Here is a 480,135-nt window from a genome sequence, read left to right as displayed (position 1 = left end):
GCTCAAGCTCTAAGAAAACCACCTTGTTCAGGATTCCCCCAGGGTCAGTGGTCGGGGGGTCAGGTGACTGCTCCAGTCTCAGCTTCTAAGAGCTGGAAGGATAGCACACCCCCATGAGCCTGACAAGCTGCTGGACCCCTTCCTCCAGCCCCTCCTTTCTGAGGAACTGCAAGTACTACCAGTTCCAGGGTCAAGTTCTCCATGAATGTGAACAGTGGCAAGGTCTGGCAGTCTCAAAGAGTCAGTTCATAAGCATGTAAAAGAAAATTCATCTTTAAGTACAGAGTCCTTAGTCTTAAGGCTCCTTTATGAATTGTGTTAATAGAAACTGTTCAACCACAGAGCACTGTATAAGGTCAGCTATGTTAGCTCTGAGCAGAGGAGGGAGAGGAACCTTTCCAGTACCTAGAACAAGTCTTTTCTAGAACTGCTTTTATCTTGTGACCAAATTGCTGCCACTCTGTTCAGTTAACGAGAAATGAATTTAGACTTAAGGATTTAGACAAGTAATTTTCAACCTTCAAGATGCAGCAAAATCATCTAATTTAAAATAATACATTTTCTGGACCTATCTGGAGATTCCAGTTCAGTGCATGTGGTGTCGGGTAAAGTATGACATGTTTTCAAATCTGTTTAAATGTATGAATTGGTAAAATTACTTTGGAAAAGTTTGGCAGTGTTATCAGTTTCCTACTGCTGCTGTAACAAGTTATCACAAACTTTGTGGCTGAATCAAATGTTTATTATGCTACATTTCTGGAGGTCTCAGAGCTATGTTCCTTCTGGGGAGGGGAGAGAATCCATTTCCTTATCTTCCCCAGCTTCTAGAAGATTTCCACAGTCTATGCTCATTGCCTTCTTCTCTCTTCAAAGCCAGGGTCTTGAGGCTTGCCAAGTCTTTCTAACACCACTATTTCTCTTATTCTCCTTCTGCCTCCCTCCTCCTCTCTTAAGGATTCTTTTGATTGCATCAGGCCCACCTGGGTCGATTCAAAATAAAATCCCTATTATAAGGCCAGCTGGCTTGTGAGTTCAACTCTAGATTCCAGGCATCCCCGATTGTGGCAAACACTTTCGGGCCAGTTTACCAGAGCTTGTTGCCACATAAGTATAAGAGCCAGCAGGTACAGCCACCAGGCACTTATTGCCCGAGGACACTTCCTCACTGCAAGGCACCTGTTGTCCCCTTCCCAGAAGGGCTATTAGTGCCCCTTCCCTGCTCTGAGCCTTTGCCAGCGCTCCAACACACCCTAGCGACAAGTGCAGCTGCAGAGGCGACTCCGCCTTACAGTGCAGCATTTCTACTCAAGGTTCCACTGGGGAACGCAGCCAAACTCCCTCTCCAATGCGTTCAGTTCAGTTCAGTCGCTCAGTCGTGTCCGACTCTTTGCGACCCCATAGACTGCAGCACGCCAGGCCTCCGTGTCCATCACCAACTCCCGGAGCTTCCTCAAACTCATGTCCATCGAGTCGGTGATGCCATCCAACCATCTCATCCTCTGTTGTCCCCTTCTCCTCCCGCCTTCAATCTTTCCCAGCATCAGGGTCTTTTCAAATGAGTCAGTTCTTCGCATCAGGTGGCCAAAGTATTGGAGTTTAATATTCAGGACTGATTTCCTTTAGGATGGACTGGTTGGATCTCCTTTGGAACAGTCCATTCCACTAGCTTAGGCAGGTTGCAAGTTCGCGCTACTGCGCCTGCGCATTCCTCGGCTGCTGGAACGCCGGAAGCACTTGTTTTTGTGGGGCTTTCTCTGTGAAAGCGAAAAGAGGGAGGGGGAGATACGGAGTTGACGATGACTGGCTGAGGGAAATGATTGGCTGGTGGAAAGACCATTCCAAATCGCACCTTCGTGTAGGCGGGGAACCAGCTGAATTGGGAATCCAGCCGGTAGGTGGCGGGGCAGGGGGCGGAGCCGAGGGGCGCACTCGCTGGAGATAGTCTGGCCCGCACGGGAGCGCAACGCGGGCTGCGGGCGCAGGTCTTCCCCTCAAGGGTTCTGGCCCGGCTCCCTCGTGGGGCGCTTCAGAGTGTGGGGCTGTGTCCAGCGTTCTCGGTCCCGGCACCCTCAGACTGGCGTTGGGGCCCCCACCCCGATACTGAATCGGACGGTCTGGGTGGCGCCCCTGACTGTTTCGAAATACTTCTCGGGAGAATCTTGGCCAGGGTTGAAGCCCAGCCCGCCGTTGCCCGCCGGCGGAGCTGGAACGCTGCGTGATTTCCGTCAGGGTTCTGGGTAACCGCAGGTTGGCCAGTGAGGTGGTCAGCTTTGCAAGTCTCGATTTTGTCCGATCCCCCACGCAGATCTGGGGTTAGATGCCACGTGACCAACGAGGGCGGACACTTCCTCGTAGGCGGATTGGGCGTTTGCATAGACAGCAGGGCTGGAAGACTGGGGAGCAGTGCTCTGGTGTGGCAAGTTGAGTCCATTGAGTGCTGTCTCTACTTGAGGAACTTGGCTGGTTTCTTAGGCGCTCAGATTACAAACGGTTACCTTGATACAGTTATGTAATTTATCTGTTACTCTGATCACGTTTCACCAAATATCTGTGTTTCTTCTACAGACCATTTCTTGGGATGGTGTAAATCAATGGCAGGGCTCATCTACTGAACTTTATTCATTTTTGTTTGTTTAGGGGTTTTGGTAGATGGCTTTTTGTTATTGTTTAGTTGCTCAGTCGTGTCCGGCTCTTGTTTTACCTTATTCTTAAATTCTGAAGATATCATCACTTTAGTCACTCCGTCGTGTCCAACTCTTTGTGACCCCATTGGCTGCAGCATGCCAGGCTTCCCTGTCCATCGCCAACTCTCTGAGCTTACTCAAACTGATGTCCGTGAAGTAGGTGATGCCATCCAACCATCTCATCCTCTGTTGTCCCCTTCTCCTCCCGCCTTCAATCTTTCCCAGCATCAGGGTCTTTTCCAGTGAGTCAGTTCTTCACATCAGGTGGCCATAGTATTGGAGTTTCAGCTTCAGCATCAGTCCTTCCAATGAATATTCAGGACTGATTTTCTTTAGGATTGACTGGTTTCATCTCCTTGTAGTCCAAGGGACTCTCAAGAGTCTCCAACACCAAAGTTCAAAAGCATCATTTCTTTGGCACTCAGCTCTTTATATTCCAACTCTCACATCCATACATGACTACTGGAAAAACCATAGCTTTGATTAGACAGACCTCTGTTGGCAAAGTAATGTCTCTGCTTTTTAATATGCTGTCTAGTTTGGTCATAACTTTTCTTCCGGTGGAGCAAGCATATTTTAATTTCATGGCTGCAGTCACCATCTGCAGTGATTTTGGAGCCCAAAAATGGTATAAGAGCCACAAATATGGAATTAGAGAATCTCTTATTAACAGTTTTATTGAGATGTAATTTACATACTATGAAATGAACCAGTTTTAAGTAAACAGTGCAATGATTTTTAACATTTATAGAGTTCTGCAACCATCACCATAATGGAATTAGGTGATTTTTTTTCTCCCTGGTAGTAGTGTTTACTATTCTCAAAAGTTAGTCTAAGTGGACATTTTGGAAATACAACCTAAGAGCCTCTGAAAATATAAGTACAAGTCATTTTATACTTGAGCAGGTGAAATTAAGAGGAGAATTGAGGCAAATGTTCTTAGAAGTTGCAGGTAGTGAAACTTTTGTGTATTGTAATATGAAGTAGATTGTAATCATTCCAAGTATTTTGTTTTATGAAGAATATGGCATAAATCCCATTTTACAGATGACAAAAGAGTTTGAAGAATAAGTTGCCTAAAGCTATATATTTGTGCCTAGGCTAGGCCCCAGCCCTGGATGCTTTATCTGCCTTTGCCACCTCACTGGACTGATTCCCAATTATATATGACCTGTACAATTCATCCATTTATTGAGGAAATAATTATATAGTGACCACTATGCCAACAACAACCAAAAACACTCCTCGAAGTGCTGGAGGTACCATAGTGAACCAGCTAAGTTTCTAACTTCAGCTAATATTCTAATGAGGAGACAATGATCAATTGAAGAGAGAAAGTGAAAGTGTTAGTTGCTCAGTTGCTTCAGACTTTTTGCGACTCTGTGGACTGTAGCCCACCAGGCTCCTCTATCCATGGCAAGAATACTGGAGTGGGTTGCCCTGCCCTTCTCCAAGAGATCTTCATGACCCAGGGGTCAAACCTGGGTCTTCCACATTGCAGGCAGATTCTTTACCATCTGAACATTGAGGGAAGATTCGTGATCAACTGGAAAAAAAAGATATATATATATATATTATATATTCTAATTTTAAATATTGGGAGATGCTATTTTCTTTGTTTTGGCTATGCTGCAAGGCTTATAGAGTCATCGTTCCCCAGCCAGGGATTGAACCCAGGTCCCAGCAGTGAAAGCATAAGTCCTAACAACTTAACCACCACCCAAGACATGCTATTAAAAAAAAAAATAGGTAAATTAAGAGTATAGGAAATGGTGGTGGAAGGCAGAATCTGATTTTGAACAAAAATCTGAGAGAAGAGAGAAAGTTGGGGGCATAAGACAAAGAAAGCAAGGATTTGGTTTGAGCAACTGGAAAGATGGTATTGCCATTTACTGAGTTGAAATCTATTAGGTAACACTATGGAAGTACCAGGTTTGGGGGTTAAGATGATTAATTCAGTTTTAGATATAGTTTGATGCCTCTTAGTCATCCATGCAGTGATGACTAAGAGAAATAGCAAATGTTTTCTGACTAAGGGAATGGGTGTCGGTAGAGGAAGGACCAAGAACTGATTCTTTATGACACTTCAATATCTGGAATTCAATGAGATGACAAGGAACCTGGAAAGAAGATTGAAAAGGCTAGTTCAGTGTGTTAGGAAGAAAACCAGGTGAGGATTCAGCCTTAGAAGACAAGTAAAGAAAGTGTTTTGTAGAAGAAGGGGTATGTCAAAAGTTACAGATGGATCAAATAAAATGAAGACTGAGAATGGCCCATTTGTTAGAGAGATGATTAAAATCTTTTGATCTAAATATTCATGCTGGCAATAGCTATAGAAACAGAAATCCCATGTTGGGATTATTGTTCTTAAAGGAAGAAGAAAGGAGACTTGAGCTCTGTTCTCTTTGCCATGTGTGGACACTACAAGCAAGGGGCAGGGACTGAATTGACTGATATCTTGATCTTGGACTTACCAGTCTCCAGAACTGTAAGAAATGAATCTTCATTGTTTAAACCATCCAATCTATGGTATTTTGTTAGCAGCCCTAGCCTTATTAGATGGTAAACTCATGTTTTCTAACAGAATGTATTGTATGATCTCAGTTATTTTAATATATCCGTAGGAGGCCTATCTAGTCACACCATCAAAAATTACTTCCTCATTTACTGTGCCTGAACACTGTTACATTATTCTTTCCTATCTGTGGCACTTATCACTATCTAAGACTATTTTATTAATTTTTATGCTTATTTACTGTCTTTCTTGTTATCGTAGGACATAAACTCTGTTACATTATTCTTTTCTATCTGTGGCACTTATCACTATCTAAGACTATTTTATTAATTTTTATGCTTATTTACTGTCTTTCTTGTTATCGTAGGACATAAACTCTGTTACATTATTCTTTTCTATCTGTGGCACTTATCACTATCTAAGACTATTTTATTAATTTTTATGCTTATTTACTATCTTTCTTGTCATTGTAGGAGGTAAGTTCTATCACATTTTTGCCTCTGTTATTTTTCTTTGTATCCCCAGTGCAGGGGTATGTAATTTTTAAATACATTGTTTTAGGTGAAAACCCAAACAAACAGTATTCCTGTGGTAGTTTTAAAATAAGACCACAAATTCACTGATACTGTTCCCTGCAAAGCCTGGTGGCTGATTCCCCTCTTCTTGAGTGTGGGCTGGATTTAGTAACTAGCTTCTAATAAGTAAAATATGGCAGAAGGGGAGGCATGTCAATAGGTCATAAAAGGCATCCATCATTACTTCCTCCTTCTCCTTCCCTTGGCTCATTCATTCTGGTAAACCATCTGCCCATATCATACATGCATGCTTAGTCACTTCAGTTGTGTCTAACTCATTGTGACCCTATGGACTGTAGCTCACTAGGCTCCTCTGTCCATGGGATTCTCCAGGCAAGGATACTGGAGTGGGTGGCCATGCCCTTCTCCAGGGGATCTTCCCAACCCAGTGGTCTAACCCACCTCTCCTGCATCTCGTGCATTGCAGGTGGATTCTCTACCACTGAGCCCTATCATGAGGACATATCAAGTAGTACTTTGGAGAGGCCCATGGGGCCAGAAACTGAGCTCCATTCCCAACAGCCAGGGAAGAACTGAAGCATCCTGCCAACAATTGTATGCACGAACCACCTTAGAAACATTTTTTTCCTGGCCCCAGTCATGCCTTTAGTTGTTTGTGTCTCTAGGTGACAACTTAACAGCAGTATCACAGACCTTGAACCAGATCATTCAAGTAAGCCACTCTCAAAATCCTCTTAGATAATACATTTTTGTTGTTTTCAGTCACTATGTTTTAGGGGCAGTATTGTTATCAACAGTAAATAGTAACAGTTTTTTGGTAAATATTATATTCTATTTTAGTTAATAATTATTAGTTCCATTCCTAAGAAAGTCAGTTTCTCACTGCCTGAGGGGTTTTTTTTAAGTTCATTTTATTATATTATATATTTATTTATTTTTGGCTGTGCTGAGTCTTCGTTGTTTCGTGGGCTTTTCTCTAGTTGTGGCAAGTGGGGGGCTACTTTGTAGTTACAGAGCGTGGGTTTCTCATTGCAGTGGCTTCTCTTGTTGCAGAGTACAGGCTCTAGGGCACACAGGCTTCAGTAGTTTCGGCTTATGGGTTCAGTAGTGATGGCTCCTGGGCCCCAGAGCACAGGCTTAATAGTTGTGGCCCACATAGTACATGGTTTCTTTTCAAAAACTCTTGTGCTTCTTTGGCACATTTTTATTAAATTATATGACATACATCAAGCTGTGGTTCAGAGCATTATGTCAGGATTTAGAAGTCTTGTATCCTAATACTCACCTCTATCATGAACTGTGATTGTGACCCCAAACTTGTAGTTTTTTTATCTGTAGCATAGAAATACAAAATCTTAGAAGTATAAACAATATTAAAATTCATATACTAATTTTTCAGTCAACATTCTTTACAGGTATTTCTCTACTTCTATTTCTACATTTATAGTGACAAAGACTTACTCTCCCCCCACTTAAGCCATTACATTTTCAGATAGCTCCAATTGTAATAAAATTCTTATTTTTTAAAGCTAAAACCTACTTCCTTCTAACTTTCATCTTTTTAATTCCCTTTAAAATTTTCCTTCTCTATGCTCAGTTACTGAATTCTAGAAATGATTTCCTAATATTATCATTTCAAAACCTGTTAGCATTCTAGTTTGATGACTCATAAATCTCTCTTTCTATGTGGGTTTTTTTGTCCTGAAGTTTCATGCTATGACTGTATTTACATTTCAAAAGGAGAAACATAGATGTCTTCATATTAGATTCTAAATGGGAAGTTTAACATGTATGTCAGTATATTTAGGATAAAGATGAAGCTATCCTGGGGACTTCCCTGATGATCCAGTGGTTAGAACTCAGCACTTCCAATTCAGGCAGGGGGTGCAGGTTCAATCCCTGGCCAGGGAACTAAGATCCCACATGCCATGGGGTGCAGCCATAAAAAAAAAAGGAAAAAAAAAAAAAAGTGAAGCTATCCTGGCTGAGAACTTTGAAAGAGACATTTTTTGCTCCAAAGGACAAGGAGATGGGCAGAATATTTGGAATAAATGTCAACAATATTTGATCATTAAGGAAAAATGGATATCTGAATTAGATATACCTCCTTGTTTATTCCACTGGAAAACTAAAACTATGTAATCCCATTATCAGAAATTCCTTAGTCAGTTGTCTGCGCTTCTCGGCAAGTGCTGTCCCATACTAGCAATGAAGGCAGCTGTGAAAGTGAGAATTTTGGAAATTGGTGCAAATGAGCCATCTTGAATGTCTATAAGAGTATTGACAAATAGATGAGTTACTCTTTCAAATTTGTTTCTTTTTGAAGATCTAGATTTTGATATTAGCCAATTGATAAACTCTGTGGCTCTGAACATTAATTTGGATTTTGTTCCTATAAACATAAGTGATAACTATCAGGAAGTGTTTTTTTCCTTTTCTGTTGAAAAAGGACGATTTTCAGTAGGAAATTCAGATGCTCACTCAGCAAATGGAGCAGCTGCACATCTTTATGAATAAAATGTTTATGAATCATCCCAGGCTAAAAAAAGTAAAGGGAACAGAAAACACCCTTGAAATATCTGAAAAGAAAAATTGCTGTGAGCTTTTTTTCAAGAAGGATTTGTCTTAGTTTTTAAAAAGCCTTTTCTGAATAATGTTAATTTGGGTAAAAAAAATGATGATATATCATTGTAATATTGATAACTAATTTTGTTTATTGTAGAAACCTGATAAAACTATTTTAGTTCAGTTCAGTTCAGTTGCTCAGTCATGTCCGACTCTTTGCGACACCATGAACTGCAGCATGCCAGGCCTCCCTATCCATCACCAACTCCCGGAGTTTACCCAAACTCATGTCCATTGAGTCAGTGATGCCATCCAACCAACTCATCCTCTGTCATCCCCTTCTTCTCTTGCCCTCAATCTTTCCCAGCATCAGGGTCTTTTCAAATGAGTCAGTTCTTAGCATCAGGTGGCCAAAATGTTGGAGTTTCAGCTTCAACATCAGTCCTTCCAATGAACACCCAGGACTGATTTTCCTTTAGGATGTACTGGTTGGATCTCCTTGCAGTCCAAGACTCTCAAGAGTCTTCTCCAACACCACAGTTCAAAATCATCAATTCTTCTGCACTCAGCTTTCTTTATAGTCCAATTCTCACATCCATACATGACTACTGGAAAAACCATAACCTTTTTTTTTTTTGATCTCCTTTACAAGGATAGTCTTTTTTTTTTTTTTTTTTTTTTTAGTTGGAAGCTAATTACTTTACAATATTGTAGTGGTTTTTGTCATACATTGACAAGAATCAGCCATGGTTTTACATGTATTCCTCATCCCGATCCCCCCCTCCCACCTCCCTCTCTGCCTGATCCCTCTAGGTCTTCCCAGTGCACCAGGTTCGAGCACTTGTCTCATGCATCCAACCTGGGCTGGTGGTCTGTTTCACCCTAGATAATATACATGGAAAAACCATAACCTTGACTAGACGGACCTTTGTTGACAAAGTAATGTCTCTGCTTTTTAATATGCTGTCTAGGTTGATCATAACTTTCCTTCCAAGGAGCAAGTGTCTTTTTTTTTTTTTTCCAAGTGTCTTAATTTCATGGCTGCAATCACCATCTGCAGTGATTTTGGTGCCCAAAAAATAAAGTCAGCCACTGTTTCCCCATCTATTTGCCATGAAGTGATGGGACTGGATGCCATGATCTTAGTTATCTGAATGTTGAACTTTAAGCCAACTTTTTCACTCTCCTCTTTCACTTTCTTCAAGAGGCTCTTTAGTTCCTCTTCACTTTCTGCCATAAGGGTGGTGTCATCTGCATATCTGAGGTTATTGATATTTCTCCTGGCAATCTTGATTCGAGCTTATGCTTCCTCCAGACCAGCGTTTCTCATGATATACTCTGCATAGAAGTTAAATAAGCAGGGTGACAATATACAGCCTTGATGTACTCCTTTTCCTATTTGGAACCAGTCTGTTGTTCCATGTCCAGTTCTAACTGTTGCTTCCTGACCTGCATACAGGTTTCTCAAGAGGCAGGTCAGGTGGTCTGGTATTCCCATCTCTTTCAGAATTTTCCACAGTTTATTGTGATCCACACAGTCAAAGGCTTTGGCATAGTCAATAAAGCAGAAATACACATTTTTCTGGAACTCTCTTGCTTTTTCGTGATCCAGAGAATGTTGGCAATTTGATCTCTGTTTCCTCTGCCTTTTCTAAAACCAGCTTGAACATCTGGAAGTTCACGGTTCACCTAAGTGAAGAAAGTGAAGTGAAGGTCCCTCAGTCGTGTCCGACTTTTTGCACCCCATAGACTATACAGTCCATGGAATTCTCCAGGCCAGAATACTGGAGTGGGCAGCCTTTCCCTTCTCCAGGAGATCTTCTGAACCCAGGGATCAAACTCAGGTCTCCTGCATTGCAGGCAGATTCTTTACCAGCTGAGTCACAAGGAAAGCCCTAAATGAAGAAAAACAGCTATAAATCCTTAAAGTGATGCTTCTATCTTCACCAGAAAGCCTTCCCTTTTGTGTATCTTGTGCTTTTTGATTGTATATGTATTTGATATTTTCTATGAGAGCACTTATATATAATTCTTAATGTACTTATAAGGATGATTATAGGAAAAGGAACTCAAAGGAATGACTCTCTAATAGTGGAATTTAGGCACTGTTGTTCCTAGATATGGTGGGTATTGGGTGCCGGGGCCTTTGATGATATCCCTTAATAGTGATTGTGTAGATTATTGTTTTTCTACCTTTTTCCCCTTGCATCTGCAAAGACAATGTCAGATATATCACACTTTAAAAGATCAACAGACTATTCTTTAGAGCATTTTTTAGGTTTACAGAAAAAAACTGTACATACTAGTTTCTCCTATTATTAATGTCCTTTTTTTTTAGTGTGGTATATTTGTTACAATACATGGAAAGAAATACAACTAAAGAAAATGGGGGAAAACCACTAGGCCAGTCAGGTACAACTTAAATTAAGTCCCCTGTGAATATGCAGTGGAGGTAATGAATAGATTCAAGGGATTAGAACTTGTAAACAGTGTGCCTGAAGAACTATGAATGGAGGTCTGTAATACTGTATAGGAGGCAGCGAACAAAACCATCCAAAAACAAGAAAAGCAAGAAGGCAAAGTGGTTATCTGAGGAGGCCTTACAAATAACTAAAGAAAGAAAAGAAGCAAAAAGCAAGGGAGAAAGGGAAAGGTATATCCAACTAAATGCAGATTGCCAAAGAACAGCATGGAGCAACAAGAAGGCCTTCTTCAATGAACAGTGCATAAAACTAGAAGAAAACAACAGAAGGGAAAGATAAGAGATCTCTTCAGGAAAACTGGAGATATCAATGGAACATTTTGCCCAAAAAGATGGACACAATAAAGGACAGAAACAGTAGAGACCTAGTAGATGCTGAATAGATCAAGAAGAGATGTAAAGAATACACAGAAGAACTGTACAAAAAAGATTTTAATGAACCAGGTTACTATGATGGTGTGATCAGCCACCCAGAGCCAGATATTCTGGAGAGCAAAGTCAAGTGGGCCCTAGGAAGCAGTGCCGTTAATAAAGCTAGTGGATGCGACAGAAGTCCAGCAGAGCTATTCAAAACCCTAAAGGATGATGCCATCAAGGTGTTGCATTCAATATGTCAGCAAATCTGAAAGACCTAGCAGTGGCCACAGGACTGGAAAAGGTCAATCCTCATCCCAATTCCCAAAAAGAGTAGTTCTAAAGAATGTGCTAACCATTGGACAGTTGCACTCATCTCTCATGCTAGTAGAGTCATGCTTAAAATCTTGCATGATAGGCTTCAGCATTATGTGAACCAAGAATTTCCAGATGTCCAAGCTGGGTTTATAAAAGGAAAAGGAACCAGAGATCAAACTGCCAACATTTGCTGGATCATAAAGAAAACCAGGGAATCTCAGAAAAACATCTACCTCTGTTTCATTGACTATGCCAAGGCCTTTGACTGTGTGGATCATAATAAACTGTGGAAAGCTCTTAAAGAGATGGGAAGATCAGAACATCTTACTGTCTCTTGAGAAACCTATATGCAGATGAAGAAACAAGAGTTAGAACTCTGTATGGAACAACTGATTGGTTCAAGATTGATAAAGGAGTACTACAGGGCTATCTGTTGTCACCCTGTTTGTTTAATCTATATGCTGAGCACATCATGAGAAATGCCGGCCTGGATGAGTTACAGGCTGGAATCAAGATAGGCGGGAGAAACATCAACAACCTCAGATATGCAGATGATACTGCTCTAATGGCAGAAAGTAAAGAGGAATTAAAGAGCCTCTTGATGAGGGTGAAGAAGGAGAGTGAAAGAGCTGGCTTAAAACTGAATGTTAAAAACAACTAGGATCATGGCATCTAGCCCCATTACTTCATGGCAAATAGAAGGGGAAAAGTGGAAGTAGTGACAGATTTCCTCTTCTTGGGCTCTAAAATCACTGCAAATGGTGACTGCAGCTATGAAATCAGAAGACATTTGCTTCTTGGCAGGAAAGCTATGACAAACCTAGACAGTGTGTTCATTACTCTGCCAACAAAGGTCCATACATACAGTCAAAGCTATGGTCTTCCAATTGGTCATGTATGGTTATGAGAGCTGGACCGTAAAGAAGGCAGAGTGCTAAAGAATTGGTGCCTTCAAATTGTGGTGCTAGAGAAGACTCCTGAGAGTTCCTTGGACAGCATGGAGATCAAACCAGTCAATCTTAAGGAAGATCAACCCTGAATACTTGTTGGAAGGGCTGATGCTGAAACTCCACTATTTTGGTCATGTGATGTGAACAGATGACTCATTGGAAAAGTCCCTGATGCTGACAAAGACTGAGGGCAGAAGAAGAGGGCATCAGAGGATGAGATGGCTGGGTGGCATCACCGATCAGTGGACATGAACTTGGGCAAACTTTGGGAGATGGTGAGGGACAGGGAGGCCTGGCGTGCTGCAGTCCATGGGGTTGCAAAGAGTCAGACATGACTGGGCAATTGAATAACAACAAGAATTCTCCAGTTAAGTCATCTGGATCTAGAAGGTTTTTTTGGGGAGGGATGTTTAAATTATTAATTCAAGTTTCCTAATATTTATAGGGCCATTATATTATCTATTTCATATTTGATGAGTTGTGGGTTTTGTTATTCAAAGAACTGGTCCATTTCATCTAAGTTTTCAACTTTATGTGTGTGGAATTATTTATGGTATGAATGTTTGCATCCACCCCCAAATCATATGTTGAAACCCTAATGCCAAATGTGATGGTGCTGGGAGGTGAGGGCTTTGGGAGGTGATTAGGTCATGAGGTAAGAACACTCATGAATTGGATTAGTGCCCTTATAAAAGATATTCCAGAGAGATACCTTATCTCCTTCCACTGTATATGGACCCAATGTGGACTTCCTAGTCTCCAGAACTATGAGAAATAAAATTATGTTGCTACCCAGAGTGTGGTGTTTTGTTATATCAACTCAGATGAACTAAGAGAGTAATATTCCCTTGTTATTTTTCAGATGTGGGCATTTCTGGGCAGCTGACTCCTTCTTTTCCAATTCTGGGATATATGAGATAAAAAAGAAAACCCAAGCAACTAAATATGCTGTTCCTCAGGGCCCAAGGTCCCTAGCTGGTCTGTTTTATTCTCTCCATCTATTAGAGTCTCCTTATGGTTTGTTTTATATACAATGTCCAGAGTTTTAGTTTTATTTAAGTAGCAAGAAGAATAGGAAAAAGTATATCTACCCTACTTTCCCAGAGTGCAAGTTTCCATCTTAAGTTTTTGATATTATTGTGTGGTTTGTCTTGCTAAGGTATTTGTGGCCAAATAATTTTTGAGAAGATAAAGTGTCACCATTACTATAAGATCATTGTTGTCCATTTGGCAAATCTTAATTACATTCAGTGGCCTAAGATGCTTGGTGAATATGATTTTTGAACATGTAGAAATGTTTTAAGTATTGACTTAGAGCAAACTATTTATATAATAGCAAAAGTTTGCCCTAATTTCATTTGTGAGTAGATATTTGTACATAAAACTTTATTTGACAAATAAAATATGATCATTTAATTCTTCAAAGGCAGTTTACAGGCATATCTGCTTTTGGTTAATTATAGATGTCTCAACCCTGTATTTGATTTCACAGATAAAGGAATGAGTAGAAGAGAAACACTGCAAACAATTGAGTATAAATGTGCACTAAGATAACAACTTTAATAATTAAACTTATGCCTTCAACTCTTCCTGACAAGGATGTCATCTCCATTTCTCATACTTACATTGATTGGTCCAGTAACCTGAAATAAGTGTTCTGAGATTGTTAGTCTGTATTTAAAATCTTTCCAATTTAGTCAGAGGGAGTAACCAAATCACACACACACCTTTTTCTGTGGAATAAATATGGCTGTTCTGGCCTCTGAAAAAATCCATGTTCTATTTTTGCTAATAATTTCCCCTTCTGTGTTCACATAGCTTTTATAGCAGTGTTTTCATAAACAATACATTATTATACATCTAGAATTGGTATGTATGTTTCACAGAGAGTTGCGAGACTTCTTGATGCCTTCAATGTTCATCATCACTGATTGAATCATTGTAAATGAGTAGTAGAGAATGTAGAAGCTTGGAAAAATGTTGTCTTTGAAAACGTAAAGCAAAAGTGTTATACTAGTTGGCAATGTCAAGAGGCCCAAATATGAATTTAAGTTAGAGTTTTATAAAGTAATATAAGTTCTCCTTTTAATGCATTTTAATATAATTTTCTTTAGCATCCCTTAACACCCTCTAAGCCAATAGTTCTCCATAATTATTTTAAAGTCAATGTGCTTTCTCTGTAATTTTACCATCTTCCATTCTCCTAATAAGCACAGCTGTAACTTGAAATGATTTTGGAGAACTGTGAGCAAAAATCTAATACCAAAAAAAAAAAAAAACCTCTTGTCATTTTGAAGAGACGGGCATACTAGGTAATTGACAGAGATTGACCAGGAACATGGACATGGAAGTAGGTCAAACAGATTAAATTGTTAAGCATTTTGAATACACTGTAAATGAGATTTTGGAATCAATATGCCGTTTTGGTTGCATCCAATACGGACTTTTGAAGATAGAGGCAGGATAGAAAGATATGTAATACTGCTTTGTTCAGCCTTGCTAGTACAAATGAAAGTGCTGTGTGTATTAAGTTCCCCAGAATCTCTTGAAAAAGGCAAACCTCACTCTTCTATAATTTTGCCTTTAGAACAAGGTGTTTAAAATTGTATATGAGATAATTGTATGCTAAATACTGTTGCAATATACACGATGCTAATTTTCATCTTGTAACATCTATCTTTTTATTGTTATTATTTTGGGGTTTTTCTTAATAACTCTTGACTGGATACAAACTTACTGAGGTTACTCCATCTTTTATTATGCTGCATTCAAATGTAGGGATTCTAAACAGCCCTGACTCCTCAAGGAATTGATATTCTAAGTGTAACAGATACTTTTGGTTTCATACCCAATAGCCATTTCCTTTTTGTTCTCTTCTACGGTCCCATGTGCTGGGCTGGATGAAGCACAAGCTGGAATCAAGATTGCCGGGAGAAATATCAATAACTTCAGATATGTGGATGACACCACCCTTATGGCAGAAAGTGAAGAACTAAAGAGCCTCTTGATGAAAGTGAAAGAGGAGAGTGAAAAACTTAGCTTAAAACTCAATATTCAGAAAACTAAGATCATGGCTTCTGGCCCCATCACTTCATGACAAATAGATGGGCAAACAGTGGAAACAGTGACAGACTTTATTTTTTGGGCTCCAAAATCACTGCAAATGGTGACCACAGCCATGAAATTAAAAGATGCTTGCTTCTTGGAAGAAAAATTACGACCAACCTAGACAGCATATTAAAAAGCAGAGACATTAGTTTGCCAACAAAGGTCTGTCTAGTCAAAACTATGGCTTTTCCAGTAGTCATGTGTGGATGTGAGAGTTGGACTATAAAGAAAGCTGAGTGCCGAAGAATTGATGCTTTTGAACTGTGGTATTGGAGAAGACTCTTGAGAGTTCCTTGGACTACAAGGAGATCCAACCAGTCCATCCTAAAGGAGATCAGTCCTGGGTGTTCATTGGAAGGACTGATGCTGAAGCTGAAACTCCAATAATTTGGCCATCTGATGTGATGAACTGACTCATTGGAAAAGACCCTGATACTGGGAAAGATTGAAGGTGGGAGGAGAAGGGGACGACAGAGGATGACATGGTTGGATGGCATCCCTGACTCAATGGACATGAGTTTGAGTAAACTCCAGGAGTTGGTGATGGACAGGGAGGCCTGGCGTGCTGCAGTCCAAGGGGTTGCAAAGAGTCAGACACGACTGAGCAACTGAACTGACAGCCCCATATATGTTAGGGTGCCACCCTTTCTTTCAGTCTTGTGCTCAGTGAAGAGATAAATCCCAGTAGGTATAAGTTAGTCAAAGTGGCCTTTTCCCTTAGCCAGTGATTGGCTTAGAGGTTGAATTTGAACCAGTTTGGTCAAGGAGACATGAGAAATGTGCTGGAGAAACTCAGTTTTTCCTTGCCCTCAAAAAAAGATGGAGGGTAGAGATAGTCCTTTTTTCTACCAAATGTCCTGTCTTATTGTGACCCTTGGGCTGCTGCTGTTGTCTAGAATCTGAGAAGAGCTGACCTGAGGACAAAGTGAAGCACACTGAAGATGACAGAACAGAAAATGAAAAGAACAGACTCAATGACGATATTGAGTTTCTGATTTGGAATGAAAGTTACAACTGCCCTATACCTAGACTTGTTGAGTGACATTGCCTGTTTCCAGGAATTTATCCATTTCTTCTAGGTTTTCTTATTTTTTTTTCATGGCATTCTCTTACAACTGATATCTCCGTGATATCAGTTGTAATTTCTCTTCATTTCTTATTTTGTTTGAGTCCTCTTTCTTACCACATTATTGACCAAGGGATTTTTGCAGAAACTGATGCCTGTGGCCTGTCTCCAGTCAATAATGTGTTAATGAGCCTGGCTAAAGGCTTGTCAATTTTGTTTATCTTTCCAAAAAACAGTTCTTGGTTTCCTTAATCTTTTCTATTATTTTTTGGTCTCTATTTTATTCATGTTCTCTCTGATCTTTATTATTTCTTTTCTTCTGCCAACTTTAGGCCTTGCTTTTTTTCTCATTTCTTTTTTTTTTCCCATTTGTTTTTATTAGTTGGAGGCTAATTTTTCTCATTTCTTTAGGTAGTATGTTAGGTTGTTCATTTGAGATTTTTGTTGTTTATTGAGGTAGGCCTGAATCACTGTGAACTTTCTTCTTATAACTATTTTTGCTGTGTCCCATAGATTTTGGAAAGCTGTGTTTTTATTTTCATTTGTCTTAAGGTGTTTTCTGATTTCCTCTTTGATTTCTCTGGACAATTCTCAATCCACTGCTTCTGTGAATGCCAGTAATGGCCACCCTCACCCCCTTCAGATACAGTACCAGGTCCAAGCCTGCTCTGACTACCACAAATGAGCATGCTGTTTGGCACCGGCAGCTTTCACTCTAGTGGGGAGCTGCACCAGAACAAGGGGTGGCAGAATGGGCGCTCAGCATGGGCTGGGGCATGCACTAGGGCAGTCATGGGAAACTGACCAGAGTGCTAGGTGGTTTCAGCCTGCTTCCTCCACCTTGCTCCTCGGAATAAGCAGGCATTGTGTGCATTCTGTGCAAGCTGAATCTAGGTTTCTTACAGCCCTCCTGTTGGCCCCACTCTTTTTCAAACCAGCTAAGGCTTAAATTCATGTGTGTGTGTGTATGAATTCAGTTATAACAAAATAATTAGGAACTTTTGAAACAGAGGTAAGAAGTATAACTGCTATGGTCTCAATGTTTATGTCCCCCCATAATTCATGTTGAAATCTAATGCCCAAGGTGATGGTCTTAGGAGGTGAAACCTTTGGGAGGTGATTGATCTTGAGGGTAGAGCTTTCATGAGTATGATTAGCATCCTTATTAAAAAAAACCCTTCCACCATATGAGGACACAGTGAGTAGTCAGCAGTCTGATGGCCAGAAAAGGGCTCTCACCAAGGTCTGACCATGCTTATACCCTCATCTTAAATTTCTAGCCTCTATAATTCTGAGAATGTATTTCTGTTGTTTATAAGCTACTCAGTCTGTGGTATTTTGTTATAGTAGCCCAAAAGGACTAAAATAATAACTTTTAGGAGAAAATTGTGAATTTTGTATGTTTTCATCTGTAATCTGTGCTTAGTCACTTAGTCATGTCTGACTCTTTGTGACCCCATGGACTGTAGCCCGCCAGGCTCCTCTGTCCATGGGATTCTCCAGGCAAGAATACTGGAGTGGGTTGCTGTGCAAATCCTCCAGGGGATTTTCCCAATCCAGGGATCTAACCCAGGTCTCCTGCATTGGAAGTGGATTCTTAACCATCTGAGCCCCTGGGGAAGCCCATGTTTTCATATTATTAGTCAATCAAATACTATTATGCATCCAATCACTGTTGTCCTATCAACTGAACCTACACATGCATGATAATAATTGAATTCAGTCATTTTTGATGTTTTGCCAGCTTCCAGTCCTAGTAAACCACCCTTTTACATATAGTTTTCAATTTTGTCATTTCAGAGGTGTATTTGCAAAATTATTTGTATGATAGAATACATTTTATTTAACAATTCTTTAGCTTACTTATCACATTAAAAAATTTAAACTGTGGCATATGAGCCTTCATTTGTATGTTTGAGGTCCTGAAGATGTTAGGGACAGCCTCAAGGAGGGCTTCTTTAAGGTCTTGGAGCTATTCCTGTGGTCGCTGTGGAAACATCTGATCTGAGCCAACCCTGGCTAATCTCCTCTTCTTCCTTTCCTCCCTCCTGTTTTTGTTATTGAAAACTGGGCGAGAGGGAGAAGGAATCTCCTGGAGATCAGTCTATACACTTTCCCTTTCCAAGAAAGACTCACAGGGGCTGAGGAGCCTCTGGCGTGGCAAAAGAGGCACCTGGAAAGACTTTTGTGTATGCATTGATCTGCAAGGGGCCTGGCTGACTTCCTCATCCTCACCTAGTTCTGCTCAGTGCCGAAGGATGCATAAAGCTCCACCCTTGGAACTTTATCTTAAATTTTAACTCTTGTCTATCTTTTAGCATATCTGTACTTCTTGATTTTGGAAAAGCAGCAGAGAGGATCTGGGTTTCCAGGACAAGAGAGAGGAAGAGCCACAGAATACAGTGGAACTGAGAGACAGAGATGAAGGGAGCTGCCATGGAGTTGGGGGAACTGGAAGGAAGTGAGGGGAGGTGTGATGGAGACTTGGGAGATGGGTGGGAATGAAGGGAGATGAGATGAGGATGAGGGGAGGTGAGATAGACTTGGGAAAGGAGATGAGAAAGTCTAACTGCATTTTCAGCCGTTTTGCCTAGGGGTGGAATGAAGGGGAGAATGTTGGAAATCAGGTTTGACAGTGAGAGGGAATTAGGCTTTCTGTAGAATAACTAAGAGAGGGCCTGGTTATGCTGATACTTGAAAACACGGGCTTCAGACAGATGAGCTCAAATCCATCCTGACACTTTTTCGCTATCTAACCTTGGACAAGCTGATTAATCTGCTTGAGTCTCAGTAATATCACTTATAAAATTTAGCAGAATAAATTAGGACCTATTTCATAGGATTATCCTGAGGACGAATGAGGTGTCATTTGATAAGTATTTGCTGGTATGCCTAGCACATTCTAAGTAAATTACAGTTATTGGATAATTTACTCTCCTTTCCAATAATTCATTTGAGTAAAGACTCCGTGAATTTTCTTTAACCTAAACTCATCCAAGCCTATTTCTGTTCTTACCGTCCAGACATTCTGACCCTATATAACAAGGCTTTGAAGCAGGAAAATTACCAAAAAGGAGTCTGATTCTATTTTGCTCTAGCCTAGACTTCATTGAATCTTCCCTCAACATTGCCACCAGGATGACGCTTTAAAATGTGAATCTACTTTTTACTTTCCTGCTAAAGTCTTTGAATAGCTCCTTGCCTCCAAAGCAGAGTGAAAGCTCTTTAGCTTGCCATAGCAGGTCGTCCTTGACCTGACCTCTGGTGATCTTCCCTCTGTTTTATGTGTATGTGAATTTTCTCCCAAGTAACTGAACACAGGACCTGCCTCATTTATTTCTGTCTTTTCAGTGTTCCATTTTGATTAGGACATATCTTCACATGGCTCATAATGTTAAATATGTAAAAGAAATACAGTGAAAACTCTCTTACCTCTGTTTTCTAGATACACTGTTACCCTTCTAGGAGGAAATCAAGTAATGTTAATAGTTTTTTTAACATCTTTTGGGAAATAATTCATGTGACTGTGTGTGTGTGTGTGTGCATGTATTCTTTCTTCTCCCTTTTTAAACAAATGGTAGCATATTATTCATACCATTCTGTCCTCTGATTTTTCCCCTTAATATATCAGCAATCTTTCTATCTCAATATATAGCACATTTTCCCTGTCGTTTTTTTGCCATTGCATGGTGTTATTCATATCTTTATACCTCAACATCTGGCACATAAATGATAAATATTGAGTGAATGCAAACAAAAGGACACCTTCATGCCACTCTTGGAACTAACTGAATAAGCATTATTCATTACATCCCATAACTATAGGTTGTTTCATGTTACATGAATCGCACATGACAAAGACAAACCATCTAACAACAAATAGAAACAAGTAGAAATCTAACTTGTCTTATTCTTTCCCATCCATTAGAGGGAGACATGAACCTGTTGTGTAAAGCCAATATGTAGATTCTCTAACTTGAAAATCTGAACCAACTCTACAGCAAGGTGGTCCTTTGTAGAATCTTAGCCCTTAATAAAGCTACCCAGGACTGCAGAATCTGGGATGATAAAGGAAGTCAATTGCAGGAGGAGAAATCATAATACTAAGAGGAAGGACACAGGTGAGTTCTGTTCAGTTACTAATAGCAAGACAAATTCATCACCTTTGCTCGGTGCTGTGCTAGTAAACCAGCTCGCAAAAAAACAGTCCCACTTGTTTGTAATAATGTTTATAGATTCCCTAGAGAAAAAGATAATACTCAAAGTGAGCCAGGAGCCAAAAACCAGAGAATAGTCAAGAAGCGTCCACGTCAATCAAGTTCTGAAGGAAACAGACCTGAGGACCCCTAAGGGTTTCTCTGACCAAGAGACATCCGTAGTGTAACTACTCACCAGGCTGATTTCAAGCTATTACTGCTTAAACAACTGAATTGCAAATTCCTTGGGCATTTAACAAGAAGCTGTCTTGAGTGTGACCAGGCTCCTGCATACTGCTTGCTGTGCTTTGCTGGGCCATAGTTATTTTGCCTGTAAAATAGGGACAGTAAATCACACACTATACAGTGGACACATTAGTACTTTGAACACTTCAAAGTGATGTTCCCCAAACACCCTAGATTATAAAATCACCCAGTAGCTTGTGGAAAATGCACATTTCCAGGACCTGTCCCAGAGCTCCTGGTTTAGAGTCTGCTGGGAAGGAGGGACCTGTGAGTCTGCATTTTCCTTTAAATTTTTAATTGATTTATATTAACAAACAATATTGTGTTAGTTTCAGACATACAGCATAGTGACTCAATACTTTTATGCATTATGAAATGATCACCGCTGTAGTTTAGTTACCATTTGTCACCATACAGAGTTGCCACAATATTATTGACTAAATGTTCACTATGTGTACATTACATCCCATAACATTTATTTTATAGCTGGGAATTTGTATCTTTTAATTTCCTCCACTGGATTTCATCTGTCTCCCCAAACCCCATCCTTCTGGCAATCATCAGTTTGTTTTCTCTATCTATGAGTCTATTTCTGTTTTGTTCATTTGTTTTTTTAGATTCCATATGTGAGGTCATATAGTATTTGTTTTTCTGTAAACTTATTTCATTTAGTATAATATCCTCTAGGACAATCCACGTTGCCGTATATGGCAAGATTTCACTTTTTTTTTTAATGGTTGACTAATATTCATGTGTATGTGTGTATATATATAACACATTTTCTTTATCCGTTCATCTACTGATGGACATTTCAGTTGTTTCCCTATTTCCATATCTTGCCTACTATAAATAGTGCTGCAGTTGAACATAGGGGTACACATATCTTTTTTTAATTAGTATTTTCATTTTCTTTGGATAAATACTCAAAAGTGGAATTGCTGAATCATATGGTAATTCTATTTTTAATTTTTTGAGGAATATCCATACTCTTTTCCACAGTGGCTGCACCAGTTTGCATTCCTACCAACAGTACACAAGGGTTCCCTTTTCTCCACATCCTTGTCAACACCTTTGCTTCTTATCTTATTGATAATAGCCATTTCGACAGGTGTGAGGTGGCTTCTCATTGTAGTTTTAATTTGCATTTCTCTGATGATTAGTGATGTTGAGCACCTTTTCATGCTCCTGTTGGCCTTTTTATGTCTTCTTTGGAAAAAATGTCTATTCAGGTGCTCTACCCATTTTTCAAATGAGATGTTTTTTGGATATTGAGTTGTATGAGATCTTCATATATTTTAATTGACCCCTTATTGGGTATATCATTTGCAAATATCTTCTCACATTCAGTAGGTTGCCTTGTCATTTTGTTGGAAATTTCTTTCACTGTGCAAAAACTTTTCAGTTTCATGTAGTCACATTTTTTTATTTTTATGTTGTCTTTGCCTGAGGAGACATATCCAAAAAATATTGCTGAGACAGATGTCAAAGAGGTCACTGCCAACTTTTTCTTCTAGGAGTTTTATAGTTTCAGGTCTTATGTTTAAGTCTTCAATCCATTTTCAGTTTATTTTTGTATTTGATGTTATCAAGTGGTCCAGTTTCATTCTTTTGCAGTAGCTGTAAATTTTCCTCTATCATTTACAATTTTATTTATTTGGGTCCTTTCTCTTTTTTTCTCAAATCTGGCTAAAGAGTTGTCAAATTTGTTTATCTTTTCAAAGAACCAGCTCTTAGTTTCATTGATCTTCTATTTTATTTTAGAATTTTAGTCTCTATTTCATTTATTTCTGGCCTACTCTTTATGATTTCCTTGTTCCAACCAACTATGGACTTTGCTTGATCTTTTTCTAATTCTTTAAATGTGAATTTAGGTTGTTTATTTGAGATTTTTCTTGTTTGTTGAGGTAGGCCTGTATCACTGTGAACTTCTTAGAGCTACTTTTGCTGTGTCCCATAGATTTTGGAAAGTTGTGTTTCCACGTTCACTTGTCTTCAGGAATTTTTTTCATTTTCTCTTTGTTTTTTTCAGTGGCCCATTGATTGTTTGGTAGCATGTTGTTTAGTCTCCACGTTTGTGTTTTTTTCCAGTTTTCTTCTTGTAATTGCTTCATAGTTTCATACTGTTGTGGTCATAAAAAATGCTTGATATGATTTCAGTCTTCTTAAAATGATTGAAACTTGGGCTTCCCTGGTGGTCCAGTGGTAATGCCAATGCAGGGGACACAGGTTCAGTCCCTTGTCTGGGGAGATTCCACATGCTGAGGGGCAACTAAGCCTGTGCGCTACGACTACTGAGCCCATGCTCTGGAACCTGTGAGCCACAGCTGTTGAGCCCTTGGCTAGAGCCTGTGTTCCTCAACAAGAGAAACCAATGCAATGAGAATCTCTCATTCGGAAATTAGAGAGTAGCCCCCACTCACCACAACTAGAGAAAGCCCATGTGCAGCAACAAACACCCAGCTCAACCCCAAATAATAAATAAATAAAAATAAAAAAAAATAAGTGAATTTAGTAAGGATCTAAGGTTATTAGAGGAGAAGGCAATGGCACCCCACTCTGGTACTCTTGCCTGGAAAATCCCATGGACGGAGGAGCCTGGTAGGCTGCAGTCCATGGGGTTGCGAAGAGTCGGACAGGACTGAGCGACTTCACTTTCACTTTTCACTTTTATGCATTGGAGAAGGAAATGGCAACCCACTCCAGTGTTCTTGCCTGGAGAATCCCAGGGATGGGGTCGCACAGAGTCGGACACGACTGAAGTGACTTAGCAGTAGCAGCAGCAAGGTTATCAGAAAAAGGTTTTATCTCTGTATAACATCAATAGGTAATTCAAAATAAAAATTTGAAAAAAAATTATTGAAGCTTGTTTTGTGACCTATGTGATCTATCCTGGTGGCTTTAACAGACCAGCTGGGGCTGGAGTGGATGCAGTTCAGAGAAGTCCCTGGGAAGCACCACACTGAGGCCATCTTAGGAACGTTTCTAGAACTGGTGGGAGCGCAGACCTGGGGCAGTACTGGGGCACACCACACCCAAGGCTGCCTTAGTAGCACATCTGGAGCTGGAGCAGGCATGATGGGTTTCTGGGGGAACCTAAACAATGGCACTTGCCAGCGCCTCTGACCCCAGAGACGGCTGCAGCAGTTCCCTGCCTATTCAGCAGAAGTTCTAGGCTTAGTCACCGAATTTCCTTCTAGTACAGTTTAGGTGCGCTGTAAACGGACAGTGTTTTGCTGTGTCCCAGGACTGGCCCGTTTACGATCGGGTCCCTCAGCAACATCCCTCCCCTCTGTGGGCTGCCATGTGAAGAGGGTATTCCTGTGTCTCCACCTCTTCTCCTGGTTACTCTGGGGTTCTTCTGCGTGCAGTTGCTGTCCAGCCAGCCCTCAGGTCTTCGTCAGGAGGAACTGCTCTACATGGAGGTGTAGATTTCACACGGCTCTGGGAGGAGGTGAGCCCAGGGTCTTCCTAGCTGCCATCTTGGACCCCTGCTGGGGACCTGCATTTTAAACAAGTGACCCAGGTAACCCTTAGGATACGGGAAGGTGGGGAAATAATGTTCTCAATTAGTCTGCTCTTTTGGTCACCCGTCAGTAGGTCTTTCTCTGACTTCCTTCACAATGGGGCTTGCCTGAAGAGATGTATTCAGAGTTCTAGGACTAACTCCAGGTAGGCATGTAATTTCTGTACTACTCCTCCACCCTCTGAGCCTATACATCTCATATCAGGAAACTTGCTCCTTGCACTTTCCTAGGCCTAGGCTCCCTCATATCCAAGAAGTCCTTTGTTCGAAAGACTGCTCTGTTGTTTTAAAGCTGTCAGTTATTGGGAATTGACCAGGTGTCAGGCATGTTACAACTCATCCTTCCTTTTCATGCATTCAACAAACCTGTGGAATAGGTTCTTAATATGTTCTTCCCATTTTACAGAGGAAGATCAAAGAGGCCAGGAAAGTGTTCAAGGGTAAACGACTGGAAGTGGTTAGGCTGAAAACCCAACCCAGAACCCACTGACCCCAAACCTGGACTCCATCCTGCTGTGGGCTCTTGTGGCCTGGCTACACAGGCGCCTTTGCGCTGACTCTCCTGTCTCTGGGAGTCTTGTGCTCCGACTGCAGCTGCCAAAGGCCAGAGCAGAATAATGAGGGATTCTGAGGGAAGCTTGCAGAGTTGGGCCTGGGCACCTGCAGAATTTGGAGGAGACCCAAGGGGAGGTCAGTGCCCTAAGTGTCTGAAACTCAGTGAGCTCTGGTCATGGATTCTGGGGGCAGAGGGTTAATGTAAATCTCTCCCTAAGAGGAACTCAAACACTCAGGGAAGAGAATTCTCATCCTCTGAATGTCCACAAAACTCCCGCTTTCCACCATTCATTTGTCATTTATCATTCATAATAGTTCTCGAAGGCCATTTCTTAGGCATTTGTCTTCTCTACTTGTTTTTCAGTCTCTAATTCGTGTCTGACTCTTTGTGACCCCATGGACTGCAGCACACCAGGCTTCCCTGTCCTCCACTATCTCCTGGAGTTTGCTCAAGTTCATGTCCATTGAGTCAGTGATGCCATCCAACCACCTCATCCTCCTTAAGTTGAGTATAAAGCCTTAGGGAGGTCAGCAGTTCAGAGAGAATAGGTATTAGACTAAAGCAGATCTGGTTTCAACCCTCTGTCCTTACTTTAATAGCTGTATGATATTGGGCATGTTACTTAAACTTTCTGAGCCTTAGTCTTCTCATCTGTTAAATGGGAACATCAGTCATACCTACCTTGTGAGATTGTTTTAAGGATTAAATGAAATAGTGCAGATAGAGGGTTTACAAGAAATTGCTGAATAAATGGTAGTCACAGCCTCCTCCATCACCTCCTTCCTTCCCATCATCTGAGAGCAAACACCTTCATATGCCTTTGTGTTTCAGGCAGGCTGTTAAAGCACTATTGTTCTTCAGCGTTAATGGGGCATTTTCACAATGATACAAATGCATAAGGTCAAGAAGCATTCTAAAAAAAGAGTGTTTTATGAAAGAATAAATGTAATGTCGAGTGTCAGAGTAATTTTAAGGTGAAAAAACACTAAAGAAGCTGTCAGTGATGTTCTCTTCCTTGAATGGAATTTTGGACTGATACAGAGTGGGAAGGGCAGAGGGAAGGGAAGGGGTCAGACTGACCTAAGTCTAGAGACGCCAGCAGTAGCAGCGTGGAGGACATTCAGAGACCCCAGTGCTTGGAATGTGGGAAATGAATCTGCTGACGGGAGGCATGTATGGACCTATGTGATGTGTCAGGTGACCGGGGTTCCTGTAACTATAAGCCTGGAGAACTCGCTTCAATTTCTTTATCTGCAAAGTGAGAATAAAATCATTGTTTCAGAGCTGGTGTGAAACTGAAGCATTACGTGGACACCTACGTGATCTATTAACTGTAAAGTGAAAGTGAAAGTGTTAGTCGCTCAGTCGTGTCCAACTCTTTGTGAATCCACCAACTGTAGCCCGCCAGACTTCTCTGTCCATGGGATTTTCCAAGCAAGAATGCTGGAGTGGGTTGCCATTCCCTTCTCCAGGGGATCTTCCCGACCCCAGGGATCAAACCTGGGTCTCCTGCTTTGCAGGCAGGCTCTGTACCATCTGAGTCACCAGGGGCTACTATTAACTGTAAAAGTGATCTGTAATCTGTTATCCTAGGGGAGCAGTTCTTAGTAAGCTGTGGCTGGTGGATGAAAGAGTGGGTGGGAACAGGCTGAGGAATCCTATGGCCTGGACATGGGCAGAATCTGAAGGAGAGACAAGTGAGTAAAACTGCCTGGATGGATAGGGGGAAAAGTGTAGACCTGTAGAAAGAAGAGGAAAAAGGAGGGGGGTGGGGGGCGGAATGCAAGAATTCTAGTACACTGGACAACACTGACAAGACCTCAGAAGCTGTATGAACTATTTGGAGAAAATTTTTTCCTGGCTGTAATTCCCAGCAAAGGAGGAGAGTGAATACTGGAGAAGACCATTCCCTTCTCCCATTAGGCTCATCAGATCAAGTAGTAAGTAACATATATGACAGAAACACCTTCTCTCTGTACACAAAAGACAGGATCTGTAGTTTTATAAAAGCCACTATTGCAATGTGCATCACTGGAGTGTTCGTTGAGGTGGGTCTAAAGGACAATGTGAGGCATTTCTAGTAACTTCCCATGATATGAACAAAGAATTTGAACATGTCAAATACATTTATAAGAAATAAAAAAACAAAATTAGTTTTAAAAAAATTCTAAACTCTATGGAATCAGACAGTCTTATTAGAATCTGTGGCTTCTTAAGACATATATGTCTATAACTTATCTCTTTTTTGACCTTATTTCTGGGAATATTACACTGCCAGACCTGTTATTAATAATATGTTATTCTATGCCAAAAGAGGTAAGGAAGTTGCATTTCTGGAATTGCATTTGAGTCATTTGTGAAATTGCACATTACAATTTCCCACCATTTCTTTTTTTTTTCCCATTTATTTTTATTAGTTGGAGGCTAATTACTTTACATCATTGCAGTGGTTCTTGTCATACATTGAAATGAATTAGCCATGGATTTACATGTATTCCCCATTCCGGTCTCCCCTCCCACCTCCCTCTCCACCCGATCCCTCTGGGTCTTCCAAGTGCACCAGGCCTGAGCACTTGTCTCATGCACCCATCCTGGGCTGGTGATCTGTTTCACTATAGATAATATACATGTTTCGATGCTGTTCTCTTGAAACATCCCACCCTCGCCTTCTCCCACAGAGTCCACAAGTCTGTTCTATACATCTGAGTCTCTTTTTCTGTTTTGCATATAGGGTTATCGTTACCATCTTTCTAAATTCCATATATGTGTGTTAGTATACTGTAATGGTCTAATCTTTCTGGCTTACTTCGCTCTGTATAATGGGCTCCAGTTTCATCCATCTCATTAGAACTGATTCAAATGTATTCTTTTTAATGGCTGAGTAATATTCCATGGTGTATATGTACCACAGCTTCCTCATCCATTCGTCTGCTGATGGGCATCTGGGTTGCTTCCATGTCCTGGCTATTATAAACAGTGCTGCGATGAACATTGGGGTGCACGTGTCTCTTTCAGATCTTTTCCCACCATTTCTAACAGTTCTTCAAGATGTTCTTTCTCAGCTGGGTTTTCAAATTCATGCCAGTGACCTCCAGGGGATAGTTACTTTTCTAGCTCAAGATGGGATTTCTTCAAATCAGAGTTGGGGCTGAAGTCAGGAACGTATATTCTTCACATTGTTTGGTTTCAATGGATAAAAAACTAGAAACTCAAGGTCTGCGAGAGATTTGTGTGGAATTTAAGTACCTTCCAGAAGACAGGACAAAAAGTTATTTTACCTGTATATTTGCAAATGTCAAAGACTAAGACTGAAAAAAATAAGGATGACTTGTCAGGAGTTGGCTATACATGCTGACTGCCAGGTGGTTCATTTCAACTGTGGGTCAGAGTAACGTTGTCCTGTGGTCTGGGTGCCCAGGTATTAGGTTAGGTCTATCTTGCAGCTTATGTCCTCGGTCACCTTACTAGAGGCTCTAGTCAAACACATGTCAATAAGGAATAAAGTTATGTAAATATGCACACAGGTGGTCAAGCTTAGAGAAGAACTTGGCAAAAATTCACTCAGTAATATCCAGGCTCTTCAGGACAAATATCCCTCCGTTTCTACAACAAGTAAGAAAAGCATCACAGGATAACAGGAGAAAGCGAGGGATTAGCAGGTAGATGGTAGATAGATGACACAGAGCTGGAACTTTCACTCTGTCATATGCACTTGGGTGATCCTACCAAAATACTCTGGCTCATTTTCTCCATAGGGAGCAGAGATGGCCACAGGGATGTTATCTGGATTAAATGAAATAAAGTGAGCCAATTTGTGTAGGCCTGCCCATTGTATTGGGGCTAGAAATAGAAAGATGGCATAAATATTAGGTTCACTTTAATTTCTATAGAAGACCTAATCCTGAAGAGCTCTGTCCAAATTCAACTTTCAAATATCAAGTTCTATTTTACAAACCCCGATTTATGAGCAGCTGAGGTAACCTCTAATACATTGCATTAGTAACACCACCATCCCAATTCGTCGCCATCAAATAAAAGTGTTATTGCTGGTACAATGAACCTTTCCCTTCTCTTTTATTAATTTCATCACTTTAGGATTTCATCTCTTGGATCCTCTTAAAACAGAGCAATTTATACCCATGTAATATGAAGGTACCTGATCCTGTTATACTTTGGAACACGTAAGAACATCTCAGAGTCTAAATCCTTCCACCTGCCCTCAGGCTGAGAAGAGAAAGAATAATGATCCTAAACCATTCTGTAGCATGACACTCTTCAGGTCATCTGTAATTCTCCTTCCCCTTTACACTTTTGCACATCAGCTTTTGCTTTCTTGTCTTCAACAGCATTTATTTCTTTAGTCCCTTGGTAGTTTCTTTGCCACAGAAAATCTCTCCCCTTTACCTCTGATCTTTCCAAGTTGAAGCCTTCACTAAGTATTTGTTGAATGCCTGGGTTGTATTAAGTGGATGCCATGGGCAGGATGCTGCTGCGGTGGGGGGTGCTGCAGATACAAGATGGGCATGGTGCAGTCACAGTGCAGACAGTATTAACACTAGGCTGAGCAGCAGGGGAGGCAGTGTGCATGTTCTGCTGGACTTTCACAGTCTTCACTTTACTTAGGCTCTTGGCTTCTCCAGACAGAGAAGGGCTGAGATGAGAAGATGAGGGAGATGCATCCCATTGTACATGCTTCCCTTTTTCCTATAGCAAGATGCACCGAGTCTTACTCTGACTTCCTTTGATTTTCCAGGTGACATTTAGCTCATCTTGCAAGCTCATCTCATGAATGTAATTATAACTGCTAGTAAAATTAATATTATACATCTTATATAACTGAATTATAACAATCCAGAGCTTTAACCCCAAAGGAGGACGGAATGGTGAGGCTTTCAGTCCTTATCGTAGGATATTTGGGAGAGGGAAAAGCTTTTCCATGTTGTTCCATGTGGGTGCTTCCTTAGGTAGGTCATAGGTGAAGTGGAAGTGAAAGACCCTGCTGAAAAAAGGTACGTCCACAGCGCTCGATTTCAGGTGCTATTTGGCCTCGCTAATGGTATTAACTGTTTCAAGAATCCCTTCTTGGTTTTAGCCTTAGTTCAGGGGGGGAGTTGGAATAGTCACCTTCCCCACTCACTACATTCAGTTAGGCAAGTTTCCATCCCTAAGGTACCATTATCTTTCTTGATCCACTGGGTGAGTCAGAAGGAAATGTACTCACTCCCATTCATTCTCTTTGCTTAATATTTCCTGCAGTGAGTTTTCCTTGAGTGATAAACAGCTTCTGTGGGTGTTTGAGGGTCTTTAAAAAGAGAACATGTTGTTCTGGTGAGTGGAATGACTTCTGAAGGAAGCATCACAGCAAACAGGGAGCTCTAGTTCCCGGAGTTGAGCAGAAGCTTTTTTCACAGGTGGCAGGAGGCTTTAAGGTGGGGCTTGTCTGCAGGAGATACAATGTTCTAACATTCAAGCCATCTTTATTTACAATTGATTGCAGCCATGGTGCGGAAGAAAACAGTCTTGAGCTCTCACTGGCCTGGATTCAAGTTCTTCTCAGCCATTGACTGGCCATTTTCTCAATCATAAAATGGGGCTAATTAATAACAGAGTTGACACAGAGGCTTGTTGTAGAATGAAATAATATGTATAGAAAGTGGAAAGTGAAAGTCGCTCAGTCAAGTCCAACTCTTTGCAACCCCATGGACTACACAGTCCATGGAATTGTCCAGGCCAGAATACTGGAGTGGGTAGCTGTTCCCTTCTCCAGGTGCTCTTCCTATCCCAGGGATTGAACCCAGGTCTCCTACCTTGCAGGCGGATTCTTCACCAGCTGAGCCACAAGGGAAGCCCATAGAAGGTGGAGCATGGCTAAATGCCCAATAAGTGGTAGCTGTTTATGAAAGCATTGTTGCTACTGGGTTCTTTTCTTACTATGCATGACTTCAGGTAGCTGATATAAGCTCTGTGAGCCTCTCTCTGTTACCCCATCTGAGAAGTGGGGTCAATGAGGCTTAAATGAGATGCTGTGCAAGCACTTAACACACTTTCTGGCATGATGCAGATACTTAATAGATGTCAGTTTTCTTAACTGTTCCATAATCTTTGTCTCCTCATTGGCCCATGCATGACTGGAATACCTTCATAATAATTTTCATTCTGGGATATCTGTTGACAAGTACTAAAAATGGAACTGATTTAAAAAAAAAAAAACAAACCATCCTTTAAAATTTTCTCCTTAAAGTGAAATGAAGGAAAAAGCACATGGGTATTAGGTACTGGAGAAATATCTAGGAAAAGGAACAGGGGAGCAAAGGCTGGCAAAGATAAGCATTTTGTCTTCTACCATCCTCCACAGGGTGGATCGTGCCAGCTATACACTCTCCTGTCTAAACTTCTTAGCCTCAAGGACCAAGAAACTCTGCCCTACAACTTGAGAGAATCCAGGAGTCCAACTTTCAATGAAACTTGGAGGTGGGGAGAGTAGACATTTTTGATAACCATTGTTATAAAGTAGGTGACTTTCCATATTTGGAGCATATCTCCACCACCTGTGGACTTGACTCTTACAAACCCAGAGCACATTAGCGTCCCTCTAGGTTATTTTTGATTAAACCCCAGCACTTAAGTCTGTAAAAGTTTCCTTCCATATGCCCGTTTGGTCTTCCTGCATCTGAGATCTGAAGCTGCAACTGCATCAAGAACCGTGTCCGTTTGCCACGGGTATAGATAATGACTTAAATCTACTAGTCTGTATACTGTGGGATACTGCCGGGTGGGGTGGGTGAGAAGCACGCTGGGGGACCGTGCAGACCTGGGGAACTAGAACTACCACCAGGGGGCGCTCGCCTGCGGAGAGGGTTCGACAGAGGCGCCGCCGGGGACCGGGGCCGCCTCGCAGAGAAGCACAGTACCACCTCTCCGCCCCGGATCCCCTGGGCTTCCTTGCAGTAGGTGAGCTTAAGGAGCTTCCCGGGATCTTGCTCTAGGGCGAGACGGCCTTCCCAGCCAGCCCTTGAGAGATGAGAACCCCCACCCTTCACCTCCCGACCCGTGCCGCGAGGCTTCGCCTCTTCGGGGGCACTTGCCGCCGGGGACTGGGCATTCAACGCCTCGCTTAAAGAGGCAGAGTTCTCTATTTAATGAAACCGAAGCATACGGCTCCTCTCGGACTCAACGTGGCTCAGAGTCTGGGGAGTCGCCCTTCAATGCGAGGCCCCCAGCCCGGCAGCCTCAGTTTTCAGCATCACCTGTTAGGAATGCACAATCTCAGGCCCGCGCCCCAGATCTCCCGAATCCAAGACAGGGGAGGGGCGCCGTGTGTGCCTTGTCGCCCCCTGAGAGTGACAGTGAGGCGCTGGACAGTGACAGCCCCTGCCCTGGGGCTTCCCACTTCGCTCAGGTGAGCGTGGATAGCGAGGTAGGCAGCCCGGGTCCTCCTGCGATCTCCCGGCCGCAGGCTAGGTGGTCACGTGGGCTCTCGGCATCTCCACCCCTCCCCGCCCCCCGCCGCCTCGTGTCTATAAGAGGAAGGAGCGGCTCCTAGTTCAGTCGTTTGTGATCTTTGCAGTGTGTCGGACTGCTGGCCCTTCGGATACCCACTCCCCGGCCCCTGCTGCTAGGCCGCTGCCAGCGCGGAGGCTTCGAGAGACGCCTCTGGAAACTTGCAGTGCAGATAAGGGGCGGCGGGAGCCGACCATAGGGGGACCATCCTGGGCTGCGACTGGCGTCCGGTGCTGCGGGTGCAGGCGGGCGTTTGGGGTCTGGGCTGCGCGGGGTGCGCTCGCTCTCCGTTTGCGGGGTGCGCCATCCGCACGCGGGGCACAGAACTAGTCCGGGGAAAGCACGTGCCGCGGGTTAGCGATTGCTAGGCTGGTGTGCACACGGAAGGTAAGTGCCCCTTCTCTCCAGGTGTGATTTAATTGCCTGATTTAATGTTTGAAATCCAACGGTGGGAAAACAGTAATATTGAAAACAATAAAAGACACCCCCTAATTCCCCCGCCCCCGGGAAATTACTGGAAACAGACATTTCATGTTTTGACTAAATATTTTCATTCAAGAGACTGGCGTATTAACTAATGAGTTTGTGCCTGTAAGCTCCGGGTTCATTGTGCTAATAGACGTTTTCGAAGGAAAAAGCTCTATATTCTCTAGGAATTTCCCGACCGTGGATGAAATGGTAACAGGAAAGTTGACCAGGGCGCTTCATGCTTGAGTTTTGTGGGCCTGGGAAGACGTACATGTATCAGGCAGGTAGCTAGTATTTTTAAATGTATTTAACTGGGAAACCTTAGTCATACTAGAAAAGCAGATTTAACTTCTTTGCTGGCGGATTGAGCGAGATTGAGATCACCTGTACTGTTTTTTGTGCTGACCTGGAACCCCGACGCTGTTCTCTTAACCCATTGTTTCCCCGTTCCTGCCTGATTAATGTTGGATATTAAATTAAGTCAAGGGAATATTATTTTTGTGAAAAACAAAACTTTGGATTTGGGTGAATATTTAGGAAAATAAGGTTGACTCAATTTTACTAGCTTCATAAAAAACAACTTTGTGCTTTCTGTTGGCACACACTTTTGAGGGAAGATTGTATTTCGTTAGGTTTCTAGTATTTACATGGGCATTCCATTGGGAATTTTTATTTTTGTTTTAAGTTTCCAGACTCACAGTGGCTGTTTTCCTTTGTGTTTGGGAAAGAGGTTTGTTATTTAAAAAGTGAACATGTGGAAAGATTTGTGCTGTGGGTATTGTAAAAAGTAAATGTACTGTGACTATGAAAAAAAACATTGTACACTTATTCTTTGGCTTTTGTCTTTATCCTGCAGAAAAACCTATGTTTCTGCCTACATTCTAGAAGAGGGGGAAATGTTTGGATCTGTTTATCAACAGGTGGTAAAGCGTAAAACTTAGGATTCCATTTTATGTTCAAGCTTTATTTTTAAATTTGAGTTCCTGAACCAGTTTTATTTCAAAAGTCGCCAGTCTCCTGTAACATTTAAGACATACAAGCCTTTGAAGTCAATTTTAAAAACGTTTAGGACATCTTTCATAGAGGGATACAAATGAATCATATCACCATTTACATTTCTCAATTTATAAAAGGGAATACATAGATTTAGTAGATTCAACCCTTCAAAATATAATTAGCACTTGATATGTCTATTTTTAAGAATATTACACTACAGTTTTCTACACATGTGTGTCCAACAGGTAATTCAAGATACATCTTTTAATAATTTAAAATCATGTTTTGAATCATTTTACATAATATCTATAAATAATAAAGTAATAGGATACTGAAGGCTGAACTTGAACCATTTACTGGCACGTTTTTTGGTAATTACGTTTAGAATCCTGATGAGAAATGTATACTTGAATTTTAAACTTTATCATTCAGCATCAAGCACACTGTTTTAGACATATAGCATTTTTGAAAAGTCAAGCTCATTACAGTATAATTTACATAGAGTAAAATCTGGCCTCTTCAGGTATATCACACTCTGAATCTTGACATTTGCACACAGTCGTATAATCCCCTCCATGATCAAGGCATGGAACCCTTCCATCAACCCCAGAAGTGCCCTTTGTAGTTGACCCTCTCCACTCAACCCCAACCCCTGGAAATCACTGTCTGTTTGCTGACTATATCGTGTTGCTCTTTAATATATTCTTACTCAGAAATAATTGTTGTCCTTTCCTTTTCTCAAAAGAAAACCTCGGTTCTTCTCCTTTTTTGAGGATGAGCCAGGTTGTCATATTTTTGTTCTAATTCTGTCCCCTTGGGATAAATTGAAGCAAAGACAAAACTATTTTGAAAATGGGAAACCAGAGACTTGGACACCATGTTAAATTTATATTGGGCTAATAGATTTAATTCTTAGCAAATTCAGATCCCACTGTGGTATAAGCCTTTGGTTACAGTGTGCTTCATTCGTTATTCTGAACTGAAATACAAGGCCATTTAAAACATTTATTACTTATGTAATGTTAATAAAATATATGGTTTTTTATAACCTTGCCTTTAAGAGATACTTTTATTTGAGATTAAGAAAGTTACTTGAAATTACATATTATCAAATAGTGAGAAGCATAAGAATTGAAAATGACAATTTGTAGTCATTTAAAATTATAGAGTGATTGAGATTACATGGGTTAAAATATTTAATAGTCTCCTTAATAGGAGCTAAGGTCTGTGCCTAATTTATTTGTAGATGTCAGTTTTTTTCTTTTCTTTGCTCATGTCGTGAAATTTAGATTTTTCTGTCTGCTTTTTTTAAAATTTATTTATATTAGTTGGAGGCTAATTACTTTACAATATTGTAGTGATTTTTGCCATACATTGATATGAATCAGTGTAAATGACCCCTCCTACCTTCCTTCCCATCCCATCCCTCTGGGTCTTCCCAGTGCACCAGCCCTGAGCACTTGTCTCATGCATCAAACCTGGACTGGCGATCTGTTTCACAATTGATAATATACATGTTTCAATGCTATTCTCTCAGATCATCCCACCCTCGCCTTCTCCCACAGAGTCCAAAAGTCTGTTCTATACATCTGTGTCTCTTTTTCTGTCTTGCATATAAGGTTATCGTTACCATCTTTCTAAATTCCATATATATGCGTTAGTATACTGTATTGGTGTTTTTCTTTCTGGATTACTTCACTCTGTATAATGGGCTCAGTTTTATCCACCTCATTAGAACTGATTCAAATGTATTCTTTTTAATGGCTGAGTAATAGTCTATTGTGTATATGTACCACAGCTTTCTTATCCATTCGTCTGCTGATGGACATCTAGGTTGCTTCCATGTCCTGGCTATTATAAACAGTGCTGCGATGAACATTGGTTTCCCTGGTGTGTATGCCCAGGAGTGGGATTGCTGGGTCATATGGCAGTTCTATTTCCAGTTTTCTAAGGAATCTCCACACTGTTCTCCATAGTGGCTGTACTAGTTTGCATTCCCACCAACAGTGTAAGAGGGTTCCCTTTCTCCACACCCTCTCCAGCATTTATTGCTTGTAGATTTTTGGATAGCAGCCATTCTGACTGGTGTGAAATGGTACCTCATTGTGGTTTTGATTTGCATTTCTCTAATAATGAGTGATGTTGAGCATCTTTTTATGTGTGTTAGCCATCTGTATGTCTTCTTTGGAGAAAAGTCTGTTTAGTTCTTTGACCCATTTTTTGATTGGGTCATTTATTTTTCTGGAATTGAGCTGCAGGAGTTGCTTTTATATTTTTGAGATTAATTCTTTGTCTGTTGCTTCATTTGCTACCATTGTCTGCTTTGTGAATGTGAGTTTATGACTTCTGCAGGCACAGATGTGGGGTGTTAGTGCTGAATGCTTGGTCAAGTGTGATGGGCAGACTGGAAAATACACCATAGGAGCATGTGGTATTTTGTGTCCCACGCAGGCTACGTGCAGCTCAGCTTTTTGGACAGTGACGGTAGACTGTCAAGAAGGTAAGAGTAAAATTAGGAGGCAGAAATCTTCAGGGTGGCCAAAAGGGCATCTGAATCTAAATTGTCTCTAAATCCTGTCTAACACTCTAAGCATATTCAGTGGCATACCGATAGACTGACCTCATCCTCTTGGATATATAATGACACCTTGTGGGATGCTCTCACGTACATCATTTCACTTCATCCTCTAAGCACTGTGAGAAAGGGGAACCCTTGTGAGGTCCCCGTTTTTACTGAAGATGTGGGAACTCAGGGAGTTTGTGTGATTTGTCTAAGGTCACCTGGCCTTCAGGCACAGCTGGGCATTGGACTCAGTGTTCTGCTCTGTCCTCTGGACAAGAATATATATAAAAACAGGCCTGGTGGTGACTGCCTTCTGATTTTATTTTTTTATTTTTTTTTTTAACCAGACTTAATAGACACTTCGATAAAAATCAGTCTACTCTTTCTAGAGTGTCTTTCTGCCATTTCTAGGGCCTGCCCTTTTCTTTGCCAGGGAATCACTGTCAATATTTGGATTTTTTAAAACTTTCAAAAAATTAAAAAAATTATTTTTTAGTTTAAGAGTGGTAGTGCATTCCCTAGCTAGTACATTAGAACACTGTATAATCCCATGTGTACAAAAAGCTTTCGTGCTGGATACAGACGTGACCTGAGAGGGCTCCACACAGGTGTGTGTGCTGGAGGAGTGTGAGAGAGAGAACTTTGGGCAGAAGACAATGGCTATTCATCATGAAGGATATGGGCCACCTGTTTTAGGCCATGGTGAGGAATTAAAACCAGGACGCAAAGAAATGATTACTTATTGATTTGGGATGTCCGGGTACACATTCTTTTGTTGGCCTGGTGAAATTCTACACCTGCCAAGCCCAGCAATTAAGGTGTTTAGAGACTGTTTTTCCTTGTCATATCAGAGCATGTGGTCACAGAGGCAATGCTTGGATGTTCAAACCAATGTGTCGGGAAAATCCCAGTTCGTACATCGTTATAGAAATTTATTCTTTTGGGAATTCTTTCCTTCAGTCAGTTTATATTCCTGGTTTAGAGCAGAACTGCTTAAATGACCAGAGGTTGTTTATTCACTTTTCTAGACCTCCAATGGAGAAGACTTTCCTTTTGCTACCTGTTCTCTTGTGTCCCAGGTCTCCTGCAGTGATTTAAATTCATCAACCTTTGTTGTGTCTTTGCTTAAGAAGGAAAAAACCCTTTGCATTGGCTACCAAGTTATTAGTTACCAAAGACTCCACTGACAAATAGTTGTCATGTGAATCTGGGTAATTTAAAACATACCCAACCAAAACCCAGCACATCCTCTTAAGCACTGTCCAGCAACCAGCTATCACATTAATTATCATGGTACTGGGGTGTGTATGGAAATTCCAGAGAAGTTGGTGGATATGTATAAAACCTGTGTTTTCTAAACAAAGTTGCTGTGGTATCCGTTTGATTGTCTGGATGAATCTCCTGGCATTTGCTATTTTGCGGTATGCATCTGACAGGTCATTTCAGCATTTCTGGATTGAGAATGAACATTTCAGTTGTAGGTGAAAAAGTTCAATGGGATTGATTCTTTGCTCTTGAGAGAAATGTCATTTTCATTTTAAATGGCGTTTGCTCTTTCAAACTGGATAATGGGGAGTATTATTTCAAGTTCATGGGTTTCCTTGCTACTATTCATCACTTTGTGTTCATAGAAACTTGATGGTTTTAAGAGGCCTAATGAAAGGAAAAGATAGCTTTGGTTTTCTGATAGTTTAGTGGGTTGGCTTTTCTGAGCTTCGTAAGCTGAAATGCCAAATACATTTCTTTTAGGCAATGTAAAGTTGAGACAACATGAAAGTCAGTCCAACCTTGATTGGCCAAAATGTTCAGAGAATGATTTTTTTGTTTAAACAATTTAATTGGTTTTTAAAAGTTGAGTATTACGTTGAAGCCTGTTTTCAAATTCTTATTTTAAAATATACTGCTTTCCTGCTTAATTTCTTGAATATAATTTGATCTTCATTCGATGATTGATAGTGTTGAACTTAACCTTATGTAAGTTTACTGTGAGTAGTGTTCTGTATAAGAAATAGGCTTACCCAGAGGCTCAGCAGTAAAGAATTCACCTGCAGTGCAGAAGATGTGGGTTGGCTCCCTGGGTCGGGAAGATCGTCTGGAGAAGGAAATGGCAACCCACTCCAGGATTCTTGCCTGGGAAATCCCACGGACGGAGAGGAGTCTGGTGGGCTATAGTCCATGGGGTTGCAAATGAGGTGGACATGACTTAATGACTAAATAACTGTATAAGAAAGATGGGGTACTCACCATGGTGATCACACTAAACTTTGGATATGCTTTTTAAAAATTATTATTAAATCATGTAAGCCATCTTGTTTTAAATTCAAGAAATAAAAATTTAATACTGTAAATCAACTATGTGCATGCATGCTAAGTCACTTCAGTCATGTCCAGCTCTTTGGGACCCTGTGAACTGTAGCCCACCAGGCTCCTCTGTCCATGGAATTTTCCAGGCAAAAATACTGGAGTGGGTTGCCATTTTCTTCTCCATAGGATCTTCCAGACCCAGGGATTGAATCCAAGTCTCATGTCTTCTGCATTGGCAGGTGGATTCTTTACCACTAGAGCCACCTAGGAAGCCCAAATCAGCTATTCTTCAATATTGCTTCTAGATTACATTATGAATAAATCCAATTTTTATACATATTACCTAAGTATTTTATTCTCAATCATATACTGTTTAAGTTGTGTTTTAAAATATTTAAAATGTCTTTTGATTAAATACTTGGCCACATAAGATGCTCAGATCATTTAGCAAAAATAATGCACTAAAATATAGTCACCGAGGTACAGTATGGAAAACATAAGCACAGTGAGCAGGTGTATGTGTAGGTGGATTGAAATGGGAGAGGTGTTTTTAGGACAAATGGAGGGATAAAAAGCCTCCTAACAGTACTGTCAATTTTGGAGCTGACATCTAAAGGCTACCAGTGACCTGATTACCAACTCCTGTATTCAGGCGCTTACTCTAACAGGTCATTTCCATGGTTCTATAAATGTTTTCAAGGGACTCTATTAAAGACCTTCCTTGATAGACACAATGTGATGTAAACATCAGTGGAATATTATTCAGCCTTAAAAAAGAAATTCTGACACTTCTGTCAACATGGGTGAACTTGGAGGGCATTAGGCTTGGTGAAATAAGCCAGTCACAAAAGAACGAATACTGTATGATTCTTCGTATGTGAGGTACTAAACAGTTTAAATCTGTACAGACAGATGGAGAAGGCAATGGCAACCCACTCCAGTACTCTTGCCTGGAGAATCCCATGGACAGAGAGCCTGCTAGGCTACAGTCCACGGGGTCACAGAGAGTCAGACATGACTGAAGTGACTTAGCACATACAGAGAGAAGTAGGATGGTGGTTGCCAAGGAGCTGGGGGAGGGAGGAATGGGGAAGTTGTTTAACATGTGTAGAGCCTTAGTTTTGCAAGATGAAGAGTTCTAGAGATTGGTTGCATGACAAAGAGAATGTATTTTACATTACTGAACTGTAAACTTAGAAATAGTTAAGGAGGTAAGCTTGATGTGTATTTTACTACAACTTTTTAAAGTTTGGAAATTGCTAGTTTTGACAATAATTAGCATTATGCTTTATCCTTCATATTTTCTTTTAGGAATCAGGGATTGTATACGTTGACTTGGAATCTAAGTAATTGAAATATGGAATCCTGTGCTCATGATTAATAAATACACAGATATTTTTAAAAACTTCCTTGATCTTATATTCATCCTCAGCTACCATTTTCTTTCCAGCCCCTTGTGGTCAGTCCGTGTTGATTGGAAGTGGTAGCACCTTTGTATTAGTTCCTTGTTATTTGACCTGGTCTGCCTGCCTCCCTTACTGGGCACCATGGCTCCTTGAAGGCAGGGTGCATGTCTTGGGACTCCTTTAGATCCTCTGTATCTGCTTAATACCATGCCTACTGAAAGTGCTCCATCTTTGATTAATACTCTTTACTGGCTGAAAGTATATATTTTTGACACATTTCTTCATTTCTTACTTGTTTTTAATCTGCACCATGTGGGATCTTAGTTCCCTGACCACAGATCAAACCTGTGTTGCCTGCATTGAGAACGTGGTGTCTTAACCACTGGACTGCCAGGGAAGTTTCTTCATATTCTTTTCTTACAATAGATGTTTATAGCATTGTATTTGATGGTGACTAAAATATAGTGTGTCCTTTCAGGGAGCTTAAAACCTAATTGTACGTACTTCTTACTCTCCCACTCTACTGTTACCACTTCCAAGAAGGATTCAGTGTAGTTCTCATCTAATAGGGGTGCTAGTTTGAAAAAAGTGTTAAGGCATAGAATGCCAACCACTTCACAATGTACTCTGTGTATTTCTTATGGATGTGGCAGGTTTTCTGTAGGAAAATGAGGGAGGTTAGAGTGGAGTGATGAGCTGGGGCAACAGAGTGGAATGCCTTGACCGTTAGAAGAGCATGGCTTAGAAGAGGCTGGTGGGGAGCAGAGGGCTGCTCAGAGCTGAGTTTTTAAGAATGTTAATCTGGGGCCCTGCTGCTGCTAAGTCGCTTCAGTCGTGTCTGACCCTGTGCGACCCCATAGATGGCAGCCCACCGGTGGCCCTGGAGAGAGCTGATTGGAGTCTAGGAGCAGTGAAGAACCTATTTAAGATGCACAGGTAAGAAGTAGCAAGAGCTTGCTCCAATGGTGGCAAAAGACTTAATGGGGAAAGGCATAAGGGAGAGAAAAACTCATGAGGGGTTTGATGAAAGGCAGCTGGATGAAGGGGAGAAGAGAGATAACTGTAATGGGCTTTGTCATTAACACAAATAGGACATGAGTGGCTTGGGGGAGGAAAATGATGAATTTTTCCTTGGATATTGTACCAGTTGGGCTTCCCAGATGGCATTAATGGTAAAGAACCTGCCTGCCAATGCTACAGATTGAAGAGGCTCGGGTTTGATCTCTGGGTCAGGAAGATCCCCTGGAGGAGGGCATGGCAACCCACTCCAGTATTCCTGCCTGGAGAATCCCATGGACAGAGGAGCCTGGAGGGCTGTCGTCCATAGGGTCGCAAAGAGTTGGACATGACTAACGATTTAGCATGCACGCGTGTATTGTACCATTAGCTAGTGCCCTATAACAAATTGTCGTCAAGTTTAGCAACTTAAAGCAACAAACATTTCACGTGGTTTCTGAGAGGAATCCAGAAGCAGCTTAGCTCGGATATTGTCCAGGGCTGCAGTCACCTGACTTTTAGACTGGGCTTTAGTTCCTTACTGGCTGTTGGCAAGAGGCCACTGTAGGGCTACTTGGGTGTCCTCACAATCTGGCAGGTCGCTTTCCCGCAGAGTGAGTTATCCAAGAGAGCAAGCCAGAGGCTGCAGTGCCTTTTACATCCTACTCATGGAAGTGCATGCCATCCATTCTGCCATAACTTATTCTAGAAGGGCGTCACTAAATGTAGCCCATACTCAAAGGGGAGGTTAGGCACCATCTTTTGAAGGGAAGAGTGTTGAGGACTATGGATATTTTTTTAAAACCACCACAGATACATTGTTTTGATGACAAATGGAGTGAGCATTCAAAGGAAAATGTCAGGAAGAAGGAATTGGGAGCTTTAGAGAGCCAAGCTGCCTGCATATGGAGGTAGGTGCCAGCTGGAGCTGAAAATACTGAAAATGGAGAACTTTTCTAGGCAAATTTCTTAATGATCTCTCTCCACCAGTCTCATTTTTTAAATTTTATTTCATTTTATATTTTATTAGTTGGAGGCTAATTACTTTACAATATTGTAGTGGGTTTTGTCATACATTGACATGAATCAGCCATGGATTTACATGTGTTCCCCATCCCGATCCCCCCTCCCACCTCAGTCTCATTATTAAAGGTCATTGTTCCCTTCCCCAAATTATATTATTCCAGATATTTTAACTTTTTTCTTAAAGTTTCCATTTTTAATTTCTTGTATTATTTTGTTTTTTCTCCAAGCTTCTTATCATGAAAAATCTGTTATAGAAAAGTTGAAAGACTAGTATAATGTTCATATATTCACTATCTGGAATCAGTAATTATCAGCATTTTGATTTATTTGCCCGCTTTATCTATCTATCCATCCATCTGAATATTTTTCTGAACTACTTATTGAGTGACATTCTTTGGTAAAGAGTTTCCCCCTCTATCTTGGGATAAACTACAGGTCCTCTTAAGAAGGCAGAGTACAGGTTTCTTTTCTCCTAATTACTAATTATCAGAGTGAGGACCTGATGTAACAGTCACTTGCAATGGTAGCAGATGATTTTATTTGAACATCAGTATGGACTCATAGTCCAAAGCATATGTAATTTTGCTATTTATTGCCAAATATCCATGGAAGTTGTGCCATTTTGTATTCTCACCAACAGTGTAGAAGCCAGTCCATGTTTTTTTTTTCCATAACCTTGCCAAGAGAGCTGTTGTAAAACATTTGAGTTTTTGGCAAACATCAGCGAGAAATGGTATTTTGGTACAGTTTAATTTGTATCTGTTTATTGAACAAAGTTGAACATCTTTTTATGTGTTTTAAGAGCCATTTGCCTTCCTTTTTATGTGTTCTTTTTGTGTTTTTTGCCTGTTTTTCTAATGAAGTTTGGGGTTTTTTTTTTAATCTTAATTTAAGAGCTCTCTCTATATACCAGAGACATTAACCCTTTGTTTCTAATATGAGTTAGGAATATTTTTTTCCAATTAGTCATTAACGTTTTGAGTATGGTGTTTTTAAAAATTAATTTTTAGTGGAATATAGTTGATTTACAAGGTTGTGTTAGTTTCTGCTATACAGCAAGTGGATCAGTTATAAAAATACACCTTCACTCTTTTTAAAAATTCTATTCCCATATAAATCAGTATGGAGTATGGAGTCGAGTTCCCAGTGTTATACAGCAGGTTCTTATTGTTACCTGTTTTATATATAGTAATGTGTATATGTCGGTCCCTCTCCCAGTTTATCCTTCCCCCTTGATAACCATAAGTTTTCTACATCATTCACTCTATTTCTGTTTTGTAAATAGATTTCTTTGTACCTTTTTTAGATTCCACATATATGTGATATCGTATGCAAAAATATGAAATGCTTCAAAATTTGCATGTCATGCATGCACAGGAGCCATGCAAATCTCTATTATTCCAGTTTTTAGTATATATGCTGCCAAAGTGAGCACTGACTTATGCTGATTTTATGATATGCAGATATTTACTTTCATGAGTTTATGTACTTTTATGCACATCTTTTAGTTGCATCTGGATTTTGAGTCATAGTTAAGGTTTCCCCTACACCTGTATTATAAGGGGATTTATCTGCGCTTCCTTCTAGTACCCGTGCAGCCCTCTCTTCCTCCCCCCATTCCTGTCTTACCCCCTCTCCCTCCCGCCTCCCTCTCCTTTCTCTTTCCAATTCTCTCTTAACATTTGGAGTTTATTCTGGCATACATTTCTTTTTCCAATGATTATTCTGTATTTGAATGTTTTTGTAGTGATTTGAGATATCACCTTTATCATATGACAAATTTCCAAAAACTTCTGACTTTTAAATTTGCTGTTTTGGGATTTTCTATTCTGTTGCATAGCAGTGTGTCCAGTCAGGAGAGAAACTACACAGTAGGTTCAACAGGAGAAGTCTAATATAAGAATTACCAACTGTGATGGGAGATTAAAAGTGTAAGAAGTAAGAGACTCTATAAGGCACCCAAGAGCCGAGGTAGAGTACCCATGGAAGAACAAACTTTGGGGAGTGGGCGTGTTCGGACCTCCTTGGAAAAGATGGTTTGGCCACTGAAATGTTCACTGGTTTACCCAGACAAAAGTGGTCTGGAGTTGCAGGTGGGGAGCAGGCAATCAGCATCTGGTGGTGTGGGCGTGCCCTGGAAATCCAGTTGCGCGCCAGAGCGGATGGCCTTCAGAGCATGCAGGTGCTGGTGATGAAGCTTGCACAGGGAACAACTTCTCTCACTCCTCAGGCCATAGTCTGGACAGGTCATTGCAGAAAGGTTCTTGCCGTGCCAGGGCTACAGGTTTGCGATGGGATCTCGTTCTGGACTAGCACAGGCTCCACTGGCTGTTCTCACCCACGGTGTCAGCCTCTGCCCCTGCCAGAAATCACAGCGGCCTCTTCCACCTGCAGTCCCTGCAGTGCCCTCTACGAGAGTTCTTAGCACTGGGCTCAGTTTAAATACTTGAAGGAATTCTGTTGCCATAGAACATATATTGGGTATATTGAAGAGTGCATTAGAAGGTGAGAGGCAGTAAATTGATCATTGACAGGTGCACTGGCATATGTATTCCTTTTTTGTCATTGACTATTCATAATATGTTTGAAGATCTGTTAATGCTTGTCATGCTTACTGATCTATCCTTTGAGGTAGGTTTTTTTTTTTAATTTTTCTGTAAGAATTTAAAAATGAATTTCTCTACTTCTATGGGAAAAAAAAACTGGTTGGCATTTTTATTTAATCCTATATTTTTTAAGTTTGTTTTTTTTTCCTGCAGAGATTGAACCCAGGCCACAGCACTGAGAGCCCAAAGTCCTAACCACTAGGCTACCAGGGAACTCCCTGTGTTTTTTAAAAGTATTTTATATTAAATTCTCATGGTAGAAAATTCTTATAGTTAACAACAAAAGTTTTATGGAAGTGAATGAAGAAGAAAATGAATGCCATGCCTTTTGTGTGTGTGTTGACTTTATTTTTTCATTTATTTTTATTAGTTGGAGGCTAATTACTTTACATCATTGCAGTGGTTCTTGTCATACATTGACATGAATCAGCCATGGATTTACATGTATTCCCCATCCCAATCCCCCCTCCCACCTCCCTCTCCACCCGATCCCTCTGGGTCTTCCCAGTGCACCAGGCCCGAGCACTTGTCTCATGCATCCAGCCTGGGCTGGTGATCTGTTTCACCCTAGATAATATACATGTTTCGATGCTGTTCTCTCAAAACATCCCACCCTCGCCTTCTCCCACAGAGTCCAAAAGTCTGTCCTGTACATCTGAGTCTCTTTTTCTGTTTTGCATATAGGGTTATTGTTACCATCTTTCTAAATTCCATATATATGTGTTAATATACTGTATTGGTCTTTATCTTTCTGGCTTACTTCACTCTGTATAATGGACTCCAGTTTCATCCATCTCATTAGAACTGATTCAAATAAATTCTTTTTAATGGCTGAGTAATATTCCATAGTGTATATGTACCACAGCTTCCTTATCCATTTGTCTGCTGATGGGCATCTAGGTTGCTTCCATGTCCTGGCTATGATAAACAGTGCTGCGATGAACACTGGGGTGCACGTGTCTCTTTCAGATCTGGTTTCCTCAGTGTGTATGCCCAGAAGTGGGATTGCTGGGCCATGTGGCAGTTCTAGTTCCAGTTTTTTAAGAAATTTCCACACTGTTCTCCATAGCGGTTGTACTAGTTTGCATTCCCACCAACAGTGTAAGAGGGTTCCCTTTTCTCCACACCCACTCCAGAATTTATTGCCTGTAGAACTTTTGGATAGCAGCCATCCTGACTGAATGCCATGCCTTTTATTCCTGCCCCTCTGAGGTTGTGTGTATATTTTTCAGGATGTATTTCTAGGTCCATATAAGTATGTATGTATAATAAAAATGTGTCAGCCTTTTTCACAGTATGCTTGTACCTGTAACTTAGAAATGTCTTTTCTTTTTTCTTTACAGCCATACCTGTCCATGACTCTGAGAACATTATAATGTCCTTTTGTGCCTCTTTTCACAAGGGGTTTCCCTAGCTGTTACCTACTCAAGACATGGATGTCAAAAACTCACCATCTAGCCTTAACTCTCCTGTCTCCTACAACTGCGGTCAGTCCATCCTACCCCTGGAGCCAGGCCCCATATATTTACCTTCCTCCTATGTAGAGAGCCGCCATGAATACTCAGCCATGACATTCTATAGCCCTGCTGTGATGAATTACAGTATTCCCAATAACTCGGAAGATGGGCCTGGTCGACAGACCACAAGCCCAAATGTATTGTGGCCAACTCCTGGACACCTCTCTCCTTTAGCCATCCATTGCCAGTCGTCACTTCTGTATGCAGAACCTCAAAAGAGTCCTTGGTGTGAAACCAGATCATTAGAACACACCTTACCTGTGAACAGGTAAATCCAGTCTTCATTCTGAATTATATTATGGCCGATATTCAGCTTGCTTTATGATTTAGTGAGAAGAAAGATATGTGTTATGCAAGGTCTTCATCATCACATAGAGCACCTAAAACATCTGATGTTCTGAATTCTAGGATATCTATTCTGCTATTCTAGTCCTTACTAAAGAGTTGAGCGTTTAGATCTGTGTTGTGGGGTAGAATTCACGTCATGACTGTCTTTGGAAAATATTTAACTTAAATCACTTTCTTCTTGATGAAGTGATTTGAGTTTGAAAAAGGAATTTTTACTTTCAAGTTAGATCCATCCTATCTTGAAGTGAAATCACAACTTAGTGTTCATGACAAATTATGTCCAAGATAAAAGTAACCATCGGTATTACAACTTGATGAAATACTAGGCAGGTGAAAAGACAAACATTGGTACAAATTTTTAAACAGTGAACTAAATAACATTTTATAAAGATTGACAGGGAACTAAATGTGGACTTTAGTTGAACATTCTTAAACTCTAAGTGCAAGGTAACATAATGGATTATTTGCATTCAATTTGTTACACACATACACATATATATTTTGTGCTATGTGGCCTGTGGGATCCTACTTCCCCAATCAGGGATTGAATTTGGATAGTTTTAATGATAATCATGGTTATGGAGGGCAGAGGTGGTATGGGGGGAGCATGACGGGGCATAACTTTACAGAACAACCCAAGTACTAAGTTATAGCATATTTGATATTGAAATTTATTACTTTCAAATATCATAAAACTTTGAGAAAGCCATATTACACACTATTTTTCTTCTTTTTTAAAGAACTTTTTGATTGGTAAAAGAGAATATGAAAAATGTAGATAACTTTTTAAAAATAATGTCTTCTCATTCAACTTTTAAAGGAAGAAATATCTTATTTCTGTGAACAAGTTCTAATCAGAGTTCTGCTAATATTTGGGTACATTAAACCACAGCATATTAAATGTATAAATCAATTACCTCTACCATGTCCTTTCCAAAGGAAACATGCTGTAGCAAAATTAGGAGCTAGCCCGGTGTGTCCTTGTGGATTCTCCCTCCCTCTGTGGTAAGCCCTGGCCCTCTCTCCACCCTGCACTGAACACCTGCTTTCTTCAGAGCCGTCTCAAGGGACAGCCATGTGTTTACGCTCTCCCCCTCTCTCCTCTTCTCCTTCGCTCTCCCCTTTTCCTTGCTGTTTCCACCCAGACTTGATGTGGTCACTGATTACAGAGATGTACACCCTGATGGCTGCAGCTAGTTCTCCGTGGTAACCGGCGTTCATCCACACTGTGTGGATGGGTGTAAACTCACCTATCCACTTTCAGACACCAGCCATCCCGACCGGGCGACTCTTAATAGATTTGATATCAGTAACAAAGGTTTTGCTTGATCACACCTCTTGGAATATATTTATTATGAAGCCTGGAGGGCAAAGAGATACATGAGGCAGTGTTCATGCTGTTCCTTTTTCTAGAAAGGCCTTGTTTTACCGTCAGTGTTCTTTTACAGTGAATGTTCTCTTTGCCCCTAGGGAGACATTAAAAAGGAAGTCTAGTGGGAGCAGTTGTGCCAGCCCTGTTACTAGTCCAAGTTCAAAGAGGGATGCCCACTTCTGTGCTGTCTGCAGCGATTATGCATCAGGATATCACTATGGAGTCTGGTCCTGTGAAGGATGTAAGGCCTTTTTTAAAAGAAGCATTCAAGGTACAAGAGTGTTGTTAGCTGCTTTTTTTGTTTTCCACTTTGCTTTTAAACAACTTTGCAGATGACCTGGTAGAAATTTCACTTTTGTTTGGCCTGCTTGGTACAGAGTACTTGATGAGTGGTTCAGAGGATCATGTGTCTCTGGGGGTGGTGGGGGATTGTTTCAAGTATAGAGTACTTTATCTTTCACACAGATCTCTACCCCCAAACCCAAATGGATCTTGCACCACCATCACCCATTGCCGTCTTCCTAGGAGAAAACATCTTATAACCTTTGTGAAGGTTGGAAAAGATGTGTGCCCATTAGGAACTGCGAAGATTGTTTCTTCCTTTGACTTATGTTTAATCTCTAGCATACGTAACTGTTAAGGTGGTGGGCTGGCTCCTCAGGAAGAGAGAATATGTTTTATGCAGTCAGTAGCTCAACTAGTGGAACCTCCTTCACAATCCCGTTTTCTGGTCTGAGTTTAGACTGTGTCCCTTCCCTTCTCCAAATTTCTGCTAGGCTGGCTTTTAGTTTCTGTGATTTTGTTAAATCATCTCTTTAATCAGTTTCAAATTGTACGCACCTGGTTTCAAGGCCAGTCAGCCCCTTGCCAGTCCTAATCTGCTGCAGGCACTTTCTTGCTTGCTGGTGCTCTCAGCTGTCTCTCTGCCCTATGACCCCTCCCTCATCAGCCCTCCTTGCAGGTGGTGTCCTGGGTTCCCATCTCAGAGCTCACTTCCCTTTTCTGCCTAAGCCTTGTTCTTAACCCGTTAAGGAAAGCTACCTTAAAGCAATTCATAGTGTGCAGGTTGCAAACAGCAATTTATTGAGTAAATTCACCCAATGAAACTCTAGGTTGAGAGCATTTTACCTCAAGCAGAGAAGCTGATGTAATCTAGAGGGAGATGAGGGGTAGAATTTTAGTAGATAAGGAATCACCTTCCTCTGAGTCCCTGGGAAATTCACCCTTCATAGATGAGCACTTCTTTGTCCTCAACCCTCCACTTAGTAGCTCTGTGACTTGATGTCCTGGCCTGGTTCCTCATCTGTGAAATGGAGGTAGTTATTCAAAAACTGAAATGAGGTTAGTTATGTGAAAATATTTGGTCAATTATAAACACTGCAAGAGTAGAACTACTTGCAAATTCAAGTTATTCTAACTTGTCTTTTAATTCTTTTGTTTTCAAATGTCAGCGTCTTTTCTTGCTGCCTCTGTTGTTTCTCTCCTAATCCTAACCTCATTTAAACCCATCTCCTCTAAAATCTTCATAGTTAGGTGGATGAGGGCCTCTGCCATTTCCAAGCTCCTTTACTTGTCAAAAGGAAAAACAACACAGATAGAGGAACCTGATGTCATCAAATATCATCAAAACATAAATCATGTTTGGCTATTTTTTCTTTTATATACACAGAACTTTTCTGCATTTAACATTTTCAGTGCTTAAAAATTTTTTTTTTTATCATTGTACTAGTAGATTATCAGGCCAGGTCCAGTTTCTTGTGATACATGAGAACAATTTAGATTTTCTGAAATTCAGAAGCAAACTCTTGATATGATGACAATTCTCTACTTTGTTGAAGTTCTAGAATTTTATATTCTAAAGGAAGTTTTGATCCAAAACAACTAACTACATCCTTAAAAGAAAGACTTTTTCTTATTTGCTCTTTGGGAAAAATCTCTGCATGGACTATATTTCATGAACCCTGAAACTGCAGCTGATAACAAAAAGTTTACTATGCTTTCTCCACATCATTCCTTCCTAATGCATCAGCAAAGGAGCTGTTAGGAAAGGGAAAAGGCATGTCTTATCCTAAAAGTGCAATTGGTAATGTTAGTGCTTTTACAACTGCTTAATGATGAACTGATTATTTCTCTGGACTCTGCCTATTTTTGCTGCCCTCTGGTATAAATGCATTGCAGTAAGTCAAAACAGCTACTCAATTTTTTTGGTATGTTGAATGGAATGAGAATCAAATATATTTTCATAAATTGAAAAAGAATAAAACAGATTCTTTTGGGCTTCCCTGGTGGCTCAGCTGGTAAGGAATCCGCCTGTGATGTGGGAGACCTGGGTTCGATCCCTGGGTTGGGTAGATCCCCTGGAGAAGGGAATAGCCACCCATACCTGCATTCTGGCCTGGAGAATTCCGTAGACTGTATAGTCCATGGGGTCACAGAGAGTTGGTCATGACTGAGCAACTTTCACTTCACTTCACTTTGTTTTATTAAATAAATACATATTCATTGATTTAAAAAATATAGGACCTTATTTTCTTGTTGTTTGAGATATAATTTACATACAACAAAATTCCTCTATTTTAATTTTATAGTTTCTTGGGATATTTTTGGCCAAGCCATGAGGCACGTGGGATCCTAGTTCCCCACCAGAAATTGAACCCACGCTTCCTGCAGTGGAAGAGTGGAGTCTTAACCACTGGACCACCAGGGAAGCCACAAATTTTAGTTTTATGAATTTTGAAAATATATGTAGTCATGAAACCAACACAATAATTAAGATATGGAACATTGCTATAACCTCAAAATATTCCTTCATACCCATTGCAGCCAATTTCACCCAAGCTACCCAGGCTCTGGTGACCCTTGATCTATTTTCTGTCCTTATAATTTTGCCTTTTCTAGAATGTCATATAATTGCACCTTAAAGTTTGTAAACATTTGCATATGGTTTCTTTCACTTGTCATGATGCTTTTAAGATTTATCTGTGTTGTTGGATGTATTAGTAGTTCATTCCATTTTGTTACTAATATTCCAGTAAGTGTACCCCATTTTGTTTATTTGTTCTTTTTTTTTTGGTCACATTGCAAGGTTTGTGGGATCTTAGTTCTCCTACCAGGGAGAGAACTCTGGGATGGAAGTGTGGAGTCCTAACCACTGAACCAGCAGGGAATTACATGTTTATTTGTTCATTTGAATTGTTTCTAGTTTTATGTTATTTTGAATAAAACTGCTGTGAACATTTATGCTATGAACATTTATATCTCTCTGTTTAGACATATCTTTTTTGTTTCTTTTGGGTAAATGCTTATGAGTAAAATTGCTACTTGTATGATAAGCTCCATATGTGGTGCTAGGGGTAAAGAATCTGCCTATCAATGCAGGAAACATAAGAGATGTGAGTTCGACCCCTGCATCAGGAAGATCACCTGCAGGAGGGATTGGCAACCCACTGCAAAATTCTTGCCTGGAGAATCCCATGGACAGAGGAGCCTGGTGGGCTACAGTTCATATGGTCGCAAAGAGTCAGATATGGGTAGCCATTCCCTTCTCTGGGGGATCTTCCACCCAGGGATCGAACTCAGATATTCTGCATTGCAGGCAGATTCTTTACTGTCTGAGCCACAAGGGAAGCCCACACACTCATATGCATTCATTTATTCAAAAACTGTAATTGAGTACTTTGTATGGATTCAGTTCAGTCACTCAGTCATGTTTGACTCTTTGTGACCCCATGGACTACAGCAAGCCAGGCCTCCCTGTAAAGCTTTATATCTTAAAGAATTAGCTTCATGATTTGCCTTTAATTTTGCTTCGCATCTTTCTTAGTTCTGTTCATATAAAGTAATGTGCTTCTCAGACTGTTGCACGGAGCAAGAAAACCATTTTAATACATGCAGTGTTTGGTGCGGTTCAAGGAGGACTTTTTTCTTTTTGCCAGAAATGAATTACTGTGACCTTCTTGCACAAGGCATTCTCTAGGCTATTGTCTTCATATTATTGTGTTTTCCAATCCTTTTTTAAGAAATTGAAATGCTTTTTTACAACAAACTCTGAGACCAACCTCTCAATTCAGTTCAGTTGCTCAGTCATGTCCGACTCTTTGCGACCCCATGAACCGCAGCACGCCAGGCCTCCCTGTCCATCACCAACTCCTGGAGTCCATCCAAACCCATATCCATTGAGTCGGTGATGCCATCCAACCATCTTATCCTCTGTCGTCCCCTTCTCCTCCTGCCCTCAATCTTTCCCAGCATCAGGGTCTTTTCCAATGAGTCAGTCTTCACATCAGGTGGCCAAAGTATTGGTTTCAGCTTCAACATCAGTCCTTCCAATGAACACCCAGAACTGATCTCCTTTAGGATGGACTGGTTGAATCTCCTTGCAGTCCAAGGAACCCTCAAGAGTCTTCTCCAGCACCACAGTTCAAAAGCATCAATTCTTCAGCACTCAGCTTTCTTTATAGTCCAACTCTCATATCCATACATGACTACTGGAAAGACCACAGCTTTGACTAGACGGGTCTTTGTTGGCAAAGTAATATCTCTGCTTTTTAATATGCTGTCTAGGTTGGTCATAACTTTCCTTCCAAGGAGAAAGCGTCTTTTAATTTCATGACTGCAATCACCATCTGCAGTGATTTTGGAGCCCCCAAAAATAAAGTCTGCCACTGTTTCCACTGTTTCCCCATCTATTTGCCATGAAGTGATGGGACCAAATGCCATGATCTTAATTTTCTGAATGTTGAGCTTTAAGTCAGCTTTTTCACTCTCCTCTTTTACTTCATCAAGAGGTTCTTTAGTTCTTCACTTTCTGCCATAAGGGTGATATCATCTGCATATCTGAGGTTGTTGATATTTATCCCAGCAATCTTGATTCCAGCTTGTGCTTCCGCCATTCCAGCGTTTCTCATGATGTACTTTGCATATAAGTTAAATAAGCAGGGTGACAATATACAGCCTTGATATACTCCTTTTCCTATTTGGAACCAGTCAGTTGGTCCATGTCCAGTTCTAACTGTTGCTTCCTGACCTGCATACAGGTTTCTCAAGAGGCAGGTCTGGTGGTCTGGTATTCCCATCTCCTTCAGAATTTTCCATAGTTTATTGTGATCCACACAGTCAAAGGCTTTGGCATAGTCAGTAAAACAGAAATAGATGTTTTTCTGGAACCCTCTTGTTTTTTTGATCCAGCGGATGTTGACAGTTTGATCTCTGGTTCCTCTGCCTTTTCTAGGGCCTGGGGCAGCTCCTCTTGGCCGTGCCTGTGTGCCGTCGCAGCCACTGAGACCAACCTCTAGTCGTTTCTTGAATGCTTATTGTTGTAAACCTCATTGTAAAATCAGTGAGGATAACATCATGTACAGTTCTTTGAGGCTTTAGAAGATATGTAAAGATTGCTCCTGTTACGAGAAGTACTGTGGGATTACCTTCTAACTATAAAGCATTATATTCGAAACTACAATAGAAAGTCTCTGATTAGAAATATATTTTGGTTTTTAAAATTTATTTCTGAATATAAGTGAGGATAAAACCAGTAACAAGATAATTATCTGTCCCTTAAAATGTTTTATGGTGGTGGTGGTGGTTTAGTCGCTGTTGTGTCCTCCTCTTGCGACCCCATGGACTGTAGCCCGCCAGGCTTCTCTGTCCATGGGATTTTCCAGGCAAGAACACTGGAGTGGGTTGCCATTTCCTTCTCCAGAGGATCTTCCTGACCCAAGAATCAAACCCAGGTCTCCTGTATTGCAGGCAGATTCTTTACCAACTGAGCTATGAAGGAATTTCCATAAACATAAAACATAAATTAAAATGTTTTATAGCACATCTTATATTACCCCCTATTCTTTAGTGTGTATAGAACCTGTATATATGATGAATGACTGTGTTAGTTAGGTTACATTGTATGGCAAATGGTGATGGGATCGCCTCTTGTGATTATGCTGTGGTTATCCACAGCATGTGTAAGACTCCATCATAGCAGCCTGGGGAGGGGAGTGGAGTTAGAGATGCACTCCTCCTACCCTGGAAGAAAGCAGGCATCTTATTGTCAAGTGCTTCTGGGCAAGTGCCGCTAGGAGCAGTGTCCAGACTATAAGCAAGAAAATGGGGACCTCAGTCCTACAACTGCAAGGAATTAATTCTGTCAACAACTTGAATGAGCTTGGAAGAGGACCCTGAACCTCAAACGAGGCCACAGCCCCGTCAACACATTGATTGCGGCTTTGTTGGGACTCTGAGTAAATTTTTCCTTGAACTCTCTATTCATGGGAACTATGAGATAATACATTTGTTTTATTTTAGGCTTTTAAAGGAATTTATTATGCAAAATGAAAAACTAAAGCAGTAACTTTAAGATTATTGAACTGAGCTTAAGTGTTTTCATTTGTAATATTGGGATCATAGCTCTTTGTAGGGAAGTTATATGAGTAAATGAGGTGCTCATGTAAAGAACCTGGGAATCAGTAGGAGGTCAGAAATGTTGATGTGTCAGGCTAAGAAGACATTGCTTCCTGTACATGGCCAGGATGGAGAGTCACTTGAGAGAGTGGTTTTTGCATCTCTCGGGTGCCTTTGCTGGTACCCAAGCCAACTCAGGGCATGGCTGGCAAGTCATAAACAACTGAAGTTCAGTGTATGTTTTGTTGAACAAATGTTACTGGAATCTGGAATCTACCTGAAAGGACAGAGGATTATAAAATTTCATTATGTTTTAATCATGGAACTATGTCTTTTTGAAGTGGTCTTTAAAATCTGGTGATTATCAAGTGGCACTTCTTTCTTTCTTTGCTGATTTTTATATTCTCTTATTGACCAGTTTAGTTCTCTTAGTTAGATATGAATTCCAACTGAAATGTCATGTTAAATCCCAAAGAAAAATGTATGCAAAAGAGTACAAGGAGTTTAGTTTGGTGACCTGACACCAAGTACCGCTCTTGAGGAGTTTTGTGACTTGGAGCAAATCAATTTCAGGTGACTGTGTCACTTTCCATGTCCAAAGAAGAGTATTTCTAAATGTATCTCTTGAGAATTCTAAGAACGTGCAGAGAATAACCTATTGGTCAAGATGTAGGATATCAAAATATTCCTAGACTTCCTGTACTCACTAACGAGGCACTGATGAGGCGGCACTTCGTTTTTACACCTGTTCCTGTAGCTAGAAGTTGTTTTCCTATCTCTCAGCTGGGTGGCATTAGCTGCGTTGTTGACCAGAAAAGAGAATCATCCCAAATATTGCAACAATAAACTTCCTTTTTTTTTTTTTGTTTTGTTGTAGGACACAATGATTATATTTGTCCAGCTACAAATCAGTGTACCATAGATAAGAACCGACGTAAAAGCTGTCAGGCCTGTCGACTTCGGAAGTGTTATGAGGTCGGAATGGTGAAGTGTGGTGAGTGTTCCCTTCCGCTTCTGTGGTCCGTGGGACATGCCGAGAGCCAGGTCAAACGGGACAGTTTGAGGACCTGAAGACGTGGAGTCTGGGTGAGAGGAGATTTAGGACGTAGTAATTATCTTCAAGTGTTTGTATGCTGTCCCATGGCAGGGGCGTTGACTTGTTCTCTGTAACTGTGGAGGACAGGGCTGGGGTGAACAGGAACATGTTGCAGGAGGCAGATTTTGGCCCAGCATAAAGAAGAACTTTCCTACAGGTCAAATGGTCTGATACCGGAATAGGCTGCTGCATGAATTATTGAACTCTAGCCACTGAAGTGCTCAGATGGGCTGGGTGACCATCTGCCTGGGGCCTTGAAAAGTCCCAGGATGAAGTTCTGGTACATGTTTACAGTTCAAGCTGTGACAAGAAGGTAGACGACATTGTGGGTTACTTGGGATGACTCATGCCTGTCCTTCCATTAACTTTCTAGAAGTGGGAAAAATATATATGCAGGAGTCAGAAACATGACAGACCTATGGAAAGCACATAGAGCATGAATTTTGTTCTAAGACGGTATGTGTGCATATATATGTGTATACACACATGTATACATGCATGAAAAGACAAAGGGAAATGGGAACACTGGTGTAACAACTGACAATGATGCTTACAGTCTGCTTCCTCCACCCAGCTAACTCAATTCACTTGTCTGTACACATTTGCTTGTTTATATACACTCATGTCAACTCTGCCTAAACTTTTCTTATTCTTCTGCCTGCCAGTATTTTAGCAGTAGTTTGGTGTAATTTTTCTCTTGGTAAGTATTTGAAAAAAAAAATTTTTAAGTCCTCTCTTTTCTGATAACCTCTTAGTAGCTCTGCCTTCAAACATTCTCTGTCTCCTCCTCTAGTTCAGAATTACAGCAGAAGTTCTTTTAATTTAATCAGTTCTCTGGCTTCCTAAAATCACTGATGTTCTCCATTTCCTCTGTAAAATGTCCTGCCAATGACCTTCCAGTGGGTATTGGTTGCTTTCATAAACGCCACTCCAGTTATATCCTTATCAGTAACCACTAGCTTCTTCCCAACCTGCTTCTACTCACTTTAATTGTTAAATCATATAATTTAAAATTTATGCAAACATATGAAATATGAGTAGGAAAAGATAGTTCTGTGAAAGCTTTGAGTAAAATGTGAAGGACTAACAGCTATTGGGTTAGGTATGGGTAAGATTAGGGCAAAATCATCATAAACCTAGAAAGAGTCTGCATTCAGATTGCTTTATGAGTGTCTAAGTTCTTGCTCTGTTTTAAGAAAGCTGAAACTGAAAATCTAGACTGTAACTTGTGATTTAAATTGGCAGAAGTGTTTAAAGAAAAGTCTCTTGGCCTTCTAATTAAAGATTGCAAATAAATATATCATGTTTTAAGTAAAACAGTATTTTAAATCGCATATTTTAAAGAAATGATTTCTAATCTTAGGAAAAGAATGTTTTCAATGTGCTAGGATCTGTTAGTGGCTGTGGTTCTCTTGGTTTGGAACCAGGGCAGTAGCACATACACTCCACCTGTAGGGGGCAGTATATGTGGTGAGAGGAACAGGAGGACTGAATCCCTGCATTGATGGAATCTCATTTTTTTGGTCTCATCACTTCTTGCTGTAACAGTGCTTAAATGACCTAACCTCGATTTCCTTATCCCTGAAGCAGAGATATCTGCTTCACTGAGTTTTGTGAGGAATAAAGACCTAGCACAGTGTGTGTGCCGTTGAATATTACTTTCCCTTTCTTTCTCTCCCTCTTTTGTTGAAAAACACATTTAAGTTAGGAGTACCAGAGTTCAGGGATATACCTAAAATTTTCCTGGAAAAGGTCACTGAATTTGACCAAAAAGTCACTGGATAGAGCTAAGAAAAAGATTTACATTATCTTTGGAGATTACAGAAGAAATGAGATGCGTTGATGTGCAAACAGATGGGTATTTTGGCTCTTTACTGACCACGAGGAAAGACCATTAGGAGTGAATTTCCTTAACTGTGCTTTTCTCCTTTTTCAGCCCTCTTCACTGCCCTCCTGAGAAAATCCTTCATCTAGATTCTTCCTTCTATCTAATCTCAGGGGAGGGAATCTCCCTGTATTCTGGATCTTCCTGTGTAATTCCACTTCCCCCTTTTATTCAGAAATCCTTTCCCTTCAGTCAGCACCTTTTTCTTCTTCATTTCCAATCTTGTCCTTTCTGCTGAGGTATTAATAAGGTTGTTTAAGTGGTAGAAGGATACCCACCCAGGCTAGCTTCAGAGGAAAAGCTTCATTATAAGAATAGACTGCAATGCAAATAGCCAGCAAACTGATCTGAATCACTGTATATCTGATCTGTAGCCCTGTGTCGGGACAACAGTTCAGCATCTTTCGATGCTATCTCTTTATTTGCCTGCTGTATAGATACTTGAAAGTGATTCGTTGGGGAGGTGATATAAAATAGTAGTTAAAAGCACCAGCTCTGGATTCAGACCACTGATTGGGTTTCAGTCCTGCTTCTGCTATTTTCTAGCTTTTCTACCTTGGGCAAGTTACTTGAGCTGTTGTGCCTGGATCCTCTCCCCTGTGTGTTGAAGATAGTAACACGACCTGTCCTCTCAGGCAGTTGTCAGAAAGGGATAATATATGTACAGTAATACATAGAAGCACATAGAAGCTTCCAGTCTGTGATAACTGCTATGATCATTATTTACCTATTGTTGTTGTCATGTTTTTGCTGGGGCACTTTCCAATATGGAGTGCTCCTATCTGGTAATTTCTCATTAAGCTCCTCAGAGGCACGCCAAGTGACTCTGCCTAGATTACAGTGTCAAAGCCACACCCTGGGAATGCCCTTGGTACAGAAATGTGAGTTCTTTGTCAATGGCTTTATTTTTTTGACCTTCTCAATTTCATTTTATTCCAGTGTATAGAATACAACTTGATTTACCATAGGAGCTCTATCAATAGATTCTAAGGGCTTTATTTTATTGATCCTAACTTAGAACAGGGTCCAGTACATGGAACTTTGTTGGGAAAATTTGGTCAAATAAATTTGAATGTTGTTATTCAATACCTTTCACTTTGTATGGAGTCTGTTTTGTAAACTCCTTATCCTCATATTCTCCACAAAAGAGAAATGTGTGATTAGAAAGATACTCTTTTTTTTTTTTTGAAAGATACTTTCTTAAGCAATACATTTTATCACATTTTACCCCAGAAGTATAATTTATCTTTAATAATAATAACAACATAATATTACATGTAAATAATAATAGCTCTTTATGTGATTACTAATAAAATGAATTATATTCTAGGCTTTTAATTCTTTTCTTGAATATTTTGTTTGATTCAGTTATCCCTAGATGAAAAGAGCCCTTCTTTCTACTGTAATTAGCCAAGGATAAGAGAAATTCAGATAAATTTTCTTGGAAGTAAATAAATTTGCTCATACCACCTAACTCATTTCCTTTTATAAATGTGGTCAATTGAATTTAGTGAACAAAGGCAATGGTGGGAGTATAGAAAGTAGGCATCCTGATTTTAAGTTTTAGATTTTTTTATAGGGCAAATTTATATAAATGTTGTGCCCATGCTAATGACATCCTGATTTGTATCTTTTTAAATTCCAATTTAGGGAGGTGGGGGTGGGGATCAGGATGGGGAATACATGTAAATCCATGGCTGATTCATGCCAATGTATGACAGAAACCACTACAATATTGTAAAGTAATTAGCCTCCAACTAATAAAAATAAATGGAAAAAAAAATAAATTCCATTTTACATTTTCTACATTTTACATTTAAACAATGGATATTTAGAAATATTTTGCCTATGTATATATATATAGGGCTTCGGGAATTATATTTTTGTTACTGACTTCTATTTTTATTTTATTGTGATCAGAGAATATGATCTATATAATATCAGTTTTAGTTAAAGTTGACCTAGTATGTAATAATTTTTGCAAATTGTTTTGATGTATATGAGTTTAGAATTATTTATCTTTCTTTTACAATCAACTATGAGACCTTACTAATGATTTTTATCTTAAAGTTTGTCAGATTTTGACAGTAACTCCAATTTATTTGGTTAACCTTTGCCAAATCTTTTTCTGCTCTTTTGCTTCCAGTTTTTCTGTATGTTAGATGTATCCCTTAGTAACCAGCCTATGTTGTTGTTCAGTTGCTCGGTCATGTCAGACTCTTTGTGACCCCATGGACTGCAGCAAGCCAGGCTTCCCTGTTCTTCACCATCTCCCAGAGCTTGCTCAAACTCACATCCATTGAGTCACTGATGCCATCCATCCATCTCATCCTCTTTTATCCACTTCTCCTCCTACCTTCAATCTTTCCCAGCATTAGGGTGTTTTCTAATGAGTTGGCTCTTGGCATTAGGTGGCCAAAATATTGGAGCTTCAACATCAGTCCTTCCAATGAATATTCAGGACTGATTTCCTTTAGGATTGACTGGTTTCATCTCCTTGCAGTTCAAGGGACTCTCAAGAGTCTTTTTCAACACCACAATTCAAAAACATCAATTCTTTGGCACTCAGCTTTCTTGATGGTCCAACTCTTACATCCATACATGACTACTGGGAAACCATAGCTTTGACTAGATGGACCTTTGTTGGCAAATTAATGTCTCTGCTTTTTAATATGCTGTCTAGGTTGGTCATAACTTTTCTTCCAAGGAGCAAGTGTCTTTTAATTTCATGGCTGCAGTCACCATCTGCAGTGATTTTGGAGCTCAAGAAAATAAAGTCTCTCACTGTTTCCATTGTTTCCTCATCTATTTGCCATGAAGTGATGGGACCAGATGCCACGATCTTAGTTTTTTGAATGTTGAGCTTTAAGCCAACTTTTTCACTCTCCTCTTTCACCTTCATTAAGAGGCTCTTTAGCTCCTTTTTGCTTTCTGCCATAAGGGTAGTGTATTCTGCATATCTGAGGTTATTGATATTTCTCCCAGCAATCTTGATTCCAGCTTGTACTTCAGCCTGGCATTTTGCATGATGTACTCTGCATATAAGTTAAATAAGCAGGGTGACAATATACAGCCTTGATGTACTCCTTTCCCAATTTGAAACCAGTCCATTGTTCCATGTCCAGCTCTAACTATTGCTTCTTGACCTGCATACAGATTTCTCAGGAGACCGGTAAGGTGATCTGGTATTCCCATCTTTTGAAGAACTTCCCACAGCTTGTTGTGATCCACACAGTCAAAGTCTTTAGCATAATCAATGAATCAGAAGTAGATGTTTTTCTGGAATTCTGTTGCTTTTTCTATGATACAGCAGATGTTGGCAATTTGATCTCTGGTTCCTCTGCCTTTTCTAAATCTAGCTTGAACATCTGGAAGTTCTCAGTTCACATACTGTTGAAGCCTAACTTGGGAATTTTGAGCATTATGTCTAGATTGAAAAAATATATCTAATCTCAAATTTTTTCAGTTAACATTATTTGAAATAAACTTATTTGTGTAAGTATGTAAAAAGAATACACAGACACACATACTCACATGCCAAAAAATATTTAAGCATGTATTATAAAAATGTATTATTTATAGTCAGTTCCTACTTTTCCCTATCTTCTGCTTGAATAAAATTCCTAATTTCATGATTTGGAAACTGAAGTCTGTTAGTACTCTTTAAAATAAAGATGGATTTAGATTTAGAAATGGAATAGGTGATCTTGAAATGTAATCCTAAAGATCATTTGGGCTATTGTCTCTGAAAAGTCATTATTGATTTTGCTAATACAGTCACAAATGTAGTAATCTTTAGTACATACCTCACAGGCACCAGAAATAAAAGTCAGACTCCTGTTCTAAGACAGATTCCGTGAATATACTTGGGTTTTACAGTGATTTCTGTTTTCATCCTGGTGACTGGGGGAACCAGATGTTGCGTTGGGGAAGACTGGAAAAGCACTGTGTTATCTGCTCTCTTTTAGGCTCCCGGAGAGAAAGGTGTGGGTACCGCATAGTGCGAAGGCAGAGAAATTCTGATGAGCAGCTGCACTGCCTGAGCAAAACCAAGAGGAATGGTGGACCCATGACCCGAGTGAAGGAGCTGCTGCTGAGTGCCCTGAGCCCAGAGCAGCTGGTGCTCACGCTCCTGGAGGCCGAGCCGCCCCACGTGCTCGTGAGCCGCCCCAGCGTGCCCTTCACTGAGGCCTCCATGATGATGTCCCTGACCAAGCTGGCCGACAAGGAACTGGTACATATGATCAGCTGGGCCAAGAAGATTCCGGGTAGGGCCTTCTGAGTCTTCGCTTTAAATTGATGTGTAGAAAGGCCTGCTTCTCACATTTATGGGGCACGAATACTGAATGGAGGTCCGCAAGCTGTGTCTTGAGTATTTAGTGGTTTGACAGCTTGATTTATATGCTTTAAATGGAATACATCCTTTCTTCTTATCTTGACACTTGTGCCTTCAACACAGGTGGCCAGGTTTCATTTCAGAATTCCTGAATTCCTCCGTTCTGTACCAGACATGGCAGTGCAGAAGGAGTTGTATGTGGTGGGCCCCTTCTCCTCCTGTCTCTCTTCGTGTCCGCCCCTGTCCCCTGCTCCATTGATCCCACACTACCTCGCACACACCGAATCCTGCCTGTTCACATCTACAGACATTGGCTGGTTTGGCTATATCTCATGCCTAGATATGTTCTGGGGAGATAGACCCAGGGAAGAGACCCACCCATGCTCTGGATGTGGGTGTGGGGCCATTTAGGCAGGGAATTTTAAGGTCCTGGGACCTGGAGCATGGTCTAAAAGAAAGGAGTCTGGGCTCCACCTTAACCCATTTCTTGGCTGTGGACCCATCACCTTGGGAGGAGGGGTGTGGTCAGGTGGGGGGTGGGGTGGGGCACAGTATGACCTTTCACAGTATGAAAGTGAAAGGTAGGAATAGTAAAATTTTGTTCCAATAAAGAAAAAAATCAGTAGTACATATATAAATGAACAAAATGGATAGAGTAAATCAGCTATAAAAGTAACATGAATCATCAATAAACCTGGAATGCTTTTTAACTTGATAAAATTAAAAATGGGTTTGGTTATTCCTGAATTGTCATTTAAAACATGCATTTTTTTTATTCTATAGTGTGTTCATTTTACCAGACCAGTTAGTAACATATACACCCAAGGTACTGCATGGTCACCATCTAGCTGTCATTTGAACTGGCATTTCCATGAAGGAATGAATCAAGGATTCTAACATAGATTGACAACCACCCATGCTTCCTCTGGAAGGGCTTCTCCATGTACCTCTTTTCATTTGTCTAAGAAATGAGGTCTCCAAGTTCTAAGTCACTAGGGATGACTCCCATGGCCTCGAGGGCAGCAACTGCATTAGGCACATTTTAAAGATTGAGGGAGCTGGGGGAAGAGCACCTGGGTCTAAGGGTCTTAGATAATAGGATCCATAGGGGTCATTTGTTGGCTTCTGAGCTTTCTGAGAATTTTCAGGTTTTCCACTTCAGTTTTGATGGTTTCGCATCTTCTCCTTTGCCAGAATGATGTTTGTTTGTTTTCTAAGCTCTTTCCCAAAGGAGGAGAGACTGGTGCAGTTTCCTCTAACTTTTGTTCTACGTGTATGCCAAACCTAGTTTTCAAGACCCCACGTGGAGAGTGGTGATTAATTACTTCTGAGAGCTGTGTAGCTTCTTTGTGCCAAAGCAAAATGGATCTCTTAAGCTGCATCAGTCCCTCTTCAAGCCCGGTGTTTTGGAAAATTTTCTGAAAGCTTAGGCATAGTCTGAAGTTGTGGGATTTTTTCTCCCACTTTCTCAGCTAGCATAGTCATTGTCTAGACCAAAAAAAAAAAAAAAAAAATTAGTCTATCACCTAGCTTTGGTTTTGTTGAAGATCTATAAGTATAAAAAGCTTGATCTCCCTTGGGCAGACTTATTGTCTGTAACTGTGGGTGAGGTTGGAATGTGTACACTCAGGAATGTGAACTGAGTGTGGAGGATGTGGCTTTGGAAAGGATTTATCCATCTTTCCATTCAGTTCTCCTTTGTTCAGATTTCTGTTATAATTGTTCAAAGAGTTGAACCACATGTGTTCTCTGTGCCATAGTTTCCTCATCTGTGAAATGAGGATGATGAGAGATCTCACCTCTAGGAAATCCTCAGAGGTAGGCATTGTTGCCCCCATTTTTCCTGTAAGATAAACAAAGACTTAAAAGAAAATTAAGTAACTAGCTGGGATGAGGCTGAGCAGGGGTACTAACCAAAGTCCTTTGCACTCCAAGGTCATTTATTTGTTGACTGTATTTATTTTATATGGCTTCCTCCTGTTATTATGACTTATGGAGGAAGCACCAGTGATCTCTGCTTCTGAAGTTCTCCCTTAGGCACCTGTTTCTGTTGTTATGTGTGTTCTTCAGCATAGAACAGCCCAGAGACAAGTGCACCTACTCAGAAGAATGATTCTAATACTAGATGGGAAATGGTAAGCAACTGGAGAAACTTTCAGCTGGAACTTTGACTTTCTGCAGGAGCTGGTCCTGTTTTCTCTGCAAGTCTCCCACCCATCACCCCCACTATCCTGTCCCCCTACTCCTCCTGCCCCCATCATGGGTTGGGCCAGACAGGCTGCCCCTCTGGCTGGCGTCTGAACTCTATCTTTCTCAGTAGTGCAGAGGGATTACTGGGATGTAACTAACAAAGGTCAGTGCCAGCTTTCTCTTCTTCCCTAGCATCTTTCTGGGAGCTGTATAAGCCCAGCTAATAGTCCTTTGGAAATTCTGAATGATGTACATTTCTCTGTAGAAGGGGTTTGAGACTAGAAATTGTGAGTTACTCTGAATTTAGGACTTTCTTCCTCGTCAGCTATTAACCACATCTTTAAAATATTGATTTCCCCTGCCTTCTGGGTGATTTGTGTTTTCTTAGCTTTTTAAAACTTGCTCTTCTTTTTTTTTTTTTATGGAATCAGGGAGCTGAGGAGGAGGGCGGGTATGCTCACAGACTCTTGCTTTCCCCAGGCTTCGTGGAGCTCAGCCTGTACGACCAAGTGCGGCTCTTGGAGAGCTGCTGGTTGGAGGTGCTCATGGTGGGGCTGATGTGGCGCTCCATCGACCACCCTGGCAAGCTCATCTTTGCTCCAGACCTCGTTCTGGACAGGTGAGACACAAATTCCTTGTATTTCTTCTCCAATTTGAGTGAAGTGCCAAGTGAAGTGGGAACAGAGTCCTGAGTTCTGCAATGAAAACCTCACTCCTGAAAGGGCAGGTAGGAGGGGGAGAAGGTCGTGAGCTCCTTCACTGGGTCAAGAACCTGAGAAGCAGAGCACGCTTCAGTGCAACGATTCAGTGTCGTGTGACTCATTCTTACTTGCGATGCAGCAGCATTCACTGGCCAGACCATACAAGGGCCCGTGTGTGGCACTGAGTGAAGGTCGCCTTAGGTTTTTCTACATTACAAAAAATCCATTTTTGGGTTTTAATTTTTAAGCTGTCCTGCTGTTCTTTCCACTAGTAGGGGCCATTTACATCTCCAGCTATCTGGGCAGGTGGTAAAATTCTTATAAATCTACCAAGTTTATTTTTACATGCTTTAACTCACTCTAACTACACATACTATATAGCATTTTGGGCAAAGCAGTGGAAGGAATGGTTATTAAAACCCGATGAAAGTTGATGGAAACTGGGGAATGATAGTGTTAATGCTATAGTTTCTTGCATTTAGTTTTCTTTTGAAGATGGCGTGGAAAAGAAACCACTTTTTAATTGACTTAGTGAACTGTACATGGAGGGAAAGCTGGAATGTACAGCAACACTGAAGCTTTTTAGTAGGAAAAGTAGAACACTTTCTTGGTGTTGTATTTGAACAGTTTGAGAATCTCCATGGAAATTGATTCTTGTCTTCCTTGTATTGAAACAGTGCTAGTGTTGAGTGTTCAGTCACTATTGGACCCTAAGCCTGGAGGGAAAGGATGCCTACGGCTGTGAATAGAAAGGATCTGCCCCCAGCTCTTGGCACTACCTCTTTAGATCCTCAGAAGCTCCCCATGCACACCTTACTCAGATGGAAGGTAATAGCCAGGGTGTTAGCACCTATTCCTCCTGTTGTCGGGGATGATGGCATTGACAAAGGGCACTATTCTAAGTGATGGAGGTGTTTTGGTGGAGAGCAGGGCCTTTGGGAGGAGCTGGAGCATGGACTGTGGCTCTAGCAGGAGCAAGCCCAGAGGGAGGTTCTGGAAGCCCAGACCCTTCAGTAGCAATCAAAATAGCTAACTTACTGGCCTGTATGTGCCAGGCACCATCTTAAGCACTAATGTCTTAGGTCATTACATCTTCACAGTAGCCCTTTTTGGGTGAGCACCATTCTTTTTTTTTTGTTTATATTTTCTTTTTTTTTTTCCATTTTTTTTTTTAAATTTATTTTTATTAGTTGGAGGCTAATTACTTTACATCATTACAGTAGTTTTTGTCATACATTGACATGAATTAGCCATGGATTTACATGTATTCCCCATCCCGGTCCCCCCTCCCACCTCCCTCTCCACCCGATCCCTCTGGGTCTTCCCAGTGCACCAGGCCCGAGCACTTGTCTCATGCACCCAACCTGGGCTGGTGATCTGTTTCACCCTAGATAATATACATGTTTCATTGCTGTTCTCTTGAAACATCCCACCCTCGCCTTCTCCCAGAGTCCACAAGTCTGTTCTATACATCTGAGTCTCTTTTTCTGTTTTGCATATAGGGTTATCGTTACCATCTTTCTAAATTCCATATATATGTGTTAGTATACTGTAATGGTCTTTATCTTTCTGGCTTACTTCGGTGAGCACCATTCTTATCCCTTTTCTTCAGCTATGGAAGTGGGAGGTTAGGTAAATTGCCTGCAGCTATGGTGATGGAGCTGGACACAGGGACTGGCTGTGAAGTTCACCCTCTTACCAACAACAGTACATGCCTCTCAGCAGGATAGAGAGCTGGATGAGGAAAGAGGAGGAGGCCGAAGGCAAAGCAACTTTCTGCTTTATTCTTTTATCTTAGAACAACTCTATTTTACTCTCTGGCCATTTCAGGAAACTTATTCCTCCAGCTGTCATTTCAGGGTACCATGTTGCAAGGCAGGCTGAAAGGCCAAGCACCCAGTCATACCATCACTGTCATTCATTCCTGCATTCAATGTGTTCCACTTGGAATTTAGATGAAGGTGCACACACACACACACACACACTTATATGAATATACACACATAATTCCCTAGAAGTTAGTGTTAGGAAGAAGTTCTATCCTTTGGTGAACTAATACATTTGCAAACTTTGGGACTGCGTTTGCTTTTTTGTGTTGATTTCTAAAGTGTTGCCACACTTAGTGTTTATTTTCAGTGACTGTTTCATTCCTGGTTTTTAGTACAACAAACTTGCCTCTTTGTATGGGTTCAACTCCTATATGTACATAGGCTACTGTAAATTGACACAAATCCCAGATAAATTTTAGGCCTACCTGCTGGTTAAGTAATAGAAGAAAAAGAAGTAATTTTTCTTATATATTTATTTTAATTAGGCTCACATTAGAAGAGAAGAATTATAGACATTGTGTATATTTGAGTGTAGAAGAGGAATTCTTGGGAATTGTAAATGCATTCACATTGAACAGGCATTTTTCTTTGTCTACTAGTGGTTATTTTTTGTTGCAGTCCCTACTTGTTTTGAGCACTCTGTAAAGCCTAGAATTTCAAGCCTCAGATTTTTAGTGCATCTGTTATATATACAGTATAAATATATTTTAGTGTAATGGGTATATATCTGGAGGAGTTGCTTATTCAAGCATGTTGAAAAAATTTTGACAATTCCAAAAGTCAAATTATTTACCATAAAGGAGTTCTAATGGGAGTCTTTTCTGTAATGTGAATAAAACTTTTTCACACTATTGTCCTGTCAGAGTTCCTTTATATAGTAGTATGACCAATTAAGCAGTGAATACAACTAAATTAGCCTATTTATTTGTGGAGACTGAGACTGTAATTTCTGTTTCCCTTTATTCTTGTTGAGGCTTCTGCAGCAAAAAAACTTGAGCCTACTGAAGATGAGAGGAAAATCCAGGTATCTCAGCTTATTTCTAACAAGGTAGCTATTTAGGTAATCACTGGAATCCCAATTCACATGAAGATCTACCAGAGAATTTGAACTTCTACTTATTCGAAAAATCATATATGCTAAGACATTATGTGTCCTTAACATCAGTAGAAAACTGTCAACTGTTATTAAAAAGTCAGAGGAAGTAGATGTTTATGGAGTTCTGTGGACTGACAAGTGTAAATGTGCTGAGTTTTCATTCATGTTACATATTTTTATACTGAATCTTCTTCAAGAGACCCACAGAATTTTCACTTCTAAATTTTCATTTCCCCTTGCACTCAGATCATTTCACCTTAGTTGAATAGTAAAGTCCTTCCCATGTGTCTCCCAGCCCCATTGTCCCTCATAGGTAGACAAGTGTGGTCCATTAGCCGCATGTGTGCTGTCAGTACAAACCAGTGAATCCCCAAAGGGAAGCCTACTCTTGCAAGATGTCCTTGGTATCAAACGGAGTATTTTCCTTTTGTGAAAGGTGGTTATCAATAATAGTCTGCTTGAAATTAACTGCTATTATTTTTATTTAGCACTGGTTTATGGGTAAATGGGCTTCCCTGGTAGCTCAGCTGGTAAGGAATCTGCCTGCAATGCAGGAGACCCTGATTCAGTTCATGGGTCAGGAAGACCCCCTGGAGAAGGGATAGGCTACCCACTCTAGTATTCTTGTTCTTCCCTGGTGGCTCAGGTGGGTTCGATCCCTGGGTTGGGAAGATCCCCTGGAGAAAGGAACGGCTACCCACTCCAGTATTCTGGCCTGGAGAATTCCATGGACTATATACTCCATGGGGTCTGCAAGTGACCCCCATGGGGACACGAGTGAGTGACTTTCACTTTTTCACTTTCACTGTGTATAAATGGGATGTAAAAGTAAATTTCCATGAGTAGTTTTGTTTGATATTTTAATATTTTAATATATAACTCATATACCTACTAGATTGACAACTCATATACCCAGTTGGTTGAATTCAAATCTTTTAAACCTGCCCTAATATCTTACTCATAAATTAGTGTCAATCCATAGTTACTTACAGGATAAATGAAATAGGTCTTGTTGATATTTCCTCACTGTTCTATATAATTCATCTTAAAGCAGAACTTTAATTAGGGTGTTCTTTATAAAGTAACGGCTTCCCTGATAGCGCAGTTGGTAAAGAATCTGCCTGCAATGCAGGAGACCCCGGTTCCATTCTTGGGTCAGGAAGATCTGCTGGAGAAGGAAAAGGCTACCCACTCCAGCATTCTAGCCTGGAGAATTCCATGGACTGTATAGTCCATGGGGCTGCAAAGAGTCGGACATGACTGAGGGACTGTCACTTTATAAAGTATTTTACCTTATTGCCTCTATGTTTGTCATATTTCTTTTTTAAAAATTTGTTTGGTTTCTACAGTATGTGAAGTGAATAAAAATATTCTAACCTTGCCCAACCCTCACCCCCCAAATGAGATGGTTGGCTATCACACTTGCTGGAGAAAACAATCAGACCTAGTTCTTTACAATGGGTTTAGAAATTCTCTTTTTCCGTGAGGTACATATGTTCTGATTTTTGTGAGTTGCAGCATTCATCAGGGCTTAAGATACCATGTAATATAAGTTCTCCCTCCATTTTTGAAATATGAATTTACACTTAAAATAGTATGTATTTTAATGAGGAAACTGGTAATTTCAGTATTTAGGGATGTGTTCTTAGGCTTAGGTGACAGCGTCTGCGAAATAGGATTAATTTCAAAGGAGTCCTCTTATACTACTTGGGGAAGTGGATGTATGCGTGTGTGCGCATGTGTGCGCATGACTTCTCTGAGTCTCACAAAAGAGTAAAGAGCCAAACTACTAAACTGTCAGTGCAGGACTTGTTGGACTTTTTGTTTTTGGCCCCAGAGATATTTTAAAACTAACTTTTCTCAGTATCAAATGTCCTTAAACTCATCAATTACAATTCCCAATAACTCATTATCCTAGGCAGAGTGATTTGGTGATTGGCTTGAGGGGCATTCAGTGACTAAGTATTCCTTGTGTCTCTGCTGTGTTCAGGGCATGCATGTCCTTACTGGACAGTTGCAGAAAGCTGCCTGGGAAAGGCCAGAGCAGGGCAGGTGGGTGGGTGGCATGTGGAGGGCTGGGGTTTCCTATAGGTTTTGGCACCTTTGGCTCTGATTCTCCAAAGTGGCCTTTCCCTTAGAAGTGATTTCTAAGGGGCATGATACTTTATCATTTAAACTGCACACTTTCAGAAATTCTAGACTGGTTGTTGAAGATACCATGCTTGTTTGCCAAAGTGTGCAGTTTGCATACTTGTAACTTTGTACAGTGAGTTTGCAGGAATGTGAATGCTGTGGCCTGCAGGATACTGGTGAGCGACCATCGTAGCACCAAATAGGAAAGATTTTACCAGGACTGGTGGTACCCACTGGTGTCAGTGCACTGGACTCTCCAGAGGCCCTTTTCCCAAACACCACCATCACCGGAAATGTCCTGGGTTGGGACTGGAGGAAGGAGGAGGGACTAGCCAGTTCTTTGAAGATCTCAGGTCCCCTTCAGGGGCTGCTCCAGAGATTGAAAATGAAATTTTCATGATTTCACTTTTACCACAGCTGTCCTTTGCTGTGTACTGCATGCAGGCTTTTAGAAGCAAATGAAACTTTCATGACAAAATCATCATAACTGTTTGCTTGTCAAGGACTTACAATAGCTCTATGACTGATGATAATGCACGGTTTGGGGGGGGGGGGCAGTGAGGTGGAATAATATGTGTCTGGCTGGAGTGAATTGAAGCTGGTATTTTCTTGATGCAGTTGAAGTAATTTACTTCAAAAGTACGCTTATACAATTCATTTCCATAAGGAGTACTCAAAAGAATTTTGATTATATGGTCCAATGTTTGTCTAAAGCTTTTGCTTAAAAATAATCTTTGGCAAGTCAAAATTACCACGTCTCCATTTCTACCTTCCTTTCCTGATTCTGATCTATCTTCTATAATTTTGATTTCTTTGTGTGTCATAGTAGCTTTTTTTTCAAACTACATTTAAATGTCTGTTCATTGCCCCACCAGTTTCTAACTGACTACCAGGATGTGAGAGTTAAGCTCTAGATATAAAGTGTTATTTCTTTTTGGAATATTTGCTTCTGTAATATTCAGTCTTTTCTCATTAATACTTTAGAGTCTTCTGATGAGAACATGAACTGTCTCTTTTTAGTAAAATATGTCATATTTTGAGGGTTGGCTGAAATAGTTTAGATCAAAAATAATAAACAGAAATGGTATTCCTTTAAGAAAACATTTGGTAAACAGGTAGAAGGAAAATGTACTTCCAGTGCACACTATTGCCTAAATAGTATTTATTCAAATATTTGGTTCAGGGACTTACAGGAAATGCCCTGTCTTCCTTATATAAAAATTATTCTGGTAATTTCATATTTCTGGGTGTGCTCTCATTACTACCTTGTTATAGTTAAAGGGTGTAACAGATGAAATTTGAGATTAAAAAGAAAATGCTCCTTACTTTTGATGGTTACCTGAAGCTATATGTTTCTTACATTTCCAAATGGACTTTTGTAGGGATGAAGGGAAATGTGTTGAAGGAATTCTGGAAATCTTTGACATGCTTCTGGCAACAACTTCAAGGTTTCGTGAGTTAAAACTCCAACACAAAGAATATCTCTGTGTCAAGGCCATGATCCTCCTTAACTCCAGTAAGTAACCACACAGCTGGGCCATGTTTTATGGGGGAGAGATGCTGTTTCTAGAGTCGGCATGGTGTTGAGGAGTACAGAATTTCTTATTTTATTTAAAAAGGGGAAAATGGCTTTCTTTCTGACTTCTCTGTTTCATTTATAGGGATTTAAACTGTACTTAACTTTTGGTAATTTGAATATAAATTATTCATTAGGTGAATTACTGGTGGTAATTTAAAAAGTGGCTCAAGCCACTCCACTGGAAAAGGAAAAAAATGGACTTTAAAACATTTACCTTGCATCGTTTTGTGTTTTTTTGACATTCTAATTTATTTTATTGTGGTGTAACTGACATATTGGACTTCCCAGGTGACTCAGTGGCAAAGAATCTGCCTGCCAATGCGGGAGATGCAGGAGACTCAGGTTTGATCCATGGGTCAAGAAGATCCCCTGGAGTAGGAAATGGCAACTCCAATATTTTTTTTTTTAAGATGCTTCAGTATTCTTGCCTCGGAAATTCCTTGGACAGAGGAGCCTGGTGGGCTGCAGTCCCTGGGGTCACAAAGAGTCAGACAGAACTTAGTGACTGAGCACCCACACAATTGACATAACATGGTATTATTTAACACATACAACATAAATGATTTGAATTTGTGTAATTGAGAGATGATCACATTGTGTGTATGTCAATTCCAATCTCTCAATTTATCCCCCTCCCCCCATAAGTTTGTTTTCTACATCTGTGACTCTATTTCTGTTTTGAATTAATAAGTTCATTTGTATCATTTTTTAAGATTTCACATATAAGCAATATAATATTTGTCTTTCTCTAGCTTACTTAGTATGATAATCTGTAGGTCCATCCATGTTGTTGTAAATGGTGTTATTTCATTCTTTTTAATGGCTGAGTAATATTCTGTTGTATATATGGACCACTTCTTCTTCATCCAGTCATCTGTAGGTGGACATGTAGGTTGTTTCCATGTCTTGACTACTGTAAATAGTGCTGCAATGAACAATGGGGTTGCATGTGTCTGTTTGAATTATGGTTTTCTCCAGATATATGCCCAGGAGTGGAATTACAGGATCATATGGTAGTTCTATTTTTATTTTTTAATGAACCTCTGTACTGTTCTCCAGTACAGATGCTATACCAATTTATATTTGCAGCAACAGTGTAGGAGAGTTTCCTTTTCTCCACACTATCTCCAGCATTTATTACTTGTAGACTTTTTGATGATGGCCTTTCTGACTAGTGTGAGGTGATACTTCATTGTAGTTTTGATTTGGATTTCTCCAATAATTTGTGGTGTTGAGCATCTTTTCATGTACTTTCTGGCCATCTGTATGTCTTCTTTGGAGAAATATCTGTTTATATCTTCTGTTCATTTTTCAGTTGGGCTATTTGTTTTTCTTTGATATTGAGCTTCATGAGCTGCTTGTATATCTTGGAGATTAATCCCTTGTTGGCTGCTTCATTTACAAATATTTTCTCCCAATCTGTGGGTTGTCTTTTTGTTTATGGTTTCCTTTGATGTGCAGAAGCTTTTAGGTTTAATTAAACCCAAATTAAATTTAAATAAACAAATTTAATTTATTTTTGCTTTTACTTTCATTACTCTAGGAGGTGAGTCAAAAAAGATATTGCTGGGATTTATGTCAGAGTGTTCTGCTTAGGGCTTCCCAGGTGGCGCTAGTGGTAAAGAACCTGCCTGCAATTCAGGAGACATAAGAGATGCAGGTTTGATCCCTGTGTCGGGAAGATCCCCTGGAGAAAGGCATGCCAATCCACATCAGTATTCTTGCCTGGAGAGTCCCATGAACAGAGGAGCCTGGTGGGCTGCAATCCATAGGTCACAAAGAGTCAGACATGACTTAGCATGAATGCATGTGTTCTGCTTATGTTTTCCTCTAAGAGTTTTATAGTGTCCAGCCTTGCATTTAGGTCTTTGATCCATTTCAAATTTATTTTTGTGTATGGTGTTAGAAAGTGTCCTAATTTCATTTTTTTACATGTAGCTGTCCAGTTATTGAAGATACTATCTTTTCTCCATTGTATTTTCTTGCCTCCTTTGTCATAGAGTAATTGACCATAAGTCCCTGAGTTTATTTCTGGGCTTTCTATCTTGTTTCATTGATCTACATTTCTGTTTTTGTGTCAATACCATACTATTTGATTACTGTGGCTTTGTAGTATAGTTTGAGGTCAAGGCGTCTGATTCCTCTAGCTTTGTTTTGCTTTCTCAGGATTTCTCTGGTTATTCAGGGTGTTTTGTGTTTCTGTATAAATTTTAGAATTTTTTTGTTCCAGTTCTGTGAAAAATGTCATTGGTAATTTGATAGGGATTGCCTTGGATCATTTTGACAGTATTGGTTCTTAAGATACAAAAATCCTTCTATATGGGTAGTTGTGCCATGCTTAGTTGCTCAGTTGTGTCCGACTCTTTGTGACCCTGTGGACTGTAGCTCGCCAGGCTCTTCTGTCCATGCGGATTCTCCAGGAAAGAATATTGGAATGGGTTGCCATGCCCTCCTCCAGGGGATCTTCCCAACCCAGGCTTAGAACCCAGGCCTCCTGCATTGCAAGCGGATTCTTTACCATCTGAGCCACCAGGGAAGCCCATGAATACTGGAGGGGGTAGCCTATCCCTTCTCCAGGGCATCTTCCTGACCTAGGTATCAAACTGGGGTCTCCTGCATTGCAGACAAATTCCCTGCAGCTGAGCTACCAGGCAGTCTCTATGGATAGTTACTTTCATAAAATAAAAAAATTTTTGAAAAGTACTAAGCCCTAGTATTTTATTGTTACATTCAGCTAATTTAAAGTTACTCTGTCAGTTGCTATAAGAGTTTCCAAATGCTTACCCTCAATTTTTACTTCTCTCTGTGTGTACTGGTAACAGGTCATACTTTGAGTAACTCAGGTAATGAGCAGGAAGTATTGTCTGGGAGATAACTGGATCCTGGTATAGGGACAGGGTGAGGGGAGGAAGTTAGGTCTTGAAGGAGGGGAGAGGGGGAATGAAGAAGAAATTTGAAGGTCATGTGAAGCTCAGAGACCCTGAAGGCAACTTTGGGTACTTCCTTTGTTGGGTCTCAATCTGGCCTTACTTATAAGACAAGACATTTCCCCTGCACCCAATGCACTCTCTACACCATATCTAGAAAACAAACATTTGTGAGTAGAAATAGTAAATCACTGGACAAGTGAAAATTGTAGGGGAAGTCAAGAAGACTGCTAAGTGTTCTGGGGCTTTTATCACCTTCTCGACATTGAGGACACAGCTTACATCAGCGATTAAGTTGATATGCATATAGGTAATGACCAAGTGGGACATTTGAAACTGCTTGCGGAAGGAAATCAGCTTTTTCAGATCTTGTCTTTGAGTCTACCTACCTACATTATCTCAAATGTTTGCTGCTGTTTGTCTCTGTTAAAGGGAAGATTTCCCTGGAAAGTTCATTTGTACCTTGGCACAAGAGGATCATCAAATGCCAAATTATGGGATTTCTCTCGCTTGCAGAAATAACTTAGGACTCTTGTCTGTGTAGCAGAGTGCTCCTTGGAAAGCAGTTGCTTCTTGTTAGAACACTTTGATGTGTAAAGGCTTCTGTTTGGCGAGGCTCCTTACAGACAATTTAGCCTCTGAGACATCATATTGTGTTGTTAGGAAGCTAGAAGCATCATCTGTGCAGGGAAAGATTAAGGCTGCGGTGTTCCTCCTGCAGCATCTCATGGAGCTGCCATATGGAGGGAATTACAGAGGGTAAGGCAGGCATGTGATGTAATTATCACTCATGGTGGTAAATGGGTAGAATTTGTTTACAGTAAACCCAATTTTAAGAAATCTTCTTTTAAAAAGTTTTTTTGGCCTGGTGGTCAAAACAGTTGTCAAAGTGAATATATATATATATATATATATATATATATTTTTTTTTTTTTTTTAGTTGTGCCACATGGCATGTGGGATCTTTGTTCCCTGACCAGGGATCAAACCTGTGTCCCCTGCAGGGGAAGCACAGAGTCTAACCTCTGGATCATCAGGGAAGTCCCAAAAGTGAATTTATTCTGTTCAGCATTACTGTTCAGAAAATGGGGTTCTCATTCTATTGGAAAATTTCCACTGTTAGGAGAGGTCTTTTCTCTGCTAGATTTTAAGCATTTCAAGTTACAGGCTATTTTTCCTTTTGATTATTTATAACATTAACTTGAAAACAAATACAGGGACAGAATCCACTTAGACACCTTAAATTTAAGAAACCCTACAGAATATATAAAACAGACACAGGCCACAAAGGACAGTGATTCCCAAGAGAAGAGACACAAAATGAGTCCTTTGATCGACCAGTTTACTGCCTAGAGCCAGTTTCCAGGTTGTAACACAGGGAGAAGTAACCCAAGTGGACACCAGGGGTCTTCCTGAACTGAGGGGACCGAGTTGTGAGTTTGGGGAGGCTAAGGCAGCTAGGATCTTCAGGGGACAGTACTGGGGAGGAAAGAGCTGGCCAGAGAGGCTTTTGAGATCTGCAGGGGGTTCCCTTCAGGTCTTCAGCTGAACGTCAGTTTCATGCTTATTATGATAACGACTAAGGACAGGGAAAGAATCACCAGAAAGAAGCAGGCAGAACAACCCTTGGAAGTTCACACAGGGGCCGGGAATAGCTCGTGTTCTCACCAGCCCCAGGGAAAAACCTTGAGCCCTACTGGATATTGGTTGTAGTACTCAGGAAGGTGTTGTTTCAGTAGTGAGGTAACATGAACTCTAGAATAAAGGCTGCTCTGGTCCTACCAAATGAAACTTAAAAACAGGTCTGAAGGATCAAACTATTGCCAAGTAACTTAACTGCACCCAAGAATAAAGCTCTAGACAATTTAAAGGAATAGAAGAATATACAGCACCTAACAGGGTAAATCAATCAAATGTTGGCAGGCATGCAAAGAAGCAGAAAATATGACCTAAAATGAAGTAAATAACAATAACTGGAAAAGATGCCAGATGATGCAGATGATAAAATTAGTTGACAAGGACATTAAAATGGTTAGTATATTTCTTATTTCTGAGGAGTACTAGAGAGGAAAAAGCTGGCCAGAGAGGCTTTCAGGATCTGCAGAGGGTCCCCTTCAGGTCTTCAGCTGAACATGTTTTGTGCTTATTACAGTACTAACCAAGGACAGGGCAAGAATCACCAGAAAGAGGAAAAGCATGAACAGGTTAGAAGAGACATAGAAAATGTGAAACACACTCAAACTGAATTTCTAAATGTGAAAAGTATGTTTAGATGGATTTACATCCTAGGAAGATCCCCTGAAGAAGGGAAAGGCTACCCACTCCAGTATTCTGGCCTAGAGAATTCCATGGACTGTATAGTCCATGGGGTCACAAAGAGTCAGACACGACTGAGCGACTTTCACTTTCACATCCGATTAGGCATAGCAGAAGAAAAAAATAGTGGATGTTAAGCAATAGCAATAGAAACTATCAAAAAAGAATGGAAAGAAGAAAAGTTTTAAAAAATGAACAGATTATTAGGAAGCTATGGGACAACTGTAGTTACTAATATACATGAATTTGGAGTCCCTGAAAGCAGAGGGACAAAAAAATACTTGAAGAAACGATGGTTGAAATTTTTCCAAATTTAATGAAAATTATAAACACACTAGGATTTCCTTTTCCTAAAGGAAAATCAATTGGATTGATTTTCTGAATATTCATTGGAAAGAGTGATGCTGAAGTTGAAGCTCCAGTACTTTGGCCACCTGATGCAAAGAGCCGACTTATTGGAAAAGACCCTGATGCTGGGAAAGATTGAAGGCAAAAGGAGAAGAGGGCGGTAGACAATGAGATGGTTAGATAGCATCACTGACTCAGTGGACATGAATTTGAGCAAACTCGGGGAGACAGTGAAGGACAGGGAAGCCTGGTGTGCTGCTGTCCATGGGGGCACAAAGAGTTGGACATGACTTAGTGACTGGACAAGAACAGCAAACACACAAATCCAAGAAGCTTGATGTATCCCAAGAACAGGAAACATGAAGAAAACCACACTAAGGCACATCGTTTCAAGTTGCTTAAAATCAGTGATAAAGAGAAGAATCTTAAAAGCAACTAAAGAATAAAGATATTACATACAGAGGAACAAAGAAGAGGATGACAGCAAATTTCTGTTCTGATGCAAGTGAATGGGGCAAGGGAGCAGCATTTTCAAAGTACTTTTAGAAAAAAATTGTTAAAGTAGAATTCCTTTTAGTATACATGCTGCCAAAGCGAGCACTGAAGTAGAATTCCTTACACAATGAAAATCCTTTTCAAAAAATGAAGGCAGGGGACTTCCCTGGTAGCCCAGTGGTTAGGACTTTGTCTTCCAGTGCAAGGAGTATGGGTTTAATCCCCAGTCAGGCAGCTAAGATCCCACGTGCCTCACAGCCAAAAAACCAAAACATAAAAACAGAAGAAATATTGTAACAAATGTAATAAAAGCTTTAAAAATAGTCCACATCAAAAGAAAAATCTAAAAAAATGAAGGCAAAATAAAAACTAAAAATAAAAATATTTTCAGACACACAAAAACTCAAAAGTATTCATCACTAGCACTGTAATATTAGTGGAAGTCTTTCAAGCAGGAGGAAAATGATACCAGATGTAAATATGGATTCATGCAAAGGAATAAAGAGGTCCTACAGATGATAACAATGTGGGTAAATGTAATGCATTTATCTTATTATTTAAGACTCTTTACTTTCATTTAAAAGATAATCTAATGTTTATAGCAAAAAAAAAAAAAACAAAAACAAAAACCCGTATATTGTGGGTTTATATAGAAGTAAAACGGATGACAAGACCACAAAGGCTGGGATAGAACAAATGGAAGTGTAGCGTGGTATAAGGCTTTTATTTTGTACATGAAGTTCTATAGTAGTACTTGAAGATAAACTGTAGTAAGTTAAAATGTATCACAAACCCAAATGCAACCATGAAAATAACAAAGAATTAGAGCTAATACCAACAATGGTGATAAAATGGAACCGTAAAAATTAGCCAAAAAGAAGAAAAAGAGGCAGTATAAAGTATAGATAGGACAAATAGAAAACAATAAACAAGATGGTAAATTCCTAATTAATTAATCCTAACAATAATTATATTAAACTTCAATTGAAAGGAAAACATTTTCAGATTGGATAAACAGCACAACTGTTTACTACTAACGAGAAGTTCATTTAAAAATATAAGTTAATGGTAAAGGATGGGGAAAGATATTACATTCTAAGACTAATCAAGAGAAAGCTGGAGTGGCTATATTAATGTTATAAAAAAATAAATTTTAGAGCAAAATTTCTAGGAATAAAGAAATTCATTTCATAATGATAAATGAATCAGTTTGTCAAGAAGATGTAAATACCCTAAACATTTATGCACCAAATAAGAGAACCTCAAACATTATGAAGTAAAATCTGATAAAACTGCAGGGAGGGGACTTCCTTGGTGGTCCAGTAGTTAAGAATCTGCCTTCTATTACAGGGGACACAGGTTCAATCCATGGTCTGGGAACTAAAATCCTCTATGCTGTGGGACAACTAAGCCCAACTAAAGAGCGAATATGCTGCAACTACTGAGCCTGCACTTCACAACTGGAGAAGCCCCCACACTCCCCAAGACCCAGTGCAGCCAAAATAAATAAATAAAAATAAAACTAATAAAAATTGAAAAAAAAAACTACAGGGAGAAATGAACAAATCCTTTATTATAGTTGGATGTTAATACCCCTTAATAATCAATAGAACAAGGAGACAGAAAATCAGCAAGTATAGAGAAGTCTTGAATAACACTGCCAGCCAACTTTACCTAATTGACATTTTAAAAGCACTCAACCCCCAAACAGCAGAAGACACATTTTTTTCTAAGTGTTCATTAAATATTTACCAGGATAGACCATATTCTGAACCATTAAATCTGAATATATTTAAAAGAATTTAACTCATACAAAGTATTTTCTTTGACTCTATGGAACTATATTAGAAATTAATAATAGAAAGATCTTGGAAAATTTCCAAACACTTGGAAACCAAATAACATATATCTAAATAATCTGTAGATCACAGGAGAAATAATCAAAATTAGCATTTTGAACTAACTGAAAATAAAAGTAGAACACAGCCAAATTTGGGGGTTGCAACTTACTCAACAGGTGAGGGAAATTTATAGCACTCAAGGCTCATATTCTAATAAAAGGAACCTCTCAACATTTTTCTTGTTTCCTGAGGTAAGCTTATATTGCTAGAAAACTTCTTTCTTAGAATTGTTTTTGTGGCATCCCATAGATTTCAAATCATGTGTTTCCATTTTTGTTTGTCTCCAGGTATATTTTTATTTCCTATTTGATTTCTTCAGTGACCCATTGATTTTTTAGTAGTAGCTGTTTAGACTCTATCTGTTTGTGTTTTTTGCAGTTTTTTTCTTGTTGTTGATTTCTAGTCTCACAATGTTATAGCCAAAAGATGTTTGATGTAATTTGAATTTTCTTAAATTTATTAAGACTTGTTTTCTGGCCTAGCCTGTAATCCACCCTGGAGAATGTTCTATGTGTACTTGAAGAGAACGTGTATTCTGGTATTTATGTACAACAGTGTTCACTGAGGGCTTACCTGGTGGCTCAATGGTAGAGAATCCGCTTGCCAATGAAGGAGACACGGGTTCAATCCCTGGGTTGGGAAGATCCCCTGGAGAAAGAAATGGCAACTTACCCCAGTATTGTTGCCTGGGAAATCTCATGGACAGAGGAGTCTGGCAGGCTATAGTCCATGGGGTCGCAAAAGAGTCAGACACAACTTAGTGACTAAACAAAACAAAACAAATGTTCACTGGAGCCTTATTTACAGTAGCCAAGATATCAAAGCCACTTAAGTGTCCATCAATAGATGAGTGAATTTTTAAGATGTCATATATATGTGTGTGTAAATACACACACATGAGTGTGTGGAATATGAGTGGAATATTACTCATACATTAAAAATTGAAACCCTGCCATTTGCAACAACATGGAAAGATCTAGAGGGCATTATACTAAGTGAAATAAATCCAAGAAAGAGAAATACTGTATGATCTCACTTATATGCGGAATTTAAAAAGCAAAACACAAAAATAGACTAAATGAATACTGAGAACAAACAGGTGGTTGTTGGAGGCAAAAGAGCAAGAAATAACATGTGAAAGGAATTAAGAGATACAAACCTGCAATTATTTAAAAAAAAGAAAGCTATGGGGAAGCAATATATAACATTAGGAATATGGTCAATAATATTGTAATATCTTTGTATGGAGACAGATGGTTACTCAATTTATTGTGGTGATCATTTCATAATTACACAAATGCCAAATGGCTATGCAGTACACTTGAACCTGACTTAGAATTGAGTCAACTATATTTCAATTAGAAATCAAGGTCTGAAGTGAAAGACTTCAGCTTTCAACCTTAAAGAGACTTAGGAAAAGAAGAGAAAATGAAATCCTAAGTAAGCAGAAGAAAAGAAATAATAAAGGATATAGTGGAAAACAATGGAACAGAAAATAGAAAATAGTAGATGAAAATTGAGAGAGTCAAAAGCTTGTTCTTTGAGAAGATCAATGAAACTGATAAGCCTCTAGCCAGACTGATCATAATAAAGAAGATACAAATTATCAATATTAGTAGTGGGACGTGTACCGTTGTTATTCTTCAGATATTAAAAAGAATAATAAGATAATATTATAAACACTGTATGCCAATTCACTTGAATATTAGATGAAATGGACAGATTATTTGGAAGATACAAATTATTGAAGCTCAATCAAAAAAGAAACTTAAAAACTATGAATAACTATTTGTCAAAGACACTGAAGTTTTAGTTTAAGACCGTCACACAAAGAAAACTCCAGGCACAGATGACTTCTGGAAGGATTCTACCAAACATTTAAGGAATAAATAATACCAAGTTTATACATATTCTCACAGAAAACTGAGAAGCCAAGAATAACTTTCCAATTCATTACTCTGACAGTAAACCCAGACCAACATATTAGAAGAAAAGACAACAGATGAATATTTCTCATGTACACAGATGGAGAAATTCTCAAAAGTTTTTAAAGAAGTAGAATCCAATAGTATATAACAAACAAATGTGATTTTTCCAAGGAATACAAGGGTTCTTTAACATTTGATAATTGATCAGCATAATTTACCATGTTAACAGAGTAATTAATGAAAAATCACATGATTTTTCCAGTAAGTGTAAAGAAAGCATTTGACAAAATCTATGCCCATTCTTGCTAAAAACTCTCAACAAACTAGTAAATGGGAAGGAACTTCCTTAACCCAATCAAGGGCATTAATGAATAAACCTACAGCTAATGTTATACTTGTTATCAGGAACAAGGCAAAAATATCCACTGTCATGAATTCTGTTCAGTGTTTTACTGGAAGTTTTAGTGCCACAAGGCAAGAAAAGAGGTAAAAGTACATCCATTAACATTATAGAGGTAAAAGTAAAACTCTTTATTTGAAAACATGATAATCTGTGTAGAAAATTGTGTGTGTGCTCAGTCGCAGCCGTTTCCGAACACGGTTTGTAGCCTGCAAGCCTCCTCTGTTGAAATTTTCCAGGCAGAATACTGGAGTGGGTTGCCATTTCCTACTCCAGGGGATCTTCCTGACCCAGGGATCAAACCCAGGTCTCTTGCATCTCCACATTGGCATGCAGATTCTTTACCATCTTCCTACCCATGTGAAAACTATTAGTAAGAGTTTACAAAAAAGTGAGTTTAACAGGATTGAAGGATATGGTGGTGGTTTAGTTGTTATGTCATGTCCGACTCTTGCAATCCCATGGATTGTTCCTGCCAGGCCTCTCTGTCCATGGGATTCTCCAGGCAAGAATACTGGAGCGGATTGTCATTTCCTTCTTCAGGGGATCTTCCTGGTCGAGGAATTGAACCCAGGTCTCCTGCGTTGTAGGATATAGGGGAAATATATAAAAAATAATTTTATTTCTATATGGTAGCAATGAACAATTAGTATTTGAAATTAAAAATCAATACCATTTATAATAGCATAAAAATTATGAAACCTTAGGATAAATTTGACAAAATATGTGAAACTGTACACTGAAAACTGTAAAACATTGCAGAGAGAAATTAAAGAAATTCTGAATAAGTGGGGAGAGATGTTAATGGGTTAGCAGATTCAGTGTGTTAAGAGGTCAGTCCTCCTCACAAATACTCTCTAAATTCAGCTTGATCCCAAGAAAATTACTGGTAATGAATAGATACAATGCTTTTGGTCTAGAATAAGGTTATACACTCTTACAGTTAATGAGATGTCTGATCCTTACCAAGCTTAGGAGAAGTACATGTTCCTTTCTGTGGGGAGAGATGGGATGAGGGCAGTACCGCCTGGACTTCCCTCTCAGCAAATCTTCCTCCACCATGCAGAGGTAAGATGTGCGAGCACATAGAATTGCTTATTAGAGATACTCAGTCTTTGATGTGGCTTCTGAAACTCAGAGACAAGAGCAATGTTGCATTTAACACAAACTATTAAAATATTGTTAAGGTGTTTTAGAAACTTGAAGGTGTTATGTGAGTGTTGTAGTTAATGTAATAACATATCCAAATTAAGAGTCATGGGACCAGCCATTCATCATCTAGAAACCTGAAAACTGGAGAAGTCTTCCCTTGCATAGAATTAGAGGCTACTGAATCTAGGAAACACAGTGGAATGAATCTGCAGATAAAAAGTCTTTTGAAATATTTAAAATGAGTAATAAGATCTATTTATCTAAATAATTTTAGGACTTATCAAGCTTTTGTACCTTTTTATTACAAAGTTTTCATATGGATGAAACTTTTCATTAAGTGAAAGAACTAGTTAGAACCTGTTTATCCTATTTTGCATAAATAGGATTTTCTTATTTTACACAAAATTTTTAAGAGATATCAACTCAAGCTCTGGTTCACTCTGGTTCACTCATGGCATGGGTGGGTAGAGAAGGCCATGCCACAAAAGGATCCACAGAAGGACACTGAAGAGGTCAGATGGGTCTTCTCTTCTGTGCAGAGCACTGCGGTCATCAGCCTGCTGGGTCCATGTCACTGTCACCTTTCAACACCAGTCCATTCTCATGGTGCTGAGTGAGGAGGTGGTGATAGAGGAGATGGTCGTATCTTGTTGTTCAGTCACTAAGTTGTGTCCAGCTCTTTGTGACCCCATTGCCTGCAGCACGTCAGGCTTCCCTGTCCTTCACTGTGTCCTGAAGTTTGTTCAAACTCAGGTCCATCGAGTCAGTGTTGCCATCCACCCATCTCATCCTCTGTCACCTTCTTCTCCTCCTCCCTCAATCTAACCGAGCATCAGGATCTTTTCCAATGAGTTGGCTCTTCACATCTCATGGCCAAAGTATTGGAGCTTCAGCATCAGTCCTTCCAGTGAATATTCAGGGTTGATTTCCTTTAGGATTGACTGGTTTGATCTCCTTGCTGTCTAAGAGAATCTCAAGAGGCTTCTCCAGCACCACAGTTTGAAAGCTTCAGTTCTTCAGCACTCAGCCTTCTTTATTGTCCAACTCTCGCATCCACACATGACTACTGGAAAAACCATAGCTTTGACTAGATGGACATTTGTCTGCAAAGTAATGTCTCTGCTTTTTAATATGCTATCTAGGTTGGTCATAGCTTTTCTTCCTAGGAGCAAGTGTCTTTTTATTTTCATGGCTGCAGTCACTGTCCACAGTGATTTTGGACCCCCCAAAAATAAAATCTGTCACTGTTTCCACTTTTTCCCCATCTATTTGCCATGAAGTGATGGGACCAGATGCCTCCCGAAAGCCAGAACATTTTTCCTTTTGTCAGTGTTCTGAAATTTTTATTAAACACTTTATCTGTTCTGATTTATTTGCTTTTGGTCAAGGTGAGCTTATATCTTCATCGTTTGAACCCTAAGGAAGTGGCAAATGTGTGGGGGGGTGTTGCCCAGCTCTCCCATGTGCTGCTCAGAATGTCAGCAGGTGGGCTGGTGGAAGGAGCACACAGCTGTTCCCAGGCGATAAAGAGGAGAGGAAATTGTGTCCTTGACTTTATTTTATTTTCCTTGGTATGTGTGTGGTGTTGTGCCAAGATCTTGACTTTTCTTCTGTATTTCTTTAGTTTTAGGAAAAGTAACTTAATTTGATTCTAAAATGTAATCTGATGTTTTTACTCTTAGGGGCTGGAGAGGATTAATTCTTGCCATTTGCTATGTGTCTGGGCAGTGAGTGTCCTGGGGGTGGGGGCTCTGGGTCTTGTCCCTTGCCCCTCCCAGGGCCTGTCACTTAGCAATTACTCTGTACATACATTTTGATGAGTCAGAGAGTACATGAATGTCCAAAGTGCAGGCACAGCATTGCTGACTGAAGAGACAGTCAGGCAGCAAGTTCGCTTTTCTACAGCCTAGTTCCTTCCCAGGATGATTTTATATAGGTTAATCTTCCTGTATGTAAAATCTTTCCCATGTATAAAATTGATATAGCACATGCCTTTTACATGACCCAGTAGCCAGCACAGGTTATTTGTTGGGAGCCTTGGTCAGACATAGGGAGGTACTAAGGAGCTTTCTTTTTTTTGTATTTAAAAAACTTTTGTCTCCTTTGGGTCTTTGTTGCCGCGCATGGCTTTCTCTAGTTGTGGCAAGTGGGCTTCTCGTTGCAGAGCATGGGCACTAGGCTGCATGGGCTCAGTGGTTGTGGCACACAGGCTTGGTTGCCCTGTGAAGTGAAAGTGGCTCAGTTGTGTCTGACTCTTTGTGACCCCGTGGACTGTAGCCCATCGGGCTCCTCTGTCCATGGAATTCTCCAGACAAGAATACTAGAGTGGGTAACCATTCCCTTCTCCAGGGGATCGTCCCAACCCAGGGATCAAACCAGGGTCTCCTGCATTGGCAGGTAGATTCTTTACCATCTGAGCCACCTGCCCTACAGGATGTGGAGTCTTCCTGGACCTCAGATCAGACCCATGTCCGCCCACTGTATTGGCCCATGGATTTTTAATCGCTGGACACCAGGGATGTCCTGAGTTTAAAGCGTAGTGTCATTTAAAACATACGGTTCGGTGGTTTTTAGCATCTCTATAAGCTTGTGCCCCTGGTGGCTCCAAGGATAAAGAATATGCCTGCAATGCAGGAGACCAGGATTCAATTTCTGGGTGGAAAAGATCCCCTGGCGAAGGGAATGGCAACCCACTCCAGTATTCTTGCCTGGGAAATCCCATGGACAGAGAAGCCTGGTGGGCTACAGTCTGTGGGAGTCACAAAAGAGTCAGATACAACTTAGTGACTGAACAACAAAAAATATTCCATTATATGGATGTATAGTTTGTTTATCCATTCATCAGTTGATGGACATTTGGGGTATTTCCACTTTCCGGCTATTATGAGTAATATTGCTATGAACATTTGTATAGTAGCCAAATATTTTTACATTTTCACTTTTTGTCACTTTAGACCAATGTATGTACAAGTACACAATTTTGACTCCTTTTAGAATCCAGAAATAAGATTTATTTATGGCAGTAGAAATACATGGAGCAGAATAAGCTAAAAAGGATAGTTACAAGAAAGCACTTGTTCATGCAGCCAGGGTCAATTTTAAGGAAGTTAAGCTTAAAATAATTTTTGCTATATTTTCATTTAATTAATAATTTTCCGTGTATGTACCTAAAATATGCATTAATATGCATATTTATCATTTCAGTTACAATGGTGTGATTGACTAGAAGTTTGAATCTATGTAAATTCATCTAACTCTTCCATGCCAGTCTTTGCAGTCGGTGATGGGGACAGAATGGCATACAAACGGGGTCTGTGCCCCTGAAATACTGACGTCCAGTCTTGCTGAGGGTCAGAGCATGTATGTGAGGACTTCCAGCCTGTGGCACAATGTGGCACCCTCTGCTGGGAAAGCACATGGCATCTTGGGAGCGTCAGCCTCCACAGTAATTGTGGCACACGGAATGTATGGAATCTAGAGGAGGAATGGATGTAGATAATCTGGAGGAGGGGGTGCGGAAAGGAGGAGGAGGTGGGATGCAGGAGGGCAGGGAAGGAAGGGCGGATCTAAGCAGAACGTTCAGCATGGCCAGTGCATCACCTACAGTTCAAGGTGAGGTGTGCTGGGAACTGAAGATGAAAAGAGCAGAGAGAGGCCTGGTAGCCTGATAATGGCATTAAGTGGTTTGGACTCCACCCCAAGAGCTAGGAAGTCATTGAAGGGTGCTTCATGATCTGCATTTTCCATTTTGGTTACTCAAGGGCATGTTGGGTGGAGGGTGGGGGCAGTAAGAGGGCAGGTCATCTGCCGTGAGGGACAGTGGGAGACTTGAGGATGCAGGGTAGTCGGGAAGAGTCACTGTGGGGAACAAGGTGAGCAGGTGGCTTGGCGCAGCAGCTTCTGGGCCAAAGATGAGTATCTTAAATCTGCATCATGAGACCTCATGGAGGGACATGCCCCCAGGGATGTGGTAAAGCCCTGCACTGGCATGGTTGTGGTTCAGTATGTCCCTTGCCTTAATTGAACTGGGTTGAACTGAGTTGCCTTAATTGAACTGGAAATGCCAGTGAAAGTAGAGAACAGAAGCTGCCAAAACAAACTCTGTGGATGATCCTTCATTCTCGTCACAGTCAAAAGTCAGCAGCTCCCCTGTTGATTTCATATATTTGCTATTTATTCTTTGAAATCCAAAGCCTGGAAGAGAAGCTAATTACTTCCCTGTTGCCCAGAATCAAAAAGTCAGGGTTGGTAGGGGAGGGGGATGGTAGGGGCAAGGGAACACAACTGAGCTGTTATTTTGTAACTTTCAGGAGGCCAGGTATCTCAGTTCCTAGAGTCAGAGGGGAATTAAACAGAGGGCCAGGCAGGAAGGAGGAGGTGACCTACCTTGTGAGATAGTGTGAGGACCTCAGGACTCACATGCTTGTAAGCTTTGCTCAGTGAGGAGCTGAGGCTGGAAGAACCAGGTGACTTGTCAGGGGCCAGAGAGCAAGAGATGGTGAATATAAAGTAAGTCTGTCTTATTGCAAATCCGTGGTCTTCCTGCTCCACCAAGGCGTCCCCTGAAGTGACATGCTGAGAGTCTGGACAGAGGTGAGGTGGCAGTGGGCCTGCTGTGTAAAGGGTGGGGGGCTGCATAGCAGTGGTGATTAGCTTGTTTAGTAAACTCCCCTTAGACCGGTGGCCCTCGTAGGGACTAAGAGTTGGATTAACCTCACTTTCCTGGCCATCGGCATATGGGTATTGTTGCTGCAGCTGAGAGGTACCATGTCGTGGTTTGAGGCAGCTGGGTACATTTCCTACTGTGGCACAGCCACACTTATGGCCCTGGCAGCCCTCTGAGAGGCTGCTGAGTCTGCCTGCATTCAGCCAGCTTTCCCTTCCAGCTCAATGACAGGGCTGGCTCTTGGGGGAGTAGACAGCATGCAGAGGTGAAGCCATGCTTTTAAGGTTTCACCAAACATGCAGATGTCAGAACCACCAAGACCACTTTGGCTCCCCTCCTGGAGAATGTAGGGGGAAGATCCCCAGGAGGAAGGCATGACAACCCACTCCGGTATACTTGCCTGGAGAATCTCATGGGCAGAGAAGCCTGGCAGGCAATAGTCCATAGGATCACACAGAGTCAGACATGACTGAAGCAACTTAGCACACACATGCCTAATGGCTGAGCACATGACTTTTGTTTTCTCAGGGCAGTGACTCGTGGCTTTTCAATTCTTTGTCCAGGTATGTACCCTTCAGCTACAGCACCCCAGGAGGCTGACAGTGGCCGGAAGCTGACTCACCTGCTGAATGCCGTGACGGACGCTCTGGTCTGGGTGATTGCCAAGAGTGGCATGTCCTCCCAGCAGCAGTCCATGCGCCTGGCTAACCTGTTGATGCTCCTCTCTCACGTCAGGCACGCCAGGTACGATCCCTGTGGGGTCTGCTCCACTGGGTGTGTGGTGGGAGGGAGGGTGCAGATGCTCACAGAAGGGTGAAGAGCTTTGGAAAAAGGGTTTTGCAAGTTCAAGATGGATGAGGTAGAATTGCCACCTTTAAGGGAAAATGAACTCCTGAAAGGGAAGGCAGGCATCATCACTATACACGCTGATGGCCCTTATAGGATGCAGTCGTTATAGCAGCTTTATAGTGTCTTGTTACCCTGCCCAAGCTCGCTCTGCTTGCCGTAAGCTAGATGGCAAGAGACGAGTTGTTGAGGCAGGGAATACAACTTTAGGCTGACCAAGAAGATGGCAGACTAATGTCTCAAAATAACTATCTTTTGAGGGTCTGGATGCCAGGTTCTTCTATAGATCAGAGGTGGGGGGAGATGAGGAAACAATGTAAGAGTATTAATCTTGCAAAATATCTCCTAGAATTCAGACCTCGGGCAGGGGATGTGTTAGTGCCTTCCTTCCTGCCGCCTACAGGTGGACCGGGTCCTGAACAAAGACTCTTTAGTAAGTCGGGCGCAGGGGCAGGATTCTCTGAGGCAGGTCATCATGTGTCATTATAACAAAAGCAACAGAAAGCAAGTCAAAGACACAGTTCCAACATGGAGCCAGAATTGGCTTTTCCCTGCAACATTGTGCTGGCTTATCTGGTTTTCAGTTGCTGTGGATTTTAGCTTGTTTGTGGATTCTGAAAGGGGCAGTTAGTTCCTCCCCTAAAGTGAGCTGCCCCATCTTCCTGCACTACACAGGGCTGGGGTCCTGAGGTGTTTTCTTAAAGAGGTTAAACCCAGCTTCTCTAGATCAGCTCTGGGGCTGGTGATCTGGGGTGATCACAAAGGCTTCCTTAAGAGTCATCCCTTTCTTGCTATAGAAAGGGATATTATATATCCTTGCAACACATCCCCTGCCCGAGGTTTGCCATTCTAGGAGATATTTTGCAAGATTAATGGCCTTTTTATTTTTGTTTCCTCATCTCCCCCCAACTCTGATCTATAAAAGAACCTGGCATCCAGACCCTCAAAAGATAGTTATTTTGAGACATTAGTCTGCCATCTTCTTGGTCAGCCTAAAGTTGTATTCCCTGCCTCAACACCTCGTCTCTTGCCATCCATCATATGGCAAGTAGAGCTAGCTTGGGCTTGTTAACAAGACACCATAAAGCTGCTATGACAACCGCATCCTATAAGGGCCATCAGTGTGTGTACTGACGATGCCCGCCTTCCCTTTCAGGAGTTCATTTTCCCTTCAAGGTGGCAAGTCTACCTTATCCATCTTGCAATATATCAGGATACTAAGAGAACTAGTGAGCCCAGTAGGTTTGGGAAGGTAGGGCATGGGTAGGGTGTATCCAGGAAATGGACGTTGTGTGCGCTCAAGGAGGGAGATGGTGTCTGATGGTGGCTTCATGCCAGTGCCGTAAGGCTCAGTGCCGGCCGTCACCCAGGAGGAGGGTGGGGTGCTGGGGCTGGACAAGGGGAGAAGAGGAAGGAAGGTAAATGCTCCCTGGAGGAGGAGGAAAGTCTCGGGGCGGTGAGAAAGGACAACACACTCAAGAATTTTACCAAGGGGGAGGAAGTGGAAATGAGCTCTGCTCTGCTTACTCTTTAATGATTACTCAGCACACGACCATTTGCAGAGCAGAAACAGTCCATCCTCATTAATCACAGATCCTCTACTTGAATTTGCCTGCTTGCTAAAATGTATTTTTAACCCCCAAATCAATACTCGTGATGCTTTTGAGGTCATTTGAGGACATGTGCAGACTGGCCGAAAACTTGAGTTAGCCACACTTAAGTTCCCAGCGGAAGTCATACCCGGTGCTGCTTGCTCTGCCTTCTCATTTCTGCTCTCAGAGTGTAAACAAGGGTGTGTTATATGGTCTATTTAGTACCTTGTTTTGGCATTTTGTGCTTTTTTGGAGACTTCACAGTCTAAAAAGGATCCCCAAGAATAGTGCTAAAGTACTGTCTAGTTCCTAAGTGCAAGAAGCCTGTGATGTGCTGACAGAGAAAATGCATGTTTCATTCAGGAATGAATTTTAGTGCTATAGGCTGCAAATGAAAATGTTAATGGATCAACGATTTATGTTAAATAAGGCCCTTTAAACAATAACTCAGAAGAAACAAGATTATGTATTAATGGGCTGATGAAAAGGTTGGGACCAGGATCTCTCAGAACCTAACCCTTATTTCTCCCAGGAGCAATGGTTCAGTGTTTTCAAAGACCATGAAGATGTAACTATGGTGTTCAGAGATCCCATCACACTATGGGTCAAGTTGTTTGGGGTGGGTGGTGGGACACCATAGTCCACGGGACATTGGCTTCATTCTCACCTGCAGATCATTGGAGGAGCCAGATGTAAGAACCATAGAGCAGAGGGCTGGCGTCGTGCTGGGGTGAAGGTGAGGCCCAGCTCCATGGGGGAGAGTCGGGGAGATGTTAGGCTTCCTGTGGCTGCTTTAGGAAGGAATCTCAGCACCTTTTTGTCTTTCCAGTAACAAAGGCATGGAACACCTGCTCAACATGAAGTGCAAAAACGTGGTCCCCGTCTATGATCTGCTGCTGGAGATGCTAAATGCCCACACGCTTCGCGGCAACAAGTCTTTGGTCACAGGGTCTGAGCGCAACCTGGTGGAGGACAGTGAGAGCAAAGAGGGCTCCCAGAACCCCCAGGCTCAGTGACGCCCAGCCCCGAGCTGTGGTCAGGCTGCAGAGAAGGTCAGAGGCTGAAGCGTGAACTCCAGCATAAACTGTGAGCCCCGCCAGAAGGGGGCGGGCTTCCTTGGCTTTCTGCCATGTGGTCCTTCCTGTGGCTCCTCAATGCCATCCTTCCCCGACCTCCCCATCTCCTGGGTGTCAGGGAGCAAAAGCCAGTGCTCCTTCTCATCAGGGGGCAGAGTTTGAGCACAGAGTTTATGTCTGGCTTGGCTTCTTAGGGGCTCACTGTGGTTGCTCCGTTACTTCCCATCTCCCTCCCACTCTTTGGAAAATGTCTTAGGGATTTTGGAGTGACTGGAGGAAACTGACTTGGAAGGGCTGTCAGGGGAGAAAGGGGAGAAAATGTAGGACATGCACAGAAGGGGACTAACCTTTTCTGTGCCACTTAAGCTACCCTTTGAGTAGTCCTTTGTATGCTGCCTTCTGGACCACTTGATTGTAGGGTTGAAAACCACAACGACCATCAGCTAACTGGTTCCACATGCCTACCTCACAGGCCTGTGAGATGGATGGTCATACATTGCTATGATTCTGTCCAAGGCCAGAGGGAACGTGACCTAGGGAGCCAGTGGTCAGGCTGGGGTGGGAGCCACATTCTTCCCCCAAAACCTTGCTGCCACCTTCCTGCAGGTTCACCCCTGTTGGTTTGCATTTAGAGAGCCTGTGAATTATTTGGGGTATGTGTGTGTGTTTTCACCTCCATGGAGAAGAAATGTGGAGATGTAAATACTCTGCTCCTGGAATTGCCTTTCTTAAAACTCTTGTGTCCAAGGAGTTCAGTACGTGTGCTGGAGAAAGGACCAGTGTTTGCAGGAATGGGGTTTCTCCTGTGGGTGTGGGTCACAGCCACCATGCTTCCCTGGGGTGGCCACAACTGCCACATCAGCCACCCAGGGGAGACAGGGACACTGCAGGCTGTGTGTGTGTGAGGTGTGCTGATCCACAGAAGGATGAATAGCTACACACACGTCAGCATCAGCGTGCCAGGTTCAGGATCAAACTGTATAGACGGGATGAGCACACCACTTGAACAAGATTGTGAGCTCTATTAGAAAAGAGAGATAGTTAGGATAATTATTTATAGCAAGGAAAAAGTCTTTTATACCCTAGGGCTCTTTTAAAATATTTTCTTATCAGAACATTTATATGGTGGGTTGGGTGAAATAAAAACTTAGTAAAATATTAATTCTTATTCCAAGTGGAACTTAAATAGGACACGATGATAAAGCACCTCTGAAATTACAATTTTAACTCATTTTTAAAAAATTTAAGTTTTCGTACAAATTTTCAGGAGCATAGTGAATGCATAAAGCGAGTTTATGTCTATACTTTGGAAGAGAGCAGTTAGATAATCATGTGTGATTTTTGTGATGTTTTTAAAAATTACTTTGTAATAGGAGATTGAACACATTTTCTTTTTGAAAACGGTAAATACAGAATGTGCTCACCACAGTAAATCTAAGTCATTAGGAAGATTACATTCAATAACATAAGGTTGGTTTCTGCCAGTGTGATCTTGAATAATTGTTAATTTTGATATTGATGCAGTTTTACTAAAAATGTTGAGCAAAGCTGTATCAGAAACACTTGACCATGTACCAAGAAGAACACAGTGTTGAGGGGATTTGAAATTATTCTTAGTGACTCAGTGTTGTAGCTTTAGTGAGATTCAGTACAGCAGATACTTTAGGTTTTATAGGAACCAAGGAACCAGTGTTTTTTGGGTCAATTTTCTTTCTTTCCAGTCAGTTTAGGACCCCCTATGGCAAACAAGGGGATGGAGGCTAGAGAGTGGGAAGTGGGAGGCAAAGAAGGCAGTTATTTGAAGAACAATTATTTGCTGATGAATTTCTCTTAATTGTATTTATAAAAAAGACTACCAGTTTGAAAAAAACAACATTAAAGAAAACAACAAAAATAATACAGAATGAGGTTCAAGCCACCACCCCATGACTGCATAGTGAAGTTCTTCAGGTTGGATTTCGATGCCAAGGAAGGCATCCAACTGGTCTCGGGTGTCCAAGCTCCTGTCTGTGCCAAACCCTGTATGTCACCCACATGGGGCTTGCTGTCATGAAAACTCCTTCAGTGCCCACTGCCCATCTCCCACAAACACTCCTGTATGCTGCTTGAGGTTGCTTGTTTCACTGCATTTGGATTTAGCCCTTGAGGAGAAAGTTAACGCTTTTGGTCATTTCTTCTTGGCTGTGGTCTCACCTGATGTGCTGGGGATACAGGTGAGTCAGTCCAACCCAAGAGGCTGCCCTGGTGCAAGGCTGTCTCTTAGACTGGCATCTAGGCCAAGCAGGCAGCTGAGATAAAATGGTATGTAGTTCAAAGGTGTTCTTTGTTTTGTTTTGAATACCCTAGGGTTCTTTCCCCCTTTCAGATGTAGTGTGTACATCTGTTTCCAGTCTCTCTAAATCCTTCCTCTAAGGATTGCAAACTGCAAAATCAGGCTGCTGTTTTTATGGGTTTTGAGTAAACCCTCCATGTTCGTTTTAAAGATGAGCCATTTCTCTTAAATAGTGCTTTCTCTTAAATGTCTTTTGGAGGGTATCTAACCACTCAAAGTGTTTCCCTGGTGGTTCAGACCATAAAGAATCTGTGGGAGACCTGGGTTCAATCCCTGGGTGGGGAAGATCCCCTGGAGGAGGAAATGGCAACCCACTTCAGTATTCCTGCCTGGGAAATCCCATGGACAGAGGAGCCTGGCGGGTTATAGTCCATGGGGGTCACAGAGAGTCGGACATGACTGGGCAGCTAACACCAACCACCCAAATGGTCCATGGGCAACTTAAAATTCTCCCATAGCTAAGTACAGATTTCAGTGTTTTCAAGTTCAGTTTTTAAAAGGAATTAACTAGGGAGAATAGGACCTGTGACAACTGTCAATAAGAATTAACTGAGTATTGGGGAAAAAAAATTACCCACCCAACTACATTTTATGTCTCATGGAAAAGGGATGCTCAGCTTTGCCTTAGATTTGTATAGTGAGATTTCTTTCCTCCACTTTGATCATTTAATGTGAGAAACTTACTTGTGGGAGATAAGTGAGATTGGAGCTAAATTCCAAAACCATGTGTCTAATATAGGAATCATATGGAAAATTTTAATAAAATAATTAACATGGAATATTCTTAATACAGAAAGCACAGTGTTCACAACAGTGTTCACGCAGGTTCCCAGGAGAGCTGGCAGCCCCTAAAGAGAACCCTCATGGGCCCCCCGGCAGAATGCATGCATTGTGAGTTGTCCTTCTGACTCTGTTTCCCTCTGCCCTCACTGCATCCTCTCGGTCTGGTCTCATGCCTCTCACATGCTCAGTGTCCACCAGGATTATCTACAAAGAATTCAACCCTAAAATAATTTTGAACTGATTTTTCTTCAAAAATTGTGGTAGGGAGAGAAAATTAAGTTGTTAGCTTAAAAACATTTCTGGAGGGTCTTAACTGTATTAAGAAATAATGCAAAATCAACAAAAGCTCTTCAGTGTGACAGTCTTTATCTGGGTTCCTTCCTTTGCTAACTCAGCTGGAAGGGCAATTATTTTTAGTTTCATAAAAATTATTAGTTTCCAATTCTTGGCAGAACTATGTTATATATTCATATATATAAGCTAAGTTGAAGCAATTCTAGAATGTTCTAGCATGTGAAAGCAGTTTATTTTAATCTGCTAAGAAACTTGCATATATTAACACTTTTTCAAATTCAAAGGTGAACCTTCAGTTTCTAGTCTATTTTGAAACCAAACATTTTTATATAAGATTTGACACATTTCTTTAAGCTGCTAAAAAATCTTAAAAGGACATTATAAAGGTTATATGAAGGAAATTATAAAAATACATTGTTTAATACCTAAAAATAGTATTTGTGGAACACAGACTGTGTGCCAGACGTGCTCAGTGCCTCATACATTCATATTTAATCCCCATACTAATTGCTGTTACCCCAGTTTTCTGGCTGTGGAAACTAGAGTTCTAAGCAGATTTGCTCAAAGTCATATAGGGAGTAAGTGACATATAGAGAGCTGAACGTAGGCAGTTGAAGTTCCAGTGCTGAAAGTAATCATTGCAACTTTAAAAAACTAAAGGAAAAATACTTTTAGACTGCAGAATCCATTTGTCAAATGCAGTCTTGACATGTGTGGCTACTCTGGTTTCAAAGTGGGATCTGCTTGTGGCCTCATTTCCAGAACACCCCTGTAGACAAGGAGTTCAGTCCCATCTTTTATACATGTGTAAAGCCCAGAGGGGTACACAGACCTGCCCAAGATCATACAACTACTTATGGCAGAGCTTGGACCCGAATTCAGGTCTTCAGCCTGCCTGGCAAGCACCGCTCCTGCTACAGACTTGCTTCCACAGGAGGCTGCTGCTTCAGCGGAGTCTCAGTGCACGGAGCAGAGACGGTTATGTTGTGGTTGCTTCTACTGCACCATCTACCTTCTCCATGTCGATGGGGTCTGTACAAAGCTTTACAGAATAACAGCCCTGGAAACAGGTGGGAAAAAAGATGAATTCTCTCATCCCGGCCCTCTCATGCTGGGTCCCTAAGCTCGTGCGCAGCACTGTGGTCACCTCCTCCTGTCTGCCACTATTTGCCCAGATGTGTTGCTGTGAGGGAGATTCCCTGGAAACTTAACCTGTGTAAAATTCTCACACCTTTTAGGCACCGGTGCTTCCTCACCAAGTCTGGTCTACTGCAGCGCTTAAACACATGCATTTATTCGTATAGCTCTCCAAGTTGCTGGAACTTTCGCTCCCGTGGCAGCTGGAAGATGTGCATTCTCTGCAGTGTTATCCTTATAACCCTTTTTGTTGAATTGGAATCAAGGATCCTTTTTCTTTTTTTGAATGCCTATTTACTCGTGGGGCCAGTCAGTGTTCTGGGATGGTGGGCGTCCTTTATGGGAAAGACCAAGGTCTGATGATGCTAGCTCTGAACAGCTCCTGTGATCCTACAGTCTCTGCTGCTGCGTTTCTCTCTCTCTCTGCTGCGTGTGTGTCTAAGTGCCATGACTGTAGGTCCTGTAACTTTGTTATCTGATGATCCTGTGTACCTCAGAGCCCGCTGTAATTTACGATTTTTTTTTTCAGATCAATGCTTTGTACCATTAAGCAGGCTTTTAATTATGGGCCTTTTGACAAATGAATGTTTGCTGTTGTGTGAAAGCAGATTTTGGTATCTGCTTTCCATTCCTCCAGGTATGACTTTTTCTTTGCTGTGTGCCTTTAATGTCTATGAGACAGTTGCAGAAAGAAGTTTAATGTGACATAAGCTAAATAAAGTGGTTTTTTTTTTTCATAGTTTTGGTTTTAGAAATGTATTTGTTGGGAATATAAGAACTTTCGATAATTGGGCTAAGTCATCAGTGTTCCCAATCTATTCTGAATTCTATTCTGTTTTAGGTTTGCAGAGCTCTTTAAGAATTTGATGAAAATCAGACACTGTTCTGGGAAAAAGGCACATAAACATAATGCTTACCTATCGAGTTAAGAGTCTCTGACTTAACCTTGAAGACTTTTTAAACAGCAGCAATTTAATCTTTAGTCAGCTAATTTCACACTTGTGATTTATGAACGAAGGCACTGTGTGATCAAGTAAAATGCGGCTCACGAATATAAAAGTCCTGGTATGCAATGCATCAGTTTAGGGCGTGACCTTCTAAACTTAAAGAAAAAGTGGTGGTGATATTTTCACTTAAATTTCCCTGTAGGGTTATTGTAATCTTGGAAAAGAGATGCATTATTTTAGAGTTAAAAGAGACTTGGAGGTTGCGTGGTAAAACAAAGACAGATTCCCTTCAGCTGGTCCCCTTACGCAAAGCTGCTGGTGAAGCGCGCACGTCCTGGAGTGTCTGAGCCGCAGCACAGCCACCAGCGGCGCTGAAGTCTGTGCTTCATCTACTGACAAGCTGCCCTGGCTCCCCTGAGGTCTGCGCTTTGCAGAGACGAGAGCAGTATTGGGATTGCTTCACGTTCAGGTATCTCCTGAGTGTCAAGAGATGCAGGTTAGGACCAGGTAACCAAGCAACTGGATCAGTAACTCTTTTTTTTTTTAATATTCTTTTCCATTATGGTTTATCATAGAATATTGAATATAGTTCTCTGTGCTATACAGTAGGACCTTGTTTATCCATTCTTTACATGAAAGCTTACGTCTGCTAACCCCAACCTTTCACTCCATCCTTGCCCCAACCCTCTCACCTTTGGCAGCCACCAGTCTTTTCTCTGTGGTTCTGTTTCTGTTTCATAGGTAGGTTCATTCGTGTCACAGTTTAAATTCCACATATAAGGGATACCATATTGTCTTTCTCTTTCTGACTTAGCATGATAATCTCTAGTTGTATTTATGTTGCTGCAGCTGGTGTTATTTTGTTCTCTTTCATAGCTGAGTGATATTGCATATATGTAACATATCTTCTTTATTCATGCATCTGTTGATGGACGTTTAGGTTGTTTCGATGTTTTGGCTACTGTGAATAGTGCTACTGTGAATATTGCCCCTGTGAACACAAGGGTGCATTTTTCTTTATGAATTATAGTTGTCTGGATATATGCCCAGGTGACTGACAACTCTATTTTTAGCCTTCCTAAGGAGACTTCATACTATTTTCCCCAGTGGTTACACCAATTTACATCCTCACTAACAGTGTAGGAGGTTCCCTTTTTTCCACACCCTCTCCAGCATTTGTTATTTGTTGATTATTTTACTGAGGCATAATTGATTTACAATGTTGTTTGTTTTAGGTGTTTAACAAAGTGAATCTGTTATATATATATCCACTCTCTTTTAGATTCTTTTCCCATATAGGTCATTACAGAGTTCCCTGTGCTATACAGTAGTAGGTCCTTATTATCTGTTTTATATATAACAGTGTGTATGTGTCAATACCAATCTTCCAATTTATCCAATCTTTCCAATTATCCTTACCCCTCAGTAACCATAAGCTTATTTTCTAATCTGTAACTATTGTTTTTGTAGATAAGTTCATTTGTAGCTTTTTTAGATTCCACATATAAGCCATATCATGATATTTGTCTTTCTCTGACTTACTTCACTCAGTATGAGAATCTCTAGGTCTATCCATGTTGCTGCAGAAGGTATTAGTTCTTTTTTATGGCTGAGCAATATTCCACTGTGTATATATGTGTGTGTGTATGTACACACAAACCACACCTTCTTCACCCCTTCCTCTGTTGATGGACACTTGGGTTGCTTCCATGTTGCTGGCTATTGTGAATGGTGCTGCAGTGAACATAGGGGTGCACAGTAGGCTTTTTGATGATGGCTTTCTGTGTGAGGTGGTACCTTGTAGTTTTGATTTGCTTTTTTCTAGTAATGCTGACCATCTTTTCCCATGCCTATTGGCCATCTGTATTTCTTCTTTGAAAAGATGTCTATTTAGGTCTTCTGTCCATTTTTGGATTGGGTGTTTTTGTTGTTGAGTTGTACGAGCTGTTTGTATATTTTGGAAATGAAGCCCTTGTTGGTTGCATCGTTTGCAAATACTTTCTCCCATTCTGTAGGTTGTCTTCTTGCCAAATGGCTTCCTTTGCTATGCCAAAGCTGGTTAAGTTTGATTAGATTCCGTTTATTTTTATTTCTATTGCATTGGGAGACTGACCTAAGAAAACACTGGTGCCCTTTATGTCAGAGAATGTTTACCTACGATCTCTTCTAGGAGTTTTGCGGTATCATGTCTTAAGTCTTTAAGCCATTTTGAGTTTATTTTTGTGCATGGTGTGTTCTAACTCCACCGATTTACATGCAGATGTCCAACTTTCCCAGTACCACTTGCTGAAGAAACTGTCTTTCTCCCACTGTATATTGTTGCCTCCTTGGTGGAAGATCAATTGATCGTAAGTGTGTGGGTTTATTTCTGGGCTCTCTATTCTGTTCTATTTGGATCAGTAACTTATCATTACACTCTTCGTTTGGGTGGGAAATAAATAGTGGTGCTGGAATTGTAGGAAAGGCAGATGGCTTTGTCTGTTAACATTCATTAAACACTGTGTTTGTTGGCTCTGGAGGGAGCTGGGGATAAAAAATCTGAGTGAAATGATCCTTTCACATCCACCTTGTGCTGCCCTCATGACCCTTAAGAAACAGTAGAATATAAATCTTAGCTCAAAATTAGTAAAACCCATAAAACCCCTCAAATATTTTTAAAATAATTTTTGTTCTATGGAGGATTATACATGACATTTAATGGCTTTGTAAATATAATCCAGTATGACAAAGGTATGGCTTTTTTGTTTTGTTTTAATGAGAAACATCTGAGTTGTACATACCACAAACAGCTTCAAGTTTCTGCACCAATCCCCCATGGTCAAACAATTAAAACCTGAAGCATGACTTTAAGTGTGAAAAAGTCTTATAAAATTAACTTACAAAAATGTCCCTATCAAGTCCATGGTTTGGCATTTACTGTACATTAGTCAAAAAAGCTCAAGCTAAAATCTGTTTTTAAAAAATCAAAGTTTACATTATTCATACAGATTCTGCATTGTTAAAAAATATGCACAAATAACCACATCCATGCAATATAATTTCTTTAAAAATTTAAAGCAGTATAAAGAGCAGACCTAAGTACTGAACAGATCATTTTGGTTTTATAACCTGTAGCTCAAGATTGCTGCTGATTGAAGTAAAATTAATTCTAAACAAACATCTTAAATATGATTGTTTCAATCAATCAGCCAAGGGTGTGTGAGTTTCTGAACCATTTCCAAGGTGGAATCTGCTTGTTTCTGTAACATATATACTATATGATGAATACTACTGTTTACTGACCATATTCACTACGTTTTAATAATGTGGTTTGACAAATCAGAATTCACAAAGTGCTTGGCTCTTTAGGAAACTGCTATTTCCAAAGATCCCGAATCCAATCAACTGAGCTTTGCCAAACTGCCCAGAGTGACTGCTGCCCAGGGTCCTGAGAGAGCTCGCCCAAGTCAAGCCCAGAGGGAGGTGTCCACAGCTGGTGGCCCTTGGACCAGTGCTCAGAGTCACTCACAGGTTGGACACCAAGTCAACAGACTGGTGGCGTGGTGCTGCGGGCCAGGCCGAGCCTCTATGTCGGGGGTGGCCCGTTGGTGTACCGCAGCATGGGGTAGAAGGACCTGGCAAAGTTGTTAGCCTGAGTGCAGCTGTAGTCCTCTTCGGAGGAGGGCAGCAGGCAGGCCAGGAACAGCAGCAGCAGCAGCAGCAGCTGGAGGGGCAGTGCTGCCCTGATCACCCGAGAAAGGAAGGAGCGCTGGGGCTTGGAGCTCTCGGGGGCAGCGGGACCGGGCACCCTGGCAACAGAGGAAGTGAGAGGTGAGAGCTGACTGGGAGTTTCCGGAGACCTCCCGTCACCCGAGCCCCTGCTTGTGTAAAGACCAACATGAGGACTGAGGTTAGAATGGGGCCAGCAGGGGCTTCCTGCTGGTCCAGTGGCTGACTCCGTGTTCCCAATGCAGGGGGCCTGGGTTTGATCCCTGGTCAGGGAACTAGAGCCAGTATGCTGCAACTAAAGGATTCCGAGTTCCGAAACTAGGACCTGGCACGGAAGAGAAGCCTAGCTCTACCCCTTCTAAATGGTAGAAGAGTAGTTTTTACAAAGACCTTGAGAGAGGCATTGGCAAGCCCGCTGGGGGAGAGTTTAGGGCAGGAACCCACTGCTGTTACTGTGACGCTGTTACCTGCTGGCCGTCTTGTTCTTTTCTTTTGTAGTTTTCTCTGCTTCAAACTGCTAGATAAAAATAATCCAGTTAGTAAACTGAAGATTGTTTAGCTCTGTGAATTATAAAACGTTCTTTCTTCTTAAACTATACATGTTTCTTAGGTTGTCTTCCTGTCAGGTTTTTGATGTTAGAGTGATATGTTCGAGATTACACTCTGAGGTAAGAAAATACTGGGTTAAACTAACAAGAGTATCACTTTTCCAGCCTGTTGAGCTGTTGCTGATGGAGAGATCAAGAAGCCCCTTCAGCAGTGCCCGGAGGGCTCCCAACTTCCACAATCCCAGGGAAGAGTTCTGAGCACAGGACAGCCTTTCAGTCAGGTCTTTAAAAGTTTTTTTCCCCAGATCTTTGGAGTAAGCCACTCCAAAGAGAAATCTGCACTATCGTGAAATCCTGGAAGGGGGCTTGGAGGTCCAAGTCCCTGTCATCTCAGTAACTTTCAACAGTAACTAGTGTGGTTCCCCGGTGGGAAGGGGCTCTCACCTGGGCTTGGGGAGCTGGCGCAGACGCTGCTAGAGGCTCTCTGTGGTCTACCTCGTCCACGCTGGGCAGAGGTGAGTCTGGGTTCTGAAATCCACACAAGAGTTCATGGAAATGGAAGGCTCTGAAAAGTCTGAAGAGCACAGAACCTGCTTCCTGCAGTTTCTTCACTGTACCGGTTACCCCTCCCCCACTCTGATCTTTCTAGAAGGAGGGGCTCTTCTACTGCGATCACTCCCTGCTTCTAAAATGGCTTTCCTCAGGCTAGAGGGACTGTAAACAAGGTGAGGCCAGTCACATGCAGCCCACATGAGCAGGGACAGACAGCTGGACACGTGATGTAACGGCATGGCCACGTAATCTGGGCTGCACGGGAGGAGAGGTGTGTACTCTGGGATGGAGGAGAGGGGCTGCCCTACATCTGGTGAGTCACTTGTTCTGAGTTGAATCACAGTTTAGAGAAGATGGTAGGCAAATCAGAGAGTGGTCAGAAGACAGTGACCAGGACAGTGAGAGGATCAGGAACTGTCACGTAAGAAAAGTGAGGACATGAAGGCAGAAATGACAGAAGGACTTGGCTTGTTGGCCACACGCCCCCAGCCACACTGATGGGTACTGCTGTCACCTCCTCTTCATAGATGACAAAGCGACTCTAAAGAGCTTTGATAACTTGTTCAGGCCACACCACGGAGAGGGGCAGGGCTCCCTCCTCCCCAAGCAGGGCCGTAACATACTTTTCTGTTTGCATCTAACAGGACGATTCTATGTTTAAGAGCTACAGGGGGACTCACCTGGCTTTGGTGCAAGGACACCAAGTCCTGGGACACTTGCTCCAGTAACTGTTTGAGTTTCTTCTCAATAACATGGACCTTCTCTTCAGCCTCAATGTAGTCTTCTCCATGCCCCTTGATAAGCAGGGTGCTGGAAATCTCTTGTAAGGACTTTACTTGAGGTTGACGTTCTACTAGCTCCTTTTCCAGTTGCTAGAAATAAAAAAAAGTGTGTAAAACAGTTGCTTATCAAAAGGGAAGTGAGTGTGGCCAGAAGAAGCTTTCTCAGTGCTGGGAAAGTTCCGGGATGGATGGTGGCTGGTGCTCATCCAGAACCACCCCCTTCTCCTATTTGCTGGTCCCCAAGCCTGGCATCATCTAGATAGCAAGTTGGTCATACTCCATCCCTATTTTTTCAAATTCTTTGTCATTCTGGAGAGGTGATGCTGGAGAAGTTAGAGGAAATGAGTGAGAGGGTGGTTTGGGAAGACTAGGCCCTCATCCAGTAATGGCAGGAAGTCGAGAGAAAAATCTAAAGTGGATAAATTGAGAGAGCGCAGCTTATGCATACTAGGTTAGAGAGGAATTGAGTGAATCTGCTTGTATTGTCTTGCTTGATGCCTAAAGTGGTAGCTGCTAGACAATGTCTGTCTACTTAAAGTAATTAAAAGTTTACTGCTCTGGAGACTGAGACTTTACAAAGATTTTAATACGAAAAATAGTTTTTAAACAATGACCAGCATTGCAATTAAATTTAAAATATTAAACCACATACAAATACATGGGTAAAAATGTCACCCTGAGTGCAAGTGAGAATATATGGGTCTCATCTTCACTTGTTGGTGAAATATACACAAACACAACTACCCCCCGCCCCCCAGGAGAAAGACTGTGTATGTGGATATAGAAAATTCATATAGCTCATCAGGGCTGCAGGGCAAACGGCCTCAGGATATAGCTAAACACCTACAGCCCCAGTTCTTGAGTGGTTTAGACTTCCTGCTCTGGACCATGGTTCTTCATCCTTGCACTCATCCCGCTTCAGAACAGCAGAGGGATGCCAACCTGGAACACGAGGGCAGAACACCAGTGGACACTGTTTCCAGAATTGCCAGGTGAGGCCAGCAGTAGCGCAGGGCCCCTTAGGAGGAAACTTAGAAACTTACCATGAGTTCTTCCTGACCCGCCAGGAGAACCTGGGTGTCTGCCTCCGGGTCAGTGACATGAGCTTTCTGCCACCGGCTCTCAGCACTCGCTAACCACAGCAGCAGACTTTGACTCAGCTGGTGAAAGTCCTTAAAAAGAACAGACATCAGAGCACTGCCCTTTCTGACTGCGAAGGCAGGTGTGCCGGGAAGCAGCTTGCTATTGATAATCCATCAACATCACCTGCTCTTCTGGGGTTTATTCAGTGACTAAAAGGGCCAGATTTAAACTAGAGGCCAGAGCCCCCCCAACAGGAGGGAACGCAGGAGAGGAAAGCACTTGGCACGTCCCAGGAGGCATGCTGAACTCTGCCGAGTGCAAGGTGTCAGCTGAACAGTGGGTATTAGGACGCCCCACACAAATTACTCAATGAATGTGCTGTGCTGATTCAGTGACCGAGGGAGACCCTCAACTGAACAGACCGTGGCCCAGGGACAGGGCTGCAGCTCGGCTCGCGGTGGGCTCCTGTTCTCTAAGATGGGGTCAGAGCTAACCCGGGCCGGCCATGTACTGTGTGTCAGGTGCTGGGCCAAGGTTACACATGTGTAGTTGTAGAAAATACCCTGGGAGGTAGGCACTGGAATTATCCCCATTTTTCAGATAAGAAAACTGAGGTCTAGAAGGTTCAGTGCTTTTCCCCACAGCCACACGGCTACTAAAGCTACAGAGCTGGGTTAAGCTGCTCTCTTGTTCCAGGGCCAGATCTCATAATCACTCTGCTATCCAGCCTTCTTGGCAAAAGGACAGACATGGTGCAGTGCTGGTGTGACATTTCCAGCCTACTGGAACGCTTGCTGGAACCCATATACTACGGGTGGGCCTGGACGGCAGAGTGGGAAACACAGGGTGAGCATCAGGTATCTGAGAAGACAGCAGGTGGGCCTCTTGGGAGACAAACAGTAAAGCACATGCTTCTTAAGCACAAGCCATATTTGGCTGCGCCAGAGCAGCCTGATGATAAAAATATCTCTCCTCCCACCCACGTGGGCCTGGCTGTGCCCCGGACCAGGCCTGGGGCACTGGCTGGGTGCTGAGTCGGCGTACCTGGCACTGCATGAGCGACCGCCGCAAACCCTCTCTCCAGCTCTCCACCGCGCCCAGGGCCGTGTTCCAGCGCAGCGTCAGCTGGCCAACTCTATCTTGGAGTTCTTTGGACTCGGCGCTCTCACTCTGCAGAAATTCTTTGCTGTTCACGTTGACGGAGACCACCAAGGCCTTATAGGTGTCAAAGGCTTTCAGTATCTCCTACCGCAGAGGGAAAAGGCTGGGTCAGGCACTCTGAAAACAGTGATGTGGGGTTCATTTTGAACCTCTGTGGGGAACAGATCTTCCAGACAGCCCTCTGAGCTGTGGCCCCAGATACCAGAGCAGCGTGGCTTGTGACTGGCTGAGAGGCATCAGGTGAGGGAGCTGCCCTACAAGGTCACAACTTGGCCGGCCCGCTGACCAGGCGCAGAGCGGCGGCCTGTCTCCTGGTGGACCAGCTATACCGGAGGCATGAATGGACCTCCTGACCTCTATTTGGCTTAATAACATTTCTGGATCAGATTAAAGTCTTCCAGGTAAAGCACATGAAACTACCTAGCATTTGCCTCTTAAGTATCACAGAGGTGTTATTTCTTAGGATGAATGGTAACCCCTGATATATCAAGGCACATAGTAAAACAATAGTACAAATGTGAAGACTGCCTGGATAGCCCAAAACTCCTATCCTGGGTCCTCTTAGGGGACCAGGCTCATGTGCAGAGCAACCCCAAAGTGCAGGGCTCAAACCACCCTTTTCCTAGGGCCAGTTCTGGTAGGACCAGGGCTGACTGTGTGGGTGACAACTCCACTGTAACTCCTGAGCTGAGTTACAGATCAGGCTACAGAATTTGTCAGTGGGTAAGCCGCCCTCCTCCCCACCCTCAACACCACCCCAGTGCTGCCTGCACATAGTTTGGAAGGGTATTTCTAAGCTGCCTGCCCACGGCCACTGGTGCCTCCATAATAGTCTAGGGGTCCCTCTGAAGTCAGATCAGTGCTGCACCTCAGCGCAGCTCCCCAGCACTGCTCTGGGCTCTGGGGATGCTCTGGCATCTGGGCTTTGGCTTTGCTCTGCTCTAGGATTTGGAGATGCTCCTCTGAATTAAAATACAAATCTTCACCCGTCTCCTTGCTGGTTACAGAAGTGAAGCAGGAGAGACTACGGAGCACACGCTGCGTGCACGCCGCCCCCGATGCAGCTGGCAGGTCTGACATGCTCGTACACACAACCAGTGTTTGCACATGCGTTCTGAAGCCCTCTTCCCTGCCCCCCCCAACTCTCACTCACCTTCAGCTTCTTCACTTGGAGTTCCATTTCTTGCATATCAGAGGGAGGTTCTGCCAGCTTTAATGTCTCCAGCTCTGCTCCAGTTTTTTCCAGCCAAGGGGTGATGTTGCTGATATCGGACCTCAGCTTCTGCAGGTTTTGTTTTTTTCTGAGCTTATTGTGAAGTTCTTGTGCTTGGATCAGCTCCCATCTGTCAAAGGCACCTGGAATAAAAAAGCCGCCAATCAAAAGAAGCAATAATGCAAACAGATTTCTCTGCTTCCAACTAATTCAGGGTCATGGTGATAAAACCTGGAGACAATGCTCCTTGCAGGAGGCCCGGGGTTTGGGGGTTAGCACTTCCCCCGAGTGTGAGACAGCATGTTTCCCCTGCTCTGATTCAAGGCCTGTGCCAGCACACTCTCACAGGGCCTGGGACAAGGTGTGGAGTGGCTAGGGGGCCCGACATGTTGCCAAGATGCACTGTGGTCCCATGTTCAACACTCCAGTTCATGCTGTATTGAAGATGCTCTGTCCTGTCCATGAATGATCAGGTCAATGCTATGAACTTGACTTATTGTCAGGTGAGTCATTACTTTTATGGTAAAAGGAGACACCTGACACAATCTTTGATTATCATCTTCATGTCTGATCTTTACACACAAGCAAAGTCATGCAGGTGCAAACAGGCCCTTCATCATACGAGGCTCATTTTGTCAATATTTAAAGAATAGATGCGAAAGTAAAGTGAATAGCCTAGGAATTTGTTCATAAATAAAAGTCAGCTGGATCTAAAATAACATTGGCAGCTCTAGGTCAAGTTCAGAAGTTTGGTGAATCAGGTAATTGGTCAGTTCCTAGTTAAAGTTCTGTTGAGCAGAGACTTAGAGTAAATGTCTAACCAACCCAAGACATAGTCTCTGCCTCTGATCGACTGCCTGATCTAACTGTACCTGGCTGCTGCCCAGTAAGGGTGGCCAGGTCTTCGTCTTCCTGCTGTGCACTGCCAGTCAGAACCCCTGGATCTTCCTTGCCACCTTCAGTCCCTGGTGACAACAGCAGTTTTACCTAGAATGAGACAATTTTTACATTACCATCTATAAATTTTAAAGGCTGTCTGAAGACTGTCTTGGTTCATTAACAGATAAGAAATGAAGATATGGGAGCCCTTTCCTTCAATGGGTAACTAGCTGGTAATACAGAGGCACTTAAGTGTATGGGTAGCATTTGTAAGGAGCAGAACTGATGGCAAAAATAAAGTCTCATCAAAGGCCCAGGGAGGGGGAAGCAGGTGAGAGGTCAATGTTGGGAACAGAATGGCCTGATTTAATGTGAGGCTTCCTAATGCTCCCGTATTGACCTGTGCAAAAAGACCAAACAATTGTTGAGCCTACCAGACTGTACTGTGTTAGTACTTTCACATTTGCACAGATTTTTACAAAATTCTCATTATCACTCCCAGTCACTCTGTAGAACTGATTTGCATTATCATTAGCAGGAATTAGAAACAACGCACAAATCTGCCCAGTAGGGTCCTTCGTGACAAACCTTTACCTTTCAGTGCACATACCGACCCTTCTGTTATCACAGAGCTGATTGGGCTGTTACCTCGGGCCTTCCCAAAATTAAATGTATATTTTTTAGAAAAGTCATGTTTTTTGGACTGTGTCCATATGGTCTATTTGTGTGGAAGAAAAAAAAAAAAAGCCAAAAACCCCTCAGATTTGTGGTTGCAGACACATCCAAAAAGGGTTGAGCTTTTGAAAGTGGCCAGGTAAGAACACAAGCATAGTCACCCAGAGAGGCCACACCACATGCCCTGGATGTAAAGCAAAAAGTGAGGTGCTGGGGTCTCTCCCTGGGGCCTCGGGTCTTACTGTGCACCACGAAGGGACAGAGTTAAAATGATAACTGCTTGCTGAAGAGTTTCTAAGTTGGGTACGGACAACCCATTATCAAATGACTAGGGTCTGACCATGTTTAGGTAGAATCCTCTCCACCGTCTAGCAGCATTCACTCCTACATGCAGAGGGGCCTTTGAGGATGAATCTAGTGATGCTCACATCACTTTTGGGTTCTCTAAGAGATGACACTAAAAATGTATGAGATGTTTTAATTTCGACTTGCTGGTCACTAATTCTCAATACTGAGGATGATCTGGGGCCAACATTAAATCCTAGGCTTGGCTGGCCCCTGACAGCTGCATAATCAGAGCGTGGCAAGGACTTCTGTTGCCTGAGGAACATGTAACGAAGAAGGGACAGTCACCGGTAGAACAACAAGAACAACAGATCGTATACAGTAGTGATAATAATGCTGGTGACCACTTCTGAGGGCCCTATTTATGTTCTCATACACATTAATCCTAGCAACAACTATGTAAGGTAGATTTTTGTTTTTAAATGAATTTTTATGGGAGTATAGATCCTTACAATGTTCAGTCAATTTCTGCTACATAGAAAAGTGAATCAGCTATATGTATACATACATCCCCTCTTTTTTGGATTTCCTTCCCATTTAGATCACCACAGAGTACTGAGTAGAATTTCTTGTGCTATACAGTCGGTGCTCATTATTTATCTATTTTATACATGGTGGCCTCCCTGGTAGCTCAGATGGTAAAGAATCTGCCTGCAATGCAGGAGACCCGGCTTGGATCCCTGGGTTGAGAAGATCCCCTGGAGATTGGAAATGGCTACTCACTCCAGTATTCTTGCCTGGAGAATCCCATGGACAGAAGAACCTGGTGGGCTACAGTCCCTGGGGCTGCAAAGAGTCGGACACAACTGAGCGACTAACACACATACATGGAGTGTGTATATGTCAACCTCAACCTCCCAATTCATCCCATCCCCTCTTTCCCCCTTGGTGTCCATCTGTGTGTTCTCTTATGTCTGTGTTTCTATTTTTTCTTTGAAAATAAGATCATCTATACCATTTTTCTAGATTCCACATATATGCGGTATTACATGATATTTGTTTTCCTTTTCTGACTTTATGGAAGGGAGGTTTATCTTCAGGTAAAGAAGGCTTACAGAGGTAAGTTTGAAGTGTTTACAGCCCTAGAGCAACTTCCTCATAGGGCTGGGAATCAAACCCAGGTCCCCTATTTGTTGTTCAGTCCCTCAGTTGTGTCTGACTCTTTGTGACCCCATGGACTGCAGCACGCCAGGCTTCCCTGTCCTTCACTATCTCCCAGAGTTTGCTCAAACTTATGTCCACTGAGTCGATGATGCCATCCAACCAGCTCATCCTCTGTCTACCACTGCACACTGGCATCTTTCTGAATAGGAAGTCAATTTTTTGACTAGAAGGCATGTGCTGTGCTTAATCACTCAGTCATGTTCAACTCTTTGCAACCCCATGGACTGCAGCCCGCCAGGTTCCTCTGTCAAGGCAAGAATACTAGAGTGGGTTGCCATGCCCTCCTCCAGGGGATCTTCCCAACCCTGGGATTGAACCCAGGTCTCCCGCATTGCAGGTGGATTCTTTATTGACTGAGCACCAGGGAAGCCCAAGAATACTGGAGTGGGTAGCCTATCCCTTTCTCCAGGGGATCTTCTGAACCCAGGAATTGAACCGGGGTCTCCTGCATTGCAGGTGGATTCTCTACCAGCTGACCTACCATAGTCAAGGTGAATATATCAAAGGTTTGGGAGCTCAGGAAGGCCACCACTTTGCTTCTCTGCTGTTGGCACTGACTCTGAGTCAGTCAGATGACCACGGTCATCGTATGTCAGCACTCAAAGATGGTGTTTGTGTCAGACACCCATCTCTAAGTCTAGTCAGTTATGCCGGAGTCCTCATGAAGTATGTCACCATGGGAAAACCAACCCCAAATATGCCTGGCAGGTGAGCACACGCAGTATACACCAAAATCTCTCTCTCTTTAAAAGTTTTAACTGTAATTCATGGATGTGGGTTATACTCTCAGTGGGGTCAGACTTACATAGGCTGGTTTATAAGGGGTGCTGGAATCAGAGGGGATGGGCTGAACATTCCTGTCACCTCCCATTTGTTTGTAGCGACGCTTGGGACAGGAAGGGCTGTCAGGAACATGCCATGAGGGGCCTTCAGAAATGGATTTGCCTGAAACAAAAAAATGGCAAGAGACGGTCCATTCTCTCCAACCAAAGGATTCATATTTAGTTACACAAAAAGGTCATGGGTAACATGGCATCAGGTTATAGTATAATATGAGTTCTGCAGCTTTCCTTGCAAAGCATGCATGTTTGCAAAATGTCAGTATGTCCCAGAAGGGGATGAAATGAGACTCATGCAACTGAGCGACACTGGGCCTTCACTAGGTGGGTTCACGATGGAGCACAACAAACATGATCTGCTGTGAGATGAATGGCCTTTGGGAGCCGGGGGCCCTAGTGGCAGGGGCGCTGGCAGCAAGGTTGGGTCTGGGGGCCAAGAGAACTGAAGATCTCTCAGGAGTGTGAGGAAGAATGAACATCAGGGTAGATTCAAGGACCCCAGGGGCGCTCGTGGCTCTAGCCAACCACTGCAGGTGGGGATGGGGCAGGGAAGGAAGAGCAGAGCTGAAAGTCAGGGAGATGAAGGTGTCTTCTCCTGTGGCAAAAGCAGCGGTACCCTCACCCCCCACTCCCCACCCTCTTCCCAGGAAATCACCGTAAGCAAGGTAGTAGTTCCAAACCAAGCCACCCTGAAGAAAGCTTGGCCCGTGCCAAAGGACTTGAGTTAGATGGAGAGAAAAATTTTAAAAGGCGCTGTGAAGAACTCCCTTCCGCACAGGCCTGAGGGGGAGGAGGATGGTGTGGAGACTGCTCTGGTCTGGAGGGTTTCGCATGGAGCATGAAGCTACGTGTGAGTACAGCAGTGGGAATACACCATGACGCCAGGACCAAGGCGCATGGTGTCCACAGAAGGCAGAGGGCAGACAGGACATGGGAGCGAGGTTTAGGATGCAGTGCGTGCCACAGGACGCTGCCATGTTGAGACACATGCACGGGCAGGGGCCTACCAGAAGACGCTTTCAAAGTTTTTGTGGTCATTTTAAGATATGCCTCAGGATTTTCAAGGATTTCTATATCTGAAAAAGAACAATGTCATTTTCCTCACTGCAGGCGCTGTAGATGAATGTCCAAGTATTAAAACAGTAGAAACATTGTCACCTGGGAGGAGAAAAGTTACTATCCTTCATCTGTTTTATTAAAAAAAGATTTTAAAAAACAGGATTTTTTTTCAGCCAACTCCTGACCATCCAAAGTAGTGGTGGGGGAGAGGAGCCGCAGAGAAAGGATAGAGACAATCCCTGATAACTCTGCAGAACTCAACTGAGAAGCCCGCTGATGAGCCTCCTACATCCAGAGCCGTCATCAGCCTTCACATCCCAGCATGGATTTTATTTTTCCCTTTCATTCCATCAGCAATAGGAACGAGCCAGCTCTCAGGTAGGTCAAAGGTGGGCAGGACAGACACAGGAAGCCACAGGATGTCTGGTCAACCACACGCTGCACTCTGACTACCAAGAGCTGGGCGTGTGGCTTGGGTGCCAAGAACTTAGCCGCCTGGGTCCATACCTGACAGGGCACTGTAGTATGGGCCCTCCTCGTCTTCCTCGTGAGAGGAGGAGCCCCCCACATCGCCTGTGTGGTCCCACTCCAGTGGGATGGAGTCCACACTGACAGGGGTCTCACAGCCAGAGCGCTCGGGCCCCAGTGCTGGGGGCACCAGTTGACAAAGGGACTGCGGGGATGAGGGCTCCTCACTTGCTCCCCTTTTACGCCAAGAGTCGTCTTGGATCTCTCTGGGGTCTTCCACATCTGTCTCGTTCTCAGAGGCCTCCTTTTCATCTTCCAAGCCCTAGAACAGGGGTGTCCAGTTTTCAGAATTAACCAAATCATAGCCTGTTGCCGTGATGAGGAGTGTTAGCAGCTAAGTCTGCCCAACTAGCAGCTCCTGAGGATGGCCACCACCAGTGTTTCTGAAGAGACTTTGAAAAGAATCAGGTCCCCAGGCCCTGTTTGTGGTTATTCCAATTTAGAGTATCGAGTGTGGGACCCAGAATCCATATTTTCCAAAACTCTACCTTCTTTCCTTGGAAAACCGGAAACTTGATCATCTAAGTTAAATATCTTTAATATAGAAGATAAGGAAATGGAGGACAAAGTTTCACTGATGGTTAATGGTAGGTTCATCTAAGAATCAGAAAACTAAAAAACAATTTTAAAGGCCATTAGCATTTTCTAAATGGAAATTCACAATGTCAAGGACCAGGCTCTTTCTTCTTATCCCCCAATCTTACTGTTCCAAATACAAAATTTTATTCCCCTATGTTACAATTACTTTAAGAAAAATGACTCTATATGATTATAAAATGAAGGAATTGAGGATAATTTTTAAAGAAGTTATGTTTCCAGTTGGCCAGTTGGAGACATAAAGATAGAAAAGGTAGCCAATCGTGTTGGCCAGTGGTCACCAGTGAAACCTCTGGCAGAGGCAGTGAACTGTAAATAATGGCCTTGATTCCACTTGAACATCCCAAAGGGGCCTCTCTCCAGGGAAACATCACAACTTTTTAGGAAAGCTGGTGCTTTTGGTGCTTCAAAGGTGAGCATAAAGCACTGCTGCTAAGTCGCTTCAGTCGTGGCCGACTCTGTGTGACCCCATAGACGGCAGCCCACCAGGCTCCTCCGTCCCTGGGAATCTCCAGGCAAGAACACCGGAGTGGGTTGCCATTTCCTTCTCCAATGCATGAAAGTGAAAAGTGAAAGTGAAGTCGCTCAGTCGTGTCCGACTCTTAGCGACCCCATGGACTGCAGCCCACCAGGCTCCTCCGTCCATGGGATTTTCCAGGCAAGAGTACTGGAGTGGGTTGCTATTGCCTTCTCCGAATAAAGCACTAGAAAGGCACAAATATTAAGATACAGGAAAAGGCTGATACATCACCAAGTTACTGCCAGAAGCAAAACCAGAACAGTTATCATATCCTGGGGGTACTGACACAGGCCAGAGAAGCTCTGTGCTGAGGAACCCATGGGAAACAGGTAAGAGGACCAAGAACTTGCAGGAGGGCCAACCTTTCCACTGGGAAATAGCAGCTCCTCAGTAAGTATGGCTCTATATTATTAAGAGTGGAAAGAACATTTTTCAACTCAGCTTCTTAAAGCAGACTTGCAGACACGGAGTACTGAGGTTACTCGTGAGGAGAGAGTAGTGCAGACAGGCAACATCGGGGTCGGGGGAGTAAGAGGTGCAAACCATTAGGTAAAAACAAGCTACAAGGATACACTGTAGAACACGGGAATACAGCCAATATTTTATAATAACTATAAATGTGCATAACTTTTAAACACTGTGGATCACTATACGATACACCTGTGACATATAATACTGTACAGCAACTATACTTCAATAACACAAAACAAAAACACAGTTTCTTTTTTAAAAAACATATTGTTAACCATAACATGGTAAGCTTCCCAGTCTTTAAAAGTGGAGTCAAGGAACTTCCATGGCGGTCCAGTGGCTAAGACTCCATGCTCTCACTGCAGGGGGCCCGGGGCTCGATCCCTGGGGTCAGGAAACTAGGTCCCACATGCTGCAACTAAACAGCCTGTGTGCCCATTTAAGACCCAGTGCAGCCAAATAATAAGTACTAAGAAAAGTGGAGTCAAATATCAACTTTGGGTGGCCCAGAAGCCCCGTGTGGGAGGGGCGGTCCCCTTACCGGCGCGTGGGAGGTGAGCCTCCGGTGGAACCGGGAGACCCTGCCGAACACTTCCTGGCAGTAGCGGTGCAACTCCTCCAGCTCGTCCTCAATCAGCACGGCGTCCAGGGGCTCACTCTTCTGAATGAGCTGCTCCCCAAAAACGATGAGCTGATCGATCTTGTTGGTATTTAACGTAATTTCCTGCTGGAAACCCTATTTAGAGGATGAAGAAGAAAGGATTTCAAACTCTAGCTCCACCAATTTTGAACTAAGTGTCTATAATGAGTTAAGAATTTAAAATGATCATACACATTTCTTTCCTCCCCCTTTTGGGTACTGACTTTTCCAATTAAAATTATTCTAGAGGTCTGGCACAAATGGACATTTACTGCTTTTGGGTGTGAGAAGTATCTGTTCCTGGTCCTACTGTTTCTTTTTTATTAACTTATTTATATTTTTATTGGAGTATAGTTGCTTTACAATGTTGTGTTAGTTTCCACTGCACAGCAAAGTGAACCAGTCATGCATAGACACATATCCCCTCTCTTTTGGGTTTCCTTCCCATTTAGGTCACCACAGGGCACTGAGTTGAGTTCCCCGTGCTAGACGGTAGGATCTCATTAGTTAACTATTTTATACATAGTATCAACAGTATATGTATGTCAATCCCATCTCCCAGTCCGTCCCACCTCTTGAGGGAGAGTTTCCTCCTGCTACAGCCCACAGGTCACACTCAGACTTGATTGCTGGAGAAACAGCATCTTATGAATGAAGTTCTCTTTGGAACCTCAAGAGTGTTCTCCCCTTGGCCGATTATAAATGACAAAGAGAATGAAGGGCCTCGTTCCAACGACCCCTGGACTGTAAGGAACAGTATCCTTGCTCGTGATAACCTGGCAGGACACAGGTGGATGTGGCCTGGCTGCTCTGACAACTCTGGAATCTGCTCTCAGGGTGTCAGGTGGAGTTTGTACTTGGCCAGCTGTCCTCTGCCAGGGTGCAGCCTGTGGGGAGGAGCCAGGGAAGTAGGCCTTACGTTCAGCTGGCGCATCTTGTCGTCAGCATCGCTTTCCGAGAAGTGCTCCACGTTGGTCAGCTGCAGGTCCATCTCCGTGAGCCACACCAGGATGCTCTCCCTTGTGCCCTCGAATTCCTCCCTCTGGTTGGTGAAATGCTGCGAAAGGGGCAGAGTCACATTTGTGCTGATGGCAGAACAGGAGCTCAGGCAGACAGCAAGGTCACTCTCAGCACAGGGCAAGGGGAGCCTGGGGTACCCCCAGAGGTCCATTCAGCATGCAGGGGGACCACTGTGGGGTCAGGAGCCTGGGGTCTGGCCCTGGCTATGATACCAATAAGCCCCCTAACTTCTCTGAGTCTCAGTGTCTGCTGGTAAATGAGGTGTGGGAATGGTGACCATGATCTCTTAAGGTTCTTTCAGCATTGGAAATTCTGTAATTCTCTAGTTTACGTCAGTGATTTTCCTAGTCTGTCCTTTGAGGAACCCCCTTAGAGTCCAGGCCAGGCATTTGCCTGTTGCCACCTGTTAGTTTTCTACAGGAACTTTTCCTTGCCAAGAATTTAGTAGCTTCAAGATGGAAAAGTATCCATCTCGGGGTTGAACCTGGACTAGTGCCCCATCTGCCTTCACTGGTATAATTCTGAATATATTTCCTCAAAGAAAGAAAACCCAGATTTATCACCTCCGATTCAGGAGGCCTCTCGGGTTACCACCTCATAGACAGGCAGCTGATTCTCAGACAAACACTGTGCCAAGTGAAGGTTTTGGCTGGTCACAGTCAAATTAGCAGGAGATAAATTAATGCAAGGGGGTGTCTGAAAAACTAGCCAATTTCTTCTCCCTGAGAAGGTTAAAAAAAAAAAACCACACACACACCCAGATTTGCCTTTTCTTAGAATGGCTTTAAGAGCACTCTGCCTTGAGAATAGAATCAAGGATTAAAATTACTTCCCGCAGCCACCACCCACACTGGTCCTGTCAGTTTACACCTGGACTCACAAAGGGCTGACATATGATGTCTTATGAGTTACAGAACTCTAAGGTGACTGTTTATACCCCAGAATTGAACCCAACATTTGAGGTTTGTCAGTTGCTCTAAAATTGGGAGAACAGTCACTGTCCCCAACCCCCAATACAGAGGGGGCTCTGTCCATCCCCTCATAGTACCAGAGCCAACGGGGCACACAGGCAGATGGGCAAAGTGGGCCCTTCCTAGATTAAGAGGTACCTTCACCAGACCCAGGGGTGATGGTGACCCAGACCCTGGGCAGAGTGTGGGTGTCACCCTCGGAGTGACAGAAGCTGAAAAAAGCAATGTGTTTGTAACACAAATCCCATAAACAGGTTCAAGCCTATTCTGAGGCAAATAAATTCTTTAAAAAAAAAAAAAAAGCTTTTTGGCAGCTTTCATGGCTGCTCTGGGCTTAGACAAAGGGGAAGGCTCTACGGGAAGAATGTTAAGACAGCTTAGGCCTCAAGAGACACCTTCTACCCGCTGCTTGTGTTACCAGCCTCATATCAAGTACCAGCCTCCCACACCCCCCTGCATCTGCAAATGACCCGTGACGTAGAGGGGGTTACTCTGAGTCTCCGCAGGATGGCTGTGACCCGCTTCTGGAGGTTGTCCCAGCGCTGGTTGCCCTCATGCACCATCTGCTTCAGTTTGCTGGCCGTGTCGGTGCGGTTCTCGCGGGCCAGCCGCCGGTACTGCTTGTTGATGAGCTCCAGCTGCGTCAGCCTCTCGTGGATCTGCCGCTGGAAGGCCTGCGGCACGGGGCGGGGGGCATCAGTGCCACAGCTCCAGGGCGCCAGGACACCCCTTCCAGGCCCCAGGCCACCTGCCTCAAGGGTCCATCCCCAAATGAAAGGCAGGAGTCGCTAGCTTCACCCATTCTTTTGATGCTACCAGAGAACAGCCTTTCGAGGTCATGGCCGGGTGGTTGGCATAAACCAGTAATGCCCTGCAAAGCCGCTGGAGCAGTTGATGCAGACTGGGGACTGGGCGGCCCTGACTAGGGCTGGGGAAGCCTGCCACTCATGGGAAGACCCTGTAGCCATCCCCGAGCCCTCCGAGCCCCCAGTTCTCAGGAGCACTGGCTGGAAGGGGCGGTGGGGCGGGGGGGTTGGGTCTTTACCTCAAACCTCTTCAGCTCCTCCTTGGCAACTGTGTACAACACCTCGGAGGAATTCGGACAGGCCGCTGTCCTCTCAGCGGCCTTGAGCCAGTCCTCAAAGCGGGAGTAATCGTCTAGAAATTTCTGCCACAGCCTCCAGGTCTCTTCAATTCTAACAGAAGGAAAGAACTCAATGCAAGCTACCCATTCCAATCAGACCTTTTGGACAGCTTCCCCCTTGACTGGTCCCACTTCCAACCCTGGCCCCATGCACTGGCACTAAATGTCTGGGGCGGGGGGGATGATCTTGCTACCCCTTCCAGGAAATAACCAGAGACATCACTTCGTGGTCAGGACGCCCTCCTTCTGGGAACACCAGGCCTCTCAGAACGCCAGCTTCACAGAGGTCACCCAGCAGGAGACAGGCGTCTTCCACCAGAGCTGGGACACCTCAGTACAGTGTAACCCGCAGTTACCCCCAGGACACGGCAGAGCCAGGGAGAGACATGACCCTGATCATGCTTTCCTTGAATGATTTCTTTAATAAGGACTGGCCACCCCTACTGAGCCTTCCCCGCCAGCACTCAGCACATCCCCCAGTGAAGCTCACAGAACACGGTCACCGTTCCATAGGTCAGACGGGAACATGGAGTTGGCGAGCCACACTCCAATCACCCGGGGGCAGCTCGGCCCTTACTTCATCCGCCGCTCCATGGACATGGCGCAGATGTTCCTCCAGCGCCTGTCCAGGCTCCTGGTGGTCTGCTGGATGGAGTCGCACTCGGTCTCGTTGGCACAGGCATCCGAGTCGTGCAGGAGGACGTCACAGATGTTAAACACAGACTCCACCCCTGCGCTGTGCTGCTCGATGTCTCGCTGCAGGTCCTGCAACGACAGGAGAGGAAGAGGCACTGTGAGCTGGAGGTGGGAGGGCCGGCATCCAAGGACACCTCCTTCCAGCCCGGGGACACAGGTCTGCGCGCGTTTCGACCTGGGACTCCGCAACGCCGGCGGAGTCACCTTTGTGCAACCCCCTGTGCTCCAGCACCCGACAGGAGGCCGAGCTGAGGGCAGCCGTGGGGTGAAAGTGTTGAAATGACTAAGTGAGGGAGGCAAAGGAATGGGGGCTCCCTCCCCTGACAGCCCACCACCCCAGACTTTGGGGTGGCATTCGATTTACTCCACACCATCCAATCTCAAGGGCCTCCAGTTTAGATTTGGCTTTTGGGAGGTCTTCCTTGGAAAACTATCTTGAACAGGACCTAAGACTTCAGCCACACAGACTCTTAACCTTTTACAGGTCACAGAATTCTTAAATCTATCCAGAGTTTTGTGCTATCTTCATACAGTCCACCCCCAAATTGTGCACACACTGGCACGGTGTCCACAACCTCCCCACCAGCGCATCCTAGGGCTCCATGGGCCCCAGGGAAAAGTTTGGTGTAGAGACTTTGCCCTCCAACTCATGGGGGAGGGGTCAGGGTCTCTGGGGTCTTGTCCCATGATGGGGAGAGCACTGCTGATTCAGGAAAATAAAGGCTCACCAAGAGAAAGCTCATGGTCGCTAGAAAACTTGTTTAAGAATAAACATGGCATTTTCAGTTATCACCCAGGGAGTATTTCTTCTGCACACAAGGGCAGGGCTGGGTGAGGCGAGGTGAGGAGTCTGTTTGTCTTGTTATTCTAGATGAGTTAGTTCTCTCCTGATATCCAAGCTCTGTGACAACTGACGTGAAGCCGCGCCACACATCTTAGTACCCAAACTACACTGCGAAATAGACAAAGTTAAATAAACTGCTGGATTTAACAAAAAGTTCCCTGGATTCAACAAAGTTCATGTTAAGAGGGATTATTTTAAAAACGGTGTCTACCATTGTCTACAGAAAGGCAACCTGAAGTTTATTTCAGGTCATCTCAATATTTAATAATTTTGGAGATTATAACTGGATTACTAGATAGGACTAATGTTTTCCTACTTCTCCTGATAAATGCACATTTGTATCATGCTATGTCTAGGTGGAAAGAACAAAATGCTAACACTCAAATCAAGTTTTAAATCAAGCAGTGCTTAACACAGATCCTAACCTATGAACAATGAGTACCTCAAAGTTACATTCAGAAGAAAATGGTGTGGTTTTTTTTAGTTCGACACCATATGTCCTATTAAAGGAGACGTGCAGGTGATTTTCTTTAAGCTCTGTAGCCTAGGACAAATGTCTGAGATGCTGTAATGGGGCAGTCATCTTGGGGTCAGTGGAAGACTAGCTTTATTAGGTTTAATAGAATTTTAGATTTAAGAATTCTCACCAGTTCACAGAATTGTCACATGCTTTCTTAAAATTTACAGCTATTGATAAGTCCCTTTTAACTGTTTTGCCAAATAAGGACTCTTAATGCTGATGCTAAATGAGTAATATTGACAATTATCTTTCAAAAATGGTACATGCCCCTGACCTCACTTGATAGGGTTTGACTGAAAAGCACTGAGAAAGTCTAGTCTATGGATAAACATAAATGCTATGTATTTTAATAGCCTCTTTGCAGTTACTCTACAATTTCTATTCAGCTTATACTGAATGAAACAGCTAAAGAAAACTGATTAATATAAAGGGTGAATGATGGCAAGAAACGAGCTCTCTGATGCTTTATAAAAGACCATGAACATCTTGGCAAAAAAGACGTTTTTCAAAATTTCCAAAACTTCTAAAACACCACAAAATGGCCAACTGTAGGGTGAATTAGTCATCTTGTAAAATATAAACAGTGGACTATATTTTAAAACACAAACCAGTGAAGTCTTGGACAACTGACATTTTGCAAACTGAGATAATCCCACCACTAGCACCTGTGGTGAGGCCCCTGGTTTCAAAAGTGTTCAAATGCAGAGGTGAATCTAACTTAAGAAACATCCTAAAACCATGTGAAAGACTTTGCTAACAATTCTGGAAACAGGGCGCCTGTTTGCGTTGTCTGTCTGTTCCCGAGCAGGGGGCAGAGAACACGAGAGCTGGAAGAGGGCTGAGGGAGATGGGGGAGGCAGGAAGCTAGGGCTGAGACTGCAGCCGGAAGGGTGAGAACACACAGGGAACTGGGAAAGACGAAATAAAGAGCAGGAGAAAGGAAAACCAGGGTGGGAGGGCAAAAATCACGTGGTGTGTTACGGGGCCCCAGGTAGTCTCCTGGGAGACCCTGGGGGTGTCAAGCAAGTCCAGCAGGGGTGTCTTGGGGAGTGGTTTGGGGGTTTGGCAGAAAGCTGACATGACCCACCGGGGAGGGGACTACTGGTAATTACAGGGTGCGGGATAATTAACCCCCCAGGCCACCATCAGGCACCTCCACGGAGAACCACAAAAACAAAGAAAACTGGAGAGAAATGCTGAAGACTCAGTGAAAGTGGTTCAAGGTTTAAAAATGTCACAGAGGTGCCCACGGCTTCCTTTGCGTTTTGAAGATGATACATATTCTACAGGAATCACAATTCAACCCTTACTACCTAAAGCGCTTCACATAAAGAAGAGAAGCAAAAAGACTTCTCTAAGGTCTGACCCTTTCTGCACCAGGCTCCCAAGGACATCACAGTGAGGGTGCAGGGACCTCACGGCTCTTTAATCACTTTGGGGGCCTGAGGGCTTCTGCAGAAGGTAGTACTAGGTGATCTCAAGCTTCGGTCTTGTTTCTGGAAGTAATCAAGCAATTTGTTATATTTAAATTAGTGGCAGCAACACAGGTAAAGTTTTTTTCTAATGGCCCCTATTTTTTTGTGTGTGACATTTTTTTGTTTTTTATGAAGCATTTAAGGTCTAGGTTAAATTATAATTTTTTCTTTTTTTTAAATAAGAATACTAAAGGTTTCCTCAGGACATCTGTGGTAGGCAGAATATTGGCATTTTAAGAACCAGGTCCTTATCCCCAGAACTGTAGCTATGCTAGGTTACATGGCAAAGGAGAATTAAGCGTGCCAATCAACCTTAAAACAGGGAGATTATCCCAGATTCTCTGGGTGGCTCTAATGGAATCTCAAGGGTCCTTAAAAGTAGAGACAACTGGAGGGAGAAAGACACAGAGAGATGCAAGGTTGCTGGCTTTGAAGATAGAGGAAGGAGGCATGGGCCAAGAAATGTGGGCAATGTCTAGGAACTCAAGGCAAACAAATGGGTCCTCCCCTAGAACTTCCCCTGGTGGTTCAGATAGTAAAGAACCTGCCTGCAATGCAGGAAACCTGGGTTCGATCCCTGGAGAATTCATGGACAGAGGAGCCTGTCTGCAGTCCATGGGGTCACAAAGAGTTGGACACAACTGAGTTAGTGAACACTGACACCAGAACCTCCAGAAAGGAATGCAGCCCTGGTAACACCTTGACCTCAGCCTTGTGTCAGATTTCTGACCTCCAGAACTATAAGATGATAAATGTACATTAATCTGCTAAATCTGTAGTGATTTGTGACAGATACTTAATACAAGATCTGACTTCTTTACAGCAAGGCGGTCCTGAACACTAATGCCATAAATTTGTTTTATAACCAAGGGATAAGAATTCCATGATGGTGATTCTAAGTTCTATGAAGAGGAAAGCTTCAAATCAGCCAGATTAAAATTATACACCATTTCAGTATACAGGAACAAACACAGCCAAGAGAATGGCAGCTGCTCCAAATTATACACTTTTGGGAATAAATTCCCTGCAATTTAATGATGTTTGTCACACGTCAGATTTATAAAGTGTTAACACATTTATATAATCAGCACCTGCCAAATTTAGCCAGTCGTTCTTCAGGGGGAAAAATGTTGTCAGCTTTGGTTCTATTTACCTGAAAAAGCTCACCAGTCAGGGTAGATGGTTATATGTAAGGCTGTAAGGCCTGTCTATGAAGTGACTATTCAAGAAATCCAACCTAATGGATCAATCTTGTAATTAAAGCTGATAATATTTAGTAGCTGTGACTATACTGAAAAGGCATGAAAATCTCTACAGTGTCCATTAACATGGTGGTTATATCAATATTCATTTCTCCACAAAAGAAAGATGGAATATAGATGACCTCAATGGAAAAGACATACTTAAATTTCTAAGACTAAGTGGAAAAACCAGTATTTTTACTTTGGAGCATTGCTAAATCATACTAGTTTAAAAATCAGAGAATAGGCATTATTCAAACAGTAAAATGTAATAGGAATAAATAAAGATCTAAGTTGAGAGTATTATCAAATTCTTAGCTCTATTTCAGGGGAGCATGAAATGTTGACCTGAACTCAAGAGAATTTATCATCAAGGGGTGGCCTTCTGGCCTTGATGATAATCTGATGAAAAAGTTTCAGCCCCCAAGCAGCTGTGATATGTGGGTGAATCTCCCCTGCATGGTGAGTTAGAAACAAACACCAAGGCTCTGGAGGAAACAGGAAGAAAACATACAAGTCTGTGAACTTGATGGCGACCATACAGTTTCTATCCTTAAAACCGAATCTGTTCACAGGGCTAAGAAAAACAAGAGAAGCTTGTTAAATAACAAGCTTCTAAAAGCTAGTAAAATAACACAAACTCAGCTATTTTAAAAATAAAGAGGAGCTTGGGCACTGCATATGAGAATGAGTTTTTTAACATGAGCCCATGGAGGGCAGGAGAGTGGATTTGACAAGTCAGTGAGACCACAGAGTACCCACCAGGTAAGGGGGCAAAACTCAATGATGTTCCAACTGTGGGATTTCCAGGGTTGGCTAAGAGGGGACAGGACTGATGGCAGAAATGTACAGAACATCCACAGGAGAGGCTTCCTCAGCTATTGGTCCTCTGTATTCCCCACCCCTCGAGCCCCCCACTTTTTTGAAGCTCTATCACACCTATCAAGTATTGTCCCAGGAAGACCTTCTTTGGTTGGAAAATTATTTTTTCTTTCAATTCATTGCCAAAACTATGTTACCAAAAACAAAGATCAAAGTTAAGGAAAATACAAAATAAAAAAACCCTTATTTATCACTACAATTAAGGTCTGCATCTTAAATATTATTCAAAATATTTCACAAGGAGCCACATGAATGGTGGGGTGTGTGTGTAAGAGACAGACGCCTCACACCCCCAAGGACACAGGCAGGTTGTCAGCTTTCTCTGGAAGAAACAAACCAATACTATGAGATGTGAACCCGCTAAAACACACGGCCAGCGCGAGACAGGTCTTAATGAGTGGGCCCTGACAAAAACCCATTCCGCACTTCCCCACCTGCTGCTCAGCAAGCCTCTTCTGGATCTCTTGATCGTCACAGACATCATAAACCACGGGTTTAGAAAGCTCAGACTCGATCCGAGCCAACCAAGTGCGAAGGTTGCTCATGTTTTTGTCTAACTGCTGAATAAAAGCGAAGGTCTCCTTCAACTTCTTCACCCTAAATATATTTGCAGGGGGAAAAAAAAAAAGAGAGATGGAAAACAAAAGCACAATGTTTAGCGGTGAGAAAAATGCACCCACAGGTGTGTTGGAGAGTAAAAGGGAATCATCATTGGCTACTGATTTTATAGCAGGGACAATGCTCATGTCACCAGATACAAGTTTTCACAGAATATGGGACAATTTACAAAACTGCTGTTGTGGTTGATTTTTAAATGGACTAAGAGTTAACTACTCAGGCACACGTAAAATCCTATCATTCCCAAGGTGGGATCCCCTGAGACCTAGTACATCTTTCCAGGGCTCCAGAGGAGTTAGGAGATGCCATTTCTTTCTTTCCATCTTAACATCACTACAGGTGACTTCTGTCCAGTTTCTGTCTTGGGTATCACCAAGGTCACAGCAGTCAAGGACCTTCCCTGACGGGTAAAGATGTTATACACCTGGCTTACTGGGGGTCTCTGACCCTAGATGCCTCTCATGAGACCCTCTCTAGTCAGCAGAGAGCACGTGCCAAACCCCACCACATCTAGCCTGAGGCGCTGGAGGTGCTGCACAGAGGGAACCAGCCCATCATGGGGCAGCCGTCTGATCCAAGAAGGGAGGGGTGGACATGTCATCAGCAAGCACGGTTCCAGCTCCATTTAACCCGATCAATCCGCCTGGCTCGGCACGGAGTAGACTTGAACTAACACGCTTGGCGTCAGCGTACACAGCTCAGAGGCATGTCAAAGTGCTGTCAGGTGGGAGTGATGCAGGGGCTGAGGGAAAATGATCTCCATGTAGACCCCCACAGACAATGTGAAAATCCTCAAGCAGAGCAAGTGAAGGCTTGCTCTGGTAATCCGTGGGCTTTTCTTAATCCCAGAGACTTGAGGTAATGGCAACAATGGAAAGCTCCCACTTACTGATACTCACGTTACGAGGTGCTATCAGAACTGCATCCCACGGTGCTGGAAAGAGAAACTGGGGCACTGACTCTAACTCACAGGAAGTACCCCGCCCGCCCCAGCCACCAGCATCTCTTCCTTGACTGCCTGTGAACAGCTTCCTGCTGCCCCCTCACCCTCCTACCAGCTTCTGGTTCTGTAGCTGAAGCATACAGCGTCCGATCCTCACTCAAACCCTTCCACAGTCCTCGCCTACCCTGACATATCAGTTTAAAACCCTGACCCTTTCAATTCCTCAAGTGGTCCGTGGCCTGTCTGCCTCCAGCCCTGCCCTCCACAAACCAGCTGCCCTTTCCTTCTCCCGTAGCTTCTACCACTGTTCTCTCTGAGATGAACTGGGGGCTTCTCACCCACGTGCTCCCACAGCCCTGGGGCTCTCCCCGCAATCCCTCATTCACAGTGCCCATCCAGAGTCCACAGCGGCCAGGTGGCATGCGGCCCCCTCTGCATGCACCCCACACCCTCAGACCACCTGGTGGCCGGGAGGTGTTTACAAACATTTGCTGAATGAATAAATACGCATGAGCACCTCTAGTCCACGTGATTATCTAGTAAAACCATAGAGTTACATGTTACCTGAGAGGTTGTTTTTAATTATGTTCTTTTTTGCACACTATTGACAAAATCAACCTTGTGTGTGTGTTAGTCGCTCAGTTGTGTCTGACTCTTGCGACCCCATGGACTGTAGCCCACCAGGCTCCTCTGTCCATGGGGGTTCTCCAGGCAAGAATATTGGAGTGGGTAGCCATTTTCCTCTCCAGGGCATCTTCCTGGTTCAGGGTCAGGAATCCTGGTCTCCCACAATGCAGGTAGATTCTTTACCATTTGGGCCACCAGGGAAGCCCAATCAACCTTGGGGAATGATTTCTAGCTCCAGCTCTATTTCCAGTTAGTTTTATGATTCAGGGAAAATCCTTCTACCTCAGCCCCTTGAGACCTCCAGCAGGACTCTCAGGTCCCCTCAGCTTCAGGAAGGCAGTAGCATCTGGGCAACACGCAGGCCAGAGCCCTGGAGTGAGCAGACCCCGGTCTGAGCCCCACTGTACCATCTATAAGCTATGTACCCAGCAAGGAACCTAACCTTCCTGACTCCCAGTTTCCTTGTTAACCAGCAAATTATCAACCTTGTAGGGGTTCCTGAGACACAGGGGAGTGCATGTAAAGCCTTTGGCATAAAGCAAGCACTCACTATGCTCACTCACTAAGCTCTTATGACCGATGACTGGGATCACACACTGCTACAATAAGGCCTCATTTATATGGCATTGGCCTTCACACGGTCCTTTTATAAATATTTTATCCTCGTAGTGTCATGAGGAAGGCAAGCTTGGAAGGAGGCCAAGGAGCCTGGGGATGAAGAGCACACACTTTGTGTTAAGGGTCTGGGTATGAGTCCTGGGTCTGTTTAATCTCATGTGTAAAACTGTGTGAACAGTGGTACCTTCCTTCATTGGGTGGCTGAGAGGACAGAATGAGATATAAATGCATGAAAGGCATTTGGCACAGTGCCTGACAGAGATAAATGCCCAGAAATTGTGGTTGTGATGATCTGAAGAAGGTAGATTTTCCAAATTACATTTTTACTGCAAACGCCACAAGAAGTTTCCTTCAAAGCCATAAGATGATTTATTAAAAAGGAAGCAACGGAATCTGGGGCCAGGCCTGGATGCAGCTGTAACCTAGATCCTTCCTTTATTCCCCTGGCTTTAGAGTTAGACCCTAAATCCTCACCCCAATGTCTTGTCATCCTGACTGCCTGGGGAACAGAAAGAACACTCCAGACAATGCCAGAGCAGTTGGGAACCCTAGGCCCCATGGGACGAAGTCTTCCACGTAGTTTTCGAGGGGATACCCTCCTGGGAGGCTTTGGCTAGAGAAACCCAGCCCTGAGAGCTTCCTGTCGGTGGGGAGAGGTGCTCAGGCCAGCACCTCTGCACACTGCCCTGCTTCCCCATCCTTCCCCTTCTCTTCTCCCAGAATGGCAGCCCCCACTGCTTCACCCAGCACCTGACCCTACTCCATCATAAGGATCTTACTTTCTTTATTGTGAAAGAAAAGGGCTAGAATGCAACTTTTTAAATGAAGAAAGCTAACAAGTAACAAAATAACCTAGGAGCAAAAACAGCATGATGCAGTGATCCTGAATCCTGTTAAGGGTGAGGTATGCAACAAGTAGAGGGCAGAATATGGGAAGGTGGATGCCTGGCACTCCAGGCCAGTGGCACCCAAAATATGAGGCTCAGGCCCACTGGTGTCCAAACCAGTTAGGTGTGGGAATAAAATACTAGACTTTCTCTGTTATCCCATTCTTTTAAAATGCCTACATTGGGTATGCTTTCTAGTTCACAAACTATATTACTAAAATGGAACATCTACAGAAATGCTGACATCTATATGTATCAGGCTTGTTGTGCTTTATATACAGTAGTTAACTCATTTAATTCTTACAACAGTGCAGTGAAATCAGTATAGAATCATGCCCAATTGACAGATGAGGCAACTGAGGCAATGAGGTTAAATAATTTGCCTGGTAACATACTCATTCAATGGCAGAGGAAGGATGTCAACCTGGGCAATCTGGCCACAATTGCTGTTCTTAAGCACTTTTCTCGTGATGGCTCATATAAAGCTACGCATGATAATGTGCACATATGCGGGGGTACAGGATGGTTTTCATCACTGTCAGGGAATATGACCAGGCTTCAGGACACAAAGGGGGTAGGAACCCACCCACTAAATGCTGCATTTTGAGTGCCCACTTTGCCCCTTCATGATTTCCTTTCAATAAACTTTAACCACTGACTTTGTCTGGGGTCCTGTGAAGATCCTGAGGATTCCAAGATAACTTATTCCCAGGGGTCATGATCTAATTTGACATTATAATACAATACAGGAGTTGCTCAATAAATATCTTCTGAGTGAGCAAGTGATATTCACACATCCCTTCAAACTTGTCTTTTTCATAAAAGAGATGGTCATAATACATTTTAAAGGAAAGAGGTAAAGATCAGAGCACCTTCGAGCCATCCAGCTACAGACAATTTGCTGGCATACTACGAGTCACACACGCTCCTAGACCTTGGTTCTACACTAGACATGCGAAGAACTCCAAACCAAGCATACACATCACATGCACGCTTGGGGCAAAAAAAAAGAGGAAGGGAGAGGGTGGGAGGGAAAGGAAAAGAAGCTACAAAACATTCAATCAGTCAGGACTTAACCTGCTTCTATGTCCCAACCTCTGACCAAATACCCCCCGATGCGAAATATCCCCAAATGCCCAGTGGTATAAATGAATGCTGTTCCTCAGATTATTATACTAAGACATCTGAGAACCATCAGATGTATTGCTTAGTCTGTATGGTTCTATTCTGTGCAGACACTAATATAATTATCTAATCATCACCTTTCCCAGGTCAGGAAGTACACGTCATTTGCCAACCCAGGCAACCGACCTCCTAGTTAGACCTTGTTAATTTTGCTCTTGGAAAATTTTAAATCTCGGGTTAATATTGGGAACAAGGAAATCCATTCAGAGAGCAGACTGTTGGCACAGGGAAGCAAGCACAATTCTGGACTGCATCAGCCACCCAGGCAGCTTAAGTAGCTCACCATCTCGGCACTGGTCCATGGTTCACCCCAGATGCGCTTGACTAATACTAATCACACATATATTTCAGCAAGTCATGTTTCTCTGGAAAAAACAGACACAGTTCCCTGAGCTGAATTCCAGTTCTGAGGACTGGAAAACCAAAATATTTAGGTGCAAAGAGGAAGTTTTTCACCTATATGAACTATTGGAAGACCTGAATAAAATTAACACATTTTTATATGATACCAAACAAAATAAGAAGTTTGCCAAAGAGTACACATTTTAGAAGTTCTTTTGTGGGGCTTGTGGTTAGAAATGCAGAAAATAATCACGGTGAGTAAAGTTTTCCGTTCATCTTCATCTAGCGATGGATGGGAATTTAATACCTATGAACCTTGTTCTCTCTCAAAAATAAAAAATCAAGCCAGGTAAATAACACTTCATTAGTCAGGCCTAAGTCTTAATGTGTCAGGAAGCTTTAAATATCAAATTCATGTATATGGAAGAGTTAACATTGCAGCCCTATTTTCTCCATGCAAAAGGGTCTATAGTTAAAATGATTAAGGCCCTGGATCAGCATAAGCTAGAAAAATTCCCATGCCAATGCGGACTGCATAATTTAAAAAGGAAAACTGAGATGGTTGAATATCTGAATTTCTACTAAAACAGACACTCAGACCCGTGTGCAGCTGTCAGTTGCTAAAAACATTGTATGAATTCTGCATAATTGCATCTTTGTAAACAACTAACTAGCTCTGTAGTAAGATAATCAATTACTCCAAGATCCTGAAGCCCTGATTTGAGGGCAGGGACATCACATTTGAGCTAATCGCCTCTTTGAAGCCGGAGGACTTCCATTTTCCCCACAGCATAATCACTTCTCTTGCCCAGCTTGTCAAAGGCTGGCTGCAGACACCGCACGGCATGCTGACAGTGGAAAGAACCCATCCCCCGATGGCCGAGCACACACACTCCACAGCCACCATCTCATCGGTCATTTCTATTGTAACGAACATGGGAGCGCGAGAAAGCGAGACACCCAGAGACAGCAGCCGCCCCTCCCGGATGCAGGGCGGATGATTGAAATGGCACTTACTGTTGATGAGAAAAAATCATTCCTTAGGTTGAGCGAAACCTCCAAGTTCCCGGCTGCACCTCCACCTCCCGGGGACGAGGCGGCCCCTCCCCCGCGCGGCGGCCTGTCCATTCACTGGTTCTGCATCTTGCCCAGGCCGCCCTCCCGCAGGCTCCCAGGGGCTTGCCTCGCGGCCAGCACACGACAGTGCCGGGAGGCCAGCAAGAGACCTGCGACTCCGCTAACTGCAATTTTTAAGCCTTAGTTTTCTCCCTTGCAGTAAACAAACATCTCCAGCCCTTGCCTGTCTCTCGCACACACAGTCTTTGTTCTGACGCTACAGGATTGCAATGCCAGGGAAGAAAGTCCCCGTGTTATCTATGGGTTATTTATGAAGTGCTATAAACCCAGGGAAGAAACATTTAGATTTGGGGCGCTGGAAAGGAGGATTTCTGTTCTCATCAAATTAAATGTCTCTGTTTCAGGTTTAAAAGCAACGGTGTAATCTGAAGCCCCCAGGTCCAACGGGAATGGCTTTCTCTTAAAGAAGAAATTGCCCCGGGAGATTTTCTGCCTTGCCTTTTCAGTCCTGTGCATCCTGGCTTAGAAGGAGCAGAGAATTTATTTAGTCCACTTCTTTGCTTTTTTGCACTAAAAACAAAAACAAAAACAAACCAAAAAACCCAAAACATCTCTCTTGTGGTACAAATGGAGTTCAAGATTTGCAGGAAGGAAGAAATTTTGCAGTTTTCTTTGAGGATTTGAAAATTCCTCCCCATCTCTATTCACGGTTCTTGACATGATCCTGAGTGGCTCTGCTTAGTGGACCACCATTGGTTTGTGTCCAAGCCCCTTTTAGGCTCAGTCTCAGACTTATTTGGAGACTCTATGATATCAATCATTTTTCATGGGTCCCTAAAGCCCAACATTTAGTCATTATTTCATCCCCACTTGAACACAGCAAGTATATTCTAAACCAGTGAAATCAGGAGTATAGATTTGGAAACAGTTCCCTCAAATGCAGCATCTAACTTGTGTCCACATGCCTGGCTGTGCATCGTGACCTCCACTGCTCAGACACCGGACCTATCTGATGCTGGACACCAGGCTCCTGAGGCTCGCAGTCCCTGTGATGGCTGCTGTCTCCGTGGGGAAGATCTCCGGCCCTCAGAAAGGCATTTTTGCCGGCCCTGAGAGCAGCAGCCTCTAGCTCCAGAGGGGGAATGATGAGAAGGAAAAAGGAGACGGGGAGGCGGACGTCACATCTGGCTCTCCCTGTGCTAAAAACCTTTAAGTCTTTCCAGTCCCACTAAATCAGGCAACCTGCTAAGACCAGAGCAAGTCAGCTTTATGACTAGCAGCATTGTTTGGTCTTCCAGAGTAACCTTGAGAAAATACAGATAAAAGGAGAGCAATGAAACACGTAGGAATTTAAAAAGGCACACATCTCCTTGCCCATTCTTCAAGGGGTGGAAAAACAATCTTAACATGCAGTTGCCATGGTAATAACTGCTGAGGTTAAATGACAACCTTTTAATTGCTACTAATATAAAACAGGTGGGCTTTTCACATTGGTAGGAAATTTATGCTTCATTAAAAAGTTTTTTCATGGACTTGATCTTGCTAATAGCAGGAGAGCTCTCTAGTCTAATTACAAAGGGACCATAAGGTAGTGTGTCTGAGTGCATCCCTCCTTCATAACACGGGCCTAAGGATGCCAAGTCTATTAAATGATGCTACCATAAAAGAAAGATTAGGAGAAAGGTAACAACATGTATGACATTTTTTTAAGAAAAAAAAAAAAAGTTCCAGTATTCTTTCTTCCATAATGAACATTTACCAAACAGAGATAAAAAGAAAATTAAAACCACCAATGATCCAACACCCAATAGATACCAACGGAAATATTCTGGGGTATGTCTTTCTGCTCAGCTGTCTCATCTCTTTTAGGCATGCAAAGCCTTCACTAGATTATCCTCACAGGCTGCTAGAAAAGTCTTTAAAACTTTAAAGACTAATCCCATGTCTCCAAAGAGTTTCCACCAAGATGAACAACCAGACAGTGCTTCACTGAGGACACAGGGCCCCTGCTTCAGGAGGCACAGAGAAGGTTCTGATTAATGAAAGGGGGATGGAGGTGCTGGGAAACAAAAGGAGGTGGATTTTTAAGGAGTTTATCTACTGGGATTTTGAAATCAAGGGTATACATAGGTGAGATTATGTGTTGAGCTGAAGCTTTCTTTGGCATCAGTCCTGTTGATGGCCGAGAACCTTCTTTTCAGAGTTTTAGTCTGTGCTGCTGAAGCAAGGCAATTCTGCATCCCTTGGTCCATTACCCAACATCCTGTGCCTAAACTGTTCTTTTTAATAGGTAACCCAGCTGACCCAGAACACGAATCACACATATTGGTGGTTCTGAAAAACAATTTCTGTAACTTAGCCATCTCTCCTGCATTCAGGTCTTGCTAGGTCAATATTCAATGACATTATCGAAGAAAACATGGGCAAGAGGCATAGCCAATCTCTACAATTAAAAAAATTAACTCATTTAATCTGTCATTGAGCATAGTAGGATATAATTAATATGTCATCAAATCAGATTGGGTTCACACCATTCACCAAAAAATACATAGTGCTTCAAACAACCTTTCTATGAAAGAAATTAATAACATATTTGATAAGAGTTTAGATGTCACAAGTGTAAGAAGCCACCCAGGGGCCCATGAGGAATGCTAAAAGCTCCTGCAGCAATTCAGATGGAGAGTCAATTCTGTGAATTTTTGTGCCCACACCAGGGGCTTCCCTCACAATTTAGTCAGTAAAGAATCTGCCTGCAATGCTGGAGACCCAGGTTCGATTCCTGGGTCGGGAAGATTCCACTGGAGAAGGAAATGGCAACCCACTCCAGTATTCTTGCCTGGAGAATCCCACGGTCAGAGGAGCCTGGCAGGCTACAGTCTATGGGGTCACAAGAGTTGGACATGACTTAGCCACTGAACTACCACCAGGGCCTATGTGACCTTATGTGAGGAAGTCGGCATTAAGACTGACTTAGGCACCCCAGCCCCCCTGATTATTTGGTTATTTCAGAAGATGTATCCTTTAGACTCTTTGCTGTAAGAATTTTACAGAAGCTGAAAAACACTATACATGCAGGGGGAGAAACCGTGGTTTGGGTCAAAGCACCTCCCCCTACCCCCAACCTCCCGGACCATACACTAATACTACACACATGTATATGGGCGGGCCCATCACTGTCCTGGTGCTTTTTCATCCAGAATCTAGCCCATGGTTCATCAACAAGGAGATATGCTACAGAGGCCACAAGGTTACCACATAAGTGGCAAGTCCACTCTGTGGCAAGTCACCCGGCTGATCGCTCCATCTGTGATCCCCAGACCTGAACCACTGGCAATACCTTGGCACTTGCTAGAAATATGCATTCTCGGCCCAGAGAATGGGTGCATTCCTCTACCTAGGGAATCAGAAGCTCTGGGGTTGGGGTCCTGCCATTCACATTCTCAGGAGCCCTCCAAGGATTCTGCTGCAGGTTTAAATCTGAGAACCACTGCTCCAGAGAAAATAGTAAAGTCTATACTGAATTCCAGGTTTTAGAAAAATTCTGATAAAGCACCTTTAAAGGTCTCAAAGGAGCCAAGTGCTCCTCTGATGTATGGTGCAGGGGGATAGAAAGACCGTGGCTCTGTCCTGCCTGAGGTAGAATCGCTTCTGCCCTTGGCTCGGTTATTGACCCTCTCTGAGCTACAGAGTCCTTCTCTGAAAGTTGGAGAATACTGCCCATGTAGGGTTCTTGCAAGAATGAAATAAAATAATATATATAAGCCTGGCACTTAAAAAAAAAAAAAACCCACACCCTATCCACCCCACAATGGAGCCTACTACCTGAAATGACTAGTAAATTTAATGTGCACTGAACTAATCTTGTCCTTCATGTTTTGTCAGTTCTTTTGAAACTTACCTCTATTTTATTGAGAATAACCCCAAAACAATAGGCCTTTTTCCAGCCTGATTTATTGAGGTCTTGGACTTCTTGAACCATCTCCAGCTTTGAAGTTAAAGGCTGTGGTTAAAATTTTAAAGTCATGAAGCTGGGTGCTTGTGTATGGTCTCCCTCCAAATCTTATTTTTAACAAGAGACGCTGTCTCCTGCCACAGAAATGAAGCAGTAGAACACGTGAGCAGGACAGGAATGATTAAATGATGTCCAGAATTCTCTGGACAAATGAGGTTATTAATGGACCCTGCAGGATTGCAGGTTCTCCTCCATGTGGTTTAATTTCTGCATCCTGTGCTTGCCTGCTTTTCTGATGGTGATGTGATGAGTGCCAGTGATCAGACCAGGAGCTATTCTGTTAATACATGAGGTCAATTTATGGCAAGTTCAAGCTTGCTGCCTCAACCCACAGATTCACCTGAAGTGTCACGTCAACTAAGTTTCCTAGACTGTCAGTCATATGTCTTACCCTGGCCTTTGCTTTAAGGTAAAATAAGTTATTCCTTTCTAGCTCCTCAGTTTTGAATGGATTTCAACATGGTCTACTCATTTTGGTATAACAAATCAGCAGGGTCTGGGTTTGCAGAGAGGCAACACGACTGTCTGAGTTGAAATCCTGGTTGCCTCATGTGCTGACTATGCAATCGTGCCAAGTTACTTAATTTTAGTGCCTCAATTTCCTCATCTGTAAAATGGGATAATGACATCTACCTTTCAGAATTAGAGTGATGATTATGTGAAATCAGACATAAAAGGTACATTGTGAAGAATATAGCCAGCAGTCAATATATTTGCTATTATTTCAACTCCTTATTTTGCTCCTTCTAGAAGACCACTGAAATTTCACTAGCTGCTTTTCCTTCTTTCGTACCATGCAACTGGCTGAAGACAGGCAATTAGAGAGGAGGGAGGAAAGCAAGCAGTCTGTTTAACTCTGAAGTGATAGAACCAAAGCATGCATGAGTAAGAATGCATAATCACTCTAGCCCTCAGGAAGCAGAATCTAGATCTTTCTCCTGAATGATCTAAGAACAGGTATGATGTCCTCATACCTTGGATTAGTGCCAGGTGCCCAAGAAAACTTAGGAGATAAAGACAGTGATGAAAAAGGCATACCAGCCACAACTGACCCAACAGAAATGATCACATTCTTATGTCCTGGAACATCCATTCATTTCAACAAATTATCTGAAGCATTGTTCTAAGCACGGGAAATAAGACAAAGACACTGGTCTCATGGAAGAAAGACCTCTCACTGTTAGACAAATGCAAGGGAATCCTCGAACACTCAAAAAACGTGCCACTTAAAGTCTTCTTAGGGAAAGACAATGCTAGTAACCATTCAATAGATGCTCACTCCTATGTGTTGGTCCTGTGACAAATTCAAGACAAGGGTTGTCATTCATTCACACAGCGGACTCTGATGTAATCAGTGCTGCTGCTGCTGCTAAGTCACTTCAGTCGTGCCCGACTCTGTGCGACCCCATAAATGGAAGTCCACGGGCTCCCCTGTCCCTGGGATTCTCCAGGCAAGAATACTGGAGTGGGCTGCCATTTCCTTCTCCAATGCATGAAAGTGAAAATTGAAAGTGAAGTTGCTCAGTCGTTTCCAACTCCTAGCCACCCTGTGGATTGCAGCCTACCAGGCTTCTCCATCCATGAGATTTTCCAGGCAAGAGTACTGGAGTGGGTTGCCATTGCCTTCTCCATAATCAGTGCTGTTAGATCTATTTTGTAGACTAAGAAACTGAGAGAGGTTTCTAGACGGTTAAATCACTACTCAAGTTTCCATGGTAGGTAGAAGTCAGAAAAAGTCAGGACTAACTCAAAATCTGTGCTCTTACTTGAATTATCACCATGGATTAACATAGATTTCCCCCCCACTCCCCCAACTGGTAGTAGAGAGATGTTAAATTTAGCCCAAGTTATGCTGCCAGCCAAATCACTCTAGTATTTATCTTCAACAGACCCTCAGCTGCTAAAAAACCATGAAAGACTCAGACTTTATTTAGGAGGCCAAGTCTTTAGTTGAGATTTAAGCTTGTCTAAGACTTAGCTCCAACCTACCTCTCTAAAAGCTTCATCTCCTATACCTGAGCCAATGGAGCTTCCTATAATTTCCTGAACAGTTTCTATTCTGCCCTACCCTGTACCTTTTTGCTCATAACATACATTTCTCTCTCTCTGCCACCAGGAACACTCAAATCCCACCCCCTTAATCAAGACCATCTGGGAACACTGCTCTTTCATCAGGTTCTTCTCAATCCCCACCCCCACTCCAGGAAGAAGAGATCTGAGTTCTCAGACCACTTGGTTTTACAGCTGCTGGCAAGTCTGCTCCCATTAACATTAACTGACTCATCTTATTGCACTTCCGGTCTGTAATTCTCACAGCACTTGGCCTGGTGCCTCTGCTGACTGAACCAGGTTCACTTAAGGTTTAGGGTAAACAATGGGGTAAAAGAAAAGGATTATTAAGAGTATTCTATTTTCTGTACTCCCCAGCGTTTCATTTTCTTACAGGATCCTCCTGTACAGTCCATGTTCTACATGTGGTCAAAATATGTGAGCGTTCTGTTATGTAACAGACTTGCTCAGCCGCTGCGAACAAAGCTGCATGAATGGCCCCAAAGCCAGGTGACTGTGTGCCAGGCCACAACTGAAAAACACTTTGGTAGGGGTCTCTGTTTGGACAGAGAAGACAGAACACATTTAGAAGCTCTGGGTGATATCGTCATCATTATTTGTGAGGGGAGATCAAATGGTCAGTCTTGTTTCTGATAAGCACTGGATAGCCTTGATTTACAGTCATAGCTGTGCCTCCGGACTCCACGTCTTAGGACCAGATGCCCACTGGGGACCGAGCACACCCAGCACAAACCTGCAGAGGGGCCCTGCCTTGAATGAGCCCAGCTCCTCTGATGGTGGTGATTAGGGGGAGGGGAACCTTCAGGGACACCCCCCTCCCCCAGAAGCAGCCCCAGAAAATCAGGCCAATGCCTTGACCTACTTGCCCTTGCCACACACAAGCATGAACAAGCAGGCATAACTTCATCTTAAGACTTCACACAAGTCTTAAGGTAGTGTTAGAATTTCTAAATAATACCTCCTCCTCAAGGACCAACTCTCATTTAAACCAAGTCTAAGTCATGTGAAATTTTAAGCTAAAGAAAAGAAACAAAAGGTGAGATAGACTTGGTTTATCTTCCTTCCTTCCGTGGTAGCTCAGTTGGTAAAGAATCTGCCTGCAATGCAGGAGACCTGGGTTCAGTCCCTGGGTCAGAAGATCCCCTGAAGGAGGGCACAGTGACCCACTCCACTATTCTTGCCTGGGAAATCCCATAGACAGAAGAACCTGGCAGGCTACCGCCCAGGGGATGGCAAAAGAGTCAGACTCGACTTCATGACTAAACCACCATGCTACAATGTAATCCTCCTATAATACCAAAATAAGAATTTCCATTCATCTTTATCAAGCGCTACCTTCATCTGTAAGTTCAGAAAACTGCTGGGTTACCTTAGAGGAAGATGGGGCTCAGTTTTGAGACCTGTGAGTAACAACTGTAGCCAGGGAGTAGGAACCCATTTTTAGGCCACCCCTTACCTTGAGCCAATGACATCAAAAAGATGTTGCCAACGGTCGTTGATTTTGTTGAGCTTGTCATCGATCTCAGCCGCTCTTGTCTTGTTGCTGGCCTTGATCAGCCGGTCGCCCATTTGCTTTAATTGTAACTTGTTTTCACTAAACAAATTTATTTCTTCCATGCAGTCCTGGCATAGGCACCAAAACAAAAGCTGGGATGACCACAGAAAATGCATTTCTTTGGCAGATACAAACACATAGTTGTGCCTCCTGAAATTTCTTAAAAAACAAAAACACTTCTCTCACCTGTTAAGGCAACCCCTCAGTGACCAGCTAAAAAGGGCATATGTAATACATAAGGCAGCACTTACTTCCTTAATTCAAAAGCCCTGGTTTCCCTCACAGAGTTATTCTAATGCACTTGAGAGCTGAGGACTACTGGGTATAATTAAATTAGCCCAATAGATCAGCAAGAGTTTTCCTGAGTGGCATTTGGGGTGACTGCGACGAGAAGGTTTTTTCTTCCTTTCCTTATGGGAATCAGCGACCACTTCACAATCACAGCCCCACTGCTGTTGGTGTTTCTCCTTTGGCCAGGGGATCATCTTAACAATACAGTTAGAGAAACCATAAGCCCCCTGGGGTGTGAACTGGGGCTTAAGAAGCCGTGAGCCCCTTTTTCTTCCTAACAAAGAGAAAGCAACCCCCTAGTACACAGCACTTTGCCCACCAAGGACAGCCCACCTTTCCCATCTCATTGGAAATGTGCCTACGGCATACAGTTCTGAGTCTGGGAGTGAGGCGGGCAGAGAAGACCGTGGTGGTCATAACTGTACCCCTCTGGGGACTCCTGCTCACCTTCTGGAGCTTTTCGATCATTTCTTCAATACTAATATCTGCTGTCTGGAGAACTTTGTTTTCCATCTGCACCAGCCATGCACACAACTCTTTGTTTTTTTCGTTGAACACCATCCATGAATTGAGTCTATCTTCTATCTCCTGTTTGCGTATGGCCACCTGGAAATGACAATGCATTTAGCAGCTGAGTATAGGCAGGAAGGAAAGAGTTTCTCTTCCTCCCTACCCCCCATCAAAAAGGACTATGGATTCCATTCATTTTAATCAGTGATCCCAAGGACTTAATTATGTTTTTGCCTTTTAAAGACCTAGGGTTTGACGTCAACAGAAGTTTTACACCTTTGATAAATGCCTTAAAAAGCGACAGTAACAAAAGATTGTACCTGAAGTGTAACTGACCAAAAGGATTCAGCTTTATCCAAAACAGTTTTAATATAATGCAGTAATCTATTATTGCTGCTGCTAAGTTGCTTCAGTCGTGTCTGACTCTGTGCAACCTGCCAGGCTCCCTCTGTCCATGGGATTCTCCTGGCAAGAATACTGGAGTGGGTTGCCATGCCCTTCAATTTATTATTACCGGATTTTATTAAAAATTAGAAATAGAAAGTTTAGATGAATATATTTTAAGCATCACCTAAATTTCTTCTGTTCTTTATTCTTTAAGTATACATTTATTTACTGCTTGCTACATGTTACTTTTTTGTTTTATGATCCAAATCCTTTCTTTTAAAAAGATGATCAAGTCCTTATTCTTACTTAAGGCCAGTGTCCCACCTGTTTAATTTAAAAACTATCATCTCGGTCACAATATAAATCTTATGAATATAGTGCAAATGGACCACAAAAATTAACATCACTTAAATGTTTGAGTGATATATTTCAAAAACAAAGCAAAATTTAAAACATGCATATAATTCATTTAATCCACCTTCCCAACATGCACCACTGCTCTGGATGGAAACCATGGAAATGGAATCAAATACTGGTCTGCAGTGAGCAGGCTGACCCCCAAATACCCAACTCTCTGTTATGCAGAAGTAACCCCTAAGCTGACATCAGCAAAGGATCTTCCTCCTTCTAGGGTTCGAATTTATTACTTAAATAAATATAAATTTAAAGAATGCAAATCAGCCTCTTTAAATGTACAAAAGTATCCCCAGGTCTTAGAAATCTTCAGAATCCTAGAGATAAAAAGGGTAACCTAAAAGTTTTTTTGGTTAATTTTTAACATTCCACTTAACAAATGTGGAAACCAGAGTTGAACTCCTAGAGATTTTTCAGCTATGCACATAACAAAAAAACCCTCTGCTCTTTTCAGAGTGAAGCAAAAATAGACAATGCTTCTACATCCACCCAACCAAATGTGTTGAGAGGGCTGAAAAAACTATCACTAAAAAACCAAGTTTTGTATTTCTGTTTTACATAGCATCTATTCATCTCAGCTTTAAAAAATCCTGGCATTTTGTATACCGTCATTCTGATTGGATTCCTGATGGTAACAATTAGGAACATCTGGGCCCCAGTCTTTACTTCTTCCTTAGCTTTTAGGGTACCTTTCACATATTTGTAATTTTCTGTTATATAAAATTTGAATAAAAATTCTAAACGGACTATTCTAAAATTCTAAAAGGACAGGTATATCATGAATATTAAATACTAAAATAAAGAAGGAAAAACATTTTTATTTTATTAAAATACACTCAGAAGTGTCTGAATTTTCAACTTGTACATCTCTTAATTCACAAAAATTAGATTAAGGACTCAACTTTTCTTAGAATTAACTGTTCTTAAAACAAAGATCTATTTGAACCCTTCAATTCCAACCTGATCCTGTCATCTGCTTACACCTTGTAATACCTTAACTGCAATCCAATTCTTAATAAGTACAAGTGATTCACTGAGATACTAAGTGCAGCAGCTGACCATTTCTTTCAGAGAGTTTTAAAAGCCAGCTACTTGAAATAAACACTGGATTGCATGTGAATGCAGGGTGCTCAGATAAAATGCCCTGGAGCCTGGCACTCAGTACTACTCCGGCTGTCTGCTGGGCCCAGAACAGATACTGCAGAGACACTGCTCTAAGGCCAGCCCGGACCTCTTTGCTGAAGTTCTGATTCTCAGACAAGGACTGGTACTTGTCATCTCTGCAGGACTCAGAGCAGAGTGCAGACAGCTGCTCAAAACCGCAACCCTCCCCTCCCCCCGCTCTGAAGGTGATTTTTTTTTTTTTTTTAAAAAGCTCATTAAGAGTGTGCAAAGTTCCAGCACTGAGTGCTGGAGAAACAAAGGGTCAGATCTGTTAAACCTTGTTGCTGCCTTCTCAAGGAACAGCGCCAGCCCGGGCTCCAACTGAAAAGGGCCTCCCGGTTCAAAGAAATTAAGCTCCTTTCTATTTTGTCTGGCCTTCCGAGACATTTCAATAAACTTCAGAAGAGCCGTGCCCTGCAGTTAACTGACTTACTCTTAAGCAGAGGTCCTCCCATTGTCTGTGCAAATGCTCTATTTGCTCCTTCAAAACCATCACGTCGTCCACCAGAATGTGCTGGGTTAGGTCGGTCTTCATTGTGTGAAGTTCTTTCAAGTTCTGAGTCCAGTTAGCTAAAGACTTCTCTAGTTCCTGCATTTAAACACAAGAAAGAAAGGCGGGGGGAAAAGAAAGAAAGAAAACTTCAACTCAAGCTGCTGTTGTTTCCAAACCTGTAGAGGCTAATCCTTTGATTGGACCCTGGGGGAGGGGAGGCTAGGAAAGGGGGCGGGACCTTCTGAATGAGAAACAGCCCAGGGCCAGCCTCTGTGGTCGTGGTTGGCCAATTCCTCAGCACCTATTTTCTCAAAGCAGAACTCTTTTCTACCTTTATTTTCACTTCCTCAGGTATTTCAGACTTTTCTATACTTAACTCTACGTTAAAGTCAAGTAGGTCTTTACCTTTATTTAGGGGAAAGTAAAGTATTTTTGGAGGTGAGAACAATCTCTCTCACCTACATACACTTAATTCTGAAACTGTGTTACAGAATGTTGTCTAAAATGTAATTTCCCTACTTTTAAAAACACCTTAAGAAATGCATTGTTGCTTCGTGGCAATCATATAATGACAGCTTCTGTTAAGCGAATCATTTTGGCTAACTTTCAAAAAGAATAAATACAATTGAAGGGGGAAAAAAAATTGTTCCCTAATGATTGCCAGAGATGGGTTAGCAGAAAATTTCCTCTGGCTCTGGAAACAATTTTTTCTTTTTAAATGAAGTATTGTTCAAATTAAAACATTTTTGAATTCTAGGACTTAATCAAGATAATTACTTTCACGAGAGAGAAGGTAAAATGAAACAGCACAAACACTCAAGAGACCTCCAGATTCTGAGTGGGCTTCCCATATTCTGCATATTGGCACATTTGAAGGGTCTCTATTCACACCTGTCTATTGAAATCTGAAAGAAGAGTATTTCATTTACATCAGTGATCTGTCTGAGGGGTGGCAACAGTAATAATGGATTAATTCTGATTTTCAGAGTTCTAAAAGCTACACTGGCATGATTTCGTAACTTGCCAACAGGACTTACATTGAACAAAATGGTTCAAAGTGTTCTTTTTAAAGGTTGCGTGGAGATTTAAGAAATAACATCTTTTTCAGAGGAGTAACCATCACTTTAAATTTCCGTTTCCTACTTCGAGCTTCACGACTCTAGTAAGGTGGATGAGAGCAGGTTCTGCAGTGGAAGACTTTTTACCAGCTTCATCACATGAAGCAGGCAAGCCACAAGCAGAGGTTTCCCATTCACTGTGACTCTAGAGACCGGAAGATGGTTGCACTTCAGTGTTTCCTGGTCAAAAGTGTGGGCTCAGACACCTGCCCAGAAGGGAGGCATGTGTAAGTAATCTACCGCCAGGTTTAAATCCATTTTGGTTTGGATACCCCATCTTTTCCCACAATTGAAAGGATAATTAACAGGTGTAGGACTTTTGAATATGGACATTTTGGGATTCTTAATAAATACTGCCACATTGTGTCCTCAAAGGAATGACTATCTTTCCCCACATACTGTTTCGGATTGAGTTTTATATATTTGGGGGCCAAGTTTAATATGTGTAGTGATTCCTAGCTATTGTTTAAATTCATTGTTCTTTAATTACTAGCCTGAGATGCTACTCAGTTCTTTACCTTTATGCTTCCCCAGATGTATTTAGTTAATTCCCACCAACACTTGCAGGTCTCAGACACAGGTAATTCCTCAGAGGAGCCTTCTCTGAGTCATGGGACGAGGTTGGGACCCTGGTTTTATGCTCTCATGGCCCCCCTGTCCTTTTTCCTTCTTATACTCACCATGCTTACAATTATGCACACACGCATACATATGTACCCATATAGTACAACCCTGGTCAACATGTATCTCTCCAGTAGCCTAGACTGTCAGCTCCAAACTGGCTGGAGCCACGACAACATTTCTCACCAATGCACTGCCCACTTAGCACTTACCAAGAGACCTAGCATAAAGTAAGTCCTCAAATATCAAAATGTATGATTGAAAGAAAAGAACTCGGCAGTATGTCTCAAAAGCTTTAAAATGTTCATAAATATTAAGTGAAAAAGCAAGGAATTAAACTATATTGGGTGAGGTCTACTGAGGTAGTCTATTAAGGCTCAAAAAATTCACTTATTTCTATAAACATTTCAAAACTCACACTTCCATTTTAAAATGAAAATTCTCCAGATTTGCTACCAAAACTAATTGCAAAAGAGAACATGTCAGGTAAGTTTGCCTTTCTTAATTTAACAAGACAAATTTTCTATACTGCAAAAGTACCTGTGAAATTCCAACTATTCATATGCAATGTGATGGGAAACTTGACTACATAAAGTGGTACACTGCACAGGCTTTGACTGAACTCTAACACAGCACAGCAGCATTTAAGCCTTCCTGTGGACTCAATTACTGTTGGGATTGTCAAGTCCTATTTCTCTACACTACCATCTGGGTAAAAAGAGGATCAAAAAATGAGTGTGTGTGTGTGTGTGTGTATGTATGTATTGGTCTGTATATACATAGAGTATCTCTGGAAGAAAATATAACAAATTTGTAACACTGCTTCTGTGGAGAGAAATTGATGGGAGAGAGGTTTTCATTATACCTTTTCAAATCCTGAACCATATGACCACATTACTTATTCAAAAAATATTTAATGAAGAGGTACAAGCCTCCAGTTATAAATAAGCCACAGAGAGGCAATATATAGCATAAGAAACATGGTCAATAATATTGTAATAACATTGTATGAGGACTGATGATTACTAGACTTATCATGGTGATCATTTCATAATGTATGCAAATGTCAAATCACTGTGTAGAACACCTGAAACTAGCATAATATTATATATTAACTATATTTCAATAAAAATTATTTAAAAAATAAAACTATCCCATGGATACAACCATTTGACAAGTTTTGTGAACATAGATGCCCATTATAGGGATAATAATTTTCATAAGTTTATGATTAGCATATAAAATATGATTGACAGCAGGAGAAGGGGCCAACAGAAGATGAGATGGTTGGATGGCATCAGTGACACAATGGACATGAATTTGAGGAAAGTCTGGGAGACAGTGAAGGACAGGGAAGCCTGGCGTGCTGCAGTCCATGAGGTTGCAAAGAGACACAATTTGTGACTGAACAACAACAAAGAAATCATACACATATATAGACACATATAACCATGTAAAGCAACTTCCCCATATGTCAACTTGGCTGTGATGGGAATGTAATTTTCCAAGGAGGAAAGTAAAGGTCAAGTGGTTAGGTATTTCCCCCAAATGACTTAAGAATGATAAACACTGCTCTGGACAGGCTTCAGGTTACTTGGAATCTCTTTGGAATATGGTCATAGGTTGAATGAACTCAATGCTCTTGCCCCCTCTCCCCTACTCTTTGCACACAAATATAGAATGCTGAGGCTATGGAAATTGAAAAGATCCTAGTGGAAACAGAACTGTCCTACTTGGGAGAAATTATGCCTCCTCATGGGCTTTCCGTCTAGTCAAAGCTATGGTTTTTCCAGTAGTCATGCATGGATGTGAGAGTTGGACTATAAAGAAAGCTGAGCACTGAAAAATCGATGCTTTTGAACTGTGGTGTTGGAGAAGACTCTTGAGAGTCCCTTGGACTGCAAGGAGATCCAACCAGTCCATCCTGAATATTCACTGGAAGGACTGATGCTGAAGCTGAAACTCCAATACTTGGCCACTTGATGAAAAGAACTGTCATTTGAGAAGACCCTGATGCTGGGAAAGACTGAAGGCGGGAGGAGAAGGGGACAACAGAGGATGGGGAAAGACTGAAGGCGGGAGGAGAAGGGGACAACAGAGGATGAGATGGTTGGATGCATCACCGACTCAACGGACAAGAGTTTGAGTAAACTCCGGCAGTTGGTGATGGACAAGGAGGCCTGGCGTGCTGCAGTCCATGGGGTCACAAAGAGTCAGAAATAACTGAGTGACTGAACTGAACCAAACATGGGCTTATGGTTCACGTTTTGCACAGGTTTCGAGACTTGATGGGAGGAAAATCTATGTGTCAACTCAGAGGGACTCCAAGTCCTCTTATCTGTTACTTGAAGTCTAGATCCAAACTTAAAGATACAGAAATGATAAAAACTTTGAAAATCAGGGATAGACAGGAACCTTCTTAACCTAATAAAGGCATCTACTAAAATATGACCAGCAAAAATCATACTTCATGGTGAAATAAAAACATTCTCTTTAAAATCAGGACTTTTAAAAAAATAAAATAAAATAAAATCAGGACTGACACACAGGGGCCAGCTATCAATGCTTCTACAATACTGCTCTGGAGGTACTGACCAATGTAGACAGAAGTATAAGAATTAAAATGACCAAAAAAGTCACTATTCACCAATCGTAACTGTGTGCATAGACCTCCAAAAGAATTGACACAATTATCAGAATTAATAAAAGAGTTTAACAAGACAGTTAAATATAGTATCAATGCTGAAAAGTCAATCACATTTCTAGGCATCAGTATAAACAAAAAATATAATTAGAAAAAATATTTTCAATAGCTTTAAAAGTAACACATCAAGAAATAAATCTAACAAAAGATGTACAATACTACATAAAGAAAGTTATAAAACACTCAGCATGACTAAAAGGAGAAATATGCCATATTTGAAAATAGGAGTACTCAATGTCAAAAAGATGTTAATTTCCTCCAAATTACTCTCTAAATTCAATACAGCTCCACTGTAACTCTTACCAGGATTCCCATTAGTTTGACAAACTGCTTCTAAAAGATGTGAGAGACCAAAGAACCAAGGATACTGACACTCACGTGTGAGAATGAGGGATGGATACACCACATCTGAAATGAAGATCTATTCAAATAAAACACAGTACTCAAGATAATTTGGTATAAATGCTAAGATAGGCAGACCAGTGGAATAGAGCAGAGAACCAAGAATTGAACCATGCATATATGGAAACCTGATATTGGACACTGGACTAATCAGTAAATGGACAACAGGATAATGGGCAGCTATAGGAACAAAGCAAAAATCAATGCTTCAGTGAATAAAGATACTCTGTAAGTTTAAAAGTAAAATTTGAAAACTTTAAGAAGGAAATGTAGCAGTATATCTTTATGACTTAAGTACAGAGTAATGGTACTGCTTACATAAAGTTTAAAAACAAAAGTAATAAAGACCATTACAGTATACTAACACATATATATGGACTTTAGAAAGATGGTAACGAGAACCCTATATGCAAAACAGAAAAAGAGACTCAGATGTATAGAACAGACTTGTGGACTCTGGGAGAAGGTGAGGGTGGGATGTTTCAAGAGAACAGCATTGAAACATGTATATTATCTAGGGTGAAACAGATCACCAGCCCAGGTTGGGTGCATGAGACAAGTGCTCGGGCCTGGTGCACTGGGAAGACCCAGAGGGATCGGGTGGAGAGGGAGGTGGGAGGGGGGACTGGGATGGGGAATACATGTAAATCCATGGCTAATTCATTTCAATGTATGACAAAAACTACTGTAATGATGTAAAGTAATTAGCCTCCAACTAATAAAAATAAATGGAAAAAAAAAATAAAAACAAAAGTAATACTTCTATATTCCACCAAGACCTACATGCACAGGTAGTAAAATGATAAAGAAATGCATAAGAATGGTAAAACACCATATTTAGGACTGTGGATAACTCTGAGGATGGGGAATACCTTGGAGATCATACAGGGCATTTGAATTATATTTGTAATATTTTATTTTTCTGCTGGCTGATGGTTTCATGGCAGTTTGTCATATTATTTGTTATATAAAAATTTTCTAGCATGTTAGAAATTTTTACAATGAAGAAAAAAGGTTCAGGCAGGACACTAATTTCCAGCAAGCTCTAAGTAGGACACTACTCAATTCTTCCTAATTATTTTCAATTAGATCCCTGGAGTCACTAAAGGAAGGAAAAAGAAATTAAACTATATTCCATTAGGCTGTGGATGTCTTTCCAACATCAAATCTGCAGAAAGGAAAGAGATGGAAGGAGTTCCTAACCTGGAAACTTAACTGGTCCAAATTCCTATTGGTGAGTTTGCCTTGTCTTCTGCAAAGCCCTGACATACCCAGAAATTTTTGCTAGTGTAGTATCCATTAGGCAGAATATAGCTTGGAAAATATTACAGAAACATTGTATTTGAGCAAACCCCCCCACTACTGTCCTCTAAAAAAATGAATTCTTCAGTCAAACTTTAATTTCAAACACAAGGCCATTTGATAAAGGAAGAGCTTTCAATGTAATCTCAGAGGCCACATCTTATATTACAGAGGAGAAACAGAAGGACGATTTAAGGGCAAAATCCCCCAAAAGAAGAATTTCTGAAAAATCTTCCTAGCCTTCACACACGAATCTCAAAAAGCATGGATTCTAGTTGTTTCAGCAACCAGCATGGTGTATTACAGAGAAGGTAGAAAAAATATCTCCAAGTGGACCTGAAAACTTGTTTCACATAGACAACGAAAGACAAACACTTCAACTTCTCAGAAAACAGCTGAGTGATTATCTTGAATGCTACTTCAGATCTCAATACCTTAATCAGTTCTTTTTCTCTGTGGAGCTCCTCGTGAAGTTCTGGAAGAGGCTCTTTACTTTGTGCCTTTAAAACGTGCAGCCTGTTTTTCAACTCCTTGATTTTCTTTTCACATTGGTCCCAGGTCTATTTGAAAACAGTGTTAAAATTGGTAAGTACTTTTCCATTTAAGAATGAATTGCAGGAAAAGGATAATTAATTTAATCCATGTAATTGCTCAATTAAATGTGTCTTTGTAAATCAGGCAGACACCCAGGTCCTTGTCTTAGCCCACAAAGCAGCTGGGATGACAGGATGTTCAACGCCTCTCTGCAGTGCTATGTGTGGCTCATCAAAAGTGGGTTACTTTTTGCTTGGAAATACTTCTTCCTCCCTCCCCATATCTCTGATCTAGCTAACTTGTTTCTATTTTAATTTTGGAAAAGTTCACATTTCAAAGGCTATTGGAAAGGTTAGTTTTTAACATTTCCAGTCTTGGCCATTCACTCTGCTAGCACTGCAAAGCAGAAGCACTCAACCACTTTTCTAGTCTTTTCTAATGCTGTCCTATGCTCTCTCTCCCCCTTCTAGACGTAGTTTGGCTTTAGTGACCCTTTCACAGTCAAGTTTCAGTCTATTTCTCACCACTGTTCTGGCTGCCACCTCCTGCTTGGAGTGCTTTACAGTTTATTCAACTTCACTATCTCACTGTAATTACAAGAAGCTTAGGAGACAGACAGGGCACGTGTTAGTATTGCATTTAAAATGGGAAAACTGAAGCTTAGAGAAAACTGACTGGTCCAAGTGCACACAGTTAGAAGTAGGATGATTGACAGAGTAGCGCTGACATGCATACACTACCGTGGATAAAATAGGTAACTAGCAGGAAGCTTCTGTGTAGCGCAGGGAGCTCAGCACAGTGCTCTGAGATGATGGAGCAGGGTGGGAGGGAAGCGCGAGGAAGGGGATACAGGCATACACACAGCTGATTCACATGGCTGACAGCAGAAACTAACACAACACTGGGAACAAATTATACTCCAATTAAAAAAAAAAGTGAGTCGATCTAAGGCTAAAGTTTCCTTTGTGGATGCCTTTCTTTCATAATAGATCTTTCCTTAAACCTTACATTACTAACAAATAGTTGCCTGTATTTTTTTTTTCCAATTCTGCCTTTATTTTCAAGGGAGATTATAATTCATTAGGATAAATTTCTATTCCTGATATTACTAAAATTACTCTCTTGAAGTTATTAAAGAGAGACTAACACACACTCAAACACTATACTATCTTCAGTGCTGATACTTAAATATCCTTGGGTTGGCCCAACGGTATGCTAACCCTCACTTAAGGAGACACCACTTAATCTAGTAACATCAACTCTCTGGAACATAACCAAGAAGAAAGTGAAGGGGGAAACAAAACTGTGAGTCCTTTTCACTTCCACCAAACCATCACTTGCATTTACAAACATGCACATGCTCAACAAAGGTCTGGGAGTGAACGAATTTCACGCAGTCTGTACCCAAATAAAATTCAGATACTTTATTTATAGGAGAGATGTCCAGGCCCTAACTCAGCACATATTTATTCTTTATTCAGAAAAAATATCTCTGACAAGCTTGGTTATCTGGTTTTAATACACACAAAACAGATTAAAGAGTGGGCTATAAGGAGTAAGTATTCTCAGAGAAATAAAAAGTAAAAATAGACAGCTTAACATTAAATAGAAAGAAAGAAAAACCATACAAACCACATAGGAACTCAAAAAGCACAACAGTGCAGGAGTTAAGTTCAAAGCAACTCAGAGTTCTTAAGAACAACTTGGGATTTTTTAACATAAAAAAAATTAAGGATTTTTCTAATAATCACTTAACTTGCTTTTTAGAGGTATAATCATAAATTATCTGGGAAATTCAATTAGATGGAAAAGTGGATTCTTTGAAGGTAGCAGAAAGCTGAAGCATCACTATATTTATTTTCATATACTAGACTCAAAGACAGACTACACGTGGAACGTTAGCTTTGGTTACTGAACTTCCGTTGAACATGAGTTAGTTTCCTGTTTCATGATGGTAAATATAAAATAGCACCTCAAGTATTTAGATATTAACATTAAGCTTTTCCAGTGTTATATTATTATTTTAGGTAGTTATCGTGATTTGTGGATCAGCAGGACCTGACCTAAGGTCCCTTGGAAGACCCACAACATTGTGATTTCCTAAAATCATTGCCGTCTTTGCGGAGCAAACAACAATTCTATGTACTACATTTAAATACCATGAAAGGAAAAGAAAATGTTGAGTTACCTCTGCAGTGCTCTGGAACTGTTTAATCATTTCTCCAAGCTGGAGTTTTGTGTCCTTCCAGTTGTCCTGAAGTTGGCTGATTCTCTTGTGAACTGACTCTTTAGTTTCCAGGTTAGCTGTGTTCAGTAACTTTTCCCCAGCTTCCAAGGTTAATGCATAGGTAGTCTGCCACCTCTGGAAATGAATTTCTTTATTCTTAAAAAAAAAGAAAAAAAAAAAGTAATTTGCTTAAGCCTTTGATGTGATCAAAATATGACTCTTTGCATGTGTTTGTGTTATTTCCTTCAGAGCCTCTCTTAAATGTTAAACTAGATACAAATTAAATAAACCTGGTTAGAATACACACACACACTCATTCACATCAAAGGCTGATATTTTAATTGAGTAGACAGCATACCACCAAATGATGTGTTCTTAAAATAATTTCCAAGCACTGATAAAAGGTGTTTAGTATACCGATTAGAAGTGTATAAAAATACACTTCACAGAATAAAAGTCTACAAGATAAACGAATTCAAGAGTATTAAGAAAATGACTGGAGTATTAGATTTGATACTAAGAGCAAAAACCTATTACCATTATGGTCTAGTCAGCTTACTCCTAACCCACATGAGTAGAATGTGTACATTATGCTAAAAAATACATTACCATATGTAAAAAAGAGAGCAAGTGAGAATTTGCTGTGTAACACAGGGAGCTCAACCCAGCATTCTGTGACAACCTAGAGAGATGCAATAGGGTGGAAGATGGGAGGGGGGTTTAAGAGGGAGAGGACATATGTGCACCTGTGACTGATTCATGGTGATATGTTGCAGAGGCCAACACAATAATATAAAGAAATTGTCTTCCAATAATTGTATTTTATTCTATACTTCTCAATATTGTACAGTTATAATTTTTGATAATTACTAGTAACTCAAAATAAATGATTTTTTTTAAAGGGAGAGAACAAATAAAAAAGGTATTTTAGCACTTAAACACTTATACACATCAGTGTTTGCCCTAATGGGATAGCTTTTAAAAATTCTCTTTGGATATCATATAGATTTTCCTTTAAAAGGGACTGAAACCAAGTATTTATATTACAAAAATGAAGTAAAAACTTTACCACTGATTCATATTTCCAAAGCATTTGGTTTCAGAAGAAAAAAATGGCTTTTATTTCTGTTGTAAATAAGACTTCCTTTATTTTCAAATTTCTCAAGGGAGACATAATATAGGCATTTTCAAAATGGAAACTGATATTAAAAAAAAATCAATTGAGCATTTATTTACAAAGATAGTTTCAACAATACTTAGGATAGCCTAAATGTAAAAAAGAGGGAATTCCCTGGTGGTCCAGTGGTTGGGACTCCAAGCTCTCACTGCCCAGGGCCTGGGTTCAACTCCTGGTTGAGAAACTAAGATTCCCAGAAGCCATATGACCGAAAAATCAAAACAAACAAACAAAACACCCCATGAAAACCAAATGCAAAAAAAAAAAAAACTACAATTCAAGGAACACTGCCCCTCCACACTTGTCCTTCTAATATTCAGTATTGCTGACATAGCCACTGTCATAGACATCTTTTAGCCATTTCAGATTAAGCTCAAAAGACGTGCTTCTCATCCAGTCTCCCCTGACTGGTCAGCAGCACACTATTCACCAAGATCTTCAACCTCCAAATCTAGAGTCACCTGGGTTTAGATTTTTATTTACCTGCCATGTCCAAACCATAAGCACATCCTGTAAACTTCACCTACAAACAACCTTGTTATCTTCACTTTGATCACCCTTTTCTTCTCCATCATAACAACTAACCAAGACCACTGAAACAGCCTAGTCTGTTATGGCAGACTGTATTTCCCACAGAATGGCTACAACAATATTACTAGCCCCACATGCTGTTCTAGAACCTTGCCCTTCCCCATCAACTGGTGGTACCTCTACCCACTCCTCTTGAACCCCTGTGGGCACATGTGATAGCCTTGATTAACAGGATGGCAGAAGTGGCTGGTGTCCAAGGCAAGGTCTAAAAAGTGGTGTAGCTTCTCCCTGGCTCTCCTTCCCCTGGGACATGCACCTTTGAAGCCATGAGCTGGATGTAGGGAGTCCGGCTACTGGAAGCCGCCATGTGTCGAGTCTGCAGGCAATGAAGCCCAAGGAGCTCCAGCTGCTCCACATCCTGTCTGTCTGAGCTAAAGTTCAGGTCAGTTCAGTTCAGTCGCTCAGTCATGTCCAATACTCTTTGCGACCCCATGAACTGCAGCATGTCAGGCCTCCCTGTCCATCACCAACTCCCAGAGCCTACCCAAACCCATGTCCATTGAGTCGGTGCTGCCATCCAACCATCTCATCCTCTCCAGAGGTGTCATCCCCTTCTCCTCCTGCCCTCAATGCTTCCCAGCATCAGGGTCTTTTCCAATGAGGCAGCTCTTCACATCAGGTGGCCAAAGTACTGGAGTTTTAGCTTCAACATCAGTCCTTCCAAAAAACACCCAGGACTGATCTCCTTTAGGATGGACTGGTTGGATCTCCTTGCAGTTCAAGGGGCTCTTCCAACACCAGAGCTGAAGTACTAGACATGAAAGTGAGGGAGCATTCTGATGAGCCCAGCCTTAGCCGCCATCTGACTCAAACTGCCTGAGAGACCCCTGCCGATATTCGCCTAACAGCCCTGACAGCCTCCAGAACTGTGTAAGAGAATAAGAACTCTTCGCTGTGATGCCGCAATAAACAGAGGTAATACACTGAGATTCCTGTTTCTGTGACCCCACCCCTACCTGCAATCCATCCCCCTCAGAGCAGCCAGAGGACCTTTAAAAATACGAATCATATCATGTGGCCTCCTCTTCCAGTTTCAACAGCTTCCTATTACATCCAGACTGTCGCGCAGCTGTCACGCCTCTCCAAAAATGCTCTCCATGACTACCTCTCAAGTCCATTTTCTATCACTGCTGCCTACTGGTTACACCCATCCTATGAGCCTTCTTTCTTCCTCTTTTTTGCTAAGATTGTTGCCATCTTAGGAACTCAGGAAAGTTGCTTCCTCTGTCTGAACTGCTCCCCACCCCAACCTTCAACTCTTTGCACAGTTGGCTCCGTCTTATCACTAAGGTTCCAGTTTAAATGTCGCCTCCCCAGAAATTACCCAATCTAAAGCAGCCACTTAGTCCATCATCGGCCCTATTTTAATGACCCACATATGTCATGTTGCAGTCTGATAGTTTCTTTATTTTTTAATTTGTCCGATTTTCTCCACCAATCAGACAAACTAGTATTTTCTTGTTTATTGATTTGTCTGATTGCCACATGAGAGCAGAGGTCTTCTAATAGTCCACACAATATAACCAGCAGTTAGAACAGTGACCAGCACAGAGCAGGTACTCAATTAATATTTGACACCTAGATAAACAAATGAGGCAAGCACAGGACTTCTGAAGAGTGCTGGTTTGTTTTGTTTAACTGTCCCTCTAATGTGACGCATGATTCGCTAGCTCAATGGAACATGCCCTGAGAATCGCCAACTAATTGTTCTAAGCCCTACGTTCATCAAGCAACTTTTGGATTAGAAACGTTGTTGTCTAAATGAATTTGCCCTTCAAGAGTAAGCAAGAATCTGGGACTTCCCAGGTGGTCTGTGGCTAAGACTCTGCACTCCCAATACAGGGGGCCTGGGTTTGATCCCTGGTCAGGGAACTAGATCTCTCCTGTTGCAACTAAGAATTTGCAGGCTGCAACTAAAGATCCCGAGTACAACTAAAGCCTGGTATAGCCAAATAAATAATTTTTTTTTTAAACGAGTAAGCAGGAGTCCTGCTATAAACTACTACTGTGCTAATCATTTATATATTTGTCAGTGCCTTAAAGGTCTGCCAGGCTTCCCCAGTGGCTCAGTGGTAAAGAGTCTGCTTGCAATGCAGGAGATACAGGAGATGAGGGTTCAATCCCTGGGTCAGGAAGATCCCCTGGAGAAGGGAATGGCAACCCACTCCAGTATTCTTGCCTTGAGAATTCCATGGACAGAGGAGCCTGGTGGGCTACAGTCCATAGGGTTGCAAAGAGTTGGACACAACTGAAGCACAAGGCTGTAAAGGTCTGTCACCCCAAACTTCTGCACTCTCCCTACCCATCCCCAGTCCACCTCAGTGCCCACAGCCCAGGAGAGCCTCGCTATTTCTGGATGAAGGGATAAGATTGGGTTTCTGACCCCACAAGGCTTAGACAGGTCCCCGTGACCATCTGGCCTCCCCACTGCAGAGAGCACACTTGAGCATCAGAGAAAACACAAACCCTGAAGCGAACAAACATCTAAATAAAGGCACACTGTGGTTCCCACATGGCTGCTGGGCACACACTACCTTCAGCTCATGGATCAGACTTCTCGTTTGGTGGAGGCTGTGGCAGTCCTGGCTCTTCACTGCAGACAGCAGGTGGCTGGTGTCGGCGAGGAGGCGGAGCAGGTCCCCCTCGGAGGTGGTGAAGGACCGCCACTGCCTCAGCAGCTCATCGATGCTGCCCTTCCTCTGCCGGACGCCCTGGGCCGCGCTCTGCCACTGCTCCTGGAGCCTCGTGAACTTCCAAACAAATTCCGGTCTTGGGGAAAATACATGGTTAGAGAATTCTGACATCCATGTGTAGAAAAAATAACTACCAATGTGTAATAGGAACTTATATTTGCCATTTTTACTTAGAAAGACTATTTTAGATCTGAGCACCATTCAACTTGAACATGATGCGGAATTTGGGGCTGGAGCAGGGGTGATGTGTGTGTTGGTGAAAGTTGTTGAGCAGAAGAGAATTGCACATGGCCTGGTATTTTGCTGACATGCATGACCTCAAACAAGCTATTTTGACACAGATTATGCCAAGTGCTTTATGGAAAACTAAACATGGGGTCAATGGCAAACAGAGGAAGAGGTAGGTCCCTTGTAATGTTGTTGATTACTTGAGGGTTGCACACTGCATAATTTCAGCAATAAAGAACATGCTTTCTGCAACTACTCAACTATTTCTTTCCCAGATAAATAATACCCTTCATGTGAGAAATAGGGCCTTTTATTTATTACAGGAAAAATCATGCTTTGCTGTACTAATCAGGTCAAAAGTAGTTAATCATCTTGAAACTGGCTTGAATTTATTACTTCAGAGTTAGGAAGAAATGGGGTTTGTATTTCTTAGTTATGCCGAAAGAAGACTGGGAAGCATATGCGTAGTGACGGGGAGGAAACGAATGTCCATGGAGACGTACAGAGAAGTTGTTCAGGAGGCCAGGCCCACTCTGGGCTCTTGCTGGCAGGCGCACTGACGGCGTGAGCAGGTGCAGCGAGTGCCGCCTGCTGTCTGAGGGGCTCTGCTCAGCCCGACTGGAACTGCCCAGAGACCCCAGCCCCACGTGCACGGCATAGAAAGAAGTCTCTTCTTCCACAATTGTGACATAGCCACCTGCTTGGAACAGCAGTACTTTGAAATTTATTTTTTAGTAGCAAAATATCATGAGGCTGAAGGTAGAGAGGAAAACATACTATAAAAGAACCCTTTGGAATAAAAAAGTTAGTTAAGTGGACTTGGCAGACACACGTTTGCAAATCATCTGATCTGCTAAGCCCACCCTTCTACCACAGGAAAAAGGGTCCCTGATGTTTTTATGGCCATGAAGCAAGACTTTATCCTAATATACAGCCAGAAGACTGGCCCCATGGCGCTCTATCAATCACATGGCCACAGGCACTGATGTTAAGATTCATGTGGTGGAAGGCCCACCCGGTTGCATTGCCTTCCACATTCTCACAGCCATCATGAATCCTGGAGAGCTTACCTCTTCTCTATTTCTGCTGTGTCCAGGAGATGTAAGCATTGGGTGACATAAGAATCAGCAATTATCTGGTTTATAGAAACTTCAGCTTCTAACATCTATACGTGAATTAAAATATAAAATATTAGTGAAAACTGTTTTCATGAATTTCCCAATAAAGCCTACAGAGGATATGTGAGATAATTTATTTTCAAATGATTTGAGCCTAACTGCAAAAAATGCTTAATCACTGCACCTATGAATACAATCTTAGAAGCAAATAGGTATATTATTATACATCTAAGACCCATTTATTGGGCATTTTCGATTTGAGTTGTTGTTGTTGTTCAGTCGTTCATTCGGGTCCAACTCTCTGAAACCCCATGGACTGTAGCCTGCCAGGCCCCTCTGTCCATGGGATTCTCCAGACATGAATATTGTAGTGGGTTGCCATTTCCTTCGATTTGAGAGGCACTGAGTAAAACAAGCATCATCTCACTTCTTCTTCAGGTTAGGACTCAAGTAAATGCTATTAGATCCATTTGAAGAGGAAGAAACTAAACTGTTCAGGAACTAACTCAAAGTTTTCATTTTCAGATTTCATTTTCAGTGGATGACCTTAATGTAACAATGCAGACTTAAATCAGTTACATTAAAAAGTTATAGTAAACTAATCATGCGTAGTTTGGAAATGCAGGATCTGCCAATAGAAGGATTTTCAAACATACAGCAGTGCAAGTATGGAGAAACTCCTCTGCAAAATTATTTATGTTACAATTATAATTATACCAAGTGCCTCAATACTTTGTAGAACTACGCAGTGAAAATACAAAGAGAAGTTGAAGTATTTTAACACGCTGTTGGTAAAGTGGTACCATGTTCACATTCTAAGAAACCAATGCTATGCCAGAAGTTCCATCTACTGCAGAAAAATCTAAGAATTTAGTCATTAATAAAACAGAGTAGCAAAACAAAATTTGGAAATTTATGAGATGTGTGAGAGTTTTGCAAATGATTAACCGACAACTGAATTTGCTTAAAGACATACATTCTGTGTTTAGGGATTGGAGATGGATAGGTATTCTGCATATTTTTACTTTAATCTCTATCCCCTGACTACCACCCCGGGGAGAGGGGGACAGAGTGGCAGAGCATGGGTTTATTTACCTCATACGTCTTCTGCTGCTCTAGAAGAGCAGGAAGGCTATCAGCCATGTTTGCCCTGAGTGTCTCTTCTATCTTCTCCAAAAGCTGGACCCACTTTTCACAGCAATGAAGAAACTTTTCATTCAGTCCAATTCCTTGAAGCTCACTGCAAAGGTTTAAAAACAGAACAGAGCCACATAACAATGACATTACTGCGCTCAACTGTCAATTCTACCGTAACTGAAACAGAAGGCGAGAGCTGGGCCGTTCTGACCTGCAGCGTTCCAGCGCCGTCGCCGTGGCCCGGATCCACTGCCGGTTCACACTCTGTAATGTCTTCACAGCCACGTCACTAAGTGGGAGCTTGAGGCTCACTTCGTTCAAATGCTCAATACTAGGTGACTGCGCCGTCAGTGCCAGCACATGATTCTATGAAAAAGAAATTAAACTCCAGATTTTTGGATGCCACTAAGATACCTAGATGGTGAAACAACCTCAGAAATCCCATAGGCCTTTCTTATCTCAAAGATGAGGGAAAGCTGGGGCTTAAATAGGTAAATGACTTGCCCAAAGTCACACAGCTAGTGTGAGTCAGAATTGGACCTGAACCTAGACCTGTCAATTCTGTGACTTTTCTAGAATAAGCTGCGCACATGGCCAGAATCAAAACAGCCCAGGAAACAGAGTGATTTTGGATTCCTGTTTTTGAAGAAGATGGAAATAAGCTTTCATTTTTTTTTAAAGGATCCACACTAGACCTTCAAGTCCCATTTAGTCTGCCAACAACTTGACTTTCAACAGATCATGCAGTTTATTTACAAATTAAATGAAAATTCAATCCCTGAAATAACCCTAGCAAAGCACGGTACTTAAACATCCATACTATGGTGACATCACAGGAAAGCAAACTCACCAAAATTTTATTTTTAAAACAATATTCTAGGGACAGCATCGAGGTCAACAATGTATTCAGCAAATATCCTTCACAATATCCATGTTCTCACTACACAACTCTGCTCTAAGAGTCTAGGTCAGGGTTAGCAAACTTTTTCTGCTAAGGGCTAGATCATAAATATTTTAGCCTTTTATAAGCCATACGATCTCTGTGGCAAATATTCAGCATGAAAACTCCCATAGACAGTACATAAACAGTGGAAGGCCATGGCTATATTAGTGACACTTTATTTACAAAACCAGCTGGGGGCTGTATTCAGACCTTATGCCATAGTTTGCTGACTCGTAATTTATGAATATTGGTCCTTAGGATCAAGATCCAGAATTCTTTAATTCTTCATTCATCTATATTAACTATACTAAACTTATTAAGGTAATAAAGAAGGAAAAAATACCATTAATTTAATAGAGTATTTTACTTTTTGATCTTCTACTAACCAGAAAAATTCATTTAATCATAGCATCTAATTGCTAGATTATTCTAGTTCACTGAAACTAACTAGTAAAGACTTTAAGATTTAAAAGTTTACTGAAATTATTGAGGCATATTACTAAAATAAGTCTCATGATCCAGTATTTCCATTCCTGGGTGTATAGCCAAAAAAAAAAACAACCCTCCAAAACACGATTCAAAAAGATACGTGCAACCCAATGTTCATAGCAGCATTATTTACAATTGCCAAGATACAGAAGCAACCTAAGTGTCCATCAACAAATGAATGTATAAGGAAGAAGATATGGTACATATATAATGGACTACTACTTAGCCATTAAAAAGAACAAACTTTTGCCATTTGCAACAACTTGGATGAATTTGAAGGGCATTATGCTAAGTGAAGTAAGTCAGAGGAAGAGAAATACTGTATGATATCACTTATGCACAGAATCTAAAAAACACAACAGACTAGTGAATATAACAAAAAAGAAGCAGACTCACAGATAAAGAGAACAAACCAGAGGTTACCAGTGGCAGGGCCAAGGGCAATACAGGAGCAGAGGAGGGGGAGGTATAAATTACTGGGTTTAAGATAGACTCTAGGATATATTGTACAACATGGGGAATATAGCCAATATTTGTAAAAACTGTATATGGAAAGTAATCTTTAAAAATTATATTATAAATTTAAAAATTAAAAAGGGAAATAATTGACAAATTGTATATATTTAAAGTGTAAAAAAATAAAATAGATCTCTGTGTTGTCATACTTTTCTAGACACTAGGGAAAATAGGACAAGAATCAATGACACATCAGTGACTGTTGTTTAAGGGTTAGGATGCACATAGATTCTATAACATGATAGTAAGTCACTTATTTTTTATCCTATGGTGAGCCTGAGCCCTTAGAAATAACAAACATTGGCAATACCAGGAATAAGTCAGGATTTCCTTCTTTTTCTTGCTGGTAGAGTTTATCCAAATTCTCTTCTTCATGTGTAATGAGACCTTTTAAAGATTCCAACCGGTCCCCAAAGTCCTTGAACTGTGATAGAACAAACTAGAACAAGAGAAGTTTTCATCAGAAACAATTTTCATGTGCATCTACAACAGAAGCAAGCAGAGCCTTGTGATAAAAGTTCAAGTTGTTTCCAGCCCTAAGGAGTTCATTATCAGCTCATTATCTTGAATATCCAAAACATCTCTGATATTTACTTTGTGCCTTTGGTAAAGTACTAAGCCTTCACAGGGATGAACAGGCCACCTGCTTGACAAGGGCATATAGAAGAGTCCTGCTAGTTAAGTGTTTTCCCTGCTGTGTGATACTGGAGCTCCATGGCCTTCTGTTCATCTTTTGAGAGTTCATGAACTAAAGGCTTTTCAAAAAGAGAATAAAATATACCACAAATGGCCATACTTTAAGCAGCCATTCTATGACTCAGTTACCCCACTTGAAGATTCAAATACTGTGTGATCTGAACAGTATATAAAATATATCACTTTAACATGTTCAATAAAGAAGAAATGTGACTGAAGAATCAATCACATGACTGCAGAATCATGTCAAATGGTAGATATGTTTAGGGCGTCTTTATTCTATTGTTTCCCTAACGTGCAGCCCACAAAGCACTAATAACTATCACTTCATAAGATACTAGGAACTGTGGGGAGTGTGCAAGTATCCAAGACTATAACTTGAATGGAAAAAATAAGAACCTCAAATTCATTTGTTTTCACAAGCAGCATCTTTTCCAGGTAGGAAGCTCTCTGGAGGGAATGCATTTGACCAGTCAGGAGCACATGGGTGTTGGGCTCTGCAGGTTGTGGGAGTCGATCCAGGAGAGTGGAATTTTGGAGAAAGGCCTCTTTTGTCTTCTGCACATCACACTGCAGCTCCTGGAGGGTAAAAAGTGATTGTAAAACATTCCTCTTCCTTTCCCAAAACAAATCCCCACCTCAGGCCACTCCACCAACATCTAGAAGAATTTCTAACCTGAAATTGTGGGTGTGGCTGGTTTGTTTTTTTTTTACTGTTTATTTTGTTTATTATTTGGCTTCACCAGATCTCAGTTGTGGCATGTAGGATCTAGTTCCCTGAACAGGGACCAAAGCTGGGACCCCTGCATTGGGAGTGCAGTCTTATACAGTGGACCACCAGGGAAGGCCCTACTGTTTATTTTAAAGAGCCAAAAAAGCTAATGCTTCTTTATGTGGTCATATCACTGGTGCTAGTTTGAAATTTGTCAGTTCAGAGCTAAAAGTGACCACAGATAAATAAAGCTGGGGCTTCTAGTTCATAGAAACTGGAGATGACTTTGGTAGAGTCTTATGAGTTCTATTTCTAATCATCGAACACTTTAGGGATCTGCTTTAAGGCATTTAAAGGATCAATCCAACCCTTTTCTCTGTCTGAGACTTTGTAACATAAATGGATTCATATGCAGGGAGTGTGGAATCTCACTGAACAAGCCAATTTTAGAACTGATTTTGGAAATATTGCATCTATGTGAATTTCTGTTTTTTTTTTTAAAGAACAGATTACTCAGATGTATGGATCAGACTTGTGGACTCTGGGAGAAGGCGAGGGTGGGATGTTTCAGGAGAACAGCATTGAAACATGTATATTATCTAGGGTGAAACGGATAACCAGCTCAGGTTGGGTACATGAGACAAATGCTCTGGCCTGGTGCACTGGGAAGACCCAGAGGGATCGGGTGGAGAGGGAGGTGGGAGGGGGGACTGGGATGGGGAATACATGTAAATCCATGGCTGATTCATATCAATGTATAACAAAAACTACTGTAATGATGTAAAGTAATTAGCCTCCAACTAATAAAAATTAAAAAAAAAAAAAAAAGAACAGATTAGATAGAAGTTGATCAGAAATATGACTCATATCTGTTGAATTCTTATCTATAACTGATATTTATTTATTTGACCTACAGTATCAAAAGATACAAAATGTGTCTGGTCACCTAATTTAACATTAGAAAGTATTTACTTTATAGCCATTCATTAACATAATAGAATAAAACCACAGAGAAAAATATATAACTCTTAAATATTAGTCTAAAAATCATTATTTCCACAGAAAGGCCTTATTAACATGGGGGCGAATCTATGATTCTTTCTAAGACAAGAGATTCAACATCTACTTCTCAGATAACCACATTCAGCTGATACACTTCTGCTTTTTTTTTTTTTTTTTTTAAAGGGAGGCAACGTGCTGGACCTCAGTTTCGATGAGGAGACGGTAGTGAGTTCTCACTCATTTTGTTCAGATTTTCCAAGGAATGCATGAGAGGGTGTTGTCATTGATCTACACTTCTGCTTTAATTGCAGACTTTGTACGAGGCCTCTACCTTAGAGATTTACCTGCTAGAGTGAAACAGGAGACTTGGAAGGAGGTGGTCAGGTGCCCTTGGCTCAGCTACCCACTGCCTGATCCTCACCTGAGAGCCATTACCTGGCTCCCCCAGCCCCACACGTCCCTGCCCTGCCTAGTTCCCACATGGTCTGCTCACACACCTTTCCTGACCCTCTGCTCCCTCCCTGTGGTCTGTCTCCTCCCTGGATCACGGCCCTGTCCATCAGGCTGCCTTGCCCTTGGTTTTCCCAGAGGGCATAACGCCTACCTTTGCATCCTGCAGGGCCGGGGGCAGGATCTCTGCCAGGTTGTTCCCAGATGTGTTGATGTTTGCGAGCTGTTGGTACTTGTTTTCCTGCTGCTCCAGCCTAGCTGCAGCTTCAGCGTGAGCACTGTTACATGCCTTCCAGAGTTGTAGCAGGCTCTGGGCCCTCTGCAACTGGTCTGCGATGTCTTGGTTTACCTGAGTCCACCTGTCAGGGCAAAACAAAAAGCAGGACCCTCATCCATCTCTTCCTTTGCAGAAAAAGCAAATGCATACTCTATCCGTTAAGCTAACAGCAGATGAATTAAGAAGACACTGTTGAATGCCTTTTCAAAATGAATGCTATCATCAGTATATAAACAGAATTCCAAGTTAGGATATTTCACTGACTTTATAATTCTCAACAAAATCTGCAAAATTTGTGACTGGCAGGAAATATCTATTGTATTATGAACATCTCTTAGGCAAAGGTGAGGAAAAGTACCAAACTGTTTGCCTGATGAAAATTTCTCCACATGGGAAGGGCTCCTGTTTCATAAAGCAGGTCTTCAGATAGGCCTTATTTAAAATGTATTTATGTCAAATTTATTTTCTAATTACAAAAGCAACAGGTTCTTTACATAAAAGTAGAAATTAAAAAAATATACTTTTCTACTTCTCAGTAAAGGGTACTTATTTTCTACTATGTTCTACATTTTTTAATGTTTTACTGTTTTGTAGAAATATGCTTTGTTATAGGACTAATTTCTTTGTGAATTGAGAGAAAAAAATGGCAGATATTACCTGGTACTTGATAATATTTTGTTCTTTAGAGAAATGTTAATTCCTGTATGTTCTCTTAGTACTTAGGCTTATTTGCAGCAGAAAGTTACTTGGTGCAAACTGATCTTAATCATATGAGAAAATTGTTCCCAGGTGTGCCCTTCACAGGATGCTAGCACACTGTCTATGAGGGCGGGCAGCAGTGGGGTACTCAGGCCCTAGATTTACATAGCTGGTCTCCATGAGGATCAGGCTAAAACATAAAATCACCTTTTGATTCCAGGTGAACATAACTAGAGCTGTTGATGAAGCCTAGTTAGATATCTCACTTTTGGAGCAGATACCACCAAATTATGCTGCTGCTGCTAAGTCACTGCAGTCGTGTCCAACTCTGTGCAACCCCATAGACGGCAGCCCACCAGGCTCCTCTGTCCCTGGGATTCTCCAGGCAAGAACACTGGAGTGGATTGCCATTTCCTTCTCCAATTCATGCATGCATGCTAAATCGCTTCAGTCATGTCTGACTCTGTGTGACCCTATGGACAGCAGCCTACCAGGCTCCTCTGTCCAAGGGATTCTCTAGGCAAGAATGCTGGAGTGGGCTGCCATTTCCTTCTCCGGATTATAAACAATGGCAAATAATCAAAGTATTTTTGTATGCATGAAAATTAGCTAATTTTGTGGGGCTGGCACATTCATTAGTTGTATGATTTTTTTTGGATCTGAGATGTACTGTCAAACTGCTACAAAAATTAAAAATCATAATAAGAAAAACATTTTCTATAATACATTTTTCATTTTATTAAAATTGAAAAGTTTAAAAAAAGGTAGAAATTAAAAATTTGTTTTTAATCCATAATATGGACTGTAACATTTTGCCTTCCTTTCTCCCTTAACTTAAAAAAATTTTGCCATGTTATTAATAAAAAATAAGCCTAATTTAAAATGGATGTACATAATGGTCTATAAATGGTCTGTTTTTTAATTGCCAGTTTCCAATTTAGTATGAATATTGAAGCAATTTTCAATTTTTGCTTCCAAATATAACACTCAGATACAACTTTATTCAAAGGTTTTTTTCTGTATTTAAAGATATTGGTTTTACACTAGATTTTTTAAAGAGAATTATTGGGTCAAAGAATATAAATATGTAAATGTTTTTAAGGTTATAGGTGTATGTTCAAACTGCTTTCTGAAAACATTATAATATTTACATTCTCACCTGAAGCAAGTGAGAATGATTGTTTCACAATATCAGTGACCTCGCTAAATGGGTGAAAAAGGTAAAAAAATGGCATAACTGCTTTACTTTTACGTATGTCACAAATTTTCTCAAAACCATCTGTTTTAAAAATAAGATTTCATCCAATTATAAATACAACATATGCTCATAACCCTCCACAAAACATGTATGTTTAAGTCTATGCACACCCATGTTGAGATTATCTACCTATCTACCCACCTATCTATACAGAGGAAGTAAAAAAACAAACAAAAAAATCACCTGATATCTCAGCAACCTAGAGGTAACTACTATTGGCATTTTAGTGGCATTTTCTTCAGTCTTTTTCAATATGACTGCTGATATATTCCTGTATTAACAACTGAATGAGTCTGTGCAGTGGTGACAACCCAACCCCTTTAATAGCAAACTGCAGCACCACCAAATGTTTTGAGGGTGGTCTCAATACTGTATGTGAAATCAGATATGTGTCTGTGTTCCTCTTTACCCTCCCTTCTCCCCCTCCTTCCACTAAAGACTGGATCACGAGCTCAGGACACCACTGCAGGGTGCATAAATGTGGTGTCACTTATTCAACACTTGTTCCAAGTTGGTTCACAGGAGAGGCTGAATGTGCATGGAGAAAGGATGGAGAAGATCACTGAGGGTGACTTAATCTCATCATCACTGTCTGATGCAAATCAGCTTTGAGCCAATTTTCATACCCCATACAGCAAAAGCCTCAGAATTAAGCAGGGCCACCCTCCTTAGAAGCAGCTTTCAATCATAAGCAGGTCATCAAAGAATTCCTCCGAATCTCACAAATATCTCCTGAGAGATACTCTAACATCCCCCTTCTTCCACCTTTCCAGTAAGACAGGTTGCCCTTCCGGCCACCCCTCAGTCCGTTTCTGCCTGCTTTTTTAGTGCCTGTGAGGATCACATTGGGCCTTTAGCCTCTACCCACTGAAAGTGGCTATACTAGGGCTGTACTTGGTTCTAGATTGATTATATCAAACACTTGTAAAAGGAAAGTACAATAGCCTTCACAACACCAAATCTTACGTGAACTAGATCCTTCCAAGCAGGAGAGACCAGAATAGTAGGAAACCAGTTATCTCAGATGATTAAGGCTTAATAAGATGAAAAAATCTTATTTATCTTTTTAAAGAAGACAAAAGAGAGGTGGGAGGGGGACCGGGATGGGGAATACATGTAAATCCATGGCTAATTCATTTCAATGTATGACAGAAACCACTGCAATGATGTAAAGTAATTAGCCTCCAACTAATAAAAATAAATGGAAAAAAAAAGTGAAAAAAAATAAATAAAAAAATAAACATACTAAACACACACACACACAAAAATTAAGTGACTGAAACTTGGTATATAGCCCAGAATATGGTCCATCTTGCTACATATCTTATGTGCACTTGAAAATAATGTATATGCTGCTGTTGTTGTGTAGAATGGTCAATAAATATCAATTATACAAAAAAAAAAAAAAGACAAAAAAAATCTACTCTATCATTCAAATTGCATCTTGAAGCATACCTTGTGTAAGTATTTTGGCATTTCTCTTGAATTATTTCAGCAACTGAAGGGCAGTACTCTTTGAGTTTTCCAATCACCTCCTGGAGTTTCTTCCAACTCCCTTCACTGCTCTCAGCTTCATCTTGAAGAGTCTAAGAGGACAGAGCTCGTATGTCAGCTTCAGAACAAACTGGCCTCATCCAGAGACACTTGCCACTATATCACAATAATATTAACACTCAAACCTTAATAGGACAGTCATAAATTATTAGAAATATGAAGAAGAAAACCAAGAAGGCATTCTTTCATTTGAGGCTAGAACTTAAGATTGTATACTTAAAAAAAAAAACCCAAAAACCAACACCCCAAACCAAAACCTTTAAATTGTGAAATCATATGAACATGAAAGATGAAGAAAAATTCACAATATGTATTTACAAAGTTTCACTCTTTGGGTTCATGTAATTCATTTTGAAATTTCAAGTTATACTTTTGATGCTGCTGTTTAAAATATTGTTTCACGTTTCTCTGTGGAAAACATAACAGCAATTGTGTCCACATCTATGCTTTCTTCCACTGGAGATTTTCTGCCAATAATGCACTGTGCCAAGACATGATTAATTTACCTGAAGGTTCTGCACCTGGCACCTTAAAGCCTCTAATGATAAAACCACAGGCTTGCTGTGTTCCATGCAGTACCAGAATCGGATTGTCATCATATTCACTTCCTCATAGAGTTTATCATAAATTTTCCACTCCTGTAAAACAGACTGCGTGGAGGTCTTGAGCTCGTTGACCTATACAAAAAAGTAGAAACATATTTAGGAAATCATCAACAATAGGCTTGCTCATCTCTTTTTTTCTCTTCTAAGGACTCCTCCACTGTATCCAAGTTAGGTATTTTAATTTCAGAGTGGAGCTTTGATGATTCACTGAAGGTGGGCAAATGAATAAGAAATATCAAAGAAAGTTAAGTTTTAGAATAGGTGAATGGAAAAGAGCCCTGAGACCAGAAGAATCAGCATGGAGAGATTTCAGCCTACAGAGGGGCAGACCAGGGGAAAAACACTGAGTGAGGAGTCAGAATCTGAGATTTCACATTTCAGTGACATCCTATTAACTTTCTGACCTTAGGCAAGGTATTTAATCCTTAAGTCTGCTTTTTCATCCACAGAACAGATAAAGAAAACATAAAGAAAGAAGTAGTTGTGAAAATACTCTGAAAACTATACAGCATTATAAATGTAAAGGGTTACCTGGGTTAACTGGCACTTAAATCTGGTTACTCCTGCAGAGCAGGCATAAATTGAAGGGGAATATGCTTGGCCAAAATGATGAGCAAGTGCAAAGTGAGAGAAAATGCAATGGTGGCTATATTTTATCCTTCAACGTGTTTTGATAATTATGAAAAGTTGAAATTTGAAGCATTTAAATGATTCCTGATACAACTGAGAATATGTAAGTGCAAAAATTTTTATGTATTATGTAGAGAAGAACACTTATATTGCAACAATAAAAAGACAACCAACTAAAAAATACACAAGGGATTGAATAGACATCTCTCTAAAGAATATATACCAATGACCAACAAGCATATGAAGACATACAATATCCACAGTCATTAGAGAAATCAAAACCACAAGATACCACTTCACAGCCACTAGAATGGCTATCCTCAAAGTTCGATAAAAATGAATGTTGGAGAGACCAGGGAAAAACTGGAACCCTCATACATTGCAATGAAAACATAAAGGTGTGCAGCCTCTATAGAAACATTTGCCATTCCCTCAGAAAGTTAAATGCTACATAGAGTTACCATATGACCCACTGATTCTACTCTTAGGTATATATCCAAGAGAACTGAAAGCATACATTTGTGGAAAAAAACCTACACACAGTCTCAGCAGTGTAGGAGGTTTCAATGTCTTCATCTCCCTGTCAAAACTTGTTGCTCCATCCTTTTATTACAGGTATCCTTGTGTAGGCTGAAGCATTTTGAGGGTAAGAACCATTTATTTTCTTGTTTATCACTGTACCCTTGGCAGTGAGAATCAGTTCAGTTCAGCTCAGTTGCTCAGTCGTGTCCGACTCTTTGCAACCCCATGAACCACAGCACGCCAGGCCTCCCTGTCCATCACCAACTCCCAGTTTACTCTAACTCACGTCCATTGAATCGGTGATGCCATCCAACCATCTCATCCTCTGTCAACCCCCTCTCCTCCTGCCCCCAATCCCTCCCAGCATCAGGGTCTTTTCCAACGAGTCAACTCTTCGCATGAGGTGGCCAAAGTACTGGAGTTTCAGCTTCAGCATCAGTCCTTCCAATGAACACCCAGGACTGATCTCCTTTAGGATGGACTGGTTGGATCTCCTTGCAGTCCCAGGGGCTCTCAGGAGTCTTCTCCAACACCACAGTTCACAAGCATCAATGCTTCGGCGCTCAGCTTTCTTCACAGTCCATCTCTCACACAGCGCCTCACAGAAGATACGTTAACAAATGACTCACAGAAGATAAGTGAAGCCCATCCCTAGTTTCCTGCCTGAGTTCTCAGGGAGGAATGAGACTGAAGGTTACCTATGGATTTCATTTATAGAGGTTGCTCCCAATTCTCTCTTGAAACAAATGGTTGAAAGTAGATTTTAGTAAATGACAAATAATCCACAATGAGGACTCTCTGGGAAACAAGGACACATTTATAATAGGGTACTGTTGACAGTTTCTCCCTCCAATTGTGGGGAGGTGTCAAAGTTGAGGAGTCTGAGGATGACTGTCCTTTTTCTCTTGGTGCTCTTCTCCTGGAGGGGTAAATGCAGACTTTGACATGCCTTTGATACAACCAGCAGATGTCTTCCACACTCCTCTATGCTTTCTCTTCACCACATGCCATCTCTCCCCACCTCTGGAGCTTTTCCTATGCTGACCATGCTTCCAGCTTAACAGAGGCTACATGGGACAGAACCACTCCCTGCCACCGCCCCGGGGCATCTCGCTGGAGTGGGCAATCTGAGCTGCTTCTTCATGGCTGTTCCTCTGTATCTGACCAGCAGACAATGCCAGCTGCTCTGCAGGGTTTGGGGGGTAGGCTGGAGACACTTTTGAGTATGTGAGTGTATTAGACAAAACAAAGATAACCAAGTTAACTTCAAGCTTGCCAAGGATGTGGGAATTTGGTGATTTTGCCTCTAATTACCCAGTGAAGGCGGGGAAAAAAAAAACGTGAGATTTGAAATATGTTTCTCTACTTCAGTATTTTTCTCAGCAATTTTTCAGGTTTTGGTATAGAGCAAGTATTCACTAATAAACAACAAATAAGATAAAAGAAGAATGTCTGAAAAGAAATGGTACACTTTGAATGAATTCTAGTACCTGGTTCATAACACTGTTTCTCTTTTGAAATAGCTCATCAATTTTGGATGCTGTGTCTTCCAACAGTGGCACTGTCCCACTCTCCAAAGTCGGGTAATTTTGTCTCAACTCATCCAATGCTTTGGATTTAATTGCAAGTTGATTTTCTATATCCTGGAAAGGCCAGAGGAAAAAACTTTTCATGTGTGCAATATTACAAAATAATTAATAAGGGTAAGAGATAGGAGTTTGCATTTTTTAAGTAAAAATGCCGTTAGAATATATGATAAAATAACATTATGCAAAAGACATTTTAATCATATGCCACTGTTCAATTTTTACAATGAAATTTTACAATATGAATTTACACAATTACAGGATGATTTTTACAAATACTTCAGTTATTATGTGGCTCTAGACTTTAGAAGTCTAGGTAGCAAGCCCTTATCATCATGGAATAGTAGAAAGAGTCTAGGAGATATAGTCTCCATTCCATATCTGCCCTGTACTGGCTGTTGGACCAAGCATAAAGTCATCAAACCCCCAACCTGCATTTCCTCATCTGGAAAATGGTGATGACACCCCAGGCATGAATAACTTAGAACGCCAGTGAACCCAGGGTGGCCTGTTGGGGGTGCTGTAGGACTGAGTTTCCAGTCAGGAGTTGTATGTGAGGAAATGGCAACCCATTCCAGAATTCTTGACTGGAAAATCTCATGGACAGAGGAGCCTGGCAGGCTACCGTCCATGGGGTCGCCAAGAGTCCGACACGACACGGTAACTGAATAACAACAAACAACAAAGTGGAAATGGCTAGCAGGCAGTCAGAAACAGGACATGACCATCTGAAAATGAACGACACCATATGATGGTGTTGTCACCCATATTCTACTGAGTATCATTTTGTAACCTTCTAAGTAGAATTGGGCTCTGAGCTGACTTTCCACCCAACAGTGAGGAGCGTCAGGTCTTCATGCAGGTGGCGCAGAAGCCGAGGAACCTGGGGATGGCTCCCAAGAAGAGTGACACAATCAGGGCAGTGGGGAGGGAGGGTGAGGGACCTTAAAGACTGAGTGACCTGGAGAATGACGACTGAATGATAAAAGGGCACAGCCAACACGCTCCAGTCCAAATGGGATTTAGACCGGGTCTCCAAGGGAAAAAGCACCCCTTTTAGAACACACTACACAGTAGGTGAAAGAAAACCATTTTCCTCTGAAGAAACAGAATGAAATAATGGAAATCATGGAAACCAGAATAATTTTGCAAACAGTAGATAAATTAATAAAAACACAAATATTGGAAAACATCTAAATCAAAATTCCCTTGCAACTTTTTTTTTTTTAAATTTTGGCCACAGCATGCGGCCTGTGGGATCTCAGTTCTCCTACCAGGGAGTCAACCCGGGCCACAGCAGAGAAAGCAGCAAATGCCAACTACTGGACTGCAAGGGAACTCCCAGCATTTTCTTCTTAAGAATAACATTCACATCTCTTAAGAACCACAATAACCATGAAAATACCTTTTTCTGCTCATCAAAAATAAAGTAAAATAAAATAGCATTTTGCAATTCTGTAAAACACATGGACACTTCTCTATTTTACATAAGGAAGTAAGGACCTGGGGGTTGGAGGAGAACCCTGAGAAACTGCAGCAGCTTGAGTTGCTCCCTGGGGTAGGAGGGGTAGCTAACAGCCCGAGCTCTGCACCTTCTCACCTGACAATCCAGGAGCGTCTTCTGTACTGAGATCACACTTTCGGGTTTTTGTAAAGTTTTCAGTCTCTCCTCTTGGACCTCCATCCAGTTGTTCAGAATCTGTATTTTGTTTTCATTCTCAGTGATACTTTCCAAAAGTTGTTCTAAATGTTGTATCTACCAGTTATGAATAAGAAAATAAAATTTTCTTATTTTCAACTACATGCTTTAAAATGTGAACATCATGATATTTTTAAAAGGATACTTTTGTTTCCTCTCATATTTCTAACATTTTGCATAAGATTTCCCAATAATTTTTGGAAGAAAGATTCATAAACCAGGAAATAAGAATTACAATCTCCTTTTTAAAAAAGATCTGACATTTGAAATGAAAACTAACCTTCTAAGAATACTGGCTGTTCTGGAGGGCCACAGTATCTTTGGGAAACAGACTCATGTTGCTAACACTCAATATTTTTTCACTGCATCATCTATTGATATATGCAAAGCTTAAGAAAATGTTCTTTTTCCCAGACTCTCTTTATTAGATTCACTTAAAAACTGTCAGTATAAAGAATATCACGAATAATGCATCAACTTAATAAAGTAATATTTTTTCAGTCTGTGATTATCATTTCTAATGCTCACAATGTTTATTAGGTTACAATCACAGTATCTATAAAGTTTAATACTCCTTTTCATATGCCACAGGCACTTGCTGTGGCATGACTTGCATTCACTTAAAAGGCTGCCCAATATCTCATCAAATGGACACCATATGATTAACTATTAATATTTCTCTCAAGTTGGAAATTCAAGCAGTCTACATTTTTCACCAGAATAAGTAACATTGAATTGAACACTTTGTGCACATATCTGTTCCTTTTCTAAGGACTATCTACTTTAGATAAATGTATAAGAAGTGGATTGCTGTTTTAAGAAGTAAGATGATTATTATGGTTCTTGAAATTTCTGAAGGCTTTCCAAAAGGGTATTGAAGCCATTATCTGCAATGCATGAATATGAAAGCTTTGGGCTTTTAACTTGTTCTAGTTTAGTAAGCATATAATGTTGTTAATGTTTATTTCAACTGTCAAAGCTGTAACCTTTCCATGTTTATTTGCTAAGTATAATTTTCTCTTCTGTAAATTATCTGTTCATGTTCTTTGTTCATTCATGTACTTAATTGTATAAATCTATTTGTATGCATTTTGTACACAACATAGAAATCAACCAATTTCACTGTTATATATGAATATTAAATATTTTCCCAACAGTAGGTTTCCTTAGTCTTTTCAGTCATGAAATAAAAATCTAATAAGAAGTCATATACATTCTTCTTCCTTTTTATAGTACTTCTAAAGCTGAAATAGCTTTGCTGCTTTTGAACATCTACTTTCAAAGAAAATGTCAAAACCTTTGACCATTTAGTAGCCTCATGCAATACTTGACATCTTCTTAAATAACATGTCTCCTCTTCACTTGCCTAATTCAATTTCCCACTAAGATATCACATAGAAATATTAAAAAGTATTTCCCACTCTTAAATGCACCAATGGAGAATGCTGGAGCTCTGGCTTTAAAAGGGGCTAGAATTTAGACGATTATTAGGTTTGACTGTGTAAGTTAACCACACAAATGTCCATTTATTTATTTTAGTTTATTTATTTACTTTTGGCCACTCTGTGCAGCACGCAAGATTTTAATTCCCTGACAAGGGATTGGATCTGCACTCCTTGCAGTGGAAGCACAGACTCGTAACCATCCAGACCACTAGGGAAGGCTCAAAAATGTCTTTTTAAATTTTTCAGGAAGTGGAATTTTGCGACGGCCAAATCATAACCAAACTGTGACCATGAGCTCACCCTGCCATTCAGGGCTCCGTGCGCCCGCTGCCACTGGCGGTTCATCTCCCCCAGGTGCTCTGCAAACTCCGTCCTCTCATAGCGCTTACTCTCTACGTCACAGGTGCTTAACTGAAGTAACGACTGGTTTACAAAGTCAACTATCCATTGTTTATAGTCCATTTCCATTCTAAACTCCTAGAACAAAGAAAGCAAAAGTTAACCACCGACGCCTGAGCTGAAGTGGGTTAGAGGAACGGGACCTCCCCTTTGCTGTGCGGTAGGGGCCCCAGGCTGCTACTGGCTCATCGGGGCACCTGTCTACCCCTCTCCAACCCCATCAGGGGTCTGCTTTGAGTGGAGAGCCTTACTGAGAACTACACATTGCTGGAACAGAGAGACTCATGGCTTCCAAACAGGCTGAAAAATCAAAGATGGCACCATGAATGGTAGTAGAATCATAGGAACCAAAATCAAGACCCAAGATCTGACAAGGCGTTCCTGTAAGAGGCTCCCTGAGAGCTACACTGGAATTCAGAGTCATTCTGTGGGCTCATGGAAATGACCGGATGAGAAGCCTGAAGTTAAAACTCTCAGAAAACCCAGGACACCGTTAAGGAACTCTGCCAGTTTAGGCAGCTTCTCTGTTCCCCTGGGGACTGTCTACGGAGCCTCCGAGTTTGGATGACTTTAAGTTCTAGAGCAATCTTAAACCCTCCTAGGGCCAAGCCTGTTTCTTTCAAGCCCAATACTTGTTGGGTTTATCCTGGCAGGTTCGAGCACTTCCTTTGGAGACATCTAGGGGGAAAACCAAGTTATGTGCTAGGTTGCTAGGGCCTGCGAGAAAAATACACATTGTCCCTCTACAGATTCTACCACTCACTGAAGTTAGGATGGGATAAGAGTTAAAAAGAAAATCCTTACTAATATCTTGGTTTGTGGCTAAGCCATTCATTTTCCGCCTGTCCTAAATCATTTCAGTTGTGTCTGATTCTTTGAAACCCTTTGGACTGTAGCCTGCCAGGCTCCTCTGAGATTCTTCAGGCAAGAACATTGGAGTGGGTTGCCATTTCCTCCTCCAGGGGATCTTCCTGACCCAGGGATTTAACCCGCATCTCCTATGTCTCCTGCATTGGCAGGCAGGTTCTTTACCAGACCAGAGGCTAGATCTATTAGCCTATGATGTCTTGGAAAGCAGTGACCAGAGCCTTCATTCATCTCTGTGTTCCTAGTGGCAAACACGTTGCTGGCACACAATAAGTATTTGCATGTGGCTTGTTAAATGTTAGTTAGATCTACTTGAAATTGAATATCATGGAGAAGTCCACATTCCTATCTATTTGTAGAAGGATATCAAGTTTTCCTTATGCATTCTCTTATCCAAGGAACATTTACTTAATACCTACTGGATGCCAGGTATTGTGCTAGGTGTGCTGTTTTGGGGAAGTAAAGACAGCCCCTGCTCTCAAGAAGCCAAGTCAAGGTGAGGAGATGGGCAAGTAAGGAAACATTGGGTTGGCCAAAAAGTTCATTCCAGTTTTTCCATAAGATGTGATAGAAAAACTGTAACAAACTTTTTGGCCAACTCAATAATTATAATACTGGGTGATAGTAACTATTGATAGCACCATGCAGACACCTAATCCTGGAAAGTAAACTGATCTGGCTGGGAGAGTCAGATTTCCAAATGAGGAGACACTTGAACCGACTCTGGAAGGATGACTAAGAAGATTCCTACGGCTAAAAGTGGGACACTAGAATTCCTAGGCCGAAGGTACAGCACATACAAAAACATGAGTGGGAGAGCCCCAGGAGCAGTGGAGGGACCGCAAAGGACTTGGTTCAGGCGGAGTTCAGGGTTTACATGGAAAAATGAAGAGATGAGGCTGGAAAGGAAAAGAGAGGCCAGAGCCAGTTGAAATCTCGGATTCTGTACTGTGGTGATGGGAGCTACTAAAAGAATGGGGGCAGGATAAAAGCAAGTATACTAATTTCTCTCTTTAGAATCATCCACCATCCCATTTCCCACCAATAGAATCAGCTTTTCTAAATTATATTCTACATGTCTCTTTGTTCAGTATTTCTTTTCTGACAGACTTGCCTTCTTTATTTCATGAAATGGCTTCTGGCTTTTTTTGGATAATTACCTTGTACTTCTGAAGAAGATTTTTAACTTGAGATGCAGAACTCAGTGAATGCTCGGAGTCTTCATCTTCAGTTTGATGTTCCACATTGTTCATCCAGTCAATCATTTCCATGATTGCTTTACGAGACGGCAATTTCTCCATCTGAAGCTGCAAAAACAAAATGATTTCCATTTAATTACCTGCAGTTAACAAAATGAATCAGGGCGTCACTGATGATGATATCTAGTTTGATAAAAGGTCACGCCACAAAATTATGTAGGTTGCTCACGAAAACAAACCCAGCATTCAAGCTCAGAATAAGTGACCCCAAAACAATGACAATGACCTTCACATAAACTAACACAGTGGTGCAGATAAACTGGGAAATAAAGTAATTAAGCCTGATTTCTCTCTTAAGAAAGATCCCACTGGAGGAGAGTCCAGTAATTAAGACCTATATTCAGTGGTGCCAGAGAAAAAAAAGGTGGTGTCAATGAAAATTATTGAGTCAGAGAAATGATTTTAAAAGAGTTGTGCCTTAAACAAATGGATGCTAATTCAAATGCTGGGTCTTTGAATACTTACCTGGTGAAGTTTTTCTTGGATGTCTGGAAGCTGAGTTATGAGCACTGTCCATTTTTGTTCAAATTGTGCCAAAGAAGCCCTCAGTGTTGCCGTATCAGCCTCCTTCAGGTGAAGGAGTTGGTTCCCAGTACTTAGAACTGCAGTCTTCAAGGAGGACTTTTCATCAACTTCCTTTGAAAACTCCTAAAAGCAAACAGTTTTAAAATTTAGAAACATTTAAGGACTTCCCTGATGGTCCAGAATCTGCCTGCCAATGCAGGGGACATGGGTTTGATCCCTGGTCTGGAAAGATTCCACATGCTGCAACTACTGAGCGCATGCATCTAGAGCTTCTGCTCTGCAACAAGAGAAGCCAGCATAATGGGAAGCCCGCACACCACAACTAGAGAGTAGACCCTGCTTGCCACAACTAGAGAAAGCCCACACGCAGTGACGAAGACCCAGCACAGCCAAAATTAAATGAAAATGATAAAAAAGAGAAACTTTTAATATATAAATATGGCATGGAGTAATTGAAAATCAGAATAGCTGATTAGAGTTCAAAGCTAAATAACTGAATTCAAATAGTAAATATTTATATGTATATGCATGTATGTATATATGCACTCACACATGTATGCACACACACATTTTTCCTAAATGTCAGGCACTGTATCCAGGCATTAGATATATGGCGGGGAACAAAAGAGATGAAATTCCTACCCCTTGAGGGGCTTGTAATCTAATGGATTATTGTTTTTAAAAATAGTCAAATCATTTCAACTTTAAAAAGACTTTAGAAAGATGGTAATGATAACCCTATATGCAAAACAGAAAAAGAGACTCAGATATATAGAACAGACTTGTGGACTCTGGGAGAAGGCAAGGGTGGGATGTTTCAAGAGAACAGCATTGAAACATGTATATTATCTAGGGTGAAACAGATCACCAGCCCAGATTGGGTGCATGAGACAGGTGCTCGGGCCTGGTGCACTGGGAAGACCCAGAAGGATCGGGTGGAGAGGGAGGTGGGAGGGGGGACTGGGATGGGGAATACATGTAAATCCATGGCTGATTCATTTCAATGTATGACAAAAACTACTGTAATGATGTAATTAGCCTATTAAAAAAAAAAGAGAGAGAGAAAAAAAAATAACTTCAGAAATTTTGGAAAGTAGCTATAAACAAACAGGATAAACTGGTATCTCTTGATAAAGAAATAAAAAAAAAAAAGAAAAAAATAAAAAAATAAAAAGAAACTATGGAACACAGCACAAAGTTCATACTAAGTGAATTAAATGCAACCAATTTTCTAAAATATTTGAAAATATTCCTGTGTACTTATAAGCTTTTTCCAAGTATATTTAAGAAATCTTTTCATTTTAACATCAAAATGAGTGATAGCTACAAAATATGAAAAGTGGAGAAAAGACTAAGAGAAAAGACAAACAGGTCTTGGAAGTATAATTTATATTACAAAAGTTACTACTCTTTCTTTAAAAAAAAGAAGACCTTAAAACAACAGAACAATAACATTTAAGTGGAAATATCAATTCTGTAAGGACAATTTAAAACCATGTATTTATTAACTAACATTTATGAATTGATTATCTTGTGAGGTTTTGGGGCGGAGCTGGTGGGAAAGATATTTTCTGCACTTACGAAACATGTTCCATGTCAGAGCAAGTTTTAAATTTATATATATTTTATAGGGCCAATAAAAAAATACCTTATCAGTATTATAAACATAAAATCAACAATATAAACAAATAGTTCTAAGTCTGAAGGATACAGCTGCTATTAGCCCAAGTCTTACTCCTTATCCACACATAAAGGTTATGGAGACGAAACACATCAACTCTCATAATTTTCCCCTGCTATTTACAGCCAACCAATAATTATTCAAGCATATTCTATTGCAACTTACAAAAAAATTGTTTATGTTGCTTCTGATTGTGTCCAGGTCCTGAGACACATTGAGGGACTGCTCTTTCCAATAGTTCAGAGTTTGCTGAGAAGATTCCAACCACTTGGTTAACTGATCTGAATCTCTGTTATAACTAACAGGAGCAAAGCGAGAGAGAAAGGAAATAAGAAATAATATGCAACACCCACATATTTTCTTCTGTTTCACTCTATGATTTCTTGTGTTGACCAACCCTGGTATTCAGAAAAAAATTATGATTTTTTTAAAGGATTATATACCCTGTTTCATTCCAGACCCCAAATCTGATGCTTCTGTCATTTTCTGATTCCATAATGATTAATCAAGAACAAAGAGGCATTTTAAAGTCTGAAATATTCTTTAAAAATTTTTTGATAGCTATACCACAATAAACCCACAGGTAAGGAAAGAGATTATTTTTATTCATCAAATGTTCTCTAGAGATTTTTGTACAATAAAAATATAACCAACATTTATTATAAGCTGTATTACTATAAGCTGTTATTATTTATTATAAGCTATATAACAGCAAACTGCTGTTCACTGGATGCCAATATATCTGATAGAATGAAAATATCCAAGCAAAATGCTTTCCTTCTGGTAAACTTCTAAACTTCTTTAGGTTAAGAGAGCCCCCTAAGAGGCAGGGAAGAGAATCAGGTTAAACATTCTGTGTTTTCTACCTTCCTCAAGGGGTTCAAGAGTGAAATAAGTCAGAGAAAGCCAAAGAGCATATGATAATCATTTACACGAAGATTCTAAAATATGATAAAAATGAACTTATTCACAAAATAGAAACAGACTCAGAGACACAGGAAACAACTTGTGATTACCAAAGGGGAAAGAGGGGGAAGGATAAATTAGGAGTTTGAGATCAACATAAACACAATACTATTAATATATATAAAATAGCTAAACAATAAGATCCTACTGTATAGCATAGGAAACTATATTCATTATCCTATAGTAAACCATAATGGAAAAGAATATGAAAAAGAACACATACATATATTTCTGAATCACTTTGCTATACATCAGAAATTAACACAACATTGTAAATCAAGTATACGTCATAAAAAAAATTTTATAAAAGATTTGAGCTGTTAAAGCAAAAAAAAAAATTCTTTGAAGAACTCCAAAGACTTTTTCCAAACTATTCCATTAGCTAAAATTATTTTTAAGATTTAAAAAAATTTTGGAAGAGTGTAGGAAAGAGCAACATCATGACACAAAGGTAACATGTATATAATTTTATAACATAACTCCTAGTTTCCATAGAAAACTGATTACACATTATCCTGAGTCCTATGAACCAACATCAGAGACTCTAGATCCCATTTAGCCTGGAAGAGGGACCCAACTACTTCAGATGATCAAAAATTGTACCACAGGGGGATGACATGTGAAATGTGGCTGACTGCAGAACCCTTCTGAGGTCTTATTCCACAGCAAAACCCGACACCAATCAATCCTTAAGAAAACATACCTGAGCAGATGCTTGAGAAGCGTTTGTAGTCTGTGTAGTTCGTGATCAATTTTTTTGTTTAGGGACAACCACTGTTCTTCCAGTTTTGCAATCTGGCCCTCTAGTTCAGGACAGTTCACGGATGCGACCAGCTGTTTACCTTCATTCAGAGTCTGGTAAAGCCGGGCATGCTTCTCATCCATGTTCCTTTTTATTTGCTAATAAAAATAAAGTCATAGCTTGAATTACTTAAAATTAAATCAGCCAGTCAACTCAAATATCTCATGGAAAACCTACAGTTGAGGCTACTGAAGAAATAATAACACACAGTCAATATGGAAAACAGTTTGGAGGTTCCTCAGAAAACTCAAGATAGAATGATCCAGCAATTCCACTTCTGAGCATATCATCCCTGGACAAAACTATACTTCTGGGCAAATCCCTGGACAAAACTATACTTCCGGGCATATCCCTGGACAAAACTATAATGGGGGGAATATATGTTTCTCTCATGTTCATAGTAGCATTGTTCACAACAGCCAAAACATGGAAACACCCTAAATGTCCATCGACAGACAAATGGATAAAGAAGATGTGGTACATATATACAATGTGATATTACTCAGCCATGAAAAAGAATGAAATAATGCCAACCTCAGCAACACAGCTGCAACTAGAGATAATCATACTAAGTGAAGTAAGAAAGAGAAAGACAAATACCATGTATCACTTATATGTGGAATCTAAAATATAGCACAAATGAACCTATATACAAAAGAGAAACAGACTCACAGACATAGAGAATAGACCTGTGGTTGACAAGGGGGACAGGGGGGACAGAGAAAGATGGATTGGGAGTTTGGGACTGGCAGATGCAAACTATCATATTTAGAATGGATAGACAAGGTCCTAATGTATAGCACAGGGAATTATATTCAATATCCTGTGATACACCATAATGGAAAAAAAATATATATTAAAAAAGAATGTACATATGTATGTAACACTTTGCTATACAGCAGAGATTGGCACAACATTGTAAATCAACTATACTTCAATTAAAAAAAAAAGAAACAATAATACTTTCCTAATCCTCAAGCCTCTCACAGTCTGTCTGAGCAAAATTAACGGATTATTATCTTTCATGATGAGAATGTCTAGTGCATTTCTCCTGCATGGACTTATACATACAATAGAAAATTAAAATTCACAGATTTAGAACTGATCATTTAATTCTTTCACCTAGAAACTAAAATGGTGACAGTCTTCAGGGCACAGTGAACTTGCACATAGCGTTCGTGTGACCTAAGGATTACTCTGTAAATCAAGAAATTTTACATAGAAATCAGGATTTCCTGTGACTCTGGGAAAACAGGAAGATCTATTATAGCAAGCTCCTTTAGAAGAGGCTGTTCTCCTGGGTTCTCCTCCACTGCTGTCCCCACCAGCCCTCACATATTCATCCACTCAGCTGCCCTTGTTTCTGTTCTCTTGTCTGGGCCCCTGGAAGCATTCTACCTTGTGGACTAGGTAGGTAGGGGTTATTCTTTGGACCCAAATAGTAGGGGGAAAAGTTTACTTTGAGATTCTTCTGCATATAAGGACTCAGGAGGAGAAAAAAAGAGGACTTCAGAAGAATAAATTAAAACAGCACACTGCTAATTCAATTCCATGAAAAGAAAAATAAAATTCTTCAAAACTGCAAATACAATGATCCCCTGAGGACAGCCCTCTAAAGACAATTATCTCCCGCAGTTGGGTTCAGCTTAATGACATATCCTGACAGTTACTTATATTTAATCTTAAAAAATAAATTACGGTCAAACAGAACATTTGCTATTTTCCAATTAACTTACGCCTTTAAAAAAATTATTAAAAATTCTACCTCCAATCCCTAACACTCTAGTTGCAAATCCCTCTTCCTGCTTGAGTCTGCAGACTAGAATAAACTGTTCAATGTTAGTTTAAAAAATAAATGGTTCTAATTTTCTAAGCCTTCAGTGCAAGACACTTCATCTTTAGAGCAGCTCTGAGAAGTTTTAATTTCCTCATTTTGTCCCCAAGAGTCAGGCTGCACTAGTCACTTGGCCCATGAGGTGACAGCCAGCATTGAGCACGGCCTGTTCAACTCCAGAGGTCACACAACTGACTGACCCTATATTCCGAGCCCACAGATGTCCCCCAGTCAAGATATATACAAAATTCCCCATGACACAGGAGACTGATAACAACCTTAGGACCGCTGTCAATGAGATGGGCTTCACTAGATAGTCTGTCTTCTTTTAGTCTGGCAGATGTATTTAAAAGTCTTAGAACAATTCTATCATTTTAAAAAATATTTCAAGCTTAACAGAAACACAGGTTATAGTTTAAGGCAAGGGTCCCTAACCTCGTGGATGTAAAGGCTGAGGATCTGAGGTGGAGCTGATGTAATAATAACAGAAATAAAGTGCACAGTAAATATAATGCGCTTGAATCATCTTGAAACCATCTCCTCACCCAGTCCATGGAAAAACTGTCTTCCATGAAACTGGTCTCTGGTGCCAAAAATGTTGGGGACCACTGGTTTAAGGTATATAGCTACTCTTGGAGAAATAATCAGGCTTCTATCAGGTTGGCTAATGTGAACTGTTTCTTAATCCCACGAGGTTTAAGAGCTTTTTTTTTTTTCATTTATTTTTATTAGTTGGAGGCTAATTACTTTACAATATTGTAGTGGTTTTTGTCATACATTGACATGAATCAGCCATGGATTTACATATATTCCCCATCCCGATCCCCCCTCCCACCTCCCTCTCCACCCGATCCCTCTGGGTCTTCCCAGTGCACCAGGCCCGAGCACTTGTCTCATGCATCCAACCTGGGCTAGTGATCTGTTTCACCCTAGATAATATACATGTTGCGATGCTGCTAAGAGCTTTATTTTCCACTGCATTCTCTCAGCTGTTCAGATGGTACCTTCTGCACCCCTAGGCTAACAAAGAATTAAAGAGCAGCTTCTTATCCCAGAAGACTCAGATTTATGTTGGAGTTTGGCTCAATATGTGAAGATGGCGAAGAGATCAATTGAAACTTTCAAGACACCTAGAGAGCATAACTACAGCATTCCAGCCTTTGGAAAACGCTCCTTGTAGGAGCTTAAGTGCCTCCAAGGAATGCTGGCACACTGCCAAGTAATTCACATTTTCGTTTTTCATCCCGTCTGGTCAGGCAACAAACCTGCTTTTGAAGTTTTAAAGTGGATATCTGATAGCACACACACACACACACAACTAACCACACAACCAGATTCTGACCACATACATTCTAAAGTAAAAACTAAGCATTTCAAGTTTATGTCGAAAATATTTAGAACCTGTTCTTATCTTGTAGGTCACATTCTCAATGCCACTCGAAAATCATGCTAAGGTTGTATCTTTTCTACGGCATTGAAATCTGAGACACACAGACTTCGATCATAACAATACCAAACGTTACACAAGAAAAAATTGTGTCTGAAAGACACAAGTCTGAAGTCTCTTTATAATGCCGGTGGCAGGTAACAGATTGTTGTTTTCTTCATAGGCTCTGTCCAATCAGGGCTTCACTTGTCATAAGACTAAAAATATGTTCAGAGGCCCATAGTTGGCAAAGTTCTTCTCATACTTTTTAGCTCATGTCCACACCTGCTGACATCCACCTCCAGAGACAGGTAGAACAAGCTTGATTACCTCCATCCTATAGACAAAGACACTGAACCTTAGGGACAGAAAGCTGACAGAGTGCTCCATGATAGTCAGGACTCCAACCAAGGTCCCGACCCCACGTCAGGCACACGGTTACGCAGAGAAGCCCACAAGCAAATCTGCAGTTCTCCCAAAGACATCTCACTGTGAGTTGTTTGAGCAACATTTCATTTCAATTCAAATCATTCACCTTCAAAATCAAGTACTTTAGTCAAAACACAATAAAAACACAAAGTGCTTCAGACCATGACTTTGATGGTTTAAGTGGAAGCAAAATACCTGGTAATATGAAATCCTTTCCACTAATCTTTCCTCCGTCTCTTCTACCAAACTCACAGAAGGCAATGTAGACATAAGAATTTCCAGGTCCTTTTCAAGAGATGCATAGTTTTCATCAAATTCTTCCCATTTCTAGAGAATCAAGAACACATGATCACCAGGGGGCTTAGTTCCAGAAAGGGATGAAACTAATCTCCCAAACAAAAATGAACTCTGAGACCATACACAATTAAAGCACAGATTCCAGGGGTTTCTGAGATGTAACCCACCCTAATGAGAGGTCATTGGAAGGACTGATGCTGAAGCTGAAACTCCAGTACTTTGGCCACCTCATGCGAAGAGTTGACTCATTGGAAAAGACCCTGATGCTGTGAGGGATTGGGGGCAGGAGGAGAAGGGGACGACAGAAGATGAGATGGTTGGATGGCATCACTGACTCAATGGACATGGGTTTGAGTAAACTCCGGGAGTTGGTGACGGACAGGGAGGCCTGGCGTGCTGCGATTCATGGGGTCGCAAAGAGTTGGACACGACTGAGTGACTGAACTGAACTGAACTGAATAAGAGCTCAGCGTCTGGTGGGAACCAATTCCACTTTCACTGCTGTGTGGAAAAGGTTTTAAAAAATCCAGGTGGTACTGGGCTTTATGTTTGTCTCGTCAAATCGAGTAGGGAATAATAGGATTAAGTTAAAATGATACTCTCAGCATTCGCCTCTGTGGAGATCTCAGAGGACTTTTATTATTTGGAAAGGAAGGTGCTAACTTTTAAAGTTTTTCAACAGAAGCTCATGTTAGGCTGTTCCCAACACTCCCTGCTCCAACTCCCAGCCCACTGAACATGACCCAACCCATTACCCTCACGTGCCGCTCAAAGGAGTGATTTGAGAGGCTGTGAGCTTACACTTCAGCAGAGGAGTACTACTGCCTTCGCCAGAGTCTGCCTGGTCCTCGCACTCTGTTTCCAGAGAAGCCCACCTCTGGGGCCTTAACCCTCAACAGAGCTGATTTATGGACACAAAATACTACCTGCTGGAAAATGAACCACTTCATTAATTCTCATACCGAGTGAAACAGTGGGTCACCAGAAAGTCAGGGATACTCACTGGACTCATGGAGTCTTTTTTCTTTTCTTTAAACTTAACTTATAATTTATTTGGCTGTGCTGCATAGCATGTAGGATCTTAGTTTCCTGACTAAGGATCAAGCCTGTGCCCTCTACCTTGGAAGCCCAGAATCTTAACCACCGGACCACGAGGCAAGTCACTCATGGAATCTTTCTTTTTTTAAACACCATGAACTATTACTATAAGTACCAACTTGACATACTATTAGAAAATTAATTTTATTAGCATAAAATAATATCTTATTATCTTATTATCATTATATTATCACATTAAAAAGTTGAGTATTTCTTTATTTTATGTACTAATATCCACCATGTTTAAGAAGTGAAAATTTCTTTAAAAAACTGAGAAAGAGCTTTCTTAAAACTATTTCTATTTCTTAAAACTGAGAAAGAGCTTTATGTAAGCTGAACTTTTTTCTTTGAATCAGGACAGAACTGGCATAGATCTATACTTCAGCAACAGAACATCTGGGCTTGTCCTCTTTGGGATGCACAGTTTCAGAACCACTGATGTTTCATGAAATGATCTCATTCAAGACCTCAAAGTGCTTCCCATTTTGTTAATTTGTACACAGTCCTTGAAGGCAGAAAGATGCTGTGCAATCCCTAACTGATGTATAGGAAATCTCAGCTAATATTTCACTGGGGGAGCAGCAGTAGGAGCTGGAACAGGATTCCACATTCCTCATTGCTGGTTCTCACTTAACTACTGCTTAATAATAACCAGATACTTGTTTTCAAACCTAGAGGTGGTGGTTGAAAATCCAGAATTCCTGGCTTAAGTGCAAAATTTATGAAAGCCACATACCTGTAGTAAACTCTGTAGCTTTATTCCATATTGGTGTGACTTTTCTTCCAGCAATTTAACTTCTTTGACTTGTTCTGCCCCAAATGTTTCTTTCTTTTGCATTAAAGAAGGAAGCATTTTGTTGGAATATGTTTGGATCAAGAGCATGTCAGCAACAAGCTTCTGGAAAAAAAGCTGTGAAATGAGATGTTGACATTTATTTATTTTTACACTGTGAAAAGCCTTAAAATTCAAGTTTTTTCAACATGTTATACTGTCATATTTACTTTCTAATCCAAAATTCCAGGACAGCCATGTAGAGTCAAATTCATGAGAAAACAAAACAAAAATTGCCTATGTATCCACGGTCATCAAATACTAATGGAATTTTAACAAATCACAATGAAAAATTATTCTTGATAATATTTTCCCCAAAACTATCAATATTAAAGGGCAAATATTATTAATTAGACAATTAAAATTTCCAGTGAGATTTTCCTACATCAGAAATTCCAAGTTTTAAGAAACTTTTTTTTTTCTTAATTTTTTACCAAAAAGTAGATGCTTATTTGGTTGATTGGTTTCAAGACAATAAACTGGATGGATAGACGTGTGAGCCCAAGAAATTCACATCATATATTCAATAGACAGGGGTTTCTAAACTTTGGTTCTAACTTCTACTCAATACAATGATTAAATAAAGGAAATTTCTTGATGGGGGTCTATTGGGATTCTGGTTGGTCAAAGCTCCTAGAATAGCACTTTTAAACCTTTAAAGAGAAAGGCTTTCCTTCACATGGTTCATTATTTATAGTCAGCTGCCCCCTCTAGTTATTTTGGGGGCCTCTTATTAGGTGAATCCCTTTTCTTATTTCCTGAAAGGGATACATAAAAGGGTCTACCATAAGGTTTGAGACATTGTATATATCAGCTAATATATTTTCTCTTCTTCCCCTCCATTCCTTATACAATATTTACCTTTGAATTTTTCTTAAAGTCTACTTATCAAAAGCTGGACTTCAGCTTGTTAAAAGCAGGAACTGTATCTTACACATCTATTATCAGCACTTAAATTACTGCATATCTCTTGTTGGTTATGATGAGGTTTTGTTTAATGGAATGAGTGGAAAGCAAAAGGATTTGCTGTGGCATTACACCACATATACATTTGTAATTTATTTATTTCTTTTGATTTCAGTTCTCAGTAAGGCCTTTCCTAACCTCCTGAACTCAACTCCCTCTATTAAATGCCCTTAAAGTATGTAACCCAATTTCAATTTTAAATTTGCTTGAATCGCTCCTTGACAAAAAATGTCTTCTCAATCAACTAAAAGCTCCATAAATGTTAGGAATTGTCTATTTTCACTCACAATTATATTCTTAAGAGTTTAGCAGAGTTCCTGGTACATGGTGTAATAGATGTTTGTTTAAAGAATGAAGGAATGATGTATGTTTCACCAAGGAAGGACATGTATGCTCTCTGTTCACACTAGAATAACTTACAGTCTATGAAAAGGTGATCTGACCCATGTGTCTTACCTTGTGATTTTGTATTTGAGCCTGTAGGGCAACTTTACTTTTGGTTTGTTGTAAATGGTCATGAGCAAGCTTTTCCTTTCCGATATTCACCAGTTCCACCATGCCTTGCAACAAAGCATCTTGCTGGCTCTCAGTGATGAAAGGGCTGCTGAGTTCGGTGTACCTGGCTCTCAGGATTCCCCATGTACTGTCAAGGACATCCTGAAAAGAACAAGTGTGCACAAACATTTCCACCCAACCATGAAAATAACCCAAATAAAGCACATATATCTAAATTTCCATGGAGAGCTTCCCAGGTGGCTCAGTGGTAAAGAATCCACCTGCCAATGCTGGAGATGCAGGAGATGTGGGCCCTGTGTCAGGAAGATCCCCTGGAGAAGGGAATGGCAACCCACTCATATTCTTGCCTGGGAAATCCCTTGGACAGACGAGACTGGCGGGCCACAGTCAATGGGGGCACAAGGAGTTGGACAAGACTGAGTGAGCACACAGTGCACAAATTTACTTGGTAGAAGAAAAATGCCTAACTCTTTCCAATCATAGTGATTTATGGATTGAATATTTTCTGCTCAGACACACCTCTAATTTGTAAACCTCCTGGAGTAGAACATAAGGTAAATGAAGCCTCTCTCCTTCATCTCTTAGTTTTGCCACTCGGCTCTCAGAGTTCTGCAGCTCCACTGTGTATACATCCACTTTCTAAAGAGAGAGACAACGCAAGAAAATAAAACCCTTTAATAAGTCAGGAGTACACACTGTCACTTAAAAAGAATTAAACAATATAGAAAAGAACTAAGGGAAAAATGAAAGTGCAACTTCTCCTCCATCCTCCCCAGTTCTCCCCAAAGATCCACAGCTGACAGTCTATTTCTAATGTATTCAAAGCACATACTGAGAAGAGGTATACACACATATCCTGAAATGCACAGGATTGCACATGTCGTTGGATTCTACAGTTTGCATGCCTTCCTTATCAGCTCCTCAGCACCTAGTCACAGTACAAACTAATCTAGAGCCTTTTAAGCAGACACAGTAAGGCTGCTCACTGCTTTAGCAATGGTCGGTTCTAAATGGACTTTCAGGCTATTTAAGAGCCTTTTAATTCAAGCAGTGCTGCCAGGTCCCTCCTTGAATATTCATACACATATTTATCTTTATGCTCTTGTCTTATTTCTTTAGGATAAGTACAAACCCAGAATGTAGAGCCATGCCTGAACACACTAGGTCAATTGACACTTGCTGTATAAGGGAATGGAGCTGCTGGATGAAGAGCATTTAGATTTACAATTTTGATACGTAGCCAAATGGTCTCTAGATGCCAGAGCAGTCAGCACCCCCACCCAAGAGGGTGAGAGTCTCATTTCTCAACAACCTTTCCACCACTGCACAGACTTGTATTTTAGGGAGGGATTCATAAGCACAGGAGACTTATGGTGCTTCTGCAGACTTTTGGAGTCTTTTATGCAGGAGACTCTCTGGGTCAAGGTTAAGTCAGTTTGAATTATTTTCACTTGATTACCTGAAGCTGTTCATCAATAGTCTGGCCACTAATTTCATTCAAAGATTGTTGTAGAGATGTCTTATTCTTAACAAGTTGATCATATAATCGCTTTATTTCATTCTGTATAAAAAGATAAATGTAGGAAACAGAATTTCAGTTAGAGCTTTGAAATCTTTTACAAAATTTATCTGTCTTTTAATTTCTGAGCTATCAGAAATTTCAAACATATGTCAAAATAGGGGAACCCCTGCGTTACCATCATCCATCAGCCTTAACAATTACTGATGACTGTGGCTGGTCGTCTCTCTTCTGCCCCCTCCCCCGAGCTTTCTTGACTGCACCTGACTTCCCTTCCCTCAGATTATTTTGAAGCAAGTCCAAGATATCATATTATTTTATTAGTGTATATTTCAGTATGTATCTCTAAATGACAAAGATTCCTCCCTTTAAAAATATCACAAATCAATAATAATTCCTTAGCATTATTAACTACCCAGGCAAGGTTCACATTTCCCTAATTGCCTATATTTTCTCCTTTTGGTTTGCTTGAATTGGGATCTAAATGAAGTCCAATAGGTGCAGTGGGTTCATGTGTCTTAAATCTCTCATAATCTGCTGACTCCTTGCCCATCTCTCTCTTTTTGTTTCTGGGATTTTTTTGTATGGTGGGGGAGGGAGGGAAGCAATAGTAGAAAAAAAATGGGCTACCTATTCTGTACAGCTTGCCACTGTCTGTATACAGCTGACTGCACTCCCTTAGCACCACTTACCATTTTCTTCCCTTGTGTCTAGATGACTTGGATTCTAGAGACTTGATCGGATTCAGGTTTGATTTTACAGGGAAGACTTCTTCCTAAATGGTGGTGTGTTTCATTTCCTTCTCATTAGACAATTTCTAGCAGCTTCCTAACTAGTCCACCTGCCTCAAGTCTCTGCTCCAGTTCTCATTAGACAACTGCCAGCTGGATCTACCAGAAATGTACACAAACTGTAATACCTTTGTTTAAAAACTTCAATAGCTCCTCCTTACCTAGGAATCCTCCCAGGTGACACTTTTAGTGGCTGAATATCATACAGGAAAGAAGCATTACTTTAGCACGACCTAACAAATTCATACCTGAGATTTTGGAAAGGAACTCTCTTTCAAATGGTCTCCAGCCATGAGCAGCTGAACTAACTGAAAGACCTTCATAGAAAGAGCCTCACTACTTTCCTTAGCAATCCCCACTCGAGAATGCCTCTGGGTAGAGGAACGAATGAAGATCGGAGGTCTGTGCTATCACCTGACACTGTGCCAAAGCAGCCCGGTGCCCAGAACTGTACCTGATAACTGCGGGTGTAGTCGAGGCCAGCTTTCAGAGCCTTGCTTCTAGAGGCAGCTGTAGCCTGGGTGTGCTCCAGGTAGACTTGGAGGTTCTCAAAACAGTCAAGGAACTGGCTGGCGTTCTTGCCAGGCCAAGTCATGGCTTTTGAAAGATCATTCTTCTTGTCACTCATAGTTAAGTAAAGTTTTTTCAACTCAAGAGCCAGTGTCTGCAAAGTGGAGAGGAAGAAAGACACCGTGAACAAGTTCTGACCTTAAGAGAGGTTTCAGTTCTGGCTAACCAGCGGGCTGCCTGTAGTAACAGCCAACACACATGCTCGATGGATGCTCCTTACCTCGTAGTGCAGCTGCTGGGTACCAACATCCCCTCTGAAGAGCCCAGGTGTCTGCAGCATCTCCTCCACACTGCCCAGGCACTGAATGAGGGTCTGAAACAGTTCAAATAATTTCTTATCCAGATTCGTGTACGTTTCTTCTGACATGTTTTCCTGAATCAAGAGAAGAAAAGGAAAAACAGAAATCACTAAGATTCCTTGCCTTCCTAAGCCTATATTTTCCCTGGTTTCCGTTACAGTTTACCATTCATGTTATGTTTTTTTTTTCCTAATAATTAGTCATTTCAAATACTTTGTGAACTAGGTAGCAGAATAAATAAATAAAATTAAGATGTTAACTCTGAGAGAAATAAGTTTAAGAAACTCAGTATTAGGTATTGAGTTGACTACTGAATAGAATTAAAACGTAAATCAAAAGATGGACTTCTTTAGTGGGGCTGTCCAGCTGGAAGTGTGAAAGTGAAAGTGTTAGTCACTCAGTCGTGTCCAACTCTTTGTGACCCATGGACTGTAGCCCACCAGGCTCCTCTGTTCATGAAATTCTCCAGGCAAGAACACTGCAGCGGGTTGCCATTTCCTTCTCCAGGGGATCTTCCTGACCCAGGAATCAAACCCGGGTCTCCTGCATTGCGGGCAGATTCTTTACTGTCAGAGCCACCTACCCTCTTTCCACTGTTCTCTGTCTCCCATATTTTAATGTAGGAGAAAGTGGGTTAATGACACCAAGGGTGGCCTGAAGAAGGAAGTCAAGAAACTTGAAGGGGTTCATTAGAAAGAGGAACGGTATCTTAAAGATAGGGATGGTACAGCATGGTGATTATAATTAAATTAGAAGCCTGCCAAACCTATTAATCACCCAATGTGGACTGTTTCCTACTGTCTTCTTTGATGGATACCTAAGCTATCCAGCACACCATCTCAGTGTTAAGCCAACTTAAGGTTGGAAAGCCTGCTGCTACTCCCTCCCTCCATCCCTCCTCAGCCTTGCAATCCCAGAGCCCCACTGCAGAACAGTATTAATAGATTATGATCCTTGTTCCTGCCAATCCCAGACTCAGGTTTGGAAGCCTGTGTACATGGTATTCTATGTAGCCATTACCAAATTTACCAGAGTCAGTAACAGAGATAAATTCTATTTGTAATTCTAGGACTCCTTCAATTATACATCCTATTATTTGTTCAGTAAGGAAAATTATGGGCTTCCCAGCTGGCTCAGTGGTAAAGAATTTGCCCGCCAATGCTGGAGATGCAGGAGACGCAGGTTCGATCTCTAGGTTGGGAAGATTCCCTGGAAGAGGAAATGGCAACCCACTCCAGTATTCTTGTCTGAGAAATCCCATGAACAGGGCAGCCTGATGGGCTACAGTTCATGAGGCTGCAAAAGAGTTAGACACAACCTAGTGACTATGTACACTCCCTGGAGGTGTAAGGGAAGAATCCACCAAAGAAAATTATGACTAATTTACACTATCACATTTCCCTTTATTTTTGTTACTGCAATGAGGAAAATATATAATAGGCAGCTGCTACCTGTGCCTGAAGATTATTTGCTTCTTGACGCAGGTCTTCAAGCTGGGTGGTGTAAGTTTTCAGTTCTTCGGTTGCTGGGTATCTAAAGTTATACATGCTCACACTGGGTAGAACACTCATATTTGTGGTAACCTGTATTTGAAAAAGGGAAATACTATTATGAAGAGTTAGAGATCCTATTAATGTAAAACATCAAAAATGCCTTAACATGCTATCTTCTGAGTTTATCTTCTTGGTAAGTATTTTTGTCTATCTTGTCATTTAAAAGAAAAAAATGATTTAATTAAAATTTGAATATTTTGGACAGCTTTGAAAAGTCATGACAGGCTTTACTAGACACTTGAGGGTCCATTTAGATTAAAAAAATAAAAAACAAGGGAAAAAAGAAACTATAATTGAAAAATAGAGTAAAACCACTAATCTTTCCATCTGTAGCCACGCTACTGGACTTCCACGGTTAGCTCTTTCTTTCCCTGTTTACTGGCATACTCCTGGCACACAGCCAACTCTTAAATAGTATACAGTAACCTCCGGGGGCAGATCTGTGTCTTGATTTGTTATTGAAAAGCCAAATTAGTATTGAAAATGAGCTGTGATTTCAGAAGGGGGAATGACTCAGAGTTAATTTCTTTGCCAGATTGGAAAACTAACATATAAAGAAACAGGATGGGGTGGTAGATGGACTCTGCTGGGGTGGGAGGGTAGAGAAAGAGGCACGGCATTCTATTCCTGGAAAAAGAACAACATACATGTTATAGCGTGTACGACAGGTGAAACCAAGACTAAAGTCCTCCCAATGAATTCAATTCAACTTTAATTGGTCAAATAAGGTTCTTCACAGAAGAGAAGAGAACTGAAAAAGCTCCCACCAGACTGGGGAACTGGGAAACCACTGGTAACCATTGCCCGGGTAGTCTGAGTGCAAAACTGAAGAAACAAGCTTGACTGCTGGGAGCAACGGTGCCATTCTGCTCATGGGCGCCCTGTTTAGAGAGACACCCGTCAGTAGCCGGCACAGTATGACAAAGATCATATTGGCAAAGATCAGGTATGATAAGGTGTGTTGATGAGAATACCTATAGACGGGTACCATCAGCATAGGGATCAGCACATGGCAGATTTCAAATAATCTTTTTATGAATGAATGACACTCATATAGCACTGTATCATTTTAAAGTGTTTTCTTTAAAACATATATGATTCATTTCCTTATTCATTCAACATATAGTAACCAAGATTTTATGATGTTCCAGTTTCTGCTCCAGGCACTCAAATGTGAACCAGGCAGACACGATCTTTCTTCTCATGCTGTCTAATGGGGAATACAGACAAATAAACAGGTGTATAGTTTAGTAAGAGCTATGAGCGGGGAAGCCCATGGTGCTACAGAAGCAAAAAGGGAAGTGCAGATTTCCAGGAAGATGAAAAGAGTATGAAAATCCATCTGGCATCTTTGCTTTCTAAAAACAAATAAATTGCTTTCTGGTAATAATGCAGAACACACATGTGTGTTTAATGAATGCTTGTTGGCTTTTCACGTTTATTTACACTGTATGTACATACACACTGACCTGGGGCTGTACAAGCTGAGAGGCAGGGAGCCTTATTTTTGATGAGAGTTCATGGTGTAAATATTGCCACTTATCTCCACTTTGGCCCTGGGTTGACAAGATCAAGTCTGGAGCATCATTTTTGGGGCTAGATGTCTTACTGCTTTTAAGGAAAACAAAAGGTAAAAAGAATAATCAATGTACAAAAATTATATTACATCCAGACAGTGTTTTATAAGTGATATTAAAAGAAACACTCTTAATTCTCCCAACTACAAAACTGCTGAATGTCCAATTCTTTAAAAATATTTTACCTTGCAGATGATGTCTGAGTTGTATCTTTATCATGCTGGCAATACTGGGGCCATGTTCTGTTGGCATTAAATTCTATGAATTTGATTAAATCTTTTTGTTCCATTGGTTTTAACTCCAAAACCTATAATTGAATAAGATTCAAATGGTCGAATCAATCAAGGTTTTCATTTAGTACACAAGGGTTTCTTCTGTTGAGATCATCGGATTTGAAACCACTTCCTAAATCATTATTTACTATCTCTTGTTCTTGTTCATATTTATTTTTCAAAAACTTATCTAAAATATTTAGACAATGACCAAGCATTTTTTAACATAACACTACACACAAGGAAGATCACCCAAAAAATACAAGCACATTTTGAAATAGGGAAAAAAGTGCTGCAGTTGCAAAGGTATATACCTGCTTGGTTTAAGATGCATGTTAACAAAGTAGCCAAGTTCCGGTGTCCCCAGTGGTAGCAGATGAAAGCAAAGTAGATACTGCAGCAAATGCTCAAAACTCATACCTGCTGTACACACAGGGACACCTACATGTCACACTTTCTATTCAGTCATGTAAGGAAACACTCCAGTGGCCTTTCAGTATTTATTAGAGCTCAGTGGGAAATCTCATATAGAAAACTTTATTCTTGTCCTTATAACTATTGGGGGCTGAAAATACCTGTTGCTGCTGGAAATCTTTTTGTCTACTGAATTGTGGCCTTTCGGTAACAACAGATTCAAATTCAGAAAGGTTATCTGGTTGGAGAACTTTCTGATGCTCTGAAGATTTCTTTAGTGTGGTAGAATGCTGCAAAACATTTTATGATGGCAGACTAGTTAAAATGGTGATCCATTTCAATTCTAATAATGTGACAACACAATGGAAAAGTTTTATATGAAGCAAATGACTATTTTGTTAATTACAATAATGACATACTATAATTTAATGTACTTATTTCATAACAACTTCAAAAACCACTACATTTAATGAAGTGGTCATTTTATCATTTCCTCAGTTTAATTCATCCAGTGAATTACTAAAAGCCAGAAAATCTATTGCCCTTTTTTCTCGAGAACAAAGTGAAATAAATATAAAAAATAGACATAGTATTAAGCTTATGAACTCAAATTTCTTCTATGTTTGAAACATAAGTAGATTTTTTAAAAGAGAGAACATATTAGGATAAAAGGGGTTCCATACAGCCTATATATCTGCAGCCAATCTTATTTCTGTAAATAGAAGTCCTTTAAGTAGAAACCACCATCTCATTAAGAATGGCTGTGAATTTTACATAGCAAGATTCTACTCATAGGATACACATTTGCATTTATATACACAGAATGCTTTTAAAAGTCATAAGAATACTTTATATGATACTTTGATCAGTATATATAAATATTTGTAAATGGAAAACGAAAGTACCTGTGAAACAGGTTTTTGTGTTTCTGATGTTAAATTTTAAGCATGTCTATAAAGGCTTCATTTTTCTAGTCAACCATGATTACACAGTTCCTTTCAAATATGAAGTTCCTTTAAAATTTACGATGAAAGGTTGCATAGATCTCATTATCAGCAAGAACAACAACCAACCCAGTCAAACCAACCCTAATCAAAGCAACACGATCACTGACAACAACCTAGGTGAGAAAACTACACAGCAAAATGAAACCAATGACAAAAGCTAAGGTACCCATCCCTTAGTTTTAAGAGGCACAATTCTTTTTCACTTACTGTAATTCCTCTGTAGTTGTTTCCTTACCTGCACCCAGAGTTCCTTCCTGATAGATATGCCTGTATTTACATACATGTCTATGCATAGTCATACTTTACCTGGTCCTCACTGTATTTCTCCTGAAGCATCATTTGGACTTTTTCCAAATTGCATTTCACAGTTTTCAGTTTCAAGGAAAGTGCTTCAGCCTCCTGTTGAGTGGCTCCACTGTCTCCCAGGCCCTGATCTTTGCAGTTCTCTAACAGAGAGGCCACCTTGTGCTCAATCTCTGTTAGCATAGCCTAGGAATAAAATCATTTCATTAATCATAGTTTTGGTCTCAAACAAGCGTTACACTCCAAAATAAGTTAGATTCACTGTCTCTACAGCTAAGTGTATATAAGAAGTTCCAGAAACACAGGTTGATAGGGACCTTGCGGGGGGAGAAAAAAAAACAACTTCCACATAATTCCTTATGTTTTTCAGTAGGGGTTCAGCCCAACCAACTCCAAATTGGGTGTGAATAAATAAACTAAATTGGTTGTATCACAATCTTAAATAAGTGATGCTATATTCCCTTTAGAAAACAGAGCTGAATACATCCAGACAGCATAGTGGTTAGCACCACAGACACTAGAACTAGAACTTCATGGCTGGGAAAATTTGGGCACTTTATGTTGCATGGGTGTACCTCTAGTTATCTGTAAAATGGGGATAATAACGGAACTTACCTCCGGGGTCAGTTTGAGAAGCTAGAGTTAAATCCATATACTTTGGCCAGTGCTTGATATGAAGTCTGTGCCTACTATTATTACTTCCCACCTTATTCCTAAACTTTTTCTGTTGCAATCCAAGTGTTGAGTAGTAATTTAAAAAAAAAATACTTCCACAGAACCCTTGGAAAATTCCTTCCTTCGCTCTTTTCTTGTCTTTCTCAAGCCAAATAAGCTCCCCAAATATCAGAAGACGATTACAGGAAGACATAACTTGGAACCTAAAACACTTAGTCATTGATACCACTGGTCAACTTACACCCGTGTCTAAAAATAAATCGGGAGGATGAAGTAAGTTTCCCAGTAAGTCATCATCATTGTTTTCCTCCTCAAGAGATCAAGTTTGCTCTCTCCTTGAGCTATGGAGCCACAAAAGTCATGCCAATTGGCTGGGCACACGAGTGCAGCAGCAGCAGAATGTAGAATCAGACACATTCTAACACTGAGACTGCTTGTGCTAAAATCGTGTGTGCTAAGGACAAGTTCAATTCTTTGAGAGAAACTTAAGGAAAAACTTAAAACAAATTTTCAATAACATAGTTATAATTTCTCATCCAAGTAAACTACTTGTATCCTCTGAATACGGACTCTTTTAAGCTTAAACAACTTGTACTTATAGATTTTAAAGTGGCTGAAAACAAGTGTACTGTAATTTTGTGCTTTTTGTCCACTTAGCTATTTTTATGTGTACATTTCCATGGCTCTACATATATAGGCTTCATGGTATCTTTTTAAATAGCTGCATATTAGTATCCCATGATTCTCTTCATCTCCTTATTGTTAAGCTTTTAAACTGCTTCTGGTGCTTCATTTTTGTAATCAATGCAGCCATAAATATTCCTCTCCTTTTAGGGTTACTTTCAGAAGATAAATGTAAAGTCATGGGATTAATAGGTCAAAGAAGATGGACATTTTCTCTGCTAACAGCTGACTTCCCCAAATGTTGAACCAATCAGGCAGACATTAGTGGATCTATTTCTCCAGAGTTTTTCCGGATGATATAATTTTTGTCAAGGTAATGTAGGAACAAAACAACAGCTGTTTTGACTCATGCGTCTTTAACAATCAAGGTTGAACATTTCTTCTCAATATTAAGTTACGGAATATAATTTTTTCCTGACTGATCTGTTTGCTCCTATCCTTGGATATTTCCTCTCTGGGAACTTAATGTTTTTACAGGGCACTGTAGGCTTTTTATGTTTCAGTGTTAAAGTCTATATGCCATGGTGTTATATAAATGAGCCAGAGTTGGCCCCTGTATATGGATCTATATGTTGTTTATTTCTTCAGCAGAAATATTAATTCATATTTCACCAGTGCCAGACTCAAAACTGGACCCCCCACATCTAGTCATGGTTAAGACAAACTCTGGAGCTCTAAAGACTCCAGCCTCTGCTTCCTTCAGATTCTCTGACATCATCGAGACACACAGCCGGTCTGGATTCTCTAACCCCTAGGAGTTCCCGGGCCTCCTCCGCTTCTGGGTGGTGGCCCCAGCCCTGCTCCTTGCCAAAGCCTCTGGAAGGTCTGGCAGCAGACTTCCCAGTCCCTCCAGACCGCACCAAAACGCTGCCCAAGAAACGCTCACTGCACGCGACTGCCACCTTGTGGTCGTGTCTTTTCCTCGAGCAGCCCCCACATTTTTAAATACGCAAGAGGCCCAAGGACCAGATTCCAGGAATGATCAAGGACTTGGCTATGGGGTCTTCCCAGTCAGCAGGACCATCAGTTGGCAGATGGCACCTGAAAGGCCCTACGTGGCCGGGGCTCGACATCTGGAACACCAAAGGTTCAGGTCAGAGGAGCACTGCTCTGTGCCCACTTACACTGTCTTCTCCAGACTCTGCACACCTTACCAGTCAGGCCACGTGGTAGGGCCTGTATCTGAGTGAATCCAACCCTCAGGAGCTGACTTTTGGGGTGAGAGGTGCTGAGTTGCCCAAGGAAGGAGGTCAGCTTGCCTGGCTGGGTCCTACTAGACGGACTCCGGACGTAGTAAGACCGGGTCTGAATGGAAACGGGAGGAGCGCCAGGCTCGGGCCAAGGCGGGTCATATGCCCAGGCCCCTTGGTGGGTGGAGCTCCCTGTGGACGGGCCAGTGGTTTGAGGCACTCTGAGAGAAAGTCCTTGTCCCTGGACACCAACTGTGAATGAGCCAGTCAGGTGGAGACGTAAGTGCCTTTGAGGGAGGTGCCTGGGCTGAGCTCTTGAGGACACTCAGTTCTGCTCCAGCAGTGTCAGTCTCGCCCCTCCCTGGAGGGATCCAGAGATTCCCAACCTTTGGGCTGTGCCAGCAAAGCTTCCTCAAAATGACTCCAGGCAAGGAAGTTTACATTCCGGCCCCTCCCCAGCGAAGGGTGCAGGCGTTCAGTCGCTCAGTCATGTCTGACTCTCTGTGACACCGTGGCCTGTAGCCAACCTGGCTCCTCTGTCCGTGGAATTTTCCAGGCAAGAATACTGGAGTGGGTTGCCATTTCTGCCTCCAGAGGATCGTCCCAACCCAGGGATCGAACCTACAACTCCTGCATCTCCTGCAATGGCGGGCAAGTTCTTTACTGCTAGCGCCAGCAAGCCAGCAAGAGTAGGAGCATTCATAGTAAAATGACAGCAAAGCCCTTTTCTGCTGTTATCTGTAACCCTGCAAATCAGGATATTCAGTTTCAATTCTGATGAATGAAACTTTAAAAAACTGAATATCATGAATAAAACTAGTATTTGCTGAGCATTTTATATATACTTTATACTCCAGACACTGATTTAGATACTTTATCTCACTTAATCCTGACAAAGTCTTAGGAGATGACCTATTTGAGGAAAATGAAGTGAGAGGTCACTCCCTCCAGTTCACAGTTAATGTGACCAGATTTAAACTCTAGATTCTGAGATCTTCTCCACTATCTTCCCAAATACTCTGCTTTCGTAAATTAGTTCAAAAAATTATCCTGAGAACCAAAAGTTGAGGCCAAAATAAACATAGGGGTCGGAGCAACAGGAAGAATCACATTGTTGCTTTCAGAGAAATTCACCTACTTGTGTAAGGTGATTGGCGAAGAGACAGGCCACGAACTCAGACCCAGCAGCCTTACCTGGCACCCTACCAGCTGCTGTTCCACCACCTGTTGCATGTCCGCGTCTAATGTTTCCGGCTCAAATGCCACGTTGGCTTGCTGTAGCCACAGCTCCAGCTCGGCCACCTGATTCTTGCAGACATGGAGGACTTCCGCAGGCTCGGGCCTCACCTTCTCCACCGTGGCCTCAAAGGCTCCTTGCTCGTCCGAAAGGCCAGTAGCTGCAGCCTTGATGGGAGGTGTGGCACCCTATGAGAAATCCAAAGATAATCCAGCAGTGAAAAACTAGGAGTCCAAAATATTCAGATTCAGACTTGTAAAGACCTGTAGACTTATAGCATTTCCCCTAGTTAAAAGAATAACAAATATATAAGGGCAGAAGAAGTAAAAACAAAAGGAAATGGAGAAGGCACCTCCACAGGCATAGCAACAATCATGTGACCTGGCGCCCCAGGTTTCCAAGCAGCCAACCTGCATGAACACAGACGCAGAGTTCCCAGGCACGGAGGACGCAAAGAGGCTGGCGGCTCATTAAACGGTGGGTCCCGGGAGACAGGTGAGTGTGCGCGAGAGGGTGTGCATGTGGGTGTGTGTGTCTGAAACACTGCAGCGAATTGGCCGGTGTTTAAAGTTGCATGACACATGATTAAGCAATGCTTACATTGCTATGCCCTCTGTTCAAACAGAAAAAAAAGGTCTTTACACACTGGCAGGGACACAGGGAAAATATATTAATACCTCACGCTTTTAACTTAACCTCTTAAGTGGTTAAGATTATAAACTATTTTAGCTTTCCCTCCCCCTGCTATTACTTATCTTTTTCTAGTAAAAATAGCTTGAGTCAAGTGATAAGCTTCATTGGGGTAATTTGCAAACTTATCTCATATTCTTCATTCTCTAAAGTTACTTTTCAGCTTCTAGATACTCAAATATTACTGCGTTAAGGAATGGATGCTTACGGCATAGTATAAAGAAAGCAGGATGTGTGTGATGTGTTCTTTTTATATTCAAACGACTAGGTTGCTTATCAATCCCACAGAAAAATTTCTCCCAGGTACCAAGTAAAAGTATTCTGGTAATTATATGACAGATATTTCCAATTTGGAGGCAAAAGATGAACTGATACAGATATTTGCTTCCCACATCTTTTTCCAAAATACTGAAAGAGTATTATTGACCTTTCTAGAGGAATTTTTTTAGGAATAAGGATTTGTGTTTTGCTCTACCAAATTAGTGATATCCATTCAGGGCTTCCCAGGTGGCTCAGTGGTAAAGAATCCATTGTCAATGTGGACAGAGGATACTGGCGATCTACAGCCCATGGGGTCGCAAAAGAGTCGGACATGACTGAGCAACTAAACAACAGCATAAACATTTTATTCATTCTGATTATGAGGAAATGAAAATGTTTTCCATATAAGGCTTTGTTAACTACATCTCAGCATCTAACAAGGCATAATTTTGGCCAACTGAGAAATGGGAGTTGCTCACAAATATATACCCTATCTCAACTCAAGTGCCTATTTCCTAATATTTACAGAATTTTGTTTAAATACAGAACTTTCAGCATGATAGAAGCAGACAAAATTGGCAAGTGGTAACAAAAATATGCGGGATATGAAAATACCACTCATTTTCACATACACTCTGATGAGGATTATAAGAGCTGGTTCAACAGAAGGGTCCTCTGAGTTGTACTCATTCCCCTTGACCATCTCTTTACTTCAGATGCCTGACTTTTCTGCCAAAATGCTATTTCTCTCCAGCTTTAATCAGGGTTTTCTTTAAGAATCACCTTCCTAAGGAAGTCTTCCCAGTACCGTGTTTCCTCTATAGCTCATACACGGTCGGATCTATATTTAGATTCACCCATTTCAATTTTCTTTTTAAATTCTGATCTTTAAAAAAGCAACTCATATGTGAGTTTACTGTCAGACATCAATTTCTAGTCGTCTAATTGCTTCCTAGTTTTCAGATTTTTCAGATACTGTTATATCTCAGTGGCAAAGATTTTGCGATCCTCCTTTTTGTCACCTGAGATAACAATCTGTTAATAGTGATTGATTGATTAATTAATCTGCAATAAGAGACTTACTATCTGCCTTCCCTATTTATTCAAAAACATTATTTGAGCACCTACAACTGCCACAGATGTTAAAAAAATTGACAAATTTGAGTTTCTTTGCTTTCTCTAACTCACTGAATTAATGAGGAAATATGGAAGCTGGAGTACTAATCTTGGTTTTATTTGCTAGTTATTTGCACCTGGAAAGAATCCACAAGTAATAGAAGACAAAAGGATTATCTGTAACAGTAGAACTTCAGTAGTTGAAGGTGGTCTGGGAAACGTGCCAGGAATCAGTTCACACCTTTTTTATAGCCACAGAAATCCAAGTGTGTTTAATGTTTAATGAGTTCATACCCCTCCCATCCCACCACACTGCTTCTGAGAAACTCAAGCCCAGACGTAAATTACTTGCCCAAGGTCACACAGTTCCAAGATCTTTTAATTCTGAGTCTACATTTTTTCCCACAGTAGTCCGTCTGCCGAGTATCTTCTTCAAATGATAACCCCAAATTTAAAAAGTAGAAATTATTTTAATCAAAGTTTTATAACTGTACATTTTGGAGGGCTAAAAAAGCATGACCACAAATACGTCTTGTTAGAGAATTATGTCATCTCTAAAGCATTAATATAAATTGATAATACCCAATCTTTTACTGAGTTCTAGAGCTAAGCTACTGTGCTATCTCATATTTTATGCCACACCCAGTGTATAGATGAGGAAACTGAGGCTTAGAGAAGTTATTCAAACTGCTTACAGTCACTGGATTCAATCCTAGACCCAGGGTTCAATCTCTGATTTCGTTATGCCTTGGGGTCTAAAAGTCCACATTTTTGACATAATTCTGTCAACCCTCTGGCATTCAAGTTATCCTCTCAGTCAATGAATGTGACAGTGCTTGATTTCTAAACAACACATTGCTGATCTGAGTACCAAGATCCAGTTAAAATGCAAACAAATTTTCTGGCTATAGCAATATTTCATGCCAAAATACCAAACTGTTAAATACTTTATCATCAATTCTACAAATATCTGCACACACCACCCCCTTTTATAAAATGCAAAACTGCCTGGCTAAAGTGCCTAGCATGCTAAGTCGCCTCAGTTGTGTCTGACTCTTTGCGATCCCATGGACTGTAGCCCACCAGGCTCTTCTGTCCATAGAATTTTTCAGGCAAGAACACTGCAGTGGGCTGTCATTTCCTCCTCCAGAGGATCTTCCGGACCCAAGGATCAAACCCACATCTCTTACGTCTCCAGAATTGGCAGGCGGGTTCTTTACCACTAGTGCCACCTAGGAAGCCCTAAAAGTGAAGGATCTGCCATTCTCTGAGGCTTGAACTCAGGACCTTCAGGTCCTGCCTACCGTGCTAAGAGGGAAGATTTAGGTAAAGTGCCTGACCTAAATGCATTTGCACAAATACTAAATATGCTGCTGGGATGATGTGGTGGCAGCTTATTTGGTGAGGCTAAATCCACCTCGGCTTTACATCTTTAAATACTAAATATTCAAATTAGGAAGGCAGACTGGAATATCTGGAGTCTGCCTCCTTACTCCTCCATTTACTAACTGTACTTTTACACCCTGAATTTTGATTTTTCTTTTGTAAATGAATGGTACATGTTAACCTACCTTATTTAATCTGAGGATTAGAGAGCCAACACAAATGCCTTTAATGTAATAAAGGTAGTTAATTAACATTTGCTCTCCTCCACTTCTGTCACCCTCATAAGTTCTATCTACAGAAAAAAAGAAGGGGATGCTAATGGAAAGGCTGGTTCACCCTGACAAGTGGTGAGTGAGTAAAAAGTCTTTAATTGCTCTGTACCACGCTTAGTCTCCATGTCAATATCTGATGGCAAATCTTCTAGTTCTCCAGCATGGCAGCACACACAAAGGTGTTAAAGGTCACAAAGACCTCTTGCTTGGTAATACAAAATGCTGCAAAATACAGAGGGCCTGTCATCTCTGGGTGCTAGTGCAGGTGTTTGGGCAGATGGTCATCAGCAGCAGGGACCCACCTCTGGTGTTTGGTTGGCGCTCAGGGAAAATTTTGGGCCTTGCTCAGTGATAAGCAGGTCTGGTTCAAGAACCTGTGCCATGGAACTATCACATGTGCTTATTTTCCCAGCTGCCTCCTGTAAAGAAAAGAATCAGAAGTTCAGGAAAGTTCCTGCCCTGAAGCCATACAAGTCCTTCCCGCACCTGCTCACTTTACAAATCACCTGCTTACAAAAATGTCTAGACTAGTCAGGTACATTGAGGGGAAAAAAATCTGCTCATTAGGGGAAAAAAATCAACTTCTTCAAGTTTATTTGAAGACTTAAATCTCCAAAGCTCTGTGGTTAATGAGGAACACATAAGAAATTCGGAGAATTAGATATTTAAATGAATTATTAGGAGAATTAAATAAGATTATGTGATAAAAGTCCTATTTCCAATAATGGAGGAAAGATGAAACTTTAAAATTTGAGAACAACTATCTTATCTAGGCGCTTCATGAAAAACATAACCAAATCTCTGTCTCACTGCTAACAATGAATTCCAATTGTATCTAATATTTGTATCTAATATTTTAATGTAGAAGATACACCATAAAAATTTTTGAAGAAAATATGAGTTAATCTATTTCCATTCTAAGAATGGGAAGGGACTTTTAAAGCTTGACCATAAAGGGAAAAAATGTTAGTATTAACAACATAAATAACATGTGCCACAAAAAGACATCATAATCTAAGTTAAAAGAGAAATGACAGATTGAGATAACATCTCACAAAACTGCTAATATCCTTAATGTATTAAATACTTTTAGAAATAAATAAGGAACACATCAACTTCTATGTAGAAAATGACAAGTGGCACGGATGCATGATTCATAAAAAAAGAACATGAAAGTCAATTCATACCTCAAGTGATAGTCAACATTCTTAGAATATACGCAATTTAATCCACTAGATAGGTTTAACTAAGGTTGAAAATATCCAATATCAGCTTGGGGTCAGAAAAGAGGCATTTCCATGCATTCTAGTAGAAATAAAATTGTTGTCTTTCTAGAGGACAGTTTAACAACGTGTACTACATTTTAAATGCATGTACGCTTTGATCCACTTATTAGGTTAATCAAGGTTAAACAATGGGAAAATGAAACTTATACAAAAGACCAGTGTGGTGGGAAAAGTATGCATATTGTAATCAACCAATCTTGACTGCTCTACTTACAAGCTGCGTGATATTGGACAAATTAACCTGGACTATCTGAGCCTCACTTGCTTCATCTCTAAAGTGGCAACACAACTCAGCTCACTCATTCCTGTGATTAGTAAACAAGATGACTTATACAAAGCACCTAGTAATTCCTAAGAGCTCCATGTACTGAAAACAGAAACTGTTATTAGAAAGGTATGAACCAAGAACTAAATGTAAAACTTAGATAAAACTGAAAAGGTTAAAAAAAAAAAACAAAACTGGAAAGGTAAGTTGGGATCATGAAAAGTCTGGAACACCAGGCTAAGAACACTGCATTTTATTCAGTAGATAGTCAGAATCTAGGAAAGACTGGAATTTAACGTGAACTGCTTTAGGAAGATCCATCAGTTAAGTATAAGATGTATAAATGATTGGAGGCTACAAATCCACTTAGAAGACTCCTCTCAAAGTCTAGGGAGGAAGTTAACAATTGCCTGGAATAGGATGATGACAAAAATAATGGGAGAAGAAGGATGTAAAGACTGAATGGACATCACTTGAGCAGTAGCCATAAAAGGCCAGACAAATGGCCTGAGATGACTCTGAAGTCTGTCTCAGACACTGATAAGATAGTCGTGCCACTAACAGACATTGAGAGATTACGAGGAAGGGTAAGCTTTGAAGAAACGTTGGTAAATGGGTTTGAGATGAAGAAAACACATTCAAAAAGAGAAATGTATTTGGATGGTAGAAATGTGGAACAGATTTACAGGAAAAATCAAGACCAGAGATTTAATTTGGAAATCTGTGGCATAGAGGTGACCACAAAACTTATGAGAGGAGAAACTGCCATGCAACAAAACAGAGAAGAAAGAAAATGGTAAACCACTGGGGGAAATGCCCACTATGACAGAGATGGGTAAAGAGAAGGAGCTGGAAGAGGGGCTGCAGACAGATGAGACAAGAAAGTATAGAATTAATAAAGCCAAAGGAACACTGCATTTCAAGAAGGAAGAGATTGCTACTGCTAGAGGTAGAGAAGGATCAGGACTAATAAAAGGGCACTTCAACATGCAAAAAACAAAGATCATGGCATCTGGTCCCATCACTTCATGGCAAATAGATGGGAAAACAATGGAAACAGTGATAGACTTTATTTTCTTGGGCTCCAAAATCACTGCAGATGGTGACTGTAGCCATGAAATTAAAAGATGCTTGCTCCTTGGAAGAAAAGCTAAAACCAACCTAGACAGCATATTAAAAAGCAGAGACATTACTTTGACAACAAAGGTCCATCTAGTCAAAGCTATGGTTTCTCCAATAGTCATGTATGGATGTGAAAGTTGGACCATAAAGAAAGTTGAGTGCTGAAGAATTGATGCTTTTGAACTGTGGTGTTGGAGAAGACTCTTGCAAGTTCCCTGGACAACAAGGAGATCAAACCAGTTAATCTTAAAGGAAATCAATTCTTTAAGACTCATTGGAAGGACTGATGCTGAAGCTGAAACTTCAATACTCTGGCCACCTGATGCAAAGAACTGACTCATTGGAAAAGACCCTGATGCTGGGAAAGACTGAAGGTAGGAGTAGAAGGGGACAACAGAAGATGAGATGGTTGGATGCCAACACCGACTCGAAGGACATGAGTTTGAGCAAGCTCCAGGAGTTGGTAAGGAACAGGGAAGCCTGGTGTGCTGTAGTCCATGGGGTCGCACAGAGTTGGACACAAATGAGTGACTGAACTGAACTGAAAATTAATATCCAGAAGTCAACGACAGTATAAATATAGCAAGGGGCAAAATCTCGATTACAAATGGAGCCAAGAAAGAGGAGCACCAACTAAAGACATTCAGCCATAAATGAAAGAGATTTCATTTCATGCCCACCATGAAATTGATCTGGAAAGCAGAAGCAAGAAATTCAACACATTAAAGTAGCATATCGAGGGCTTTCCAGGTGGCTTAGAGGTAAAGAATCAACCCACCAATGTAGGAGACACAGGTTTGATCCCCAGTCCGGGAAGATCCCACAAGCTATGGAGCAACTAAGCCCATACGCCACAATTATTGAGATTGTGCTCTAGAGCCTGCGAGCTGCAACTACTGACCCGTGGCCAGAGCCTGTGCTCTGCAACAAGACAAGCCAGGGCACCACTAACAGAGAGTGGCCCCTGCTCGGGGCAACTAGAGAAAAGCCTGGGTAGCAAGAAGACCTAGCACAGCCAAAAAGAAACACATAAATTATAAAGTAGCATAATGAGCCCAGTACAGGACATCAAAATGTAGAAGATAAAGTTCCTGCTTCTCATGAAACTGTGTCAGATTGATGCATAAAACTGTGATAAATCATAACAATTGAGGTTCAGAATGCTATGGGAAAACAAATGGAAAGAACGGGGGGGTTCTTGGAGGCGGTGGGAGTTGAAAAGGGCCTTTATGGATGAGTAGGAAGGAAGTCCATAGGCAGATGTGGGGAGAAGGGTACCTGTGGAGGCAGAGCAGTTTCTAAAGAGATGGTCTGGGCTTTGGGGGGGATAGAGAAATGGGGGAAGGAACCTGTTAGGGAACGAAACCTGAACACTTTTGAGGTAGAGAGGAAAGGACACAACCAAGAGGCAGCAATTGGAGACCTTGGCAGAAATGTCCCCATGCCAACTATCAAAGAAAGGACAGGCCTAGGAGCTGGGTAGGGTCAGCCCTAGTCAGAAGGCAGGTGAGGGGGGGAAGTATGGATCATAATGAAGCAAAGATCCTTTAGAAGCAAGGGAAAAACATCATCTTCACATAGGCATGAAATGATTTTCTAATGTGAGGGCATTTGCCCTCTATTTTGAGAGACTGAAGAAGTTTATAAGTTACCAAGGAGCAAAAAGTTGTTATTCATTCGCTAAGTCATGTCTGACTCTTAGTGACCCCATGGACTGCAGCACACCAGACTTCTCTGTCCTCCAATATTTCCCAGTTTGCTCAAATTCATGTCCATTGAGTTGGTGATGCTATCTAACTATCTCACCCTCTGCAGCTCCCTTCTCTTTTTGCCTTTAATCTTTCCCAGCATCAGGGTCTTTTCCAATGAGTCGGCTCTTTGCATGGCCAAAGTATTCAGCTTTAGCTGCAGCCTTTCCAATAAATATTGAGGGTTGATTTCCTTTAGCACTGATTGATTTGATCTCCTTGCTGTCCAAAGGACTCTCTTCAAGAGTCTTCTCTAGCCCCATGATTAGAAAGCATCAGTTCTTTGATGCTCAGCCTTTACAGTCCAACTCTCATATCTATACATGACAACTGGAAAAACTATAGCTTTGACTATAAGAATATTTTGTCAGCAAAGTGATGTCTCTGCTTTTAAATATGCTGTCTAGGTTTGTCAAAGCTTCCTTCCAAAGAGCAAGCGCATTTGAATTTCATGATTGCAGTCACCATCTGCAGTGATTTTGGAACCCAAGAAAATAAAATCTGTCACTGCTTCCACTTCATCCTCTTCTATTTGCCATGAATTGATGGGATCAATGCCAAGATCTTAATTTTTCGCATCCTAAGTTTCAAGTCAACTTTTTCTCTCTCCTCTTTCATCCTCAACAAGAGGCACTTTATTTCCTCTTCACTTTCTGTCATTAGGGTGGTATCATCTGCATATATGAGGTTGTTGGTATTTCTCCCAGCAATCTTGATTCCATCTTGTGATTCAAGCATCTCACATGATGTACTCTGCATATAAGTTAAATAAGCAGGATGACAATATACAGCCTTGACATACTCTTTTCCCAGTTTTTTTAAACCAGTCCATTGTTCCATGTCCAGTTTTAACTGTTGCTACTTGACCTGCATACAGATTTCTTAGGAGACAGGTAAGGTCTGGTACTTGCATCTCTTTAAGAATTTTCCAGTTTGTTGTGATCCACACAATCAAAGCCTTTAGCATAGTCAATGAAGCAGAAGCAGGAGCAAAAAGACTTATTTCATTAATTTATCTTCCACACTACTTTGTTCAAAAAGAGAACTCTCACCCCCAACTGCTCCCCAAAAAAGAGGCATGTTAAATGCTTTAACTACATTGGTCAACCTTTTAGCTGCTCCTTTAACTGTTTTGTTTTTTTTCAGTTTAGATTTTCACTTAAGGAGTTTTCCTCAGGTAAATACTTACAGGCTTCCCTGGTGGCTCAGTGGTAAAGAATCCACCTACCAATACAGGAGATGTGGGTTTGATCCCTGGATCAGAAGACTCCCTGGAGAAAGAAATGGCAACCCACTCCAGTATTCTTGCTTGGAAAATCCCATGAAGAGGAGCCTAGTGGGCTACAGTCAGCAGGGTCACAAGAGTCGGACATGACTTAGGGCCTCAGCAACAATATTATCACTGAGTGCGCAAAAGAAATGTAACTAATACTCAGCAGTCTTTGCTTTGTGCAGAGGCAGCAGTAAGAAGTTTAAAAAAATTTCAACCCATATAGATTCCCTCCTGAAACATTCTTTCAAACAAGAAACTCTTTGCTTTGACGCTATCCCTGCCTATCCCCACCTCCAAGAAATGTGACCCACGCAGGATTACCTGAACGATTGTTCCAGAGGACGAGGATGCCCTGTCCTCCTCCACGTCCTTGTCATGTTTCCAGAGTAAAGACGGGAATCCGGAAGACGGTTCTGCTTTCTTATCTCCACTCTTAACACAGCAATCAATTGATTAGCAGAGGGAGGTGATTTCCTACCATCATAGCGTCATCCTCCTATCTCCTTTATGTAACACTCAGCTTACCAGGCAGTATAATTGCAGACCTTAATTCCACCCCCTCCTCCTCTTCCCCCGCTATTTATCAACGATTTCTTTGGCTAACTACATCACAGGAGTCCAAATGTGGCTGTTCTTCCTAAAGCCGAAAAAATATTCTTAAAGTTGGGAGTCAGTTCATGTCCTACAAAGCGGACCTTTAAAACAGCACTTTAGGAATTTCATCTGCTTTGGTAAATGTAATCTCAAAGGCTCTTTAACAACATGTATTTTTTTGATTGATGTTAAAGACAAACAATGATTATAAACATATCAGCTCAGAGGCAAATACAGGTCTCAAATTAGAATCATACTGAAATGCACTCTTATTTTGGCTCCAGTACCTTCTTCATTTTCAAAATTTTCTCAGCTATGAAGAGGTAGAATCAGATCACAAAGCTGTCTGACGGTCAGATTATATAAGCCTCACTCCTCCTCATCCGACCACTCTGCCCCACAGGGATACAGTGAAGGACTACAGGCTATTCTGTGTGATCGTACAGCTAATGAGCAATCTATAAAACGAGCAGGAAGAATGTCTGCTTGTTATGTAGGAGGCATTAAAAACTGTCACTTGCTGCAATTTTCTTCCCTTTGGCTCAGACCCATTACTGCTTTGGCTCTTAAAGTATGAAATGGAAATTGATATAATGAGAAAGCTTGTAAAGGTCTCGTTCAACCAGTTCTGATAGGAGTAGTAACATAGTAGGCTTAGTTGCTAACACCATTCTTCATGTCCTTGGCAGTGCTGCTGACTACAAAAGTAATTCAAATATGGAAACATAAAGCCACCAGGAGTGCCAGCCAAACAGCAAACTCCAGAAAAAGTACTTAGAACTCAAGATATGACAAAGAACTTCATCTTCTCCCTTCTGCCAACAAGGGTGTCTGAATTACCTTTATCCCACTCTGGCCTGGAGTAGGTTTAGATGCACTTAAACATTAATTACATAAGATAACTATTTCAGTCACCCTTATAAAATACTGGCATTGAATTTAAAAAATCCTTATGTTTCCATTCATTCTAAGACCTTCTCATTGACCTTTTAGAGATTACACTTCTAACAAACTTGAACGAGAAAATCATTTTCCTTACTTCACTTTTCAGGGAGCTCTCTTCTGCCTCTTCCTCGAGTGCTGGCAGGAAAGACATGGAACCCGCTCTGTTCAGCTGAAAGGCACAGCACAAAGACTTGCAGCTGGATTGCCGTTCAACGTCATCAGAATCCCGGCCTGGCTGCTTTTTTATGTAGCTAATTTTTTTTACTCACTTTATCCAGGATGCCCACCCACACAAGTAGCCTCTGGGTTTAGCAACTTTCAACTCATCCAGCCAAATATCATGACTCGGTCAAATCTTAGATCCCTTTCATTTGCATTGCCCTCTGTGACCTCTCATCAAACAATTCAAGAATGCTATTACTGATGTTAGATTCAGAGTGGGCTTTGAGAAGTGCTGGGCCTGTTTCTGAGTTTGCAATGGGCTCACAGTTTGGTAGGAAGACATTTCAAAGGGTGGCTGCCACCCACCTACCCATGGGATTTCATAAACACCTTCTTAGGTAACTTGAGCATAAGAATTCTGGATTGAGTCCAGCAGAGACACACCCTGAGAATTAATATTCACTCATGAATAATCTCAGGCAGAGTATTTCTACTTGAAGAAATTCCTTTTCTATAGGCCATAAATATAGAGGCCACAGGTTTTCCAGGTGAAAAATACTACCAATTTAAAACTCTTGTGGAACGTGGGACCAGTGTTAACTACAGCCATACCCACCTTCCACTCAGAAGCATCCTTCTCAGCCCCTGCATTCTCCTCGGCTGCCCCTACTGACAGCACTTCTTGTTCTAATTCTTGCTGTTTTTGCTGTAAATGCTGGTGAAGGTTTAGTATGGCAGCCTTCAAGTCCGCCAACAGGTCTTCTTTCTTCTGGTTCAAGCCCAGAATCTGCTTTTCCATACTTTCGATTTCTTCCTGTGCAGAAAGAACGTTTGCATTGGTTTGGGATGTCTGATGCCCTTGCCACAGAAGCCTGCTGCATTTGGCGCAAGGGCTGAGGTTTTTCTATGCTGCTGGCTTGCACAGCCAGGAACTAGTCCCTGGTACAGCATAGATCCTTTCCCCTCCAGTTGAGCTTCTAAATGATCCAGGGAGGGTTTATGATCTCCCTTATAGGGTGCCTTAGCCTCACCTGACACCCTATCAATCAATCTCTGGGGGTCAAGTGGTGGCTCAGAAATCTGTAACAAGCCCCATGCATGACCATGAGTACAGCCAGGATTGCCTCACCTCAGTGGCCACAGGACTGACTGGCCAGAATCCACAGGGGTCAAGAACCACACTTTAACAAACTCCCAGAAGATCTGTATGCAGACTAACATTTGGGAACCACTGAGAGAATACAAGGCTAGAAATCTCACGCTTCTATTGTCACTTTTGAAGCCTTCTTTAGTTTTACTAAGTTCATTTTTTTCTCACAGCCAAAGCTTCCTACCATATGGGAATAAATAAACAAATAAAGGCGCTGTGAAGTGTAATTTGTTATGGGAATGATGAAGAGATGATTCCAAGCTTTATAAGGTTAAAAAATTTGTGTGACTGATCAGTTCAGTTCAGTTCAGTCGCTCAGTCGTGTCTGACTCTTTGCAACCCCATGAATCGCAGCATGCCAGGCCTCCCTGTCCATCACCAGCTCCCGGAGTTTACTCAAACTCATGCCCATCGAGTCGGTGATGCCATCCAGCCATCTCATCCTCTGTCGTCCCCTTCTCGTGGGAATAAAATTTTATACATGGGCAGTAGAGGTGCAGATGCCCACTGTCTGTCTAAGAGGATTAGAGAGTCATAGAACCCTGGATTTAGAGGAAATGTCAGGCGTTGTCTTGTTTGACATCCTCTTCTCTACCACTCTGAAAGGCATCATTCAAAGCCTGAGCTGTATCAGAAGACAAACCTGCTCCTTTTTAGCAGAACTTCATGTACTGAAATTTTGTCCCTAACATATTCTTTAAACCTTGTGTTCATTCATTCCTTTTTTCCTTATTTCTTTTTCTATCCATTGATCTTAGAGACATTGATAGAATCATCATTTTTTTTTCCCCAGAGACAGAGAAACTCCGCCTATGAGTGAAAGTTCTGAAGTCCAGAGAAAGAAGGTAATTCTTTCAGAGCTGTAGCCAGCGACAGCGCACAGACCTGGACTTCTGACACCCAGCCCCATGACTCTAATGCTACCGCACACATTCTGACACCATACCCCTATTCTGTCTGAAGTGAAACTTCTTGTGATTGCTTTGGGAAATGATAACTTAATTAAATCTGAGTTAGCTGTGGTGTGTGTCCCTTTTCAATAAGCACTAAACTTCAGAGGTACAGTGCCTCCCAACAGACATAACACTATAGCCAGTAGAACAGCACTGAGAGAAACAGACCAGTCTCCAGAGCCACTAGCATTGTGGAGGCAGAGAAGGGCTCGAAGCCGCCACTCTCAAAGTGGCATCTGCAAACCCCAGGAGGTCTGCACTCCATGAGGTCAAGATCAGTTTCATAACAATACCAAAACGTTACTGGCCTTTCTCACTGTGTGGACATTTTTCACTGTGTGATGTAGTAAAAGCAAAGGTGGGTAAAACTACTGACACCCAGTAGGAACCAAGGCAGAAACATCAACTGTATTAGCATTACTAGACGCTTCACATCTAGTAATTTAGCATCATACTAAATTTAGTATTTAGTATCATGAATTTAACTGTAAAAAAAAGCCAACTTCAGTTAAGAATGTCCTTGATAAAGAGCATATATTTTTAATATTCTGTTTGACAAAGGGGGAAGCCTGCATAAAGCATTCTGTTGTATACCAAAGTTTAATGGTTGAGGAAAAGCACTCATGTGATTTAAGTTTTAAGCTGACCTATCCATTTTTTTTTTCAAAGAATACTATTTTTACTTGAAAAAAAGACAGTTGTTAAACTATACAAACATATATATGTAATACATATAAAGATTTTTCTGAAGAGGTAACATTTGTAGATGTTAATAAATGTGAATTCTTTAATATTGGCTACTGAGATGTGTCCTCATTTGGAGGATCGACATAACAAGTCAAATATGTGTTTTCCAAATGATCAAGCATTATGTTATAAAATCATGCATGGTTGGAGATCCATTGCAAGTATAAGACAGACTGATGGATTTTAATGTAAGAGTATGAAATTTCACTGACATGGCTCTGAATTCCATTTAACAATGAACCTGTAAGTAATTCTACTTGTCAGAGTTTAGTGTCATTTCAAAGGATGTCCAAAATTATTCAAAAGCATTTAAAAAATATTTCTCTTCCATGTGTGTGTCTTTGAGAGGTTGATCATCTTTATATGCTTCACACAAAACTATATACCTCAAAAGACTGAATGCAGAACCAGGTGAGAATCTGGCTGTCTCCTAGAAAGCCAGATCCTCATGAGATTTGCAAAAATGCAAAACAGTGTTACTCTTCTCACTGTATTTTTTTCCTGTAAAATATAATTTCCATTAATATTTAATGGGTTTACTATCACTATTTAAAAATAACAGATATATTTACATTTCTGAACTTTAATATACACAAAAGCTCTTTGGAGTTCTTGAATTTTTTAATGTAAAGGGAAATTTGACACTTTCATAATATTGAATCACTAACACATTGAGTCTGCCTTACTGAGTCCACCACTTAATAGCTTGTGTCATCTTAGACTTCCCTGTACTTCACTTTAGATGTTAAAGAATTTGCCCTATGACTTACAGAAAGTGGTGCAAGCTGGTTTTGAATTCAGCAACTGCTTGCCTACACCAACCCGATGGCAATAGAGTTAACATGCAAACCATTGTAACTGGGCCCGTAGGACATTGTTAATTGTGGCATATGGTGAGACTGCTTAGTATAGGGAACTCTTTATTACACAGCATTCAGTCTTTCCCTCTAAAGCCCAGCCTGCATGACCCCTATGTCAGAACGCTAGCTGGGAAGTCAGGTTGTCCAAACACCATGTGTTACATCACCTTCTTTGGTATCAGCCAAATTGCACCAAGTTGAGGCTAAAGACACTTGAAGAGACTTCCATTATGATAATTATATAATAACCTATTTAATGAAATAGGCATAGAAAGTAATCATATACATAAAATACCTTCAATTGAAAGAGAGAAGTAGGAAATACACTGCATCATCAAAAAGGTTTCTAGATACCAACAGCTTAGAAAGTGAATGAACTGCTGGACAAATGAATGAGACAAATGAAATGAAAGAAACATACCTGTACTTGTGACAGGTTGGCAGCTTGGTCTGTTGACATATGTTCATGGGAGAATTCAGCTGTATAATTATTTAAGATCTGCTTCAATTTTTCTATTTCTTCATTGCATTCATTTGTCTGTTTTATGACTATCTATAAAATAAACCCCCCAAGAAGAATCTGTTACAATCCAATGACTAGACCAATGGGTTCCTTTCGATGTCTATCCCTGTTCCAAACTCCAATTAATTCTATCAAACACATAACTATACAGTTTTTAATATGGAATGGTAGACTCAACATAGAGAACAATATGTGCAAAGCTGGAACCTGACCGACTTGCTCTACTAGACGCCAGAGCACCTTGGGCAGTGCTGGGAGTTGAATTAGACATACATTTGCTCTTAAGTTTTCCCAGTCTAATGGGCTTATTCTGGGAAGCATTTTATAGCATGTAAACAAAGTGGCTAAGTTTTATGAAATTACTGATAGTCAGTCACATAAGACATTTAATACATATTCCTTGTCACATTTCTACACAGAGGTGACAATCCTAACTGAGAGTGGAAAGGGCGAGTGATTTGAGAAATGATAGATTTTCCTGGTACAGACATATCCTCACCTGCTACTCCTTGGGATCTGTGATGAATGTTTTATGGTAAGAGGTTGAGGCTTGAGAGTTTGAAGAATAAGGCAGACCAAAACAATATCTGGAATCTGGTGTTAAGAGCTTGAACCTACCAGTGTGCTAAATGATACAATCAAAGTGTGATGAAAGTCAAAGAAATGGACCTCAAAAGAAAATCTGGATGTTTCCTTGGTATGCTTCACAATGAAACTAAATGTCTTTTGAAACTACAAAGTTTCTTGTCAACACAGAATTCTTCCTTATATTTTAATATTTAACTATAATTTTAGCCACAGGTTGGAAATGAATAACTATGCTCACTGCACACACCTGTTCCCCAGCCCTCAGTAATGAGCTACATCCCATTACTCCCCCCAAAAGTAATTTGTCTTATTTTCTACAATGAGAGCACTTACAATATCTAACTAGAAATTAAAAGAAATGCACCATTTTCTATGATTTTCATTACTATCAGCTTACTTAGCTTTGAAATACCTGAGATGATATCTGATTTCCACTAACACAATAAGATGGAAAATTTTAACAGCACAGCTTGATATCTAACTTGGTACAAAACCTAATTTCCTCTTCTATTTCCCCCCTTTCATCTTGTGAAGGAGTCATTTTAAAGCATAGTCAGGACTGTTATTTTCTTTTTCTAACCAAGAGGCCAGTAAAACACAAAAAGATGAAAAATAGATTAAACTTTCTATCGTTGCTTTTTGTTTTCTCTTTATATTATTAAAAAAAAATAGTACATTGAGTGCCAGATCTTTTTCCTCCCTGTGGGTGTTAGGAAATAACGTCAGCATATCAGTAGCTAGGCCAGAGAGACTGTGAGCTAAGACTCAAGCCAGAGATACAATATCCTCAAGTCTTAGGAGAACAGAGTGACCACCAAATGTGAATGAAACTGAAGAGGGAGAAAGAGACAGCAGTTTTCTTCCTATAACCAGGGGATGAGTGGGAAGGAGGAAAAATAGCTTTTTCTCCCACTCTGACCCCCTAATCAAGAACAGTAGGCAGAATGTGGGAGTCTACCAAGAGGGCTGAAAAGTCCATGGCTCTTTCAAGAACTTTCTTTTTCTATAGGAGTGGTTGTTGATTTAGGAACACAAACCAAAGTAAAATGCAATTTCTATCTATTCTTTGGCTTGAGACCAACCAAAATGTAAGAATAAAAAGAAAGCCCTCAGGGAGAGGCTACAAGATGCCATCAGTTAGAGAGAAGAGACTCTAATATGAAGAATAATACTAGGAGGCTAGAAACCCAAATTTTTTGTCTTATTCATACGTAAATTAATCCTAACAAATGTTAACTCTGGTATTTTATCAAATCACCTAACCTTTGGACACTAGTCTCCTAATGTGTAAAAATAAAATGGCAAAGTGCCTACTTGACTTGCATCATGTTGGTAATAAAATGAAATGATTAAAAGGAAAGCAACTGAGATGTATAAAGGGATTATTGTTGGGTCTGTCGGCCTCATGTCACTGCAAATGAACTATGTAGGTCGAATCTTTTCCCATAGCATTTTACCTATGTAGATCTTCAATTATTAAAGAATGGAATGAAACAGACCATAACTATGCTTCAATGTCTTCAACCAGAACAAAGGTAAGAGCTAAGAAAAAATCATGTTAGCTCCATTTGAGCAATAAAATACTCTCTTATATCAGTGCTGGCTCCTGGATATAATACTGGAAGAGACCAGAAAGAATCAACACAGGCAGTGTCTTACTGTCATGGGAATTTGATCTACCCAAACTTTAAAACTGAAAACAAAACCAGCTTTTGCTGAACATTTTCATCCAACGGGCTGGCTGTCATTACAAGCCACTCACCTTTAACAACTCATTTTGTTCCTGAGTCATGTTTTCCAACAGCTTTATATCTTGTAAAAGCCGATTTGTCCGCTGAAACACAGGCAGAGGCTCCATTCCTGTCTGGGGTAACCTCAGCTCCACTTGGTAGGACACAATTTCAGCAATGGTCTTCTTCATGGGACGTATATTTTCCAGTATCACCTTAGATAAACATGGTACACAAGTGGGGGACAAAAAGGCTACTCTTAAATCGATTAAAAATTACACCTTTGTCTTTACAGTTTTGAAAGAGTTTCTTAGCTCAGGTTGAAAAGAACTAATATTACTTGTGATCTGGTAGTTAGGAAAGAATGCCTGGGGCAAAAGTACCCTCCAGCACAACATGATGCATTTGGACAGCCTTTGCTTCTTTCTCCCCTCCCACCTCTGTCTGTAGAACCATTGTTTTGCTTTCTGTGTTGTCTCCAGGCAGTGAGTCATGCAAGCTAGGTACTGCCCCCTTACTAACTGTCACAGCAACTGCACCCAGCACAGAGTTTCCCACTCACAGACCCTCAAAAAATGCTTACTGCACTGCAGGGATATCTATCCTGTCAAATTTCTTAAGTCTCAAAAGTATACTTCTATTTCACTTTAATGACATCCTGTCCATAGAAATCTGGAATTACATAATGAATAAATTACAAGAGAGTATTCACTTTACTAAGCATTTCATATACATCATTTCGTCTAATCTTCATAACTGTCCTAGGAGGCAGAGATCAACAGGTAAGGAAACTGGGTTCACAGAAGTTAGAAGGCGCACATGGGGGCGCACCACAAAGAGGCAGGGTTGGGATTAGAACCCAGGGCTGCTTGAGCCCAGAGTCCACACTCCTAACTGATAGGCTGAGGGGGAACCAACATCTGTCTGCTGTTCAGCATGTCCCAGCTTCTGTGCTAGGGGCTCTGTACATGTTATCATTGTCCAACATGATCTCTGCATTACCACTGCATAGATATGAAAGCAAATCCAAAAAATATTAACCAATTGTGTTCAGGCACACAGGCAGAGCGGCTGAGGCTGGAACCCAGTTCTCCTGACTCAGAGGCATAAGCTCCTAGACTATTAAACACTTAGGATTGACTGGAAGGAAAAACTTCCAAACCTTGAAGTTTTAGGAAGAAATTAATTGAAAAAATAACTTAGAGGAAAATGATCTTTGTACAGAGACCACTATGAATAGGATTTAAAACATGATATTTATAGTCATTCCCACTTGATCTTGCTCTTACTTTAGCAAGACTAAACACTTTTAATCACATATTATTACATATTTTAAAATAAGCATAGTAAGTATTAAGAGAAAAGATTTTTAAATGGATCCATGCTTACTTCTCCATGCTTAAGATGTTCTTCAGGTGAAAAATCAAATATTTCTTTGGATAACAGGATAGCTTTGATTTTTGAAACTCTCTTCTCCATTGATTTTACTTCTGTTTCAATGGCAACCACATCCTAGAATTTCACAAACAAAATAACACACTCATGCAGTATATTATATGTTAATCATCTTTATAAAACACAATTTATTGCCATTTATTTTCACGTTTAACCAAAACATGTTTGCCACTTGTATCTCTTAAAAAACTAACCAAGTGATTCACAGATAAAGTAGACTGTTTTCAATAAAAACACTGTTCTGTTAGTAATGGCATATAACACTACAAAGCACTGCATATAGTTGCTGGGTTAAAGATCCTCGAGAGGCCAATATTTAATTATTTATGCTATGAGAACAAAAGCAGAATGCATCTGAAACAATTTTAAGTAAATTGTCAATTATGTGCAAACTCTTTAGATTTATCTTTGGAATGTGCTCAAACACTTGAACATAAGTGGGTCTAATGTTGAAAAAAAAATTAACTACTCTAAGTAGAATGATACAGTCACCCTTGGGAAACACACACACGAGGAGCTAGAAAATTGACAGATTTTCTTGCCAATTCCCTAACAAACTGTTGTCATGTGCAGCATCATTAAATTACCTTATAACCTACTCAGGTTAACTTAAACAATAGATAATTTGTCCAGTGGCTCTTCTCCTGTCAATGTCAACCTCTAGAACATGGCCAAAACATTAAAGTAAAAATGCTGCAAGTTTTGCTATCAAACCCACATATTTAGGAATACATGCCATAAAACCTACATTTTAAAGTCCCCTCACACTGTAAGAGAGCCTTCAGATCTTTAGAGCTTAAAGCAAATAAACTGAAGCAAAAATAAGGTATGCCTAATAATGAAGGAAATAGAAAAAACTACATAGAAATCAACAAAGGGTTTCAAATTATAGCAATTTAGAGCCATTCAATACAGGACAAACATAACTCCACAAGCAAATGAAGCAGTAATTATAGTAATTTACAGTGATATCTTCATATTATGAGAAGTTCAATCATACTGAAATTATTTTCCGCACCTTACATTTAAGAAAGTATATAAAAGTATATAATGCATTTTATGGTAATTTCCATAAAAAGTTGTAGATGCATTTAACAATTTTGGAATAAGAATATTTAACAAGTATGATTCTCTGAAGTTACGTAAGTATACTGCAGGGAATGTAACTGAGAAGTAAAGGTAAATTATTAAGACTAATTGCATCTGCCTTTGCTGTGTGACGCCATCCTTAGATAAATGCTCACACATTTCAAGCTAAAATAAATAAAATTATTTAAAAGTCCAGTGGCTCATATACAGCAATCCCTCAATAAATATTTGCTATAGGTCACGGAAGTCTTGGGAAGTTGTCTAATTCCCTCTGCTAATCTGTGCTTTAAAATCAATAATATCTCCTCTCTGACAAAGAGAAAACACTGAGCATATTTGACCAAGGCTCCTCCCTTTTAAAAGACCACTTCTGAACCGAGAATGGGGATATGATTTTTTATTGTAGTTGTACTACAGGGCACAAAGTAAAGTATCATTCAAAAAATAACATAAATAAAAAAATATATATCAGATCAATGTGTCTTTATAGGAACTGATTGGCAGCAGAACTCTATAATTTACTAAATGAAATATAAACTTAAAATAAGAAGTTACATCTTTATAGTGCCAACTCACATCAGCCATTCGCTGAATCTGTGGAAGACTTTCTATGATTCTTTGTTGTAAAGCTGCTATTTGATGACTTAACTCTTGTATGGACTGTGCTAAATCATTTGTCTCAAAAATTGCTGACAAGTCTTCGAGATCCGTGAAAACTGAATGTAAAAGAGCGTGCTTCTGTTCTGAATCTTCCAAAGCCATCTAGATAATGGAAAACATGAAAAATGAGAGAGAAACATCAAGATACTAGAACAAGGTAATCAAAATTTAAAATAGAGAAAATTCTGTAACTATGTATGGTGATGGACGTCAACTAGACTTAATGTGAGTGATGATTTTGCAATACACACAAATATTCAATCATTCTATTGGACACCTGAAACTAATAAATGTTTTATGTGAATTATGTGATGCGTGGATCACAATAAACCGTGGAAAATTCTGAAAGAGATGGGAATACCAGACCACCTGACCCGCCTCTTGAGAAACCTGTATACAGGTCAGGAAGCAACAGTTAGAACTGGACATGAAACAACAGACTGGTTCCAAATAGGAAAAGGATATGTCAAGGCTGTATATTGTCACCCTGCTTATTTAATTTATATGCAGAGTACATCATGAGAAACGGTGGACTGGATGAAGCACAAGCTGGAATCAAGATTGCCGGGAGAAATATCAACAACCTCAGATATGCAGATGATACCACCCTTATGGCAGAAAGTGAAAAAGAACTAAAAAGTCTCTTGATGAAAGTGAAAGAGGAGAGTGAAAAAGCTGGTTTAAAGCTCAACTTTCAGAAAACTAAAAAAAAAAAGAAAACTAAGATCACGGCATCTGGTCCCAATACTTCATGGGAAATAGATGGGGAGACAGTGGAAACAGTGGCAGACTATATTTTGGGGGGCTTCAAAATCTCTGCAGATGGTGAATGCAGCCATGAAATTAAAAGACGCTTACTCCTTGGAAGGAAAGTTATGACCAACCTACATAGAATATTTAAAAGCAGAGACATCACTTTGCCAACAAAGGTCTGTCTGGTCAAGGCTATGGTTTTTCCAGTGGTCAAAACTAAAACCAATGCTTTTTCAAATAATACATTTGCAATAGCATCAAAAAATACATAGCTATAAATTTAACAATGTACATTAAAGAGAAACTAAAGAAGACCAGAATAAATAGAGAAACATCATATTCTTAGATAGAAACAGTAAATATGGCTAAGATGTAACTTCTCACCAAACTGATCTAGATTTAATTCAATCCCACTCAAAATTGTAACAGATCTTTGCATAGATATTGACAAGCTGATTCTAAAACTTATATAACTTGCATGGAAATGCAAAACACTCAGATTAGCCAAAACAAATTTGAAAAAGAAGGACTAAGTTGAAGAATTTATACTCCCTGATTTCAAGCCTTACTATAAAGCTGTAGTAATCAAAATTGTATCATACTGGTAAAAGAACAGACACATAGATCAATAGAATAAGACAGTCCAGAAACAGACTCACATATATGAGAGGTCATTGATTTTCAACAAAGCACTGAAGTAATTCAAGGGTGAGTCCTTTCAAAATGTGGTGCTAGAACAATTGGCAATCCCCAGAGAAAAAAAGTGAAACTTAATTTTCACTTCATAACATACTAAGAGTTAAATCTATAAAATTTCTGGAAGAAAAGATACGAGGAAATCCTAGTGACCTTGGGTTGGAAGATTTCTTAGGTACAACACAAAAGAATAATACATAAAAGAAAAAATACTTATAAATTAGACCCCATCAAAGTAATAACATTTGATCTCTGAAATATAATATTGAGAGAACAAAAAGACAAGTCACAAACTGGGAAAAAATATTTGTAAATTACATTCCTAATAAAGGACTGAATTTTAGAATACTATGTAAGTCACTCTTACAATTCAATAATAAAAAGACAGACAACCCAATTTAAAATTGGGCAAAAAAGAAAAACTGAACAGACTTCATTCACAAAGGAAGTGTACAAATGACAAGTAAGTATACAAATAAATGCTCAAATAAATTAATCATTAGTCATCAAAGAAATGCCATTTAAATCACAATGAGATACCACTACATGTCTCTAGAGTAAAATGTAAAAGATAATATCAAATACTGACAAAAATACAGGATAATTAATTAGAACTCACATTATTAGTGGGAATGAAAAATGGTACAGCCATTTTGGAAGATAATTTGGCAATTTCTGAGCTAGCTAAAGACTGTAAGAGCCAGCAATCTGTGAAAACATAGGTCCACACAAAGATTTGTAAATCAATGTTTTCAGTAGCTTTGCTCACAGGGATTCCCTGGTGGTTCAAGTGGTAAAGAATCTGCCTGCAATGCAGGAGACCTGGGTTTGATCCCTGGATTGGGAAGATCCCCTGGAGAAGAAGGCTAACCACTCCAGTGTTCTTGTTTGGAAAATCCCTATGGACAGAGGAGCCTGGCGGGCTACAGTTCAAGGGATCACGAAAAGTTGGACACAACTGAGCAATTCACACACACACATGCAATCCCCACCTCCTGGAACTCATGTCCTTATAATCAATTCCCTTGAATGTAGGCTGAGCTTACTGATACAATTCTAATAAGATACGGTGGAAATGATGAGCTGTCATTTCCAAGATTAGATTGTAAGAGACTGTTTCTGTCTTGGGAGCTCTTCGATATGTTTTAGACTGTTCATGGTGAAGGAAGCCAGCTGCCACGCCATGAGGCAATCTTGCAGAGAGGTTCATCTGTCTGCGAATGCAAGTGGATCTTCTGAGGCCTGCCAACAACCACGTGAATGCTCTTGGAAGTGCATTCTCTCTCTTCCTTCACCCAAACTGAGCCTTCAAATGAGACCACACCCTTGGCTGACACCTTGACTGCACTCTCTTAAGAGACTTTGAGCCAGAAGCACTCAGGTAAAGCCATGCCTGAATTTCTGACCCACATGAACTGTGAGATATGAAATGTTTGTTTTAAGCGGCTAACTTTAGGAGTAATGAGATATACAGCAGTATATATATGTAGCCCCAAACTTGAAACATCCAACTCTCCTACTCAGGGCTCTCATCCAATCTTTTCCAAATCCTACTTTTGCTGCAGGCTACTAAGGGAAGTACAGGGCTTCCCTGGTGGCTCAGTGGTAAAGAATCCACTTGCTATTGTAGGAGATACAGGTTCAATCCCTCAGTTGCAAAGACCCCCTGGGGAAGGAAATGGCAACCCACTCCAGCATTCTTGCTTGGGAAATACCATGGACAGAGGAGCCTGGTCAACTACAGTCCATGGGGTTGTAAGAGTTGGACATGACTTAGTGACTAAATAACAACAACATTCTAAAGTAGGATAACTATTTTCAAAACAGGAACTAAGTGAGGTATTCACATGTAACTAGTTGTTTATGACTTATCTCCCATTTGGGGATCTGCTAGGTTACATTCTGTGGGTATTAGCCTGCATGTCCCCTTGTCCCTACTTCTCCACCAAATAACCCAAATTCTACTCAGTTCCAGCTTCTAAACAAAGGCCAGCAGAGAAGGGTTCCCTTAACAGCTTGAGAGACACTTCCACACTTTTACACTGTGTCAGAAGAAGGCATTAATAGTTCAGCTGTTTTTGTGTGAGTTCATTCTTGTACAGTTTAAAACCAAAAACTCCTAAGAAGCATTTGAGAAAAAACAATGATTGTTCCTCTCTTCTGCCTTTGCAAAATTCTTGAAAAGGATAAAAATACAGGTGATTTAGAACAAAATGATGAAGGACTTCCCCAGAGGTCCAGTGAGCTTCCAGGGTAGAGGACATGGGTTCATTCCTTGGTTGGGGAACTAAGATCCCAGATGCCACCCATGGTGCAGCCAAAAATAAATAAATAAATAAATGATTTGAAATAAAATAAAAAGATGGCATGCTTTGGATATGTGGAACATCAACCCAAGAGGTGGGGGCAGCAATTACAGGCAAGGGTAAAAAGAAACAAGTAGGTAAAAATGCAATATCTTTACAACTGTTACCATAGGGGAAAAAGTGTGCCCACAAATCTCAAACACCCGGAGGCATGAAGTCAGCTGTTACTCAGGGACACACTGCGCTACTTAAAAGATATAAAAAAGGAGCTAGATCAGCTTTGAGGTCTGATTACTCTAAAAGCTCTTATAGGATAAACCTTCTCCTAAGAGATTCTTTCCCATGGCTGAATAATATGAGAAAAGGGAAATATCCCTTCACAATAAAGTTTAAGCCAACACTTGGCATCCAGAAGATTTCTAGCAGTCATGGCCCTGAGTAGGAAAAGACTTTTATTTATTTTTATGTTGTAGTGGTTTTTGTCATACATTGACATGAATCAGCCATGGATTTACATGTGTTCCCTATCGAAATCCCCCCTCCCACCTCCCTCTCCACCTGATCCCTCTGGGTCTTCCCAGTGCACCAGGCCCGAGCACTTGTCTCATGTATCTAGCCTGGGCTGGTGATCTGTTTCACCCTAGATGATATACATGTTTTGATGCTGTTCTCACGAAACATCCCGCCCTCGCCTTCTCCCACAGAGTCCAAAATTCTGTTGGAAAAGACTTTTATTGTTTAGTCTTTGTAGGCTAGAATGGAAACACAGGGCATCTGTGGAGCACCAGGAAGGAGACAGGAAACTTGGAATCATGGCGTGCTAGTACTGGAAGGAACAGCAGATTAGTTTTCTAATGCTATATAACTAATTACCACAAACTTAGCAGCTTAAAATAAAACAAAATTATTGTCTCATAGTTTCCATGGCTTATGAGTCCAGGCTTAAGGTCCTCAGCTCAGGATGCCACAAGGCTGCAATCAAGGTGCCATCGGAGTGTGAGTTTCTCTGCCAGGTTCATTCTAGTTGTTGGTAGAATTTAGCTGTAGGACTGAGATTCTAGTTTTCTTGTGGGCTGTTGACTTTTGGAGGCTACCCAAGGGTCTTGGCCTTGGGGTCCTTTCAGAGTATGCTATGCTGTGCATGCATGCTCAGTCGTGTCCAGCTCTTTGCGACCCCATGGACTGTAGCCCACAAGTCTCCTCTGTTCATGGAATTTTTCAAGCAAGAATACTGGGACAGGTTGCCATTTCCTCCTCCAGGGGATCTTCCTGACCCAGGGATTAAACACTTGTCTCTTAAGTCTCCTGCATTGGCAGATGGGTTCTTTACCACTAGCGCACCTGGGAAGACCTCTCATAGTATGACAGCTTACCTATTCAATCTAGCAGAAGAATCTTACTCTAGTCTGTTACTAGTGAGTTTTAAAATCATATATCCATGATCAGTCATGTATTCATGGGAGTGACTATCCCATATACTTATCTATATGCTGTAACGTAATCAACAGAGTGACTCTTCCATCACATACTCATACTCCTGCCCACACTCAAGAGAGGGAGATTAAACAGGTCACATATACCAGGGAACAGGGCTATTGGGAGCCATCTTGGAATTCTATGATCAAAACCATCACCACCATTCAATGCCACATTCTTACTTCATAAATGGGGAAAACCATGGCCCATGGAGGACACAGCGAGTTATTCAAAAAATCATGACATGCTTATGAGGACAGAAAGAACTACTAGATCTTGGTCTCCAAAACCCCTGTCTGGAGCCTGCCACTCTCCCAAACTTCCTTCTGCCATTTGGCAAGCTTCAGGATAAGGTTGTCTTTTTTAGGAAAGAAGTGGGGAGGAAAGCATCATGATCAGCCAAGTCACTAATTACTATACAGATTCTACGACCCCCAGGAGGCAGTGAAAGAACACTCACCTGAAGGGCGCTAGCATGGTGACTCAGTGCCTTTGAAGAGTCATAGTCTGCGGGATCAGCCAGCAAACGACTGGTGTTTTCTATCCAAGCCTCAGTACTCTTCAAAAGATCATGATATTCTTCCATCTTAATTGTGGCCTGGGAAAGAGAGGCAGAACCAAACTCAGTCTGATGCCTCCTCCTTGAGTCAAATGATTCTTGAATAAAGAATTGGTTGCTGTGAGTCAGTGGTGTCAGGCCTCACAGGGCTCCACGCCCCACCGCTGGGCCACTTGCCCACCCACTCCAGCTTTCAATTCTTCAATCTATAAACTGAATCCTGGCCATAAGTTTGAAGGATTGAAGAAGTTCTATCCCAACACTACAGGCCTCAGCAAGGGTTCCAAGTTAGCTTTGCAACTGATCTGGTTCCCATTTTATGCTCCATTCTGAAAAGTGGGTTTCCACTTTGCTTTCCTGTACAGGGCCTTGTTCTGCAGCATCCCAGTCCTTCTGAGAATAGGTTCCTGCCTTGCTCTTGCTAGATCACGTGCACAACTCACCCACCATGACACTTACTTGGAGGGAGGGCGGGAGTGTCTTGTTCCCAAACGACGTTCTTTTTCTGGTTCTCTCCAGGGACACTTGAGATTGCCTGCCTCTCTTACCTTATGAGAAGTCCAGTTCTCACCCAGAATCCTTGTGTACACTGGCTTATTTTTAAAGTTTTCTTCTTTTTTTTTAATGTGGACCATTTTTAAAGTCCTTATTGAATTTGTTACAATATTGCTTCTGTTTTATATTTTGGTTCTTGGTCACAAGGTATGTGGGATCTTTGCTCCCTGAGCAGGGATCGAACCCACACCCCTTGCACTGGAAGGCAAAGTCTTGACCACTGGACTGCCTGGGAAATCCTATGTGGTCTGACCTTTGGATTCTTGCTTATTATCTCATAGTTTCCATGGCTCATGAGTCCAGGTGTGGCTTAGGTGGGTCCTCAGCTCAGGACGCCACAAGGCTACAATCTAAGTCCCATCTTGAGCTTAGGTTTCTCTTCCAAGTTCATTCTCATAGTTGGTAGAATTTAGTTGTAGGACTGAGATACCAGTTTTGCCAGCTGTGAAATCTGTCCCCTCAAAGACCACTTGAACCCATGGTATGGCTCTAGCCTCAGGTCCTAAAACTGGCAATTCTAGGGAAACCAGCTGCCTCTGAATACATATTTCTGTTTTAAACCCATCTCACTACTACCACTGGCTCTGTGTAAGTTATCATGTGTTGTTACAGCCATACCTTGTTTAGCTGTGAGGTTCTAGATTCTGCCCTCTGTGATACTTGCTGATACTGCTGGAAAGGGATCATCAATTTATCCATCCATTCTTGAGCTTGTCCTGGGTCCTGTTCAACAATGTCCTGAACTTCAGAATCCAGCTCATTTAGCTTGGAATGCCAGAGATCAAGCTCATCCCACAGTTTCTGGAGAAGAAAAGCATAAGTCAGTTCGGATGAAGACTATGTTAATTTCTAAGTTTTCACACAGTGTCTGTACTTGTAAACGCTACCCAAACAACATGACAGAGATAACACTGCAGTCAAAGGTTTTCACTTATACCCAGCAACAGCATGTGACCTGAACTGGAAAACACTTTTTCTGAAGTTTCTTAACTTTGCTGCTGCTGCTGCTGCTACTAAGTTGCTTCAGTCGTGTCCGACTCTGTGCGACCCCATAGATGGCAGCCCACCAGGCTCCTCCGTCGCTGGGACTCTCCAGGCAAGAACACTGGAGTGGGTTGCCGTTTCCTTCTCCAATGCATACATGTATGCTAACTTGCCCCAGTTGTGTCCAACTCTGTGTGACCCTATGGACAACAGCCCACCAGCCTCCTCCATCCACAGGATTCTCCAGGCAAGAATACTGGAGTGGGCTGCCATTTCCTTCTCCAGCTCTTAACTCTAACTGTATTCATTTCAGTACAAATTAGCTGTAAGGGGGCATAAAGTCCTGGGCATTTTCAGAGATGAATGATACCAAACAAGGTCAACATAACCCTAACCTAATCTTTCCAGAATGATGAGGTAACATTATATTTAAAAGGGCTTGGGTAAATACCTATCTTAGACCAGGATATATATGTACTTCATCTAGAAGACAATTCTTACAAATGTTAAAAAAAAAAAAAAAAAAGAAAAGAAAATATCTGCTCTGACTCAGAGTAATGCAGAGGCAGGAAACTCTAGCCACATGTATCAGTAGCAACTGCTTTTGGTTCAAGAAACCAATAGACTGGATTCAAATGTGGATTTGTCTGGGGTGAGGAAATTTCAAAGGCAACATTCAATTATCACGTAATATCTGCGTAAGAACATAATTTCTAGAAATGGAAAAATCTGGCCAAGTTGCTTATTAAGAGCAAAGGATTTTGTCCAATGGCAAGCCATATTCTGACTTATTTTTATTTTTAATTTAATTTTTTATCCTTTGACATCACATTTATTTGGTTTAGAGGGAGCTACAAAGCAAAGGCAGGTATGATTGTGAGCAAATCTTGTTTACCTTATTTTAAAAGAATATACACTCTAATGTCTTCTTATAAGAAAGAAGAACACATACAAGTACAATTATTTCTTTCAATATTTATAGTTATTTGCTTCTTTTTACCAAAAGAAACACAATCAGGTTAAATTAGAAACCAAAGGAGAGGCTTAACCGCAGGGAAGGAATAGACGGAAGGGGAGTGATAAGAAGTGAGACTTCTCCGAGGATAACTTTTTAAAAAATTGAGGTAGAACTGATAACATTTTATGCGTTTTAGGTGTACAACACAATGGTTCACTATTTCCATCTACTGCAAAATGATTGCCACAATAAGTCTAATTAAAAATCCATAATCCTGGGTTTTGGAATCAAAAAAAAAAAAAAGAAAAAATCCATCATTATACATAGTTACAAAAATTTTTTCCCCCTGTGATAAAGACTTTTAAGATGGATTCTCTTAACTATTTTTAATATTTATTTGGCTGTGCTGGGTCTTAGTTGTGGCATGCAGGATCTTTAGTTTAGTTGCAACATGTGAACTTTTAGTTGCAGCATGTGGGATCTAGTCCCCTGACCAGGGATTGAACCCAGGCCCCTGCATTGGAGGCACGAAGTCTTAGCCACCGGACAACAGGAAGTCTCTCTTAGCCCTATTTTTAAAAGTTTCCATTCATAGTAGAATATTTCCTTAAGATGTAAAATCCAATGTTTTCCACACTCAGGAGTTTACTTAGAAGTGAAGAGGCAGAATATTATGTTTATATACCATTCTAAAACCTAAGACATTTTGCATGGGAAATAAATTTGAAATTTTTATTTTTTTCTGTTTTCCTTTGGCAGTCTAAAGACAAGCTGTTAATACTATTCATATCCTATTGAAATATTTTTATTTTCCAGTTTTCCCAAGATAGGATCCTTACTTTTCTTCCCTTGAGAAAAGGCTGGTTCACAATCACAAGCTCTCAGCAGTATGGGTCTATTCCCACCATGGAAGAAACATCACAATTCTTAAATGCAACCTTCTCCATCAAGGCTTTGCAGGTGACACTGTCAGTGAGGAAGCCCCTTAAATCTGGGATAGGATCCCTGTGATGACTAATGAACAGGGAATATACCAAATGCTGCAGGAAGTTAAAGGAGGAAGTTACCTTTTGAATTTCTTGAGCTGTCTCAATGTTTTTGCTTTTCTGCTGTAGCATCTTTTCGACATTACAGAGCCCATTATTAATTTCCTCTATTTTTCTACTCGTTGTATATGATGGTGAGCTTCTCAGGACTTCGTTGCTAATCTGTTACAAGTAAGAAAGACACGATGGAGATGTTTTCCGCACTCTATTCAGAGGTTCAAAAATACTAAAAGGGGCAGTCAATTAAGTTTGAAATTTTACTTGTACGAATTTCTTAAGGTCTGGGAAAAATTCCGAACCATACTGACTACTGCTAAAATGAGAGGGTAGATTAGTGGACTAGGAAATGACAGCTGGGCTGATCTGAACTTTTAAAGCCAACCTAAAAAAAAGAAAACTGACCAACAACATTTTGCCCAATGTAATCCACAGTATGTATGACAGCTGTGTGCTGTTCTGGGCAAAACTACTGAGAGGACTGTTAGAAATATACTCCAAGGGAGCAAATGATAGGAAAGATTCCTAGGAGAAAATTTATTTATCATACAGTCTCTCCGTTTTATGAAAGAACCCTCTGCACTGATCTGTTTTCAATAAAAGCAAACATTCTTAATCTCATGTGAAAAATGTAATCCTTACCTTAATATTCATTTGGGTGAAAAAACCTTCTAAAGTTAGCTGTTTCTTGCAGCAAAAAAGCTTAGTTTTTCTATGTGAATGTTTCTAGTATATGTTTTCCTAGCAATTAGAAATCTAGCTGCTAAACAGTGTAATTTTTTTATTGGAACGATTTACCTAAGAAAATAACTTGTGCTCAGAAAGATAACAAATGTTGAATGTATCATTTTCCAAATGCCTGATACTTTGTGTTCTTGGTTTTTTGTTTTCCCTTAAACTATGCTGATAAAGCTTTCTCCAAGCAGCCACTGAATAACCAAACAGTGAAGTGAAAGTTGCTCAGTTGTGACCCCATGGACTGTAGCCCACCAGGCTCCCTCAGTCCATGGGGATTCTCCAGGCAAGAATACTGGAGTGGGTAGCCGTTCCCTTCTCCAGGGGATCTTCCTAACCCAGGGATCGAACCCAAGTCTCCTGCAGTGCAGGCAGATTCATGACCATCTGAGCCACCAGCAAGTCCAAGAATACCGGAGTGGGTAGCCTATCCCTTCTCCAGTGGACCTTCCCGATCCAGGAATTGAACCGGATAATACTTAATACTTTTGTATAATCCTTTTAATTCATTTTTTAAAACCACTATATTTGTACAACCACTGAGGCTGAACCTTCCAGTGCAGATACTATACAGATACAGAAGTTGAAACTCAGGCTAAATGACTTGCTTAAAGTCACACATCAAGGTAGTAGGTGAACTCATCACAAGCCTGAGCCATCAGACACCAAGGCCTTATGCTCTTTTCTCAACATAAGGTTGCTATAGTTTATATAATAAGTGATAATTTATATAATGATTTTATCCCACAGACCATAACACAGTCAAGATTTGTAGAAAAAAATTAATCCTGTATTATTTTTTTATTGCTATATAACAAATTACCACAAAATGAAGCTTTCTGATATTTTAAGTAGTTATTCTCCAGGCAGAAATGCTTATCATTTTCATACACTAGGAGATCATGAATTAGGTAAAGTATGCAGCCATCTGAATCACACAGAATGGTACTGTGTCTACTGTGTGGGTCCTATAAACATACCATGCAATAAAAATCAGTTTACAGACATACACAGATATAAAAATTACAGATGAAACTTTCAACCCTAACTTTAAAAGGTAAATTTTGATGATTAACTCACTCTGTTAAGGATTTTCAAATGAAGTAGTCAGGAAAACCAATTTAGTTTCTCTCAAAAATATTTAATATTTTCTAACAATACATGATTCTCACAATAGAATATCTCCTGAGTCAAATAAACAAGATTTACTATAATATTTATTAGGAGTTTACAGGTTTTCTATGCGGGTTACATTTTGCAAAGAAATCTGCCATAAGTATGAAATCTGTTTTTTTGTGTGTGCAATTAATATCTATCTTATTTATTGAATTATAGGTATTTTAGGCTTCAAAAGGCAATACAAAAATCTTTCTGTATTCTTCTGGACCAAACTGAACGCTGCTGTTTGATTGGGGCAGCCTTTAAATAACACTATAAAATTGTCTTGTTAATCTCCTATGTCTCCAAGTACTAGGGAACATTTCCTATTCTTTCTTTCAAACTTGACTTTCAGGTATAAAAGATTTGTCTGCGAACGCTGTGTGAGAATTATGCTACCATCATCATCAGAAAGACACTGTGTGTTAAGTGCTATTCCTAGTGAGTTATGAAATGTGTATTCTTAATGCTCTTGGTTGCAATTTCAAAATGTTAAAGGCAAAGTATTATCAATGTCCAAAATTTTACAGTGACTTTCCAGAAAAAGGAAAGGCAAGTAAAAGATAATATATAACTCTATTTTTAAATGCAAAAGAAGAAAAACTAAGTATCTTGACAACTAAAAATAAATAGACTAATTCTGTTACCTGTGTCACTTATTTAGAGCAGTACTGAACACACAAAAAATTATCACTCAACTAAACTTTATAAAAACAGACATAGGTGGAATCAGGACAAATGAAAATGTGATATTAAATGATATTTTATTCTTTATATTCATTCCCCTCCATAAATAATAACACAAATACAAACATTATTATTACCTTCTCATCTACGTCTTCTAAAGCTTTTCTGCATTCTTCCACCTGGGATTCAATCTCTGCAGGGACTATGGTGTACATTTCAGAATACTTGATTCTCAGTTTTTCCATAATATTCTCAAAAGTTAGCTTCCCTTTCTTGAGAATGCTTTGAAGCACCTAAAAAAATCAAGAGAGTTTCAAATGCTCCCAGGACAGAGAAAGTTTAACTTTAAAAATGAAAGCCGCTTTCCAGCACATCCTTATGATTTAAATGAGCAAACTTTGCATGACAAAACCTCACTATTGATACAAGCTGATTAAGCCTGAGAGATCTTCAGTTCGGTTAGATGATGCTTTCTAAATTGTAAAGAATTAAACTTGATATCTCTTCATAGTGTCAAACCATTGTCCTGAAAAGACATTACAACATCTACTGCCTCTAAAGTACCTCTAGGATTTAAGTATATCTCAGTAGCAGTCTTGATCTAAAAAGCTGCTAGTAGCAAAAAGTTTCAAAGATTTTTTTTTTTATTAACTTGTTGCCATTTCTGCTTCTTCCTACATTAACATCACAATGATTCAAGGCCACTAAAAGCCCTGTGTTTGAAGCAGAAGTGTCTGCTTTCATGTAATTAGACAGCCCGGTGGAGCTCAACCTCTTTCAAAACGGAGGGTTCCAGTTCCCTGTAAAGAATTTGAGTTTTTAGGAGATAAAAGAAACCTGAACAAATAGTCTATTGGTTGTGGCCTAGAAACAGAATCTGATCTGCGTTCTCCTGCACTAATTATAAAGGAGAAACTCATTTGTTTGGGAAAGTTTCCCAAAGATAAAGTGGAAAAATACTTCTTGACTTTCCTGTGGCTTTTGGGGGTTTCTTTCGTTTTTACAGTAGCTGTTTAGTAGCATTATTTGTGTCAATGGATTGGGCCACCACACTGAAGAATGATTACAATTTTGAATGACTCTACGATGTGTCACTGCTTTCCTTTTCTTAATTCTCAGCAGAGAACAAATCTAGAGGGGAAAAGTTAGAGAACACGACCATTCTGACAAATGTGGGGTTTCAGATACAGTGGGCTCCTGGTTTATCTAGACCTCGCCGGGAGTACAGGTCTTCATTCAGAGCTATCCCAAGACGGCATCCCCGTGAAGAATGCTTCTGTGACACAGAGTAAGCTTCCTTTTCCATTGACAACCAAAAGCTCTGCAACTTTTGAAAAAATCTTCATCCCTTTTGCCTGTTACCTCTGAAGGGAATGAAAAGAGATGGTTCTGAAAATGACCCTTAGCCTATGTGTAGACTGATATTTAGTCGCTAAGGTGTGTCTGACTCTTTCACAACCCCATCGACTGCAGCCCACCAAGCTCCTCTGCCCATGGGATTCTCCAGGCAAGAATCCTAGAGTGGGTTGCCATTTCCTTCTCCAGGGAACCTTCTTGACCCAGAGAGAGAGAACCTAGCCTCCTCCATTGGCAGGTGGATTCTTTGTACTGCACCACCTGGGAGGCACTTATATATAGACAGTGTGATATAATAAATATATTTAGAGTTTTTAAAAATTAATTTTTATTGGAGTACAGTTGTTTTACAATGTTGTGTAGGTTTCTATTATATAGCAAAATAATCAGCCATACATAGCCATATATCCTCTCCCTTTTGGACTTCCTTCCTATTCAGGTCACGACAGTGTGTTAAGCAGAGTTCCCTGTGCTATACAGTATATTCTCATTAGTCATTTTATATAGAGTATCAATCCCAATCTCCCAATTTCTCCTAAATATATTTAGTCTTCATCCCTAGTTCCTGGCACAGCTTCTAAAATCTTAGGAATTTCCTGGATTGGGGTGAGTGTCTTTTGTTATTTATAACAAGCCTTTTCCAACCCTAAGAGTGTTTATGGTAATGAGAAGACTCTTGGCGGTGAGTGGGTGAAGGGTGGGGGTGTGTAGGGGATGAAAGAAGGGGGTTGGTTACCACAGGAACCAGCCATGTGATTAGAGGGTTGGAACTTCCACACCTCTAGAGGGGAGAAGGGCTGTAGATTGTGTTAATCACCAACTGTCGGTGATTTAATCAACCATGCCTATATAACGCAGCCTCCATTTGCTGTTGTTCAGTTGCTCAGTTGTGTCCGATTCTTTGCAACCCCATGGACTGCAGCACACCAGGCTTCCCTGTCCTTTACCATCTCCGTGAGCTTGCGGAAACTTATGTCCATCAAGTCGGTGATGCCATCCAGCCATCTTATCCTCTGTCATCCCCTTCTTCTCCTGCCTTCAATCTTTTCCAGCATCAGGGTCTTCTCTGATGAGTTGGTTCTTCGCATCAGGTGGCCAAAGTATTGGAGTTTCAGCTTCAGCATCAGTCCTTCTAATGAATGTTCAGGATTTATTTCCTTTAGGATTAACTGGTTGGATCTCCTTGAAGTCCAAGGGACTCTCAAGAGTCTTCTCCAACACCACAATTCAAAAGCATCAATTCTTCAGCATTCAGCCTTCTTTATGGTCCAACTCTCACATCCATACATGACTACTGGGAAAACCATAGCTTTGACTATACGGACCTTCGTTGGCAAAGTAATGTCTCTGCTTTTTATTATTTATTTATTTTATTATTATTATTTTTTATCAGCTTCTTTTCACTTTGTCACCATCTTTTCTTTCATGCTATGCAGTAGCTCTTTTATTTTGTTTTTTTTGGGGGGGGTCTTTATTTTATTTTATTTTTTCCATTTGTCTCTGCTTTTTAATATGCTGTCTCAATTTGTCCTACTTTTCTTCCAAGGAGCAAGCATCTTTTAATTTCGTGGCTGCAGTCACCTTAAACATGGCTTGGGGTTGCTCTGGACTGATGGACACATCAAGGTGCTGGGAGAGTGGTGCAGCCAGGGAGTGCATGGAGGTTTCCTGCCGCTTTCCCCACACACTTCTACTGGGTGGCTGTATCTGAGTTGTATCCTTTACAATAAACCAGGAATAGCAAATAAAGTGCCTCCCTGAGCTCTTTGAGCCATTTTAGCAAATTAACAAACCTGAGGAAGGAGGCATGGAAGTCCTGGCTTTATAGCCTGTCATTCAGAATTTCCCAGTAGCTTGTGAAGTTGGGGAGTCTTATGGGACTGAGTCCCAAAGCTGGTGGTCAGTACTAACTGCAGTTAGTGTTAGGATGGAACTGGTGTCCCAGTTGGTGTCTAGAGGGTTGGAGAACAGGTTAGTGGCGGGGGGGTGGTGGGGGAAGCCCCACACATTTGGTGGCAGAAATGCTTTGAGCAAAAACAGTTCCACCTCATCAGAGATAAGGTATTACAGCCTACTAAAGCTAGCAGCTTAACGTTACTATTCAAGAGTAGTCACATACTCTTCAAGTCAAGCTCATCATACACACTTGAAATGTCGTTGAAAAGGGGCTGCTTGGTCCACACTGGCCTATTCCCAACCTGGTCCCAGCTCTGCTTTCTGTATTCCAACCATGTGGATCTCCTGCAGATCTGCCCACACCATGCCACAGAGCCTTTGCATGTATTTTCCTCTTCTAGGTTCCCTCCACACTAGCCATGGTATTACCTGTACTCTAATAACTTTGGATTCAAGATTTCAGACCTGTGTCAGCCACATTCACTAGTTCATTCCCCACTTACCTCAAGCTGTTCTGCCTTTTCTGGACAGTCTTGTAATTCCATATTTTGGAAAGAGGTTGTGGTCTGTTGAAATAAATTCTTCAAAGTAGTTATTTCTTTTGTAAAGGAATGTCTTTCTTGGATTTCATTCTGCATCAGTTCCTTATTTTTTTGGGCTTTCTGGAAAAGCCTACGGTAGGGCATTAAAATGAGATTATTCCTTTATTCTGTTTTTCTCTAGGCAATATTTTATTTCAAGAATTAACAAGATGTCTGCATAGCTGACAAAAGACCTTTTTTCTCCTGAGAGAAAATTACCAGTTTTCAAGATTTATATACTATATGAAAAGTAAAAGTGTTAGTCACTCAGTCATGTCTGACTTTTTGCGAACCCATGAACTGTAGCCCGCCAGACTTGTCTGTCCATGGAATTGTCTAGGCAAGAACACTGGAGTGGGTGGCCATTCCCTTCTCTAGGGGATCTTTCTGACCCAAGGATCAAACCTGGGTCTTCTGCATTGCAGGCAGGTTCTTTACCGTCTGAGCCACCAGGAATGCTATACACAAACATATCAAGTCAAAAACCTCTCTAAAACTTTTATCTCAGAATACCTTCTTTTCACAGTTTATGTTCCAAATGCCAGCTCTATCCTTTTTTCCATATAATCCCTGAGTTCAACTGAACATGACTAGAGGTGTGAATGAAGGAATGAGTGGGCTCATAGGGTCAGAGACGACCCCACTGGTCTTTCTATCTGAGCTGCCCCCACTTGCTATGGATGCAGCCATCATGTTTTCGGAGGAACTTAAGTTGTTAAAATCTTTCCTAAGGGCTTTCTGGTATTTCTAGCTATAAACATATTATATCCTTTGACCCAGTGATTCTACATCTTGGCATCTTTCTTGATGAATTCATCAAAGATGCAGAAATTCTAGCATAATACTCACTATGAGCTTTAGTCAGGCATGTCCAACTCTGCAATCCCACAGACTGTAGCCTGCCAGGCTCCTCTGTCCACGGAATTCTCTAGGCAAGAATATTGGAGTGGGTTGCCATCTCCTTCTACCATACTTACTGTAGTGTTTTTGTAAAAGTAAAATAGGTTATTTATAATTTTAAGGTTCTGTGTCAGGGGCTTGGTTATGACTGAGCGACTAACACACACACACTCACATACATACATTTTTGGGCTTCCCAGGTAGCACTAGTGGTAAAGAATCAACCTGTCAATGCAGGAGACGTCAGAGACACGGGTTGGAACCCTGGGTCAAAAAGATCCCCTGGAGTACGAAATGGCAACCCACTCCAGTATTCTTGCCTGGAAAATCCCATGGACAGAGGAGCCTGGTGGGCTACAGTCCAAGAGGTCACAAAGAGTTGGACACAAGTGAGTACTTCAGTAATACTACTAAATACGTTATAGCATATCCACATGGTGATATACAGCTATATTTCAGAGAACATTTAATAGCATAGGAAAATGAACAAAACATGCTGATAGATGTTTCAGCAGAATACAAAACAGGAGAGTACTATAATCACAATTAAAAAAAAAAAAACCATAGTAGGAAAGTTGAATAATCAGTAGTGACTGTCACTGAATGGTAAAATTAAAGGTGATTTTTGTATTAATCTTCATAATTATCCACATTCTCTAAACTTCTGTTAATGAATATGTATTACTAAGTTAGAAAAACGGAAAACATTAAAAACCTTTTTTAAAAGGTTCACCCACAGTAACACCAAGATGGAGAAGGTGTGCTTGTTTGAATTATCATTAATATTAATCTTTTCTATCCTTTTCACACCTATCAGTGTTGATGCAACTCAATTCTGTCATACCATCTAGCATTGTTCTATAATATTTTTATATTCTAGAAATTCAATATTTTCTCAATTTTTAGCCTGAGTTGTCAAGCCCATTTCCTTAGTAGTTTTTCATAAATCTTACTTTTGGCATCGTTCTTGCATAGACATAATCTCTTGAGATGCAGGAACACTTTCCACAACCCCCAGGCCTTCGGGAGTGTTTTGGATATTTTTTATGCGCTGCAGAAGAAGGGCCAGTAACAGCTGCTGCTGTTCCACATTCTCCTCGTATTGGCGTAAACCGTCCAGCAGCCCCGAGAGTTCCTCTGTGGAGGCTGCCTCTTTTGCCTTGGAAATTTCAGGAACTTCTTCTTGAAGATTATCTAGGATAATGACTTCTCGTTCAATCTAATTTAATAAGCAAAAAAAAAAAAAAAAGGAGCTGAAATAAGTAAAATATATTCTTACCACTTCAGGACTCAGGAATCATAATTTTTAAAGACTGGCTTGTTAGAGGATTCCCAATGCCAAATTCCAGTTCAAAGTAATATCTGTCTTCCTATAGCTGGGAATATTATCCCTCCAGGATTCTAATCCCTTAGTTCCCAGCTATTGATCATGTAGATGCGTGGTTAAAAAGAAGTGTTGCTGTTATCAGCTGAAGGAAATGCTATTGAATATTTTCATAATTTCTTTTTCCTTTCAGGATCAGTTGCTTTACTAAGCAGTTCCTTGAGTGAGCTCCACCAAACTGCATCCATGATGTAGAAGAGGTTGGGCAAGTACTGGATAACGTTTCTATAACTCTCTCTTTTCCTTCACATCCAATCCCTATATACTCAGAAAAGTAAGTTCAATGGGTCCTCATTACCTGTCACTCACCTAAACCAAAGGAATGCTGCCCAAATGACTGGACTGCTCATGTATTTCTCTACCACAGCTAAATGTAGAATTCAGAAATACATAGCCTAATAAATCAAATCTCTAGAAACTGGAGTTCTACCAGCCCTGAAACTCAAACAAAGACACAGAAAACCAGATCCCTCTTACTCCCTCCTCAAATCCTCTAGCCCTCTCTTCTGCTGCAGCAAACATTTATCACATTGTTTCAGCATTGTTAGCATTCCTGCTGTATGCTCAGACGGAATCAGGCATCTTGCAGTCTTGACATCACTGAATATCACACAGCTCAACTGCATTTATGACCACATGCTAACTGAAATGATGAACCGGATGCCTAGTAAGACGTGCCAAAGAATGAGAATTCAGGAGCCCCAGCATCAATTAAGTTTCTCAGGGCCCAATGGTCTGGGGCATGCCAGCACTTCTGTAAGGTAAAGATCAAGTTGTTCAATATTGCACTTCTACTGCCAAGAAAGAGGCACAGCACCAGATGGACCCTTTGGGGTTTTGGCAGCTGGTCTATGCTATACTTGTGACTGTTGCTGAGATCCATTGATCAGCATGCTGCCAGTGTGGGAGGGGCAGTGCAGCAGGGCCAGGCTGTGGTATAAGCCGCCCTGTCACTTGGGCCATAGGTTCCAGCCAAGTCTCCAACTTCGAGAATACAGGGGTGCATGTGCGGACTGGCCACTCTCCAAGGACTCAGTTACGGAGTTTGTGCTTTCCCTCCACCTCAAACCTAAATTCAGTTGAACTGAAGTCCCAGTTCTCAGGCAGGCAGCTGCAGTTCCCCCAGGGAATGGGAAATGGGTTCCACTGGGTCATTTTACAGTATGCCCCACCCCGCACCAGTCAAAGAACCAGCATGCACAGAAAGAAAGAAACTGCTATGTGGACAGAGGTAACTGTCCATCTAGGGTTTCCAACATACACTGGGGTTGAAAGAACTATGTTCATGGTGCTTCCATGGCCAGTGATAACCATAAACGGGCAACTGCAACCAGGACCCAACAAGAGCGAAGCGACTAAAGGCTCTAACATTTCCTGGGTCAGCTCTCCTATCTCCCACTCCTGTTCCCTCGGATCCCTTTCCAAAATAAACCACCTGCTGACAAGCCCCTGTCTCAGGTTCTGCTCTCTGCTGTTAAAGCTGCTAAGTCATTAGGAAGAGAATGCAAGGGGGAAGATTAATTTTTTTTAGGACAATATTTTCATCCAAAAGCCAGGAAATTGTTCAACTTGTGAATGGATAAACTGCTGTGTGTGTCTAGTAGAATAATACTCAGACATCAACTACTGATACAAGCATGATACAGCATGAAGGAATGATACAGCAAGAAGGAATTTCATGCTTAGCGAAAAAAGGCCAAACTCAAAAACATTTGAGTCCATTTTTATGGCTCTGAAAATGGCAAGACAGATTAATGATTGCCACAGGCTGGAGGTAACAGAAGGGACTGACTACAAAGGGGCACAGGGAAATTTCTGGGTGATGGAAATGTTTAAAGTCTTGATTTATTGGTGGTCATGTGACTGTGCACTTCTCAAAATGCAGCAAACCCTAAATTAGTAAAAGAGTTACCACAAAGATTATGCATTCATTCTGCAGCCTCTGGATGATTTTCCTTGGACAGAGCAGTCTAACAAAAATTGGTTATAAAACTTTTAGGTTCAGTCAGTTATAAACTTGAGTCTAGAAAGGGAGGAGGAACTATAGTTGTTTCATAAGTAAACACAGCGAAGGAGACTGAAAAACTTGCAAGCAACAAAAATAAGAACTAAAACTAAAATAGAAAAGACTCTGGGATCTTTGGTAGAAGGGAAAGAAGACAGCCTTACACCTCCCATCATTATTGAAGACATGCCTTTATTTCAGCACATTACAATCAGTGAAGCATAAAATGATGATCCTGAATAACCAGGAAAGAATAATTAAATTAAGCAGACTCTGCTTAAGAAAACAGGAAGGTAAGACTTTAGGAGGAAAACACAGTAAATCAAAATTTAAATAATTTTTTAATTTGTAAATTTAAATAAGCATTTATGCTTTTGAAAATATATTTACAAAACCTTTCTTTCATAAAGATACTGGATTGTACTTTTTAAAAACAGAAATTCATTTTGTCACTTATAAAATCATCAACCATGCCAACAGAATCTTGCATGTACAGGTATTTAGATGGTATAATTTTTATTGAATGGATAAAAGCTATTTTAAACTCATATCAATTTGGTAGGTATAAATATCATTTAACTGGATAGCTTAGTGGTTAAAAACGGACCATAAGTTGAATCTTCCATCACTCACTTATGAAATTGAGCAACTTAATCTCACTGTGCCTCACTTCCTTCATCTACAAAATGAGGAAAGTAAAAATACCTATACTTCATAGGATTCTTATGAGGATAATGTAAATGTAACACATGTAAAGTGCTTAGAACTATGTCTGGTACAGAACAGACTTTTAGACTCTGTGGGAGAAGGCGAGGGTGGGATGTTCAGAGAGAACAGCATTGAAACAAGTATACTATCAAGGGTGAAACAGATCACCAGCCCAGGTTGGATGCATGAGACGGGTGCTCAGGGCTGGTGCACTGGGAAGACCCAGAGGGATAGGATGGAGAGGGAGGTGGGAGGGGGGATCTGGATGGGGAACACATGTAAATCCATGGCTGATTCATGTCAATGTAGGCAAAAACCAGTACAAAAAAAAAAAAAACTATGTCTGACACATGTTCAATTAAGTGCCTATTAAGTGTTAGTAGTTATTATTGTTAGTACAGGAGAACATATTTTGTTTGCATTACTCTTTGAAAGACATTCTGTTAGCAGATACTGTCAAATGTTATATGAATAACTACAAATATAACTACTACTAAATAACTACTGAGTATGATTGCATGGTACTGAGAAAATAGGATTGCTAATGGGTATAGAGAAAGAAAAGGTAATGTAATAAAATATAAAGAACAATAAGCTTAGGACTGGCCTAGACCTGGATTTGAGTAAAAGATGTCCCTCAACAAATACTAAGTGCCAATTTAGTGCAAAGCCTTGTTCAGATTCTAAAATTATGGCATGGGCAAAATAGATATGGCCCCAGTCCACAGCCCCAGTTTAATCACTAGCTTAGAGGGCTTGTACCAACTTAAATTTCTAAGTGCCTCAGCTTTTCCATTTAGAAAATGGTGATAACAGGTAACTCGTGAGGGCCATGCAAAGATTCAGTGGCATCATGTGTGAACTGCTTTTTTTTCCCCCCAGACATGCTGTGTGGTTTGTGGGATCTTAGTTCCCTGACTAGGGATCAAACCCGTGCCCCCTACAATGAGAGCAAGAAGTTCCTAACCACTGGACTGCCTTCTCAGCACAGCACACAGGAACACACCGCACAGAAGGGCCTCAGCAAACATGCCATTGTGGATGAGAAAGAACTGGAGGCTGGCAGTCCTGCTAAAAGTACAATTTACAAAGCTCCTTGATGTTTTCACATTCAAGAGACTACTTACTAATCCAACCCAGGCAACATCACTAAAATGATACTCATTTTCAAGAAGACCAAGTTTTAAGTAGAAAAATATGACAACGCCAAACATTTAAATCCTAAAGCAATGTGACCTACTGCCAATCAAGTATTGATTATATTTCTGTTTTAAGCAAATTCAGCAGGAATTTTGACAGGCATAAGAGAGAAGAGTTTTCATTTAACGTTCTGATTTGTACTTCATTTATGACTGGTTCAGTAGAAAGATTAAAGAATACACTAAGATAATTTTATGTGGTGTTGGAGAAGACTCTTGAGAGTCCCTTGGACTACAAGGAGATTAAACTAGTCAATCCTAAAGGAAATCAGTCCTGAATATTCATTGGAAGGACTGATGCTGAAGCTGACACTCCAATACTTTGGCTACCTGATGTGAAGAGCTAATTCATTAGAAAAGACTCTGATACTGGGAAAGATTGAAGGCAGGAGGAGAAGGGGATAACAGCAGATGAGATGGTTGGATGGCATCACTGACTCAATGGACATGAGTTTGAGCAAGCTCTGAGAAATACTGAAGGACAGGGAAACCTGGTGTGCTACAGTCCATGGGGTCACAAAGAGTCTGACATGATTGAGCAAGTGAAAAACAGCAAAGATAACTTTATACTATTTAAAATTTTCCTTCTAAATGTATGTGATGCTTCAGGCCTCAACCATGGTTAAATTAACATCTGTGATCAATTTATACTATGGAAGTTTTCTTTGAGACAGTCTTCGGGAAGAATGTCTTACATACTTTTAGGTCAAAATTAACAACTATAGTTAATTTTCACAGTTAACAACTGTAATTAATTTCAAAATAAGTTGGCTATTATGAATATTACCTTGTTATAATCTTTACTGTGATGAAGAGACAGTTATTTTTAAGAGGGTTTAAGCTTTCATTCCAATCCCAAAGAAAGGCAGTGCCAAAGAATGCTCAAACTACCACACAACTGCACTCATCTTACATGCTAGTAAAGTAATGCTCAAAATTCTCCAAGCCAGGCTTCAGCAATACATGAACCGAGAACTTCCAGATGTTCAAGCTGGTTTTAGAAAAGGCAGAGGAACCAGAGATCAAATTGCCAACATCCACTGGATTATCGAGAAAGCAAGAGAGTTCCAGAAAAACATCTATTTCTGCTTTATTGACTATGCCAAAGCCTTTGACTGTGTGGATCACAATAAACTGGAAAATTCTGAAAGAGATGGGAATAACAGACCACCTGACCTGCCACTTGAGAAACCTGTATGCAGGTCAGGAAGCAACAGTTAGAACTGGACATGAAACAACAGATTGGTTCCAAATAGGAAAAGGAGTACATCAAGGCTGTATATTGTCACCCTGCTTATTTAACTTATATGCAGAGTACATCATGAGAAACGCTGGGCTGGATGAAGCACAAGCTGGAATCAAGATTGCCGGGAGAAATATCAATAACCTCAGATATGCAGATGACACCACCCTTATGGCAGAAAGTGAAGAAGAACTAAAAAGCCTCTTGATGAAAGTGAAAGAGGAGAGTGAAGAAGTTGGCTTAAAGCTCAACATTCAGAAAACTAAGATCATGTCAGCTGGTCCCATCACTTCATGGCAAATAGATGGGGAAACAGTGGAAACAGTGGCTGACTTTATTTTTGGGGGCTCCAAAATCCCTGCAGATGATGAATGCAGCCATGAAATTAAAAGACACTTACTCCTTGGAAGGAAAGTTATGACCAACCTAGACAGCATATTAAAAAGCAGAGACATTACTTTGCCAACAAAGGTCCGTCTAGTCAAGGCTATGGCTTTCCCAGTGGTCACGTATGGATGTGACAGTTGGACTATAGAGAAAGCTGAGTGCCAAAGAATTGATGCTTTTGAACTGTGGTGTTGAAGAAGACACTTGAGAGTCCCTTGGACTGCAAGGAGATCCAACCAGTCCATCCTAAAGGAGCTCAGTCCTGGGTGTTCATTGGAAAGACTGATGTTGAAGCTGAAAGTCGAATCCTTTGGCCACCTGATGCGAAGAGCTGACTCATCTGAAAAGACCCTGATGCTGGGAAAGATTGAAGGCAGGAGGAGAAGGGGACGACAGAGGATGAGATGGTGGGATGGCATCACCAACTCAATGGACATGGGTTTCGATGGACTCAGGGATTTGGTGATGGACAGGGAGGCCTGGTGTGCTGCGGTTCATGGGGTCGCAAAGAGTCGGACACAACTGAGCGACTGAACTGAACTGATCTGTACAATAAAGATTTTAAAGATCATATGGGCAACTAGTCACTTATTTCTAAATTATCTGACACTGAAAAAATGCCACTATCATGAATGAACTTGAATCATTCTTGAATCATATCTTGGTGATTATTTTGCTAGGACCCGATTGCTATAAACCATAGACATGGTTCTATATATGTGATATAAATAAATGGTACAGATTGAGGACTTGTTTTACAATAAAAAAAAAATGAAAATAATAAAACAATTTAAATGACACATTTTAGTAAACTGTATGTTGTGATTGTTGCACATGAAGCACTTACTTCTTCATGGACAAATTTCCACTCCTGCTTTAGTTCTTCACACCACATCTCCCACTCTTTAGCAGCTTCCAGCAAACTCAGCCATCTCTCCCACAGAGCCGATGTGCTTCTGAGCAAACAGAGGCTGTCACTGTCCGTGCACGTGGCTCTCAAGTGTCTGAGGACCTGTCGTTGCTTCATCAGTTCTTCCTTGGCTGACATAAGGTTTGACACCAAGGCCTTAAAAGAGAAAAGAAAAGGAGGAATAGAATTTTTCTGAATTCAGAACTATTCTGAAAGTTATAAACTATTTTAATCTTGAACAATTAATGTTTTAAATCTTCCATAAGTAAGATGTGATCCATTTTTTATTCCTTTTGAAAGTCAATTTGAGACAGATGAGAAGTATCAATGTATTGTTATATAGCACATGAATTTAGAATTATGGGGACAAATAATGACCCATAAAGCACATTTTTCAAGTAAACATGTGTCTTCCAAGGTAAATATTCCTAGAAGTTCATTTTTTTTTAATTTTAATGGAAGTCTCATATTTTGTTGTTGTTTGGTCACTAAGTCATGTCTGACTCATTGCAACCCCATGGACTGCAGCACGCCGGGCCTCCCTGTCCTTCACTATCTCCTGGAGTTTGCCCAAGTTTGTGTTCTTGAGTTGGTGATGCTATTACACCATCTCATCTCCTGCCGCCCTCTTCTCCTTTTGCCTTTAATCTTTCCCAGGATCAGGGCCTTTTTCCAATGAGTCGGCTCTTCCCATCCGATGGCCAAAGTATTGGAGCTTCAGCTTCAGCATTAGTCCTTCCAATGAGTATTCAGTGTTGATTTCCTTTAGGATGGACTGGTTGGATCTTCTTGCTGTACAAGTGACTTTCTTTTTTCTTTTTTTTTTAATTTATTTTATTTTTTTTGTACAAGTGACTTTCAAGAGTCTTCTCCAGCATCACAATTTGAAAGCATCAGTTCTTCAGTGCTCGGCCTTTCTTATGGTCCACCTTGCACATCCATAGATGGCTACTGGAAAGACCATCGCCTTGGCCCATATTTTACTAGATAGGTATTAATAACTTGTACAACAGTTACTGCATCAACCACTAACACATTAGTTAAGGTTTTTGGTTTTGTGTTTGTTCGTTTTGTGGTAGATGATAAGCACAGATGATTAAAATATTCTCATCCAAATGCTTATAACACAATACTGCAACAGATAAAAAATGCAAAAACTAAAATTGCTCAGTAATAGAGCATAAAAAGTAACCAGAATTTAGCGCTTAAGATAGTTGCATTAAATGCTCTGTCACAATGATCTCCAACAAAGTAACAAGCAAGGTAAAACTTTCAAAAGAATGTTTAATAAGGACAGTATGCTACTGGGGAGAGGACTGTCCTGTGAACCCGACTGATGAACTCTCACAACCAATGCTTCATTTTCCCCATGGCTTTTGGTTCAGGAATTTTCTTGAGAGTATGAATTAGGTTAAAGATTTCTGTGGGTCATAACAGAGCCACATCCCCCAGTGCCTCCACTTGCTCTTTCTGACAATTTTTTGCACAAAGTCTTACTGAAGATTTGGGGTATCTGTTACCTTGCTCTGTTCCAAGCGCTCCAAAGCTTCCTTGTAAGACACTGGCAAGGGGCACATTGACTGCCCAAGAATGGTCTCCATCTGGCTGAGGTTAGTGCAAATTTTCTCATTTATATTCCTATAGCATTGGTAATTGTCAAGACACCTAGTAAGGCACAGTTAGGGAGAAAAAAGTAATATTAAACTTTATTTAGTGCAATAAATTCTGAACTTTCCAGAATGTATTCTGAACCCCTAATAAAAAACAGAATTTAATTCTCTTTTTGCTACTCAGTGTATATTTCAACAAATACTTCTTGACTACTTCTCCCTCACCAGATCTGCATGAGACTTTTAATCCAAATATTAACAGGTAGGTAAGACTGTTCCCCAAACATTTAAACTTTGGAAAACTGTATTCTTGAACAACAAGGTGTAAATTGGTACAATTCTTGTAGAAAGCTCCTTCGTCTTAAAACTGCTCATAATTTTTGATCAAGAAACATTCACAAGAGAGGCTCAAGTTCATTAGCAATAATAAAGATGCGAATTAAAACCACAATGAAATGTCATTTCTCAACCATCAGACTGGCAAAAATTAAACCTCATAACATTAAGTATTGATGAGGATATGGGACCAATAGAATATTAATATGCTGTTGGCTTGAGTAGAAATGGATAAAATCATTTGAAATTAAAAATTTAAGATGTGTATAACTTTTGACCCGTAATCACAGTCCTAAGCAAACACCCAAGGGAAGCTCTTGAATTTGAAAACGTTCTTCCTAGCACTGTTTGTTAACGAAAAAAACTGAAACAACCCAAATATCTACCAATACCTGGGTGAGTGAATTTTACTACAGACAAAACATGAATGAACTTCAGGATCATAATGGCAAGTGTGAAAAAAAATGAAGTCACAGAAGAGAACACATACATGAAAATAGGACACAAATACATAACAAAAATATTTTTTAAAGCAAAGGCATGGTCAATAAAGACAGGATAATGGTTATTTCTGAGAGGAAAAGGAAAGAGTCCAAAAGTCATGATGTTTACCTTTGAATCTTTCAGCACAAAACTCTTTATCATTATTCTTTATACCACATGCAGATTTCTGTTCCATTTCAAGTACTTCATATTAAGAAAAAATTAAATGAACGCAACAGAATATTTGCTGTAGTTTTCCTCAGACAGTGACTTTTAGTTTCCATATTTTCCAAATTATTTCTAACGTGTACATGTTAATTATACTCTATATTTGTTCTTAAAGCATTACCTTTAGAAAGAAGTACCTTACCTTTCTACTTCAGCTTCCTTTACTTTGGCTGCCTCCCTCAAGGCTGAGTTCTTAGAAACTAAGTCCTGTAAAGTGCACTCAAGTTGTCGTTTAGCTTCCAGGCTGGATACAATCCCCAAATTCTCAGTGAGGTCCTGGATGCCTGCTATTGTGGATTTCAGTTCCTCTTGTTTCTGGCGACGCACCTCTACTGATTCTTCTGGATTATCAAGATCTACTCTAGGCATCGCAATGATGGCTTCCAGATCGGAGATGATCCCCATGGCCCTGGAGACTGCTTCATTATAGCGTGTCATATTTTCATAAGCATCAGTCAAGACATTCTGGTGAATGGGAGATTAAATGCTGTGATGAAATTTTCAAATTTGGGGGATTTTTGTCATTTTTGAATGTCTGTGATACATTTATAATATGTCTCTGGGTCATACAAGAGCAAGCATCTCACACTTTTAGTTTGATAATATTACACTGATATTTTAAAATGAATAAGTTTTTCTTTGCATAAAAAAATATTTCTAGAATTATTTCATATTTTGTATTTCAATTTCAAATATTTCATAAAGAAAATTGGATTTCTAAGAAATCCAACCTAAATTTAAAAATACACATCATGAATCAAGTCTAATGATATATATTAATGCTCTAGAACTCTTGTATTAGACTATTAAATAAAACAACTGAATATATTTAATGTATATAACCTCAAGCAATATTTGTGGAAAAAAACTGGAAAGACTCCCTCCCCACATCTGCTGCATTTCTAAATTAATGTCTCTGCCATTAACTTTAGTTTTGAGCACATCACTTAATGTCTCCAGATCTCTGTCTTCTTGCTGAAATAAAGAACTTGAAAGGTCCCTTCCAGTCCATCTCTAAGCAAAACAGTCTGAGGATTTATGTACAATGTTTCTGGAAACCATATTAAAATCAAATGGAGAAATTTATTAAGTACCAATTTAAAGAACATATTAGAGTTCATATGACTTTATATTTCTATAGCATTTATACCTAGCAAAATAGTTCAAATATATTATCTAATAACTCTTTGAATTAAAGAAGGGAGTTAACGTCCCCATTCTATAAGTTTGGTGTGACAATTCAGAAAACAGTGCAAGGAGTTCTGTTAAGCACAGTGTGTTTAACTGATGCCTAAGATATCTACCCTTTTACTACAGGAAAGGAGGGAGTTTGTTGCAGTCGCTCTTCAACAGGCATCAGCAAACTTTTCCTGTAAAGGGTCAGACTAAGTATTTCAGGTTTTGCAGGACATACAGACTGTTACAACTACTCAACCCAGATGATGTAGCAGCAAGCAGCCATAACAAGCCATAAAGTGAATGGGCATGGCTGTGTTCCAATAAGACTTTATTTATAAAATCAGATGCTGTAGGCAGATTGACCAATGAGCCTTAATTTGATGATCACTCTCTAAAAGCAGACAGATCTCAACATGAATCCTGGTTCTGTTACTACTGAAAGACCTTGAGAAAATGGTACTTTCTGAACTTCCATTTCCTTGTTTTAAAATGAGGCTAATATTAGCACCCAACTCACAGAATTGCTATGAGGATTAGTGTTCAGCGTACTTCCTAGACATGGTAAGTGCTAAAGAAATGTGGAGTTATTGTTTTGTGTTCTTTACACCATATTTATTCCATTACATTCTGCTATTTCTAAAAAACAAAACAAAACAAAACCAAAACCAAAACTTTTTGGTTCTGAGCCCAACAGAGTCTACAAGGCATATAGAACTAACTGTGTCAAACATCTTTTTTCACTATAAGCACTATATTTTGATGTGGAATGAGTTGGGGCTATAAACTGGCCCTTTGAAGTTCTTTAAAATGACTATTCTCTTGTGTAGAATGTTCTTACAGAACCTGTAACTTCTGTTTTCTAAATGTGCTTATTTTTAATTGAAGGATAATTGCTTTACAGTACCATGTTGGTTTCTATCAAACATCAACGTGGATCAGCCATAAGAACCTGTTACTTCTTGAGAAATGTAATATTAACTAAAGTAAAACATAAAATCAGGTTTTTATGCTTTAAAAACATGAAACTAAAACAAATATATTAACTGCCTAATTAAAAAACTTACAGTGCGGGAATCAATGCTTGCATTAAGTTGCATGTAAAGATCTTCAATGTCATTTAATTTTGCCTCCACATTACTAGCTTCAGAAGAATTTTCTTCACTTTGCTTCTCAATAACAGTCACAGCTTTAATGCTATCCATTTCTGCCTGAACTTGTTCCTGAAACACTTCACAATTATCTTTTTCATTTTGAATATATTCAATTTGCAAATTTATAAGTAATGGTTGTTGTAACTGAGATTTTATCTGATTTAAAACATGTAAGGAATTTTCAAGTTTGTCCTGAAAATCCTTTCCATCCATTTCTTTCAGTTGGGATTGCAGGGCCACTTTTTGTTGGAGAACCTGGCGCAATTTATTATTTTCTTCTGCATACAGCTTTAATTGTTGTAATTCTCTCTCTTTGAATAAGTCATCAAAGTCTTTATTTTCACTTAATTTCTTGATAATCTCATGATACAAGCTCATGGCTTTCCCAATTCTCTGATTCAAAATTTGAGCCTTGAGCAGACTGCTTTCTGGTGGACTGCTAGGCATTGTTAGTACTATTTCAGCCCTTTTCTTAATTTGTAAATCCAAAGCCTTCAGTTTAGCTAGAGATGCTTGATATTTGTCGTATTCTGCCACAAACGTGTTCAACTGCTTAATTTTTCCTTCAAGTTCTTGTTCTTTTTCAAGAACTTGGGTTTGTATTTGATCAAGTTGGGTCCAATCCCAGTTTAGTTCTATACAGTCAAACACTTCTTTGAGTTTCAGTACTTGTAGGATACTAGATTGAATGCCAGTGATTTGGTTTTTAAGATGATACAACTCCTCTTTAACATCTGAATTTACTTCTGGATTTAGTAGAAGTTCATTTTGCTGTATATGGTCAAACTCCTTCTGAAGTGCAGATACTTTTTCATGAAATTCTCTGTAAAAATTTATCTTGTGTTCTACTTCATTACATTTATTTTGAATGAATCTTTGAGTTCTGTTGGCTCTAGTCTTAAGATTTTTCAGTCGATCATCTAGAAATAATCTTTCAAATACACTTAGATCCTTAGACATGTTTGTTTGTTCCTGAAGATGTGTCGAGATTACACTCTTAATTTCCTGCAATTCCTTCTGAGAAGTGGTTAAAGCAACATACAGTTGTTCTAGTTCAGCTTCTGTGGAGGTTGTTTCTGTCTTGGGGATTATCAGTGTTTCATTTCCTTGAAGAGAAAGTTGAACCTTTCCTATTATGGCAACAAATTTGCTTCTTTCTTCCAATTTATGTTCTAATTGCTGTGATCTTTGGGTTGATTTTAAAACCAGCATTTGGTATTGATTCTGTAAGTCCTGAAGGAGGTTATTTAAATCATTGCTCTCATATTCTGTGAGGTGAGGAATATTATCTTTGACCTCTTCAACCAAGGACTCCACAACCTGCTGCTTATCTAGAATGCCATCGTGCACCACCTTGCATTTTCTGATCTGTGAAAGAACGTCATCTGGGAGAAGGGAAATGGGAGGAGTGAGTTCACCTAACAGATTCCTGACCCATAAGATAGCCTCTTTTATTTTGTATCTGGTTTCACACTTCTTGATCTGATTTTCCACCTCCATGTTTAATGGTTCCAATGCTTCCAATTGCTTCTGCAAATTACATATTGCATCTTCTAAAATCTTCCTTTCTTTTTCTCCCCAAATCCTCTTCATCTGAAGCTCAGCTTGCCCCTTGAGCATAGAAAACCTATGCTTTATAGTATGGAGTTCAGTGGCCAAAGCAACCATGCTTAGATTCCCTTCCTGAGCTTCTGGAGAGTTCAGCCTTAACTGCAGATGCTGCCGCTGCTGCTGCAGGGAAGTTTCAAGGTCTTGAATCTTACTCATGAGAAAGATAAAGTCTTCATGTGCCACTGCTTGTTGAGAATACTTCTTCTGAACCAGTTGTTCCACTTGCTCCCAACCATGTTCAAGTAGCTTGATCTGGCTTTCCAATAGCTTCTTATCCATGTCAGTCAGACAGTTTGATAAATCTTCCCATTCGATTTTCATCTTGCTTAAAGAATCTTTCTCTTTTTCTATTGATGCCAGAAACTTTTTAATTTTGTCCATATAGGTTGCATTGTCCAGGAGTCCCCTAGCAAAAGAAGAAAAAGTGAAGCTTAATATTTACTACCTCAACATGAAGTTAGCTGTCATTAAAAGAAATTAATTCTGTTCTCAATTCATGAAAGAGAAGATTAGATTGTCTGTAAGAACACTCTTTCCTTAAAACAAAAATCAGAATCTTGTTTACCGTGGCTCTTAATTAATGTGTGACAATGTAGAAATCTCATCTATAAAATGAGTATCATAAAAATGCAGAACCACAGGAAAGGAGTAAAAAGCAAAGGGAACAATGTACGCAAAAGTCCTCTATAATCTGCAAAGTACTTGTGCAAAGTTAGGACTAAGGAAAATGACAATATACAACTCCTTTGTTATCATCTTACCAACAATAATGACACTGATCAAGAAGGCATAACCATCAGGCTAAACTTTTTTTTTTTAAGGAGAAGCTATATCCAGAATATATAAATGTTTCTTTAAAATAAGAAAATCATTAAAGAATTTTCCTTAATAGTTTTCATATGAAATTAATTTCTATACTGTAGTATTAAAATCATAACATTCTTTAACAATATCTTAACACCCTAGGCCTGTCCAAAGAAATGAAGCCCATAGTTGAAAAAAAGAATGCATGTCCTAAATTCTTATACTTACACTTTTAGACTTTCCTTTTCTGTCAACAAGGATTTCATTGAGGATTCAGCTGCCATAAGATGTCCCTGAAAATCTTTAAGGAGACAGCATTGACTTTCTTTCTTTTTCTTCAAAGTAATAAGTGCCTGAAGCAGATTATCCAAGTGCTGAACTGAATAACTTTCATCATGGAGAACCAAGGCACTTGTTTCTGTTTTGTTGAGATATTCACTTTGTTCTAGAGGTTCAGTGGCTGCTTTCTTTCCTTCCAACTGGGTACATAATTCCTGAAAACAAGTAAAGGAAATCAATAAATATTCACTTACTAATTCACTGATTAATTAATTCATTTATTTTCCCCCCTTGCTCTTTCCTTACAGTAACACATTCCACTCCAAGAAGATTTTTAAATATTTCATTTGCATCCAGGGAAACTAAGGTCCTGACCTTTAAAAGATTTTTCCCCCTCACTGGAGTCATGGTAAAATCTAAACTAACATTCACCATTGGTCTAACATCTAATAGCAATCTGGTCACCCTATTGTGTTCAAAGGTTCTACAATGTCTAAAGAAGATTTACCTTGCTTTTATTATTTACATGCATCATCTCTTTTTCCTCTTTTAGATATATGTTTACTATTACGTAAACTTGGCTAAAATTGTAAGGATCATTTTTCAAAACATGATCATGTATTGGATTTTTAGATGCCTTTCCATGGCTATAAGTACATAAATACATAAACACAGTTACGTAAACACAGCCACAAAAATGAAGAAGGAGTACCCCATAATGTTGATAATTAGGAAAAACAAAAGGAATTTGTCAAACACAGAAAAATAGATATGACTAAGAAAAGGAATAATGACAAGCCAGAATCTCCAAATTTTATCACTGAATAAGTAAGTTTTTAGGAACTTTGTGAAAGAGGAAGACTAACGTTCATTAAACTCTTATACTTTTTAAATGGAAAGATTTATACAACTTACTGATTAGTACATAATTATATAGTTACCAAATTGATCATCAGGCAAAGGTTAAATAAGACTTTTCATTCTGTGCAAGCAAGTTTTTGGTAATTAAAATATATTGTATTGCACTAGATAAATGATGCAATCATGTTGTCAATGTTTTTCTTGTTTCCATACCTCTATCTCTTTTAATTGTTCATTTCTTAACATAACATCTAATTCTAAAGGTTGATTTTGCAGCTCATTGACTTTCTGTTCATCTTCAGTGTTTTTCATGCCTTCTTGAACATCAAGAGAAAGTTGTCTTGACAAAATCATTTCCAAAGCTGAATTCTGAAAACATAAAAAGATTAATTGCTAAATAGTCTAACTTCCAAATGAATAATTTTTATTTTTCTTGATGAAAAAATTCCAGTTTCTTCTATTTACTCACATTAAAGACTTTTCAAAAGTATATTTTTGCCACAACCAAAGTGGATTTTTCCATGCAATATTTAATGACAAAATTTAGTATTTTCCATGTGATATTTAATAACACGAAAAATGAAACATTTTTTAACAAGATAGTATAGGATCTAGCATTTCTCAATTATATACTGAGGAATAGCTACAGTCTTAAAGAAAGAAAACAGATACGAAAAAAAACAAAAGTTCCAAAGCTCATACTTAGTATTCACCATGATGCAGAGGGTTGGTTTAATAAATAGACATTCAATAGTACCCACTGGTAGTTTAAAACAGTAAGTGGAGAGATGCAAGAAATGCCAAAATCTCATGCATTAAAATTGTCGTGCTTTAAACCAAGTAACAGTAAGAATTCCAATTCTGGGTATGGCAGAACAGGTTATATAGAGGGTAATTTGATCTTTTCTGAAAGCTCTAAGAACTTGAGGTTCTCAATAGGATATACAGAGATGGCATTTCAACTCATTCATTAATTTTTTTCAACAAACACTTGTTGAGCACTTACATATACCCAGGTACCACCACAGTAATTTTAAAACATTTCACATTATTTTGATAAGGTAGTCTATTTCATTTTCAGGTTACTTTATAAGTGAAATATCATTCAATTTTGCCATATACTTTCATGTCAGTAAAAATCCAGTCCGTGCCAAGTCTGTGAATAAAATATATTCACATCTCCAAACAAGGCAGAAATTGTTAAAAATTGTCTTAGAAATACAGCCTAGATAGTAATGTTAAGATGTTAACAATGGGAAAAACTGGGTAAGGGATAAATGAGAACTATCTGTACTATCTTTGCCAGTTTTCTGTCAGTGTGAAACTATTCTAAAATCAGGGTTTATTTAAATAAAACAGATACTGTCTGGAGTTTCATCAACTCTGATTGGTAAGAAAATTCAGTTGACTAGTGTTATTGGTTTTGAAGTATCTGCTTGGCACTTAGCACAGAACACTTCTAAAAGGCTGTAAATAATTGGGATGATTTTGCCAATTTCCTCCATTTCTAACTATTTATTCATGAGAACTATGGTGAATCTCCATGGAAGGCAGGATCTCTGCATGGGATTGGGGGCAGGGAGGGAGATCCAGGAAGGCTGTGAGAAGAGGGGGCGTTGGTGCCACATCACAGATTTCTGCACCGTAAACTGAAGTCCTGTGAGGGCGAAGCCTGCCTCTTGGGCACCTGATGCCTACTGTTACTCAGTACCTCAACAAATCCACCTGCAGGGCAAGCGCTCCTGAGCTAAAGGCACAGACATTAAACCCAGGAAATCGTCACTCCTTATCAATAATTTATTAGGAATTCAGAGCCCTGGCCTCTCTTACCTGATGGACCAGTCACTTGACTAGCCACATTTATAAACTGCTATTTGTACTCAGCCTTCAGTGGTCAGAGACAGCATACTAAAAAACCTGAAATCACCCCAAAACACCATTTGTTTACCAAATCCAAAAGCCATGTTTCCACTTTGGCAGAAAATCCAACAGAATCCCTCAAACGAACATTTTAAATTTAAAAAGTAACATTCCTTTGTGCACACCCCAGACATTAGAACACAGACACCTGCCCTGATTGGCTCCTGGAAAGATTCTTTTGTAACCAGCCATCCTTTGCTCCTCATCTTTAGCTCTATTCTGATTTTGCAGGCTCATTTGAAACATCTTATTTTAAACAATAAGATGTTTCAAATATATTTAAGAGAATACAATATCATGGTTACTCATTACCCATGAGAGGAACATAACTGATATAATTTTCCATATTAAAAATACAATTTAAAGTCCAGCCCTCACTTCTTTTTCATCGATTCTTCCCTAGAACTAACCACTATTCTAAAATACACACACACTTGTCTTTATACTTTGACTACATACATATTAATATTCATACAGTATTATTATATATATTTTTAACTCATAAAATTGGAATCACATATGTATTATTTTGTAACTTATTTTCTTCATTCAGCAATATGATTTGATGTTTATCATGGTGTCAGATATAAATCTCACTCAGTCATTTGAGGTTTTATTCAGTTCTGCTGTCTAAATGAACATGTATGTCTGTCAGGCTACTATGGATATTATCTTGCTTCCAATTTTTCCTATTTTAGATATTGTGGTGATAAACACCCTTGTTTTAGGTCTCCTTGAACATATGTGAGTTTCTTTGGGCTGTTTCCCTACAACTGAAATTACTCCTTAATCTGCCCCTGCTGATTTCAGTTTAAGTATTGTTTCCTTAGAGAAGCTCTCTCTGACTACAGTTCAAGTCAGACTCCTATACTGTAGATTATAATGGAAACATGTTCCTTCCTTTAGTTCCTGTAATTAGACTCTCATCAGATAATTAGTTGGTCCATGTATGTCACCTCCTGTAGACCAGAAGCTCTATGAGAAGAGAGACCACATCCATTTTCATTTACCATTGAACCCTCATTGCCAACTCAAGAAAGGTTTACTGAATGGATATATAGATGAATTCAGGTTAGAAAAAAATAAAAGAATTTCATTTAGTCTTTGACTGCCAAGATTAACAACCAGTGGTTTATAAAGTGGAAAGAATTGAGGACCAATCAGTCTAGCATTTATGGACCAGAGATCTGCTAGGAATGACAGGAACAGGGCTCAGTTGGGCTGAAGGAGAGTAGAGGAGGTTTGAAAACATGCATAGGAACTCAATAAAGGGTCCACTGGAGCCAGACAGCATATTAAACCTCAATTAACAGCCCATGTAACACATCTGATAAAATTGGGAGATGGACTGCCAAACATCAAGCTGGGTAGACAAGCCTGGTTCTAATCCCAGCTCTTCTAGAATAAGAACTTGGCTGATTAACATCTTCTGATGTTAATTCCCTAACCTGAAACACAGGGTTAGGATAGAAATTTTCTAAGGTTCCTCAGCCTAATATTTTAGGACTTTGAAGAATGTCCTCAAATGCATGCTGCTCCTAGATATTAATACCATATATACCATGTAAGTTACTCCTATAAAGAAATAAATCTTGGATTGAGAATACCTCTAGTGTAAGAACCAAGATTTGCATAGTGGCCAGAAAGCAAAGTAATATACTTGGAAGACAGAGTTGACACATGACCTAACTACATGTTCCAAGACAAAAATTTTTCTACTGACTTACTAGGATAACCAACACCAGAAATAAACATCATTTACCCCAGGAATGAACTCTCTCTCTTCCTCTTCATTCTAGTACTGAGTTTCCTGAGTCTCTGGTCACTCAGCTACAGGTGGATGCCTTGCATGTTTTATGTCTGTGATCATCCATGTTCATTTAAATATTGAAATGATAAACACTCAGAAAATGTTAAAATGAACAAAAAATGATTCAGACATACTGACTGACCATTATGCCCAATGACAAGGAAATTCAAGTAGCAATCATAGACAAAAGGTGTTTTGGTTTTTTTTTTAGGAGCAATTATGCCATGAAGGTTGACACTTGGGAAGGAAGGGACAAGAAAGATCATTCAATATGGGTTAAGCTATAATGTTGCTTTATGAGTTTTTAGAAAAATAAAAAGAGAAAAATGTATCAGTTACCCTGTATTTCCTTTTTATCATTTCCTTTTATGGACACCTAGAATCCTAAGAGATTACTCAGACTTCACTTTTTATCATATCCTAATTTGTAACCCCACTTAAGTTATATAGGAAGGGGGAGATGGAAGGCAGTTTTGTATTTTCATATTTAAAAAATTTTAGAAATTCACCTCCATAAAAATATCCAGTATGATCTTGGATCATAAGCACACACACCCTTCAGACTGCATTTTGTAACTTCTTGTGCCTCTAAGCCTGCATTAATATTTTTGATATTAAAGAAAAAGTCAGCCAAAGGTCTGGATCTAAATATCTCTTGAGTGAGTGAGTGAGTGAGTGAAAGTCAGTCAGTCATGTCTGACTCTTTGCAACCCCATGGACTATACAGCCCACGGAATTCTCCAGGCCAGAATACTGGAGTAGGTAGTCTTTCCCTTCTCCAGGGGATCTTCCCAACCCAGGGATCGAGCCCAGGTCTCCCACATTGCAGGCAGATTCTTTACCAGCTAAGAATACTGGAGTGTGTAGCCTATCCCTTCTCCAGTGGATCTTCCTGACCCAGAATTGAACCAGTGTCTCTTGCACTGCAGGTGGATTCTTTACCAACCGAGCTATAAGGAAGCCCACATGTCTTTACTGGGGCTAAGTAAGAAAGTATTACAAAATTCAGATTTGTTGTTCTGTCACTAAGCTGTGTCCAACTCTCTACGACCCCATGGACTACAGCACATCATGCTCCTCTGTCCTCCACTATCTCCTGGAGTTTGCTCAAATTCATGTCCACTGACACGGTGATGTTATCTAACCATCTCATCCTCTGTCACCCCCTTTTTCTTTTGCCTTCAGTCTTTCCCAATATCAGGGTCTTTCTCAAAGAATTGGCTCTTCACATTAGGTGGCCAAAGGTTCCAATAAAATTTTTTTTAAAAAAAGAGGTGTTACATATACACAATGGAATATTCAGTTCAGTTGCTCAGTTGTGTCCGATTCTTTGCGATCCCATAGAGTGAAGCACGCCAGGCTTCCCTGTCAGTCACCAACTCCCGGAGTTTGCTCAAACTCATGTCCATCTAGTCAGTGATGCCATCTAACCATCTCATCTTCTGTCATCCCCTTCTCTTCCTGCCTTCAATCTTTCCCAGCATCAGGGTCTTTTCCAATGAGTCAGTTCTTCACATCAGGTGGCCATTGGAGCTTCAGATTCACTCTCAATCCTTCTAATGAATATTCAGGACCAATTTCCTTTAGGATTGACTGGTTTGATCTCTGTGCTGTCCAAGGGACTCTCAAGCATCTTCTCCAACACCACAGTTCAAAAGCATCAATTCTTCAGCACTCAGCTTTCTTTGTGGTCCAACTCTCACATCCATACATGATTGCTGGAAAAACCATAGCTTTGACTAGACAGACCTTTGTCAGCAAAGTAATGTCTCTGTTTTTAATATGCAGCCTAGGTTAGTCATAGCTTTTCTTCCAAGGAGCAAGCATCTTTTAATGTACCCAACCATTAAAAAGAATGAAACTAGAATACTTTATAACACCAGGCACAAAAATAAACTCAAAATGGATTAAAGACCTAAACTTAAGGCCAGAAACTATAAAACTTCTAGAGGAAAACATAGGCAAAAAACTCTGACATAAATCACAGCAGGATCCTCTATGACCCACCTCCCACAGTAAAGGAAATAAAAGCAAAAATAAACAAATGGGACCTAATTAAACTTCAAAGCTTTTGCACAACGAAGGAAACTATAAGCAAGGTGAAAAGACAGCCTTCAGAGTGGGAGAAAATAAGAGCGAATGAAGCAACTGACAAAGAATTAATCTCAAAAATATACAAGCAAATCCTGCAGCTCAATTCCAGAAAAATAAATGACCCAATCAAAAAATGGGCCAAAGAACTAAACAGACATTTCCCCAAAGAAGACATACAGATGGCTAACAAACACATGAAAAGATGCTCAACATCACTCATTATCAGAGAAATGCAAATCAAAACCACAATGAGGTATCATTTCACACCAGTCAGAATGGCTGCTATCCAAAAGTCTACGAACAATAAATGCTGGAGAGGGTGTGGAGAAAAGGGAACCCTCTTCCACTGTTGGTGGGAATGCAAACTAGTACAGCCACTATGGAGAACAGTGTGGAGATTCCTTAAAAAACTGGAAATAGAAATGCCATATGACCCAGAAATCCCACTGCTGGGCATACACACCAAGGAAACCAGAATTGAAAGAGACATGTGTACCCCAATGCTCATCGCAGCACTGTTTATAATAGCCAGGACATGGAAGCAACCTAGATGTCCATTGGCAGATGAATGGAAAAGAAAGCTGTGGTACATAGACACAATGGATATTACTCAGCCATTAAAAAGAATACATTTGAATCAGTTCTAATGAGGTGGATGAAACTGGAGCCTATTATACAGAGTGAAGTAAATCAGAAAGAAAAACACCAATACAGTATACTAACGCATATATACAGAATTTAGAAAGATGGTAACAATGACCCTATATGCGAGACAAGAAGAGACACAGATGTAAAGAACAGACCTTTGGACTCTGTGGGAGAAGGCGAGGGTGGGATGATTGAGAGAATAGTACTGAAACATGTATGTTATCGTATGTGAAACAGATCGCCAGGGTCTGTGAAACAGATGCATGAGACAGGGTGCTCAGGGCTGGTGCACTTGGATGACCCAGAGGGATGGATGGGGAGGGAGGCGGGAGGGGAGATCGGGATGGGGAACACATGTACACCCATGGCTGATTCATGTCAATGTATGGCAAAACCACTACAATATTGTAAAGTAATTACCCTCCAATTAAAATAAATTTAAAAAAAAGAATGAAATAATGCTATTTGCAGCATCATAGATAGACCTGGAGACTGTTATACAAAAGAAAGTAACTAGACAGAGAAAGATAAAACCATATATCATTTATATGTGGACTCTAAAATAAAATGAAACAAATGAACTTATTTACAGAACAGAAATAGACTCACAGACTTAGAGAATGAATTTATGATTACCAGGTGGACAGGACTGGGGGTAGGGATAGACTGGGAGTTTAGGATTGACATGTACACACTGCTATATTTGAAATAAAAATGCCTTTCCATATTAAAAAAATAAGAAAAAAGATTCATGTCTACAATAGAGGGGGAAAAAGGTGTTAAAAGTGTTACTAGAAACTAAAACTAGCTTCCTCTAGTACAGGCTTGTGAAAATTATTTGAAGACTTAAGTTCCTTCATCTGCTTTTAAAAAAAGAAGCATTCTAATGAAGTAGCATAAATTATCAATAGCTTATCATCCAAGAGTAAGTAAAAGCTTAATAAACAAAAATTTTTATTATTGAGTTGTGATCTTTAGTTTTGAATATATTCTACTGAATTTGGGGAGTTCACAGCCAACATGGGTCTGAGAAGCTGAACTTAAAGTTATTAAGCAAATCTACTTATCAATGTCATGTATTAGGATAGAAAAGTACTCAAGTATTTTTCCTCTTTTACTTATTTACAGCTCTTTAAATACCATAAAGAAAGTTCCTTTTACAGATACAACTTCAAGAGGCTCATCACAGGGCCCTAAGCTTTTAACACATACTTTGTTAGCTCAATCCAACACAGTTTGTGGAATTTCATGTCAGAGACATGTTCCATTGGTATTTGACCTTGTTTCACATTTTAGGAAACGCTATCTGGCTCCTCTAGTCCTCCATGCATTTCTTCTCTTTTTTGGCTGCACTGGGTCTTTGTCGCAGCATGTGGGATTTCTCTAGTTGTGGGAGCAGGGGTGGTTCCTCTCTCTTGTGGTGGGTGGGCTTCTCATTGCAGAGGCTTCTCTTGTTGCGGAGCACAGGCTCTAGGGCATGCGGGCTTCAACAGCCGCAGCATCCGGGCTCAGTAGTTGGAGCTCGCCAACTCGAGAGCACCGGCTCAGAAGTTGTGCATGGGCTTGGCTGCCCCAAGGTACGTGAAATCTTCCCAGACACCCTGCATCCTCCCCTGCATCGGCAGGTGGATTCTTAACCACGAGCCCAGCACAGGGAAGTCCCTCCACGCATTTCTGCTCGTGGAAGACAACAGAAGTGCAGATTCTCCTTATCCCTGCGTATCACATTCCATAAACTGCTGACAATGAAAGGGCTAACTTTCTCTGTTATCCCAATGGACCCTGGACTGTGAGAGGCTGCCAAACAGGGAAACTCTTTCAAATGTAGTTTATTGGATAGCTCTTTGCGCCTTTTCCATTTCAATCTCTCACCTATGAGAAAGCACTCTAAGAGCCACAGGGAAATATACCCATTTGGATGTTTAGAATGAAAACAAAACGATATTCTTCTTTCTTCTCCCCAGGGAAGATCAGAAGCCTGAATGTTATTATTCTCATACTAAATGACTTGACAACAGTTAAAAATACATTTGCAGTATAGGGTTAATGTAAGATGATAAAGAAAGGCACCTATCCTTCCAAACAGTCTCTGATTTCATTATGAAATCAACCAAAAAAAAAAAAAAGACCCACCAAAATAGAGCTGTTAGATTTTTTTTCCCCTAAGGAAATAGGTAAAACACATTTTCTTTTGCCTTCTCTAATTTGCTTTTGAGCTCTTGACCCAAGAAACTGTATCTGATTACATATCAGAGAGAATAATAAACCTAAATTGATGACTGACATTTCTAACAGATGAACAGTAATATTTCACCGCTGAAATCCTGGACAGTTTCCTAAGGGCTCTTTTTACAAGTGAACATCATAAATAGCCAGCACATTGAGGGCTTAATTATGAAATCAGGAGGCTTGATTCACGACAACAACAGCTCTTCATTCGCAGACATGATGTCTTAGAGCTGCAATCGCAAGCACTAACCTTATTTATTTCCCAGTCTTCCTCCAACTTTTCCACTGCAGCCGAGTCCTCAGTGGACTCCTGAACATCAGAAGTGACCTGCTCCTCTCTGCCTGGCAGCGGAAATTTTGCTTTCTTTTCTGTTGAGCATTTTGATTTGAGAATGCTGTTGAGACACTTTTCCATCTCCTGCTTAGTAGATTCAAGTCTGTTTTCCAAATCTTTTTGTTTACACTTCAGTGATTTTATATCATCTTTAATCATCTTCTGTCCTGCTGAAGATGTATTTTGCTTGATGGATTTTGCTAAAGTTAAAATCTTCTCTAATGTGCCATCTTGTAAATGGAGACTATTCTCTAGTTCCTGTGAGCAGAGAAAAGATTGTCACAAAAGTATCACTGTTCAATTATCACAAGAGTTGGTTGACTTTTGTAAATTATAGAGTATTCTGCTTCACTAGTGGGAAGCTTTGTAAGAAACGTATCAACCCATATCACAAAGAAGAAACGCTGGGTAAAATTTAAACTAATGTAGTGACCCACATCAAATTCCCCAACAGATTTTTATAAGATACTAGAAGGTTTTATAAGATTACATTTATAAAAAGTAATGAAGAATATGTTTACAACCCATTCCTAGAACACAGGAAATGGCCAACACCTATTTGTTGAGTATATATTTTGTTCAAGATACTAATTAATATATAAATAATACTAAAATCAAACACAATCAAAACACTAAATAATAAGTGCCTACTTTGTGCAAGGCCCTAAAAAGAATAAAATCATTTAGTATGTGCTTATATGAATCTAGTGCTAACATTTAAAATTCAGAGAAAAGCTTAAATCAATCAAATGCAATATCTTAAATAAAGCAGGAACTCAATCAATATTTACTAAATGCTTAAATGAATGAGGCTAACTTGAGACTTCCAGACTCAAAAGGAATTTGATAAACTATAGCAGGTACGGATGTTGCTACTGAAACAGAATAAGCCTAAAAGTTACTAGGGGAACTATATTGTATTTATTACTCACTGTTCTAATGGACTACACAATAAGTATTCATTCATTCATGCAATAATATGATTAAGTTTTGAAATTACATAAGATGAGTAAAATATAGTCCTTTAACAATCCTATAGCCTAGTGAGAGTGACACAGAAGTAAACAGACAATTGTAATAGAATGTGGAAAGATAGATGCTAACAAATATGCACGGGTCATTGAAACATTTTCAGCTGGAAGAAGGGAGTTCCAGGTTGCATTTTGGATAGATACAAGGTGGCTATGGATAGTTGCACCAGCGAGGGTGACACTGCAGGCAGGGAGCCTATTCAGAAACCTAATAAACACAGGCATCTGTGAGATGAGGGTCTGCTCTAAAGCAGCGGTAATGGGGGTAAGAGCAGAGAGACCAATTGTAGAGATAACCCAGAGATGAAAGAGACAACTCTTGATGTCCATCTAGACTAGGCAGCCTAAGAAAGGATATCCAGGTTTCTGACCCGGCGCCTAGAGAGATGGTGTAGATTTCCAGAGTCAGAGGAGAAGCAGTAGGCTCACCGGAAAGGAGTTGGGGCACAGAGAAAAGGAAGGAGATGACGAGTTATTTTCTGGACACGCTGAACCACAAATAACTATGAGACATTCAAGTACAGAAGTCTAGTGGGGTCAGAAGACCCAAGTAGTAGCTCCCGCTCTGTCATTTAGCTCATCATATATAAAATGAGGAATCTGAACTTGATAGTTTCTGAAATCTCTTCCAACTATAGCTCATGTCTTATACTTTGCTCAGTATCTGAGGCACCCAAATTATTAAAAAGCAGAGACATTACTTTGCCAACAAAGGTCCGTCTAGTCAAGGCTATGATTTTTCCACTGGTCATGTATGGATGTGAGAGTTGGACTGTGAAGAAAGCTGAGCACCGAAAAATTGATGCTTTTGAACTGTGGTGTTGGAAAAGACTCTTGAGAGTCCCTTGGATTGCAAGGAGATCCAACCAGTTCATCCTAAAGGAGATCAGTCCTGGGTGTTCATTGGAAGGACTAATGCTGAAGCTGAAACTCCAATACTTTGGCCACCTCATACGAAGAGTTGACTCATTGCAAAAGACCCTGATGCTGGGAGGGATTGGGGGCAGGAGGAGAAGGGGACGACAGAGGATGAGATGGTTGGATGGCATCACCGACTTGATGGACATGAGTTTGGGTAAACTCCGGGAGTTTGTGATGGACAGGGAGGCCTGGAGTGCTGCGATTCATGGGGCTGCAAAGAGTCAGACATGACTGAGCGAATGAACTGAACTGAACTGAGGCACCCAAACAGGGGTGACACTTAACATTTGTCAAATTATCACTGTTAAAAGGGGAGGTAGGATTTCCCTGGTGGTCTCAGTGGTTAAGACTCTGCATTTCCACTGCAGGGGAGTTCAGGTTCAATCCCTGGTCTGGAAACTAAGATCCCGCATGCCACGTGGCCAAAAAAAGGGGAGGAGGAGGTAGCCTTGTGACAGTGTCAAGCTATTCTGAAGGGGGAGTCTTGCTTGATTCCCAAGTTCCTAAAAAGAAGAGATCAGAAATTCCCAAACTCAAGCCACTAGTGCTTCCTGAGACTCACCCCATGCAATCTCCAGAGGACTGTGAAAGCAGCACAGTAAAGTAAAGAACATGCTTCACTATTTTCTTCCAGAGGACACTGCATGTGTTGACTGTGCAAACAGTGAGCTTCCAAGGAATGTGTTTTGAGAATGCGGGTAAAGAGATGCAATGCTTACTGTGTAAGGTGAGGGGTTGTTGAAGTGAGGGTGGGAATTTTAAAAGCTCTCCATCTGCAGAGTTCTAAGATAGTCCATGAGTATGAAAATAAAGACGGTGAAAATTACACAACTCCCATCCACCCGTGATGAAGACTGCAAGATTGAACCATTTCCCCTTTGGCCTTATTGCATTAGGTGCACCATTTGACTACCCAGTTATCTCCTCGAATCACTGCTTTTTTCTAAGACAGAGATCTCCAGCAGCTGCTGACTGGTCATGAGTGGAATTATCTCTGAGGTTCCAGAGGGCTGAATACCGTCCAACTCAAATTTAAATGGATTTGCTCACTAATGAAGAACATTCCCACTTTTCATGACCAGATAGGACTTTATCCAATAGTTATCTGAATAGCATTTTCAGCATTTTAATTTCTTTTTCTTTTTTTATTTCTTTCCTTTCAGCATTTGAATTTCTGATCAAGGACACTGATTTGTCAAGTTGTGATTAATATTGATTTTTTTAAATGCCTATCATTTCTGGATACTGCTTAATACCTGCAGTTTCTGCAGTTTTTCCTCAACTGCTCTTTCATCCACAGGCCTATCAGAAAAACAGACAAATTCCTTAGAGATATAGTCCAATGCAGTGTTTAGGTCTGTGACACAAAGCTGGTATGAGTCGTGTTCTTGAACATGACCTTCTAGTTTCTGCACAGAATCCTAAAAATAAAACAATGACAATGTATGAATTAGATCTCTGAATTATCTCACTCAGAAAAAATTAAATTGTTCATAAATATTTATTTTATGAGGGTTCATCTTGAAACAGAAATAAGACCATAAATCATCCAGAGTTAAGTAAAATTTTTAGCGTTAAGATATTTATTTGTTCCCCACCCCATGGTTCTTTGCTTTCATTTCACTCCCGAAAACAACTTGTCAGAGGTTTACAAAATGAAAATGGCTACAAATTATATCATCAAATCACAAACATACATAATAAAGCAGCTCCCTCAATTATCCTCAGAAATGAGACTATGTGAAATCAACCTAACCTCAGATCCCTTTCCTAAGAATCAAACCCCGAAGTTGGGAAAAAGCAATCCTAACTCAAGAGCAAAACCACTGTCAAGGTCTCTTCCTGGAGTAAGAAAATAAGGTGACCACACCTGATGAGAAAAGCAGCAATTAAATAACTTACAGCCAAGTGAGCATAATCTTCACCTCTGTACGACTCCTGCTATCTGTGTAAGTGAGATTTCTAATCCAGGCAATCCTTACACTGAATCCAACTTTCAGAGTGCAAAGAATATAAATAATTCTCTTAAGATAATACTATGCTTCATGACAAAATGACATTTTACTTCTTAATTCTTTTATTGTAGATCATGTGGAAAGACTCAAGGGAGAAACCTGATAAAGTTTATACAGAATAATGCATACAACTATCACAATAGATGACAGATGGATGTGTGGATGGATAGATGGATGAATGCAATGATAGACTAATGGATGGGATGGATGGATGGATGGATGGATGGATGGTGCATGGACAATTTTGACACTATCACCTACATAAAAATGCCTAAGGGAATTCCCTGGCAGTCCAGTGGTTAGGACTCCACATTTTCACTGTGGAGGGCCTGGAAAAAAAAACTTGAAACCTTCCAATCCCTGAAGAGGAGAACTTTGATGACAGGAGATAACACTATCATCAAATAACACACACTAGATTTCTCTAGCAAAACTGACCAAATTGATTCCTCCATTTTGTGGAGCTAGTATTTGTATCTAAGCTTTGGATTTTCCAAAAGAACTAAAAAATGGTCCCATACACAAATAGTACATAATTATGCATACTGAAGACAATCACTTAAAGTTTTGTTTTGAGCATTTCACCTGTAGTTGTTGAAGAAGACTCTCATGTAGATGCTTGATTTCCAGCCACGGTTCTTCACTAAAGTTGGGATTTTTAGTGCACTCTAAGAGGTAATTTCCTTGAGATTTTAACTCCTCTAGTAAGAATGTCAAATCCTGTGCTTTCTGGAGGAACTTTTTATAAATTTTTAATTGAGCTTTCTTCTCCTGCAAACCAGGTTGCAGAGCAAAGCCCACTTCTTGTTTCTTTTTTAGTTCTGTGAGCATTAATCTCAGATCCTCCTTACTTTGCAAATACTTCTCGCCTTCTAGTAGAAGCTTTTCTTGATGGCTAAATTTTACAAAATAGTTTATAAATGAAATGACACAACAAAACAAAACAGCATTTTGCATCATATAATACAACATGCATTATTATAAAAAGCATTAAAACAACACTACTGTACATCATTCCTGGAGACTTCTTTGGCATTGTAACATCCTAAATGGTCCTAAGTTTAACTCAGAAATCAAGATAAAAATTAGTTGTAGTATGACTTTAAAAAACCATTGTTTTCATTATATAATTTTATCTGAGGAAAAATGTTTAATAATTTAGATTTCAAACTATTCCAGTTTTTATTATGTTTAAATATAATTATTCTATGTTTTTCTTTTTCATTTAAGTAAAACAAATAAGCAAGCAGTATATTGGCCAACTAACTAGCTTATGTTTCCTACAGCTTGATTTTAATTTTGATCTGACTGCTTCATTATAAAAATATGAAATTTACATTTCCACTGAATATTAAATGTATCATGATTTGATATGAAAGGAGTTAAGAATTTTCACCAGAATTATGTCCACGTAATTCAGACATTTATCAATCTTTCTCTTAGCATATATATTTAAAAGCATAAATTATCCTATAGTAATGTAAACACTGAGGTTGTCTGGGGACAGGAGGTTTGGTACAGGAGGAGGTTATTGAAGGTGGAATGATAGACAATGTTAATTTGTTACCAACAGTGGGTTGATGCACCAGCCAAAGTAAACGGAGTTATGACAGCGAGTTTCATGTCTGATCCAGAGAACTAGTCTCGGTTTCTGCCTCAACACTATGGTTGTCCCTGACATTACTTTCTCTCCAACAGATATATTATATCTACATCCAGAAGGTAGACAAAACACACTTGTTATGGCTTCACTGTGAAATGAAAAATCATGAAAATGGTGAAGGCATGCCCTTTACCTTAGATATGTGTTGGCCAAATGGAGTGTGTTATCCCACTGGTTCCTGATATCAGTGAGGGTCTTTGGAACCACTGGAGCCTGGCTGCTCTCAGCCTGACTCATGATGGTCTGTATTTTAGCATCCCCTTCAGGTTTTAGTAAAATGATTTCCTAAATTAAATAAAAATGATCTTAAAATCTCATTCATACTACTTGGGGATTACATATGATATCTTTCTACTTACAAACATCATTCAGAGATTCTAACTGTGGAGTAGATTTCAAAATTTCCTTTTCACTTTTACATATGCCCCAAATACAAAGATATCCTTCACATTGTATCAAACTGCTTCTCAGTAAACATCTGTCACGTTACCTACTCTCTTCTCGATTCTCAATTGTACTTAAAGAAATTATGTACAAAAAAAATCCCTGGCAAATCCTCCTTCCAACCTGCACCATTATTTATAAATAAAGAGTTGGGGAAACAACCTGAACAAGAAGCCTCTATACACCTAAGAATGGGTATCCGGCTTCCTATAGGAAAATGCACAGTGTCACAGGCCAACTCCTGTTTCTCCAGCACAACATAATTAATTCTCATTCCCTGTACTTTGATTTTCCTCTTTTGCCCCAGTAAAGTTCCTCTCTTCTTGGAAACACTACTTCAGATTCACCTTCTCTGAAAAACCTTTCAGATGTGATCCCAAACAATTCTGATTGCTTCTGTACGTCAAACTAACCCTTCTTGAAACTTGACCATTAACTTCCTCCACAGTTAGTATCTGATAAACCAGGAAATACTCAACCCACTCAGGATCTAATACCCTTTAGGAACCGTACATATCCACTCTGAAAATGAGCTCTTCTCCAGTCCTGACTTTGATATTGCCAATGCCTCTGATGTACTGACATCTATTCTTTTAACTTCCTAGCAGACTCCTACCTGCTGCAGTTCTAATTTGTAGCCTTTATTTCATATCTGCCCTCAGTGAAGATAGATAATAACTGTGCACTCTTCTCACAAAGAGAGGATATACCTTTCCTTTCTATATGCATTAAAATAATTTTAGATCCATCACAGCCCTTCTCTTTTGTAAGCTCAGTCATCTGAATTTCTCACCCAATCCACAGTGACCGAATTTTCCATTAACAAACAAATCTCTGCAATTTTCCTCTAAATCTTTTAAAAATTGGAGTTCATCCTGACCTCTAACATTTAGTTTCCACAATTATACCTTTATTTTATGGATTCTTTCCTCAAGTGGCATTTTGCCTTCAGATGAATTCAAAACCATAAGGGACTCTTTAATCCCTGTTATCCAATGAATTACATCATGTGCAAGATCACTAAAACTCTGGTCCTCGGCAGGAGGTAACTTATCCTCTTTGTCAATTTCACATATTTGTCTCAATAATGTCTGGTATCTATCAATCAAATGTGTTGATTCCGTTACTATTTCTTCTTCCTCAGTAATCCCATATTGCTTCACAGAGTTGTTCAACTGGGCCATGGATTCGAATTGTTCCCTGTAAATTCCAAATATCATTGGAAGATTATAGGAGCCATGACACACCTTCAGAAACCATATCCCCAAGAAACACATTTTGTGCAAGATCAGCCATACCTCTTTTTAGCTAGAGCTTGGCAAAATAGCTCAGTTTTCTCTTGTGTTCCTTCCATTTCTTTCCATATTTCTTCTTGATTGGTCAACCACTTACTCAGGTTTCTGTGGTCATTCTGGAGTCTAAAACAACATCACACATGTTATAATATGAAATCAGCAAAAGGTGTCTATCTGAAGAAAAGACTGGCACAAATCTTGTAAACCAACCAGGTTTTTTACTTTTTTTAAATTATTCTTTATAAAAAAAACTTTGTAACATTATATACAAAATAATGTTATAAATAACAAATTTAGAGGCAAAATTACAACATTAAAATCTGTATAATAACAGCATGTATTATAGTGAAATTCTAATAAGCCATAAATATATATCATAAGCTTCCCAGGTGACTGAGTAGTAAAGAATCCACCTGCCAATGTGGGAGACTTGGGTTTGATCCCTGGGTCAGGAATATCCCCTAGAGGAGGAAATGGTAACACACTCTAGCATTCATGCCTGGAGAATTCCATGGACAGAGGAACCTGGCGGGCTAAGGTCCCTGGGGTCACAAAAAGTCGAACATGACTTAGCGATGAGCATGAGTATGAGATATATCATAAAGAATAAGAAACAAACAGAAAATATTTGTGGGCTCTCCCCTGAACCTTTGCCATAATTTGAAGAATTCTTCAAACCTCTGTATCCCTAGTGTCAAACACAGGTTTGAAAGTACATATTTTATTTTCGAAAGTCATGTGCATATGTATCCCACTGCTAGCTGTACTGAGGCAGAGTACACATGAAGAGTTGATATGAGTAAACTTTCATAGTAAGTTCACTATGAAAGATCACCTCTACTTCCTACCTCAGCAGCTGCTGCATGCACTCATCCAGCTCCCTCGCTCGTGCCTGGCATATGGACTCCATTTTTTCTAATTCAACTTCTTGACTCACGATCCAACTGTTAAGCTTCTTAACAGGTGCTTTGGGCAGATGTTTTTTCACATGATTCAATACAGTTCCCACTTGCTGGATTTCACTGCCTCTTCCTTCAAGAGTCAAGAAATCCTTAAGAAAGACAAAAAGTGAATTATATTCTACAAGCAAGCCTCAGTGTGGTCCCTGTCACCCCAGTGATACTTTTCCAAGACAGTACACAGACAAGCCATCTTCATAACTTCCTCTGTAAAAGAAGAGCGATGGAGATGCAGCTAACTCCAATGGCAAATGATCAAAAGATTATTAGTTCCAGACTGTGTGTGTACATTGGTATTTGCATCTGACTCTCTAGGAATTACATCAAGCAAAATGATGCCACTGTGTGGGTCAGTGGGAGAGAGACCGGGAAAGCCACATTCCATTCAACTTCTAAATACTTGCACCTTTCTGGCAATCAATATGTAAAACCAGACAGCCTATTCTCTACTCAACTTTGTCAAAATCAGAATTTTATTTCAACATCTGGGTTTCAATGTTTGAGTATCAATTGCTGAGACCCATGGAATGAGCAAATTTAAAGAAAAGAAAAAAGTTGAAGCTCTAAATGAAAAAAAGAGACGAAAAATGATTCTGTCGATAAAGAATGGTTATCACCAAAGCAAGGAATATACGGGTGACAATTAATGCCATCAATAAGCTGAAGAGCATAACTTATCACCTAAAATACTTGATAATCTACCATAAAGTGATCAAGAATTGAGGGTGCCATACACATTTTAAATGTTCTATTAATGCCTCTTATCTCAGGCTACTTTCTACTTCACTCCCATCAGCAGTATATTAAAATTCAATTACAATTTTTAGAAAAAATATGGCTGAGAAGAGATTCTATAAAAAGTCAAGCAATCTGTTATAGGAAATTGAGTGGAGCCAAATTAAGTAAAGCCTTTATTTCTTTTTCAAATATGATTTCAACACAACTGAATTTACCTGCAAACATTAAAGTTAAACAGCATCTTAGAAAAGTTGTGAAAACTATTTTCTGTTTAAGTCACTTCCAACTTTACCCAGTAAACATAGAGTGTCAAAATATTTGAGAAAAGGTCAGATTTTTTTTGTAAATATTACCTTTATGTACGGAAATTACTAAGTCAAAATAACTATTATTCTATCTACTTATATACAGTTCTGCCTCCAGTATTTTAATTTTGATAAATTTTGAATGAAATTTATATATGTCTTCTTACAGAAAGTTTTTGTAGTTTTTGCTCCACACTCTTTTTCGTTTCTGATGGTTCAAAACACTCCTTAAGGTTCATTTTAATGCTGCCAAACCAGTCATTAAAGTTCTTGCACTGATCTGTAGGAAAAAACAAGGGAAGCTGTATTTATTCAAAGACGACTTCACCTACCTTGTTAAATTGAGAGATTCTGAAACTTGCTCCCCATACCATAGGTACAAGCCACTGTAAAATGATAATAAACTAAAACGTAATTTTGAGGGTTAAAAGAAACTACACAATAATTGCGGCATATTTTCTATACCAAACCTCCTTTCCAATCATACAAGACACACACAGAAACCTACAAGGGCAGCCTGCTCACAGGCATCTCCCCAGACTCTGACCACAGTGGGCAGGTCAAACACTAGGACCCAGGTGCCTCCCCTTCATGAAATAAAGATCTGGGACTTGAACAAAAGAGATGTCTTTTATAATAGGCATACATCAGTGGTGTTTGCTCCCAAAAGATTCATCTGAATATTATTTCCTTAAATAGGCTCTGTGCAACCATCATCTCTAAGTGAAGCTTAGATTAATTAGCCCTTGTGTTCACAGTACCTATTCACTTTTCAATATTCCCAGAAACAGTAAGGAAGCATTGCACTCACCATTCAGTAACTTAGAAAAGTGATCTTGCAAAACACTTTTTTTGGTATTAAATAAATCACTGACACTTTCATATTGCTTTTTTAATTCAGAGAGTTCAGGAGTCAGACAACCTATTTGATTCTCAAGTAATATCATACTGTGCTTCTGCTGTAGAATTTGTTGTTGAATCTCCTAAATATATAAACAAACAAACAACCAATACTTAAAACGGGCTCAATTACACACAGAATATTAGGTATACATTGTTTCTATTAAAACCTAGATAATTTGTTACTGGGTGGACCTGCTTTCTCTTGGATAATAAATGTATGTGCTTAGTCACTCAGTCAAGTCTGACTTTCGTGATCCCATGAACTATAGCCCACCAGGCTCCTCTGCCCATGGGATTCTCCAGACAGGAAGCCATTCCCTTCTCCAGGGGATCTTCCCAAACCAGGGATCGAACCCAGGTCTCCCACATCACAGTCAGATTCTTTACCGTCTAAGCCACCAGGAAAGCCCCAATAAATGTATTTTACAGTTTCACCTTTTAACTAGAGAAGGAAATAGCAACCCACTCCAGTGTTCTTGCCTGAAGAATTCAATGGACAGAGGACGCTGGTGAACTACTGTCCATGGGATCAGAGAGTCAGACACAACTCAGCAACTCTCACTAACTCACTCACCTTTTAATTCCTTTGTGGGCAATAATTATTTGATATTTAATATGAACTGTAGCCCACCAGGGTCCTCTGTCCATGGTATTAGTTTCAAAAGAATAAGACCACCAGAAATAAGTGTGAAAATAAATCTGAGCCACAGAAGAGAAGCAGCTAGCAAGTACCTCTAGTTTAGTAAAGATCTCCAAGCTGTCGGAAGGAGACAAGGCATTTAAGAGAGACTCAGTCATTCCAATCTGGGTCTTGGCCTGGTCGAGATCCTCCCTTAGCTCAGCTGTGCTGCCACTGATCGCACCACAGTTGGATCCTCCTGTTAAACGCATTTTCACATGTTCTATCTTGTTCAAAATAGAAGACTCCATGACCTGAAATTATGAAACATGTGAAGTACTGTCACAGATTTGATTTAACTAGATTTTAAGACAACTGCATTGCTGAAGAACGAGTTGAAACTTTGTTCATTTCAATGTGAAATCATCTCTCTGATTTTTCCTTGTTCTACATGATGATACAACAGTTTAAATATTGCTGTTAAAAAAAAAAGAGTAACATGAAAAACTGAAATTGACATTCTAATTTTTTTCTAAGAGAGTAACTGAATTCTTCCCCTTGAAACAAGCTTTATTTAGCATACCAGTTGAGGCACTATCTCATGGTGCTCATTGGAAAATAATATTAAAACATATATATAAAAAAGTAAATAGCCAGAATTTACTGTTTATTATGTACACAGAATCATGGTAAGTTATTTTATATACAAAATTCAGGCTTGAGAAGGATAAGCAACTTGCCCAAGACCACAAAGTTGGCAGGTTGCAGAGCAAGGCCCTCCCCCAGAAAGTTTGACTCCAGAGCTCATGTTCGGGCACTTTTGCATTTTGATTTAAGTAAAAGTCTAACAAATCTCTCCATACACAGAAAATCACAGTTGGGGCAATCTCTCTGTTTTTCTGTCTAGCAACTAATAAACCTGGAATCATTGACCCATATTACTCCCTCCTATGCCCAAGAATACTTATGAGGAAACCTTTGTTACTTTACATGGGAGCACAGTAACTTTACATGGGAGCACAGTAACATCTCCCCTTCCACACAAGAGGTCCATGAAATAAGTGAATTGAGAATAAAACAATGCAAAAAATTACTCATTCTAAATTGCAACAAATATAATAAATTGTGCTGACTGTTAAAAATTTGGTTGGACACGAATAAAGGTGAACCAAATAATGACCCTGTTTTTATTTTAGGTTTAAGTTTTAGAATTCTGGTTTATAAATATTACTATCGAGGATAGAGAGCATTTTAAGTTGCAATTTTAAAACAAAAATTCTCTTACCTGTAATTCAAGAGGTATTTCACTGCTTTGAAGCAGGAACTGTATTTTAGCCACTCTTTTAGAAAATTCTGAAGGTTTTTGTTCATGGACTTGTAACTCTTCCTAAAACACACAATGTCAATAAAAAATATATTTTTATTTTATACTTTATTTTCTGGTACCCATGATTGCTACTGAAAATATTTAGCAACTAAAAGAGTTTTGAATTTTCCCTAACCACTTTATTTTTGACAGAGTCCTGGGAGATACAAAACTAAGTGTCTTCATGAGTCAGGCATATGTTATAACTGAGTGAAACACTCTGGCAATAACACATTTTGAAAGTCTTTTCCAAAAGTATAAAAATGGATATATGAACTTAAAAGTGAATAAAGTGACCAAAATTAGAGAAAAAAAGATTTGAAGCATCAGACTTGGTATATTGTAAAGTCATCATGCATGCATACATACATTTTTATATTACATTGAACCACATATAACTGCACGACTCTCTTCATCTCTTCCTCTGAGGCCATCCATGTGCCTATCCATATATACTTTTCTCTTAATAAAGAGACAGCTACCTGTTTCACTATTTTATGTCTCTTTGTTGAAATTCTTTTCCAAAAAACACAAGAGCCAGAGCGTAGCTTCTAGTCACTAGTTGCTGGTGGTCTAGTAGTTAAGATACAGCGCCCTCACTACTATAGCACAGGTTCATTCCCAGCCATAGAACTAAGATCCTACTTCAAGCTGCCACACACTTGACCCATCCCCAAGGTCACTTTTACCTATGAACCTCCAGGTTGTCTATGAACACACATTAATACCTGCTAACATCTTCCTGGATTACCACAAAGAAGACAATGGAATTCAGGTCTCCTTTGAGGAATAAGGAAAGAAAGAAAAGATTTCTTTGTGACTTCTCTATCCCTCTTCAAGAAAGCAAACTTGATAGTAAAATGCCAATGTCTATAAAAAGGACATATGTTCTATTTCTGCTCAATTACCTTCAGTTTTTCTGTTTCCTCTTCAGTCAGTTGATGTAATTCCAATTCTTGAAGGACCTTTTCAGTCCACTCATCAATTCCATTTTTTAAGTAAAAAAGTTTGTCCCATAAAGCTAGAGCTCGACCAAGATTTTCATAGTAGTCCTCTGTCTTCTCATTTATCTGCCATAATTAAAAAATAAAAATAATGCATTGAATGCTAAAAAGTATAAGAACCACTGTTTCAATAAAACACAACTTTAAGATAAAATTTTAGATTACCTTTATTTGCTAAATTATTTGCTTTATTTATCAATAAAAAGTTTGCTTTAATATACCATGTAGTTCATTATTCTATAAAAATAACTTAGCTGATTTGCTGCAGTTTATAAACAACTGAAAGAAATAGTCTTCCTCATATCTACACCACAATAATAAAAGAAGCTTTCAAAAATCCAGCTCAAAATATACAAATTCTTAATTTGTAATTCATAAAGTATCATTACTACTCAACCAAAAATTAGTAAATAAATACAAAGCTGAACATCAATAACCTGCATAGATGAGTAATATATTAACTAGTTTATTTTAAATAAGTTGAGTATGCACTTGTAGATCTTAGAGTATGGACCCATTTCTTAGTAGTACCTAACTCTGGGGTAAAGTTAAATCCTAAGTAATAAATTTTATATTATTTGAACATTTTTTATAATAAGTACTTTTGAACTTTGTAATTAGATAAAAACATTAAAGATGCAAAATAAAAGATCAATCTAATTGTTATAAAGCAGAATTTCTAGTCAATCAAATTATCACTTACATCAAGCCATCTATCCACAATAATATTAGCTTCCTTCTCAAAAGGAGGCTCTTCAAAAGTTCTCATTTTATTTAGATGAAACTGCAGATTTTTGCAGATCTGGTTAATCTTGTCTACAACTTCTAAGTGTTCATTAAATTCTTCTTTAACAACTTCAATCTGTAAAAGTGATATGAAACCTGTTTTGATATACTGACACAAACCGGTAAGGCTTATTGTTCCAGTTTTCAACAAAAAATTATTAGAATCCTGAACTTCTGGTTTAATAATAATCCTACACCCAAATTCCTCGTCCCACTCTGCATGATGAAATATTTATAATAGTCTAAAACTATGTTTCTAGTCAAATGAAATAATATTCTACCAAAAAAGTCACCTCTATTCAGTGGTCTGAAAAATGACAGCTCCTAGACTGCTCCAGTAGGAACCATTTTTGTAATTTTGAAGAACCTAAGTGCTCATCTGATTAAAACAGACAAAGCTCTAAAACATCAATAATATGACTTCTAGTTTAATCTTTCATGATTTTAACTCCCACATCATTTCTAACATAGAAGGTGAAACACTATCAAAAGGCCAATGATTTTAAATTACAAAATAAAATTTGAGCATTGAGTAATGCAATTCTAATGTTTCCACTCAATTTACCAAGCTTACACAAGCATTTTTAATGATTATATAAAACTTGAAAATAGTGATTTCTCATAAATAAAATACTAAAAATTATATCCTCATGGGGGACGGGACTTCCATTTCTGGGAATATGCAGTGAACATAATTTTCCTTATTCCCATTAAGTACAACTAAAAACCCTGGACATCACCTACAAAACAGACTTAAAACTAAAAAGTGAGGAGATAAAGGAGGGAGTATGGCTGGGGGTATCAGCTCCTGAAGCCAGCCGGGTGATGAGTTCCCTGAATTTTCCTTTTCCCTTGCATATCCCAGAGTGTGTGCTGGAGAAGTCAGAACCTGGCAATATCCATGTGTACAGACCAAGAAAAATCTTTTCTCTTCAGCCAAAGAACCAGGAATAGGACAACGCAGCAAAACAGAAAACTTTTAGGAAATACCCACTGGAGCAAAATACCTTAGAAAACACGTGGCCCAACCCCATCCTGTACCAGCAAAGGTCAAGCAGAGAGCCTAGATCACCACCATCTCCAGGTAGTAACAGGAGCCCCACTGTCCCCCAGCCAGGAGAAAGAAGGCCAAGCAGAGCTCAGACTTTCATTCCTGCTGAGGAGTCACACACACACACACACGCATGCACACTCATGATGTCAGGGATGGCTCCATAAGGAGCTGTAAAGAGGATCCAGGGAGGCAGCAGTGGAACCTTGCGGAAATCGAGAATGCCCACCCTCAACCAGTAACAAGGAAGCCTCTATTTCGGGTGCCATGAAATTGTCTTTATTTGTGGACAACATGATTATCTGTGTCAGAAAGCCCACAGAATCTACAAAAACAGCCCTAGAACTGATATGTTGGTTCAGGAAGGTCACAGGATACAAGATAAACATATAAAAATAGATTGCATTTCTCAGTTGTAATATATAGTGAAACTGTATGTAACTTTGTTTTGTATTTTCCAAGTCTCCTGTAAATGTGTTATCAAACTTTGATAATTTAAAAAAGTAAAAAAGGGAAAAAATCCAAAACTCAGGGAAAAAGACATGCACAATATTCAGAGAAAACTCAAATTCAAAAAGATATATGCATCCCAATATTTACTGCAGCACTATTTACAATAGCCAAGACACAGAAGCAGCCTAAATGTCCATCAACAGAGGAATGGATTAAGAAGATGTGGCACCTATATACAATGGAATATTACTCAGTTATAAAAAATGAAATAATGCCATTTGCAGCAACAAGATGGACCTAGAAATTATCATATAAGTGAAGTAAGTCAAACAGAAAAAGACAAATCTCATATGATATTACTTGTATGTGAAATCTACAAAAAAAATTATACAAATGAACTTATGTACAAGACAGAAACAGACACACAGACATAGAGAACAAACTTAGGGTTACCAAAGGGGAAGGGAAATGGGGAGGGATAAATCAGGAGTCAGGGATTAGCAGATACACACTACTATATAGCAAAACCAATAGATAACCAACAAGGTACTACAGTACAGCACGGGGAACTATACTCAACATCTTGTAATAACCTGTAATGGAAAAGAATCTGAAAAAAAATTTTAAATCTACTGTATTTCTTTATACTAACAATGAATACATGGACACTAAAATTTTTAATATAATATCATCCACAATTACTCAAAAATAAAATAGGTGTAAATCTAACAAAACATATACAGTGATTATATGCTGAAAACTATAAAATGCCAATTAAAAAATCAAAGATCTAGATAAATGCAGACATACTAAGTTCAAGGATCAGAAGACAACATAGTAAAACTATCAATTTTCCTGAAACCAATGGACAAGTTTAATACAATTATTATCAAATCCTAGTAGCATTTTTTGTAGATATAGACAGGATTATTTTAAAATTTATATGGAATAAGGGAACTATAATAGCTAATACATTTGAAAAAAGAAGAAAAAAGTGGGAAGTTTACTTGATTTTAAAACTTATCACGTAGGTACAGTAATAAAGATTATATCAATTGGCAGAGGGACAGACACACAGATCAATAGATCAAAGTGAACCCAACAAATAACTCAACTGATTTCTCACAAAGATGAAAAAGCAATTTAAGGGAGAAATGGGAATCTTTTCAACATATGGTGCTGGAGCAACTGGACATTTACAAACAAAAACATGAGCCTTGACCAAAGTTTCATACCTTATACAAAAACTGATTCAAAATGGATGACGAACTTAAATGTCAATCATAACACCATAAAACTTCTAGAAAAAGAAATAAGAGAAAATCTTCGGGATCTTGTGCCAGGCAAATAATTCTGAGACTTTGACACCAAAAGTACAATCTATGAAAGGAAAAACTGATAAACCAACCTTTACCAAAATTTTAATCTTTTGTTTGCAAAGACCCTGTTAGGGAGGTAAAAAGACAAGATACAGTTTGGGAGGAAATATTTGCAAATCATATATCAGACAAGTGACCAGTGTGTAGAATATATATACATATATAAACTCTCAAAACTCGACAGTTAAAAGAAAAAATGATCTAATTAGAAAATGAGCAAAAGATATGAAAAGAGATTTCTGCAAAGATGACATTCAGATGGGAAATGAGCACAAGAAAAGCTGATTGATACCACTAGCAATTAGGAAAATGCCAATGAAAACCACAGAGCGATACCACTACATGTGTATAAAAATGAAAAAACAAAAAGATGTCTACTGCTGGTAAAGATGTGCAGAAACTGGATCCCCCTCATACATTGCTGGTAGGAATGTAAAATGGTACAGCCGCTCTGGAAAACAGTTTGAAAAATTAACACACAACCCAGGAACTATACTCCAGGGCATTTATTCCTGACAAATAAAGACACACACACACACACACACACACACACCCTATACCAATATTTATAGCAGCTTTAGAAGTATAAAGCTTTATAACAGCTCAAAACTAGAAACAATCCAGATGTCCTTTGGAAGTGACCATTAAACCAGCTGTGGAATCCCACCCAGCAAGAAAAGAGAACAAATTATCAATGTATGGAAGAGCCTGGACGAATCTCCAGAAAATTATGCTGAATGAAAATAACCAAGCCCTAAAGGTTGTGTTTTAGGCTTCCCTGTGGCTCAGCTGGTAAGGAATCCACCGGCAATGTGGGAAACCTGGGTTGGGAAGATCCCCTGGAGAAGGGAAAGGCTACCCCCTCCAGTATTCTGGCCTGGAGAATGCCATGGACTGTATAGTCCATGGGGTCACAAAGGTTATGCACTGTATGATTTCATTTATATAACATTTTTTGCAATGACAAAATTACAGAAATGAAGAACATTATTAGTGGTTGTGAGGAGGTGGGAGCAAGAGGGAAATGGTAGGGCTATAAGATGACCACATCAGGTATCATGTGGTGATGGAAGTGTTCTTTCTCTTGATTGTATCATTGTCTGCAATCTGACTGCAATATTGTACTATAGCTATACCAGACATTACCATTGGGAAAACTTAGTAAAGTGTACACAGGATCTCTCTGTATTATGTCTTATAACTGTATGGGAATCTACAATTATTTCAAATTAAAAGTTCAATTTAAAAAATTAAATTTACTTAAACGTTTTAAATGAAAAAAAAAAAACAAAACAAAACTGGGCAGTCTCTGTCTCCAGACCTGAAGTTGACTAATACTTTGGCAGAGCGGAGATGTAGACTCTGGTGTTTTTTTTTCCTACCCATTCAGGACACTTTACATTGAGCATAATAGACACTTGCTCAATTAAATGAAAAAAATATATATATATATGCATATACATATATATATATGTATCCTGTTTTTTATTACATTCAAAGAGCTTTGTTGTTACACTGACACAGGCCATTCGTGGGTGATGATAAAAGCAAGAGCAGGAGAGGACACCTCTAGTATTGACAGGAGCTGCAGGTTTTGTCCTACAATGAATGGAAGGAGTAAATAAAGGAAACCAGATACCTCTAACATTTCCCAAACTTTAATAGTCCCCTGACATTCTAGCCTTCCAGTCTTACTTTTGCACTTCTGCCTTTCATTAAAGAGAGTGGAAATTCGGCACCGTACCCTAGATAAACATCCAGGTTTCTATGGTTTTTAAGGACAAAAGTTCTCAGTGGTATCATATTTCAGCCACTGGTGCAAAGTATCATGGAAATACATATGCCAGAGGTCGACTGTTTTCTCAAGACCATACCTAAGTCATCACAAAATTAACAGAGAGTTACATTAACAGCTGGTACCACAATTTGCTTTTTCCAGACAGGTAAAAAAAAGCATTAGAGAAAATGATCAAACGCAAGTGTACTTCTATATCTCCCATACAAAATGATACATTATTTCAGCAAATATACAAAGATACCATGCAAGATATAAGATTCTCAATCTAACAGTAAAAACCTGGACATTTATACATTTCTTAAATATAATTACTTGTTTCATTAATTTCAAGATATTCTTGTGAGTAAATCTTTACACTTTAGAAAGAGGTATAAAGTTAGCCATTTTTTACTTCTACAATACACGTTTCAAATATGTCTTCAGTCAGGGAAGACAATAATATGATTGAAACACAACTTTGTAATCAGACAGGCTGAGCTTAAATAATAATTCTGTCACTTATTAGCCATATAATCTTTGGAAAGTTATTTAACCTCTATCCTTACTTTATTTCTTTGTTTACAGAGAAAGTTGCTAACCTGTCCAGCCAAGCTGGGCGTGGGGGGCAGGGGGTGGTAAGGCTGTGCCATCACAGTGGGCCTGGTAGGTGGAACATCAAGCCAGAGAGGATTATTCTCAAGACTTAAGGTTTACTTCTGTTTGTCTTGTTAGGTTTTGGACTTACCTAGGGGGACCCAATAATTCTTTCCTCTTTTCTATTCCTCTATTTTGAAGTGGATGTCTATCCTATACCTGTCCCACCACTATATTTTTGAAAGCATATAATTTGTTGAAACTGTATATACTGTACAGAAGCTGTACTGTATACGAAAGTGAATAAACAGAAATCTCAATTAAACAGAGTCAGGAGACCAGATGGGGTAGCAGAGCCCAATAGGAAGAAAGATTCCTTTATCGGCAAGGCCTTAGTCAACGAAAGGCCATGAACTGTTTACTGCTGGCTGCCCAACTTCCTTTTCCCCCATATAAAAGCATTCTCCTTTCATTGCTGTGTGAGGACCTGCACATGACTGCAATAGTTGCAGACCCCAAAATGCAATTCTATGTTGATCCTGAACGAATCCCTCTTTACTGGTGGAATTTCTGTCAGTCTATCTGTTTTAGATAAACAAGAGGAATTTCCCTCAAAATGAACCAAACCTTAAGTTTCACTCATATCTAATTTAGGTGAGATGCTGGACTTTTCTGGAGAAAGTTAAGACTTCTAGGGCTACATATGTATACCTATGGCTGATTCATGTTGATACATGGCAGAAACCAACACAATATTATAAAGCAATTCCTCCAATTAAAAATAAATTAATTTTAAAAAGACTTCTAGGGCTTATGGGAAAGAATGAAAAACTTTACATGTAAGAAGTACATGTTTTGGGTCAAGGGCAGAATGTTATAAACTGTGAGAACTGTCTTCAGAATGATACAAAACAAATCTATGTTGTTTATAAGCCTCCCCACAGTCTATGGTAATTTTTTTAACACAGCCCAAGTGGAAAAAAGACAATAGCCATTAGAGGGGCTAATTATGGCAGAGGGATCAAGACCTGAACCTAGATTCCCAGCAGAAGGACTCACCCAGGAGAGGGGCTTACTGCCTGAGGGAGAAAGAAGTTTTATTAGTCAGATAAATAACTTGCCCAGAAAGCATATTGTACCATTAATGGGTTGATTAAGTACTAGGTACTCTGCAGGCCCTTTCCAGATGCTACCTCACCTAATCAGGAAAGCAGCAGCTTTCTGCTGTTAACAGGATCCCACTCAATGGGACAAAGGCAGGACTTCAGGACTGGGGAGGATTCGCACAAACCAAGAATAGCTGCAAGTCAAGAGGGATTTGCTCTCTGGTCAGTTTGAAAGGCAGGGACTCAGGATCTGTGAGTATCTAAGGCAGAGACCTGGATCCTGAAACAAGAGCACAGGCTGGAAAATGGATGCTGGGGGCGGAGTAGAAAAGTAGCTGTGTGAACTGGGACATGTTTTAGACAAAGACTGAATTGTCCTTAAGAATCTGGTCTACAGGCATACCTCAGAGACCTTGCAGGTTTGGGTCCAGACCATGGAAGTAAAGGAAGCATTGCAATAACACAAGTCATGTGAATATCTTAGTTTCCAGACGCATTTAAAATTTTTGTTTCCATTACACTGCAGTCCATGATGTGTGCAATAGCATTATGTCTTAAACAATGTACATACCTTAATTTAAAAATACTTCACTGCTAAGAAAAACTCTGACCATTCTCTGAATCTTTAGCAAGCCATAACTTTTGCTGGTGAAGGGTTTGAAATACTGTGAGAATTACCAAAATGTGATACAGAGACACAAAGAGAAAATGCTTTTGGAAAAATGGTATCGATTGACTTGCTGGACAAAGGGTTGCCACAGATTTTAAATTTGTAAAAGACACAATAAAGCGAAGTCTAATAAAACGAAGTATGTCTGTATATAAGCTTCATTAATGTTGCTCTCAGTCATTGGAAAGTTTAATAAAATTGCTTTCTAACAGCCAGGTGTATCAAGTAGATGATATTTCACACATCCCTCTGACTCTCTGACAGCACTTCAGTATAGAGTACTCAGAAAACCAAGAGGAGATGTAATTTTCTGGTGTATAAGAATACAGTGTAACATATTCTTTTCTAAGTACTCCATTCTTCTGCCACTCTGGTTGATAACCACATAAAATCATAGAAAACAATGACATCTAGTGTCCAAAAATATAATTCTTCTTAGACTATAAAGTTGTGATTGGCAAGGCTATTAACACAGATGGAGCAACTTAGAGATAAGCTCACACATCTTTACAGAAAGCGAAGAAATAAAAAGATAATTTTTTCTTTATCCACTCAGTTCAGTTCAGTTCAGTTCAGTTCAGTTGCTCAGTCGTGTCCGACTCTTTGCGACCCCATGAATCGCAGCACGCCAGACCTCCCTGTCCATCACAAACTCCCGGAGTTTACTCACTAACAACCGATGTTAGGGATTTTCCTAGTACACTCTTCTCTTAAGGCTGTGGTGAGGTTCCTCTTAGGTAGAAAGTCAGTGCACAGACTGTTCCAACCTTTCAGCAAGGGCAAGCCCAGGCTCAAACAGAACCATACCACCAATATCAAAACCCAAACAGATGCAACCCAGTATTAACTTGGGGACCAACTTTTTTCAAGCCCTGGGGATAAATTCAATAAATTCTTGTATACGTGGTAAAACAGAGTCCCTAATAACTACTTCTAAACTACATTTTGAAAATGATTTCACTGATAACCTTCTCTCTATTGTCAGGCTTGCAATCGAGGCCGCTGTGTAAAGTTTCCTTTGGAATTTGGACTCACCTCTGCTATCCTTTTCTTCAAGTTCTCCTTTCCCATGTAGGAAGCCTGGAGGGAGATGACATTCTCTTCTTTTTGAATCAATGTTGTCAGGACACTTTTAAAATTCTGATACTGTTTTAAGAGCTCCAAAACTCTTTCACATTGGTCAAGGCTATGAAAAAAATAACACGACTAAATTTCTGAAAGTTACAAAACCATTCTTTCTCTTTGCAGTATGCTATAAAAATAACCTAATAAGTTATAGAAGGATTTTTCCTCTAGACATGGTTTATAATATTGTTTTACAATTTAACCCAAGAATGATGGTATATTTAATTATTTGACAAATGGATGGTCTAAATAAGGACTAGATTACTATTTTCACCAGGTCACTATTAAAAAGTTACCAGATGTAAGCTCCTGACAGAAACATAGGATTCACAACCTTAAGGAATCAGCACCTCGATTTCATCATTAACTAAAAAATATCTTGGAAAATGATGCCTCTTTAGCATTATTTTTGGATATTGTTTCAGTGTTAATTCAGTATGATTCAATGTCTAATTCAACTCATTATAGATTTTAGCCTTTTTAAAAAAAAAAAAACGCTTAAGTAGAAAAGATGTTGCGGCAGTTAAAAGACAGCTGGTTTCTATTTATGGCTGGGTAAAATCAGTCATGTGACCTTAAGTAAATTACTCAGGCTCTGTGGACCTCACTTCTTTCCTCTGTAAAATTCAAGAGCGGACTAGATCAAACACCACAGACAGGCTTCATCTTGAATAGTGTATACTCAGGTTCCAGCAGGAAGCAGAAGGCATACTCAGATGGAGTTCTGTGGCAGGAGGACCTCTGAGGATGGAGTTAAGGGAAACCACAGGGGAGCTAAGGCACCTACAGACTAACCTTTCCAATAACAGAGGCACCACCTGGCCTCCAGAGGAAAGAGGAAAGTGCCCTGAGCCAAAGAGGGAGCCACAAGAGCGGTCAGAGCCTCTGCTGAAAAGGGCGGGGGTTAAGACCACCTTGATTTCTCTCTCTTCTTGCTCACGAATCTCTTACTAGTCCCTCCCACTTCTTAACCCAACTGGAACCCTTGGCTTGAGTGGTACGGTCCCTAGAATGGTCAGCCTTCCCGGCCGCTCCCACCCTCAGGCAGAAAGGAAAGGAAGATAACGATGTAGACTCATCCAGCTGCACTGCCAACCGGGACTGGTGAGCATTGACTGCTACAAAATTAAGAAAACTTCTGAGCCTTGTCCAGGCTCTGTAGGAAAGATGGTGGTAATTGACTGACACCTGTCAATCAAGTAGAGAGGTGTGGAAGAGCAATGCCCCCAACTCCCAAAGACATCTACGTCCTCATCCCTGGATCCTGCGAACACCTTACAAATACAGCAAAAGGAACTCTGCAGATGTGACCAGATTAAGGAGCTTAAAGTAGGGACATTTTCCCGGATTATCTGAATGGGTGCAGTATAATGACAAGGCCCTTATACGATGTAGACAGGAGGGTCAGAGTCAGAAGGAGATGTGATAACAAAAGCAGAGATGAAAGAAAGACAGAGATTGAGATCTGAAGATGCTACTCTGCTAGCCTTAAAGTGGAAGGGGACACAAGCCAAGGAATATAACAGGCGGCCTCCAGAAAAGGGAAAAGGCAAGGAAATAGATTCTCTCCTAGAGATTCCAGAAAGGAACGCAGCTTGATTGTAGGTCTTCCAACCTCCAGACTGTACGATAAGTTTATGTTGCCTTTAAGCCACTACATTTGTGGTCATTTATTACAGAAGCAACAGAAAACTAATACAAGTGGGGCAATAGTAATTATAAATACACTATATATTTGTCCTCTAAACTCTTAAATTCATTTGCCCATAACCTAGGATTCCAGGTCTTGCCCCAGACATTGGCCTAGTGAGCTTAGTGTGAAGCTCTTAAGTTGGCCTCTCCTTGAGGCCGAAGGGCTGTGTTATCAACATACAAATTCCAAAAAGTTAACTGTGCCACAGACAATTTTTCAGATTTGGGAGAGTTTTTCTTTTAATTCTCTATTTTAAAATTTTAGCAGGTGGAGGAATTTTTTTTCCTTACCATTCTGTGACCAAGGTTTTTGCATTCTCCCACAAGACTGCTGTGTCCTGGCACCTTTGACTCAAGGCTTTGTCTCTGCCATCTTTGAATTGAGGAAGAGAATTCACCATTTCTTGCAAGTGTTTCTTCTCTTCTTCATATTCATCTAGGTCCTTATCCAGTCTGATTAACGATTTTCTCCTTGAACATGAGAGAGAAGAGTTTAACTGCCAAGTATCAATACTGGCCAATTTTGATTCAATACAAATATGGGTAATTCGTGGAGCACACTAACTTTAAGTTGCCCTCATGAGATTTATGCCAATATCACACATTCCTATGACAGAGTTCAGGAGGATCTGCATTTCCAGAACTAGTTTGTGTTTTAAATAGAACAGACATACAAAACCATGAGCAGTAACATTTCTCAGTGATGAATACACTTATAAAGGGTGTATATATGCATATGAGAAAAAAGAAAGAGAATATGTGTGCATGGGTGGGATAGAAAGGATGATATGGAGAGAATAAGAGAGACAAATGGCAGAACACTGCAAACCCCTCAGGCAGGGCACAAGGGGGTAAAAAGAAAGGGGACTGCAAATGTGTACAAAAAGCCCCCCAAAACAAGGAAGAGTCATTTGAACTAAGGGTTTTAACATACAAATTAACCCTGGCAGGGCTAACTCCATTTGCTTAGGTCTAAATTGCTTTTATCAGATACTCTCTCTGTCTCTACTTCCTCTCTTCCAATTCTCTACTGAATCCACTCCAGTAAGGCACTCACTCCTCTAAGACTGCTTGTCAAGCTACCTAGTAACTTTCACATTGCTAATCCCATGTCCCAATCTCCATCATGTCCTTCCTTCAACAATAGGCAGCATATGACACAGCTAATAGCTTCTCCTCATTGAAAGGCCTTTTCACTTGACCTCCAGGATTCTCTTGACTTCCCTTCAAAATCATTGCAGACAGTGACTGCAGCCATGAAATTAAAAGACACTTGCTCCTTGGAAGAAAAGCTATGACAAACATATAGACAGGATTACTTTGTAACATGCATATGCAAACCTAGAGACATTACTTTGACGACAAAGGTCCATATAGTCAAAGCTATGGTTTTCCCAGTAGTCACATATGGATGTGAGAGTTGGACATAAAGAAAGTTGAGCACCAAATAATTAATGCTTTTGAACTATGGTGTTGGAGAAGACTCTTGAGAGTCCCTTGAATTGCAAGGTCAAACCATCAATCCTGAAGAGATCAATCTTGAATATACACTGGAAGGACTGATGCTGAAGTTGAAGCTCCAATACTTTGGCCACCTGATGCAAAAAACTGACTGATGCTGGGAAAGATTGAAGGTAGGAGGAGAAGGGGACAACAGAGGATGAGATGGTTGGATGACATCACCGACTCGATGGACATGAATTTGAGCAAGCTCCGAGAGACGGTGAAAGCCTTCTCTGTCAGAGTGTGCCTAATGACCACGTTTGAATTGTAACCACCTCCTCCTTCTCTGCTTAAGTTTTCCCCAGAGCCTTTATCACCAGTGCACATACTGCATATCTTCTTCTTTCCACTAGATAATAAGCTCTACAAAGGGCAAGAATTTGTGTCTGCTATATCCCCAGGACCTAAAACAGTGCCTGGCTTGTTCTATTGATAACTCAATTAAAAATGAAAGCAACTTACCATCTATCAACGTGTAGTTTTCACTTATAAATTAATATTTATTACTAATTTATGTATAAATCTATAATAAATGTATTAACAATCAATAACTAAATCAGTTCCATGCCTCATTAAGAACTGGAGCACTGCAGAAACAGACGTCTCGTTGACATGGAGAGCTCAGGGAGATTTCAGAGGGAAGAGCTTAATCAGCTAAAGAGCCTGGGAGAGCACTGAGCCTGAGGGATTAGAGGTGTACAGAAGAAGAGCCAGAAAAAGGGAGAGGTTTAGAAGGGGGAGGGGTGCTCCACAAAAGTAACTCTTTTGCGAACTTTTGCTAACAATTTCATTTTCAGGCTCTGAATGCCAGAATTAGAGCAGCAGCACTCACATAGAAGGCTGCCAACTTTGGAGACTCTCCAAAGTCAACACTAACTTTAGTTTACCTATTAAGCTCAGTCCCCTGCATTCCCACTCAGTCCCCCACCTAATCCTGCTGGGAAGAGGGGAAGGGACTCAAATACTGAAGGAAGAAGTAAGGACAAGGTGGCATGTGCATCTTCACTTGTCTATCATCAAATGTGTGTAGTTCCCCAAGACTTCCCCCATCAAGAGAACTCCATAATAAATACACAGCAGTCAAGAGACTTTTCAGGAACTCATGGATCTTATACATGTCTTTTTTCACTCTTCCTTCGTCCAGAAGAATGAAAACTTTAAAGAAAAAAAATTATTTCCCTATCAAACTGAAAAAAAAAAGAAAAAAATTACATAACACTTTGTAAAGGCATAATATCAACAAAAAGAAAGTTTGTCTGAAAAGTCTACAAAAAAGAATGCTGAACCCTGAATAGAGGAGGATGGAACAGAAGTTGAAAGATATAGGAAGCATTTATTTCACCTAATGGATACTTGAAAAAAAAAAAAACAGAAAAATGTCATCTTGCATGGAGATGGATAAAAATACCTACCTTTGCTTTATTGCTGGAACAGTTGGATCCTTCAGGCCAATTTTACTGATTTGATTATGCACATCTTGAATATTTTTCAGGAGTTCATCATTCTTAAAAATACAAGCCCTTAGTAATTTGTCTTCTTCAGTGACTTCCTCCTGCCCACCAGAACAATGTGTCTTAGATAAGTTTTTGGACAAAGCATCCAGAAGTTTTTCACAGGAGGTGTTTTCACCCTGTTCAGAGTCTTTAATGCTTATACCAAGCATCTTCAAACGCTCATCCAAATGTCTGGCCTTATCTCTCATCTGACGAATTTCCCTCTCTTTATTTTCCACCGTCAAAGTATTTGTTGGTACCACCTGTGAATCTGAGGCTGAATGGTCTGTAAGAAGCTCACCAGAGAGTTCAGTTGCTCTCAGAGAAGCCAAAAAGTCTTCCAGAGCTTTGAGAGTATCTTTACTCTTCTGTACTCTGTGGTTCATTTCTTCCAGTTGCGTTCTGTGTTTCAGGATAATATTCTGTGCTGCAAGCAGGTCATGGGGGTGTGATTCCTTTAATGCAACGTTGCCTGACTGTCCCAAATTCTTACATGTTTCAATCTGTTTTACTATGGAATCTTGGATATTCTAAAATAAAGGTAATAAGAAAAGCTGAAAGACTGAGGTAGAAAAAAGAAAGACTGTATAACAGAAACTAACCCAGAATTACGTCACTAGATTTGATCTAGAAAATTGCTTCTCAATTTAACCAAGGTTGACAGTTTTGACAGAAGGAACATTTTAATTACAAATGATCCAATGACCCAGTTGTTTTCTTATCTGATAGCCTTCCTGATGTTTTGGTCTCCAAAAGAAAAGAGGTATATCAAATTACCGATGCAATGAAAATAATTACAGATTGATCTGCTGAGACATCTGTTTATAATTTGAAAAATAAAACAAATATTTTCAATTTAAGATGAGATTTGGAATAAGTAAACTACAGAATATGACAATTTAAGCATATGAGTCTATACAGATATTTAGGATTTCAGTCACTGGAGTAGGCATTCATTACCAAGCCTTCATTTATTTAAAAGCTTTTTATTTTGTACTGGGATATAGCCAATTAATAATGCTGTGATGGTTTCAGGTGAACCATGAAGGGACTCGGCCATACACATGGCTGTATCCATTCTTCCCCAAACTCTCAGCAAACCTTCGTTTTTAATTCAAAGAAAATACATAATTATTTACTCCAAGGTAACTACTTCTGAACTGGCGAGGAATTAAAGAGTTGAGAAATAAATAAAAGTCTATATTATTGAAGGTTTTTCTGTCATGGTTTATATTCTAAAGAAATACTATTGATGTTTAATAAAAAAATCCATTAACATATATAAATCTCTGAAGAACTGATAATTCCATAAATATACTGTGAGAATTTAAATTTACCCTCAGGTTTTGATAAATGTCATCAGCATCAGTGAGATGAAATTCCTGAATGGCCATTTCACAGAGCAGTAGGTCTGTGTTGCAGAGAAGCAGCGCCTCCTTCTCCACGGGTAACACCATCTGCAGTACAGTCTCTAAAGACTCCATTCTGGGTGAAAAACAAGCCAGACATTAGGGGGAAACACAGCAGAAAGTCATCCTATAAAACATATCAATGCCATTATTAACCAAGAACAGAAAACCATTATTCGATGAAAATACATACAATAATATGCATAGATCATCACATTAAAAAGTCAAACCCAATGATCCACAATGGCAAAGAATGAGCTATTTGCTATATCCAAGTATTTTTGATAATTTAACTGATACTGCACTAAACAGAAAACTGGTGTAAAACATACTAAGCTTTTCCCTCCCTTTTGACATAAAATACTTGGATGTAATAGAACCTTGCCTTGGTGACAAAGAAACTCATATAAATACTAATTATTTGATTAGTGGGAATATAATAGCCTTCAAAGACTAAGCTAATTAATAACTTGAAATGTGTGAATCTGGATAAGTAGAATGTAGACTCCAAGCCTCAGTTTCATCTGATGTCAAATGGGTAGATGTGCTGGAATATGTAAAGAAAAAACAATAGCACTCTCATTCTAGAAATGAGGAAATCAAGGCTCAGAAGTAATGTGATGTGCCCAAATGCAGGCTCAAGGAGAGACAGTGGGAAGCACAGCCTGTGGAACTCAAATAGACTTTAAGTTCCACTTAAGTTTCTGGCTGGTGTGGCTTGGTTTTATGATTTAACCTCCTTCAGTAGCAGTTTCCTCATCAGCTTCTCTTATGGCTGCTGTGACAATTAAATTACACACTTAGTAAATATAATACTAACCTTGCTTAAAACAGCATTAACAAATTCAGCAAATTTAGTAAATGCATGGTTAATAGATCCCAGAATGATACCTGGACTTAAGAGTCATCTGAAGCTCTCTTTCTTTCTCCTTTAATTTGTCTCTTGCCTTAACTATAAAAGGCTTCTTAATGTCACTCTCAAGCTCTTCTAACTTCAATGAAGTGATTTCAAACTCTTCCCAGCAAGCAGCAGTTTCATTTTTTAAGACCTGTGTGGAATGCATAATTTATTAATGAATGGGTTAATAGGCACAATTATTCTATTCTTACAAAATGAAACATTCACAACTGTGGGCACAGTTTCACATGAAGACACATTGGAAAAGATATCTTCCAACCATCTATAAGTAAACTGTCCTTCAGAGAACAATTACATTAACTGTGCTCTCAGAGGATCCACTGAAAGAAGTCAAGGGAATCAGCAACATGACTTTTTTTTTCCATTTATTTTTATTAGTTGGAGGCTAATTACTTTACCTGCAATATGACTTTCAAAGAATCCAACCCCCCTTCCTGAAGTGAGATACTCAGAATACAACTCAGAAAGACACACAGAGAAGGAAGGACAGATATTCTATTAGATATTCTAGTTTTCTCTAGATGATCATTTTTCTCCTTAAACTAAAACTGCAGCAAAACAGAATCATTTCTGTCAAATGAGAAGTGAATAAAATTAATTTATGATTTATTATCAAACATCTAAACTTCTATACTATTCCAAATCTTTATCTTGGTTCTATTTTTTTAAAAGAAGGCACTACTATAAAATCTGAGTGTTCATCAGCATCATTTGTCCTTCACTTTCCCCAAGGATTAGTACAGTTTTTCTAATCAACTTATTATTCAGTCACAGGAGTAAGGTCTCAAGGCGATTTCTTGATTGTGATGAAAACCTGCTAAATTCATCACTTGAACAACAGAGATTTTCACACGTGAATTTTGCTTGTTCAGATGGAAAATAGAAAGGAGCCATTTGGTAGAATGTGAGTCAGGAACTGGCATCTTTGAAGGAAGATAACTAGAAAATATCAGAGGCATTGAAGGAAGAACCCATGGCCTTTTCACCACTGGATATGCCTTCTCTAAGGGTTCACGCTAATGTACCTCCAAACATACAAGGGTGCTGCACAGGAATGCCGATTATTGTCTAAATAAGAAACATACTTTTAAAAAGTAATTAATTAATTTTTGGTTGCACTGGGTTCTCATTGCTGTGCATAGGCTTCCTCTAGTTGCACTGCAGGGGTTTCTCTCTGCAGAGGCTTCTCTTGTTGCAGAGCGTGGGCTCTAGGGCAAGTAGGGCTCAGTATTTGCAGCACACGGGCTCAGGAGTTGCAGCGTTTGGGCTTATTTGTCCCGTGGTATGTGGAATCCTCCCAGACCAAGGATCAGAACCCACGCTCTCTGCACTGGCAGGCAAATTATCAATCAGCGGACCACAAGGGAATTCCAAGGAAGATATTTATTTGTAGAACTTACAGTTGGTATGCCCACCACTAGATTGTTTTTTCTGCAGCTCCTGAGTCAGACGCAATACTTCCTCTGAAGGCTCTCCATAAGATCACCCATCACGTACTGTGAACAGTCCCTCACTACCTGCCCCTTCCTTACTGACCAACATCAAACAGATAATGTGACAATTAGTTAAGATGATAGCTGGCTGAAACAGAAATTCAGAGTGGCTGATTTTTCACATATCCTTAATTTTAGAGCAAACCAGAAGGTGTATTGGTTGAAATAACCTTCAAACATACTGTTTCAACCAATTCATCTGAAGCCTTCATCTCCATCCCAAACACAATCCAAACTTCTCATCTGATAAAATATCAAACTAGAGCATGAGCAATAAATTAGGACCTGGAACTAAACTCTTTACTGGGTTTGGGTGTCTTTCTGAAAAATGGGTGACAGAACATTCTTCAGAAACATCTAGCATCTGGGACCTCAACAAAAATGGTGGTGTAATACTTAGGGTCTCTTTATTTTCTGTATTTAGGGTGCTATTATTTTCTTTTGTAATAAACATTTTTAATGATTTTTTTTAAGATTTATTTTTATGTATTATTTATTTTTGGCTGCCCTGGGTTTTCATTGCTGCCTGTGGGCTTTCTCTAGTCGTGGGCACCAAGGCTACTCTCTAGTTGTGGTGGTTTCTCTCGCTGTGAAGCAGACTCTAGGCACACAGGCTTTAGCAGTTGTGGCACACAGGCTAAGCTGCCCCTGGCATGTAGGATCTTCCCAGACTAGGGACTGAACCCATGTCCCCTGCACTGGCATGCAGATTCTTAACCACTGGACCACTACGGAAACCCTATGGTGGTATTATTTTCTAATAAAAGATAAAATTCCTCTAGTAACATTTTCAGTATTTACCTGTAGATCTGTCAGTTTGTCCTGTAGACAAACACTACTCCTTTCACTGTCACTAGAGAAATCAGAAGTAATTCTGGCAATGCTTTTTTGCAGGTGAAGTTCAAGAGTGTTTTGGTGTGTATCATACCTGGGAGAAAATTAAATGCAAAGTTATTGATTTTTAAAATAAGATCCCCAAATTTTTAAAATTACTGTCAACTGTCCATAGGAAAGCCCGGGGAATTCTGCTTAAGATATTGGACTACAGGCAAAAATTATGACCAAAGGAAAATAAAAACTTACTAAAGTATACCGTATCTGCACTGATAAAAGATTTTTGCTGGATTTTCTAGTTGTTTAAAAAGAGTTTACCTCTCCTTAACATACACACAATACTATACATAAAATAGATCACCAGCAAGGATTTACTGTATGGCACAGAGAACTATACCAATATTTTTAACAACCTATAAGGGAAAAGAATCTGAAAAAGAATATATACATATATATGTAGGTATGTGTATCTGAATCATTTTCTGTACCCCTGAAACTAACACAATATTGTAAATCAACTATACTTCAAATAAAAATCTTTTTTTAAAAAACAGTTTACCTCTCTAGTAAACTCTCAGTAGAGGTACTGTAACCCTTTTCATATTTCTCCATGATGCTTTCCTCCTGTTGAGGCTTAAACTTGGATTCCAGGTTAAAATTCTGAACCAATTCCATTGCCTAAGCAAACACACAAAAGAGTAAACATACTATCTTCAACATACTTAATTACCTGGAAAAGATAAACAGTTCTGTGATACAAATGGATATCATTGATTCTTTATACCCCAAACCTCAGCTCAGAGACAGGTCTTCCCGTAGGACACAGGAGATTTATCAGGCTGATTCTCACCTTCTAATTGGTATGCCAGCAGGGTAGAGGCGTTCTCCCAACCCCTAAGCACTGTCTCTGTTTGTGACCACATAGCCATCCATGGTCAAGGTCAGACAGAAGCACAGCATTGCACGCAGGAGCAGACCTCTGAAACAAGTATACCTCATTCCTGCCCCACACCTCTGACTGGCAGCCTGGACTCACAGCAAATCCCCACTAAGCTAGAACTCAAGAATTTGGAAAATCCAATTCCCAAAGGAAGTAAAAGCCATTATAATGATAAAAAGACAAATGACAAAAAAAAAAAAAAATGACAAATGAACCAGTTCATCTCTGATGCTGAAGCATCTGTGCAGATTAGGCTCAACTTTCTTGTGTTCTAGAAAGTAACGCACGTAGGCAGCATGTATTCATAATGGTTCCAAATGGTCACTTTTGGAAAGAACTGCTTGTGTCCTCAGGGGAAGATCAAGTTACCATCACCGTGGTTTTGGTTTGTTGTATTCTAATTCTTTGAAAAGCAGTCATCCTTACATTATTTAAGTGAGAATTCTCAGCTGATAGAAACAATCAGATAATTAAAACCAATACTCAATGAGAAGTGGATTATTGTACTCTTGGTAGTTTTTCTTATTGGGTTTACTTCTAAAACACATTATCCAGATTTAACACCTTTTCAGCTGATGGCTGACTGTCTGATTTTGCAGATGGCACCTCGCTGAGGGTATTCCCTCCTCCATTCTCAGATGCATCCGTGGTTCCCCTAGGAAGGAATCAAAATTGCATATTAAAATATCGGGAGAAAAAAATGAAGCCTAAGAGAGAATAAATAACATTCAGTGTCCTGTGCCTTCAGAAAGGTACATGATAAAGATAAGATAAAGAAAGGCTTTATCTTATTTCTCCCTGATATGTAGCTATCCTCATGAGGCACTGACTTGTTTCTCGATGTGCCTCCCAAGGTGGGCTGCAGTGTCACATGGATCTCGGAAGCACATTTCCGAAGCCTCTCTATCTTCTGCTCGTAGTCTTTGAGCGCTCTCCTCACTTCTTGTTGACTCTTCTGAGAAGTCAGCTCCTCACACAGCTCCCGCAGGACATCCATGTGATGATCAAGCTGGTACAGGCTGCCTTCCTCAGAAAAGCAGGCCTGATTGAGGAAATAAAGTGGGAAATGTGTTTCCAATGAGTTTACGTGATTAGTCCATGAGGAGTAGAAGTGAACAGATGTGTGTGGCTTTAACAACACATTCTTTTATAAGCCCCTCCAGTGTGCCTGGTGTGGGAGTGGACACTGGAAACAAAGACGAGGCATTGGCCCTGAAGGGATTCGCCACAGCCTAGTGATGGAATGAAGGAAACCAGAACACGTCACCCCAACATATGCCTCTCTGGCACAAAAGGAAATTTTTTTTAATTGAAGCATGGTTAATTTACAATAGAGCTCCCCTGGTGCTCAGATGGTAAAGCGTGTGCCTACAACGCAGGAGACCGGGGTTCAATCCCTGGGTCGGGAAGATCTCCTGGAAGGAAATAGCAACCCACTCCTGTATTCTTGCCTGGAAAATCCCATGGATGGAGGAACCTGGTAGGCTACAGTCCACGGGATTGCAAAGAGTCGGACACGACTGAGCGACTTCACTTTCTTTCTAATTTACAATGTTGAGTTAGTTTCTGCTATACAGATAAGTGATTCAGTCATATATAAAATTCCCTCTGCATTTACTTCTTCTTCTTTTAAAAGTATTTATTTATTTATTTGGCTATGTCAGGTCTTAGTTGCGACATGAGGGATCGCCATTGTGTATCCAGGATCCTTGCAGCGAATGGACTCTAGTTCTGTCTCATGGGCTCTGGAACTCTAGAGCTTCAGTAGTGGGGGTGAGCAGTCTTAGTTACTTCACTTCATGTGGGATCTCAGTTCCCCAGCCATGGATTGAACCCATTTCCCCTGCATTGGAAGGTGGATTCTTAAGCACTAAACCACCAGGGAAGTCCCTTTTCTGCTTCTTATTTGCCTTCAGCTCAAAATAATTTTCATGTCATAAATCATAATGAAGAACAATATATACAATATGCAAATTAATATTTTTTTAAAAAGCAGTAAATGCAGTAAATGCATATATATATGACTGAATCACTTGTCTATATAGCAGAAACTAACACAACATTGTAAATTAACCATGCTTCAATTTAAAAAATTCCTTTTCTGTCAAAGAGGCATATGTTGGGGTGATGTGTTCTGGTTTCCTTCATTCCATCATTAGGCTGTGGCGAATCCCTTTAGGGCCAACTGCCAGCAATATGTCTATATTATTCTTCATTATGACTCCCTAGAGTTCTGGAGCCCATGAGACACAACTATAGTCCATTAGCCGCAAGGATCCTGGATACACAACAGAGATCCCTCATACTGCAACTAAGACCTGATGTAGCCAAACAAATAAATAAATATTTTTTTTAAAAAGAAGCAGCAGAAAAAAAAAAGCAGCAGCAGCAGCAGTAAATGCAGAGAGAATTCCCTGGCGGTCCAGTGGCTAGGACTCAGCGCTTTCACTCCTGGGGCCCAGGGTTCAATCCCTGGATCGAGAACTAAGATCCGGCCAGCTGCACAGTGTGGTCAAAAAATAAAACAGAAAAAGGCTTCTCCTTTTCTGCCTAAAGGCAAGAAATAAAGCTCCTTTTACTGGAGACAAGAGTTTTATCAGTCCAGAGATGGGACCAAAGGAATCTGCAACAAAGCTTGTACCCTAACGCTTCTCTTCCTAGTTATTTCTTCACCATTTCACTACCCCTAGCCCAAACTTCTCTGTCTTGTCAATTCTTCACAAATGTATTGTTTCTTTGTCTGAAAGGTACACAAGATTCCTGCTCCAGTCACTTCTTTGGGTCATTATGCCCTTATGAAGTTTCCAAAGCACATTTAAAAAATTCAAGGAAATATGTATGCTTTTCTCCCATTAATCTCTTTGTCAGTTCAATTTCCAGATCCAACCGAGGATCTTAAAGAGTCAAGGAAAGCTTATTCCTTCCCCACAGTAACCACACAAATAATGAGCATACAGCATGACAAGGGACACCACCTGCCTTAAGCAGTCGAGAAAACCCTCTTCACATGAGGGAACCATCTGGGCTAGAGGCTGAAGGAACATGCACGGAGTCCTCCAAGTAAAGGAGAGGGAGGTCATGCCTCACAGAAGGAGCAGCCAAGACAGGAAAAGCTCCAGATGTTCTGAAAGGACACGGAGTCTAATGTGGCAGGAGGGGCGTGTCCTGGGGCCACAAGGTGAAGGGCCTGTGTGGCCTTCTGAGGAGTTCAGAGATGTCCTGAGAGTAAGCGGGGTTCAATGGGATCACTCTCGTGACGGGACCAGAAAATGATGGCACTGCCATCACACTGAAAAAATAACCCAGGTTAAGAGAAGTAGCAACACTGATGGAAAGGAAGGAGAAGAAGCAACTCTTCTGAAGATTAACAGATGGGACCGGGCAGCTGACTCCAAGGCTGAGTGAAGAGGGAAGAGGAAGTGAGGAGGGAGTTCTGAGATGGTGACATCTTTCATAACCAGGATGTGTTAGAGAAAGAAAAGTTTGAGATAAGACTGGCTGGTTTGGGACATGCTGAAGTGGAAGTCTCTGAAGAAAACTGGTGGTATCTACTACTCAGAGACGCACTCTGGACTTCAGGGGAAAGGACCCAGCTGGAGATAAGGATCTGGGCTCTTCCTTGCAGAGAGGGCAGTGAATGCACCAAAGTGCGTACAGTCACCTGGAGCAAGCATGAGATTAGCCAAAAACAGAGACCCCAAAACAAAAGCATTGGGATATCAGAAGAAAAAAGGAAGATTTGTGAAGAACACTTAAAAAGAAGGCTCTCCCCCAAAATAATAAAATGCAAGAGAGATGGATATTGAGAGAGCCACAGCAGTAGAAAGTTTAAATGAAAAGAGGGGCCGGGACTGTCAAATATACAAAAGCAATCAAATAGGATGAGGACCAAAAACAGACCATAAGAGTTGCCCAGGCTGGTTTATATCCTGATCTGCTATTTTTCACAAAAGCTGTGCTTCAAAGGATGCCAAGTCCTTACAGAAATAACTACGGGAACTTCAACAGAGGGTGACATGTTTGTTGTAACCAGAGTCTTGAGGAAAGGGGGCACTGAGATATATGAAAAAAACAAAAAATTAAGTCAATGCTGAATTCTTCTCACTTCTAAAAAACAAGACGCGCAGGCTCTAGCTAGATAGAGCTTGAACTGCAGAAGGGATGATCCCCAGGGGACAAAAGTGCTGAGGTAATTTTCAGAGCAGTCTTAATCCTAGCCAAGGACTTATTAAACCATTTAGGATAAACCCCACAGTGATGACAAAACTTGAATGGAAACAGGTTTTTACCTCATGTTCTTTGATGAGACCCTTGGTCCTTCCTCTGCGAATTAGCTTCTTTTCTTTATTGATTTGCTTTTCGAGTTTTGCAATACAATCACTAAGTTTTCCTTTTTCAATGTCTATTTTTAGTTGTTGAATATACAGGGACATTTCATGATGAAGAGACTGTTAAAAAAAAAATCGAAGACACATATCAACCATGGAAACAGGATATATTGAGAAGATTTCCATTAAAAAAATAAAAATATTTGTGGTAACCAAGGATAGAAATGAACTTATGTGTAATTCTGATTCATGCATATATCTTTGGGGAGGATGTTTTAAAATATACCAGACTCATAAACATATTTTTTTCTTTCTAATAACTAAAAATGTGTTTCAGCTGTGAGAGACATGGTTAGAATTAAAAGACAAGAGGTAGAATGGGAAAAAATATATACAAAATATAGAGAAATAAGCCTATGGAGAAATACAAGTAACTACAATGCATATCCTAAATGGGATTCTATAACAGATGAAAAAGGACATTAGGTGGAAATCTGTGGAAATAAGAACAAAGTATAAACTTTAGTTAATAATGTACTATTAGTCCTTTATGAAAAATGTACTATATTAATATAAGATATTAATAACTGGGGAAACTGGGCATGGGTACACTGGAATTCTCTATCGTTATTACGACCTTTGTAATAATTTTGTAAATCTAAAATTGTTCTAAAATTAAAAGATTATTTTAAAATGTGTTTTAACAAGCCCTTTAACAGTAGATATTCAATTATATTACCTTATTCTCTCTCTTCATATACTCACACACATATTTAACACTCAATAACATTTAGCAAAAACAATCTCTGTGGTAGGTGCTTGATACAAAGCCTTTGCAACAATCCTGCCAAGTCGGTGAGGTTATTCCCAATTCATCAGTGAAACTCCTAGGAGTTAAGCAGCTTGCTCAAGGTCATTCATTAGCTGCTGGATCCAGATCTGTCTGCCACCATAGCCTACCCCTATTTTCTATGAAACTCTACATGTGTATATATTAATATCAGGATCAATATCAGGATCATAAGGCCCAGACAAGCCCAGACACACGTGCATGTTCTTACCTCCCACTTGGCAAGGATGTCTCTACTCTCTTCTTCCAAAGACAGCTTTACATCATCAGTTACATTATTTTTCAGTTCTTCAACAGCTTTCAAATACTTGGCCAGACTTTGAGTATTAAAAATGATCAGTGCTTCCTAAAAAAAACAACCCACAAACAAGAACATGAAAGCCTTATTCTACTGCCATGTTCTCAAAGCTAATTTAACAGGTAGAATTTTAGAGAATTTTAACAGGGAGAACCAGGAAAGGACTTCATGGAGACTACTTGAAGATATAGGGGAGACTTTTAGGTGTAGATTGAGGGTGATCTCCCTTTTGTATGTCTTGATTTCTTTTTAAAAGAACTGCAAATATTTATTATTCAAATGTAGTTACACCTTTGAGGCCAAGACAAAGACTTCCTTATGATATTCCAAATAGTTTTTGGTCCCTTTCATAAACAATTAAAAGCCTTATTATTATGAGCCACTGGCAAAGTATCTTTTAAAGTTAAGTATTGAGCAGATGACCATACTTCATAAGTAATACAGTCCAAAGAGTACACCAGCTTGTATTAGATATCAGTGTTGCAATAAGACACAGTTTATAACAGGGATAATGTGGCAAATGTTTAATACTGTGCATAATCATTTTATGCTGCAAGGAGGCAACATCCTCTTATCATGGACTTCAAAGGCTTGTTTAGGCCAACAACCATGGCAGTCCCAAAGACTGAAATGTGCCTGCTCCTTATCTCACACTTACCTACTCTTCTTATAGGATCTTGCCTGGTAATAATACTCTGTAAGAACAGAAACCCAGCTTAGGCAACCATCAAGCAACACAATAAAAAATAGTTTAGTGTCTATGAAAGGGCAGAAAAATCTATGAGACAAGAAGATGAAACTAATTCTGGGGGAGAAAGCAATGAAGCAGGCTGGGGATATGTTCATTTACTTATTACATATTTGTCACAGGTCTCCTGCAGAAAAGGAACAGTCTGAGCCCCAGGGACCTCCCCTAAAGCCTCTGTGAGGTCTGCTAGATTTATGGAAAGGGAAGACCTGCTAGCCCATGTGCAGGCAGGGAATTCCTACCACTCATGTGTCCCAGGAGTCCCTGGGGTCTCAGGGCAGCTAACTGGCAAGGCACAGATTCTGCTTCTGCTGTGAAAATGGGACTATTTCACTAAATGCCAGAGACAAAAAGGGGGAGGCCTTGGCTTCAGATTTCAAAAGGAAGATGGGCAGGAAGAGGAAAGTGGTATGAGAACTAACATTATAATTCCTCCTTCTGGTAGGGAAGGGGCCTGAGGCCTCTGCTTTTTCTTTCCCTTCCCTCTTTCTGACTGTATCTGTCCTCTTGAAATCCAGCCTAGTGATTATTTACAAGAACCACTGACTCAAGTTCAGTTCAGCACTCTCAGCATTCCAGGAATAAAACGGGGGGTGGGGGGGTGGGGGGGGAGACAGTGGGAACTGGGCAAAGCTGGTGGCTGACAAGGTGCAAACAGTATAAGATGGTTGTGGGAAAAGCAAAGTTGAAATAGCTGGTGCTAGGGTCCAGTATGGCTAACAGTCCAGAAAGCCAAGAGGGCTGAATCCAGACAAGAGGAGGCGGCCACAAGGAGGATGAAGAGAGACGGCTGGAGGAGTCCCTTTTCCTGAAAAGACGGGGTGCAGAAGCACAGAGAGTACTGACCGACCTCATCTTTGTTTAAAAAAAATGAAGCTTAGTTAATTTACAGTCATGTGTTACTTTGAAGTGTACAGCAAGGTGATTCAATTATATATATATATATAATAAATATATAACTTTTTAGATTATTTTCTATTATTACAAGATATTGAGGTTATTACAAGATATTAAGTAGAGTTGCCCATGCTATACAGCAGGACCTTGCTGATTATCTATTTTATATATAGTGGTGAAGTGAAGTGAAGTCACTCGGTCGTGTCCGACTCTCTGCGACCCCATGGACTGTAGCCTACCAGGCTCCTCCCTACATGGGATTCTCCAGGCAAGAATACTGGAGTGGGTTGCCGTTTCCTTCTCCAATATATAGTGGTATGTATATGTTAATCCCAAACTCCTAATTTATCTCCCCACCCTGCTATCTCCTATAGTAAACACAAGTTTGCTTTCTATGTCCGATAGTCTGTTTCTGCTTTGGGTTTACTTCTTTTTATCTCTCCCAAAATGCCTAGCCCATTTTAAATGTTCAGTAAATTTGGTAAATGTTGAATGGAAGAATGAAGGAACATATATTTCTCTACCTCTCTGATGTCTAAGGGTAGAGACCTTGTTTTACTTTTATTTCATATCTCTCAGTGCCTCCCAGTATTAATTAATAGTGAGTCTCTGCTTTAGATATGCTTGGACATATCTTTCTTTTTTAAGTATAACTGATTTACAATATTACATTAGTTTCAAGTGTACAACAGAGTGATTTGATATTTTTATGTATTACACTCCATTTAAAGTCATCATAAAATAACAGCTATATTTTCTATGCGGCACATATATCTTTGGAGTTTATTTATTTTATACATAGTAGTTCTTACCTCTTGATTTTGATACCATCTTAAACTGCCTATCAAACCATGAAGTCAACCAAAAACTGTCTCCATACAAAGTATTACTGGATCTTTAACTGCTGATAAGCATATGTCCCTAGTAACTTTTATTAAAGTATTTTAATAATAATTTTATTTTACATTTGGGGAATTTTAACCACTCAAAGCTTCTTCACATTCCTTGTTTTCATTTATTTGGCACTTGAAGAGGACTAGAATTATTATGTACATTTTATTGATTAAAAAAGCCAGTGAAATCAAATTCTTGCTCAGTGTCATAGAGTCAGTCACGTTTTTTACACTATACCACTGAATTCATTCAGCAAGTCTACAGTAAAATTTGAATTTAAAAAATCACTTGAATGTTTAAGAGTCTCTGGGGAACAATATATAAAACTGGGACTTTTTTAAAGTTATGATAACTTTATTACAGTTACAGTGATGGAAAATCTTGATTTTAAATGAGGTAATGAAAAATGCCCTACATGTGATAGTTGAAACAGTCCCACCTTATATTTTGAAATTAGTCCCTTCTGACTCTCTTTTTGCCCAAGTAACTGCTCAGCCCTTGTAATGTAAGATTCAAGTTCCTTCTGTGTTTCTTCCACCTTCAGCCTGACATCTAGGTCTTGGGAAACATCAGTTGAGTTCTTCAACACGGTTACTAATTTTACCATATTGATCTGTAATGACAAAAAATTATCAACACTTGGCCCAACTTCTTAGAAAACTCATAAATTAATAAACAGTTTGAGTAGCAACTCATATTTTCCCACTAGACATAAGAATATTCTACTACTATATTGATATTTTCCAACATGCTCTAAATTATAAAGAAAATAAAAGGGAAAATTAATATTTTGCAAAAACTTTTCAAACTACAAGGCAATCCCCTTCTCTGTCCGGCCCTCCCATTGACTACTTGGTTTTAAAGACTAAATTCAGTAAATAGGGAATATTAAAGACAGACCTGGACTTTCTCTTTAGCTTCTTGAATCTTTGCCTGAAGTCCAGCTGTGAGGACATGTTGGAGAGACTCCTGGCTTGAAACCTGTTGTATATCCATTTGTAAAGTGTCTTCAGTTCTAGACACGACCTCTTCGTACATAGAGCCTTTGGCAATAAGATGCTATTAAAACACATTAGAGTGAGATAACAATACATATTCTATGTTATATATTAACCTCAATAATCTCATCAGGAAATCATAAAAAATTAACTGTTAATCCAAAATAAGGCAAATTTATATTCTAATAAGTTATCTTTAAAATTCATTTTGAAATTTATATTAATACAATCAGATTCTGAGCAACATAGTATTTTATGTAGTATTATTAAACACTAAGCACTTAGATAAAATAAAGACTAGAGGAATACAATGCCGATAGAAAATAAGTTGAGAGAGTAGTAATAAACCTTAAAGTGAAATTATTCACTTAGTCAAATCAGCCAGAAAGAAGTTCAATAAACGTTACTGGAGAAAATACCTGTTGGAAAAACATCTTTTTAGAACCATGCTTTTTACAAGGTACCAAAAATAAAATTTCAGATGAATTAGAAAACTATATATAAAACATGAAAACTAGAAAAAGAAGAAATTATCCATGAAAACTGATCTGCTCCCTGGATTTGGAGGATCTTTAAAGGCAGAAATAACTATAAAAACACAAAAATTTTGTATGTGAAATAAAATAACTTAAAAGTTAACAACTTGGTAAATATATTTGCCATACAAATGAAAATGAGTCATGATTCAGAGAGCTTAAAATTCAATAAGAAAAATACTAAGATCCCAAAGAAAATTCAGAAAATGCAAAGACATAATTCATGGAAACAAATGGCTAACAAATATATGAAAGACAGTTAAAACTTACATGTAATCAGTAAGTTACAAATTAAAATAATGGGGTACCACTTTTCAGTTATCAAAATAACAAAATTTTAAATTACAACTCAGAGGTGGCATAGGTATAATAAAATAGAAATTATATTGTGTGATACCAACTATGAAAATGTTGATCTTATTTATCACAGTGCAGAGGAACTGTGGTGAGTTTTATTTTCCTCTTTACACTTTTATGGGCTTCCCTGGTAGCTCAGAAGGTAAAAAAATCTGCCTGCAATGCAGGAGACCTGGGTACGACCCCTGGGTCAGGAAGATTCCCTGGATAAGGGAATGGCAACCCACTCCAGTATTCTTGCCTGGAAAATTCCATGGACAGAGAGAGGGGCCTGCTGGGCTACAGTCAAGGGGATCACAAAGAGTCAGACATGACTGAGCGACTAACACTTTCACTTTATACTTTTATGTGTTATTTAAATGTTCTGAAATTAGCACATTGATTTGTAATTTCAAATTTTTTCTATTTTTAATTATAAAAGTAACAAAAGTTCCTGTAAAAAACTTAAACAAGAATAGAAGTACAGCACGTGAAGAAAAAGTTTTTCTTCTTCCCAATCCCTCCCTTGTCATTTAATCAATCATTTGCATATTCATTTAAAAAGTATGTACTCTATATCTACTATGTACCAGGAAACATACTAACAGGAGGGCTCACAGACATTTTTCTGTAGATTTAAAAGTATAAAGTACAAAAAGCAACTGTTTTTACAAACACTAAAAGTATCACATCACCCATACTATTCAGCAACTTGTATTTCTTACTTAACAGTATGTCTTGATCCAATAAAGATTTACTTTTTTTCATTTTTTTTGTTTCATCAAACTTTATTTTGTATTGGAGTATAGCCAATTAACAGTGTTGTGAGTTTCAGCTGGCCAGCAAAGGGACAAACATACGCATGTATCCATTCTCCCCCCCGACTCCCCTCCCATTTAAGGCATATAATACTGAGCAGAGTTCCCTGTTCCATATAGTAGGTTCTTGGTGGTTATCTATTATAAATATAGCAGTGTATACCTGTCCATCCCAAACTCCCTAAGTATCCCTTCCCCCTGCTCCTTCCTCCCAGCAACCATACATTCTACTTAACTTCCTCTTATCAGAAGTATATTCCAGCATGTTTGTGTTTTCACTGTTTAACGCTTTTGAATTTTTAAAAAATTCAGTATTTTAAAAATACTGAATTTCTCACTTATTTATTGCACTGAAAGAAATTTCAGTTACAAACATAAATAAACAAACAAATAAAGTTAGAAAAGCACCAGCAGATGGCACAGGTAAGTTCATATAATATTTTCAAAGCAAGTAGAGGTATTACTCTTATGAACAATGAAAACACAAAATTATTCATATACACCATTTCAAAATGTAGAAAAGAAATTCAAAAGAATTATACAAATAATTCTTTATTTCTAGAACTTTCCATCTTGCTGTAATTTATGACATGCTCTATAAATTTTATAGCTGAGCTGGAACTCAGTAAAATCTCAATTGTAACTTCTTTCCAAGGAGAACTAAATGATATTAAAATACACTCTTGCCTCATTGCTTTTCAATCAGTCAACTGCCTGAGAATAAAGAACAGAGTTTTAACAACAGGCAGCCCCCTCCCTGCATCAGGTAAGAAAGGAAAGTGGCTTCCACAGGGGGTGAGCTTTCCAAGAGTAGATTACATCATCTCTTACATTCACAATGCACTGAGTTACAGGAAGACTGAACTCACTTACTCATCTTATTGCCCTCTGATGAAAGAGAATATTTTAATCTCCACTCTGGAGCTGGGAAAATCAGTTCAAGAATTTAAACTCCCTATCAGTCTTCAACTTTCTCCTCTGTCTTCAGGAAAATCACAGCAAATGATCCAGGGTTGAGATTCCATGTCATTTTTTTTTTAAAAAAGCCCAACAAAGAAAGTTCAAACAGTGGTTTTATTTACTATTTCCTTTAAAACTTTTTATCTTAATCCATAAGCCTACAGCCACAATAGCTGTCTTGTTAATGCTGTTACACTCATACCTGCAAAGATTCTTCCACTGAGGTCTCTACATCATCCTGCTGTCTCAGAAGATCCAAAACAGACGTGGTTTCTGCCTCCCAGGTTTCCACTTGTCCAATGAGCCTTTCAACCTCTTTAGCCACTTTCAGTGGCCCTGAAAAGTCTTCATTTTCTTTTTCATGTTCTTCCCCAGCCTACAATATTCAAAATTATCACTCAAGAAAATGGTAACATTTATATTATAAAATAATCATAATTTTAAAAAGTTGTATCTCTGTAGCAAATTAATTGAACAATGAAAATCTCAAAAACAATGGCTGCTTTTTAAACCTCAATGTTTAAATAGCATCTTTATAAAAGTTAGTTAAAATGCATACTGAACTTTTATGCCAAAAAAATACATACATTATATCACTTTTTTTCCCCTGAGAGTGCTAAATCAACATATTTTAATGATTTAAGATCTACTTTTTGGACATGGTAATGATACATTATGATAGTATAAATACTTTAAAAATTAAGAGATTTATTCACAAAAATTGTCTTAAGGATATCATTCCTATCAGTTAGTTACTATTATTTCCATTTTACAGCAAAGATTAGAGCTTAGAAAATTATAGTACATTTCTAAAACTGATATACAATTTAATTAAATACCATTGGTAACAGTAGTTGTGAAACATCAGAATCAAATTTCAACAAAATTAAGCCTTTTCACATTAATAAAGTCTCAGTATCTTATAATTTGATATGCTACAGCTTTACATGACAGACACATTCTTAAAGCTGTTTTTAATCAGATCATATTTTAAATGTATGAGAAAAATAGTCTATATTTTTCTATTCGAAGAGCATAATGCACAGATTCAAAATGTTCCATGATTAGGTCTCCTAATGAAGGGAAAAAAGGCACTCCATCACAGCAACTGGCAAAAGCCAGATAAACATTATTTTCTTTAAAGTTGTATAAATTATTCTGAAGGGGGCATATTTCCAAAATCATAGGTACTACAACCATACATGTCTATGATTTCTTGTTGTTTCGTTTCCATATTCTTCTCTATAATCTAAAGTCATCCTTTGAATTACACAACAAAGCAAGAAATAAAGATTTTACTTCCCCCCATTTTACAGAAAGGATGCAAGACAGGCCAGAGGCTAGCCTAAAGCTGGACTACTGAGTACTAGTCAGAAGTAATCTGAAGAAAATAGCAACTCCACTTCCACAGCTCAGAAGTCATGACTGCTTCCGTGTGTCTGCAAACTCTTCAGTGAGTTAGAGGCACAGGGCTTTTATTTACTATTTCCTTTCAAATTTTTTATTTATTTTAATCCATAAGCCTACAGCCATAAAAGCTATAGGCTTATGGCTACTGTTTAGGCACTCACGACCACTGCGTGAGGGTACCACTTAGGCATGTTACTGAACAATGACCATACTTTAAGTGTTATCTAATAATCTTACTTACCTGTTCCAACAATATGGGTTATTTTCCAAAGAAAAAAACAGCAAAGTTAAATTATTTCCACATATCAATACAAATGAACTACATAAAATATGACTATTTACCATAATATTCTGATTGTGGTTTTCAGGAAGTTCGCTTGACGTATCTGTTGAAAAACCAACAGTTAGGTTTTCTTCTTTGGATAGCTGAATATTTCCAGAATTGTCAAGAAAGGGCTCATCTTGTAATTTCATAAGTGGCAGGTTCGCTTCCTATAAAAAATTAATGTCATGAAATGTAATATTTATATCTTTTATTCTAAGATATATGATTAAAAACAATAAGGAGACATATTTAATTTTTTAAATTTCCCATAACACCTCAGTCTCAAATTATTAAGAATAAGAGAATAATTTAATAATTTAAGTTCAAAAAGTATATGTGTTTTTATGAAGCACTATACTTAATATAGGGTTTCCCTGGTAGCCTGGTGGTAAAGAATCTGCCTGCCAATGCAGGAGACATGGGTTCCATCCCTGGGTTGGGAAGATCTCCTGGAGAAGGAAATGGCAACTCACTCCAGTATTCTTGTCTGGGGAATCCCCTGGACAGAGGAGCCTGGCAGGCTATAGTCTAGGAAGTCACAAAAGAGTCAGACATGACTTAGGACTAAACAACTACAACAAATATTAAAGATAAAATTTGCTGTATGTTCTCAAGAACTTTTAAATCTAACAGGCAAAAATGCTTATGTTACTCTTTAATGGTAAATAAATTTCAATTAAAAATCTATGTTGAATGTCCATACAAATATCTGAACATGAATGGTTATATCTGCATTATTCATAAGAATCAAAAAAGTGGAAAGAAGTCAAATGTTCAACAACTGATCAACAAATAAATACAATGTGGTATATCCATACAACAGATTATGCTTTGCTGGTAAAAATGAATGAAGTACTAATACATACTACAAAATGAATGAACTTTGAAAACATTACACTAAGTGAAAAAAAGCCACAAACAAAAGACTACATATTTTATGACTCCATTTATGTGAAATAATCAGAATAGGACAATTTTTAAAGCTGGGGACATTGGGAGAAAATGAGAAGTGATTGCTAATGGGTACAAAGTATGAGATGATGAAAATGCTCTAAAATTGATTATGGTGATGACTTGCACAACATTAAATATACTGAAAACCACTGACGAATTCACACTAAATGCGTGAATTGTATGCATGTGAATTATACCTCAAAGAATCTGTTACCAAAAAAAAAAAAACTTACAAGCTGAGGTTTTGCAATAAGCTTTCTCCATCTTTTATTCAGCCTCCTCAGTTCTTTAGAAATAGATGATCCAACTTCATCATTGCTGACTTGAAATAAGAAATTTCCCACTTCATTTAAAGTTTTATGTTGTAGATTCCACTGGGAGAGTGTCTCAAAGGGAACCTATATAACATATAAACAATGCAATATTTTAATGACATAATATTTATCTATTACTTGTAAAAGATCTTCACCGAGCTTAATTGTGAGCAAAAGTAAGTGTAAAGGTTTTGCAGAGATTCTGACCCTCCCTGTTGGGCTGCCTCTTCATCCTTGATCACTAATTGGCAGCCGCTAGCTGTCTGTTGTCATTCCTGATCCTGGACTTTTAGAAAACATGTGATATTCTATTTTTCTAAGCAGCTGACACGCTTACAGCAAAGGTTTCAAATCTTTTCAGTTCACGGCCCCCTTAATGTCTCAAGAATTTTTTCAAGGATTCCCTAAGCTAGAAAAAGTACCTAACACTTCTCATTCCTAACTAGTCAGGTCCAAACAGCTTAGTGGCAATTTGTGTGCTATTCAACAGACAGATGTTGCTTTTCTCCCTCAAATTTTAAATTTACCCAAGAGTTCTCTTTGGTAGCTCAGGGCATCTCAGCACAGAGTTTGGAAATTGCAAGGCTTAAAGTCTCATTTTTTCAAAGAAATGTGAATCTTATAAAAAGACCTTTAAAAGACAGAAGACCTGTTGAAAGCCAAAGATTTGAATTTTGGGTATCAATATAGGTTATAGGGAGAAGTAATGACTCACTCGAATATTTTTTTTGCACTCATTAGAAATTTTACTTTCATACGAACAGTCTGTTTTTTATTGAGTACCTTTAGCTTTTATATGGAAAATGCTTAATCTGAGAGGTTGTCTACATTTATTTGCAATAGAAGAAAGCAAATGAAAGAAAGAAAACTACCTCAAAGAAAAATCATAAAACAGGTTATTATACAAATGGCAAATAAAAACAATAATAAATTATACCAAAATTTCTTCCACACTTCTCCACATAAATCTTAAGTATTTTGTTTTTCCTCCTCTAGAAAGTAAAAAAGGTTTTAGAACTGAAAGGTCCTCACCCAAATGTAAAGAAAACTTTCTAATTTATTAATTTATTTTAAATGTATCAGAGAAGGCAATGGCAACCCACTCCAATACTCTTGCCTGGAAAATCCCATGGACAGAGGAGCCTGGTAGGCTGCAGTCCATGGGGTCGCGAAGAGTTGGACATGACTGAGCGACTTCACTTTCACTTTTCACTTTCATGCATTGGAGGAGGAAATGGCAACCCACTCCAGTGTTCTTGCCTGGAGAATCCCAGGGACTGGGGAGCCTGGTGGGCTGCCGTCTATGGGGTCGCACAGAGTCGGGCACGACTGAAGTGACTTAGCAGCAGCCGCCTAAGCTATCCAGTATTCCATGTCTTTTATTTCCTTTCCAAGGAATTTAGCAATATATCTTCCAAATGCTATGTTGTGTATGTAAATTATACCTCAATAAAATTCTGTGTGTGTATATAAAGCCTACAATGAGGAGGAAAATTCCATTTAGCTATTATAGGAGAAAGAACCTAAATGCTTTCTAATACTTTGGAGAATTTTTCCAACAATTGTTTACTCATTCCTGGTCTCTTATTTTTTGATTGAAAATGAGGCTATCCAAACAAAATGAAAAAAAAAAAATTAAAATTAAGCAAATGCCATAAGACTGAAAATACCTCTTTCATTTGTTCCTTCTTTGTCTCCTCAAAACAAGCCTTTAGTAAACGAAGGTTTTCCACATAAGTAGCCCAACATGCCAGAACTTTTTGTAGAGTGGATTTCACGTTAAGTATATTTTCTCTATACATGGAAAGATGATATTTCACCATCGTATATTGTTTACTAATATTTGGATATTCTCCAGCTATAATGTTAACAGAACGAGACAACAATTTTAAAAAACAGGTTTTCATTAAGAAAATAATACTGCTAAGAAAAATATTCACATCCTAATTGACAGTAGACACTAACAGGATTAAAAGTGAAGGCAAGAATCTTCCAAAACATACATTTATGTACAACCAATTCCTAAAGCATCCAGATACATAAGGAAAGTGAAACAAATGAAAAGTTATTTTTAAGTGATGGTCATTCCATCAAAAAGAAAATATAGCTTTACCCAAGTTGTTATGAATTTCTTCACATTTTTGAAACGAAGTTTCAAGTTGAGCTAGGAACTCTTTTTCTTCAATAAATTTCTGGGGGGAAAAAATCAAAATAAAACATATTGACAACTTTTTTTTAATGTGTCAAGAAATCCAGACAGAAACATAAACATTGACGAAGCGCTTAGGCACCAAAATTTCTTTACAGTAATTAATACTACATATTTGGGTTAAGTAGTTCATGAAGAAAGATAGTTAAGGTCAAAGAAACATACATATGAGTATCAGCAATATACAAGTATGAGACCTGACAAAGTTTATCTTAACATAGTGACACAGTTTTACCTTGGTGTTTCTCATGTCTTTATTAATATTGAATAATTTTTATTAGGTATGTTGAGCATGGTATAAATAGATACAATCTATCATCTATCACACAAAGACCCTTGAGAAATACCTTTAACCAAGTTATTATGTGTCTTAAGCAAGCAAAATCTTCCATGGAAGAACAGACAATTAAAAACTCATTTATTATACACTTATGTGCCAACGGTATGATTATTTAAATGGAAAAATGAAAAATCAAAGTAGGAAAAAGAAGTTAAAATATTCAAAATCTAATTTAGAATGATGATTCCTATTCGTAAATGCACAGTGTTTAAATCATACTGTAAATAAATATTTCCTCATCATGTTTTTCCAATTTTTGCACTGAAGTTTACAATCTTAGATTTTTCTTTTTGGCCCTCATCCCAAAAATGGAGAATGTACTGGTGGTCCAGTGGTTAGGATGTGGCACTTTCACTGCCGTGGCCCCAGGATCAATACCTGGTTGGAGAACTAAGACACTACAAGCCATACAACATGGTCAAAAAATAAAAACAGAGATACAGGAAGAAGGATAATAAGGCCTAACTATAGAAATGACATTGCTAGGATGCTTTAGCTTTAATTTACCATATAAACACATATATTTAAATCATTTGCAAAAATTTTTCCTATAAATTGTAAGAGCTAAACCTCTCCCCCAGAAAAACTTCCAAGACAGAATATACTGTTTTGCCCACTCTTAAAACTTGAAAAGCCAAGATTAAAATGTTCTAAGCAAAATTTAATTTTTATAGAACCATATATCAGAGTGGGGAAACATATTAAGCAAGATATCCAGTAGGTGGAAATAGGAATTTTTTTAAAGGAAGTAACATTGAAACTTTCTCTATTATGTAACTTAGCCTGGTTAACTCAGTTTCCTCTGTTGTGCTAAATAATGTTATTTTCTCCTTCTTACTCTTCTCGATGTCTGTTATTTGACTACCTATAATCTTTTTCTCTAGGTAATATTTAAGCTACCGAAAGCTACCAAGAAAACTCATCTCAAAACCTGAAAAGTTAGGGGACATTGTGCTCAGGAAACATGCAAACCCAGGATCATGGAAAACAGTTGTCTAAGACATGAAATAAAGTAGCTTACATGCCAGTCTTCCAGCAATAATTCCACAGATTCTTTGTTCCCGTATTTGATGTTCCAAACAAGCAATTTTGATTTCACTTCCTCTAGCAAACCAAGAACTGAGCACTCATAGTAATGAAATTCTAGACATGGAATGACTTTTTTCCCCGAAATGTTGTTGATTCTGGAAGATAGTGCAGGTTTTAGAATTTAATTTAATATGACTGGCCAAATGTGAAAAATGTTTGGCATTTTAAAAAATATTGGGGCTTTAACATTTTCTTTTAATCACATGGAACTCAGATGCATCCTCACCTCTTTTTTTTTAAAGTAAAACAAACATTGTGATGAGATATAAACCAGCCATTTCTAAGATAAAAATACCTAACAGAATTATGTTCTGCAGAAATTATTCCCCTATTGAGAAATTCTATGATAAAATGTTAATCTCTAAAACATTTTACTGAATTTGAAAACTTCTAAATAAGAATACAACTATAATTTCCACACTTACATATTAACAGCTTCCATTATTAAAGCTAATACCTTTCTAATATCATTCTTTGAATAATGAGAAAAGAGAAGACGATGTGGACGAACACCAACTAAATAATCTTTATAGTTTTTGGAGTTTATTAAGTGCTCTCATATACTTCCTCCCATTTCATCTAGTATTCCTTGTGAGACATGAACAGAGTGATTACCATTACTCTGTATTTACAAATGAGAAAATGTGCAGAAAGACATAATAACTTGGCCAAAACCAAGATAAACAGCTCAGTTTCTGCCTCTAACTCCAGAACTTTTTCTACTACCATATCCTCCCAGGAAATAAAAGAGGAAGTATGTTAGCATGATATTATGTTACTATTACATAAAACACGAAGGAATTGTTATCAAGAGCTAAAGACTAATTGTCAAAAATTATCTACAAATCTGTATTTCCTGCTGCCTGCAGCACCATGTTAGTGTTCATACATGAAGATGTCAGCAGTTGTGAAAGGATGGTGGTACAAACCGTCTTTTCATTTCCTCCAATTTTTCAGGGGGTACCAAAGGCAAATGGTTTTCATCTCTATTTTCAAATGACAGAAGAGTATTCAAATGGCAGTCAAATTTATCCATCAGACTCTGAAAAGAAATTTAGTATGACATGAACCACATTTATTGTCAAACTCTGTAACCAAGGGTTTGTTAATCTCATTTGCTCTGTGCACGCATTGCATCTTTTTTAAAAGAAATCATAAAGCCCTTAAATTTTTAACTAAAATGTTGTGAGTAAATATTTCCATCATAGATGTTTTAAACTAGAACATTTTACAGAGAGGCAGACTGTGGTTTCTCTGGCAAAAGCATTATCAAAATCTTTTGTTTTCAGATGTATTTTTCATTCAATTGTGGGCTCAAATGCTATAAATCTCACTTATTAAATTTTTTCATATCATTTTAGTGAGAACCCAATCTCCCATGTTTTAAAACAGTCTCCCCTCTCCTTTTTGGCCAGACTTTACAGTTGCTTTAGAACTTACTGGACAGATCGTTTTGGGTCCCAAAAATCTCCAGGGGAATCATCTAAACCATCCTCAAATACCCAGTATATTTCCTTCTCTTTCTTCTAGGAGAAAAGTCTTCCTCAAGAACAGTTCTAACAAAATATAGATTTTTCCCTGTTTCTTTTTTCTTTGCCAACCTGGAATAAAGTAATTTTCTCTTGCGTTAGAGCCATGGCTTCATTGTAACCCTGGGAGACTGACAAATCTTCATCTATAAGCTTCTCTACCTCCTGGAGCCAAGTTTCCGTTTGGGAAAGGGGTGAGGGCAAGACACGATTCAACTCTGTTTGCCACACATTAATCTGAAAAAAAAAAAAAAAAGAAAAGATGTTCTTTAGTAGACACTTTTCCAGTTTTATTTGTTCACATACAGTATGCTTAATCCTCTAAAGAATTCTTTGAAAACAAGCCTTTAAACACAGTACTTCAATTCTGATATGTTAGTCAAGGAAATACTGATTAATGGGTATATTTCTAAGTATCACTGGCTAGCTGCTGATCGAGAAGATAATTTGTTCAAAAGCTTCAGAAGAGGGTACAATCAAAACAAATGTTTTGATCAACCCATAATCAGTTACAAGAAGGAAATCAGAAATAGTTATAGCATGTCACTCAGTAGGGGTAGACTACTGTACTGAATGATCATTTGAAATCCTATAATCCCTTGTCTTCTCTGACATTACACCTACAGATAGCAAGTAGGTTTACAAGTTATTTTCCTTACTAGCCCCAATCGTATATTTATATTAGATACCTCTACCACATCTCCTGATTATTTGTCCTTCACCATAGCCCCGGCTCCTCAATCCCGCCGCCTCCCCCTTCCTCAGTCTTCCCACCACTCCTGACGTGCATGAGTCACACACGTGCCAACCCTTTGTCCCAAGCTCTGATTACCTTCTCAGGTCTTTGCTTTTTCTGCCCCTTCTACCTGAATTTTCTCCCTGCTAGGGAACCACCAAAACTCACTCACACATTCACACATTCACTCACTGAGCCAATGAGATAGATGTACATGAATGGCAATGTGGAGATGGCTTAAATACATGTGTGCTCAAAACTGAAAGAAGCAGAATAACATATAATACCAACTTATACGACTTAATACATGGTTACATAAATACATTACTGCATTTTGAAAGAACATATAAACAAAAAGATACACACTAGGCACATCAAAATGGTGGCCTAAGGAGAAAGAAGACTGGAAGGAGGGTATGAGGATAAAAGCAGACAAACACAATTGGTGTGTGTCAGTTGCTCAGTCATGTCTGACTTTTTGCGACCCCATGGACTGTAGCCTCAGTAAGTGAATAAAAATAGCAGTGGGATCTTGTCCAGATCCATGTGTCATGAAGACAAGAGTAAGTTTAGCACAACTGTCCACACATCTGAGGGTCAACCAGATAAACAACAGCCACAGCTCCTGCCAGACCCACCTAGTGTGGGAAACAAACAAGTACATGGTTATAGTAAAGTATGAAGAAGTGAAGTGAAGTGAAGTGAATGTGCTCAGTCGTGTCTGACTCTTTGCAGCCCCATGAACTATAACCTGTCAGGCTCCTCTGTCCACGAATTCTCCAGGCAAGCACGGGAAGAGGTAGCCATGCCCTCCTCCAGGAGATCTTCCTGACCCAGGGATTGAACCTGGGTCTCCTGCATCACAGGCAGATTCTTCACCATTTGAGCCACCAGGGAAACCCACGGAAAAGTGCGATCCACAGTATAACAGAGCAAAGGGCTGGGGAGGACCCCACACTGATGATGAAAGCATAAGTTTTAAGTCTGTACTCTCTCTTTTATCACAGTTCTGCTAAATAAATTGTCACTATTCTTAGAGTTAAGTTGCACAAAAGCAAAAAAAAAAAAAAAAAAAAAAGGGAAAGAATAGGCAAAAATTAGGTTACTTTTTTTTTTTTTAATAAAAAGTTTTATTGGAGAAAAATAGAACCACCTTTCAAGAATAGGGTTCTTTAAGTCATAATTAACTCATTGAAAAACATTTATTGGTTGTCCACTATATGCGGGGCAAGTATAAAAAAAAACTCCCATTAAATCCACAACTCAAGTACAAAGATATAAAATGAGAACAAAGCTAGGCTCTTTTAAGGCAGTCAAATGAACTATTCATAAACTAGAAGCATGGTAATTTCTGCATTTTGGTTTGCCTTTTTTTTTTTTTTAGCATTATTGAGGTATAACTGACAAAACTGTAAGATATTTAAAGTGTACATCATGGTGATTTGATACACATTTACATTGTAAAAGGAGTCTCACCATCTAGTTAATTAACATTCATCATTTCACATATTTATCTCTTGTGGCAAGAACATTTAAGTTTTACTCCCTTAGCAAATTTCAGTGATATAATACAGTGTTAACAACTACAGTCACCAAGTTTTACATTATCTCTTCAGACCTGAATCATCTTTTTTTTTTTTTTCTGAATCATCTTATAGCTGAAAGTACTCTTTAACCAACTTCTCCCTATTTCCTACTGCCTCAGTCCTGGACAACCTCAGTCCTGGACAACCACTTATCTATTCTCTGTTTCTATGACTTTCATTTTCTTTTTTTTTTTTTTTTTTTTGGCTATGTCATGCAGCTTGCAAGATTTCAGTTTCCAGGGATTGAACCCAGGCCACAGCAATGCAAGCCCAGAATCCTAACCACTAAGCCATCAGGAAACTTCTAAGTTTGACTTCTTAAATAAAGATTCCGCATACCAGTGATGCCATGCAGTATTTTATTAATTGCCTTGCAAGTTCATTTTCTCAAAACGCATGTAGCACAAGACAGCTTTACAATCCTAAATCATTAATTATATGCCGTGAAGCCTCCAGTTGGAAAAAAATGGAAAAGAGGTTCTCATTATTATGAATTTTAATATAAAGAAGCTAGGATGTACTTTTATTATATATATATGATTTATTATTATTAGCATTTCCCCCAAAATAAACAAAAAACATAAAACTGGCAAGCAACTGAGCAAAAGATAAGCTAAGAATGATATCTCTAACTCAGCTATTATTCTTTTCACAGTTGAAAGAAAGCTGTATATTTTATTTATTTTTAATTGGGGGATAATTGCTTTACAATGTTGTGTGGGCTTCTGCCATACATCCACACGCATCTGCCACGGGTATGTGTATGTCTCCTTTCTGGAACTTCTCTCCCTCCTCCCAGCCCTCTAGGTTGTCGCAGAGCACCAGGTTGAATTCCCTGCATCAAAAAGCTGTATATGCTTTGAAAGAAGACAAATGTGAGTTTTCTGACTGTGGCTATACTCTATGCAGCAGTAGGAAGAGGAATAATAGAAGGCGATATTTACCTTTCATTCTCCTCCTTCCACTCTTAACATAGAAAACTAGTTCCATGCTTTCTTTCTCAGTGTTGGAAATTACTTTTGAACTTGGATGAAAATTTATATAAGATCTTGTCAGGTCAAAATAATGTGGCTAGTTCCTATAGCAGGCTTAAAATGAAACCATTTATTAAGATACTTTGAGATATCTGTGTCTTCAACTGATTGAACCAGAAACTGGTATTGACTGTTATACATATGATAACTTTAAAATTAATAAGTTTCATTTTGCAACACTAAGAAAATGAGTGGCACTCTGCCTAAGGATTTGAATTTTCAAGCTACCATCAGTTTGTAGCACTTACTCTTGTAAAATAGCTCTTTTAATGATTTTTCCAAATCATAGGCAGCAAAATAAGGCCAGATCTCTGTGGCCTGGAATAGCCTGAACTATACAGACAGCATCTTCTTCCTCTCCTGTCTTGTTGAGGATTTGTAACAGAGTTCCTGCCCTTCACATGGATCAGAGCTGTGATCAGAAAAGGAATTGATAACACAAGGAGCACTGCCACTTTATGGGAAGATTTCTGGAGCTGCACTGGTCCTTCAAAATAAGGGACTCGGAAAATGTGGCTCTTTTTAAGCCACTGAGCTAGTGTTTAACACATTTCACAGACGGCATGATGAATGTATTCTGCAAACAGGCTGTCGCTCCTGGTGGTCAAGAGTCTTGAGCAGAGACTGGCAAATTTTTCAGGGCCAAAGAGTATCTGTGACGTGTAATCTCTGTTGTAACTCTGTAAATTCACTAAAAGTCAATTAGCCATTTAAGATGAGGCAATTCTATGGCATATAAATCATACCTCAACAAAATTGTTCAGAAAGAATGAAGACAGGACTTGCTGGTGGTCCCAGTGGCTAAGAATCCACCTTCCAATGCAAGAGACATGAGTTCAATCCCTGGATGGGGAGATAAGATCCCACATGCCATGGAGCAACTAAGCCTGTGCACCACAACAAGGGAAGCCCCAACCACTACAGCTAGAGAGAAGTCTGCGCGCTGCAACAAAGACCTAGGAAGCCAAAATAAAAAAAGAAGACCTGCAATATAAGATAAGTTAAAAGAAGCTCTCAAGCTGAGAAGTGAGTTCAGATAGAAACTCAAATCTCCAGGAAAGAACAAAGAACAATGGAAATGTAAATAGTTATATAAATATGAAAAACTAATTTTTCCCTTAATTTCTTTAAAACACATGACTGTTTTGAACAAAAATTTATAACATGGTCTTGGGGACTTTAGAACATATATGTGTGTCATACATATATTTATATATAAAGCAACCAGTCATAAAAAGTGAGAGATTTGATTGCAAGACTTCTACATGTTGTCAGAAGTTGTACAACTTAGAATGTTACAACTTTAAGTTGATGGCAAAAATTTTATAATGTATATTGTAATCACAGTAAAAATACAATATGAGGTAGAGTTAAAAAGCCAATAGATAAATTAAAAATGGAATTTAATATGTTAAAAATTAACACAATCTAAAACAAGGCAAGAAAAGAAAGAGATACTGAAAACAGAGGTGTGTATACTCGTGTCCGACCCTTTGCGACCTCATGGACTGTAGCCCGCCAGGTTCCTCAGTCTGTGGGATTCTCCAGGCAAGAATACTGGAGTGGGCTGCCATGCCCTCCTCCAGGGGATCTTGGAGAAGGGACTGAACCCAGGTCTCCTGCATTGCAGGCATATTCTTTACCACCTGAGCCACCAGGGAAGCCCTCCAAAAAAAACAGAGGGGATAAACATTAAAAAAGGGCTTCCCAGGTGGCGCTAGTTAGTGGTAAAGAACCCGCCTGCTAATGCAGGAGATGTAAGAGGCACAAGTTCAATCTCTAGGTCAGGAAGATACCCTGGAAAAGGGCATGGCAACCCACTCCAGTATTCTTGCTGAGAGAATTGCATGGACGGGGAGCCTGGCCAGCTACAGTTCATGGGGTCACAAAGAACTGGATATGACTGAAGCAACTTAGCATGTACACAAACATAAAAAAGCATAAGATGATAAACCTACACTGAACCATATCAATAATTACATTAAATATTGTCTAAACGCTTGAGTGAAAAAGCAGATGTTGTCAGAGTGGATAATAAAGCCAGATCCAATTATATGTTATCTATAAGAGATGCCCTTTAAATATAAAGACTCAAATAGGTTGAAAATAAATGAAGGAAAAAGATGTGTCATACAGCCAGCATAGGAAGAATGTAATGATCATATTGATATCAGATTAAGTAGACATCTAGAAAAGTAGTCTTACCAGAGATAAACAGTAATATTTCATAGTGGTAAAAGTGGTGATTCAGGAAGACATAACAGTCATAAATGTACATATTTAATAACAAAGTCTTAAAATACATGACACAAAATTTGACTAAATTAAAGGAAGGATTCTACAGATTTTAATAATCCTCTCTCAGAAATTGATAGAGTGAATATCTGGACAAAATGTCAGTGAAGGCATAGACAATCTGAATACTACCAACTACCTTGTCCTAACTGACATTTACAGAATGCTATATCAGATGACTAAATAATACATGTTCTTCAACATATATCATATATTATATACCATAACACATGAGTCAATAAATTTAAACTGACTGAAATCATACAGATATATTCAGACACACATACACACATTTATCACTACACTTTTTCTCTGGGTTTGTCCCTACCCACTTCAAGCATCTATTGATACTGACACATGGTACTGTCCCAAAGCAGAGACGAGGCTGCACGTCAGTATTGATAGAATAAGGATTCTGATTCCAAGAACTGATGGCAGATACAAAAACTTTGGATAAGCCTGCAATTTCTCTAAACAGAATGTTATAAATTCCTATTTATATCAACCATTACTCAAACAAGATCATGGAGAAAATTTAGTAACATTCTCGCAACTTTCTGTAGAAGCATCTATCCTGTCTTTTACAGAATTCCTCATGGAAGTCTAAAGTTCTGATCCAACTAACAAGCTGCCCCACAAACAAAAGCACTCTAATCAACATAACACAGTAACCTGGCAGTTGAGACCATCCCAGGCTTCTCTCAATTGCAACTGATCTTTATTCAGGTCATCTACATTCCTTTTTACTGTCAGGACATCCAAAAAGCGTTCTTTTTCTTTGTTCAATGACTCCAAAAAGGATAGCAGGCTCTACAATTAGAAGAGTAAAGAGTGAAATGTTTAAACCAGTTTATAAAATGTAATTTGCTATTTGAAGGTCTATAGCTGTAGAGTATATTTAAATTTTTACTTAGATAAAACTAAAATTCCCTAAATCTAGGCTCCTCTCACCAATCCATTTTCTTTCTTCCATGCACCCTCACAATCTGGGCACTCTAATAGTGACATAAGTCACAGCTTTTGCCTCTACTGGAGTGAGGCAGCGAGGCCACCCAGCTCTAGAGGACAAATCATAATAACCCATGAAAAATATAAGCTTCTCCTCCCTAAATATGTGTTCACAACAAAATAAGAATGAGTGGAAATAAGAATTATATGACAGCAGTCAAGTATAAATGGTTTTTGAAGCGTCTATGATTTACTGAGCTTCAGTCAATTCTTCCCAAGTCATTTTATACGGACTTTAGAAAATACTTTGTCTTTGCCCTCAAAAACTTAATAAATAAATCTTTTCTTGGCTTGTATTTGTGTGAAATACTGGTGTTTGAGTCATCAACTGCATAAACACTATTTAAAAGATTACCCATAATTTTTGGTCATATTTCTAATTAAATTTTGTGTTCAAACTGAGGGGTAATTAAATTCTTTCAAAAATAACCTCACATAGTTTTTCATGCAGGAAACCTGAATTTGCGGTACTTTAGTAAATCAAAGAGAGAGCAAGGCACTTCCCATGGACACTGAGCGCCTTAAGGCCAGAACTCAGAGGCAAGCAGCACAAGAAGCCCACGCAGTTCAGACAGAAGGCAGAGGAGACCCCTTCCTTCAGTGGTGACTCCAAACGCAAAAGAAAGGGGAGGCCAGCAAGTCACACCAGCCACAGAAAGGCTGGACTGGATTCATCCAGCTCCCTCCGTTAACCAATGTGGGGATGAAGACCTAGAGGGGCTCATGCTGGGTAGACCCATGAGAGTACCCCTTTCAGGATGGTGAGCGGGTAGGGAGCACAGTCTGTGTAGACTGGGTTCTGAGAAACAGACCTGTGGGCCCTTCACATTGGCTCCTGTTAGTCTCTTTAAAGAGGGCACAAGGAATAACTGCTTACCCTGGAGAAGCATCAGGACGCCAAGAGCTACAGCATTAAAGCTAGATTTCATTTAAATCCCACCCCTACCACACAGTACCTATGTAACTTTAGATAACTCCCTTGGCCCTCCTACATCTTATCTTCATCTGTGAAACAAATAACAATACCATACTCTGCAAGACGTTATAACATGTAAAATGCATGTCAGCAAGGTGCCTGATACGTAGCAAATGTTCAATATATGGTGATAATATCAGCCGTTATTACTCCCCAAAGGACATGCTGGCTGAAACCCTGCACTGTACTTCTGGGATAGCTCCATTTCTGATTTCCTAATCTTTTTGTCCTTCAAATTCTTTCTGAAAAGCATATTTCTGCTCTAGACCAGGGATTGGAAAACGTGTGGTGTAAGAGGCAAGATAGCAAACATCTTCAGCTTTGTGTCTTGGACCACATGGTCTCTGCTGTTACTATTCAACAATGTGATGAGAATGAGACCACAAACAATACTTTAATGGACATGGCTCATATACAATATATATTATAATATAATATATTCAATAACAATGTATTCATAAAAACAGGTGATGGGGTCAAGAGACCAGTTTGCCAATTTCCACACTGAAACCTTACTACTCAAAGTTCTCTAAGGATCAGCAGAATCAGTACCATCTGGGAGCTTGTGGGAAATGCAGAGTCTGAGGCCCCATCCCAGAACTACTGATTTAGAATCTGCACTTTAACAAGACTTCCCAGAGGCTCTGTCCCTAGAACTCAGCATTAAAACTTGGAGTTAACTTGGTATTTAAATAATTAGCTCTGAAAGATTTTTTTTTCTAAAAACATCCTACTCTTCCCTAAGAGTAAACCACAAAAGAATTGCTGTTTAAAGTCATACTTACTTCATACGTTTTACAGTAGGTCTCATTTTCTGAATCCGTTAGCATTTTCTGGAACTTCTTCTCTTGTAGAGCTAACCAGACCATGGCATCTTTCACCTTTCCCTGTAATTCACACACACCCATACACACACACATTTAAAAGTCTATCCTAAATAGACTTTGTGATTTTGTTAACAACAAAATTAACAACTTCAAACATCAGTGAAATAGTGTAATCACTACACACCAGTGACTCACTGTGTCAAAGAAGGATTTTGCTTGCTCATGTAGCACCTTAAATTTTAAAATGGATTGAAACCAGAATCTGAACACAATGTACTAAAAGAACAGAGCAAAGCTCTTAACTTTTGGCATATTCACTTCCATCATTTTTCAATTTTAGAGAATGTTATTCTAAGTTATTTATTTATAGCAGGCATTTCATAATTCTGCTTTCCAATAAACCTAAACATGGGTAACTCAAGAAATGTTTACATCTGCTAAATAAATGACATCAAAACATATCTTGAACAATTGGTTAAGTTATCCTATGGAAATGAGAAGCATTTAGATTCTTGTTTAGGTGGTGAGCTTGCACACATTTAGAAGCAAAGTTTATTGCTAGGGGATAAAGCAAAAGAAATTACATCTTACTTCTACCCTCCTTTAACCTTCGTTTACTTTTTCCTCCCTACTAAGGAAGAGTATTTCTATATATTTTTGCATCTGATTTCATGGACAGTTGAATTTTTAATTTCAGTTTTTAATAAGAAAATTAATTAGAAAAAAGAAGCTCCTCAGCAGGTCAGAAATAAATGAAGTGCATTATAAGCTCAAGTCTCAGCTTGAGTCTCTCTTCCAGAGTCAGCAACAATCTGGCTTGGTGCCTCAAACATAACAGTTGGGAAAACATAGGCCTAAATTCGTCAAACAAAATGCAGTAATATGACTGCCTGCTTACATGTCTGAGGAAGTAGTTTACATTTAAAAATAATACTGAAAAACATTTTACCAAATTCACAGCACTCATTTATCCATATAGAAGCAGGCTGTTTATTTTCAGTTCAGTGATTTTTATGAAATTTCCACCCACAATTCTTTGTGTAACTAACTGAAAGTCAAAGGAAAAAACTGTAAAAATCTGATGGAAATTCAAGAATGTCTCAACAAATAAGGATTAAGAGTGGAACACAATGATTCCATTTATACGAAGCTAAAGAACAGGTAAACTGGAGATATGCTAAAATTAGACTGTGATGATCGTGCACAACTTTGTAAACATACTAAAACCACTGAATTGTACATTTTAAATGATTTAATTTTATGGTATGTGAACTGTATCTCAATAAAGCAGCGAAAAATTACAATAGATAAAAGTCTGACATCATTAAAATATTTTTAAAGCCTGCTATAATTTGTCCTATATAGTACCTATCTAAATGTTGTCTTAGGTAATTCAGCAAAGTTTAATAAATTACTGCTTTTAACTTTAAAAAAAATAAGCAAAACTAATCTACAGTGAAAGAAACTGGAGTGCTGGTTGCTTAGGGTAGAGGAGCACGGACAAAAGAGAGGCACAGTGAAACATCTGGGTAACAGAAATGTTTTACATCATGATTAAAGTATGACATATGGTGTATGCATTTGTCAAAGCTCACTGAACTTGCACACTTAAGGTCTGTGTGCAAATTATGCCTCTATGCTAAAAACTAAACCATTAGTAGGGTACAAAAAAAATGAACTTGGTTTGTACTTATAAAGACATACCTGGGCTTCATCTCCAGACCCAGGTGCCTTCTTTGAATACTGCAGAAATTGTGCCACATAGGTCATGATCGACTTTTCATCAGGATTAACAACATCCACATCTGCAAAATACAGCACAGTATCAATCAGCTACAGGTGTGATTTACTGTAATATTCAAGAACAGTATTGAAGTGAACTTGAAATGAATCAAAGCAGTAAACCAATCATGCAATCCCTGTACACTCACCCTTGCTCCAAGACTCTGCAGTAGTTAAAAGTTTAGATCTAGAGTCAGATGGAGCTGGGTTGACATGCACAGCCTTGGTTTCCTAGTAATAAAAAAGTCACTGTGCATGTTGTATGTATGAGGACATAAGTAGTCAGGGAGGGTGGAAAGGAAAAGGAAAGCCTTCCTCTTACTGGTGACACAATGCAGAAACTCCTCCAGGAGTGTAAGAATATAAAGCAGACGGAATTCACTCCTGACACTCTGGTCTCTGCACTTGTACAGTAAAGAATCTCAGGGTATATGTTGTAGAGAAGATTTGTTCAAAACATCCACAAGATTTTACTCATTCATTCATGGAACAAATACATTTACTGAAAGCCTACTATGGACCAGTCTGCGTTGTACTGAAACTTTCCATGGTGAAATAAATTTGGAAAATGCTGATTTACACACATTTAAAATATTATAAATTAATTAAAGGGCAGAACATCTCCAGGCCTATAATAAATTAAGTAACTTGCAAAATCAAAAGAAAAGATTGCAATACATTATAGGTAAAATGAACACATAATTTGGGGATGTCTTTAGCTATGTTGTCAAAACAACCAGTGAAGATATTGACAAGGAAATCTATGTTTATTAATTCCATTAAACTCAATTTTAAAAATATTTATAGAGAGTTAACAAATGCAGGTCACAAGATTGATATGTAAGGCTCAGACTTTGTTCATAGGGACTGTCTCATCCCTTCATTCAGCAAGTTGATGCCAGATTCCTGAGTAGGTGCTAGATGCCTTAAGATATTATTTGCCCCTCAAGGAGCTTGCAGTTAGGAGAAAAACAAACTAATAACAACAAACTATGCATGCTTTATGAAACATGTTTCCCTGTGAGTGCTTTAAGTCAGCTGAGAGAGGAAGTGAAACTAATTTATATACAAATAATAAAATTAAAGACAGTAAGCACATAAAAAGAATCAATAAAAAGGCAGGAGTGGGGTTTCAATAAAGAAAGAATTCCTGAGAGTTATTTTATTCTTTATTGGAAAAAATATAAATATCGAGAGATACATAAAATAATTATATTGCCTTAACTGGATACTTTAAAATATTTTCATTGGATAAGAAGGTGTGCATACAACAAAGGAAACTATAAGCAAGGTGAAAAGACAGCCCTCAGATTGGGAGAAAATAATAGCAAACGAAGAAACAGACAAAGGATTAATCTCAAAAATATACAAGCAACTCCTCCAGCTCAACTCCAGAAAAATAAATGACCCAATCAAAAAATGGGCCAAAGAACTAAACAGACATTTCTCTAAGGAAGACATACAGATGGCAAAAAAACACATGAAAAGATGCTCAACATCACTCATTATCAGAGAAATGCAAATCAAAACCACAATGAGGTACCATTACACGCCAGTCAGGATGGCTGCTATCCAAAAGTCTACAAGCAATAAATGCTGGAGAGGGTGTGGAGAAAAGGGAACCCTCTTACACTGTTGGTGGGAATGCAAATTAGTACAGCCACTATGGAAAACAGTGTGGAGATTTCTTAAAAAGCTGGAAATAGAACTGCCATATGACCCAGCAATCCCACTTCTGGGCATACACACCAAGGAAACCAGATCTGAAAGAGACACGTGCACCCCAATGTTCATCGCAGCACTGTTTATCATAGCCAGGACATGGAAGCAACCTAGATGCCCATCAGCAGACGAATGGATGAGGAAGCTGTGGTACATATACACCATGGAATATTACTCAGCCATTAAAAATAATTATTTGAATCAGTTCTAATGAGATGGATGAAACTGGAGCCCATTATACAGAGCGAAGTAAGCCAGAAAGATAAAGACCATTACAGTATACTAACACATATATATGGAATTTAGAAAGATGGTAATGATAACCCTATATGCAAAACAGAAAAAGAGACTCAGATGTATAGAACAGACTTGTGGACTCTGTGGGAGAAGGCGAGGGTGGGATGTTTCAAGAGAACAGCATTGAAACATGTATATTATCTAGGGTGAAACAGATCACCAGCCCAGGTTGGATGCATGAGACAAGTGCTTGGGCCTGGTGCACTGGGAAGACCTAGAGGGATGGGGTGGAGAGGGAGGTTGGAGGGGGGACCGGGATGGGGAATACATGTAAATCCATGGCTAATTCATTTCAATGTATGACAAAAACCACTGCAATGTTGTAAAGTAATTAGCCTCCAACTAATAAAAATAAATGGGAAAAAATTAAAAAAAAAAACAATTTCTCAAACATTCCCCCAAAAAAAAAAAAAAGGTGTGCATAGTGAATGAAAGTATTAACAAGATTGTTTCAAAAGATAATTCTCTTATTCAAATATGACTTCAGTATTTGGGCTGCATAAGTAATCATGATGTACTTCACATTTTTCAAACTATTATTTAAACTATATAAAATGAATTATAGGAAATCACTTATACACTGGAAATCTGTTTTGATTAAATCATTTATTCCTCTAGTTGCATAGTTATTTTCACACACTAGAATAGAGAAAACAGTTAACACTAATAATAAAGACTTAGCAAACACAAGGAGAGAAGCAGTTAAAAAACAGAAGTAGGAAATAGAACAAAGCGTGGGGGGAAATGAAGAAATTTTTAAAAGATAATGAAAAGTCAATAAGGAAAGACAAAAGATTAAAAAACAAAAAGAAGAAAAAAATAAAGGAAGGAAGAAAAAACAAGAAGATGGGCGAAGGTCAAATAAGAAGGATTATTAATAAGCAACAAGAAATCAGACTAATAACAAACCTAACATTATAGAAATGTGGAATCATTAGCCTAACTTAGGAATATCACCTAATTCAACTTTTACAAAAACAACTCAGTTTCAAAAAAATAAGAATCAGTAGCAGTGAGCATACGTAGCACCCAGACCTTGGTTTCCAATACCATTCTCCAATAAAAGGAACCAGGGCTCCTTGGAGAAATGACTGTTCCCAGGACTACAGCAGGAAGTACAGATGAGCCTGGAGCATCTTGCAGTGCCAGAGTGAGGAACTGCCCATGAATGGAATTTTTTCTAATTAGAGCAATTAAATAAAGTAGTATTGGATAAAATATCCATGAATCTACAGTGACATAAATAGTGGGATAAGTAAATAAATGGAGAAGAATAGGCAAATCTCCTGTGCAGAATTCCAAATAACTTATTGTAGCCAACTTGCCCTCAAGGAGAGTGAGCATAACTCTCCTGAGTGTGGGCTGTGCCTAGTGATTTCCCTCCAGAGAGGAGAGTATGGGATGGGGGAGACAAAGAGTAACTTCACAGAGGAGAAAACTCACAAATACTACCTCAGGCAGGAGATCAAGGTCAACATCAACAGTGCTGACAGCCTGAGAAGAAGCATAACACAAATTCCAGCAGAGAGGCATCCAGGAAAATACCTGACCAGTAATCCTCAAAACTATCAAGTTATCAAAACCAAGACAAAAAAAGGTCTGAGAAATCATCACAGTCAAGAGGAGCTCAAGGAGATATGATGACTAGATGTAATGTATTCAGACAGGATCCTGAAGAGAAAAAGGGCACTGGGGGAAAACTAAGAAAAGGTGAATAGAGTACTGCCTTTATTATAACATAACAATATTGACTCATTAATTGTAACTAGTATACTGTACTAAGATATTAACAGTAGGGAAAACAGGGTGTCGGGTATACAGGAACTTATTGTACTATCTTCTCAATGTTCCTGTATATCTAAAACTGTTCCTAAAAATAAAGTATATCAAAAAGTAAAAAAGAAATGAAGTATCAATAAATGTTGCAACATACTATGGGTGAACTTTGAACATTATGCTAATTTAAAGAATCAGTCACAGAGCAGTTCTGGGTTCCTTACCCCGCTGCTCCCCACCCAGGCAAACTTCCCCCCAAAATTCTCTTGCTTTGTCAGCAAAATAAAATATAGAAAGCCAGTCACAAAAGGCTAGGTATTTGTATGATTCCATTCATATGAAATTTCCAGAACTGGCAAATCTACAGGGACAGAAAGTAGATTAGTGGTTGCCTAGGGCTATGAGGGGGGGGTGGGGCATGGTTGCCAGGGTTGGGAGGTTGCAGGAAATGGCCAGTGACTACTAATGGGCTGCCTGGGTTTATTTAGGGGGTGCTGAAAATGTTCTAAATTTGATTGTAATGATGGTTTCATAATTTTGTGAATATACTAAAAACCATTCAATTATAGAGTCAAATGGGTACACCATATGGTATGTGAATATATCCTAATAAGGCTATTTAAAACCAGAAAGGTTTAGTGACAAAGCCATAGTCAACTCAGTCAGTGATGTGCTTATACCAGCTTGAGAGAGCTGATCGTTATATTTTCATCAGTTTCATAAGTTAGTTGTTAAACAGTCAGCATTAAAAATTAAATTATATAAATGTACAATTACATAAATTATATAAAAACAAGGGTAATAATACTCAAAACTCATCAGTACTCAACTATTTCTTTGCATTTTACTTATCCACACTCCTGGGGCTATGCTTATAGTATCTGTAAGATAGAAATAATATACAATGATATACTACTGTGCATCTTTTCCCAATGTGTTCAGTGACTTAACGTGGGTGGCAAGATTTATACCACAGAAAATCAGCAAATGAGGGCTTGATTTGCTGTTTCCTTGAGTGCTAAGAGGGCTACCCTGGTAACTCAGATGGTAAAGAACCTGCTCGCAATGAGAGACTCAGGTTCAATCCCTAGGTTGGGAAGATCCCCTGGAAAAGGGAATGGCAACCCACTCCACTACTCTTGCCTGGAGAATTCCATGGACAGTGAAGCCTGGTAGGCTACAGTCCATGGGATCACAAAGAGTTAGACATGATTGACAGACTAACACTTTCTGGGTGCTAAGAAAGAGATGGAGAAATTGTTAATAATGCAGATTAATCTTAAAAGTATGTCCTGTCTATAGCTGTCAAACTGTGACTTTAATAAAACTCAAATTCTTCCCGTATTCTTTCAGCAAAAAAAGTCATTCACATCACTGAAGAACAAGTGAAGCTCTGACATGCCTCTTTGCTGTTCACTTACTCATTAATGCAAAGGAGTTATCCACCCACACTGATGTCAGAACTATACCGGTTCAGCAACTGCAACCAGAGGTTGGCTACAGATGGATATAAGAGTTTGGCAAAAATCAACAAAGGCATCTGGGGGCTATATGGAAATTCTAATAAAGTGCATCATATATTTTTATTTGTAAACTGTGCTACACATCCTCAGACATGTGTGTGTATGTGTATATATATATGCATACACACACACACACACACACACGCCCCTACACACCTGTTTCAGAGAGCCTAATATTAAACACTGACCTACACACCCTGTTGTTGAGCTGAGACTAGAATTTGTAACTCTTGACCTATTAGTTCATTGGAATTTTCACCACATGCCATTTTTATGACCTTACTGGTGTTTCATTTGTTTGTTTGTTTGTTTTAATAAATAAATAAATAAGCTTTGGGTACATTATGAAGGAGCTTCCCAGATGGCGCTAGTGGGAAAGAACCCTCCTGCCAATGCAGGAGACATAAGGTTTGATCCCTAGGTCAAGAAGATCCCCTGGAGGAGGGCATGGCAATCCACTTCAGTATTTTTGACTGGAGAATCCCATGGACAGAGGAGCCTGGCAGGCTACGTCCATAGGGCCGCAAACAGTCAGACATGACTGAAGCAACTTAGCACGCACATTAGGAAACAATGCAATCCAAAGTACAGTGCTTTTCCAGAACTGAATTTTTTAAATCTTAATTTCATGAAGTTAAATATAACCTGATAGTTATCTCTCTGAATATAGCCAGTATTTAGGATTTTGCTACTGCTGTTAACAATCCAACAAAACTGAGCACAGTCAACGGCAAAGCTGGGCCAGCCACAGAGGAAGAAACAGCAAAAATAGTTTCTGTCCTCACAGAGGCCCAGCTTTAATTAGGGGGAGGGAATAGGAAAACAGAGGTACAGAGACAATAGACAACTCAAGTGAAAAGTGTCAGTCAAAAAAAAAAAGTGTCAGTCACTCAGTCATCTCTGACGCTCTGTGATCCCATGGACTGTAGCCCACCAGGTTCCGCTGTCCACGGAATTCTCCAGACAAGAATACTCGAGTGGCTTGCCATGCCCTTATCCAGGGGGTCTTCCCAACCCAGGGATTAAACCCTGGTTTTTCGCATTGCAGGCAGACTCTTTACCATCTGAGCCACCTAGACAACTTAAAGTAATATCTTACTTGAGAAATTTTAGAAAAGAATTATCAAATCAAGGAGGACACAGTACAGAACACAATAAAAGAAAATTAAGACAAAGATTCACATTATTCCACAAAACAGCATCATTTGCTTTCAGGTATGACATCATTCCTGCAAGTACTAAGTTTAACAAATTGGTAGGAATTCTTAATTTCATGAAATTAAATAGTTTAAAGTTAAACCCTCCAGGACTTAAATATCATGCTGTTATGTTTGCTCACATGTGGATACTATTTTCAAATCCTCTTCACACTGGACATTGTTTCAAAAAGAAAGAAGCTTCTTTACCTTCTGGTTCCAGCATTTTGGGAATTTTTAATTCTTGTTCTGCAATTCTGAAGGCCTCTTTCAGATTGTCTCTGTTGGATCTATGCTTCACACTCTTCATGTCAATCAAGTCTGGTCGCAAGGCATGAATGACAGCCAGAAAAGCCATCCCATTTCTCCAGCTTGACTTAAAATCTGTCACATTGACAGATTCATACCTATCACAAAAGAATAAAAACATTAAAAATACTATTTAAAAGACTATATCAAAGTACCTCCACTCTCTTCATCAGGACTTAAATTTCAGCAAGTCAAATGATGTCAGTCAACCTAGAAAAGTATTTTATTTTAATCATGAGGTCAAATTAAAGTAAAATGCCAAGTTTGATGAGGCTCATGACACTACAAAATATTGGTTCTCAAAGTGTGACCCCTGGCTCAGCAGTAATGTCATCACTTGGACCATAGGTAGAAATTCTGAGGCCCAACTCCAGGTCTACCTGAATCACACTCTGGAAGTGGGCCTGAAATCTGTCTTTAAAAGTCCTTCACGTGACAGTGATACTCAAGTTTAATGTTCTTCATTCAACAATCTGTTGGCTTAACTGTTTGGATCTCTATGAATCATAAAGTTCTTTTCACTGGAAGAAATAATTTTATTTCTCATTGGAAAAAATTAAACAATATTTTGTGCCAAGTCAATGGTCAATAGTTCATTGGATAGACGACTGCCTTGGTCACTCCTCTGCTTAGAACCGATTATGAATGAATGGATAAACAAAATGTAGCATGTTCATACAATGAAATATTTAGTCCAAAAAGTAATGAAATTCTGGCACATGCTATAACATGGATAAAACTTAAGGATATGATGCTGAATGAAATAAGCCAGTCACAAAAGGAAAACTACTACATGATTCCGCTCATATAAGGTACCTTGCAGAATGAAATTCATTGATAAAGAAAGTAGACCTCTGGTGGCCAGAGGCTGAAGGGAAAGCGGGGTTGAGAGATGTTAAACAGTTACAGAGCTTTAGCTTCATAAGATGAAAAAAGTTCTGCAGACAGTTAGCAGTGATGGTTACACAACTGTGAATGTACTTAATGTCACTGAACTGTACCCTTAAAAACTTGTTAAAGTGGTAAATTTTGTTATGGATATTTTATCACAATAAAAAATTATCTGAAAAAAACATCATAGTTTGTATTATATTTAGAATAACATCGCTCAGTCTGGCCCACAAGGCCTTACAAGCTTTGGCTCCTCCTGACCCCTCCTGCCTTTCTCTCTCTCCTTTCTTACAATGCTGCAGTGTGGCTGGACCACGCTGACTCCACTTCGTCAGCTCCAGCTTAGGCTGCAGTCCCATCCCCTCTTCTCTCTGCATGAGCGGGTTTGGCCTGCTCATGAGGAATGTGCCCAAGCCAGATAAGTTCCCCATCAACTTTTTCTCTTGCCTTCATCTGATATGAAAACTGGAAGAATACCTTTTGCTGACACAGATGGTTAATGGTCAAGAACCCCAGGGAGAGGAAAAAAACCCTGGTTCCTGTTGGTGCAGACAGACCTCTCCCTTCGTAACTGATTCTGTTTTTTAGCTTTGGCCCCTTTAAATCCCCCTTTGCCCCTTTTGGAGGCATGGAGTGCCTCTGGATCCCTGTCTGCCTGATCCTGCCTGTAAGTGACCCACAATAAACTTCATAATTGCACTTTATGGAGTTGCCCACTTCATTCTTCAGTCTTAAAAGTTCCTTTTCAGTTCAGAGGATATTTTTCAGTATCTACACCTTCCAAAACATAGCAACACCAGCCTCATTCCTGTTTCTCGATAGCCCCCCTTTTTTTTTTCGATAGCCCTTTTAATCCTTCTGCCTGGACACTCTTTCTCCCCAGTCTTTTTTCAGACTGTTTCATGAATGATTACACAACGTGAACTTCAAAATGTCACACAGTACCCGTTAACTATAAAGTGAGTCACTTTTCTGTTTGGCATATTTTATAAAATTTAAAATTTCTGAAAATAAACATATATTATATATTTAGTATACTGTTAATGGCCTTACAACTTTCTCTCCTGACCTCATCCTTTCTCCTCTCTTATAATGCTGCAGTTTCAACCGACTCATTGTAGCTCCATTCAATGATATTCTTTTTCAATGGCTGAGTTGGCTTCCATGAGGAATGTACCCACAGATATTCCCCATCCTTTCTCGTCTGCTGAATTGGGCATCTTTGCCTACCAGTATGGCTATTATAAACAGGGCTGAGAAAAATGGGTGGTGCAGGACCTCCCTTCAATATCTGGTTTTTCCTTTGGTTTGATATTGCCCCATAGTGGATGCTGGAGTGCTATGGATCATGTTCCTATCCTGCTGTAAGTGATCCCACATAATTTCATATGCTTAAAGCTATCTCTTCAGGTCTCAGCTCAAAGGTCTCCTCAGAAAGGCACTCCACGATCACCTCAGATAAAGGAAATCCTCTTCCTATCCCTGACATTTTCAACCATAAGTCCTTCCTAACCTTATTGCCAACTATACCGTGAACACATATATGGCTAAAATTAAGAGAATACACAGTCAACTAAAACAGTCTTGACTTTTAAAGAACTCCTAGCATGGTGAAACTTTTTACAATCTAAATCCACCTTCCAGATGCATAAGGGAATTGTGCCTAAAGAAAAGGATATTTGAAGATTACTGTATTTGTATACCATAAAGGGCCACCTGTATGTGGGAATGGGAGTGAGGTAAGTTACTCAGGTGACACCATCTTCTGGTCTTTAAAACCAAGAGTGGTTGAGCTCACAGACATCTACAAGTGAAAAATTCAATGTGAGAGGAAGGAGAGAGTGAGCATTTTCTTCTTATGAGAGGGAAGTTTTCAGGTAGCTGTTACACCTATTCGGCCAGATTTTCAGACCTGGAGGTCAGTAAGGTTGTGTTGATGGGTACAGATGTCCTGTGTGTCTCCTCTGGTCGCAGCAAGCTACTTACGAGGCACACTGCTCCTGAGCCCAGTGGAGAAGAGCCTTCTTTGCAGACATCCGCCATCTTTCTTGGACTTTGGAGCACTTCTTAGCTGGAGGACTTGAGGTAGGAGAGGAGTCAGCTGCGCTCACACTGTCCAGGGAAGGCTGACTGTAATTGCCAGGAAGAGTCCGGGCAAGCTCCTCAATCTAAGGAAGACATAATAATTGTTAACGTGTACAGAATCATAAGTTAGCAGCATTGAGACAAAACCTTCAGCCAAAACAAGGCCTAAAAAGTATCACTTAACAGCAACAGTTTACTTGTGGTAAAATGAGCACTGCACAAGTCCCTGAACAATGGCATTTGGCATCTGCAGCTACACTTTGGTTTTCTTTCAGTGGACTTCTGTCACCCCTGCCCTCACTCAGGCACGGTGTTCCACACTGAGGGCAGGCATCTATTCACCCCTCCCACAACCATGCTTCCAGAGCACTTCACTGGTGCTCAACATATGTCAATCAAAACTCAACTGAGCTTAACTGAGCTAGTCAAGAAAATTTCTGGGGAGACTGGGTCAATTAAAATGCATCCTTGGTTATAAACCATTAAAAAACAAATATACATACAGGAAAAAATAATCAAACACATGGAGACGTTAAGTTTCAAGAGGGGGAAAAAATTGCTCTTAAGTATATGAAAAATAACCTCACTGATCACTTTCAGAAATCTAAATGTATACAGCAAGAAGACAGTGTTTTCACTTGTGATGCAGGCAAAAATTTTTTAAAGATAACAGTCAGTGATGAATATTCATACATTGCTGGAAACACATAAATTGATTCAGATTTCTTGGATGGCAGTATGATAATACCTACAGAAAATGTTAAAAGACAAATCCAGAAACAGATGCGTTATTGAAAGATGTTCACTTTTTTCAATGATTGCAGATTTCCCAAATAATCATTAATAGTAGGTGTGACCAACACAATGAACAAACCTGATCTGGTTTGCATACTGCCTTGCACCTAAAATGGCACCCAGTGCATGTATATTTATATAAATATATTTATGTAAATATAGACTGTTTACCAAAATTGACATGCTGAGCCATAAAGCAAGCCACAGAAATTTTGAAGGACTGAAATAATTCAGATTATATTTTCTGACCATGCTGAAATTAAACTAGAAATTAGTGAAGATATAACAAATAAACTTCAAATATTTGAAAATTAAGTCATAGATTGTTATAGAACCCATCAGTCAAATGAGAAATCATAATGAAAATTTTTAAATCTTTTGAACAGAACAAAAATGAAAATATTATATTCATGGATTAAAAGATTCATTATTTAAGAGATGTCAACTTTTTCCAAATGATTTTATACTTTAATCAATCTTCATTAAAATTCCAGGAGGTTGTGTGTGTAAATTAACAATTAGTTTACCCAATGGTATATCTCAACTACATCTCAATAAAAAAAATTATGTGGAAATACAAAGAGCAGAGAAGCCAAGGTAATCTTAATAAACAAGTAGGACAGCACGCTATCAGATATCAAGACTGACTATACAGCTGAAGAAGTTAATCTAGTATAGACTTGGTGTAAGGATAAATGATGGGACAGAACAATCTGAAAATGGAGCCATACCTACATGACTACTTGATTTATGAAGGTGATACTATAGCGTAGTAGGAAAATAATGGTCTCTTCAGTTAATGTTGGACACGGACACATGAAGCAGGAGAAAGGGGAGGGTTGGATGAACTGGGGAGTAGCACTGACAATGTATACACCACCATGTGTAAAACAGACAGCTGCGGAAAGCTGCTGCTTGGCACAGGAGCTCAGCTCGGTGCTGTGATGACCTAGAGGGGTGGGAGGCTCAAGAAGGAGGGCAATATGTGCACTTATGACTGACTCATGAACATACAGCAGAAACCAACACATTGTAAAGCAATTTTCCTACAATTGAAAAAAAAAAAGAAAGAAAAGCACAGAACGTGTAGACACTTGCTATCACAGCAAACAGAAGACAAAAAGTGTTCTGGAAATGAGAAAGCTATTCTGCACACAATTGCTTAAAAGTTGCCTAGTAATTATACTAAATGTGTGTAGTATCTTTCAAGACCCTAAGTAAAGGGACATTTTTTCTTCCTTATATATCCTAATTATTGGAAAAATGTGATATTTGTTCATTCCCCTGCAAAAAGTATCAATTTCTGTAAGTTAAGATTTTTAATGCTTATCAATGTCCTTGGTAATCCCTAACTCAGTCAAGTTCTCAGTAAAGCAAGGAAAAAAAAATTAGTGTTGGGTCAACTGGATAGCCATATGGAAAAAAATAAATCTTGATTGCTTTAAATAACATACTCTTCTTTTTAACTCTGTATTGAAGTATATTTGATTTGCAATGTTGTGTTAGTTTCAGGTGTACAGACAAATCAATTCATTCTTGAAAGACTGCAGATCTAAATGTAACATGTGAAATAATTAAGCTCTTAGAGATGTGCTGTCCAATATGATAGCCACTAGCCACATGTGACTACTTAATTTTTAAAATTTTTAAACTTAATTCCTCAGACATATTAGCCACACTTTAAGTGTTCAATAGCCATAGGTGGCTAGTACCTATTGTTCTGTACAGTACAGGTATAGAACATTCCCATTATTGCAGAAAGTTCTACTGGAAAGAACTATTCTAGAAAGTAAGAGAATAGCTCCATGATATCAGCAATGAGAAAGAATTCTTTAAAAAACATTAAAAAGTACTGCTGCTGCTGCTGCTGCTAAATCGCTTCAGTCGTGTCCGACTCTGTGTGACCCCATAGAGCCCACTAGGCTCCCCCATCCCTAGGATTCTTCAGGCAAGAACACTGGAGTGGGTTGCCATTTCCTTCTCCAATGCATGAAATTGAGAAGTGAAAGTGAAGTCGCTCAGTCGTGTCCTAGCCACCAGGAAAAAAAAAACAGCTGATAAATTTGAACTACATTAAAATTACGAATGTCTGTTAATTAAAGGATTGAAAAGGCAAGTCACAGAGTCAGAGAAGATAATTGCAATTTATATATATATACCCAACAAAGGACTTGGATTCAGAATATATTTTAAAACTTCTATAAATCATTACACATAGCAGAACAGATAAAATAAATGTGTTGTTGTTTTTTTTAATGTCAAGTATTAGTGAGAATTGGTGCAAAGAACTCTCAAACTGATAACAGTGCAAATCAGAATAAGTTCGAAAAACTGTTGGGCAGTGATCTACTAAAGAGATCATATGCCCTACAGCCTAGCAGTTATAGTCCTAGATAAATATGCAACAGAAATGAGGCCACCAAAGGCACCAAATGGCATATACAAAAACGTTCTTAGCAGCTTTATTTGTAACAGCTTAAAACTAGCAACAAAACAAATGTTCATCAACAGCAGAATGGTAAATAAGTTCTAGTATATTCATGCACTGGTATATTCATACATAGCAATGAAAAGGAAAGAGTCTAAAAGGATGAATCTCACAGACATGATATTAAATAAAATAAATCAGATACAAAAGAGTATTATATAGTGTATGCAAAAGAATTCAGTTATAATTCCCTTTATATTGTGTTTAAAATGGTAAACTAACCAACGATAAAGATCAAAGTAGTGGTTATCTTTAGGGAAGGAGAGCAGAGACTGGAAGAAAGACCTGGGGCTCTGACATGCTGGCCATGTTCTATCTTTCTATCTTCAGTTACATGGTGGTTACATGGATGGATGTGTTTAATTTATAAAAATTCATCAAGCTCTACATTGAATATTTGCACCTTTTTCTCTATGTGTGTTATACTCTTAGCAAAAATTCATTTACAATCTTAAAACAAAATTTTTAAAACCTTTTATTTTGCAAACTTTATGGACCAAGAATGCTGTTTCGAGGAATTTGGCCCATCGGAATGATTAAGATTATATGCAAAAGTTTTATCTTAAGGACAAATTTTTTGGAATTGCTTACAGTCACAAAAAACTGTGAGCATTTTGAGAGTCCATTAATGAAACATTATGCTTTACTATAGAATACCATGTTTCCATAATAATATATATAAACCCAGAAAGATGATAATTAGGATAACTTGAAAACAATATGGAGAGCACAATCCTATTTTGTTTAAGACAGACATGCACGAATATATATATTAATTCCTGCTATATTATGTCATGAGGACCGTACATCAAATTAACTGAAGTGGTTATCTGTGAGTGGTGAAATTCTAGATGACTTTCTTTTTATTATCTATGTTGAAATTTTAATTTGTATTTCAAATACCCTAAAAAGTATGGAAAAATATTTAACATGCCTATGAATTATCAAATTTTTACATTTTACCACATTTAGTTCATAATTTTTAAAGAAACAAAACACAGTTTGAGCTTCTGTCTTTGTGCATTCAATTCCATTTCCTTCCCTTCCCAGAGGAAAAAACTCCAAATCCTAAATTTAGTTTTCATCATCCTCATGCATATTATTCTACTATAACTACAGACATAGGTAATCAGAAATGACACAAAGTCTCACTTTGCAAATGATACAAAGTCTCTATTTTGTACCAACTATAGGTATACAGAAATTATACAAAGTCTCATTTTGTTTGAAATTTTATATAAATTAGTTATATTACTTTCTATGTTTCCTAAAACAAGCACTTGCTTTCCCTATAATTTTTAAAGTTATTTTTAAAGTAATTATAGAGATAACCTACATGTAAACTTTTTAAGTAGCTCCAGAAAACATGCACTAATTCAAAATTCCAGGCCTGAAAGTATGTATTTATCAATCATAAGTATCATAAAGTCAGGACTATAATCATCTGATTTGCTATTATTTTCTTAGTGTCCTAGCACAAAAGCAAGCACATAGTAGGTGCTCAAAAATACTCATGGAATGAAAAAAAAGTTATGAGTCAGTCTTGGGACAGAACTAGACGTTGCAGGACTATTAGAACAGAAAAGGGACCCCAAAAATAGGGAGATTTTTACCAAGTTTAGTGGGTTAATTTTCCAGAATTTCCTCCAAAAGCTTCCTATTCTCTCTTCTGCCAGAGTAAACAATAATAAATAAAAATTTACCATGGCAAGTCCTATTCAGGCTGGGGCTGATACATATATGCTATTTCAGTATATAATGATAATTTTGTATTCAATTTTCAATTGAAGAGTAACATAAGTGACAAAAGGTTGGCTATATAGTTTTCACCTGAAAAGACTTCCAAGGGGTCCCATTTCTAAAGAAGCTCTAGCATCAAGTCACACTTTTGCGCTACTTATTTTATACTGCGCTAATTAGAAGAGGAATATTTTTCATATCAAACTACTCACATGAAAGTGCAGTATAATTGTCCAAATGAGGCCAAGAATAATGGATGGGTTTCCATCTATGATATCAGTAACATGAATATTTATTAGCTTGATCTGGAAAAGAAAAATGCAAGTTAGAAAAGAGAAAATATTTCACAGTATTAATCTCCCCAACTAATTTTCATGTGAATTTCATACTCACTGATTGGTTTTTTAGGAATGCCAGAGCATTTTCTATATTGATTCTACACTGGAATGTATTAGATCCTTTATCTCGAGGCTATGAGATTCAAGCAAAGTATATTACTCAGAAATGTGATTTTTTTTTAATCCATGAAATTTCTTAATGTCATTTTAAAAGCTTACTGACTTAATTTTAAAAACTTACCAATTGCTGTCCTGAGAGTACTTCCAGCAGGTCCAGGAGGACATGCCCCTTTTTAATGTCTGTGAACAGGTCTGTTACAACTGAGGGAGGGGTGTGCTAGCAAAGGTCACAAGAAAAGTAATCATTAACAGTTTGGGACAAAAACATGGTAACATTAAGAATCTCAAAAACGTGCTTTAGGATCTTTGCAAAAGCTAAGATTCGGTAGTGATTTTCTTCTTAATTAACAGGGTGATAGAAAACACACAAAGTTCTACATCCAAACATGTTAAGAAAAGAAGTGAACTTAACTCACAGTAAATTTCCAATAACACAACACCCTTTTAGCTTTCACTGAGAACTTAAAACCTGTGCGGAAAAGTGGCATTCAAGACAGTCAGAATCAGCCAGGAGTGACCCATTTGGAGAGGAGATTACATTTCTGAAATAACCTGTTTATGAGTTTATTCTTTTTAGAACTACAAGCATTGGGCTAGGATGGGTAGCCTGTGAGGGAGGCTCATGCATTTTTGTATCTAGGTTACTCCAGGCACTTGGCATCACTGACAGCCAGGATGGCACAGAGATTAAGATCAAGGTCTCAGGTCCAGACTGCCTGGGTCTGCATCACAGTGCTACTATTCATTCATGGCTTCCCTGGTGGCTCAGATGGTAAAGAATCTGCTTGCAATGTGAGAAACCCAGATTTGATCCCTGGGTCGGGAAGATACCCTGGAGCAGGAAATGGCAACCCCCTGCAGTAGGCTTGCCTGGAGAATCCCATGGACAGAGGAGCCTGGTGGGCTTCATGAGCCCACGCATGGGGTTGCATGAGCAAGTAACACTACACTACTACACTATCGCTTATAAGCTGTGGGACCTTCGAGAAGTCACACAACTTCTCTGTGCCTTACATTCCTTGTTTTTTAAATAAAAACAATACTATCTATATCATGGGATGTTGTGAATTCAATGAAATGTAATGAGTAGTCAGCACATTTGAAGAACTTAACAGTGTCTAACATAACACTCAATATATAGGACTTCCATTATAATTGCATTTGATAAAACAGATGCTGCTGCTTTAAATATTTCATAGCACTGTCTCCCACATCCTTAACAGAAGTGCCCAAGTGCCCCCTTTTAGTGTTGGGAAAAAATAACAACTATATCAAAACAGAACAGCAAAGATCAAGGTGACACTCAACACATTCCTTCACTCTTTTACCTGTCATCATTGCCATTTTGGAGACCAAAACAGGAGAGAACAGGAAGAATCACTTACATAAATTTTTAGCTTGATTTGCTCTGTTTTTCCTCACCTTTGCCAACTGTGAGTTTATCCAGCAGGTGAAGGTTTTCTTCTGAGTGTCTTCTTGTTCAGCTATTTAAAAAGGACAACGGCAGTTAGAAAATGAGAAGCCTCAGAAGCTATTTGAACAAATCACGAGCATTAAAGGCCTGTCGCGCTGGGAATGTGCATGTATCTCACAATCTTATAAACTTTCTTGGAACCTAGTCTACATTTCAGGTGTTTGTCCAAGAAATATTTTGGAAATAACATGTTGATATGAGACTTTTTTTAAACCCACAGATTAACTGCAAGAGACAATGGTTTTTAACACTTCTTACTGGACAAAAGAATTAAGCCCCTACATAACCTTGACAGTGTTGTACAAAGACCTGTAAAGAAGGGAAGAAAAAGAAGTTGATAATCCAAAAGGACTTGCAGTCTAAGCCAACAACAGTCGGAACTTCAGATAAACCCAGAACACCTGAAAACATCCGAAAGGCTCAGAAAGTTGTGGCAGTTTAGTCTTGACATTTATCATGAGTATTTATCATGAAGAATATATTGCCACTGAATTCACCGAGAATGAGCTGCAATTAGAGTCAGAGAGACCTGAGTTCAAACCCTGCCTCTGTTGCTGAGGAGCAGGTCCCTCGTGGAAGACGGTGGGTAGCAGACACTGCTGGAGGCTGTTAGTGATTCACTCGAAGTGAATGGACCTTGGCAGCGAGGAAACACAGAGCAAGTGCCAGCTCTCACTCTGACTCCCCGGATGGAGGGTCCCGGGAAAGGTCCGAACACTCGAGGTGGGTCTTCTCTTCCTTCCTGGGGCAAGAGAGAGCCCACACCAACACCATGCTTCCCCTACACTCTGTCTTCCTCCTGCATCACACGCTGCCATCTCTCTCTCACACTTCATATCCAAATCCTCTTAGGTTCACCTTCAGAATACATTCAGAACATGACCACTTCTCCCCACCTTCACTGTAACTGTCCTGGTCCGTGTTAACTCAGATCAGGAAACCGCTCTGCTCCAGACCCTGCGAGGGCTCCTCACTCCACTCCTTAAAACGGCTACAAGTCCCACACCACCTGCCCCCCCTCACCCCACCATCTTCCTTTTGCTCATTCCACTCCACCACTCTGGCCTACCTGGTTTTTTATTTGTTTGTTTCTTCAAATTCTCTAAACACATTCCCACCTGACGGCTTATGCACCAGCTCTCTTTTCTTCCAGGAATACTCTTCCTACAGATATCTCCACAAGCTAACTCCCTCTTCTCCTTCAAATCTTGGTTTAAATGGCACTCATCTGTAAAGGTCTATTCTGACCCTCCTAGTTTAAACTGTAACAACACTATTTCTGCCTGTTGTCCTGCTTGATTTTTTTCTTTTCTACAGTACTCACCACCTTTAACATTCTATGCAAGCTACATATGTAGTATTGTTCAGTCGCTCACTTGTGACCCACGCTTTGCGAATCCATGGACTGCAGCATGCCAGGCTTCCCTGTGCTTCACCATCTCCTGGAGTTTGCTCAAACTCATGGCCATTGAATCGATGACGCCATTCATCCATCTCCTCCTCTGTCACCCCCTTCTCCTCCTGCCCTTAATCTTTCCCAGCATCAAGGTCTTTTCCAGTGAGTCGGCTCTTCGTATCAGGTGGCCAAAGTACTGGAGCTTCAGCTTCAGCATCAGTCCTTCCAATGACTATTCAGGGTTGATTTCCTTTAGGACTGACTGGTTTGATCTCTTGTTGTCAAAGGGACTCTCAAGAGCCTGCTCCAGCACCACAGTTCATCATTTCTTCAGTGCTCAGCCTTCTTTATGTTCCAACTATCACCATGTGTACATGACTACTGGAAAAACCATAGCTTTGACTATACAGACCTTTGTCAGCAAAGTGATGTCTCTGCTTTTTAATACACTGTTTGTCATAGCTTTTCTTCTAAGAAGCAATAGTCTTTTAATTTCATGACTGAAGTCACCATCTGTAGTGATTTTGGAGCCCAAGAAAATAAAGTCTGTCACTGTTGTCTTTTTCTCCCCCCATCTATTTGCCATGAGTTGATGGGAACAGATGCCATAATCTTTGTTTTTTGAATGTTGAGTTTTAAGCTAGCTTTTTCACTCTCCTCTTTCACCTTCATCAAGAGGCTCTTTAGTTCCTCTTCACTTTCTGCCATAAGAGTGGTATCATCTGCTTATCTGAGGTTATTGATATTTCTTCTGGCAATCTTGATTCCAGCTTGTGCTTCATCTAGTCCAGCATTTCGCATGATGTACTCTGCATAAGTTAAAAAAGCAGGGTGACAATATACAACCTTGACATATTCCTTTCCCAATTTTGAACCAGTCTGTTGTTCCATTCTGGTTCTACCTGTTGCTTCTTGACTTGCATACAGGTTTCTCAGGAGGCAGGTAAGATGGTCCAGTATTCCCATCTCTTGAAGAATTTTCCACAATTTGTTGTGATCCACACAGTCAAAGGCTTTAGCATAGTCAATGAGGCAGACGTAGATGTTTTTTGGAATTCCTTTGTTTTTTTGATGATTCAACAGACATTGGCAATTTGATCTCTGGTTCCTCTACTATTTCTAAATCCAGCTTGAACATCTGGAAGTTTTTGGTTCACATACTTTTGAAGCCTGACTTAAAGGATGTTGAGCATGACCCTTGCCAGCATGTGAAATGAGTGCAGTTGTGTGACAGTCTGAACATTCTCTGGCATTGCCCTTCTCTTGGATTGGAATGAAAACTGACCTTTTCCAGTCCTGTGGCCACTGCTGAGTTTTCCAAATTTGCTGGCATATTGAGTGCAGCACTTTCACAGCATCATCTTTTAGGATTCAAAATAGCTCAGCTGGAATTCCATCACCTCCACTAGCTTTGTTTGTAGTAATGCTTCCTAAGGCCCATTTGACTTCACATTCCAGGATTTCTGGCTCTAGGTGAGTGATCACACCATCATGGTTATCCAGGTCATTAAGACCTTTTTTTGTACAGATATTCTGCATATTCTGGCTACCTCTTCTTAATATTTTCTGCTTCTGTTAGGTCCTTACTGTTTCTGTCCTTTATTGTGCCCATCTTTGCAATAAATGTAAATAAATAAAATGTTCCCTTGGTGTCTCTAATTTTCTTGAAGAGATCTCTAGTCTTTTCCATTCAATTGTTTTCCTCTGTTTCTTTGCTTTGTTCACTTAAGAAGGCTTTCTTATCTCTCTTTGCTCTTCTTTGGAACTCGGCATTCTGAGGGGTATATCTTTCCTTTTCTCCTTTGCCTTTCACTTCTTTTCTCAGCTATTTATAAGGCCTTCTCAGACAACCATTTTGCCTTGTTGCATTTCTTTTTCTTGGGGATGGCTTTGATCCCTACTTCCTGTACAATGTTACAAACTTCTATCCATAGTTCCTCAGGCACTCTGTATATCATATATGTAGTAGGTTTATCATTTAATGTCTTGCTCTCCTCACAATAGAATTTAAGCACCACACAAGAAAGATGTTTCATCTGTGAAATATTCCAGGGCCTGTAAGAGTCTAGCCAGATTCTAAATAAATATTTGCTAAAAGAGTAGGAATAACAATAATTTTACTAATTATTATTGTTATATTTTAGTTACTGTACTGAGAAGGTCAAACCTACCCTTATGTGTTTGCATTCCTTCCTTGAAAAGCTGTCTGTTCTATCTTCTAAAACACTGTTTTCCTTTGACTCTTCCCATTCACCCCTACTAATCTCTAACACGGTTAAACTGAATGGCTGGCATGACACGTAGTTTGAGTTCTCAAAAATGTTTTAATCTGATGACAGCTCAGGGTAAGAAAATGAAGAGAACCTGAGTAAATGGGATTTTAGGGTCTTTGTATAATTGTGACTAACTAGAGATTAAAGATGCACTGAACCTTGCTGGATTTCCTCAACTTTTTAAATCCATTTCATTTTTTCTGTATTACCAGCTGAAATTAGTTGTAGCTCATTTACACATTAAAGGGTGCTCAATAGTTGAGCACCCAATCCATAACCTACACAAACAAATATAAAATAACCAAAAATTTCCAAAGAAAACCTTGTTATCTCCAACCCAATTTGATTAAAATCTAATAAAAGCAGTCAGTACAAATCCCCACCCAGAACTCTACAGTTGGCAATTGAAACCTGCATGAAAAGCTTTAAAAAGGAAATTTCATGACTTTTAATGAATGCATTGTCCAAATTTACAGGGTACTTGGTCATCCTGGAAATCAGAAACCTTCAAATGCAACAAGGACCCTTTGCTAACAGCAAACAAAGATGTCCCAGGTGTCACTAAACACCCTTATAACCACTCGACTGAATGGTTTTTGTCTGTGCCATGTCACTTATCCCTTGACACTTTTTCCCACACTTCCATACTGTCTTACCCTTGAAAAGTGCTATTAATTCAACAGGAATCAGAGCCAAATAGCTCACCCTATGGCAAGATAAGTAGCCTTTTGTTCTTTTCAAAGGTTGACCCTTTGGGGAAAAAATAATTGAGATCCACATGCTTTAAAGCAACTTAATTTGAGTGGGTGAGATTTTATTAATATTGGGTTTTATTTTTTAACTTTCTAATAAAATAATAAAACTTTTCACAGAATGGCATGAAGAGAATAGGACCTTTTATTTTTTTATTCTATTTCTTTAATTTCTTAAATTTAACTTTATTTTATATTATAGTTGTGTTAGTTTCAAGTGTACAGCAAAATGATTCAGATATATATGTACATATATACACCTGTTCTTTTTCATATTCTTTTACCACACAGGTTATTAAAGAGTATTGAGTAGAGTTCCCTGTGCTATACAGTCTTTGTTATCTATTTTATATATAATGGTACATACATGTTAATCTCAATTTCCTAATTTATTCCTCCCCACCTTTCCCCTTTGGTAACCATGTTTGTTTTCTAAGTCTGTGCGTCTATTGCTGTTTTGTAAATAAGTTCATATGTGTCATTTTTAGATTTCACATATAAGTGATATCATAAGATAGTTGTCTTTCTCTGTCTGACTTACTTCATTTAGCATGATAATCTCTAGGTCCATTCATGTTGCTGCAAAGGGCATTACTTCATTCTTTTTTAATGGCTAAATAATGAGAACAGGACCTTTTAATCAGCAGATGTTAGGGATGGAAAAAAACAAAAGCAGAAAGAGAATAATAAAATCTACCATAATGATGAGTTTCTTAAAATACCAAGAAGAGAGTGAGAAAATCTCTCTCCTGATTTTTTTAAGGCAAATAAGAAATACGTATAAGAAAGGAAAATGTAGTCAGTGAATTTTATTCAGGCCCATATAGGTGTCCTTGATTATCATTCTTGGAAAAAATCTGGCTGAGTTTGAGAAAGGAGGCATTAGAAGGAAAAGATTTTCTCTAGGTGTCATTACCATAAAAATACATTTAATCCCTGAGTTTGTTCTTATTCAATCTGCCTTTTGTGAGCTGGCAACTCATATCTTTAGCTGGAGGGGAACTTAAATGAAAACAAATTGAGTTAAGCTCAATTAAAGAGGGTGGATTATAAATTCATTACTAAGCTCATTATAAAACTACCATGGCCACTGGGTCTCAGCAAGGTCCAGTTTCACAAAAGTTCACCTAAAAATGTTGACTCCAGCAGTCCTTCCCGTTATTAAAAGTTCAAAGACAGCCACCTAGGCATAAGAATCTCTAATTTACATTTTCACTAAAATACAGAGCAATACATTACTACAATGTGGCTTCTCCAAGAAGGTTCTCTACTGCATGAGGTCACCAACGAAGCTTTGTAACCTCCTTCTACCCAGGAATTTCCCTTTCTACTGGTGGATTGCTGATTACAGCTTTACTGCACATGGCCCCAGATTTATTACTTGGATCTTTCATTCTCACTAAAATCTTTTGATCATTCCCTAATTCCTTATTGAATTCTTAGTCTAACACTCTAGGTCATTCATAATCTGACTCTGACCAACTTTCTCCTGACTCATCTCCCATAACTTCTCCACTCATATCCTACTGCCCTGGCCAAACCAGAGTATCTACAATTCCCCAATTGAGTTGCACTGTTTTCTGCATCAATATGCTATGTACCCTCTGGATTGGACAATTCTTGCATATCCCTCTGGACCCACAGAAACCCCAGCACCCAGCACATGGGGGATGTTAGATTGACATTTGTTAAAATAAGACATATCCTGTTCAGTGTTCCCTTTGCAAAATAGAAACAGTCTCTTCTGGCTCTGGCTTACCACAACACTTTGTTGGATCTTTTTTTTTTAAAATCTTTACCATTAGAAAGTATATAATTCTCATAAAACATTTTTTCAAACAGTAATAGAATTCAATTATTCTTAACTTCCCCAAACACCCACTTTCCTTGCCCTGAGACAACATTAATTAACAATCTCCTGTACATCCCTTCTAGATTAGGCAGCAAAGAAAAGAAACTCTAAAGGGCAAGGATTTGTTTTGATTAGTCACTGGGTCTCTAGCTCCAAGAAGTAAAAGACACAGGGTCAAAACTTGTCGACTGAATGAATGAATGTATATGCAAATTAATTACTATACATGATTTTTTTTTTAAGTTGATCATTCAAAAAAACATGATTTAGGTATACTATTTAAAGTTGAAAAGCATCTGTTAAACCATAAGAAAATTTTTTAAAAGATCATAAACCTTCTACATTAACAGGAAGCAAGAAAATTATATCTAGCTAGTAAAAAGAACAAAGTAGATATATATGTGCCCATGTGTGTGTGTGTACTTTCTTAAGTGAAAAAGAGCATGTTATAAAGTAATGTGTTTATAATTATCGCATCTGTATTTTTATGACAGGATAGCTCCATGAAAAACTTAACAGTTTTGTTTCTATCTCACTGTAATTACCACTTCCTGCTCATGTACTGTGGTCATGCACCTGCAAATGGCTTCTCTCCTATTCAGTGTACAAACCTTAAAACTAAACCTTTACCCTTTTGTGTTTTTGTTTCCTCTTAACCCAGTGCCATGCAGAGAAGAGATACTCAATAAATTTAGCTGACAGAAAGATTTAGTAAAGATTAAAAGACTGAAGCTCAAACTGACCTGTCGTTGCCTGGAGAAGAATTTATTGGCAACTGTTACTAGGCCTAGGTCTTATCCTAATCCTTGTTTTAAAAACCCCTGGGCAACTTTAGACACAGTTGGGGAGGGAAAGAGGGGGACAAATGGAGAAAGCAGCATCAACATATATACACCATCATGTGTAAAACCGATAGCTGGTGAGAAGTTGTTGTATAACACAGGGAGACCAGTCTGGCATCTGGGATGACCTAGGGGGTGGGATGGGGGAGAGGGGACTATATATTTTATACATATAAAAATAATGTATAATTATGGTTGAGTCATATTGCTGTGCAGCAGAAAGCAACACAACACTGTAAAAATTAAAAAGCAACATAAAACTCAAAAAAAGTAAATAAATAAAGTGATTAAATAAAAATCCCTGGGCAATTTCTTTCTCCTGCTAAGAAAATGTCTTGAACAAAAGGGCAGGTACTAATGAGGCCCTGTTGCTCTCCTTGAAACAATCCTGCCAACTCCTTGTTAGTTGGGACAGCCACAGTAAGGATAGATAAATTCAGTAAGACAATACTGCAACACATTTTATTTTTTATTCATATTAATATTTAATATTCCATGTCTCATTTTCACATTTTAGTACATTTACCATGATAAGCAACTGGCCCTCGCCTCTATCTGATTCCCTGGAAAAAGTGGGAAACAAAGACTTACAGTTCACTGATCCTGATTTCCCTATTAACATTTCTTTTTTTTTTTCCATTTATTTTTATTAGTTGGAGGCTAATTACTTTACATCATTGCAGTGGTTTTTGTCATACATTGAAATGAATTAGCCATGGATTTACATGTATTCCCCACCCCGGTCCCCCCTCCCACCTCCCTCTCCACCCGATCCCTCTGGGTTTTCCCAGTGCACCAGGCCCGAGCACTTGTCTCATGCACCCAACCTGGGCTGGTGATCTGTTTCACCCTAGATAATATACATGTTTCAATGCTGTTCTCTTGAAACATCCCACCCTCGCCTTCTCCCAGAGTCCACAAGTCTGTTCTATACATCTGAGTCTCTTTTTCTGTTTTGCATATAGGGTTCTCGTTACCATCTTTCTAAAGTCCATATATATGTGTTAGTATACTGTAATGGTCTTTATCTTTCTGGCTTACTTCGCTCTGTATAATGGGCTCCAGTTTCATCCATCTCATTAGACCTGATTCAAATGAATTCTTTTTAATGGCTGAGTAATATTCCATGGTGTATATGTACCACAGCTTCCTCATCCATTTGTCTGCTGATGGGCATCTGGGTTGCTTCCATGTCCTGGCTATTATAAACAGTGCTGCGATGAACACTGGGGTGCACGTGTCTCTTTCAGATCTGGTTTCCTTGGTGTGTATGCCCAGAAGTGGGATTGCTGGGTCATATGGCAGTTCTATTTCCAGCTTTTTAAGAAATCTCCACACTGTTTTCCATAGTGGCTGTACTAATTTGCATTCCCACCAACAGTGTAAGAGGGTTCCCTTTTCTCCACACCCTCTCCAGCATTTATTGCTTGTAGACTTTTGGATAGCAGCCATCCTGACTGGCGTATAATGGTACCTCATTGTGGTTTTGATTTGCATTTCTCTGATAATGAGTGATGTTGAGCATCTTTTCATGTGTTTGTTAGCCATCTGTATGTCTTCCTTGGAGAAATGTCTGTTTAGTTCTTTGGCCCATTTTTTGATTGGGTCATTTATTTTTCTGGAGTTGAGCTGGAGGAACTGCAACACATTTTAGCCATGTGTTCCAACAGCCATCCCAAAGAAATTGACCCAAGCTGTTATCCGATAGAAAGGGAATTAAAAACAATAAGGCTACCTCTTCTATTGTTTCTCAAGGAGATGATAACAAATAGAAATAAATGAAGAAACAAATTAAGAGAAAGAAAACACACAGGCACGCACAATCAAAACGAGAAAAGCCTAAAGTATCTTAAGAACAAACAGGAAAACAAATGTGACTGAAACCAAAGGGGAGACTATTAACCAACAGAGAAAGCAAGGGGACAATTTACAGCACATTTTCTTGCAACCAACCATATGCCAAACAAACAAATAAGAAAGAAAAATATATAGTACCAAGACTGAGGCCTCACTTACTGAATCAGAAAAGTGAGTTTAGAGGCTAAGTATTAACTAACATATCTCGTAAGCACACTATGCAACCATGTCTCTACCTCAAAATTCTTTTCATTCAAGTACTTCCTCCCTGGAGAATCTACATTGTCACTACTGAAAAGAAAAAAACAAAAAACAGCAATTGACTGTCAAACCAGCATTCCAGGACTGAAACCACACTCCACCTCCCTACTTCTCCCCAGACTTGTTCTCATCTGTGTTTTCATCTCATGGGTTTGACACCACCATCTTTTATCAGCCCCAGGTACAGCCTATTGCCAAACCCTGCCAGCTTTGCCTCCACGTGGCTCTGGCATACGCACTCCCTTCTCTACGTCTGACGGCCCTCTTGCCTCGCCCACCATCAGCTCCGCTGCAGACCGCAGCCATGGCCCTTCATGTCGGCTCTACTCCCTTCAATCTATTCTCCACTTCACCCAGTAAATCTACCCACAGCAGCTTTTCCACCCTCTGATGGTTTTTCTCTGCTCTGAGGATCAAAAGCAGACCAGCCTATGAAGCCCTGCGTGGTTCACCCACAACATCTCTCCAGCCTCAGCACGTATTAACACTACCCTTCCCTGGTGCCCAGCACTCAAGACACTCTATCTTCTTCCAGGACCTCTAGAAATTACGTTCCTCCTGCCATACCTGCTTGTACCACCCTTCCCCTTCACGTATTTAACTTCTAATTACACTTAGGGCTCAGCTTAATTGTTGCATCCCAAAGGAAACCTAAGCCAATTCGTCTTCCTCTACTACTTAAGCACTTGCCTCAACTTATAATCACTGACAAGGTTAAAAGCATGGACTCTAGATCCAGACTACCTGAATCTGATCCATATTTGCCTATTTTCATCTGTAAAATGGGGATAGCAGTGCCTACCTGAGTTATTAAGAGGATTAAACACTTGTGATGTAGATCAGAGATCAACAACTGATAACCCCAAAGGCCAAATGTAGCCTATCACCTGTTTTTGTAAATAAAGTTATTTTGGAACACAGACACATTCATTTATTTACATATTGTCTGTAGCTACGTTCATGCTAAAATGGCAAGTTGCATTGTAGCAGCAGAGACCATACGGACCTCCAAGTTAAAATATTTACTACTTTGTTCTTTACAAAAAATGTCTATCAATCCTTGGCCCAGAATGCTCAAGCTATACAAATGAATAATAGCTACAACATGGATGAATGTTGAAATCATTATGCTAACTGAAAGAAGCCATCACGAAATACCACATAGTATATGATTCCATTTGTATGAAATATCCAGCGTAGGACAATCTATAGACACAGAAAGTAGATCAGTGGTTGTTCAGGGCTGATGCAAGGAGGAGGAGAAGGTTTTAGAATAATATTGAAAGGGTATGGGGTTTCTTTGGGGGTGGGGGGATGATAAAAACATTCTAAAATTAAGTGTGATGGTTGCACAACTTTGTGAGTATACTAAAAATGACTGACTTGCACACTCTAAGTGGGTGAGCTGCATGGTATGTGAATCACAAATTGAATTATATCTCTATAATGCTGTTACCCACAAAATAACAGCTAAGACCTGTGAACTTCTTTGATTACTATCTGCTTCCTCATTAGCCTGTGAGCCCCAGGAGAGCACAGGCCAACCCTGATTTTGCTCCTCACATTGAGTGCAGTACATACCCCAGTGCATTTCATGTTGTTTGGATTCAAAAAGTATTTGTTGGTTATCTGGCTGGAAGGTGCAAGTGGGGCTTTGCTGCTATTTTTCCCCAGTCAATCCAGAGATTTCAGGTCTTACTTGCCTGGGAAACTCTGACACACAACAAGGAATTTCTGCTCTGGGCCTTAGCATGTAGGATCCAGCCAGGTCGTGTAGCCACATGAGGCAGCCGCGCCCTCATGCAAACACCTGAGACCTTCACACTGAGGCTTTTGTTTCCAGCCACATGGAACACAGCTCCTGGCTCTCTGCAAAAACAAACCTTGCACTTTACAGCACACGAAAATGAGCCCGCAATGCAGATGACATTCCTAGGATCTGCAGTGCTTTTTGTTTCTCTTCTTTCTTACCCTCTTCTGACTCACCTGGGTTGCTCAATAAAAAATATCCATGGAATGAATAAGTCAAAGAAATGACAACATTTCTTTTAACACATATTTCTCACTCCCTACTACTTTTTAACAACCACGTTAACACTGTGAGCACTTTTCTTCTGAAAATCACCTTCCTCTGAAGGTGTGAGCCGGAACAACTTCCATTTGAGCCAGCAGTCCAAACACCTCTGACTTCTGAGTTTAAAAGAGCCAGAGTGAGCTAAAGGGATGGTGCTGTGGATTACAAATCTAGGATTCTTACACTTCTGAATGCCAGCTAATCACCTGGAGGTCAGAGGTTAAGTGCAGGGTTCTATGTCCCAATTCCCAGAGATTATGGCTAAGGGGGATCACAAAGCTCACTCTGAGAAACCCCTCACTGAAGTAATTAGATTGGGTTTATACATGTGACTTATTCTTGAGAAAATACAAGGGAACAGGAAGGACCTGGCAAAAATAGTAATGAAATAATAAACTCTAAGATGTCAACATAATTAATAACTCAAGTATAAGTCTATTCTAACTTATGGGGATCCTAAGACACACTTCAAGGGACTCAGAAGGCATGCCATGTCCAGGAATAAGTAGGACTCAAGGGTAAGGAACAATTAGACTATTTCCTTAAAGTTTCTGGAAATGGTAATCCACTCCAGTATTCTTCCCTGGAGAATCCCATGGACAGAGGAGCCTGGCAGGCTACAGTCCATGGGATTCCAGAGATCGGATATGACTGAGCCACTAACATTTCATTTTCATTTCTAGTCAAGTGCTCAGGCAGGCATTCTGTAAATGAGAAAACTGTGGATATAAAAGATGAAGGATTCGTACCCACTCATGCAATAAGCGTTTATTGAAAATCTACTATGTCCTGGATACTGTGCTCTAGATGTCACATCTGGCTGAGAGAGAAATCCAACTCCAGATGTGTCTGATACCAAAATCCATGTTCTTTTCATTATAATTAAAAATCAGCTGAGAGGCCAGATCTATGTCTCCTCCAGCTATTACCCTATTTCTCTCCTCCCTTTCAAACCCAAACTTCTTGAAAGAATTGTCTACCCTGGCTGTCTTCACTTCCTCCCTTACCACTCACTTCTCAACCCACAAAAATCTGGCTTGTTTCTCTGCCTCTCCACTTAATTCTCAGCTGGGCCACTTATAATATGCCCACTGCTAACCTCATTGATACTTGTCAGTATTTTTTGGACACCTGAAACTTTTGATAGTATTTATTACCCTCTCCTTCTTGAAATATTCTCTTAGGATTCCATGATACCACACCCAGCTGGTTTTCTTTCTACTTCTCTGGACACCCCTTCCAAGCCCTATTATGGGTTTGTTTGGCTTCTTTTATCTCTGGAATGTTCTGTCTAGGCCCTTCTTCTCTTTCGCTAGATATTGTCATCTACTCCCACGGAACCAATTACCATTTATACACTCATCACTTCCACATCTTTACCTTCAGCCCAGGTGTCCGTTTCTCCTGAGCTCCTATGTTTACCCCACTATCTTCTGGGAATCTCCATTCAATTATCCCGGGGACACTCCAAACTCAACATTTCCAGAACTGAGTTACCATCTCCCACCAAAGTTATTCTGCATATTTTCCTCAGTGAATGGTTCCATCGTCTGTTCGTTTGCTAAAGAATAAACCTGAGTCATCTTTGATACTTGCTTCTCCCTCCCTTTCTCACACCCACTCAATCAAAAAGCCCTGATAATTATCTCAATAAAACTGAAATAAAGTAAAAAATTTTTCATATACATCCCTTATATGTAGATCTTAAAAAAAACTTATTCACAAAATAGAAGTAGAGTCATGGATAGAGAAAACAAATGTGTGGTTACCAGGGCATGAGGGGGAAGGAATAAGTTGGGAGATTGGAACGGGCATATACACAGTATTATATATAGAACAGATAACTAACAAGGACCTACTGTATAGCTCGGGGAACTCTACTCAGTACTCTGTAATGGCCTATATGGGAAAAGAATCTAAAAAAAGAGTGGATATATGTATATGCATAACTGCTTCACGCTGCTGTGCAACTAAAACTAACACAACATTGTAAATCAACTATATTCCAATAAAAATTTTAAAAATAAATAAAATAAAAATTTTAAAAATTCAAAGCTCTGAAAATTGGGCCTATTTAGATATGTCTGGATACCCACTTCTCTCTAGCTGTCCTGGCAGCTCCTAGATCAGGACACCATTGCATCTCAGTCAGACTGCGGTAACAGAGTCAACTGGTCTTCCATCTTCACATTCCACCCCATACGACCACAATTTCTACATCACCAGTTCTGAATAAGCGTCTACTCAGAATGCTTCTGTTGCCTTCTCTTGGTCTTAAGAAAAATGTCAAACCTCTACACGTTTACATGACTTCATTTAAAAAAAAAAAAATTTTAGAGTCTTTATTGAATTTGTTACCATACTGCTTCTGTTTTATGTTTTGGTTTTTTGGCTTGAAGGCATGTGGGATCCGAGCTCCTCAACCAGGGAACAAACCCGCACCCCCTGCATTGGAAGGCAAAGTCTTCACCACTGGACCGCCAGGGAAGTCCCTACATGACTTCATCTTTTCATGCTCTCTTTTAAACTCTAAACTTCAGACTCACTGAACATCCATTTCCTTGAATGCCCCACGTTCAAACATCTTCTGGCTTTGATACGCTGTCACCACTGCCTGAAACCCTCTTTCCGACTTCAGCCTTCTCATCTGTTAACACATGTTAGGTCTAAGCTTAGAAATCACTTCCTATGGGAAGCATTCCCTGATCCTCAAGTCTGAGTGAGGTGTTCCTACTCTGGACTTCTACGATACCATGTCACCTCTCTCCTGTAGCACACACCATACCATACTGCCGACAGACTGGTCTGTAGCTTTGTTTCAGGACAGCACTTGCTATGTGCCATTCCCTGTGCTCAGCACTGTGTCTTGTACATCACAAGCATTTAAAAAAATAACTCGCTGAGTAACAAATAAACAAATAAATGAATGGGGCCCTAGGAAAAAACGAACCTATACTTAGGAAAAGCATAACCATTAATGGAATAGTATCTCTTACTTTTAAAAACTCCTATGTTTTCTTTCAACAAGTACCTGACATCATCCTAATTTCTTGAAGTGTTAAGTCACTGTTTCTATTCCCTCACCTCTCATTTTCTCCTTAACTCACTCCAGTCAGGCCTCCACCTCACCACCCGAGTGTAGCGAATGTGTCTGAGCCACCAACTGACTCTGAGCCCAAATCCAGTGGCCATTTGTCTACTCAACACAGTTGACCATACCCTCTTCTTGAAATAGCTTCATGGAGGGGCTTCCAGCCCATCAACTTGCCTGGTTTTCCTTCTTTGGCCTTGACCACTCCTTGGTGATCTTTCGGAGAAGGCAATGGCACCCCACTCCAGTACTCTTGCCTGGAAAATCCCATGGACGGAGGAGCCTGGTGGGCTGCAGTCCATGGAGTCGCTAAGAGTCAGACACGACTGAGCAACTTCACTTTCACTTTTCACTTTCCTGCATTGGAGAAGGAAATGGCAACCCACTCCAGTGTTCTTGCCTGGAGAATCCCAGGGACGGGGGAGTCTGGTAGGCTGCCGTCTACGGGGTTGCACAGAGTCGGACACGACTGAAGCAACTTAGCAGCAGCAGCAGCAGTGTTCTTTGCCTGCTCCTCTCTCTTCTGTTTGACCTCCGAATACCAGAAGACCTAAAAGCGCTGCTCTAGCTCCACAGGTGATCTCAATCAATCTGTGGCTTTAAATGTAAGTACACCAGTCACATCCTGATAGCTGTCAAGTCTCGAGAACTCTGAATCCTTACATTCAGTTATCTACTTGACATCTCTACTCGGATGTCAAATAAGCATCTCATATCTATCACGGCAAAAATAAATGCTTGATTTCCTCCAAAAGTTGTTTATCCACCAAACTTTATCATAATAAACTATATAACTGCTCAATTGCTCAAGGCAAAAATTTAGAAATTATCCTTAATTTCTCCTATGATTCACCCTCACACATCCCAACATTCACAAATATCCTTTGGAAAAAAGAAAAAAAAAAAAATCCATGGTTCTTCATCTATTGCTACCACCCTGGTCCAAATACTATGATATCTCACCATGGCTACAACAAAACTGGCTTTTCTGTTTCCCCTCCCACTCCCAGATAACCCCCTCTCCACCCAGCAGCCAGACTGATCTTTTGGAAAATGTACATCAGATCATGTTACTCCCTTGATTAAAATTTTCCAAAGGTTTCCCTTCCACACACCTTAACCTTATAGCTGACAAATCCCTGCCTGACCCAGCTCTGCCTTGCCTTGCTCTCCAATACCAATCACACTGTCCCTCGTCCACCACAATCCAACCACAACAGGCTGCCTTGGCTCCACAAATTTACCAAGTTTGTGTCTATTTTTGAGTTTTTTCTTAAGCCATTGCCTCAGACTAGAATGCTCTTCCCTAGTTCTTTGCACAGCAGCTCCATCATGTTATTCAATCTCTCCTTAAGTGTATTCTCCTTCTCTGACAACCTGATCTAGAGAAGACACCCAAACAACAATTACATAAATCCGTTTTTAATATTTGATATTTTTGTTAATTATTTATTGTTTGTCTCTTCAATTGAAATGCAAGCATCATGGACACATGAAGTTTGTTGGAGTCATTCACCTCAATAATCCTGCAACCCAAAAGAGCACTTGATTAAAAAAAAAAAAAAATAGTCCTTGATACAAGTGGGGTTTCACGGAACACATGTTGCATGAATATATTAATGAATAGATTGACCTGTATTCATAAAAACTGTAATTATGCAATGAAGCAGTTCAGTGCGAATTCACCTGTACTTTTGAAACATTTTGTTTGGAAGACCTCAAACCACCATGGAAGTTCTGCCAAGTAAACATTCAAACTGAGGCAGACAGAGGCACACAGCAGAACGAGTTCCCACTATGAATATCCTTAACTGAAGACAGGGCCAACAACGGCAACGTTTTGGAAAGACCTTACATGTTACTCAAATTTGAGAAGGGCCACTTGTGTTCTGTATTTGAACAAAGTGCCTCTGACTGCATCACATTTCACTGTCCACGTGATTGGCAGTCCTCTGTGTAGCAAAGGCTGAAAAGACCAAAGCAGACCGAGGGTGCTGCCCCAGCCCAGAGGCAGACAGCAAGTGTGTGCAGCTACTCTTGTCCCTTTTCTACCCATGTTCATTCAACACGTGTCACTTCACAGACCATCAATGACCAAGAGAGATTATTCACCCAGACTCTCATACCTCTCCTGTAAAGATACATGCATTGAGAATGTCATTCACTGCATTTCTCTAATAAAGCATTCACAGCCTTTATCCACCATTTTTAAATGACTCTAAAAATACCTGGTGGCTATCAGTTGTCTTCATCTCCCATACATACTGAGAACAACAAACATCAGTTAGTTTTTACCAAGTTTCTCTGCTGAACGTTCTAGAAAAATGGAACCGTTTGGAAGAATTATAATCACCAATGATGAAACCAGATGAGGGAAGTAATCCCTTGAAGAGGCACATTTACAGTGACCTCTGATTTTTAGAGTATAATATCACACACTAAAACCACTAAATGGTTGTAAATTAATCTCTCGTATTTATTTCAAACTTTACCATTTCCTAAGGGGAAATCATTTTAAGTTTTATTTTTTCTAACATACTACTTCAAGCTCCAAATAAGTACACCCCCTCCCAACACACAGGCATACACAAATGCTCAGAAAAATCTTGTATCTCCCATGGGACTAATTAAAAAGGATTCTGATTTCTATAAGGAATGAATGAGATCTTTGTTAACCTACTTTAACAGGACTCTTAAATGACCCTGGATTTATCTTGCCCTACTTTTCAAAATGTAACTGACCCAGAATAAAGTAAGCTTATCCCCAAACTCCTGGCAAAAACAGAACCAAAGCTCCCAGAAGACGAAACAGTATATACCACTAAAGGGCGGCGGTGGAGGGGGGAAAGTGACCTTTCCCTGAAAAACACTGTTCACCGCAAACACTACTTCTTACAGAGGTATTGTGTTTTTCATTTAATTGAAATATTTTTAAGATTATGAAGCTTTACAATATGAAGGTTAATAATCCTCCAAAAAAGAAAAAAAAAAAGAAAAAGACCTCAGCTATTATGATTTCAGGAATTATCTGGAAGGTTTTTTGTTGGAACAGTACAGCACTGTATAACTTAATTAATTTCTCTGGGTGTAATAATCATCTAATTGGCAAAAAAAAAAAGCCAAGATAATTTGCTTTTATTCATAATAATGAAGCAGTCTGCCTTGGTTAGAGGAGCAAAAGTACTGTCTGCACATTTCTTACTCTTCATTCATCAGTTCCATCAAAATCCCACAGTGGAGACCTGAGTGCAAAAGGGAAGAAATTCTACTCAAAAGCATTTTATTAAATCTACTCCTCTTTCTCAGACTTCACACAGCTTCATTCACTCACTGTCATAAGGCTGAATAGAATTTCTCTAAGAAACACGATACTAAAACACTACTGAGCCCTTAAACATCACATACACACCTCACTGCCTTGTTTCTAAAGAAATCTCTATTTCTATCCTAAGTTTTCTGAACACAGAACAATTTTTCAAATTCAGGGTACTTTATATATATTTTTTCCTCCTAAATTAAATTTTTACTTTATATTGGAATATAGTTGATTTACAATATTGTTTTAGTTTCAGCTGCACAGCAAAGTGATTCAGTTATACACACATCCATCCTTTTTCAGCTTCTTTTCGCATATAGGTTATTACAGAATATTGAATTCCCTGTGCTATACAGTAGGTCTATGTTGATTATCTTTTTCATATATAGTAGTGAGTATATATTAATCCCAAACTCCTTATTTATACTTTTATATTGGAAAGGCCACTCATTTTTTTCATTACACAGTTGTTTATTAAAAGCCTAAAATATGTCATAAATTTCACTGGCAATAAAGATACAAGATTTCCTATGCAGGGTACCTAACACACACTTAGAGGAACTCAGATGGCTGATTAGAACAAGTGATGTCCAAAGACAAAAGGAAACTCCAGCATAAGAAACAGTTACAGAGGGTTCAGCAGCAAAAACTTCAGTGAAGTTCTTATTTGTATTATTTGTTGATGTCACTTTCCCCTGACATCAATAGGCAAAAGCACAGCTTGGCTGCACATCTCGAGAAGGTGCTCAGTCTATTCATCTTTGCAGCCTTAACCTCCTACCTATGGTTGGCATCCAGTATTTACTGACCAACTGAATAAAATTCAACATTACATCACATAATTATGCTTGCAATCTAACTCAATGAAGATAAATATTTTCTAATATTATTAAAAATTATATTTAAATTGAAAGCCATCCTTCAGATAGATACTCAGTAAATCATGAATAAATTAGATTAATAACTAGAGAGACTCACATTTCACTGCTCAGTCCACAAAGCAATGTCTACTCAGAAGGCACAAATGGCTTTTCAATCTTTTAAAATATGTCATCTGGAAGATAACAGCACTAAATAAAACATATGAGCACTGTTTGAAACAAGACAGTAAGTTGGCTGAACGTGGTTTTATACAGGTTCATGCAGATTATTAACTATCCACCAGCATTTTAGCGGAGAAGGCAATGGCACCCCACTCCAGTACTCTTGCCTGGAAAATCCCATGGACGGAGGAGCCTGGTAGGCTGCAGTCCATGGGATCGCTAAGAGTCGGACATGACTGAGTGACTTCCTTTCACTTTTCACTTTCATGCGTTGGAGAAGGAAAGGGCAACCCACTCCAGTGTTCTTGCCTGGAGCATCCCAGGGACGGGGGAGCCTGGTGGGCTGCCGTCTATGGGGTTGCACAGAGTCGGACACGACTGAAGCGACTTAGCAGCAGCATTTTAGCAGAACTGCATGAAAGTTAACTCCTCATGTGGTGCAAAGGTAATAGAATCCACACTCCTTCCTAGTCCTTTGTCCAATGGATGATGATATTCTGTATTTGAATGCTGTTGTTCTAATGAGGTATCATGGGCCCACCTCATTTTTCAAAACAAAATAATGTGCTCCAGGTACATAAATTTCTTCTGTCCTTTTATGGCCCCCAAATTATTATGTGTTAAAAGAAAACTTAAATATGAAATATATTAATTGTCCAAAATAATTCAAAATTGTCACAGCTGCCACTTTAAGTATCACAAGATGAGTCAGCCTAGTCAGTCCATTTCACTTTTTTTTTTTTTTGAAGTATAGTTGATTTAAAATATTGTGTTAAATTCCAGGTGTCATTTTCACTCACTATTAATTTTACTGTCAAATGAGTCCTCTACCTGTGTTATGCTTTTAAGCTTTATACAACATAGGAAGTTCTCAAGAAAGAGTTTCTTTGAAAACAGGATCTTTTATCTACAACAATTTATTTTAAACACATTGATATAAAGTAGTATTTAATGGTCTTATTATTTGATGCTATTATAATAGTGAAAACACACTAAATCAAAAGGGAGGTCTTTGGACATTTTAGTTGCTACTGCTTTATTTCAAGCAGCTCAGCTTCTCACTTTGGCTCTTCTCCATCTTATCCATCTTATTATCCATAGTAAATATCTGCATCATCGTATTATATTATATTACATATTGTAATTGCAGAGTCCACCTAACAGTTTCTTATCTGTCCCAAACTTTCCTACTCACTGCTGTCACTCGAATCCAAGCCAATATTACCCAACACCCAGATATTTGCAAAGTTTTTATTTTTTACTTAACTTTTATTGGACTACAGTTGTTTTACAGTGTTGTGTTACTTTCTTGCTAAACAGCAAAATGAATCGTCATACCTATACATTTATCCCCTCTTTGTTAGATTTCCTTCCCATTTAGGTCACCCCAGAGTACGGAGTAGAACTCTCTAGTTAGTTTCTCCAACTTCACTTTCTCATCCCTCTCAAGTCTTCTCATACCTCAAAGTCATATTAGTCTCCTAAGACACAATCCTGACCACGGACCCTGTCCTCTCCTTCTCAAGTCCCATAGCTACCCGCTATCTAAAAGCATAATCCTCAAACTTCTTGAGCTTGAGTTCAACTTCCTCCAGAATCTTCATCTCAGAAATGCTACTGAAGGGATTTCTCCTTTGATCTCAAAATTAAACAGAATAGCAAAGAAAATCCCATACAACTTGAAAACTCGGTGGTATCATTCAACTTTACCCCCTACTGCTTCTATAATCATATCTGCCCGATACATCAAAGAATTATCCTCTGAACATAACTTTCCCACCTGATGAGCTTAGCAGAGATGTTATTTCAGACCGAAAAAAAAAAAAAAATGTAGTTACCATTCTCTTAGGATAAAAGGGGAGGAAGCACCTATTATTTTGCCAAGTAAGAAATCCAATGGAAAGGTGTAAAGAAATTCTATAATGAAAACCTCGGTTAAGCAAATAGCAGTCATTTATTTCTCTTTTTAAATAGCTTAAACGTTCATATATATAATTTATTTCAAATGTGCACCATCCATAGTAGTACAAAATGCACTAAACTAAAATAAATTCCATTTTTTACATTAATCTGCTCAAATTTACAAATTCCATTTCCTTTTCCTCCCCCAAATCCAACCATTTCAATGCTGTTATCCTCATTACACTAAGAGAACACAAATCTCTCTTTACAAAAAGGACCCTTAAAAATCCCTCCATAAAGACATTTTCTCAAAGATCACACAAATGATGAACAAAGAGAAAGACAAAGTTGCTTGTTTATTGTCCTGCTCTATGAATTTCAGCAAGGCACTGCCTGATTCCTTAGGTCTGATGCCTTTTTGGCCCTGCACACATAAAATACCCGTTTTCATAGCATATCAACAATGATTCACCACATTTCAATGCAGACATTTTAATCTTTCCTTGAGCATATTATTTGCAGGCAAGGTGTGGCAGTAATTGCCTCATCTTAAATAAGTTTTTGGATAAAATAAAACAGGCATTGTTAGTTAAATAGGCCTCTTTCTTCCTTTTAAAAAGGCTCTGAAATGAGGAGGAAAAAACTTTCTTATGAGCAGTCATCCTGAGCCTCTCATTTTACATAAAATCTCTTTCTCCTATTACTCTAAGGATCATTAAGCACGTGTGAATTTTGTGAAATACAAGTCGGCTTACAAAGTGGACAGAGCTGAATGCTTTTAAGACTACTGCCAACAGCCTGCAGTTTGGAAGTAACTAATGTTCATAATGTTATCTATCAATTTTTTTGTCCACATAGCTAACAATCCTGCAATGAAACCAAAGTTACTGTCAGAAGTACATACAAGTTCTTTCCTTCCTTCTTCTCTTCCTCCTTGCTTTCTTTCTCTCTTTCAACAAGAAAGAATTCAGGCCAGAAGAATCATTGTAAATCTGCTAATAATAATATAGAACTTAACTTTGGGAAACCCATTCATTTCACAGTTAAGCCTTCATTCTACAGTCACGGGAACTCCTCAGTTGAGGGTACGTAGCTAATGTGAGCAGCTCTTGTTCTGTGTAAAGCCAACTACATTATAGTATTGGCTTTCCACCTCTCCCCCTATAGAGCAATATACCCAGCTCCACATTCCTCTAAAGAGACCATGAAGGCAAATCATTCACACTGGCAGCACATATCACATTTCCATTGCCAAACAGCCCACATTCATCTCCTATTGTAAAGCACACTGTAATAACCAAATATTATTAAAAACATGCTATAGGAAACACTCACTCACCAGTAATTTGTTAATTATCTTGAGCTATCTGTGAACCTGAGATTAATGTTACTTAAAAATGCCCATCCATAGTCAGGATGTGAAAGATGGCTGTAAAAATTTTAAAAATAAAAGTTTGCCATGGGTTGACTAAAATAAGGCTAAGATTTATGTGCACTTTCCAAAGAAAGTTGTTAGGGAAATTCCCTCTTTCAGATTGTTCTCTGAACTGTGTCGTGGTGGGTGTGGTGCAGTGGAAAGAGAACTATCCTCCAGGTCAAAACCCAGCTCTGCTGCTCGCTAGCTCTGTGACCCTGGGAGAGTAATTCCACCTTTGTGAGCCACAGCTTCCTTCCCTGTATCTGGAAGATAAAACATCTACCTTACAACGTGGGTGTGAGGATCAAATGAGATAATGTAGGAAAGGGTGCTGTGTAAGCTAGAGCAAGCTACATAAAACTCTGCAGTGGGGAAGAAAGCATTTTTAAATACAACACTTATAATATGAACACTATTGTAAGCGCTAAAGTAGGTGCTATGGGAGAAAAGAGACGCGTAAATCTCAGCCAGAGGAAGAGTGGGGCTTGTGGAGGAGGCTGAGCCTGGCTAAGTTAGGGATGGACAGGGACACAGGAGGACTGGATGAGCTGGCCTCCTGTGGGAGGAGATGGCAGGGGAGCGACAGCCACCTTCACAAAAGCCCAAAAACGGAGGGCGGGGCGGGGCGGGGTGGGCACAACCCCTCAAGGGACCGCGGGGCTGGAGAACTGGGTGCTTGTAGGAGACGAGGGCATAGGCAGTATGTGTGAGCCACACCGAGAAGTTGAGACTTTATTGTACGTGTGATGGAACTGTTTTTGTTGTTGTTCAGTCGCTAAGTCATGTCCGACTCTTTGCGACCCCATGGTCTGCAGCGCACCAGGCTCCTCTGACCTCCACTATTTCCCGGTGTTGAATAGAAATGTCAAAACAAAACAAAAGTCAATGAAAACCAGACTTCTGGTTTACAATTGTTTTCCTGTCCAGCACACAGTTTCTACTCTAGTCTTGTGCTCCTGGACAAAAATCCTTTGGAACAAAGACTTTAACTGCAATATATACAAAGAAATTATGATGTATTTACTGAGTCCCTACTCTGTATCTGGCAGGCACTGTGCTAAGCCTGCATAGCGTTCATTCTCAAAGCACAGGGCCAAGATAGGCATTATCACCCATATTCTAAATAGGAGAAAACTGAGACTCAACAAAGATAAAGTCTCTTATCCAAGTTCAAAGAACTGGTAAGTGTCAGAGCCAGCACTGGAAATTAGGCTTACCTTTAGAAGTCTGCACCTTGTGACTGCTTTCAGCCAACTCCACCACCACTGCCACATCTAGTAACAAGTCTGATCTTTTCCTATGAGTTTGTATGTTTGATTGGTTGTTTCTGAAGTTTTACTGACTTTCAACACTATATTAGCTCCTGTTACATAGCATAGTAATTAAATATTTCTGTAAGTTTCAAAACGACCACTAAATTAACTCTAGTTATGGTCTAAGATAAATAAGTATCAGAGGTGTAATGTATATGATAAATATAATTAACACTATTCTATGGTACATATGAAAGATGTTATGGGAGTAAATTAAGTGTTCTCATCAAATAGAGCTAAATTTCTCCTATTTCTTTGATTTTGCATCTATATGAGATGATGGGTGTTCACTAACCTGTGATATTCATTTCATGATATAGGTAAGTCAAATCATTAGGCTGTACACCCTCAACTCATACAGTGCTGTACATCAATTATATCTCAATAAAACCAGAAGGAAAAAATAAATAAATAAATACCAGGATCAATTGATTCAGGAAAAAGAAAGAAACTGGATTTACCTGATCATTTATTGATGCCCTACCTTCCTGAAACATTTTAGGTCACATGATTTATTGTTATTCACACGCAACCAAAACATTAGAAATAAACAAGAACATTGGGTTTTTTCAGATAAATGGAAAACTGATTCCAACTACTGATGAAGAGTATACGACACCATAAAAATGTACTTACTGAGGCTTTTAAAAATTCTTACTTTAAGTACTCAACATATTATGTTTCTGAGCCTATACAAATTATATGGTGTTTATTTTTAAAAGCCACTGACCCCTAAAGTCAAGAAGCTAATCATTCAAAATACATTTTTAATTAAAAAGAGATATCAAAGGAAAGTCTTTTGGGGACCTTTATCATACATGATTCAAATAAATATGATGCAAAGCAAGGCAACTATAGTTAACAATACTCTATTTCACATATTTAAAAGTTGCTAAGAGAGTAAATCTTAAAAGTCCTCATCACAAGAACAAAATTCTGCAACTATGTACGATGACAGATGTTAATTAGACTTATTTTGGTGGTTATCTCACATGGCAAACAAATATTGAATTTTGTTATATTGTATACCTGAAACTGATACATTGTTGTATGTCTATTATATTTCAATTTTTGAATAATAAATTAAAAATTTTAAAAAACAAGTGACTCAAACCTGTGGCTATGGCTTCTAAGTAACATTCTAAGAATGTTATATAATACTGTCAATAATCTTTATACTACTTTAAAACACAGAGTTACATAAATATTTTCAAAGACTTGCCATAGCCTTATTTTTTCTACACTAACTAACTTTACTCAGCTCCAAGATTTGCAACAAAGGTAGAGTCTAGTGACTAATGAATTTTCAAAATACATAACAAAGACTGCCAAGAAGCATTAAAAAAATACACAGTAGTCACATAAATTCACATATAATTCATGTGACTGAAAGTTCATTCACTTTTAGTATTCCTGTTATTTCTTTTTATTAGGATAAAAATAGCATATTACATTTAAAAGAGGATTTACAAAAAGATGTAAAATAAGTGTAAACAATGACAAGCGAACTATGATTAACTATTTAATTTTCATTGCAAAAAAAACACACGCACTGAAGACTGAAAAACCAAAACACTAAATTCCTTTTAGGTATTCCTTATTTTCCTAAGCAGCTGAGATAGCAATAAAGATACTGAAGTATACCTAAAGCTTCTACAAATGGAAAAATACAGACATATGTATACATTTTGGGCTTTTCTGGTGGCTCAGACGGTAAAGAATCCACCTGCAATGGAGACCAGGGTTTGATCCTTGGGTCAGGAAGATCCCCTGGACAAGGGAATGGCTATGCACTCTAGCATTCTTGCCTAGAGAATTCTATGGACAGAGGAGCCTGGCAGGCTAGAGTCCATGAGGTTGCAGAGAGTCAGACACAACTGAGCAACTAACACAACAACAACATGTATAGATTGTACCATAATAGAGACAGAAAGCCATACAATTTGTGAACAGATGACAGTGAGGTTTGTATAGTTGCCGTGGGGCTACCCCAACCAGTCTTAATTACCTTGCAATGAAAAATGGAGATCATCAATGTCCAAGGAAACCTGTTGGTCTTCGGTGGGAAGCACAGGACTAGATGCCATCCTTTGACTCAGTGAGATTATATCATGTCCATCTCAGTTAAAGAAGTGAACTAAAAATAGAAGGGATAAATGCTCATTAGTACTCTGCAGCTCTGCATTTCCAGTAAACATGCACAGCAACCAGAAATCACCCTCCAAAAGAATCACAGCTTTCTAGTGAGCGTTTGCTTAGTTTATGAGGAACAAAGTTACTATGCCTTCTTTTCTGAATCATAATCAAGATTTTGCCCTATGACCTATTCAGGCCCTTCAGAGTAGCAGGCAAAACTCCACAAGGGCTAGCATTGTGGATTCTGTACTAGCAGTGAAAAGGAAAGCTACACAGTTATATTCCTTAAGTTGTCCAGAGGATGTAAAGCTGACACAAACTGATATCTTAGGTCTTTGCATTATATTATCAGCCTCCACGTAAAGGGATTTTCTTTAAAACTTTTCATTTAACTTACTTCCTTTTCTGCTCCATGATGGTTGTCATTTACTGGAAACAATAACAATTGAGTCTGTGTAGTTTGCAAAGTGAAACTAAAAATACTGTATGAAAAAGAATGTTTTCATGGGTTACCTGTTATATTGAATTATTTTCCCAAGTCCTTATTTTTCTCCAGTATTCTTGGGTTTCTCTTGTGGCTCAGCTGGTAAAGAATATGCCTGCAATGCAGGAGACCTGGGTTCGATCCCTGGGTTGGGAAGATCCCTTGGAGAAGGGAAAGGCTACCCTCTCCAGTATTCTGGCCTGGAGAGTTCCATGGACTGTATAGTCTATGGGGTCACAAAGAGTCGGACACCACTGAGCGACTGTCACTTCCACTTGCTCTCATATTTCTTACTCTATCCCCACTTTGACTCTTAAGAAATCCTTCCAGTAAGAGTAATTCTTACCATCAGCTTTTGAAAAGTACTGCTTCATGCGTGTGTATGCTACTACTACTATCGTGGGGGCTGAGAATAAACCATTGACTTCTCCCATTCAGATGATGACTTTCTTATCAAAATAAACCTAATCAAATATACAAGAACACAAAATGTATCAGGGATGGAAAGAAGAACGGGTAAGTGTACAGATAAAGTGACCAACAAAGTATAGAAAACCAATAATGGCAGAATCTTTGTGTTGAATACATGAGTATTCACTGTTAAATCTTTCAACATTGCTGTATGTTAGAAATTCTTCAAAATAAAAAGTTGAGGAGGGGAACTAAAAAATAAATAAACCTGAGGCCAAGAGCTAGATACAATCAATCATATCTAATAGACCACTTTTTCAAAATGACAAGAACAAAAATCATTAAATATCCAACAGTAGAGCCAGACTTCAAAAATCTTTCAATCCTGTCTTCCTGCTCTGTTTATCATCTAAAACTCCTTTATCATCTCTCCTATGGATCACTGTTGTTAAAGATTTTTGCCTACCAAATAAACTATGCTTATTAATTAATAATTAATTTGCTTTATCCTCAGAAGTAAGATCAATCAGAGTCTCCCTGAGGTAACATTGTTCCTATCCTAAGTTGATACAATGCTGATTGAAATGAAAAGTTCCTTGTTAGTTCTGGCCAGTCTGTGCAGCCTGATGATTGATAAAGGTACAAATGTCCTCAGTTTTTGATGTACTGAAGACTGCCACTGCCTCTTTCCATACCAAGAGCTCCTAAACCCAAAGTGAAAAGAAAATACTTCTTCACGATGACAGCAGAAAAACTGAATTCCAGAATCAATTTCCTAATGGCGCCTGCTATTCCATGCCAGGGCTATTAAATAAAAGGACAATAGCAATAGTAGCAAACACTTACACAGCACTTACTATATAGAGATACTGTTCTAAGCACAACTGTATGAGTTAGGTACTGTAATTATCCCATATTTGAAATGACAAAACTGAGATGCACAAACGCCATAAACATACCTTCCCAACTCAGGGATCGAACCCAGGTTTCCCACATTGCATGCGGATTCTTTACTAGCTGAGCCACCAGAGAAGCCCTGTCTGTGGACATACGGTTCTAAATGATGGAGTTGAGATTTGAATCCACGTGGTTTTGGTTTCAGAGTTCATGCTCTTAGCTAAAACAGGTTGGTACCTCATAGAGCTAGCTTTTTTGTTCTTCAATCGCTAAGTCATGTCCAACTCTTTGTGACACCACAGACTGCAGCACAACCAGGCTTCCCTATCCTTCACTGTCTCCCAGAATTTGCTTAAATTCACGACCACTGAGTCAGTGATGCTCTCTAACCATCTCATCCTTTGCTGCTATCTTCTTTTGCTTTCAATCTTTCCCAGCATCAGGGTCTTTTCTAATGAGTCGACTCTTTACATTTCATTAATTCCTTCTTTCACTTACTCAGCTAGCATTTATATATGCTATGCAATGCTCTTAAGGAATTCAATCTTTTGAGAATGACAAATGAACACATATTGAAAGAAATCTTCGAAGAAATGTACGTAGAAGGTGCTATGGTAGCAAAGGAGGGGCACATCCATCACGTGAATCTGGAGACAGATGTGATACCAGCAGAGTACTTACTATACAACAGCATCTCACTCCAAATAGTCCTGTAAGCATTATTAGGATAATACAGGGATATTAATAAGAATGAGAGCTACTCATTGCCGTTCAATATTAAACAAATATAAAATATCAAATGTAAGAGAAAAAACTTAAAAACAGAACCATAGACAGCAAATTGATAACCAGAGAATCAAGAAAATGTTCCTGTACTAGACTGGCATGTAGGATCCAGTTTTCTATCTTAAAGTCATAGGAAAAAATAGTATTTGTAAAAAGAAAGTATAGACCTTAAAAATAACTTTTTGTCTCAGACATTTATGTTTTTAACAGTGAAAATTTATTAATGAACAAGTCAATAAAATGTAACAATTTTATGAATTTTTCTAGAGTTTCTAAAAAATGTAAATAAAAAGTAAAACCAGGGAACTTCCTGGCTGTCCAGTGGTTAAGACTTCATGCTCTGTTTATAATAGCCAGGACATGGAAGCAACCTAGATGCCCATCAGCAAATGAATGGATGAGAAAGCTGTGGTACATATACACTATGGAATATTACTCAGCCATTAAAAAGAATACATTTGAATCAGTTCTAATGAGATGGATGAAACTGGAGCCCATTATACAGAGTGAAGTAAGCCAGAAAGATAAACACCAATACAGTATACTAACACATACATATGGAATTTAGAAAGATGGTAACAATAACCCTATATGCAAGGCAGAAAGAGACACAGATGTATAGAACAGACTTTTGGATTCTATGGGAGGAGGCGAGGGTGGGATGATCTGAGAGAACAGCATCGAAACATGTATATTATCAAGTGTGAAACAGATCGCTAGTCCAGGTTGGATGCATGAGACAAGTGCTCGGGGCTGGTGCACTTGGATGACCCAGAGGGATGGGATGGGGACGGAGGTGGGAGGGGGGTTCAGGATGGGGAACACATGTAAATCCATGGCTGATTCATGTCAATGTATGGCAAAACCCACTACAATATTGTAAAGCACTTAGCCTCCAACTAATAAAAATAAATGGAAATAAATTTTTTAAAAAATACAAAAAAAAAAGACTCCGTGCTCTCACTGCCAAGGGCTTGGGTTGGGGTACAAGGACCTGTGGTTGGGGAACTATGATCTCGCAAGCTGGGGTGCAGCCAAAAAAATTTTTAAAAAAAGAAAAAAGTAAAACCAAGCTATGAAGATGGAATCAATTACAAGTGCTAGATTATTGATCCAAATATTTTTTTAGTACAATTATTTATCAAAACATGCTACAGAGGTCAGGAGGATCTGACTGAAGATAAGGTATGATGACATTTCCAGCATAATTGTTTTGGGTGAGAAACAGTTAACATCTCCATAGAGGAATATACTTACTAAATGGGGCTCACGAAAAACTGGAACAGAATAGAGAAGAAAAGCTTTGAGAGATGTTCCTGGATCCAAATTGAGAAGCGAGAAATAGTATGAGAAAGGGAAAGGAGAAAGAGGAATGTGGCTGGACTAGGTACTCAATGAGTCACAAGCGTCTATCAGTCAAAATCCTGAGGGCCATCCTGTCATTTGCCTTCCGACTTCCCCGTGCAGAGCACAAAGGCTGCCTTCATAGGTGGGATTACAAGACAAACGTGATCTCTTCTCATGCAGTCCTCATGGCCCTATTTTCTTTTTCAAATAAAGGTTGCAATTATATAACATCAGGGTTCAGAGGAAAATAATGAATCACCTTCAGGGACATACCAGAGATTAGGTAAAGAATTCATGTAGTGGCATTAAAGACTCAAAGATTAAGTAGAAGCACGCGAAACTGTATTTTTAAAATCCATGTAAATTAATGCATGTGCTTTTATAAATGGCATAAGCTCTTTTGAAATGACTGTGGTTTGCTTATGCAATATATCTTAATATGCATCCGGTATCTCTAAAACCTCAAAACACTAGAGCATTTCCCTTTTTAAGAGAAATCTTGGCATTTACTTTGGATTATTATGACTAGAATTTTTACAACTCAAAAGTGAAATCTGAATAGAAATCATTTCTAATTGATGGAATTATTAGGGATTTTTTTATTAAATATTTTCTTACTTTCACTTATCTTCATTTTTAAAATTTCAAATGATGAATGCCTATTTCTGCTGCAATAAGAAAAATGCTTTTATTTTGATGAAATGATGAGTGAGGAATAAGGTATTATTTAGTTCAGGGTCAGTTCTCCAATCCATTTGCTATGAAAACTGTATATCTACAGCTTCATAACGAGAAAAATACTCTCTTGACACAAATGGGATATTAGAAAAACTCTTCAGTTTGTCAGAAATTTGTAGAAAGGATTGCTAAAAGTCCTTTTGGTAGTTCAAAAGGCTTCATTTTCTCATTATTATACAGTTTGCTAATGAGCCCTGCTATTCTAACAGCACTGAAAAAAGCACTGTCAATGGGGAGAAAGAGACGTCTATGTCATCTTCAAAATCTGATTGGAAGGTGTATGTTCTATAGCAGGACGTGTTAAGTACATGTAGGTAGTTCTTTAACAGAGTGGTTTAAGTGTCAACATTTTCCCTGGGGTATCTCCCTGTTCTTTTTTCTGTTCTTTCAGCTGCACCATGTTATTTATGGTCCAGCTAGGAATGGTAAAGGATTTCCCTTCTGTCAGTTAAGATATTGAGCTTGTCCTAGCAACTGACGATTATTAACTCCAGTCTTTCTACAAGCTCACAGCAGAAAGTTGATGACATATTTGCAATAAGTTTCTTCATCTTTTTTCCATTAACTTTTCCTAATTCTGTTATTACTTATCTTTTCATCTTTATTTGACCAGAAGCAACTGATATAAATTACCAGGTCCATTGATTTTTAAGGTCCACTCTTCTATCTGCTTTCAGATACTATTTTTCTAATGACCAGCACAAAATGCCAGAATAATCAATCTTAATTATCTTAATTATCTACCACACTTATAGAAAACAAACATGTAGCAGTTCTCTGGATATGATATTGCGTCACTTGCTACTTCACAACAAAGCAGTGTCACTCACAGCCAATAGCAACTGTGCTGCTGAACTACCCACTGCACTGAGCTGAGCTGAGCTGAGCTGAGCTGAAGGCGCTCAGTCGTGTCCGACTCTTTGCGACCCCATGGAACGTAGCCCCCCAGGCTCCTTGGTCCATAGGATTTTCCGGGCACGAATACTGGAGTGGGTTGCCATTTCCTTCTCCAGGGGATCTTCCCGACCCAGGGATCGAACCTGGGTCTCCCGCACTATAGGCAGACACTTTACCATCTGAGCTACCAGGGAAGCCCGAACTACCCACTACCACCACCCTAACATCACTCTGAGTGAATGTAGCCCCTTGCCTAAGAGTCTTCTGTTGCCCTTGTGAAAGTTGCTCAGTCATGTCTGACTCTTTGCGACCCCGTGGACTATAGTCTGTGGAATTCTCCAGGCCAGAATACTGGAGTGGGTAGCCTTTTCCTTCTCCAGGGGATCTTCCCATCCCAGGGATCGAACCCACGTCTCGCACATGCAGGCTGATTCCTTACCAGCTGAGTCACCAGGGAAGCCCCAACCAAGTCCCAGATGCTCTGAACTGCAGTGTCCACCGCTACAGAAAGGGAATAATACACATTTTGCCTGTTGGATTTCAGTGAAGCACACGAAACTAAAAACTACAGAAGTAACGAACATCTACTAAGTACTTACTATGGTAGATGTACTACAGTATATAAACAGTATTTACTGCAAGCCAGGAAATGACTTTATCCAGATTAGCCCATTTCTTAATTGGCAGTAAAAATTAAAAGCTAATGACAATATAAAAATGAAGAGTAAAAAAACTTAAGGATAAGAACCTCCAATGCTATAAAACCTGATGTGTGAAATCAGCATAGATCTAGGAAGCATGCATTCAGGAATTGTTTTTCATTTTCATCGGCCTATTTTAACCTAGAAATTCTGCCCTAGTACTCCACAATCCAATTTTTAAAGCTCCCCATCCCCCCAGCAAAAAGTTCCCTGCCTTTGCTACTACCATAACACCAGTCTCCCAAAAAACCTGGAGAGATCTTTAAGTTTTAAGTACTGGCAGTGGTTTGGGTTTTATATATATATATATTCACTCCTTTTGCCATCACCTCTGCCCACGATCCCATTGTGCTGTGCTTAGCTGCTCAGTCATGTTTTAAAACTCTTTACAACCCCATGACTGTATAGCCCACCAGGCTCCTCTGTCCATGGGGATTCTCCAGGCAAGAATACTGGAGTGGGTTGCCATTTCCTCCTCCAGGGGATACTTCCAACCCAGGTTTCCCACATTGCAGGCTGATTCTCTACCGTCTGAACCACCAAGGAAGCCCGACCCCATTACTTTGTTCCTAAATTGCTTCCAAAGATTCCTGGCTTTTGTATTAACTCTAGCTTCTCCACCTGTATCTTTGAAGCATCCCGAAGAAGTCTAGGGTTGGTAGTGAGAAACTGCAGAAGTTGAAGATGAAACACGGGCCTGAAAATGAATGGAACTGAGTGTGTTGAACATCAAGACTGGTAGCAAGATTTCAGACAAGTATACACAGCAACAGGAGGACTCCAAGGCCTCACCAGCCCCACCTACTTCATGACCACTGGTAAGTGGACCTGCTCCCCAAACCACTTGCTCTACCCACAGGTGGGATTTCAGAGGATCCTTTTCTGGAGAAAGTAAAGCCCTTAGAAAAGACCTCCAGAGATTCATATTTTGGGTTCCTCAATAGGAAAGTCAGTTCCATGCCAAATCACCCTACTATGATTTTCCACTAATCGGCTTTTTCATCCTTCACTCTTGAATGATTGTATTGCCAGAGATCACTAGACATTTAAGTAGAGCCTCCAAGAATGAAAGAAAGAGATCAAAACAAACACAAAAGAGGAACCTGGAAGAACCAGCAAGTGTAGGAAAGAAAAGAAAGAAAAAATGAAATTGGTAATTGGATTTTTTTAGAAATGACACCATAAAATGAACTTTATTTTAAAGCTTATGAAAGCTATCAATACCAGTTACAAACAGAATCAACATTTCGTCCACTTTTCCCCTTCACATGACAATGCACTATATATCAAGAGATGTATTTTAAAGTTTTGTTCTGCATGTTAACACATTTCACTAGTTCTTTCTTTAACCATTGATTTTTAACAATATCAAAGTAAAAGCATATTCTATTAGACAAAATTAATTTTGGAAAGCCCTTGTGAAATTAGACTTCGTCTTGTTTATAACACTCACACCTACACATATGCTGAAATGGAAACAAAATGCGAGAAAACTACTTTGGCAGGAATGAACGCATAAAGATTTTAATCGAGCCCTCTGAACAAGCATCACCATTTGTTCTCTTTCTTCCAAAAGAGAAAAGTCAATTCCATTGTCAGTGAAACAAATGGCAATACCACATAGAAACTCAGAATGAATTCATAATTCCATAGGAATCTGAAAATTATCAAGGCAATTTTCCTTTTTAGGATCAAAAGACCACAGAGTTAGTAATAGTGAAATGGGCAGCGATGGCAGAGTTCTGAGGAGAGAAGAGATACAACTGGACTTATGTTTCAAAACTACCATTTGGATTGATGTATGGAAACAAAATATGGGACAAGGAATGAAGCAGGGAGACTAATGAAAAGATTATCATAGAATGGGTGGACAGATAGGCATAGACAGACAATAAATGAAAAAGCAAGCGTGGTAAAATGTTAAAGGTGTAATCTAGGAATTAAGAATATAGCTATTTATATAAAATTCTTTCAAATTTTTGGATATTTTATAAGGTTATTATAGTAATCCAGATGATGATGGCTAAGACTAGGGCTGTATAAATGGAAGGACTAAGTGGTCAGGTTCTAAGTATATGTTGAAGATGGTGCCACAAGGTTTTCTGACTGATTTGATGTCACATGTGAGAGAAAGAGAAGAATAAAAAATGATTCCTTAAGTCTTTGACCTAGGCAACAGAAAGGATGGAGAGGCCATGAGTTGAGTCAGACAGAGAAGGCTGAGGATGGAGCAGGTTGGAGGGCAAACCAAAATTCCCAGGTTTGAAATATCAAATGTACAGCAGACATTGATTCTGAATCCAGGTGATTGTGCATACTCCATTTTTTTTTTCAAAGTAAATGTTTCATATCCCATGGGAAATTAAGTCAATAGGATCAACTCAGACCAGGAAGATGGAGTTTGCCAAGACAATAAGACGGGAACAGTGTACTATGAAAAAAAATTTAAGTGATGTATTTTAAAAGATCAATAAAAGGGTTAGAAAATTAAATAGGACATCTCCGAAAAACAAAAGGAAGAAAAATAGAAAAAGAAAATTTAAAGGGCCAATCCAGTGGCTCTAACATCCAAATAAGAAAACAGAGGGAGAAAATTATCAAAGAAGTAATGCAAGATTTTCTAGAACTAAAGAACAAGTATTATAAAAGCACAATGAGTGGCCAACAAAATAAAAATTTTTAAAGACGCTCAGTAAAACACATGGTTGCAAAATTTCAGAATAGCAAAGTAAAGAACCTCCCAGAGTATAAAAACCAGACCATACACCAAGGAAAAAGAATCAGAAGAGCATCAGACTCTATATAAACCATACTGGATGATAGAAGATGGTGAGAAACATCTTAAAAATTTTGAGAAAATCTAAACATAAAAGCTTAAACTATAAAACTTTGAGAGAAAAAAAACATAGGGCAGGGGCTTCCCTTGGGACTCAGCAGTAAGGAATCCGCCTGCCAATGCAGGAGACAAGGGTTTGATCCCTGATCTGAGAAAAGGCCACATGCTGTGGAGCAACTAAACCCATGCACCAGCAACCACTGAGCCTGTGTCCTAGAGCCCAGGGAATCGCAACTACTGAGCCCACATGTCTCAACAACTGAAGACCGCGCATTCCAGAGCCTTCGCTCCTCAACAAGAGAAGCCGCCGCAATGAGAAGCCTGTGCACAAGTGGAGAATAGCTCCTGCTCACTGTGGAGCAACAAAGACCCAGAACAGTCATAAGGACATAAACAAATAAAATTATTTAAAAAAAAAAAAAACATTGAGCAAAAGCTTAATGACATTGGATTTCACAATGATTCCTTGGATATGACTCCAAAAGCACAAGCAAGAAAAGAAAAAATAAATTCAACTACAATAAAATTTAAAATTTCTGTTCCTCAAAGGACACAATTAACACAGTAAAAAGGCAACCCATGGAATGGGAGAAAATATTTGCAAATTATATACCTGCTAAGAAATTTACATCCATAATATATAAAGAACTCCCCCAACTCAACAACAACAAAGTGAACAACCCAATTAAAATGGGCAGCAGTCTTGAGCACAACATCATTAATCATAAGGGAAGTACAAACCAAAACTACAATGAGATACCACCTCAAACCCATTAGGATGGCTACTATCGTAAAGAAAAAAAAATAGCAACTGTCAGCAAGAATGTGGAGAAATCGGAACCCTTGGCAGGAATGTAAAAACAGTGCAGCTGCTATGGAGAACAATATGGCAGTTCCTTAAAAAATTTAAAATAGAATTACCATGTGATGATCCAGGAATTCCACTTCTCAGTACATACAATAAAGAACTGAAAGCAGAATCTCAAAGAGATTTTTTTTACACTCATATTCACAGCAGCATTATTCACAATAGGTAAAACGTGGAAGCAATCCAAGTGTTCATACGCGGTGAATGGATAAACAAAATGTGGCATGTATATACAACAGACTATTATTCAACTTTAAGAAAGAAATTCTGACACATACTACAACATGACAGCAAACTTGAGAACATCATGTTAAGTGTAATAAGCCAGTAACAAAAAGACAAATACTGTATAATTCCACTTATATGAAGTCCCCACAGTACTTATATTCATAGATACATAAGTAGAATGGTGGTTGCCAGAGGTTGGGGGAGGAGGAGGGAGATGTTAATTGTTTTAATTAACTTTTAATTAAATTTAGCTAACCTATTGTTTAATAGGTATAGCCTTTCAGTTTTGCATGATAAAGAGTTCTGGAAATGGATGGTGGTAATGGTTGTTACACAACAACATGAATGTACTTAATACCACCAAACTATACACCTAAAAATAGTTAAATGGGTAAATTTTATATTATGTGTATTACCACAATTTTTAGAAATCAGATAGGAAGTTATTTTCAATCTACAGTCTATATCCAACTAAAGTTTTAATTAAGTGTTAGGGTAAAAAATAATCATTACTTGACATGCAAGGCTCCAAAAACTTTATTTCCTATGCTCTGGTTCTTAGAAAGCTGCTAGAAATGTTTACGCCAACCGAATAAGAAAGTAAAACAAGAAAGAGGAAGGGAAGTGTTCCAACAAAAGAGAAAACTAAAGTAAACATGAGAAAAAGAGAGTAGATACAGAACAGAGAAAGAATAAAGGGAAGTTCCCAGGATGACTGCCACGCAGCACATCTGAGCAGGAAAAAGCAGCGCTCTGGAAGAGAGGGCCAGGGTGGGAATGACAGGAGGGTGAAATAGAAACAGGGGGCGTGAAGACAGGAAGAGGTGAACAGACAGAGGAAGGAGCACAGACTGATGTCTGAGGGAAACTGGAGAACCGTCACAGTGAGGCACTCACTTGGGGTATTAAGCTAGAAGAACTGGAGGCTGATGGCAGAGGGTATCTGAATTAAGTGATTTTTCACTAATTAGTGATTTTTGCAGCTCCTCATAAGACAGAGTTCCACTTTGCGGTCTGAGAAATCTTTGTAAAAACCCCTACCTCCATTCATTTCACAAAGAACTTGTGATTTGCACAGAAAATTCTAAGTAGAAATGCTGAGAAGTCTGGAAGAGAAGGATCGAGGGAGCTCCCAGCTGATGACCTCATTTTTCTCAGGAAAATAAGAAGTCAGTTTATCTCTTGAGTGTGAAGGAGCTAGGGTGGCACAGGGTTCTTGAGAAATGGAAGGTGCTTAGAACAGGCCCTAGTAGAGAACATGAGCAAACCAAGCAGAGAGGATATACAAGAAGTTGGAGGGCACTGAAGGGGCACAAAGACCGGATCAGCACTGCCTGCAAATGACCTAAACATACTTTGGGGTGCAAGGATGGCCCAGGAGCACACAGCATCTGACTAACGCTCAAATAAGAGGAGCAACAACTAATGACTAAATCAACCTCTACCAGTTAAAAAATGCTCTAAAATTGCACACAGACACAAGGACTTATCTTCAAGAAGGTTCATGGAAGAACTATGTATAACAAAACTATGTAAAACAAAAAAATGGAAACAGTTGAATCCCATCAGTAGGAGAGTGGATAAACTATAGTTGATTCACACAAGGAAAGACTACTCCAAAGCTAAAACGAATGACCAGTATCAGCAAGATTATACATCAAAACTAAAATGCTGAAGACCTACTGGATAGCACTTGGAACTCTGCTCAGCGTTATGTGGCAGCCTGGATGGGAAGGGAGTTTGGGGGAGAATGAATACATGTATATGTATGGCTGAATCCCTTCGTTGTTCACCTGAAACTAATAATATCGCAACATTTGTTAATTGGCTATACTTCAATATAAAATAAAAAGCTTTTTAAAAAACTAAAATGTTTGGGGGATAGGGGCAGAAAAAGTACAAAAGGACTGATACACTATGAAGCCATCTATGTACTTCATGTGAATTTTAAACACACATATGTATATGGTAAAAAAACAGAAAAATGCTGGGAAATGACACCCACCAACTCCAAGGTGGAGGGCAAAGGAGAGAGAAGGTGGGCCTTCAGTTCTACAGTTAATGATTCATTCTTCTAAAAAGTTAACATCTAGTAAGCCAGAAAGATAAAGACCATTACAGTATACTAACATATATATATGGAATTTAGAAAGATGGTAACGATAACCCTATATGCAAAACAGAAAAAGAGACTCAGATGTATAGAACAGACTTGTGGACTCTGTGGGAGAAGGCGAGGGTGGGATGTTTCAAGAGAACAGCATCGAAACATGTATATTATCTAGGGTGAAACAGATCACCAGCCCAGGATGGGTGCATGAGACAAGTGCTCGGGCCTGGTGCACTGGGAAGACCCAGAGGGATGGGGTGGAGAGGGAGGTGGGAGGGGGGACCGGGATGGGGAATACATGTAAATCCATGGCTAATTCATTTCAATGTATGACAAAAACTACTGTAATGATGTAAAGTAATTAGCCTCCAACTAATAAAAATAAATGGAAAAAATAAAAAAATAAAAAATAAAAAATAAAAAAATAAAAAAAAATAAAAAGTTAACATCTAAGTAGGAAGTACATTGTATATATTAGAAACAGTCATTCATTTTTTTTCCAGACCAAATGTTTAGTTTTTTTCTTGAACAACAAATTAAATGATGATTCTCTAAAACATGTATCCTAACTGATTTCCTCTTCTTGAATCATTTTACATTTGCAGATCATTTAAACTATTCTGCCATCTGTTGACCCATTATGAATCAAATAAGTTATTAATAAAGTTTATAGTAAGTGGTAAATATAATATAAAACAAAACATCATTAAGAAATATTCACTGCAAACATTTTTAAATTGTAATAAAATTCTTCTTAGGTTAGATAGGAGAGATGAAATGGTTGAAAGATCCCTAGATGAAGAATTGGAAGAACCTGGAATTCTACTGAGGTTAGACAGGAGAGATGAAATGGTTGAAAGTGCCCTAGACATAGAGTTGGAAGAACCTGGCCCTGGTCCCAGCTCTGCCACTGACCTCATGGCCTTGGATAAATCAGCAGCTTCTCCAAGGTCCCATTTCTTCATCTGTGAAATGATTCTGTTTGAGCCAACTCATAGGCTTTCACGTTCTTGCCAAAGAATCTAACCCAAAGTTCTCTGCTGTGCATTTAAAAACATTGGATTACAAGAAATAATATTCCTGGAGGAACGTTTGAAAGGCTGAACACTCTCCATTCCTGGATGTGGTCTTTGGATCTGGTCCAGCCACCAGGGAGCTGTGAACTTGAACTGTATTGTTTTATTCCCCCCAGAGAATCGCTTTATTAAAATGTACTCTGGCATAATCCCGTAAGCCTTACCGAACAGGATATTATAGAAAACAGTCAAAGAGACCTTCCGTTGTACTTCTTACACAGGAGTTCAGGAGGACAATCTCCTTTTACGAGAACACACTGTGGAAAATTCTCAGGTCTCAGTACCAAGAAAATCTGTGATCCTGAGCATTTATTCTTTTAATCTAATGACCATGTTATTTTTATAAACAAAGTTTCCTTCTCTTTATTTTGGCTGGTATAGACCAGATCTAGCAACTACAAATGACTTTACAGAAAACAAGGTGCTACCCCGCTGGCTTTATGCATCTACTCATTTTTTCCTTGCTGCAATATCCTTGCCAGTTTTTTTTTCTATTGAATTTTATGTTTCTCGGCAAACTACTTCAAACTTTCTCTAGAATAAGAGAGAGTACAAATAAGTGAGTTAAATGAACTCTGACTTGCTGGACATTGTTGGACAAGGTCGGTCTTGTTGGATACAATGAGACACATATAGAGCATGTTGAAATTTACAAAGTGAGACACAAATGCAAGTTGTTCTCCATTGGTGAGAAAGAAAAATTTATTAGTGGAGGATGAGGTTTATGTGCTTTGAGTGAGATTTTTTTAAATATTTTTCAATGTCCAGTTGCTTGAAACTATCTAGATTCCAGTTCTAAGCTCTAGGAAGAGATCTAATTTACAGACAACACAGTGAAGCATTCCTAAAATACTACGAATGACTTTGTGACCCACTCTATTAGTCATGTTCTGTTTGCCCCTCTCCCGTCTTCTTGAACGAAGTACATATCACCTGTAGCCTCATTCCCATGGAAACCCTGAGTCAACGGGGAGTCTTGCCTAGAGGCAATGGATTAGCAACGCCTCTAGAGGAGGTGGAGGGCTTCCCTGGAGGCTCAGATGGCAGGTAAAGAATCTGCCTGCAACGTGGGAGACCCAGGTTAGATCTCGGGCTCAGGAACATCCCCTGGAGAAGGCAATGGCTGCCCACTCCAGCATTCTTGCCTGGAGAACTCCATGGACAGAGGAGCCTGGCGGGCTACAGTCCGTATTGGACACGACTGAGGGACTCCCCCCCACACACACACTAGGGGAAGGGAACAGTGAGAAGCTGGGTTAAGAGGTACTAAAGGGCATAAACTGGTTTATTTTCACAAAAATATTTATATTTTTAAGAATATATATTTTAAGAATATTTATGAGAACTCTTTGCACTCTAGAACATGTTTTCAATAATTACACTCTTTGTGAACATATTCCTACTCTGCCTCTCCCACATGTCCCCATTCCCTGACCATCAGTCTCCTCTCTCTTGAAGATCAGCAGTCCAGGCTCCGAGGGTGTTTTTATTTCTCTCTGCCCCAGTCCCCTCCCATTACAGCAGCACAAGCACAAATTGGATGTTCCATAAACTGCTGGCACATAAAAATGAAAAGAGGACAACTGAAATACCACCTATTAAATACATCTTCAAAAAGCCATTAAAGTCATTATATATAAATTGCTGAAATTTTCCAGTGTAAAGAAACCGAATTAGGTAGGTCCACTTGCCATTCAGGTCACTGGCTACTTCCCCAAGAAGTAGCTGTGTGACTAACAGATGACTTACTCTGGTCCCCACTCCAGAAAGAACTTCAGCCCTGCACCCAGGCAAGACAGTGGGAGCCCTGTCTTGATCACCTAGTTCTTACTAGTCTCTTCCCAGGATTTCATGCCAGAGTAAACTGCAAGCATCCTGGCATCGAGGCAGAGGCTGTAGCTCCTGAAATGTCAACTTCAAATTCCTGCTAACATGGAGAAACCCTCACAAATTCCACTGCTGAGGGTGGAGCAGATCCATTGGCCCTGGGTCTTCTTGAGACTCTGGACTGTGAGCTCTAAGAAAGGGACTATGTATGGTCACTGTTGTATCTTTGTCCTCTAGCACAGAATGTGGCACAAAGGAGCTCCACAATAAATGTTTGAGGAATGAGTAAACAAGTGAACAAATGAGAGCAATATTATGGAGGACACTGTTTCTACAACTCTCATTTGCCCGGTAGGAAGCCCTCCATTAAATTTCTTTTTTTAATAATTTAAGGCTAGGAAATATTTCATTTCCTTGGAGACATGGGTTGGATTTTCTTGTGGTTGTTTCTGTATTATTTTTGTTATTGTTTGTGTTATTGTTTTCCTTTCTGAAAATAAGAACCATATAATTAGTGTTTCTTTTTCACTTAGGATGTCTAGGAACACAGAGCTAATTCTAAGGTCAAATGGTAGCATTTATGTTGGTCCTAGTTATATCTGTTTTTCCCTGGCCTTCATCTTGTTTTTTTGTTTTTACTTTTTATTGACATACAGTATCTTTCTCATATATATTTGTTGTGGTCACCTTGAATTCTTTGTGAACAGGGTGAAAAATGAACAAATTAAAAAACTAAATAACCAAATAAGGAAGCAAACCAAAACTCAGAAAGTGTATTTTACAAGGATGTCTTTTAATACATACACAAATAAAAATAATTCTGAAATTCAGGCCCTCCTGAGTCACAAGGTATTTTTAAAAAGTTACAATATCCTCTTTGGTATCTCCATTTGAATTGTTTCCCTTCCTTCCACTTTTGACAAGATTGTTTTTTTCTCCCCAAATGACCAGAATCCTTGGCCACAAAAAAAGTGAACTGCCCTCAAGTGTCTTCTGAAATGTATTTTAAGGTAAAACACCTATTTCCACTTAAAATAATCTTTTTTTCCTTGGATTTTCAAGGTTTCAGAGGAACTGTGGTCCCAAACCATTCTGGAAGAAAAGGAGGGATGAAGAAGATAGACAAATTGTATTAAATTTACCAAGCCTTACTAGTCCTACTGAGCTATGGCCAAAATGGTTGCATGTTCACTGGCCAAATTCTGAAATGACTGAAACATTTGGGAAAACATCCTACTTAGACATTTCAGGAGCTGCAGGGTGAGTGCAGGATCTCACTCTGATTATAACAGTATTTTTGTCAAGTATTTCAAGTAACATAGCTGTACGTGCAACTTTGTTTCTGTTGGGAAGCATTTCCCCATGGATGAAGGATTTGTGGCCTTTAAAATTCCAAACACTGGTATCTCCAAGACATTTAAAATAAGAATTTCTCAATTTGAAATGTTTGCGAGCAAATACAACAGCCAGAAATATGCTGGCTGTTAAGATGAGAAATTTGTTTCTGAAATGTACTATTCCTTTAGAAAAATATTTGCCAACTTTAGTGGCAGCTGCAGAAATGTTTTCACACTTTGAAATTAACTCGCTATTAAAAGTGGGAAAAGGAAGAATGATTTGCTTTTTCCTTTTGGCTTGTACTGCTACAACCAACCCAAATGACACACATATTTATCAACAGATGCACCAGCTGCTGCTTGGCCAGGTACCCATTCTTTCTCTTTGACTGAGATCTTAGAGAGGAAATTCACAGAATTAACCTTTTTCAGATAAGGGTCCCCTTTGTCTTATAATGACGAAGTCCCACGATCAGCCCTCAATCACACATACATGACTGCTAAGTTTCTTGCTTAACTTAGAAGCTTTCTGATCCAATTTTATTCTACTGCTCAAGCTTTAGATAAATATTATAAAAACATGAACTAAATTCATGGAGAGTTAAGCGTTCCATGTGAGACTGACTGTATTAATTCATTCAGTTAACAAATATCCATGGAGTGCTTACTACTTTCCTTGGCACTGTATCAGTTACTGGGAATGTAAGATGAGTATGTGGGAAAGATCCTCCAGAGATAGGCACAGTGTGCTTGGGATGCATAACTGACAGCAGTCACTAACTGCCTGGGGGAATCCAAATAAACAAGGCTTGTCCTAACATGCCTATCAGAAAAGGAGCAGATTCTACCTTCTCACTCCGAAGATTTTCCTGGTAAAGCAGGTAGGACCTGGCAAATATAGACTAGTGGATAAGGCGGCTGGCTAGGACAACTGAATCTAGTCAAATTACAAATCATTAGTAAGGGCAAAAATAAGTTTGCTCCTCCAATCCAACACCACAATAGAGTTAAGAAATGGAATCAATGGAAGAAAATATTTGCAAATGATGCAACCAACAAGGGATAAAAAAAAACAGATAAAAATTATGCTCAATAGAAACACTAACAAAAAAACAATCCAAGGGACTAATCTCCAAAATATACAAACAGCTCAAACAACTTAAAAAAAAGAAAAAAGAAAAATGAGTAAAAGACCTAAATAGCTGTTTCTCCAAAGAAGACATACAGATGACCAAAAAGCACATGAACAGATGTTCAACACTGCTCATTATTAGAGATATGCAAATCAAAACTACAATGAGATACCACCTCACACCAGTCAGGATGGCCATCATCGAAAAGTCTATGAACAATAAATGCTGAAGAAGGTATGGAGAAAAGGGAACCCTCCTACACTGTTGGTGGGAATGTAAATTGGTACAGCCACTATGGAGGATAGTATGAAGGTTCCTTAAGAAACTAAAAATACAGCTACAATATGATTTAGCAACTACACTCCTGGGCATACATTCAGAAAAGATTCATGCACCCCAATATTCATTGCAGCACTATTCACAATAGCCAAGACATAGAAGTAACCTAAATGTCCATCAACAAATCAATGAATAAAGATGTGGTATATATATGCAATGGAATATTACTCAGACATAAGAAAGAATGAAATATCGCCATTTGTAGCGATACAGATATACCTAGAGATTACCACACTAAATGAAGTAAGTCAGACAAAGACTAATATAATGTGTTATCATGATATGTGGATACTAAAGAAATGATACAAATAAACTTATTTCCAAAATAGAAACAGACTCACAGACTTAGAAAACAAACTTCAGATTATTATTAATAAATGGGAAAGTTGGAGGGGAGATAGATTTGGAGGTTGGGGCTAACATATACATACTACCATATATAAAATAAACAAGGACCTACTATATAGCACAGGGAATTCTACACAACACTCTGTTAATAACCTAAATGGGAAAAGAATCTGAAAAAGTATAGATGTATATGTATAACTCAATCACTTGGTTGTGGAATTAATACAACATTGTAAATCAACTATACTCCAATATAAAATGAAAGTTAAAAAATATAAAGAAAGTAGTTATTATTATAAAAAATAGATTCAAGTTTTATAGAGAGCAAAAAAATCTTTTAAATCAAAATTATGTACCTTGTAAAGATAAAAAGTCAAACTGTAGTTTAAGTTTATTTCCTGCAAAATGGAATATACAATTCATTTACTTTTATGAGGGTTTTTTGGTGTTATAACTGTGTGTATTAAAGTAATTTTTAATGTCATGGAAAACTAAAAAATGAGAAATCTATCCACAGCTCCAACATACAAATACCACCACTCCTAATAGTTTGGTGAATTTTTAGACTACTTTTATCTATAACAACAGCTTTTTGTTTTCATAGAGTTGCAATTATACCACAAATTTATCTTTATTCTGCTAAATATTAAACATAAGCATTTCCATGTTATTAGTCTCCATAAACATCATTTTAATACCTACATTGTATTTTGATGATACACAAAAATTTAAATCAGAAAAGAATACCAAGGGTTAGTCTCCTAAAACTTATCAAGGCCAGAAAAAAAAGTTGTTATTGTTTCAGTTCAGTTGCTCAGTTGTATCCGACTCTGCAATCCCATGGACTGCAGCATGCCAGGCCTTCCTGTCCATCACTAAGTCCCAGAGTTTACTCAAACTTACATCCATTGAGTCGGTGATGCCATCTCTGCTGTCCCCTTCTCCTCCCGCCTTCAATCTTTCCCAGCATCAGGGTGTTTTCCAACAAGTCAGTTCTTCGTATCAGGTGGTCAAAGTATTGGAATTTCAGCTTCAGCATCAGTCCTTCCAATGAATATTCAGGACTGATTTCCTTTAGGATGGACTGGTTTCATCTCCTTGTAGTCCAAGGGACTCTCAAGAGTCTTCTCCAGCACCACGGTTCAAAAGCATCAATTCTTCGGCACTCAGCTTTCTTTATAGTCCAACTCTCACATCTATACATGACTACTGGAAAAACCATACCTTTGACTAGACAGACCTTTGTTGGCAAAGTAATGTCTCTGCTTTTTAATATGCTGTCTAGGTTGGTCATAATTTTCTTCCAAGGAGCAAGCGTCTTTTGATTTCATGGCTGCAGTCACTATCTGCAGTGATTTTGAAGCCCCCAAAAATAAAGTCTGTCACCATTTCCATAATTTCCCCATCTATTTGCCATGAAGTGATGGGACCAGATGCCATGATCTTCGTTTTTTGAATGTTGGGTTTTAAGCCAACTTTTCCACTCCTCTTTTCATTTATTTATTACTAGCCAGTAATTTACCCAGAACGTATTAATGGGCAGCATGCATGTTTCAGGCACTATGCTATATGGTCAACAAGACAGTCGATCCTTAGAAAAACGGTCTCCAAGGCAAGAGGGATACATAATCCCTCACCTTATTTGATCCCTGGTCATTGTCACCACTGTCCTTCAGCTCTGTTCTGTGTAGATTAAACCAAATAATTAAGTGAGTTATACTGTGAGACTAATTTCAGGAGGACAGGAATGGTGACTGGGCAGCAGTAACAAGGATCCAGGCTCATGTGAGCTAAAAAAAGCAAATCTGGCCTCAAGCTCTCTGCCCATGGTGAGAGAAGCAAGGACCAGCACACATGAGCTGATGGATGGCTATCAAGTAAAGGACAATTATTACTGTTCAGGCTTAGAATACCCTAGTTGCACTAAGTCTAGTCTGGGAAGCTGAAAGGTCTTTGAAGAGGCAATGCCATGTTGCAGAATTATTCCTAGACTAGTGGTTTATAGGGGCTTTCCAGGTGGCTCAGCTGTAAAGAATCTGCTTGCCAAGCAGGAGACATAGGTGCGATCCCTGGGTCAGGAAGATCCCCTGGAGGAGGAAATGGCAACCCACTCCACTGGGAAATGCCATGGACAGAGGAGTGTGGTGGGCTTCAGTCCATGAGGTCTCAAAAGAACTGGATACAACTTAGCGACTAAAAAACAACAGTGGTTTACAGACCTGAGTTCTGGTCCTCATTCTGGCCCAAGCATAGAGAATGCATTTAACAAATCTGAACCCCAATTTTCTCATCCGTAAGGGTGGAACTAGACATTCTCTAAGAGCACTTCTAGCTAAATAAACCTGTGATTTTATGAGGCTGTAAAAAGTAGACTCACAGTCCACAAAAGTACCAAATCCAGCCATCTTACCACTTTTATTTATTTATTTATTTATTTTCTTACCACTTTTAAAAAAGCATTATTTCAAACAATAGGAATGAATAAAATACATTTCCTTGCTGCTCTAGAAGTTATATGCCTTCCAGTTCAGTTACTGAGCTATTTTGAGTTGTCATCGATCCTCAGTCTGGCTGGCAATGCCAACAAGGCCAGGGCGGGGGTTTGAGCCTCTGAATTGTCCAAGTGGACAATCAGCTATGTTCTCTAATGTGGCCACAGGATGAACGCCTTCCCCATGGACCCAATGAGTGGGTCTGATGGGTACAAATCTGGTTTTCTGATACTAAAGTTCAAAATATCACCTTAAATGACTGAAAATCACACTCTCATTACTTGATATCCTGAGACAGTATTTCTCTTTTTAGTCACTAAGTCATGTCCAACTCTTGTGACCCCAGGGACTGTAGCCTGCCAGGTTCCTCTGTCTGTGGGATTCTCCAGGCAAGAATACTAGAGTGGGTTGCCATTTCCTTCTCCAGGGGATCTTCCCAATCTAGGAATCGAACCCAGTTCTCCTGCATTGCAGGCAGATTCTTTACCAACTGAGCTATAAGGGAAGCCCTCAGACGGTATGGAAACTAGCAAACAAATTCTCTTTGTTATTGAAGAATTATTTTCATTCTCAAAATGATCATTATTTCTACGCTGTTAGTGTTTTCTTTATAAATTTTTTAATAATTAGAGAATAGTCCATGCCATTTAAAGACACAAAATTAATAACACTACTACCCCAATGGATTTCCTAGGTGGCTCAGTGGTAAAGAATCTGCCTGCCAATGCAAGGAGATGGAGGTTAGATCCCTGGGTTGGGAAGATCCCTTAGAAGAAGAAATACCAACCCACTCCAGTATTCTTGCCTGAAGAATCCCATGAGTAGAGGAGCCTGACAGGCTACAGTCCTTAGCATCACAAAGAGTTGGACACAACTGAGCATGCATGCATGCACCCCAATAAGTATAAAATAGCCTGTTAAACAATTTAGACACTTACTTACAAAATACAAAATATAAAAGTAATATAAATACATCCAGTAGGTAAACAAACATTGCACTTAATAATTGCCTTTGCACCTAATAATCACTCAATGCACTCTTAAAACCACCTCTATTCTACCTACCTCATGAAATCAAATCTGTGACTTGAAAAGTAAAAAGGAAGAATATACCACAATAAGTGGGCAACAGAACATTTCACCCTGCCTTACAGAAATTAGAGTCAATTAGTCTTATCAAAAATAATTATTACTCTTCTGAAGATCAGAAAGCCAAAAAGGAAAAAAAAAGTACCATCAGCTTTCAAAACCCAGACACACATCAGTCCGTCCCCTTCCTTGATACAGGCTATTACAGAGGTGATAAGACGGTGTATCTGCTTGTACAGATGGCTTGGTAGGTAATGAGCCCATGCAACCGTGCATTTGGAATCTTGTTCAAGTCAGAGTGTGTTAAAGCCATCTTCACCCTGTGAAAGGCATCAATGTCTGTCCACGCTAGTATACGGCTGTAGGCCTCAGTCACCGGAAAGTAGCAAGATCCTATGTTGGTGCTGGGGAGGAGAGGTGAGTGGCCAAGTACAATTAAGGAAATAGCACCCACGTAATTTGCTTATTCTCAGAATATCTTCCCTCCACTTCAGTTAAGTGTTCAATAAATGTAAGCTGAATACCTCCAATGAACATGCAGCCAACTGCATACTGAACATACACAGCTAACAGCTCTACCTCCACAACTAACAATGCAACACAGTCAATGTAGACCAGGTGACTTCACTTCTGGCTATGAAGGAGTTCCAGGATCCAGAATTAACTTTCTTCTAGAATAATTTTTTTTAACAGGAAACAGTTATTTTAACAGTGCAACAGGCAATGTGGGAGGGTCATCCTCCTGAGAGGGAAACAAGTGAGGCGAGCCCCAGGACTGCTCACGCTTTCTACCTGGAGACAATGTGCAGACTTCAGTGCTTCGAGTGCACGCACTCTCAGTTGCTCAGTTGTGACCAACTCTTCGCAACCCTCTGGATGTAGCCCACCAACGTTCTCTGTCCATGGGATTCTCCAAGCAAGAATACTGGAATGGGTTGCCATTCCCTTCTCCAAGGGATCTTCCCGACCCAGGGATTGAACCTGGGTCTCCTGCATTGCAGGTGGATTTTTTACCATCTGAGCTACCAGGGAAGCCCCAAGCTAATGCCTACTAGTACTTGATGTGTGTCGAGCATGCGTGCTTCAAGAGGAACACCAAATAAAGCCCAGCAACGCACTGAGGTCAGAATTCAGAAAGGCCGAGTGGGGCAGGGTTAGGCAGGGGACGAGTTTGAGCTGCAAAGCCTCTCCAGAACAGCCTTTCTTAACCCAACAGTGGGGTGGAACTGAAATGCTTTCCAGAGTCATCCTGAGTTGGGTGAGGGGGTCATCACACTCTGACTTCATCAGTCACTGGATGTGGGGCCTCTATCCCCATGCACCCCTGGGAAGGGGCATAACACCAGATGAGGTGGTTCACTGCTGCTGAGGCAATTCCTGAAAGGCTGACAGCTCTCCCAGAGGCTGCAAGATCTGGATGGAGCCCTTAAATTAATCAGTCTAGTGATTTTTCTTCCCTGCTTAAATCACTTTAGAGGCTCCTCCTCACAACTTCCAGGCTCGTCAAGACTTGGCACTTTCCTCCTTCTTCATCCCCATCTCCTGACACTCTTCACACAGGTGCAGGCCACAAACATGGCAAGAGAGTCGAAGCTCTCTTTAATGTCCCATGCTCTCTCTCACCGTTCTGACTTTGCACATGCTGTTTCTCCTACCCAAGCCCCAGGGGAGTGAGGAAATCTGCCCTTGGGCTCCCTACACACCCCATACCTCAAACTCAGCACAAATATCCCAGCTGTCACGTCTCCGTGCCCGAGACCCCATCTGAACCGTGAGCTTCTTGACAGTACCACGTCCTTCCGTGTAGCCACAGCAGCAGATACCAAGTCTGACGCAAGTTCAGTTCAGTCACTCAGTCGTGTCCGACTCTTTGCAACGCCATACTTCCCTGTCCATCACCAACTCCTGGAGCTTGCTCAAACTCATGTCCATCAAGTCGGTGATGCCATCCAACCATCTCATCCTCTGATACAAAGTAGACACTCAACAAATGAGGAGTCAGTGGAGGGAGGGAGGAATAGAACCATTATGCATCCTCACCAGATACCTCCTACTGACACTGTGCTGAGAGTCACTTCTCCCTTTTCCCCGCGTTCTCTACTCCTAGAAATTTCACCTCACTGTGGTCTATGACAAAGCCCATTTACTTCATTTAATTTACCCTTAATTTTCTGTTTTGTCTGAGATGGTTGAGGAGTGGGAAGATGCTCACAAACATGTCTGGTCCCAACATCCTGGCCATGGCCCGACTCTAAACTTTGAGCTTCATGGCTGCTTTTCATCTCCTGGGCCACACTAAGGGAACCCACCCCTCAACTCTCCACTGGTCATTAGCCATCACACAAGGCCCCTTCACAAAATTCTCTTCCTGACGCCACAATATATTTTTTTCACTTCAAAAAAAATTCAATAGCTTCTGTGTTTTAAGCAATAGAAACAGTGCTACATTTCTATTTCATCACAGAAAACACCAGGTTCTTGTTTAGGACAACTTTTCCCCAAATTCAAAACACTTCTGAAGGGAAGGGATATTGATCATCTAATATAAATTCCCTTTTTCTTTTTTGGTGCATGTTTAGCCTTTATTAACTGTCAACTAACTGTCACTTCTTTATATCCACGGTACAATGAAGCTTGTAGTGATAATAATATAAAAGGACTTGGAAGCTTTGCAATGAACCTCAAAGAAAGTTTCAGTTGTACTAAAGATGATTACAATGTAAACAGTCTAAGCTCCTGAAAATGAACAGTCTGAGTATGTTGTGTCAGTTACTCTCCATTAAGTAGAATATGAGGTTATACAGGTTATTTTATTCCTCAATTATGGCAGAAAACAGGTAGAAAGGTTGAAGACACAGATCTGTATCCCAGAAGATCTACTCCAGGCAAAGTATATTAGTATAAGCTTCAACTATGTTGATAAGTGCTTTATATATATATATATATATCCTAGAACAACAACAAACTATAGCTACTGTCTGACACAACTAAAACTAAATGTTAACAACAATGAAAACATGCCATTCCCATCCCAGTCCCTACAATGTTCAAGTGAAAAAATAAAACAAAGGTAATCGATTTAAGGAACAAACAAGAATATAAATACATATAAAAGCTAGGTAACTAGCTCTTGAATAATTTAAAACTGATTATAGGGCTTCCCCGGTGATCCAGGGGCTTTTCCTGGTGGCTCAGCTGGTAAAGAATCCTCCTGCAATGCAGGAGACCTGGGTTCGATCCCTGGGTTGGGAAAATCCCCTGGAGAAGGAAAAGGCTATTCACTCCAGTATTCTGGCCTGGAGAATTCCATGGACTGTATAGTCCACGGGGTCGCAAAGAGTCGGATATGACTGAGTGGCTTTCACTCTTTTCTTTCTTTCTTTCTGGTGGTCCAGTGGTTAAGAATCTGCCTTGCAATACAGGGAGCACCAGTTTGATCCCTTGCCTGAAAAGATTCCACATGCTCCAATACTGAAGGCCACGTGCCACATGCATTGTCATTTTGGTAATTTATAGAACAAGGAGAAAGGAAGGGAGAGAGAGAGGAAAAAAATCTAGACCAAAACTTTTCAAAAACAGGTCAAAAAAATTCTTAACAAAATGTTGTCATTCACTCACTCAGTCATGTCCAACCCTTTGTGACCCCATGGACTGCAGCACGCCTTGTTCCCTGTCCTTCACCATATCCTGGCACTTGCTCAAAGTCAGGTCCATCAAGTCGGTGATACCATCCAACCATCTCACCCTCTATGATTCTCTTCTCCTCCTGCCTTCAATCTTTCCCAGCATCAGGGTCTTTTCTAATGAGTCTGCTCTTCACATCAGGTGCCCAAAGTATTGAAGTTTCAGCTTCAGTATCAGTCCTTCCAATGAATATTCACAGTTATTTCTTTTAGGATTGACTAGTTTGATCTCCTTGCAAGTCTGAGGGACTCTCGAAAGTTTTCTCCAACACCACAGTTCAAAAGCATCGATTCTTCAGTACTCAGTCTTCTTTATGAGCATGTATGAAGTCCAATTCTCAACTCTCATGCTCAATATATTTCGCCCTTTTCTGTGTTAACTGAATTTGGCTACACATAGATCATTATTATAAAGTGTAATAAAATAAAATAAAATAAAATAAAGTGTAATAAAAAGCAAGTCTGATTCTAAATATCAAAGGCCAAAACTGCTCACAAAGATTCACATACAAACGGAATTCATGGAATGCAGATAATTCCTGAGGCCTGACTCATAAGACTAAACATGGTTGAAAGGACAAGATCACAAGGAATATCTGCCCACAGTCAGTTAGAGTGCCCGTCCAAAGCCACATTCACTCACTGCATTCAAGTCAGTTAAAAAAAAAGGCTATATAAAAGAAATGATAATGAATGGGGATTGTGTTTTTTAAAAAAAATGTTTCTTCTTTCTAACTTTTCTGTTGTGAGAAAAATTAGTGAAGAAGCATATGATTGATCCTAAATTTTAAAATATAAAAAATAAAGGAGAACTGAAACATACTTAACCAATAAAAAACACCTGTGTTAAGTGGCTTCAGTTATGTCCAACTTTTTAGGACCCAATGGACTGTAGGTGGCCAGGCTCCTCTGTCCATGGGATTTTCCAATCAAGAATACTGGAGTGGGTTGCCATGCTCTTCCCTCCATGTGATCTTCCCAACCCAGGGATTCAACCTGCATCTCTTACATCTCTGGCATTGGCAGGTGGGTTCTTTACCACTAGTGCAACCAAATTCATGCTAAAATAGTGTTTACTATGCACCAAGCATTTTACATAATGTACTATTTTCACATATTTCATTTAAGCCCCATAAAGCATCTCTGACATGGACACTAGAAATAGTACCAATATAAGGGGAGTGAAGTGCCTTATCCATGTGGCTCAGCCAATGAGCTGAGTCTCAGAGTCACATCTGTCTCACTCCTGAGTCCACAATCCCAACCCCTATTTCACATAATCCCTAATTATGGCAGTCAGGAGAAGTAAACTCTTCAAGTAATTATATAATTCACTCTTGAAATAACATTGGCATTTGTTTTTAATCAATAGCAATGGAAATTCCTTGACCCATGAAATGCAATATCTAGAATACAAATTTTCTTTGAGGACTTAAAAAATCATTGTTATTAAGGCCTGTACTAGGCTCTAGTTACAATCAAGTATGGCACTTTACATCTAGCTACTCATTAAATTCATCCTGAGGAGTACATTATTCAAGATGACATTTTTTAGGATGCAAAAAGAACGACTACTGCTTCTTGCACTGGCTTTGCTGCCTACCTTTGCCATGACCACCAGCAGGCACCTGACGCTCTCTGAGCTTCCACTTCCTCTGCTGTGACACCTTCAGGAGGAGCCCATGGCCCACCTACCTCACAGAGTTTGCTATAAAGCTCAAATGAAATAATTAATATAAACATGATCAAGAAAAGGTAACTCTGCTCAAGGTTACGGCAGCCTGGATGGGCTGTTAGAGGAAGAAAAGATCCCTGTATATGTGCGTGGGTATGGCTGAGTGCCTTTGCAGCTCACCTGAAACTATCACAACCTTGTTAACTGGCTATACTCCAATATAAAATAAAAAGTTTAAAAATCAATAAACTATAAACTGCAGCAGGATTGTAGACTTTATTCTCTCCCTTCAATGAAATGCTTGGATTTTAAACTCTTTCTCTCAGATATTATTGTAAAGAGGAGCAAAATTCACATACACTAAGTCTTCTCATCCAGCAGTAGCTTGTCTGGCCACTCAGAAGTACTTTACAGCTTCTAATGAAGAACATGTGCAGTCACGCTTTTGTTAGTGGTTTCTGCAAGGCCACAGCACTCAGGCTTGAGAAGTTCACGTTTCCACAACTGGTGTGACTACACAGTATCTTAACCACTAGACACCCGTACAAATTGCAGCAACAGGCTCCCTGATGTGGCAGATTAAATTCCTTGAGAGAGGAATTAATTTGGACTTTTTCCGTTTCTTTAGCGAAAGTAATCTGTGCTACATCTCCGAAGCAAAGACTCAAATTCTTCTGCAGCAGCATCCCACAAAGTAAGTGAAGACAAGAAACAACCATGTGAATGGCTTCACAGGGAATCAGAAGATGTAGAGTTTCCTCTAGAAAACAAACCAAGGTCTGACACATAGGGACACATAATTTACCTAAGAGGGAATGTAAATACTAAACAAACACATGCCAAAACGTTCACCTTCCCTAGTAGACAAAGAAACTCATATACCTCTACACTATATATACATTTGGGAAATTAATATAGTGATATGTGGCTTGAGGGCTTCTGGGGGCTCAGATGGTAAAGAATCTGCCTGCAGTGTAGGAGACTTGGGTTCAATTCCTGGGTAGAGAAGATCCCCTGGAGAAGGAAACGGCAACTCATTCTGGTATTCTTGCCTGGAGAATTCCATGGAAAGAGGAGCCTGGTGGGCTGCGGTCCAGGGGTCACAAAGAGAGTCAGACATCACTGAGCGACTAGCCATTTCACTTTCACTTTTCTTTCATGTAGCTTGAATCATAAACATGCTCAATAGTCCCACTCCTGTGAATTTATCCTAAGAAGTAATTAATTAGAAATAAATATATACACATATAGAATATATATATATATATGTATATAAGTTAACATTGGAATGCTTTGCAAAATCTGATACATCAACCTGGGGGGTGGGGAGTTTTTAATCAAAACAAAACCAATCACCTAAAAGTCTATGGAAAATAGTAAACAGGAAAATATTAAGATAAACAGCATATAGTGTTTAGATTCAATAGAAATATCACCATATAAATACACATTCATGTGGACAAAGACTAAACAGGTAAGGTGCAAAAATGAAAATTGTTGTTAGTGATACAATACTTATAGAAATCTCATTCAAAACCTTTAACATTACTGATTCCTCATCTTCTAAATGAAAAACAAGTAACTCATATCACTGCTTAAAAAATCCTTAAAATCAACTTGTGCCACAACTCTTCCACCAAGTGAAACAAAACACATAAAATTCAGAAGGAATAAAATATAAAACCTATAAAAGAAGAAATAGCATAAAAGAAAATATTCCCTTAATAATGTGATTTGGGGTTAATAAAAATAATAATAGTATTAATAAACCTAAGTCCTCACAGTGCCCCTAGGATGTCTATCACTGGCTGGTACTACAAGCCTAAGAATCCCCACAATAATCTTCTCTGGTTTGTTGAATCCCCCTGCAGTGCTTTTCCAGACTAACTGAAGAATTTTGCGGTATTTGTAAAGTATGATATCTGTGAAGTACTGAAGGGAAAGCACAAATATTTTGGCCTACACTTGCTTATTTATCTGAACATGCTGAAACCTCCTCGTCTCAGCCCTTGTTAGATGAACTTTGGAAGTCCTTTGGTTTCTCCCTGGAGTTCTGTACTATCACTCTCTCTTTCCTTTGTGCACACAATTAACAGTCTCTGTCAAACTGGCTTCTCCACCTTCTCAGCTTCCTTTCTAGGATACACCAGCCCCCTGGAGAGCCTTTCTTGAAAGAAATGAAAGCCGAAAGACTATTTACGGTAAATGTCAGGATTTAGGAGATGAAGACCCTTTGTGGGCTCTGCCAGATCCCCCCCACCCCCAGATTTGTGGCTTGGATCACAGGGGGTCTGCCTTTCTCCTTCCTCTGCCCACAGCCAGCATTCACTGGGGCTGACTGGGGTGGGTGGCCTCTCAACTACAGAAGTTAATTTTTAAACATGTTGGTCTCCTGTCTCTGCCTGATGGGGAAACATATTTGCAACATGAAAATGATATTAAAATTAACTTTCTGATAAAACTTGCCTAAAGGGAGACTTCTCAGTGTCTTTTATTTTTGAAACAAATTAGCCCTACCTCAGTTTTTCCCATTTCTTCTTAGTTCATGAGGCAATTCGACTCTTTAAATTCTTTAGCATCTTTTCAAGTAGAGAACAGACTTCTCTGTATATTCCTTCTCTTGATGGAGGAGAAACTCATTCTCTCCCCAATTTTCTTACTTCTATACAAGCAAAGGTCCAAAAGTTGTCTTGGAAGACTCTCAAACACTCCAGCCTGAAGTCAGGGACTTCCCTTCTTCCTGGATGTAACAGAATCCTCCATGCTCTGTGACTCTTAGCTATAGAGAAAAGGCTTTCTTTTTTCCTTAGGTTTATTATCCAAAAATTCAAGAGTTCAGCCTCAATCTGCATATCATCATCTTCACATCCATGAATTCCTTCTATCCCTAATGTAAAAGAAGATTCCTCAAGGATCTGGAGTCTTTCATACAATTAAAAGAACCAACAATATGTCCTGAGTGAATGAAGTAAACTGTATTATTTAATAGATTGGATCAGATAGGTTATTCCTAAATTTTGATTGCTGCTTCAAAAAACAAACAAAGAAAAGCTTCAGCAGGAGACAATGAAATGCCTGAAATCTAGGAAGAATGGATGTCAGGAAATCACTATCTTGATTCCTGTATGGCCCTAAATATAAAATATATTAATCAACTTTTCTGGACAAACAACCAGTCCCCACAACCTCACACCCTACACCCAGAGGTAAGGGTGTGCACTGTGCCACAGCAGGCCTGTTACTGGGGTTTCAGGCCCAATCAGATGATGTAGATGTACTGGGTCAGACCAATGAGATCCAGACATGCCGACCTGGCAGGGCAAAGTCACATTCAAGCTCCCACATGTGCCATTTCACATTCACAAACCCACTTACCACCTAAAGACCATGTGTGCCAAGTCAAATGGCCCAGCCTGTAAAATGCAGAACGCCACACCTTGAGACAGATAGCCATAAACTGGCATGGTCAGGGAAACCCAAGAAAAAGGAAGTTATCTCAGAACACTAGAGCAAACAAATACATAATTCAGGCTAGAAACTCAGAGCCATGACAATTTACACCAGTAGAGATCTCCCAAAGCATTCTGCAATTCTATTTCAATCACAACATTAAAGCATGGAGATGTTCTTCTTTCTATTCCCATGGTTTCCTTAACCTTTACTAAGGCAAAACATGAATGCAGGTAACCAAATCAACTGCCTCCCTGCAGGAAAAAAGGGAAACTCTCAGAAACCTCTTGTTTGTACAAACCATTTCCCAAAACCTTCCTGTCAAACTTTTGACCTATTGTTTCTCAACTTACCAATCTTTGGCAGTGTGTGGTAATAAACTTAAAAAGTGAAGTTTTGGTCACAAATCATAGTTCCTACTTTGAATAACATTCTAAGTCATTTTTCTTCAAGTTGCATGGCCCTTCTATTTTTACATGTGAAAACAGCCATAGTGTGCCTTTCTTCTCTCCCTGAGGGCTTCCCATAATGTATTTATAGGACTGGAAGTTTTCCAAACCCAAACATAATTTACTGTACCGTTTTCAATGACTGGCAATTTTGGTTTTGTCTTTCTCTTATCCTAAGGGAGAATCAATTACCCAGCAAACTGATGTATCCCTCATCTTTTTATCTTCAGAGGCCAATGATCAGAATTGACTTTGGTCTCAACTGGTCTATTTCTGGCTGTTAGCAGATGTTAATCCTCAAACACAGGTTTGCTGGACTAAGTGACAAACTGGGCATCTGGTGACAGTGGTTCTGACCTCTCTTATTTTTTCACTTACTCACTGGGAAGCTTTAAACAAGTCAGTTGTTATTCTCTTACTTTCTCTGATCATAGGATGATTACCAAGCAGTCAAAAGGGATGTATTCGGTTGGTCTTTCAATTAAGAAATAATTAAACTATAATGGTATTCACTACTGCAATTATACAAGGCTTAAGCAACCAACTCAATTCACAGCCACTAAATCCATGCCATGTACCTTCATAACCACAGCCCTAGCACATACTGGACTTAGGAAGCAAGAAAAGAATACACTGTATTTGAACTGATAGTGAGATGCATTTCCCTGAAGCCCTGGGATCAGTATACAAGTAAGGGCAACCAAATCTTGAGTGCCTACAACATGGCGACTTTGGGAACTCTCATTATCTAGGGTCCCATCAGGAACTCACGTTATCAAGTTCCCAACAGGGTCCTCAGGACTCCAAGAGGAATCTAGCTCATCAAGGCTGCTGGAACCACCCCAGAGATTTGAATGAAGTCAGGTCTTGATCTACTTCAAGTCTTTAGGAGCTCAGGGTATCCTGAGAAGTATCTGCTCTGGAAGAATTTGGAGGTCCAGGCCCCTATGTGTGAAACCCCTTATGAAGTCCCACTGGAAAGAAGGAAGAAAGAGCACTCAAAAAACAACACACTTTAGATAAAGCAAATTCTTGAGATCTGCTCAGAAAAATGTAGGACTTTCAGGTGCTTCATAGTTTTTAAGTCAAAATCCTCAGTGTTAGGTAGTTAGAATAGGAAACAGGAATCCAAAATGGTGGTGGCTAAAAGACAAGGAAGGGAAAAGCCCACGAAAATAGAACAAAGGAAGGTCCGAGGACCGGAGTGAGGACCTCAGGTAGAACAAACAGCACTCCTGGCTAGCCAATTTACATAGGGCAGGCCCAGGGGAGGAAAAAAAACATATAAAAAGAGGAGCCAAAGGGCCAGGTCTCTCTCTCTCTCCCCCACGCCCTGGCACGCTCCCCCACTCTCTTCTCTTTGCGTCTTTGGGTCGGCATGCCCTCACGACTCGAGGATGGATTCTCCTGCTATTTTCTAAATAAAATAGAGCTGTAACACGGAGCTGTAACACTGATTTGTCTAAGAGCTATAACACGGTCTGTCCGAGACCCGAGAGCTGTGATGCACGGAGGGCTTTAATGTCCGTCACTCCAAATCTTTGTTGTGATGAGACAGAACCGAGGAGCATACACTCGCTTGACACTCAGGAGGACCCTGATCCGTAGATTCCCCTAGAGCACAACAATGTTACACAGAGGGACCTCCTAAGACGCACCTCCTGCAACAGGCACTCTGGCCGGAGATCCTCTTCCATTCTGAGGCTTCTGGCATGGTCTGAGGGCTCTAGACCCTGGAGAGGCCATGGGCTAGCTCTTCCACCTCAGTAGCCAAGCATCACCTTGGTGACACATTGCTAGGCCCTCAAATACACCTGCTTAAAGATTCATGCCCAAACACACACATACAAAATCCACTGTAAATATTTACATTCTGAAGGTTTTATTTGTTATTGCTTAAAATGTGAGATTCAGACACAGAAAACAGATTTATGGTTACCAATGGGGAAGCGGGGAGGGATAAATTAAGAAGACTATCAGATAACATATACACATTACTATATATAAAAATAGACAACCAACAAGGACCAACAAGAGCACAGGGAACTCTACTCAATATTTTGTGAAAACCTATAAGGGTTTATACATACATATATATGTATGTGTGTGTATATATATATATATACGAATCATTGTGTTGTACACCTGAAACTAACACAACACTGTAAATCAGCTATACCTTAATTAAAAAAAAAAAAGCATGTGCTGCCCCCTCCTCAAAAAAAAGTGTGGTTCCCCCCCTCCCCAGTCCTGGGTGCTATTAACAAATATTTAACTCACCCACTGTTATTTTCTATTCTGTTAGTCTAAATCAATCAAAGGGGTTTCACTTCAATCCCGGGGTGTAACATCCCATCAAGGTCTGTCATTTCACAAAAACTGGCTGTAACTTGAATGCACCTCCTCCGCCCTTAGGAGGAGGAAGTGATGGAGTTGGAAGACAGCCCTAAAATGTGGTCATTGTTATTGTGCACCTTTAAATAGACCTATACCTCTGTAAAGGTTTTGGGGTTCTGCTCACAAAGACCTGTAGGAAGGTCGGTGCTCCTGGCCCCCTCTGTCACTTTTATCTATGTTGTGTGCTACATCATTACTAGAAACTGAAACTCAGAAAGTGAAAACTACCCTCCAAAAAGAAACCAGGATTCTTTAAAAATTTCTCTGGTGGTCCGGCGGCTAAGTCTCTGTGCTCCCAATGCAGGGGGCCCAGGTTCGATCCCTGGCCAGGGAACGAGATCCCACATACTGCAACTAAGACCCAGAGCAGCCAAATAAAAGCAATTATTAAAAAAAAAACAAAGACTGAAGGGGTTCTCTGTATTCATGTGATGATGAAGTTAAAATGAATCTGGATGGCACTATCTCTGAGAACTCTGCTTGTCTGCTAGTTTTAAATGCATGTCCTCTGAAATTTCTTTAAACACTTTTCCCCTTTGACATTTTTTTTATCTTCTACGTAAATAAATCAACTGTATATGGCAAAACATGCAAAGAAAAGGAGAATTACAGAACGGCGGTAATATTAATTTCAATTAAAATACAGAAAACTAAAATAAAAACGTAGCTTATTTTCAAAATGTTTAATATATTGCTAATTCTTTGAGCAAGGGTTTTGTTTTCGCTTTGGGATTAGGCTTAAAGTCCACAGTTACTGGCAAATGGGCTCAAAATACTCTCTGCCTCTAAAAATAAACATGTTTCTTTTGAACAACACTTCACTTTAAAGTTTTGGCTATTCCCAGGACAGAAGAGTCTAGTTAATCAGCAATTTTTAAGAGAAGGGAACTCAGGCAGGTTACAGAAATTCTTTCCGGAGCCCCGGGCCTACCCTCCATCCAGCAAATTACAGTACTTTGTTAGCTCCCAACAACAAAAGACCTACAGAGCCGGGAGAGTGGGAGTGAGGCAGTGGAGAGGTGGAGGGTGGGCGCAGGGTTGCTGGAGGATGGAAGAGAGGGGTGGAAGCGATACTCCAGGATAAAGCAACCCTCAGTACTAAAGTAATTTTAAATGTTTTTGTCCTTTTGTATAAGAAAAAGACGGTTAAAAATTAAAAGGAACAAACCATTGGATGCTCTGAAGGATTGTTAACTAACAAATGCCATTTATAATTAGAAAGAAACAAGGAAGGGAGAGAAGGAAGCAAGTTAGCCAGGAGAGCAAAACTAACAGGAATATTACACCTTTCAAGCCTCGGAAAAGTTGAACTGTATCGATCCTGCTGTTTAAGATGCTTGAAACCCATAACCTTCTAGAAAGCAGATACAAGGTGGCCCACAAAAGAAAGAAATAACCTAACATGTCCTTCTTTAGCAATCCGATCGCTGGTGGCGGAGGAGGGGGTAGAGGGTGGGGAAGGAGCCAAGATCATAAACAACCCACATAGGGCTTTTTTTTTTTTTTCAGTTTTTATTTTATATTGTAGTTGATTAACAATGTTGTGTCAGTTTCAGGTGTACGGTAAAGTGATAGTTATTTATATATATATATACACACACATATATATAAACATGGCTTTCTTTTTCAAATTCTTTAGGTTTCAAATTCATTTAGGTTATTACAGAGTATTGAGCAGAGTTCCCTGTGATATACAGCAGGTCCCTGTTGGTTATCTAACCCACAGTTTAAACAGAGGAAGTTCCAGAAAGAACTTCTTGAGCAATAGCCTCAGTCCTTCCATTTACTTTACAGTTTCCTTCATATCCTGTGGGCCACTCTGGTTCACTAAGGAAGCAAGTGTGCCTTTCATTTTCCTGCTTTTGATTTAATAAAGGGGGGGGAAAAAAGAACTTTATAATTTCCCATAAAGACTTTCCTCTCATGCTTTAGAGTTACAACAAGGTCAACACTTTCACCAGCATGACCATAGAAATATGGGGAAATTAAGTCCATCTTCACAAGAATGTTAAGGTTATGTCAAATCCACTCTAAATAAAGGAATATGTTCATATGTGCAGTCACAGGTAATGCCCTTGGTGTACTTGATGTGACCCTGATTAGGGAATACTGAAAGATCCTTTTCAAATATGAACAACTATGTGTAATAGTTGGAAATAATATTGGAAAGACAAAGCCATGATAGGTTTTATGTGACTTCTTAAGTACAGATGTTAAAGAATCTGTTTATTAAATAGCAATTTACCAAAAAAATTCAAAAGTACTATACAAATCAATAAGAAAAAGATAAACAACCTAACAGGAAAAGCAGCAAAACACCTGAACAGGTATGAGGGTATTACAAAAAAAAAAAACCTAACTATCCAAAAATGGATAAACTGTGACATATTCATACATTAGAGTACTAAACACTGAAAATGAATAAATCAGCTACCCATAGCAATATAAGTGCAGCTCACAAATATAAAGTTGAAAGAAAAAGAGCAATTTGTAGAAGAATGCATACAAAATGGTACTATGCACAGTCTTAAAATCATTGCTTATGGGGGTCCACAGTGAGACTGACATTCAGCCAGTATACCTTGGCATGGCTGGATCTGTTGCCAGCATCCATTATGAGTGGCCGTGTCCACACACTCCAGTTTGTTAAATACCCACTCCAGTATTCTTGCCTGGAAAATCCCAAGGACAGAGGAACCTGGCGGGCTGCCCAGTCCATGGGGTCTCAACAGAGTCAGACACGACTTAGTGACTAACCAACAACAACAAAGGGTTTTCATACCAGAATTTTAAGGAAATTGTTCCAGAGATATTTTTAATTCAAATCTTCCCCAAATTAAAGCCCCTATCTGTCCTTTTTGAGTTTGTTTCCATTGAACTCTTTACTTCCAAGGAACTATCCACTACTAACTTGCTAGAATTCTAACAAAATACTAGACACCCAGTCTTACCTAATCATGAAATCTTAGCATTATGACTAGTTACTGGGAAAGTAAATGAGGAAGGAAAAAAAAAAACAAAAACAGCTGAAAAATTAACTGTTGTGTGGTTTGAAAGCTATTTTTTCTAGGGTATCGGCCAGCAGTGATACTGGTATTCATTTATTTAAAAGGTACTGAATCAAGCAACTAGAGAAATAGAGAGTGTCTCCAGTTCTTAGGGTAGCCACGAGTCAGACTGAGCACACACACACACTCAGGCTGAAAAAGGGATTTGAGTTCTGAAGTAGGTGTAGGAGGTTTTGGAGAGCAGATCAGTGAATACCAGTAAAGTACCTAGAAGAACCTCAAACTGTGAGATCATTCCTTCTCCCAGGCTTCCCTTCTGACTCCCTACAGAGCGAGCAAACTAGTTTCCATTTCTAAACACACAGAAGTTTCTCACCTGAAGAGAAACAGCCAGAATTATTCGTTTCTGAATTTATCTAAAGATACAGTTTTCAGTTCTGTGGGCACAATTTTAAGATCTGATAAGAGGTTACGTCATCTCAGGGAAAGAACAGAATGTACTTCTGTGTATACAAAATTATCTTTGTTGTTACTTATGTGCAGGGACTCCATTAGAAATTTGTTTGGCTTAAAAAAAAAAATCCTACTTCTGTCCATTTCTAAGGTTACTTTTTCTTCAGTCTTTTTCTTCTACGTCATTAAAATATTTAGAAGTTATACACCTCTGTGTGAAGAAAAGCTTCCTGAAATATAATCCTTCTGACTCCTTAACTCCAAGTAACTCAGAGTACAAAAATATTAAATTTTCTCTTCATGGAATTTCAGACTACAGTTAGGAGATTTCTAAAGAAATATTTTTTCCCTTCTCTCAAAGCCCTCCCCATGGAAAGATTCCTGACCAGAATCCAGCCCCCAAAACTCATATAGCATAAAACATCCTCAAAAAGGAATACACCTAAGGAGTTTTCTCCCCATCGATGAACAACTGGAACACTCTTGAGAAAGTGTCTTATGCATTTTACAGTATTTTCCTGAGTAGAACCAAAACGGGGACCAACGAAGAATCTCAAGAAGTAGGGCCACTGGGACAAAACAAAATTTTATGCAGTCCTTTGGCTGAAACTCTTCTAACTTAATAAGAAGCTAAGAGAGGTACTGAGATCTGTATCTGCTTAAAAACCATACCCCAATATTTGTACATTCCTTCCAACAACCTACAGTGCAATAAAAGTGAAATGTAATGAGGTCTCCTTTGGTATAGCCTGAGAGTAAGAACAGGTAAATTCTGCTTACATGGATGATCAAAATTATAGGTCCTCTATTTGATAATAATGATAAAACAGTAGAAGCTATTGGTGAAGGCAAAATCTGTGTTGTTGAGTTTTTCACATTAAATTATCTTTGAGAATTAAAAAAAAAAAGTAGAAAAAAGAGCTAATATTTAGTTCTTAATTTGTGCCAAACATATTACATGTACTATCTCTTTAATCACCACAAGATAGACACCATCTACTCCATTTAGGGTAACAGGCAGGACAAGCAACTTTCCTGAGAACACCAAGTTATTGGCAACTCTTGTTTGAACACAAATATGCAGGCTTCAAACTCCACGTCCTTAAAGTTCCTAACAGCCAGCGAAGTGAAAAGTTGCTAAGGCGTGTCCGACTCTTTGCAATCCCATGGACTATACAGTCCATAGAACTCTCCAGGCCAGAATAAATCCCATGGACTATACAGTCCATAGAACTCTCCAGGCCAGAATACTGGAGTGGGTAGCCTAACAGCCAAGATATACCAACCTGTACTATCTTGGTCCAGGAGTTTTCAGAGAAATTTACCAGAACACAAACTGTCTAAGCATTCAAAATATGAAGTAATTAAGAGATTAATACAGTGACTATAATGAGCTTGTGTTAGTTAAAATTTACAGTTCTCTGTCCTTTCTTCTCAAATAAATAAATAAGATGAAACATGTTTTTTTGCCCAGTGTTGCAGGTAACTGGCAAACTTGTGTAATAAATTAACTAACAGAACTGGTTTAGCAACAAGTGAGAAGCTCAAGTTCTCTAAATTCTAATCCTAGGTATGTCACTGATTTGAAAGGTAATCTGAGATCATTTAACGTAAGTTACATTTGATGTTTACAGGGCTCTCAGAACACGGTCTAAAAGAAGAATCTGTATTTATGAAACTTCAAAATAAACTCTGATACTAAATATCTGGGTAAAAAGGAAAAAGCTTAAAATCTAGTTATTTTGCCTAATTACTGCCAAGGTTCCAAGTATTCATAAACATTTAAATAGGATAAACAAAGAACTGTCCACAGTGATTATCTCTAGGGACAGAGACAACAGAAATGGAAAGTGAAAATAACATGAAGGCGAACTTTTGCTTTTTAATATGTGTGTGTTGTATGTGTGTAGCTGGGTTTTTGTCATAAAGTTTTTAAGACATGCTCAAAATCTTCCCAGACTCAATTTTTATCTGCATTCATGATCTTGACCTCAGGATTACACGTTTTAAAGGTGGCAACATTAAGGAAAAGAGCATCATTCTCTCTGCCCTGGCTCCTCCTTCAACCCAATATAACAAGGCTCATTTCATAAAGTTAAAACCCACTTGTAGCCAAATGTTTCCATTTCATCAGAAGCAAGAGGAAAAAAAAGTCTTGGAGGACTTCAACCTCCAAGCAGTTCTAAAAGGAAAGGAATATTAGAACTTGAGAAATATGGTTAATTATGAAACTCCCTCAACAGTCTTCGAGTAACAAACACTAACCACCTAACTAGAGGGCTGTTCTCTCCTTGTGGTAAAGAACATGTAATGAGAGTCTGAATGTGGAAATGATGAAAAGTGCCACAGAGCACAGCTCAATGCCTTCAGTACTGATTCACCCAATCTTTCTAGCCCCAGCTCTCCTCTTGCTCCAAGGAGCTTGAAGAAACTGACAAAAGTGAGAAATGCTTTGAAATTAGGGTTAATGTTTAAGCATTATAATATCAGGCCTCTTCTTGGCCTTTATTTCTTCATCAATAAAAATACTATTTGCTTCCAATAATGATTTGTGAAGATGCTCAGCATAAACCTGAGACACAGTAGGTGCATAATAAATGTTAGCTTCCTTCTTTCAGAACTAAATTCCCAACTGCCAGCTCGCTAATCTTTGAGCCCCAGAGACCCTACATGTAAACAGTCTTTAAAATAAAGATTGTCATAAGAGACAAATAAGGGCAGACTGGATAAAGAAGATGTGGTGTGTGCATATATACATATATATAGTTTTAGTCAGCCATAAACAGAATGAAATAATGCCATTTGCAACAACATGGATGGACCTAGAGATTATCGTACTAAATGAAGCCAGACAGAGAAAGACAAGTATCATACAATTTTATATGTAGAATATATTTTTTAAAAGATACAAATGAGCTTGTTTATTACAGAACAGACTCACAGACATAGAAAACAAACTTGCAGTTGTCAAAGGGGAAGGGGGACAAATAAATTAGGAATTTGGGATTAACATATACACTCTGTATAAGAATTCCTATACACTCTATATGAATCGATATGTTATATACCTGAAATTAACACAACACTGTAAATCAACTGTACCTCAACTTGAAAAAGACCCAGTAGACCTCCCTGCCACCAGACCATCGGTTTTCTCCCACACCTTCTCTTATGGTAACTGTCTCTCAAGTAATAGCACCAGCATTCTTTCTTGGCATCTAATTCAGAATCCTCCCTCTTCTAACTCCTTTTCATCCCCTCTGACTTTGTTCTCTAAGTTTCTTCATCCCTCACCTAGATTTCTAAAAACATCCTTTTAACTGGATTTCTTGCCTCTCCACTTCATTTTTCAGAACATTATTGTGAAATAGAGCTCACACTATGTGCACGCTGTAGGTTCCCACTGACAGGAAGAATATGGTCCAAATGTTTCCATGAGCAAAATGCCCTACAATCTAACCACAAAGCATCTATCTAGACCTCTCCCACTACAACCTGTCACGAGCCCTGTGCTTCAGTTTGTGATATTTTTCAGCCTGCAATCTACTATCCTCCATTTTCCACCCATGAAAGCTCTACTCTACACTCTAAACCCAGCTATATGCCCAGTGCAAATGTCAACATCCTATACAAAACTAGCCCTAACTTCCCCAAAGTGGGCATTAATGACCATAGCACTTTGCTGGCACTTCTTTCATTCTGGATCATACTAGAGTGACTTGTTTACAAGGCTATCTGTCCCAGTTCCTGCAAAAAGGGAGCCATACCTGACTGATTGCTGACTGTCCTCTAATACCGGCCACTTAGCCCCCTGTTCACTGCAGTCTTGAACTGGATGTAATAATTAGCACTTATTACTATGTGTTCTATAATGTTTGATCACAGGTGCTGTACTGTTCACTGCATGTGTTGCCTCAGTAATATTCATAACACTCCTATGAGGTAGGTCACATTTTACCTTTTATTTTACAGATGAAGAAGCTCTACTCACAGAGGTTTATAATTTGCCCAAAGTGACACAGCTAATATATGGCAAAGCAGGATTTGAACCAGGGTCCATCTGACTTTAGAAGTTATAACCATTACACAATATCACAGACATTTCAAAAATTCACTTGTCCTTTAGTACTTATGCACCCTGGAGTATTTCTCAAGATGAAGACTCCAGTAAATTACATTTTATCCTATTAGCATGTGGAGACCATTTTTGGTTTTGCTCTATTCCAGGGTCATAAAAGAGCAGGTCCATAGTCTTTCAGATTGACTTCTTCTCTTTTCTTATACCTACCCTCAATTCCCTAAAAACACAGAAGAAAAATGATTTGGAATGCAGGAACAGTAAGAGAATGAAATCATTCCTTCATGGTGGAACTTACCACATTAACCGTAAGCTTATAAGTTTCAGCAAGCATATATAACCTAAAAGGATATGTTGAATCATTTCAAAACATACTTTCCCATCTCAAACCAGAAATCAGCAGCTGTTGCTAAGAAAACATATAGCCAACTGTGAGACAACATGATGACTCATGAAAGGAGCAAGCTTACCTTCCAAGTCTCAGAAACCATCACGAACACAGTCTTGTAACCAAACCTTCAACCTGTGGTTATAGATTGAGAGTTTCTTTTCACTTGGCTCAGAAGGAAATATAATCAGTTCTTGACTAAACACTATTTACAAAATTAATTATTACCCAACTGAATTGGAACTTTCTATGATGAAAAAGAGACTACAAAGGTAACATACTTTCTTTTAAACAAAGGCCTGTTAACAGAGGAAAATTTTTTACTCAATGTCATCAAATGAGTAACTACAAAAGACAGTCAACCAAGAGATGGCTAGTCACCTATTTTCTTTGTCAACATACTAGCACAAATAATAAAACATGCCTTTAACTGCTTTATAAACAGACAATATAGTCAATCCTCTTTTTTTCTTTCTGAACCACTAACAATTTTTAACTCAAAGTTCCAGCGTGCATTATTTTATCAAACAATCTCATCAAACATTGACTATAGCCTACCATAGTACTAACAACTTAGAGGCATAAGTTGTTGCAGGGTTTTCTTAGGTTTATTTGAGGGCATGGGGAACAATACTGAACAGCTTCATTTATTTTGCTGCAATTTACACTTCAGATAAAAATTATTTCTTACTAATCAGCTTTTTTTTTAATGAAAATTAGCTAACTCCTACAGTGTGCATGCTCAGTTGCATCTGACTTTGTGACACTATGAACTGTAGCCTGCCAGGCTCCTCTGGTCCATAGGATTCTCCAGGCAAAAATACTGGAGTGGGTTGCCATGCCCTCCTCCAAGGGATCTTCCCAACCCAGGGAGCAAACCTGCATCTCCCGCGACTCCTGCACTAGCAGGTGGATTCTTTACCACTGAACCACCTAGGAAGCCCCAAACTCCTACAGTCTGATCCACTAATTAACATATCAGTCAAACCTGAAGAGCTCAGATGTATTACAATTGGCCTTTCCTCAGAATACCACAACTAGTCCTCCAAAGTCAAAGTGGGAGAAAGCAGGTAGTATATCCGCGTAAGTTAATTCTGTTCCCTTTCTCGAAACATGAACTATCTCATAGTCTGAGCTCTAACTAAACAGGTTATCTCTAACCTTGATAAGAAGACTGTGTGTAGCACAAGCCGGAATCAAGACTGCCGAAAGAAATATCAATAACCTCAGATATGCAGATGACACCACCCTAATGGCAGAAAGTGAAAAGGAACTCAAGAACCTCTTGATGAAAGTGAAAGAGGAGAGTGAAAAAGTTGGCTTAAAACTTAACATTCAAAAAACACAGTTCATGGCATCCGGTCCCATCACTTCATGGCAAATAGATGGGGAAACAATGGAAACAGTAACAGACTTTATCTGGGGGGGCTCCAAAATCACTGCAGATGGTAACTGCAGCCATGAAATTAAAAGGCGCTTGCTTCTTGGAAGAAAAGCTATGACCAACTAGATAGCATGTTAAAAAGCAGAGACATTACTTTGCTGACAAAGGCCCATCTAGTCAAGGCTATGGGTTTTCCAGTAGTCATTGTGGATGTGAGAGTTGGAACATAAAGAAAGCTGAGCACGGAAGAATTGATGCTTTTGAACTGTGGTGTTGGAGAAGACTCTTGAGAGTCCCTGGGGCTGCAAGGAGATCCAACCAGTCCATCCTAAAGGAAATCAGTCCTGAATATTCATTGGAAGGACCAATGCTGAAGCTGAAGCTCCAATACTCTGGCCACCTGATGCAAAGAACTAACTCATTGGAAAAGACCCTGATGCTGGGAAAGATTGAAGGCAGGAGAAGGGGACAATAGAGGATGAGATGGCTGGATGGCATCACCAACTTGATGGACATGAGTTTGAGCAAGCTCCAGGAGCTGGCAATGGAGAGGGAGGCCTGGTGTGCTGCAGTCCATGGGGTCGCAAAGAGTCAGATATGATTGACTGACTCAACTGAATGTTTACACAGGAGTTCATTTCACTCTTATCTCTGCTTTTGAATATATTTAAATTTTTCCTAATAAAGTGTTCTAAAGTCTCATTTACTTTTGCTCCAGTGTCAGACAAAACTTTACCATTTTGGATTTCTGTTTTACCCATGTAACAATTCATGTTTTACATGACAATTCATTAGTGCCAAAATAGTTCTTAAAGTACCAGATGGTAAATATCACATTTCTAAACCATATTTGTAGAAACTAGGACTCAGGGGAAAAAAATCTCAGAGATCATCTAATCCTCTGTGCCAGTGGTTCACAATCTTATGCATGCATCAGAATCCCTTGGAAGACTTGTTAAACACAGATCGCTGGGCCTCACCCTCTACATTTCTGAACCAGTAGGTTTAATGCTACTGGTCCCTGGACCACACTTTGGAAAACCACTGCTCTAAGCTTACACCCATTGCCTAGTTCCTTTCTCCATTGCAGTGATCACCAATTACCATATTGGAATGCATGCTCCTGTGCTTATGGGCCCTTTTCCTAAGAGAGAGTTGGCTTTCAAAGGGCAGGAGACATAAATTTTCATCAATGTGCCAGAGCCCAGATTCAACAAACATTTACAAAGTAAGTTAATTTGCTGGATGAATTAAGTTTTCCCACTCATTTATAGTTGAGTGTTTGTCAGTGTATTAAACTTCAGAATAGGAGTACATTTACACATACCCAGATAGAGAGGATATCCACTCCATCCTCACTGATACGGAAGACTAAAAGTTAACTAGAACCACAGCAACAAATAGCAAATTTTGGCGAGTTCTAAGAACTACATCTCAGATTGGAGTTTTCAATCAAATATGGACACTGACAAGCAGAAAATTGAGGTTCACTTTGTCAAATGTGTTACTCTGACCCAAGTAGCTATAACCAAGTGCTTTTTACCTCATATACCATTGGAAGAAAGAAGTGCTTTGAAAGTTTCTCAGGGTCTGGATAATGTCAGCATGGGAGGACTCATTCCTGAACATCTATTTCCCTTTTTCTAATGCTGCCCTAAGGAAAGGAAAGACAGCACACTCATCAATACCTGCATAGAGTTCTCCAAGTCCAGGTGTTGTGAATCTTGTAGGACGCCACAGTATCCTGAAGTATCTTTCTATCACAGCAAAGATCAGCTCAGTGACAGCTCAGTAATTAAGTTTAAGAAAAGGAACTATGCTCTGATTTCCAAATTTCACTACTGCTTTAATGTTTACACTAAAATTACAGGTTAGAATATATGTGTATTCATAAAAGTGAATCCAATAACCTCACTATGCATAATTTATTTATCTTCACTTGATAATAGTAAAATAAAGAATATAACCTGTGTAAAACATGGGTCAATATGTGATGTTTTGAGTTTTAGATCCCTTTAAAAAATAATTGACAGTTCAAACAAAAAAATAGCAATGTAATGTGGGATCAATAACAGACAAAAAGTTAAATGTATGACAATATCACAAAGGTTAAGCCGAGAGAAATGGGAAATAACTATTATAAGGCTCTCATACTGTACATGAGGTGGTATAATGTAACGCCTGAAGGTAAACTGTGATAAGTTATCAACCCAAAAGCAAACATTAAAATAACAAAATAAAGAATGATAGCTAGGGAATTCCCTGGCACTCCAGGGGTTAGGACTCCACGCTTTCACTGCTGAGGGCAATGGTTCAATCCCTGGTCAGGAAACTAAGATTCCCAAGAGTCAAATTTTTTTTAAAAAGGACTGTTAACTAATAAGCAATAAATAAATAAATAATAATAATAATAAATTCAATTAATCCAAAGACAGGAAAAGAGAAAAAATAAGCATAAGAAAAACATGCAACAAATAGCAAAATTATACATTTAAAGTGAACTATAATCAATAATCACTTTAAATACAAATGATCTAAACACCAGAATTAAAACTCAGAGACTGTCACATGGAGAAGAAGCATAACTGTCCACTCCTTAAATGTGGGCTACACATAGTAACTTCCATCTCAAAAAGTACAGGACAGAATGCAGAGAAAAGAGCAACTTTACAGAAGGGAAACCTGACAGGCACCACCTCAGTTAAGTAATCTAGGTTAACATGAATAGTGATGATATGTTGATGGTATGCTCTCTTGACATGGTATAATTAGAATAAATATTATTTTCAAGCACACACAAAACATCCTTTTCAAGCACACAGAAAGGAAATAATAATAAAGATCAGAGTGAAAATCAATTAAATAGAAGATAGAAAATATAAAGGAAACTAATAGCCAAAACATTGAGAAGGTCAATAAAATAGCCTTTGGTTTCTCTACCTTGACACTACTGATATTTTGGCTGAATGATTCTTTGTTGAGATGATATCTCCTGTTCACTGCAGATCTTTAGCAGTATCCCTGGCCTTGACCCACTAGATGCCGATAGCAAATGCCCACCCACCCCTACCCCAAGACATTGTCTCCAGACATTATCTCATCTCCAAAACTTGTCAAGTGTTCTAGTGGCAGTAGTAAACTTCAACCCATATTCCACCCCATAAACAAAATTTAATTCAAGGTAGATGTACCAAAAAGTAAAATGAAAGATTTTATGGTTTTATATTCTTTTATAGCTTTTCTACAAGTTTTATAACTCTAAGGAAAAAATCTCTGTGATCTTGAGCTAGGCAAAGATTTATTAGGTATAACACCAAAAGTGTAATTCCATAAAAGAATAAATTAATAAATCAGACTTTATTAAAACTCCTGATCTTCATAGATTTGTTAAGAGAATGTAAGATGAGCAACAGATTGAAAGTAAATATTTGCAAATCCTGTGTCTGATACAGAGCATGTATCCAGAATATATAAAAAACTCTCAAAACTCAATAAGGAAGCAACCAGTCCAATGAAGAATGAACAACAAAATGTATGCAGAAACTTCAGCAAAAAAAAACATATAATATGGATGGTAAATAAGCAGATCATTAGTCATCAGGGAACTTCAAATTAAAAACACAAAGAGATACCACTACCCATCTAATAGAATGGCTATGACAGCTTAACCATAGTGTTGGCAAGGATGCACAGCACCTGGAACCCTCACATGCTACTTTGGGAATGTTTGGGAAAGTATGGAAGTTTCTTTTAAAGTTAAACATACGCCTATCATATGATCGAGCCATTCTACTCCTAGACATTTACCCAGGGAAAATGAAAGCAGATGTCCATATAAAGACTGAATATAATGTGTTTACAGCAGCTTTATTTTTAACATCCAAAAACTAGAAAAAAATCTCTACCAATGGATGAATGGATAAATAAACTGGCGTATATTCATACAGCAGAACACCAGTCAGCAATAAAAAGCAATCAACTACTGATACACAGAACAACATAGATGAATCTCAAAACAATTATACTAAGTGAAAGAACCTAGACAAAAGAGAAAACATACTATATGGTTACATGCAAAGAAAACTCTGAAAATACAAACTAATCCATAGAGTCAGAACTATCACTGGTCGGGAAAGAAGGGTACAGGGTATAGGAAGGGACCAGAGGGAAAGATGATTCATAGGTCTATAAATAAATCAAAAACTTATCAAATTGAACACTAAATTTATGCAGCTTACTGTGTGTCAGTTACACTCAAGGAAACTGTTTTTAAAATTATCATACAAAAACCCGAAAGGACAGAGTTTAAGATAACAATCAAAACAGTACTTAACCTGCAACTTCACAAAGAATTATAGGCTTTAAACATAAGTGATTTTATACTATAGCAGACACAATTCTTAATTTGGTGAAAGTAGGAATGGGGGCGCATAACCCAAGTCATTGGAAAATGTGAAAGCAAAAACAACACAACAGTGAGCACACACTAAATTTGTGAAGAATGGGCTATATGTTTGAATGATATTAAGATTATTTCTTAATTATAGCTAATCTGAAACATTTCATAATTATAAAAAAGGAAAAATAGCTTCATTTTTTTCCAGTTTGTCCTGTCCCATTCCTAGGCAGAATTGGATGCTTTCCTCCTCCCAGAGTCCCTGAGAATACATCTTTTCTAGCACTGCCATATGTGTATTGCAACGGCTTGTCTTCACTAGGTAAACAGCTCCATCAGAATAAGGACTATGTCTTTTGATGTTGGCATAGTGGCTAAATGGGGCTTCACAGGTGGTGCTAGTGGTAAAGAATCTGCCTGCCAATGCAGGAGATGCAAGATATGCGGGTTAGATCCCTGGGTCGGGAAGATCCCCTGGAGAAGGAAACGGCAACCCACTCCAGGATTCTTGCCTCAAAAATTCCATGGAGAGAGAAACTTGGCAGGCTACAATATAGACTGAGCATGTGCATGCACGCACACACACATATACATGGTGGTTAAATATAAGTGGGATCTGAGAACCTGTTTTCCTATCTATCCTAGGCTGTGCCATTCACCTACTGGGTAGCCTCAGAAAGTTACTTCAATTTTATTAACTATAACATAGGGCCAATGGGGTATATATGAAAATTCACTGTGAATGTATCCAAACCTTGGCCTACGAGGCCTTGCATGACCTGTCATCTGATTGCTGCTGTTGTTGTTCAGTCACTGAGTCGTGTCCCATTCTTTGCGACCTCACAGACTGCATCACGCAAGGCTTCCCTGTCCTTCACTATCAAGTTTGCTCAAATTCATGTCCAGTGAGTCAGTGATGCCACCCAACCACCTCAACCTCGGCCATCATTTGATTACCATTCCTTTTCCCTTGCGTTCTCCCTGCAGTTGACAGTGCTCAGCCTAAAGACCTTCTCTCAGGTCCAACCAACCCACGCACCACCAAGCTCTTTCCCGACTCAGTGCTACCTCCTCAGCCAATCTTCTTCCATGCCTCTCTCCTCTCCTCACCTCTTCACCCACAACACACTGCCTGCTGCCTGTCTCAGCTTACATGTCACCTTCACAGAGAAGACTTCTTGCTGTTCACTTAGGAACTCTTAGTTACTCTATGTCTCAGCATCCTGTGGTTTTCTTACTTAAATTCAACAAACAGCCTGAGTCCCTACTGTGTGCCAGGTGCTGACCCTGAGGATGCAGCAGTGAATACAATAGCTCTGATGAGGTGTGCAATCTAGTGTGGTAAGACAGAACAGAAGCAGAGAAATAAAATACAGAGTATGCTAGTTAGATGATGATATGGAGGAGGAAAAATGTATGTTAGATGATGAAGTGGAGGGGTAAAAATCAGTTATGAAAGGAGAGTAAGGGAGTTACAAATGCGTTATGATTTTAAATCTGGGGTTCAGTGAAGGTTCATTGAGAATATAACTTGAGTAAAGAAGTGAGGGGGATCAGAGAAAGAATCATATAGGTATGGTGAGGCATTCCAGGCAGAGTAAACAGCAAGTATGACAACCCACAGATAGCTAGGAAGCTAGTTTGGATATAGAAATATGAGGAAAAAGAGCAGCAAACAAAATCACGGAGACAGGACCGGGCGATGAGGACCACATGGGGTAAACGCCGAGGCCACTGATCAGCCTTTGCCTTTCTCTCAGAGGGAGACTGAAGCCACTGGAGGGTTTTATATAGAGAGAAGTGGTGTGATCTGATTTACATTTTAAAAACTACTATTAGTTTAGTGATGTCTTTTATGTTCTGCCCATCCTCCCCACCAACTAAGATAAAGGCGGGAACCACAGCTGTCCTGTGCATTAGTATAACTCCAGCACTACCACAATACATTGAAAGCACTCAATAAATATTTATTAGATGGATGAGGTAATCTATGTGAATCATTTACTGGTACAAAATCAGTATTCCATAAATGGTTAGTATTATTTGAAACTCCAGAGTCCAGCACAGTGGCTGGCATAGGTAAGCACTCATTTGAGTAAATAAAAGAATAATTTTGTGAAATTATTGAAAGTCTATAGTTAAAGCATATGAATAATGACAAATGAAGTAACTGCCTTTAACACCTTCCCTTACTTATCAAGACCTGTCTGATCCTGGTTTTGAGCTTTATATTAAACTCTGATATACTACTAAGGGCATGACCCAAGAATAATCCCACTCTGACTCAGTTCTTTAAGCACACTGCAATATCGTGCAAACACACTTAGGACTGAAATGCTTGTAAAATTTCTAATTGGGTAAACTCATTCACATGATTTAAAAACAACAACAACAATAATCAATGTACAAGGTTAAACTGACCCAACTGGTTTGATTTTGATATTTGCGACTTCAAATAGAGCTCGTGAACTTAAACATATGGACAGAGAACTAAGGATTTACACATTTTGCTTATTTTGACTTCTCCAGAGTCTTCACCACGGGGAAAAAAAAACACTTAATGAGGATTACACCTGTTCTCTTCTCCCTCGGGTGCTTCTGGGGGTGGGGGGGTGTAATGGCACAGGTAAGGTCAATCAGTTAATTATCTCAACAAGAGTCCGGGAGTCTCAAGAGACTTTTCCAGAAAGGAAAGGTAAGGAAAGAAAGTCATGCATTAAAGTATAAAAACACACCAAATGTTCCATCTCATAAAAGGTGAACACTCACCGATGATGTTTACAATGGCTCAAGGTCAGGGACCCGAGTGGTGAACGGGCCAGGTGTGCTTCGGGTGTTTAACCCCAACCCTAAAAGTGGTCGAACTCATCCTAGCACAACCACAAAATATCTGCAAGGAGTTCTTCGAAGCGCTGAGGAACTTTTAGAAAAGCAGGTGAAAGCTGTTTGAAATCAAACTAAAAAAAAAAAGGGCGATGCCAAAGTGTTGAGCGGCTGGAAAGAACCTCCTGGGTTTGGCTCTGACTTGCCGCTGCATGTACACAATCGTGCCTGCTGGCATCTGGCTCAGACGCTCCCTTCCACTAGGGGAGGGGAAAATAATAACTTTCGGAAATAACAGGCGCCCACAAAGGCAAAGGTTACACAGGACTCCTCAACCGACATCAAAGAGGGTGGCTAACGTTGTTTAGAACAGCACTGATTTCACACAAGTCTCCCCTCGCTCTTTTTTTAACAGAAGAAAAACAACCTCAGAAGGAGAAGGTGCTACCGTCAGACGCGCAAGGCAATTTCAGACAACAAAGACCCCAAGCAATCTTTTCGGAATTTACAAGCCGAGCCTTCCGAGCGGCCCCAGCCGCGGAGGCTCTCGGCCGCCGCGGTTCCTCGAGTGCGGGGGCCGGCGAATCCCCGCCCGCCAGTCTTGGGGGACCCTGGGCGAGCCTCGCGCCGCCCCCCTATCTGGCAATCTCTGCGCCGCTGCTCTCTGCCTTCTAGCTCACGCGGCTTTCAAAATCTTTCCCGCCCAAGCGTGACGCGAGGAACGAAAACAATCAGCCGACTAGAGCTCCCTGGGCCTGGGCCCGACGGGGGCGGCGGGTGGATCGGGGCCGAGCGCCCCGCGCAGCCCCTTTCCAGGCGGGCGGACCGGCGGGCTGGGGACCGGAGGTGACACAAAGAAGCCGGAGAGACAAACGCCGCCCGCCGGCGCTCGCTCCAGTCCCCGGAGCGCCCCGCCCGCTGACAAGTTTGCGGCGCCCTCCACGCACCCCGCTCTTCCCAGCCGGGCAAAGTTTCCCGGGGCCCGGTTTGGACCCCCGCAGTGGGTCGGGCCCCATCTCTTGCAGCCCCCGACCTGGCCTCGGGGACCTGGCTCTCCCTGGCCCCCGCCCCTTTTCCTCCCTCCCGTTCTTCCTCCCTCTTCGCCACAGTCCGCTCCCTCCGGGGCGCACCGGGGTGCAGGGGCCCCGCCGCCGCCGCCGCGCTCACCCGCTGCCGGCCCGGAGAGGGCGCGGGCTGGGGCCAGTCCGGGTCAGCGCCCCGCTCGCCTTGCTCCTTCGATCGCGCCTTTTGCTCGGTCTCCCGCTCGCTTCTTTGGTCCAGCGGAAGGCTCGGGGCGCAGCAGAGCGCGCTCGGCTCCTTGGCGCTCGGAAAGCTGCAAACCACGCCCCGCGCCTTCCCCGCCCGCCGCCGAGTCCCGCTCTTGCCGCTCGGCGGCCAGTGTCGAGCCCGCCCGCGAGCGCCGGAGGCGGAGCAGCCACCTCCCCCCGCACGCCCCGCCGCAGCCAGGACTGGCAACTTTCTCTCTACGTTCTAGATCATCAGAGATGCTCTGAGGGAGATGCTAACTCAGAATGCAGGTTAACCACCACCGAGGGTGGGGAGAATGTCACACACACTCCCTCAAATAAGTTTTTCAGGTCGATTTCAGCTAGAAACTTCTCTAACATTCTCGGACTCCTAGGTCTTGGAAGTGGAGGTAAGAAAAGCAGATCTGCGAATTAGCTACCAGACTTTGATCAAGTCCGTAAACGTTTATGGGCCCTTTGTAAAATGAGAAATTTGGATCAGATGGCCTTTAAGATCTGGTTCAGTATTTCCTATAGCGTGGTCCAGACCTCAGTGTCACCTGGCGGGAAGGTGAGGCGCTTGTTATTAATGCAGAATGCAGGGTCCCTCCTTCCTGGAAGCTGGGGAGTGGAGAACAGCCTCAACCTTACACCGATATACAACTTCCAGGTCTGATACTCAGTGGAAACTGAATCCTCGGGAATCCAAACTGCAAGTGTCAGTTTAATTTTCCAGCAAATTACTCAATGGCTTTGGACTCAGGATGATGTCAGTTGACTCCCACTTACCTCCTGTGCTGCTATTATAGTTTTATTACTAAGGCACTGGAGGTCCTAAATGAATGGTATTGTATCAACTCACTATCATCACATGAAGAAGCAGTGACTTCAAAGTATTTCTCTACTGAGTTTGTGTTGCAAGTTTTTTTATAAGTCCAAGTTCATATGTATTATATGGTTCAAGAATCTTGCTTGGATTACTTACTTAAATTTGGTGCTTATGACCCAAACTAAATGGTAAGAAGCAGAGATTAAGAGGTTTGATAATGCATTCAGTTAACATGGGAAAAAATAGCTGAAAATTGCACCCACAAGTTGGGACTGTTATTTCAAACAGCTGTACCTCTGTAGCAGGATGATTTGGGTAAGTTGTTTTAAAAGCACATTATTTTGATAATGCTTAACTCTTAAAAAAAAAAAAACATACTACCAATTTACTGCACAATCTATGGCACACTATCAATCCTTGTATTCCAAGATAATAGACCTGATAGTATCACTTCTCTTCTTGGACTACATACATCTGCATTATTAATTACTAACAGCTTGGTTCACAACAGTGGTCTACATAACAAGAAGATTCTTGTCCTGGTGTATCTTTCCCATAGCACCACTTTGCCTGATGTAATACATGCAAATCAACCTTGGGGCGGAGCAGGTCTCCAGGATTAATGAAGTTGTCCACAAAGCATTGTCTGCTATTTTCCTTCTCTGTTTTATTCAATTTGTTTCTATTTTATGTTGGTTGCTTCTTTTATAATAAATGCTGCAAAATCATCATGGCAACAGTCTCTGGGGAAGATAATTTCTTCATTATTGTTCTCTTCCAGGCATCTGGATTAAAAGTCCTCAAAGTGAAAGGACTGTTGTTCCATAGTCCATACTATATCTAGTGCACTTAAGATAGTCCAGAATAAAGTGTCTCAAAATGTTTTCAGATACCCCCAATTAGAGCCTTTTAATTACCTGTAGCATCTCCTAGCCATGCCAATTTAGATATTAATATATACTTTTAAATCCACAAATTAGACTAAGGGCGAGAGCACTGAAACAGATCCTCCACATTTTGAAATAAAAATAAAATGTAATGCTAAGCTAAACAGAGACACACCCAGCTCTTTTGAAATACAACACTAGGTATGTGAATGGATGGCTCATATGCTTAAATCTCTGACCGGCAGAATAAGGGCTGCCATGAACCCAGCTATGCCCACATTCTCCCATGCACCAAAACACAGATACCGTACAATAACACAGTATGATGTCATGTTATGTGTCTTAGCTATTATTTACATCAGGCCTCCATATTTATAGCAAAAGATCCACCCACCTCAACAGCCCACCTGAGAGACTGCTAGCTCCAACTGTGGGAAGCACAGGTTTTGCAAATTGATCAAACAAAGCACATCTGTGACTAGGTGCACGCACGCTGTGGCATGTGGTGAGAACGACTGAGGCAGACATTCAAGGTATGCGGCACATTGCACAGAGCAGGACAGAAAGCTCTGAGGCATTCACGTGAGCTAGACCTCCTGATGCCATTAAAGGAATTAGTCACCCCTCTTTAGGATAGGCAGCGACTCCTCTTTGAACTAGAGTTGTTGTTTGCATTTCTGCACCCCACACTAGACTGTGAGTCCCTTGTCTTTACATCCAGAGTGCCTAAATAAGAAAGGCAAAAGATTTTATACTGGAAGTAAATTCTAGGATGGTACTTAGAGAAGGTTGAGAAGGATTATGGACTGCATCTACATTTTTCAAGGAGGAATACAAGTTTATTAGTAACTGAGTTTCTACCGTGGGCACATAAGGGGAGAGTACTGACACTAGTATCATGTATTTATCAACATGATGGCAATAGCAGATAATGATGGTAAATGATTGGCCTGATGGTTAAGTGAATTTAAGAATAACACTAAGTATCCCTAAGCCAAGAGGCAGATATTATACTAAGGCAGGGAAGACAACGTTACCACTTCTTTCTATCTTATTAACAGTGTTACCACTAAAGATATCAGGAGATTGATATACAACTAAACAATTTGTTAAGATGTTAATTCTGCCCACTGCAAGGACCAATCTTTTGCTACGATATTTTTACCACACTAGGAGCACATGTGTAAGCCTGGGATGAAAATAGCTGGCCAGGAAAAGGGCTCTGTTCCTCTTTGTCCAAGAGTCCAATCACACCCTATAAAGCCCTGCACTCCTTATCTCATTCTGGTCTTGTTTCCTGCCAAATCCGGAAACTAACAAATAAATGTTGGCTAATTGCTCCCTGGACCAATGTGATCTTTCTGACCATTGTCCTGCTTCAAGTAGAAAGGTGTTTCCAACAACATGCACGTGTGCCCTGCCAATGTATGCAGTAGACAGTCTCCTAAAATAATGAGCCAATCAATCGAATTTCTCCCTATTCAATATTCTAGAGTTGAAAGAAAAAAACGAATGTGCTATGATTCACTGAAGTTGTTTATGCAAAGTGCTAAGCATGGAGCTTTGCATGCAGTAGGCACTCAACACATGATAGCTATGATTACAATAACTTGACTAAATAACAGTGAGACTTAGAAAGGTACTATTTTAAAAGCACTTTTATCAAATTGGCAAAGTATTAGGTTAACAAAGTATTCTATAGCTCACCTCATTTTATACAAAAGAAGACTGAGCCTCTAGAGAAAAAGCTTCTATTCCCTAATGGCATAGAACTAGTAGTAGCAATTCCTGGATTAGAGCCTAGAAAAGTTTTTAGCAGAAATAAAGATATCATTTAGAGAAATCCTGTTGTACATCTTGTTATTTGTTTTACTCTCAAAAGCAAAGCATCAAATTAGTCACACCACTCAGCTCACAATTAAAAATAAATAAATGAATAAAAATAAAAGACATCAATATATCTCTCTCAAGGAAAGACAAGTCTCATGGAGCAAATTAAGCACAGATATTGAAAAGCTAAACAATGTAATAAATTAGGTAGGCCTTATTGACATATTCAAATTTAACCTCAAATATAGAGAATATACTCTTTTTAAGCACATATAGATTCAGTCATGGAAACTGGCTTTGTAATATGTCACAAAGAACTCCTCAAAAGTAGAAAAAAGTAAAAATAATGCAAATAGTATTTAGGTTAGACAATAATGGCAATAAATACCATAATAAAACTAAAAATTGATAACAAAATCAGAAAAGTCTTCCATGTGAATATTTTAAAGTATACTATTAAAGAAGTGTTAGAAAAGGGTAAAGTACAATATAAACTCAAATCATTTCCAAAAAATAATGCTAATGGAAACAATATATAACAGAATCTATAAAAACAAATCAGTGATTAGAAAAAAATTTATAGCTTTCAAATATTTATGACAATAAGTGAATTCTATCTCTAACACGAAAAGCTAAAGCAAAGAAAAGCAGAGGAAGAAAATAAAGATAAAAGCAATGAGGTTGAATACAGAGAACCAACAGGACCAATAAACAGTCAACACATGCTGATTACTGGAAAATAAAAAATATTTTAATGACAGACCAGTGATGAACATACTCCAGAAAAGGGGGAAGAAAGCATAAACATTCAATATAAGAAATCTAAGGGGTTTTAGAAACAAAAACTTACATTGTTATTCGGTGTTCAGTCGCTAAGCTGTGTCCAACTCTTTGTGACACCATGGACTGCAGCACTCCAGGCTTCCCTATCCTTCACATATCCTTCCTATATCTCCCAGAGTTTGCTCAAACTCATGTCCATCTCATCCTCTGTTGCCCCCTTCTCCTCCTGCCCTCAATCTTTCCCAGCATCAGGGTCTTTTTCTATGAGTTGGCTTTTTACATCAGGTGGTCAAAGTATTAGAGCTTCCCCTTCAGCATCAGTCCTTCCAATGAATATTTAGGTTTGATTTCCTTTAAGATTGACTGATTTAATCTCCTTGCTGTGCACAGGACTCTCAAGAGTCTTCTCCAGCAGCACAGTTCAAAAGCATCAATTCTTCAGTTTTAATGGTCCAACTCTCATACCCATACACAACTACTGAAAAAGCCATAGATTTGACTACACAGACCTTTGTCGGCAAAGTGATGTCTCTGCTTTTCAATATGCTGTCTAGGTTTCTCATAGCTTTCCATTCAAGAAGCAAGTTTCTCTTAATTTCACGGCTGTAATCAGTATCCACAGTGACTTTGGAGCCCAAGAAAATAAAATCTGCCACTGTTTCCACTTTTTCCCCTTCTATTTGCCATGAAGTGATGGGACTAGATGCCAAGATCTTAGTTTTTCGAATGTTGAGTTTTAAGAAAGCTTTTTCACTCTCCTCTTTCACCCTCATCAAGAGGCTCTTTATTTCCTCTTCACCTTCTGCCATTAGAGTGGTATCATCTGTTCAAGCTCGTCTTAGAAAAGGCAGAGGAACCAGAGATCAAATTGCCAACATCCGCTGGATCATCAAAAAAGCAAGAGAGTTCCAGAAAAACATCTACTTCTACTTTATGGACTTTATTGACTATGCCAAAGCCAAAGACTATGTGGATCACAACAAACTGCGGAAAATTCTGAAAGAGATGGGAATACCAGACCATCTGACCTCCCTCTTGAGAAATCTGTGTGTAGGTCAGGAAGCAACAGTTAGAACTGGACATGGAACAACAGACTGGTTCCAAATCAGGAAAGGAGTACGTCAAGGCTATATATTGTCACCCTGCTTATTTAACTTATATGCAGAGTACATCATGAGAAATGCTGGGCTGGATGAAGCACACGCTGGAATCAAGATTGCCAGGAGAAATATCAATAACCTCAGACATGCAGATGACACCACCCATATGGCAGAAAGTGAATAAGAACTAAGAAGCCTCTTGATGAAAGTGAACGAGGAGAATGAAAACGTTGGCTTACAGCTCAACATTCAGAAAACTAAGATCATGGCACCTGGTCCCATCACTTCATGGGAAATAGATGGGGAAACAGTGGAAACAGTGACAGACTTTATTTTGGGGGCTCCAAAATCACTGCAGATGGTGACTGCAGCCATGAAATAAAAAGATGCTCACTCCTTGAAAGAAAAGTTATGACCAACCTAGACAGCATTAAGAAGCAGAGATATTTAACTTAGCCAATAAAGGTCCATCTAGTCAAAGCTATGGTTTTTTCAGTAGTCATGTATGGATGTGAGAGTTGGACTATAAAGAAAGCTGAGCGCAGAAGAACTGGTGCTTTTGAACTGTGGTGTTGGAGAAGACACGAGAGTCCCTTGGACTGCAAGGAGATCCAACCAGTCCATCCTAAAGGAAATCAGTCCTGAATATTCATTGGAAGGACTGATGTTAAAGCTGAAACTCCAATACTTTGGCCACCTGATGTGAAGGACTGACTCATCTGAAAAGACCCTGATGCTGGGAAAGACTAAAGGCAGGAGGAGAAGGGGACGACAGAGGATGAGATGATTGGATGGCATCACTGACTCAATAGTCGTGAGTTTGAGTAAACTCCGGGAGTTTTTGATGGACAGGGAGGCCTGGCGTGCTGCAGTCCATAGGGTCAGAGTTGGACACAACTGAGCAACCAAACTGAACTGACGGATCTACATATTTGAAGTTGTTGATATAACATAATTATTTTCATTGCAGAAATACATTTGAAAACCTAGATTAATGCAAATCACAATATGCCAAAATTAATCCCAGTAAAGGTAAAAAGCCTACACTAATCAGTTTTATTCTAAAAACTAAAGATATCAAAAAACTACTGACACAAAACAGTGCCAGGCCCAGGAAATTCTAAATCCCCAAAGATCTGCCATTTAATTGTTACACACAGTGATTCAGAGCATTTTAAAAGAAGAAAACATTCCAAATTGTTTTTACAAAGCCAGCATGAGATCAGTTCCAAAATATGGCAAATACTGTGCCGTTCTCATACAGAATAGTTATGTATATAAATGTAAAGAATTTTAAGTCAGCATCATCAGCAACAGAATACAAAAGCACATTAAAAAATACTTCTGCAATTCACCAGTTGGGATGTATCCAAATGGCCTAAAAATTTATATCCACACAAAAATCTGCACATAAATGTTTACAGCATCTTTATTCAAATTGCCAAAACATGGAGGCAACTAAGATGTCCTTCAGTAGGTGAATGGATATGTAAACTGTGATACATTCAGACAATGGAATATTATTCAGTGCTAAAAAAGAAAGAAACTAATAAGTCAAGAAAAGACACAGAGAAATCTTAATTGTTTATTGTTAAGTGAAAGAAGTTAATCTGAAAAGGTTACATACTGTATGACTCCAACTACATGACCTTTTGGAAAAGGCAAAATTATGGAGAAAATAAAAGGATCAGTCATTTCCAAGGATTGGAGGAGACAGGGGTAAATCAGTGATATATAAAATTTTAGGGCAGTGAAACTATTCTTTATGATACTATAATAGTGGGTACAAATCATTACATATTTGTCCACATCCACAGAATATACAAAGCCAGGGATGAACCCTCATGTTAACTATGGACTTTGAGCAATAATGATGTGTCGGTGTATGTTCATTTGATTGTAACAGATGTCGCACTCAGGTGGAGGATGCTGATTGTGGGGGAGGCTTTGTGTGGGCGGGGGGGGGGGGCAGGGAGTATATGGGAAATCTCTGTTCCTTCCTTTCAATATTGTGTGAACCCAAAACTGCTGTAAAAAATAAAGTCTGTTAAAAAATTTTTTTAAACCCAAACTTTATGACCAAAGATGCATTTACTCTAGGAATATAAGGATTGTTCAATATTAAGAAGGCCATTAATATAATTTATCATATTAATAGATACAAGGAGGAAAATGCTAAGATTATTTCCACATGTGCTGAAAAGGCCTTTTATACAATTCCACATCTTTTCTTCTGTTTTAAAAAAAAAACTCAATAAAATAGAAATTGATGGATACTCCCTAACATAATAAAATAACAAAATATATCACAGCATGTCACTGGGGAAACATCAGAGGCATTCCTACTAAAGGTCAAGAACAAAACAAAGATGCTCACTATCTCCACTGTAACTTACTGCTTTAATGGGGATTAGCCAGTGAAATAAGACAATTCAATTAAAGGCATAAAATCTGGAAATAAAGAGGTGAAATCACACTTGCCAATGTTTTTAGAATAAACATAGAAGATCCAAGGAACCACCCAAAGCTAATACAAATGTTAAAGAATTCAGTAATGGTTGCTAAATTTTAAGTTAACATACAAAAAATATTACCCTTCAGACATATCAAAGAGTAAGATAGAAGACTTAATGTAAAAGTAAACCTTCTTTACAAAAGCAACAAAATCTAAAATACTAAACAGTAAACAACCAGAAATATGCAAACTTATATGAGAAAAATCTTTAAAATACTCATGAAATCACAATAGTGATCTTGAACAAATGAAAAAGATCCCGTGTTCTTGGATAAGGCAAATAAAATCAAGATGTTAATTTTCATTAAAATTAGTATATACATATAAGTCAGTTTCATAATGGTACTAACATGATTTTTTTCTGGAGTTAAGTTGATAAGCAAAGTCAAAAGACAAATGACAGACTGGGAAGAAATATTACTACTCACATGAAATTAAAGGGCTGTTTGCCCTATATATACAAGTAAAATTATCAATATAATCCAGTACAAACACGGCCAAGAGACACAAACAGACAATTCAGGGAAAAACATACATAAATGGATCTCAAACATATGAGACAATGCTCAACTTCATAAAAAATCTGAATTAAAATTCTACTGTAATTTCATTTAGAATCTACTAGTTTAGCAAAAACTCAGAAGTCTGACAATGCACTCTCCTCCTGTGGCTCTGTGCACGAATGCTTTCGTGTGTTGTTGCTGACGGTACAAAATGGATCAACCTCATATGGAGAAAAATATGGCAATATCTAGTAAAGAGACATACAATCTCTCTAAGAATTTACCCTGAGGAGATATCTCCACAAAGACAAAACAACATATGTACAAGGTTTTCCACAAATAGCAGCACTGTTTGTTCCACTGCCAGACAATTTCTCTTAGGTTTTGTCAGTGAGAGACAGAGATAGGAAGGCAGAAGGGAGAAGGGGCTTGCCTCCTGCCTCCAGGCCCAGTCAGAACGCCTGAGCAGCACAAGGACAGTGTGCCTCCAGACTCCCGCTTCCATTGGTGCTCACAGCTTCAGAGGCTTGGCGCCTTCCTCCCAGAAGTCCCAACACCTGTCTGAGTACCGCCCCGCTAGACGTCTGAGCAGGACGCGCTCAGCATCCAAGGACCAGCTCCATGGCGCCCCCTTGAGGTCGCAGCTGTGGACCATCTCCCCTGGGTGGGTACGGCCTGTGGCAGCCCCTCCTGAAAGTCCCCAGGTTCTATCCGTGCCATCTCTTCCATTTTGTTCCTTAATCCTAGCAGCAATGTCTCCTTTCACAGCTACTACTTAAAGGAGACTTCACAAAGTGAAGGGATGTATCTTGCCATGGATTCCCAGGTGGCTCAGTGGTAAAGAACTAGCCTGCCAAAGCAGGAAATGCAAACAGGTTCAGTCCCTGGGTGGGGAAGATACCCCGGAGAAGGGCATGGCAGCCCATTTGAGTATTCTTGCCTGGAAAACTCCATGGGCTAAGGAGCCTGGCGGGCACAGTCCATGAGGCCGCAAAGAGCGAGTCCGACTGAGCACACACAGCCCAGTGGCATTGCGCACCGCTGGCAGAGACACCATCTAAAACCGGGGCCCCCAACGACTCCACAAAACAAAACCAGACTCCAGGCTAAAATGTCCACTTTGGGACTTCCCTGGTGGTCCAGGGGTTAGAACTCTGCACTTCCACTGCAGGGGGCATAGGTTCCATCCCTGATCAGGGAAGGAGGGGGGCGTGGTGGGCAAGGCCCACTTTAAAGCTGAAAGAGAAAAAAGTCTACATTCTTTAAGCCCTCCATTTTGAGTTCTTTTTTCTATAGTAAGCTTAGCTTTATCCATACTAAGACACAGGATTAAAGATTTAGATGGGAAAAACAAAAATCATAAAACTTTCCAAAGAAAACAGAAAATATCTTCATAACTTTAGGATATGGAGTGATTTCTTAAAGAAGGCATTAAAAAGCACTAACCATAAAGGAAAAGAAAAGACCACATTAAAACTAAGAACTGTTCATCAAAAGACACTTTTAAAATAGTGAAAAGACAAGTTACAGAAAGAAGATATTTTCAGCACAGGTCAAAGATCTAGAATTTAGAATATATGTAGAAATTCTACAAAATCAATTAGAAAAAGGGGACAAATTAACACGCTAGTTGAACTGCAACTTTAGGGAGGGACAATCCAAATGATCAATATGAAAAAAAAGTTCCACCTTATTAATAATGAGAAAAAATTTTTAACAAGACCATAGGTAATATTTTTAGTCATTGATTGGAAAATTCTTTAAATCAGAAAATACCAAGTGCTGATGAGGGCATAAATCAATAGGAACACTTGCCAGTGCAAGCTATTAAAATCAATTGTGTGTAAGTTGGTAAAAAATCAAAAGTGTAAGTTGGTAAAATAAATTTGAAGATCAATTTCACATTATCCTGTAAAACAGTAAATTTGCAAATTCTAAGACAGAGGATTTCCACTTTCAGGTATATACCATGTATATCTAAAACATGTAAAAAATGTACATATATGTGACATGTACAAAAATGACTCATATAATCATTTCTAGTAGCATTATTTTTTAAATAAACTTTGCTGTATATTTGAGTAAAATGCACAGATTTTAAGTGCAGTTCAATGTATTTAAATGAATGTATATATTTGAGCTACCATTTCCACAATCAAAACACAGAACATTTACATAACCCTGGAAAATTCCTCTGTATCCCTTGGTAGTCAATCCCTTCCTCCAGGCAACCACTGATCTGACTTCTACCAGCATAGATTACTTTCATCTGTCCTAGATTCATATAAATGAAATTATACAGCAAATATTCTTTTGGGTTGGCTTCTTTCCCTGAAATTACTGTGCTTGAGATTCATCTGTGTTTTTACATGTATCAGTAGTTAATTCATTTTTATTACTAATTAATTTTCCATTGCATGAATTATCACACAATGATGGTCATTGGGTTATTTCACTTGGGGTTATTATAGATCAGTCTACTGTAAGTATTCTGTACAAGTCCTTTTGTGGACATATGTTTCCATTCTTCTTGAGAAAATATCTAGGACTGAAATTGCTAGGATATGGAATAGGTATATAGTTATTTTAATTATATTTAAAAATTGTGAAATTGTTTTTCAAAGAGATTGTACCATTTTACACTTCCACAAGCAATATACAAGATTTCCAGTGACTTCAGTTGGTGTCATCATTTTTTTTCATGTTAATCATTCTGCTTGGTGTGAAGAGATGTATCTGAAAGATTTTAATATGCATTTCCATGATGACTAGTGACACTGAGCATCCTCATTTGCTGATTAGACTTCAACATATATGTGCGTGTGTGTATCTTCTTTTGTGACATGGCTGTTCAAAGTTTGTGTCCATTTTAAATTGGATTATTTGTCTTTGTATTGCTGTCAGAGTTCTTTATAAAGTCCATTTATCAAACTTATGTGCTATTTTGCAAATATTTTCTTCCAGTCTGTGAGCTGGTTTTTCATTTTCTTATGGAAAGTCAAAGATTTTATTTCTGTTGTTATTGTTTGAAGTTAAATGATGGCTAAGCAGGTCAAGAATCCATCTGCATTGCAGGAGACACAGGTTTGATTCCCTGGGTTGGGAAGATTCCTGGAAAGAGGAAATGGCAACCAACTCTGATACTCTTGCCTGGAAAATCCCATGAACAGAGGAGCCTGGCAGGCTACAGTCCACAAAGAGTCGGACATAACTGAGCGACTAAATACAACAAACACAAAGAAATAAATTATCAACAAACAGATACCATTCTTACTTTATAAATAAGGAAAATAATGTTCATGATATGTCACTTGCCAGGACCTCTCATTAGAGTAAGTCTGGAAATGTAGGTTATCTAGTAACTCTGTATTTTAAAAGTTGTGAGGAATTTCCAAATTTTTTTCCAAAGTACCTGCACTATTTTGCACTCCTGCAGCAATGTATAAGGGTTCTAATTTCTCCATATTCTCAACAACACTAATTACTGTCTATCCTTTTAACTTTAACTATCGTAGTGTGTGAAATAGTTTTTTATTGTGCAGTTGGGTTTTTTTTTTTTTTGGTAATTGAAAAATGCTTTATTTTAGAGATGCTACCTTTGGAGTTTAAAATAAGCAGTATATTCACTAAAGAAATTGCCTTACAATACAGGTAGTTTAAAAAATTTGTAATGTTTTTCATTAAAATTTTAAAAATTTATTTTTAATTGAAGGATAATTGTTTTACAATACTGTGTTGGCTTTTGCCATACACCAAAATGAAAAAATATTTTAATAATTCTAAAAATAATTTTGGAAGGCATGGGGAAGGATGGAGGAGCTGAATTATTATTGCAGTCTCTGATTAGTGGTTTTTCATCCAGTTCAGTCAGGGAAGTAAAGATTTATTAGAATATATGTATGTATATGTATATAGATATATCTGAATCACCCTACTATACACCCCAAACCAACACACCACTGTAAATCAACCATACTTCAATTTAAAAAAATTTTAATTAAAAAACAAAACAAGATTTATAAGAGAAATTATGTTTTAGGAAATCAGGGTGATAAAAATAACATTCAGCATGAGATCATATCATTCAAGAAAGATTGATAAACTACTTGTAAAAGTCAAGATATAATCAAATTATATTCATAAGATCCTACTCAGTAACAGAAATATTCAGTAGAATCATCACAGAAACAACTCTTGCTATTTATTCAACACCTATCATTTGCCAGGCACTGTGCTAAGTGTTTTACAGTTATGATTTCTAATTCTAAGAACTATGCTTAGGAAGACAGTTAAGCTATTTTTTTTTGAAGAAATGAAGCTTATTCAAGTTCAATGCCCCATCTAAGGCCATACATCTGATAGATTTGAGAACTGTTGTTTGAATCCAAGTTTTTCTTCCACACCACACAGCACCTACCGTATAGAAAATCAGCAGAATAAACCTCTTATATTTTATCCAAATTTCATTTGTAAAATTCCAGACATGCCCTAGTATTCTGATATGGCAACATCTATCTTTCATTGTATTAATAAGAAAATCCATTATGTTCTTATCATTTGGAAAATAGTATTATCACAGATGACAATAATAAGCTCATCTTGTCCTCAGCTCCAACAATTTAGAACTTGTCACTCAATACAAGAAACCCTCTGATTCAAATATAAAGCACAGTATTCTATTTCACAATCACAAAGATCCAAAACTCCATTTTTGAGCCATTTCTGCATGAGAATCCAGCTTATATTTGTCTGTCATCAAAGGAATATTAAATCAAGAAGTCCCTGAACAGGTCACAATGTTGACAAAATTCAACGTGACACTGGAGTCTACAGACACAGGAATCAAAGCTTGGCCCTTCTACACAGCACCAGGTCCTCCTGGTGGTTTAAAGTCAATGTCTCTTCGTGCCAACATACTCCCCAATGTCTGCTTGATGAAATACCACCATAATCATGGTGCCTACTCTCCTGCAGTCTTGTTAGACTTTGCTGCCACCCCAAAAGCCAAAGGGATGTCTGCCATGGAGTTCCCCATGACTCCCTAGTACTGAGGAGTATTTCCAGTAACTCAACCAAGTCCAGATTTCAGCTCATGGTTCCCAGACAGGAAGGCTTGTTCTGTTTCAGAAACACTTTATTCTTGACATAGTGCTAAGTTCATCAGTCATGTCCAACTCTTTGTGACACTATGGACTATGGATGGTAGCCTGCCAGGCTCCTTTGTCCATGGGGATTCTCCAGGCAAGCTACTGGAGTGCCCTCCTCCAGGGGATCTTCCCCACCCAGGAATTGAAACCACATTTATGTCTCCTGCATTGGTAGGTGAGTTCTTTACCACTAGCGCCACCTGGGAAGCCCCATTCTTGGCGTAGGGTGCTAGGTAATCCAGAGCTGTAACGTCCAACTGAAACTTGTGGGTCTTAGGGAATTTTCCAAATTACCTCCCAAGCAAAACCGGCTTGTCACCAGAGATACCCACAACCAACTTCAAGATCATCCCATTCACATAGTACACTGTGCGGTCATTGTGCAGCCTGAAACAATAGGTGCCATAGGACCTGTAGACCAGTAGCTGAAGGTTCCCTCTGATGAATTTTGCTGTCTTCTCAAACATTACATGGGTCTCCTCTCCAGTCAGAGGCCAAATCTTCCTACTGGGTTGAACCCAGAATCTTCAGGCCTCTGTTGTTGAAATGGAAACTTCATTGTGGTTTTAATTTGCATATTAAGCATCTTTTATGTGCTTTCTGACTATTTGCATGTCTCTTTTAGAGAACTGTCTATTGAGATACTTAGCTCATTTTAAAAATTAAGGTATTTGTGCTTTAATTGTTGAATTGTATTTTTTTAATCATTCTGAATAAAAGTCCCTAATCTGATATTTGATTTGCAAATATTTTCTCTCTGATTCTATGTGTTATCTTTTCACATTTTTTTTGATGATTTCCTTTAAAGCACAGAAGGTTTTAATTTTGATGAAATCTGGTTTACCCTTTTTCCTTTTACTACTGTGTTTTGGGGATCTCATTAAGAAACCAGCATCTAACCTAAATCCAAGAAGGTATCAATCCAGGTTTTTTCCTTCCCAGCAAGGTTATAGTTTTAACTCTTACATTTAGGTCAATGATCAATTTTGAGTTAATTTTCATGTATAGTGTGATACAGGGGTCCAGTTTCATTCTTTTACGTATGAATATCTGAATGTCCCAATACCATTCATTGAAAAAAAAAAACATGTTTTCCCCACCAGATTTTTTTGGCACCCTTGTTGAAAATCAGTTAGCTATAAATAAGAGTTAGTCATTCCTTCCCAAACTTCTGAAATTATATCTAATATCATTTCCTCCATCCTTAAGAATTTCTCTTAGCATTTCTTACTGTGGGCATTACTGAAAGGTCCCCAAATGTCCATGAATGAAAGAATGCATTAATGAAATGAATTATTTTCTTAGACTATCACCTAGCAGTGAAAAATGATTTTACTGTAACTACATACAAAAACATATGAATATGTTAGAAAACTCTTAGAATAATAAGAACTCTGAAAACAACCTGATTTTAAAATGGGTGGAAGAAATCAATAGACATTTTCCCAAAGAGGAAATGCAGATGAAATATGCTCAACATTGCTAACCACCAGGGAAACACAAATCAAAACCACAGTGAAACTTCACACCTGTCAGAATGTGTACCATCAAAAAGACCACAAATAACAAATGTTGGCAAGGATGTGAGAAAAGGGAACCCTCAAACACTGCTAATGTAAATGTAAATTGGTGCAGCCACTGTGAAAAATGGTATGGAGGTTTCTCAAAAAACTAAAAGTAGAGCTACTTATATGACTCCAAAATTCTATTCTTGGATCACTTCAGTTTAGTTCAGTCACTTAGTCATGTCCGACTCTTTGCAACCCCAAGGAGAGAAGGACGCCAGGCTTCCCTGTCCATTACAAACTCTCAGGGCTTGTTCAAACTCATGTCCATTGAGTGGGTCATGTCATCCAACTATCTCATCCTCTGTCATCCCCTTCTCCTCCTGCCTTCAATCTTTGCCAGCATCAGGGTCTTTTCCAATGAGTCAGTTCTTTGCATCAGGTGGCCAGAGTACTGGAGTTTCAGCTTCAGCATCAGTCTTTCCAATGAATATTCAGGACTGATTTCCTTTAGGATGGACTGGTTGGACTTTCCTTGCAGTCCAAGGGACTCTTAAGAGTCTTCCCCAACACCATAGTTCAGAAGCATCACTTCTTCGGTGACCAGCTTTCTTTATAGTCCAAGTCTCACACCCATACATGACTACTGGAAAAACCATAGCCTTGACTAGACAGACCTTTATCATCAAAGTAATGTCTCTGCTTTTTAATATGCTGTCTAGGTTGGTCATAGTTTTTCTTCCAAGGAGCAAGCATCTTTTAATTTCAGTCACCATCTGCAGTGATTTTGGAGCCCCCTAAAATAAAGTCTGTCACTGTTTCCACTGTTTCCCCATCTATTTCCCATGAAGTGATGGGACCAGATGCCATGATCTTAGTTTTCTGAATGTTGAGTTTTAAGCCAACTTTTTCACTCTCCTCTTTCACTTTCATCAAGAGGCTCTAAATAGTTCTTCACTTTCTTCCATAATGGTGGTGTCATCTGCATATCTGAGGTTATTGATATTTCTCCTGGCAATCTTGATTCCAGCTTGTGCTTCATCCAGCCCAACATTTCGCACAATGTACTCTGCATATAAGTTAAATAAGCAGGGTGACAATATACAACTTATACTACACATAAGCTATATACACTCACACACACACACACACACACACATATATAAAATGTGAAAAGACTCATGAACCTCAGTGTTCATAGAAGCACAATTTACAACTGCCAAGATTTGAAACAATCTAAGTGTCCATCAACAGATGAGTGGATAAGAAGATATGAGATACACACACACACACACAAAATGACATACTACTCAGTCATAAAAATGAATGAAATTTTTCCATTTGCAGCAACATGGATGGACTTGGAGGATATCATGCCAGGTGAAATAAACCAGCCAAAGAAAGACAAAAACTGTATGATACTACTTATATGTAGAATCTAAAAAATACAACAAACATTAATAAAACAACAATAACAAAAAGAAGCAGACTCAGATATGGAGAACAAACTTGTGGTTGCCAGTGGTGAGAGGGAAAAGGGGAGGGGCAATATAGGGGGTAGGAGAGTAAGAGGTACAAACTATTATTAATATGTGTAAAGTAAACTGCAAAGATATATTGTATAACATAGGAAAAATAGTCAATATTTTATAAGTGGAGGACAACCTTTAAAAATTGTGAATCACAGCCTCTTGCCTTCTGAGATGACTCATGCCCTCCCTGTGAAGTCTGTTTCTCTCAGGGCCACTTTCACCTTTAGAGATGAACCTCATTCTGTCTATGGAATGTGTTGTGTGGTTTAGTCGCTAAGTCGTGTCCAACTCTTTTGTGACCCCATGGACTACAGCCTGCCAGACTCCTCTGTCCATGGGGTTTTCCAGGCAAGAGTACTAGAGTGGGTTGCCACTTCCTTCTCCAGGGGATCTTCCTGACCCAGTGAGAGAAGCTGAGTTTCCTGCTTGGCGAGCGGATTCTTTATGAAAGAGATACCTGGGAAACCCTATGGAATATGTACCCCTCTAAATAAAACCACTTCTTACCCATCACTTTGTTTCTCACTGAATTCTTTCTGCATCAAGACCAAAAACCTGAGCATCTGCCAAGTCCTGACACCAGGAATTAAGGCCCCCCACCCAGGTGGAGGAGGGAATGATGATGTTGACCCTCCAGACTTCAATCAACTAAAGCTTGGACTCTGTTGACCTTTGCCCCAATTCTAAGCTGAATTCTCCTCTGCCCAACACCCCTCATGAATATGCAGATACCCTTAGTTTAAGACTTCCCCAATTTTGCAGTTCTGGGAGACATTTTGAGAAATGATCCCTGGTGTTCTCTTTACTTGCTGCAAGTAATAAATCCTTCCTTCAACCCATACCCCCCTTAAAAATTGTTAATCACTATATCAGACACCTGTATCATATAATACTGTACCTCAACAATACTTCAATAAGAAAAGGAAAAAGAATTCTGACTTTTATTCAGTGTAAGATGACAATTCATTGTAGTGCTTTGAGCAGAGGAACAGTATTATATGACTCACATTGTAACAGGATTTTTCTGGGTGCTTCGTTGAGATAGAATGTGAGGGGTGGAAAGGGGTAAGAACAGAAGCTGGCAGATCTACTGCGAGGCTACTGCAATAACTTATGTAATAGACGATGATGTCTTGGACTAAGATTGTGGTACTGGGAATGACGAGAAGTGGTAGAACTCGGGATATATTTTGAAGGTACAAGAAACACATTAATTTGAGGGGTATTGGTGAGGGATAGGAATCAAGGAGGTATTAGGATGAAAGGAAAGTGAGCTAACTTTAAAATATTTTTTAAAATAATGACAGTTGGTGTGATGATACTGCAAAAATGGTGAGGCATTGAAAGTGAAAGGAATCAGTAACACTGATGGTTTTAGTCTGAACAAATGGAAGAATAAAGTCTTATGCTATTGTCTAAACATTTATGTTTAAAATTTTTATAATATGCAAATGTTGAGAATAAATAACTTTTAATAAAAAGATTATAAATATAAATTAAAATAGTAATTAGAATATTTAGAGATATTGAAAATGAGAATAATAAGAAATGAGATACTAGAAAACACTGATAGGAATATCTCAGTAGGAGTATCTCAAAGTTAAACATGTACTTTAAAACTTTTCTATAAAATTTTGTATTACAATTATTATGTATGTATGATCATGGTATTTTTGTCTATTAAAAATTCTTTATTGATGCATCTTCAGCATGTAGAAAGATGGCAGGCATATAATATGCACTAAAGAGTCAGAATAAATGAAAAAAGAGCCTTATTTTTTCTCTAGGTCCAATTTTTTCCTTTACCTATTATTTAAATTCCACAAGTTCTGATTTTGATTTTCACCATTCTATATGATAAGAATTAAGAGACAGTGATTTATGTGTCATTATTATCAGAGTAAACTTCAGTTATAATTAAACCAATCTAAAGAATTTTAAACAAAAAAAATCCACAGGTGATTTTTCTGAAAGGAATTTTTTAATCTGTGAAACAAATCAGCAAGTTAAACTAAAATTCAGAAGAGTTCCTCAAATATTCTTCGTTGTGCACATCTTGGAATGTGTCTATTTACTAGAGATTACGAAAAAATAAGACTACCTTTTGAGATAGGAGATAAAGCAGCTTATGTTCTGTAGGGCAAGCTCCTATGTTGGTACATTTATCATTCTTACTAGGTGATAACTAAGCTGACTCCAAGAATGCTGTGGTTGTTCAAGTGTGGTTAGCATGCCACTGGGGGTTTACATGATTATTTTAGTTGATGATACACAGACACACTATTTTAAAAAAATCAACAATTCCATGGATAATAAAGTTTAGGACTAGGTTAAAGTAGGCATTATGATGAAAGGAATAAGAGTCAACTTAAAATTATTTTAAAAATAACAGCCCAGTTGGTACAATGACATTGTGAAAACTGTGATGATCGTAAATGAAAGACTGAAGTTTTAGAAACATTAAGTTAAAGGAATAAGGAAGAGTACAAAGCACATTGTATACCATTAATAAGGAGTTATTAATTTGATGAGGTTTGGAAAGGGAATTGAGAAGCTGGACAGATACAGCTTCTAAACGATCTATGGACAATGGTTCAAGGACAGAGAATAAACAGACGCTATTAAAGAAAAGGTTCTGGCACTTAGCTGGGACTTTATCATAAACAAAGAGAGGTGATACAGCTGTCCATCAGTGGTCAGCTCATTGAGCGTCAGTCGGTCTGTTATACGTCTGTCTTCACACATCTTATCTATTTGAGAAAGAAAAGTACATGGAGACTGTGATCATATCTGCGTAGTCTACCTCCTTTCATATTGGTAGAACACAATATGCATGTAGATATTTAAATATTTTAATACTAATGAAAGAGCATTTTATGACATATGAATTGATTCAGAGGTAACTTTTTCTTAACAGTATGCAAAAAAACATATCCTAACTACATGGTTCAGTGAATTTTCACATACTGAATGAACCCATAAAACATCATTTTCCCTTTGTTTTCAAACTAGCTGCATTGCCTAAACTTATTTGTTCACTTTTACCTAAATGAAATAAAACACTCTACTCATTGGGATTTCATACCATGTCGTATCTTCAGATTGTCATAATTGTTAGTGCTTTTAATGTTTAAAGTCTACATGTGAACTTTTTACTGTCTCAACATAGGTTGGGAGCGGGGGTGGAATTACCATTAAAGCCTTATCTCTGGAGAGCTATATAGAATTCAATTAATATTTATTTTAAACAGCTTAAATTCCAACAGCAACAGGCCTGTTTACCTTTATTTTCTCTCCTTTTGTTCAATCAGAAGTTCAAATAGATACAATATGTGCATTATTATTAACCAATGAGATTATCCTGCTTTTAGTGAATTTTAAGTTGCTAAACGCTAACATATTAATAATTATGGTTTTCTTCTGGCCATTTCTTTTCTGTGATAATAAATACTGTAAAGCAGAAATGGAGAATACACCAAATCTCACACTCTTCTTGTGGTAATTGTGTTCTTGACTTCTTAGCTGCAATCTAAAATAGTTTTTCCTTGGTGGATTATTATGACTTTTGGATTCAGAAGAGAACTTTCCAAACTTCCAGGATTAGACAAATTACCAAGGTAGGAATATGGCTAGCATGTTAATTAAAATTTCCAGTTGATTTGATGAGCAATTACCTATTTTGAATTTCACTGCATAATACAATGAAAACAGAATAAATTTTTGTACCAATTTAAAAATTACTATTAATCTTTCTCTGAACTATGTTTTTTGTTTCCTTAATTTTTTCTTCTTATTCTTTTTTTTGAAATCTACCTCCATTGTAATCTTCTCCTCTACTGAGTCCTTATAACTTAAAATTGTTCTCCTCTTTCTTGGGGTGTGTGTGTCTCCTTTGTTCTGAATCTTTGGTCTATTTTGTTCGTCTGGTGATTTTTATGTTTTTTCTCTGCCTCTCTTTCTCTTTGGCTTCTTCTTTTCCATCCTTCTTCCCTCCCTACTTTGCTCCTCTTCCTTTTAGTTGAAAACTGAGAAAGCTTTATCTTGACAGCTCAGAGCAAAGAATATTTGATTAACTTTAAACTCATAATTTGGTAGATTTGTTTTCTTCTTATTTCATGATGTTTATTTTGAACATTTATTCATAAATCTCTTTGCCATTGACAGGTTATTATAAATAAAAATAACAACCTTTATGAGGTATAAGAATAAAATAATATGAACGTGATGCCCATAAAATGTGGTTTCTTAAATATTGAAAATTTCCAAAAAAACTATTTTCTAATTAGTTTTTAAAATAATGCATATTATCTTAATGACTTCAATAGTCATTAAGGTTTTTAGGAAAATGAGTAGTATATTCTAACATTCTCTACTTGCATAAGTCAATGGGAAGTATGTGTTTTAAGAAAAGAGTTGACAAAAATAGATCAATATTTCGACACATGCTGGAGAAAATCTTGAACTTCAATAGAGAAAAAAAATCATACATGCATAAAACTAAATTAAAAAATCAAGTGCAAATGCCAGTAACAAAAATAATCAAACTAGGCTCAGACATTTTTTCTATGACATTACATACTAGAAAGCAGTGAAATGTCTTTGTACTTGAAAGAGATTGAGTCTCATGACTTTTATACTTAGTTAGTATGTCACTTCATATGTGAAGATAACAGACGGAGTTAGATAGCCAAGGACTACCCATAACCCTTCCTGAAAAAATACTCAAGTAAAATTCTGGTCAGCCAAGACAGTAGTCAAAATAGAGGTTCAAAAAGAGGAGAGATGACTGTAGTGAAGGATGGTTGCTAAGAATTAAAAATTCATTTAATCATAAGATTATATTGCAATAATTATTATGGATAATTACAAAACAAAGAATAATTATTAGCAAGTCTTAGAAAATACTTATTTAAAGGTAAAAATAACTTGAATATAAGAAATGATTTAAGTTCCCCAGACAGATGGGGAAAAATAATGAGGAGATATGGGAAATGTTAAAATGTTCTGATAAACTTTTCGTCTGTGTGCAATTCAATGACTTTTAGTATATTCACAGAGTTGTGCATGTATCATCACAATCCATTTTAGACTATTTTTTTTTTTACCTCAAAAAGAAACTTTATACCCTTTAGCCATCAGCCCACAACCTCATAAGTACCACCAAATTCAGGCCTAGGCAACCACTAATCTACTTTCTGTCTTTATAAATTTTCCTCATCTGGACATTTCACAGAAATGAAATCATACAATGCGTAATGCTTTGTGACTGACTTCCTTCTCTTAGCATGTTTTTGTAGCATGTATCAGCATTCCATTCCTTTTTATATCCAAATAATATTCCATAGATATACTGTATTCATTTGTTGATGGGCACTTGGGGTTTTTCCTACTTTCTGGCTATTACAAATAATGCTGCTATGAAATTTTGGAATTTTTTCTGTGAACATGTGTTTCTTGGGTGTATGCCTAGGACTAGTGGATCATGTGGTAACTCTGCGTGTAACCATTTGGGGAACTGCCAAACTGTTTTTCAAAGTGGCTGCACCATTTAACATTCCCACCAGCAATGGATGAGTGTTTTAACTTGTACACATCCTAACCAGTACTTATTATCTATCTTTTTGATTATAGCCACCTTGTGTGAAGTGGTATCTAACTCTGGTTTTGGTTTGCATTACTCTAATGATTAATTATTTCGAGCATCCTTCCATGTGCTTACTGGTTATTTTTTTGGGGGGGGGGGATTTACTGGTTATTTAAGTCACGACTATTTAAATCTTTTTCCAGCTTCTTGACTGGGTTTTCTCTTTGTTGTTGCTGTTGTTGAGTTGTAATAGTTCTTCATATATTCTGGATACTAGATAATTATTAAATATATAACTTGCAAATATTTTCTCTCATTCCATGGGCTGTCTTTTCACTTTCTTGATGAGGTTCTTTGGAGTTCACAAGTTTTAAATTTTGATGAGGTTCAGTTATCTATTTTTTTCTTTTATAGTTTACTCTTTTTGGTATCATAGCTAAGAAAATATAGCTTAACTCAGAGTCAAAAAGATATTCATCTAGGTTTTTTTCTAAGTTTATTTTTTTTTCCTTCAAAAAGAGTTTCTTTATTGCTTTAACATTTAAAACACTTAAGTTGATGATTCTTTTTTGATTAATTTTTATAAATGGTGTCAGATTCAACTTTAGTTTTGTGGATGGTAGAAGTTCAACTTTACTTTTTTATATGTGGCTATCCCATTATCCCAGAACCATTCATGGAAAATACTATTGCTTTCCTATGGAACTTTCTTGACATTCTTGTCAAAACTCAATTGACATAAATGTGAGAATTTATTTCTGGATTCTAATAGCTATTTCACTCATCTATAAGTCTATCCTTACACCAGGTCCACACTACTTTGGTTACGATAGCATTTTGTAAGTTTTGAGATTGGGGAATGTGAGTCCTCCAACTTTGTTATTCTTTGTCAAGATTGTTTTGGATATTTTGGGCCTCTTGTACTTCCATATGAACTTTAGGATCAACATGCACCATTCTACAAAAAATGGCAGCTGAACTTTTGATTGAGATTGCATTGAATATATACATCAATTTGAGAAGTATTGCCATCTTAACAATATGAAGAATTCTATGAATCCAAGATGTCTTTCCATTTATCTTGGTCTTTGATTTCTCTCAATGACCTTTTGTAGTTTCCATTGTATGTCTTGCCTTTTTGGGGGGTTATATTTATTTCAAGTATCTTATTCTTTTTGATGCCATTGAGAATGGTATTTTCAATTTGTATTCCCTGATTTTTCATTGGTAACATATAGAAATGCATTTGAGTGTTGTATATTAATTTTTTATGCTGCAACTTTGCTAAACACATTTATTAGTTCTAGTACTTTTTGTAGATATAATGGAATCTTCTACATAAAAGATCATGTCGCCTACATTAAATAGTTTAATTTCTTCCTTTCCAATCTTGAAGCTTTTTTAGAAAAAGTCATATTGCTCTAGGTAGAAACTGCAGGGCAGTGCTGGATAGAAAATGTAATGAGAGCAGATATCCATGTCTTGTTCCTGATACTTGAGGGAAATCATTTAGTTTTTCACCACTGAGTATGTGTTAGCAGTAGTCTTCTTCACCAGTGTCCCTTATCCAGTTGAGAAAGTTTCCTCTTTTTCCTAATTTGCTGAGAGATTTTTCAGGAATGGATATTGGATTCTGTCAAATTATCTTCTGTATCTACTGACATGATCATGTGTTTTTATCCTTTCTTCTATTAATGTGTTTTATTACACTGATGTTTTTATAGGTTAGATCAATCTTGCCTTCCTGGGATAAATTCCATGTAGTTGTGGTGCATAATCTTTTTTATATAAATAGATCATGAAATTTGACATGTTGGTATTTTCTTGAAAATGTTTGCATCAATTTTCCTAATGATGCAAAAATATTTATGAAATATTTTAGAATATTCATAAAATATTGGTTTGTAGTTTTCTTTCCTTGTGGTGTCTTTGTTTGGTCTTGGTATCAGTCATACAGGCTTCACAGAATGAGTTAGAAAGAAAGCATTCCTGTCTCTGTTACTTTTTTGGAACAGTTTGTGAAGGATAGCTATTAATTCTTTAGAGGTTTGGTAGAATTCAGCAGTGAAGACGTTAGGGCATGGATCTTCATTTCTGGGAAGATTTTTGGTTAATAATTCAATCTCTCCAATTGTTGTCTATCCAAATTTTCTGTTCCTTCTAGAGTCTATTTGGTAGCTTTGTCCTTCTAGGAATTTGTCTATTTCAATTTGCTAGCATACTACTCTTCACAGAATCCCCATAATCCTTTTATCTGCAAGGTCAGTAGTGACATTTCCTTTTCACTTATGATTTTAGTAATTTGAGTCTTCTCTCTTTTTTGCTTTGTCAGCTACTTAAAAGTTTGTCAATTTTGTTCATCTTTTCAAGAAACCAGCTTTTAGCTTTGTTGGGTTTTTTATATATTTTTTTATTCTCTATCTCATTTATTTCCACTCTTATCTTTTTGTTTCCTTCCTTTTGCTTGCTTTAGTTTCGGCTTGCTCTTCTTTTTTAGTTTGCTATAGTGTATGGTTAATTTATTGATTTAAATTCTTTCTTCTACTTTAGTACAGATGTATAAAGTTATAAATTTCAGTTTAAATACCACTCTGTGCATGCTTTGGGATATGTTTTCAATGCTGTAAGCAGGTAGCTTACAACTATGCCTTCATCTTCATTTTCTTGTGCAGAGCCTCAAGGTCAGTCAGAGGTGAGAAATTATGGCTTTCTCAGCTCTTTCTTGAACATGAGCAGAGCACTGCAACTGCACAGGACTTTCTAGATTCCCTGGAATATGCTGAACCTCCGTAACATAGACATCTCATTCTATATTTTTTCCTTTTAATTTTTTTGGTCGGGGTCTTAGTACCTCCAACTAATATAATTGCCTCATGCACCTGCAGTGGTAAACAACTGACACGACTTGTTTTTGACAAATATCCTATAATAACAAGGCTATTCACACAGAGTAAGTTCTGATGCAGGTCAAATAAAGACTAACTTTGATAACAGACCTTTTCAAGGAGCTAAAAGGTCAAACAGTGACAATTATCTGGGGATGGAAAGAGTATGAGTGTCGAATCCATTCTGTCCCTCTCCACCGTGGCTACCAGGCTTCTGATTTTCACATCTATCATAGCTGTGAAGCCAATGGTTTCTAAAACTATCCTGGAACTGGGGGGAGAGGCATAGGAATAGGGCACGTTAAGAGCCACAAAGCTCACTGTTCTTACTGATATTTAGCCATTTTTCTTGAATAAACAATCCTAGAATATTGCAACCCTTTCACTCATTTCTGGAGTTCTGAATAAGTTGATTTTAACCAATTTTGGTCATTGTTCTCTTGCTTTGGGGCTTCCCTGCTAGTTCAGATGGTAAAGAATCTACCTGCAATGCAGGAGACCCGGGTTCGATCCCTGAGTTGGGAAAATTCCCTGGAGAAGAAAATGACAACCCACTCCAGTATTCTTGCCTGGTGAATTCCATGGACAGAGGAATCTGGCAGGCTACAGTCCCTGGAGTCACAAAGAGTTGGACACAACTGATCGACTAACACTCACACTAACATAATCTCTTGCTTTTGTGAATGAGCAGATTTTCATAGGTTCTTACTCCACCATTGTGAAAATGTTTCTAAACAAGTGCATTTTTAGATTAATATTACATATATATATAATGAATACAGAATATTTCAGGGTGCTATATTTCATTGTTTATTTTCAATTAATGCATTTGATCATGTGTCAAATTTTAAATTATAGAAACTAGATTAAAAAGTTAAAGGGAGGGACTTCCCGGGTGGTCCACACTACCAATGCAGGGGGCCTATGTTCAGTCCCTGGTCAGGGAACTAAATCCTACATGTTGTAACTAAGAGTTCAAATGCCCCAACTAAAGATCTCACATGCTACAACAAAGATCAAAGATCCCATGTGCTGCAACTAACATCTGGCACAGCCAAATAAATACATATTTAAAAAAAACAAAAAAAAGTCAGAGTGAAAAACAATGTGGTCAGTTTTTCAGAAGTTTAAACACAAAACTATACATGACCCAAGAATTCCACTCCTATGAAATATATATCCAAAATAATTGAAACCAGAGACTCAAACAGATACAGGAGCATCTCAGAGATGTCATGAGTTCAGTTTTGGACCACCACCATAAAACAAATATTGCATTAGAGCAAATAATCACAATAAAGCAAGTTACAGTCTGTTTGGCTGGGGAACTAAGATCCTGCAAGCTGTGTGGTGTGACCAAAATAAACAAACAAACAAACAAATAAAAATAATGTGTGTCCAAGATAATGTAACCAATAAGTGAAAAAGCTGAGACTTAAACTCAGGTCTAACTGTAAAGTATTCAATACAGTACTTTACAGTACTCATCTCAGAATACAGACAGTAAGTCATGTCATTTAATTCACATGATGTAAAAATTACAGAACTTTATGAAACAAAAACTGACTTCAAAAAATCAAACAATGTTAACCTAACTCATTAATTTGAATCATTCTTGGGGTAGGAAGAAATTGGCAAAGGAAAGACTAGTCACAGAGAATATCTTCCTAAACTTCTACCTCCTCAATCTTCTGCAGCTGGAAAATAGTTCGAAAGTCACTTTCCCATCACTCTTCATTTATACTGAAATTGTACAACAGCAAGTATAGAAGTTCTTAAACTAAAAGACAGTTAAAGTGACACTTACATAGATGAATGGCTCCTTTTCAGGAGCTTAACTTTCTCCTGAAAACATTTTAATAAGCCACATAGTACCAGACAGCACCAATCAAGAATTATCACTGTTGTCTCTTTCTCTCTTTAGTTCTTCCTTTCTTTCTTTGTTTTGGAAGTGTTAATAGCCTTTGACTCTTTTCTCCCTGTGTAGCATATGTCATATCCTACCGTGAGTCCATCTGTTGTATTTGAGTACAACTTCAGGGATAAGGAAACATTCATGAGCTCAAAAACCATATGCTATTAAGATTTTTGTTTCTGTTTTGTTAATAAACACAACAGGGAAAGAAAAATGAAGAAAAAATCTGAATCATCTTTGTAAATCCTGATCAGAGAAATGTTTAGTGTTACAATTGTTTTTATTATCTTAAGAATTTTTTAAAAATTTATTTGGCTGTGCCAGGCCTTAGTTGCAGCATGCAGGAACTGGTTCTCCGACTAGAGATTGAACCAGGGCCCCTGCACTGGGAGCGTGGAGTCTCAGCCACTGGACCACCAGGGAAGTCCCTAGGGTTTTGATTTAAAAATGGAAATATGACTGTACTTTATGCTTTGAGCACTTAGACCATAAAAGACGTGGGGACGCAAAAGAAAGAAAGAATATAGGAGCGATGGTCCGACTTCTGACTTCTGTCGTCAGAAGAAAGCCTGCCCTGGGTTGCGTACACAACACAGGTCATGAGAAATGAAGGGGCTGGTCAAAATAAACTTTTGCCCCAAACGAACAGGCTAACAGGAAAGTTAAAAGTTCTTTCCGAGATGGGGCTTTGAAAATTGTCATCCCTCAGCAGACGCTGGATGCTTCCAGACCTTCTGGACAAGTCCTAAATTCTGTGCAAGAAACTCCTTCCTGATTTCCCTTTTAAGGAAATTATCCTGAGATCAAATTAGTCTGGGTCGTCCGGTGGTATCTACTAATGCTTGAAAGAAAAAGAAGGAAATAGGCCTTTTAAGACCAAACAAAAACAAAAACAAAAACTTTATAGACAGTTTTATCTTTCAAGCGCAACAGCGACACCTAGTGGACAAAATCTTTCACTAACTAGAGCTTTTGTTATTCGGTCTCAAAGTCCTGTCCGACTCTGTGACCCCGCAGACTGGACTGCAGACGTCAGGCTCCTTTGTTCTTCACTGTCTCCTGGAGTTTGCTCAGATTCATGTCCACTGAGGCGGTGAGTTTAACGTTTTCTATTTCTATCTTTAAGGAAAAATATGCTATAAAATATTTATACCTTAATAAATGTTTTCTTCCCCCTAGATTCACTCAGGTCAGTGGCCACTGATAAAAAAAATTTCTCATATATATACTAAAAAGGTTCTCAGTAACTTGTGTGACCAGGGCCTTGGGTGCCCCAGAGAGTTGTTCAACAGGATGTCAAGTAATCTCTCGCACCCACAGAACTCACCTGGGCAAGGGAACAAGACCTCTTCCGAGCCATTTTTCTTCTTCCCATTAGAACTCTGATGGGGCATTCTGATAGTAGCCACACTTTGGAGGAGGTGCTGATCATATTTCTCCAAGGTACATGGAGCTCACAGTGAAATAGTACCACTCAGAGGCCAGGGCTAGAATCTAGTTAGAGTCCAGAATGGGGAAAAAATGATTGAAATAAGAGTTCTAGGTAAGATTGCCGCACAAGGATTAAGTTCTGTGTCTTAATTCTATATTTTAATAGACTAATCTAGGGGAAACATAAATCAAGAAAGCAAGCAAGCCATCAGTAAGTTCTAAATTGCTCTTCATTCTCCTTCAGGTTTAATCTTGTTAAGAAGTCCTAGAGAATTGCCCAGACCTTCTCTAAAAGTCAGGACTGGTCCTAATGCATGAAAAGACACCTGATTCTGATGCCTGAAGAAAGCTCCCATTTGTTTAGTATCTACTGCAAGCAAGACATGCTAAGATTTCATGCACATTAAATCAGACTGTATTTAATACATACAATCCTGAAGTGTAGGCATTTAAACCTACCTTTATATATAATAAAAATGAGGCTCCAGGCTGTTTAACTTAAGTAGTAGAATCAGAGATCAAATCTCAGTTACTTCAGTTCTAAATCCCACTATCTGTTCAATGTGTATTGCCTCCTGCCATACAGATAGAAGAAAAAGGAAATGGAAACTATTCTTCATCTCTTCTCTCGAAATCTGATGAAACAATTTTACTGTTATCCTAAATTGAAAAATAACATTTCCCCCTCTGCTTCGTACTGTCAAATTTGGTGTATTACATATTTTTCAGCTTCAGGGGAGATTCACAACGATGCCGCTTCACTAGAACCTAAGAAACATCACCAAGGGGCTTCCTGGCGGCTCAGTGGTAAGGAACCCAGCTGCCAGTGCAGGAGGCACGAGTTCACTCCCTGGTCCGGGAAGGTCCCGCGTGCCTCGGAGCAGCCGAGGCCCTGCACCACAGCTATGAGCCTGGGCTCCAGAGCTCAGGAAGCCACAACTACTGGGCCCTACGCCACAGCTACGGGAGCCCAGTCACCCAGAGTCTGCGCTCTGCAATAAGAGGAGCCGTGCAGCGAGAAGCCTGCACACCACAACGAGAAATAACCCCTGCTCACCGCAACTAGGGGAAAGCCCGCGCAGCAACAAAGACCCAGCACAGCCAGAAAGAAAAATAAATAAATAACAGTGTGGAGATTTCTTAAAAAGCTGGAAATAGAACTGCCGTATGACCCAGCAATCCCACTTCTGGGCATACACACCAAGGAAACCAGATCTGAAAGAGACACATGCACCCCAATGTTCATCGCAGCACTGTTTATAATATCCAGGACATGGAAACAACCCAGATGCCCATCAGCAGACGAATGGATGAGGAAGCTGTGGTACATATACACCATGGAATATTACTCAGCCATTAAAAAGAATTCATTTGAATCAGTTCTAATGAGATGGATGAAACTGGAGCCCATTATACAGAGCGAAGTAAGCCAGAAAGATAAAGACCATTACAGTATACTAACACATATATATGGACTTTAGAAAGATGGTAACGATAACCCTATATGCAAAACAGAAAAAGAGACTCAGATGTATGGAACAGACTTGTGGACTCTGGGAGAAGGCGAGGGTGGGATGTTTCAAGAGAACAGCATTGAAACATGTATATTATCTAGGGTGAAACGGATAACCAGCTCAGGTTGGGTACATGAGACAAGTGCTCGGGCCTGGTGCACTGGGAAGACCCAGAGGGATCGGGTGGAGAGGGAGGTGGGAGGGGGGACTGGGATGGGGAGTACATGTAAATCCATGGCTAATTCATATCAATGTATAACAAAAACTACTGTAATGATGTAAAGTAATTAGCCTCCAACTAATAAAAATTTAAAAATAAAAAAAAAAAAAGAAAAATAAATAAATAAATAGTTTTAAAAACCATCAGATTTTGATTTGCCTTAGTAGATTTATGAGAGTACCACTACTTGAACAAGTTGCTTAGATTTCAGTCCCGGCTCGCCTATTTATTTGCTGCATGACCTTGGCAAGTTACTTACGTGGGCCTCAGTTTCTTCATTTATAAATGGAACATGGTATGTGCTTAGCCAGGACTCACTCTTTGTGACCCCATGGAGTAGAACCCGCCGAACTCCTCTGTCCATGGGATTCTCCAGGCAAGAACACTGGAGTGGGCAGCCACTCCCTTCTCCAGCAGATCTTCTGGCCCCAGGGATCGAACCTGGGTCTGCTGACTGCAGGCTGATTCTTTACCATCGGAGCCACCAGGGAAGCCTGTATAAGTGGAATAATAAAATTTATTTCGTAGATTGTTGTGAGGACTAACTAAAGTGCTTAAAGTAGTGCCTGGCACTTAGCAAGAGCTCAGTATCATTATTATTGACAATATTATTTCTAATATACTAGAAAGTAACAAGTTATGTAATTATGTAACAACTTTGGGGTATAATTTACATAAATTCATCCATTTAAAATTTTTTCTCTAATTTTTTAAAAGAATTATTTTGATGTGGACCACTTTTAAAGTCTTTATTGAATTTGTTATAATATTGCTTCTGTTTTATATGTTTAATTTTTCCATGGGACCTTAGCTCCCTTACCAGGGATCAAACCCATACTCCCTGCACTGGAAGACGAAGTCTTAACCACTGGACTGCAAGGGAAGTCCAAAATTCACCCATTTTTAACAGTACAATTTAATAATAATTTTTAGTCAGTGTACTAAATATTTCAACAATCACAATTCAGTTTTAGAATATTACCATCACCCTAAAAATTTCCCTTGTCCCGTTTGATATATACCAGCCCCATCCTCAGCCCTAGGCAATCATGGATCTGCTCTGTCTCTGTAAATTTGCCTTCCTTAAACAGTCCACATAAATGGAATCATACAACGGGCAGTCTTTGTGTTTCTTTCACATAGCATGATGTTTCTGAGGCTCAGCCATGCTGTAGTATGTATCAGTAGACTACTCACCGCTGAACAGTACCCCATCATATGGATAAACACACCATGTTTACTCATTCACCAGCTGATGCGTTTTCAGGCGGTTTCCACACTTTGGCTGTTGTGAATAATGCTGCTCTGAACATTCACATGCTGGTCTTTGTATGAACTAAGGTTTTCAGTTTTCTGTGTAATATCTATGAGTGGAATTGTTGGATTATATGGGAAATTTGTTTAAATTTCTAGGTAACTGCCAAGTATACCAATTCTTCTATTCATTTTTAGTTGGTTTGTTTGGCCTTTTTAAAATGAGTTGTATAAAATAAGTCTCAATACATTTATAAGGATTATTTTACTTCAGTTTGATGGAAATCTATAGATTTCCCTTAGGTCAAGTTGGTTGATAACGTTTAAGATTCTAACCTTGCTGATTTGATTTTCTGTCTAATTATTTTAGTTTTTGAGAATAGGATATTAAAATCTCCAGTTAATATTATTGAATTATTCTTCTTTCTTCAATTCTCTCAGTTTTTTCTTCATATATTTGGAGCTCTCTTGTTAAATGCATATATGTTTATAATTATCTTCGTGATGGACTAATCATTTTATCATTATAGCATATCTACTTTCCTCTTACAGTAACTTATTTTGGTCTTAAAGTCTATCAGACAAAATATTTTTTCTGATATTATAGCCACTCCAATTTTCTTAAAGCCACTTTTTGTGTCATTTTACTTTCAATCTATTAAATGTATGAATCCAAAATGTATGTCTTATAGACAGTATGTAGTTGGATCTGATTTCTTTATTTTATATCTTTACTTTTGAATTGAAGTGCTTAATCCATTTACATTTAATGTGCTTACTTGCTTGGTTAGATTTATGCCTGCTATTTTCCTATTTGTATCTTTATGTCTTGTGTCATTTTTGTTCCTTTGTTCCAACTTTACTGCCTTCTTTTGCATTAAACCAATACTCTTCACTGTGCCATTTTAATTCATTTGTTCATTTTTAAGCTATTTTTTGAGCTTTTTCTTACTGGTTACTCTAGGGAATATGGTATGTATCTTTATCACAATCTGCTTCAGGCTTCAGCTCACCAATTCTAGTAAAATGTGCAAACTTGATCTAATATACTGCCATTTTCCCACCTCCCCTTCAATGAAGAGATAGATTAAGATAAATGCTTTCAAAGTTCCCAAATATTTTAAAGAGATAGAAAGTAAAAAAAGGAAAAGAAACACTGTCTTTCAGGAAAGGGATACACATGAACAAAGGCATGAATCAAAAAACATATATTGGCATATAATGCAATAGAGACATGAAAGAAACAACAAAGGCCAGATCATGAAGGACTTTGTTAAATCAATAGGGGAAGGGTTGGTAGAGTACACATTATTTTAAAATATAAAGAGGTATGGTCACATCTACATCCATTCAGAGCACTTTAACAGCAATGCAGAGGATCACTTTCAGAAAGACACAACTGGACCAGAGTTCGCTATAACCCTCCTTCTGAGTTTTTCTTGATCTCCGAATGTGGTTTCTGTGAGTCCTCATGTGGGATCAAGTCCCTACACATTCATTCCTTAGCTTGTAACCCTCTGAGGTGATAACCCCAACTGTTGGAGTCTCACTGTGTGCAAAGTCATCCCAGTCAACGCTTCCTTCTTTAGAGATCACCTACTGAGTTTGCATAGAATCACACCATGGTATCTCTGTTTCATCCTTTCTTCATGCCCTGCTCTCATTTGCTGACTGAATAGTTCCTTCATATTATGGATGAAAAAAAAGAGTAAAAATGAGGGTGACTATGAGTGCTTCCAAAACAAAATAAGTTCGAGGTGATAACAAATTTCCACTAGTAGTAAAAATACTGGCTGAGGATTTACAATGTACCAGGCACTATTCTAAGTGCTTTGCATGCATTAACTCACTTGAGCCTCAAAATTGTTGTTCAGTTGCTAAGTCATGTCTGACTCTTTGTGATCCCATGGACTGCAGCACGCCAGGCTTCCCTGTCCTTCACTATCTCCTGGAGTTTGTTCAGATTCATGTCCATTGAGTTGGTGATGCTAACCATCTCATCCTCTGCCACCCCCTTCTCCTTCTGCCTTCAATCTTTCCCAGCATCAGGGTCTTTTCCAAATTTACCTTAAAATTACCCTGGAAGAAACTACTATTTTCCTCATTTCACAGATATATTTGCCCAGTGTCAGAGAGCAAGAAAGTGGCAGATTTGAATCCACTGAGTCTGACTCCAACGCTGGAATTCTGACTGCTCTGTCTTTAAGCAGAAGCTTGTTGACTAACGGTAAGGGTGGAGTGAGGTGAAGGGTGTCATGGGGTCAAAGCCTGGCTAGGATGAGGTAACTTATGTGAGACTAACAGCTACATGTATTGAACATTTGCAGTCTGTCAGGCACTGGACTAAAAATTTCATACATTAAAAGAGATAATCCATCAAAGCACCTGGCCAAGTGTTGAGTACATCATAAATACTCAATTACTATTAATTGCTATGATCACTTTTAAGCCTCTTAGCAGTAATATTAGATGAGTATTACTGTATTCACTTTTCTAATGGAGAAACCAAAGTGTTGAGAGACAAGTAAATTACCCACGGTCAGGTAACAGTAAGTCCTAAAGCCAGCGTGTGAACTCTGATGTGCCTGAATGTTACAGCCCTATCTTTTCTACCACATTATGCTTTTGCTAGGGTACCTACCCTTCTACCTGGAAATTATGTGGTTCTGTGAAACCAAACAGCAAATAAGTTCAACTTAAAAAAATAATCTAGGGAATTTCTTGGCAGTCCAGTGGTTAGGGCTTTATGCTTCCACTGAAGGGGTCATGGGTTCAGTCCTTGATTGGGGAGCTAAGGTTACCCATCCCACAAAGCCAAAAATAAAAAATGGCTATGCAAACTTAAAGCTTACAGATTAGTAGACTATTAGCTGCTGCTGCTAAGTCGCTTCAGTCGTGTCCGACTCTGTGTGACCTCATAGACGGCAGCCCACCAGGCTCCCCCGTCCCTGGGATTCTCCAGGCAAGAACACTGGAGTGGGTTGCCATTACCTTCTCCAGTGCATGAAAGTAAAAAGTGAAAGTGAAGTTGCTCAGTTATGCCCGACTCTTAGCTAACCCATGAACTGCAGCCTACCAGGCTCCTCCATCCACGGGATTTTCCAGGCAAGAGTACTGGAGCGGGTTGCCATTGCCTTCTCCGAGACTATTAGCTAGGTGAAGTCAAATCTGATATAATAAGTAATATCAGAAGTGCAATGAAATGAGATTAGTTTTATTTTTAAATTTTCAAACCCACTTATTTACCAGCTAAAGATCATTTTCCTGGCCTTTCTCTTTACAAGTTCCACCTAGAAATTTCCAGGTGCTAGTAAATGGAGAGAAACTCCAAGGTAGAATTGTGATGATCATGAGTTAAAATCAAATGGCCCTCAAGGATCAGAACTGGATATTCGCATAAGGGGTCAGGGTAGAAAAGTCCATGGGAATAGAAGACCTGAGACCACCACCACATACACAAACACCCGAACAGGTCAGAAAAGAAATGAGCTCTCTGCAGAAATCTGACACCGGGAAGAGCTGTTCTGCCTGTGAAACAAGGTGAAAAACTCCACCTGCTGGTGTGTGTGTAGAGACGTGTGTATAAACCGGCTAATAGGCTGTGCTGTGGATGGGAGAGTCACCAAGAGACTCTCTGAACCCAAAGTCTCTGCAGGCAGTGGTTGTAGGTGCACATTCTCACTGGGCTTCCCAGGTGGCGCTGGTGGTGAAGAACCCGCCTGCCAATGCAAGAGACACAAGATACTCAGGTTCAATCCCTGGGTCAGGAAGATTCCCTGGAGGAGGAAATGGCAACCAATCCCAGTATTCTTGCCTGGAGACTCCCATAGACAGAGGAGCCTGGTGGGCTATGGTCCACTGGATCACAGAGTTGGACATGATGGAAGCGACTGAACACGTAAGGCGACAAAATCCAAATCAGAAATAATTCAATAAGGACATCTTAATAAGCCAGAGTACATACAAACCACACAGTAAATCTCTAAGGATGAACTCAGAATCAAAAATTAGACAGAAAACAATAATATCAGAGAAGATCAGTAGGTCCAACAAAGACATATAAAAAATAGCCAGACAGTGAGGTGACCGAGCTATATTAAATTCTAGCTATGTTATTCTCAGAAAAGAAGTGAAACTCTAAGGGGTGGGGGGTGGAAAGACATGTCAATGAAACTTCAACTATCAAGAAGAAATAAAGGGAATTTTATTCAAGCTAAACAGAGGATTATAACCTGGGAAGCAGATTCACAGAAAACTTTGAAAACTGTTCCATTTGTTAGAGGTTGAAGGCATGTCATAGACATTTTTGAGACAAAAGACTGTACATCAAAATGATATGCTGATATTCCACATAAACGTCACCAAACATACATAGCCAGGGTAGCACATAAAGTGAGCAGCAAGTGACCATGGCTCCCTATAGAGCTGAGAAAGGACACTATTCTTCTAAGAAGTTACACTGCTAGCATCCCATCTTTGAGGAATCCTGGTTAATGTGTAATGCAGAGGCTCACTGCACAGTGGGGAGTGAGAAGGGCCAAACAAACACACAGAGAGAAGTTTATGTTTAATTTTTCCTTGTCCTGCTGTAAAATATAAACAGTATTTCATCAGACATTATGAAAAACAAAAAAAGAGGAAACAAGATATGTGAAAAAAATCATCCAGAAGGTGGCGCAGAGGAAAAAAAAACACAATATATCAAAGAGTATCTAAGAAATATGAAAAACAGAATGAGAAGCTCCAATATAAACCTAGTAAGAACTTTAGGGGGAGGAAGTAGAGAGAATGAGAGAAAAGCAGTATCCAAAAAGGTGACAAAGGAGAATTCTCCTAAACATGAATCCTAAGACTGAAAAACACCAAAGAATCTTCATGAGGAAAAATAGGAACAAATCAACAGGAAGGCATACTGAAGTTAAACTGTAGAAACCAAAGGTAATGAGGGAATTCCCTGGTGGTCCGGTGATTAGGGCTCTGTACTCTCACTTTCGAGGGACTGGGTTTAATCCCTGGCTGGGGAACAGATAACTAAAAACAGAATAATTAGACTGACGTGGACTTATCATCAGCAGGCTTTAATTATTAGCAATTATAAGATCTAGAAACACATGGAGTGTTAAGAAAAACAAAGCTGACTGAAGTTAGAGCTCTCACCCTCAGACATCTGAATGGGGCTGCTGCTGCTAAGTCACTTCAGTCGTGACTCTTCACGACCCCATGGACTGCACCCTACCAGGCTCCTCCGTCCATGGGATTTTCCAGGCAAGAGTACAGGAGTGGGTTGCCATTGCGTTCTCTGATCTGAATGAGGAATAGCTATTAAATAGCTCCTGTCCTTTATCATAATTTGCTGGACAGCAGAGTTTGAAGAGGGCCAGTGAGAATAAAGTTTCCATTAAGAAAAAAGTGGCAAAATAAAGTTATTATATCCTTATGTTGCTCTTTGGAAAACTGTGATAGTTCTTTCTGCACAGGGCAGAGACCTCTGCAAAATGTTAAATCACATTTAATAGAACTGTATGATTCCCTTACACACGTTTCACGTATCAGCGTCTCCCTTATTTAATACCATTCTTTCACCCTCATCACCTGTTGATTAGGAACTTATACAGCTCAGAAATACTTCTGTACAACATTTCCTTTGGTTTTCCAAAACACTTTGCCTCAAAATGGAAATACCTATATTACTTTTTCTGATTATAAAAGACACTCATTATGGGGGGACAAAAAAGAAATCAGAAATGTACATGGAGTGGTCAAGTTTGATCACATCATAAAATCAGATATACAAAAATACAGCATTTATTATTTTCTGAGTAAGGACTGACTGACTCACTCTTCCTCTATAGTTCTCATTTCACAGAGGGAGGGTGGATATCGGATAAGAATATAAACCTGCTAGTTAAAGGTGTCTCAGTTTCCTCCTGTCTCATCAACTATTTCAGGTAAGTGTTTGAGGACAACCCTCTGAATCCACTCCTAAATTCTTAGAATTTAACTCTCCTACAAGATTTTATAGGTGAACAGAATGATCTCTGTTCATTTCCAAGGCAAACCATTCATTATCACAGTAATCCAAGTCTGTGCCCTAAACACTAATGCCAAAGAAGCTGAAGTTGAATAGTTCTATGAAAACATATATGACCTTCTAGAACGAACACCAAAAAAACATGTCCTTTTCATCATAGGGGACTGGAATGCAAAAGTAGGAAGTCAAGAGATACCTAAAGTAACAAACAAGCTTGGCCTTGGAGTACAAAATGAAGGAGGGCAAAGGCTAATAGAGTTTTGCCTAGAGAACACACTGATCATAGCAAACACCCTCTTCCAACAACACAAGACATGACTCAACACATGGACATCACCAAATGGTCAATACCAAAATCATATTGATTATGTTCTTTGCAGCCAAAGATGGAGAAGCTCTATACAGTCAGCAAAAACAAGACCGGGAGCTGACTGTGGCTCAGGTCAGGAGCTCCTTATTGCCAAATTCAGACTTAAATTGAAGAAAGTAGCGAAAACTACTAGGCCATTCAGGTATGACCTAAATCAAATCACTTAAGATTATTCAGTGGAAGTGACAAATAGATACAAGGGATTAGATCTGATAGACAGAGTGCCTGAAGAACTATGGACAGAGGTTCATAACATTGTACAGGAGGCTGTACAAAACCATCCCCAAGAAAGAGAAATGCAAAAAGGCAAAGTGGTTGTCTGAGGAGATCTTACAAATAGCTGAGAAAAGAAGAGAAGCAAAAGGCAAAGGAGAAAAGGAAAGATATATCCATCTGAATGCAGACTTCCAAAAAAGAGCAAGGAGACATAAGATAGCCTTCCTAAGTGATCAATGCAAAGAAACAGAGGAAAACAATCGAATGGGAAAGATTAGAGATCTCTTCAAGAAAATTAGAGATACCAAGGGAACATTTCATGCAAAGATGGGCACAATAAAGAACAAAAACGATATGGACCTAAAAGAAGCAGAAGATACTAAGAAGGGATGACAAGAATACACAGAAGAACTATACAAAAGAGATCTTCATGACCCAGATAACCATGATGGTGTTGTGGTCACTCACCTAGAGCTAGATATCCTGGAATGCAAAGTCAAGTGGGCCTTAGGAACCATCACAATGAAAAAAACTAGTGGAGGTGAAGGAATTCCAGTTGAGCTATTTCAAATCCTAAAAGATGATGCTGTAAAACTGTTGCATTCAATATGCCAGCAAATTTGGAAAACTCAGCAGTGGCCACAGGACTAGAAAATGTTAGCTTTCATAATAATCCCAAAGAAAGGCAATGCCAAAGAATGCTCAAGCTATTGCACAATTGCACTCATCTCACACGCTAGCAAAGTAATGCTCAAAATTCTCCAAGCCAGGCTTCACAGTACGTGAACCATGAACTTCCAGATGTTCAAGCTGGGTTTAGAAAAGGCAGAGGAGCCAGAGATCAAATTGTCAACATCCACTGGATCATAGAAAAAGCAAGAAAATTCCAGAAAACCATCTACTTCTGCTTCATTGACTATGTCAAAGCCTTTGACCGTGTGGATCACAGCAAACTGGAAAATTCTTTAAGAGATGGGAATACCAGATGACCTTACCCGCCTCCTGAGAAATCAGTATGCAGGTCAAGAAGCAACAGTTAGAACTGGATGTGGAATAACTGCCTGGTTCCAAATCGGGAAAGGAGTACATCAAGGCTGTATATTGTCACCCTGCTTATTTAACTTATATGCAGAGTATGTCATGTGAAATGACAGGCTGGATGAAACACAAGCCAGAATCAAGATTGCCGGGAGAAATATCAATGACCTCAGATATGCAGATGACATCACCGTTATAGTAGAAAGTGAAGAGGAACTAAAGAGTCTCTTGATGAAAGTGAAAGAGAAGAGTGAAAAAGCTGGCTTAAAACTCAACATTCAGAAAAGTAAGATCATGACATCCGGTCCCATCACTTCATGGCATTTAGATGGGGGAAACAATGGAAACAGTGAGAGACTTTATTTTCTTGGGCTCCAAAATCACTGCAGATGGTGACTGCAGCCATGAAATTAAAAGACGCTTGCTCCTTGGAAGGAAAGTTATGACCAACCTAGACAGCATATTAAAAAGCAGAGACATTACTTTGCCGACAAAGGTCTGTCTAGTCAGAGCTATGGTTTTTCCAGTAGTCAGTATGGGTGTGAAAGCTGGACTATAAAGAAAGCTGAGTGCCAAAGAATTGATTCTTTTGAACTGTGGTGTTGGAGAAGACTATGAGAGTCCCTTGGCCTGCAAGGAGATCAAACCAGTCAATGCTGAAGGAAATCAATCCTGAAGATTCATTGGAAGAAGTGATGCTGAAGCTGAAGCTCCAATACTTTGGCCACCTGATGTGAAGAGTCAACTCATTAGAAAAAATCCTGATGCTGGGAAAATTTGAAGGCAGGAGGAGAAAGAGATGACAGAGGACAAGATGGTTGGATGGCATCACTGACGTAATGGACATGAGTCTGAGCAAGCTCTAGGAGATGGTGAAGGACAGGGAACCCTGGCGTGCTGCAGTCCATGGGGTTGCAAAGAATCGGACACGACTGAGCGACTGAGCAGCAACAATAGCAGGATCTTAACTTTTATATTCGTTTATTCCCTTCCCAATGATATTGTCTTTGGTGAAGGACTTACTCCTAAATCAGGTACCTTGGGGGAATGGGGATGTTTTCAGAAATGCAAATACTCAGAAAACAAAAAAATAGAACAAAATTCCTTTGCATCTTTCTTATGAAATAACTGGAGAATGTGCTCCCCTAAAACAAAAGTACAACTCAAGATGAGTTGAAGGGTGCGTAACTGTGTGGTGGGTGAAGGGAAAGCAATGAGAATTTGGGTCCTACCTTCCACAGTAAGTTTACAAATAAATAGTTATTTACAAAACTGAAAAATCAAAGAAATAAAAATTAATTATATTATTTAGAGACATGACAGAAAACATAAAAATAATCAGCTACAAAAGACGAAAGTAGTACTTCTGAAGAGTGGGTCATATAGGGAGCACAGGGTATTGATATTTTTTCTTAACAAAACTTGCTGAATTACTTGACTCTTTAAATAAAGTACATATATAAAGCTTCATAGTTGTCTGGTTTTTATAAAACATCTCCGGCTATTGAATTTTGTGGATTTTTGTGGACACATTTTTCACACTATACAAACACTGTCCCATTTGGGATTACACTAATATCTTTCAGTAATCCATCCCTTGAAGCAAGTCAACAGACACATAATTGTCTCACGAACAGACCTGAAGTTATGGTTGTAAATATTCACTTTGCCTGGCAGGGTAAATCCTGAGTAGATTCTGGAAAAGAGGTTTGCTAGTTTTGATTATGGATGAAAATAAAGTAGGCTATCCTTTCCTGATTTCTCAGTATTTCCAAAACAATGAAACAAAAAAGCATTTGAAGCAGACAGAATGGTGGGACTTATCAGTAAAAAGGTTTGTTCCCTTTAAGAATAAGAACCACCATTTCAAACTGAACACTGAGTTCATATACTTAGAAATACCGTAGCACGCCACTATGTTTACCACATACACATATACACACACACATAGGTTTACTTAAACATACATATGCTGGTAGTATGAATAACTTTTTATACTTTTAATTTCTGTCCATAGAATTCTCCAGGCCAGAATACTGGAGTGGGTAACCATGCCCTTCAGAGGATCTTTCTAACCCAGTGATCGAACCCAGGTCTCCCACATTGCGGATGTATTTTTTACCATCTGAACCACCAGAGAAGACCTTGAGATAATCACACATTTACTAAAAAGTTGCAAGAATAGTGTAAGAAACCCCATATACTCACCAGACTCACAAATTATTTGTATTATGCACCATTTATCATTCCCTCTCTCACTCTGATATACACTTATTTGTTTGTATATGCTTGCCTGCATATATATTTATGTATATTCTTTCTGAACCATTTAAAATTAAGTTGTTACCAGGGAGAGAGGGCAATTGTGCCTTTACCCCAAAACACTTTTGTATTTTCAAGAACAAGAACATTTTCTTATGTAATCAGTACAATGACCCAAATCAGAAAATTTAACATTGGTACTATACTGTTATTTACTCTGAAGTTCATATTCAAATTTCATCACTTGTCCAAATATTTTTCATAATATTCTTCATATTTATTTTTCCTTGTCTAGGATCCAACCCAAGATTCCATATTGTTTTTAGATGTTATGACTTGTTGGTCTCTTTTAATATGGCACAGTTCCTCAGTGATTAGAGTATATACCAGATATTTTGTAGGAAGTCATTCAGGTTGAATTTGTCTAATGTTTCACCATAATTAGAATCAGATTGTCCATTTAATAATAACACAGAGATGCTGTAGCTTTCTTAGTGCATTATATCAGGAGATACATGATGTCAAATTGTCCATTTCCTTCTCAGGGGATCTTCCCGACCCAGGGATTGAAACCGGGTCTCAAGCATTGCAGGCAGATTCTTTACCATCTGAGCTACCAGGGAATCCCTAGTCAAATTGTCCAAACTTTTCTAAATAGCTTAGGTAGTGGCCATGAGATGTCTCCACTGTAAAGTTAATATTTTCACCTATGAAAATATTAAGCAATTTGTGTGGAAATACTTCAATACTATGTAAATATTCTGTGTGTAATATTTTTACCCACTAGCTATAATGTCCACTAGTGGTATCCCACTTTACTGTTTCTTCTGTATTTTAGTGAGCATTCTATTGTAGGGCTTTCCTGATGGCTCAGACGGTAAAGAATCTGCCTGCAATGCGGGAGACCTGGGTTCGATCACTGGGTTGGGAAGATCCCTTGGAGTAGGTCATGGCAACCCACTCCAGTATTCTTGCCTGAAGAATCCAATGGACAGATTGGATTCATAGAATCTTATTTTATTCAATGGATTATACTCCATTTCTATCATTTATTATAAGGCTCAAGTTGTCCTAAATTTAGATAATGATAGAAATTTCAATAAAATAATAAAATCTGGGTGCTAGGTATGCTCACTGCTACTGTTGTGTCATTGTTTGTAGGCCCTCTCAGCAGACAAAGCTAAAAAATGAATATATCCATACATTAATAGACATACCTGCTATCTACATAAATCCATTTAACTCACCCCTAAAAACATTTCCATTATCCCAAAAATTTCTCTCATGTTCCTCCCCAGTCAATTCCAATCAATTCCCATCCCAATACCATCTAGGAGCAACCTCTGCCCTGATTTTTTCATTATATATTAGTTTTGCCTGTTTTAGAAGAACATGAAAATGAATCACATATTATGTACTATTTTTGTTCTAGCTTCTTTCATTCAGTATAATGTTTTTGAGATTCAAACAAGTTGATTCACATATTAGCAGTTTGTTCCTTTTTGTTACTGAATTGTATTTCTTCACATACATCACAATTTCTTCTGCAGTGTTCAGGTTAGAGGTCATGCACAGCTTTTGTTAAGTTAATTGATGTATTTTATGCTCTTGTAAATGGAATTGTTTTCATTTCATTTTCCAATTGTATTTCCAATAGCATTGATTTGTAACTTTTGACTATGTATCCTTTGATCTTGGAAGTATCAGATCTAGGGATTGTATTATAGATGCTCAGATTTCCAACTTTTTCATTAACTGCAAAGATTAAGAGTTTTTTTTTCTTCTCCTACCTGTAATTGTTTTCCTTTTCTTGCATTAGTTAAGATGTCCAACACAATCTTGAATTAAAATAATGAAAAAAGACATCTTTGTCTTGTTGCTGAACTTAGAAAAAAAAGAACTTAATATTTTACTATTTGTATAACGTTAGCTCGAAGTTTTTTGTAGCTGATCCTATTTGTCTACCTTGTTCAAGTAGAAAGCTAGATCATTGATTTTATTTAAGATTTTACTTTTAATTTTAAGAAGTATAGAAAAGTTGAAAGGATAATATAATTATTACCCAAATGCCCACCATCTAGAATCTACATGTATATTCCACTCTGCTTTCTTTATTACATATATATCAAAATATCCATCCCACTAGACATCCCTCTAGACAGTGTAGGAGGGTTCCCTTTTCTCCCTGTCCAGCATTTATTCTTTGTAGATTTGCTTTTTTATGATGGCTATTCTGACTGCTGTGAGGTGATAACTCATTGTAGTTTTGATTTGTATTTCTTTAATAATTAGTGATGCTGATCATCTTTTCATGTGCCTCTTGGCCATCTGTGTGTCTTCTTTGGAGAAATGTCTCTTTAGGTCTTAGGTCTTCTGCACATTTTTTGATTGAGTTGCTTTCTTTTTGATATAGAGCTGCATGAGCTGTTTGTATATCTTAGAGATTAATCCCTTGCCAGTTGCTTCATTTGCAAATATTTTCTCCCATCCTGTGGGTTGTCTTTTCATTTTATTTATGTTTTCCTTTGCTGAGCAAAAGCTTTTAAGTTTAATTAGGTCCCATTTGTTTATTTTTGTTTTTATTTTCATTATTCTAGGAGGTGGATCAAAAAAGATATTGCTGGGACTTTCCTGGTAGTCCACTGGCTAAGACTCTGTGCTCTCAATAGCAGGGGGCCAAGGTTTGATCCTGGTCAGGGAACAAGATCCCACATGCTACAACTAAGAGTTCACATGACCTAACTAAGGACCCCACAGGCCACACAAATATTGAAGCGCCCACATTCCACAACTGAGACGTGGTGAGCTGAAATAAATAAATAAAAGTAATATTAAAAAAGATATTGCTGCAATTTATGTCAAAGAATGTTCTGCCTGTGTTTTCTTCTAAGAGTCTTACAGTGACCAGCCGTACATTAGGTCTTTGATCCATTTTTAGTTTATTTTTGTATATGATGTTAGAGAGGTTCTAATTTCATTCTTCTACGTGTAGCTGTCCAGTTTTCCCAGCACCTCTTATTGAAGAGACCATTGTGTATTTTTTCCATTGTCTATTCTTGCCTCTTCGGTTATAGATCAGATGACCATAGGTGCATGGGTTTTTCTCTGGACTTTCTATCCTGTTTTCATGATCTATATTTCTGCTTTTGTGCCAGGAGCAGGCTGTTTTGATTACCATGGTTTTGTAATATAGTCTGAAATCAGGAAGTCTCATTCTTCCAGCTCTGTTCTCTCTCAGGATTGCTTTGGCTGGTCTACCCTGGTGGTCCAGTGGTTAAGAATCCACCCACCAACGCAAGGGACATGGGTTTGATCCCTGCTCCAGGAAGATCCCATATGCCATGTGGCAACTAAACCTGTGCACCACCACTACTGACCTGGTGCTATAATGCCCACAAGGCACAGCTACTGAGTTCATGTGCTGCAACTACTGAAACCCGTATGCCTAGAGCCCATGCTCTGCAACTAGAGAAGGCACCACAAGGAGCCCACGTACCACAGTGAAGAGTAGGCCCTGCTTGCTGCAACTAAGAAAGTCTGAGTGCAGCAACAAAGACCCAGCACAGCCAGAAATGAATAAATAAATCTTTTTTAAAAATTGCTTTTGCTATTCAGGGTCTTTTGTGTTTCTATACAAATTTAATTTTTTTTGTTATAATTCTGTGAAAAATACCATTGGTAATTAGATAGGGATGGTTTTGAATCTCTGGATTGCCTTGGGCAGTATAGTCATTTTGATAATATTGATTTTTTCCATCCAAGAACATGGTATATCTTTCCATCTGTTTATCTTCAGTTTCTTTCATCATTATCTTATAGTTTTCAGAATACTGGTCTTTTGTCCCCTTAGATAAGTTTATTCCTAGGTATTATATTCTTTTTGATGCCATGGTAAGTGGAATTGTTTCCTTAATTTTTCTTTCTGATTTTTCACTGTTAGTGTATAGGCATGCAGGAGATTCCTGTGTATTAACTGCAACTTTTCCAGTTACAACTTTCAGTTCGGTTCAGTTGCTCAGTCGTGTCCAACTCTTTGTGACCCCATGGACTGCAGCATGCCAGGCCTCCCTGTCCATCACCAACTCCCGGAGTTTACCCAAACTCATGTCTGTTGAGTTGGTGATGCCATCCAACCATCTCATCCTCTGTCGTCTCCTTCTTTTCCTGCCTTCAATCTTTCCCAGCATCAGGGTCTTTTCAAATGAGTCAGTTATTCACATCAGGTGGCCAAAGTATTGGAGTTTCAGCTTCAGCATCAGTCCTTCCAATGAACATCCAGGGCTGATCTCCTTTAGGTTGGAATGGTTGGATCTCCTTGCAGTCCAAGGGGCTCTCAAGAGTCTTCTCCAACACCACAGTTCAAAAGCATCAATTCTTCAGCACTCAGCCTTCTTTATAATCCAACTATCACATCCATACATGACTACCGGAAAAACCATAGCTTTGACTAGACGGACCTTTGTTGGCAAAGTAATGTCTCTGCTTTTTAATATGCTGTCTAGGTTGGTCATAACTTTCCTTCCAAGGAGCAAGTGTCTTTTAATTTCATGGCTGCAGTCACCATCTGCAGTGATTCTGAAGCCCCCCAAAAATAAAGTCAGCCACTGTTTCCACTGTTTACCTGCAACGTTACCAAATTCATTGATGAGCTCTAGTAGTTTTCTGGTAGCATCTTTAGGATTTTTCTCTGTATAGTGTCATGTCATCTGCAAACAGTGACAGTTTTGCTTCTTCATTTCCTATTTGGATTCTTTTCATTTCTCTTTCTTCTCTGATAGCAAGGCTAGGACCTCCAAAACTTTGTTGAAAATCAAGTGGCGATAGTGCACCTCCCTGTCCTGTTCCTGATCTTAGAGGAAAGAACCACTGAATATGATGTTAGCTGTAGGTTTATCATATATGGCCTTTGTTGTGTTGAGGTAGGTTCCCTCTAGTTCATTTTCTGGAGAGTTATTAGCATAAATGATTGTTGAATTTTGTCAGAAGCTTTTTCTGCATCTACTGAGATGATTGTATGGTTTCTATTTTTCAGTGTGTTAATGTAGTGCGGTACATTGATTTGCATACACTGACGACTCCTTGCATCCCTGGGATAAATCCCACTTGATTAATATGTTCAGTTCAGTCGCTCAGTCGTGTCCAACTCTTTGTGATCCCATGGACTGCAGCACGCCAGGCCTCCCTGTCCATCACCAGCTCCCGGAGCTTACTCAAACTCATGTCCATCGAGTCGGTGATGCCATCCAACCATCTCATCCTCTGTCGTCCCCTTCTTTTCCTGCCTTCAATCTTTCCCAGCATCAGGGTCTTTTCAAATGAGTCAGTTCTTCACATGAGGTGGCCAAAGTATTGGAGTTTCAGCTTCAGCATCAGTCCTTCTAGTGTATATTCAAGACTGATTTCCTTTAGGATTGACTGGTTGGACCTCCTTGCAGTCCAAGGGAATCTCAAGAGTCTTCTCCAACACCACAGTTCAAAAGCATCAATTCTTCGGTGCTCAACTTTCTTTATAGTCCAACTCTCACACCCATACTGACTACTGGAAAAACCATAGCTTTGACTAGACAGACCTCTGTCAGTAAAGTAATGTCTCTGCTTTTTAATATGCTGTCTAGATTTGTCATAGCTTTTCTTCCAAGGAGCAAGCATCTTTTAATTTCATGGCTGTAGTCACCATCTGCAGTGATTTTGGAGCCCTAGAAAATAAAGTCTGTCACTGTTTCCATTGTTTCCCCATCTAATTGCCATGAAGTGATGGGGCCAGATGCCATGATCTTAGTTTTCTGAATGTTGAGCTTTAAGCCAACTTTTTCACTCTCCTCTTTCACTTTCATCAAGAGGTTCTTTAGTTCCTCTTCGCTTTTGCCATAACAGTGGTGTCATCTGCATATCTGAGGTTATTGGTATTTCCAGCTTGTGCTTCATCCAGCCTGCCATTTCGCATGATGTACTCTGCATATAAGTTAAATAAGCAGGGTGACAATATACAGCCTTGATTAGTGTGTATAATCCTTTTAATGTGCTGTTGAGATTCTGTTTGCTAGTATTTTTTTTGAGGTTTTTGCATCTATGTACATCAGTGATATTATATCTTTTATTTTAAATGTTTCTCATAGATGCATATAATCTTTCAGTTTAAGCAGTCTTTGGCTTTTGGACTTCTTAGGTGGCACAGTGGTAAAGAATTCACCTGCCAATGCAGGAGATGCAAGAGATGTGGGTTCCATCCCTGGGTTGGGAAGATCCCTGGAAGTAGGAAATGGCAACCCACTCCAGTATTCTTGCCTGGAAAATTTCATGGACAGAGGAGCCTGGCAGGCTACAGTCCATGGAGTTGCAAGGAGTCAGACACGACTGAGTACAATCTTTGCCTTTTAACACATTACTGACTAGAGATGTATTAATACATCTTTTGCTACCTGAACATTGACCAAAGATGTTTTAGTATTCACTTATGTAACAAATCACTGGTCACAGGCTTTAGTTTCTGCAAAAACCCCCTGGTCAATAATGTGTCAATACAAGTGTTTAGTCATTACATATAATAGAATAATTCATATCATTGGGTTTAAGTCTATTGTTTTGATATTTTCTATCTGTCTCATCTGTTCTTTGTCCTTTTGTTTCCTCTTTTCCTATCTTCTTTTGTCTTGAGTATTTTTACATTCTATTTTATCCTTTATATTGGCTTATTAATTATATCTCTGTTCTGAATTTTGCATTTTTAATTTATCTCAATCTATCTTCAAATAATATTAATATTTTATATAGTATTAATATTAATATTAGTAATATTTGTTGGCATAAGAAATTCCTATTTTTACATGATCTCCTTCAAAGTGCTGTCTACTTGATAGCAGGTAGAATTGCTTATCAACAAAATAGTCCTTTTATTTCTTTCTATTTGAACCCATCCAAAGACCCATAATGCAAAATTCTCTTTAATACTAATTATTTTGCCATAGTACTAGTAGTGCTAGTAGTATTAGTACATAGTAGTATAGTACTAAGAGTACTAGTACAATTTTGTCAATAGCACTAGTATGTATAAGCTGGCATCTTCATAATCGTAATCAAACCAAGAGACAAAGAGAAGATCTGTGCTGAGGAATGTGTGCTATTCACAGCAAATGTCAGAGTTCAAAGTCGTGTATGCAGCTGTACTAATTGAACTATGAACTTCCTAACAGTTCAGAGCTGTAACTGTGCAAACCTTCTAGGATCAGACACATTTACAAAAGATTGTCATCTTCTAAGGGCTAGTAGTAATTTCTCTGATTTATGTTCCAGAGTTGTTATCATCTGGATATTCCTGTTAATCAGGAAGGTAGAAATTTTCATTTAATTGTGATATGGAATTCATTAATCATTTGCTATCATCTTAATCAAGAGGAAAAAATATTTTAATTAACATTCATTTAAAGCCTCCAGTGAACCAGATGCCGTTTAAAAGAAAGACAATACACTGATGGAATTCAGAGGGCTCCCTGCTCCCTGGTGTGCTTACAAAGTCACTGACTGTACTCTGAAGGCTTTCAGTGGTGAAGGACAAGCACTAGGCGCTCTTCTTAGTGTGTTAACTGAGAAGACACCGCCTTAATCTGTGGACACATACAAAAGCTCTTACAGTACCTGATCTAAAGTACTGGTAGGTCCCGCTCCTATCTGGAAGCTTCTTGGAGACACTGACCGTGTCATGTTGTTAATCTTTGTAAATCTGTCTAACATGTTGCCTTACATTTGGCAGGTGGTCAACAAATGTTTGTTGAATAAATTCATCTTTATTTAGTAAATTTTTCTGTAAATAGAGTAATTCAGGCAACAGGTAAAACTCAGGACCTCATGGACTTTCACATTCAAGATATTACTGTTGCTGTTTTAATTTCTTCTATTAATACTAACACAATCATTTAAACTCACATACCAGATTTTCTTGATTAAAATGTTCTCTTTGTCTTCAGTTTCCTAAACTGTAAGGTGAGGGAGAAATCTCGTGCTACTTCATAATCAGTTGGACAGCTGTGTTACCCACAGCCAGTCAGAGAAATACAAAGCGTTAATAATATTATTATAGTTGTAAGAGTCGATGAGTGGGCAGAATTACTAATTTTATAATCATGTTGCAAAAACAAGTGTGCTCAACTCAAACAAAGAAATTCTTCTGTCAGAAGGATGATCACAAACAAGCACAGGCCAGATTTCCCTGGTGGTACAGTGGATAACAATCTGCCTGTCAACGCAGGGGACATGGGTTCAATCCCTGGTCCAGGAAGATTCCACATGCTATGGAGCAACTAATCCCGTGTGTCACAACTACTAAGCCTGAGCCCTAGGGCTGGGAGCTGAAGCTACTGAAGCTTGTGCACCCCAAAGCTGGAGCTCCACAACAGGAGATGCTACCACAATGAGAAGCCTGTACATTGCAATGAAGAATAGGCCCTGCTTGCCACAACTAGAGAAAGCCCATGCACAGCAATGAAGACCCAGTACAGCCAAAAAAATAAAAAGTTTACAAACAAGCACAGGCCAGTGCATTGGTATTTGCACTTTTCATTTATCTATAAAACTGAAGTCTGTTGCTTTAGATCCCATAATTTGCTCTTTACAACATACTGAAACTAGATAGACTATTTTAAAAATGCAAAATAGTAACTGCTAGTAGGTAACTTGATGGTGATAAAAAGTACAGTTTTTAGAATTAAAATTAGTAAGTAGTAAAAATGGCAGAAACAAAGACCAAGAAGTGAGAGAACTCATGGTGTGTTTCAGTATTAGTAGGCAGATCAGTGTGTCTACAACAGATGCTGTGGTGGAAAACAAGACAAGAATGCTCAACTGGGGTCTAAATAGGGAGGGCCTTGAATCTTCCATCACCCAGAGTGGCTGTAGGTCAGACTATGGTGAATAGGAAGCCTTGATGCTGTTTGAGTAGGGATCTGGTTGATATAAACCACATTTGGAAGGCAGTTTCATAATGATGTCAAGCAGAGATGAGGTAAGTGTGTAATCCTTACTCTCACAGACTATTAAATTAAATGAATAATTTCTATTTTACTTTATACTATGAAACATATCATCAATACAGAGGTAAAATACAAGGATGTGCAATGTAAAGAATAATAAACACCAACTTTTAAACTTTTAAAACATTTTTTGCTTCCTAATTATATATTCCTGAATTATATTTTTTTAGTTTTGCCTGTCCTTGACTTTATATAATGGAGTCATACTCTAAGTACTTTTCTTTGCTAGCTTTATTTCCTTGGTCAACATTTTTGAGATTCTCATCCATATTAATGCCTATAGCTGTAGTCCATCCTTTCACTGCTGTATAGTATTCTATTGTTTGACTACACCACAGCTTTATCTATTGATATTTCCAGTTCTTTGCTATTACGAATAGTATAGCTAAGAAGCTCCTGCATATGCCTGCTGGTGAATGTAAAAATTGTTCTTTAGGGTAAATATATAGGAGTAGAATTGATAGGTCATTAGAAATGGTATTTTCAACTTATAAGGCAATACAAAATTGTTACCCAAAGTCTTGAGCAAATTTACAGTCTCATAAGGACTTCCTAGGTGGTGCTAGTGGTAAAGAACCTACCTCCCGAATGCAGGAGATAGAAGAAATGCAGGTTATCCTCAGGTCAGCAAGATCCCCTCTAGGAGGGCATGGCAATCCACTTCAGTATTCTTGCCTGGAGAATTCTAGCCCACAGAGGAGCCTAGTGGGCTACAGAACATAGGGTCACGAACAGTCAGACATGAGTGAAGTGACTGAGCATGCATGCATGCACCCAAGGAGTGTATGGGGCTTCCCAGGTGGCTCAGGGGTAAAGAATCCACCTGCCAATGGAGGAGACACGGGTTTGATCCCTGGGTCGGGAAGGTTCCCTGGAGGAGGAAATGGCAAACCATTTCAGTATTCTTCCCTGGAAAACCCCCTGGACAGAGGAGCCTGGTGGGCTACAGTCCATGGGGTCACAGAGTTGGACATAAGTGAACATGCATGCAGGCAAGAAGTATATGAGGGTTTCTATGGCTCCATTTCCTCCCAGCATCAAAAACTGACTGATTTTTCAAGTTTCTTTTTGCAAGTTTGGAAAGTATGAAATGGTATCTCATTGGTTTGCATTTCTCTGATCACTAATGAAACTGAGAATCTTTTCACATGCTTTTTTGGCCATAAATGCTCTCCCTTCTAAGATTCTGTTGTTCTTTAGTCACTAAGGCATGTCTGACTGTTTTGCGATGCTATGGACTACACACGCCAGTCAGAATGGTCATCATCAAAAAATCCACAAACAATAAATTCTGGAGAGGATATGAAGAAAAGGAAATCCTCTTGCACTGTCTGTGGGAAAGTAAGTTGATACAGCCACTATGCAGAACAGTATGGAGATTCCTTAAAAAACTATGAATAGAACTACCATGTGTGTGTGCATGCTCAGTCATGTCCGACTCTTTGCGACCCCATGGACTGCAGCCTGCCAGGGTCCTCTGACCATGGTATTTTCCAGGAAAGAACACTGGAGTGGGTCACCATTTCCTTCTCCAGAGGATCTTCCCAACCCAGGGATTGAACCCATATCTCCTACACTGGGAGGTTGATTCTCTACCACTGAACCATCAGAAAAGCCCCCCTTCCAAGACATGATATGATTATTTAATATAGCTAAGATTAGTAGTGAAATATCTAATTATATCATTTGCCCACCTTCCAGTTGGTTTATATTTCTTTATTGATCTGCCAGGTCATGTCTGTCTTATATCAAGTTTTCATTTATCCATGGGTCTGTTTCTATCATCTGTTTTCTTAATTCATTTTTAATTTATTTGAATATTTAAGACTGGTAAACTACAATATGACTTTTAATGAAAGCATCAATAAAGGAATTCATTCATGGTATTTTTTTTTTTTTGAAATTTACAAGAGATTTTTGAAAACAGTAATCACTGAGGATTAGCGTGCCCCCAGAAAGAATCCAAAGTGGTCCGTGAATGTCAGCACAGCCTCCAAACATGCACAAGGGAGGGGAGGTTAGCTTTACTGAGCACTTTATCGGTGCTTTTCCCTATTTCTTACATCAAGATCTTGGGGGCTGGGCTTCCCTGGTGGCTAAGTGGTAAAGAATCTGCCTGCCAATGCAGGAGATCCTTGATCCGGGAAGATCCCACATGCTGCGAAAAAACCACGTCCATGTGCCACAGCTATTGAGCCTGTGTTCTACAGCCTGGTGGCCGCAGCTACTGAGCCCATGTGCCCGCAACTACTGAAGCTGGCTCCGCAACAAAAGAAGCCACTGCATTGAGAAGCCCTCGCACCACAACTAGAGAGTAGCCCCCTGCTTTCCACGACTAGGAAATGCTCAAGCAGCAATGAAGACCCAGCACAGCCCAAAGTAAGTAAATGAATAACTGTTTGTTTGTTTGTTTAAAAAAAGGATCTTGGGGGTTTAAAGCATTTTTGTAGTATATCCCCTTTTTCCCTTTAGCATTCTACTATTTTTATTTTCCCACATAACTATGGCACGGTAAGATATATCATGAGATAAAATAACTGGATGGGTATTAACCCTAGGATCTTTAGTGGCCGGCCTGATTCTCTGTTCTTAGTGTCCCCAGCCACTGAAGTTTTAACTCCTCCCTGTACTCTGGGACCAACCCTGCAAATGGGAAGTTTAGTGCATTAGCTCTGGTCCATTTCCTACAACTAAAGCTTGTCCTGTGCTAATCTTGTTGGACAGGACTGCTAATGGGATTCTGTAACCTCCTAAACCCTCATTGCAAGTAACACAGCTTGCATTTTGTTCTTTATCAACTGGGTTCCCATTTGAAAGCTAGTTCCTCTATGACTGTGCTTTTTCAAGAGACCAAAATCCTGCCCTGAAACCCAGGCCAGCGATATGGACCCTGTACTTAACAACTAGGAATCCCTAGTGACTTTCTTAGCTAGCGTGTTTGCTTTTTCCACACTGCTTTCTGACAGAGGCTGACCCCTGGCTTGTTAGGCCACAAGCTAAGCCCTTGGCTTCTTCTCTCTTTGTTCTGGTTGCTAGGAATCTGAAAAATAATTTTATGCTTGGTTGTTATAGCTTTGTTTTGAGCAACAAGTGAGCAAAAAGTTTCCCAATATATTTTCATCTATTTATTGAACCAATAAACTTCTTTGCTATGCACTTTAAAATATGGCAATATAAAAAAATTTAAAAATTAACAGAATTCTCACCATCAGGAGCTTATGGTCCAGCAGGAGAGCAAGGCATCAAACAAGTTGTGCTCAAACAAGCACTGCAAAAGGGAAAGACTCAAAGTAAGCTTACATGAGGACTTAACCTCAGCTAGGTAACATGTATCACTGAATGTTGTTGTTTAGTTGCTAAGTCGTGTCCAACTCTGTGATTCCATGGACTGCAGCACGCCAGACTCCCCTGTCCTCCATTATCTCCTGGAGTTTGCTCAAATTCATGCCCATTGAGTTGATGATGCTATCCAACCATCTCATCCTCTGCTTCTCCCTTCTCCTTTTGCCTTTAATCTTTGCCAGAATCAGGGTCTGATGCTCTAAGCATCAGATGGCCAAAGTATTGGAGCTTCAGCATCAGTCCTTCCAATGAATATTCAGGGTTATTTGCCTTTTAATCTAGGTTTCCCAGGTGGTGCTAGGGGTAAACAATCCGCCTGCCAATGCAAGAGATGGAGGAGACGTGGGTTGGATCCCTGGGTTGGGAAGATCCCCTGGAGGAGACCAGGGCAACCCATTCCAGCATTCTTGTCTAGAAAATTTTATGGACAGGGGAGCCTGGTAAATATAGCCCAGAGGGTCACGAAGAGTCAGACACTACTGAAGCAACTTAGCATGCACACATCACACCTTTTATTCTAGGTTTTTTTGGTGGCTGTGCCACAGCTTGTGGGGGTTGAACCTTGGGCCCCGGCAGTGAAAGCGCTGAGTCCTAATCACTGGATCGCCAGGGAATTCCCTAAAATAGGTTTTTTTAGCCTCTAAAAGCCCTGGGTATTACTTCTTTACAAAAGGCTTCAAAGGGAGAAACCCTTTTATAGGCTTCAAAAACGGCTTTATTTACATCATTTTCCTCCAACTCTTTATTTCAAATCTACAGAGAAAAAAAAAAGGAAATAATCGTGTAATGTATCTATATGTATTCTTTGCCTAGATTCACTTGTTAGCATTTTACCAATTTCATTTTTTCTCTCTCTCACTTTCTGAATCATTTGAAAATAAGTTGCAGGCTCCATGACATTTCACTACTAAGTAGTTCATCATGTATTCTCCTCCGTGTCCACAATGCCACATTTATGCCCAAGAAATCTAACAGTATAGTCCATTCTAACCTCCTGAATTGTCCAAAACATGTTGTTGATAGCGTTTTTCCCCAATAAATCTTTTAAAAAGGAAATATTGTGTTAATATAGCCAGCCAACTGGATGATAAGAATGATGAACAAATGTAGGTGTTAGTTCTTGCTTGTTTCATTACTTATTTGTATATCCAATGAGCAGATAGATAAAAACTAAATCAACTCATTTTGCTTCTCTTAAGTAATTTTGACTACAAGTCTAAAAAGCAAAGGTGTAGCTCATTATTCATTTATCTGATCTAAACACTTTCAAAATAAAATAAAAATCTGATCTAAACACTTTCAAAATCTTATCTAAACACTTTCAAAATCAAAACAATGATTGTGTTTTTCTTTCAGCTTACTACCTCCCTCATTCTTCCTGTTTAGAATATTTAGCTAGCATTGATTGGTATATTAAATATTAACTTATTAATAATGTTTTCTCGCATCAGTGAACAAGGTTTCTTTTCTTCACAGGACATTGGTTTTTTTCACCCTTGTACATGACTCAAGATTAATTTCCGTCCCTTTATCTGTATGCTTGCTAAAAGATGGAGACTATAGAGATTGGAAGTATTTTTGGAGCGCCTGCTTGAATTCCTTGAACTGTTTACTTATTCCTATGAACAGTGTCTAGAAGGCGAAAAGAAACAGCCAAAAAGTCTTCTAATTCAAGCCAGTGGTGCTTGCCTTTGTCCAGGGACAGCTCTCGAGATTATGTTATAAAATGTGTTTTAGAGAGAGCCTGACCTTGCTTTGCCCTTATTTTATAGTTCATGGACTGCCTGACAGTTTCATTTATACTTCCAGCCTTTCCTATACAATTCTATGAAATATAATTTTAAGCAGCAAATGCCAAATTTTGAACTTAAATAGTAAACACAGTCCTCAAAAAAAAAATGAATGCAAAATCTAGCATCAAAGACATGTAGAATTTGGTTCTCAAAAACAATACCAAAAATAGGGGAAAAAAAGAATTTACTGTCACATTTTTTTTTTAAATAATGGAGGGAACCCAGCATATAGATAAATGTAAAACCCTAAATTAGTTGACCTTTTAGTTTTCTAAGACCATGGTCTCCAAAGTCTGGTGTGTGTCCTTCAGGGCTACGCAAGACAATCCACTGGGTATGGAAAGAAATTATTGAATAAATGTCAACTTATATTTTTATTCCACCCTTAAAAATGTCTGTGCACTGCATGGTCGTGGTGGTTTAGTCACTAAGTCGTGTCTGACTCTTGTGATCCCATGGACTGTAGCCTGCCAGGCTCCTCTGTCCATGGGATTTCCCAGGTAAGAATACTGGAGTGGGTTCCCATTTCCTTCTCCAGAGGATCTTCCAGACCCAGGAATCGAACCCAGATCTCCTGCATTGCAGGCAGATGATTTACCAACTGAGCTACGAGGGAACGTACATCATACATTGGTATAGTGATACATATATTTAGTGTAAAAATAAATATGCAAAAAAGCTTGCAGACCACTATTTTTTTAAGTTAGTATGCTTTGATTAAGTCATTTTGTTTATATTTTGAGAAAATTCTGGAAAAAAACTTTCTCAAAAGGAATAAACTGAAATGTACAGCTACATATAAAATGTTAAATTAATGCATTTGTACTGCTAACCTTTAAAACAGTCATTACATACTAAAAATCACCATACAGTTTTATGAATATGTTAAAACAATGTCTTATTTAATTTCTGCAAATTGTAAAGATAATTATTGAGAATTTGAAAATGACATGAAAATAAAATGAAGGAAAAATCCAAGAGACAATCATTGTTGTCATTTTATGTATTCTCTCTAATCTTTTTTATACATTTTTATATAGATGAAATCATATGTATAGATAAATACACTTTTGATTTGTTGTAAAATATACACATTCATAAATATATAGAAATATTGAGTACATAAGATTCATAAATTCATAAGGGTAAATTTAATGATTGGGTAACAGCCCATGTTGACATAAATGCCCATATAAGTGCTGAAATGAAACTAAAGGGCAAGAAGAATTGTGCACTGATAACATTTCTAGGAAATCCACCACAGATGGTTTTATGAGACAAGCCTTTCTTTAACATGCTATTTAGATAGACATGATATTCTGTTGTGGGCTAGCATTAATTTGATGTGGTATGTGAAGAGCTTATTTTAATCTATATTTTTGCTTCTATGATATATACACACACACATATATATATGTACTTACATTTGCATGTGGTATATATGTGTGTGTGTGTAGATATATGTAGAGATACACACACACATGCACACACACACCTGTGAAACAGAGATTCTTTAATTCTTTAGGGTCTATTAGACCAGAGGCATTTACCAAGGGGACCTCTTTCTAGGAGGTCTGAAGGCACAGTGACGGTAACTGTAGAATCATTACAACTATATTTCTTCCACCAGTGTCCACAAGCTAGAATTTCTATTAAAAAAAGTTAGCCTTCCTGTGTGAGCAACAGAAAAATGGATACATCAAAAGTCAGGTGGAGGTCAAAGGTAAGGAAAAGTTGGAATTATAAAATAAATTAAGCCAACAACATCTGTGAAAGAAAATAAAAGCAGATATCCAAAACAAAGAGGTGCTATTAACAGCAGCCCCTGAAAAAATACGTCAAACAAAATAAGCAGCTTAAGTTGTAAAGAATAAAAGGGATTGAAAGCACTCTTTAAAACTTGAAACAACCATTTCTACCACTCTAATCCTTCTTTAGGCCATGTATTCCTTTCTTTGGTCATTTACCCCTAAATTACTGAAAACAAATACTCAACAAGAGGCAGCTGAATTAATCTTTTAGCTTTTGACTGAATTGAGATGAGGCTAGCTGGTTTATCAGCATATTATTGATAAATCTTTGAACTGGTATAAGATTCAGTTAATATCTCAGCCCAACTATTTTTAAGATAAATAGTGACATAGTCTTATTCCAAAAAACATTAGGTTCATTGAATAAGCATGACTTAAAAAAATTTCTTTTCAAGCCACTGGGAGAAAAACTCACAGATCAGAGACACACAACTAATATTTTTATCCTTTATAGTTTCCAACATTTTCAATGTCTAGATATTCCAATAATATCCAAAAATTTTCCAATTTAAACTGTTAAATAAACATGAAATACTAACAGAAAACTGTTAAAGTTATGACCAATTTCAACTAGAATGTGACCGTGTATTATTAAAAGGGTGAAACTAAAAGGAAGGCTTCCCTGGTGACTCAGTGATAAAGAAGTCGCCTGCCAATTCAGAAAAGGTGGGTTCAATCCCTGGGTCAGGAAGATCCTCTGGAGAAGGAAACAGCAACCCACTTGCCTGGGAAATCTCATGGACAGAGGAGCCTGGCAGGCTACAGTCCATGGGGCTCACAAAAGAGTTGGACATGACATAGCAACTAAACAATAACAAAAAGTAAAATAAGAAAGTAACAACAAAAAGTAAAAACCTTCACTGTCCGGGTCCTTCTGTTAATGGCATCAAGAATGTTTCTAAAACATTTTTATAACAAACTCAGAATCATAAGAACATTGCAGTAAAATCTGACACCTTAACAGTCTATCTGTTTAAATTTACTAACAGAAAATTGCAAACATGGTGTAATACAGACTTGGAGCAGTGTATCTCAACTTAAAAGCACTGATCTAACAATACTGGAAAACATTATCCTTCAATTAAAGATAAATTAAAAAAAATTTTTACTTATCTAATCAATTCAATACAGAAAGTTTGTCACAGAGGCCCCATACACATGCATATGTGAGCATGCTAAGTCACTTCAGTTGTGTCCGACTCCGTGTGAACCTATGGACTATAGCCCACCAGGCTCCTCTGTCCATGGGATTCTCCAGGCAAGAATATCAGAGTGGTTGCCATGCCCTCCTCCAAGGGAACTTCCCGACCCAGGGATCAAACTTACGTCTCCTACGTCTCCTTCACTGGCAGGTGGGTTCTTTCCCACTAGCACCACCTGGGAAGCCCTACCCATGCACAACTCCAATTAAAAACATTCTTTAGTGTGGCAATAAAATCTTTACATTTTTTGTGTTTTCTTTCTTTTTGTAATTTCCTTTTCTTAAACTTTTTCCTATTTCATAAATATGAGTCACACAGCAACAATAATAAGGAAATCCAACCTAGGGTTCCTGTAAGTTTCTAAAATTTCACAGTTAATGGTGGTCTATGTATTTTATAGTCAAATTGTCTCTTCGTGTATTGTATACTTAATAACTTCCAATTTTAAATACCAACTCTAAACAAAACTGCTCGACAAATTCATTTTACTCTCTACACCAGTTTTTCTTCAAGTGAAGTACTGATTAATTTTAGGATCTTTCATTGTCAAAATAGATTTTCTTTTAGTGACCACAAGGTAGGAAACTAGAATACTTTGAATGACTACTTCAAAGGGGGGAAAAATAGCAATTTTAGCATCTTGTAAAGAGAAGAGGATCAACAATAACAACAATTTATTAAATGTTTCCTATAAGCTGTGCATGGTTAAACTTTTTACATAAATAACCTCATTCATTCTTTGCAAAATTCCCATTGAGTAAGCATTGTTATTTATTCCAGTATCACAGAGCCAACATGTAACAGAAGTAGGAATGAGCTTACTTTAACTTGTCTCTAAAGCTTATCTCCTAACCACCACACATATTGCCTTCAACACAACACTTCTTTGACATCAAATTCTGTAAACATAATGAAATGACTCTGAGTGATGAGATAGGTAGAGAATAAGAATTAATAGTTTATTAATCAAAATGGAAACTGGGAAAATTGGGGAGGTAATGAACAAAACTGTCTGTAAATGAGCTCCAAAATCTAGTCAGAAATTCTTAGCACTTGCCTGATTTCTTGGGCAACAATATGAGATTTTACACAAAGTAAGTCCATGAGCAAGCAGTTAAGCCAAGGGAAAAGCTATTGGCATTGACGTTGTGGGGCCGTTGATCAAGAAAATTTGTGAACCATTTTACATAAATCATAAAACATCACATTATGCATTGCTGCAATACATGACTTTCTTGAGAAATTCTATTAATAGAGCTAATCTGTGAGCTATAATATCGTTGGATACTTGCCAGGTTCATGTACCAAAATATTTCATATACCATAAGAAGGATAATAATTTCTTGGAGATTATTTCAAACTTTAAGAATTTGAAAAGGAGTGCATACTCAGGATCTAAAATTATTCTTGTGAGCAACAAACACAAGATGCTGGACATGACAGGCAACTTTAGTATTGCCAGAGAATTGTGATAATTAATTCTTTTTCTAGCCAGTAGACATTTCCTTACGGCTTTCTTGTGGGGACTCCATTTCTTGTGGAGCTGATTCCCTGCCCTTCTCCACCAGGCATACACTTCTGCATCTACCACCACCACCACCCTTAGGAAATACACAAATGGTACAGACCTAGCTAGATACTGCACATCTGTGGCAGCAGGGACTGATCATGAAGAGGGACCAAGCAAGGGTAATCACAATCCTCTTTAGGACACTTGCTAATAATGATGAAGAAAAGGAACTCTTCCGCTATTGTGAGGAAAACAGAAATCTAGACTGGCAAATGGCCATCGTTGCCACCACTTGGAGAAAACTTGTAAAAGAATAAATCTAAAAACAGCAATAAGAAAATGTTGAGAATGGTGGGTTTGTGACAGCATTCCAATGACATCATCTGAGAATCTGAATCTAGCTGTAGTTGAAGTTGGAAGCAATCTTGCATTTCTCAGTTATACAGTCAATAGATACTCTTTTGTGTTTAAACTAGTTTGAGTTTCTGCCATCTGCAAATAAAAGTGAACTTTGACCATAGGTACACCATAAATGTATTCTATAAGAACAGTAATACCCTATAATTGCTATAATCTCAGTTGCCTGCGTACAACAAGTTCATAAACTCTGGCAAATGTGCCACAGACTTTGCTGTGGTATGATGAAATGCAACTCCACCATGATGGTCCTAATCTTTAAATTTTTGCTTTAATTCCCTTTTTAAAACATGTATCTGCACAACTTAGATTATACTAATATGGAGTGGGTTGCTATTTCCTTCTCCAGGGGATCTTCCTGATCCAGGGATCAAATCTGGGTCCCCTGCATTGCAGGCAAATTCTTTTCCATCTGAGCCACGATGGAAGCCCCAAAGGGTCAACCAACCATTCCAAATTCAGAAATAAAAAATTGCTGGTATCTAAGAAGTCACTTTGTGTCTTTTCCACCTTTGCTTGAGAGGTAAGCACTGTATATTATGTGAGTTTGCATTTCTTTGGTCTCTGTATAAATGAAATTGTACTGTGTTTTTCTTCTGTGACTTGAACTTTTCTCTTAATATGTTGTTCTTGAGAATCATCTATGTTGATGAAATGGTGATGAAATAAAATGTGTATTTTATTTTTTTTTCCATTTATTTTTATTAGTTGGAGGCTAATTACATCATTACAGTAGTTTTTGTCATACATTGAAATGAATTAGCCATGGATTTACATGTATGCCCCATCCCAGTCCCCCCTCCCACCTCCCTCTCCACCCGATCCCTCTGGGTCTTCCCAGTGCACCAGGCCCGAGCACTTGACTCATGCACCCAACCTGGGCTGGTGATCTGTTTCACCCTAGATAATATACATGTTTCAATGCTGTTCTCTTGAAACATCCCACCCTCGCCTTCTCCCAGAGTCCACAAGTCTGTTCTATACATCTGAGTCTCTTTTTCTGTTTTGCATATAGGGTTCTCGTTACCATCTTTCTAAAGTCCATATATATGTGTTAGTATACTGTAATGGTCTTTATCTTTCTGGCTTACTGCGCTCTGTATAATGGGCTCCAGTTTCATCCATCTCATTAGAACTGATTCAAATGAATTCTTTTTAATGGCTGAGTAATATTCCATGGTGTATATGTACCACAGCTTCCTTATCCATTCATCTGCTGATGGGCATCTGGGTTGCTTCCATGTCCTGGCTATTATAAACAGTGCTGCGATGAACACTGGGGTGCACGTGTCTCTTTCAGATCTGGTTTCCTTGGTGTGTATGCCCAGAAGTGGGATTGCTGGGTCATATGGCAGTTCTATCTCCAGCTTTTTAAGAAATCTCCACACTGTTTTCCATGGTGGCTGTACTAATAAAATGTGTATTTTAAGGCAGAATAAGAAAAAACCTAAAGCTCAGTGTGCATCTGTATTACACATTAACCAGAGCTCCTCAAAGATGGGAGTGCCTGCTCAGTCACAAAGATCAATTTTTTTCCCCTCTTTCTTCTTTGTGTAGCTGTGTAACTTCTTAAAGCAATAATGTTCCTTTCACTACTCATTTAAGATAAAAAAAAAAATCCTTCAGAAAGTGAGCATAAAGGGAATTTACCTCGACATAATAAAGGCTATACATGACAAACACAGCTGATATCATTCTCAAGAGTAAGAAGCTGAAAACATTCTAAGATCAAGAACAAGACAAGGATGTCCATTGTCAACACTTTTATTCAACTTAATTTTGGAAGCCCTGGCCACAGAAAGGAAAGAAGAAAAAGAAATAAAGGAATCCAAATTGGAAAAGAAGTAAAACGGTCACTGTTTGTAGATGACTGTAACATGAAACTAACACAATACTGTAAATTAACTATATTCTAATAAAATTTTTAAAATAAAATAAAACTCTTCAGCTATTAAAAAAAATAGTGTTCTTTCCTGGCTCTGTAGGGGGTTATAGTGGCTGCATATGCTTACCTGGACTATGAACCCTTGATGAACCTTGTGTAAAACACCAGCTTGTCGTTTTGAGGTACAATCCTTTGTCTCAAAAATATATATGACTATTCCTTCAACTTCTACCAGGTGGAACAGTTTTCAGAGCTTTCTGAGAATCTACTTCCCGGGTTATAATTCTCAGTTTGGCTCATGTAAAATTCCTTTTTCTTTTTAACTTGTAGTTAATCGAATTTTCATTAGCAGTAGAATAAAAGTTAATTCATTTTCACTGCTGTGTAAAGTATTCAGTTGAGAAACACACAACAATTTATTAGGCTATTTTTCAACTGAAGGACATTTGGGTTTCCCACTTTTTGCTATCACAAACACTGCTTCTGTGAACATTCTTATGTGTGTTTCTAAGGCACATGTACAAGAGATGCCTTAAACTGTACCTAGGAGTGGCAACAGTGGGTTGTTGGGTATGCTTGTGTTCTTTTTTCCCAGAAAATGCCAAATTATTTTCCAAAGTGGTTGTACCAATTTCAACTTCTACCAGCAATGTGTCAAAGTTCTGATTGCTCCACATATTCTTATCAATATCTAACACTAACCCACTTTAAATTTTTGCCCAGTCTGATTATCATGAAATAATACTGTTTGGTTTAAATTTTTCATGTTCCTGACTACTAAGGATGTTGAACACATTTTAATATGGTTATGAACCATTTGATTTCCCCCTTTTTTAATTTATTTATTTTAATTGGAGGCTAATTACTTTACAATATTGTATTGGTTTTGCCATACATCGACATGAATCCATCATGGGTGTACATGTGGTCCACATCGTGACTCTCCCACCCACCTCCCTCCCTATCCCATCTCTCTGGGTCATCCCAGTGCACCAGCCCCAAGCAACCTGTCTCGTGCATCGAACCTGGACTGGCGATTCGTTTCACATATGATAATATACATGATTTCTTCTTTTTTGGTGAATGACTGTCTCTGTATTGCACTGATTTTTAATTTTGGTATTAGTCTTATTCTTACTAACTGTCTTACCATTATTCTGGATGCTAATCTTTTGTGAGTTTTATGTGTCACAGTACCCTCTCAGTTTATTACTGTTTTTTGGTGTCTTTCAATAAACAGAAGTTCTTAATTTAAATCTACTGAATTTATCCATCTTTTCTTTTATGGTTTGTGTTTTTGTGCTCAATTTAAGAAACCTTTCAGCACTCTTAATACAATAAAGATACTGTCCTACATATCACTTAAGAAGTCTGAAGTTCTGTTTTCTGTATTTAGGTCTCAATCTATCTGGAATTTTCTTTTGTATATTGTATGAGTAATAGTCCATTGCTTTCCCAGAGGGATTCACAAGGGATTCCCTGATGGCTCAGTGGGTACAGAATCTGCCTGCAATGGAGGAGACACAAGAGATGTAGGTTTGATCCCTGGGTTGGGAAGATCCCCTGGAGGAGGAAATGGCAACCCATTCCAGTATTCTTGTCTGAAAAAATTCCATTAACAGAGGAGCCTGGCGGGCTACAGTCCAAAGGGTCACAAAGAGTTGGACACAACGGAGCGATTAAGCAGACACACACACACAACTATCAAAGAGAGTCTTATCTAATAACCTGACACGTATTTACTTAGGATTTTAATGTAGTTTCATAACATTTTATCATTTCCCTCAAAAAAGGATTACATCCATTAACATTTTATTAAATTTATTCCTGAATACTATTGGGTTTTTGTTGTCATTGAAAATAGCATTTTTAAAAAATTACATCTTTCAACAGATATACACTGTTGAATTGCAGCTGACTTTTGTATATTGATTTTTAAACATTCTTGCCAGTTTCTCTTACCGATTTTAATAATTAACTTCTAGATTTAAAAATTTTAGGGACTTTACTGTTGGTCCAGTGGTTAAGAATTCTCCTGTGAATGCAAGGGACCCAGGTTCAATTCCCCTGGTCTGAGAAGACTGCATGAGTCGTGTGGCAGCTGAGACCATGAGCCACAACTGCTGAAGCCTGCTGCTCTAGAACCTGTGCTTGGCAACAAGAGAAGCCACTACACTGAGGGGCCCATACACCACAACTAGAGAGTAGCCCCTCCTTGCCTCAACTAGAGAAAGCCTGCACGCAGCAAAGAAGACCCAGCACAGCCAATAAACGAATAAATAGATAATTTTTTTAAACCTTATACAATTCACCAATAGTGACAGTTTTGTTTCTTCTATCCCTGAAGCAACTAAGATTTCCAATACAATGCTGAAGTGAAGTGGTAATAACAGGTATCTT

At 39.4% G+C, this 480,135-nt stretch overlaps 2 protein-coding genes, 2 long non-coding RNA genes and 2 other non-coding genes across 16 annotated transcripts; 2 read left to right on the top strand and 4 right to left on the bottom strand.

Moving 5' to 3' along the window:
• Window positions 1-32,665: 32,665 nt before the first annotated feature.
• Window positions 32,666-91,789, top strand: ESR2 (estrogen receptor 2). Its single transcript, XM_020914295.2, has 9 exons — window positions 32,666-32,986; window positions 46,308-46,749; window positions 48,300-48,472; window positions 55,472-55,588; window positions 61,544-61,843; window positions 64,582-64,720; window positions 71,243-71,376; window positions 88,136-88,316; window positions 90,840-91,789. Exons 2-9 carry the CDS (start codon window positions 46,397-46,399, stop codon window positions 91,024-91,026), a joined length of 1,584 nt encoding a protein of 527 aa, XP_020769954.2. The 5' UTR covers window positions 32,666-32,986; window positions 46,308-46,396; the 3' UTR covers window positions 91,027-91,789.
• LOC139035768 (U6 spliceosomal RNA) lies at window positions 43,692-43,793 on the bottom strand. Its single transcript, XR_011488482.1, has one exon. It is a non-coding gene; the product is annotated as a U6 spliceosomal RNA (small nuclear RNA).
• Window positions 91,790-99,312: 7,523 nt separating the features above from the next.
• On the bottom strand, window positions 99,313-415,433 carry SYNE2 (spectrin repeat containing nuclear envelope protein 2). 11 transcript variants are annotated; one of them, XM_070469450.1, is made up of 116 exons: window positions 415,322-415,433; window positions 363,899-364,027; window positions 338,450-338,511; window positions 337,149-337,244; window positions 336,963-337,040; window positions 336,782-336,874; window positions 331,448-331,629; window positions 328,472-328,668; window positions 321,670-321,770; window positions 319,924-320,025; window positions 317,827-317,964; window positions 311,576-311,740; window positions 310,904-311,016; window positions 309,907-310,069; window positions 308,450-308,528; window positions 308,007-308,194; window positions 306,256-306,420; window positions 305,086-305,235; window positions 303,536-303,709; window positions 300,586-300,744; window positions 300,125-300,298; window positions 297,060-297,194; window positions 295,960-296,118; window positions 292,501-292,712; window positions 292,235-292,325; window positions 291,290-291,408; window positions 290,698-290,824; window positions 288,376-288,533; window positions 287,413-287,560; window positions 285,995-286,605; window positions 283,371-283,550; window positions 281,298-281,448; window positions 273,150-273,308; window positions 272,351-272,512; window positions 271,362-271,463; window positions 270,190-270,390; window positions 269,366-269,537; window positions 268,722-268,834; window positions 267,401-267,603; window positions 266,556-266,675; window positions 266,166-266,457; window positions 264,947-265,098; window positions 263,736-264,045; window positions 262,392-262,556; window positions 259,100-259,441; window positions 250,362-250,517; window positions 249,237-249,502; window positions 246,507-248,610; window positions 244,406-244,728; window positions 243,127-243,271; window positions 241,544-241,762; window positions 234,724-234,989; window positions 232,793-232,961; window positions 229,175-229,330; window positions 226,482-226,622; window positions 224,091-224,273; window positions 222,819-222,956; window positions 217,044-217,229; window positions 215,313-215,435; window positions 213,956-214,138; window positions 211,504-211,635; window positions 207,989-208,186; window positions 207,305-207,379; window positions 205,993-206,103; window positions 200,280-200,396; window positions 196,210-196,440; window positions 192,470-192,652; window positions 191,318-191,446; window positions 190,656-190,777; window positions 190,363-190,504; window positions 188,792-188,923; window positions 187,262-187,414; window positions 186,926-187,135; window positions 185,621-185,722; window positions 184,681-184,800; window positions 184,102-184,302; window positions 182,584-182,757; window positions 180,648-180,779; window positions 176,665-176,861; window positions 175,161-175,293; window positions 173,255-173,437; window positions 172,691-172,837; window positions 170,565-170,741; window positions 168,721-168,876; window positions 167,025-167,177; window positions 164,284-164,454; window positions 163,679-163,809; window positions 160,144-160,348; window positions 158,225-158,404; window positions 157,440-157,568; window positions 155,393-155,547; window positions 155,140-155,284; window positions 153,997-154,091; window positions 152,540-152,774; window positions 148,199-148,393; window positions 145,911-146,036; window positions 139,270-139,425; window positions 136,809-136,967; window positions 135,972-136,162; window positions 122,571-122,733; window positions 117,056-117,243; window positions 116,380-116,530; window positions 115,826-116,008; window positions 114,263-114,400; window positions 113,245-113,439; window positions 111,095-111,377; window positions 110,536-110,604; window positions 109,495-109,634; window positions 106,499-106,613; window positions 105,567-105,769; window positions 104,297-104,497; window positions 103,213-103,341; window positions 102,068-102,259; window positions 101,280-101,363; window positions 100,755-100,804; window positions 99,313-100,367 (listed from the first exon to the last, which is right to left on the bottom strand). In XM_070469450.1, exons 2-116 carry the CDS (start codon window positions 363,975-363,977, stop codon window positions 100,145-100,147), a joined length of 20,790 nt encoding a protein of 6,929 aa, XP_070325551.1. In that variant the 5' UTR covers window positions 363,978-364,027; window positions 415,322-415,433; the 3' UTR covers window positions 99,313-100,144. The 11 variants fall into 11 exon arrangements, with proteins under 11 accessions (XP_070325551.1, XP_070325553.1, XP_070325552.1 ...); XM_070469452.1 differs by having other exon boundaries at window positions 100,755-100,801; XM_070469451.1 differs by having other exon boundaries at window positions 190,363-190,501.
• LOC139035776 (small nucleolar RNA SNORD116) lies at window positions 159,737-159,829 on the bottom strand. Its single transcript, XR_011488489.1, has one exon. It is a non-coding gene; the product is annotated as a small nucleolar RNA SNORD116 (small nucleolar RNA).
• LOC110151057 (uncharacterized) lies at window positions 196,439-209,545 on the top strand. The gene is made up of 2 exons (XR_002317941.2): window positions 196,439-196,747; window positions 209,316-209,545. It is a non-coding gene; the product is annotated as an uncharacterized lncRNA (long non-coding RNA).
• A 19,240-nt stretch (window positions 415,434-434,673) lies between the features above and the next one.
• LOC110151055 (uncharacterized) lies at window positions 434,674-446,071 on the bottom strand. Its single transcript, XR_002317940.2, has 3 exons — window positions 445,841-446,071; window positions 443,744-443,910; window positions 434,674-434,782 (listed from the first exon to the last, which is right to left on the bottom strand). It is a non-coding gene; the product is annotated as an uncharacterized lncRNA (long non-coding RNA).
• Window positions 446,072-480,135: the final 34,064 nt, after the last annotated feature.

The sequence above is a fragment of the Odocoileus virginianus genome, chromosome 6 (genome assembly GCF_023699985.2).
Source record: "Odocoileus virginianus isolate 20LAN1187 ecotype Illinois chromosome 6, Ovbor_1.2, whole genome shotgun sequence".
NCBI lineage: Eukaryota > Metazoa > Chordata > Mammalia > Artiodactyla > Cervidae > Odocoileus > Odocoileus virginianus.
The sequence above is the reverse complement of the archived record's forward strand: the minus strand, read 5'-3'. Positions and strand labels throughout refer to the sequence as shown.

Coding starts and splice junctions, on each gene's coding strand:
- ESR2 (XM_020914295.2), top strand. CDS start 46,397: ATGGATGTCAAAAACTCACCATCTAGCCTTAACTCTCCTGTCTCCTAC. Junction 55,589..61,543: donor GGTCGGAATGGTGAAGTGTG/GTGAGTGTTCCC, acceptor GCTCTCTTTTAG/GCTCCCGGAGAGAAAGGTGT. Junction 64,721..71,242: donor CCAGACCTCGTTCTGGACAG/GTGAGACACAAA, acceptor GGACTTTTGTAG/GGATGAAGGGAAATGTGTTG.
- SYNE2 (XM_070469450.1), bottom strand. CDS start 363,977: ATGGCATCTAGTCCTGTGCTTCCCACCGAAGACCAACAGGTTTCCTTG. Junction 222,957..224,090: donor GAACCTCACAGCTAAACAAG/GTATGGCTGTAA, acceptor TCTCTTTCCCAG/GCCACAATTAAGATGGAAGA. Junction 173,438..175,160: donor GCAACATAAACAATTTTTTT/GTAAGTTGCAAT, acceptor GTTTGCTTTTAG/GAGTTTTCAAAGGAAGTTGA.